Raw genomic sequence first — 576,716 nt, 5'->3', positions numbered from 1 at the left:
CCCGACCAGGGATCAAACCCGTGCCTCTTGCATTGGCAGATGAATTCTTCACCACTAAGCCACTAAGGAAACCCTAGAAATTTACTTTCTTGTACGCCTTTTTTTTTTTCTCATACCTACATCACTGCAGTCAAAGCTTGCAAATCTTCTGAGTATTTCACATAGAGGGCTAAATAACCCTAACCAGTGCCACCTAAGGAGTTCAAAAATGAGTTCAAGAATGTGTGAATTAATGATAGTTACTGGAGTGGATGGCCATTCCCTTCTCCAGGGAATCTTCCTGACCCAAGGATGGAACTGGGGTCTCCATGTATTGCAGGCAGATTCTTTACCATCTGAGCCACCAGAGAAGCCCTCATAGGAACAATAAGGAAATAAATTCAGACTGAGTAGAGGAGGTGAGGATTGTACTTGGGAGAATCCCTCAAAAACCTGGATGGTCTTGTTTCATGTTCTTATGTTTCTATTTAGGCTCTGTGAAACCAGAGAGGACTTAGGGTCAACCATTGGGTAGTTAGAAGTCCTCTCCACATGAACAGACTTGCATTTGCATTCTAGTTGCAGTCCTTATTTGTGCTTGATCTTAGAAATCTGTTTAGATTTCAGCTTCTTCAATGGTCAAATCAAGAAAATATTAGAGTTCATCTAAAAGTTGTTCAGAGAAGGCAATGGCACCCCACTCCAGTACTCTTGCCTGGAAAATTTCATGGACGGAGGAGCCTGGTAGGCTGCAGTCCATGGGGTCGCGAAGAGTCGGACACGACTGAGCGACTTCACTTTCACTTTTCACTTTCATGCATTGGAGAAGGAAATGGCAACCCACTCCAGTGTTCTCGCCTGGAGAATCCCAGGGACAGAGGAGCCTAGTGGGCTGCCGTCTATGGGGTCGCACAGAGTCAGACACGACTGAAGCGGCTTAGCAGCAGCAGCAGCAAAAGTTGTTGTTCAGTCACTCAGTCATCTGACTCTGCAACCCCACAGACTGCAGCATGCCTAAAAGAGGTGTTGCAAATGTTAAAGATAGTACACAGATAGTTTTTTAAAGTACACAGATAGTTTTTTAACCACAATGAATGAAACATAGTATTTAGTAAATAATGATTTGATTCTTATATTTTTATCCTTCTTCCTTTTCTTCCTGAGAGGAACATTTATAGTATAAATAAATACTTATTTGATGTGTATGTGGGGTTGCAGATGGGGTGGGATTTAGAAGAATATTGGCCTCCAGGCAGAAAGCTTCACTTAATCAGACTTGAAATAATGAAGTTGAGAACACTGATGCAATCAGAGAAAAGAACAGAAGAGATAAAGGATAAGTTCAAGGATGAATCAATTAATCACTTGAAACTGTCTGAATAACTATGGAGAGTAAAGACCAACAGGTATGTGGATTCCAATTAGCAGCAAAATAAGACAGTGCTAACTCAATTACTAGTCAATAATGACCGCAAATATCTGGAAGATCTCTATACTAACTGGTAAAGAGTTTTTCTATACCCCACCTCAGCTGATTTTCATAGCACTTTTATAATAAGAATTTTATTATGTTCTTTTTCTTAATTTTATTGGGAAGGGTAACAAATATTCCCAGAAAGAAAGGAAATACTCCCAAGATACCATAACCAGTAATTGGTAAACTCAAAACTCCCATCTTGGTTTCTAATTTGAAATTCCATGGTCTTTCCATTATATTATTGCCTTTCTGGAAATTAGGTTGTCTCTAAGGGCTTTTCTGAGTAAACCAATTATGATGAAACAGTTGATGGGTTTTCCAATATTGAAAATTGAATTTGACCAATTGACTTTTTCAGTCATTGCTGACTCTGATTCAGTAAGAGTGTAAATTCCTTGGAGTCAGTCTGGGTTTACTCAAGAAAAACTGAACCCAGAAATTGTCTACAGGCATTGTTTTGGAATCAGACAGAGTGCCAGTTTGCTTGGTTGCTTATTTCTAACTGCCACAGTTTGGCTGATCTTGATCTCGTCCTGAATTAGATGAGAAGTAGGCATGATGAGATCGTTGTCTAGCTGAGTGTTTCTATAAGTATGGTCCCCAGACCAGCAGTAACAGTATCCCCTGATAGTATGTTTCACATGGAAATCTTCAAATCCTCCCAGACTGAAAAAATCAGAAACACTTGGGGTAAGATCCCCAAGACGAAAACATACAGGAGGGAAAATCCTTAGATTCTTAGGATGTAATACATACAAATAAAATGCCTCAGAGAGGGGAAAAAAAAAAACACAGTCATCTGTGTTTTAATAAGCCTTCCAGTGATTCTGCTGCACATTAAACTTAAGAACAATTGATATAGAACACCTTGCAAAAGCATTAATTTCATGGCAGAAACCATGTTGCATATAGCTTGAGATTCAGATTTTCCAGAATATTATAGATGTCTAATTAATGTTCAAAAAAGCAATAAATAGGAATCAAGCAGTAGCACTATCTGCAGCTTTAAAATTCACATATGTCTTTATTTTCATGTCTACAGGTTATAAAATTTTCTTTCCATGCCTTAACAAAATTTTTGAACTGTTTATTACATGGTTTGTTGATATATTGTCACTGGAAATCAATAACTGGCACATTTATGTGCTGAGAGTGATCAAGGAGAGAAAAGGCTATCTTGACATGGTGCCTTGGAAATGATAAAAATTAATGAAATATCAAAATAAGATTTCACATGAAATATATAAGAAAAATAATTAATAAGAAAATTATAAGAAAAAGAAATTTACAGTCTTATGCATTTTTCCACTTGTATACTATTACTGACCTAAAATGACTTAATACACTTCATGGAGGGCCCTGAAAGTGACTAACACAGCGAAAACAGATTACCTAAACAAATTAAGAAGTTTCCCCCAAAGAACCACATTCCCTGCAATTTATGTCATTTTGTATATACTTCCCATAGGGAATTTTGTCTGACCTTGAATAAATAATAGAATAGCTTGGCTTCTGAAGCTAGGTCACAAGTTTCTACCTTGGTTTCTTAAAACATTCTGGGGAGAATCAGCCACTACAGCTGAACCCTCAAATAACTCACCTCAGCCACCAGGGAACAGCAATCTCATGATAGACTCGTAGTGAGAAGAGTCTAGTTGACCCTGATCAGTACACAGAGCTATGAGACCAGTAAACTATTGTTTTAGGTTGCTAAGTTTTGAGGTGGCCCTCTTTACATCAAAAGATAACAGAAACACCAATATTCATTTCCAACGACCTTTTTTTAAAAGACTTTTTTTTAATGTGGACCATATTTATAGTCTGTATTGAATTTGTTACCATATTGCTTCTATTTTATGTTTTAGTTTTTTGGCCATAAAGCAAGTGGGATCTTAGTTCCCTGACCAGGAATCAAACCCAACCCCCCACACCAGAATGCAGAGTCTTAACCACTGGACCACCAGGGAAGTCCCTCAAACAATTTTCATGGTAACAATAACAGTGACAAAATACACAGGAGTGAATAGTAGTCTCATCTAGTTATTGTTATTATGTCTAGCATTTCCTTTTAAAGCTATATGAATGTAGATTTAGTACTCAAATGTGCTAGAAATATCCACGAAATTCTTTCCATTTCTGCCTGTGCATTTGATCAAACAAAATTTGGAGAAAGCTGAATTTCAAACCAAAGTATTGATGCAGCTTTGTGTACACAGTATTACTCATCAAATTACTCTCCATTGAGCTCTGAGCCATAAGAGAAGCGAAAAAATAAGAACAGCACAGCAGGTAACAAAGCTTAGACTATAAATGAAAATGGTTCAAAGACAACTCTAAGCAGTATGCTTGAAGAAGTAAATATGCTTAATAAGATGTAAGCACATTTATATTTTTATTCATAATGCTTCTTTCATGTTTTGAAAAATCATGGACAAAGAGAAGCCACTCCTCTTATCATTTGCTATAAAAGATACACAGCCATTGCTTTTGTCAACTTTACATTGTTGTTAGGGAGAAAATGTGCAGCTAAAAGGAGATAATGTATAATTAGCATATAATATTGTATAGTCTTCCCGGGTGGCACAGTGGTAAAGAATTGACCTGCAACGCAGGAGACATGGGTTTGATCCCTGGCTTGGGAAAATCCCTTGGAGAAGGAAATGGCAATCCTCTTCTGTGTTCTTGCCTGGGAAATCTCATGGACAGTGGAGCCTGTCAGGCTACAGACCATAGTGTGACAGACCTTGACTTAGCAACTAAACAACTGCAACAACAACTTGTTTTATACATTAGAATATAAATCACAGGAGGGAAACAGACTGCTGCTAAAATATTATGGTTCATCCAGTTCACATAAATTGATCCATCCACCAAGTGCAGGTGAATTCCAAGAAACAAGCCTCATGTAGTAAGCTGTGTTAGCCACTCAGTCATGTCCAGCTCTTTGCAACCCCACAGACTATGGCCTGCCAGGCTCCTCTGTCCATGGAATTCTCCAGGCAAGGACACTGGAATCAGTTGCCATTCCCTCCTCCAGGGGATCTTCCCAACCCATCACATAACAGAGTCCAACTGATAATGACTGAAGTACGTGAAATTTGCTACTGAGAAACTGCTTGACATACCATCTTCTAATATTTTAGTTAAGAGAAGACACTTATCCTGGCTCAAATAAAACTCTTCTGGACCAGTGTGTATCTGTTTTATCTTTAAGTCATCCATCAGCTTCATTCCAGGAAGGCCATATGGTGTAATTGAATGAACTGTGAGCTAAGAGTTGAGAAGCATTCATTCATTCAATGTCATTCAACTGACCTTGTAGAGTTCTCACATATGGCAGGCACCCCGTGTTAGATGTTGGGGAGTACAACTCCTGTCTCTGTGGGTTTCTTAACTTAATTATGTATTTATTTTTGGTTGCAGTGGATCTTCGTTGCTGCATGTGGGCTTCCTCTGTGGTGAGTGGGGGCTACTCTAGTTGCAGTACATGGGCTTTTCTTGTGATGGCTTCTTTTGTGGCAGAGCGTGGGCTCTAGGTGCACAGGCTTCAGTAGCTCCGGTTCATGGGTTTAGGTGCCCCACAGCTTGTGAGATCTTCCCAGACCAGGGATCGAACCCACGTCCCCTGCATTGGCAGGTGGATTCTTAACCACTGGACCACCAGAGAAGTCCTCCTTGTGAGTTTTACTACTTCCACATTTAGTTCTGATTCTGTCATAAAATATCTATATGAACAAGAAATCTTAAACATATCAGTTAAAGACTCTGATTTGGGGTTGTCACCTATGAAATGTGACTGATTAAGTAATTACCACTATATCATAATTCTAATACCTTGAAGGAAACTTCTTCCTTAAGTTTTGAACATATCATATTTTCATCAGAATATGATGCTTCATGATTCAATACAAGAAAAATAACAATATTCCTCTTTCTATCTGAATAATGAAGTTTATTAAATTTTAAATCCTACTTCACTATTTACCACATTTGACATTTCTTATCCTTTTAAAATCATATGGTCTAATTTAGCTTCCTGGATGCTCCACTAGTTTATTTCATTAAAAGTCTTTGCACTGAGTTCCCACCTTGAAAAATGAACAGGGAACAGCCATATGCTGCAAGGGCTCAAAAGTATCTGTGGGAGACAGTCACAGAGTCACAATTTTTTAAAAATATAGAATAGTATGATAAATACATGTAAAAGCTACTATGGAAACACTGAATAGGAACACTTAATGTGACCTATGGGAATCAGAGAAGACTAGAGATTTCCCTCATATTAAGAATAAATCTGGGACTTCCCTGGTGGTCCAGTGGTTAAGAATCTGCTTTGCAATGCAGGGTACACAGGCTTGATTCCTGGTCAGAGAACTAAGATCCCACATGCAGCAGAGCAACTAAGCCCACACGCCACAACTACTGAGCCTCCGTGCCACAGTTAGGGAGTCTGTGCTCTTAGTGAAAGATCCTGCATGTCACAAATAAGAACTAACACAGCCAAAATAAATAAATACTTAAAAAAATAATCATAAAGCTAACCGGTTCTCTACAAAGCACTATTGGTGCCCTGGATGAGAATGGTCTTCACTGGCCAATACTCAACAAATGGCTGTGGAAATCCCCACACATGTGATAAAATCATTCTCAAATATTCCCCAATGTTCCCAGGGAGAGAGACACTTACCACCAGTTTAAAAGATTCCATTATCTCCTATCTGCTGAGACGATTTAGTCATATTCAGAGAATGAATCTGTTTACCTGAGAATAACAGGAGAGAACATGGAACGAACAGATCCAGGAGACTTTATGTTGTTCATCTGCTCTGTGGGAATAAGATGAACTTTTGTCTTAAATTCCAATTTTTGACAATTTTTTTTATTGTTTAAAAATATGGCTAACTATTCATGAAAGATAAGAAAAGCTGTATTCTTTAAAATCCAAAAGGAGACACTGTGGCCAATGAAATCAGACAGGAGAAATACAGAATACACTCTCCACGCTAACATTGTCTTCTGACTGAGAGAAAAAACAAAAAATTTAAACTCATGTCATGGTTTATGATCCTTTTTATGGACTAGGAAAGTTCAAGTGAGGGAAGAAATAGAGGATATAATATCTTAGCTAGAAATATTGTCTTTAAGACTTGTTTTCTTTAAGGTCTCTACCTAATAAATTTGAGAGCCCAGAGCATTTAATAATCTAATATAGTCCAGCCCCCCCTTCCAAAAAAAAAAAAAAAAAAAACAGAACAACTATAACTCTTTTTAACAGGTTACTGTTGGTTATAATTTTCTTTGCACATAACATGCAATACTACTAATTATTCACCGACAGAGAGGCAATTAAAGTTTATCCCCACCATGAAACTACTTGTAGGCAATAAGGTTTTTCCTTACGCTGACCTGCTTAGAAAGATTTAAATTGTGTCTAGTTTAAATGTTAAGAAGTCAATGAAAATTATGTATGGGGGCAGCACTGTACTAGAGATTGCAAGTTATGCCGCATTAAATTGCCATGAAATATCAATAAAGCCTCTTGTGCATACACATTCCAGCCTAACACGTGTTGGTTTTACCCCAGCAACGTAGGCTCAATTTCTCACACAGGGATTTTCATAAGTGACATTAGGGTTAACTCTTTATTCTTCCTACCTATATGGCACACATTTTCACCAGTTCCAAATAGTGCTTCACAGAAAATACTGATCCATATATAGATACTGTCAGCTCCCTGTGTGCAAGCCAGCTCAGTATTCAGAATAATGGCATTGCTATATGAAAAATAGATTTTTTCTTTAAAAAAATTTTTACTGGAGTACAGTTGATTTATAATGTTGAATTGGTTTCAGGTATACAACAAAGTAAGTCAATTATACATATACATATATCCACTCCTTTTTCTTTCTTTCTTTCTTTATTTATTTTATTTTTTTTACCCACTCCTTTTTAGATTCTTTTCCTGTATAGGTCATTACAGTGTATTGAGTAGAGTTTTCTGTGTTATATGGTAGGTCCTTATTAGTAATCTATCTGCCTTCAATGCAGGAGATGAAGGGATCCCTGGGTCCCTGGGCTTGATCCCTGGGTCAGGAAGATCCCCTGGAGAAGGAAATGGCAACCCATTCCATTATCATTGCCTGGAGAATCCCACGGACAAAGGAGCCCAGTGGGCAACAGTCCATAGGGTCGCAAAGAATCAGACATAACTGAAGTGACTGAGCACACGTGGTTTTATATATATATATATACATATGGCAAATAGATGGGGAAACAAGGGAAACAGTGAAAGACTTTACATTTTTGGGCTCCAAAATCACTGCAGATGGTGATTGCAGCCATGAAATTAAAAGACGCTTGCTCCTTGGAAGAAAAGTTATGACCAACCTAGTCAGCATAATAAAAAGCAGAGACATTACTTGGTCAAAAAATGTCCATCTCATCAAAGCTATGATTTTTCCAGTAGTCATGTATGGATGTGAGAGTTGGACTATAAAGAAAGCTGAATGCTGAAGAACTGATGCTTTTGAATTGTGGTGTTGGAGAAGACTCTTGCGAGTCCCTTGGACAGCAAGGAGATCCAGCCAGTCCATCCTAAAGGAAATGAGTCCTGAATATTCATTGGAAGGACTGGATACTGAAGCTGAAACTCCAATACTTCGGCCACCTGATGTTAAGAACTGACTCATTTGAAAAGACCCTGATGCTGGGAAAGATCGAAGGCGGGAGGAGAAGGGGACGACAGAGGGTGAGATGGTTGGATGGCATCACTGACTCTATGGACATGAGTTTGAGTAAGCTCCGGGAGTTGGTGATGGACAGGGAAGCCTGGCATGCTGCAGTCCATGTGGTCACAAACAGTCGGACGTGACTGAGCGACTGAACTGAACTGATATGACCTGAATTATAGAGTTGACTCGGAGAAGGCGATGGCACCCCACTCCAGTACTCTTGCCTACAAAATCCCATGGATAGAGGAGCCTGGTAGGCTGCAGTCCATGGGGTTGCGAAGAGTCGGACACGACTGAGCGACTTCACTTTTACTTTTCACTTTCATGCATTGGAGAAGGAAATGGCAACCCACTCCAGTGTTCTTGCCTGGAGAATCCCAGGGACAGGGGAGCCTGGTGGGCTGCCGTCTATGGGGTCACACAGAGTCAGACATGACTGAAGCGACTTGGCAGCAGCAGAATAGAGTTGACTTATTGGAAAAGACTCTGATGCTGGGAGGGATTGGGGGCGGGAGGAGAAGGGGATGACAGAGGATGAGATGGCTGGATGGCATCACTGACTCGATGCACGTGAGTTTGGGTGAACTCCAGGAGTTCATGGATGGGGATGGATAGGGAGGCCTGGCATGCTGCGATTCATGGGGTCACAAAGAGTCGGACACAACTGAGCAACTGAACTGAACTGAACTGATGCATATATATATATATATATATATATATATATATATATATAGTATATATATAGTGTACATATGTCAATCCCAATCTCCTTTTCCTTTATTATTACCTTTATTGCCTTCATCTTCCCTGAACTGCTTACAATTTCATTTCACAACCATAAGCTTATTTGCCAGTGAAAACATATACCGCCACACACATTTTGTCTCATGAATTATGTGAAAAATACCAAGAATATCTACTCGAGGCATAAATTATTAAAGAAGATCTTAGAAATTTTTCCTCATTAAATTTTAATAGTGTTGATTTAATCACACACATTGAATCGCCATAATAATGATGTGTATGCACTTAAAGGAAATTGCAGGATAAGCACAAAAATGAAAGACTAGCCTCCGGTACTATCTTAGCAATTATACAATAAAAGCGTAGAAAAATAAAGCTGAATACAAAAATAATACAAAGCCTAAGGTAAATCCAAAAAACTAAGGAAACATTTAAGACAAGCCTACATGGCTAGAGAAATATTCCAATAGTATGGCCACTGATGTTTTCAGTAATCTAGTTTGCAATTGTCTAATGATGAAGTCTGTATTTCTGCCCCCAGGAGATTATCTCAATCCAATCAGTAGTATCAAAAGATTTTCACTAACTATCCTACTCTGACTTTCCTGGAATTGGGTAATAATGCTTTACTTATTATTGCTTATAGCTCTCATATATTTGTGACTAATTAATTGCGATTCCTCTGATGAAATCCCGCCAAAGAAAAACAGTATGCATATATATACATATGAACATACGCATGTATTATATAATGCCTGTCAACACACACTCGCACATACATACCTACACATACTCACACACATACTAATACTTTATAGAAAACAAACCTAAATGAAAGAAATCACTTTTACTTAGTTGCCAACCAGAGCGAATTTTCATCAGTTAAGCTTGCAACATTATTCATGTGAGAATATGCAGGGGAATATATTTTTTCCTCTCAAGAATATTTCCAATTAAGATGCACACTTAAGATAATCATAGACTCGTATTGTGGAAAACAGAGAGCAAAGGAGGCAGTGGCATTGTCGCTTCTGTTTCCAATGCCAATATTCTTACCTACTCAAGATGTAGGGGAAAAGGTTTTAAACACCATAACTTAAATGAATTAAAACCATCTGTTTGCTGCAACTTCTATGTAGCTACATTTGTTGTTGTTGTTTAGCTGCTCAGTTGTGTCCTACTCTCACAACTCTATGGACTACATTTACCCAAATCAAAATTACATTAAAAAGCAACTAGACTTCATAGATTTTGTTGGCTATACCAGGTTTGTTCTAATTTTTAAGCACAAGTATGGGTTAATTTTTCGGAAAAGAAAAAATGTTTTGGCATGCATAGTCAGCTTATTAAGCAGTGTTCTGAAAATAAGAGAGTTGACTTGGTAGGAAGCTTTGTGTTCATGTCACCTGCCGGGGTCCAGCCCCAGCTGATCCAGGGTATTCGAAGGAGAGACAGCGTAGGCGAGGATCAGGAAACAACTGCTTAATTAAACGTTAATTAAGGATATAAAGAGTAATAGAATGAGGATAGCTCAGTAGGAAAATTCAGTGGAGAAAAGAGGCTGAGTAGCTTGGTTTATGCGGGAGACCAATAAAACTTCAAGACAAGAAGTTTGCACCACTTACATAGGCCGCAGGCATCCTTCCGTTCTCCCGAAGGAGAGGAGACACTGAGGCCTCCCCGGTCGGATCTTAGAAGCCCAGGCATAATTAGCAAGCATGGCGGGTTCCGCACTCCAGATGGAGACTCAGCCAGAATTTGAGAGAGAGAGCAACATGGGGAGACCAAGTTTCAGTGAATAAGGCCCACACTTTATTTTCCAAAGTAGTTTTTATACCTTAAGTTATGCATAGAGGATAATGGGGTGGAGTCATGCAAGGACAGCAGTTCCTGGTTCTAATCAAAGCCAGGCTTTCAAATTTATCATATGCAAAAGTTCAGGTGATTGACATCATCTTCTGGCCAGGAGGCCTGTTAACATTTTAAGAAACTTATTTTTCTCTAAAGGTAATTATTCCAAAGTCAGTCACCAGCCTCCAAAAAGGCATTGGACAAAGCTGCATTCCTATAGGGCAAAGGTGAGGTGAGCTCAATCAAGAAAAGAATTAATTCAAGGTTCCAAGGTTACAAACATTGAGGCTACTACTTACATTTCTATACACCCATTATATCAATCAATACACTGCCAAGGACACAGTAGGTACGGAGTATGGAGACTTAGCAGCAAACATTGGCCCAATAAGTGAAAAACCCTTCACCAATACAATTTCTAATCAATCTTTTAACTACTCAAAAGAATCTGTGTTTAGACAGTTTAGAACATCTCCTGCCTCTCACAGCTGGGAGGCTCTGAACAATCACATGTGGCCGGAAAAACCTATTCAGGCGGACTAGAGGATTTCCAAAGGAGTTTGTAGGTTGAAACACTGTCACACCCAGGAATTATTAACTGGAGCTGTAAGCTAACTCTTTTTTCAGAGAGAGGTAGTGGGGGACAGCCCCCATAAAGTCAGAGGTGTAGGTGAAAGCACAAAGCAGAAAGTAGGCAGACTCTGGTTTGGGGGTAGATGCTCGAGAATTTCCAGGGGGACTCCTGAGGCTCGATCCCGCCTTTGCGTGTGCCGAGCCTCCTTCCTCATGACCTTTGCCATGGGTAGAGCTCCTCACGCTGGCTCCCGGCAGTGATAGAATTCCAGTTGAGCTATTCCAGATCCTGAAAGATGATGCTGTGGAAAGTGCTGCACTCAATATGCAATATGCACTCAATATGCAATATGCCAGCTCCCGGCAGTCACCTACTCACCAAGATAATCCTTTAACAAGGGACTTAGAGCTCCCTTTCTGGTGACTTGACACCATGTTCTTTCCTCCTTTGATTGTTCCAGTGTTGCTGAGATTTAATTAATAAATAGATTTTCGAGACTCCTTCTGCTGAACGAGCCAGGAAACTTCCAGTAGGATACTAAAGACTCAGTACTTAGGGCACATCTGAAGTATATACAAGAGTGCCCACTTCTGGGACAAGGGCAAATGCTGGGAAAACAAAATCTAACTAAATGTCTGGGAGTCACAAGTACCAAAGTCACTCTTCTAGGAGACTTGTCCATTCAACAATTCAAGAGAAATGGACTAAACACCTACTATGTGCTGAGAGCTAAGAATGTAACAGTGAACAAACAGAGCTAACATCCTATACAAACCTGTCACCTCCACCCTTGTCCACTTTTTTCAAAATGCCAGGAAGCTGACTGCTGCTGCTGCTGCTGCTACTGCTAAGTTGCTTCAGTCATGTCCGACTCTGTGCGATCCCATGGACTGCAGCCTACCAGGCTTCTCTGTTCATGGGATTCTCCAGGCAAGAACACTAGAGTGGGTTGCCATTTCCTTCTCCAATGCATGAAAGTGAAAAGTGAAAGGGAAGTCGCTCAGTCATGCCTGACTCTTCGCGACCCCATGGACTGCAGCCCACCAGGCTCCTCTGTCCATGGGATTTTCCAAGCCAAGAGTACTGGAGTGGGGTGCCATTGCCTTCTCCCAGGAGGCTGACTAGAGAACTCTAAACAGGATCCACGTTTTACCTGAGGCCAATTCTGTGGAATAACAACCACCTCAATCTGCTGTGGCAGTTCTGTTCATATGAATACAGGAAGCTAGCCAGGATAAAATGGGAGCATGGGACCGTTTTGTAGTCCCTCCAATTCCCGAGTTCAGCTCTTAGACTTTCAAATACTCTGTGCCTTGAAAATGGTCATGAATTCCCTATTATTTCTTTCTCAAACAGGTCTCCTCTCTTCCAGCCTTGAACCTACATCTCTGGTTACTTAGATTAATAACGAGTTCTACTTTTTGGTTTCTGTGTGACACAAAGTCACAGGTGGTACCACTTGCTGTCCCCCAATCTGTCACCCCCGACCCCAAACCACACATAGCACCAAAAATGACCCAAAATTTCATTAAATAGGAGGGTGGGAAAGTATTTATTTCCTCTTTCCTCTTGTCTTTCCTCTCTTTTTTCCCTTTTCTCCTTCTCTGTCTTCTTCCTCCTCTTCTTCTTCTCTCCCTCTTCCTCCCCTGCCCCCTCCCTCTCCTCTCCTGCTGCTTCTTCCTCTTTTTCTTCTTCCACTTCTAACCTTTTTAACTCCTTCATTCTTTTATCCTTTATCTTCTTTCTGTATCTCCATTTCTTTTTATTTCCATATTTCTTCCCTTATTTGAAAGATACTCCCCACCCCCACCCCTTGCATCCTCCAGTGGTCTATCTAGTCAAAGCTATGGGTTTTTCCAATAGTCATGTATGGATGTGAGAGTTGGACTATAAAGAAAGCTGAGCACAGAAGAATTGATGCTTTTGAACTGTGGTGTTGCATAAGACTCTTGAGAGTCCCTTGGACTGCAAGGAGATTCAAACAATCCATCCTAAAGGAGATCAGTCCTGTGTGTTTATTGGAAGGACTGATGTTGAAGCTGAAACTCCAATACTTTGGCCACCTGATGCAAAGAGCTGAGTCATTGGAAAAGACCCTGATGCTGGGAAAGATTGAGGGCAGGAGGAGAAGGGGACGACAGAAGATGAAATGGTTGGATGGCATCACCGACTCAATGGACATGAGTATGGGTAGATTCCAGCAGTTGGTGATGGACAGGGAGGCCTGGCATGCTGCAGTTCATGGGGTTGCAAAGAGTCGGACACGACTGAGCGACTGAACTGAACTGAGCTGATTTTATGTCAGTACTTCTTTCTTATTTCAGAAACAAGACAAAGGACATCACATAATGAGAAAATTGTTTCAGTTTCTATCTACTTTCTTGAACTGTTTCGAGCAAAAGACTAATGGGTTAAAAAAAAAAAAAGAGCAGAATAAAAAACTCCAGAGGAAGCCTAAGTCATCACTAGATGTCAACTCTGTTTAACCAAATGAGAGGAAGAAAGCTGCAGTATTAACCTAATTCTTGTCTACTTGGGCAATACAGTGGCTTGTTCACTGTTTACAAGCTGGAAAACCCAAGGAATAAGCTGCAGGTATGTTCCAGTGCCAAAGTCCTCAGTGGAGCTGTGTTCTCTTAAACACTTTTTTGCTAAACTGAGAAAAACAGACACATATCATAAGAGCATATTTAATCCATGCAAGAATGTACCTATTACCGAGGCTTACTCGGCCACAGGGAGGAATTCTAATATTTCTTTTTTTTTTTTAGTGTATAGTACCAGGACCCTTTCCAGAATGCTCACCACTCTGAAACAAATCTGCAAGGTATTTTCAGTCGTGTAGCAAGGCAAAGTGATAGCATCTAAACCTCTGGGGTTTTCACATCCTGTCTCTCAGAAATTCTAGCTGCCATAGGAATATCTTTCAGTTTGTTCAATCTCATATCAGCAGTGACACCCAGCGGATGAAAGCATCTTGGACAAGCCGGCTCTCAGCTCTCTCACTGTCCCCCTCCCCAGCCTGCTCTCTCCAGGGAAAGAGTTTTGTAAGTGCTTTGTTTCCCTGACCTTCTTAGAGCTCTCCACAGGAAAAGAATTTATCAGATTGCCTAATGCCAGCCAGCTTGTCTTTAAAATTTACTCAAATTAGAAAGCCTCAGACATTTCCTTTGCACTGAAGACATTTAAACCTATCAAAATATGTTCAACTAATCTGATATTCGGTTTCTAAAAATAAAACCAGATATACAAGTGTAGGGATGAAAGAGGAGAGAGGTGGTCAGTTAATTTCCTACATTTTGCACTTAAAAACATGTAATTGCCAGCAGAAATCACAGCTTATTATTTATTCATAGCATGTCATTCATATCTTATTAAACTAAATTGTGAGGAAAAAAATAATATAAACTGTGGACCAAAATCAACTTCATTTCATATGATGGCTATCAGTAAAATTATGTCTACTCTTTCTAATGCAACTATATATTAAATTAACTCAGTCAGCTGGTCTGAATGAAATAAATGGCCTCTGATTTGACAGAAACTAACAGGTGTCTCAGTGGTAAAGAATCTGGTTACAAACGGAGGAGACCCAGGAGATGCAGGTTCAATTCCTAGGTCAGGAAGATCTCTGGGAGGAGGAAATGGCAACCCACTCCAGTATTCTTGCCTGGACAGAGGAGCCTGGTGGGCTCCTCAATGGACAGAGGAGCCTGGTGGGCTACAGTCCATGGGGTCACAAAAAATCAGGCATGACTGAATGACTGAACACATCAAGATATAATTCTATAAAAATTTTCTCATTATAGCTTCTTTATTCCAAATACTCATTTGTGCAATCTTTTTAAAATAAAATGCCCTTAAAAGCAAAGACAGAATTTTGTTTTATTTTCTTTAAAAAACTATTTTTCTTCTGTATATTTAGGGCCGAAGGAGATATTATGCACCTTTAAGTAGATCATTTTCTATAATCAAACACTAGCATCAGCTCTCAATTAGGAGTCTGGTGGGCTACAGACCATGGGATCTCAAAGAGTCAGATATAATTGAAGGACTGAGCACATCAAGTCGATGAAACGCCTACTGGCAAAGATCGGTGATGGGAGAGGGGCTAACAGAGTATTTTCTGACTATATCAAAACCACAATGAGTTATCTGATTTTCCAAGTGGAATTTTTCATGGAAGTGGATCCAATTGCATAGAGAACTGAAGGAATTTGAGAAGCAAAAGAACCAACACTCAACTTATTGTTAGTGATTATCACCAATGTTAGGAAAAATCAAGTTCCTTGAAATAAAATTATCTTGAGGAAAGTGGAGGTTGTACTGGTAACCTAGGCTAAGAAAAGTTGTATTTGGTGGGAGATGGTTGATTTGGTTTGGCATAGTTTACACACATTGTTAAAAGTTCATATACACTTAGGTACCATGAGATTGACTGAGCATGAAAGAATGAACTAATATTCTCTCACATGTTGCCTGAAAAAAAATTGTAGCCTTTCAGTCATATCCGACTCTTTGCACCCCCATGGAGTGTATCCCACCCAGGCTCCTCTAACCATGGAATTCTCCAGGCAAGAATACTGGAGTGGGTAGCCATTCCTTTCTCCACGGGATCTTCTTGACCCAAGGACTGAACTCTGATCTCCTGCATTGCAGGCAGATTGTTCACCATCTGAGCCACCAGGGAAGCCCTAGTATAATGTCATATTCCCCAGCAGGAGTGGGTCCATTGGATGTGCAAGACAGTTACTCAATAGTGCCACTATATAGTAGAAAGAAGAAACAGCATTTATGAACTGACTTCTTTTCTGGGGCAGTCAAAAAATCTAGAGATACTTTTTATCTCTTCAGTGATGGAGTAAAATCCAGGCCTCCCAGCTGATGCTGGAGCAGGAAAGAGGCAACCCCAGAATAATACATCTGAATCCACATGATCACAGACACTCATTTGGAAGAACACAATCTTGCACTTACTGGACAAGCTGTTCTTCGCCCTTGCTCTGTTTCAGCGTTGCCTGAGGTTACCTCTGTCACCTCATCTCAGCTTCTGGACATCAAATTCCACCTGCTCGCTGACTTCCATTCTACTTTGATGGGACAGGATTCTTTACTTGAGGGGGCATATGTGTGTGCACAGAGCCTGAGTGGCTCTAAAAAGCTCTCCTGATCCAGGATTTTCAGACTGTGCAATAATACATTCACTTCAAACAAATTTCATTTTCACTTGAGGAAGGAATGCTTTGTCTAATGCTCACAAAAGGCATTGCCTAGGTTAATTATAGTCTAGTCCTTACTAATTATTGTTTGCATACTGGAATAATGCTCTGGATTATATCTTCTTCTATTTAGAGGTAAAGAAAGCTGAAGGCTAGAAGGAAAGGTCCACTAATGTAAGTACTAGATATGTTTAGTATTTTTTGATACCTATTTAAATATCTATTTTTTTTAATTAGAAACTTGAGCAGATGATACAAAGGTTTCCTCCCTACACCCTGCTCTCATGCATGCATAGTCTCTCCTGTTACCAACATCCTCCAGCAGAGCAGTACATTTGTTACAAATGAGGAACTTACATGGACACATCATTATCATCCAAAGGCCATAGTTTCCATTAGGGTTCACTCTTGATGTTGTACATTCTATGGATTTGGGCCAGTATTTTTGCCTGGAGAATCCCCATGGAGAGAGGAGCCTGGCGGGCTACAGTCCAAGGGGTCACAAAGAGTCAGACACGACTGAGTGACTAAGCACATAGGCACATATGGGTTTCCTGAGTGGCTTTGTGTGAAGAATCTTCCTGCAATGCATGAGACACAGGTTCCAACCCTGGGTCAGGAATGTCCATTGGAGAAGGAAATGGCAACCCACTCCTGTATTCTTGCTTGCAAAATCCCATGGACAGAGGAGCCTGGTGGGCTACAGTTCATGGGGTCTCAAAAGAGTCAGAAAGGACTTAGTGGCTAAACAAAAAAACAACATAAGGACATGTCTCTACCATTAGCAAAGTAGATTTCCATCGTAGAAAGAAGATTTGTAGATCTTGACATATAAAGGCATAATCGAGGGATCAAGAAAGGCTCTGAAAAGTAAGTTGAGAAAAATGGCAAAGGGAATGGAGGAGGGAGGGAAACAAGAAAGGGAGAAGAAAAAGGAAAAAGTGACTACAAACTAACTTCTCCAGCTTTAATTACTGCTAAGAATGACCCAGATAATTTGATTAATCCTAGGAAAATGTGTTGTGGTTTTGACCCAGGAAGCTCTTTTACTGATCTGAATGGCAAGCGTCAAATGGAAACCACTGATGTAGGAAAACATTCTGTAGGCCTTGTGAAAAGAAACTAAAAGAAAAAAGAATTCATATAAAAAATGGAACACAAGAAGGTGAACGTTATACTAGGACCAAAATAATGCAGAGATAGACTTAAATGGTTTTCTTGTTTTAAGTTTTTTGTTGTTTTGGTTTGGTTTGGTTTGCGATCATAATAGCCTTTATGCAGGATCTTAATTCCCTGACCAGGAATCAAACCCATGCCCCTGCAGTTAAATTTCGGAATCCACAGAACTGAACCACCAGGGAATTCCTTGTTTTAGGTTTTTCAGTTTTGGTTCATTTCTGAACTTATTAAACTATAAGATATTATTTTAAAATGCCTAAATAACAAGTACACATGCATGCGTGCATGCTCAATTGCTTCAGTTGTGTCTGATGCTTTGCAACCCTATGGACCATAGCCCACCAGGCTCCTCTGTCCATGGGATTTTTCAGGCAAGAATACTGGAGTGGGTTGTCATGGCCTCCTCCAGGGGATCTTCCTGACCCAGGGATCAAACCCATGTCTCAGAGTCTTCTGCACTGGCAGCTGGGTTATTTACTACTGCCGCCAAGTGCATAGCTTAATGATTTATGTAAAGTGAACTTACTCAGGTGACTAACACCCAGATCAAAAACAATACCATTATCAGTCCCTAAAAGCCAATCCAAAGTCCCCTCTATGTTACTTTTCTACATGTAAACATAATTTGCTTTGCAACATTGTAGATTAGATTTAAACTGCATGTAAGTGGAATTGTATAGAATATATTCTTTTGGATTCTGACTTATTTTGCCAATGTTGGTCTGGGAGATCCATCCATGCCATTGCAGGGAGGAAAATTGTATTCATTCTCAGTGTCATATAGTATTTCATTGAATAAACATACCATAGATACTCAAACATTCTGCTAATGATCAAAGCTTATATTTTTTAAACATCTGCTGTTATTTGTAGCAAAAAAAAGAAACGTACTTTTTATTTTTCCATGAATTTACATTTAAAGTGGATTTATATGAGCAAGGAAGAGTCATTTACATATGGACTCTTAATTAGTTATTAAAAGGCAATTTACAGGATAGAAAGTTGAGGAAAAGTCTTCTTGTCCCACCACACATACACACACAGAGGTTGAGTGAAAGAAAGGAAGGCAGATTGGATCTGTATATTGAATGAACAGTGTGAGAAGAAAGGTATGGTTGCCAGATTATCCTTTAAACAAGCTGAATTTAGCCCACATTGGAAAAAGGGTTTATGACTGACACCACTTTCCTCAAAGTACAAATGCATAGAGGTCAGTAATGACCCTTATGAAACTCATGGGCTTGTTATAAATAGAATGATTTTATTTAGGAACAATAAGATTTCCTTATTTTTAGATCAGGCAAGCTGCTTAAACCTATAAACAAAAAAAATTACAAAAGTTGGTTGAGGTTGGTTTGTTTTATTAATATATTTATGTTCAAGTTTATGCTTGCTTACAGACACATTCACACATGTGCTATACACAGGCTGTAAAATAAGCTGTTTATAAAACCTGCCTATAGAAATTCCACTGAGGAATGAGTGAGTTAATGACTCCTTTTCTCTATTAAATCGAAAAACAGGATTTTTTCACAAAATACCTGCAACATGCCAGTTAATCCATAAGAAGTATGAGTTTATATAGGTTGCCTGTATAAAAGTGTGCATTGTACTAACCTAAAACAGAGCCATGATTTCAGTTTTAACCTGATTATGGGTTTTCTCCATCCCTCCAGTGTCATAGCAATAGAGTCTTTGCTTGATGGCTAAATACCTCAGTAGAGTGGCCCTTTTCTATTCCACTACACTCAGAAGCTACTAAAGTTCTAGGAGAACCTCGTAAAGCTAAAGGGATTTAGCTGTCCAAAGTAAAGTTGAATATTTGCTTACCCCCCACTTTGTTACAATGAATATAGGTTTAGTGTGATTCCTTGAGTTGTCAAATTTAGCGGTCTACACAGCCTGAGATGAGCAAAGTTGGCTAATTCTCCACCTCCTTTTTTGGCTTTGTGTGTGTATATGTGTGTGTGTATGAATGTGTGTGACAACACAAAAGTTATCATTATAAAAGCAGACATTACTGAATGTAAGAATAAAATCAAGGGAATTCCCTGGCGGTCCATTGGTTAAAACTCCATGTTTTCACTGCTGAGGGCCTGGATTCGATCCCTAGTGGGAGAACTAAGATCCCACGAGATGCATGGTGCAGCCAAAAAAAAAAAAGTATTATTCTGCCTTCATACTCCTGCTTAGTCATTCAGTCATGTATGACTCTTTGCGACCCCATGAAGTGTATAGCCTGCCAGGCTCCTTTGTCCATGGGATTTTTATCCAAGCAAGAATGCTGGAGGTGGGTTGCCATTTCCTCCACCAGGGAATCTTCCCAACCCAAGTATTGAACCCATGTTTCCTGCATTGGCAGGCAGATTCTTTACCACTGAGCCATTGGGGAAGCCCCTTACTCTGCCTTACCAAGCATATATAGTTGGAATGAAAATGAGAACTATTTTATTGGGAGAGTGAATAAATTTTATACTTCATGGAGGGAAGACACTGCCAATGTATATGCCTCCCAGCATATTTTTACTAAACAATTTCTTCTGAATAAAAGGAAAAGGGCTCAATTCTTTTTAAAATAATGTATGTGCACTCTTAAGTTTCTTTGGGCCATAGTGATTTTTTTGTCCTTCTCTGGGGGAGAAGTAAATTGGAAGTAAGTTTATGAATCAATTCACTTCTGAATGTTTTAGCCTGAATGTTTCCTAAACTCTTTAATTACTTTAACATGTATTAATAGTGCTAGAGAAATTAGTGAGATGCTAGTTTCCAGGACTGAGTTGGTAAAGAAAGGAGCTGAATATAAACATAGATTTTTCTGGTCTCTTTAGATCATTAAGATGAGAGGAGAAACCACTATTCCTTCCAATAACGCAAATTAAATGATGTCACTTCCAGCTGAGCTGGTCTATATCAGGGCATTGGTCACAGAGTCCGGAACGCAAATTGATTATTGTGGAATGATCATGGAGTTAGTCTCTGGGGGCCAAATGCTTTTATGCATTTTACTAATCCCTACGTCAAACCTCATATAAGAACTGACTAGTATTATTTGTTGACAAATGACTTTCCCATTTCCTCTTTGCTAATTCAGACCTTTCTGTAGATTTCATACAATGATCAGATGATACATGCAAAATGAAGTAGCATTTAAACTGATATCAAGATAATCAAACTGTATAAAATCTTTGCCTGATACTTCTGGGTTGTGGAAGCTACGCTTTATTTAAAATATTCCTTCAATCATGTGAATTGCTTCCTATAGTCTCCATTTCACGTGTACATTGTTGGTGTATCTGTGGGGAAGGCAGGATTAGCACCTCTGCTTCTGCAAACTCAGCTGGTGCTCTTTGCTAACATCATCCAAGAGGAAGCCTGCCAAAGAGTTGGGAAGTCTATTTGGGTTTATAGTCTGAAGGCTGCGGTCACTGGAAAAATATTCCAGTCACCCATTGTTCCAGTTCCTATTGCTGTATCATAAAATCAACCCAAGGCTGAGTGGCTCAAATCAATCATTCCATTATTCACACAGAGTCTGTAGGACAAGAATTTAGACAGGAAACCGCAGAAATGGCTTGTCTCTGGTCCACAGTATCCAGGGCCTCCCTGGAAAAACTTAGAGGTTGAGGATGACTTACAGGCTGGAAGCCAGAGTCATGTGGAGATTTGTTCACTTGCATGTACGGCCCTTGGGCGGGGAGACTTATGCGGCTGCCTGGCCCACCTACAGGTATATATGGTTTCTCCTTGTGATTTGGGGGTCTTCACAGCATGGTGGCTTTTGGGGTAGTTGGAATTTTTGCATGGCAACTGAGGTTATCATTTGCAAGAATTTAAATGAGTAAGGAAGAAACAGCATTATCTTTATTATTCTATCTCATAAATCACATGGTGTTACTTCACCCGTGCTCTATTGGCTGAAGTAGTCATAAGCTTTACCAGAATTCTTGAAAACTGCCAATCATGTAAAGATGGTAGCAGATATCAAAGGAATTTTTCCATGTATTTACAAATATAACAAGCTGTCTAATAATATTTCCTGTAGAAATTGTTACACATATCTTTTCAAGTCAACAAGAGAAGCTAGACTAAATCTAGGTTACATTAACTTATAGAAAAATGCTATTTGAATACTTAAAATTTTTACTCTACACCGAAAGACAGTCTGGCTTACCTATCTGGACTGAACAGCAAGTGGTTGACTGAGTTATTACCCAAGGTCCACTGATTTATTTTGTACTTTGACAGCTGAGCAGAAGTTGGCTTTCTTTTTTTCAATCTGTAGTTTTCATCTAGCTTGAAACTTATTTCTCTTCTGAAACCAAAGAGGATTATCTAGGTTTATAGTCTAACATTATTGAAAATCCCCAAGACTATGTAGTTATTACTCAACATATTTTTCTACTTGAACATTTCCAGTAAGATTAGTTAGCTACTCAAAAAAAAAAAAGAGAGAGAGAGAGAGACAAAAATATAAGCCTTCATATTAAAATATCTATTTATGTTAACACTTACTTTATATACAAATGATAATGAGAAAATTATATATATGAGAAAATCATAGTGAGCTTTTAGTTTCTGCTTTGCTGGATCTGCTAGGAGATAACATTCCAATTTTAATGGCTATCCCAATCCTCAAGCTCCCACTATTTCTTAGGGGTCTGTGTAACCTCATGCCATAGAATGATTAGGTTTCAGAGACTTTTTCTTTTTTTTCTAGAAATGCCAAGCTGATAAACATCTGAAATCTCTACACAGCTGTTCTGAGTGATTTCCTCATGGCTATAATCACATCAAGAAATCAAAATTGGAGTAGAATATTTGGAACACATTTTCTCTCCTATTTAATGGCTTGTTTGAGTGTTTGTGGTGAGGGGATGGATGCAAGGGAGGTGGGAACAGAGTTGCCCTTTTTGTGATTGTCACTGGTGTTTAGTGTTTAAATGGAAAGTTTTCTGATATTTGCCTTGAATGTTCACTGGGTCTGATGGCTGATGTCTTTTCACAGAGACTAGAAGAGAATTCATTTTGAAATTCAAACTAGCTTTACCTAGTCAAGGAGAGCAGAGAGTGAAGAAACCATTCAGGTTATCCAGGCTCCAAATCACTTTCATCTTTTTACATGTTTTTGGTATTTACCAGATAATGGATGTGATCATTTTTGAAACTTTCTCTATCTGTAGAACAGCAATAAAACTAATGTCTCCTTCATAAGAATTAAATGACAAACTCTTTAAGAACACACTTTGTAAATAGGAACAGGCTATGCAATGAAAATGAATTCAAGGTCCAAAGCCTAAAAATGGCCTCTGTACATTAGGTATGAGTTTTCCAATAAAGGGCAACTGTGGGTCTGCAAAAAGGAGACATGTGATAGCAATGAAGTATGTCCTTATGCATTCATTAATTCATTCAGTATGCCAAGGGAATGAGTAAAAATGATGGATTCGGATTGGATTGGGGAGTGAGCTAAGATTTGAAGAATAAATGACTGTTAACATCTGGTCCCATCACTTCATGGGAAATAGATGGGGAAATGTGGAAACAGTGTCAGACTTTGTTTTATGGGGCTCCAAAATCACTGCAGATGGTGATTGCAGCCATGAAATTAAAAGACGCTTGCTCCTTGGAAGGAAAGTTATGACCAACCTAGATAGCATATTCAAAAGCAGAGACATTACTTTGCCAACAAAGATCTGTCTAGTCAAGGCTATGGTTGTTCCAGTGGTCATGTATGGATGTGAGAGTTGGACTGTGAAGAAAGCTGAGCGCCGAAGAATTGATACTTTTGAACTGTGGTGTTGGAGAAGACTCTTGAGAGTCCCTAAACTACAAGGAGATACTACCAGACCATCCTAAAGGAGATCAGTCCTGGGTGTTCTTTGGAAGGACTGATGTTGAAGCTGAAACTCCAGTACTTTGGCCACCTCATGAGAAGAGTTGACTCATTTGAGAAGACCCTGATGCTGGGAGGGATTGGGGCCAGGAAGAGAAGGGGATGGCAGAGGATGAGATGGCTGGATGGCATCATCGACTTCATTGACATGAGTTTGAGTGAACTCTGGGAGTTGGTGATGGACAGGGAGGCCTGGCTTGCTGTGATTCATGGGGTCACAAAGAGTCGGACACGACTGAGCGACTGAACTGAACTGAACTGAACTGAACACTCAAGAAATAGAAAAAAGCATTTGAGAATATTCTGAGCCTCATTAGAGCTTGGTGTGTATTTAATGGACTCTAAGCAGCCATGACTTCCTGTATATGCCTGTTTCTCCAATCTTGGGTTAGCAGTCTGACATATGTCCTCTCTCCCTTCCAGATCCAAGAAGAGTTCCTGATTCTTCGATCTATTCCACTTTGTACTTGTCAGAATGGAGTGGAAGCTTTTAAGCTCCTCAAAATAAGGAAAATTCCTTACTTTTCCATTTCTTCTCATTCTTCATCCCAAATAATTTCCACCAACAATATCCACTTTGGTTTGAACAGCCACACTACTCCTCACCTTGTGCTTCTCTCTTAGATCCCAGAGTTCCAACCATTCTGATTTCCTTGATGATGCAGAAACAGTTCAGAAGAACTGCTAACCAATCCAAGCCTCTCTTCAGTTCATGGATTCATCCTCTACTAGCACAGAGGTGTTTTCTGCTTGTTTTTAAGATTCTTTCTAGAGTGCTTTATGAGACGATTAAAATTTCAGCCTCTCTTTTGTAACCTACCTTTTGTTGGAAGTGAAATAAAATGGTCTGTCCATAGTCCAGAGACTTGACGGTCATGTGACATGCCAAAAGCAGAGCTAGAAACTCACTAGTTCAGATCCAGGCTCAAGTGCACTTTGAAATGAGTTGCTTCTGGGGACTCCTATGATGTGGAGGAAAAGGGGGAATCAAGCTTGAGGTTAGTTAACTCTCCACTGGTCCAAGAAATCTAAAACCTTTGACACTGATAGGTGTGAGAGGAGTGGGAAGCCTGAGATTACCAGAGAGAATGAGCACCTTGGTATAAAAGTAACTTCCTGAGCAGTGATCATAAGCATATTTGGGATAAGCGTGTTTCCTCTACAGAGTACTATAAAGGTGACCGATACAACTGTTGTGCCTACTGGTTGGTTAACAATAAATCAAAAGAAAGATATTACTGTAATTTTTACCATGAACTTCTTCAAGGAAAGAGGGTGAGTCTTACTCATTACACTATTTCTTGCACCCAACATAGGGCAGTGCAAGGCAGGACATCTAGATAACCCTTAAATAAGTGTTTGTGGAATTAAGGAACCTTTCTGATCCTCAACAGTTAACAGTCAGGAATGTTAAAAATCAGGAGAAACTTGACTTTGCCGCTTTTTTATGTTAAATTGGAATGTATTATGTTGTTTTGAGTTGTAGTGTGGTGTAGTGTGATATCCTTTTTTTCATAGCCTCGTGGCTTTTGTTTTCTTTTTAGATCTTTATTGAATTTGTTACAATATTTCTTCCGTTTATGTTTTGGTTTTTGATAGTGAGACATATGTGATCTTTGCTCCCCAACCAGGGATCAAGCCCTCACCATCTATGCTGAAAGGCCAAGTCTTAACCACTGGGCTACCAAGGGAAGTCCCACTTCATAGCTTTTGAATATCCACTGTAATGTAGAATTCATGGAAAACAATTTGTGTGTGCGTGCACATGCACGTGATTAAGTTTAATCTACAGAGCTGGAGAGCATGAGAGAGAGATTTTACTTCAAATGAATATTAAGCGAGATTTTTCTGTAAATAAAAGTGAGAATCAGGGCTAAGAAGGGCTATAACAAGGGCTGATCACAGGGTTTACACAAAAGGAAGATACTTTTCATCAGAATTCTAGGGCAGGTGGGTTAGTGAGTGAATGAGGGGGTGATTGCTGGCTAAGAAAGATATTAAAGCTTTAATAAGGAAGGCTCCGTGAAAATAGCTTCTGGAGCTGCTTCTGGCCCTTTTCCAGGTGGTTTTATGCTGCAGGTGGGATTTATATTGTCTCCAAAAAGTGGAAACAGAGATGAAGTCAAATAGAAAAGTAGTAGCTCCCATTTCATTTGTACCTGCTGCACATAAACCCCTGTATAGTCTCAGTGAAATAACTCAAATAACCTTCTGCCTGTTGTGGTTACATGTCTTTAAACGGCCATCAGTTGGCAATGGTTTGTACCCAAGAAGACAAGTGTAAAAGAAGTTGATCGAAAGGTTGTAACTTTTTAAGAATCACAGGAGGACATACATGCAATAAATTGAGAAACAGAGCTTAAACCAGGTTTGTCTGATCATGAAAAGCAGGAAAATCCTCAGTAATATCTGGGTAACATATAGTCAACATCTCCCCTGTTTTAGCTATGTCATATTCAAACAATTTGACCCCAATATCCTAAATAATATTCAACAATGAATGTGATTTGCAGATTAATGATCAAGATAAGCTCTTAGGTGTATTTTAAAGTCCTTTGCTTATTAGAAATCCATATGCAGGCCAATAGTCTTATAAAAAATTCTGAAAATATTTTTTATGAACAATCTGACATGGTCCCCATTCTTCTTTTATTCATGGACTTTAACCAGAATACCCACTCTTCTGATAAAAAAAAATGTCTGGAGAAAAACATAATAAAGATACATGCACCCCAACATTCATTGCAGCACTGTTTACAATTGCCAGGACATAGAAGCAACCTAAATATCCATCAACAGAGGAATGGATAAAGAAGATGTGATATATATAAACAATAGAATATTACTTAATCATTAAAAAGAACAAAATAATATCATTTGCAGCAACTTGGATGGACCTCGAGGTTGTCATACTGAGTGAAATAAGTCAGACAAAGACAAATTTTATAGATACCACTTGTATGTGGAATCTTTAAAAAAAAAGATTTAAATAAGCTTATCTACAAATAAACTTAAACTTATCTATTAATAAGTAGATAAGTACTTATAAACTTATCTACAAAACACAAGTAGAGTTACAGATGTAAAAAACAAACCAGGAGATGAGGGAAAGAAGAGGGATAAATTGAAAAAAGAGTGCTTTCTAATTCGTCACTGTTTAGAAGGCTTAATTTTAAGTATGATTGTTGGGAAATGCTTTAACAAGTGGACACCCTGAAAATACTTTACTCAAAAAGTTAATAACTTTCAGTTTGTTTTCTTACACAAATTGTGGAACAGCATGAAGAGAAATAGGCATTAGAAAGAAATAAGATTTCAGTTTTAGCTCTTGAAAATAATTTCAAGAACACCCTACCCTGGATGCCAATTGTTATTTAGTTACTAAGTTGTGTCTGACTTTTTTGCAACCCCATAGACTGTCTCACCAGACTCACCAGACTCTTCTATTAGTGGAATTTCCCAGGCAAGAATACTGGAATTGGTTGCCATTTCTTTCTCCAGGGGATCTTCCAGATCCAGGGATCGAATCCATGTCTCCTACACTGGCAGGGGGATTCTTTACCACTGAGGCACTAGGGAAGCCCACCCTGGATAACAATGGAATATAGTAGTCAAAGAAATATTACTCTTTAACCCCCGATGGATACATAATTGTATCCCGATGGTGGTCAAAATTTACCTACAGTTTGAAAACATCAGTACCTAGCACTGAATACTTGTTTTGTAGCCCTTAGACTTTGTCTTAGCTTTTTTTGATGAAATTTCAAAGATATATCTTTCTACTCATTTAAGTTTAAGGGGAACAGTTTGCTTCTTCATGAAGTAAGGTCTTGGGAGAAGTTACAATAAAATGGAAAGAGCACTATACCAAGAATGAAAAAGTCCACGTTTTTGTCCTTGTTCTTCTAGTGGTATACTTAATGAACTTGGACAATATATTCTGCTTCTTTTCAATCTTTTTCTTTTTCTCTTTACTCTTTTATGCCTTCAGCTTTTATAGCATTATATTTAAAAAAAAAATACTCTGGAGTTTGAAAACAAAAACAAATTAGAAGGAGGAGGAGGATGGGGAAAATCATGGATTAGACAACTGATAAATGTTTCTTCTATGTCTTAGATGATAGCAAGCTATGGTATTAATAACAAGCAAAGTCACTGATAATGTGAAAAGTGATGTCATCTAAAGCACTTATGAAAGTAACATAAATAGCACTATTTTACAATGTAATAATACAAGCCACGATGGTCAACACCGAAATCAGATTGATTATATTCTTTGCAGCCAAAGATGGAGAAGCTCTATACAGTCAGCAAAAACAAGACCAGGAGCTGACTGTGGCTCAGACCATGAACTCCTTATTGCCAAATTCAGACTTAAATTGAAGAAAGTAGGGAAAACCACTAGACCATTCAGGTATGACCTAAATCAAATCCCTTATGATTATACAGTGGAAGTGAGAAATAGATTTAAGGGCCTAGATCTGATAGATAGAGTGCCTGATGAACTATGGAATGAGGTTCGAGACATTGTACAGGAGACAGGGATCAAGACCATCCCCATGGAAAAGAAATGCAAAAAAGCAAACGGCTGTCTGGGGAGGCCTTACACATAGCTGTGAAAAGAAGAGAAGTGAAAAGCAAAGGAGAAAAGGAAAGATATAAACATCTGAATGCAGAGTTCCAAAGAATAGCAAAAAGAGATAAGAAAGCCTTCTTCAGCGATCAATGCAAAGAAATAGAGGAATAGGGCCGAGGTGGAGGGGTCGCGCCGGGAAGGACGGAGCCCGAGGGCAAGGCCGTGGCTTCCCAGCACCCCTGTCTGACTTGCAGCACTTGCACACATGTGGAGATTGTATTTCCTCGATCAGTTCTCTCTATTTTACTGAAGCTGTGCTGGGCAATTCTGGCAATCACTAAGGCGTATAGTTTTCTATCTTAAGCTAGTTTTTGATAATGGAATTTTATTTTATGACGAGAATATTTGGGGTTTTCTTGTTAAGAAACTAAACTTTTCATGGGGCTGATCCACAGATGTGAGTGGTTCTTGGATAACTTTGTATTTAAAACCATGTTATTTTTGAATGGGAAAGACTAGGGATCTCTTCAAGAAAATCAGAGACACCAGAGGAACATTTCATGCAAAGATGTGCTCGATAAAGGACAGAAATGGTATGGATCTAACAGAAGCAGAAGATATTAAGAAGAGATGGCAAGAATACACAGAAGAACTGTACAAAAAAGAGCTTCACGACCCAGATAATCACGATGGTGTGATCACTGACCTAGAGCCAGACATCCTGGAATGTGAAGTCAAATGGGCCTTAGAAAGCATCACTACGAACAAATCTAGTGCAGGTGATGGAATTCCAGTTGAGCTATTCCAAATCCTGAAAGATGATGCTGTGCAAGTGCTGCACTCAATATGCCAGCAAATTTGGAAAACTCAGCAGTGGCCACAGGACTGGAAAAGGTCAGTTTTCATTCCAATCCCAAAGAAAGGCAATGCCAAAGAATGCTCAAACTACTGCACAATTGCACTCATCTCACACGCTAGTAAAGTAATGCTCAAGATTCTCCAAGCCAGGCTTCAGCAATACGTGAACCGTGAACTTCCAGATGTTCAAGCTGGTTTTAGAAAAGGCAGAGGAACCAGAGATCAAATTGACAACATCCGCTGGATCATGGGAAAAGCAAGAGAGTTCCAGAAAAACATCTATTTCTGCTTTATGGACTATGCCAAAGCCTTTGACTGTATGGATCACAATCAACTGTGGAAAATTCTGAAAGAGATGGTAATACCAGACCACCTGACCTGCCTCTTGAGAAATCTGTATGCAGGTCAGGAAGCAACAGTTAGAACTGGACATGGAACAACAGATGGGTTCCAAATAGGAAAAGGAGTTCATCAAGGCTGTATATTGTCATCCTGTTTATTTAACTTATATACAGAGTACATCATGAGAAATGCTGGACTAGAAGAAACACAAGCTGGAATCAAGATTTCTGGGAGAAATATCAATAACCTCAGATATGCAGATGACACCACCCTTCTGGCAGAAAGTGAAGAGGAACTAAAAAGCCTCTTGATGAAAGTGAAAGTGGAGACTGAAAAAGTTGGCTTAAAGCTCAACATTCAGAAAACTAAGATCATGGCATCCAATCCCATCACTTCATGGGAAATAGATGGGGAAACAGTGGAAACAGTGTCAGACTTTATCTTTTTGGGCTCCAAAATCACTGCAGATGGTGACTGCAGCCATGAAATTAAAAGATGCTTACTCCTTGGAAGGAAAGTTATGACCAACCTAGATAACATATTCAAAAGCAGAGACATTACTTTGACAACAAAGATTCGTCTAGTCAAGGCTATGGTTTTTCCTGTGGTCATGTATGGATGTGAGAGTTGGACTGTGAAGAAGGCTGAGTGCCGAAGAATTGATGCTTTTGAACTGTGGTGTTGGAGAAGACTCTTGAGAGTCCCTTGGACTGCAAGGAGATCCAACCAGTCCATTCTGAAGGAGATCAGCCCTGGGATTTCTTTGGAAGGAATGATGCTAAAGCTGAAACTCCAGTACTTTGGCCACCTCATGCAAAGAGTTAACTCCTTGGAAAAGACTCTGATGCTGGGAAGGATTGGGGGCAAAAGGAGAAGGGGACAACAGAGGATGAGATGGCTGGATGGCATCACTGACTCGAAGGACATAAGTCTCAGTGAACTCCGGGAGTTGGTGATAGACAGGAAGGCCTGGCGTGCTGCAATTCATGGGGTGGCAAAGAGTCGGACACAACTGAGCTACTGATCTGATTTACACTGGAGATTTATTTCCTCCAACATAACAGAAGATAAGAGAAGGTAGATGCAAATATAAGTGGATTTTTACATTTGGTGTTCAGAACATGTTGGTTGTTGTTGTTAAGTTGCTCATTCCTGTCCGACTCTGCGACCCCATTGACTGCAGCTTGCCAGGCTTCCCTGTCTTTTACCATCTCCTGGAACTTGCTTAAACTCGTGTCCATTGAGTCAGTTATGCCATTCAACCATCTCATCCTCTGTCATCCCCTTCTCCTCCTGCCTTCAATTGTTCCCAGCATGAGGGTCTTTTCTAATGAGTCAGTTCTTTGAATCAGGTGGCCAAAATATTGGAGCTTCAGCCCTTCCAATGAATATTCAGAGCTGATTTCCTTTAGGGTTGACTGGTTTGATCTTCTTGCAGTCCAAGGGACTCTCAAGAGTTTTTTCCAACACCACAGTTCAAAAGCGTCAATTGTTCAACATTCAGCCTTTTTTATGGTCCAACTCTCACATCCATACATGACTATCAGAAATACCATAGCTTTGATGAGATGGACCTTTTTTGGCAAAGTAATATCTGGCTAATAGATTCTGTTTCCTTCCCTGGTTTCCAGGCAAATGATTGTGAACAACAGACTTCTCTGAGTTTCAGCCTCCGCTGGCATTGACAGATAATATGAGAAAATGCATCTGAAAAAGGCTTATACTGGTTGCAAATACTCAGTAACTCTGTGTTTCCCTGGGAGAAGAAAGGAAGAACCATATTCAGTTGGGGCTGGCATGGCAGCAGAATAAAAAGAGTTGTCCTGAGACTTCTAGTAGCAGAGTCAAATATTTGAAGGTGAAGAGAGTTGTAAAAAAGATGAGCCAAGGATCTTCAGACAAAGAGCCAAGGATCTTCAGACAAAGAAGCATGAGAACATCACAGTACATATGGGTGTGGGAAAATGTTTGCTATGTCTGGATGGTGTGTTGGAAGGAGTGGTGGCAAGAGTCATTTTCCATAATCCATCGTACATAGAATTTCAATTTTATCTTATTAACATGAGCTTTCCAATATTCTGGACCCAGAGCTTTTGAAACGTGGCTAGAGCAACTGAGAAACTGAATTGCTGATATACCACTGTAATTAATGGAGAGGTCAAAGTTGAAGCAATGCAAATTTTGTGTTGTTACTGTTAAACATGATTTAGAAACAAGACTTCATTTCACTTTAAATGCTAAAAGTTTAGCATCTTACTTCAAATGTGCAAAGTGTGAAACACATACCAATTTTTGAAGACTTGATACCAAAAAGTGAAGTATTGAAAATTTCCAAAATAATTGCATATTGACATATTACTACGTTTAATATGTTGGGTCAAATAAAATATATCTTTGGATTAATTTCACCTGATCTTTGAAAATCTTTTTAATATACTAGATATATGAAAATGTCTCTCCCATGAGTAAAATATCTTCCTATTATCTAAAGCAGTACTATCCAAGAGAAATACAATGCAAGATACCTATGCAATTTTAAATTTCAATAAAATGGAGACAACAGAGTCTATAGAAGGCAGCTCTAATTGCTTTCTATTAGCTTTATTTGTTATTTCTTTCCTAAACTATTGCAAGTCTTCTTCATTACTTTCTCAGTCTTCAGTTTTCAACTCCTAAGAAATGTACAGATGCATTCCTAAATTATCTGCAAAAAGTTTTGTGAATATGGATGTATGTGCAATTCAGTACATTTTTCTAGGAAAAAGTGCCATAGCTTTTACTGTAGTCTACATGGAGGTAATAATCACCAACTCCCCCCCAAAAAGACTAAATGTTATTGCTCTAAGATCCATGTTATTTAAGAAATGCTAGTTAAAGAGAAATAAGAAATTAATACACAATCTTGGAGAATATCCACATTTATATGAGAAAGAGAAATAAAGTAGAACTAAACTCACTACCTGCCCTCTCTGAACCCCAGATGCACTTGAAAAACAGTTGGCAGTCTTTCATCAGTTTTAACATGTATTTGTAAAAACGTGAAATGAGTGTCTGCTGGCTGGAATACCTCATTGTTTGTGTGCATGGTTCTCATAAAAATATTTTTAGATCATGCTCTTTTTTGAATGTCTAAGATGCAGTATCTTCTAAGGTATCTGTATCTGGCAGTAAGATCTCCATTTTTAAATACTATTTCCTGCCCCGAAGCTGGGAAGTGTCTGGCTGGAACATCTGTGAGATAATCAGCTACTACTCGCCAGCTATCTTGATGGCCTGGCGTCCTGGAGCTGGTCATTTCAAAACAATGCGGAGACTTGAGTTGTACCCCCATGGGCAGCTGAGAATTTAAATGGATTTCAGGTGCAGAGGTAGTATCACTTACAACTGAAGACTTATAACTAGAACAAGCTTCAGACCTGGGAAAATTCAAAGTAAACATAACAGATGTAATCATGACAAGCCAAACCATTGCCTTGTAACAGCAGCCCCAGCAAGCTGCATGCATCGGTTTGGATGGACAGAATGCACTCATCATAATATGCTCATTAATAATTAGTCTGGATCCCCAAGAAGGTAATATAGTTTTATCCAATACAACTTTTCCCATCATGCTTGCTCAAACTTATGAATCCATAGGGGCTGTCTGTCATGTGGGCTTATGACAGATTTTTGCTGTGGTGTAGACTGTCTGGCAGTTTATATTAGAAGGAGCACAGGTTTGTCAATGGGAAGAAGGGGTTGAAGTCAGGAGACTTTGGTCTGGGAGCCTGTTCTGTGATCACCAGGCATGAACTCTTCTCAGAACTTTACCCTCCATCTTTCCATTGAGTAAAGATCTACTAAAGGACACTGGTTTTCCCCTCTTTTCATGACTTTCAGTGATTTGCTATCAGGGCACCCTTAATAACAGAAAAAAAATAAATAAATAACATGGTGAGTGACTTCTATTCTTGCTTAGCTAGCTTAAAGGTAAGCAGTGTATCTTAATATTAGTTCCAGTTTAAGGAATATAGATAATTAAATATTCTGTGTTTAATCATTAGCCCAATCCAGTTATTTTTACTCCAAATGATGCCCAAAATTGATTTTCTCATCACTTAGGCTGATCATAGCAAGGAAAAAATAAATAAATAAATGAATGCAGGTTTTCTTTAAATGCTTCAGTGTCAAGTAACCATAAAATTTTAGTAAAAAATTTTGTTTCCACATGTTTATATTTTACTTTCAACTAAATGTATAGATACATATTTTAACTTATATAATATATATATAATTTACATGGCTTCTAGACTTATAGAGACACTTTATTCAAAATGCAGATTTTGTACAAATTAACTTTTTTAACCTAAGTTATAATATATGAAGTGCTGATAGTAGTAACCATTTTATGTCATCAGGACCCACAGATGTGAAAGTCGCTGTGCTAAGTACATTGCAGATATTCTGTTTCATCCTCACAGCTAGTAGATTTCACTTCCCTGATCTAATGTGAGAACACTGAAAGATTAAATAAGTAGTCTGGCATTAAGTAGCAGATAAGTTGCATAACCTGGATTTGAACAAAAATCTGTCTGCCTCTCAACTCAAAATCGTTTTTTTGTTTGTTTGTTTGTTTGTTTTGCAACTCCTCCTCTGCTGCTTTACTGACAATATTTTTCTCTTTCATTTCTACAAGCAACTGAACACTGCATATAACCTGAGCCTTGTCTCTGGAGGTAAGAGCCCTCTTCATGGTCTTTGAATAAGACCTTTACTGAATTACATAAGTTTTGAGTTTCATGGGGAAAAAAGTTTATTTCTACCAGCATTTAAAATTTCCATATTTTTACCTAGTTAAGAAAGAATTTGGAAAGAAAACTGGAGAATTTGAAGTTGCCCAGTGACCCCATTTTCTATAATGGTGACCAAAAAAATTTAACTTCTGCTTGAATCCTTTCAATGACAAGAGATCAATATATTAAAAGCATTTCATTCCAGTAAGGTAAATTTCTAGTGTTTTAGAAACTAATACCTAAGGAATAAATAATGTATATACATTTATGACAAAGCCTGAATTTTAGTTTAGTGTTCTCACTTAATCTTCAGAACTATGTATCCAGGTATCAACTAATCCCTCTATATTTAGAAGCAATTACTACTCAGTATGTTTCAAAGTAAACCTTCTCTCTCCTGCTCCATATCTGTTCTTCTTCCACTGTTTCTTGCCTCTGTAAATAATACCTTCACCAACCCAGTTTCTCAAGACAGAAGTGCTGAAGTTATCTTTCACTTTTACCCAGTATTCACAAGAAAATGCCAAATTTTGTTGATTCTACCAATAAAAAAAAAGTCCTTGGTTCTGTCTGTTTTCCATTCTTACTCATATCATCATCTCATTGCTTCTTTTCTCAACTTTCTCTTGGCAAATTCCTTTCAGACTTTTGAAAAACTGATGAGGGTATAAGTTTGAACCAAATAGATTGAAACTTGAAACCAGAGGTCACTGTGTCCGAGTCAGGACCTAGATCAACTACAGACTCATTCTGTGAGTGTGCAAGCAACTTCCACAAGATTATCAGTTAACATGCTCTGCAAAAAGAACAAATACTTAGAACTGATAAGCTGATCGGATCTTCCAGAATTAAGACCTAGAGACTTTGGGTAAATCAGGGAAGGAGCAGAAGTTCTCAAGAAAGAAGAAATTATTTTTTAAAAAGATAATGATGCCTTGATTATGTAAATAATAGCAATAATAGTAATAATAATAATAAATGTTATACAGCAACTGTTGTGTCCATAATTAGTGAATCAGGGCACATCACTTAAATTTAAATTTGAATTATTTTCATTATGTTTGGGTAGCTAAATTCCCACATTTACCACAACAGCTCACTTTCAGGCTGCTTATACTGTGATCCTTTCCTGCATTGATGGCAGGTTCTTTACCACTGAGCTACCTGGGAAGCCCAAACAATAAACCACCATGTTTTAAAGCTTCATAGTAGAATTATCTGTACTTTGTGGGCAACCGAGCTGCTACCTGGCATACCTACATTGGTGCCTTTATTTTTCTCCTATGTGAAGTTCATTTCCTCTTATCTAAGGTATTTTGTTTTACTAAATGTAAACTCACAACTGTCAATTTTCTAAAGCCTTACTATTATTTAGTTTCAGTTCAGTTCAGTCGCTCAGTCATGTCCGACTCTTTGCGACACCATGAATCGCAGCATGCCAGGCCTCCCTGTCCATCACCAACTCCCGGAGTTTACTCAAACTCATGTCCATCGAGTCAGTGATGCCATCTGGCCATCTTATCCTCTGTCATCCCCTTCTCCTCCTGCCCCCAGTCCCTCCCAGCATCAGGGTCTTCTCAAATGAGTCAACTCTTCGCATAAGGTGGCCAAAGTATTGGAGTTTCAGCTTTAGCATCAGTCCTTCCAATGAACACCCAGGACTGATCTCCTTTATGATAGAGTGGTTGGATCTCCTTGCAGTCCAAGGGACTCTCAAGAGTCTTCTCCAACACCACAGTTCAAAAGCATCAATTCTTCAGCGCTCAGCTTTCTTCACAGTCCAACTCTCATATCCATACATGACCACTGGAAAAACCATAGCCTTGACTAGACAGACCTTTGTTGGCAAAGTAATAGCTCTGCTTTTCAATATACTATCTAGTTTGGTCATAACCTTCCTTCCAAAGAGTACGCATCTTTTAATTTCATGGCTGCAGTCACCATCTGCAGTGATTTTGGAGCCCCAAAAAATAAAGTCTGACACTGTTTCCACTGTTTCTCCATCTATTTCCCATGAAGTGATGGGACCAGATGCCATAATCTTCGTTTTCTGAATGTTGAGCTTTAAGCCAACTTTTTCACTCTCCTCTTTCACTTTCATCAAGAGGCTTTTTAGTTCCTCTTCACTTTCTGCCATAAGGGTGGTGTCATCTGCATATCTGAGGTTAGTGATATTTCTCCCGGCAATCTTGATTCCAGCTTGTGCTTCCTCCAGCCCAGAGTTTCTCATGATGTACTCTGCATATAAGTTAAATAAGCAGGGTGACAATATACAGCCTTGACGTACTCCTTTTCCTATTTGGAACCAGTCTGTTGTTCCATGTCCAGTTCTAACTGTTGCTTCCTGTGCTGCATATAGGTTTCTCAAGAGGCAGGTCAGGTGGTCTGGTATTCCCATCTCTTTCAGAACTTTCCACAGTTTATTGTGATCCACACAGTCAAAGGCTTTGGCATAGTCAATAAAGCAGAAATAGATGTTTTTCTGGAACTCTCTTGCTTTTTCTATGATCCAGTGGATGTTGGCAATTTGATCTCTGGTTCCTCTGCCTTTTCTAAAACCAGCTTGAACATCTGCAAGTTCATGGTTCACATACTGCTAAAGCCTGGCTTGGAGAATTTTGAGCATTACTTTACTAGCATGTGAGATGAGTGCAATTGTGCAGTAGTTTGAGCATTCTTTGGCATTGCCTAGTTTACCATAATTTAAATATGACATCACAGCAATCATATCTTATTCCATTCTTAAAATGTTTAAATATTAACTTCTGAGCCTTGGAGAAGGAAATTGCAACCCACTCCAGTATTCTTGCCTGGAGAATTCCATGGATAGAGGAGCCTGCCGGGCTACAATCCATGGGGTTGCAAAGAGTTGGACACGACTGAATGACTAACACTTTCTGAGCCTAAGAAAGTAAAATAACCAGAAAAATATATAAACAAATCAAAATAATAAAGAGAGAGTATATGTAGTCAACTTCTTGGGAATTTTTGAAAATGAAATAAGTAATAAAGCAATCTACTTTGTATATGGTTATTAAATGAGAGAAATAAACAGTCTCCCTAGTCTATATATGTTAAACTTCCTGTCCTGTATTTACCCAGTATCAGGTGACCAATTAATGACTAATCTAGTGATTAAGTATTTTGAAGTTAGCATTTACTAAACACATTTAAGCAAATTCATATGGGAGACCCTTCCATTTGATTTGCAAAGAACAAAACATAAACAACAATCTAAGGCAAAATTCTATCAAATACAATTATTTTTGAATTACACTTTTTCTCCCAAGGAAAGCATATTCTTCCATCCATCTCTTTTGTACTCTTTTTTGTTTTATCTTTTTTTCCTTTGTTTTGTATTATTATAAATTAACTTTTTCTTTTTTGTTTGTTCTCATTTTGTTCTTTTGTTTGTTTTTTTGTACCCATCTCTTTTTAGTGGGATTAATCACGTATTGCTACAGGATTTTCACAGCTGTATTTTTTTAAGCCTATTAATTTTAACTGAAGTCACAATAACTACAAGTCAATCCATTTTCACCAGGTCCATTATCCTTATCCCCATTCCTCCCAGAATAAGTCTTCAAAAAGGGTGATGGTAGAAATTATTTTGCCTCAAATATTTAGAAATTATATTAGTAGTTGCTGAAAATTGATTATCTCCAAGCCCTCTGCATTACACAACCCCAGAGGGTATTGTTCTTAAAGAATAACCCAGCTTGGATTTTAAGCAACTACTTTTTCCTGTAATATCTTTTCTGCAAATCTGTTAGGGAGAATTCCACGACTGATGTTCTGAATCAACCACATATCAATGACTTCAGTGGCAGAAGTCATGTCTTTATCTTTGTATCACTGTTAGTACACTCGCTGGTACAGAGGCCATGAACAAAAATTGCTGCTTTGAACTGAATCAAACTGCTTTTCACAGTGTCAATCAGGGAGCTAGTTTGGAGATTCTACCTAACTTCAATATCTTTTGCCTCATAAACTTGACTGTGACTTAATGCATCACCTTAGGAGGTAAACACATGTGGTTTGGATAAAGAAAGGAAATAGTTGCCAAACCGGCTATGACATGAAATTAACCCTGGGAACTGATGAAATGCATGTAACCTGAGCTGAACCTCTTCTATGTCCATAGCTAGTCACTTGCTATTCTAGTTAACCTTCTCTAAAACACCTAGCTCTCACCTCAAATTTGCACATAAATTTACCATATAGTTTTAATTTTCAGTTCCAATTCTGTTTTTTGGTTTTGTTTTTTTTTTTCAGATTTAGTTGCCAATTCATCAGCTAAGTTGCCATTCATCCACATAAGACAATCTCTCTATTCGGGCATCACTAAAAACTCAACTGCCAGTGCTTGTCCAACATCTTGTGGTGAAAAGCATTACTATATGCTCCATACAGTAATTTGGGGGAGGAAAATTGTCACTCTAATTTTTGACTTATTTCTGAAAAGGCAGAATGGGGTTAAAATGGGGAGTATTGTTTTATTAAAACATTTACCTTTACTACCGTAAATAATTTCATAGATTAACTCTTTCCTTTCTCCTCATCACAACTGAAAAAAAACACTCTTCCTTTTTTTTCCCTCCAAATGTAGTTAGCAGAGACAACCAAAAAACACATTTGGATAGTATATTGTTTTTCCTCTAGGCCTAAGGGGACAAGAGAGACTTCCTCTTGAATTCACATCTAAGGACATACATTTTGAGATTCTAACTATAGAACTAGGATGCTAGAACAGAGAGAGACTGAGATGTATTTATGGCAGCTGAGTTTGGACTGTGAGAGAGAGGAATGAATGGGAGTTTCTTGTCCTTAGGAACAGAGTCAATGGAGAAGTTCTCTCATAAGGATCAGAAGCGATGTTCCTTTGAACTGGTCCAGAAGTAAGTTATGGAAGACTGAAGAGGACCCTGGAAAATCTGTGCCGTGTGACAACACCCAGGGTTCAAGTGATGTACACGGGAGTTAGATTGCCATATGAACTCTTTCCACATAGGAAGAACAGTTTGGGAGCAACTTTGCCAGCTAAGGAAATATTACTTGGAGTTACAGAGGACAATTGGTCATTGGCTATTCTCTTCACAGGTGGACATAATTATTCTATGGTATTTGACAAGGTTGTCAAGAGAAGTCAAACCATGGCCTTCATCATGCTCCCAATACTCTTTCAGCTACCAAATAGAAGTGTAGAAAGTTAATATATTCATTCATTCTGAACTGGGTATATGTTGGACCAATGAGATTGAAAGAGAATGAAGTGAGGATGTTTAGTTATGTAAACAATAGTGAACTAATGACCCATGCATTTAGACTGAAAAAGAGTCAAAGAAAGGACAGGGAGACAGAACTTCAGTAGAAGAGCAAAAGCTACAATTCTTCATGAGAAAGGAAAACAGGAAAACTAAATAAAAGAACTGTTACTGCACTTTGACCCTTACATTATTTGTAAATTTAATTTAATATCAGAAAATAGAAAATTCTATTCTACCATAAATTCATTCCTATATGCATCATTACAGAATATCATCTTGATGCAGTTTTTAAAAATAATTTTGTTTGCTTATTCATTCATTTATTTATTTGGCTGTGCTTCATCTTCATTACTACGTGTGGGCTTTCTCCAGTTGCAGTGAGCTGGTACTACTCTTGATCGTGGTGCACGGCCTTCTCATCGCTGTGGCTTCTCTTGTCATGCAGGACAGGCTCCCGGTGCACAGGCTTCAGTAGTTGTAGCAGGTGAGCTCAGCCGTTGCCGCTTGCAGGCTCTAGAGTACGGGCTCGGTAGTTGAGGTTCATTGGCTTAGTAGAATCGTCCCAGACCTGGGGTTGAAACTGTGTCCCCTGGCAAGTCGATTCTTATCCACTGCACCACCGGAGAAATCTCCATCTTAACAGCAGTTCACTGGATTCATTTTTACTTCTATATTGTAAATTCTGAAGATTTTGGATTCAGCTTTATACCACAAAGAATAACAGATTAATTTAAAATGCATGACTGGATGCACATGCAGAATGGAAGAAAATATTTACCGGTTATCATTCACTTTGGGTACTTCCTCCTACAGATAGTAATTGTCATCATTTTAGAAAGAAGGGTCACTGTATTTCATGTGTCTTCTGGGTCTAAAGTGACACTGACAGGAAAGCATTGGCCCACACTTCACCCAAGTCCAGTGAACATGCATATTATACAGCTGAAAGCCTAACAAAGGCTAGTACTAGCATCGAGAAACACAAATTATCCAATTAACTCATTTGGCTCCTGTTTACACCTGTTATAGAGGCATTATTTCATTTTACATTAGATATTTTCCTTTAAAATTTAATGATGCCAGTAAAATCATTACTGAAGATGAATTTATTTTGTAATCAAGAAATTTAGGGACTTCCTTGGTGGTCCATTGGTTAAGACTGTGCCTTTCCAATGCAGGAGGCACAGGTTCAATCCCTGGTTGGCGAGCTAAGGTCCCATATGCTGTGTGGCCTGGCCAAAAAAGAATTTTTTTTTAATTAGAATTTTCCTGATAGCAGAGATTGAGTATAATCCAACCTATATCTTCAGTATCTATTGTATCTGACACTTTGTGGGTACATAATAAGTGCATAGTAAATGCTTGATGAATAAATAAATAAATGTCTGTCTAATTTAGAGTTACTGTATCTATCAAAACTATCACCAATTGTCAAGGTAAATTATATTTCTGAATAGAATAGAGTAATATTTTTGATGCCAATATTTCCTGATCTTTAGCCTATATACCAAGATGAATTAACCAAGGTAGTTGCAATATTTGCTATTTCCAATATTTGAAGATAATGCTACAGCTGAGAATCTTCCCACTTTCAGTAAAATAATAAAAACATTAAAATATTGAATAAATAAATACAATCAAAAGGAACTCAGTGGTACAAACTGGAACATAGTAGTTAACATCCTAATATTTTTTCCTTTAAAATGAAGAGAAGTTTAATACCTACCTTTTACTAACATACAGAAATGTTATTTAAATGTTAAAATAGGTGTGAAGCATTTTGAAAAAGGTGATATATAACTACAAAGTGTCATTATAATGTTCAAGCTGGTATTTTGATTTTTGTGTCTCTAGAAATTCTGTTTCTCTTGCAACAAATCCTTTAATATCTTTCAGAAGATTGCTGCACACATCATTCTTATGTATCAGATCTAATAGCCCATATGCTACTTAGGAAACATTAACACCTTCCTACAGAAATACTAACACATGATGCAAACTTCTGTAGCATTAGTTTTGCAGGTGGAAAATATGTTATAGTATAAAGACATCTGAGCCCCAGTTTTTAAAGCATTTTAAATTGATTTTTTAAAATTTTAATCATTTTAAAAATCACCTTTTTCTTGTGGGAGGATAAAACCCCCTTGCATACTTTTGAGCGAACATTGCACAAAAATTTAATCTTACTTCCCCTTAGAACTCAAAAAGAACTTGAGGACATTAATTCCCAATCATAAGAAATAATTTTAGTTCCCCTATAACTATTCTCAGAACAATAGGCTACATTTGTAACTTTCCCTGCAATCTTCTGGAAAATTAAACCCACTGGAAGTAGGACATTTAACTCAGGGACACTGAAACCAGCAAATACCATGCTAACAATAATAATGGAAAGAGAAGCTGCAAGAACTTTCTCTGGAATTTTCCTAAGAGCTTTTCATGCACAGTCTCATTTAATCCTTAAGGCAGCCCTATGGAGTGAATGCTACTATTCTTTCCATGTTACAGTCAAGCAAACTAAACTGGAGAAAGGTAATTAGAACTCAACCAAATTCACATGACTAGTACCAGAAAGATCAAACAGCTCTTCCTAAACAGAAAGTACTGTCCTAGGTGATTGAAAGCCACCAGGGTAGACAGACTCTGGACCCTGTCATGCTGGAGGTCTGCCTGCCAGCATTTAAAACAAAAACTGCTGATTTCTTCAACATGTAGGGTAAAAAGTATAAATCTGGGAGAAAGTGTTTCTGAGTGATTCTATTTTTGTTATATTAAACAAATTTCACTCCTGGGAAGAAACTACTATAATTAACAGAACCTAAATCAGTGTTATAATTCACAATTTGCCAGATCAGTGCCTTTAATTTGATGTCGGCAGTTATCATGACTCAGAACCCAGGTATCAAAGGGTTAAGTCTGTTTGTGTTTATAGTTCAACACCAAGATTTCTATGACTCAGAGTCTGCATTGAGAGTACATACGAGTCCTCTCTTCTCCAGCTGATCATCGTCTATGCAGAAATGAAGGCCAGATAGCTAAGAAGCTGATTTACAAAGGAAACTATATAGGTAGATGTTGCAGAGTTTTGCTTTGGCTGATTGTTAATCTATGAAAAACAGGTGTTCAGTTCAGGAAGCAAGAATTCATATTTAATTATCCATTTGTCAAGTATTTATTGAGAACTCCCCATGTATGAGGCATTATCGGTGGTTATTGAGCAGATGAAGTTCCCACTTCCACGGAGCTAACTATTCTACTTGTCTAACTAGTAGTGTGCAATTCTATAGAGACACAGATGTAGAGAATGGACTTGCGGACCTGGGGGGCAAGGAGAGGGTGGGAGGAACTGGGAGCTTAGGACTGACATATATACACTACCATGTGTAAAATACAGAGATAATGAGAACCTGCTATAAAGCACAAGGAGCTTAGCTCAGAGCTCTGTGATGACCTAGATGGGTGGGATGGGGGTAGGGGATGGGAGATCCAAAAGGGAGGGGATATATATACACATATAGCTGATTCACTTCATTGTACAGCAGAAACTAACAGCATTGCAAAGCAATTATATTCCAATAAAGATGCATGCAATTCTAATTTTTAAATATGTGATTCTGTCAAATAGTGGTAAGCGCAAAAAGTAGATGCATGGTAATATAGGTACTATTTATCACTGAGAGATAAGAAAGGTCTCTCAGATAAAGTGACAGGTACCTGGAAGAAGACAAGGAGTGCCCAGGTTTTGTAGGGCAAAGACTATCCCAGGTAGGAGAAATAGCAAGTGCCCAAGTCCTGAAGTGTGAGCAGGAGTTTGGTGTGGCTGGAATGCAGCTGGGTAGGCTTGAAGGAAATGGTGGGAGAAGAGGGAATTGATAGATGACATCATGGGAATAGCAATGAGGGGGTGGGAGGTCAGATCTCAGGGCTGTGAGGATCACCACAGTGAAACAGAAAGCCATTGGCAAATTTTGAGTGGAGGACAGGTTTGATCTAATGAACTTTAAAAGAATCATCCTGGAAGCAAGGTCGCAAAGAGTCTGTAAAGCAACCAAGATGGATGCAAGGGAAAAAGTTAGAAAGGAATTGCAAGGATCCTGTCAAGAAACGTGGGACTTACCCTTCACTGTTCACCTGAAATTACCACAAAATTACCACAACATTGTTAATCAGTTATTGGGCTTCTCTGGTGACTCAGACACTATACCCCAATCCAAAATAGAAAGTTTAAAGCTTGAAAAAAAATTTTTAAAAATAAAAGAAATGTAGGACTTAAGCGAGGGAAACAGTGATGGAAGGTGAGAAGTGCCTTGATAGTGGATATAGCTGAAGACAGAAATGACATGATATGATGACAGATTGGGGGTGAGGTGTGGCAGAAAGAAAGAAATCTAAGGTTTCTGACATGAGTAACTGAAGAAAGGATTTGCCATATCCTGTAATAGGACAAATGAGGAGGATCAGGTAGGGGCTAAGAGAAATTCAGAGTTTGGTTGTGAACCTGTTAATTTGTAGTACTCATTAGATATTCAAGTGGGATGAATATATGAGTTCAAAGGTGAGCACTTGATTCTAGAGATTGAAAACGTAGAGCCATTAGCTTCATATAGTGAAAGGCCTTGGATGTGAGCAAGATCACCTTCAAAATCAATATAGATAAATTTCAAAAACTGAGCCCTGAGGAAACTGATAACTAGAGATCATAAAGCTGAGAAACAGAACCTAGTGAGGTACCGGAGAGCCAAGGAAATGGAGCCCTGGAGGCAATGTGAAGAAAGGGTTTGAAGGACAAAGCGATAAACCACCAAATGCATCTGGTGGGCCTATTCTCATGAGGACTGAGAAATGGCCATCGGATATGACATTATATAGACAGCAGTGATCGATGTAGGGCAGTTTACTTCAGGGGTGGGGAAGAATTTGGATAAGAATGAACACAGGAGAGATCTGAAGAAGACAAGCTGGCAACGGCGTGTATATTCACCAGCCGGGGGATTATATTTACCTAACAAAATTTCAAGATATATGGTTTCATATGTCATGTGTTAGGACTCAGGACATTCAAATTTAAAACTGTTCCAGCAAATCCAATATCTATGCTGTTACATTACAATGCAAGTACATTTACACAGATTGCCATTTATAGAACAAACCCAGTGGAACTTTATCTTCACAAATCCTTGGTTCCTAAAGACAGCCTGTCACAGCAGGCATCCTACCATAGATTGATAAACGTCTATCAAATGCTTTAGTCATCGTATGATTTAGTGGGATGTTTCCTGAAGCATAAGGTGAACTACTATTTCTAAATTTAAAATACCCTACATATGATGTTTATGCTAGTGTGCATACTACCACACTTTCTCCCCATGAATAATGCATGTCCTATGCAACTTGAATCCAAAATAAGAAAAAATGCCAAGCATCTAATAATCTACATTAAATACAGGAATAAAACTGCTCTGCCTGATAATATAAGCCATGAAATAAAAGCAGTTACTGGGTTAATTCTATACAGAAAAAAAATGAGGTCAAATAATTGTCTCTATTTCTCTCATATTTTTTCCTGCCATTCATTCACATTGTTGTTCAAATAAATGAATGTAGCTTTAAAACCATAAGGCAAAGTGTTTATTTTTTGAAGACCAGCTAATGAAGGGTCATTACAGACTGATGTTAAAAAATGGCAGAGGCAGTTGGGAAGTGTACACAGCTGGAATCGAGATGCAAATTCTGTTATTGCACATGTCACTAATACTTCTTTACTTCAAACAAATCAAGCAACCTCAGTCTAGTCTAGGTTATAAGAAAATTATCTCCTTATCAATTTAGATTCAAAAGGAAACACAGTTTTGACTATGGAGCTTCAGGATTATTGTGACTAATTATTTTAATAGATTTACTAATTTGTCAGCTAGAGGTCAATCATGTATGCTAGCTACTGATTAACAGTCCTGGTTCCCACTACCTCTAGAGGAATAAGCTCTGGATTCAACTGTCAGAAGACTAAGGATTCAGTTTTAGCTCTCAGACATACCAGGTAAGGGCTTCCCAGGTAGCGCTAGTGGTAAAAAAAAAAAAAAACCTACCATTCAAAACAGGATACTTTAGAAATGCAGGTTTGATCTCTGGGTAGGGAAAGCCCCCTGGAGGAGGGCATGAAAAACCACTCCAGTACTTGTGCCTGGAGAATCCCATATACAGAGGAGCTTGGCAGACTACGGTCCATAGAGTCACAAAGAGTTGGACACGACAGAAGCTACTTAGCACACACACTCCCATACGAGGTAAGTGACATTTTGTAGGTAATGTAACCTTATATCTTAGTATACTATCCATGAATTAATAACTTCATGGTGATTATTATCAAGTGTGTGTGTTATAGACAGAAAGACAAAGACTCCGGTGAGATAACAGACTCTCTGATCAGTTCCCTATTGTGTCCTCAGACTCTTCCCTTCCCAATTATTTCCTTCCTTTGTCTTCAGTTTCTTTCTCTCCTGCTCAGATTACATTAACATTAATTTCTCTTTTAGCCACACATCCTCTTGCATCTTTCATTTCTTTCTTCACCTTTAGAGCCAATTTTTTTTAAAAGAGCTGTTCACATACTCCTGTTCTCTTCCTCCTTCTCTTCTTTCTCTGCCTTCATTTCTCATACAACCCTTTACTATAAATCTTACTTATCAATGTAACAGTTACCTATAAAACAATCAATCTCCATCAAAAGAAATGTATTATTATTAACCCAACACTTATTTTTTCCTCTTATATTCCTATTCCCCAGGAAAGAGCTTGTACAACAGGAAACAGTATTCTATTACTCAAGCCTTACCTTATAATTGGAAAACAATATCAACATCTCCCATTCCCCAACCCACTGAATTAACACATCACCAAGTGTTACTGATTCTACCTCTGTGCAGCAGATTTACTTCCCTCTAGCATCATAGTTGGAGAAGGCAATGGCACCCCACTCCAGTACTCTTGCCTGGAAAATCCCATGGATAGAGGAGCCTGGTGGGCTACAGTCCATGGGGTCGCTAAGAGTCAAACGTGACTGAGCGACTTCACTTTCACTTTTCACTTTCATGCATTGGAGAAGGAAATGGCAACCCATTCCAGTGTTCTCGCCTGGAGAATCCCAGGGACGGGGGAACCTGGTGGGCTGCCGTCTGTGGGGTCACACAGAGTCGGACACGACTGAAGCGACTTAGCAACAGCAGCAGCAGCAGCAGCAGCATAGTTATAATGAGCTACATCCTCAATCATCTATGGTCCACATTCTGCCAATAGCCTCATAACTGGCCTCCTTGCAAACAGCTTTATCCTTGCCCATATGTTATATGTGGAAAGCCAGGGTAATATTTCTAAATGCAATCTTATGTTTTCCTTCTTCAGAGACTTTTCAGTGGCTCCCTATGTCCTCCTTCTCTATTTCCTTAGGATACAATCTAAATTTCCTGAGATTAAGTTTGGTTTTATAAGCCAATTTTGATCTACATGGTAATTAATCTCTCTGCTCTCATCCCTTGCCAATTCCCTCTTATAAGCTCTATACCAGTGATTTGGGGTTATTTTCCCTCCCTCCTAACTCTTTTTGTGTGTTCTGGGTTTTCCCATCTCTATATTTTTATACTTATCTTCCCAGGTAGAATTTTGTTACTCCAGATTTGGAACAAGTGCCCACATTGTAAAATCTTCACACAGTCAGTTACGTCTCCCAATGTGGCTCTTTTCACATTATATGATTTTGACCTTCACACTCCGAGATCCATATTAATATATCTGCTGGATTTAAGTTGGATACCTTAGAATCTTCAGAGTGATTCTCATTTAGCGACCAGTCAATGCAAGCATCTGAGAAACAATTGTATAAATCCTTAAGTATTATATAATTGAAAGTTACAATATACCTTATTGAAATTTTTGTAAAAAACAGGTATAGAAAATTTAAATTTTATTGTACCTATTTCCCAGATGACAATTTACTATCTACCTTCACATTTGAAGAGGTGCAACTCTTTACTTAATTTAAAAAACAACTGTAACCCAAAGCACTTCTTTTCTGAATTTGTCTGTTGAAACTATAATTATACATATGTAACATAAATATATATGTTACAACTACTTATTCACATTTTGTAAGATATGCAGTTGTGTGCTCTTTTTAGAACAATATGAAAAAATATATATAGAGAGAGAGAGGTTTTTAAAATGAATACTGTAATGGAGAAGGACTTCTATTAAGTTTAATATCAGTTCAACAGAAGATCATATAAACAAATGAAGGAATTACAATTTTAAAGAATCCTGAGGCAAATTCTTTTACAAAGGGAATAATATGTCAACAAATAATCAACCTCAATTTCAGTTTATTGAAAAAAAAATTTCTAGTTTATTCTCCCAAAGAAATTCTTATCTATATCACCAAGAAAAGAAAGAAAATCATTAGTGACTTGGTTCATGATAGAGATTAAACATAAATATAATTAGCTCTACATAAGTTTAAAATATATGACAAAATACATCATTTAATAAATTGCTGCAAGCTACTGAAAGCTCTCTTAGAAACCTTTAAATGTTAGAGTTCTTCATAAAATCCTTTCTTCTTAGGAAGCTATTTAGATGTGCTCATATAACTTACATTAAAAACTGCCCATTTGGATTTTGGAAGGCACTGTAACTCAACAGTGGATATTTAATTTAACCATTGCATCATTAAATGGATTTTTCTTCTGAAGCTATTAAAAAAATACCTAAAGATAGATATTATATTGTCTGTTATTGAATAACAAATCATCTCAAACGCTATGGCTTCAAACAATGATAATTAGGTATTTCTCATGTTTCTGAGAGTTAACTGGGATCAGCTGAATGGTTCTTTTGTAATTAAAGTCATTCATAAGACTATATTCAACTGGGAGCTCAGCTATGGCCGGAATATCCAAGATGACCTTATCCTCTATCATCTCTTTTCATGCAGTCCTCTCATCATCTGACAGACAAGTGCCAGCTTCTTTACAACACAGCACATGGTCCAAGAAACAAACACTTTATCAAGCACTCTGCTGTATCACACTTGCCTATGTCCCATTGGCCAAAGCAAGCCATATGGCCAAGGCCAAAGCAAATATGAGAAATAACTACACAAAATCTTAAAACTATATGGCATGGCCTTTAAGAGACACCAATGGAAGTCTACCATAGACAGTTTAAGTTTGCATACTTATAATGTTTGATCACTTATTAAAAGTCAAATCTAAGCTCTCTATCAGCTTCTGTATCCACATAATTTAATCGACAACCTTAAAACACAACACTTGCTTCCTATGTCTTATCCTACAACTTAAGTATTAAAAATTTTAAAGTCTACTTTTTGTAAGTGATTGATTGCATTCACTTACTTTTTTATTGTAGTACAAATGCTTTACAATGTTCTGTTAGTTTCTGCTGTACAATGAAGTGAATCAGTTAACAGATCAGATAAGATCAGGTCAGTTGCTCAGTCATGTCCCACTCTTTGCAACCCCATGAATCGCAGCACTCCAGGCCTCCCTGTCAGTCACCAACTCCCGGAATTTTTGAGACTCACATCCAACGAGTCAGTGATGCCATCCAGCCATCTCATCCTCTGTCATCCCCTTCTCTTCTTGCCCCCAATCCCTCCCAGCATCAGGGTCTTTTCCAATGAGTCAACTCTTCGCATGAGGTAGCCAAAGTATTGGAGTTTCAGCTTCAGCATCAGTCCTTCCAATGAATGCCCAGGACTGATCTTCAGAATGGACTGGTTGGATCTCCTTGCAGTCCAAGGGACTCTCAAGAGTCTTCTCCAACACCACAGCTCAAAAGCATCAATTCTTTGGTGCTCAGCCTTCTTCACAGTCCATTTCTCACATCCGTACATGACCACAGGAAAAACCATAGCCTTGACTAGACAGACCTTTGTTGGCAAAGTAATGTCTCTGCTTTTGAATATGCTATCTAGGTTGGTCATAACTTTCCTTCCAAGGAGTAAGCATCTTTTAATTTTATGGCTGCAGTCACCATCTGCAGTGATTTTGGAGCCCCCAAAAATAAAGTCTGACACCATTTCCACTGTTTCCCTATCTATTTCCCATGAAGTGATAGGACCGGATGCCATGATCTTCATTTTCTGAATGTTGAGCTTTAAGCCAACTTTTTCACTCTCCACTTTCACCTTCATCAAGAGGCTTTTTAGTTCCTCTTCACTTTCTGCCATAAGGGTGGTGTCATCTGCATATCTGAGGTTAGTGATATTTCTCCTGGCAATCTTGATTCCAGCTTGTGTTTCTTTCAGTCCAGCGTTTCTCATGATGTACTCTGCATATAAGTTAAATAAACAGGGTGACAATATCCTTTTCCTATTTGGAACCCATCTGTTGTTCCATGTCCTGTTGCTTCCTGACCTGCATACAAATTTCTCAAGAGGCAGATCAGGTGGTCTGGTATTCCCATCTCTTTCAGAATTTTCCACAGTTGATTGTGATCCACACAGTCAAAGGCTTTGGCATAGTCAAGAAAGCAGAAATAGATGTTTTTCTGGAACTCTCTTGCTTTTTTGATGATCCAGCAGATGTTGGCAATTTGATCTCTGGTTCCTCTGCCTTTTCTAAAACCAGCTTGAACATCAGGAAGTTCACGGTTCACATATTGCTGAAGCCTGGCTTGGAGAATTTTGAGCATTACTTTCCTAGCGTGTGAGATGAGTGCAATTGTGAGGTAGTTTGAGCATTCTTTGGCATTGCCTTTCTTTGGGATTGGAATGAAAACTGACCTTTTCCCACATTGAAGATCAGGAAGGGCGGCAGTGAGGAGATACCCGTCGTCCAAGGTAAAGAGCATTGGCTGTGCTTTGCTGGAGCAGCTGTGAAGAGATACCCCACGCCCAAGGTAAGAGAAACCCAAGTAAGATGGTAGGTGTTGCAAGAAGGCATTGGAGGGCAGACACACTGAAACCATAATCACAGAAAATGTCAATCTAATCACACTAGGACCACAGCCTTGTCTAACTCAATGAAACTAAGCCATGCCCGTGGGGCAACCCAAGATGGGAGGGTCATGGTGGAGAGATCTGACAGAATGTGGTCCACTGGAGAAGGGAATGGCAAACCACTTCGGTATTCTTGCCTTGAGAACCCCATGAACAGTATGAAAAGGCAAAATGATAGGATACTGAAAGAGAAACTTCCCAGGTCAGTAGGTGCCCAATATGCTACTGGAGATCAGTGGAGAATCAGTTATATATAAACATATATTCCCTTCCTCTTGAACCTCCCTCCTTCCCCACCCCTATCCCACCCCTCTAGGTCACTGCAGAACACTGAGCTGAGTTCCCTGTGCTTTATAGCACATTTCCACTAACAACCTATTTTACACATGGTAGTGTATGGATGGACCTAGAGTGTGTCATACAGAGGAAGTAAGTCAGAAAGAGAAAAATATCATATGCTGTGTGTTGTGCTAAGTTGCTTCAGTCGTGTCTGACTCTTTATGATCCTATGGACTATAGCGCACCAGGCTCCTCTGTCCATGGGATTCCCCAGGCAAGAATATTGGGAGAGGGTTGCCATCTCCTTCTCCAGGAGAAGAGATGTATCTTTCCAACCCAGGGACTGAACCTGTATCTCCTGCATTGGCATGTGGATTCTTTACCACTAAGCCACCTGGGAAGGAACTTTCTATTTCCAGAGTCCTGCCCTTATTATGCAACATTTTCTTGTCTTACTAAACAACTAGATTGAGGTTTTGTCAGAACACTTCATTCAGCAGTCCTATCTTCAAGTTCAAGGTTGGAAGAAAAGAGAAAGTACTGGCTGAGTTTATTGTCTTCTGTAATTTATAATAAACTGTATTGTGAATGATACTAATTTATCCTTAGTTGTTGCAAAAAGAAATAGAAACTTGCAACAAAGAAATAGAAAAAACACAGAATTGGTGATATTCCTCGGAGGGCCTTCATAGTGTTGTAGGAGAAAAATTAAGGGAGACTAAAACAGACTTAAAGTTTGGTCCAGGCAATTGGCCAGAATAGGAGAAATCCAGATGTGTAATACTGCCTAGAAGTATGGTCTTGAATACTTAACCTGCCTATTAGAAAGCAAATATCCTCCATCAATACCAGTGATTTTTCTGCTATTTTTCCACCTCTAATAAAATGTGAATGATATTTAGAATTCCCAATCTTTTCTTTGCTTAGACATCAAAAATAATATTGTATTTAACTCAGAACTATATGTCTGAATCTACAATAGAATATCTTAATAGTAAAAGAGTGCATGGCAACCTACTCCAGTATTCTTGCCTGGAGAATTCCATGGACAGAGGAGCCTGGTGGGCTATAGTCCATAGGGTTTCAAAGAGTCAGACTCCACTGAAGTGATTTAGCATACATGCATGTACTCTCTTCTTGGAGCTTTTAATATATCCAACCCTGATAAACTTCATTGTGATTCAGCAGGATTGCTGTGAGCCTCTCCTGGGACAGAAAATCACCTAAGGATCCCAACTTTATTTGCAGCCTATTATCAGGCTATTCACTAGAGCATGCTGTTTTGATACTGACATAGCAATGGGAGTACAATGGAGGCCTTTTCTCTGAATATGTGAGGCGACCACATAAAACCAGGCCGCAGAAAATGTGGCCAACATGTGAGACCTGATGAAGTGTGTCCACGGGTGGGCCTGCCAGGGCATGTCAGGTGGCATGAAGGCTTTCACTATATCTGTTCTCCACCACAAGGGCACAGTTTGGCCCAGTGCTGCTGCATAAAAGCAGCCAAGGGAGGCATTTGAGCATGATATATGAAAAGGGGAATTATAAGGTTTGTGTGTTGATATTTTCAGAGAAATTCTAAACTTCAGCAGGTGATGACACTCCATCAATATCCTTCAGTAAAAGACATATAGATACTAACGAATAAATATGCACTGGAGTAAAGGCTTTCAATATCCACCAGCTACAGTCATTAATTTAGGAAAAGCACACCATCTGAAGGGAATGAAAAAACAGATATAATTTTTTCAGGCACAAATACAATTACAAACTCACTTTTTTTTCTTCTTGCTTAGCTCTGAGAAAAATTCATCCTTTTAGGAAAGCATGGCTGACATAAACTCAGGTAAGCAGGCAATGTATTTTTTGAGGAAGAAAACTGAATGATGGGTGACTACTGAGGGTACTGACATATTTAAGTGAGCAAAGCACAGAGTTGACTGCTTGGTACCTCATGGTTTTGTTATTGTTGAAAATAGTTTTAAGGATTTTTAAATGTAGGTATGGTGCAATTGCTACCCTTGGTTTTCTCACATGTGTAAGTATAAGTCAAAATCTCCCTACTTTCTGTCTTCATTGTTTTCTTTCACTCCCTAAATCACGACCAGAGATTGTTCCATGTGATCATTTTGAAGTAGAAATATTGGTAACTAACAACTATATACAGAAGTCCCATTTTTAGCCCTACCATGCTCCACCTTGACTGTCTTCCTTGTCTTTAGAAAGAAAACAAATCAGAAGTTTTAATGCTATTTCCTACTTAAACTGTCATATCTACCCAACTTGTATTGTAAAAACCTCATTTCATGGGAATGTAGCTATCAAATGAGACAGTGTCTACAAAATGCTCATTTGCTAAAACTTTTAAAGAAATTTTCACTGAATCTAACTCATGGCATTAAGTTTTTAACTTATCAAGTCTTTCACATAGTTTTCAACCTTTGTGAGAAGCATATTGAGTCACTCACTGTCATCAGCTCACTGAGAGTGGCTTTAATATTCATACAAAAAGTGGGTAGGACTACCTACTTGGATGTGATTTTGCAACTTTCTTAATGCCAAGTTCTTGATTGCAGGCAGCATTCCTTCTAATGAATCTCCAAATAATCTAACAACCACAAAGTTGCCAAGAACAAACTTTCTAATTTAGAGTATTTTTATTTTTAAAAAATATCTCCAATTTGTAATGCATAGGCATATGTATAGCCCTCTGCTTACAACTCCATGACTGTCTTGCCATTAGCTTAGAGATATTGATCATGGAAACATTTAATCCAATGATGATGCCTACCAAGAACTTAAGTCTCAGGACCAATTGGCAGCAACACCAGGATGTGGACTAGTTAGCTCACAAATCATACTCAGAGGAGAAAAATGCCACTGGTCATAAGACTGAAATAGATGTCAGGCACAAGAAGCATGAAAGATTTCAGATCAAAAACAGAATTTTAAAAGACTGCTGGTTTGGTGGTGCTGAATTCACTCAGCTTTTGCTTGTCTGTAAAGCTTTTGATTTCTCCTTCATATTTGAATGAGATCCTTGCTGGGTACAATAATCTGGGCTGTAGGTTATTTTCTTTCATCACTTTAAGTATGTCTTGCCATTCCCTCCTGGCTTGAAGAATTTCTATTGAAAGATCAGCTGTTATCCTTATGGGTATTCCCTTGTGTGTTATTTGTTGTTTTTCCCTTGCTGCTTTTAATATTTGTTCTTTGTGTTTGATCTTTGTTAATTTGATTAATATATGTCTTGGAGTGTTTCACCTTGGGTTTATCCTGTTTGGGACTCTCTGGGTTTCTTGGACTTGAGTGATTATTTCCTTCCCCATTTTAGGGAAGTTTTCAACTATTATCTCCTCAAGTATTTTCTCATGGTCTTTCTTTTTGTCTTCTTCTTCTGGGACTCCTATGATTCGAATGTTGTAGCGTTTAATATTGTCCTGGAGGTCTCTGAGATTGTCCTCATTTCTTTTAATTCGTTTTTCTTTTTTCCTCTATGATTCAGGTCAACCACTTGTAAAAGAATGAAACTAGAACACTTTCTAACACCATACACAAAAATAAGCTCAAAATGGATTAAAGATCTAAATGTAAGACCAGAAACTATAAAACTCCTAGAGGAGAACATAGGCAAAACACTTACCAACATATATCACAGCAGGATCCTCTATGACCCACCTCCCAGAATATTGGAAATAAAAGCAAAAATAAACAAATGGGACCTAACTAAACTTAAAAGCTTCTGCACAACAAAGGAAACTATTAGCAAGGTGAAAAGACAGCCTTCAGAATGGGAAAAAATAATAGCAAATGAAGCAACTGACAAACAACTAATCTCAAAAATATACAAGCAACTCCTACACCTCAATTTCAGAAAAATAAATGACCCAATCAAAAAAATGGGCCAAAGAACTAAACAGACATTTCTCCAAAGAAGACATACAGATGGCTAACAAACACATGAAAAGATGCTCAACATCACTCATTATCAGAGAAATGCAAATCAAAACCACTATGAGGTACCATTTCACACCAGTCAGAATGGCTGAGATCCAAAAGTCTACAAGCAATAAATGCTGGAGAGGGTGTGGAGAAAAGGGAACCCTCTTCCACTGTTGGTGGGAATGCAAACTAGTACAGCCACTATGGAGAACAGTGTGGAGATTCCTTAAAAAACTGGAAATAGAACTGCCTTATGACTCAGCAATCCCACTGCTGGGCATACACACTGAGGAAACCAGAAGAGAAAGAGACACATGTACCCCAATGTTCATCGCAGCACTGTTTATAATAGCCAGGACATGGAAGCAACCTAGATGTCCATCAGCAGATGAATGGATAAGAAAGCGGTGGTACATATACACAATGGAGTATTACTCAGCCATTAAAAAGAATACATTTGAATCAGTTCTAATGAGGTGGATGAAACTGGAGCCTATTATACAGAGTGAAGTAAGCCAGAAAGAAAAACACCAATACAGTATACTAACACATATATATGGAATTTAGAAAGATGGTAACAATAACCCTGTGTACGAGACAGCAAAAGAGACACTGATGTATAGAACAGTCTTATGGACTCTGTGGGAGAGGGGAGAGGGTGGGAAGATTTGGGAGAATGGCATTGAAACATGTAAAATATCATGTATGAAACGAGTTGCCAGTCCAGGTTCGATGCATGATACTGGATGCTTGGGGCTGGTGCACTGGGACGACCCAGAGGGATGGAATGGGGAGGGAGGAGGGAGGAGGGTTCAGGATGGGGAACACATGTATACCTGTGGTGGATTCATTTCGATATTTGGAAAAACCAATACAATATTGTAAAGTTTAAAAATAAAATAAAATTTAAAAAAAAAGACTGCTAAGAGAATTAAAATATATAAATGGATACAGTAAAAATGAGTTTTTACATTGGCCATTTTAGCAGGGGAAAAAACTTTAAAGGCTTTAACTAATTTGAATAAGCCTACACTGAAAAAAATTGGGATATTTATTTAGGTGTGCAAAATTGTGAGGATAAACTACAGTTGCTTTTTTTTTTAACAAAAGAAAGCCATTTTTCATTTCAGTGTTATAGAAATGTATTTCTTTCTGATAACTACATAGTTGTTCATGCATGAACACAGGAAAATTACTTAGTTTCTGGGCACCTCAGTTTCCTCATCTATAAATTAAAATCATGATACTAACCCACATCAGAAAATTGCTATAAAGACCAATGGAGTTAATATATGTAGAACACCCTCTGGTACATAGTAAAATCTTTAGAAGTATTTGTTGATATTGATAATATTATTCAATATATTATAATGTAGTCAAGCATTCAATAAATGCTGAGAATTCAGTGATTAGCAAGATAAAGTCCCAACTTTCATATAGCTAACATTCTATGGTGAGGACAAGTTTCCATTTGAATCTACATAGAAGCCATTCTACATATGAACAGAGTCTGCTTTCTAACAAAGCAACTGCTTAGAAAAAGTTTTATGTGTGCAATGAGTGAACACAGGGAACGTGTGCAGCAAGAAAATATTATAGGACTCTTCACAGGGAAGTTTAAAATCCTGTTCTTCAAGGAGCAACAGTAATAAACAAAAAGCTCTGGTTTGTAGTATTTGTCAATTTCCATGGTGTAAATACTCTCCCCCTGGCTGATTTCAAGTCATTAATGTGATATACTGAGTGGTGGAGGTGAGAAGGAATACCCTATATGCATACCATTGCACCATCCAGATTTTCAAAACAGAGATATGACACATAGAAACACTTTAGAGAAATAGAACAATGTAGTAAAATAATTAGAAAGTGATACATTTTGAGTTGCTATGACTTTTGATTTTATTAACTATACACATATAACTTCATTTTTATTATGGCAATTCTTAATAACCAGCTTACAAAATTTCTGATTATTTAACAGTTAGATAAACAGTTATTTATCTCATGAACCAGGATAGCCACTTCCAGCACACGACTGCTCCTAAGCTCGTGTGTGCTAAATCTCTTTAGTGGTGTCCACTCTCCACGAGTGCCGCCTGGGAAGTCCCGCTTCCCAAGCACAATCCTACCTAAAAGAGAGTTCCCAGCTTCTGTTCTTATATTATCATGTAACCTAGCAAAGTAAAGTAGAAAATCAACATTTAGAGTGTCTTTACTGTTGATGAGTCTAAATTCTGAAAAAGTACAAAAACTGACAGAAATAGATCGCCTCAACATTGATTTCTACATGCAAACAGAAAGGCTTTACAAGTGTTTCCAGTTCAGTGATTTCTTTCATGCTGTACTACACACTGACAACTTGTCTTATTAAAAGAAATCAGGTAGCCACACCACCTATGGACTTGAACAGTTATCATTTGGGAGCACAATGAAGAAAGGTGCTTAGAAGAGGATGTGTTTCAGTCTAGGCATTGGTATGCATTCAGAGAGATGGCTTCAAGCCTAAAACCTTACCCCATGTGCCTACAGCAAGCAATCAAGGGAGCTCTAATAAAATGAGCGCACATTTTTTATGATCCAGCAGCCTTTAACGTGGACCCTAAGGGAATGTCCTGTTAAAAGAGTTGGAAAGAATTAAATTTAGAATCTGGACAGGAGACACTGAATGAAATGAAGCAGCCTTTATGTTTTTAGAACTCCCACCTAAAGATAATAGATTAGATTTGTTGGACTTAATCAGGAGATTGCAAAGTCTTTAAATTTGAAAAACTCTCTCTTCTGGAATCTGAGGAATGTTCTTATAGTGGCTCACCACAAAGATTAAATTCTGCCTTTTGAAGAAAAAAAAAAGTTGCTGTTTTGATCACAGAACAAACAGATCCCCAGGAAAGAAGGACCACCCACTGAGAAAGACCCCTACAAGGAAGGCAGCTTGAGAAGTAAATCTGCCTGTAATTTTTGTTAATAAGACAAACCCAATGACATAAATTGACAGAAATCTAAAGCCACATGATAGTGTTTTTTCCTATATTAAAGTGATAAATTAGTTAAACAATGTGGGTTTTATTGCTTTTAAGTGTTGACTGCAGAGGGTTTGTATATTTCTGTACAGTTTACAAAGTATATTAACATTCACTATATCAAATGATTCTCAGAAAAACTCTATGATACTTTTTTTTTTTTTATAAACTCACAATTTATAGATAGGAAAACAGCTTCAGAACTGAAATGACTCACCCAAGTTTTGATTTAGGAAGGCAGAAGAACGAAAACTCACATACAGATTTTCTTGTACAAGTCTAGAGCAGGGTTTAGAAAACTCTTTTGTGAACGACCAGGTAGTAAGGATTCTCAGCATCGTAGGCTGTAGGTCTCTCTGATGACAACTGAACTGTGTAGTCAAAGTGTAGAAGTAGTCATGGACATGGCTGTGTTCCCATAACACTTTATTTTCAAAAGCAAGAAGCAGGCCAGAGTGAGCCTTGTGTCAGACCACAGTTCGCTCACACTTGATTTAGAGGAAAGAGCTTAGATTGACACCAAACATTTGTGTGATAAAGTACGAGTTACTCAACCTCATTTTGTCTCCTCTTCCTCGTCCATAAAATAAGGACAATTACACCTACTTCATCAAGATATTCTAAGACTTAAACCTGATAACACATACTAAGCACATTAATGCCATGCCTGGCCCAATATGTAAGTACATATCGACAGTCCCCTCATTTTCTTCCCAACTCATATTTTATTTTTCTTGAAAAGCATCTGATAAATATCCCCCATACTATACTTAACTGGAATATCCTTGATTCAGTTTCTCTTCTCAGTTTTTTTTTCCTCTTTTTCCTCTCTTTCGTATTTTTCAAATGTTCATATTATACTCATTTTATGAGACTGCAGTAACAAATTACCACAGTATAGGTAGCTGAAAACAAAAGAAATTTATTCTCTTACAGTTCCTGAGTCTAGAATTCTGCAATCTATGTCAGCAGGCTCACACTCTCTCTGAGATCATGAGCATAATCCTTCTTTGCCACTTCCAGCTTCTACCAGTCACTGTAATCCTTGGCATTCCTTGGCTTCCAGTTGAATGGCTCCAGTCTCTTGTCCTGTCATCACATGACACTCTCCTCCTCTTGGAAGGACATCAGTTTTATTGGACTAGAGCTCACCCTAATGACCTCATCTGAACTTGACAACATCTGTAGAGACCCAGTGTCCAAAAAAGATCACATTCACAGGTACCAAGAGTTAAAACTTCAACATAATTTTTGAGAGGGACACAATTTAACTCATAGCACATTGCCACAGCCATCATCTTCCTTGTATAGACTTTCTTGATAAGCACAGAAAAAAAGCAAGAGCAATAGATGTAATTCACATTGATCTTTACAGAAAAACATAAGGGCTCCATGTAATTTTCTAATTAACTGGTTTCTCATACACAATATTCAAAATTATCAACAAATGATTATGTTTTGGTACTTAACTCTAAATCAAAAATTGTCTGCATGCCAAATAAAACAGCAGTCTGCCACTGTCTGACACACCATAGAAATCCTCAGATATTACTTTAAGCAATGCCAAAATTAGATACTTATTTATTTTTAATCATTCATAAAATGAATTGTTTGCTAGTTGTATCAGTTAGGATATGTTTTGTTCCTGGTAACAAAAAAAAAAAAAAAAAACAGAATTTAAACTGCTTTAAACAATTAGCAAAATGTATTGTTTCTCTTAATGCTGACAGTATGAAATGTCAATGCTGACTAGATTCTACAGCTTTAAAAAATAAAATAGTCTGATTCTGCACTCCGTTTTCCATGTGTCATGTTCATCCGTAGACTGCCTTCTCCTTTATTTCCAAAGCCAATAATTTCTTAGGGCTCCATTTTCCCATGTTGACTTTAAAGCCAAGAAGAAAAAAGTTGTTTCCTAAAATTTATCTCAGAGTTGATGGAAATTATCTTTTTGAGAAACATGAATTAAATCTCTTTTATACTACAGTAGCTAAAATTAAGTCTTATGGTTGTTCTGGAATCAATAATGGCAAGAGGATGACATGTTGTATACTCAATTGCTGAAGTGAAAATAATAGTCTTAAAGCACATGGGCAGATCTGGGTAAAGCAGATAGGGGGCTTCCTTGGTGATTCAGTGGCTAAGAATCCACCTTGCAATGCAAGAGACATGGGTTCAATCCCTTGTCGGGGAACTAAGATGCCACATGCTGCAGAGCAACTAAGCCCCCACCATAACTCTTGAGCCTGGGTGCTGCAACTGAAGAGTCTGTGTGCTTTAGGCAGAGGATCCCATATGATGCAATGAAGATCCCAAGTGCTGCAGTTAACACAAGATGCAAACAAATAAATAAACATATTTTTTTAAGTAGAGATTTCCCTGGTGGCTCAGACAGTTAAGCGCCTGACTACAATGCGGGAGACTGGGGTTCAATCCCTGAGTCAGGAAGATCTCCTGGAGAAGGAAATGGCAACCCACTCCAGTATTCTTGCCTGTAAAATCCCATGAACAGAGGAGCCTGGCAGGCTACAGTCCATGTGGTCGCAAAGAGTCGGACATGACTGAGTGACTTCACTTCACTTATCTTCACTTCACTTTATTTATTTTATTTTATTATATTTTTAAACTTTACAATATTGTATTGGTTCTGCCATATATCGAAATGAATCTGCCACAGGCATACACGTGTTCCCCATCCTGAACCCTCCTCCCTCATCCCTCCCCATACCATCCCTCTGGGGCGTCCCATTCACTTCACTTTAAAGGAGATAGTTGAGAGAAAACTGAGGGAATTACTGAATTACTAGAATGGGCATTGCAAAACATTGCTGTATATATTAGCATTCAATCAGTAGGAGGTGTGTGTGTGTGTGTGTGTGGAGAGAGATGTAAGAAAAGAGATACTGATGTATTACAAGGAATTGGCTTTTGTGATTGCAGGCACCAGATTAGCAAGTTGAAAGTCTACAGAAAAAGTCAGTAAAAAATCATGAGTCCTCTAGAACCCTATAAACAAAAGTCATTAATAATCTTAAAACTCAGAGAAAGCTTAAGTCCTCTTTTAAGGGTTCACCTGAATAGGTCAGTCCTATTCAGGATAATGCTCCTTTTCTTTACCATAAAGTTCCTGATTAGGGACTGTAATCATATCTGTGCAATTCCTTCATGGGAGCTCCTCTATTGGTATTTGATTGAAAGACTTAGGACTGTAGTTCAGCCTAACCAAGTTCATACAATGAAAAGTCATCACAGCGGCTGAGACTTGGTCCTCTATTTCAATTTAAAAATTTGTAATTTTTAGCTGGACAAATTGCCACCTAGATAACACATTTCCAATTTCCCCGGTACCTGCGCATAGCTCTTTAACTAGTTTCTGGACAATATGATGTAAGTGGAAATACTTTATGGGATTTCTGGAACATCACTTTAAAGAAGCAAAGTAAACTTCTCTGATGACTTTTGTTTTTGCTGATTCCTGGAATTTTGATGCAATGGGCAGAGTTCAAGCAGCCTCTTGGGCAATGTGTGTGTGTGCTGAGTCACTCAGTCATGTCTAACTCTTTGCAGCCCATGGACTTCAGCCCGCATGGCTCCCCGGTCCATGAAATTTTCCAGACAAGAATTCTGAGAGGACTGCCATTTCCTTCTCCAGGGGATCTTTCCGACCCAGGGATCGAATCTGCAACTCCTACATCTCCTGCTTTGGCAGGCAGATTCTTGACCACTGAGCCACCTTGGAAGCCTTGGGCAATATGGTTCAATGCTGAATCTGTTGTAATAACATCAAGATAGAAACCAGAATTCATGATATCAATGAACTACCAGACCAGTCATGGAGTGCTCTACTTTGGACATCTTTTACATGAAATAGAAATAAACTTCTATATTGTTTAATCTCTTATTTGGGCATTTATATTACTACCAGCCAAACAAACCCCAACTAACACTAGGAAGAAACCACAATATCCACTAAACTATGATAAAATTGAAACAACTTTTCTATTATGATGCCAAAACAATATTACATTACCAATTGAGGAGAAAATTAATACCTCTAAATTTTTTAAAAAGTTAAGCATTTTTAAATTTTATAGGTTGGGCTAAAGTCTACGAATGCAAGGAGAAAAAAACTCATGCTATTTGTAAAGCTGATATGCTAGACTGCATGTAAAGGCAGGAAGGGCACTAATAAGATTCCTCTAATTTAAAGGGTAGTTAACCCAATTGATGCAGGAAAGTTCAAATTATCCTGAGAGCCAATACCTCTATTGTACTAGAGTCTGTAATATTATTAAGACAAAACCCAGGCCTGTTAACAAAAATTAAGTTGGCTTATTGTAGTTCAAACAAAGAAAATATACTTTTAAATTAACATAATTAAGCAAAGACGATATCAGTTTCTTTCTTAAAATATATACAAATTATTCTTTAAATTTTAAATCTGTGTTTCATTACACAGAAAATGAAAGCATTGAAGGCAAGTTATATCACAGACAAATGAAGAAATATATACTGAAGAAATGAAGAAAAGGAAAGGAAAAAAGTTTTTTGTTTAGTCTGCTGTATCTCAAGTGTCACCAACTTTTCCAGGTTTGGGGATAATTTTCTTGTATTCTTGTTTTGTTCTTCTTGAATTTTAAGAAAATTGTGTAGGTTAGGTTTCATTAAAATTTAATCATAATTGTATGACTGATTAATTTTTTGAAGTATTGTTTTTTGTGTGTGATTTACATGAAATAAAGTGGTTTACACATTTTTTAACACATTTCTGTGATTTATTGCAACTTTTGGATCATGGTTCAATTTGGCCAATATCCCTCTCCATGAAAAGGAAAATAAAATGACTCATTGTGAAACTGATGAATATTGGAGGTTTCTTGTGGTTTTATATTAAATACAGCATCAGACCAGAAAGAATCATGGGAAACCATAAGTCTTTCAGGAAGATTTTAGAGAGTTGCTGGCTTCAATAATTCAGAGCTCACAGGAGGTTACACCAGAACAAAAGCTGTGGCATTCTATTCCATCAGACTCCTTATACTGGCCAATTATTAACATTATTCAATTGAAAAATCTGTATCCTACTGATGTACAAAGAATCTTCTGCTGTCTACTTTGTTGTCTTAGTGGGGTTTTTTGTTAACAAACTGTCTTATTTGAACCTAAAAAACCTTTGTAAGAAGATTGTTGTACAAATGCTTTCTGAAGCATGCTGTCATAGAAAAATGCTTGCACATCTTGTAAAAGTGCTTTTCTGGTCTTCTATCCAGAGCACAAATTATAAACACACCTCCCACCTCCTCTTTTAAACCACAAGTCACTATTGGCAAACTCTAGAAAGTATTATAACCACTCAGACTGAAGATGAATCAATCCACAACCTCCTAATATGAAAATATGCATTTTATACAAAATGTTTAGTAAATTGGTTGTTCTATATCCCAGATGGCTCTACAATTTTTGGCTCATAACAAGGTAGTGGTTTTTTAATTGGCCTTAGAAGGAAGCTGAGATTTTCACTGCATGGGTTGGCCATCTTAATAGCATCTGCGACTTTGCATGGCTCAAAGTCTGAAGATAATTTTTGTTGTTGTTGTTAGAGCAGGCTAATTATTCCTTTCTATGTAAAAGTGAAAATGTGATTTGTCTGATTAGGTTATACTTAGACTGACAATGACTTTATTCTTATAAGACAGAGAATTTTCCATCACTGTAGATTTCTGGTAGTGCAAAAAGGCTAACTACAAAATGAACAAATAACATATACATACACAAACTAACAAAATCAAAATGTCACTTACAGACTTCCAGTTTCAGCTATGATATATGAAGAACTTGGACGTGTTCAGTCTTGTCCTTATAAAAGGAAAAAAATCTTGACAAACTAAACATTAATAACTGTTCTCGGATTCAGTAGAAAAGAGAGGATGCAGGGCATACTGCCATCCTGAAAGCTGCGAAGATATTTGCATCCAGAGAGATATAAACCCAAGATGTGTTTACCTGGAACAGAAGTTGCTGGAGCCACAAACCAGTAGGAACACATAAGAGGTAACTATGAGGAACTGCATGAGGCTGAGTGAATCCTAGAATGACAATAAGACATTACTGGGCCTGCAGTCTTACTGGGACCCCCACACATTTGTGGGTTTTTCCTACAGGAATACCAACAGGTCCATATGGTAAAGATCTGAGAAAAGTGTCCTCAAGTCTCTGGAAGGGGAAAGGGAAGAATAATCATTTTAAAATATACCTAATGTTTCTCTATAACATAGGTCTCTGTTCCCAAGGAAAAGATGACCAGGACCATATCCTTAGTAGGGGAAGGCATTATACTCAAACTCAAGTCACCTGGGGTGGAAGAGTGGAGGATAGGTAGTTGTAGTCAACAGGGTTCACACCTTCAAGGAAATAGATTAGAAACCCTGTTGTCGGGCTTCCCTGGTAGCTGAGTGGTGAACAATATGACTGATGGTGCAGAAGACACTGGTTGGATCCCTGGTCTGAGAAGATCCCACATGCCTCAGAGCCATGAGACCCATGCACAAATGTGGACTCCATGCTCTGAAGCCTGAGAGCCATAGCTGCTGAGCCCATGTGCCATGACTGCTGAGGCCTGTGAGCCCTAGAGCCTGTGCTCTGTAAGGGGAGACGCCACCACAATGAGAAACCTGAACACCTTGACTAGAGATTAGCCCCTACCCCATTCCCTGCTTTGTGGGCCCCAACTAAAAGAAAAGCCCACAAAGCCAAAAACACCTAGGAGAGCCAAAAATAAATAAATAAAAAGAAACCCTGTTGTCAGGAAAAGGAGTAGGGAACAAAGAGGCAGAAATCTATACTACCAGAGAAACATTTGTGGTGATCACAGCCCTGAAACAAGCCTACTAGAAAATGTAAATTTATTCAGAAGATTATAGAATTCTTCCTCTCCTTCACATTTGACCTTCACACCAATGAATTCTGAGATGATAACAGGGAAAGAGCTGAAAGACAGGAACTCTGTAAGTTGAGAATTACCAAAGAAAGCCAAACACAAGAAGAAATACAAAACAAACACACTTAGAGGAATTTGAAGCCAGTTGCACCTATAACAATTGAGTTGAAACTCTAAACAAAGCAGAACCCCCTAGCCAGATTAACAAATTCTCAAAATGAAGTCCTATTTGCTTTCGTTTCTATTATCTGAAGCAATGTGTCTGATTTTCAACAACAACAAAAAAATTGCAAGGCATACCAAATGGCAAGGAAAACCACAATCTGAAGAGACACAAAAAGCATCAGAGTTAGACTCAGTTATGACAGAGGTGTTGGAATTATCAGAGAATTTAAAATAGTTATGATTAGTATGATAAGGACACTAATGGGAAAAGTAAACAATATGAAAGAACAGATGAGCAATATAAGCAGAGAAATAAGAACTCTAAGGAATAAACTCAAAAGAAAATGTTGAGGAACAGAAAACAATGTAACAGAAATGAAAAATGCCTTCAGGTGGCTTATCAGTAGACTCAACATGACCAAGGAAAGAATTATGGTGGACTTCTCACCGGAAAACATGGAAGAAAGGAAATAGTGTAGTAAAATATTTGGATTATTGAAAGAAAAACCTACTAACCTAGAATTTTATATCCAGCAAAAATATCTTTCAAAAATGAAGGGGGTAAAAAGCCTTCTTAGATAAACTGAAAGAATTCATTTCTAGCAAACATTCTCTGCAAAAATAATGTTTAAAATAGATCTTCAAGCAGAAAGATAATTATAGGTCAGAAACTTTTATCTATGTAAAGACCAGGGAAAGAATAAATAAAACTAAAATATAATATTTTATTTATCTTATTATTAGTCAATTAAAAATATAACTATATTTAAAACTAATAGTAATGATAAATGAGATGATTATAGCAAATATTATAAGTTAAATGAATGACAGAAATGTGACAAAGAACAGAAGGGAGAAATGCACATATTCTGTTATTAGTTATCTATACTACATGCACAATTATGTTATAATATAATCTGAAAATAAATTTAGATGTTAAAAATGTATATTGTAACTGCTTAAATATTTTTAGAACATGCAGCAGAAGTTTTGCAAATATTTTGAACCAAAGGAAAATGACAGCACAATTTACCAGCAATTGTGTAATGCAGTATAAGGAATGCATAGAGGGACATTTATAGTGTAGTAACGCATTAATCTGTGGTGTTGGAGAAGACTCGTGAGAGTCCCTTGGACTGCAAGGAGATCCAACCAGTCCATTCTGAAGGAGATCAGCCCTGGGATTGCTTTGGAAGGAATGATGCTAAAGCTGAAACTCCAGTACTTTGGCCACCTCATGCGAAGAGTTGACTCCTTGGAAAAGACTCTGATGCTGGGAGGGATTGGGGGCAGGAGGAGAAGGGGACGACAGAGGATGAGATGGCTGGATGGCATCACTGACTCGATGGACATGAGCCTGGGTGAACTGCGGGAGTTGGTGATGGACAGGGAGGCCTGGTGTGCTGCGATTCATGGGGTTGCAAAGAGTCGACCACGACTGAACGACTGAACTGAACAGAACGCATTTATCAGAGAAGGCAGTGGCACCCCACTCCAGTACTCTTGCCTGGAAAATCCCATGGACAGAGGAGCCTGGTAGGCTGCAGTCCATGGGGTCTCAAAGAGTCGGACACGACTGCGCGACTTCACTTTCACTTTTCACTTTCATGCATTGGAGAAGGAAATGGCAACCCACTCCAGTGTTCTTACCTGGAGAATCCCAGGGACGGGGGAGGCTGGTGGGCTGCTGTCTATGGGGTCACACAGAGTCGGACACGACTGAAGCGACTTAGCAGCAGCAGCAGCAGCAACGCATTTATGTTTTAGATGAAAGACATAAAATTAATAACCTAAAATTCCACTTTAGGAAACTAAAGGGTAAAGAGCAACTTAAGCCTAAATAAATAAAGAAAGAAAATAATAAAATTTAAGATAGAAATTAATAAAATTGAGAATAGAAAATCAATAGTAAAAGAGTGTAGCAAAATTGACTCTGAAAGATCAATAGTTGAAAAAACCTTCAGCTGGGTTAATAAAAAAATAAATAAGTATTACTAATGTCAGAAATGAAAGAGAGATCATTATACTAATATCCTGAACATTCAAAAGTTAAAAGAATACTGTGAACAGTATGCCCAGAAATATAACTAGGTTAAATGCTTAAATTTCTTAAAAGACATAGACTACTAAAATTTATTCAAGAAGAGATAAATTATGTGAATAACCCCATGTCTATTAGAGAAAGTGAATCAATGCTTAATAACTTCCTGAAAAGACAATTTCAGACCTAGACTGTTTTATTTGTGAATTGTACTAAAAAAAGAAGTGAACACTTCCTAAGATATTATAAGAAGCCATAATTTCTTTAATACAATTTTTTAAAAAGATAAAGATGTTACAAGAAATGAAAAATATAAATCAGTATGTCTCACAAATGTAAATTCAAAAGTCCTCAACAAAATACTAGTAAATCAAATCCAAAAACAATGCATAAAGATATTATACATCACAACTAATTGAGATTTATTCCAAGTATGGTCAATCTAAAGCCATCCATGTAAACCTTCATATTATTCAGCTAAAAAGAAAAGTCATTTGTTTAATGGAGACAATAAAAACACTTGCTGCTGCTGCTAAGTCGCTTCAGTCGTGTCCAACTTGGTGCAACCCCATAGACGGCAGCCCACCAGACTCCCCCATCCAAAGCCCAAAACTTTTCTAGAAGGGAAGATAAAAGTAAGGATAAATATCTGGGCTCTATGTGCTTAAAAAAGAACTAAATCTAAGAGCAAGTTTTCCCATATCACTTATCACTTGGTCTCGCTAGGAAGCAGTTATACACAGATATTTCTGGCCAATGATAACCATATAATCAATTAGCTGAGTCACATTCACTTGTTTGAAATATAAATATGACAGTCCACATACTTCAAAAATTCATTCCACTACAAATATCTATAATTGTTAAATAAATTATAGTGAATGTGATTTTAAATGCATATTTAATAGCATCTCCTAGAATATCCAAGCGCAATGTGAGTGAAGTGATCAGAGGAGAATATAAGAGAAGAACCAGAGTGATAAGCAGTAGGTAGTTCTAGGGAACTGTCAATGCTAGTAACTTTAGTGCTTTAATGTTTACCTGCATACAAGTGAGAAGGTCCTGGGGTCATATATATTGAGAAATTGGAATTGAAAGTTTGAAATAAGTAATGATCGTATTCATATACATATACACACACAGTCAAAGTCAAGACCCTGGAGAATAACTTCGAGAGAAAAAAAATTCTATCCCCTGCAGAGGAAATCAAAACAGCCTTTCTTTGCCTATGTTCTCAATAGAGAAAAAAATGTACATTTCTAGGAAATTAAAAAACACATTCTCTTAATCCACGTGGTTCTGTGTTTTAGTCAACAATTTTCCCATCATGTGGAAACACATGCTTAAAATTTAACAAGGACTTTTGTAACTAACCAGTGATAGCCTGAAGCTCCTGGCAGAAGAACAAAACAAACAAGCAAACAAAACTGGAAGAAAGTTTGTAAACCCTGAACACAGAAAATATTTTTTCTCTCCTTGCTCACTCTCTGTCTCTGTCCTCTCCGTCTTTTCCCTTTCTTTCTCTTTGTTTCTCTTTTTAAACATGCAATCCCATTCAAGATGAGTTCGCAGTCAAAAATTGCAAAATACATAAAGAAACATCCACTAACAGTGAAAGTGAGCATAAAAAAACAGCAGAATAATAGCTTCAATTTTGAAATCACAGAACAATCTGAAAGGGAAAACTCATTTATTTAAATTGTTAAAGAAAAAACTGTAGCAATACAATATTCAAATTTTAAAAAGATACACAGAATACAAGTTGAAGTGTATAAAACAGATATAAAAATGCAAAACGAATGGGTAAACAGCAAATTTGACTCAGCTAAAATAAACTCAGCAAATTAAAAGATAAAAATGAGGAAACTACACATATGCAACAGGGAGAAGTAAGACACAGCATGTATAAAAAAGAAGTTAAAATATATACAGAATAAAATGAGAAGAGCTGACATACATTTAATAGAGAAGACAAAAATAGAGTAAGACATTTAAATAAAAGATGATGGCTGAAGACTCTCCAGATATTATAAAAATCTTACATCATCAGCATCAAGAAAATCAAGTCTCAAAGATGTGAAATAAAAACAATTTTATAATTAGACACAGCATGATGAAACTACATTAAACTAAAAAAAAAAAAAGAAAAGAAAAATACTTAAAAGATGAGAAAATATCTCTATAAGCTGTTATAAAAACAGAATTTGTCATACCAACAATACCTTCAATCTGTTAAGATAAAATAATTTTGAACTAAAACTTCTATTCCCATTTAGGTGATAATTTAAAATTGAGCATAAATAAAAGGCATATCCCAATAAAGATGAAATTTTTTTTATTCAAAAACTCTTTGAATATTACTCTTTTTAATATTAACTCAATATTTAAAACATTGAAAGATATACTTGAGGAAAAAGGTAGTCAAATAAAAAATTCAAATAAATAAAATTAAAGATGCAATGAATACTTTTTAAAAATATGTGCATGTTAAGAAATACATGTACATAAAATAATTACAATAAAAAATAAGCAATTTTAATTTATTAATAAAGCAAACCAATACGGAAAAGGAATAGCATGTAAAACAGATGAGAGAGTATTGGAGGTTAATGGTCAATTATGATTAGGAATTGGGAAACAAGAAGAGATAGTGATGAACTACATAGATAAGAGACAGATTGATTTTAAGAAATTGGCTCAGAAATTTGGAGGCCTAGTGAATCCAAAATCTGCAGGATAGGCTGGCAAGCTGAATACTCAAGGAAGAGATACAGTCCAAGTAAAGGCATTCTGCTGGCTGAATTATGTCTTGCTTGGAAAGGTCAGTCTTTGTCTTATTGAGGCCTTCAAGTGATTGCTTGAGACCCACCCACATTCTGGAAGGTAACTTGCCAATTTAAATGTTAATCTCATTCAGACACACCCTTACAGACACACCTAGAATAATGTTTGACCAAATATGTGGGTGTTGTAGCCAAGTTGACATGTAAAATCAACCAACACAACACACAAATTTTTAGACTAAACAAGCGAAAAACAATATTAATGCAGGAAGAGACAGGAAACGAGAAGAAAACCATGAAATAAGGCAAGAGCATTGTTTAAAAATGCAGTTTAAGAATGCACAAATATAAATCCAAAAATGTTTAAAATAATATCTATAGATCAACTTCATAGTTAAAAAGAAATTCAGAAGAATTTTACATCCAGAAATACAGTAAAAAAAAAAATAATCTGAGAGGCACTCTTGCTGCAAACAACTAGATCCTGCAGAAAACAAATTTTTATTGTAACTCTGTGCTTTCAGGAAGAAAAGAAAATCTCTAAGGGCCACCCACACACACTCCCTAAAAAAAAAATACAGAACATGGTTCAAAATGTTTAGCAGTAAACATACTCTACTCGAAAGAGAGTTCTCTTAAGGGCAAAAGACTAAATAGTCACTAAAAGAAGAAGAAGAATCATGGGGTGAGTGGCACTATAAAGGGGAAGAACATGAGGCTTCCATGTTAGGCAAGGACCTTAGAAGGGAGACAAATTGATCACAGGCTGGTAGCATTCCTGTTTTATGTGATGAAGTTTGTCCAAGTATGAAAGTGTTAGTTCCTCATTTGTGTTTGACTCATTGTGACCCCATGGACTATACAGCCCACCAGGCTCCTCTGCCCATGGGATTCTCCAGGCACAAATACTGGAGCCATTCCCTTCTCCAGGAGATCTTCCTGATGGAAAGATTCCTAAAATAGCAGTTTTTAAATATTGAACAATTTGTGGAACAAGCCTCAGACTCCTGAGAAGAAAAAGCCATATGAGATGAAATTTACTATTGCCCTAATTTTGTCCAGGAGGAACTTTCGGGGTAGGAAATCCCAAATTGAACATGTAGTCTCACTAAATTGAGGAGACTGGAATCAAGGATTGGAATTTGACATAGCTGAGAGGACAAGAATTTGTGTGGCAGAAAATCAGAAATGGGGGAGATAGACAAAGCATTAGCCCTGAAATTTGGCATTCCTGTGAATGTGTGCTGATATCTAAACTGCAGATGCCAAGAATGCAATTTAAAATGTCCAGTAATCACAGATTATTGGGAAACATTCCATTTCCAAACAGTGAGAATGAAAAATCCTACTTGATATTCAGGGCTTTCAATAAACACTGTACATCTTAACAGGAGAGCAAAACTAGTCTAGATTAAGACTATTCTAGATCCACTTTAACTAAACATAAACCAAACTCAAAAGGATTAAGATAATCCATATTTAATTTAACTGACTGCCAGAACAAATTCAGAAGGAAAACCATAAAATCCAGCATCAATGACATAAAATTCAATGCATCCCTTATGTAATAAAATATTAACTAAACATGTGAAAAAAGGAAAATGGGAACTATCACCATGAGAAAATTCAGTAAATTCAATAACTAGAAAAAGAACAAAAATGAGAGAGACAATGGAATTATTAGACAAGAAGTAAGCAAGAGCTCCTATAAATATGTTCAAGAATACAAGGGAAATATGAATATAATAAGAATGGAACAGAATATATTTTTTAAAGAATCAAAAGGAACTAGTAGAAAGGAAAAAGAATCTGAAATGAAAACTTCAGTTGATGAGTTTAGCATCAGTATGCACATTGTAGAAGTTCAGTTCAGTTCAGTTGCTCAGTCGTGTCCGACTTTTTGGGACCCCAAGAATCACAGCACGCCAGGCCTCCCTGTCCATCACCAACTCCCGGAGTTCACTCAGACTCATGTCCATTGAGTCGATGATGCCATCCAGCCATCTCATCCTCTGTCATCCCCTTCTCCTCCTGCCCCCAATCCCTCCCACCATCAGAGTCTTTTCCAATGAGTCAACTCTTCACATCAGGTGGCCAAAGTATTGGAGTTTCAGCTTTAGCGTCAGTCCTTCCAATGAACACCCAGGACCGATCTCCTTTAGGATGAACTGGTTGGATCTCCTTGCAGTCCAAGGGACTCTCAAGAGTCTTCTCCAACACCACAGTTCAAAAGCATCAATTCTTCAGCGCTCAGCCTTCTTCACAGTCCAACTCTCACATCCATACATGAACACTGGAAAAACCATAGCCTTGACTAGACAGACCTTTGTTGGCAAAGTAATATCTCTGCTTTTTAATATGCAGTCTAGGTTGGTCATAACTTTCCTTCCAAGGAGTAAGCGTCTTTTAATTTCATGGCTTCAGTCACCATCTGCAGTGATTTTGGAGCCTCCCAAAATAAAGTCTGACACTGTTTCCACTGTTTACCCATCTATTTCCCATGAAGTGATGGGACAAGATGCAATGATCTTAGTTTTCTGAATGTTGAGCTTTAAGCCAACTTTCTCACTCTCCCCTTTCACTTTCATTAAGAGGCTTTTTAGTTCCTCTTCACTTTCTGCCATAAGGGTGGTGTTATCTGCATATCTGAGGTTATTGATATTTCTCCCAGCAATCTTGATTCCAACTTGTGCTTCTTCCAGCCCAGCATTTTTCATGATGTTCTCTGCACATAAGTTAAATAAGCAGGGTGACAATATACAGACTTGACATACTCCTTTTCCTATTTGGAACCAGTCTGATGTTCCATGTCCAGTTCTAACAGTTGCTTCCTGACCTGCATATAGGTTTCTCAAGAGGCAGGTCAGGTGGTCTGGCATTCCCATTTCTTTAGGGAACAATAAATGTAGGGACACAGCAATGAAAATTTTCCAAACTGAAGCCCCGAGAGTAAAAAGACCAAAAAATAAAACAAACAAACAAAAAACCAACAAAAAAACAAGTTCAGTTCAGTTCAGTTCAGTCGATCAGTCGTGTCCGACTCTTTGTGATCCCATGGACTGCATCATTACATCCTCACTGTCCATCACCAACTCCCAGAGTTTACTCAAACTCATGTCCATTGAGTTTGTGATGCCATACAACCATCTCATCCTCTGTCGTCCCCTTCTCCTCCCACCTTCAATCTTTCCCAGCATCATGGTCTTTTCAAATGAGTCAGTTATTTTCATCAGGTGGCAAAAGTATTGGAATTTCAGCTTCAGCAGCAGTCCTTCCAATAAATATTAAGGACTGATTTCTTTTAGGATGGACTGGTTGGATCTCCTTGCAGTCCAAGGGATTCTCAAGGGTCTTCTCCACCACCACAGTTCAAAAGCATCAATTCTTCAGTGCTCAACTTTCTTTATAGTCCAACTCTCACATCCATACATAACTACTGAAAAAACCATAGTTTTGACAAGACGGACCTTTGTTGGCAAAGTAATGTGTCTGCTTTTTAATTTGCTGTCTAGGTTGGTCATAACTTTTCTTCCAAGGAGCAACCATGTTTTAATTTCATGGCTGCAGTCACCATCTGCAGTGATTTTGGAGCCCCAAAATATAAAGTCTGTCACTGGGACCAGATGCCATGATCTTAGATTTCTGAATGCTGAGTTTTAAGCCCACTTTTTCACTTTCCTCTTTCACTTTCATCAAGAGGCTTTTGAGTTCCTCTTCACTTTCTGCCATAAGAGTGGTGTCATCTGTGTATCTGAGGTTATTGATATTTCTCCCAGCAATCTTGATTCCAACTTGTGTTTCTTCCAGCCCAGCGTTTCTCATGATGTACTCTGCATATAAGTTAAATAAACAGGGTGACAATATACAGCCTTTACATACTCCTTTCCCAATTTGGAACCAGTCTGTTCTTCCATGTCCAGTTCTAACTGTTGCTTCCTGATCTGCATACAGATATCTCAAGAGGCAGGTCAGGTGGTCTGGTATCCCCATCTCTTGTAGAATTTTCCACAGTGTGTTGTGATCCACACAGTCAAAGGCTTTGTCACGGTTAATAAAGCAGAAGTAGATGTTTTTCTGGAACTCTTTTGATTTTTTGATGATCCAATGGATGTTGGCAATTTGATCTCTGATTCCTCTGCCTTTTCTAAATCCAGCTTGAACATCTGGAAGTTCACAGTTCATATACTCTTGAAGCCTGGCTTGGAGAATTTTGAGCATTACTTTCCTAGTGTGTGAAATGAGTGCAATTGTGCAGTAGTTTGAGCATTCTTTGGCATTGCCTTTCTTTGGGATTGGAATGAAAACTGACCTTTTCCAGTCCTGTGGCCACAAAAAAAAAAGGAAAAAGGAATATTAAAAGAGAAATCCAGAGACTCAGTGGCAAAAGAGGGAAATATGAAGCAGACAACCATGTAAGTCCAAGAGGAAGACAGACAGAAAAAAATATATTAAAAATCATTTCAAAAATTTCCAAAATTGATAAAATCTACAAAGCCAAAGATTCAAGAAGCTCAGTGAAGAAAGTTGTGGTTGTAGTTCAGTTGCGTTCGACTCTGCAACTCCATGGAATGCACACGCCAGGCTTCCTGTCCTTCACTGTCTCACCGAATTTGCTCAAACTCATGTCCATTGAGTCTATGGTGCCATCCAACCCTTTCATCCTCTGTTGCCCACTTCCCTTCCTGCCCTCAGTCTTTCCCAGCATCAGGGTCCTTTCCAATGAGTCAGCTCCTCACATCAGGTGGCCAGTTTCGGGACTTCAGCTTCAGCATCAGTCCTTTCATGTTGGTTAACCATCTTGGTTATCTGGTTATCATTACAACCTTTTTTGTGTAATTCTGTGCATTCTTGCCAGCTCTTTTTAATCCCTTTTGCTTCTGTTAGGTCTTTACTATTTCTGTCCTTTATTGTGCCCATCCTTTATGAAATGTTCCCTTAAAGAAATAATAGGCTGCACTATTAAAAATAACAATAAATTTAAAAGGATGAAATTATGAAATAAGTTCTTTGATCATATGGTAATGTATAAATTAATTCCAGAAACTTGTCTAGAGAATCTGCAAATGTTTGGAAGTTGAGCAATATCCTTTTTAAAAATCTTGTATTAATCATAAGGGAATTCAGAAAAAGAGGCACAAAATATCAATATTTGTGGGTTGAAATTATAGCAGAAAGGTAATAACAAAGATAAGCTAAAAAAAAGTATAATAGAAAACAAACAATAAATAAAAATCAATGAAATGAAAGGCTAAATATTTATAAAGATCAGTAAATGCCAGCTAAATCAAGTAAGAAAAACAAAGGAGATTCAATTTACCAACATTACAAATGAATGAGGGACCATTACTAGAAGTAATCCTACAGAACTTAAAATATATTAAGGAACATAAGGAACTTTAGTAATAACTTTTTGCTGCCTAATTTGAAAACACAGGTAAAATGGACAAATTTCCTAAAAGATGCAAATTACCAAAAGTGATTTAAGAAGAAATAGAATATCCAAAATGTTTGCCTGGTAGCAAGATGGTAAAGAAACTGCCTGCAGTACAGGAAAGCCAGGTTCAATCCCTGGGTCAGGAAGATCCCCTGGAGAAGGAAATGGCAAACTATTCCAATATTTTTGCCTGGAAAGTTTCATGGACAGAGGAGCCTTGAGGGCTATAGTCCATGGGGTTACAACTATGGTCGTGACAAGAATCAGACACGACTGAGGGACTTACCCAGAATATCCAAATATGCTTAATTTTTTGCTAAGCTGAATTTGTAAATTCTAAATTTGTAAGTTTGTAAAAACCTTCCTACAAAAAACTCCAAACCAATAGCTTTACTGGTGAATTCTTTCAAACACACTGGAAAAAAATAACACCAGTTCTGAATTCAATCATTCAAAATATAAAGAAGAAACATTTCAACCTATTCTTTGAGGCCAGCATCGTACTGATACCAAAATCAAGAAAGGCTTACAAGGAAAATAATTTACAAAAACTCAGACCAAAACTTCTTTTAAAATGTAAATCAAACAACACAGATTAAAATTTGAATCAAGCAATATGTATTAAAAAGTAAGAAGATACATCGACTAAGTAGAGTTTCCCTGCTGGCTCAGACAGTAAAGAATCTGCCTGCAATGTGGGAGACCTGGGTTTGATCTCTTGGTTGGGAAGATCCCCTCGAGAGGGGAATGGCTACCCACTCCAGTATTTTTGCCTGGAAAATTCCGTGGACAGAGGAGCCTGGCAGGCTACAGTCCATGAGGTCACAAAGAGTTGGATACAACTGAGTAGCTAACACTTTCTTTCAAGCAGAATTTATTCTAGAATTGAAAGTTTATTTTAACATTCAAAATTCAATGTTGCTTCACAATTGAAAAAAAAAAAATGAACATATAAATGGTGGCAATAAAGTCACTTGCCCAAACTAAAAATCTATCATGATTTAAAATCTAAACAAACTAGGAACAGGCAAGAACTCCTCACCCAAATAAAGAATATCTATCAAAAATTTACTTTTATTTTAACATCATATTTAAATGGTGCAAGATAAAACACTTTCACCCAAAGACTGGAAATAAGGCAAGGGTATTTGCTTTTTCTACCTCTAGTCCACCTGATAATGGAAATCCAAGGTATAAGAATAAAATAAGAAAAAAAAGAAGCCATGTACATTGAAAAGAAGGAGATAAAACTGTAGGCATTAACTGACAGCATTATCATGGATATTAAAATTCCTAAAACTTCTGCAAAATGTTTACTAAAACAAAGAAGAAAATTTAGTGAGGCCATAGTAGAAAAGAACAATATAGAAAAACTTATTGTATTTTACTTACTAGCAATGAAGAACTGGAAATTAAATTTAAAATTTCTTTTTAAAATAGCATTAAAATCTTAGGGATATATTTAACAAAATATGTTCAAGATCTGTACAATAAAATCTATAAATCTTTGCAATGGAATTAAAGAAGAATTTGATAAAAGATATATCATGTTTGTAAATCTCACCATTTATCATTGTGAGGTAATTATTCTTTAATTTTTCTACAAATCTACATAAAATCCTAATTAAAATTTCTGCTATAGTAATTGAAAGTCTGGCATAGAATATTAGCCATATAGGAAATACTTAAAAATAAAATTTTTAAAAAGAGCCACCCAAAAAAGATATCCCAAAATAAAAAAGTGGTAATAGAAGAAATATTAAACCTTCAATGCTTATTTTAGAAAATAATCTGGTCTCAAAATTAACACATGAAATATAATTCAATTTAAGATATTAGAAAAATATTAGATTAATCCTCTGAAGAATTGAAAAATGATTAGTAAGCAGTTAATATTAACTAAATACAAAGATCCAACCAGTCCGTTCTAAAGGAAATCAGTCCTAAATATTCATTGAAAGGACTGATGCTGAAGCTGAAACTTTAGTTGAGCAACTGAACTGAACTGATAAAAAAAAGTTAGCGTATCCTGACTGGAATTGTCTTCAACAACATTCAAATAGATCTCAACCTATGAAGAGACTTACCCTGTTTCAGCGTGAAAAGTGAAAGTGTTAGTCACTTAGTCATGTGTCCCACTCTTTGCAACCCCATGGACTGTGTAGCCTGCTAGGCTCTTCTGTCCATGGAACTCTCCAGGCAAGAATACTGCAATGGGTAGCCATTCCCTTCTCCATGGGATCTTCCCAACCCAGGGATCAAACCAGGTCTCTGGCATTCTTTGCAAGTGGGTTCTTTACTATCTGAGTCACCAGGAAAGCCCCCTGTTACAGTGTAAGTAAAATAAATATATAAGAATATCAATTATTTCAATATTTAATAATCATTTCAATTTAATTCCAAAGTGCCAACAGATTATTCTTAAGAAACCTGACAATCTGATTTAAATTATTTGGAAATTTAATTATTTATTTGGAAATTGTTATTTAGAAATTTATGTTTCCCAAAAGAGTCAAGATACATCTACAGAGGAATAATAAAGGAGTGGTCTTTGCCAACCAAGAATTAAGATTTGTTTAAATTATAGGAATTAAGATAATCTGGCATTAATTCAGAAATAAAACTAAGCAATGAAAAATTATAAAGAGCCCATAAACAGAGCCAGACATAAACATACATGCAAAAGTGGCCTTGCAGACCAGTGGAGAATGGAAAAAAAAATATTCAATAGCATATGAAAAATGAAATTAAATTCAAACTATATATTAAAGTCAAGTCAAATCATACAAGTCATATCATAAAAATCTATTTTCAGTGAATTGTGGTTTTCAGTACATATCATAATGTAGGTGATACATATATATATAGATATATCTCATTACCATATATAAAAATCAAACCATGTATAAAAAACTACTAAGTAAATTAAAGACTTGAATGTGAAAGATAAGTTCTTAAAATCCATTTTTAAAGCACTCTTTAAAACAATATAGAACAAGAAAGAATAAATAAAAATACACAAAAGCACCATTCCTGAATCACATCTACCTTTCATTAAAGGATATGAGAGTTGAGAGAAGCATCATTCCCACCCTCAAAATTGAAAAGAACTGACTTAGAATCCAAAACTCTCTGAGAACTCCTTGGACACTGAAGTCACACATCAAGCAATCATCCCAACCCAAGGACAGACAAACATCTTCAAAGAGAGAGGACATGCAAACGCCCATTTATCTGGATGAGATGCAACCAAAGAAGAATTTGCAAGAATAACCAAAAAATCATTGAAAGGTGAGAGAATGCTGATAGATTGGATGAAGCTTAAATGCATTCATCAACTTCAGTGTCTGCATACCCTCAAAAGAGTCTATTGTGGTGCATACCCAGGGGCAGTAGAACAGCAACTATGGAAGAGAAACCTGAAATTTCCTTTAGCCTCTTGTCCCCTCTCTTCCCTGTAGAGCAAAAGCCTTAATTTATACAGAATGAGTAGAAAAACACATTCTTAGGGCAACCCACTCCAGTATTCTTGCCTGGAGAATCCCCGGGACAGAGGAGCCTGGTGGGCTGCCATCTATGGGGTTGCACAGAGTCAGACAGGACTGAAGCGACTTAGCAGCAGCAGCAGCAGGGCAACACTTGAAGCACAGGTGAATACACATTGAAGCTAAGGGGAAAAAAAGGGGAAAAAAAATCCTACTTCTGGAGGAAAGAAAGGATACACACTGAGTCCACAACCAAAGTTGAGGCAAGGCAGGAGAAGTGAGAAAATCACACACTGGAGTCCCAAGGATACAGTGTATACAGCTAGGGTTGAGCAAATAATTAAATATATTGCAGACAATGTAAGCCAGTTCTCTGAATCATCTATGTTGGAAAGTGAAAGTGAAAATCGCTCAGTCGTGTCTGACTCTTTGCAACCCCACAGACTATACAGTCCATGGAATTCTCCAGGCCGTAACAGTGGGGCGGGTAGCCGTTTCCTTCTCCAAGGGATCTTCCCAACCCACGAATCGAACCCAGGCCTCCTTCATTGCAGGCGGATTCTTTACCAGCTAAGCCACAATGTTGGAAAAAGAAATTACAAATAAGACAAGATATCAGAGGTATTACTATGAACACATGGTTTTTAATATATATATACAGACAGAAATCGGTGCAGGGGTATGCCTAAACTCAAGCCCATGTGTGTACATACATATATTTAGTAGTTTTGGTCTCTTAAGAGGCTCTAGAAGCAAATGACATCGCAAAAGCAATGAGCATATCTAGCAACCAGATCTTGACTTCTACATGCCATTCAATAGTAAAAGGAACATGGACTACATGGTAAATAGTTTGATTCCAGCACTGGGGCAGAGAAAATATGAGATAGTGTGGTACCACTAAGTATGGAAGAATTCAAAATGTGATGGGAGCATGTTGAAAGGATATGTGAGCAAACTTGAAGTAGTCCCCCAAAACTAAATTTTGGGCAATTAGAGCAACACAGTAAGTGATGATAGTAATGGATTACAATCCATACATAAAATAACCATAAATCCATAGTGGCATAAATACTTGAAAAAATAAATAAATGAAGGAGAAGAGACAAATTTTTTCTACAGTAGAAGTCCAGTTTATAAATGTAAAAGGAATAATGGAAATAAAAATCAGCATTTTACAAACAACACAGTAATAACTGTTACAGACATAAAGCACTGACGGAGGTTGAAAATTAACAAGTGAAAATATGATGAGACTATATATCTTACCTCAAAGTGTCTTCTTACAAGACACTTAGTAATTGTAAAGGGGAAAATGGTAATTTATTGTGGGTAAACCTGAGACATATCATCATATACAAATTATTAAAGTTAAAAATCAGTAATAAGACATATATATATATAATGTACATTATGATATTGTGTATTGAAAACCACAAAATATTACTGTTGTGATATTCTTGCCAAAAATGCAAAACCTCAATCTAACAGTGAAAAGGCAACAGAAAAATCCAACAGAGAGACATTTTACAGAATAATTGGACAGAATTCTTCAAAACTGTTAAGGTTATAAACAATGCTGAAGAATTGTCTTATACTGGAGGATAATAAAGCTAGCTACAACACTTAAGTGTAATGTGGACTATTAGATTGCACTCTGAACAAGAAAAAAAGATATTAGTGGGGCAATTGATTATATATGAATAAGGGTGTAACTAGTTAATAATATTGCATTAATGTTAGATTGCTGGCTTGAATAATTACACTATGGTTATGTGAGATTTATTTGGAGAAGCTGGATGCAGGTATTTGTAAAATCTGCATACTAGTTTTGCAACTCTTGTAAATCTAATATTACTTCAAAACAAAAAGCTTTAAAAAAGATGGATAAATTAACTATAATAAATATAACCATATATTTAGTATAGAAATAATAATATAAATATATAATTTTATACTATATATATTCTGATATATAATAAATTAATGAAAAATATTTTCAGATTGAATTATAAAATCCAATTGCACGGCATTTATAAAGAGATGGGCCTAAATTACATTGATAGGACAACTGGAGATAAAGGTATAGAAACAATACACTTGACAATTACTATTAAAACAAAGTTATATATATTTACATGCACTTATAAAAATGAGTTAAATGCAAAAGAAATTATTAGGGATACAGAGGGCCATACTTAACAGGAAACCTCCATCTGAAAGACATAAAACGTATGAATGTGTGGTGACCTAAGAATTAAGCACATATTTTGAAGGATTTACTCAGTAGGATATTAAGTAACCATTAAAATAACTTTTATAATCAGTGTATTAAAATTTTTTAATGTTAACAATATTACAGTCAAAGAGAAACTACGTCATAAATTGAATATAAACTGGGATTACATCCATGTAAAAGTAAAGCTTATGCTAGAAAAATATTAGAAGGAAAGGAGAATTCAACTATGAGTGACCTTTTTCTTTTCTTATTTTCTGTATTTTTCAAATTTCACTGTATTTTTCAAATTTCACAGAAAATGACACACAAAAGAGCACTTAAAAATACTAGAAAATGCAATCTCTCATCGAATTAGCATTTGACAAGAAACATTCCAAAAATTCAAAAAGAGTGATTGGTATACGGTATATTGAAAATGTGAGAACAGTAATTTGGATGAGTCAAAAAGAAAACGACTTTTATTCAAAAAGAAAAAGACTTCCAGTCAAGTCTGTGTTAATGCATACTATTTGATCAATATTCTGACAAATTATGAGCTCTTGGGGAAAACAAACTTACTAAGGTCTGTGTCTATAATTTTCATTTTCTCAGTTAGAAGGGGCTCATTTTGATTCAGCAGAGGAATAAACACTTTTGTTGACTTTTGGGGGTAAATACATAGAATCTTGCAGCATTTTCAAATATTGCTTAACTAAGGCACAACCTGGAAAAGAAAATGACAGCTGACCCCAATATTCATGTACAGAGGAGTCTAGTTAGTCCATGGGGCCGCAAAGGGTCAGACATGACTGAGAAACTGAGAATGTGTGAACAGGTTACGACCAAGCTCTGAGTATCTTCAAATAATAATAATGAACATCCTGCCTGAGTGAAACCTCTAGGAGTCTAGTAGCTGTTCTGCCCCAAACCTGACAATTGGAAGGTATTTGATAAATATTCACTGAGTAAGTGAATAAACAGAAGCAAAAAAAGATCAAATGCACAAAGTTTAGCTTACTATCTAGGATACTATTAATAAAATCCACAAGAAAAAAAAGAACACAAGGAAAAATTTCTGATGAAAGAGCAAAATGCTAAACACATGGTCATTTTAAAATAAAAAATTCTAATCTTGACTTTATTAAAATTTAATCCTTCCTTTAAATTTAACAGAAGTCAATAGGTTAACTGTGAGTTATTGTTTGAAATCTACGCTCAGTTAAAGAAATACTATTTAAAAATTGGCATACAATTCTAAAATTTGAGAATTTAATTGCTATCATTCCAGAAAATGTGTTATAAAATATTTTTGTGATTTATTACTGAATGGAAAATTAAATTATTTCAATGGATTTATAAAAGTTATGTAATAAATGTAATAAATATTGATATCATCTAGTTCCATAGCCTACCATCAGCCATATCATTCTACATTCAGACAGATGAAAATTTTATCTAGTTTTAAGTAAATTCAGGAACAAAGATGTCTCACATTCTTTAAGAAATTACTTTGAGAGTCAATTTGGAGCTCTAGATAGCTTTAGGACTTCTTTCAAATTCTCTATTGCATTAATTTTTAAATGAATTCTATAAAGGTAAAAAACAAGTAGGCTTTACTCTCAAAGATTCTACTTGTTGCTATTCTACATATTTGCTCACTTCCCCCTCAACCTATGCAAAACATTTTCAAAATTTAACTAGTTTTTTGCACCTGGAAAATACAGGCATGCATGGAGAGTGGGAGGAGAATTCAGCTGACAGGATTTAAAATAGAGTTCTCAGTTGTGGAAGATTTTGTTGATGGAGAAAGCTGGAATCTTCTCCTTCTGGTCAGCAAAGCAAATTAGAATGGTGTTGAAATTATATCTATCTTGTCATCTCCCTGGCAGGACATCTCCTGATAGGGCCTTCTGTTCCTCCCATTTCTTGGCAGCCTCTGCCTTTGGGATGTCTGGAAATAATGGAACTTTCAAGACTAAATAATGGAGCCTGGCAAAGCTTCTATAGTTCTTACTTAAAGATCTAAATCATATGTTTGCATCAGGTCATTTAAAGTAAACTTGAAGCACTTGAATTGAAGCTTGAAATATAACTGCTCAGCAATAGAATTCAGTTTTGTCAGCTCTCCCTGTGATGGCCATTTCATCTAGAAAACAGGGGATTGCAGGATTTCGTTAAATGTATCCTGTTGCTTTTAGGTATACGACATTTCACACTTTAGGTAAGAAAATATAAAATATCTAGACAGATGATTTGGTACCCATCATTGGAAGCAGATGCATGGTTTTTAACGATGAAGATCTGCCTGTATCTGGTTTTGCTCCATCCTTCACTGACTTGATCTGAGCAGGAGCTCTTGCTGACTTTAGAAAAAACACTACGTCTTTGACTCCAGAACAAACTCCTGTGTGCAATTCCACAGGGTACAGAGCAAAACAGGAATGCATTTTGTACTTTTCAGTGTCAGTATGATTCATGTAATATTCCTAAATATGTGTTTTCTGAGTGCTCAGCCACTTGAAATTTTTTATATATCCCTCGATGAGGTCTAGATTTTATTGCTGGTGTTTTTCAGAGTCAACAGATTTAAGTAATGCCATTTTTGTAAGCACTGGAGGACCTCATTCAAACTTTGCTTTTGTAAGTTCCATTTTAGTCTTGAAAAAAATATGACTGTGTAAACTGAATCTCAAAAATATGCTGAGTAAAAGAAGTCATACACAAAATAGTACATATGAGTGAGTCCATCTAGATGAAGTTCTAGATGAAGTTAAACTAATCAGTGGCAAAGTAGACAGATCCCTCAGTACTTGCAGGGGATGAGTTCCAGGACCTTTGCAGATACCAAAATCATGGGATGATCAAATTCTTTATATAAAATGGTGTGGTATTTGCAGGTAACCCCTGCACATCCTCCCATAATCATATCTACTAATGCAATGTAAAATGCTATGAAATAGTTGTCAGTACAATTTAAATAGTTGCCAGCACATGGTAAACTCAAGTTTTGGTTTTTAGAGCTTTCTGGAATTATATATATATATATTCAATCCACAAGAAAATGGTTGAATCTGTGGATTCAGAACCTATGAATATGAAGGGCCAACTGTACTCATAAAGCTTTATGACTGAGAATGAGATGCTTATTTTAATTTACTTCAGATGTCTTCATTTGCAAATTCACCTGAACTAATCACTGATACTCAAAAAGGGATGCCTATTGGCAGATAAAATTTCTCAGCTAAGAGGTAATGAGCAAGACAACTTTCAATTTAAAAATAGTTTAACATTTTTATCGTAATAAAATACACATAACACAAAAGTTACCATTGTAATCATTTTAATGTATATAATTTAAGAGCATTAAGTATCACAATGACTATTGCTGGGAGCCGGCATATTGCATATTGAGTGAGGATCTGGAATAGCTCAACTGGAATTCTATCACTGCCGGGAGCCAGCGTGAGGCACTCCGCCCATGACAAAGGTCATGAGGAAGGAGGCTCGGCATACGCAAAGGCAGGATCGAGCCTCAGGAGTCCCCCTGGAAATTCTCGAGCATCTACCCCCAAAACCAGAGTCTGCCTACTTTCTGCTTTGTGCTTTCACCTACACCTCTGACTTTACGGGGGGCTGTCTCCCACTACCTCTCTCTGAAAAAAGAGTTAGCTTACAGCTCCAGTTAATAATTCTTGGATGTGACAGTGTTTCAACCTACAAACTCCTTTGGAAATCCTCTAGCCTGCCTGAATGGGTTTTTCCGGCCACATGTGATTGTTCAGAGCCTCCCAACTGTGAGAGGCAGGAGATGTTCTAAACTGCCTAAACACAGATTCCTTTGAGTAGTTAAAAGATTGATTAGAAATTGTATTGGTGAAGGGTTTTTCACTTGTTGGGCCAATGTTTGCTGCTAAGTCTCCATACTCCTTACCTACTGTGTCCTTGGCAGTGTATTGATTGATATAATGGGTGTATAGAAATGTAAAATGCAGCTTTGTCCAATGCTTTTTGGAAGGCTGGCGCCTGACTTTGGAATAATCACCTTTAGAGAAAAATAAGTTTCTTAAAATGTTAACAGGCCTCCGGGCCAGAAGATGATGTCAATCACCTGAACTTTTGCATATGATAAGTTTGAAAGCCTGGCTTAGATTAGAACCAGGAACTGCTTTCCTTGCATGACTCCACCCCTTCCCCCATTATCCTCTATGCATACCTCAAGGTATAAAAACTACTTTGGAAAATAAAGTGCGGGCCTTGTTCACTGAAACTTGGTCTCCCCATGTCACTCTCTCTCCCAAATTCCAGCTGAGTGTCCATCTGGAGCGCGGATGTCCTCTGCGACCATTTATTTGCCTGGGCTTCTAAGACCCACTCGAGAAGGTGTCTAAGGTGGGGCACCTTCCGCTATTCGAGAGGGCGCCTGCGGCCTCCGTGGTCAGAGCTAACCTGGTGTCACGGGTTATATTGATTTTCCGCGTAAACCAAGCCACTCAGCTTCTTTTCTCCACTGAATTTTCCTACTGAGCTATCCTTATTTCAGCCGCTTTTCTCCACTGAATTTCCTCACTGAGCTATCCTTATTCTATTACTCTTTGTATCCTTAATTAAAGTGTAATTAAGCAGTTATTCCCTGACCCTCGCCTAGCCGTCTCTCCTTCGAATACCCTGGATCAGCCGGGGCTGGTCCCCGGCAGACTATCACAGTGAATATCGCAATGTTGAGCAAACATCACCAGCATCTAGTTGTAAAACTTTTTCAGTAGCCCAAAGGTAAATCTTGTACCCTGTGAAGCAGTCACTCTCCATATTAATACTTGTTAATGCATCTTTTTTCTTATTCACTTATTTATTAAATGACCATGTCTCAAGTGCCTCCTATATCCTGGCACTGGGTCAGGTGGGCAGACACAGCACCTTCCCAGAAGGACCCACAGATCCCTCCTTTGGAATGGCTCCCTCTCGACCCTGCCCCAGTGTGCATGCTCTGTACATGTCTGACTTTTGGACTGTAGCCTGCCAGGCTCCTCTGTCCATGGGATTCTCCATACGATACTGGAGTGGCTTGCCATTCCTTTTTCCAGGGGATCTTCCTGACTCAGGAATTGTACCCACGTCTCCTGCGTCTCCTGCATTGGCAGATGGATTCTTTACCACTGTGCCACCGTGGAAGCCCTGCCCCAACAGAAGGCAGTAAACAAAAGGGATAGAAAAAGAGAGATAGAAGCTAGTATTTCCAAAGAGTAGCTTTGGAAAACATATAACTGCAATATTTGTTTTCTAGCAACTCTTTTTAAAATATTCTTCCTTTAGAAGGTGAATTTCAGAAACACAGACTTTCATGAAACGTTTTCCGTCTACTTTGAAAGAAGGACCTTGAAGTGTTTTGACACATTTAGTGGCATCAGCAAAGGAAAGGAATCAGAAACTTTTGATTCTATTTCTGTATACTGGTGGCTTCCTGTGTGGGTTTAAGCAAATCACTTACTGTTTGCTGTGTAACTTATTGGGGTGTTCTTTCTCAGAATGAGTAAAACAGTTCAGTCTCCTGAATTGGAAGGGATGTACAGAATACACATGGTGGAATTTTATGCAACAAGGGTAATAACCTACTTTCTGAATGACGAAGAGGCTCAGTCTTTCTCAGCATGACCTTTTTGCCTGGCCTCATCAGCATCCATGCAAATAATGTTAAAAGAGCAGTATTTGAGAAGTACTGATCATAATCACACACCAGAAAAGATTCTACACATATTTTTCACTAGCAAGAGAATGGTCACATTGTCAGGCATATTCATTCACATGGAAAGGATCAACATCTACACACACACACACACACACATTTTCCTCAGATTTCCCAGTTCAATCCCAACTTCAAATATCATGTCTCTTTGACAAATTAAGCATCAATGACATATGTTTCTTTCTCTGTGGTATTCATTCTCATACCTTCTCCTTATGCCCTCATATACTCATATTTCTAGATCACCACAGTTTCTTTACCATAAAATTTGGCAACATACCAAGGAATTAAATTTTGAGTTAAAATTTCATAGTATCTTGATTCTGAATATCTGATGTTAGTATTTATCCTAAAGATAATATTTCATATTATTGTAATAATACACATGGAAAGTAGATTAACATTTTATTGCAGCATATTTTAATAGGAAAATAAAAAACAAATAGCTAATAACGTAATAATCTGAAATATCCATATAATCTATGATGCATCATATAACTAAAAACCAAGTAAGGTAGAGCTCATACTCGCTGATATAGAATGATCACCATACTATGTGGTTTTGTTGTCATTTTAGTTGCTAAGTCATGTCCAACTCTTCTGCAACCCCACGGATTGTAGCCCGCCAAGCTCCTCTTCCGATAGAATTTCCCAGGCAAGCATACTGGAGTGGTTCCCATTTGGTTCAACCAGGGTTGCCAGAACACTGGTTCTCCAGTATTTCCTGGCAATACTGGTTGCTATTTCCTTCTCCAAGAGATCTGCGTGACCCAGGATTAAACCTGTGTCTCCTGTAATGGTAGGTGGATTCTTTACCACTGAGCCACCAAGGGAAGCCCATACCATATGGTTATGAAGATCATTTATTAAATCATCAAACAAGTATTGAGCACTTACTATATCCTAAGTATTTTTCTAAGTACTGGGGTTTGGGTAAGCAAAATTCCTATCCCTAGTCCATTCCAGAATGAAGAGGAAGATCCAAAATATGGGTGAGTAGGGTTAACATCTACACAGGCTTAAGGTGCTATTAATCAAGTCCTCTCTGATAAGGTGCATCAGATAAGGGATGTGGATAGAATAGCTCTGTGAACTTAAGAGGAAAGAGTATTCTGGGAAGGTGAAATGCCAGCACATAGATTTGAGGGAATTATACCTGGCACATTTCAGGGTAGCATGGAAGCTGGGCTGATTGTAAATGTGGGGCATAAATAATAGCAATGGTTACTCTAAGAATTTGTCTTTAATGCTGGGTGACATGGGCTAAAACCAAGAGGATAGTAAAATACATCTTATGTTAAAAGACCATTCTGCCTGTTGTGAGGAGAATAGAGTCCGGATGCAAAAATAGAAGCAAAGAGACAAATTAGAAGGCAATTGCAATAATTCACAAGAGATGATGTGGCTTGGGTTAAAATGATGACACAAGAGGATTAGAAGGATTATAAGATTCTGCCTATATTTTAAAGTACCATACCCAGTGGGAGAAAAGTAAAAAAAAAAAAAAAAAAAAAAAAAGATAATAAATATTGTATGCAGTAAATATCATTTGTGTAACAGAGGAGAAATTAAAGAAAAAAAATCTCTTTTTTTAAAAAAATATATTTATTCATTTGGCTACACCGGGTCTTACTTTTGGCATGTGGGATCTTTAGCTATAGAATGTGAGCTCTTAATTGTGGTATGTGGGATATAGTTTCCTGAAAGTGAAAGTGAAAGTCACTCAGTCATGTCCGACTCTTTGCGACTCCATGGACTATACAGTCCACGGAATTCTCCAGGCCAGAATACTGGAGTGGGTAGCCTATCCCTTCTCCAAGGGATCTTCCTGACCCAGGAATTGAGCCAGGGTCTCCCATGTTGCAGGTGGATTCTTTACCAACTGAGCTATCAGGGAAGACTCTCGTCCCCTGATCAGGAATCAAACCCAGTCCCCCTGCATTGAGAGCTTGGAGGTTTAGCCACTGGACCAGCAGAGCAGCCCCAGAATAGAAAACTCTTGACCATGATTACTTCTGGGGTCTGGCTGGCTCTGGGTAAAAGGAGATATTTATATTGTTATATAAAATTTTATTTCTTTGCCATTATCATTAATAACTTTTAATGACCAACAATAAACAAACTAGAGTGGCTTTTCACTATACATACTGCAAAAACAAATGATTTCAAAACTACTTTGAACTATATGATAGAACACTGAAGGAATATATTCAAATTAGAAGCACACAAATTTTTCAGTGAAAGAAAAGCATGCATTCAGGTGTATCATAAATTATCTAATGTGGGAGCTTCCTTGTGATCCAGTGGTTAAGACTCCCCACTTCCAATTCAGAGGGTATGGATTCCATCCCTGATCAAGGAACTAAGATTACACATGCTGTGAGGCAAGGACCAAAAGTTTAAAAAAAAAAATTTGAAAAATAATCTAATTATATCCTCCCAACAACACAACTAGCTATCCAAAATGTTGTCATTGGAACTTTCATTCATTCATTCAATTACTGGATATTTTATGAGATGCCAGGAATTAACACTGGGGTAAAAATAAGATGAGAACACAAGACAAATGTAACAAGCTCAATGTAAGCATGCATTGTTCAAGGTATCACTGCTTTAAAAAAAAAAATTAAAAACAAAAGTTAAATTGAATCACATGAACAGGAGTAAAAGTAACAACTCAGAAACAACTGGTCTACTGTATTCAGCATTTATAATCCCTACTAGACTATTGTGTCCAGTTTGGGGCTCTGAACTACAGACAGATATGAAATCTTGGAGACTTTTCACAGGAGAACCACAAAGACAATTAAAGGATTAGGAAGTAATACTTAAGAGAAAAGGCTACAGAAAATGGATTATTTAGCTTGCAAAGAGGATGTGAATGGTGGTTTAATATTGACCTTTAGAGTAGCCAAGTATTTTAAAGATGCTGACTAACTATTCTCTACCTTAACTGGGAAGAGAAAATGAGAAAATGGTTTAAAGCTGCAAAGGCAAGTTTGACAGCAAAGTGAAGGTTGTTAGGTACTGGTATGAATGCACAGCTTTTCTTCCTTGTGGGGGCTTGGTTTTTAAAATGAGGATCAATTTCCATCTGCCTAAATGACTTCCCAAATCCCCTTCATCCTTCTGATTCTCTCTCTGGAGAAAGAGATTCCTTGACCTGGCTTAGCAATCCATTCCTATGCCAAATAGCCTTCAAGGTCAGGAAGCTCTCTAATATAATTCACCTAAATAGATCCGGCTTCAACTTGAATCCATTTCCTCTTGCTCTGGCCTCAGTGGAGAGAAAGAAACATTTGTCATGGAACTCCATTTCAGTACATTTCAAATAACTCAAGACAGCAATTTTGTGCTCTTGCCTTCCTTTCTCCATGCTAAATGATTTCAACTCACTCGATATTTCACAAATTTTGCCCACCTTTTAATCTAGTTCATTATGGCATCAATCATAGCACCACAATTTACAGCAGTGAATTGAAGAGGAACTCTTCTGGAAACTCTCTGTTCTTCACATAATTTCTATGCAAAGGGACAAGCTTGGATTAAGGATCAGCACCTCTAGTCCCAAATGATATCAAGAGATTCATAAGAGCATCATGTTTTCATGTCTTGAAAGTGGAATGATCTATTTGGCTGAACATTCAACTTCAATAATCCACATCTGTGAGGTCAGATCCTGTATTGGATTGTCTCTTCCACTTCCTAAAACTTAAATGTTTGTGGTTCCTGGGTATATTAGTCAAAAATCTTTTTTTACTGAAGATGCCAAAAACCCAATTTGAACTAGCTTAGAACAAAAAGGTAATTGATGTAACCCAGCCACAGAGGCAGGGGTACAGCTGAGCCTCAGCAATTAGGCTACAAAATCAAGCACGATCAAGACTTTTTCCTCTTGGTCTCTTGACTGTGCTTCTTTTTGCAATTCGGCTTCAATCTTTCCTCCCACTAACCCAATTTAGGAGATTTTAACTCTTTAAGTGTCTGTTAAATTTGCCCCCTCCTCTCTATTCTTAATTCAATAACTACCAATCTGTTCCTAATTATTTCTCACAAAGATTAATTCAGAGTCCTATTAAGAGATTCCCCTATCCTCACCCCCTTCCCTTTTAATCAAGTTGAAGTTGCATCGTGGCAGTTCTGTGGTCATAAAAAACCCCAGAGCTCTTATCCTTTGCTTAGAGAATAAAAATCTGAATTTCTACAACTCAAAAGCTTTAATAATAGGCATATTTCTGATCTCTCTAGCTTGACTATATCCTTAGAGTTGAACCATTCTGAACTACTTGCATTTTCCTTGCAGAACCCACACTTCTCTTAAATACCCATGCCTATTAGAGATAGCACTTCAGTCTGCATACTCCTCTCTGCTTTGTCAACCAGGTGATTTTTTTTTTTTTTTTCACATCACCTTTAGGAAAGAACTCAAGTTGGATATCTTGTTTTAATGCCTCTACTACTACTACTACTACTAAGTCACTTCAGTCATGTCCAACTCTGTGTGACCCCATAGACAGCAGCCCACCGGGCTCCCCCATCCCTGGGATTCTGCAAGCAAGAACACTGAAGTGGGTTGCCATTTCCTTCTCCAATGCATGAAAGTGAAAAGTGAAAGTGAAGTCGCTCAGTCGTATCCAACTCTTAGCGACCCCATGGACTGCAGCCTACCAGGCTCCTCCGTCCATGGGATTTTCCAGGCAAAAGTACTGGAGTGGGGTGCCATTGCCTTCTCCATTAATGGCTCTAGTCAGAGTTAATCACTCTTGTGGAAGAGGTTGTATTGCAGTGGAATAATAAACACTGTTACAGAGTTCACTTTCCAATTGTTTATTATTTAATTGTCCCTGCTAAAGTATAAGCTTTTTTTAATCTTCAAGCCCTACTTAGTTCTTCACTCTTAAAATGGGATGATAACAGTATCTACTCTATGGGTTTGTTGTGAAAACTACATAATCAACATTTTTATAAAACACAAAATATAAAAAGTCTGGCATGGGAAACACCTAATGAATGTTAGTTGTCATTGTTATTTGTTATGTTTATTCCATTGCTCCTGATTCAGTGTAATACTCAATAAAGAAATGATTCGATCCTTGTAATGTGAAACAAGGGAATGAACATATCTGGTGACATCTAAATCTCCAATAACACTACTTCTTAATCTTCATCATTTCCCTGAAGATTTTTAAAGCCAGTTGAGACTTGGTCATAATCAGAATTTGTTATTAACAAAGAGATATTGAGCAACATGTGAAAATAGAGATGGTCATGCCACTTGAATGTGCCTTGGCATGGCACAGAGCCCTTCAATTATACCTGCACCAGATGGCTCATAGCAAGACCCTCCACAGGATCTTATCCCCCTTAAAAGAATATCTTCTTCTGCTAATATACACTGTAAAGGAAAATTGACATTCTTACTACATAGGCTGCTGCTGCTGCTAAATTGCTTCAGTCATGTCCGACTCTGTGTGACCCCATAGACAGCTGCCCACCAGGCTCCCCCGTCCCTGGGATTCTCCAGGCAAGAACACTGGAGTGGGTTGCCATTTCCTTCTCCAGTGCATGAAAGTGAAAAGTGAAAGTGAAGTCGCTCAGTCGTATCCAACTCTTAGCGACCCCATGGATTGCAGCCTTCCAGGCTCCTCCATCCATGGGATTTTCCAGGCAAGAGTACTGGAGTGGGTTGCCATTGCCTTCTCCTACTACATAGGCTAGGCAACCACATCTCCTCTTTCCCCAAGTCTTCCCCATTCCGTTTTATCAACACTATGGGAAGATTACCCTTTGTGATGAAGCATATACCAGTCTTGTGGTACTAAAGCTTCAAGTGGGGCTACATAACTAATAATAATCCCAGGGGATGTCTTATCATTCTCAAATTACAAACCAAGAAACTAAAAAACCAAACTAAGTCTTTTCCACGTTATCGTGTTACTTCTCCAAAATCTACTTTTAAGAAAACAAAGGAACAAGATAGGAAATACAGATGGGATTCATCTTGTGTGTTTATCCTCTTTTGGAATCAGAGAGATGGACTAAGAAAACATTTAAAATGCCTTTGGAAAGAAGTAAATAAAAGAGAGAGAGAAAGACAGAGACAGAGAATGTAGTTAGTACTTGCCAAGAAAGAGCAATAAAATCCAGACTTGAGAATAAAGGTGATGTGACTTGGGCTCTTACTGTTCCTACCTAGTTTCCAGACCTTTCTGTTGATCTTCCAGTATAAGCCATAGAATTTGGAGTCAGATAGCTTGGTGTTACCTGTTAATGGCTGTATCAATTTGGGCAAATGCATGTGTGTGTGTGTGTGTGTGGTGTGTGTGAAAGAGAAAGACAGAGAAAGAAATGTGTATGTATATGTAGTTCCTCCCCATGCTCATAAATTTTAAGATCTATCTATTTCATCACCAAGAAGAGAGGAAATAGCGATATATATACATTGTAAATCTTGTGGCTTGTATACTGGAAAATATCTGAAAGATAATCTAGCTCATGTCCTCATTTTACAGAGTCCAAGTACTTAGAAAACTAATCTTACCAGTAGAAACGTGTCTATGCCTTGTTTTCTTCCACTAAAAGAATTTCAGAAAACTCTGCTTCCCTCCCAAACCTGATTAGGAATAAAAGAATTCAGCTGTACATAGCATAAATCTTTAATTTACATATATTCATAGACCTTATGTAAAAGCAAGATATCACAAGTTAAATGGCAAGTGAGACCAAGGTCCGTTCCCATTGCGTTCCTCACTAATAAGGAGAACTACCATAGCTTGTAACAGAATCATAGTGGTGGAACAATTTCTGAAAGGATCAAATGCCTGAGGCACAAAATGAGTAACAAGATGAGGCTCTGCTCTGTCCTTTTTCTCCCTTATAATAGTTTTGAACTTAATGCACTATTGCTCGTGGTCTACTACCTACTGGGCCACCATTTGTCACATGCTAATTACTACAGGGCTTCTAAAGCAGGAAACTGAAACAGATACTTCTGCCCTGGTATCTTTTTATCCTATGAGGCTTTTGCTTCTTTTTACTTTATAAAGTTGATTTCCATAGTTATTGAGGGAAAATAATAACCACTATATAATGGGTTTCTCAACAGAATGCTTGACTTGATCACAGAAATATGACTTACTTATAGAAATGTCTCCTTGATCTTAAAACTGCCAATCATTTCCAACAGCCAAACCTCTAAAAGGCTTTCAAGAAGAGTAGAAAATTTTGGTGTTTACCCAACATAGGCCTCTAAAAATTCTTTTAAAAATTCAAGAAACTATTTACTTTAGTTCCAACCAAATTAGATAAATATATATGCATGTGTGTGTATCTTATTATAAGTGGATTTTTTGACTTTTTTTTTTTCCTTTCTTTTTTTTTAGTGTCTTGTTAGAAAAAACACTGGTTTCGAAATGAGGTGATGCAGGTTTGAGTAACAACTGAACCCATAGCTAAGTTTGTGCCTTGCTGCTGCTGCCAAGTCACTTCAGTCGTGTCCAACTCTGTGCAACCCCATAGACGGCACCCACCAGGCTCTGCCATCCCTGGGATTCTCCAGGCAAGAACACTGGAGTGGGTTGCCATTTCCTTCTCCAATGCATGAAGGTGAAAAATGAAAGTGAAGTCATTCTGTCGTGTCCGACTCTTCGCAACCCCATGGACTGCACCCTACCAGGCTCCTCCATCCATGGGATTTTCCAGGCAAGAGTACTGCAGTGGGGTGCCATTGCCTTCTCCTAACTTTGTGCCTTAGGAAAAGCATTTAAATTTTTTGTCTACAAAATGAAGTGCAGTTCAACCAAAAGACATGTAAAGTTCTTCATAATAGGTATTCCACTTTCAGATTGAAGTATCAATCTTTTCTGAAGACCACATTCTAAGTTGATCTCAAGGAATCCTTCAGGACCTATAGTCACTCACCCCACCCCCCAAAAATGGTAACACACAATAGTTGTTAATCATAATTATTCCCTGAACTTCTTTCCAAGTAGCTTCAATCAGCATAATAAAGGCACAGAGGTGAAACAAAAGAGATTTTAGGTTACCTTCAGAAAAACAGGAGGTGTGATACTCTGTCCTTCATCAAAGACAAGGATGACATTGCTCTACAGATGAGCCCTACTACAACCCTGTTCTGAGAGAACGTGCTGGAAATGTGCCTGTGGAAGCCTCATGGGACACTAAACAATGGCACAACCTCATTAGGTTATATGTCATAATCTGTGCAGTGCTATTAGAGAATGCAAAAATAAAATCTTCAGCCTAGACAGCAGGGTAACACAGCAGCAGCTTCAGCCTTTCCTCCTCTGATGGCCAAGCCATGTCCACCCATGACCTCCATGGAGTGCTGCTGAGTTGGAGGCAGAGGTAGACAAGGCCAACTGAAAGAAGAGGGCAGCGACAGGACCCAGCAGTGAGGCCGGTCTGCTCCAGACTGAGGCCTCTCCCAAGCCCGTTCTGTTCTTTGGCTTTGTTTTGTGCTGTGTTTTATTTTTCATTACTTACCACCACAGAAAAGATATAAGATTTACTGACTTTGCTTCTGATCAATTTACTTTTGCTTTAGAAAATCCACTCTCTTTTCTAAACTTATTTTATGGCCCTCTCCTCAGATTTCCTTAATCCTTCAATAATGTCTCACTCTCAACCACATAAACAAAACAGCATTTTATTCTTCATTCTCCCCTCATAAACGAGCAGATTCCAACTTATATCTGAAGAGTAGCCTTAGCTCTTTATTCTCATGTGAACTGTGTGCTTTGCAAAAAGTCTTCCCAAACTCTGATTTTGTTGCTGAAATCTCAGCCTCTATGCTCTGGTGCTGAATCAAATCTCAAAGGAGAGATTTTGGTGAAGTAGAAAAGAAGAGCTTTATTGCTTTGCCAGGCAAAGGAAGACACAGCAGGCTCCTGCCCTCAAAAACTGTATGTCCCCAAAGGCGGGGGAGTTTAGTGAAGAGTTTTATGGTAATGGTTCTAGGGTGGGGTTGCTGATAAGATCACGGTTATATAGGGCTTGCCCTCCTTTGGTGGCTCAGACGGTTAAGCCTCTGCCTACAATGTGAGAGACTTGGGTTCGATCCCTGGGTCGGGAAGATTCCCTGGAGAAGGAAATGGCAACCCACTCCAGTACTTCTTGCCTTGAAGATCCCATGGACAGAGGAGCTTGGTGCAGGCTATTATCCATGGGGTCGCAAAGAGTGGGGCACAACTGAGCAACTTCACTTCACTTCACTCCTTTGATAGTGGCTTAGTCACTAAGTCCTGTCGAACTCTTTCCACCACATAAACTACACCACACCAGGCTCATCTGTCCATGAAATTACCCAGGCAAGAATACTGGAGTGTGTTACCATTTCCATCTCAGATAATCTTCTTGATGAGCTTTTGGATTCCTTTAGCCTGGCCCCAAATGGTGTTGGAGAAGATTCTTGAGAGTCCCTTACACAGCAAGGAGATCAAACCAGTCAATCCTAAAGGAAATCAATCCTGAATATTCATTAGAAGGACTGATGCTGAAACTGAAGCTCCAATACTTTGGCTACTAGATGGGAAGAGCTGACTCATTAGAAAAAACCCTAATGCTGGGAATGATTGAAGGCAAGAGGAGAAGGGGATGACAGAGGACAAGATGGTTGGATGGCATCACTGACTCAATGGACATGAGTTTGAACAAGCTCCAGGAGATGGTGATGAACAAGGAAACCTGGCGTGCTGCAGCCCATGGGGTTGCAAAGAGTCAGACACAATTGAGCAAATGAAAAACAACAAGGTAGTCTTCTCCAGCAAGAAGAATACCTCTGCTTGCAAGGTTTTATTCCCTTCCTCAGCGATCAATGCAAAGAAATACAGAAAAACAACAGAATGGGAAAGACTAGAGATGTCTTCAAGAAAATTAGAGATACCAAGGGAACATTTCATGTGAAGATGGGCTCTATAAAGGACAGAAATGATATGGACCTAACAGAAGCAAAAGATATTAAGAAGAGGCGGCAGGAATACACAGAAGAACTATACAAAAAAGATCTTCATGACCCAGATAATCACAATGGTGTGATCACTCACCTAGAGCCAGACATCCTGGAATGTGAAGTTAAGTGGGCCTTAGAAAGCATCACTACGAGCAAAGCTAGTGGAGGTGATGGAATTCCAGTTGAGCTATTTCAAATCCTGAAAAATGATGCTGTGAAAGTACTACACTCAATATGCCAGCAAATTTGGAAAACTCAGCAGTGGCCACAGGACTGGAAAAGGTCAGTTTTCATTCCAATCCCAAAGAAAGGCAATGCCAAAGAATGCTCAAATTACCGCACAATTGCACTCATGTCACACACTAGTAAAGTAATGCTCAAAATTATCCAAGCCAGGCTTTAGCAGTACGTGAACCGTGAACTTCCAGATGTTAAAGCTGGTTTTAGAAAAGGCAGAGGAACCAGAGATCAAATTGCCAACATCCACTGGATCATGGAAAAAGCAAGAGAGTTCCAGAAAAACATCTACTTCTGCTTTATTGACTGTGCCAAAACCTTTGACTGTGTGGTTCACAACAAACTGGAAAATTCTTTAAGAAATGGGAATACCAGACCACCTGACCTGCCTCCTGAGAAATCTGTATGCAAGTCTAGAAGCAACAGTTAGAATTGGACATGGAACAACAGACTGGTTCCAAATTGGGAAAGGAATACGTCGGGGCTGTATATTGTCACCCTGCTTATTTAACTTATATGCAGAGTATATCATGAGAAACGCTGGGGTGGATGAAGCACAAGCTGGAATCAAGATTGCCTGGAGAAATATCAGTAACCTCAGATATGCAGATGACACCACCCTTATGGCAGAAAGTGAAGAGAAGAACTAAAGAGCCTCTTGATGAGAGTGAAAGAGGAGAGTGAAAAAGTTGGCTTAAAGCTCAACATTCAGAAAACTAAGATCATGGCATCTGGTCCCATCACTTCATGGGAAATAGATGGGGAAACAGTGGAAACAGTGTCAGACTTTATTTTTCTGGGCTCCAAAATCACTACAGATGCTGACTGCAGCCATGAAATTAAAAGACGCTACTCCTTGGAAGGAAAGTTATGACCAACCTAGATAGCATATTCAAAAGCAGAGACATTACTTTGCCAACAAAGGTTCGTCTAGTCAAGGCTATGGTTTTTCCTGTGGTCATATATGGATGTGAGAGTTGGACTGTGAAGAAGGCTGAGCACCGAAGAATTGATGCTTTTGAACTGTGGTGTTGGAGAAGACTCTTGAGAGTCCCTTGGACTGCAAGGAGATCCAACCTGTCCATTCTGAAGGAGATCAGCCCTGGGATTTCTTTGGAAGGAATGATGCTGAAGCTGAAATTCCAGTACTTTGGCCACCTCATGCAAAGAGTTGACTCATTGGAAAAGACTCTGATGCTGGGAGGGACTGGGGTCAAGAGGAGAAGGGGACAACAGAGGATGAGATGGCTGGATGGCATCACTGACTTGATGGACGTGAGTCTCAGTGAACTCTGGGAGTTGGTGATGGACAGGGTGGCCTGGCGTGCTGTGATTCATGGGGTCGCAAAGAGTCGGACACGACTGAGCGACTGATCTGATCTGATCTGATCTGAGTGACTGAACTGAACTGACTGAGGACTACAGTCCAGGAGACAGCATTTCGGTTATCTCTGAGGAACCTCTCTGAAGAAGTAAGAGGAGAGATCAGTGTATATGTGATTTTGGAGAATGGGGGCTTCCCTGGTGGCTCAGAAAGTAAAGAAACTACCTGTAATTTGGGGGACCTAGGCTCGATCCCTGGGTAGAGAAGATTCTCCTGGAGTAGGAAATTGCAACCCTCTCCAGTATTCTCAGTATTCTCCAGAATTCCATGGACAGAGGAGCATGGCAGGTTACAGTTCATGGTGTTACAAAGAGTCAAACATGTCTCAGTGCCTAACGCACTTGGAGAAAGGGAACAAGCAATCAGACACAACTCTCGGTAAAATGTTGCTAGTCATGAGGAACAGATGTCTTAGTTAACAGTTTTAGTGTTTTTCAAAGTATGGGAAGATGCAAGAATTGAGGTTCATAAAATTTTCTTCTGAAAAGAGTTACTTGAAAACCTGTTTTGCTACTTTTCCCACAGCACTGCTGCTGCTAAGTCGCATCAGTCGTGTCCGACTCTGTGTGACCCCATAGACAGCAGCCCATCAGGCTCCCCCTTCCCAGGATTCTCCAGGCAAGAACACTGGAGTGGGTTGCCATTTCCTTCTCCAATGCATGAAAGTGGAAAGTGAAAATGAAAGTGAAGTCGCTCAGTCGTGTCCGACTCTTCACGACCGCATGGACTGCAGCCCACCAGGCTCCTCTGTCCATGGGGTTTGCCAGGCAAGAGTACTGGAGTGGGGTGCCATTGCCTTCTCCAACAGCACAGAATACTTCATTCCTGATCTCCACCCTGAGTTCCTTTCAGGGTGTGTTGAAGGTCAGCAAGTACAGGGCTAATGGCTCAATCCTCCTAGAACCAGATGGGAAGTGACAGTCTTAGTTGGCACTCCCCACCCTTCTAAGTTCTTCCTGAGACCCTTTGATAACAAAAGACAAAATAACAAAAGAAAAATAAACCAAAGTTTAATATCATATATAGCTCCTGTATGCATGGAAGATACCCATGAAAACTCAGTACTTCCCCCAAATGGCCCAAGTCACTACCTGAAATACCATCTCCAGCTAAAGACAAAAAAAAGTGTTGGGAGGGAGGATCCAGTTGTAGGAAGATATTAAGCAAAGCACAGTAAACAATTATAAATTTTTTATGCAGATTTAAGTCAGTTGCTTTCTTCATTGATAAGAGTTTCTAGAGATTTAGTCATCCTTCTCTTTATGGTACAGAGAGGGAGACACACATACAAATGGAGATTTTCCTTTTATAAAAGGAAATGTTTCTTACAAGAAGGTAACTTCTTGGTTTTCATAGCTTTTCCAATCCCTACTGTTTCTATAAAATAATCAGCCTAAAATAATCCTTGTACCAAAAAGACATATTCTAGGGGCTAAGTCTGCTCCTGTTCAATACAATTTTTAAAAATTAATATTTCTTTACTGTTTATATTGCAAGAAGGAATTAATTTGAGAAAGATTGTACCATTTTCATAGATTCTAAATAATGTCTATCACAAAGAAAAATGTCTACCAATATTAACTGCTTAATAAATATTTGAATAGATGAGTAAGTGTCTCAAAAAACTTTCTATCTTATCGGAAGAGACTGGAAGATTTCTGCCTTTACTCTCTTTACTTTTGAGCCATCAACCTGGACCAAATCCCAGGAGCCTGACAAAGCTTTCTGATCAGCAGCTCCATTTCCTACCCTCTATTTATTCCCATGTGCTCCCTAACTGCTGAAAGTGCAACCTTCAAGTAGGGCAACCAATTATCTCCCTGTCTGCTCACTTTGGCCTCTGTCAGGAGATTGGGGTGATTAGATGTCTTTAAAGTGCAGCATCCTGGTCATGAAAGAGGTAATGGTGCCTCTATCCTCCAGACAAAATTGCTGTATTAGCACTCTTAAGTCCAATCATAGGTGCCCATTTTAAAAAGAGCATTAAAAAAAAAAAAAAAAACATTGGAGTACTAAGTGCAATGCAGTATTCTGGACTAGGTCCTGGAACAGAAAAGGGACTTGAGCAGAAAATCTGATGAAATCCCAGGGAAGTCTGAAATTTAGTCAACGATATTGTATCTGTGTTAATTTCCTAGTTTTGTCAAATGGACAGCCATGATATAAGAGGCTAACGTTAGAGGAAGCTGGGTGAAGAGTACATAGTAACTCTCTGTGCAACTTTTCTGTGAGCTGAAAATTGTTGTTAGTTGCTGAGTCATGTCCAAGTCTTCCCAACTCCATGGACTGTAGCCTGCCAGGCTCCTCTGTCCACGGGATTCTCCAGGCAAGAATACTGGAATGGGTTTCCATTTCCTTCTCCAGAGGATCTTCCCAACCCAGGGATCGAATCTGAGTCTCCTTCTTGGTAGGCGGATTCTTTACTACTGAGCTACCTGGGAAGTTCCAAGTTTAAAACTACTCCAAAATAAAAATTTTACTTAAAAATATAGAGAGAATCCAAGATATTGGCCAGTTGTTTGAGATATGGTGTCAGAGCTATAGTAGAGAGCCCTAAAGTTTAGTAACAAGTAAAAAAAGCACAGAATAGTGGATGACTCTCATCACAACAACAAACACACGCAGCGCTTGCATATATAGTGATCAAAGTGCCTTACCTATGTTAAATCTCTTACTCCTCACAATCATTTATGAAGTAGTTACAACTATTATACCCATTTCATAGATAAGAAAACTGAGGCCCAGAAAGCTTGAATTACTTTGCTAAGGTCAACAAACTACGATGACTCAAACCCGTGTAGTGAACATTGGAGGTTTGATTTTCAATCCTGTGCTGTTACCATGAACCATCTAGGAACTAAGGAAATAAGCAGCAAAAAGTAAAAGGCTGAAGGTTCTTTTTATGAAAGATGAATTAGAAATAATAGTAGAAAGTAGAATAACACATATTTTTTAAAAAAGCAAAAACGTGAATCTGTTTTGTGTGTGAGTGCTTTTTCCTTGTACTGAGTCTTCATTGGGAAGCAAAGCTCTTAGTTGCTGCGCATGGGCTTTCTCTAGCCCAGTGTGTGGCTTAGTTGCTCCAGAACATGTGGGATCTTAGTTCTTGGACCAGGGATTAAACCCGTGTTCCTTGCATTGGCAGATGGATTCTTAACCCCTGGACTACTAGGGGAGTTTCATGACATGGGTTTTGATGCCACCAACCAGTTATGAAAAATTCAGCAATCACATGCTTTGAGTTTCAATTTTCTTTCTTTAAAATGATAATAATGATTATAGTACAAGTGACAGATGACAAGACCAAAAGAAAAATACCTAAAAAGTAGGAAAATACAAACCATCAGCCATTTCTGCCAGGATTGATTTGGGAACATTAATATGGGCATTTGTTAATTAATTTAGTAATAAAGCTGAGTAATTCAATATTTAAAAAATAAGCTTAACAAGCCATCTTATGTTTCATAATTTAATAAATATAAAGCAATTGTTAAAATTAAATAGTTAATATAATTTAGTGCCACAATAATTCATTAACTGGCTGAAAAATTTTTTGAACATCTCCGTGTGTGGAGCAGAGGGTCAAAGGTGGTGAAACGGAAGTAAATAATATGTATTTTCTGCCCTCAATATTTGGAAAATGTGTGAGTGATACAGACTTAAGAGATAATTGCCATAAAAGGTTATGCTATAATGTTGGAGATGCCATCTAATCCTGAAAAGAGAAAAAACTGTTTGAAGAATAAAAATTTTCTTTTGGTGACAATGAGGAGAAGAACATTCACAGAAAAGACTGAAAAATGATAAATTCTGAGTTTGTACATCCGTTGTTTGGAAGGAAATTGGGATGAGTGAGGGCAAGGCCGTCAGTATAAATTGAGTATGATTGGCAAATACCAAGAAAGGGAATCAGCTGAGGTCTGTAAGCAGGAAGCCACTTTGATTAGATTTGATTTTGAAGAATGGCATTAACTATACTATTGTGCACTGACCTAATCAGGTCACATCTGGAACATTAGTTCAATTAAGTGTCCCATTTCAAGATAAAAAATATTAACAAATGGAAACATATGCAGAGAGGCTACTGAGATGGCAAATGAGCTGAAAACTCTCTTTAATAATTATGAGGGAGCATATTTAACTATTTTCTACTAATGTAGTCAAGAGACCACCCCTAACCCTTGATGTCAAACCCATCCCCTATACATTTTCACCAAAGTCTAATGGTAAAGTATCTTCATTACTTTGTGTGGATGCTTTATTTTTGTGTGTGTGAAAATGCAAAAGGATAGGGTGGGAGCAAGTGTGTGAGAGAGGAAGAGTTAACTGAAGAATGGAGAAGTACAGGATCTTTATCCCACCAGTCCTTTGAATTAGGCATAAATCAACTATAGAGAAATGGGAAGAAGCTAATAGAACTTCTGAGGGGAGTTGATGTCAGAGTGAAAAGCTGACTCTAGCATCTGAAGATAATTTAAGACACAAAGGGGAGGGAGATGCCCCTTGCCTCTTCTTGGCATGGTCCCCAGCACTGTTTTTGTATGGTTTGGAAATCTTGGGTTTTTCACTGCAGGCAGCAATAATAGATATGGACAAGTGAGAGTCAAAGCAGAGCTGAGGCACATGGCGACATGGCTGAAAAGCTTGAAAATTCCTTTGGGGATCTCCAGATAGAGCCAAGGGCAATTTGAGGATGAGAACCTAAGTACTATGACATCACAGGTAGCAGCTATCAACCAATGGACAACTGGCTACCAACCAAATATCATTCATCCTAAAAGAATGTAGACTAAAAAAGATGATTAAATCATATTAGGAGGAATGAAATACTAGAAGAATGGGCCAGGAATAACAGGTACAAATGATACAGGTTAGAAACTTTTAATGCGATTAAGTTACTAGGTATTTATAAGTAATATCTCAAATAGTTTGAGATTTTCATGGGTTGTAAGCAACCTGAAACTAAGCACCAATGTCCCCTAAAAGATGAAAGAAAACGACGGACCTAGATGAGAAAAGTTCCAAGTTCCATTGTGTGTGATTTTTTAGTTAAACTCAGCTAAGGCTGAAAAGTGAAGAACTGTCACAGAACAGAAATAGGCCATGAGAGTTTAAACTAAAAGTTAATGTAGAAAAGTAACTTTAGGAAGCCATGATATCTTCAGGTGGTATAGAGAGTTGTAAGAGTTTGACAAGTAATCTGTCCTAAGGCCAAGAAAATGGTAACTGCAGAAGTAGCAATATACCATTGAACTAATGCTCAGTAAAAAATAAAAAAAATAAATAAACACACACACATTTCTCTGGGCTCTAAACACATAGAGGTCTTTCATTGCCCAATTTTCCTGATTCCTAGGGCTGCAAACTGTTGATACAAAATGTATTTGTTCTTTGTAGGACTAAAATTAAGCATAACTCTTCACATGACCTTGCTAACTCAGCTACCAGAAGCTCTAAATTTTAGTTTCAAGAGTTAGACAAACTGATAAGAAGATAAACAGGGATGTGGGAAAAAATAGAGTGAAGGGTGTTTCCACCTAGCAAGTAGCACTGGCCATGGATGCACAAGTTTTCTAGAGTCTTAAAATCACGGGTGGAAGACACTGGTGCCATTAGTCCCTCGGAATGCTCAGGACTCAACCCCTCACAAAGCATCTAGATTTTTGTTTCTAAACTAATCCAGAAACTAGAGAGGATAACTCGGGCTCTTTTGCATATACAGCATGTGAGTTCATCAGTGTCAATCTACACTTTAAATTTTAGTACAGCCTATTTCTCTTATTTCTAATTGAAAAAGTAAAAGCTCCATCCCCCTGGAGCAAAAACACTCTTTTGAAAACTATTACTCTCCAAATCTTTTTGATTTCCCACTACATCACTAAAATTAATGTACCAGCATCATTCATACGTTTATTGATTTATGCTTACAGACATGGCATATAAAATCATATCATTAAGTTAGCTATATTATAAAGTATTCACAAACATATTTATATCAAAGAAAAATGAAGTAAATATTAAGTGAATAATATCTGTAATGATTTTCATTTTGCTTCACTTATCAATGTTACAAATTAATAATGCTCCAAATAATGCTAAAAATTAATAGTAAAATTAGAGCCCTAATAAATATAACTTAATAGTTTATGATATCTAATTTAAGGTCCATTATAGCATAAAAGGAAATCTTATAAGAGTTTGTACATACCATTTGGAGAAGTACTTTGTTGACAGTTTTTCCTTCTCACCTATAGGTAACCAAAGTTTCAGGTTTTAATAGGGCTAGTCAAATTTCATCTTTTCACATAGTAATAAAAAAGTAGTTCATCTAAATACATCTAAAAATCATATAAAGGCAAATACGTTATATTTTTCTACTTTTAATACATTGATTATAAATGCATTGAAACAACTTTGGAAGACTTAAAAATTCTATTTACAAAATTTTAAGCATGCTGTATAAAATATTTTATAGGTGATTCACTTGAATACTATTTTAGCAAAAAAATTAATCCAATTTCAAGTATCTTTTTACAAAATGTTCCCTCTGTAGCATATGTATTTTTTAAAAACCCTTTCTCATCATCACCTTAAAGAGAAATATTGCATACATGTTGATTTTCGTGACTGTTAGTGGAGCTCCTTTCCTAAAGCTGTTAGTCATCACAGCAAACTTACTGTCATTCTCATCTTTTGTAAAAGAAAATGCATAACTGATCTTTAAGTATAAAACCCTCTTTAAATATTATGGGATGGCAGCTAGTTGTCACCAATTATATTCTCCTCTCTTCTTTAGTAAAAGACGGGTACAAGCAGGTAGAGCTGGGGTTTATATTTCTCAGTTCCCCTTTGCAGCTGTGTATGGCCCTGGGAATAACCTCTGGTCAAGGGAAGGGGAAAGGAAAACATGGGACTTCCTGATTGTCCTCTCCTCTTTCTCAAATCCTTCTCCTTTTACGGCTCTCAATGGACATGAATTCAAGCAATCTCTGGGAGTTGATGATGAACAGGGAGGCCTGGCGTGTTCCAGTCCATGGGGTCACAAATAGTCGGACACGACTGAGTGATTGAACTGAACTGAACTGAATTGAAGGTGGCCCTGGCACTGAATTGTCTTTATGCAAATGAGAAATGCCTTAGAAGGGCAGAACAAGAAGACAGAATGAATCCAAGTCTTCAATCATCATGAAGCTGCCAGTCTAACCCTGGATTGCATGACTTAGATTATTCTACAAGAAAGAGAACAAAACAGAAATGAAAGTTCTAGCATATTCTTTCTGTCCCGCAGTGGGTGGTTTTGAGCCACAGCACTTAGAGAGGGACCAGGTGACTCTGTGGTAAAGAATTTGCCTGCCAATGCAGGAGACGCAGGAGATATGGATTCAGTTCCTGGGTTGAGAAGATCCCAGGAATTGAATTGGAGGAGGAAATGACAACCCACTCTAGTATTCTTGCTTGGAAAATTCCACAGACAGAAGAGTCTGGCTGGCTCATGGGATCAAAAAGAGTCAGACATGACTGCAAGACTGAACACGCATGCAGGCAGGCAGGCACTTTACAGAACACTGCTTCAGAGGGAAAAAAAAAAAAACAGTCCAGAGGCTCATGGAAAGGAGGAATCTATGGAGATGGCTTCCTTCCTTATTCTCCTTATGTTCTTCTCTTGCTTTTGCTTTTTCTGTTAATTTAACCTTGAAAGTTAATTCCAGACAATTTAGCTTGTTCAAACTCGCTTTGCACAGTCATTTAAGAAAACATACACAGCTTCTACCAAAATGCTCCATTGGAAATAATCTCATTTAATTATTATTTAAAAAAAATAATTTACTTAAGAGTCTAAAGATTTGTTTAAATATACTCTGGGCATTCACTTTACCTCTCGTTTTCCATTTATCATTCCATATCTCAGTTTTCTCCATTCATGAGATGGTACCATTTGCTATCCTTCAATATGTTCACTTTTTCTTTCATTAGTGATACTAAGAATGCTGCTGTCAGAATATTGTTCTCCCTGGAGAATCCCAGGGACAGGGGAGCCTGGTGGGCTGCCGTCTATGGGGTCACACAGAGTCGGACACGACTGAATCAACTTAGCAGCAGCAGCAGCAGCGGTGTGTCTTCTTTATAAGCTTTGTGTGATTGGAGTGTTTAACTTTGACAGAATTTTGAACATCTTATATAAATTTATTATCTAGCTCTTGAGAAAGCCTTATGAAACTGAAAGTTGCTCAGTCATGTCTGACTCTTTGCAACCCCATGGACTATACAGTCCATGGAATTCTCCAGGCCAGAATACTGGAGGGGGTTGCCATTCCCTTCTCCAGGGGATCTTCCCAGCCCAGGGATCAAACCCAGGTCTCTTGCATTGCATGTGGATTCTTTACCAACTGAGTCACCAGGAAAGCCCAAGAAGGCCTCATGCCCACCTTTAAATTTAAATTCAGGGTGCTGCTCCCCACCATAATTAATTCTCATATCCAGCTGACCTCCAAATGTGTGCCCATGTGTGTAAGACCTTAACATACCAGGCAGCAGAGCAGTATAGGATACATTGCCTAGTTCCAAATCCTTGCTCTATCATTTACTAGCTGGATAAACTTTGGCAAATTACTTAATCTTCTCATGCATCCATTTCCTGGGAAGTAAAATGAGAATAATAATGCTTGTGCTTAATTATGGGGTTGCTGTGAGGATTAAATCATGTTAAGTGCTTAGAACAGTATCTGGCACATAGCAAGTGGTATCCTTGTTATTATTTCGACCAACCACCTCATTAGATTTATCCCAGCTAGTCATATATCTTTGACAATCCAACATTTGCAATTCAGTACAAAGGTCTACGGAGAAGGCAATGGCACCCCACTCTAGTACTCTTGCCTGGAGAATCCCAGGGAAGGGGGAGCCTGATGGGCTGCCATCTATGGGGTCGCACGGAGTCGGACACAACTGAAGCGACTTAGCAACAGCAGCAGCACAAAGGTCTAAGTTGCACAGACGTTTTGGAGATTCTATCAAACAAGACATGTCAAAGTGAGAAAGCAGATTTTACCAGTAGACAAAGCCAATTTATTTTATGCCTAGACTGAGATTCCCAAATAATGGATTATTGGAACATAACCAATCCCATTCAATTACATATTGTTTATGGCTTTTTTTGCACTATAATAGAATTGTGTAGTCACATCAAGATTGTATGGTGTGTAAAGCAAAAAAATAAATAAATAAATACTGTCCAGCTCTTTACAGAAAACGTTTGCCAACTCTACTCTAGGCCATTGTTCATAGTTCTTTCTACTCAAAGGCAACAAAGATGGCTGTGACCCTGGTGTGCCTGGAGAAAATAGCTGTCTCTCAAGTTCACACACACTCAGAACACCTTTCTGTTCTCAGGGCTGAAGTTGTCCATCATGATCCACCTCTCAAGCTGGCTGCTACTTTCCCATGAGCTCCAAACTCTGTTGCAGTGGGCGCACATGGTCATGCCTTAGAATTCCTCGACTCCTGCTCCCTTTGCCTGGTGGACTGGAAAATGATAAGGAAAGAAGAAGAATGAAGAGAGACACATGTAGAGATCAAACGTATGGACACCAAGGAACAAAGGGGTGGGATGAATTGGGAGACTGGGATTGACATATATACACCACTATGTGTAAAATAGATAACTAATGAGAACCTACTCTATAGCACAGGGAACTCGACTCAATACTCTGATGTGACCTAAATGGGAAGGAAATCTAAAAAAAGAGGGGATATATAGACACATAGAGCTGATTCACTTTGCTGTATAGTAGAAATGAAAACAACATTGTAATGCAACTATATTCAAATACAAATTAGGTGAAAAAAGAAGGGAGGAAAGGCGATGGGCGTTCAGGCACAGTGGTGAGCAGTAAGAGAGTCCCCACTCTTTTTAAATGTGAGTTCCACTATTCAAACCCATCCGCAACTGCCAAGGGGCCCCCTCCCTAACTAAGTCACACCACTCCAAAACAAACACATGAAAGAGGAACTTAGACTAGTGAATTTTTATTTTATTTTAGTTTTTTCTGGAATAGAAATGACTCTAGAAATTCTCTGACACAGTGGTTTTCAAAGTATGATCTGAAGTACATGAGGTAACTCTTCAGCGGCTCAATGAGGTTGAAATGATTTTTATAATAATATGAAGGTAGTATTTGACTTGGGAGAAGGCAACGGCACCCCACTCCAGTACTCTTGCCTGGAAAATCCCATGGATGGAGGAGCCTGGTAGGCCGCAGTCCATGGGGTCGCTAAGAGTCAGACATGACTGAGCGACTTCACTTTCCATTTTCATGCATTGGAAAAGGAAATGGCAACCCACTCCAGTGTTCTTGCCTGGAGAATCCCATGAACAGAGAAGGCTGGTAGGCTGCAGTCCATGGGGTCGCACAGAGTTGGACACGACTGAAGCGACTTAGCAGCAGCAGCAGCATTTGACTTAAGTTCTTTCTTTCATAAGGAAACACTGAACTTATCCAATGCTGCATGACCTATATCACAGCCTACTGAATATAGAAGCTCATGTAATAATACAGTTGTCTTCTATAAAGTCAGACATCAAAAGTATTTGGAAAAGCCACTTAATTTTTTTTCTGAAAATGTAACTAACTTTTGTAAAAAGATTTAAAATACTTTGTGAAAAGTATTAAAATAGCACATATTGCACCTATTTTTATTTTCAATTTATTAACAAATATGTTTTAATTTCTCAATTTTAATTTCTTCTCTGATAAATCAGCAACATTATGATAAATCAGTTCACTTAATTAAAAAAAAAAAAAACCAATTTGATAGCACTGGCCAATTTCCATGATGTAAATATTCCCTCCATGGTTGATTTCAAGCTACTAATGATTTAACCACAAGATTGTAGAAATCTTAACTAGTTAACAATTGGCTCTCACAGCATGGACACTGGAGTAACATTCCCCAGGGAAAAGAAACACTATAAGACCTGAAGCTGTTTGTTGTTGTTTAGTCACTCACTCATGTCTGACTCTTTGTGACCCCATGGACTGTAGCCCACCAGGCTCCTCTGTCCGTGGGATTTTCCAGGCAAAAATACTGGAGTGGGTTGCCATTTCCTTCTCCAGGGGAATCTTCCCAACCCAGGGGTTGAGCCCACATCTGCTTGGCAGGCAGATTGTTTACCACTGAACCACTTGGGAAGCCCAGGACCTGAAATGCTTTTGGAATATAAAGGGGTCCTGAGTCTATAATGTTTTCTAATAAAATTCCTTCTTTCCACAAATAAGGCAGTGAGACTCAGATCCCCATATCTGAGGAAAGTGTCTGGCTCCAGTTTACCAAAGTAATCAAGTAAAAAGCATTCGCCAGAATCCAACCTCTTTGCTCCTATTTCTAGAAGTTGAACTGGAAAGAAAAGGACTATTTTCCTAGCACAGTTTAGGACCTAAACCTGTTGGATGTGAAAGGTAGGGAAGGTACAGGGGTGGGTAATGAAGATGAAAGGAGGAGAATGAAGAAAGATAATTTTTATTAGAAGTCTCAAAGTAGATACATGCATATAAAACATAAGGAATTTTTTAAATAAAAAGAACCCAGAGGTAAGCAAAATTAACAGAAAAAGTAGCCTGCTAAGACTAAAGTCTCTTTATTCCTTAAATCTCCCATCCCCAGTGAAAAGAATGTTTTGACAAAGGACATAATCCCTTCAAAAGAAATAAATCATAAGTCAAATAAACACATGGTGTTATGCAGTTCCCCTTTAGCTGAAGGATGAGGGCACAACAGTCCACTTTGAAGGAGAGCAATTACAGCTCGATGCCCTTAAGACACACTCTGTGCACTTCCTCGTAAATCAATGTCGATCTCCAGAGGACAGACGCTCAATTCTGCCCATAGGAAGAAGGCCTCCTGCTTGTTCATCACTCCCTAAGGAGAGGGACAGGGAAGCTTGGCTTAAATCTGCTGTATCTGACCTATCCAAAGTGTTCTCCAAATCTATTCAGACATTGGCTTATTATGCCACATTCCTGTAGAATTCTGTAAAGTGCAGGACCAAGGTGACCTACTGATAGCATATGAGCAAATCGTATAAAATATACAGAAATCTGTGGAACACAATCCCAGGCACCATTGGTAAGTTAGAGTGACTCCCTTGAAATTCCATTTGTTCCAGGTTTTGTGAAAAGGGACAGTATGATAGAGTTTTAGAAGCCAGACAAACAACATCTCAAACCACAGATCAAGACAGCATTCTGATCACAGCAGCTGGTCTCACTGGGTATTTAAAGAAATCACTGTTAACTGCACAAGTGCATGATATCCAACTCAATCGAAACTGAACAATTAAATTCTAGAAAGTTTTCAAAAGATAAAATGTCCCTCAAGAAATCAACTTTAGACCATCTTTTAGAACTTAAGAATACTCCTAAACAAAAATTCAAGTATATCTACTTCCTTCTCTAAAATCTCCTGTCTACCATATTTTGTTCTGTTTTCATAATACTACTGATTATAGTAGTATAATATACTACTGAAACATATCTTTATATTTTCTTGTTAGTTCATTTTTTGTTTTGTTTTTGTGAGTTTTGTTTTTTTTATTTTGGTCTCTTCACTCACTCAGAAAAGATGAATTCTGTAAGACTAGGGGCTATATTTTCAGAATGTCTGCCACATGTAGGATCTTAATAAATATTTTTTTGGATGCACAAATGTATGAACCAGGGTCATTCTCTCCTCTATTCAATCTTTCCTTCTCTCCTGTCTTCCAAATCTCATGTGAATGCCTTTCATTGGCAGATACTAAACTGGAACCATATGGAGAAGGGAGGCTTGGGGAATGTGATTCTGTATTTCTTCTCTGCCTAAGAATGTGTTGGTGGTGAACCTGAATTGAAAATACACCATCTGTCATGGGGGTTTGTACCCTGGGTTTCAACCCCGGCTCCTTTTGTGTTACTTAACCAAGATAGTTGTAAAAGGTTTTCTGATATTTCCAAAGCTCCATCAGACATAAATGCAAAACTGTTATAAGGAAAGACACAAAGTTTTCAAGCAACAAAATGGAATAGTGAGAGAGTTCCCCTAAACAAGCATCATAGAGGTAAAGTGATACTGAATTCCGTATGAACAGAAACGGGAAGTAAAGTACACCAGGGCTGAACAAAGAAGGCTGTTGTTGTTGTTGTTGTTGCATTTCAGTCTTTTTCTATTGCTTAATAAGCACTGCTCCTGATGTCAGAACAGGCAGAAAAGGAGGCTGGTGAGCTACATGCAGGTGTGTAAGCAGCTAATGGAAATGACAGCTAAGATGACATATAACCAGGGTGTTGAAAAATGAATTATCCATGTGGTTTAAATGGGCCAAGTGATATATTGGAACACCATGTGGTTTAACACAAAGCGTGGCATTCAAGATGGAAGATCCAAATCCTAACCCTGGCTCTCACACAGGCCACTTTTACGAGACTGAATGAGTCATTTCAACCACACGGTGCTGTGGTTTCTCCCTCAGTCAAATCAGTGTAGCAAAATGTATTGGCCAGTCACAACATAGGATGTTGCGAAGAAACAAGGGAGGTGACAACAAAAGTAATCTATTCCGAACTCTGCAAGGTGCATGCGTTGTGCAAAATACTGACTCTTGCATGTGACTGTCAAGGCAAGTACTCCCAAAATTATTTTGCTGAAAAACTCCACTTTTCTAAACTGGTGCAATACATTAGAAATATTAAACTTCGTTGCTTTCATTCTGTATTCCTTCCTTTCATATGAATTTACATTACATACCACAAGCATTTAGAATTAGAGAATTCATTTTCGTTATAGCAACTGTTGCCAATACTTTGCAGTGTTTTACCATAGCTAGCAAGATCCTCTTTGGCCAGAAATATGCATCCTTGTCCCTGGATTCACAATCTTATATTTAGTCCTTGCCAACAGGCCGTTTCAGTTGCTCCAAATCAAATAAATTCTGAAGCCCACACAGTAAGTATTAGATCATTACTGAGCAGGCGGTACACAGGCTGGAGGTGCAAACAAAACTCAGGGCAAAAGGGAATCACTGCGCCTGAAATTAAACACAGAGGTGATTCAATTATGGCCAAGGGGGAAAAGCACAAGACAAGGAGTAGAAATAGCTGGAGTTAAATACCATCTCTGTCACTTATGGTACGACCTTGGTCAATCTCGAACAGGACTTTGGACCTCAGCTGTAAAAGTGGAATAATAGCTTATGCCAGGTGACAAAGCAAGAGGGCATACACTCCTCAATTCAGCACACACAGTTTCTGTAAAAGGACAAGCTTTAGAGGCCACTGCCTAGGGCTTCATTCTAACTCTCACTCTAACCATGTGACCTTGGGCAAGCTGCTTAACCTCTCCATGCCTTCGGTTTTCCTTTGTCTAAAACCAGGACAGTAATAGAGGCTACCTCACACTGAGTTAGCTTCAACCCTATCTTTCTCATCTTGTCAAAAGCCACAATTCTCAAAGCAGTTATCTTCAGTCCACATTGCCATTTCTTCACTTCTCTTTTTCAAATTAACTCATTCAAAGCAGCTTTCTCTTCTTCCAAGAAGAAGACGCTTTTCTTGTTGAGATATCCAATGATCTCTACCCATATCTCTAAATCCAACAGACTCCTTCTAATTTTCATCTTGCTTGACCTATCCATTACATTTGACCTGTTAACCACTTCCTCCTTTAACCACATGCATTTGCACACTTTTTAATTCAGTGTCAACACCACACACTCCTGCTTTCCCACCCACTTTTTTAGCTGTCTTGTCCAGATCTCTTTGTGGTTTGTCATCTGTTACCCATTTTTTAAATGTTGAAATTTACCAGCACTATCCCTGACTCCATGCTCATCTCTTTCTGCACCTTCCTAAGTGATCCTGCATATGTCTGTGGCTTCAGTAAATCTCACCTCTAGCCCAGACTGACCTTGTCTAATTTTCAAACCCAAATATGTGGTCCATTTATCTACTCAAGATGCCTCCCAGGCATCTCAAAATCAGTTTTCCAAGACTAGTGATATCATTTCCATTTTCAGCTGTCCAAGCCAGTAGTTGGAGAATAATCCTTAGCTCCACCCTCATGGCTCAGAGGGTCAAGAGTCTGCCTCTGAACCTCGGAGACCCAGATTCTATCCCTGGGTTGGGAATTCTTGCCTGGAGAGTTCCATGGACAGAGGAGCCTGGCGGGCTACAGTCCATAGTGTAGCAAAGAGTCAGAAAAGATTGAGCAAGTAACACTTCCACCCTTTTACTTCACACATCCAACCCATTATCCAGTAATCTCAACTTCATCATTTATCAGCTCAAACATCATTTCCTAACAGTAGACTTTCTCATATCCAAAGATATAATTAACTTCCTTCCCTTTCCCTACACTATATTGTCCCATACATGCTTTCTCTATGTTTCCAACTCTATTACATATAAATCCAAACCACCATTTCCTTCTAATCATATTTTACACTCATCCTAGAATGTATACAGTATCTGTCTTCCCCACTGAGCAACTTGGGTTTCACAGATAGCTGGTCTCACAAACCTGCTCAGCCCATCTGAACTTCCTTCTGCTGATAACAATGCAGAGTGTGAACTACCTATACCCAAAACAGAGGATGCGACACAGCTTCAACTAATAGTGCAGGTGTAGTGAACAAATATGTCTTCCCAATTAATGCCTATGCAATTTTGCTCTCACTCTGGTCCACTCTCCACCTGCTGCTTGGCAACCAGGTCACCTCCTCCAAAAAGCCACTTCTCACACCTAGGCCACTTGAGCAATTCATTCACCTCTTCTATGCTGCTCCCAAAGTTCCAACCATACCTTCATACTTCCAACCACAATTCAAATACAGCCTTGGGTCCCATTCTCTCATGCTAGGGCAACTTATTATCATTAATTTTTCTTTAATCTAGCAGAGAGATAGATATAAAAGCACTCAATTTACTTATGTACTTACTAATTTAAACTGACAAAACAGAAATGAGGCAAACCAGTCATTTGTCTAAAAACTAAAAATACAGGTTTTAGTCTTTTTCTCATGAAGTTGGTAGAAACTTTAAGAAAAAAAATGTTTTTAATCTCAATAAGAGACCATCACTGGTCATCACAAGTCATCACATGGCCTCCACGATGAGACAGTTACTCTGGGCATCACTTGTCCGACATTTGAAAGCCATTCCTTAAAGCATTTCTGCCTATGCAGCCCTTATGTCTGCTGAATAATGTGCTTGACAAATGCATTGTGGTCTGGTTCTGGCCAAGCAAAATTGGCCTCTAGCATCAGCTCCTCACACCATATCCTTGCCATCACCCAGCAAGCGCCCTATATTAAGGGTACAGCCACTGGCAATAGAGAGTTCAAAGACACGACTGAGCAACTAAACTGAAGACTTTAAGGGGAAATATTTGGTGCTCTTTCTCTATCCTTTGAATTTCACTTTTGTCAACAGAAATTTCATGATTACTTTCAGTGACAAAGCCAGTGAATTCATGATGTGAACTGTGGATTTGCTGCAGTGTCAATGGGTTCCCACTTCAGTCACCTGGCCTAGATGAACACACAGAGGAAGAATGCTGGTTTGGGCCACATGAACATTAAGCTCTTGTCAGATTTGACTTAACAGCTCCCCCGACACTACAGTGTCCAGTGAGAAGGTTCTGATCCTTCACTATGAGTTCTTTTCATAAGTGACGCCAATGGAGTCATCAAGCATTTGAGTATCAATGATCTCCCAGTGGGCTGAAGCATGGAAGAAGCCCTCTGCTTGGTGAAGGCATTTCAATTTGTGGAAACCAGTGCAGAAGTCTGCCCAGCCAGTAGGACATCAGCTTCTCCTGCAATTAAGCCCCATCCAACTGCTTCCAAGAAAACTTTGAGAACGTAAATCGGTAGACCAAGTGCACCTACAGCTTGCCACACCAGAAAAGAACCACAGTTGGACCTCATTTTTAGCATTTCAAAGATTGTTACTTATAGAAGGCAAAAAGCTAATTATGTTTGTATTTGTAAATATTACTCTAAATATTTTGTTTTTGTAACATTTGCCAAAGCTTTTAAAATGTGGTCCATTACTAACATATTGGCACTGTATGGTTGGATGGCTAATTTCAGTAGAATATTTGGTTCACTTATTTCTTGGATCCTGTGTTCAATTGGAAATGGAAACAACTCTTCTTTCTCAGGCTTTCTTGCACCTTTGTGTACACATGAGTATTTCGACAGCCACCAAAATCTTCTGATCAAGTGTCCCAAAATTTTCTTCTTGAATTTCTTCACATTAAACTGAAGTTTCTTTTAAGATCTTAGTTTTAAGATGCTAGCATCAGTGATGTAAGTTAACACTTGAAATGAATGTGTTTGTGATTGAAGTAAATGTGAATCATGTTTAAAAAAAAACAAAAGTGGCAAAGTGACTTAACTGATCATGCTGCTGCTGCTGCTGCTAAGTCGCTTCAGTCGTGTCCGACTCTGTGCGACCCCAGAGACGGCAGCCCACCAGGCTCCCCCGTCCCTGGGATTCTCCAGGCAAGAACACTGGAGTGGGTTGCCATTTCCTTCGCCAATGCATGAAAGTGAAAAGTCAAAGTGAAGTTGCTCAGTCGTGTCTGACTCTTAGCGACCTCATGGACTGCAGCCTACCAGGCTCCTCCGTCCATGGTATTTTCCAGGCAAGAGTACTGGAGTGGGGTGCCACTATATTTCATATAGTTATTTTACTTATTTTGTTAGCTGATTTAGTGTCTACAAGTATTTCTAATATTGACTGGGTATAATTATAAAGGATATTTATTGAACCCAGGGGTTAATTATATTATGAATTCAAATCATTGCAATTATTTTCTTCCCTAAGGTACTCAATATAAAAATACATAATTAGAAAATAAACAGATTTAAAAAAAAAAGATTCATGCTCACTAGTGTGAAAAAACTCTGATACTTATTGTTAATATTAAAAAAAATAAATAAACAATATGCCAATTTCCTTAGGCTTTTTCCAAAAGCAAATAATGACAAGTATTTGAAGAAACACAAGAAAACTTAGGGAAAACTTTGTCTTGAAATATATAATGCTCATGGCCTGATGGTATTAAAAGTTATGTAGCACTGTCTCGACCTAGGAGAAGATCATGGAGTTTTATAGGACTTGGGCCTAATGATGAGAAGTCACATAAGTTGCATTACCCTCTTCTCCTCTGCCAAGTAGTTGGAGAATATTGCTAATTTTGTTGAAGAAACTCATGTTATATTTCTTGAATCCCAAACATGCACAATATTCAGATTATACTATAATATATGTTAATACTGGAGAGAAAATTTTGAAACAATCTCTTTCAAAAGTTTTCTGTCTCGGGTAGACACAAAAGTAGAGAAATAAACTCAATATTTACTTGCTACTATTTGTAAAAAATAATAAGTCAGTGGAGAGAAGGTAATGCATGGTAAGGATGAATGATTCAGGAGCATTTCATAAGAAAAGTGATAACCCTTGAACAAAGTATTGAGACCTTTAAATATTTTATTTGTTATCAAAGTAACACATTTTAACTGTTTTAAAAAAATTGGAGAGTACAGATTAAAATAACAGCTGTAATCTAATGCCACCACCTGGAGTTACACACAATAAATTTTTAGACATTTTTTCATTATTTTCTATCCACTTTTGTTTATAATATTGGATTAACACTATATCTTATGATGTGTTTTCTGACAGCACATGTACCAGGCATTTAACAATGTACTGAACTTTAAATACTTTTAGTTAACTTTAAGTCTTTTTGTAAATATGACTTCTATACAAGCATCATTTTAAATTCTTTGTTCTAATACACTAGAACATCCTCTAGTAGTGTGATTTTCTGTGTGTGTGTGGTTTTGAGTATCCTTAATACAGTTATTAGAAACACAATTCTAATAAGTAGTTATCCATAAATCTTTCTCCTTTGAAATGAAAATTTGGTATAAAAATGGCAGAGGAATGAATCTGATTTTTTTTTTAAATGAAAAAATTTTCACTGAATAATCAGCATTCAATATATGCCTGATGACATGATAGGCATTTTAGGCCTCTGAAACAGAATGTACAAAAGCATATAATACTGATACATAGTAGGAGTTTAAAATTCACAAGTACATTGTCTTGTTATTCTGAAAAGATAAGTCAGGTGAGGAGCAATGGACGATGAACCAGATCATGAATATACTTTTATGCCATGATCAATAACTTCCGTTTTATCCTGAAGGCCATGGAAATTCAATAAATGTTTGCTCAATGTAATTGATTTACTCACTGAGGAAGAGTTTGCTTCCTTATGTAAATAAGGCTAGTAATGGGATATTTAGCAAGGGCCCAGCAGAAAATTACTCTTTCTTTAGGAAATGTGCCTTATCTTCTTAGCTGAAATTAGAGGAAACCCTCTTCTGACTCATTCAGGACTTCTAATGAGTTAATTAATCCAAAAATATGATAGCCACAAATACTTTTTACATGCTACACACATATTGAATGTTAATAAATTTTGAAACATAGACAAATGCTTCGCTTGCAAACTTGTGATGAGGACAAGTGTCTTCTTTGATGAGTGATCCTCAGAGTTCTACCTTCTACTCTGCATAAAACACATCCATTATTCATAACATACGATGCCCACTTTTTATTTCTTCAAGATGCAGCAAGATGTTTAGGATGTGCAAAGCACTCTGAATGCAGTGAAAATGTTTACACTGGAAAATTTTTATCAGTCTTGTATTTTATGAACTTTTCCAACTTTCAAAATTTCTACTTCTAATTCAACAGCAAATTTTTCTTAGCTCGTATATCAGTGATTTCTTTAAAAACACATTCCACTTAGAGTTCCTTGTAAAAATAAATTTCATTTAAAATTCATATTCATTCGTTTACTTAATATTGAATGCTTTGAGTCATCATATTAGCAAAACTGGCTTAATCAGATTTGGTTTACTTAACAGCGTAATCAGATTTACAATCGACCCTTAATAGGAGTTTAACACAGATGGAGGGACAAGGGGAAAAGTGTTAGGAGCAGAGTTGTTAGCTTGCTGTAGATTTCAGTCAGTTTTCCTTACAGTGGGAGGGAAGGGCACTTTGAAAGACCTCTTACTGGAGCTGTGTCAAGGGAGTTAAACCACTGTGATCTTTATTTTTTCCAAACTTCCAAAGTCCTTTATCTGAAACTCTCATCACTCTCTACCCAAATACATAATTATTTAGGTATCTGATTTTCTTCCCCTTTGAAAAATACATTTCTGGTTTTTCTTTGTGTTCAGTCTATGGGAGCTTTCATTAAATTTTTATCTTGTTGGTAAAGCTAAAAAGGTTGAAGTAATTCTACATGAACTTTAAAAAATATAAACATTGTTTAAACTGATGAAGACTTTATACGCATTATATTACTATTGTGGTGGATTTCCCCACAAACATTTTAATCATTTAAACTCATCAATGCAATAGATATTTATAAACTACAGATTTTTTTATGGTTAGGTGATGTAATACAATTTTTTTTTTTCATTAACTCGTTGGGTCTTCCCAATAACTATAATTATCCCCATGGAACCAAGAATCATGAACAACTTCAAGATCACTCATTAAGTGGCAGAGCTGATAAAGGTGAGAAAAACTCTATTGCATCTCCTTATCACAATTTTTTAAATGTAATGATCATGAAAACGATAAGAGTGAAAGTGTCCTAGGACCTTTGAGACCAGACAGCCTTGTGGTAGCAGTTCTATTTTTGTATATTCCTCCCCTGTGTATTCTCCATACTTCCTGTTCTGATCCCTAAGAACTGCTTCAGCCAGTCTGTATGGCTTTGGAGGGGTTTAACCAATAGCAGGCACCATCAGATGACAGCAAGATTGAAGGAGACAGTGGCCAGAAAATGCTGAGCCACACTCCCACTGTATCTCAGTAGCAAATTTTAGCAGTGGCTGTGTCCCATGACAACTCCGATGAGGAAGTCCAGTTCCCAGGGGCTCCTGAAATACCATATCCTCCTGAAATATCATGTCCTCTTCCTTTCCCATCAGATTGAGGTTACAAACATCTTCTTTATCGAACTCCACATTCTTGATTGATTCTCTTAATCCTACCTGTGCTCTGCTGTGTCAAACTCTGCCACTCTATGGACTGTAGCCCTCCAGGCTTCCCTGTCCATGAAATTTTTCCTAGCAAGAATACTGGAGTGGTTGCCATTTCCTCTTCCAAGGTATCTTCCTGACCTAGGAATGGAACCTGCATCTCCTGCATTACAGGTGAATTCTTTACTGCTGTGCCACCAGGGAAGTCTCTATTGCCACCCACACTTCTGTAAATAGTCCCTCAACCCATTTTCCTCAAGATTTTGGCTGAGTATGCATTCTATTTCTTGCCAGGACTCAGGCTGATACCATCTCTAAATATTCCTCTATAAATCCTAACATTGAATTTTTGCTATTCAAAGAAATTTAAACATTTTTGCTTTTTTTTTTTTTTTTACTTGATTTATGTTACATAAATGCTAGGTCTAGCTGAGAGCCTAGAAGTAAAAGCACTCTGGGTATTTAATAAAATGTGATAAATAATTTGACAGTACTATCAAAAATTTAGCATGATTTCTACCCTTTGACCCAGAAATTCACAACTTAGGCTTTATTATTTAGTAATACAAACTAAATGTTTAATGATACATCTCAGGTATCACAAACTTCAGGGCCCATGAGAATCAAGCAGGTACTATAAATGAGGAAAACCAGCCAAGTGCAAGGCAATGGAAAAGGCAAGAACTGTAGCAGGTGGAATAGATATGAATTTATAATTACAGCTGCCTCTACTCTGTCAAATCTTGTTACTGCAACTCAAGAAATGGACCCAGAAGTTATTTATCTTTAGATTTTTTTAAGGTAAGAATCCAAAAATCTGGATTTTTCATCTAAATTCACTTGATTTATAAATGTTAACTCATTTTGTTTTTTTTTTTTAATGTTTAAAGCAATTTGAAGGGACTTCCCTGGTGATCCAGTGGCTAAGACTTCACACTCCCAATGCAGGAGGCCCAGGTTTGATCCCTGGTCAGGGAACTAGACCCACATACACAACTAAGACAAGGTACAGCCAAATAAATAAATATTTAAAATAATTAAATAAAAATAAAACAATTTGAAGCCCAAACTAGATGAATCTTCACTCTTACTGTGGCCTTCAAGGGGGCCAGTTATTGAACTTTGTTAGATGTATAGGAATGCTATTGGTGACATTATTTGAAATAACAAACACTTAGAGACAAATTAAATGGCATTCATAAGATAGATTTCATCATGCATACCTTTTAAGGACTAGTTTGCCACAATTAGAAGAACAGGGCAGATCTATACATATGAACCCAAAAGGATTATGCTATGTATATTTGAGTTATTTTTCTAAAGCAATCTGGAGAATAATATGGAAGCAATGATCTAATATCTTCAAAGGGTCTTTATAGGGTAATTGTGTGCTCATGAATAACATACAATGCAGAAAATACACATTGGGCTATTGACAGCTATTGATTTAGCTATGGTCAGTAGGAACTGAGATGATGGTGGTATATTTATCTTTTTATTTTTTATTTATACAAATTTTAAAATGATATTGTAATATATTTGTATTAAAAATTTTTAAAGATTGAGCTAAAAACTAAACATTTCTGAAGCTTTATTACTTATCAAATAGCTTTAGAGCATTTTAGTCCATCATGAACCATAGCAAAAAGAAATAGCTGATAATCAATAAATATTGGCTAAAGTTTTGCCAGGCATGTTTCTAATAGATATATATGTATTAACTCAGTGAAACCTCATAACAATCTTATTTTACAATTGTTAAATATTATTATTGTTGTTTTCTCATTAACTGCTGGCATGAAAGAGTTTAAGTGACTTACCCAAAGTCACACAGCTAACAGTTGGTAGAGCTGAAAATCAAACTGTTAGCTTATCTCAAGAACCCACACCATTAACCCCAACAAAACAACAATAAATTCTGCCCTGTGTGTGTGTGTGCTCAGTCGCTCAGTGGTGTCCGACTCTTTGCGACCCCAGGCTGCAGCCTACTGAGCTCCTCGGTCTATGGGATTCTCCAGGCAAGAATACTGTAGTGGGTTGCCATTTCCTTCTCCTGGAGATCTTCCCAATGCAGGGATCGAACCTGCGTCCCCTGTGTCTCCTGCATTGCAGGCGGACTCTTCACCACGGAGCCACTGGGGAAGACCCTAAATGCTGTCCTGAAATGCCGGTAATTCAGGAATGCTTCAATATAAAGTAAGCTACTGTTTTTCAAGTTGTTAGTCACAAATTATATAAATTGAATTATTTTAAATTCCAGTAATGTTTAATTCAAGATAAAATAGCTCTTTTTTATAGGAAGGCATAAAGACTTTTCCGTATCTTTTTTGAGTACATTTTTACTAAGGTTTAAGAATTTATAGATTTACCTTATCCAAACTACAGTAGTCAATAACTGTCTTAAACATTCAACCAAGGAAGCAGCACTTCAGTTTCCAAGATGTCTTGTGAGAGATGCCAAAGCCATGAATTAAAGAGAAATCAGGGGTCATTCCATTGTGGAGGAAAGAAGAGTTAAGTTGAGCTTATAAACACAGAAGGAAGGAGAGCAAAACATCTTGAAGATATACCTTGTACTATTAGATGCTTCTCTTCTTAGGGATAACCACAATAGGCATATCAAAGAAGAGCCATTGCTTGGACATATGGGCTTGGTATGCAACCAGCAATATGTGAGAACATGCTAATGTGACATCAAAATTTCCCCTCCATGAGTTTCTGCACTCTGTGCCACTGCATCCAGCATTAGGCAAGGCAGGACTGAGTTTTGACCAGAAGATTATCATTTTGCCACTAATACTTTCCAGGAAATGGCATTTTAAGGCAAAATCTATCTCATGCTCTTTTTAAGGCTATGTTAGTACTTAAATTTACTAAGGGATGAAATTTGACATCCCTTCCTTCTCTTCTCATCTGTGCTCAGTTGTTTCAGTCGTGTCTGAGCCTTTGAAAGCCTATGGACTGTAGCCCACCAGGCTTGTCTGTCCATAGGATTCTCCAGGCAAGAATACTAAAGTGGGTTGCATTTCTCTCCTCCAGGAGATCTTCCTGACCCAGAGATCAAACTCGCGTCTTCCTGCATCTCCTGTATTGCAGGCGGATTCTTTACCCACTAAGTCACTTGGGAAGCCCCCTTCTCTTCTCAAGTACTGGTAGTTCTTACTCTGATTCACTGAATCAAACATACAGAACTTATCTGCAGGGTATTTTCAAGGCATTGAAACTAATGTTTTCTTTTTTCCTTTACTTTTGCCTTTTTGCTAACTAGAATAACTAGATAGATTGCATAGTTCTTTCATCTGGAAAATTCCTAAAGTTATAAAAGTTGATTCAAAAAATGCCTTATATATAAGAGCAAAAGAATGAGTAAAAATGTAACACATCACAAGATTATCAATCTCTATGAGGATATGACAAATAAGGGAAGAAGGAGAATGGTTCTGTGCCAAATTCTGCCAAATAACCTGACTTCATTAAAGAGATAAGATGGAACAACAAAGTTAAAACTCAGAGACAAGAGATAGCAATTTAGGAGACTAAGCAGCTTATTTATTTATTCTCCACTCTGCCTTCTCCAAGCCAGGCTTCAGCAATATGTGAACTGTGAACTTCCTGATGTTCAAGCTGGTTTTAGAAAAGGCAGAGAAACCAGAGATCAAATTGCCAACATCTGATGGATCATTGAAAAAGCAAGAGAGTTCCAGAAAAATATCTATTTCTGCCTTATTGACTATGTCAAAGCATTTGACTGTGTGGAGCATAATAAACTGTGGAAAATTCTGAAAGAGATGGGAATACCAGACCACCTGACCTGCCTCTTGAGAAACTTATGCAGGTCAGGAAGCAAGAGTTAGAACTGGATATGGAACAACAGAATGGTTCCAAATAGGAGAAGGAGTACGTCAAGGCTGTATATTGTCACCCTGCTTATTTAACTTATATGCAGAGTACATCATGAGAAATGCTGGGCTGGAGGAAGCACAGGCTGGAATCAAGATTGCTGGGAGAAATATCAATCACCTCAGATATGCAGATGACACCACCCTTATGGCAGAAAGTGAAGAGGAACTCAAAAGCCTCTTGATGAAAGTGAAAGTGGAGAGTGAAAAAGTTGGCTTAAAGCTCAACATTCAGAAAACTAAGATCATTTCATCCAGTCCCATCGCTTCATGGCAAATAGATGAGGAAACAGTGGAAAACAGTGGCTGACTTTATTTTTCTGGGCTCCAAAATCACTGCAGATGGTGATTGCAGCCATTAAATTAAAAGACGCTTACTTCTTGGAAGGAAAGTTATGACCAACCTAGACAGCATATTGAAAAGCAGAGACATTACTTTGTCAACAAAGGTCCATCGCTATGGTTTTTCCAGTGGTCATGTATGGATGTGAGAGTTGGACTATAAAGAAAGCTGAGCGCCAAAGAATTGATGCTATTGAACTGTGGTGTTGGTGAAGACTCTTGAGAGTCCCTTGGGCTGCAAGGAGATCCAACCAGTCCATTCTAAAGGAAATCAGTCCTGAATATTCATTGGAAGGACTGATGCTAAAGCTGAAACTCCATTACTTTGGCCACCTGATGCAAAGAGCTGACTCATTTGAAAAGACCCTGGTGCTGGGAAAGATTGAGGGCAGGAGGAAAAGGGGACGACAGAGGATGAGATGGTTGGATGGCATCACCGACTCAATGGACATGGGTTGGGTGGACTCCAGGAGTTGGTGATGGACATGGAAGCCTGGTGTGCTGTGGTTTATGGGGTCACAAAGAGTTGGACACAACTGAGCAACTGAACTAACTGCCTCTTCTTGCTACCATCATCCACATTGGGCCACATAACACAAGATCATTTTCCAAAGGTACGAGTATGGAGCCTAGAAGATAGATATGTAAAATTATCAGTTCTAAGACCAAAGCTTTACTTATACCAAGGACCAGAGTTGACAGATTTCCTGATTATATCTGAAGCAAAGGACCAGTTTAAGAAAGGAACAGACCAAGATCAATGAGATGACTTCCTCTCTAGTTAAACCATCTCACCCTTGCAAACCAAGATGAAAGCTACAGATATGAAAATATGAAATACCTTAAGATAGTCTATTCCAAGATTCTACATGCTACATTTAGTCCTTCAAACCTTTTATCCTAGGTTTCTTTATTATCACTTTGTTTGAAAATCCAATAAAGCATTGGCAGTCCCAGAGGTTTCTTCAAGATGAAGAATTCAAGGGATTATTATAATACTGATCTCTTCTCAACATACACTAAATGTTCTTAAAATGTTGATGGAGTGGTGACCTCTTTAGGATGTTTCTTCTCTCAGGGAAATACAGACAATATTTAGCTACAATTTCAGGGTGATGGCTGAGGATCATCCATATTGGAAATTACTGCCCTACATAGGTGCAGAACAAAAACAAAACCTACATTTATAGCTTTGATTACAATCTAAAGGCAGATGAAAACTAAATTTATGACTCTAATGCAGATCTTATTCTTAAGGTCCAGAGTATAGTACCAGCTGCTTTTTAGACATTCCAACCAGAATACAGTGAAAGTTGAGTCCAAATTGTGTGAACTATCGAAGAATATGGTCTTAATTTAGCTGGACTTGAATCACAACTCCACCATGATCTAGAGTACCTCTGATTCCTGCATGGATCTCATTAGACTGTGATGAGGACTAAATGTGTTTGTATCAAACACTTGTCTCAACATCTGACACAAAGTCAATAGCAAATAAATGTTATGTTATCATCACCAACATTATTAGCATGATCAACACAATGTACTAATATCCTAATGATATTGATATCAATATTAATAATGTTAATTTGATATTTATAACATGTAACTCTTCATCCACTCCATAAAACCTGCTTGTCCCCTGAACTTCCTATCTTTTCCATCAAGTGCAGCACAACATTCTTAATTTTCTTTTCTTTTTTTTAAATCCAAAACCCATGAAACATCTTCTCAATCACTACTCTCTGTCTGGTTGTTCCCTACCAACACCAACAGCTCTTTCTTTTATCAAGATCCCATTTATTATTTGTGTCCTATCTAACTACTTTTTTTTTTTTTTGGACACATTGCATAGCATGTGGGATCTTAGTTCCCCGACCAGGGGTTGAACCCATGTTCTCTGCAATGGAAGCACAAGTCTTAATCACCGAACCACTAGAAAAGCCCCAAAATACATTTTACCAAAAATATGTCTCTGGTTTTGTAATTCTCTTTCCCACAAACTTTATCGGTTAGTCTTAGTTTCTAAAAAAAGAAAAAAAAAGTTTGTGTTAAATATCACTACCTTTAGAAATATTTCTATATTACCCCACCAAATCAGGCAGAATTACTTCTCCTCCTCTATGTTTGCTCCTGTGAATGCCCAGGACACACCTGACCTACATCCAATGCAGACATTGTCATAACACATGGTAGCTGTTAGGCTTCTTGTCAACATGAGCAACCATTAGGGACTGTGTGTTGTTTAACTCAGTGGACCCAGGACAAGCACCATGCCTAGTACATGCTAAGTACCTGCAAAGATTTATTGAATACATGTAGATAAAAGCAAGGATACAATTTTCAGTAGTAAATAAAGTATAATTTAAAAATCATCTTCTCCACTCATGACAGCAGCTGAGTGGAAAAGTAATTTAAGGAAACTTGCTAATCATTCCTGGGGATGGAAAAATTATAACTTCATTACCTATGTATTTCAAAAGAAAGCAGTTATGTAAAAAAAAAAAAAGTCAAAGTAACACTGTCCTTCATCCTCTGAGTTATATAGTTATGCAATTTTGCTTCCAATTGCCTATAAAGCATGAACCACCAATGCACAGAGACTAGAGATTGTGATTATAATCACCAGATCTCTTCAATTTCTTAACATCCCTGCTCATCTCAAGATGTGTTTTCCCAAAAACAATTCTTACATTTTACTGGGTTTTCTAACCACAAAATACTACATTAGTCCATTTTTATAATAAAATATTTCTTTTATGCAAGCATGACTGATACACTCTACAGAGTCTGAGACAACATGTCTGAAAACATATATTTCATTGCCTTTGACTTATAGGCAAAAATGTGAAATGTCTAAAAAGAAATGCTTCATAATAGATCTCTAACTTCCTGACATTTGACAAAATTAAGTTACAGAGTTTAACCAAAGGGGGAAATATTTCTAAATTGAATCTATTTGTGATATACTGGTTGAAAATTCAAAACTGCCAACATATTCTGTTTACTCTCTTGGCATCTGTTGCATCTGCCAACTGGTGGCCAAAAATTAGAGCAGACTTAACTAATTAGAAGAGTCCCCATCTGGTAGCTGAACTTCTTGTTTATGCTTTCTTTACATTTTAAGTACAGAGATTCGAACCAGAATTTCTGTGGTTTGTAGAAGAAGAGACCCTGTGGCCAGCTTAGTTGCTATTGTCCTGCTGAGCTGAACTTGGCACAGATGGAAACGTTCTCTCTGTCTTATGGTCTCTCCTCCTGTGTTCCCCTTGGGATGAATCATCTTCACCACAAGAGTTTCCATTGTCTCCCCAAATACTTTCTCATTCATTTTTATCTCTATATGCCTAGATCTAAAACTAGGAATGCTTTATGGACAAATACAATTTCCACATGGAATCCATGATTTGGTAAAGCCAATACTATCTTTCCTAGGGATAAAACTAAAGGAAAGGATTAAAGAAAAAAAAAAATCATAGAGTGTTTATTTCTTTGTGGTTTTTATTTAAGTGTTGTGAATTTAGTTCAATAATAAAGCAAATGCCTGGCAGAATCAGCCAGCAGTTACAATCTCAGGCTTTAAATAAGGACTTCTATTGAAATTTTGGCCCTGCTTGCTATTAGGTTAAACTGATTGAACTTCATTAAACCTCAGTTTTCTCATATGCAAATTTAGAGTAATATTTTAATTGCTGTTTCACAGTATGATGAGAATGCAGCAGTACATGGCATTCAGAAAACTGGCAAAAGACTTTTTAATATTGAAAATAGAGGCCTAAAATCTTTTTTTACATAATAACTAATAATCCTTTTTAATATAATACATGGTGCCCATTTGAGTGTTTTGAAGTTGTTATTTTGTGATATTTTTAAAGTTTCTCTTAAAAGCATTTCCCTGTGTATTTTTCAGTCAATATTAGAGGAATGTTAGAAACATGCTGGGTAGCAGAAGAAATTAACGTATATGAAGAGAAACAGAATGACTCTATTCACTTTACTACATTTTGCCTGTATTCCAATGTTACTTTTTTCCCAAGTTGACAAGAAGTGACACAAATTTGAAAACAAACTTACTTGCAGAGATTGAGGAGTTATTCAACATCTGTTAAACACATACTATGTGCCAGCATTGTTCTAAGCCCTAGGACTATGAAGATGCTTAAGACGTGTTCTTTGTCTTCAAAGACTTCACAATGTTTTGAGGGAGTCAGGTACATGAGTAAATAAGTTTCTGTATAAATAACCCCAAGCTTGTGTTTTAGTGTCTGGGAACACTTTCTAAAAGTGACTTCTGAGATGAATTTTAAAAGATTCATAGAAGATAGTGAAGCTCCCTTAAGTAGTAAAGATTGAAAAGCATTTCAGTTAAAAAGGGCATTGTAAGCCTAATTATGGGAGTGGGGTTGATCAACAGTATGGTTTCTTTGGGTAATAAAAAAGGTTTATAATTATGGAACTTTAATACACATGGCAGGAGGCACAGAGGAAGTGATGGGAGAGATGGCAGGGACTAATTGTAGAGGACCTCATGTAGGAGTTATTCCTTCAATAGTAATGAGAAGCTGTTGAAGGGTTTAATGCAGTGAAGTGGCATAGAGAGATTTTCATTTTCAATGACTCTTTCAACAGCATTAAGGACAGGACTAAAGGACTAGTCAAGAAATTTTGCTTAAAATTTTAATTCAAGCATTAGCTAAGAAAAGGTAACCTCAACTAAAGTAGTAATAGTTTGACTAGAGTAGCTAGGCTAGATCTACAAAAATGCAAAATACCAAAGCCTCATTGATGAATAAGATCTGAGCATGTGCCAGCATGCTGAGGGAAGAGTAGTTTGAAGTTGAGACCATGGATTCACTATACTCAAGAGCAGAAGAAGAGAAGCCAGGCTAAGCAGGAAGATGAAGTTGGGTTAAGTTTGGAGAGCCTATTGCACATGAGGCCATGGGGAGGACAAAGTTCCTAGCAAATTAAAACAATGTGAATATGGCATTATTTAGATGTTTGGAATGAGAAGAGTAGTTCAAGAATGGAAATGAGAAGGAAATAATAAACTTTTAATTCAAAAGAGTAATTAGAGGAAGAAGAGCCCACAAAGACACCACAGAAGGAATGGTCAGAGACAAGAGCCAAGCTAGAATAAGATCATGAAAGCCAAAACATAAAGCAATAGAGGGAGGGCAAGAGCAACAACTGCCTATTGGAGACCCCATAACATAAGAAGAACTGAAATGCATAGCAAGTTAGCCTGGACTCTGGAGTCAGACTTACTGGGATTTAAGTCCCTCTTCTACAACTCACCATTTGTATGACTTTGGACAAGTTTCCCAAACTAGAAAATGATGCACTGTATCTCCCTCTGAGGTTTGCTGGACAACCTCAGAGTTGATAAATAAATAGATACAATAAATAGAACAAATGTAAGCAAAAAACCTAGCACAGAGCTGGGAAAAGATTAATATAATAATCCCTATGTGCTAAGTTGTTTCAGTCATATCTGAATCTTTGCAACCCCATGGACTATTGCCCACCAGGCTCATCTGTCCATATGATTCTTCAGGCAAAGATACTGGAGTGGGTTGCCATGCCCTCCTCCAGGGGATGTTCTCAACTCAGAGATCAAACCTGCATCTTTTAAGTCTCCTGCATTGGCAGGTGGGTTCTTTACCATTAATGCCACTGGGAACCCCAGTAATCCCTAGATAGGGCCAATTATTTTGATTAATTTTCCCCTAAAATATAAATACTTAAAATGATCTCATAGTGCAATTTTTATAGTCGACAAAATGACAATATGGTCTCTACCTGATTGTTGCACTATGAGAACTGTATGTTAATTGTTCCCCCAAACACCTGGTATATACCTGAGCAAATGTATTAATAATGAAGCATAACTAAAATGACAATTCATGGTCAGTTCTTACAATTACGGGCCTAACGTTTCATCAACTTAGGTAATATCTTTAAATATAGTGGAAATTACAAAACTGCAGTCATGCTTTGATGGAGGATTTATCACTTTATATGCAACAAATTTTAGACATTTAGGAGGATTTGGCTTTAAAGTAGAAATAACTCCCTTGCTTGTCCAAATTGTCTATTCCAATACCCATAAATTTACATGCAAACTACTTGAGACAGTTGCTCTCAGAAAGAAATTAAATAGAAAAATATGAAGCACACAAGAACCAAAACGAGGCACAGCATACAATACAGGAACAAGCACAGCTGGAGTGTTACCAAATCAAATGCGTTGTACCAGCTCCTGTAAGCTACCCAGAACAGACTCTGCCTTCAAGAAACATACCCTCTAGTGTGTCTCTAGTAGCAGAGACAAGGCACTTCAAAGGATAAAGAACTCATATCAGCAAGAGCCCTCAGAAAAATGCTTCAAAAGGAAGATTTTATCAGAGATGAAATATTAAATAAAGAATAACCTTGAAATAAGTTGAATCATTCAGAAATACGTATTGTCTGTCTGTGTTGAGTACTCATTTCGAGGTTGAGGACTTAATGGCAAATAAGAGTTTATCAGAGCCAATGACTTGTTTGTAAAGCATCAACTGAAAAAATTCTAGAGAGAGGCAGAACTTTCCTAGTGATATAATGGTTAAGAACCCATGCTTCTGATACACCAGGCACTGGTATGATCGTGGGTCAGGGAAGCTCCACATGCCCTGTAGAAGGACCAAAATAATAATAATAATAATAGAGAGAGGGAGTCACCCATGCAAGTGGTCTAAGGCTTTCCACTGAGTTAATAAACAGCAAAGTGAAAGACAAAACTAAATATTTTACTAGGTGGCCCTAGTGGTAAAGAATCTGTCTGCCATTGTAGGAGACATAAGAGATGCAGGTTCAATCCCTGGGTCAGGAAGATCCCCTGGAGGAGGAAATGGCATTCTACTCCAGTATTCTTGCCTGAGAAATTGCATAGACAGAGAAGCCTGGTGGGCTATAATTCATAGGGTCACGAAGAATCAGACACAACTGAACATCTGAGAACACATACATGATATTTAAAACTATCTTGCAGTAAGAAATAACAAGACTTGACTATTTTGTCAGTAAAATTATTACTCACTTGATAGTGTTACAACTGACACAATTCACATCATTCTTATTATTTCATGTCATATATTTCCTATATATTTCATCCTTTATACAATTTGTCAAAATAAAATGAGTAGTGGTTAGTCCAAGAACTTAACTTCCTGTGTGACTCTGTTATGTTCCTTACATAGTAGTCCAAACCATTCTTAATTCCTATGGGGAATAAACATTGTATAATAAGTTAAAAAAATAACAAAGACCTTGGCAAAGACAGGTTCCTATAGATAGGCACCTCCTATGCTCACTGGAGGTCATGATATCTTAACAGTGTGGAAACAACTTTGTGTTTACACCAATGAGCTATGTCTAGAAAGACCGTCAATGGTGCTGCCTTTTTGACATCTTCATGTGTTCTAGATTTTTGGATAGGAGTTTCTATCAATATTTAAAGAAGCAAACCCACAATTATTTAAATGTAGCACAGACATAATTGACTGATCATCAGTGGAGTTAACAAAATTAAGACATTCTGCAATAAGATTCAAAAAACTCTTGCAAAAATATTTCTAGGTGTAAGAGTGCTTTTCTTATTTTTTATAATGTAATGTTTCAAAAATTCTAAATAATTAAAAATGCATAATGAAATAGTAGGCTGAGCAACACAAAATCAATATTTTTACAGATTAAAAGCAACTTCATCTATTCCAAACTAATATTTAACCTGGGAAATATAATAGCTAATAGCAAATATAATAGCAAATCCATGTAACCTGATCTCAAACAAAGAAATAAAACCTTACCAGTTATGGTTGAGCTCCTCACCAAAATTGAATTCCTCCACCAAATAGATGAACACCTTACCTGCATGCCCCTTACTGATCTTAATTTCACTTCCCCATCTCCATGGTGATTATCTTAAATATGGTGATTGTCCTTATACCTGGGCTTCCCTGGTGGCTCAGATGGTAAAGAAACTGCCTATAATGCAGGAGACCCAGGTTTGATCCCTGGGTCGGGAAGTTCCCCTGGAAAAGGAAATGGCAAGCCACTGCAGTATTCTTGCCTAGAGAATTCCATGGACAGAGGAGCCTGGTGGGTAAAGTCCATGGGATCGCAGAGGGTCAGACAGGACTGAGCAACTAACACACATACCCTTCCCTGATGGCTCAGACAGTAAAGAATCTGCCTGTAATGCCGGAGACCCAGGTTTGATCCCTTATAAGCATTCTTTACATTTGATTTGAAAAGTCCCCTCATGGCCATTCTTACCCAAATTTCCTGGAGCACGTGCACAAGAGTTCCCCTAAGATAATACCAAAGAGGGAAGGTGTTGGTTCCCTGGAAAAGGCTGATGGTTCTACAATGTGGCTCTTATAATTTATATTCTGACCAGTGAGTTAAAAGTTCACATGGCTCCACATGAACCAACATATCATTCAGTTCAGTTCAGTTGTTAAACTGTGTCCAATTCTTTGCGATCCCATGAACCACAGCATGCCAGGCCTCCCTGTCCATCACCAACTTCCAGAGTCCATCCAAACCCATGTCCATTGAGTCAGTGAGGCCATCCAACCATCTCATCTTCTGTTGTCCCCTTCTCCTCCTTCCCTCAATCTTTCCCAGCAACATGGTCTTTTCAAATAAGTCAGCTCTTCGTATCAGGTGACCAAAGTATTGGAGTTTCAGCTTCAATATCAGTCCTTCCAATGAACACCCAGGACTGATCTCCTTTCAGACTTTTTTTTTTTTTTTTAGTTAATTTATTTTTTAAATGAAGGGTAATTGCTTTACAGAATTGTGTTGGCTTCTGTTAAACATCAACATGAATCAGCCATACTGCTACTAACTCATTTCAGTCGTGTCCGACTCTGTGTGACCCCATAGACGGCAGCCCAGGAGGCTCCCCCGTCCCTGGGATTCTCCAGGCAAGAACACTGGAGTGAGTTGCCATTTCCTTCTCCAATGCATGAAAGTGAAAAGTGAAAGGGAAGTCGCTCAGTCGTGTCTGACCCTCAGTGACCCCATGGACTGCAGCTTTCCAGGCTCCTCCATCCATGGGATTTTCCAGGCAAGAGTACTGGAGTGAGGTGCCATTGCCTTCTCCATGAATCAGCCATAGGTGTACATATATTCTTAACTGCTTCCAATGTGAAGGGTATGAAATGGTCTGTCACCATGGATTTGATTTGTGTCTTCATGTTCACTAGTAAAATAATTAACTTCTTAGGTACAAATATTGTAGATTCCAAATTTGAGCATAAACTATATATTCACTCCAAGTTTATGAACTATCTTGGCATATCTATGGGGCTAAAGAAGGAGATGACTTGAAATCTACTTGAATATGAGTCCTTGGCATCTCCTGGGGAGAGAGGGAATTCCCGTGCATGCACCTAGAGTAAGGCCATGTGGGTACTGTCTACGGGGAGAAAGATATTGTTGGATCTTGTTTAGGATAGTCATTGGTGTTGCTTTTTGGACTCTTCATGTTTTCTAATTTTGTAACTCCACTGATCATCGGTCAGTTAGGCCTGTGATACATTTAGGATACAAGCCAGTGGTCTTCACCATCCACTTCTTTGGATCAGCCTCACAGATTCATGAACGAGTCCTAGAAAGAGGAAAAAATAGTTATTAAAAATTCTGTTGTTCAAATCTAGAAGGAGATCAAGGCCACAATACTTTGAAGCTTCATAAGAGAGTGCATCACAAGTTTCACACACACAGTGTCTGCCATTTTTCTCTGTGTTCCCACTCTGGTCCTGGCCAGAGCTCTGACTGTGAATCCAGTTGTCTATGGACCTGTCTGCAATTGAACCCACCAACAGCCAGGTCCATACTAAGGCTTCAAATGATATTCTTACCATAGTTCTGCTCCAGATGTGAAACTAGTTCAGCTTCTTCTAGACATCCCTGTTTTCTGCTTCAACTTCTGCCTTTCCATTGCCTTCCAGCTTTAACAAATAAAATAAACACTCCCCTTATACACATAGAAAAGAATATAAAAACAGAAGGAGAGAGCACTGGGCATCATGTGCCCATGTGCTTTGTTGTCATTTTTTTTTCTTGGCTTTGGTTTGTTGTCATCTTGAATGAATGTACCCAAATAGACAAAACAGTAATTATGCTGCCTTTATGATAGACTTCAAGAGATTAAGAGTATAAAAGAGAAAAGGAAAACAAACCAGAGAAAAAATAGTAAAGCTTAACATTTTGCTTCTGTTTGTGGTTATTCATCATACTTTACATCTTAGACATCCACCACCATATAGACTACAAGCTCTTCCACTGCTGTTAAGCACTCAGGTCAGCAGGTCTCACTCATGGCCTCATACATCTCCTAGGAGTATTTGTGAATACTATTAACAATCAACACCTTGAAGTCCACATAACTAGGTGGATGCCTTGAAGAATTAACTCTTACCCTTTTGGTTTTGCCAAAGAAAAACTGATTGCTGCTGTTAAATGAAGCGATAAATCAACATATTAAATTACTTTGGGGGTGGGGGAGAAAGCATGGGAGAAGGGAAAAGAATGTGATTATTTTTTACTTGTAAAAATAACTGTGAAAACTTCAAACATTTGAAAATGTTTCTGGGACTTCCCTGGTGGTCTAGTGGTTAAGATTGCACCCCCAAATGCAGGGGGCCTGGGTTCCATCTTTGGTCAGGAAACTAGATCCCACATGCCACAACTAAGACCTGGGGTAGCCAAATTAAAAAAAAAAAAAAAAAATGCTTTCAAATGACAATAATAACTACCAGTTTGGGACATTATTATGAGCCAACCACTACTGTCTCTGTCTGTCTCTCGCACAAATACACACATACATAGCCCAGATGTTCAGATCTCATCTGCCTGTGAATGCAAAAGCAAAATCTTTAAATTCCCTTTAGTGATTTTGTCCCTCCCTATTAAATTATCCAAGAGTATAGGCAACTCCCAGGGTTTGCCTCACAAAGATTCTCTGTTTTTTTCACGTGTGGAGTTAGTTACTCAGAATTTCTCTCAGTTCTGCCCCTATCCTTTTCCTCTCTGACACTGGGACTAGGGTTTGGGAAACTCCATTTCTCAGGCTCCCTTCAAACTGGCTCTTCCTGTTTTCATAGAAGGGCCTGGCAGGTTCGTAGGCAAGAAGAATGGAGAAGGCAGAATGCAGCAGTTTCCCAGAAACCAAGCCTTTCTCTCAGTGCCCCTGCTCCACAGTCAGCCTGGCAGACCGCCCCAGCCTTAGCGCAAGGTCACCGTTCTCGTTTCTCTCACTAGAGTAGTTGTTCCTGCCGTCATCTACCTCCGGATTACCTCACTTCCTCTTTTGACTTTCTCAGTCCTTTCAACACTGTAATCAATTTCCTACATTAAATTCCCTCTGTTTGAAACACTTAAAGGATTTTCTATTTTTTTGACTGGACTTTGGCAGATGTACTTGTCCATTAATCAATCTCCTCGATATCCTGCTGGCTTGCCAGCAGTGTGGGGGCTAAAAACATCCCTCTGTATAAGAATCTGCAAATGTTGGGTCTACATGTATGTATAGTACACACACACACACAGGCACACCCACACTCTAAGGAGTATTCTCAGGGAGTGTATTTCAGTATACTTCCTTTTATGTAAAAATGCATTTGTATACACACACACAGATGTCCATATGGATTGTCACACTAATGATTATCTCATGGTAGAGAATATTAAGTGGTTTTGCTCTCATCTTTTATATTAAAAACAGGTATCATTTGATAAAGTTATTTTCATTTTGAAAAAACTTCAAATATTTTAAGAAAACATGAATGTGTTATAAAAATTTATATTCATTAATTTGATTATATTAATTGGACAGGATATGTAAGGTGAATAATTAGAGGTGAAATATCAGATACAATGTAAAATAATGTGACCACAATGTGTTTTTCTAATATATTTAATAAATGTTTATTAAATTAATATTATTTTATTTTTAAGTTTAACTTTATTATATTGCTTGACAAACTGTCATGTCTTCTATGAAAGCCAAATTCTCTTAACTTTGATCAATTCTACTCTAAGACATCCTTGCATGCACTAGTCTGGTACCAATTGGAGTACACAGTAAATGAACAAAAGGCTTTGAATCAAAAGAAAAGAAAGCACCAAATGTAAGATTGGTAATTACCTCTCCTGGGCACCTGTTTTAACTATAACTGAACAGCAGGATACTGCATGACTCCAAACAACGTCTAAGAAGAGGAATAAAGCAATTTCCACAGAACAAGTTAAAGATTGAGGGACTCCATTTTGCTGGTTTGTGTTGCAAACTTAATGTTATTTAAATGCAGTTTTTATAGTGTGTTAATAACAGTAATAAAAGAGGAAAAAATGACAACATACAGCTATGTTACAACAAGCAGATGGTGACTGGAGATGGGCTGTTCTCCAACTGTTACTATTCTTTTCCAATTCACGATCAGTAAAAGGAATAAATGGTAGCATTCCCCTGCTCTGCCATAATATTCCAATGACAAGGCTCAGAACCTCACTGTCTTACCAGATCAAAATTCTATACAATAATTATTTACCATTCTGAATTGTTAAATAAATGATGATTTAGGAAGTTCAAAAGCATCATTCTTTAGGAATTATAGACAAAATTTGTCTTCTGCCTTCATTAGAAAAGACTAACCATGGGCAATAATTTACAGGAATAATTTATTAGCAAAGATATATTTTTATTCTCCTCAAAATTTATTTGGTGATAATGTATTTTAGTGAACATCATAACAGAGTAGATCAGTCATAAATATTAGTGTACATGTTTGCAATCTGGTTTATGATGTCTTTTTGCCAACATGAATTGGCACTGGTCTTTAAAATCCATTTGGGGACATACATACATTTGGAGATGTATTCAGAAAAACATACACTGTACATCAAACAGATTCACCCAGTCATGGTGAATTTGTGATCTATGCTTAGCAGTTGGTTTTATGCCATGCAAATCAATGTCTGCTCTAATTATCTTTACAGTAAATTGATTTATTACATTTTTACATCCTATCATATCAAGCCATTGCAAGAGAAATAGTAGCATGGAAGAAGCTGGCCTTTTCCATCTTTATGGCATCATTTCCAGAAATTTACCAGAATTTTATGTACCACTCTTTCTCAACAATAGGCTCCTAACGTCCTCACGCTCCTCTCCATTTTCTACACTGTGCAGAGTGTGAACAATTTACACTGAAGTGTAAAGTACTGCTATGTATATACACATTATTGTATATATGGATTATAACTGTGGGGCAATTTGTATTTTTGTTGTTGTTGTTGTTTAATCACAAAGTCATATCCAACGTTTTGTGGCTCCATGGACTGTAGCCCACCAGGCTCCACTGTCCATGGGATTTCCCAGGCAAGAATACTGAAATGGGCGGTCATTTCTTTCTCTGGGGGATCTTCCCAACCCAGCGATCAAGGCTGTGTCTCCTGCATTGGCAGGCAGATTCTTTACCCCTGAACCTGAAATTTTAGCTCAGTCCTCCCCTCCAGTGACTACTGCTACCTGAAGAGTTCTCATCTGGTCCCTGATAACAGGCTCCAAACCATCTCCCTTTCTCCACAGCCTGGTGCCCCTATGATGGAAGTCAAACTACACCAGTGTAGTCTTTTTAAAAGGAAGCATTCATCTTGTAACACATCTCTGGCTCAAGATTCTCCACTCAGTATTTAATAAAACTAAATTTTATCTAATTCTGTGACCTTATCTCTTCCTACACCACTCTTGAATCTTACTCAACTGCTACCAATTTTCAGAGTGTCATATAGTTAGCTCACACAATATTCTAAGAAGCCCGACTGGCTTCTTTCATTTAGCAATCAGATCAGATCAGATCAGTCGCTCAGTTGTGTCCAACTCTTTGCGACCCTATGAATCGCAGCACGCCAGACCTCCCTGTCCATCACCAACTCCCGGAGTTCACTGAGACTCACGTCCATCGAGTCAGTGATGCCACCCAGCCATCTCGTCCTCTGTCGTCCCCTTCTCCTCTTGCCCCCAATCCCTCCCAGCATCAGAGTCTTTTCCAATGAGTCAACTCTTCGCATGAGGTGGCCAAAGTACTGGAGTTTCAGCTTTAGCATCAGTCCTTCCAAAGAAATCCCAGGGCTGATCTCCTTCAGAATGGACTGGTTGGATCTCCTTGCAGTCCAAGGGACTCTCAAGAGTCTTCTCCAACACCACAGTTCAAAAGCATCAATTCTTTGGCGCTCAGCCTTCTTCACAGTCCAACTCTCATCCATACATGACCACACGAAAAACCATAGCCTTGACTAAACAGACCTTTGTTGGCAAAATAATGTCTCTGCTTTTTTTTTTTTTTTTTCGTATAATCAAATATTTATTCTAGAGATGGTTTTCATTCCTTTTTTTCCCAATTTCTTTTCTTACAATTATGTGTTTTATTTTATGGGTTTTTTTTAATTTTATTTTATTTTTAAACTTTACAATATTGCATTAGTTTTGCCAAATATCAAAATGAATCTGCCACAGGTATACATGTGTTCCCCATCCTGAACCCTCTCCCCTCCTCCCTCCCCATACCATCCCTCTGGGTCGTCCAAGTGCACCAGCCCCAAGCATCCAGTATTGTGCATTGAACCTGGACTGGCAACTCGTTTCATACATGATATTATACATGTTTCAATGCCATTCTCCCAAATCTTCCCACCCTCTCCCTCTCCCACAGAGTCCATAAGACTGATCTATACATCAGTGTCTCTTTTGCTGTCTCGTACACAGGGTTATTGTTACCATCTTTCTAAATTCCATATATATGCGTTAGTATACTGTATTGGTGTTTTTCTTTCTGGCTTACTTCACTCTGTATAATAGACTCCAGTTTCATCCACCTCATTAGAACTGATTCAAATTAATTCTTTTTAATGGCTGAGTAATACTCCATTGTGTATATCTGCTTTTGAATATGCTATCTAGGTTGGTCATAACTTTCCTTCCAAGGAGTAAGCATCTTTTAATTTCATGGCTGCAGTCACCATCTGCAGTGATTTTAGCAATACACATTCAAAATTTTCCATATCTTGTCATGGCTTAATAGCTCATTTCTTTCCACCACTGAATCCTATTCCATTGTTGGGACTTATCACAGTTGGTTTGTCCATTCACATTTGTTAATAAACATCTTGGTTGCTTCCAAGTTTGGACGATTATAAATAAGGCCACCATAAACCATCATGTGCAGGATTTTGTGTGGAATAATTTTCAGCTCAGTTGAATTGTGGGATCATATAAGCTTATGTTTAGCTTAGTAAAAACTGGCAAATGTCTTCCAGAGTGGTTGTACATTTTTCATGTCCTAACCATGAGAGTTCATGTTATTTTGATTCAACCAATATGTGTTTCCTTCAGCTTTTAAGCCAGCTTTAATGTAATTCCTTCCCTGGTGGCTCAGAAGGTAAAGAATCTGTCTGCAATGCAGGAGATCTGAGTTTGATCCCTTGATCTGGATGACCCTGTGGAGAAGGGAATGGCTACCCACTACAGTATTCTTGCCTGGAGAATTCCATGGACAGAGGAGTCTGGTGGTCTACAGTCCATGCGGTTGCAGAGTCTGACACGACTGAACGACTAACGCTTTCACTTTCAGAATTGATAGGACTCTAACCAATAGAGAACGCATAAGAACAAAAGTGGGAAAAACACATAGGCATAATATAAGGATCCAAGTCAATGGTACACAGATTGGGATTCTAGTTCTTTCATTTATTAAATGTGAGATTTTGGACAGGTTAAGTAACCTGTCTGAATTTGAGGGTTTTTTTAATTGGTGTAGAAAACAGAGGAAAAGGTCTTCCCAAGATTGTCATAAACCCTAAACATGACTAACTACTTAACAATCAGTGTACATAAGAAGAGGAGTAAGAGTTAGATTAGCACCCTGGAAATTAGAAAAATATAAGTGAAAAGAAATGGAAGTGTATGATTATATCTTCTTTTCTTACAAACTTCAGATCAGTTTTTCTTCTTTTTATTTTTTTTTGCCTGTAAAAAAAAAAAAAAATTAGAAGAAAGCTAAGATGTAAGTCTCAGAAATCTCTCTTTCAAAATGGCAGATCTGAGCTCTAGAACTTGTTGCTTTGAGTCTACCTGATTTGTTTGCCTCTGCCTGATTTACTTCCATGCATTTAATAAACTAATTAATGAAATGCAAAATTACCAGTTAGCTTAGTGTTCCTACACATTGATTATGTGAACAGTGGTGTCATCACTTTTAAGTGGAGAAAATATGAAAGAAAAATAAGATGAATGCTGAAATTTTTACTAAGTGGATTTCTTTTGTTCAGTAGAGAAATTCGCAAGGAGACAGCTTACTCTTAACTCAGTATTTTCTGTTCATCTCTTCGCATGCCGATCTAAAAGTTTCCTTTGTCTTCAAACTCCGGGAGAATGTGACAGCATACAAGCAACCACACCAATACCGTATCAGTCAGTGTCTACCCAGGAAACTAAAATTCACATTAAGTACAACAGAAGGAATTTAATGCAGGGAATCCTTAGAGGGGCAATAGGAGAGGTGAGACACAAAAAAAGAACAAGTAGGAAAATGAGAGATTAACAACAGGAAGTCACTCTATCACTGCAAAACAAAATGGCCAGAATCAGCTAACAGAAATGAACAATGGCCACAGACCATCCAAGTGAGACAGCTGGAGCCATAGAGGAAACAGAGCTCCTACAGGGGAGCAGTCTGAGAAAGAGAAAGAGGGAGAAATATCTTTAATTTCTCAATCCTCTCTATTGGATTTTCAGCCAATGTATTCTATTGGCAAATTGAGCAAATCTAACATGTATCCCGGAGAGGGCAATGGCCCACCACTCCAGTACTCTTGCCTACAAAATCCCATGGACAGAGGAGCCTGGTAGGCTGCAGTCCATGGGGTTGCTAAGAGTCGGACACGACTGAGCAACTTCGCTTTCACTTTTCATTTCCATGCATTGGAGAAGGAAATGGCAACCCACTCCAGTGTTCTTGCCTGGAGAATCCCAGGGACAGGGGAGCCTGGTGGGCTGCCGTCTATGAGGTCGCAGAGTCGGACACGACTGAAGCGACTTAGCAGCAGCAGCAGCAACATGTATCCAGCTGACATGAGAGTCTGAGACACTCATCTGACAGCAGACAAACTTCCCACAAGACAGAACAGAATAAGGGAGAGACACAAAATAGTTCAGAGGCCCATTGGGTCTAGAAATGGCACATATACTGTGGTAACAGCCCTAGCAGGGCAGAGAGGAAGCATACAAGAACTGATCAACTGTGCAGTGAAAGAGGGAAATGAGCAGTGAATTTCTCATACTAGTATCTGAGAATGGACAAAGCAAGAAGAGAAGAAAGGAAGGAAAAGCAGAAGGAAGGAAGGAAGGAAAGAAAGAAGAACCGATGAAAGGAAGGAAGAAAAGACAGACAGAAGGGAGGACAAAAGAAAGTAGGAAGATGGGCTAGGAATAAGTCATTTAATGTTGGGTCTTTTTTTTTTTTCTTTAAGTGGCATACATATTCTCTGTTTGTGAAAAAGAAATGTTAGCTATTAAGATGTAAATGGACTCAGAGAGAACATCTATATGAGGATAAGAGTTCAGGGGATGTCACCACCAGAGAGAAACTGCTCTTTAATTACTGTTCCAATGGTCATGTGTGATGATAGAATAATAGAGGTCTAACTCATAAAAGGGAAACTAAGGTTTACCCTTTAAGTTCCAGGGTACTCCAGGTATGGTGGTGGTGATTCAAGACCTACCAAGGAAACTTTCATTTTACATGTTCATTATAGCACGGTAAGCTAAAGCCACAAAAAAATCCAAGTGTCAGATCTTTTACAGATCATAATTTATTTCCTGTTCCAAGTCTGGCAGGGATTAAGAAAAGAAAGTGTGGGGGGCATGAGTTTTAGAAAAAAATAAGTGAAGCACAGGTCCCAAACTTCAGAAACCACATCCAAACAAGAGTCTGAGTCTATTCAGCACAAAGCACAAAAGCCAAGAAGAAAATAAATTGAGAATCAATAACCTCGAATTCCGAAGTCACCTGATAACTTTGAACAATGATATTTACCTTTCCTTTTTAAATTGAGGCAGAGTGGGGTCACAGAGCTGCACGGACCACAATCTGGGAAATTTTATCTTACCTGACAACCTCACAAATCTTATTTTGCCTCATGCCTCCGACATTACCAGAGCTGTATGCATCTCTTTATATGAGAAACTTGCCCCCCAAAAGAGTGGAACTAAAGGTTGTAGTGCTCTATAATTCTGTCTGTGTTTTTATTTCATTTATGTGTTCCAATACTTTTTTTTTGAAAACATGCCCATTAGAAGGGCTGTTATGGAGAAGAAAATGGCAACCCACTCCAGTATTCTTGCCTGGAGAATCCCATGGACGGAGGAGCCTGGTAGGCTACAGTCCACGGGGTCGCAAAGAGTCGGACATGACTGAGCGACTTCACTTTCACTTAGAATCAGTACCTTCAATATCCCTAATTTATTGTTTGTCTTTCTCTCTTTTTGCCTTCTAGTAGAGAAAAATCTAAACTCTCAGAAGATTCATGTATTCACATCATCAGAAATAGCTTACTTTAGGCCACCAGATCTTTAACTAAAAAGAGAAAAACATTCCATAATTTAGTCCCAAATCTTTGGACTTTATTATTGCCTCCTTTTGTTCAGTTTGTCTCTCAAAATTAGCCAAAGCTCTAAGGTCTTTTTAATGGTCACAAATACCCATTTAGAAAGCATCTGACTTAGTGGACAGGAAATGGCATACAAATATTATAGCTGCAAACAAGATACTCTTGGACTATTTTTGGATGACTGGGAAAAATGTCAGGTAGATTCCTCCTTTGAATAGACTCTCAATCTTATCCAAAATTTGTAGAAGAAAGGATCTTTAGGATATTTTAAAAGATGACTGTAAACACCTAACTAAAATAGGTGAAACAAGTAAATGTAAGGGAAGCTTTCTCGAAGGATTCTGTTTCTCTGAAATGACTCAGAAGTGAGATTCACTATGGACAAGCTTTTTGCTTCAACAAAACAGCACAGAGTACTTAACCTGGAGGTTTTCTAGCTGCTACGTTGACTTAGTATTCTATCTAATTTATTCTAGTGTCATCCCCATGATTCAAATTGTTTGCCAGAGTGCCGCTGGAGGCTTAAACAGTGCCAAGAGAAAAGGCTGACAAGCTTTCTCAGAATCCCTTCCTGCAAGGACTCTCATCATTCCAGCTTGTGTTCATTTTCACCCAATAACTGACCACTTTTTTTTTTTTAACTTTACAATATTGTATTGGTTTTGCCAAATATCGAAATGAATCCGCCACAGGTATACATGTGTTCCCCATCCTGAACCCTCCTCCCTCTTCCCTCCCCATTCCATCCCTCTGGGTCGTCCAAGTGCACCAGCCCCAAGCATCCAGTATTGTGCATTGAACCTGGACTAGCAGCTCGTTTCATACATGATATTTTACATGTTTCAATGCCATTCTCCCAAATCTTCCCACCCTCTCCCTCTCTCACAGAGTCTATAAGACTGTTCTATACATCAGTGTCTCTTTTGCTGTCTCGTACACAGGGTTATTGTTACCATCTTTCTAAATTCCATATATATGCGTTAGTATACTGTATTGGTGTTTTTCTTTCTGGCTTACTTCACTCTGTATAATAGACTCCAGTTTCATCCACCTCATTAGAACTGATTCAAGTGTATTCTTTTTAATGGCTGAGTAATACTCCATTGTGTACATGTACCACCGCTTTCTTATCCATTCATCTGCTGATGGACATCTAGGTTGCTTCCATGTCCTGGCTATTATAAACAGTGCTGCGATGAACATTGGGGTACACGTGTCTCTTTCCCTTCTGGTTTCCTCAGTGTGTATGCCCAGCAGTGGGACTGCTGAGTCATAAGGCAGTTCTATTTCCAGTTTTTTAAGGAATCTCCACACTGTTCTCCATAGTGGCTGTACTAGTTTGCATTCCCACCAACAGTGTAAGAGGGTTCCCTTTTCTCCACACCCTCTCCAGCATTTATTACTTTTAAAGAGACAGAAGTGGAGAAGATGCAGAGTTCATAAAGATCATCCAGTTCAGTCCTTCATATTAATAAATGTCTGAATCATCCAGAACAAATACTTAGTTTCTTGAAGACCTGAAAGAGGGTAAGGATGGGGGAGAAAGGAAAGATATATTGAGCACCTAACAAATGTCATCTCAACATCTGCAATATCCCTTGATACTGAATTCCATCACCTTCATATTAAAAAATTTCTTCCTTCTGCCTAATTCCAATCTTTCTTCCCTTATTTTTACTGCAATTTATTATATTTTTGTTGTCCAGAATTATAGAGAACAACTGTTGAGCAAACCTCCTCAATTTAATGTATGTGTGGATGAAGATCACAAATCAAAACATCCTTTGTGCTCCCCTAAGCCCCCAAACCAACTCCATTAGCCATTCTCCATATAATCATTTTCATTCTTTCAAATATCTCGTAATTTTCCATTTTGGCACGTCTCTTTAAGTACAGAAAAATAAAATGAAAAGATTACAACCATTGGTCTGTCATCTGCTTTTCTCTACACTAAATCAGGTAGGCTTATTTTCATAATGGCATCATATTTCTGACTCACTCAGAGTTTACTCAACCAAGCCCCAGGTCCTTTCCTTTTGATTCTCCTGCATAGATAGTTCTTCCTCAAATTGCATTTATAATGTTTACACTCTTGTCCCTAAGTAACTGAGCAAACATATTGTGGTTATAGCCAGGTGATGTAAGGAATGAAAGACACAGATTTTAGAGAATCGCACTGAGAATTACTAGTTCCTTCCAGCACCAAATATTAAGAACAAGTTTCAATAATTTGAGGAATCAATTAGGATGAATATGTCCCAGTTGTTTTTTTAAAGTCTCACTAATAAAAGATAAAATGTTAAGCTGGTCAACAAATTACCTCAGCTGATCTTAGTTCCTTAGGCAAGAGATGACATATAAAGGGAATCATGCTTTAAGGTAGCAAGAATTTGCTAAAATAAGTCAACAAAGGAAAAGGGTTGATTTATCAGGATATTATGAATAAAATCTGAAAATACTATAGAAACAAGTATGAATTTAGATATCTGGATGGAAAACAAACAAACAAACAAAAAGCAAGAGACAGAAAGCTGGTTCCTCTCAGCCTCTAGGTAGTTTCCAATGAGGATGTTTCTATCAGTTCAGTTCAATTCAGTTCAGTCGCTCAGTTGTCTCCAACTCTTTCCAACCCCAAGAACCGCAGCACGCCAGGCCTCCCTGTCCATCACCAACTCCCGGAGTTTACTCAAACTCATGTCCATCGTGTCAGAGATGCCATCCAACCATCTTACCCTCTGTCATTCCCTTCTCCTCTCACCTTCAATCTTTCCCTGCATCAGGGTCTTTTCCAATGAGTCAGTTCTTTGCATCAAGTGGCCAAAATATTGGCATTTCAGCTTCAGCATCAGTCCTTCCAATGAATATTCAGGACTGATTTCCTTTAGAACGGACTGGTTGGATCTCCTGGAAGTCCAAGGGACTCTCAAGATCTCCAACACCACAGCTCAAAAGCAAAAATTCTTTGGCACTCAGCTTTCTTTATAGTCCAACTCTCATATCCATACATGACTACTGGAAAAACCATAGCTTTGATGAAACAGAAGGACTTTGTTGGTAAAGTAATGTCACTGCTTTATAATATGCTATCTAGGTTGGTCATAGCTTTTCTTCAAAGGAGTAAGTCTTTTTTAATTTCATGGCTGCAATCACCATCTGCAGTGATTTTGGAGCCCAAAAAAATAAAGTCTGCCACTGTTTCCCCATCTATTTGCCATGAAGTGATGGGACCGGATGCCATGATCTTAGTTTTCTGAATGTTGAGCTTTAAGCCAACTTTTTCACTCTCCTCTTTCACTTTCATCAAGAGGCTCTTTAGTTCTTCACTTTCTGCCATAAGGGTGGTGTCATCTGCATATCTGAGGTTATTGATATTTCTCCCAGCAATGTTCTTCATCCAGCCTGGTATTTCTCATGATGTACTCTGCATATAAGTTAAATAAGCTGTTTCTATGTCTAGGAACAAATGATAAAATACACAGCCTTAGAGCAAAACTATATGGATATTCCTTTGGAAACAGGGACATGTCTCAACAAAATTCACTCTTAATAGGATATGCACCAATTTAGAAGTATAACCAGCTTTCAGAAAGCCATAATTATACTAGCTATAAGAAATAGCCATTATTTTATCTATTAGAGAGTAAAAAAATAATTAGCAAAAATCTCAATTAAGTGGGGTTGGCATACCAAAAGGGGGAGCCCTCATGCCCTGTGAGGATAACATAGCCCAACAGGAAGAAGGCTATTCTTGCCTGACAAGGACTCAGCCAATGAAAAACTATGGTTCTTCTTTTACTATAACCTTTCCAACTTCCTTTTCTCTCTATTAAAGGGGGGCGTCTCTCATTCCTTGGAGAGTGGGGACTTGCAGGTGGCTTGTAGTAGTTGCAGACCCTGAATTGCAATCCTCTGCCAATCACAAATAAATCCATTTTTGCTAGAGAAATCACTGGCATTCTATATGTTTATAGTTGTTACAACATGCCTACTGAGATATCATTTAATTTATTCTCATAAAACCTAAGTATATACAGTTTTTTTCCAAATTGATTGTAATTTGTGGGTATCTTAACTTAGCAAATACAAACTTTACTCTTTTTTGACACCACCATTCATTTGGTCTCCCAAGCTCAAAATTTCAAATATTATTATCCTTCCTTTATCCCATATGTCAGTTGTCACCACAACCTGTCAAAGTTGAACATGAGTTGGTTCTTTTCTCCCATGACCAATACATGTACATCTTACTAATTTCAATATTCTGCTGATAGATGTTAACAGTTCCCAGGTGATCTTTTGACATTTGTTGATCTTTTTGCTGTTAGAGTGGGTTTTTTTAATATTCTTTTATAGTTTTAATTTTATTATACCTCCTTTTGACTTCTATATCACTTAGAACATTGGGTTACAAGTTACAGAAAACTCATTTGTGTAAGAAAACTTAGTCACAGGATTATACATAGCCACTTGGGGGACTAGGAGACATAATCTCCATTTGGGTAGCCATAGACAAACTAAAGTCAGGGTTAAAATCTGTCCATCACTGAAAAGATAGAGAGACAGATCCTAATATTATTAGTCTTTTTATAGTAACACAAAAAGACTTTGCAGTTGTTCCTTTCTTTTCTTTTTTTTTTTTTTGTAGGATAATTGCTTTACAATGTTGTGTTGGTTTATGCCTTATAGCAACTCAAATCAGCCATGATTATACATATATCCCCTCCCTCTTTTGTCTCCCTCCCCACTTCCATCCCACCTTCACCACTCCAGGTCATGACAGAGCAACCAGCTGGGCTTCCTGTGTTATATAGCAGTTTCCCACTAGCTATCTATTTTACACATTTTAGTGTATATGTTTTGCTTTTAAAGGACTCTTGTAATAATTTTTATTTTTTAGGTTGAAGTAGGTATTATGATTAGTCTAGCAATATTTTTTTTAAAAAACTCTGCTCTGCTAAGGTTTAATATTCTGCCAAGATGCTCCTAGGCTGCCTCTGGAGCAAATAAATAATTGAGCAATAAGAATTCTGGCCCATCAATTCCTCTTCAACAAAAATAACACTATTTTTACCTGATACACATATATATATACAGAAAGTGAGAGACTCTATACCACATGCATTAATCATAGACATTTTCTTATCCCAGGATAGTTAAGTATTCTTGACAAGCCCATCTCCATTACTTGAACAATTATTTTTTTCAAAGTCCAATTGTATTGAAAGCAAAAGATTGAAACTCCTCTCCAATTTAACTGTATAATAGAGAAGAAAACTGGAAGAAAATAGTCTGGTATGTATGTAAGAAAATTTTTCTACTTGGAATGTGAGAAGAAAATATTCCAATTTGGAATATAGAGAAAATGATTTATAGATAGGTACACTCAATTAATAGGAAAGAATAACTTTGGTCTGAAATGAATGTTATATTCCAGTATTTTTACCTTCCTGTTGAGTACTTACAACTTCCTATCAAGTCTTATAGTGACTGGTGTGGGTACAAGAAATGGTATTCTTTGAATTCCCCAAATCTTTCCCACACCCATCCACTTAATTTTTTTTTTAATATTTTTCTGCTACATGTTTCTTGGTATTTAGAATCTTAGAGCATTTTCAATAGGCAAAAAGCTGACCTCCGACATTTAACACATAATTATAATTTCAATTCCAAGTGAACACCCACTCAATCCCTTTGACAGTAATCTGTGCCAAAGCTTTAATACATAGGGTGAAATCTCCCAAGGCTAGAACTTTTTCTTGGCAGAGGAACATCAAGGGGATGAAAATGCTTTGAAAGAAGAAGGACCTAAGTTTTGTTTTGTTGTTTTAATTTTTATACATTAAAACTTTATCTTTGCCAAGTGCACTTCTTCAAGGTTTAGCCTGCAATGTCTGTCAGATAGAAAGTATATATTCTTATGAGACTTTGCTACAATGGAATTTGTTAAAGGACATCATGTGGTTTACATTTTCAGAGATAACTGAAAGGTCTTGGCACTCATATTCCCAACCTGGCTCCAGTGATCTTCATGTTCTTTCACTTCCTCTCTCAGAATTTAAATGTGGAATTCACATTACTTTAATACTTTTACTCATTTTTTTCCTCTCAATTTTGCTTCCTCATTTCTGATTATGCTGTTTTTCCATTTTCAAAATTCCTATTATTTCTAATTTTATGTCCTTTGCATTTTATCAAAGTACCCATTACATTCTGGATACATGAAGAAAAATTAAAAATAAACCATCCATTTCTTTGAATAGTGTTGATCTACCATATTAATCTTGTGTGAGGTATTTCCTCTGGCCAAATCCAGGACTTACTTTTCTATTCTAACCTTCATTTTCTTTGTTCTCTTAATTCTCACTGGAGGCTTTCAGGATAATAATTTATTATCCTTCTCCACATAGTTTCTCAGCACTCATTGCTTAACCTTTTATCCAGAAATCTGTAACTGGGTAGTCTTTTTAATAAAAAATCTGAGTGAATGTATAATACGTGCTATGACTGATATAAGACATATACTCAATTTATTTGCCCCTCTCCAAAGAGAAATATTTTATTTTAGTAAATTGTCTATATTTGTTAATGTTTCTACTCTCCTCAAGTAATACAGAGACAAAACAATAGCTCTTTAAGACAATAAGTCTCAGGAATCTGAAAAATTTTGCGAAGGGTAAGCATATCTAAGTGATCAGTGTCAAAGACAGGAATGTTGGTTTCAAAAATCTTAGTCTTCAGTAACTCTACATCTTCCTTTTCTGAAACCTAACCCCTCAACTCCCTCACATGGCTTGAGGACATAAGGATCTAAACCGTTCAAAACCACTTAATTTCTGAAAACTAATTAAATACCCAAATAACATTTCAAAGAGTTAAGATCAAAGATATGGAACTACAATCTGGAAAATATTTTTCTTTTTAGAATAAGGCAAATATATTATGTAAAGTAAAATTGAAGCATCTGCCACTGTTGTAAATAGAAATTGCCAGGCAAATTAAAATTTTTATTGGCAAGTTTGCCATGTGAAACAATATGGAAAATACTGGACATTTTGTTTAAGATGGTAACATTAGGGTGATTACATTTATTGTTCAACTTAGGATGCTTATAAAAGTGAAGGCAAGCATTATTAATAATTAGGCTGGGACAGTTTCTAAACGAATCGAGACAAATGATCATTCTAAAAACAAGTCACTGATAAACTTCATACACTTAGATATAAAAACAGCCCATAATTCCATAACTATTTCTTTAATAAAAATGGTAAAAGTTTCCCCAGATACACTAAACAAATTAGAAAGGAAAAAAATACAGATAAATTACAAGGGGACAAGTTTCTGTAAAAGAAAGATGGTTAGATAGCATCACCAACTCAATGGACATGAATTTGAGCAAACTCTGGAGATGGTGGAGGACAGAGCAGCCTGGCGGGCTGCAGTCCATGGAGTAGCAAAGAGTCAGACATGACTGAGGAACTGAGCAACAACAAAGTTTCTATAAAAAGCACCAAAAAGCAGGCAGAAGAACTACCACTATGGATAAACAACGAGGTCCTAATGTATACCACAGGGAACTATATTCAATATCCTGTGATAAACTATAATGAAAAAGAATGTAAAAACAGAAAATAAGGTGTGTGATTATACACCTGTGTATACAACAAAGTCACTGTGCTGTACAACAAAGACTGGCACAACACTGTAAGTCAACTATACTCAATTAAAAAAAAAAAAGACTACCGCTACTATAATTAGTGTCTTAGAATAGAAAAGACAAATGGATACATGGAATAAAAGAAGTGTCCTGATTTCTCCTTCAACTCAAAATAAAATTGAGTAATCAGGTGGAGATAACTTAAAAAAAAAAAAAAACTCTAAAAGTCAATATAGTAAAATTAAACAAAACTACGAGTTGATCATCTAAAAGTGTTGGTTATGTATCTAATAATTTAGTCATTAACAGTAATCAAAACTTCTACGGCATGATACCTTTGTTAACCTTTGTTCAGATGTCCCTTTGTTAACAGTTTGTTCTGGGATATGAGCACAGGGATAATTTATCAATAGGATTAAAGAATTTTTCCTATTAACTAAAAGAGAGCTAAAATTACATAAAGAAGGGAAAGTGCTTCTTATAAATATGCATTGTTGTTGTTCAGTCGCCAAGTCATGTCTGACAATTTGCAACCCCATAGACTGCAGCACATCAGGCTTCCCTGTCCTTCACTAACTCCTGGAGTTTTCTCAGATTCATGTCCCTTGAGTCAGTGATGCCATCCAACTATCTCTTCCTCTGTCACCCCTTCTCCTCCTGCCCCCAATCTTTGTCAGCATCAGGGTCTTTTCCAATGAGCTGGCTCTTCACATCTGGTGTCCAAAGTATTGGAGCTTCAGCATCAGTCCTTCCAATGAATATTCAGGACTGATTTCCTTTAGGATTGATGAGGTTGATCTCCTTGCAGTCCAAGGGACTCTTAAGACTCTGCTCCAGCACCACAATTCAAAACCACCAATTCTTCGGCGTTCAGCCCTCTTTATGGCCCAACTCTAACATCCATACATGACCACTGGAGAAACCATAGCTTTGACTATACAGACCTTTGTTGGCAAAGCAATGTCTCTGCTTTGTAATATCCTGTCTAGGTTTGTCATAGCTTTTCTTCCAAGGAGCAAGCATCTTTTAATTTCATGGCTGCAGTCACTGTCTGCAGTAATTTTGGAGCCCAAGAAAGAAAAATCTGTCACTGTTTCCCCTTTTTTCCCATCTATTTGTCATGAAGTAATGGGAACAGATGCCATGATCTTAATTTTTTGAATGTTGAGTTTTAAACCAGCTTTTTCACTCTTCTCTTTCACTTTCATCAAGCAGCTCTTTAGTTCCTCTTCACTTTCTGCCATAAAGGTGGTGTCATCTGCATATCTGAAGTTATTGATATTTCTCCTGGCAATCTTGATTCCAGCTTGTGCCTCATCCAGCCCAGCATTTCACATTATGTAATCTTCATATAAGTTAAATAAGAAGGGTGACAATATACGGCCTTGATGTACTCCTTTCCCAATTTTGAACCATTCCATTGTTCTATGCCCAGTTCCAACCATTGCTTCTTGACCTGCATACAGGTTTCTCAGGAGACAGGAAAGTTGATCTGGTATTCCTATCTCTTGAACAAATTTCCAGTTTGTTGTGATCCACACAGTCAAAGACTTTAGCATATAATAAATCCATCATTAAGAAAACATTCAACTTAAGCAATATTGAAATGTATTTGGATCATTAATAATAACAAAACATTTTCTAATCTCATATATCACTCATAATATCAACTCTTTGCAACCCCATGGACTGTAACCCTCCCAGCCACTCAAGGCAAGAATACTGGAGTGGGTAGCCATTCTCTTCTCCAGGGGATCTTTCTGACCCAGGGATCAAATCTACATCTCCTGCACTGCAGGCAGATTCTTTATTGTCTGAAGCAGCAGGGAAACTCCAGCTCTAATTAGAAAACAAAGCTACAATATTTATTTTATTATCACTGGAACAGAAATCAAACTTTTAAAATGACTGTCTCACAGGTTATTTCTGTTTGCAAGACTCTGTCCTTGTTTATATATCTCACCTGTGTTTAGCAAGCTGTAATCCAATATTTCATTCTATAACAAATAAATTCCAATTTTTAAAAGAATATTTAAAAACTTGCTCAGATTACCTATATCTTCTAACTCAATTTTTAAAAGTAAGCAAAGCTAAAGTGTCTTTCACTTTTTATTTTTTACTGTAAATGCTTTTCAGCAAATCTAATTTCAGAATTTGTTATATAAAATCACAAATTTTTTTTCCATACAAAAGCAAACAGAGCTTCCCATTTTTCATTGATATGAGGAAACAAAATATGTTCTATCTTTCCTAACCTATCAATATCACTAAGTTATTACTTCCTTCACCAGAAAAAAAAAAAATACAACCCAATTCTCACAGAAAGCAGTGTAGCAATAGTGAGCTGGGAGTTTTTCTTAAAGATCAGTACAGTTACTATAACATCTGAATGCAGATTTTTTTCATCTGAAACTCTATGGTTTTGAGAGCAAATAGGTTTAATATTAGTAAGCTTGCCAAGATATTTTTGTTTTTATACAAATAATTAGCTATAGGGTCTTATGAAATGAAAATCTTTTTTTTTCTTTTAATATTGTTTGCTTTGTTTCAACTTTCAAATTTTTTACTTTGTGTTTCCACAGTACTGTGACTCCTGGAAATGATAAGCCACCCCTTACCCTCGTTTTTGGCCAGATTGAAACCTCCCTATGTTGGTACCACCAACAGGACTGTGGTTAGAGCAGGCACGGTTTGGTGGGACCATTAATTCGTTTGAGGCTATAATTTTTGTTCCAGTAACTAACACTTCATTAAGTTGAAATAGTTTCATTATGAAAGGAAATATTCACAGAGAATTTAACCAATGAATGGAAAATTACTAAGTTTCCAACCAGTTTGATTCAGACTATATGTAAAGCTTATTAATAAAATGGGTTCACATTTTGAATTTTTTTAAAATTTTAATCATAGGAGAATGAAGGCAGGAGGTATTTGTAAGCTTTCAAGTTTACCACAGCGAAGCAAAAATGGCATGTAAAAATACATAATTACTCTTTAAAAATGTGTCAGCCTATTTCATTGAAATTGAATTCAGGCATATGCTTTGTTTTCTTTAAAAATATATATTATTTCTTTAGATTCATGCTTTTACTTAAGCCAGAAGTTTAGTCTTGTTTTACTTCATTCATCCATTCACCATTAACTGAGCACCCACTTTGATCAAAGCATTGAACTGGACACCAAGGCAAATAAAGCTGTCATCTGCCCTCCCTTGGGGAACCAACATTACAGGCAGTGATACAGAAATTACACAACCAAAGTCGAGATTATTTCATTACAACCATGATAAGCAATGTGAAGATGAAGTCCAAGGTACTAAGAATGCTTCTCTGAAGAAAGATCACTTAAATTAACATCTGAATGTGCAGGTCAGGTTAGGGGAGGAAGGAAGATGGGAAAGATAATCAATTTAATAAGAATAGACATCCTGAGAGGGAAAAATAGCCTCATTCTTTTGAGGAAAAATAAAATAATAAAATAGCCTACTGAAACTAAATCACAAAGAACCAAGTAGAAGAATGCTGACTCTGGGTCAGATGGCTTGGATTCTAATCCTAGGTCCACTGTGACTTCCATGTTGTCCATCTTAGAGAAACTTCAATTTCCTTATCTATATGATAAGGATAATAATAGTCTTGACTATAGTTGTTATAAAGGTTAAATAGGTAATTATTTCATCTTAAATGTTTATGGTGGTGCTGAAACCCTGTAACTGAGATTTGGGATTGAACCCATGGGCTTTTAACTGAGATCACACACCTGGTTCCAGGACTTCATGAAGTTTAGTTTCTTGATGTCCCATTGCAGAAAGAATTCAGCGAGAGACAAAGAGGTGAATTTATTTAAAGAGAAATGTACTCCACAGACAGAGTGTAGTCCATCTCAGAAGGTGAGAGTAGTCCTCAAATATGGTGTGGTTATTTTTTATGAGCTGGGTAATTTCATAGGCTGATAAGTGGGAGGATTATTCCAACTATTTAGGGAAAGGGGCGGGTATTTCCAGGAACTGGGCTACCACCCACTTTTTGGCCTTTGATGGTTAACCTCAGAACTGTCATGGCACTTGTGGGTGTGTCATTTAGCTTGCTAATGAATTACAATAAGCATATATTGAGGCTCAAGAAAGTCAACTCACCTGCCATCTTGGATGTATTTGGTTCTAATCAGTTTATGTCATGTCCTTGGGCTCTGTCATTATTTTAAGTTTTGTGTCCTTCCCTTGTGTTTCAGTGCCACGCACACAGGAAATGCTGTAGAAATGTTAGCTCTTTTTACTTTTTGTCCCAGTTAGACCCTAAATATGTATGATATTTACTACAGTTTCCTTCAGGGAACTTGATCTTCAGTTATACAGTAGGGTGAGAACAAGAGTTCTTTGTATTCCCACAGTAGCAGTTGTACAGTGTAAAGCAGATGGACGTTATAGATGGAACACCAGCACTCATTTTCTAAATACCATTTGCAAAGATCTCATAAGCTCCAGTCACAGGAAATTAAGATTTTTGTTGTTGTAATAGTCATTATTATCCAGAGAAGACAACGGCACCCCACTCCAGTACTCTTGCCTGGAAAATCCCATGGACGGAGGAGCCTGGTGGGCTGCAGTCCATGGGGTCGCTAGGAGTTGGACATGACTGAGCGACTTCACTTTCACTTTTCACTTTCATGCATTGGAGAAGGAAATGGCAACCCACTCCAGTGTTCTTGCCTGGAGAATCCCAGGGATGGCGGAGCCTGGTGGGCTGCCGTCTATGGGGTCACACAGAGTCGGACACGACTGAAGCGACTTAGCAGCAGTCATTATTATCATTATTATTTGGTTTAGTTTTGCTTTAACTAAACCAAGTCTTTAACTAATTGAAGTCTTTAACACTTGGGAACATTGTTTTCTGTATCTATTTCTTAAGTCTAGAATTAAGTTTCATTATTATGGCCAGCTTCTTATAGTAAAAATTATTTTAGGTCTTTTGGAATTATTTTAGGTCCTTTTTATAAAAGTAGGATCCATAATAGAGAATCAGTTCGGTTCAGTTCAGTCACTCAGTTGTGTCCGACTCTTTGCAACCCCATGAATCACAGCATGCCAGGCCTCCCCATCCATCACCAGCTCCTGGAGTTCATCCAGACTCACGTCCATCTAGTCAGTGACGCCATCCAGCCATCTCATCCTCTGTCATCCCCTTCTCCTCCTGCCCCCAATCCCTCCCAGCATCAGAGACTTTTCCAATGAGTCAACTCTTCGCATGAGGTGGTCAAAGTACTGGAGTTTCAGCTTTAGCATCATTCCTTCCAAAGAAATCCCAGGGCTGATCTCCTTCCGAATGGACTGGTTGGATCTCCTTGCAGTCCAAGGGACTCTCAAGAGTCTTCTCTAACACCACAGTTCAAAAGCATCAATTCTTTGGCGCTCAACCTTCTTCACAGTCCAACTCTCACATAGAGAATAATGCAATATAAACATAGGTATGTGTCTTTGGACCAAATTATAAGCTTTAAGCTTTAGTGTTGATTTGTAGCTTTTGTTCTTTTCCTTCCTTATTTTCTATTTAATATCATACTATTTTTATATATTCTATATTATGTACTTAACACAAGCTATAATTTTTATTTTGAGTCTTGTCGCCTCATATTTTATTAGGTACTTTTTATTTTGTTGGTCAATTATTTTTCCTTTACTGTTTTTCTTTGAAGACTGTATATTTAGGGGCTTCCACCGTAGAAAGATTAGCAAAGCCAGTTATTTTAATGGTATTCGTTACATATCCAGGAGATGATTCCAGCCCTGTTCTCTTATCTAAAGTCATAAAGTTCTCACAAATAGCTTATAAATGCAGAATTTACTATAGAGACCAACAAACCCACTGATAGTGATGCTCTTAGTCCAAGTACTTATCTGACATTCCTAGGGCAACAGAAATTCAGACTCTGGATAAATCCCTCTGCTCTCTTGGAAAGGTTCCCAGTTTTACTGATGTTCACTCAGGAAGAGATTCAGGATTTTTCTAAATTTATCTGAAAATGAAACTACTCAGGGGAGTGACTACAATCCATTTATAGTCTGGCTCTGCATGAACATCTATCCTAAAATCTGCCTACAATTGTCAAAGACTAAAAGTATTCATCCTGAAGACCAAATTAATACTTGCCTTATTTGGTTTCCAAATCCTGTGTTAGGGCTTTCAAATGTTCATTAAAAGATTCCAAGACCCATATGGTTTCCCAGTTATCCTAATTTTAAAACATGCAAAGCTTTTTTTCATTACAGGCAATATCATAAACTACCTCATTCTTAATTGTCTTCAGTTCTACATTTTTCCTGATTATAAAATTAATAATTAAATCATTATAACAAATTAAGAAAGCAGAGTAACACACATCCATCACCACTCGCTTCCCCAAGAAGATTCATTGTATTATATTTCAGCGTATTTTCCTTCTAAATCTCTAATACTATTTAAACAAAATGAATTTTTCTCATGTATTTAAATTCCAGAAAAAAAATAGCATTTTCTTATTCAAATGAAATCCCTAAGGGTCTGTATTCACATATCCTTCACCTAATAGAACACATTAACTTTTCTTGCATCTCTGTAGCATTTTAAAATATAAAGAGAAGCATATTTTACAATTGTCACCATTTCCAGGGTAATAGTCTTCCAGTTTGAAGAAGTGCAATGAGAAAGCTATATGAGAATCAGTGACCCCCTTTAGATGGTAGGAGAGAAAAAAGTGCCTTAAGTTGAACAAAGATACAAGCTAATATTCTTTCTAGATTTTTGCATTTTGAGAAAAAAAAAAAAAAACATAAAATGAAAGCACTAAGATCCTCTTTACTTCTTTCCTTGCCAAAAAAAGCTTGTCATCCTAATTAAAGTGTATTTCACGATTCTGGGTTTTTTAAAGTAAAATTACACACCAATTGTGGTTGAATGTGGATCCATCCATTCAGGGCTTTATGTAAACACTATTCTAATATATAATATAAATATATGCATCAAAACACTGAACATGCCATGTTAAAATAATAAAAGTCCACTCCTATATATTTAGCAATGTAATGTCTGTTAAAAAAAAAAAAGGCAAAAAAAAGCAGTGAAAGAGAACTGATGAGTAAGCTTAAGAAAGATGATTCAATCTTTATAGAATCTCAGAAGAACAGAAGTTAGTGTTCAAAGTGGAACATTTGTTCACTTTTCCAAATTTTGCCCAAGCTTCTATCCAACTACCTTCTCCTTAATTCCAGCATATCACAGAAGCATTAACACTACAGTCTACCTCTATTTGTCAGTAAGAGTAACAAAGTTGTTTCCTACTTCTCTGAGATATAAATTGTTCTTTTCTCATATTTTACTTTCCTTTTATGGACTTTGAGAAAGACTACTTCATACAGCTAGTTGACTCATTCACCCCATATTTCCACAGCACTTAAATGTATTGCTTAATCTATTTTAATCTCATGCAATCTAAGAAAAGTTTCCAATTAGTTTTCCAAATATGTTTTTGATCTGCTCTCAGGAATCTAAATGATTCTTGAAAAAGGGTGGTACGTCTTGCTTTTCTTTTGTTCTTCAGACTGGCGAAAACTATGTTCTGTATGTAGTGAGGACTTGATAAAGAAATTTGGTTATGTAATGAAAAAAAAATAAACAGTAAACTTTGGTAAGGAATGCCATGAATATCTAACATAACCAAATAAAGTAAATTGCTGCTGCTGCTAAGTCACTTCAATTGTGTCCGACTCTCTGTGACCCCATAGACGGCAGCCCACCAGGCTCCCGAGTCCCTGGGATTCTCCAGGCAAGAACACTGGAGTGGGTTGCCATTTCCTTCTCCAATGCATGAAAGTGAAAAGTGAAAGTGAAGTCATTCAGTCGTGTCCGACCCTCAGCGACCCCATGGACTGCACCCTTCCAGGCTCCTCAGTCCATGGGATTTTCCAGGCAAGAGTACTGGAGTGGGGTGCCATTGCCTTCTCCAAAAGTAAATTAGCACAGATAAAATTATTCTATGGTTCAAATAATGAACATGCAGTATCAGTATCATTGCTACCAGATTAAACTCTTATAATCAAAATTTTATAGATATAATATATAGCCACTTGCCCTTTTAATAAGAAATTCAATGATATAAATTCAGCTTTGTGCAGTACAACTAAAAATACTGATCATCCAAATAACCAAGATGGTGAGGCATCTTCCTTACATTTGAATTACTATTTTACATATCTGTTTTCTAAGACCTGATAATTGATCTCTTTAACATGCTCAAGAAGCTATCAAAATATTGATATCGGAAAGAAATTTTGCCTAGGGATCTGACAACATTCAAATGCAGTAAAAATCTCGAGGTTATCTCTAAAATAAATATAATAAAAGCTTTTACACCATTTCCTATAAAGTCTTTCAACAAGTCTAAGTAAAAATAACTCTACAAAGGGTCAATGAAATGTAGCCTAAGTACACAGTTCTCTGATAATCTGGCTTAATTAAAATTATAATTTTGAGTTCTGGATAAAGAGAAAAATCCATCTGGATTGCAATTTATTCCAAATAAATTTGAGGAAAGTATTGGCTGACTGAGAGATGACTGAAGATATAGTACTGTCTGACAGCTACATAAGAGGATAATAATCTTCGATGTCCAGTAGCCAAGTACAAAGTAGATTTCCTTGGCTCTTGAAAAAGTTGAAAAACCTTAAAAGATTCAATGCATATGCAAAACACTACTCCATTTTGGCCTAGATTTGATCCAAGGGAAGATCCATGGATAAGACAAAGAATACCAGACAATGACTGTGATCCAACTCCAATACAAATGGATTAGAAGTCTTGAAATTCTACATCTTGAAAAGACATACAGATTTTAACATAAAAGAAAAATTCAAGCAACTGTTACACAGTTTCAACACTGACCATTAAAAAAAAAAATGAACAAAGTGTCCCTTGTTAAAATATTTGCAAAATAAGCTTTTCTTTGAGTTGCTTTGCTATTAATATTACAAGATATAAAACAATTAAAAGATGGAGAATCTCTGTTAAATTGTACAAGATAGTTTGGGCAGAGTTAAACTGTTCTTTCTACCCATTACTTGTTACTAGAACTGTCTTTCTAAGAGCTCTCCTTGTTTGGGAAAAGAAAGCCACATCACATGTACATGAACATATTAGCAAATATAAATGATGTAGTAAACAAGTAAATTGTTATCTATAGACTATTAAGTTCTTATCAAAATAAACAAGAAAGCACAATTTGACTTTACTTTTTTACTTTGACTTAATAATAAAAGCTAAGTTAACCTGTATAGACTATTTACTAAATACCTGGCATTGTGCTAAATAGTTTTTTTTAAAAAAACTCTTTTAAGCTTTCTCTTTTTACTGAAAAGAAACCATTGAGAGGTGATGATACTGAGTCTCAGAGATTTTATATAAATTACACTAGGTTACAGTTAATAAATGGAGAAGGCAGTATCTAAACTCATAATGACAGTCCCTAGTGCTGGGGCTCTTAAGCAAAGCACTGTGAAGTCACCACTATGGAGTGACTATGAATGTCTTCATAGTTATTAAATAAAACTAAGAAAGTGAGGTAAAAATCCAAAAGCTAGCTACATAAGACTGCAGTTCAAGGAATGAGAAAGTTATGTCATAATCTAAACAGAAAAGAAATCAAGATAAAAATTTAAGGCAGATTTAGAGGTAGTAATGATGGAATAATGCCATCAGAGGAGCCATGATTGTGATGATTCTTTAGTTCTAACATTGTCATCTTGTCAGAGAGATGGACAAAAGAATCCATTTGGGGAACAAAGAAGAAAATCAGTAGAAAGAGGGCCAGAGACTTCTCAGAGGAATTGATCCTTGAAGTCAAGAGAAGGAAGGACATACTAGAGAAAGAAAAAAACAAAGGCAAATGCAGAGCTTGATGAAGAAAATAACCCAGGAGCTTCAGGGAATGGGTACTGGGGACGGCAAGAGAGGGAGGAATTTCTGGAGAAAAGGAGTATCAGATTGGAGGCTAGTTGAACTGCTGAAAATAATGTTTCTATATTTGTAAATTAATCTCTGTAGATATCAGTTTGTATACCTAACTCTAGAATTAAAGCAGAAAAACTATAAAATGCATCTAAAGTGGCCAGAGAAGTTTCTAAGAACGTGCAAAACTTGTTAACTTTGGACTGGTTGTGGGAGAGCTTAAAATTCATTCATTTGATTGAAATGGTGGAGATAAAAGCAGACCATAAAAGGCAGAATTGAAATTGGATAAGAGAAAAAATAAGAAATCAGATGAGAAGTCCTATCACTTTTTGGCCTAAAGGAGAACATCATGATTAAAAGACCAGAGTTAAGAGTTAAGAAACATTTGTTTTTATTTTTTATTTTTACAGGATCTGAATAGAACTAGATGTTCCATCCGAAGACAGATTTTTTAAATCATGAATTGTGGTCAGTGTTTTCTAACCTGAAATCTCCAGGTCTTTTGAAATTCATCATTAATTGTTTAATTCATCCAGTAGTTAATTAACTGTGGCTTTGAAATTGTCCCGACCTAGGGGACCCAACACACTAGAAACTGGAACCTCAATGTTGTCGTCTGATTGGAGAAGAGCAAATAACCAGGACTAGAAAAGTGCTTGCCAACCCAGAAGAGTTTTGCTCATTGAAGGATAGCTTCATAAGCTGAAATCTGGTTTCATTTGGGCTAACATTAATATTCAAAGCTTTCAATCTATTGTTGGGAGTATAGTAGGAAGACTTCCAGTTTATTCTACTAACCAAGAGCAGCTACATGGACTGAAGAATCTTGGTTTGATTGGCAGAAGGGGGAGAATTTGTCATCCTGAGAGGACTGGCAACTGGGCCTACATTAGTGCTCGTGTTTCCAAGCATAGGGCTTCCCTGGTGGCTCAGTGATAAAGAACCTGTTTGCCAATGCAGGAGACACAGGCTTGATCCCTGGTCTGGAACAATCCCCTGGAGAAGGAAATGGCGACCTACTCCAGTATTCTTGCCTGGAGAACCCCATGGACAAAAGAGTCTGGTGTGCTACATTCCATGGAGTCACAAGAGTTGAATGTGACTTAGGGACTTAGGACTGAACAACAGCAACAACAATCCAAATCGTATCTACTGGTTGCTGCTGCTACTGCTGCTAAGTCACTTCAGTCGTGTCCGATTCTGTGCGACCCCATAGACGGCAGCCCATCAGGCTCCACCATCCTTGGGATTCTCCAGGCAAGAACACTGGAGTGGGTTGCCATTTCCTTCTCCAATGCATGAAAGTGAAAAGTGAAAGTGAAGTCCCTCAGTCGTGTCCAATCCTCAGCTGGAGCCTACCAGGCTCCTCCATCCATGGGATTTTCCAGGCAAGAGTACTGGAGTGGGGTGCCACTGGCATTCATTCCCTATCTGAAGAGATAGGTGAGGCTGAGCCTGCATGGGACAAAAATGCTCTTAACACAGTGAAAGCAGGACCTATGAAGTTACTTCTTATTTTTCCCTCTCTTGTTATTTAATTTTTACTTTATTACTATCTATTTGAATGTCTACTGCTAATTTCTAAAGCTAGAGGGTAAATTTTTAAGAAAGAAGACCAGGACTCATAAGTTATCATATTCATTCCATCCCATCAAACCCTTAAATTATACTCAACATAAGTTGATCAATTGGTATAAACATAAAGCCTCTACAAAGATTAAAAAGTGATATAGCTATATAGCAGAATAAGGAGTCCAAGACCCTCCTTTTCCACAGTTATTCAACAAAAATATGTGGAATGATTCTCTTTATGAGAAATCTTAGGAAAGAGCTCAAGGGCCCCTGTACCCCAGATGAGCATAAAACCAATTTCATCAAAGCCAGTAGGAATATGGTTCGAGTCTTGTCACCATGAGCCCTCTCACATAATCAAAATAAAACTCCCAGCTTCTGGCTTCTTCACAGAGAAGCAAACAGAAGACTGAAGAGTGTACATTCAAGTTTCTGAACTTGGGAGGCAAGGGCTGCCCATGGGATTGGTTTCCATCTTGCTCATCTCAGAGCACTGATAGGACCCAGCACAATCAACATGCCTAGGGGCCACTGAGAACAACAACAAGCAAAACAGCTGCGCATCACTCTACTTCTCCAGAGGACCCACAGGACAGCAGACTCAGACTGACATAGTTCAGCATCTACATCTTCAAGGGGAAAGAGAACAGTGGAGCATGTCTTCAACATTCCAGGTTTCCAGGGGCTGCTTAAGGGTATAGTTCTGTCTGTTTCAACTTGGGGACCTGATATGACCTGACATAATCTAAGTGCCTACAGGACGTTGAGACCAAAAAATAGTTGGTGTCATGTCTCTACTTTAAAGGACCTGTGGCGTAGAAGACAGACACCAGAGGGGGCAAGAGATTACAAGTTCCTTTTTGAAAAAAGAAATAATTTTTAAAAAGGAACAGTGTATCCCTTTAATTAGGAATCTACACAAAAGATTTGTTTGTGTAGATTTATAGTTAGAGACACATTCATAGGAGAAGTTTGAAAGGCCCTTAGAATATCTATTAAGTCTGATGGGTAAAGGTCTTTCCCTGTATGGATCTAGTCCATAAAGATTGGGAAAGGATACTGTTTTCTTATTAACACAGGTACCAACACACAGTTACAAAGAACACAAAGAAAAAGGAGGAAATAGCCCAACCAAATGAAAAAGATAAATCTCCAGAAAGGAACATGAAAGAAATAAAGTATATGAATTACCTGACAAAAATCCAAACTAACTCATAAAGATGGTCAAGCTAAAGAAAATAACACATTAAAAAAATATAGAGCAAATTCAAAAAATGAAAATAGAAGAAAACAGCAATTTAGCAAACAGAAAATATAAACAAGAGCCAATCAAGTTTTGGAGCTAAAGAATTCAATAACTACACTGAAAATTGTATTCAGTGGAATTACATATATTTCCAAGGACTGAGTGAAAAAGCTGCCAACCAAGAATACTATATCCAGCATACCTGCCCTTCAAAAATAAAAGAGAGATAAAGACTTCCCCAGATAAACAAAAGCTGATGGATTTTATCACCACTAGACCTACCTTACAAGAAATGCTAAAGGATGTCCTTTAAGATAAAAAGCTGCTGCTGCTGCTGCTGCTGCTAAATCGTTTCAGTTGTGTCCAACTCAGTGCCACCCCATAGACGGCAGCCCACTAGGCTCCTCTGTCCCTGGGATTCTCCAGGTAAAAATACTGGAGTGGGTTGCCTTTTCCTTCTCCAATGCATATAAATGCTAAAAAAGCAACACAAAAGCATATGGAGCATAAAGCTTGCTGTTAAAGATAAATATAGACAAATGCAGAATATTCTAATTCTGTAATAGTGGTTGATAAATCACTTTAATTCTGGTATAAAAGTTGAAAGGCAAAGTGTAAAAATATAATATAAAGCTATAAAAATATACTAATGGATACACAATGTATAAAAGATGCAATTTTTGAGATGAATAACAAAGTTAGGGCTAGAGATGGTAAACTGTAGAATTTTTATATGTGATTGAAGTTGTCAACATCAAGAACAAAAAAAACTGCTGTAACAGAAAGACATTTTTTGTAAGCCTGATGGTAAACACAAAATATACATAGAAATGAAACAAAATAAAAAGAGAAAGGAAGCAAACTATGTCACTAAAGGAAAAAAAAAAAGAAAAAGTAAAACAGCAAGAGAGAAAAAAAGTAGACAAAAGAACTACAAGACAGGAAAAAAAAAATGGCAATAGTAAGTGCTAAGTCGTTTCAGTCATGTCCAACTCTTTGCAACGCTATGGTCTGTAGCCCAGCAGGTTCCTCTGTCCATGGGATTCTCCAGGCAAGATTTTCTTGAGTGAGTTGCCATTTCCTTCTCTAGGGGATCTTCCAACCCAGGAATCCAATCTGTATCTCTTACCTCTTACCTCTCTTACCTCTTATCTCTTACCTACAGGAAAGGAGACACAGGCACTACGTTGCAGGTGGATTCTTTACCACTGAGCCACCATTTTTCCTTTAAATATAAATAGATTGAATTCCCCAATCAAAAGACATAGAGTGGCTGAATATATTTTAAAAACAATAAAACAAAAAAGCAATAGAATGAACATTCTTCTCAAGTGCACTTGGAACAGTTTCCGGGATAGAATGTATGTTCGGCCACAAAGTCTTCATAAATTTTACAGGATTGAAATCATATCAAGCATTTTATCCAAGTACATAGATAGCAAGATAAAGATTATATGAAGAAACTTAAGAACTTTACAAATATACAGAGCTTAAACAACTGACCAACCAATGGGCCAAAGAAAATAACAAAAGAGAAGTTTTAAAACACCTTGAGACAAACAAAAATGGAAATATACCAAAATTTATGGAAAGTTTATAGTTATAAGAAACAAATAAGTCTTGTTTCTACCTCAAGAAACAAGAAAAGTCTCAAGTAAAAAGCCTAATTTACTTATATCTCAAAGAACTAGAAAAAGTACAAGTGAGACCAAAGTTAGTAGAAAAGAGGAAATAAAGATTGCAGAAGAAATAAATTAAATAAAAAACAGAAAGACAATAGAGATGATCAATGAAACCAAGAGCTGATTCTTTGAAAAAAAATTTTTAAATGACAAGAATTTAGCTAGATTCACCAAAATAGAAAAAGCAAAAAAGAGAGATGGGGGGACTCAAGTAAAACCAGAAAAAAAGAGATGTTGCAACTGATACCTCAAAAATAAAAAGGATCATAAAAAAAAATACTATGAAAAATTATACTCCAACAAATTGGACAACCTAAAAGAAATAGATACATTTATAGAAACATACAACATACCCAAACTAAATCATGACAAAATAGAAAATCTGAACAGACTGATTACAAGTCGGGAGAATGAATCAGTAATCAAAAACCTCCCAACAAACAAATGTTCAGGAAGGACCAGATGGCTTCACTGGTAAGTTCTATCAAATATTCAAAGAAGAATTAATACCAACCCCTTCTTTAACACTTCCAAAATACAAAAGAGGAGGGAACTCTTCCAAATTCTTCCTTTTATTTAATGAGGCCAGCATCATCCTGATTGTAAAACTAGACAAGGATGCCAAAGAAAAGAAAATTCCAGGCCAATATCTCTGATGAACATAAAAACAAAAATCTTCAACAAAATATTGTAAATCAAACTCAAAAATACTTTAAAAGGATCATACCCCACAATCAAGTGGAATTTATTCCAGGGATGCAAGAATGATGCAACGTCTGTGAATCAATCACTGTGATACATCTCGTTAATGAAATAAAGGGGGAAAATCATATAATTATCTCAATAGAGCAAAAGCATATAACAGAACTCAACATCCATTTATGATAAAGACACAACAAGGAAGATATAGATAAAATATACCTCAATAAAATAAAAACATATATGACAATCTTCAGTTATCATACTCAACAGTAAAAAACTAAAAGCTTCTGCTTTTTTTAACACAATTTTTAAAAAGGATTTAAAAACTCATAATGGAAATTAAGAAGACGAATATCAATTTACTGCCACCACTTTGGAACTATAAAAAGATGGGACTCTTCTTAAACATTGAAACAACAAAATTAAAGTAAACAGTAAACTGTATAAACCATTGAATTATGCTCAGAAAGTGGTTATCTGAAAATGTAGTTCAGATGAAAAATATAAATAAGTTCAAGAATTTTTGATAAAATTAGCAGAAAATAACCTCAAATGAAAATTAGTTGAAATTGTAAAATTTCCTCTATTTGAAGTTGAGATCACAGACGGTGATGTGATCTCTTAGAAAAATAAAATAAATTCCCTGATGAACTTGACCTCCATGTAGTTCAGTAATTTTTATCATAAGGTCATTTAGCCAAGCTAAAGAAAAAGCCAGGGAGAATGACACTGAAACTAACAGAGATGAAGTAAGGAAGGAAACTTTCCAGCAGTTGAAAATTTTATGCTCAAAAGTGCTGATGACACAGCAGGAATTAAGCCTTTATCCCTGAAGCTAGGTCTGGTTAATATTTCATGGAGTCACCTCTCTTCAGAAGTAACCATATTAATTCAGTGGCTACATTGAGATCTGAGAGCACACAGCTTCCTCACATACACACTTTACAGAGGCCCCGGCTTCCTGCGAAACCTGCTGGAGTTCTGTCAACACAAGGGAGTCGCCCAGTGGAAAAGCCTGTAATACCACGCTGGTAGCAAACAAAAGGAGGGAACAAACTTTGTAGAGCAGCCCCAGGAAAGCCAATGCAACCAACACACTTCAGAAACCTGTCAATCATTGAATTTCCAGTTCATTTATTATTTCCAGAAGATCCCCCTTTCCAAATGAAGTTCTACTTGGAAATCTAATATATAAAACAGGAGAAAGTAGATATAATCAGCTTGAAATGGGATGAGGAATACAGAGGTCTGCTTACCCTCCTTGGTTCTCTTGTACCCATAGTGTCTCCCACATTTTGGGGGAACTCCAGGGCTTTTCAGAACATAGTTTGAAAAAGAACAGATATAAGCCATGTCTATGAAGAGTTCGATTTTCCTTTTTTTTAATTTAGAATAAAGATTGTTGAATATTTTCATATAAATGAAATTAGCATAATATTCACAAAAAAATTTTAGGTCATCATTCTTGGCCGTCAACAGATTTGTTAGGTAACTGATCCAGGGAAGCCCTGGAATATAATACATTAAAAATTATTTAGCTATTTAAATTTATTCAGGAAATATTTAATGGTATTCCTGATCTACCAGGCATGGACAGGTCCTGGGGAATATAGAGAGAGCTTGTAAAGTTGAAAGTTCAAAAGCTTTTGTGTATAAAATTGGGTCACATTGATTTAATATCACTCACAAATCTCAACATTTTGGGACCCACGACTGGGTGCCAAACATGATTGGCAGGATCCGGCTCTTTTGGGGGTAACTTCTCCCAAATATTTCTGGAAATTCCTTGAAGTGCTTTGCTGTGTCTACAGAGCATACTTGGTCATTTCTTCCTGCCAGTGGGGTGGGAACTCAAATATACTCCTTAAAGGCTCTAAGTCACGAAAAAGCAACCTCAATGATCCCCTGAAAATGCTGCTCCTATTAACTTACCCCCTTCTCGCACATGCTTGTTTACCTCAAGCGCAGCCTCCAGTGTAGCTAGGGGAAAGAAAAACCTTTGATTGTTGGATTCACCAAAGCATACTGAGCATCTTATAGGCTTAATCCTCTACAGTTCATAGGGATGTGCCTTCTCTCACTGGCCTGGTACAATGCTATCTCATTACAACAGATATAATGGATCCAGAGCATGAAAGGGGAACTATGCCCAGCCTTTGTTTTGCACTCAATCAGAGGGTCCAACCTGTAGGTTAGGTGAAATGGAAACACTCTCACTCTCTACCTCCTTCTGGGTTTAGGCTCCATCTGCGCCTGTGTTAAGCACATCAGAAGCTGTTTCACGTGAGAGGATGGTGAAGAAAGAGGAGGCAAAAGGAGATAAATGGAACAGGAATTACAAGGAAAGCATTTAGAATATCTTATAGTAATTAAATTTAGTATATTTTACAGTAATTAAAATGAGAAACAATGAAGATCTAACTCTTTCTTGTGGTAGAGGTATTGCGAAGAGGCTAAGAGCTGAGTAAAATCTTGAGAGATAATGCAGTTCAATTGACAAGAGTATAGTTCATAGTTAATACTTGTTAGTGTGATTATATATATTATGATAAGTAGCCAAGACGATAAGACAGTTAAAGTGATTTTTGTTTTTCAGAGAGATTGCTCACCAGGAAGAAGTCTCTTTCTGGAAAAGGATTATGTTTCTGGAAAAGGATTATTTACAGACCATCAATGGCTGTAGGACTATAAAACCAACTCTTGGTTTCCTTGAAAGGGAGTGTTAATCACTCAGTTGTGTCCGACTCTTTGTGACCCTAGTGAATGTAGCCCACCAGGCTCCTCTGTCCAAGGGATACTCTTGGGAAGATTACTGGAGTGGGTTGCCATTTCCTTCTCCAGGGTATATTTCTGACCCAGAGATCAAACCCAGTTGTCCCACATTGCAGGCAGATTCTTTACCATCTGAGCCACCAGGGAAGCCCTTGGAGCTTAGCTACTTGAAGCTTGGTTTGTAGACAAGCAGCATTTGTGAACTTGTTATTAAATGCTGAATCCTTAGCCCCATCACACCTCTTCTGGACTGGGTAATTCATTTGCACATTGCAGTTTGAGAAATACCACCACAGAGGAAGGCAGGATTACTGTAAAACACAAGTGGTCCTTACAAAAATATACAACAAATATCACAAAGAGGAAGCTTAGGTTAGTGTAACCTACAGGGAAACCTAGCTCAGAAAAACAATCACATCTGCAAAATGTAGCATATAAAATCTTCCTAACTGGACAGATTTCCGTCACATTCAGCACTAAAATACAACTTAACAAAAGTTTAAATGCAAAATGTGAGCAATTGATGTCCAATGAGATAAATGACAAAATATATTATCAAGGGCAGCATTAACTTGGGCAAAATGATTTGAAGGAAACATTAGTAGCCATTATAGCCACAAAACTACACAAGATAATATTTACTACCAAGGCGGGTGGAGGGGACCTCAAAAATATGGATAAGAAAGAAAAGAACCAGGGTTAGGACTTTGCCTTTGTCACTCATCATTGGGTTATTCATTCCTAATGAAAATAGCTCTTGATTCAAAATTGGCATGTCATCTGTGTAATGATGTAATTAGGTATGTGCTCATTGTGCTCAGTCGTGTCTGACTCCTTGCAACCCCATGGACTATACCCTACCAGGCTCTTCTGTCCATGGGATTCTCCAGAAAAGAATACTGCAATGGGTTGCCATTTCCTCCCCCAGGGTATCTTCCTGACTCGGTGATTGAACCTGCATCTTCTGAGTCTCCTGCATTGCAGGCAGATTCTTTACCTGCTAAGCCAGATACGTTGAAATAAACTGCTAAGTAAATCCACATTTCATTTACCTTCTGGACTTCCTTTAAGTTAATTTTTTTTCTTTCCAATGGTAAAACCCAATTCATGTGTAGAATTTTGCCAAGTCCCATATTTATTGCTCCTATAGAGGTGTTTCTTAACCCATGGTCCCTAGACAGATCACCTGCAGAATCACATGAGAGCGCTTTGTAAAAATCAGTCTCCTAGATTCAACTCCAGACAATGATTCATAATCTTTGGGGATGGAGTCTAATTATAGATATATTTAATAAAATGCCTAGGTGATCTTCCTTTATTCATTTAAATATTGTACAATGTCTGGCATTGTGCAATGAACAAGAAAAATACATAATAATTGCAATGTAGGAAACAAAAAAAAAAACAGCCGTTCCTACATAGTGATCAGGAACACCACTTTCAGGAGATGGTTGAGACACTTAGCCAAGATTCAGAGGGAATACAATTTTAGTAGTAGTATCAAGCTAGTCCTAAATGTCCAGGTATTGTGTTTGTGGAGCCCCAGAAGCTGGACTGGTGTGTTCAGCATTACAGGAGTTCAGTTCAGTTCAGTTCAGTCGCTCAGTCATGTCCAACTCTTTGTGACCCTAAGGACCACAGCATGCCAGGCCTCCCTGTAACGGAGTTTACTCAAACTCATGTCCATTGAGTCAGTGATGCCATCCAAACATCTCATCCTCTGTCGTCCCCTTCTCCTCAGACCTTCAATCTTTTCCTGCATCGTGGTCTTTTCAAATGAGTCATTTCTTTGCATCAGGTGGGCAAAGTATTGGAGTTTCAGCTTCAACATCAGTCCTTCCAATGAACACTCAGGACTGATCTCCTTTAGGATGGACTGGTTGGATCTCCTTGCAGTTCAAGGGACTCTCAAGAGTCTTCTCCAACACCACAGTTCAAAAGCATCAATTCTTCAGCGCTCAGCTTTCTATATAGCTCAACTCTCACATCCACACATGACTACTGGAAAAACCATTGCCTTGACTAGATGCACCTTTGTTGGCAAAGTAATGTCTCTGCTTTTAAATATGATATCTAGGTTGCTCATAACTTTCCTTCCAAGGAGTATGCATCTTTTAATTTCATGACTGCAATCACCATATGCAGTGATTTTGGAGCCCAGAAAAATAAAGTCAGCCACTGTTTCCACTCTTTCCCCATCTATTTCCCATGAAGTGATGGGACCAGATGCCATGATCTTCGTTTTCTGAATGTTGAGCTTTAAGCCAACTTTTTCACTCTCCTCTTTCACTTTCATCAAGAGGTTCTTTAGTTCTACACTTTCTGCCAAAAGGGTAGTACATCTGCATATCTCAGGTTATTGATATTTCTCCCGGCAATCTTGATTCCAGCTTGTGCTTCTTCCAGTCCAGCGTTTCTCATGATGTACTCTGCATATAAGTTAAATAAGCAGGGTGACAATATACAGCCTTGACGTACTCCTTTTTCTATTTGGAACCAGTCTGTTGTTCCATGTCCAGTTATAACTGTTGCTTCCTAACCTGCATACAGATTTCTCAAGAGGCAGGTCAGGTGGTCTAGTGTTCTCAGCTCTTTAAGAGTTTTCCACAGTTTATTGTGATCCACACAGTCAAAGGCTTTGGCATAGTCAATAAAGCAGAACTAGATGAGGAGTTAGAGGAGTTAGTTCTGGACATTGTCAGTATTAAAAATCATCATCATAACCATCTCAAACAAGGAAGAATGAAAGAGAAGAAGTTAGAATGCATCCAAAGTGTCCCTCCATCAAGCACATAGGATTCCCCATTAGGATCCTTAGAACTATTTCAGGGAAATGCACAACTAAAGGATCTTTAGAGCAGGTGGGACGAGAACAAGAGAAATGTGATTGGTGACTTTATTTGTTACAATTCTTCCCATCCGTTCACTTTCCAAAATTGCCTCTCCATCCCCTTTCTTCACCCAATATATCCTCAGGAACATGAATTTACCTTGATTTACATGGACCCTTGAAAATGTCTTATTAAGGACCTTGTAATTTGAGAGTAGGAGCAAGTTTTCAGAACACCCTATCAAAATACCTGGCATCTTGTTTATAGACTATATAGAAGCATATTAGTCATAGAATATTAGCCTTCCCTTGTTAGCATATGGGAAGAAAACCATATGGAAGACTTTTCAGTGAAGTTTTATCTCCAGACTAACTAGAAAAGATACTCATGATGACACATTGGGAATTTCCAATACTTCTTTCAGGGTAGGCAGATACTGTCTACAGATTCATACACAACTTTAGAACTACTTGAAAAAGTGTCAAAATGTCTACCCCAGCTCTCCAAAATCGCTTCATACTCAAAAAAGTGAAGGCTTATTCAGTACACACGTTTATTTTAGTTTTCTTCCTTTCTATGAAAGTAGTCAATTGGTCAATGTATTCTTGAATGGAGCCATATATTCAGAATTGGAGCATAGGAAAACTGTATGAGTCAGGCACCCAGCCCCCAAAGCTAGAGATTTCATGAAAGTGGAGAATTATGTATTCTTCTATCCAGAGAGTAAAAGCAGAAGCAAACTTACATAGTCAATCAGTTATATCTCCTTGGTACTATAATTTGAATAAGGATGAGTCAGGATGAATGGCAGCTGCGGTTGTAGAGGTAGATCGAATTTGTCAGAAAAAACCAAGAGGAAAGAAGAAGGGAAAAAAGAGTTCTGTAATGGTTTAAATGACTATAAAGCAGGATCAAGAGGCTTAGAATGGCATTCTAAGTGGAAAGGGTCTGAAAAAGAGGAAGCATCACATTATTATTAAATGTGTAAGAAACAAAGGATAATTCTGGGTAGTAGGCTAAAGATCTATTTGAAATGATGTTCAACAGAAAAAGGAGTGGATTTAAGACTGCAGATAGTATAATTGGATACTAATCTTATATTTAACTGTGAAGAGATTTACAAAATAATCCCAAAAATGAGTGAGAAAGATTATTTCCCCCTTATACTGACATAGAAGCAAAATTATATTGTGATATTCTACTAAATAAAAGGTAATTCTGTTTTTCAACTTGAAAGAAAACTATAAAAGAACTGAAACTTTAATAAAATTTAAAGATATTAAATTTAAGGCTATTTTAAAAGTATGTTGGGCTTCAGAGAAATAATATGGAAAAGACTATAGTAGCAAAGATGTTCATTTTAATGACCAAAGGGGCCAGGAGTTAAATAAATAAATTTTAACATTATGAAACAAATGACTCGAAAAGTGAATAAAATCAGAGAATTTAACTTTTTTAATTCTTTAATTTGAAAATAATTAAATTTCAACTATGTAAGATTTAGGTCCTTGATATGACAAAAAATAATAAATAAATAATGTGAAATTATTTAGCTGTAACTTAGAACCAAAGTCTAGCTATTTCTTTCTTTTACAGACTTATAAATACAGAATTTTCTATACATAACTGATGTGTTTTAAAATACTTATCAAGTTGAATTCTTGACTAAATAGCTGTGAAATTTAATGAATTAATAAAATACAATGAGCAAAACATTCAAATACACAGAAGTGAGATTTTATTTCTACAAAGCCTCAGATTTGAGACAAACTACAACTCTTTCCAAGCACGCTTTTTTTTTTTTTTAAAGTATTCAGAGATCAGCCCTGGGTGTTCTTTGGAAGGAATGATGCTAAAGCTGAAACTCCAGTACTTTGGCCACCTCATGCAAAGAGTTGACTCTTGGAAAAGACTCTGATGCTGGGAGGGATTGGGGGCAGGAGGAAAAGGGACGACAGAGGATGAGATGGCTGGATGGCATCACCGACTCAATGGACGTGAGTTTGAGTGAACTCTGGGAGATGGTGATGGACAGGGAGGCCTGGTGTGCTGCGATTCAGTCTCAAAGTGTCGGACACGACTGAGTGACTGAACTGAACTGAACTGAACTGAAGATCATTTAGGGTAAAGAAATAATAAGGATACCATAATTAAATGAATTCAAAATACTCTTAGGAATACAGTTTATACAGTCATCCCTCAGCATCCATGGAAGACTGGTTCCATATTCTAAATGTGTACATTTTGTGCAAAAAGTAGGACCATTAGTCAAGAATCTCAGGAGTGAAATAGCAGGAAGGATTATCAACAATATTATCAGTTTCCCTCATTCTTTAAAATCCTTGGAGTTGCCTTTAATTTCACCACTAACTTCTTGGGATACTACCACTTCAAGTTGGGTCACTAGGAATGTACCAACTCCCACTTTTGTCTCCATCAACTGGAGCTAATTTTTCCCTGAGTGATTCTAGTATGCCCCAACGCAGTCCAGTTGAATCAGTCTCTGGAGAAGACCCAGCATTTCATTTTTAAAATTTGCCCCAGTGCAAATTGTGTATCCATGGTTGAGAACTAATTTCATTTAACCAGGGCTTCTAAACTTTATTATGTATGTGAATCACCAGGAATCTTGTTAAACTGCAAATGCTGACCAGGTAGTTCTGAGTTAAGGGCTTCCCCCTTACTGTGGTCTACAGAGGGTAAGTGACCAGTTTAGCAATCTTTTTTTTTTTCTTTCTCTCATTTTTATCTTATTATCCTCCCAAACCTCCTTCTTTTCTTTTGTGTATTGAGATCCTTTTGTCAGGTGATACCTTTTGTCTTGGAGTCTGGCTCTTGGAAAAATAGTTTTCACTGGTATGAGGGGAGGAAGTGGTTAATATTCAAACCTTCCTAAATATAAGAGGGAATATTTTATCTGTGGTAAATGTACAGAATGAAATCAAGACAGTTGTTTCTATTCTACAGCAATGGAAAAGCCCCTAGTCAGCCACAGTTTGTTCATTTGCAGGTCTCATCCAACATCCTATAAGATATAATCATAAAAAGAACTTGCTGCTGGAGAAAGAGAGAGAGCAAGTTTATAATGGTGAATAAGATTTTTTTAAAGAAAAATACACCCTTTTTCAGTAAAACATCCTTCTCCCTTGATCTCTCCATCTCTCTTGTATCACAATCATTTTTTAAAGTATCTTGATGATAGTGTTTCTCAACTCAGAGTAAAATCACCTAAGGAGCTTTTCAAAGTAGTAAAGCCAAGACCCCATCTGGAACAACTGATTCAGTCTCTTGAGCATCTGTGATTCTTACAATTCCCCACACAGGCACACAGAGTGAGTTACGAATCCCTGATAGAGATAGAGAAGATGTGCCATGGGCTTTTGGGCCCCCTACACTGCAAGACCTCCAAAAGAAATGGGCAATGAAAATTAAGGAGTTAACAAATCTCAAGAGATTTTTGAAAGTGCATTTGATAAAATTCAATAGTAATCATGAATTTAAAAAAATAATAAGCAAAAAATGAAACAGGACAGTATTTTTGTTCTGTTCTGAATACTTAATCTGATTGTTGTTGTTACTTAGTTGCTAAGTTGTACCGGACTCTTTTGCAACCCTACAGATGGTAGACCAGCAGGCTCCTCTGTCCATGGGATTTCCCAGGCGAGAATACTCAAGTGGGTTGCCATTTCTTTCTCCAGGGGATCTTCTTGACCCAGGCATCGAACCCAACTTTCCTGCATTTACAGATAGATTCTTTACCTCTGAGCCACCAGGGGAGCCTTAACCTGATTAAGTATTCTATCAAAAACTTATATCAAATTATTAAACTTTTGAAGTGTTACCTTCAAAATAAAGCATAATTTAAGGACAACTTTGTTGCTGCTGTTATTTACCTTTGTGCTGAAGGTCTTAGCTGAGGAGCAAAGCGAGAAATAAGGTATGATAATTATTAATAGAAAAAAATACAAAAAGCTATTATTAGGTGTAGAGGGTATAAATATTCTCATGGAGAGTATAGAGAGAAATTTTCAGATCTAATAGACTTTGGAAGGCTTTCTGGATACAAGGACAACATTTTTTTTTTAATTAATAAAATTCCTATTCAACAGCAATAACAGTATTATAAACCTGCAAAAAATTTTTAAATTACTGTTACTAAAAATATGGATAAATTTTAGTACTATATAATGGAATAGAGTTCAGCACTAGAAACAATAAGTTATTACTTTAGTCATCAAGGATAAATCACAAAAAAATATGATTTTGAAAAGTTTCATAATAAAACATTCCCAATGATACCATTTATTAATGTTTATAAGTGAATAAATTAATAGTATCAGTTCAGTTCAGTTCAGTTACTCAGTCGTGTCCGACTCTTTGTGACCCCACGAATTGCAGCACACCAGGTCTCCCTGCCCATCACCAACTCCCGGAGTTCACTCAAACTCATGTCCATCGAGTTGGTAATGCCATCCAGCCATCTCACCCTCTGTCATCCCCTTCTCCTCCTGCCCCCAATCCCTCCCAGCATCAGAGTCTTTTCCAATGAGTCAACTCTTCGCATGAGGTGGCCAAAGTACTGGAGTTTCAGCTTTAGCATTATTCCTTCCAAAGAACACCCAGGACTGATCTCCTTTAGAATAGACTAGTTGGATCTCCTTGCAGTCCAAGGGACTCTCAAGAGTCCTCTCCAACACCACAGTTCAAAAACATTAATAGTATATGTATATATTATTGGAGTTTCTTCAGTGGCCCTAGTAGTAAAGAACCCACCTGCCAATGCAGGAGACATAAGAGACCTGGGTTCAATCCCTGGGTTGGGAAGATCCCCAGGAGAAGTGTTTGGCAACCCATTCCAGTATTCTTGCCAGGAGGATCCCATGGACAGAGGAGCTTGGCAGGCTGCAGTCCATGGGATTGCAAAAAGTTGGACATGATTGAAGCAACTTAGCACACACACATGTACATAGTTCGAGTATGTGCAGGTGAATAAGAGCTGTGTTGAACTGAAACAGCAACTTTAAGATAACTATTGCCTCAGGTAAGAGAGAGCAATGAAATAGAATAAGGGTAAGAAAGAGTTTTAGCTAGTGTTTGTAATATTTCCTTTCTTAAAAAAAAAAATCCAAAGCAAATAGGAAACCAAAATGTTGCCTTTACCATGAATATTTGTGATGCGATTCCCTGTGCTTTTTGATATGCATGAGACGTATTACAATAAACATTATTTTTAAAACAGCAATGAAAGAAATATGAGGGTAACTATGGTCATAGGGAATCGCAGAACATGAAGAAGGTGTTTTCAGCAAGAAGATATTTTATCGTCTTGAGCTGCTACAACAAAATACTATAGGCTTATAAACCACTGAAATTTATTTCTCACTGTTTTGGAGGCTGAGAAGTCCAAGGTCAAAGCACTAGCTTATTTGGTGAGTAGTGAGGACCATCTAGCTCTAACGTCACGTGGTGAAAGGGGCCAGGAGTCCCTAGGGCCTCTTTTATAAGGGCGTTAATCCCATTCACAAGGGTTCCACCCTCATGTCCTAGCCCTTTCCTAAAGGCCCCACTTCCTAATGACATCACCTTGGGGATTAAGATTTTAGCATACATATTTGCAGGGTACAAGGTGGGGTATAGGGGTGGACAGACATAAATATTCAGTCCATAGCAGGAGGGGTACACTTGATTGGGTGGTTAAAAGCTCAGTGATTCATTCATTGACATATCAGTAGAGTGGACAAAAATTTGGAAACATGTATCAGATGGATATGCATTTGAATTTCTATTCGATCACATATTAGCTGTATGGACATGGTCAGTCTTAACTTCATTAAGCTTCCATCTTTTAATCTGTAGATGTTAGTAATCATCATTCCTACTCTGGGGATTATTTTGAATATCAAATGAGATAATGTATAGAAAGAATTTATTATGCATATTGGTGACCTAGTCATTTGCATTCCCTCTCTCAAGCCTGAGAGAGTTGATTTAGTGAGATAACCTTCCAAGTGTAGTAAATTCAATCCAGTTGGGATCCATCTGTGCTTCCAAAGAATTTACAATATCATTAGGGATGTGAAGTGTGGGAGAAAGATTTGGAGTCAGATAAATGGGGCTTCATGTCCAGGCTTCTCCACCTAAGTGACTTAAATCTCTCTGTTTTCTTTCCAAGACTAAAACAATGGAGATAATAAAACATTTTTCACAAATTTGTCCCAAGTACTGAATGAGATAAAGTATGCAAGAATCCCTACCATGAAACATAAAAGACGTGCTTAATCAATGTTCATTGTCTTTGCAAAGACGAGAGGATAAATCACCAGAATGGGCAATCAAATGCCAAAGTGGGTGGTACAGATAGAGCTCCAGGAAGCATGAGGGTAACAAGCATGAAAATGTAGGCTGCACTACAATTTTATTCTGGTACAATTATTCCAAAGGTGCACTCCTTCTCAAGTCTAGGCAAAATTGTGTGTTTAAGGAAGAGACAAAATAAAACTCTTCCTTCATCTCTCAAAGAAGCTATTGAATTTTTGGCTCATTACCTTTGAGAATTTTCTTCATCAATCTTCTGAAATATGATCCCTTGAGGCTTCATTCTCATATCTTATCTAGTTCAACAAACCAGTTGTCTTATCTTTTCCTGTTTTAATCTGGAGGTTTCCAGGCATATTTGCCTAAATTTTCATGCCTCATTTGCAAGGCAGAAGATTGTCACTAAATAAGCCTTGGCAGCAGACTGCATGGGTACACGATTAGTCTGGAATCCTCTGAAAGAGCCGAGATAACCCCGGCAAGAGAGGCTTATCTGGCTTGTTTTTACAAATCGAAAACAAGTTGCTGAACACGGGTTTATCTCAACCAGGAGAGCTACTTCAATGATTCAGATAACTTCCTCTTTGCCAACCAACTTTCTGTTATCAGGAAATACTACACAAAGAGGCTGACTGTGTAAAATATGTGGAAATTTTCATCACACATTTATATTCTGGCTAGAAGATGATGTTGTTTAAAGAACAGGCAAGTGTTGAAATGCCACTGAACCTGTACAAAGTCCCTGATAGTCAAAGAGCTATCCCAGATAGGCTCCTATGTCAACAGCACTGTGACTTTTTGTTTTGCCTTTATCATGACTTGATGTACAATGAGCCATTTACCTGACAGGGACAAAGGCAATCGTCATTTCACGCTTTCATTTGTAAAGGTGTATTTTGGAGTCATATGACTTGTTGATGCTCTGTACTCAAGAGCTTTCTATTTCTGGTGTTCCCAGAAATCTCCAAGAAATTCAGAAGATACATTTAGAACTCCTCAAGATCAAAAGCTTCCTGTAAAAATTGAGGGGGGTGGAAAGAGGCAGGAATTCTGAAGGCTTCAAAGGAAAGGAAAAAACATGCTAATTTTCAGCCATGGAATTAATTACCAAAAAAAATAAGTGGTTTATCCCGCCAACAAGGAAAGGTGAGTGGCAGATGCTGTGTCCACAGTTTGGCAAATAGAATCCTGGGTTGCCAGGGAAATACCACAAAGGGGAGGGGAAAATATTATATGGGACGACAGTAAGGACAGAATCTGACAGTGGGAAGAAGCAGATGCACTCCAGTGACTGCTCTGCAGGAACTTTAATAAAGTTGACTCAGCCCTAGCAACTGCTAAATAGCCAGTCTAATCGAGCATTTAATCAAGCCTTCTAACAGTCACAGGAAAAAGAAGTTGGAGGAAATGCTGAAAAGCAAAAATAAACAATAATGATTCTTTTGTATGTGGCAAACTGCAGAGAGACCAACTAACTCTACTTCTGGAGGATTTTCATTGAGTGAAGGGAATCAGTTCCACGTGAAACAGGACGCTGTTTAAATCAGCTGCCAGTAATTGGGTAATAAAGAAGAGAAGCCTCTCAACTGGAATACATTTATGAAATAAGAGTGGCAAAAGGGAAAAACAGGTGTAAAGAATCAAAGTATAAAATAGCTAAATCATTTACCAACAGAAAGCTTGAGAGAAAAAAAATATGAAATTTTTAAAGAAACCCAAGTCTATACTTAGGAACTGTGAAACTCTTAAAATATCTATGAAAGAATTTTTTTTTTAAATCTGTGAAAAATCATTCTAAGCCTCTTACATGAAATACACATTCTTAGCTGGAGTTCACTCTAGAATTCATGTGTGGTTCAAAAAACAAGAATGTGGACCAGAAGGAAAGAAAGTGTAACATTAAACAGCTTACTTCATGATCTGAGATTCAGTTTTGCTCTCCCCATGAAATGGGAATGATATTGATCTCTTGACCTTAATGTGATGATTAAACAAGAGCATTTATAAACACTTCCACACTTCCCTGGCATATAGTAGATGCTTGGCCATTGAAGTCAGTCATTATTGTCATCATCACACTCACTAGGATCTCAACTTACTATGCCATAAAGACCTAAGACACAAGGAACTTTGCCTGAGTTCTAAGGGGAGAACCTGTAATTAAACAGAGATTAAAACCAACAAATAACAAATTTTCTAAGGAATTTTTTTCTAAAGAAAAACAATTTAGGGAGAGCAAGCACTGTTGAAGGTAGTAATGCTTACATGCCAGTAGGGTTCAGTGTTATGAAGTAGGAACCAAATCAGGGTTAGGAGGTCATGACATCATAGTGATTGCAGGAAGTATCCAAAAACGGCTTTAGATATCATTGACTTCCTTGCTGAAAGAGTTTTCTCTTTTTAAGTTTTGTTAGTTCCTAATTAACTCAAAGGGAAAGTACCAGTAGGTTCTAAACCCTCTGCCTTTTTAACAACTCCTTAACACTTATTAATCCCCCTTTTAACAAAGAGAAGGGACTTCCTTGGTGGCTCAGACAGTAAAGAATATGCCTGCAATGCAGGAGACCCAGGTTTGATCCTTGGGTAGAGAAGATCCCCTGGAAAAGGGAGCTAACCTCAGATCCAGAGTTCTTACAGGTAAGCATGTCTACCTAGAATTTATTAACGTGATTTATTTTCACAGTCTTTATTCTCTGACTGTCTTTTGTTGATAACAATATATTGCTTTTCCAATTAAAGTTAGTGATAAAGAACTTCCCTCCAAAATACACATATCTGCATAAAAATGAGTATGTACAAAGAAAAATATTAAGCAAACCATTGTTCAGCTTGTCATTGTTAAATGTCCTTGGTAAAATTGTTTCAACTTTCTATGCCCTAGTTTCTTACTAATAATATAGGGTAATAATTATGCTTACCTCATAGGATTTGAAGAAGGCAATGGCACCCCACTCCAGTACTCTTGCCTGGAAAATCCCATGGGTGGAGGAGCCTGGAAGGCTGCAGTCCATGGGGTCGCTGAGGGTCAGAGAGGACTGAGTGACTTCACTTTCACTTTCCTGCATTGCAGAAGGAAATGGCAACCCACTCCAGTGTTCTTGCCTGGAGAATCCCAGGGATGGGGCATCCTGGTGGGCTGCCATCTATGGAGTCGCACAGAGTCAGACATGACTGAAGTGACCCAGTAGCAGCAGCAGCATAGGGTTTCAAAAGGATTAATCAAATCATGTATGTGAGGTGTTTAACAAAACGCCTAGTGTATAGCAATAGGCTCAATAAAAACTTGCTATCACTTTAGAAATCAGTTCTTGAGTCCAAAGCATCATTCTATGTAGCCAATCTTCTTATTTTACAGTCTGGTTATCCAAATTATCTCCTACCTAAAAGGGATACCCTGGAGGATCAGTGGGTAAAGAGTTTGCCTGCAATGCAGGAGACACAGCAGATGCGGGTTCGACCCCTAGGTTGTAAAGATCTCCTGGAGAAGGACATGGCAACCCACTCCAGTATTCTTGCCTGAAGAATTCCACAGATAGAGTAGCCTAGGCGGGTTACAGCCCATGGAGTCGCAAAGAGTCAGACACAACTGAGTGACTAACACTTTCACTTTCAATAGGAATAAGTTAATATTATTATTAAATAAATAGTACAAAACATGTGCATCCACATGGCCATAAAAAGGTGCCAATTATTTCACTCCCAGTAGTTGTGCTCAGGAGTAGTTTATGACTCTTTGCGACCCCATGGACTGTAGCCCGCCAGGCTCCTCTGTCCATGGGATTTTCCAGGCAAGAATACTGGTTGCCACTTCCTATTCCAGGGGATCTTCCTGACCCAGGGATCAGACTTGAGTCTCTTGCATGTCTTATTTGATAGGTGGATACTTTACCACTAGCACCACCTTGAATAGACTTTAAAAAATTAGACAAGGTTATCCAGTATATCAAAAAAGAGGTACACATAGCTATATGTGATTGAATGATAACCAAACTAACACCAAGTATCCCAAAAGCCATACAATAAATGCTTCTGATGTTCTCAGAGGTTAAAAAAGCAAGGCAAGAAATGTAAAAAAAATAGAGATAAAGGAAAGCGAGGAATGAAGGGACCTAGTAAAGAATTCCTTTTAGAGTGTTTTAACCACTATTCACATTCCCATCACGGCACAAATCTCTGTTGATTAGAAAGACCAATTCTTCTACTCCCTTAGATGACATGGAGTGGAGACAGAGAGCAAGTCATCCTATATGTTCCCCATGACAGGAGTAGAGGAAGAAGGACATCTATCTCTAGTGCTTGTAAAGGGGCCTACACACCTTAGGCTTAATTTTCTGAAGTTACAAATAAAGCTAACAAGCTGATAAACAAAAAGTATTTAGTTTTACTAACTTTTTACCAACTCAAAGAACTGACTCAAATTTAGACCTGCTGGATTCTGTGAAGTTCCACACCAAAACATGAAGGTGCTGATAGATTCAACTTCCCCCAATTTTCCCCCTATTTCCTATCATCTGTACTCCATTCCTAACTGTGAAAATTCTCACAGACACATGTGTTGTTAAGGACTAAATATTTGCATCTCTCCTTTTAACTTCATATGTTGAAACCCTAAACTCCCAGTGTGATAATATTGGAAGTAAGGGAGTACTTAAAACTAAATGACGTTGTAAGGTAGGCCCTGATCCCATAGGATTAGTGTCCTTATAAGAAGAGCTATCTCTCTGTCTCTCTTTCCACCTCTCTCACATGCATGCATGTACACACACACAGACACACACACATACACACACATTGAGGAAAGGCCATATGAAGACATAGGGAGAAACTAGCCATTTATAAGCCAGGGAGAGAGTTCTTTTATTTTTGGCCACACTGCACAGCATGTGGGATTTTGGTTCCCTGACCAGAGATCGAACCCATGCCCCCTGCTGTGGAAGCATGGAGTCTTAACCACTGGACAGGGAAGTTTCAAATTGGTCAGAACTTAGATCCTAGACTTCTAGCCTCTAGAACTGTAAGGAAATAAATTTCTTTCGGTTAAGCTACCCAATCTATGGTATTTGGCTTTGGCAGCCCAAGCTGACAAAAGCATGTATAAACAGCCTGCACTGTGCATCCAAGCCCTGTCCACATTCCCTGCAAATAGCAATCCTTTGGTCACCCTGTACCTGAGGATGTGTGCAGTGATTACACAGGATGCTGTCAAGAGGAGAGCCCTGGGCAGAGGCCCATGCATGCCCTGGAAGCCCATTCAGAACTGTTTGTCCAGGGAATTTAGAAATTATGAGAACACAGAATGTGATCTGAAAGAGGGGGCACCAGCTCTGCTGGAGTATGCGTCTTTGACTCTAAGGAATTCTCACCCTACAGAGAGGAGTATGAATAAAGGAGGCCCAGAGGGTCCTTTCAATGATGTGAGCCTAATGCTCAGGGTGCACATCTAAAGACTCACCTACAGGTCTGAGGTATCTCAGAGAATTGGACCTTCTCTTTTCAGAATCTCTGGTGATTCTGGTGAGCCTGGCCCATTGGAAAACACTGTTCTAAAAAGGGAGTATTGTGTAGTGGCTAAATGTGTGGCTAAATGTGGTTAAATGCATTCAAATTCAAATCCGGTTTTGAATACTTCCCCTATCATACTATCCATGGAATAGTGCACAAATTATTTATTTACACCTGATTTCCTCACTGTCAAATGGGATAAATATAGTATCTAATTCATATGGTTGATATGAGTTGAGATGAGTGAACATATATAAAACACTGATTCATGTGTCTGACTTACAGTAAAAAAAAAAGTCAAGAAAATTAGAAAACATTCACTCCTATTTGATATAGCTATAGGATCAATGTGCATGGGGAAAAAAGTATTTGTCAAGTTGATTAATAAACTGTACAGGTAAAGATATTTCAACCAATGTCTAAGGTAAGGTTTTTGACAGATGAGAAATTTTAAATCTTCCATGTGTTCTTCCTATATTCATTATCTTTCTCTTTCATTAACTCTCATAATTGAAAGTTGGTTTGAAATATGAGATGCAATTGGGCTGTCAAGGGGATAAAATTGTTGTCTCTGCATAGTGTGAAAGTCATTCTGTCTCTGGTACATAAATTCCCATTAGTAAAAGTGCAAAGTCCATGTCCACCTAGAAGTTCCCATTTCCAGGATTACCAAATTGTCCTGTGATAGAATACCTCTCTGCTTGTTTCCAGCGTACTGAATTCCTAATGACTTTCCCCCGTGGAAAAGACATGGTTAGTCTTACAGACAAAGCAAATGCTTATTCAGAACACAGATCTAAAAAAGCATGCAGGCTAATGAAATAATATTTCAGATCTCACATTTCCATGTGGCAGAACAGGAATAGAAAGAAATCCTACTAAAGCTGGTACTGACATTCCCAGATGTGCAGCCATTAACACATGCTAAAACTGGCTTTTTAAAGAGTCTATGCATTTTTCTCCAAAGGAATATAAAATATCGTTCTCCAAAGCAGCCCCATAATGCTCTGTCTTCCTTAACTTAGGAGTTATCAAAGCAGCAAGAGATGTTCTGGAACATTGCCACTGTCGTGAATGCCATGAGTAGAGAAAAGGAAGGTGATATAAATCAGTGTGCTATTTATATTCCTTTTTGGTTCTTTTGAGTTCTTACAGAACCATACAATATTGATTTAGGGTGGGATTAGCCCAAAGTCATCTATGCATCACTGAAAGTTTTAGTTGAGGGCCTGTTTATCCTTTATTGTTTACTGCTGCCCAACATATCTTCTGGTGATAAAGATGGGGTTCTGTCAAAGTGCTCAGTGAGAGTAAGCAGTATAAATCCACTCTCCAGCAGTACTGGTAAACTATTAAACACAGCCTCTGCTTGGACCAGGGGTGCACGCTGTGTTGAAATGACTCCTTTGGGGAATGTTGAAGAATTTTATGTCATCCAACCTTTCAAACTGTATTAAAATGCAGCCCAGACATTATCATAATAATTTATATCACCTAGAGTCAGAAGCTATTGATTATTCACCAGAGAATGAAGCCACAAGAATCATCCCATAAAGCCTTAGGACCGTACTATATTTACCACAGTTTCTCATAAATGCCAAGTCCAAACTTGGGTTAGGTTTCGATTCCAACTTTGTTTTATCAAAAATCATTGATGGTATTGCATATATATATATATATATATATATATATATATATTAGTTTTTAAAACTATAAACTATATATATAAATAGTTTTAAAAACTTCCTTGACAAGATTTCTGAGCTCAGCATCCTCTCTTCAGGACTGAATTGAGGACACATTTATTTATTTATTTATTTATTTATTTTAAAGCAAACAAAGGTTTACCTTTTTAATATTTATTTTTATTTATTTATTTGGCTGTGCCAGGTCTTAGTTGCAGCAATGCAACTCTTAGTTGCCACACGTGGGACTTAACTCTCTTACCAGGAATCACACCCAGTCCCCTGAATTGGGATCATAGAATCTTAGCCACTGGAACACCAGGGAGGTCCTGAGTACACAATTGTGTATGAAAATGATCATGTTGAAATTTCCCAACAAGTTTGCACTAAGCATAAGAATATGTCTTAATTGTCACTATATTTCAACTCCTTAATATCATAGCTAACTCATAAGGGGCTCTTAATTAAATATTAAAATAAAAACATAAGAATTTTGATTCAATAGTAAAAAGGCCATCATCTTTAGTGGTTTTTGCCACTAATTTTATTTTTATCAAAACACTTTTACTATCGGACCTTTCAACAGATTCTCCAAATGGCAAGTTACAAGGAGAAGGGGTGTGGTAAAACAATTACATTAATGCCCTCACCCCCAATCCACCCCTTTCTGTGTCCCAGACTTTTGTCATATAAACTTATAATCTCCCCAGCTCTGACACAGGTCCTGATTATGTGACAGCGTTAGTCGCTCAGTCGTGTCCAGCTCTTTGAGACCCCATGGACAGGTTCTTCTGTCCATGGGATTTCCCAGGCAAGAATAATGAAGTGGGTTGCCATGGCCTTCTCCAGGGGATCTTCCCAACCCAAGGATTGAACCCAGGTATCCTGCACTGTAGGTAGATTCTTTACTGTTTGACCTGATTATGTGACATGCTTTAGCTAAATAAATGTTTTGTTTATTTAGCTGAAGAGTTGTGAGTGTTTTTTATGTAACATTAGCTAACTGATTCAGGGAATTAGCTTAGTCTTTCTGTATTTGATTTTTTTGCTAAGCCTTCTGGAAGAGAACACTCCTCTTTCTGCTCATAAGTAAGAAAAGTAGAAATTTTGTCATCTCCTCCACCTAAGTCATTTCTAGCTTACACTTTTTTGATAAAGTTTTACATAATATGCATTATAATCAATCACTTTTCCACTTGCATATTTAGTGCCATATTATTTTTTAAAAAGCTTTTCTGTTTGATTTGTTCTTCCAAATACAATGAAAACTTTAGTCTAACTGTATAGAAAATAGAATTTGAAAGCAGGGTATATCATTTTTTCCCCTCAAAATACCTACATTGCTGCTAAAAATAAAATACATATAGGCATGTAGGAAGACGGTGCGTGTGAAGCAGGACATGTAGCTTTCTTTTCAGCTGTAGAACAGAACTTTTCTCTAAGAATAAGATGGAGACAAGGGAGTCAATGCTTCCTTCTCACAATAACTATCATGTTCAAGGCTCAATTATGTGTAAACTCACAATGCAGCTTTGGTGGTCCCACAAGAGTAAGACATCACAATTCTCTTTAGGAGTTATACTGATCACGAACTTCTACAAGAAATTTTTTTCCCTATGCCAAGCAAAGACTCTTTGGCATGTCACCATATAGCACAGAAATGCCTTTTGCTTGGTGCTAATGATTCTAACAGACTCTGAGCTTCTTGAAAGTATAAGTTGGGTTTTATTTGTCTGCTTATCCCAAGTATTGAGAAGGTATGTAGAAGCTACTTAATATTTGCCAAACAGATGGCAGATAATTAAATACACATTCATCTCTGAAGGCACTTCTGAAATAGCCTGGTGAACTGTCATGGGAAAGGTAAAATTAAAAAGAGCAGAGATTTGAAACTAGACCCATCTATGAAGATCAGGCATTTTGCCAAAGTACGTTGCTCCAGGCCCTTGAATTTCAACAAGAATCAATACTGTCACAACTTGTCTTGTCAATCTGCATTTAGGCAGGTGAGACTACTACTGTATGTACTGTTCTTTGTTAATTTTTACTACAACTTTAGTCTTTATCAGGAATCACAATTGTTCCTGCCTATATAACCAGACCAGACTGATTCATTTATTCCTCTATTAATATATTGAACCCCATTTGTATGTTCCACATATTCTCCATGAATGGTCAATCAGAGTGTGAAATCTTTAAACAAATATTTTAAAATAAAATAGTAACTGCAGTTCCAGATGATGGTGGAAAGTATTTTACTATTCTTTAATTTCTCTTCAGTTAGCAACATCAGAAACTTCTTATAGAGGAGGTAACATTTCTGCTGAAACGTAAAGAATGAATAGGAGTTAGTTTAATTCATATTAGATAGATACTCTATGCTAAAATATGTGAATACCACAGTGAATAAAAAAGATAAGTTTGCTTCCCTCATGTGACTCATATCTAATGATGGAGTAATGGACAAAGTTGCAATTTCACTGTAATTTTACCAAATACAATAATATTAGGAAATCATCAAACCTGATAAAAAAATAGAGATGATGCAAGGAATCCTTTCTTATTCTGCTTTCTTCCATAGAACTGATATAGTTCCTGGTATATGGTTCAAACAACAAAATCTTATTAAATAGATAAATGGAGGTCACAAAATCTGTGTTCAGATCAGATCAGATCACGGTCCAAATATTCACTGACCTACATAGGCTATGATCAGCTTGCTGTTGCTCAGTTGCTAAGTTGAGTCCTACTTTTTGTGACCACATGCGCCGCAGCACACCAGCTAACTCAGCTTTAAAATTGCCCCACTCACATGAATTTGAAGCAATACAACTGTTAGGAGAATTTTCCCTAGATATTAAGCATCCATAATGCAGCCAAAAAAATTAAAAACTCAATAAAATATACTGTCCTTCTGTCTGAATGCATGTAGGGATTAAAAAGAAGAAACGTGAAATGATTACAATAGCTCAGCAGAAAACAGAAGTCATTCCAGGTAGTTAAAGAAGAGAGACATTAATACAGAAGACTGAATATATTGGTAATTGAAGAGCTGAACAACTAAGCAGGGGATTCTGAGGCCACCCAGATGTTGAACAACCAAAAGAAACTTCTACCTCTTACTTCTAAGAATAGAGGGAACAAAGGAGCAAGAGCCTTCAACTAGAGAGTGGAAATAATTCGGCATACCTGGTGGCAAATAGGACCTCACTGGAAAGTTCTCCACCCAGAGCTGGAGGCACAGAGGAGAATCATCTTCCCTAGAGACCGTGCCTGTACAGAGAGACAGAGATGGGGAGAAATCCTCTGGTTCAGTGGTGTGCTGATCGTCAGGTTTTCCCTCTGCAAAATAAATCCCCAATTTGTAGTGTTTGCCAATTTCCATATTGTAAATATTTCCAATGTCATTGATTTCAAAATGCCAAGAATGAACAACCTACTGGAAAAGTTAATGAGGATTTCAATGTTCCTGCAGCTAGTATGAGGTGGTTTCAGCACACTGCTGATGCTTCTTCCTGCCCTTCTACCAAAGTTTCCTTCCCTGAAACCAGGGGAAGAGGCAGCCTGAGAAATGCATAAAACGTTCACAGAACCTGGACCCAGCAGCACAGAGATTACCATGCTATGATCTAAGGAGTGCCAGTCACACTTTATTCTTTGTGAATGTTGCCCTTGGAACTCACCTTTCTACTCTACATGGGCTCAACACAAAAACACACTTCTGTGTTTTCTGGCTTCAGGATCCATTGAAAACATACAACGAAAAGTAACCATTAGAGAAAAGCTTTGCATGAGAATTATATCAGTAAGGATTCAAGGTTCAGAGAATGTAGGAAGCAGTGATTTTTTTTTTCTTTTTTTTCTGACCACTGTAACTACTAAAGTGGAATTCCACTTTTATGCCCTTAGGAAAAAACTTAGATTTTATAGCTACAGCGGCTGTTTAATGGTGTTACATATGGACTGTCAGGATGCCCATGATTTATGCACTGTAGGAAAGGCTTTTCAAATTTTACTCAATCTCTAGTTATTCTTTCCACGAAAAGCAAGGATATAAAACCATCCTGTGACTGTCACAGCCTGGCAAAAAAAATTACATTGAATTAGTTGAGGCATGATTCATCCCATCTCCAATTTTTTTTAAGGTAAAAGCTTGTCTTTGATTCCTATTTACTCTTATACCAAACATTCATTCTGGATTTTTCTTTAGACTCAATGTGTGTGTGTTCATACTCAGTCATGTCTGACTTTTTGTGACCCCATGAACTGTAGCCCACCTGGCTCTTCTGTCCATGGGATTTTCCAGTCAAGAATATTGGAGTGGGTTGCCATTTCCTTCCCTGGGGGACTTTCCCCAACCCAGGGATTGAACCAGCATCTCCTGCATTAGCAGATGGATTCTTTACCACTGCGCCACCTGGGAAGCCCCAGACTTTCAATAGTCAATGCCATGCATATTTAACCTCCCAAGAAGTCTCAAAATATGTGTAAGTGAGATTGTCCCTGGTCTTCACTTAACTCTAAAAAACAAAGAAAATTTGTCTGAAGTTAAAGTACTAATGTATTCAGTTTAGAGAAGGTTTTATCTTTAAATAGCTGGGATCTGAAAACAAGTATGACCATTGATTTTAATAGCCATCATTTTCCCCAAACTTCCCCTGGGTAAGGATTTGAAAGGGGTTGAGGTTTTCCACTTATTTTAGAGTGAGAAGCTCAATTCAGCTGTTTTTATGTCTGGGAGCTGTCTGGGGAATTACTTTTATGCTATCCTAAAATGTTCAACCAGTCCATCCTAAAGGAGATCAGTCCTGGGTGTTCATTGGTAGGACTGATATTGAAGCTGAAACTCCAGTACTTTGGCTACCAGATGCGAAGAGCTGACTAATTTGAAAAGACCCTGATGCCGGGAAAGATTGAGGGCAGGAGGAGAGGGGGATGACAGAGGATGAGATGGTTGGGTGGCATCACTGACTCAATGGACATGGGTTTGGGTGGACTCCGGGAGTTGGTGATGGACAGGGAGGCCTGGCGTGCTGTAGTTCATGGGGTCACAAAGAGTCAGACATGATTGAGTGACTGAACTGAAAATGTTCACTATTAAAACAATGGGTTAGTTTTTTACATTATCATTGACATACTATGTTTAATAAATATTTATTAATATTCCTATCTTAGAGATATCTCAGTGTCTAAAAGAAATAGGTATACAAAGATTTTTCTGAAGTGTTACACTGATGGAAATGTATTGCTCTGAGATCTGAATGTCCCTTGTATGACTAACAATGCAGTACTCACAAAACCATAATAGATATTGGAAAATAAGCAAGAAGAACCTTCTGGAAATATATGAGCTGGAGGTAGATAATATTTTGTTAGATGGAAAAATTGTGCATATATTGTTTAAGATAATCAAAAGATATGAAAATGCTAACATTTATAGATTCTTAAAAGCCAATCATTTGAGAATAAAGTTGGGAAAAAGACTTAAACATTTAAATATTCTTGTAAGGTAACAGAATTTACCAACCCAAAATTTATCTCTTTGGCATGAGCATTAATTTAGGCTGTTTATTTTTAAGAAATAGTAGACTCAAACAGTCTTTCATTTTACCTAACTTAATTGCCTAAAAAATTTTTAAATAAGAGGCCTTTTCCCAGAATAGATCTACCACCAGTCATATCTACAAAAATAATGGGATAGGTGTGATAGGGAGGAACTATCACAAGGCCTAGGGATCAGAGAACACTTTCTGTCTTATTGTCTCTGCATGGCTCAGAAAACATTCATTTATCATTCATTTGCTTGTCCATCTCCATGGTAATTGCCTTCCTCCTGTTTGAACTCCCAAACTCCTATCCCAACATCCTCTTTTATCTTTAGTTGAAGAAGGTATTTAAGGTGAGGGCTTTGGTCATTTTTGCGAGTTGATCAGTTTTCCTGGGTCACTTAGTCACTCAATCTTGTCCGACTCTTTGAAACCCCAAGGAGTCTACCCCACCAGGCTCCTTTGTTCATGGGGATTCTCTAGGCAAGAATACTGGAGTGGGTTGCCATGCCCTGCTCCAAGGGATCTTCCCAACCCAACAATCAAACCAGTGTCTCCTGTATTGCAGGCAGATTCTTTACCATCTGAGCCACCAAAGAAAACCAAGAATACTGGAATGGGTAGCCTTACCCTTCTCCAGGAGATCTTTCCATTCCAGGAATGGAACCGGGGTCTCCTGCATTGCAGGCAGATTCTTTACCACAGAGCTACCAAGAAAGCTCTAATCTGTCTCAGGTCAATGTATTATTATATGAGACAAAAGAACCTAAAAGGATAAAGGAACTAATCACTAGTTAGGTTCATTAGTTCATTCCTCCTCCTAGGAGGAGGAAATGACAACTCATTCCAGTATTCTTGCCTGGAGAACCCCATGGACAGAAGAGCCTGGATGTTATAGTCCATAGGATCTCAAGGAGTAGGACATGAATGAAGTGACTTAGCACACATGCACAAACCGCTTCAGTTCCTAAATTGCACATCAAGTGCCCAGAATAGAACTTTGCTGGGGAGAAGTGTGTGTGTGTACACGCCCTTGCACATATCCATTTGTTAGGTAATGTGCATGACCATACTCATTTGCTTTTTTACCTTCTAGGAATTCTTTATATGTTCTGAAGTAAGCTTGTCAGCAATTTTCTATGAAACCTTAACCAATTAACTTAGTGTATTTACATTTTCATTAACTTATTTACAAAAGGGAAAAATAGTATTGACATTAATAATTTTACTTACAGAAATTTTTAAATTATTTTGCAGTGATTTGAGAAAAGCTAATTAGATTAGTGTCTATTCAGAATTTTTCTAGCGTTTCACATCATATACTCTCCAGAGTAACTAAGCTTTGACTTAGGAAACTGATAAAGCTAAAGTAACTTCTTTTTTTTTTAACTTTACAATATTGTATTGGTTTTGCCATACATTGACATGAATCCATTTTAAAACAATTTATTCCCATAGTTTATGTAGCTTACATACTGAAAGCATTAGACCAATCATCAAATAGATAAATTATTATTATTAAGAGTATGTTATGGAGATTATGTATGTTCATTATGAAATACAACAAATATAATTATTGAAAAAATTCTATACCCATCGATGATATTATGTTTTCAAACAAATTATGTACATTTCCATTTCTGTCCTTGTATTTTTTCTACTGGTATTGCATTTCCCCCCTAAAAGAATCATATTTTTATGCAGTTGCAATTGTTAAAGGAGTTATTCTGAAATTTAATTCTAAACATGTGCAGATAATATTATAATCATCATTTACTGAATTAAAACAGCTTTTCTGATGTATGTATGCGTGTCTCATGCTAAGTCACTTCAGTCCTATCGAATCTTTGCAACCCTATGGACCGTAACCTGCCAGGCTCCTCTGTCCAAGGGGTTCTCCATGCAGTACTGGAGTGGTTCACCATGCCCTCCTCCAGGGGATCTTCCCAACCCAGGGATCAAACCCAGGGATCAAACCATTGGCAGGTGGGTTCTTTACCACTAGCACCAGTGGTAAACAAAAGAGAAGTCCTTTCTAATCTATAATATCTCACAAATCTACATTGCAAAGAAATTCCCACTTGTGCAACAAGGTCAAAATTCAAGTAAAATGTTATTTTTCTTTCAGATCAACAGCTTTATGATTATTCTCTTTGTATATCTCTCTTTTAGGTAGAGATTTTTAATACACCTAATCATACATTTATATTTTTCTCAGGTTTTTCTTTTTTTGATCTTGTATGTATTCTCTTCTAAGGAACTATTCACAAATTCAAACAATTAGTAAACTTCAGATTATTATGTGAACATATAAGGTTGGGAATTATTTTCCAAATACTGGTGAGGGAATTTCCTTGCAGTTTTTGATCTATTATTTGCTGTTAATGAATAAGTCATGCAACAAAATCATGAAAAACATAAAATTGACATATATTGACATAAGTTGCATTTTAAAAAGTCAAAATCTCCCTTTGTAAAAGGCTAACTTCTAATTTGTATAGAAATCTGTAAAATCCTAGAGGCTATGTGAAAATCCCCACAGTGCTTTCTGAGAGAGAGAGACGTGAGCATAGCAATTATTCCATTGCTTGTGGTTACAGTGCAGTTAACTTTTCTCTGATGTGTCCTTAGGAACGGAAGGAAAATTGACATAACCAAGATTTTAATGTTTTTCTTCCTCTCTTACCTAACATCTTGGCATTGATGACTTTATAGTATAGGAATTATAGCTTTTTTTTCCTTAACAGCAGGGAAAATGGGTAATATTGGGCATATTTAACAACCCATTGAATATGAAGTGAAGTGAAAGTCACTCAGTCATGTCCGACTCTTTGCGACTCCCCAGACTACACAATCCATGGGATTCTCCAGGCCAGAATACTGGAGTGGGTAGCCTTTCCCTTCTCCAGGGGATCTCCCAACCCAGGGATCAAACCCAGGTCTCCCGCATTGCAGGCAGATTCTTTACCAACTGAGCTATAGGGGAAGCCCATTGAATATGGGTAATGCTTAATCATAATAATGCCAAATGATAGTAGCAACCAATGAGAATGGATCCTGTCTGTATACAACTCATGCAAATCAGCCAAATAGTAGTCTTGACACAAGTTCATTGTGACAAAGAAATTTCCAGAAACTCAAAATGTTCCTGTTCCCTACTCCTTGTCATGGTCTTTAAGTATATTCCTAATCTCTGGTGTTTAAATAGCTAGATAAAATACATACAGATACAAACATAGTCAACAATATTTTTCTTTAAGTAGCAACTCGGTAAAAAATGACTAGGCTCTAATGGAAGGGAAATTGAGGACTAAGAAAAGAAAGCTGCTTTGAAATCTGCTTTTGTCCCAAGAGGCTTTGATAATCCAGGAGAATTATATTTGTTTTGTCAGCTTCATAAAGAAGCAGGGACAGAAATCAAAGCATTGCACATATAAGGTGGGAAGCTGAACAGGAAACCCAGGTGAATAGACTATATACTTAAGGTGAGGATGAATCAGAAATAGTATATCCCACATGGATTTATACTCATATTTTAATCTCGCATGTGGTTCAGAGATGTTTTAAACCTTAAAAACATGTTAAAGTAGTACTAGAGGCTGTGTCCATGGTCTCCTACCAGAAACAAATGCTAATTTTCTTTGGATAAAAGTATTTTCATTATAGACTTTATTTTGTTTCTGAAAAGATTTTTATCAAATGAATTGTACAATACACTTGTGTGATGATGATTCACACAAGGAAAGTAAACATTGTAAGCAGAAACTAGAAAAAATAACAAACAAGAGGAACAAATCTGCATAGAAATTGGATTTGGGAAATTTTCAGCCCAGACTATACAGTAATTATATGTCTACATTTAAAAAACTAAGACACTGACTGTAAAACTATAAGCTATAAGCTGTGACATAAAAGATTTGAAAACAAAATATAGTTCCTAGAATAAAAATATTGAAATAAATAACTCATTAGAGTTGTCTAGATATAGGTAACAAGAAAATTACTGAATTAAAAACTACGTTAGAAGGAAATATTCTGAGACAAAAATACAGATAGAGGGTAAAAGAGAGACTAGTGTGAGAAAGTCAAACATAGGTTTAATAAAAATCCAGAAGAAGAAGAGAATGAGGATCAAATAATGACATTATTTAAAGAGAAAATAGTTGAAATTTTTAGAAACTAAAGACATCACTACCTATTCTAAAAGTTCCAAGAAATCCCAAGCAGATTAAGCAAATTAAACAGTAGATTTAAATTCTAACATATAATGATATATTAAAGATAAATGTACTACCTATTCTAGTTGTCACAGATTGCCAAACTGGATTATGAAAAAGATAGATATAAAACATAAGAATTAAAAGTTAAAGTGTAGCAAATGAGATGCCATGAAAAACCTACATTTAGAAAAAGCTGGAATGGTGTCAGACAAGACAGATTTTTAAGCAGAAATATTGATATTAAATTAAAAGCCACATCATAATGATGAACAAGTTCCAATCAACAAGGAAGATACCTCAATTTTAGATTCATGTGCAGTAACAGCATGCCGTGTGTTGTGCTTAGTCGCTCAGCCTTGTCTGACTCTTTGTGACCCCATAGACTGTAGCAGGCTCCTCTGTCCATGGGGATTCTCCAGGCAAGAATACTAGAGTGGGTTGCCATACCCTGCACCAGGGGATCCCAACCCAGGGATCAAACCTAGGTATCCCACATTGCAGGAGGATTCTTTACCTCCTGAGCCACCATGGAAGCCCAGTAGTAGCATAGCTGCAATATGTATCAATCAAAATTGATAATAGACAAATCTACCATTATGTGGATGATTTTTTACACCTCTTTGATAATTGATAGGAAAAATCAAACAAAAAGGCAATGAAATATAGAGAAAATTTGAACAGAATAATTAGCAATGTGTACCTTAAGAATATTGCTAAAAATTGGTCATGTACCAGATCCTAAAACAATTAGGAGCAACATCAAAGTATTGAAAATTACACTGGATGTATTCTAAACTAGGACACAGCAGAAAATTCTGATAAATTTAGAAATTAAAAAGACACCAGTCAAGGCAATTAACACTGGAAAATCCATAAGTACCATGATCAATAAGTACCAGGGACTTAACAAATTTTTGTTATTTAGCAGGAAATCCTGTTAAGCTTAGAAATTCAAAAATGCACTTAAATAACCTAGTGGATAAAAAAGAAATTACAATGGAAATTAGAAAACATTTTAAACTAAAAAAAAAGAAAAGAATGAATACAATAGGCCTTGACCCAGTATTTTTTTTCTTTGGCACAATGACATTTTTTTTTTTTTTAGATGTCTCACTTTCACTGATGTTTAAATATCTCCTTGTCTCCAAGTAATGGAGGGTGCATTTTCTTAAATGATACGTTCTGTATTTCTTTCGTCCCACATCTAAAAAATCTTTAAATTTTGTCTTTCTTTTAAGTGATCTTTACATCTGCCCACTTCTCTTCATCGTCACCGCCATTTTGCTAACTCACGCCACCATCACCACTTCTCTCTTGGTTTACTGCAACAGCCTCCTACATGGTCTCTCCAATCCTCTGCTGTCCATTGCTCATCCCAGTGATGTTTCTAAAATTAAACCCAATCATGTCATTTCCCTGCTTTTCAAAGAAAAGAAGAGAAAAGAAACAAACAAAAAAAACAGGTTGGCTTTCCATTTCCCATGGGATATAAAACATTTTTAATCTGTTTTGAAAGATTTAGGAAAGTCCCTCAATCCATTTACCTCTTCACCTTCATTTCTCATAATTATTCTCCTTAAGCTCTAAGCTTTAACCATCAAGATATTTAAATTTATCTTATTATCTATGTCGCTGAGTACTTGTATTTTTTGTACTTCCTGATAACAACTTTTCTTCTGTGCATCCTTTTTCATTTAACTAATAGGTAATCATCCTTTAAATCTTGGTTTACAATTCCACTGCCTTTGAGCACCCATCTTTAATTACTGAGCCTAGGTTAGATAACGTCTTTCCTATGTTAACATACTCTAAACTATCCTATCATAGCACTTCATAGACAGTGTGTTGAAAATATCTTCTTACTGGTCTGTATTTGCCCACTTGATTGTAATTATATAAAGGTCAGAATTAGATCTAATTAATATTATAATCCTAGCACCTAGAAGTATATCAAAAGATTGGATTAAAAGTAACACCTAGCTATATTATATATGAAAGTAAATTTTCAAATTTTTCAATAAAAGGCAAAAACACTCAGATTGGGCTTTCTAATTGTACAATTTGTCTTGACCTGAATCCAATTCACTGACACTTTCTTCTGCTGTCTCAAATATATCATTTGCCCTCTAGTGAATTACTGAACATGATTTAGCCAATTATCAATACAACAATGAATTATGACCAAGTTCATTTAATTTCAGTTATGAAAGGGCATTTACCTCTGTCTCCCTCTCTCCTCCCACTAAAATGTAAGTTTTAGCTCAATGATTTTTGTTTTATAGACTGACACACCTAGAATTGTAGAGTAGGTCTGCCACAACTGAGGAGCTCAATAAATATTTTTGAGTTAATGGAAGAGTAAGTGAATATTGTGTAATATCATGAGTCAATAAAAGATAAATTAAGAAAAGATATTGGCATTGCAGATGACAATCAAGTAAAGTAAACTGTTACCTTTGTTGTTTGACCTTGCTGCTGCTGCTACTGCTAAGTCGCTTCAGTCGTGTCCAACTCTGTGCAACCCCATAAACGGAAGCCCAGGAGGCTCCCCCGTCCCTGGGATTCTCCAGGCAAGAACACTGGAGTGGGTTGCCATTTCCTTCTCCAATGCATGAAAGGGAAAAGTGAAAGTGAAGTGGCTCAGTCGTGTCTGACTCTTAGCGATCCCATGGACTGCAGCCTACCAGGCTCCTCCGTCCATGGGATTTTCCAGGCAAGAGCACTGGAGTGGGTTGCCATGGCCTTCTAGAGTGTTTGACCTTATAATGTGATAAAGATATATGTTTTTATTGAATATATTTATTTAGCTATACCTTTTTTGTTATTGCTGTTCTGCATGGCTTACATGATTTAGTTCCCAACCAGGGATTGAACCAAGGCCCTTGGCAGTGAAAGCACTGAGTCCTAACCACTAGATTGCCAGGGAATTCCCAAATTTAGCTATATCTTTTGAGAGAGAGAAAAAAGGAGGGGGAAAAAAACCAGCATGTTGCCATATGACTATTACTTCTGTTATATTTAGTTCTCTTTTAAAATTTGTCTTAAATTATCATAGAATTTTTTTAATCAAGGGAATATAAAGATTAACTCTCACCTCCACTAGCAATGCCTATCTGCTTACTCGTTCTGATGGATATTCTCATTTTCTCCAACCCTGAGCATACCTCCAGATATTTAAACCACAACTGTTGGTTCTTTGGTCTAGACTTGCAAGTTGTTAGCTCTGAGGTAAAGGGCCTTGCCTTGTTTTTTTGTGTCCCGATATTCTATGCAGGACTTCATTACCTAAGCAAGTCTCTGAATCTTTATAATGTGCTCTCATTTCTCCAGCAGGTGAGCCAGTGCACTTTTAGAGCTTTCTTTTATTTTCTTAACATCTTGCTGCATGCCATTTGCTCAATTGTGTCTCTTTGTGACCCCACAGACTATGCCTCACCAGACTCCTCTGTCCATGAGATTCTCCAGGCAAGAATCCTGGCATGGGTTGCCATTTCCTCCTGCGGGGGATCTTCCTGAGTCAGGGATCCAGCTAACATTTCCTGTGTCTCCTGCATTACAGGTGGATTCTTTACCTACTGAGCCAACCAGGACAATAAATATATCTATGTATCTGTCTGTATTTATATCTATTTACTTGGATATGGATGTTCAGTTGCTCAGTCATGTCTGACTCCTTGTGACCCCATGGACTGTAGCCCACCAGGCTTCTCTGTCCATAGAATTTTCCAGGCAAGAATATCGGAGTAGGGGTTGCCATTTCCTACTCCAGGGGTTCTTCCCAACCCAGGGATCCAACTCGTATTTCTTATATCACCTCCATTGGCAGGCGGATTCTTTACCCTGGAGTAGAGAATGGTTACCCACTCCAGGATTCTTGCCTAGAGAATCCCATGGACAGAGGAACCTGGTGGATTACAGTCCATTGGGTTGCAAAGAGTTGGACATGACTGAGCAACTAAACATTTTACTGCATCACACAAAAATAAATATTTGTTTCTGTACACCTGAATTCTGGTCCTTGTGTTACTCATGAAATTCCACAATTTTAGATCTTACCATTATGGCATCCATTAGCTAATATGGATATTTTTGTCTCTTTCAAATAAATCTCTTAATATAATAATTTGAATTTTATAACAAAAGCAATACATATTCATTGCAAGGAAAAAGCAAATGTGTTCCTTTTTGAAAAGAAAAATCATAACTAATATATGTTCCTCCACATTTTTCCTGTCATAGAATTAGATGGATATTGATGCTTATTTAGTCACTTATTGCAATTAGAATCATAAACTTGATTTTCCTATCAACAATATTTAATAGTAAATTTTCCCATGGCAATTAATACATTTTTATTTATAATTTTAACAGCTCAATAGTATTCCATGTTATGTTAACCATTAATATTTTGTCTATGTTTTTACTCTTCTAAACAATGTAGTTTTGTATATACTTGCATATATATATGTTATAACTTTTTCCTTAGAATAAATTTCTAGAAATGAAGTTATTGATTACAATGGGCAGAGAGGTATCTTTTTTGTAATGAATGGCTTGATAATTAAAAGTATTGCATTCTTTGACCTATGCCCTCATTTCCAGCATTGGTAGAGGTTACTTCTAAACACCTTTGTGAGCTAATTTATAAGACATAAAAATTTTGGATATTTAGATTCTCTTTACAATAAACAATATTAAGCTATCTTTTACATTACTAAAAATCTAGTCAGAGCAAATGAGAAAAACATCACAAAGAGTTTCAACAGTCAAATGTGCTCTGTTGGTATGTAAGAGGTGGCAGGTCCACATGAAGAGCTCTGAAGTAAATCACAATTATATCGTGCTATAAAAGTATCGACCCAGTGGAGGAGCACAGTTAGGTGCCTAATTATATGGGAAAATGTAATCACATCCAGGGCGGGAGCCTAAGCCACAAAATCTGTTGCTAAAGTTTCCGACATAGTGTTCTTTTTTTTTTTTTAATTTTATTTTATTGTTAAACTTTACATAATTGTATTAGTTTTGCCAAATATCAAAATGAATCCGCCACAGGTATACATGTGTTCCCCATCCTGAACCCTCCTCCCTCCTCCCTCCCCATACCATCCCTCTGGGACGTCCCAGTGCACCAGCCCCAAGCATCCAGTATCGTGCATCGAACCTGGACTGGCAACTCGTTTCATACATGATATTTTACATGTTTCAATGCCATACTCTGGGGCTCTGCCATGGCTTCAGTACTCTTCACAGATTCAGACTTTCCACAAATTTGCCCCAGATTTTACTTTATATCTCTCTCCTTAAGGCCTAAACTCTCTCATCCTCTCTGTCATATTATCTTCATTAAATTCCCTTTATAAATTTGCTTGGTTTCTTTCAGACAATCTGTCCACCTAAGCTGCCCACAGATTTGCTTAGTTAAGCCCTGCCAAAATTCAGCATTCAAAATTTGACACCCACCCTAAGATACCTTTCTGTTTAAGAAGCCAGAAGTGCTTGGCGAAAGAATCCAACTCTCAATCAATTCCTCCTTCGAAAGACTACACCTAAATGAAACTCTTTCCTCTATAACCACAAAGTGTATCTTTAAAAGATTCATGAAAGTACAGAAGACACAGAGAACACAGAACCATACATTTGTCACTATCTTTTTAGCCAATATGAAAAGCTATAAAAGTTTTAACTTGGGAGAAGAACGTAGATTTATGGTGCCCATGGTCACTTGATCCCAAGGAATCAATGGATATTATTTCCATATATTGTTTCCTATTAAAGCCCATGAGGGTTTTTTTGTTGGGGAGGGAGTGATAGAAAAAGAGGATCAAAAACATTTAGTCACTTAAATCTGTCTACTAACCCCATATTCATCTACTTTCATTTTAATTTCATACTAAAAGCCTTTTGATGAAAGTGAAAGAGGAGAGTGAAAAAGTTGGCAAAGCTCAACATTTAGAAAACTAAGAGCATGGCATCTGGTCCCATCACTTCATGGAAAATAGATGGGGAAACAGTGGAAACAGTGTATGACTTTATTTTGGGGGGCTCCAAAATCACTGCAGATGGTGATTGCAACCATGAAATTAAAAGATGCTTACTCCTTGGAAGGAAAGTTATGACCAAACTAGATAGCATATTAAAAAGCAGAGATATTACTTTGCCAACAAAGGTCCATCTAGTCAAGGCTATGGCTTTTCCAGTGGTCATGTATGGATGTGAGAGTTGGACTGTGAAGAAAGCTGAGTGCCAAAGCACTGATGCTTTTGAACTGTGGTGTTGGAGAAGACTCTTGAGAGTCCCTTGGACTGCAAGGAGATCCAACCAGTCCATCCTAAAGGAGATCAGTCCTGGGTGTTCATTGGAAGGACTGATGCTAAAGCTGAAATTCCAATACTTTGGCCACCTCATGCGATGAGTTGACTCACTGGAAAAGACCCTGATGCTGGGAAGGATTGGGGGCAGGAGGAGAAGGGGACAGCAGAAGATGAGATGGCTGGATGGCATCACCAACTCAATGGACATGAGTTTGAGTGAACTCCAGGAGTTGGTGATGGACAGGGAGGCCTAACGTGCTGCGATTCATGGGATCGCAAAGAGTCAGACACAACTGAGCAACTGAACTGAACTGAATACAATATTATATTTGAAGGTATTTTATTAATCAACCTTTCATATATAACAAAACATGCATATAAATTAAAATTCTCTCTTTTATTTTGACTTCCTGAGATCATGAAGCTCTAAGATAAAAATAAAGAATAGAAAAAATGCTATTAATGAGTCCAGTTAAATCTGGGTTAAACCATATAAAGGGATACTGTGCAGCTTAAAAATCAGTAGTGACTCTATGTCTCTATAGACCAAGATTGAGCATAACTTAAAGTATGTCAAGTGAAAAACAAGAAACAGAATAATGTGTCAAAAGGAAGAGTAAAAGAAGAATTTATATGCAGATTTGATTTCTTAAGCAAAAAGAAAAAAAATCTTAAAATATTATTAAAATAATATGGGGACTTTTCTGACTTCCCCAGTGGTCCAGTGGTTAAGACTCTGCACTTTCAATGCAAGGGGCATGGATTTAATCCTTTGTCAGGAAACTTAGATCCCACATGCCCTGTGGTGCAGGCAAGGAAATTTTAAAAATAAAAAAGATACATAAATTAAAAAAAAACAAAAAACAAAGTCATCACCTATGATGAGAGTAGAGTTGGGTACTAGGGTGATTGAAGGATGCTCACTGAAAAGCAATTAATTCTAGGTTTTGAACTATTGACTGTTTGATATACATACATTTTTATGTCTGTGTGTGCATGTGAGATTATTACTAATATATCATGCAAAACACTGAAATATTATAAATTTTGATAAATTATTAAAATAACAAGAATCCTTCTAAACAATACAAGTAGACATGAGAAGGGAATTTTGTGTGGCCACTTTACCCTTTAAAAAAAAGCATATAAGTTTTATGCCAAAAATCCTACAGTAAACTATTACAAAAATTAATTTTAATTATCTATCAGATAATAACTGAATTAACTCCTCTTTTCACCTCTTCAATAAATGTTCTTTAAAACCTTGAAGCTGCAAATTTAGTTTATTTAGTTTACTTAAATGGCTTGCCATATAATCTAATTGGAAAGGCTAATTTTATTGTCAAATTCATTAGTCCCATATGATATACTTTCTGCCAGAAAATGGCTAGCTTGTTATTTCTATTCAGATAAGCATATATTTTCTCTTGACAATGATCCACTGCTGATAAACTAATTCTAAAATAGATAAGGCAGAGGCCCTCCACCAAGAATTTGTCATTTCGATTATTTGGGTCACATAGCACGGAGTATTTCTTACCAAAGTTTTCTTTGTGTTGTTTTTACTGTGTTCTCAACCAGGAGCAATGCATTTTCTGACAGTAGTCAAGGAATGGAACAGGCTGAGCTTTGAATCAATTCAAAATCATCACTCTTATTGTCTCACCCTGTGCTATCTTAATCCAGAACATCCTGATAATAGACCAAAGTACATGATTTCTCATATCACTCTTCATCCTTGAAATCTAGGACATCCTGCTATTGGTTTGGTTGTTTTGTAAAACGGAGGTTTTGTTGACATCCAAATGTCCATTTGTTTGGAGACCTCTAGTTTAACATATACATATATATGTGTAATATATACATATATGTATTATATATATTATACTAAAGGTACATTATATACCATTGCATATATATATATGTACATATGTGGCTGTGCCAGGTCTTAGGTGAGGCACTCAGGATCTTTGATCTTCGTTGCAGAATGCTGGTTCTTTAGTTGAGGCGTGCAGGATCTTTTAGTTTCAGCAGGTGAACTCTTAGTTGTGGCATGTGGGATCTAGTCACCTGACTATGCAAACCAGGGATTGAATCCAGGCCCCCTGCTTTGGGAGCTCAGAGTCTTGGCCACTGGTCCACCAAGGAAGTCCCTGGAGACCCCTAGATCTTTTTACATAAGTGCATGAGTGCTCAGTTGTGTCTGATTCTTTGCAACCTCATGGACTGTAGTCCACCGGGCACCTCTGTCCTCAGAGTTCTCTGGGGGAAGAATACAGGAGTGGGTTGTCACTGCCTCCTCCAGGGAATCTTCCCAACCCAGAGATCAAACCCGCTTGTCCTGCATCTCCTGCATTGGCAGGCAGATTCTTTACCACTGAGCTACCAGGGAAGCCCCTAGATCTTTTTACATCCAGGAGCAAATCACCAAAGTAAGATTTAGGATGCTTTATCTTTGTAAGTGTGGGAAAAAGCAATCATGAAAAGAGAGGTAGGAAAGCTATTAATACAACATATCAACTTCAGGAAAGTCCTTTGATAAGTTTTAGTGAAGAATATATATGAAAGATGGGATATTAGACATTGATTTCCTTAAAAACATTTCATTTCATGCCTGCCTCTTGGAGAGTTTTCATGTGCCCTGTGTGGTACTCATCTGGGGACCTACATCCAGTTTACAGCTCACTGCACCAGAGAACAGCAAGAGACTGGAGAACTCTACTGGAGATCATGATAGTATACAAGCTTACCTTTATCTTGGGGAGAAAAGAAAGGCAAAACAGGTGAAAACTGAGTACTCAAAATGAACTAAGTTATTCTGGGAGGGATCAAATTCTAAAATGAATGGCAAGACTTCCCTGGTGGTCCAGTGGCTAGGACTCCATGCTCCCAATGCAGGGGATCTGGATTCCAGCCCTGGACAGGGAACTAGATCCTGCATGCTTCAACTAAGACCGGACACAGCCAATTAATAAATAAAGTGAATGACACTGTACTTCCTCAAAATGACTAAATTGTGTTCTGTTGGAAAGAGTAGAAATAGGTTGTGAGCACAGGAGCAAGTTGAGTCAAGTTTTATTTCTGCATATTCCAGACATTCTGAGTAAAATTAACCCCATTACAACACAGATCATAAATGGATTTGGAGATGAATTTCACTCAAGCTGAATGAAATTCAGGGGTCCCAAATGCTATATGACTTCCCTGGTGGCTCAGACAGTAAAGCGTCTGCCTACAATGTGGGAGATCCGGGTTCGATCCCTGGGTCGGGAAGATCCCCTGGAGAAGGAAATGGCAACCCACTCCAGGATCCTTGCCTGGAAAATCCCATGGACGGAGGAGCTTGGTTGGCTACTGTCCGTGGGGTCGCAAAGAGTCGGACACGACTGAGCGACTTCACTTCACTATACTGAGGGTGAGAAAGGATTTAAACTGCTTTAAATAGCAGAGCTTTTATTTCCCTAAGGGAATAGGACACTCAGGCACACATGAGTGCATGTGTCCTCAGGAGTGTCCAACTCTTTTGGACCCTATGGACTGTAGCCTGCCTGACTCTCCTGTCCATGGAATTTTCCGGGTAAGAATACTGGGCTGGATTGCCATTTCCTGCTCCAGGGGATCTTCCCAACCCAGGATCAAATCCACATTTCTTGCATCTCCTGCATTGGCAGGCAGATTCTTTACCACTGGTGCCACCTGGAAAGCCCCAAGCCACCCTTCCACAGCCATACACACAAAACTATAGAGAGAAAAGTGCTTTGGTTGAAGCCTGATTTGAGAGTCCAGATCCTCACCCACCTGGCTTACTCTTTGCCCTCCAGATTGCCCTTGAACTGCTTTCATAAAGACATCAGGTTCTACAAGACACATTTATGAAACATCGGGCTATGATTATCTCTTTATAAACTTTGAGATCAAACTTGCAGTAAAATCAAAGCTTACAACAAACCTGAGAACCTCAAAAAAGGAAAAAAAAAGATGTTTTCTGAAATAATTGTTTCAGCACTGACAGAGCTGGGTCAGGCAGGCTGGGTTTGAATCCTAGCTCAGGTATTTATGAGTTATATCAGTAGCTTGAATAATAAATTTAGCAAGTATTTAAACCTACCCACATCTCAATTAGGCCATCTATGATCATCTGCTTTACAAGATTGTTAGAAAAATTAGTGATGATACAGGCAAAGCACTTGATACATGGTTTATGTGTGCATGCATGCTCAGTCACTTCAGTTGTGTTGGACTCTTTGTGACCCTATTGATTATAGCCCACCAGGGTCCTCTGCCCTTGGGATTCTCCGGACAGGAATACTGGAGGGGGTTGCCATGTCCTCCTCAAGGGCACCTTCCCAATCCAGGGATTGAACTTATCTTTCCTGCATTATGGGAAGATTCTTTACCATTGAGCCACCTGGGAAGAATTGATACACAGTATACACCTGATATATAGTAGGAACTCAGCAAATGATAAATTGACAGGATTTAATAAAACACACATTTTTAAATTAAGTTGCATTTGACAAAGTTCCCTTTTGCATAGCTCATCGATTCATACTCTCTTAAACAATTCTTACCCTCGTCAACAAATTAAACTTCTTGAAACTCTAAACTTTTTATTTGATTGTCTTCATCTTTCAGACAGAAGGAAGAAAAAAAACATGTAAGATCAGATTTTTTTGAATGTTCAGATATAGAAAATAATTGATGCTTTTGAACTGTGGTGTTGGAGAAGACTCTTGAGAGTCCCTTGGACTGCAAGGAGATCCAACCAGTCCATCCTAAAGGAAATCAGTCCTGAATATTCATTGGAAGGACTAATGTTGAAGCTGAAACTCCAATACTTTGGCCATCTGATGTGAAGAACAACTCATTTGAAAAGACCCTGATGCTGGGAAAGATTGAAGGTAGGAGGAGAAGGGGATGACAGAGGATGAGATGGTTGGATGGCATCACCGACTCAATGGACATGAGTTTGAGTAAACTCTGGGAGTTGGTGATGGACAGAGAGGCCTGGCGTGTTGCAGTCCATGGGGTCACAAGGAGTCAGACACAACTGAGCGACTGAACTCAACTGAGGTGGAAACCCTAGTGAGAAAAGGGAAGTGGGTGGAGGGGTCACAAGGCAGCAAAAGTGCATTCAGATAGGCAAGAAATTAAGCTATCATAATATATAGCAGAGGGTCATCATAATGTTTCAAATCACCAACAAACGATTATGTTATCTTCTATATTTTGTATTTATGAAATAAAGTAAATCACCACAGAAATGCCACAATTGAAATTATTTTATTAAAAAAAAAAAAAAAAAAAACTTTGGCACTTAAACTTTTTTGTTTCCTTTCTCCAGAAAATCCGTATTAAGCCCTACACATTTACTCAAATGTGATAGAATGTATTGTAATGGTCACGGAAAAGTTGATGACCTGTGAGCATACCACCTGATTTCACATTCAGTCAGAATAGCTGAGTTCAAATTCTACCTATACTTATCCTTAAGTATGTAACATCAGGCAAATTACTTTACCCCTGCTTAAGTTTCTCTAACCAATCTGCACAATGGCATTAATAATGATAAATATTCACAGGCTTGTTGTGAGAAATGAAGAAGAATTTACTGGAATATCATAAAACTCAGCAAATACGGGATCTTAGTATTACTACTGGAGAAGGCAATGGCAACCCACTCCAGTACGCTTGTCTGGCAAATTCCATGGATGGAGGAGCCTGGTAGGCTGAAGTCCATGGGGTCGCTAGGAGTTGGTTGGACACAACTGAGTGATTTCCCTTTCAACTTATACTTTTATTCATTGGAGAAGGACATGGCAACCCACTCCAGTATTCTTGGCTGGAGAATCCCAGGGGCGGGGGAGCCTGGTGGGCTGCTGTCTCTGGGGTCGCACAGAGTCGGACACGACTGAAGCAACTTAGCAGCAGCAGCAGCAGCAGCAATATGACTACTATTGCTATTGCTACTGTTATTATAGTAGTAGTGGCAGAAATAGTATTAGTGCTTGTCCTAGTATTACTAGCATTGCTGATGTTAGCGTCTATGCTCACCACATGTTGTTAAGTCCCTCAGTCATGTCCAACTCTTTGATGCCCCATGGATTGTATCACACCAGGCTTCCCTGTCCTTCACCATCTCCTGGAGCTCAGTCAAACTCATGTCCATTGAGTCGGTGAAGCCATTCAACCATCTCATCCTCTGTTATCCCCTTCTTCTCCTGCCTTCAATTTTTCCCAGCATCAAGGTCTTTTGTAATGAGTTGGCTCTTTGCATCACATAGCCAAAGTATTCAATAGGACCTTCAGCTTCAGTATCAGTCCTTCCTTGAATATTCAGGATTGATTTCCTTTAGGACTGACTGATTTGATCTCCTGGCAGTCCGAGGGACTCTCAAGAGTCTTCTCCAATATCACATTTCAAAAGTATCAGTTCCTCTGTGCTCAGCTTTCTTTATGGTCCAACTCTAACATCTGTACATGACCACTGGAAAACCATAGCTTTGACTATACAGACCTTTGTTGGCAAAGCAATGTCTCTGCTTTTTAATATGCTGTCTAGGTTTGTCATAGCTTTTCTTCCAAGAAGCAAGGAGCTTGCCCATGACAGGCCAATAAATTGAAAGAGGATTTGGAGTAAGGAATAGTGACTTTACTCAGGAAACCAGCAGACAGAAAGAAGTTGGACTCGTGTCTCAAAGAATCATTTACCTGAGCTAGGATTCTGGCTTCTTTTATACTGAAAAAGTAGGGGATGTGACTGATTGTTGCAAACTTCTTGGTGCCAGAATCCTTTGTTTTTGCATCTGTCGACATAGGTCTGGTCACCACGTTCTTATAAACCTCCACCAGACAAATCTTATTCTCTGTTCTGCAACTTTTTAGCTTTATGTGAATGGAAGAGTGTTGTACCTTTAAAGATCAGAGCCTTGAGAATGAGCTATCCTATACATTTCAGACTGTAGGCAACATTCTTTTACAAAAGTGCAGAGCCAGAAGGACTAAGCAAGCAATAGAGCACAAAGGCTAAAGCCAAAGGAATAGATTCAATATGGAGCTGGGTTTGTATTTTTTTGATACACTAATATTAGTGGGTCTCCTGCATTGCAGGCAGACTTTTTACCATCTGAGCCACCAGGGAAGCCCCTGTATTATTGATACATGTAGGTATTTTAATTTCAAAAACTTCAGATATTTTACTATTGGTTCCCCACTTACATTACAATGTTATTCATAATAGGGTCCATTTATCACTTTTTAAAAATCTAGCCATCATTCCTAGCATGGTTCTGGACTTGTAGTAGGTACCTAGTAAATATTTCATGATTAGTTGAATACAAATTCATTTGCATTTCAACTCAAAATAACCCGGCTTCACATTTGATATCTTTGTTTATTCAACTCTATGTTGCAAACAGCTAATTAATGATGATATGGCACTGTTTGAGTTTTGGCAGACTATAATCTGTGGATTTTAATACCACCAACTGCCTAATTTATCTACATTGGTCTACATGCCAGGAAAATATATTCAAATTAAAGAATATTATTTGGTTAAAGAAAATCATAGGAACGGACTTCCCTAATTACAACTTTTGGAGTCAAAAATTTAGCTTAGCAAAATGATTTGATTGATGCTTTCATTTATACTGAGCTTTGTTTATGTCGTAAGTACTAAAGAAACAGTATTTTGCCCCCAGGGATATTCACAGGTATAGCATTAGCCAAGTAAACATGTCATTAGTTGTGGTAGCATGTTCAACATTTTTCAATGTAAAATGGACTAAAAATATTTCAGTTATAAATAAATTTGAATTCTGATGTCCATGCAAATACCATTTTTAATACACAAATTTTCAACAGATAGGGATTTTTGTGGAAAAATTCAGAGGAGGTAATCAATGTATGTTTGCTTAATTTTTTTTTTTTTTACTTCATTTCTACTCAATACAATTGAAATTAGATAGGTCTCTAATTTTAACAAAATGGGACATCATAAAATAATACATCTCATTTCACAGCTTACAAAAAACCAGGGTTTACAGTTTTGTCTTGTTTTTGAACTAATCAGATGTAACTAGTAGAGTTAAACCCACGTGAATCATCTCTCAAAATCTCTGGAAGGGAACTTCCCTGGTGGTCTAATGGTTGAGACTCCTCAGTGCCAATGCAGGGGGCACAAGTTGGGTCCTTGGTTAAAGAACTAAGATCCCACATGCTGTGTGGCATAGTCAAAATTTTTTTAAACATTAAAAAAAAAATTTCTTAGAGAATTCAATTGCACCAAGTAATATTACACTATAAAATTATGTAAATTGAACTGATGGCATAGATAATAGATAGATAGACACACAGGCAGCTAGAACAATTAACAGATTGGTAGAGGCATAGAGACAGACAGACTTCAATCATTACATAATTATTTGTAATAATCCACTTGCTCAGATCCTCTCTTCTCTACTTCATGTATCTTTATTTTTTTTAATCCTTAATATACTGTAATACAATAAATCATCAGATATATAAATGCAGTTTTTATTATGTTGATTTTATGTTGGAGAAAATATCCCCAAGAGAACTTAAAAAAAATTAAGTAAAGTACAAAGTGTAGAAAAGAAATTGATAAAGAAATATCAAAGAAAGTGTGAAAAGAGCTAGAATTTGTTCCTGACAAGCTAGAATGGATGATTCAATATAGTGGCAGACATTATTCTTTGCCATTTTAATATCTGTTCTACTCTATCCTACCCAATTCTGTGTTTGTCAATAATATTCCTTGCCTCTCTCCTGGAAAACAATTAAATCTCAGAACCTTTCTTTTAGTTAGGAAAAGCAAGGTCCTGATCAGTGAGATGTCAGTGGGAGTGGGCAGCTAAAGCAGGGAAAAACTTCTAGGAAGGAGACATGGCAAAGGAAGAGATTCAATTGATGTGTCCCTTTTGCCCTTTGGCCTTATTCTTCCTGCCTAGAAGGACTCTGGAGGTATCATATTGGAGACACAATAGGCACCTCATCACCACAAAGTAGTGAGCATTAAGATGAAAGCCACATGATAAGGCAGGATAATGTCTATTAAAAATCCAATTTCTGTTTTTTTTTTCGTAAAAGGCTCTTTTTATGAAAAGAGAGGCACCCATCAAGGAATTTACTTTTGGACAATGTGCACCCACCCCCCTAAAAAAAGAAAGTTCAGAGAAACTTCTGTGAGTGAGAGACTAACACAACGGTGGTTGGTTTAGTCGCTAATCATGTCCGACTCTTTGTGACCCCATGGACTGTAGCCCACCAGGCTCCTCTGTCCATGGGATTTTCCAGGCAAGACTACTGGAGTGGGTTGACATTTCCTTCTCCAGGGAATCTTCCCAACCCAGGAATCAAACCCAGATCTCTTTCATTGCAGGCAGATTCTTGAGATTAACTCATGGTCATTTTTAAGTAAGGATGTTTATGACTTCCTCAAGGAAACATTTCTGACACCTAAATTCAGATCTACCATTACAGATTCTAATTTTTGCATGTCATTTTTTTTTCTATTACATTTATTGCAAATTTTAAATTTACTTCATCATGTTTTTCTGATTGTCACCCTGTTCTCCAATATTTATATGAGGGAGAAATGTTGTCCAGTGCATTCCTGTGCCTAAAGGGCTTCCCAGGTGGCTCTAGTGGTAAAGAACCCATCTGCCAAGGCCGGAGACATAAGGGACCTGGGTTCAATCCCCAGGTCAGGAAGATACCTTGAAGAAGGGTAGCAACCCACTCCAGATTTTTGCCTGGAAAATCCCATTGACAGGGAAGCCTGGCGGGCCAAGGCTTATAGGGTGGCAAAGAGTTGGACACAACTGAAGCAACTTAGCACAGTAGCACAATATAATGTTGATATATAACAGGAACACACACATATGCAGTGTGAGGATACACTCTTTCTGTCTTTATTTTGGTTGATGTTATGTAATGTTGAGAACAGTTTGCAAGTCAGCCCATTTTTTTAAGTGACTCACCAGAACAGCAAAGCAGGACTCACAGAGGTAGTTGCCAAAGACCAATTTGAGACCCTTTACCAATAGCTCCCAAGAAAAATCCCAAAGTGATATTGAAGGAAAGAGTCCTTCTCTCTCACTCTTAACCTATAGGAAGAGATTCAAGAACAACACTGGAATGATTAACATGTGGTCCTTGGAGTTTGCAGCACACAAGACTGTTGTTCGAAACACACCAGCAAAATCGAATTGTAAGAGGCTACAGATATCTGCCTTCACGGTGTTGACAATGTGGAAGAATGGTTATCTCTTGGCAGACTAGAATTGTTTTACATTCTTTCTAAGAGGACTTCCTGAAATGACTATGTGACCTTAACAAAAAGGTTACCCTGCTCGCAGGGTAAGATACCCAAACAGAGGACATGACTAATCCATATTATGAGAGATTAGGGTGAAAGAATATTCCCAGTGAGTCTACAGAAGCAATGTAAAGTGTTTCATGAGAGAATAATTTCAGCAGAACTGTTCCTATCTCTCACATCACCTTCCTATGCTGGCCTGATCTCTACTCCTGGAGAAAGAGACAGCCTCGTCGTGAGAGGGTAGAAGAGGAAAGAGGAAAATTTAATATAGACGACTTCCCCTTCGCTCTGCAATTTACAGCCTGAAGCTGATTCTAGCTGAGGAAACAATTTTCTACTAAGTTCAGAATTCTAATTTTACATTGGAATGAAAACAATGCTACAAAATGAGATTTCTTTTTATTTTGGTGACTGAAAATGCCAAGAGGATTTTTATTATATGAAAATGACTAAAAAAGTAGAGATCTGTCTCAAAATTTTACTCAAGTTGTGAGAAAGAATAAGCCCAACAGAGTGCATTTGATCAGACTGTTGTAATAGGGGTGAAGGAAGAAAAATAGTTATTTTCTAAGGAGTTTTATGAAGTTACACTCTATAGAGATGTATTCTTTCAACATAAGGCTTATTTTTGAATGAATGAAAAAGATGTACATAAATAGTCTTATTGTCAATGTTCATTTTAACAGTTTATTGATGAATGGAAGTACAACCTAGAATTTTAAGTGGCAATCAGCTTTTCTTTTGTGCTTTAAAATTGTGTATAAAAATTAGCTAAATTGATTCTTCTTCTTATGTTATAAAATATAATAGATTGCTATGTTTACTACATTAATGACTGAAAATTTGCAAGGCATTAAAATGTATGCTTTTAAGCAGAATTAATAACTTTTCTGTCATTTACTATCCATGGCGTATTACATAGATCGAGAAAACTACATAGATCGAGAAAACTATTCCTGCCTTCATTAAAGTTTTAAATAGTTATGAAATAGCAATACTCACTACATAGTTTAAATATTTTATGCAACATCTTTAATCACCTCTTTATAATTTACAGTATAGATTGTAAAATCATTACACATGTGGATTAATAATTAATATGTAATATTATCTTCTTATAAATATATGTCATAGATACATTTAAATCCTTTGCTTGCACAGTGAATAATACAGTTTTTATTTTACAACTATTACACACATTATAATTTTATTTTCTACTTCTGTTTCATGCTTAGATTTTCAGGCCAGATTATTGTCACCTCTTAACCATCCTGATAACTATCCTTTGGATTGTGCAGATAATTAGTTTGTGATATTTATTAGGGCTATTCACAAACATTCAAGTTTTCCTTCCAAATCTGTGACAGGATTTTATTTTCCCATTCCTTTTGAGAATAAGCATGATTCTCTGACTTGCTTTGGCTAAGGAAGTACAAGTGGAATTGATGTGCCACTTCCAGATGGAAATTTTAACCACCCCAGTGTAATTCCCCTGCTCTTAGAAGCATGTATCAAGATGCAACATTTTTTGTGTAGGGATAAGGGATTAAAGGGTTGTTTGTTTTTTGGCTGCACTGCCTGGACTGTGAAATCTTAGATCTTCCCACTGGGGATCAAATCCACCCTCCCTGCATTGAAAGAACAGTCTTAGCCACTGGACTGAAGGGAAGACCCTCAAGAAGCAATTTTTGTCAGCCTGAGACCCTGTCTTAGCACACATGCCTACCCATGTTAGTCATGTAAAGTGAATGAGAAATAAATGTTCTTTTGCTCAGACCCAACAACTTATTTATTCCTACAGCATAACCTATACCAAGAAGTGACCACTTGTGTCCGTAAAGGGCTAGATATAAATATTCTAGGCTTTGCAGGCCATATTATCTTTGTTACAGCTATTCACTTTCGCTATTGTAAAAATTTTTTAAATAATTTAAAAAGCACCCATAGGGAAAAAAGATAAAGATACAGTTGTGACTGTGTTCCAATAAAATTTTATATACAAAAACACTTGGTATTGGTGAATCATGGTTGGTCTGTGGGGCCCTAGTGTGCCAATCCCTGGTCTACCCTATCCTGACTGATAGACAGTTGGATTTTTGTATCTGTGAATTCTGCATCCATGGATTCAACCAATTACAGGTCAAAGATATATATATATTTTTAAATCCAGGAAGTTCCAAAAAGCAAAACTTGAATCTACCTCACAACCAGCAACTAATTAAACAGCATTTACTTTGTATTCGATATTATAAGTCATCTAGGGCTTCCCAGGTGGCACAGTGGTAAAGAATCTGCCTGCCAATGTAGGAGCCACAGATGCAGGTCCAATCCCTGCGTGGGGAAGAACCCCTGGAGAAGGAAATGGCAACCCACTCCAGTATTCTTGCCTGGAAAATTCCATGGACCACGGAGCCTGGAGGGCTAAAGTCCATGGGGTTGCAAAGAGTCGGACACAGCACAACTGAGCGAGGATGACTAATACACACATCACAGAGATGACAAGTATATGGGAGGATGTGCTAGGTCATATGCAGATAACCAAGCCATTTTGTTATAGGGGACTTGAGTGTCTGTCCTTTATAATAAAAGGACAGATTCTTTACCTTCTGAGCCATATACTTGTATCTGGCTTCCCTGCTGGCTCAGAAGGTAAAGAATCTGCCTGCAATGCAGAAGACCCAGGTTAGATCCCCGGGTTGGGAAGATCCCCCGCTGAAGGAAATGGCAACCCACTCCAGTATTCTTGCCTTGAGAATCAGATGGACAGAGGAGCTTATCGGACTACAGTCCATGGGGTCACAAAGTGTTAGACACAACTGAGCCACTAACACACAGAAGAGTATCTGTGGATTTTGTTATCCTCTAAGTTCCTGTAACCAATCCCCTGCAGATAGTAAGGGATGATTGTAGTCTCCTAATGGAGTAATAAATACTTGGAGGTGAACTTGAAGTCATGTATTTTGATTGATCACCCTGTCTTTTAAAAAATATCTTGGAATTTAATACTTTCAAAGAAATTTTCAGATTTTTTGTGGTTTTCATTTTCCATGTATTTTCTAAGTAGTATTAGGATTATGTTAAGTTAACAAAAAATAAGCATGTTTCTACACCCTTGAATTGAAATATTTAAATATTTTTCCTTTTTATTGGGCTACACATAAATGTCTTGGCAAGATTTGGGAGACATTGTTTTACATTTCAATTATTCAATTATAGGAAAGTAAATCATTCCAATATATCAGACTTTATATTGGATAGAGATACAAGTACAAATTTGCCTGAATGCAATTAGCTCCCCCCCAAAAAAAAAAAATTATCAGTCCAACAGGCAGTCTTTTTCCTAAAACTTAATGGTATTATACCAGTGGGTATATGGCTAAAATGCCAACGTATGTATTAAAAATTATGTGTTCCTACTCATATACATTATTCACACACAGATATCTACAGTGAAAATGGTTAGAAAGGAAAATATTTGAGAAAGCATCAATTCTCTCCAAAAGAATTATATACTCTGTTTTAAATAATCAATAAAATCTAGATTCCTCTTATTCCTTGTGACTTACATTGATTTTTATTTTAATAAAATGTAATCATGTTCCTCATTCTTTTTTCTCAGACTAACTTCTTCATCAACATTTAAAATAAATGAAGTGAAAATGTTAAAATGTATGTGAAATATTTGAGTATTAGTGTAATAAGTAAGCACATATTTCAGTGAACACACTACTTTTTGACTCTTAGATCTGTAAAGAAGTCATTATGCTTCATTCCACACAATTCAATGAATGGATTTTTTGACAAGGCAAATTGTAATAATTTCTTTGGATCCATTACTATTTTTTTTTTTTCATGTAAAAGCCTTTCACCCTTTGGATTATTAGTGTAGTAGATTTTTATGCTTCCAAAAGTGTTGATGAATTGGCTGGCCTACAAGAATATTCACTTAATTAAAATTTTTTCTATTCATAAATTATTTAAAAAATTAGGTCAAATTATAGATTAAATGCTTCCCAAAGTCTTTAATTTTCATTCTGGGACTTGTGAGCAAAGATTAACAAAAGGAACTAAAACACTGAACTTTATTTCTTTTTTTGTGTATATGCAACAAATACACGTTTTGTGTATATGTGTTTACATGTGTGTGTGTAAATAAAAACCATCTAAGCATGTAAAATATGCATTTGCTCTGATTTCCTAGATTTATCCTAAAAGCAATATTTAGAATCTGGTATTAAACCAGTCAACATTGTGGGTTTTAAAGGAAATGTTGCCCAGTCTTTCATGTACTACTCTAAATAATTAAATATTTTAAAATTCCTGGTTTGGTTTTAACCATGTAGATACATTTATTCCACTCATTAGTGGAACATCGTATAACATAACCCAAATTAACAAAATGCAAAGAATGTCATCCCAGCAGGAACCTTGGAACATGAAATGAATTTCTATCACTGGAATTTTTGTTAGAGCTCATTTGGATACACTCAATATGCTGTAGCAGTTACTTTTATGCGCCCAGGTCTCTGGCTTAATCTTATGATTTTTTTCTCCATAACAAGGTACAAAGATCTTTCAAATAAGCAACGTGTGTGGATGATTACTGTTTTGTTTTCTTTTGATATTTTTTCCCCTACAGGCTTGTTTTATAATTAAAATAAGCTTACTTACATGGAGGTCTTGAAACTTCCCCCATTCTTTTTTATATTTTAGAAAAATTCCTTTGCTTTTGAATGGTTGAAAAAATTCTCATTACTTGGGTTTAGGTTAATATGTTACACAAAAATTGTGCTCACCTCTCAGTGAGTGTCAAGACAAAAAACACAGCCAAGGCAAAAAGTGGGAGAAGGGAGGATTTCTTACTTAACAGCAACTAACGAGAACACCAAGGATCTTTCCCAAAGCAGTGTCTCCCTGAACAGAAAGATTAGGGAAGTTTTAAACTAAGGGAAAGGGAAGTTGCTCAGTCGTGTCCAACTCTCTGCGACCCCATGGACTGTAGTCTACCCGGCTCCTCCATCCATGGGATTCTCCAGGCAAGAGTACTGGAGTAGGTTGCCATTTCCTTTAAGCTAAGGGTACATGCATATTTATGAAGAGACTTTGGTCAATAGATAGAGTCCAAGCATTAGTCAATTGAAGTCATGAGGGTCAGAAAAGATCAACATCATCATCTCTTAGATTCCAGTTGATATGGTGGTTGAGTGCCTGAAGGGGGATTTTAATTCTTAAAATGTATGGTAAGTTGCTTCAATCATCTCCAACTTTTTGCAACGCTATGGACCATAGTCCACCTGGCTCCTCTGTCCATGGGATTTTCCAGACAAGAATACTGAAGTGCTTTGCCATGCCCTCCTCCAGGAGATCTTCCTGACCCCTGTCTCTTATGTCTCCTGCATTGGCAGTGGGGTTCTTTACCACTAGCACCACCTGACAAAGCAAAAGACTTTATTGGAAAGGGTGCCTGGGCAGAGAGCATTGGGTGAAGGAAATGCAGGAGAACTGCTTTGCCACATGACTCGCAGTCTTCAGTTTTATGGTAAGGAGTATTAGTTTCTCGGCTTTCTGGCCATTCATCTCTCTTGGCCCATATTTGGTCTGACTCAGGGTCCTTCCTGGTGGTCTGTGTATTTCTCAGCCAAAACAAATTCTAACACAAAGGATTCTGGGAGGTTGGGAAGCTTCCCTGGTCTTTCAGTGGTTAGGGACTCCTCACTTTCACTACAGGACTGCAAGGGGCATGGGTTTGATCTCTGGTTGGGAAACTTAAGATCCCACAAGCTGAGGCACAGGCAAAAAAAGAAGGATTCTGGGAAGTTGGTAAGACAGTATCATAGGCTGGTATCTCCTCCCTTCTTTTGGCCCCTCCTGAATTTTCTGTTTTCAGCAGCACCATGTTTCTTATCAGTCAGGACCTCCTCTTCTGAGACAACTCAAGCAAGTGGTGATAATTGTTCCTGGCCAAGGTGGAATGTTTCAATGGATGATTGATAGTTACTGAGATCAGTTCAAGGATAAGCACTATGCCCAGGCTTAGCTCACAAAATGGCTTAGGCCAAAAATGGCTTCTCTTATGCCAAGAACGGAGAAGGCGATGGCACCCCACTCCAGTACTCTCGCCTGGAGAATCCCATGGATGGAGGAGCCTGATAAGCTGCTGTCCATGGGGTCACTAAAAGTCGGGTATGACTGAGCGACTTCACTTTCACTTTTCATTTTCATACATTGGACAAGGAAATGGCAACCCACTCCAGTATTCTTGCTTGGAGAATCCCAGGGACGGCGGAGCCTGGTGGGCTGCCGTCTATGGGGTCGCACACAGTTGGACACGACTGACGCGACTTAGCAGCAGCAGTATGTCAAGAAAGCCAGGCCTGGTTCTCTTTCTTTGGGGCCCCCCCTACCCTTTTGTCTTACAAATATGTCTGCTTTGTAAAACAATTACTTTCTTTAAAAATAGCCTTCTAAATTGAAAAAATGTTATCAGAAGAAAACTATGAAGTACATTATTAATTTTTAAACTACATTTTCCAAAGGGGGGTTAGAATCTGTCACCTCCAAATATGTAGGTCTTTCAGACAGAGTGTGCTAAGTCGCTTCAGTTGTGTCTGACTCTTTGCAACCCCATGGACAGAAGCCCACCAGGCTCTTCTGTCCAGGGAATTCTCCAGGCAAGAATACTGGAGTGGGTTGCCATTTCCTTCTCCTAGGGATCTTCCCCACCCAGAGAAATACAAATATATTGAGAAGGCAGGAAAAGCAAATGGGTGATACCAGTGCTACACAGACACCCTAACTAGAGGGAAACACTTACATCTCTAGGCCTGGAGAGGCAAATGGAAGAAAATAAGGTTACCCAGAGCCCGTCAGAGTGCTGCCACTGAGATTCCTGGATTGACACTAGTGTTACTGCTACGATTAGACGTTCCACTGCTAAAGCTAATTTAGTCACTGCATTTGCCCAAAACAATATTCTTGCAAACAACTTTATTGCAAGAGGCCCAGTCATCCACAAAATAACCCTTGCCAAAACAGAAATAATAGAACAATAAGTGGTTTCTCCTTTCCTCTTGCCTTTTCATCTCTCTCTTGTCAATACCTCTTAATGGAAGATCCTCACAAGAATCCACCAACAAAGGAGCCTGTGAAGTACAGATTACAGATTTTCAGCCCTTGAAGTACAGGAAAAAGTGTAGAAAGACAAAGTGTGAGTGAGGTCCAGAAGACAAAAACAAGCATATGTTGTTTTTGTTGTTTAGTCACTAAGGCATGTCTGACTTTTTGTGACCCCATGGACTATAGCCCGCCAAGCTCCTCTGTCCATGGATTTCTCAGGCAAGAAGACTGGATTGCCATTTCCTTTTTCAGGGGATCTCCCCAACCCAAGGATCGACTTGAGTCTCTTGTTTGGCAAGCAGATTCTTTACCACTCAGCCACCAGAGAAGGCTTACACATGTGGTATCCATGCATAACTCTGGTGCTTTCCCTTTCCAATTTTTGCTTATGTTTCAATGAGCACTATGTGAGGTGAAGCAAGAATGTATGAACAGGTCTACACTATAGCTCCAATCCAAGATTTCAGATTTTTCCTTTTGAACATTTTCTCACTCAAACTAGTCTTTCTTTTTCTCTTATGTCTCCCTTCTGGTTCTTTTTTCCTGCCAAAGAGGTTAGTGCATCTCAATTAGAAACACTCAAGTTACAAGCACTTTTTGTTGAAATGTGGTGATAATTGCCCCTCTCTCCCTTCTCTACTTTCTTTCTGCTTAAAGACTATCTTTGTGGCAAAGAAAACTAGTGCTCACCAAATAACCACATCCTCCACCACATCCCCAGTCTCCTAGCAGATACAATGGAAGACATGTGGCTCTTTACAATGACTACGTTGTGAGCAGAAGTAATATGTGTCACTTCCTCAAAGGACCTATTCCAGATGGCAAAGATAAAAGTGAAAAAGAGTTGTCCAACCTGTATCAAGCTTTACACAAGCAAAAAATTACCATTGACAGTTGTGGGTTTTCCAATGATAATTACCTTAACTAGTCATTCTAGGAATCAGCGAACTGAAATGGACTGGAATGGGTGAATTTAACTCAGATGACCATTATATCTACCACTGCAGGCAGGAATCCCTCAGAAGAAATGGAGTAGCCATAATGATCAACAAAAGAGTCCGAAATGCAGTACTTGGATACAATCTCAAAAACGACAGAATGATCTCTGTTCCTTTCCAAGGGAAACCATTCAATATCACAGTAATCCAAGTCTATGCCCCAACCAGTAACGCTGAAGAAGCTGAAGTTGAATGGTTCTATGAAGACCTACAAGACCTTTTAGAACTAACACCCAAAAAAGATGTCCTTTTCATTATAGGGGACTGGAATGCAAAAGTAGGAAGTCAAGAAACACCTGGAGTAACAGGCAAATTTGGCCTTGGAATACGGAATGAAGCAGGGCAAAGACTAATAGAGTTTTGCCAGGAAAATGCACTGGTCATAACAAACACCCTCTTCCAACAACACAAGAGAAGACTCTATACATGGACATCACCAGATGCTCAACACTGAAATCAGATTGATTATATTCTTTGCAGCCAAAGATGGAGAAGCTCTATACAGTCAACCAAAACAAGACCAGGAGCTGACTGTGGCTCAGATCATGAACTCCTTATTGCCAAATTCAGACTTAAATTGAAGAAAGTAGGGAAAACCACTAGACCATTCAGGTATGACCCAAATCAAATCCCTTATGATTATACAGTGGAAGTGAGAAATAGATTTAAGGGCCTAGATCTGATAGATAGAGTGTCTGATGAACTATGGAATGAGGTCCGTGACATTGTACAGGAGACAGGGATCAAGACCATCCCCATGGAAAACAAATGCAAAAAAGCAAAATGGCTGTCTGGGGAGGCCTTACAAATAGCTGTGAAAAGAAGAGAAGTGAAAAGCAAAGGAGAAAAGGAAAGATATAAGCATCTGAATGCAGAGTTCCAAAGAATAGCAAGAAGAGATAAGAAAGCCTTCTTCAGCAATCAATGCAAAGAAATAGAGGAAAACAACAGAATGAGAAAGACTAGAGATCTCTTAAAGAAAATTAGAGATACCAAGGGAACATTTCATGCAAAGATGGGCTCGATAAAGGACAGAAATGGTATGGACCTAACAGAAGCAGAAGATATTAAGAAGAGATGGCAAGAACACACAGAAGAACTGTACAAAAAAGATCTTCACGACCCAAATAATCATGATGGTGTGATGACTGACATAGAGCCAGACATCCTGGAATGTGAAGTCAAGTGGGCCTTAGAAAGCATCACAACGAACAAAGCTAGTGGAGGTGATGGAATTCCAGTTGAGCTATTCCAAATCCTGAATGATGATGCTGTGCAAGTGCTGCACTCAATATGCCAGCAAATTTGGAAAACTCAGCAGTGGCCACAGGACTGGAAAAGGTCAGTTTTCATTCCAATCCCAAAGAAAGGCAATGCCAAAGAATGCTTAAACTACCACACAATTGCACTCATCTCACACGCTAGTAAAGTAATGCTCAAAATTATCCAAGCCAGGCTTCAGCAATACATGAACCGTGAACTTCCTGATGTTCAAGCTGGTTTTAGAAAAGGCAGAGGAACCAGAGATCAAATTGCCAACATCCGCTGGATCATGGAAAAAGCAAGAGAGTTCCAGAAAAACATCTATTTCTGCTTTATTGACTATGCCAAAGCCTTTGACTGTGTGGATCACAATCAACTATGGAAAATTCTGAAAAAGATGGAAATACCAGACCACCTGATCTGCCTCTTGAGAAATTTGTATGCAGGTCAGGAAGCAACAGTTAGAACTGGACATGGAACAACAGACTGGTTCCAAATAGGAAAAGGAGTACATTGAGGCTTTATATTGTCACCCTGCTTATTTAACTTATATGCAGCGTACATCCTGAGAAACGCTGGACTGGAAGAAACACAAGCTGGAATCAAGATTGCCGGGAGAAATATCACTAACCTCAGATATGCAGATGACACCACCCTTATGGCAGAAAGTGAAGAGGAACTAAAAAGCCTCTTGATGAAAGTGAAAGCGGAGAGTGAAAAAGTTGGCTTAAAGCTCAACATTCAGAAAACGAAGATCATGGCATCCGGTCCCATCACTTCATGGGAAATAGATGGGGAAACAGTGTCAGACTTTATTTTTTGGGGCTCCAAAATCACTGCAGATGGTGACTGCAGCCATGAAATTAAAAGACGCTTACTCCTTGGAAGGAAAGTTATGACCAACCTAGATAGCATTTTCAAAAGCAGAGACATTACTTGGCCAACAAAGGTTCGTCTAGTCAAGGCTATGGTTTTTCCTATGCTCATGTATGGATGTGAGAGTTGGACTGTGAAGAAGGCTGAGTGCCGAAGAATTGATGCTTTTGAACCATGGTGTTGGAGAAGACTCTTGAGAGTCCCTTGGACTGCGAGGAGATCCAACCAGTCCATTCTGAAGGAGATCAGCCTTGGGATTTCTTTGGAAGGAATTATGCTAAAGCTGAAACTCCAGTACTTTGGTCACCTCATGTGAAGAGTTGACTCATTGGAAAAGACTCTGATACTAGGAGGGATTGGGGGCAGGAGGAGAAGGGGACGACAGAGGATGAGATGGCTGGATGGCATCACTGACTTGATGGACGTGAGTCTGGGTGAACTCCCGGAGTTGGTGATGGACAGGGAAGCCTGGCGTGTTGCGATTCATGGGGTCGCAAATAGTCGGACACGACTGTGCGACTGAACTGAACTGAACTGAGTCAGAGACAAGAGAAATAGCATCACTGGTGGTCACATCCTTTTCCCTCTGTCTCCATCACTTTTTCCAGTCTCTGAATTCCAACTAGGTTTTACAGGAATAGTTTTCAGTTATCTTATGGGTCATCCACATTCCTGAATTTCATTATTTTAATGGATATTTCCTTATGTAGATATTTTTGGCAATCAGTTTTAGAAAAATGGGTTTAACAAAGTTGTTCAGGTGAAATGATGGGAGTAAAACCCAAATCATAGTGAGTGGGAGTGAGAGTGAAAATTGAGGAAAACATGAACACAAGTGAAAATAATTATTTTTAGAAGATTGGCTGAAAAGTGATAGAGAGGTATAATGGGAAAGTAGGTGTGAGGTCCTATGTGGTTGATTTGTTAAAACTGAAGATCCTCTATCATTTTAAAAGTGAGAAGTATTCTCTTGAGAAAGAGGGTGAACACATACAAAACAGAAAGCAAGAGTGAAATGAGCATTCCTGAAAAGGCAGTAGGTAATTGGATGCAAAGCTCCAACCCTGGAGAAGGAATTAGTTTTCTCGGAGTGGAGGAGGAAATGATCAAAGCAAATGTGGGCAAGTATCTAGTTTGGCAGTGGCGAATGGAAGGATTTTCTGTAGGAGGCTGTATTATCGGCTGAGAACAAGGAGGAGATAGTGCTTAGGATGTTTAAGGAGGATGGAAAATGTAAAAAATGGCCATAGAAAAGAGCAGATTAGATATGTCACCAGAAAAAAATGTAAGGAATGGTCAAGCAGTATTCAAACCCCATTTGAACACAATGGTTCCAAATTTATAAAGGAAACAATGAGATCTCTGGTGTGGCCTTCTCCAGTAATACTCAGATATTCTCAGTGGTACCTGTGCTGGCAATCAGATGTTTTGAAAAATGGGTTTTGCTAGGAGGTGTGACAAAAGAAAAAAAAACACGTGTTTTTTTAATAATGGCAGAGAGTTATTGAAATGATAACATATAAAAATCTGAGCTGAGAGATAGGAAAAATAAGTTATTTTAAAATTAGAGAGATTAACATACTACTATTTTCGAAGAAGTGGATATAGTTAAAGTTGCAGATTAATTCATCCCTGACTTTCTTAATTAAGCAGAAGGCTTGATTTTCTATAAAGAATAAGTTTGGGTATATATTGTAACTTCAACCATCTTTGTAAGGCGCAGGTCATTTCTTTTACTATGTGAAATGTTTGTGTGAGAGTCAAATTCACAATTTCACACTAAAATTTGTGTTTGTTTTTGTAAGGAGTAGGCATTAACAAATTGTTTTTAAAATTCACTGAAATGTCTATTCTCAAATGCACATTTCCTAAGTGAAAGCAGATAACTATTTACTGAAGTTTTTTTCTGGTTCAAGTTGGGTGGCCTTAAGCTTTTCATCTAAAAGTTCCAACCAGCTCTGATTCTGTACATCAAATAACATTCAGCATGGGTGTATACAACACATATATGGATAACTAATTAACATTATATATGAAACCACAATAGTACGCATTCCTGTATAATGAAAGGCACAATTCACTGTTTTAAAGAAGAACAAAAATAAACAAACACAATAAAGACATATACCCTGAAGTTTAACTTCTTTGTATAATTTGACTAAGGTCCAAGGTTATTTTTTTGTTCCTAAATGCCCGTGAGCTTCTTGAATAAAGTTAATAGTAGTTTTTGAAAAAGGGATTAAAGTTCTTCAGGGATAATATATGATGCAAAAAATATCAATAGAGGCTGCAAGAAATATTATCTTTTTATGAACAGATAATGAAAATAAATCAAACTAACAGTTTAATAAACTGAATATTTAAAAAAATATCTAAAAGGTTCAGTCTAAATTGAAGAAGTGAACTTGGCTGAGAAGAACTCGGATGGGATGATAAGAAAAACAGTAATTTCTAAATATGTCATAAGACAAATTTAGTTCTTATCTTTGTCTATCAGATTCTTCCTACTCGAGTAAACTTCTGGAAGGCAGCTTAGAGAATTCAACCATAAACTGCTTTGTCTTCTATCAATAGAATATCTTTATCCATTAATTCCTGAATTGATTTCTATAACCCTGGAGTTTGCCAAGGTAGAAATACATAAAGTAAATAATTGAAATCTAGGATATACATAAAAATACTTGCTGGACCAGTTAGTTTCTCAATAACCTGTTAATATCTCACAAAGTCCAGCAAATAGATTATGCTTCTGTTCCAGAACTGGTCTCCATTCAATGATTTGTTTTCTGTCTTTTTTTTTTTTTTTTAATGGAAGTCTATTGTTCTTCCCAGGAAATGTAATGTATCAAAATAATCTCTGTTGAGTCTAGCAAAGCACTGACCTTCACTGGACATTAGCCAGTTAAAAGTAATGCATGCAACAGGAGAAAATGGATACATCACATACATCCTCAGTTCATTAGAGCTGGAAAGAACCTTAGTGATTCTCGGGTTTAACACCCTCATCTAACTTACAGGAAATTGAAATCTAGGAGAAGTGACCTGCCAAAGTTTGCTCAAGTACTTATAATCTGGACCAAGACCAGAACTCAAATCTCAGACTCCATGTCCAATAATCTTTCCTCCAGCTGATGAATATAACCACAAAATACCATTTTTGCAACATATTAGCTCCATACAATCTCTCTGCGATTCGGATAGAGATAGTTTTGTAGCCTCTTCAACATATTGGAGAACTGAACTTGGTTATGAGAATTAGCACTATGAAAAGACTTATTTTCCCATCCTGAAAATATGATAGATATCATAAGTAAAGAATATAAGTTGGTAAACTTATAATTCAAACTTGTAAATATCACTTAGTCCCCAGACTATTCATGGCACCGTGTCTACTGAGATTATAAATCAACACAGTAGGAAGCAAAAATGTAATTGTTTAAATGGCTTCCAACTACTTCTTTACAAACTTATAAATTTTCACTTGTTCTGACTTGAACAATAGAGAATATAATATATATTTCATCAATGCCACTACACCCATAAGGTACTCGGATGAAATGAGAATGTTCTATATATTCTATTAATAGAATAAACATGTGGGATTTTAACATTACAGCCTCTTGATATATGTATATAGATAGTGAACTTCACAGAAAACTGTGTGAAACGTTAATGACTATAATCTATATGGGGCTTTGCAGATGACACTAGAGGTAAAGAATCTGCCAGCCAATGCAGGAGATGTAAGAGACATGGATTCCATCTCTGGGTTGGGAAGATCCCCTAGAGGAGGGCATGGCAATACACTCCAGTACTCCTGCCTGGAGAATCCCATGGACAGACGAGCCAGGTGGCCTATAGTCCACAGAGTCGCAAAGAGTTGGACACGACTGAAGCAAATTAGGACACAGGGATGCGTGTGCTATATGTCCGATTTCTTCAATTTGGATATGAAATGACGTCTCGCTTTTACATAATGAGGCAACTAAAAGAGCTAAGATACCATCCTAGATAAATTTGTTTTCTGTGATATATTCAACAATTCCCTAGGAGTACTTACTAAGTCCTGGTCACTGTCAGTATGCAGAGAAAAAAAGAATGTAATCTACCCACCAGAGGGATTCATATGTGGTTAGAGTCATTAATGTCACTACACATGGCATCACTGTTGAAATCAGGAGCTACTATAGTCCCAAACATTTTGCTTAGGACTGGCAACATCCAGGTACATTACAATGAAATATATCACTGAGGCAATTTAGCATATTCTTTGTCCTCTACTGAAAATTTTCATGTCAACTGAGGATAATTTATAACCAAAGCCAAAGTCCAGTAAAATTTCTTTCTATTGTAAAAATAGTAATTGGTGACTGAGGAACATACCATGATAGTCTATGACAGCATAGTCCTAGCGTGCAGTTTTCAGGATATTGGCAGCAGAGACTCTTACTCCAGGGCTGTATATAATTTGAGTTATTCCATCAATTTATAGGCCTGAACTGCTAATAGTGGGCTTCCCCATTGGTTCAGCAGTAAAGAATCTGCCTGCAATGCAGGAGCCACAAGAGAATCAGGTTTAATCCCTGGGTCAGGAAGATCCCCAGGAGCAGGGGATAGCAACCCTTTATTCTTGCTTGGAGAACCCCATGGACAGAGGAGTCTGGCAGGCTGTAGTCCATGGGGTTTCAAAGAGTCAGACACAACTTAGCATGCTGATAGTAGGACAATTTACCAAGATCTTTCAGTTTACCCAAGTCCTGTCAACAAGGTTATTGTGGCTGGAATATGCGGCATCTTAATTTCAAGTTCACGATATGCCTGAAGTAGCATTTCCTCACAGTAAATTAGGCTTTGAGGTTAAACACAGACCATCCATCCAGGTGGCTCAATCCTTTATTCCCTAATGGCAAACTTTTATAATTATTCATTATTTTTCATTCTCATGCTTCTCTTGTCTCCTCCCCATACCATTTTCTTTTCTTTTCTCTCATACTGAATCATTTCCAATACTTTTCAAATATAATATTTCAATTATTTTTTTCTCATGACCCAATTTCCCTCTCCATTCATATATCAAGTTGTTGGTTCGCTTTTATGACAAAAAGAATTATGGATTCTTGGTGTCTGCAAGAAAAGTCTTCTCTAAGGTACCTTTCTTTTCTTGGGCTCCAAAAGCACTGTGGAAAATGACTGCCGTCATGAAATTAAAAGACACTTGCTCCTTGGAGAGAAGCTATGACAAGAAGAAATGATGCTTTCAAACTGTGGTTCTAGAGAAGACTCTTGAGAGTCCCTTGGACAGCAAGGAGATCAAACAAGTCAATCCTAAAGGAAATCAACCCTGAATATTCATTGGAAGGACTGATGCTGAAGTTCTAATACTTTGGCCACCTGATGAGAAGAGCAGACTCATTGGAAAAGATCCTGATGCTGGGTAAGATGGAAGGCAAGAGGAAAGAGGGATGGCAGAGGATGAGATAGTTGGGTGGCATCACTGACTCAATGGACATGAGTCTGAGCAAACTCTGGGATAATAAATAATAAAAAATAAGAAATTCTAACTCTAAGTAAAAGAACCTATGTAATTGATCTTACAGTGTCCTCAAGAGTACAATAATAAAGACATAGTCTCAGCCCTGTAAGTCTCAAAACTTAGATAACTAGATATGCAAATAGCATGTACAACTAGTAAGGCATTTACAAAGTTATTACAGGAGCAGAGAGCTGATATGTGCAGAATAGACATTGACCAGGAGAGGTAGTAGGGAAAGGGATATTCCGAAAGGAGTGAACAGCATTTGCAAATGCAAGCAAAAAGACAGAGCTGGACATCAAATATAGGTTTTTTCCCATTTCCAGATTATAAAGCTTGAAGAAGGAATGGCCAGGTAATGTTGAACAGAAAAGTATAGACTACATCTTGACAACCTTCTGTAAAATGGTAATTTTTATTTTATCTTTTATGTCAGTCATTCACAAATGGACAAAGGCTCTGGGGAAAAAATAGGGGATTCACTTGGGAACCCTTTTCTAAATACACATGGTTACCATATGTGTTTTGAAAAATGTCTCAGATGATTGATACAGCATCCCCTCCTTTCCACCTAATTTGAAAAATCTCTGCTGTGGATTATGGACAGCCATTGATGGGTTCTGAGCAAAGAAGTGAATAAAGAGATTTGCCTCCTTTCTGGATGTATGGGTCCTTCATGGCCACTGGGTATCACTTCTTACCCAATTCCTATATTTAGCATTTGACCAATTTCCAGGATAGATCCAACTCCACACTTTAAACAGAAGTGCAAATATTTTGTAGAAAATTTCATAAGGAAGTGCAGAAAATAGCTTGCTTTATACAATAGTAATAATAAAAATTTCACTTAAATATTTCTATTCCCCTCTACTGTCATTTTTTCACTCTTCCTCTTTCCTTTCTCTAGTTTTCTAACAAAATCTCCTAAATCATCCTAAGCATTTTCATATCTACCTTCAACTTGTGTATTCTATTCAAGAAAACAATCCCCTTGCAAGTATTTTTTTTCAATCATTATTTTTTTTCAATCACTTCCCCTGTTAGTTTCACTTCTTTATTCCAAGTAGTTTATCAAATTATTCATTCCTTTTTTATTTTATTTACTTATTTTTAATTTTGTATTTTGATTTATCATATTATTCATTCCTTCTTATTTTTTTTTTTAAGTTGTTTTATTTGGTTTTGCCAGGTCTTAGTTGTGGCATGCAGATCTTCAATCTTCCTTGCAGCTGGTGGGATCTTTTTTGTTTGAGTTGCAGTGTGTAGGACCTAGCTTCTGCACTAGGAATCAAACCTGGGCCCCCTGAATTGAGAGTGCAGAGTCCTAGCCACTGGACCACCAGGGAAGTCCCTCAATCCTTTTTAAAAGGAGAGTTTGTAAATAATGAAAATGTTTTCTCTATTTTTACATATATTAGAAAAGTCAGCATAATCATTCATTTATTCATTTTTATCAACATTTCTCAAGTGTCTACTGTATGCCAGCCCACCTCCATTTATAGCTGCTACCTAATTGTATGTCTTATCATCACTACCTTCCCAAGTCATAGGAATGTTCTTAGAACAGTGTAAAGGCAATCATAAAATACCTTTTCATGTATTAACTTTATTTTACAATTATAGAAGCACTGTTGTGAGCTTCTGAAAAAGCTTTATCAAAGACTAGTCTAGGCTCTTGCATTTTTTTTTTTTTAATGAAAATGTAGAAACTTTCACTAGAGGTAGAGAAATAAAAGGGGTATTCTTATTCTGTTATACAAATAACAGATTTCCCCGTTAACTATACCAACTGGCCATCAACTTTAAAATAATATAATTCCTTTCTACATATAGGAAATTTATGGAATGGGGAGGGAGGAGGGAGGAGGGTTCAGGATGGGGAACACATGTATACCTGTGGTGGATTCATTTTGATATTTGGCAAAACTAATACAATTATGTAAAGTTTAAGAATAAAATAAAATTTAAAAAATAAATAAATAAATAAAAATAAATAAATTTTAAAAAAAGGAAATTTATCCAAAAAACAATAACAGGCTCTATTTTTTATAATTCTTATAATATTTCATATTACAAAACAATAATAAATTAATAAACACAGCAAAATAAAGGCATCTATCTAGTTGTAAAGATCTTCTTCTCAACCAAGGATAGATGGTTGAAATTCTCCTCATGCCCTGTTTTCAAAATGTTGCACTTCCATTTTTGAAACTAATTTGGTGAGACTCCATGTATGACATTGAGAGAAATTGCACTTACTCTAAACTGTTTCCTGGCAAAATTGTTTAGCCCTCCGACAATAAGAAAATTACAGGGGGACATTGAATTACTCCCTACCCAAATCTAAAGTTTCAGTTGGGGATGTTTTCCTAAGAAATGTATTAATTTGAAGGATTCCATGTTCATATCTTTTATTTATCTAAGTCAAATATTTGAATAATACATCAAAACTACCTTTAATACAAAGCATGCTTTTTTAAAAACTCCCTTCAGACACATTATAGTTATGTATTTTTTTGCATGTGATCCAATTCTGTTTGAAGAAAGCTGCTTTGAATAACAGACAGTAGATTTCAGGAAAAGAGATTATTTAAAACTAGATTGTTATGTCAGATTTTCATTGTTGTTTTTTGTTAAAATGTTATATAATTGAAGTTATTTTAAAGAATATTCACATCCATCAAACAAAGAAAGGCATTAGCAAAGAGAAGCTACACACTTTTACTAAAAGTCCTTAAAATTCATGATGGACTTTTCCCCCCTCAATTAGTAGGTGCATGTCTGAGGTAGGGGGAGGGATATTAAAAGAAGTTACGTAAATTCATTTTGAATTAAATAAAAAAAAACTGACTAGGCATGTGAATTGCTTTATTAAATACTACATACTCTTATATTTGTGAAATATGCACAGAGGCTATTTAAGCTTATCTGATTAAGCAAATAAAGATACAGAATTTCCAGTTAAATTTTAATTTCAGATAAACAAGAGACAAACTTTTAGTGTAAGTATGCACCATGAAACATTTGATACATTCTTATTTAAAAAATATTTGTGGCAGCCTGTATTCTTTCTGGGAAATCTAAGTACATGAATAAAGCATTGAGACTTTAAAGAAAAATAATTGGACAAGATGCAAACCTTATGTGGCTTTGATGCTTGCTGAATCGCTTGGAAATTGAGGTCCATCCCACTCACATCCTGGCATAAGGTGTTTGTGATTAATTTTTAAAGTCTGGACTTAGAGATCTGTCTGTTGTCAAGGGTCACAGAATTTGAGCAACGAGGAGACCGTAAGCTTCTGTATCTGTACTGACATCAACACATTGACTAACTAGGAAAATCTGCTAGGTCTAATCTCATGGTCTTAACTCTCTGCTATAATTAGTTATTACCGCATTCCCTTTGAGTCACACTGGAGACAATTCAGTTTAAATAGCAGTGTTGAATTAATTTATCTAATTTTCGAAAGCACCCAGCCACTTCACACATTTTCATCTACACATCTGAATATTCTTTGTTCTCTACCTTAGAACTGCCCTTTCTGTTTCTGGGTTCCTGTAATATCTTCCACTTGCCTATATGCCTCAGCAAAATATTCCTCTTCTGAGTTCTTCCAGCACCTTCTCATATTATCAGATATTAATAAAAATCAAGCACTGGTGAAGGTAAAAATCCATGTGCATGCACAGACAGGCAGACACAAATTTACATACAGCTCTAAAAATGGTTCAATACCCCTTTTAATTTTTCTCTGGAGTGGTTTGAGGAAAGAGCATCTATAAAGTATCCGTGAGCTTTGAAAATATCAGGAAGGAAAGGAAAAGAGGATATTATAACATGTGGTGGATTATATATGAGTCTTCTTTGAGCTTCTCTCAGAAATATATGGTAAAGATTTAAGTTATTTTTGGCTATACTATTAGGTTTTCTTTTTAATTGTAGCACTGCTCTAAGATTGCAACAAATAGGCGTTCACATCTATGAGATTACATTCAGTTAACATTCTAATAATCACTAACAGATAAACAGACTTAAATGTATCTTATGCACAAAGTACTGTCCTTATGCAGTCTACATATTCAATCTCATTCAATAGCCAAGATAGTTGGATAAAGTAGTTTCAATCTCCATTTCAATAATCAGGAAAATGACATGCAGTGAGGTTTCATAATTTCTCCATGGTCACATAGCACTTCAAATTAACACAGGTAAATTACTGTATTAAGGTGAATTTACTGTAATTTGGGCACTGGGTTAGATCTGAGGTGTCAAAACCAAAGAAGGAAATGAGAAGAAAAAGAAAAAGAAGGAGGGAAGAGGAAGGACAATAGGAGGGAGAGAAAGAGGAAGAGGAGGAAGAAGGAAGAATATTTGGCCTCCTATATCTCATAGTCTATTAGGGACAATATATATGCAAGAGTGAATATAATAGTATATTATATTGTATAAAGATAATAAACAAGATAAAAACAATTGGTTTTATGGCAGATGAGGAGGAAGAGCTCAGTGAAGGTCATTCAGTCATGTCTGACTCTTCGTGACCCCATGGACTATACAGTCCATGGAATTCTCCAGGCCAGAATACTGGAGAGGGTAGCCTTTCCCTTCTCTAGAGGATCTTCCCAACTCAGGGATCGAACCCAGGTCTCCTGCATTGCAGGCTGATTCTTTACCAGCTGATTCACGAGGAAAGCCCGGGGGGAAAAGCAGGAGCAATGAAATATTCACGGAGGCATTACAAACAAGACTTTGAATAAGAATCCATTAATTTTCAAGGTGGTAAGCACATGTGCATATGAAAAGGTTTGTAATTATGAAACCAAGTGATGTGTTGGTGCCTCTATAGATAAGATAAAACTGGAAAAATCATGAAAGACCTCATATGCATATAAAGGGCCTTGAGTTTCAGCCCAGATGGGATGGGGAATATAATACCTCATTCAAAAATAAGTCCACATGCCTCCATATAAAATCCAGACACTGAAGTCTGATAGTCAAACCTTTGAAGAAACTAGCCCATACTGAGTTTTAAAACTTCATCCTCACTTACTCCTACAAATATTTCTTTCCAAACGTTAGTCTACTCACTCTTTCCTAAAATATGACATGTGTACTTCTTCTTTTTGCTTTTGGCTGTCACTTTTTTATATACTTAAAACACACACACATGTATACACATGGTTTCTCTATTAAAATTAAGTTAAACCCCTTCTTCTCTACTTCTTTATTATTCAATTACTAATGAGTAGCCTCTTAAAAGCGCTAGTGGGAAAGAATCTGCCTCCCAAGGCAGGAGACTCAAGAATCAATCCCTGGATTGGGAATATCCCCTGGAGGAGGAAATGGCAAATCATTCTAGTATTCTTGCCCAGAAAATTCCACGGACAGAGGATCCTGGCAGGCTACAGCCCACGGGGTTGCAAAAGAGTCTGACACAACTGAGCGTGCACAACCCCCAGCCTCTTAAAGCATGAATTTGATAACTAACATGAGAATATTCTTATGAAAGGAATTATTTACTTAAAGAAAATACCTCAATGAGCTGTTTGGCAATGGTAGATTAAATTCTTAGAGCGTAGATTGAAAGAGATAGCAAGAGACAAAAATCTTACTTGCTTCTCAGATTCTACTTCGTTTAGAAACTTTTAGTGTTCTCTTCCCCAATTTTGCCATGTATTCTTCCCATGTGCTCCAGAGTACTCTAGATCAACTTTCAGTACAACAGTCAGCAAGTGTATAGTAGTGACCAGTGGACTGTACAACCAAACTTCCCACTGGACATTTGAACAGGGATTCTTGGAGGACAGAAACTATATAATCATGCCTAATGTTCCTGTAGTGCCTGGCACGTTGCAGGTACTTAAAAGCTGCTCTGTGAATGAATGAACAAAACAACCTCACCAGGACAGAGAGCTGTTTCATGATTACGTATGCTAGAAAAGCGAAGGGTTAATTATTCCTCGATAACAATATAGTAACTTGCAAACATGAATAGGAAATTAGCTAACAGACTTCCTCAGGACAGTTCGTATGTCAGAAGAATATCTCATTATCAACCCAAGCCATGTCACAAAGAAGAGTTAATGACCTCAGTTGACATAAATAGGTCATGAAGGCAAATTAACTTTAAATCACTGTAGTCGTTAGTGATTGAACTGAGACTGTCTTTAAAATGGTACCTGGGGCAATAAGATGCTAAAGATGCCATCACATTGGCCTTTAGGTAGCAGAGGGATAATCAGATGGAGATTGTGTTCTGAACTTTAAGTGACACAGGAGATCCACCGAGATTAGTAATAGTCAGGCAGAAAGTCAAAACTACTGAGATAAATATTCCCTTATCTCTTTAAGATTTTCATCAAAACAACCAGAGTCCCAGTCATTCTAGATGCATGTGATGATTATTTCTGAAGGGCTTTAAATAACAAAAGCAGTCAATTTTTTTTTTAATTTTAGATTAAGATGATTAACTCTTACTGGATTTTAGATGTTTATTCCTTTCATTGGGAGCTGGCTGTGGCGCTAGTGGTAAAGAGCACTACTGCTAATGCAAGAGATGTAAAAGACACGGGTTCTATCCCTGGGTCAGGAAGATCCCCTGGAGAAGAGCATGGCAACCTACTCTAGCAGTCTTGCCTGGAGAATCCCATGATCAGAGGATCCTGGCAGGCTACAGTCCATAGGGTCGGCAGAGTCGGACATGACTGAAGTGACTTAGCACAGCACACCCCTTTCATTTATAAAAGCATTCATTCAAGTATTTATTTATCCAGCGTGTATTGAGTAAAGGCTTCCCAAGTGGCGCTAATGATAAAGAACCCTCCTGCCAATGCAGGAAATGTAAGAGACTCGGGTTTGATCCCTACTTGGGAAGATCCCATGGAGGAGGGCATGGTAACTTACTCCAGGATTCTTGCCTGGAGAATCCCATGGACAGAGAAGCCTGGAGGGCTACAGTCCATAGGGTCGAAAAGACTTGGACACGACTGAAGCAATTTAGCACACACACATGTATTGAGTAACTACTATGCACCAGGCATTAAGTGCTGAGAATATAATAATGAACAGCAAGCACATACTTGGTTTCTACCAAGTTTATAATCTAGCAGAAAAGACAGACACAGAACAAGTAATTGAAAATGTGATGTTGGCTTGGGTAACTTAGGTAATGTGATCTAACATAACACTTAATTACCATTTCTGAGAGATAGATAGAATGGGCTGGAATACCATTGGGAGCTCAGTTGACACACCTGAGATAAGTTTAGAGGAAGTTACGCTAAATATATGTTATTTTGCTGTTCTAGAGTTTAAAAGGTAAAAGCAAAACAAAGTAAACAGAGTTCTCATCCTTATATAGATAATTTGGTCCTAGGATGTTTAGAAGAAAAGGGACAAGTGGATTATTAAAGCCCCAACACGTTTTTTACAAAAATTTTTATTGGAATATAGTTGCTTTACAATGTAGTATTATTTTCTGCTGTTTAGTAAAGTGAATCATCTGTATATATATATATATATATAGCCTCTCTTTTTTTGAATTTCCTTCCCATTTATGCACTAACCAGTACATTTTCATTAATTATTTGTTTTATACATAGTAGTGTATATATGTCATTGTCAATCTCCCAATTCATCCCACCCCATCTTTCCCTCCTGATGTCCACACATTTGTTCTTTACATTCATGTCTTTAATTCTGTTTTGTAAATAGGTTCATCAGTACCATTTTTCTAGATTCCACATACATGCATTAATATATGATATTTATTTTTCTCTTTTTGATTTACTTCACACTGTATGCTACTGCTACTGCTGCTGCTAAGTCGCTTCAGTCGTGTCCAACTCTGTGCGGCCCCATAGATGGCAGCCCACCAGGCTCCACCGTCCCTGGGATTCTCCAGGCAAGAACACTGGAGTGGGTTGCCATTTCCTTCTCCAATGCATGAAGGTGAAAAGTGAAAGTGAAGTCACTCAGTCCTGTCCAACTCTGAGCGACCCCATGGACAGCAGCCTACTGGGCTCCTCTGTCCATGGGATTCTCCAGGCAAGAATACTGGAGTGGGTGCCATTGCCTTCTCCATCACACTGTATGACCCCTTATTTAATAGCTGAAAAGAATTAAAACCCTATGTGGTTATATAATGGGCTCCAGGATTACATGGCTCATAAATAGCAGAGTTAAACCAAGTGTTAAGTCCCTTGAAAGAATGCTCCCTGTACAGATGGCTAACAAACACATGAAAAGATGCTCAACATCACTCTAAGAAATGCAAATCAAAACCACAGTGAGGTACCATCTCACGCCGGTCAGAATGGCTGCTATCAAAAAGTCTACAAACAATACATCCTGGAGAGGGTGTGGAGAAAAGGGAACACTCTTAAGCTGTTGGTGGGAATGGAAACTAGTACAGCCACTATGGAGAACAGTGTGGAGATTCCTTAAAAAACTGGAAATAGAACTGCCTTATGACCCAGCAATCCCATTTCTGGGCATACACACCGAAGAAACCAGAATTGAAAGAGATACACGTACCCCAATGTTCATCATGGCAGTGTTTACAATAGCTAGGACATGGAAGAAACCTATATGTCCATTGGCAGACAAATGGATAAAAAGTTGTGGTACATATACACAATGGAATATTATTCAGCCATCAAAAAAGAACACATTTGAGTCAGTTATAATGAGGTGGATGAAACTAGAGCCCATTATACAGGGTGAAGTAAGTCAGAAAGAAAAACACCAATACAGTATATTAACGCATATATATGGAATTTAGAAAGATGGTAATGATGACCCTATATACGAGATAGCAAAAGAGACACAGATATAAAGAATAGACTTTTGGACTCTGTAGGAGAAAGCGAGGGTGGGATGATTTGAGAGAATAGATCGCCAGTCCAAGTTTAATGCATGAAACGGCATTCAAAGCTGGTGCACTGGGACAACCCAGAGGGATGGGATAGGGAGGGAGGTGGGAGGGGGGGTTCAGGACCAGGGGACACATGTACACCCCTGGCTAATTCATGTTAATGTATGGCAAAAACCACTGTACTATTATAAAGTAATTAGACCCCAATTAAAATAACTAATTAAAAAAGAATAAATAGAAAGTAAAATGTTAAATATAATAGAAGAGTTAAGTCCTATTACATCATTTCAAACACTGCAACATGGCACAACAGTGGCTATGTAATAAGGTGTAATCAGCTTTTTCCTGTAAGAGAAAGGAAATGTAAAATGAAAAAAAAAATGAGTCTTCAAAGTTCTTGTACAGATTTAGCACTGTGGGTCATTGTTTACTGTATTAATGTAGGCAACTACATGGATAATAAAGGTAATTTTATAATAATAATAATAAAAGAGTGCTCCCTGTATATACACAACTGAGAGGAAAGGCAAGTTAATCCCCTAATACTCCCTGGTTTAGCTCTCACCAGAATATTTTAGGGCTTCCCATTTAGTGGCACTAGTGGTCAAAAAAACCTGCCTGCTAATGCAGGAGACATAAGAGACACAAGTTTGATCCCTGGATTGGGAAGATCCTCTGGGGAAGGGCACGGCAACCCACTCCAGTATTCTTGCCGGGAGAATCCCACGCACAGAGGAACCTCGTGGGTTACAGTCCATAGGGTCACAGAGAGTCAGACATGACTGAAGTGACTAAGCACATATTATTTTAAAAATTATTTTGGTAGGGGAGCCGTCACAGTCATAGGCTTTCAGAATTTGAGGAATGGAAGTTATGATGCAGAAGTTCCAAAAGGGACTTCTGCATCAGGGACTCTGAAAAGGAAAAAAAAAAAAAAGAAGAAGCCAAGATATAAAAATGGACTGCTAGAGAGAAATAATGCTACTCCAGGCAGGGACATAAAGATGTCCCTCATTCCTTTGTCAGTTCTCTGAGCAGGGATGGCACAGAGGTAGAGGTTGACAGGAAGGGGGATTAGCAGAGTTTAAGCTGTCTCATAATTTCTACTAGCTTTTTCAGTAATCTGTGCTAGCAACAACTGAGTTTCTCAGTCTTATATCAAGTGTGAGTAAAAATATATGTAGAATGACTTACTTTTTAAAAAAATCTGTAACAGAAAATTGAAATAGAAACTTAGTCTTTTTCACTTAAAAGCATTTTCCAAGACTAGTCTCTGGCATGCTTGCCTTCCTGCACTGCACACTTCCAACTCTACTGCTTTTTCAGGACACTGCTATTTGGAAATTCTGGAACACTTCAGCCTGCACCAGCAAGGAGAGCTGGTTCACTGGATGACTGTGTCACCACTTCCCTCGTATTTTGCACCAGTGCAGCCTTTCTCGGACTGACCCACACAGTCACTGACAGCTTACTTCTTCCCTCTGTGTGCTGTGCTATGTCACTTCAGTCCCGTCCAACTCTTTATGACCCTATGAGCTATAGCCCGCCAGGCTCCTCTGTCCATAGGATTCTCCAGGCAAGAATATTGAAGTGGGTTGCTGTGCCCTCTTCCAGGGGATCTTCCCAACCTAAGGACTGAACCTGCGATTTTCATGTCTCCTGCATGGCTGGAGGGTTCTTTACCACTAGCACCACCTGGGAAGCCCTCTTCTTCATCCTGCTGCTGCTGGGGCTGCTGCTAAGTTATTTCAGTCATGTCTGACTCTGTGCGACCCCATAGACAGCAGCCCACCAGGCTCCCCCGTCCCTGGGATTCTCCAGGCAAGAACACTGGAGTGGGTTGCCATTTCCTTCTCCAATGCAGGAAAGTGAAAAGTGAAAGTAAAGTCGCTCAGTCATGTCAGACTCTTAGCGACCCCATGGACTGCAGCCCACCAGGCTCCTCCGTCCATGGGATTTTCCAGGCAAGAGTACTGGAGTGGGGTGCTTTATGACCCAGACTCTATTTCCTGGCAACAAAAGGAAACAAATGGTTACCACTTTAAAGAGTTTAGCTTTGACCTACTTAGTACGAGAGGTGGAGATCAGGCCACGTGCAGCCAGGATTTGGGGGGTCTTTTGTTCCTTGGTTTAATGTTTGACCTTTCCTTGATATCTCTTCCTTTAACCGGCTTTAACCTTTCTCTTTGATCTCTTCTCTTCCTTTGTGGAGGACAGGAGCCAATTTCTGCCCACCCCCACCACTCACCACCCCTTTCAGCAGCTTTCCCTTTGGTTTTCACAGCAGTTCCTAAGGTATTGGCGCCTCTTCCGCCAGGCCCTCCCCCCAGACCGCCACCATCAGACTTGTCACCTTCCTGATTAACACCTCTACCATTCATCCCCATTTCTAAGTGCTTGTGAGAGCTTTGTTCCAAGAAGAGAGTTATGCTTTTTGTGAAATTTCTCCCCAAAGCGTACTTTACTGACCATCTTTCACCACATTTCCTTTAACAGCAAGCGTTATTCATCCAATAGAAATTCAGATGAGAAAATCATATGAAACCTCCACTTTGGGCACATTGAGGAACTAACTAAACTATTTCAGACCATAAAGCATTACCTGGTACACTGAAGCGAAACTGTTTAAAAATTGGACCTTCATTGACTGCTACTTGTTTTTTTGCACAAAGTGTTTTCACAGACATTATTTTATAACCCTGTGAGGTAAGCAGGCCAGAAAAAAAGGAGGAAACCAAGGCTCAGGACAGTTGAGTGACTTAGCAAGGCTAAGGCTGATATCCCTGCATTCATCGTTCAACAACCAAATTTGACATGCCAACTTGTACACAGCGGCTGCTTGAGACCCTGAGTGTCACCCCACCTACAGGTCCAGCCCCTCCCAGGACCTTCCGTTCTTCTACAATGCTTGACAGTATGGAGTGGGTGTACTGTGTTATGATCAACAGTTAGTTCTGATTGTCAACACCCCATATGTAAAAAACAAACAAAAAAAAAACACCCAATATGTTCTTGCTGTTAAGTGTGCAGTATTGGGCTTCCCGGGTGGTAAAGAATCCACCTGCAATGCAGGAGATGCAGATTTAATCCCTGGATCCAGAAGATTCCCTGGAGGAGGAAATGTCAATCCACTCCAGTGTGCTTGCCTGGGAAATCCCAAAGAGAGAGGAGTATGGAGGGCTACAGTCCATGGTGTCACAAACAGTCGGACACAGTTGAGCACGCACATGCACACATGCAGGTAATATCAACCTAGGACTACATCAAGCTAAATTTTCAGCCTTTTTGGCAGGGAAGAGGGTAGTTCAGGGATTGGAAAACGGTCCCAAAAGCAGTGTAAATTTCAGCTGCAAATCTTTGTGAATGCCACATTGTGGTTAAGGAATCTTCAAAGATCTCTTTTTTCCTGCTCCCACCAAGAGTCAACATTGGCAGAGACAAGCATGCCTGGCCTTCTACATAAGAGTTTTTGTCTTTAAAAATATGTCATCCTTTGGTGTCTAAATTTTATTCAAGATTTGCCTTGATCTCTCACCCTCTAACCTGGGCCCTCAGCCTTGTCTGCTGTCCTCTGCTAACATGTGTCTGTTACAACTCGCTCTAGACCAGAGATCAGAGCTACTCACAGGCAAATGCCAAACCTAGCACTTGCTTACACATCTGGACTTAAACATTTCTGGGCACTGATTATTTCCTTTATTTTACTGCTCGTTCAGCCAGGCTTTTAATAAGATTTCATATTTAATCCAGCAATTTTTTTTTAGGTGTTTGATACTGACAGGGCGTTCTCTGACTAGCTGGTCCTCCCTAATGCCAGAAGCAGAAGTCTTTGACCCATAATTTGTTATTTTGTCCTTTATTGGCTGCCAGACATGCCATATACAAATCTTGAGGAAAAATGAACATGCAAAATTGGCATAGAAAAGTGGAGTTACATTTCACGATAGTGCGTGGAAATGGACCCCAGGGGGTGCATGGATTCATGGGCGGCTGTGATGTCACTGAAATTGCTATCATCTGGAAAAGATGATGTGATCATCAGCCGGACACATGAGTTTAAGAAAAAGAAAGTTTACACATTTATTAACTAAGGTTTTCTTTAGACAGAGAGAGGACTTACAAAAAAAAAAGAAAAGAAAAGAGCAGCAGCTGCCATGGGAATTCTAGTAAAAGTACATTACAGGAAGCGGGGACGGGGGTGGGCCTCAAGCCAAAACAGATTGGGAACCACTAGTATAGGGGAAAAATGCACTCATGTCCATTTGGAAGAATGAGAAACTTTGATTTTCCCCTTTGTGCCAGGGAATACACATTCCCTCGAGGGCCAAAAGAGAGATGTTCTCTCCAGCTCTGTCCACAGTCACCTTTTCAGGCAGATTTATTCTCAGCCAAAGGGAAAGATCCAGCTCCAGATGCAAGGTATTCTCTTTGCCTGCCTGCTAACAGATTTGCTTATTAAAGCAGAATTTCTTGCTCTCTATGACTGGAAAAATCTTCTATGGGATGGAATAAAGCAACGGTACATAGAAACCATGTCAAGCCATAGGTATATATGAAACACAAACACCACATATTAATAGCAGGACAATGACAGTTAAAAAAAAAAACTCTGGTGTCAAGCAAGTACTGCATTTGAATACCTTTGCAAGAAAAGATTCCTCTAAGCATAAAGGCGGGGGGGGGGGAAGCCTTTAAAGGTCAATTAGAGGAAGAATTCTAGCACATCAGAAGAGATAAACTCATAGTAATTCGTTTACCCCACCAAAAAATTTACTGAACTCCTGCTATGTGCCAGGCAATGTTCTAACAAATTCACCAGTGAACAAAACATGAATCACTATAGTGGGTGGTATATTTTAACGCGGGTCTGTGTGGATTTCTGATCATTTTCCTACCCCTAGACTACAGCACTATCCCTGCTTGGATTTCCCAAAGCTTTGCCCTTCTCTGTTCTGTGTACATGCCTGCCCTTGTCGATTTTGTGTCCAAGAATAGTTTCAGCAGATTCTCAATCTACATGTAACTAATGGAAGAGGAAAGCCTCTATCCAGCTCCCATGGATTGGCCTTTGTGCCTGTGAGCTTACGTTCTCCCAAAAAAGATGATTCAGGATAACGATTCTGGCACATTATCTCATTAGGCCTCCTGATACTAAATGAAGAAGGCAGTTGAAAAATAACACTCCATTTCACAAGAGAGAAATCTGGGGCAGGGAGAGGTTAAATAACTTCTCTAAATCAAACAGCCAGCAATTGGGCCTGGGACAAGGACAGAGATCTTAAAATTCACATCACATTTTCCATCCCTTCCTTTGCACTGACTTTAGATGAAGTTTAAAGAATTCTGGCAATAATCAAAGATATAGAATGAGGAAAATATAAATTTAAAGCAAGTTGCTAGTTCAGAATATTGCTAAAATTTAGATATTGTCAACACTGATCCAAGATACAGAAAAATTAATCATCCACATGGAAATGCATTTTTTAATGAATTAGCATTTTCCTTAATTAGATAAAGCTGTATGATTATATTAAGTAAATGTTTATGTTCCAGATGCCCCCTTTTTTTTTTCTAATACTGATAATATAGCAACAAACAAACCTCCCAGAAAGTATTTCACAATATTATGCTGCTATCTGAGCTTTTAAAATTCAAACTTGGAAAATAAAATGCATAAAGGAAAAAAGCAGAGGGAAACACATTTGTAAATAACCTGGAAACATGAAGAAAAGAGATCAAGCTGAAACTGAATATCCAGCTGTGTAAACACATTTAGATACTTTAAAAAAATCTCAAATTGATGGTATTCATAAGGCCTTCCTAGTGCCAAATCATATACTTCACATTAATTCTTCTGTGATTCCACATCCTTTCCACACTGCATCAGTCTCAACTGTCTGTTTCAGATGGAGCCACTCAGATTCCATGAATGTTTTTGTTTAACCAAGTGAACACTGTAAACTGTTGTTCTTGGTCATACACTCTACTCTTAAATAAAAATAAGACTTTTGAAGATTAAAGATTGAGATGCAGGTGCTAAATATTTGCAAATACATTCCCTTACTCTCAGAGATCTAAATTATAAGTAGAGAAGAGGAGACTTTGTTAGTTTCAGTTCAAAAAAGAGTGCTAAATTCTATTTAGAGGCAGAACGGTTTTCTATACAAAAAGAAGAGAAAAACTAAAACAAAATGACTAGAATAGAGACTTCCCAGACAACTTCTTTACTGCACTGAAAGTCAGTAACAGATCTAGCCACATGCTGAAATTCCTCTTCCAATTAAATGAAATGGATGGTAAGAAGAACCCACATAGTATGTGGTATTGCAACAGGGGTTAATTTAATCCTTCATTTGTAATCTTCATAATAATGTTGAAAACACCTACTTTGAAGAAATTGACTATAAGGTAAATTCACATCTGAGTTCTAACAGATATAACTATCTTCAAGAGCCGAACACACCAGCACCCTACTGTGGTCAGTAGGGCAGTGCCCAATAGATGCCAGCCAATCGAATTTGAGGGGAAAAAATCTTATTTGTAAATTGTAAAAAGTTTATTTTTGGATTTAATTAGTTGGCTTAGACTACACTATTGAAGACAAATATAGTTGAAGTCACAATATTTATTTACTACAAATGCTGGGACTATCAAGCTTTTATTTTACCTGTTTAGGGTGGAAGACTTCCCATCTCATGATTCATTAAATTCATGCGGGCATATAATACAATGTTACTCAATAAGAGTAATATTTTTTTTTTCATCATACAAAGGTAAGATGATAAGATCTAACAAATAAAAGTTCATAGTTAAATTTGAACATACCATGCAGTATTTGGGACATATCTATACTAAAAATATTATTCATTATTTTTTGGAAATTCTAATTTAAGCATTAAATGGGCTTCCCTGATGGCTCAGTGGTAACGAATTCACCTCCCAATGCAGCAGATGCAGGATTTGATCCCTGAGTTAGGAAGATCCCTTGGAGAAGGAAATGGCAACCCATTCCAGCATTCTTGCCTGGAAATCCCATGGGCAGAGAAGCCTGGTAGGCAACAGTCCATGGGGTCACAAAAGAGTTGGACATGACTTGGCCACTAAACAACAACTGTATTTAAATGACAGCCCTGCTCAAAAGCATCACAATAACCTTATGGCTGTAGAGAATGTGAGATTTGGGGCTAAGACTATTCAGCCCAGAGTTGTACTTTCTTAAATTGATCAAAATTCAACTCACTCCCTTGCCACTTTTAGATTTGTGATCAAAGTGGAGTGTATGATTAAGTGAATGAACTTCTGAACAAGTATAGTGAATACCTTCTTAAAATTCAACTTTAAAATCAAAGATGAAACTATATTTCTTCTAAACAGTTAAACCTTTTAAAATACAACTTTAAGGCTAATTTTAAGACTATTATTTCACAAAAAGAATAGTGTTAATGAAATCTATTCATCTTCTGAAAGACATAAAAACTATTAAAATTTTTGAAGGAAAAGAGGGCAAGAATCATAATGTGGTAGTATTGATCAAATAAAATGTAAAAGTTTATGCCAGCTTTAAGGGACAGAAGGTTATTGAAAATAAGGTTAATTCGATTTGTTTATCTACATAAAAGATATTATCATATAATGCATAGTTACACATAAAAGTATTAAATTTCCCCCCAGATACTAAAATTTGGAATATCCATTATTTTTTTTAATATGTCATGTTGAGATACTTGGATCCATGTTTTTTAAACTTTTTTTCTTAGGAAATAGCTTTATAAATTAAAAAACAAAATTCTTTACATTAAACACATCCAAGAATAGTTATCAAAATAATTAAACAGACAAAAAAAAATCAAAATACAAAGCCCATCAAACATAAAACCTAAGCCCCAGAAAGTGTGCTTTCTTGATAACCAGTTCAAGTGTTTGTTACCAAGTGGGTTACCAGCGCTTAATCTCAAGGCACCCTAACTAGGGCCTTATAAAATACATCTCAGCATTGTCCCCTTAGGGAATGGAAGGGGAAACCCAACATGAGAACTCAACAGTTCTCACGCCCCCATGACCAAGGGTGGTCATACAGGTGTCAATTCCACTACACCATATAAGTTGTTCAACCATGTATGCAAGTTGATTTTATAGCCAAGTCCCTGGCTTTAAGACACATATTTACCTATACTTCAAATTGAGGTGATTTTTGTCTAGTAATATGAGTTAGAGTCAAAAGTAGATAGTTATTTAAAGACTTTTCCAATTATAATTCTAAACAGTGGGGGAAGAAGAGGCTGGGACAAATTGAGAGAGTAGCACTGAAACATATACATTACCATATGTAAAACAGACAGCTAGTGAAAAGTTGCTGTATAACACAGGGAGATCAGCCTGGTACTCTGTGATGACCTAGCGGGTGGGATGGGGATGGGGTGGGAGGGAGGCTCAAGAGAGAGGGGATATGTATATACTTATGGCTGATTCACATTGTTGTATGACAGAAACCAACAGAACATTGTAAAACAATTATCCTCCAATTACAAATGAATTTTTAAACATTTTAGTAAAATAAATGTATAAATACTGAACTTAATCAGTGTAATAAAGAATATTTTAGTTTGGTGTTTTCCCCATTTACAAGACAATGAGCAAATTGATTTAATAAATTTGAACTCAAGAAGATGTCACCAAGATGGCAGTGTAAGAGGCTTCAAACTCCATGCCCCTAACAAAAATCAACAATTAGACAGCTATCCATTAACAGAAACAGCTCTGGGAGAACTGAGGAATCCAGTTAAGAAACTTCAACCTGACAGCAGAAGAAAACCATAAAAAACAGGAAGGAAGAACAACTTCATCTTGCCTGCCTAATCCCTCGAGACTGCTTAGCACCAAGTGGCAACTTCCCAGCTAGAAAGCATTTCCCTCCCCAGGAAAGGGAGAGTGGGTTAACGTCCAGCTTCCGAAGGCTTTCAGGCGCTACACAAATGCCCTGCTTTGGTTTTACCCACCCAGAGACCAGTAAAACTGAGATGCATACCAACTACACAGTGGGAGTGGCTGAGGTTCCCAGTTACCTGCTCTGCCAAGACCCCCAGTAGCTTCACCACTAAAGAAACTAACAGAACAGCTGCCAAAGCCCCTCTGCAGATTTCACTCATTTTCACCCCACAGATTTTCAAGTTCTCAGACTCCAGTCTGAGTCCCTCCCAGCACCCTCCCTCACCCCCAACTCCAGCTGGGAGGATTTATACCATGTAGCTATCTCCAGCTTCTGTAGCTGCAAGAGGGCAAGACAGTCGCCCTTGACCCCTGGGCTGGCCCTCACCACTGGGTCTGCTGAGGAGGGCTAGTCCCTTTAGTTGTGCACTGACAGGCCCTTGGCCAACTTTTGACACGGACCTCCAGGTCTTTGTGTGTGTGGCGGGGCGGGGGGCAGGGGGAGGGGGGTGGCAGGGGGACTTGGAAAATATGAGTGCACTCCAGAGTGTTTATGAGTTCAACCTCCAACTTATCACTCATCTACATCACTCTCCGGCATCCTCCAGCCGTGCACCTGTACCGCACCACCCTGCATCACGTCACCAGCCTCCACTGCCATGCACACGCCCTTGGTGAGACCCTGTGACGGCAGGAGCACACCCTGACAGCCAGGGCTTCCATAGCTGCTAGTGCAACCACAGTCAGCCCTGCATCTCACCACTACGTGTGCAGCTGCCACTGGTCCCTGCCACTACACAGGCATCTGCAGGTGGCCCCACGGCCAAGTGTGTGCATAACACCGGCTCTAGCCCATGATCAAATGGGATTTATCTCCGAAATGCAGTGATAGTTTAATCTGATATGCAAATCAATAAACATGATATACCACATTAAGATAATGAAAGACGAAAATTATATGATTATTTTAATAGATGCAGAAAAATCATTTGACCAAATTTAGAATCTTTTATAATAAAATCTCAACAAAATTGGGTATAAAAGGAGCATGCTGTGCTGTGCTTAGTCGTGTCCGACTCTTTGCGACCCCAGGAATGTAGCCTGTCAGGCTCCTCTGTCCATGGGGATTCTTCAGGTAAGAATACAGGAATGGTTAGCCATGCCCTCCTCCAGAGGATCTTCCCAACCCAGGGATTGAAGCCAGGTCTCCTGCATTGCAGGTGGATTCTTTACCATCTGAGCCACCAGGGAAGCCCATGAATACTGGAGTGGGTAGCCTATCCCTTCTCCTAAAGGGATCTTCCTGACCCAGGAACCCAATCAGGGTCTCTCGCATTGCTGGCAGATTCTCTACCAGCTGAGCTACCAGGGAAGCCCAAAAGGTGCATGTCTCAACATAATAAAGGCTTTATATACGACAAATCCACAGCTATCATCATACTCAATGGTAAAGGTATTAGAAATGTCTCACTCCAAAAGCCCTAGTAAATTTAGTAACTACAAAACTATTATGCTTCCTTAATAGTAACATATTGATCTCTACTACCTCCTGTATAATAATTCTCTATGAATTCTCATATGAAATGTACCTTGATTTTTCTAATAAAATAATACAAAATTCTAGTTAGGGCTATATTCCTGCCTGTTCAGTCCCTACATCATGTCTGACTCTTTGCAACCCCATGGACTATAGCCTGCCAAGCTTCTCTGTCCATGGGATTTTCCAGGAAAGAGTATTGGAGTTGGTTGCCATTTTCTTCTCCTGGGCTATACTCTTCCCCAGTTTCCTGGCTTTTTGTGATCTGTAAGCCTACTCCTGTTTGTATACTAGAGGAAGATCTAGCCCAAGGAACTGAGAACTATACTACTGGATAGCATGATTTCATTTAGTCGCTAAGTCGTATCTGACTCTTGGGACACCATGGACTGTAGCCCATCAGGCTCCTCTGTCCATGGGATTTTCCAGGCAAGAATACTGGAGTGGGTTGCCATTTCCTTCTCCAGGGGATATTCTGGACCCAGGAATAGCATATTTTTACAGTATTACCATGATTATACTTTATATCTCATTATTATGATGTTATTATCTATCATTACTATAGATAACATGTCAGGCTCTTATTATATCAGGTAGTATGCTAAATAATCTGCAAGCATTTTGTCACTTAATTTTTAAAAGAATTTTAGGGTATCAGTATTTTTTTAGTTATTTGCTGGATTTCAAAGTCTTTTTTAAAAACGCTTTTATTTATTAATTTATTTGTTTAGGCCATGCAGCATGCAGGATCTTTTTACCCAACTAGGGGCCGAAACTGTGTCTCTTGCAGTGGAAGCACAGAGTCAACCACTAGACTGCCGGTGACGTCTCAATTAATATTAATAGAACTATTTATGAATAAGAAAACAAAAGCCCAGAATGGTGGAGTAGTTTGCCCATAGTTACCAAGCAGATGCCGTATTCCAATCTAGACATGTTAATGGCAGACTACAATTAACCAGTATCATCTACATACCCACATTTAGCCATCTTTAAGATTCAAAAGTTTTAATAAATCATTATATTTTTATTCAGATATAAAATACAAAAGTACTATGTTTTGTTTTGCCTTACTAACATACAAGAGAGATCATACACACAGGACTGGATAGACTTGAGATGTTATAAAAAGAATGTCTCAGTAAATTGAAAAACAAGCTTACATATAGCTTTTGTGAGGAACTCCAAAAAGCTAAACTTAACCACATGGGTAAAATGTAAAAAGTTAAAAACAGACAGTCATAATTCAGGTTGTCAGCTTTCAAAAAATTCATCTTTACTGGGTATTGTAAACTATCCTATGATGGCTTGCAAGAACATAAAAAAAGTTTTGATGGCCGGGAAAAAGTGAAGTAAATTTGAGTATAGTCAGCAGAATGAGGAAAACTGAGATCAGGGGAGAAAAAAAAAAAGTGGACAGGGAGGCGGAGGAGTTTATCTAGAAGCTTTTAAGTTCAGGAAAGCCTGGGGAAAGTGGTCATGGAAACAGCATTAATAGTGACAAATTGACATCATTGATTATTAAATTAATGGAAATAGGAATAGCCTGTCTCTGAGCTTTTATCCAAAGATTTCAAATGTTTTAAAAGAGTCCCATGGTCAATTCTTTCCAAAGAGACTGATAAATTGAACATAATAAAAGCACAGATCAAGACCCTGTCAGCCAGCATTCTGGGATCATTATATCCTCCCCGAAGGATGACCCCTCTCCCATGCTAGGAGCCTGAGGCTGACAGCCACGAAATATTACACTGCCACTAATGATCCTGAAGATAGTGGGACACAGCTTCCAACCTACCTTCCCAGGGATTTCCTGTGCAAAGAGAAAGTTAGCTTGGCCATAAATAACCTGTGTGCCCATAGTCAGGGAGGACTACTTGACAACCAAATGAATAGAGACTATTTTAAAAATAGAGGAAAAATTACCCTTCACCGGGAAAAGACTGACAAATGAGATGCTTACCCTCGTCTCAGTTAACCATTTAAAAAGTAGGAACAGCCTGGATAGATCAGTTGGTGGTTAGACATAATCTCCAAACCATCTGAAGTGTCAGGCTCTGAAAAATCCACACGGCGCAGCAAAGCAAAAGGTAGGAAAGGGTGTGCATGGCACAGCAGAGGAGCTGTTAGCCGTTCCTAGACTCAGTTTGGTACATTGGGGTGGTATGATTTCTCTTGGGTTTTCATTCCAGCATCAAATGATGACTAAATAAATATAATTCAAAGAGCAAGGTATCTATATTTCAGTCCAAGTTAAATCTCAGTTACAGGTGATAAAGAGAGCAGTGCAGAACTTGAACTCAGGTTAATCCACCATAGCTCTTAATTAAATCCTGTCTTCAGAGATGGTCCTTAAGCCACGCAGCCAGGAGGAGTAAGATGGTTTGGGAAACACCGGTTGTGAGGGACTCTTCTAAGAAAGGAGACAACCCAGTTTAGAAGCCTGGAAGCCTGTGGCTGCTTCCCAGGTGGCTCAGTAGTAAAGAACTCACCTGCCAATACAGAAGATGCAGATTGAATTTCTGAGTCAGGAAGATTCTTTGAAGAAGGAAATGGCAACTCACTCCAGTATTCTTACCTGGCAGGCTACAGTTAATGGAGGTAACAAAGAGTTAGACGCAACTTAGCAACTAACCAACAAAAATAACAAAGCCTATGGCTAGTAAACTTAGACAAGAGCATTTGGCAATTAAAAGTCAATTTAGTAAAGTTCCAGTTCATTCCTCTGTTTTGGAACCAGAGAGAATTTTTATTATTCTTTCAGCCTATCAGTAGAGATTTCCAACACCTGAACTTAATCTGTCCCTTACCTATTCAGTTCAGTTCAGTTCAGTCGCTCAGTCGTGTCTGACTCTTTGTAACCCCATGAATCACAGCACTCCAGGCCTCCCTGTCCATCACTAACTCCCAGAGTTAACTCAAACTCACGTCCATCGAGTCAGTGATTCCATCCAGCCATCTCATCCTCTGTCGTCCCCTTCTCCTCCTGCCCCCAATCCCTCCCAGCATCAAAGTCTTTTCCAATGAGTCAACTCTTTGCATGAGGTGGCCAAAGTACCGGAGTTTCAGCTTCAGCATCAGTCCTTCCGAAGAACACCCAGGACTGAGCTCCCTTAAAATGGACTGGTTGGATCTCCTTGCAGTCCAAGGGACTCTCAAGAGTCTTCTCCAACACCACAGTTCAAAAGCATCCATTCTTCAGTGCTCAGCCTTCTTCACAGTCCAACTCTCACATCCATACATGACTACTGGAAAAACCACAGCCTTGACTAGACAGACCTTTGTTGGCAAAGTAATGTTTCTGCTTTTGAATATGCTATCTAGGTTGGTCAAAACTTTCCTTCCAAAGAACAAGCGTCTTTTAATTTCATGGCTGCAGTCACCATATGCAGTCATTTTGGAGCCCCCCCCCAAAAAAAGTCTGACACTGTGTCCACCATTTCCCCATCTATTTCCCATGAAGTGATGGGACCAGATGCCATGACCTTAGTTTTCTGAATGTTGAGCTTTAAGCCAACTTTTTCACTCTCCTCTTTTACTTTCATCAAGAAGCTTGTTAGTTCCTCTTCACTTTATGCCATAAGGGTGGTGTCATCTGCATATCTGAGGTTAGTGATATTTCTCCCAGAAATCTTGATTCCAGCTTGTGCTTCTTCCAGCCCAGCATTTCTCATGATGTACTCTGCATAGAAGTTAAATAAGCAGGGTGACAATATACAGCCTTGATGTACTCCTTTTCCTATTTGGAACCAGTCTGTTGTTCCATGTCCAGTTCTAACTGTTGCTTCCTGACCTGCATACAGGTTTCTCAAGAGGCAGGTCAGGTGGTCTGGTATTCCCATCTCTTTCAGAATTTTCCACAGTTTATTGTGATGCACACAGTCAAAGGCTTTGGCATAGTCAATAAAGCAGAAATATATGTTTCTCTGGAACTCTCTTGCTTTTTCCATGATCCAGCAGATGTTGGCAATTTGATCTCTGGTTCCTCTGCCTTTTCTAAAACCAGCTTGAACATCTGGAAGTTCACGGTTCATGTATTGCTAAAGCCTGGCTTGGAGAATTTTGAGCATTACTTTACTAACGTGTGAGATGAGTGCAATTGTGTGGTAGTTTGAGCGTTCTTTGGCATTGCCTTTCTTTGGGATTGGAATGAAAACTGAGCTTTTCCAGTCCTGTGGCCACTGCTGAGTTTTCCAAATTTGCTGGCATATTGAGTTCATCACTTGCACAGCATCATCTTTCATGATTTGAAATAGCTCAACTGGAATTCTATCACCTGTACTAGCTTTGTTCGTAGTGGTGCTTTCTAAGGCCCACTTGACTTCACACTCCAGGATGTCTGGCTCTAGGTGAATTATCACACCATCGTGATTATCTTGGTCATGAAGATCTTTTTTGTACAGTTCTTATGTGTTCTTGTCACCTCTTCTTAATATCTTCTGCTCTGTAACCCTTACCTATCAGACACTGAAATAAGTTCAGCTTGACTGGGACTCTAGGTATGAAGATATGCCTCAAAGATTTGACCTTCTGACAGGGAAGAGAAATATATTTTATTTGACAGTATGCCAACCACACACTCCATGTGAAAACCTCCATAATGCTCTTGAAGAGACATAAAATATTAAAGTAGGTATTGAATTAAGGCCATAATGGTGCCCACTGTAGCAAAAGTTTTGTAATGAGGCACTGTGGATAATATAGCAATTTTTAACAAAGATGATGAGAAACATTTATTTACAAATAATGCAAGGCAAGAAAACGAAGATTGTTTAAACTCTTCTCACCTTGCCCCATTCAACCATAACACTCACATACATGCCACCCAAATCCATGATGCAAGATAACTGTAAAGAAAAATCTGAGCTGTTGGGCAAAAGGAGTAGACAAAAAATGTTAAAGGAAGAAAATATTCTGTTATACACTGTTGATGAGAATATAAATTGGAATACACTTTGTGGAGGGAAATTTGTCAGTATTTATGAAAATTTAAAGTGTGTTTACTCCTTGACCCAATAATTCTACTTCTAGGATTCTAATCTAGAGAAATACATTTGCAGCTGTGCATAAAGGCACGGAAACAGTTCATTATGCATTGTTTACTAGGCAGAAAAAAAATGGAATCAAACTAAATAACTATTAATAGATAGCTAAATTGTGATTAAATTCTCAGAATACTGTGCAAAGATTTAAGTGAACAAGGAAGAAGTGTGTGTTTTAAAATACGACTCTCTCCAAGTCATATTATTAATTAGAACAGGAGTAGAAAAGGAAAAGGCAGTGATAATAGCTAACAGATAGGTATTATAGTATGATTAAACTCTGCTTTTACATTTACATGTGTGTTAGATATATATAAATACCTTGACAAAAATCTGTGAAAGAGTGTTATCCGTGGTCACCTGTGGAGAGAAACATGGGTTTCTGGTGAGAGGTTAAGAGAAGTTTTTATTAAGCTTTTTATTTTAGAAATTCCTATATTATTTAAATATTTTAAAAGTACATAAAGATTGAAAAGGGACATGTTATTAAATATTACTGAAAAATTCAACAGGAACTGCTGAAGATTTGTCAGTTAGCTCAGTTGTACCCAACTCTGCAATCCCATGGACTGTAGCCTGCCAGGCTCCTTTGTCCATGGGATTTCCCAGGCAAGAATCCTGGAGTGGGTTGCCATTCCCTTCTCCAGGAGATCTTCCTGATCCAGGGATTGAACCCAGGTCTCCCGCATTGCAGGCAGATTCTCTACCACCTGAGTCACCAGGGAAGTAGCTAGACAGTGATATTATTCAATACCCAAATCCTGGGGCGGGGCGGGGGAGGGAAAGAGGGGATATCTCATGTCTTTTACAATCCAGCAGAGATGCTGCTTCACCTGGTCTTCACTCTGAGACCCAGACTGAGCACTGGATGTCACGTGGTGGTGCCCATCTTCTCTCCTCCTCCTCCTTTTGCTCTCACTTTGTTCTCCAGTTAGTGCCAGAAATATAAAAAAAAATAGTTCAAACACCTTTCTCTACTGAAAGGTTTTTCCAATAGTCATGCATGGATTTGAGAGCTGAACTACAAGGAAGGCTGAGCACCTAAAAATTGATGTTTTTGAATTGTGATGCTGGAGAAGACCCTTGAGAGTCCTTTGGACAGCAAGGAGATCCAACCAGTCAATCCTAGAGGAAACTAACCCTGATATTCATTGGAAGGACTGATACTGAAGCTGAAACTCCAATACTTTGGCCACCTGGTGTGAAGAGCTGACTTATTAGAAAATACACTGATGCTCAGAAAGATTGAAGGCAAAAGGAGAAGAGGGTAGCAGAGGATGAAATGGTTATATAGCATCACTGACTCAATGGACATGAACTTGAGCAAACTCTGGGAGATAGCGGGGGACAGGGAAGCCTGTTGTGCTGCAAATCCATGGGCTCGCAAAGAGTAGGACAACAGCAACAACTCTACTGAAATCCCTTGCTCACCCCAGCTGGAACTATTTAACCTCAACATGCTCTCACTGATTTCCCACGTTCACTTCACCTTCAGGGCACTGCCTTCATGTCCCCAAACATGGTCACATTGTTGCTTCCCTAAAGCATGCAAGTGTCTCCAATTGCACTATCCGCATGCATTTCTCTACTTACAAAATGTTCTACTTTACCTCTGGAGTTTACCTTTCTGGAACGTTAATCTGATCATCAGTTATCTTAAAATTCTTTGAGTCAGACTTTCACCTGAGGAGACATCATGAAGGTGTTAAGGCTGTTTATGATTGGACTCGTCCTGCTTGACTTCCTTCTCTCTGGTGTTTCTTGAATAAAGACTTCCCACTGTAGGGCTTTCCTGGTGGCTCAGTGGTAAAGAATCTGCCCGCCAATGCAGGAGACACGGGTTCCATCTGATCCCACATGCCACGGAGCAACCAATCCTGTGTGCCACGACTATTGAGCCCATGCTCTAGAGCCCAGAAACCACAATGACTGAGCCCATGTGCTTCAGAAGCTACTAAAGCACACGCTTGAGAGTCCATGCTCCACAACAAGAGAAGCCACTGCAGTGGGAAACCTACACGCTGCAACTAGAGAAAAGCCCCCACTCGCTGCAACTAGAGAAAAGCCCGGGCAGCAACAAAGACCCGGCGCAGACACAAATAAATAAATAAAATTATATATATATATATATATATATATTTTTTTTTTTTTTAATTTAGGTGTTCGGGGGCCGGGCCGGCGTCAGCAGGCTGGAGTGCGGTCGCGGGTCGTGCGGCTCAAGTACAGCACGCCCCTCGAGGAGAGGTGCGGCCCGTTGGCCCGACCTGGGTTGCCTCCCCGTGGCCCGCGAGCCGCTCCGCATTCGCATTCGGCTTCCAGGAAACCAGACGACCGGCCGTCCCGTCTCCATCTGGGGCTCCTTTGGCTTGCCTCAGGCCAAAATTATATTTTTTACAAAAAGTTTCACACTGCAGGAATAGCAAACTCCCTAGCATCATCTAGTTTTTTAAGCTATGTTGGTTTTGCAAATGTTTCATCCTCTGCTTTAAGCTCTGGTGCCCTCCTCAGGAACTCCTACTTGTTCTGAAAGAACCAGTTCAAAGCTCTCATTGTTTCAATCCCTAATATGCTCATGGTGTTTATAGAGGTACCCTAAAAACCTAGGACTTCTCACTGCTTCTGCATTCATTACAAAATTTGAAATTGTTCATTTATTTGCTTGCTTTTCCCATAAAGCATGACTCAACACTGTATTCTTGTGTCCAACTCAGCACCAATAAGATTTAAGAAATGTGAGTTAAACAGACACCCCAGTACAACTAAGGTGAGAAGGATATAGGTCACTCTTCATTTGGCCCCTGCATAGCACACTTTTTTTTTTTTTTTTTTTTAAGAATGTGAGGCACACTTTTTAAATCCACACACTCACCCTTCATAGGGAATTGGGTTCTTAAACAGGATCAAACAAAGCTACCATCATAAAGTGCTCATCAGACCTCAGTCCCTTTGTCTAGGGCTCTGATCTCTTCATTTTCTCCAGCATTAAGTTGCTGCAACCTAAACGGGCCTCCCTGGATGCCTTGCTGATCCTGTTCACAGTGCCAATTGTCTCCCTGTGTCTCCCTGAGCACACTGTTCGCTGAACCCATGGTAGGCAAGGTGCAAGCTAAGAGGCTGGAAGAAAATTCAAGGAGCCATAGGAGCTGCAGATACATTTATTCTCTCCTGGCTGGTGCAGCAGCCATAGCAGCAGACGTAACATAACATAACATAAATGCACACAGCTCTGCAGGGCTGTTCCAGGTGAAGCTTATATATTCTTCCAGAACAAAAGTAGCCCGTGGCCAAGAGGGTACCTCGTAATGCACATGCTCGGTGCCATAAGTGATCTCAGCTGTTACACAACCATGCAAAGTCATTGTTTCCAGAACATGGGGCAAGAGGGCATGAGAGCATGGGGCAAGAGAGCCTGACTGGTGCCATCTTGTTAATTTCCTCACACTGAATCACCTTGCCTTCAAGAATGCTATCACATAGAAACGCTGGCATTGAACCTCTGTTCCCTTGGATAATTAACACCAGTGACAATTAATATAAACTATCCTGTTGGCATTATAGCAACTTAGTTCTTTTAGAGTTTCTACTCTCCCTAGACTTCTAACTTTAAGGCTTTTACATGGTATCAAGGCATTTGATAGGGCTTCCCTGATACCTCAGTTGGTAAAGAATCCACCTGCAATGCAGGAGACCTGGGTTCCATCCCTGGGTTGGGAAGATCACCTGGAGAAGGGAAAGGCTACCAACTCCAGTATTCTGGCCTGGAGAATTCCATGGACTGTATAATCCATGGGGTCACAGAGTCAGACAGGACTGAGTGACTTTCACTTTCACAAGGCATTTGGTTGGGATCAGCCTCAAACTCCTAGGATCTATAAATCATCAGTCCTTGAACACATGGCTTGACGGCAATGAAATAATCCTGCTACCTTCTAACCTTACTAGAACATGAAAATACCTGAGAAGCTATCTGAACAACTTTTTATCTAGACACACCACACCTTTCTGAGGACTTAGTGCTGCCCTGGACTTTCCTGGGCTCCCAAGTTTAGGATTCCTTCCTCCAGGTTCTTCTTATGTCCTGCTTCTCAATAATTCTGCTCCATCTATTTTCATCCAGGGCTAAAAATTTATCCCTCTGTTTGCTTCAAAGGCATCAAGTAAAATCTCCTTAGTGGACTGACATGTTTGGAAATCAAAAGCCCTGAAGATACCACTTTTTTCTACTTTTTGACATGTTGCTTTCTTTCTCTAAGGTAATGGTTCACTATCTACTTGAAGGGATAAAGTGAGAAGGAGAAGTATAAGAGAAAAAAGAAACTTCCACAGGTAAAAAATGCTATCCTACTTTAAGAGTAGATAATGATGTTTCAAATAAAATATTTTTCTACATGATTTTGGTTGTGAAGTGCTTTGCAGCATGGTTCTGCTTCTAGATATGGTTCACCCATGCTGTAACTCCTAAGAAACATGTTTTAATAGTGTACTTATGTTGATGCAAAGGTAATTGCAGTTTTGCATTTTTGAAATTTGACATTTGATTTTGCAATACATTCTTAAAGGTGATTATGTTTTATATAATTTTAATGTGCATTTATTGTTTTATGTTTTTGCTAATGAATTATCACTTGCTATTTATTTTATATGTATTTTAGACCATGGAAATGATAGACAAAAAGCAAATTCAGGCTATTTTCTTATTTGATTTCAAAATGGGTCATAAAGCAGTGGAGACAACTCACACCATCAATAATGCATTTGGCCCACAAACGCTAATGAATGTATGGTGCAGTGGTGGTTGAAGGGGTTTTTCAAAGGAGGTGAGAGCCTTGAAGATGAGGAGTGTTGGGGCCAGCCATCAAAAGTTAACGACCAACTGAGAACCATCACTGAAGTTGATCCCCTTACAACATGAGAAGTTGCTGAAGAACTCAACATCGACTATTCTATGGTCACTTGGCATTTGAAGCAAACCAGAAAGGTGAAAAAGCTCAGTAAGTGGGTGCCTCATGAACTAACTAAAAATCAAAAAAATCATCACTTTGAAACGTCATCTTCTCTTATTCAATGCAACAACAACAAACCATTTCTCAATCAGATTGTGATGGGTGAGGACAAGTGGATTTTAAAAGACAACCAGCAATGACCAGCTAGGGGATGGACCCAGAAGAAACTTCAAAGCACTTCCCAAAGTCAAATTTGCACCAAAAATAGGGTCATGGTCACTGTTTGGTGGTCTGCTGCCAGTCTGATCCATTACAGCTTTCTGAATCCTGGGGAAACCATTACTTCTGAGAAGTATGCTCAGCCAATCAATGAGATGCACCAAAAACTGCAATGCCTGCAGCCAGCAATGGTCAACAGAAGGGGCCCAATTCTTCTCCGAGACAATGCCCAACCACACATTGCATAACCGATGCTTCAAAATTTGAACGAATTGGGCTATGAAGTTTTGCCTCATCTGCCATACCCACCTGACCTCTCTCTCGCCAACCGACTACTTCTTCAAGCATCTCCACAATTTTTTGCAGGGAAAATGCTTCACAACCAGCAAGATGCAGAAAATGCATTCAAAGAGGTCATTGAATCCTGAAGGATGGATTTTTATGCTACAAGAATAAACAAACTTATTTCTTATTGGCAAAAATGTGTTGGTTGTAATGGTTCCTATTTTCATTAAAAGAGATGTGCTTGAGCCTAGTTATAATGATTTGAAATTCAGGGTCTGAACCACAATTACTTTTGCACCAACCTAAATATTTCAATACCTGTATTGACTCCCATTTGAACCTGTTATAAGTATTTTATAAAAGTTTATTGAAATGGAATGTAAAATCAATTTCACATACTCTAAACCCAAAGAGCAAAGAAGAGAGGATGTTGGCAAGGCTGAAAAATCCAGGTGTGATAACAGATGGATAAGCTATGTCAAATTTATTCATAACTCTCAATTATTCAGTAAATAACTATCTATATTATTCAACTGGGAATTAAAATAATCAGGGAATGGTAAAGTTTCCATACTGATATAAACTAGTGGGCAGAGATGTAAGCATCCACTAAGACTTAGCAGAGATGGGTCACTTTTTTCCTAAATGGTTCTATACAGAGATGGTAGGTATATAGAGAAATAAGGATTCTATAGTAAAACATATTTGAGAAGTGCTATGTATCACACCTGGGAAACTTGATGCACATTAACACACATAAAACCTCTGAGGAGTTGTGCAAAAAAAGAAGCTGTTTCACTTTGCTTAAATTAGTATTTTTTAAACTTATTTGAGCATACTTTCTTTCTGTCTACACATACCCCACATGCTAGTATTCCTAGTATCGTCTAATGAAGCAAAAACATTCTGCCAAAAAAACAACTTTTAGGATTATTCAATTTTAAATTCATTTTTTTTAATCTGACTTCCATTTCTTTTCTTAACTATTCTTTAGTAACTTATCTTTTGCCACAGAACGAACCCTCATTCATTCTATTAAGAAACTGGTGAGTGAAAGTTGCTCAGTTGTGTCTGACTCTTTGTGACCCCAAGGACTATCTATTACAGTCCATGGAATTCTCCAGGCCAGAATACTGAAGTGGGTAGTCATTCCCTTCTACAGAGGATCTTCCCAACCCAGAGTTGAATATTTGATGAAGGAATGATGTGCAAAAATTGGCTTAAAATGCTTTTCTTTAAACATTTATATATATGTTTGTTTATCCATGCTATTGTCTTCTGTCTCCTGATTTCTATATACTTAGAATGAATACACTTTTTCTTTTCTTTTTTTTAAAATTGAAACTTACTGGCATAAGAATTACCTTTACATTAAACTTTGAAGACTTTGCAATATTAATAGTTTTTTTTTTTAGATATTTGAGAAGAAATGACAATTTGAGAAGAAAACAGCTCTGCTTTGTTTCATTTCAAAAGTAATATTGTATTATCAACTAAAAAAAGATCCCGCATCTTTCAGAACCCTGGTCAAAGTGGCCAGAAAGCAAAGGCAAATTACACAATCGTGGAATCTTAAGCCATTCACATCTTACCGATGGACAGGTGCTTGAGTGGACCTTATGTTCAGATAAACAGTCAACTTCTTCCCAGTTAGAATAATTTTTCTCTTCTCAGCTTCCCACTTTGGCCTCTGGAGAAATGAGCCCCTCTTCACTTCTCTTCCATCAGGTGAAGAGAATTCACCTGAATGGTGAAAGCCTGAAAGACACTGGTCAGATCCTGCTGCTGCTGCTGCTAAGTCGCTTCAGTCGTGTCCGACTCTGTGCAAACCACATAGACGGCAGCCCACCAGGCTCTGCCGTCCCTGGGATTCTCCAGGCAAGAACACTGGAGTGGGTTGCCATTGCCTTATCCATTGTGTGAAAGTGAAAAGTGAAAGTGAAGTCACTCAGTCGCCTCCGACTCTTAGCGACCCCATGGACTGCGGCCTACCAGGCTCCTCTGTCCATGGGATTTTCCAGGCAAGAGTACTGGAGTGGGGTGCCATTGCCTTCTCTGGGTCAGATCCTAGGTGTGTGTAATTTTTCCTTAAACACAGGAAGCAGGACTGACTTTCTATCCCAGAGACCACGTGAGTCTTGCATTTCCATTCTCCATATGTAGACCAGTGTCTCTCAAACTTTAATAAACACCAGAATCATTTGGAAGACTTGATGAAAACAATGGTGGGCCTCACTCCCAGAATTTCTGATTCATTAGTCAGGGGTTAGGGCTTCCTAGGTTGCTCAGTGGTAAAGAATCTGCCTGCCAATGCAGGAGATGCAGGAGACATGGATTCAATCCCTGGAGGAGGAAATTGCAACCCACTCCAGTATTCTTTCCTGGAGAATCCCATGGACTGAAGAGCCTGGAGGGCTACAGTTCATGGGGTCACAAAGAGTCGGTAAATGCACGCATGCATGCAGTTTGGGGTTAGGGTCCAAGAATTTGCATTTCTAACAGGTTGATGAATGATGTTGATACCGTGGTCCTAAGACTGCACTTTGAAGACTTCTGTGCTAGACAGAACAGAAATGGCCTCTTTTGCACCAATTATCCAGATTTCCATTATCTCTGTTCTAGCATCTTCTTCTCTGCCTGGGCAGGTAATTTAAGTAAGTCTCTTGTATAGTACAAGTACAGTACAAGTCTGTTGTACTACTTGTACAGGAGATTTTTAATTCAAACAGAAGCTAACTGGCTCATTTTCCTTTAAGTCTAAGCCATTATCCTCCCACACAGGATGAATGGTGAACTTTGTACTTTGGAGGAAAAACTGAAGGCTAACCAATATGTGGCTTATAGTATTTTTTTTTTTTTTTTTTGCATCTGGTTAAAACTCATAAGAGAGGTGGAGCAAGTGATTAGATAGTCTTTTGGATCTTTTCCTGGTCTCACCTATTCCTCTTCCATCCTCACGCAACAGAGATATTCTCCTGCTCAACTACTCAGAGGTGGGTACGTGTGATCTTTCTGCATCTATAATGGGTAAGAATTCACACTTTTTCTAGTAGAAGATCCTTGTATCAACATAAGATATGTCAATGTCTGTCTTCCTGTAGATAGAGCTTTATGGAGCTTTTTACACATGAGGAAGTCTTTTTATGTCCTTATGTCATTTATAGTTAGTTCACTGCCACCAAACCAGAATGCACATTTAACACTGAATTTAATATAAGAAAATTTTGACCAGTTTCCTAATGTTCAACATAATAATCACTTTTTCTACTGTGCTTAAAATAAAATGAGAGAAATTCAACAAATGAACGGCAAAGCCTGTATTTTTCCTTTTTTAAAGTTGAGCTATAATTGACATAAATACTGTATCAGTTTTAGGTGTACAACATAAAGGTTTGATATATGCATATATTGAACATGATTACCAGAGTAAATTTAGTTTATTAGTCACTCAATCGTGTCTGACTCTTTGCAACCCCATGGACTGTAGCCTGCCAGGTTCCTCTGTCTGTGGAATTCTCCAGGCAAGAATATAGAGTGGGTTACCATTCCTTTCTCCAGGGGATCTTCCGGACCCAGGGATCGAACTCTTGTCTCCTGCATCTCCTGCATTGCAGGTGGACTTTTTACCACTGAGCCACTGGGGAAGTCCGAAAAAAGGTACAGATGAAATCTATTTGCAAAGCAGAAATAGAGACACAGATATAGAGAACAAATGTATGGATACCAAGGGGGAAAAGAGGGGTGAGAGGAATTAGGAGTTTGGGATTGACATATATACGCTATTATCTATAAAATAGATAACTAATGAGAACCTACCATATACATATAGCACAGGGAACTCTACTTAATGCTCTGTGGTAACAAAGAGGAGATACAAGTATATGTGTGGTTGATTCTCTTTGCTGTATAGCAGAAACTAATACGACATTGTAAAGCAATTAAATTCGAATAAAAAAGTCTCCTTAGGATATAAGTAATAAAAAAAAGGATATGAATCACTGCTTTAAGATGTTGCTTCCAAGATAAACTCTAATTCACTCCCAAGACTTCTGTTGCTGTTGTTTGTATAGTGTTTATTGAAGACTTCGTATAATGAATCTGTGATATCCATATTATTATTCTGCTTATTTGTAGATAAGGTATGGAGAATTTTTTAGAAGAATTTTAAGTCACAAGCCCAGTATGTAGCAAAGGCTGTGTTTAAGGTCAGGCCGACTGACTCCACACACAGGCTTCTAAGCAAGATGTGTGCATGTGTGCTAAGTCACTTCAGTCATGTCCAGCTCTGCAATTCTGTGGACTATAGCCCACCAGGTGCCTATCTCCATGGGATTCTCCAGGCAAGAAAACTATAGTGGGTTGCCATGCCCACCTCCAGGGAATCTTCCTAAACCAGGGATCAAACCCGCATCTCTTAAGTCTCTTGCATTGGCAGGCAGGTTCTTTACCACTAGCGCCACCTTGGAAGCCCCCTAAACATGATGCTGTTATACAATTCAAAGACTTTTTTTGTTTCACTTTGTTTAGTCATGTCTCAACTTTTTGCAACCCCATGGACCATAGACCACCAGGTTCCTTGGTCTGTGGAATTTTTCCAGGCAAGAATACTGGAGTGGGTTGCCATTTCCTTCCTGACCCAGGGATGGTACCCATGTCTCTTGCAGCTCCTGCATTGGCAGGTAGATTCTTTACCAGTAGCGCCACCTAGAAAGCCCAAATCAAAGACTATCAGAACACAAATAACTCTGAAAGTCTAGTCCTTAATCCTTAGTTACAGACCCTTATATCTAATGGGCTACCTGTTGTACTGTTCTAATCTAAATCTGATATACTTGAATATCTCATTGGCAACTCAGTTTTTTGCTGTTTATTTAACTGACTTCAGTTCAGTTCAGTTCAGTCGCTCAGTCATGTCCAACTCTTTGCGACGCCATGAATCGCAACACGCCAGGCCTCCCTGTCCATCACCAACTCCTGGAGTTCACTCAGACTCACGTCCATCGAGTCAGTGATGCCATCCAGCCATCTCATCCTCTGTCGTCCCCGTCTCCTCCTGCCCTCAATCTCTCCCAGCATCAGAGTCTTTTCCAATGAGTCAACTCTGCATGAGGTGGCCAAAGTACTGGAGTTTCAGCTTCAGCATCATTCCGTCCAAAGAAATCCCAGGGCTGATCTCCTTCAGAATGGACTTGCTGGATCTCCTTGCAGTCCAAGGGACTCTCCAGAGTCTTCTCCTACACCACTGACTCACCTTGCCATAATTGATATGCAATAAACTGCACATAGTAAAGGTGTATAATTTGTTAAGTGTTGTCAAGTAATACTCTCATGAATCCATTCCCCATAATAAAGACAATGAACATATCCATCATTCTCCAAATTTCCGCAAATTGTATTGTACTATCTCTTTCCAACTTTTCCCTGGGCCCCATCCCAACCATAGCAACTAATGATCTGTTGTCTCTTGCGTGTTTACTGTTCTCAGTTTTGTTCCTGGCTTATGTAGATCCAGCTTTCCATCTGTTATCATCTCCTTCCACCTGGTGGATTCCTTGTAGCATTTCTTGTAGAACAGTCTGAAGCAATTCTTTTATCTATTTTATGTCTGAAAAAGTTTTCATTTCACTTTTGTTTTGAAAAGGATTTTCACCGAGGGTAAAATTCTAGGTGACAATTTTTTCTTTCATTATTGTACAGATACTATTCCACTGTCTTCTGCTTGTATTGTTTCCAAGAAATCTGCTGTCATTCTCATGTTTGCAATTGTATATAATATTCTTTTTATCCAGGGGCATTTTTAACATTTTTCTAAGTGTTTTTAAGTCATTTTATTTTCTTTGTATAGTTTTCTTCATTTGTGTGTGTTTATAATTCATTGAGCTTCTTTAACTTGTAGATTTATAGTCTTCATCAAGTTTAAAAATATTTTAGATGTTATTCCTTTAATATTTTGCATCTCTCATTTTCTTCCTCAGTTTTACATATATTAGGCTTCTTGAGATGTTTCACAGCTCATTGATAACTCTGTTCCTTTTATTTATATTTTCTTTGGTTGATTATGCTTTTGGTATTCTATCTAAGAACCATTGCATAATTCAAGATCATAAAGATTAACACCTAAATTTCCTTCTGAGGATTTTATTGTTTTTGCTTTTATAATTAGGTCTTTGATAGATTTTGAGTTAATTTTTTGTATACACTGTGAGACAATAGCTCAGCTTCTTTATTTTGCATGTATATATCCAATTATCCCCAAATCATTTGCTGACAAGACTGTATTTTCCCCCATTTAATTGTATTGGCACCTTGGTTGAAAATCAATTAGTCATAAATGTGAGGGTTTATTTCTTGACTCTTAATTCTATTGCATTTATCCATGTGGCTATTCTCCTAACAGTACCTCACTGTCTTGATTTCTGTAGTTACATATTGAGTTTTAAATTTAGAAAGTTTAAATCTTTGTTCTTTGTTTTCATGATTAGTCTTACTATTCTAGGCCTTTTGAATTTCCATATGAATTTTAGAATCAGCTCATCAATTTTTGTACAGAAGTCAACTGGATTCTTATAGGAAACAAATTGAGTCCATGGAACAAATTTGGGAACACTGCAATCTTAACAATAATAAGACTTTCAATCTAAGAATATGGGCCATCTTTCAATTTATTTAGATCTTTAGTTTCTTTTAGAAATTTGTAGTTTTCTAAACATAAGTTTTACTCTTTTTTGGTTTAATTTAGACCTAAGTATTTTATTCTGTTATTATAACATGCATGACCTTGTAAATAAAAGTTTTTCTAAATTGTTGGGAGGTAGCTTATTGTTATATTGTTACTGTATATTGTATAATATTGTTATTATTGTATAATTGATTTGGTGTATGTTGTGCCACAATTTTACTGAGTTTATTTATTAGTTTTTATCTTTTTTAGTGGATTCTTTAGGATTTTCTATATGTAACATCATGTCATCTGGTAATAGAACAGTTTCACTTCTTTTTCCCCAATCTGGATGCTTCTTATTTTCCTGCATGATTAATGTGGCTTAAACCTCCACTACAATGTTGAATAGAGGTAGCAAGAGTGGGCATGCTCTTGTGTGATGCTGGTGCGATGCTGGTGCTCAGTGCCTCAGTCGTGTCCAACTCTTTGCGACCCCATGAACTATAGCCTACCAGGCACTCTGTTCATGGGATTGTCATGGCAAGAATACTAGAGTGGGTTGCCTTTTCCATCTCCAGAGCATCTTCCCAATCCAGGGATCGAACCCGCATCTCCTGTGGTTCCTGCACTGCAAATGGATTCTTTACCACTTAGCTACCAGGGAAGCCCAAGAAGGATGCTAGCTGTAGGTTTTTAGATTTTTTTTTATCAGATTAAAGAATTTCCCTTCCCTTCCAAGTGTGTTGTGTTTTTATCATGAAGAGGTATTGAGTACTGTCAGATGATTTTTATACATAGATTGAGATGATTGTATGATTTTTTTCCCTTATTAATGCAATAAAGTCACATTAATTTTTTTTTTTTATGTTGACTCACCCTTGCATTCTTGAAATAAATCCCACTGACTCATGGATGCAAAAACCTCTTAACTGGTCTGTCTTTCCCCACCTCAACCTATCATCGAATCATCCTACTAATAGATATGTCTTTGTAAAATAGAAATCTGCTTTAGTTATTAACTTTTAATTTCTCTTTACAACCTTTGGTGTAAAACTCAAATTCAACATTACATTAGACACTCTTTGACCTGGCCTAGTGGGATCTCTAGGCTAAGTGCATACTATTTCCTCTTCATAAGCACCATGAACTGCTTGTAATTCCTCTTATATATAATATTCACCTCCAAGTTCATGCCTCTTCATATGCTTCACCTGGAATGGTTTTCATCATCTTTGTCTTGTTAGCTCCTGATGATATATCAAACCTGATTTCAAGTGCATATTCCTTCCTGAGGCTATTTCTCATGTTCACTCTCCCAGTAGGGTATAGTTCCCTGTTTTAGGTAGTACCTCAGTTTATCTAAATCATGGTATTTACTATGTCATATCAAGATGATTTCTTTATGTGAAAGGTCCTGAGGGAGGACCTTCACATTATTAAAATCATGCTTTAATAATATCTATTTCTGGTGGCCAGTACAGGTCCAGGCCATAAGATTTGTTGATGTTCAGTATCTACATGTATGTATGACAAAGGAGTTCCTATACAGTAGGAGATCAAACCAGTCAATCCTAAAGGAAATCAATCCTTCCAAGTAGGACCAATGCTGAAGCTGAAGCCCCAATACATTGGCCATCTGATGCAAAGAACCTAACTCATTGGAAAAGATCCTGATGCTGGGAAAGATTGAAGGCTGGAGAAGGAGACGACAGAGGATGAGATGGTTGGATGGCTTCACCAACTCAATGGACATGAGTTTGAGCAAACTCTGGGAGATAGTGAAGGACAGAGAAGCTTGGTGTGCTGCAGTTCATGGCGGGTCTCAAAGAGTCAGACACAACTTAGTGACTAAACAATAACGATAATACTTTAAAGAACTGCAAAATTCCCAAATACTTATCATTGATTCTATTACCTATATGGAAATTCTCTGGAGCATTTATCATAACCCTGAGTGACAGTTTGCCTGTGATATATTTAATATCAAATCTCCCCTGAAGGCAGACACCATTTCTATTTTGTTCACCTTTGTGTCCCCAGCACTTAACACAGTGCTTGTATATATTTGTAGGATGTAGAAATGAATGAATAATTGCCCCTTCTTTTGCATGAAGGAGTTATTAATCAGCCTATTCTTTTAAAGTAGATCATACTTGATGGAAGTAATCTGTTCACTTTCTGGATAACTTTTCAACTTTTTCCCTCAGGTTAGTTGGTTTTAGCAGACCTGTAGTCCTAAAATCATTTAGTTTGACATGAAATTAAAATCGTCTAATTTCACACTTCACGCATTTACTCTTCCGTTAGTTTATAAAAATAACTAACTTCAGGTCCCTGCTCCAAGCAATTTGTGTGAAATAACTCTTAGGACACAGATAGGTATAATTACTGTGGTAACCATTAGAGCCTTGTCACCGGATATTTCGGCCTCCTTCTTGCACACGTGGTAGGATTGCGCTATCGGCCTTGGAGCGCCTCTGGCCAGTGATTTATGAGGGGAAGTGATGCTGATCTTGTCTAGGAGACTGCATTTGCTGCAGACACCCTTCCCGCGCTCTTTCTCCTCTGCAATGTGACTGACAATATTCCCTAAAGGGACTGCAGTTTCTACTGGGTGTCTTTGAGTAAGCATGATATGGGACACAGACCCCTGCTGGTCTGAAAGTGTGTGTTAGCAAGAAGTATCATCTGTTGCTTTATAAAATTCAGATGTGAGGGTTTTTACTGTAGCCCAGTCCAGATCAGCGTGACAGGTCAAATTATCATCCTCATTTGCAGAGGAAGGAACTTAGAGAATGGGCAACTGAATGATTTTCATCACTGCACCGCATGACATAGGCCTGTGGGATTCCACTCAAACCATCTCCCACAGACTCAGTCCTTTTCACCCTCTGCTTCACTGCTTTGCCTTAACCTTACCCATCTTCTGGTTGCGACACTCTTTCTCACGCACCCAGGAACACACAGCTGTCTATAGTCAAAAGGAGAAGTGGATAATAATATATAGAACCTGTTTAATAGGGCTGAACCTTGGAGAACCATTTTTCTCCTCTGATTGAGTACTTTGTCATTTTAATAGGACAATCATAGTTTCACAAATCATTTAGTTAGGACAATTTCTGGGATAATTACCTTGTCAGTTAAATTTTAAAATATTGAAATTAAGGTTGAAGTTTGAAAATTATTCACAACTTTTGCTTTCTCCTTGTTGTATAAAGCCACCAATAATGTCCAGAAAGACACAAATACTCTGATACTGTAAACCTGAGATCAAATGAAGTGTAATCAATTTTTCATAGTTGTTTATAAGGTCCATGGAGTAAAGCATAATTCAGCTGACTACAGAGGCAGGGGGATATTATTCTTATATAAAATGACTTTAATATATTTGCTAAAGTAAATTATTCAAAAAATTAGTAAAATGATTTTTTAAATGACCCTTTTTAATGCTTATAAAGTTAATACACATAACGTGCTAATAATTAATTACTGAGGTCTTTACATAGAAACAAAAGGCAATGAGGGACATTAAGCTTCAGGTGTTATTTTCACTATGGTAAAGCAGCCCTGAGCTTCCCTGGTGGCTCAGCAGTCAAGAATCTACCTGCAGTGCAGGAGACCTGGGATCCATCCCTGGGTCAGGAATATCTCCTGGAGAAGGAAACGGCAATCCACTCTGGTATTCTTGCCTGGAAAATCCCATGGACAGAGGAGCCTGGTGGACTACAGTCCATGGGGCTGCAAAAGAGCTGGACACGACAGAGCACTTAAAACAACAGCAATAAAAGCAGCACTATTTGAATAGTCTAGGGCTTCACTGCCTTGTACAACAACCAGCCACATGTGGTTATTTAATTTCAGTAAAATGAAAAAAAAAAATCAGTTGCTCAGTCATACTGGCCACGTTTCAAGTGTGGCTCTTGGTGGGGATGACTATCAGTATGATGTGAGCGGAGGAAGAGGTATGTGCCAGGAAATCCAGAGGAGGGGAATTTTTGGTACTGTGTTCAGAGAAGTCATGCTTGAGATTGTTCCTGATCTGAGTCTTGACACTTCAGTAATGAGGAAGACAGGCAAATAAATGTGGGAAGGACGCTCTTATCAGAGGCAGCATCAAAAGTCATGATATAGATTCCAGGAGTCCCCACTGGGCTTGTGAAATGAGCACCAGTGTCTTTCCACTAAGGAGCAATATGTGATAAGCTGTCACTATCTATGGGGGCCAGGCATTGAAGGTTTTACAATGCAAATAGACTTGTGTTTTATCCTGTAAAATAAGCAGGAAGTGCGAAGCTTTTCAATACCTGAATAACAAGGTCAGCTATGCGTTTTTATGGAGTTTACTTCACAACTGCAAGGAGTATAAGCCGAGTTGTATCATTTCCTGTTTAGTCGCTAAGTCCGGTCCGACTCTTTGCAACACCATGAACTACAGCCCCCAGGCTCCTCTGTTCATAGGATTTCCCAGGCAAAATATTGGAATGGGTTGACATTTCCTTCTCCAGGGGGATCTTTCTGACTTACGGATCAAACCTGCATCTCCTGCATTGGCAGACAGATTCTTTACCACTGAGCCAGGGTACAGCCTTTAAAATTCTGAATCATCATATTGTACACCTGTGACATGCAATATTGTACATCAAATACATTTCAGTTAGAAAAAAGAAAAGAAAGAAATCGGGAATAAACGGGTTTGGCAATTTCTCATGTGTTTATTTTTGTGATTGAGATTGTTCCCCTCCAGTCAAAGTCCTTGCTTAAATACCCTCAACCCTTAACCCTTCATGATTTAATCAATAAGTATTCTGTTCATTGACTATTATGTTTAAAATAGTTTCAGTAGGTACTAAATTGAAAAGAGGAAAGCAATTCTAAAGACTTTTAATCCCCAAATATTCCCCAAATGTTACTCTTTTTTGTTAAAACCTCTTCTTCTGGAAGACATTTTTAGAGCCATTAACCAGTGGTTCCATTTTATCTTAAAAAAAATGCTTATTGAATGCTTACTATTTCTAGATGCAATTCTAGAAGCTAAGAACAAAGAAGAAATGAGCTCTGACTCCTCTGATTTACCAGCAAAGTTGTTCTAGTATAGTTTTACCTCCTCTTCCCTTCCCTGCCCTCTTCTGGTAGATACAGAAAAGTTTTCTGAAATAGATCAAAGTCAAGTAGTTGGAGGAGAAATTGCCTGTAATTAGCATCTGTAGCATTAGTTCCTTATTTAAAAATAATGGCTAGAATAGCAGAAATAGGAATAAATAATAGTGGGTGTGAGAATTATTTTGTTGTAATTTCCTAAGAGAAATATTGTAAATATCCTTTGTTCAAAGGAGAATTTTTTGCACATTCCTTGTGCTTGGGAAAAGAAGGAAGCTATAGTGATTTAGAAAATATACAGTGAGAGAAGGTAAGTTTTCTTGAATTTTAGTCTTCTGTGACATTTCCATGAGACATCACTTACTTGAAATAGAAAAATTACCTGTTTTTCCTTCCCCATAAATATACTTCAAATGTGCTAGGTTTTTTCTTTATAATATTTTTTTCCATTTGTGGTTATTTAAATAACTTATCACAGAAATCTTGAGTAATTTCAGACTTAAATTATGAAATTTAATTACAATTATAATTCTGGAAAATTCTCCATTCATGTTGTTTGATATAACTGTAATTCATAACAACTCACAGGGAGAAGGAAATTTTATTTTTAGAAAGTATATATTGTGGAAAGATAAAAATGTTTTCATTTTTTCAGGTTTTTCTATATTTTGTTAAGAAAAAAATAACTAAATTTGGAAATGGGGCAAAAATAACAGATTGAACTTTCAAGGCATGATCTAAATAAAAGGATTTTTACCTACTCTCCAAGATAGCATTACTATTATTGCTATTTTGAAGCCACTTAGCAGCAGCAGCAGCAACATTACCTTTAGAAAAATGATCAGTCATAATTATGTTTTTGTCCAGAAGAAAGGCCAATGATTCTTATCCAGTAATGCAGAAAACCCAAAAGGTTATAATCATTATTGCCAAATAGAATATGAAATATTTGCATCTAATTTAGCAATCTTATTTCATCATTCGTTCCCCCCACCCAAGTCTTTCATATCCTTTTTTGGACCAGCTTTGTCATATTGCTGGTTCCTGCTTTAATGAGTTCGTTAAATCTTTTGCTTGTATTCACTCTGCCTCTGAGAATGTTTTTGTTGTGTTACATTTTGAAGTTATGTTTTGACTATCTGAAAATTAAATAATGATCTAGTTATTCTATTTACCACTAACTCCATTATGGTGGAACACATACCTGAGGATCCCATCTGTAAAGATGGTGCCCGTAACCAACAGAATTTCTAGAAATATTTGTGGATAAGGCCAGATTGATTTAGTCATCTGGGAAATAGAAAATGAACAGGTCCTAGAAGCTGCAGAGCTCAATTCTTTGAAAGAATATAGAAGCCCTGAAGAACCTGCCAGCCTTGGCTCTTTAAGTTTATAGTAAGACAGAGTAGACTGTCTTGGTTATCTGCTTTTGTAAACTTTGCATGTTTGGTAAGTGGTAAATGAGTGATTATATGCAAATTGATTCACCAAAATGCAAAGTAGCAGCATATATTTATTTATATTAATAAACATAGTCAATAAACAAACATGCCCTTAGGGGAAAAATGCAAAAACACAGTTTTAAAAAGGAAAATAAAGAATCTCTTGATGGCTGATTGGATCCTAAACATTCATTATCAGCACCTCAAGTTTTTTATTTTATGGGAACTGTTTATAACATTTCCCCAAGAATTCCATGAAAATTGTGCCCAGAGAAGAACTCATCAAGTTAAAACAACTTTTAAGGTGAAGCTTTTTGTTGTTTGTTGTCTTTCATGTCTTCCTTTCAAGTCAAAGAAATTTAAAACATGACTGAATGTATTAATGCTTATAAAATGTTGATTTATATTTCCTTAGTCCATCTTAAAGAGATCAGTTATCAAAAACCATCAGGGACAATGGTGTGTGTCTATAGGCAGTACTATTTAGTCTGTTGTTTATACCTTTAAGAAATACTAAAAATATATTTCTATGTAAAAGACCATTCTATAATTGAATTTAAGTATCAGCAGAGTTGCTCATTGTTGTTTGTCTTGAAAAGAACAATTCTTGTTAAGTTAAAAACATTTTAGAGTTTGTTTTTGAGGTTAAAGTGGTTGGGGGCAGAAAGGTTAAAAAGAGGAAGTTTTGGCAGCCTCAGCACTTGAATGCATGTGAGTATAGTCTGGCAAAAAGACATTCAGGAGTGGGCCTTGTTAAAATGAAGCATTTATTTTAAAACTTAATTGAAATGAAAATATGTCTGCTTAGAGTCTGTTAAGTTCAGCTCCTTGATTTCAATCAAAGAAAATGCTCCTGAAAGTTGCGTTTGTACCAAACTTTAGTTTCATGCTGCTGCTGCTGCTGCTGCTAAGTCACGTCAGTCATGTCCATGACATAAGGTTTAAAATGGCAAAGAAAACTGTGCATTATCCAGAATCCAATGTCTTCAAAAGTAAGTGATGTTTCATTTCCTTTTGGATGTTAAGATGCCTCTAAGGTGGTGTTGTTGGAGAGGAGACTAGATGGCTGAGGACACAAAGGCATCAAGTAAGAAACATATCCCCATGCTTTTGCTGTGGACAGCTTCAACCAAACATGTCAAGGAAAGCTTAACTGTGGTCTTAAAATATGAGATTGTCTGGGAAATCAGAGCCAGCTGGCATCAATTCAGAAAAAGAGGTTTTTCCACTGCATTTGAGAATACTGAAATTGCCATCACCGGTCAGTCAAATAAGGGCATCAGGCAACCTACTCTAATCCTGCTTGCCAATGATGGTGCCTATGGAGAGACTTCCTGTAGCTTCATGTTTGCATGCACGCAGAAAGTATGATTGCTGGATTACATAGCAAGGACAGCTGCTGTTGGCAAGGAAAACTGATTATTAAAATTGCATCAGCTGATTGCAGGATTACAAGTTAAAGAGCAATACACTGTAGGAAAAACAAAACCAATTTCATTGTATAATACCTCTGTGGGCCATTTATGTTCACTTGCTCTCTGTTTTCAAGTTTTGGGTTTTACTCTATTAGCTTGTGTGCATGCTAAAGCGCTTCAGTCCTGTCCGATTTTCTGTGACCCTATGGACTGGAGCCTGCCAGCCTCCTCTGCCCATGAGATTCTCCAGCCAAGATTACTGGAGTGCATTGCCATGCTCTCCTCCAGGGGATCTTCCTGACCCAGGAATCAAACCCCTGTCTCTTACGTCTCCTGTATTGGCAGGCAGGTTCTTATCACTAGTGCCACCCAGGAAGCCCTTTACTCTATTAGACACCTTCAGTAAGGTATCATTCCTGAGGTGCTTTCTTAGCAGCTACCCTGTTAATTAAGAAGTTACTTAAAAGTTGTACTGTTAACAAATACTAAAGACTTTCCTCTGAATATATTATCTTCATTTTTAAAAGTCATAGGGGAATAAAAGATGAGTTTCTCCTAAAATTTCAATAAAATTTTATTAAGATAATGGGAAGACTTTTTGTCAAGGGTATTAAAATAAACAATGAAATGAAATGAAGCAACTAAAGTACAGAAAAGACACCAAAATGAGAAAATATTTATAACTAAGCAACATTAACATTTAATCACTGTACAGGCATATCTTGTTTTATTGCCCTTTGCTTTATTGTGCTTGGCAGATACTGTTTTCTACAAATTGAAGGTTTATGGCAACCCTGCAACAGACAACTCTATTGGCACCATTTTTCCAACCACATTTTCTTGCATTGTGTCTCTGTGGCTCATTTTGGTAATTCTTGCAATATTTTAAACTTTTTCATTATATTTGTTAAGGTGATCTGTGATCAGTGACCCTTGATGTTATATTGCAAAAAGATTATGACTCACTGAAGACTCAGATGATGGTTAGCATTTTTTTTAAGCAATAAAGTATTAATTAAGGCATGTACCTTGTTTTTTAGACATAATGTTATCATACACTTCAGTTCAGTTCAGTTCACTTCAGTCACTCAGTTGTGTCCGACGCTTTGCGACCCCATGAACTGCAGCACGCCAGGCTTCCCTGTTCATCACCAACTCTCGGAGTTCACTCAGACGCATATCCATCGAGTCAGTGATGCCATCAAGCCATCTCATCCCCTGTCGTCCCCTTCTCCTCCTGCCCCCAATCCCTCCCAGCATCAGAGTCTTTTCCAATGAGTCAACTCTTCGCATGAGGTGCCAAGGTACTGGAGTTTCAGCTTTAGCATCATTCCTTCCAAAGAACACCCAGGACTGATCTCCTTTAGAATGGACTGGTTGGATCTCATTGCAGTCCAAGGGACTCTCAGGAGTCTTCTCCAACACCACAGTTCAAAAGCATCAATTCTTCAGCACTCAGCTTTCTTCACAGTCCAACTCTCACATCCATACATGACCACTGGAAAAACCATAGCCTTGACTAGACTGACCTTTGTTGGCAAAGTAATGTCTCTGCTTTTGAATATGCTATCTAGGTTGGGTCATAACTTTCCTTCCAAGGAGTAAGTGTCTTTTAATTTCATGGCTGCAATCACCATCTGCAGTGATTTTGGAGCCCAGAAAAATAAAGTCTGACACATTTCCACTGTTTGTCCATCTATTTCCCATGAAGTGATGGGACCAGATGCCATGATCTTCGTTTTCTGAATGTTGAGCTTTAAGCCAACTTTCTCACTCTCCTCTTTCACTCTCATCAAGAGGCTCTTTAGTTCCTCTTCACTTTCTGCCATAAGGGTGGTGTCATCTGCATATCTGAGGTGATTGATATTTCTCCCGGCAATCTTGATTCCAGCTTGTGCTTCTTCCAGTCCAGTGTTTCTCATGATGTACTCTGCATATAAGTTAAATACGCAGGGTGACAATATACAGCCTCAATGTACTCCTTTTCCTATTTGGAACCAGTCTGTTGTTCCATATCCAGTTCTAACTGTTGCTTCCTGGCCTGCATACAGGTTTCTCAAGAGGCAGGTCAGGTGGTCTGGTATTCCCATCTCTTTCAGAATTTTCCACAGTTTATTGTGATCCACACAGTCAAAGGCTTTGGCATAGTCAATAAAACAGAAATAGATGTTTTTCTGGAACTCTCTTGCTTTTTCCATGATCCAGCAGATGTTGGCAATTTGATCTGTGGTTCCTTTGTCTTTTCTAAAACCAGCTTGAACCTCTGGAAGTTCACGGTTCATGTATTGCTGAAGCCTGGCTTGGAGAATTTTGAACATTACTTTACTAACGTGTGAGATGAGTGCAATTGTGTGGTAGTTTGAGCATTCTTTGGTATTGCCTTTCTTTGGGATTGGAATGAAAACTGAGCTTTTCCAGTCCTGTGGCCACTGCTGAGTTTTCCAAATTTGCTGGCATATTGAGTTCATCACTTGCACAGCATCATCTTTCATGATTTGAAATAGCTCAACTGGAATTCCATCACCTCCACTAGCTTTGTTCGTAGCGATGCTTTCTAAGGCCCACTTGACTTCACATTCCAGGATGTCTGGCTCTAGGTCAGTGATCACACCATTGTGATTATCTGGGTCATGAAGATCTTTTTTGTACAGTTCTGTGTATGCTTTCCACCTCTTCTTAATATCTTCTGCTTCTGTTAGATCCATACCATTTCTGTCCTTTATCGAGCCCATCTTTGCATGAAATGTTCCCTTGGTATCTCTAATTTTCTTGAAGAGATCTCTAGTCTTTCCCATTCTGTTGTTTTCCCCTATTTCTTTGCATTGATCACTGAGGAAGGCTTTCTTATCTCTTCTTGCTATTCGTACACTTAGGCCCCAGTATAATGCACAGATTAAATTTTATATGCACCGGAAACAAAAAAATCACATGACTCACTTTATGCAATATTCACTTTATTGTGGTGGTGTGGAACCAAAACTACAGTATCTCTGAGGCATGTCCGTGACAGTGTGTCAAAATCCAGAAATGTGCACCAATCTTAAACCTCTTTTATTTCTTTTATTGGTCTTGCCCAGTTCTGAGTCCAGAATCAATACTAAACAAACGTGAATTCATTCACTCAAAAAATCAATCACAACCACAATGAAAATTTAGTAAAAACCTGCATTTTACTGGGGATACATTAGGAATTTATAAGATGTTATGAAGCAAAACTAAGAATGCTATCCTTCCTGTGGTGTTCATAATTAGCATAACTAGGTGCGTGCTATCTTTTGAAAAGTAGGATTAAAATCAGAAATAATATTTCGAACTAATTAAACAAAATTGACATGTTGGGGTAAATTTTTATGTGGGCAGTTTTTAAAATTAGATTCGAATACCGTCTTCAGGTCGGGAAGATCCCCTGGAGAAGGGAATGACTACCCACTGTAATATTCTTGCCCGAAGAATTCTATGGATAGAGGAGCCTGGATGGCTACAGTCCATAGAGTCACAAAGATCAGATACACTGAGAAACTAACACTTTCACTTTCAGTCAAGTGACAGTTTTTTGACTTAATCCAAATATCTGAACACTACTGAGATATAGGCAAAATATACTGGCTTGTTTAATGTATAAAGTTGCCTTGTTTCTGAATGGAATGCTTTCAAGTTCTGACTTGTGTAATAAGCAGAACAGCAGTGCCACAAGAAAAACATTTCATAGAGAAAATCAAGCTTTTGGGGAACTCTGCAATCACATCCTCACTCTGCCATCTGTGTCTACACTGTCTCCTTTGCCAAGTGTGACTATGAAGGTGAACAAATCCCTTCTTTTCTAAAGCCATCCTTTCCACTTGGGCATAAGATTCTACCTTCTTTCCCCTACTCACCTATTAGAGAACTATTTATTCCTCTCTCTGGTGCAGATGAATAAAGTCCCTCCCACGCCACACACACTTTGCTAAGAAACATATTCTTATTTCTCGCATCTTAAAACAAAAAAAAATTTCTAGCGATTTCAGTTTCTCTTGTCAGTAATCACCATTTTTTCTTTTTTGTCTGATCCTTTTTGACACCAAATCTCCCCAAATTGTTTCTATACTCAGGTCTCCAAATTGCTTCCTATTCTCTTAAATTTCTTCCATCAGGCTGACACACTCACCTCTCCAAATGAAGTACTCAAGTCCATGTCACCACTGACTGGGGCCTGCTTCATGGGCACATAACCTGTGCAGCTGCCCAGGGCCTGGAGTATCATTGAGTGCTTTGATGTCACCAGCCTGAAATTCTCAATTTTTAGACAAGGGGGCCCCAACGTTCAGTCTGCTCCGGGCCTCACACAAGATACCACCTACCCTGCTGGTGCCCTTCACGTTGCTAAAACTAGTGGACAATCCTCTAGTAAATAGGTAAATAGGTAAAATCCTATTTTAAAAATAGGTAAATCCTACTTTACCTATTAACAGTATCACCCAGGTCAATCACTCCTTCCTTAGTGATACATTTTTATTTTCCTTGGTTTCCAAGACACCTCAATTTTCCTTTTATCTCAAAGGCTCCTTCTTCAGTTTTTGTCACTTGTGTCTCCTTCCCCTGACTACAAATATTGGGAATATTTTCTTCTTTAATGGTTCTCTCTCTACTTTATCTCAGCGAGTCCCATGATTTTGAATACTGTCTACACGCTAATACCTCTCCAACTCCCAAATCTAGACTCATAGACCTAACAGTCTGCTCGACTTTTCCATTTGGATCTTAAATGTAGCTTGTCCTAAATTTAACTCTTTTCCTTACACCCTCCAAACCTGATCCATCAAATCTGTTCTTCTAGTGGCTCAGATAAAAAAATCTCAGCATAATTCTTGACTCTTTCTCTCACACTCTACATCTAGGCAAACTAGTTTTGTTCCACTTCCCAAAATGATCTCTGGAATTTTAAGTGCTGTTCTGTTCCTCACATCTCTTGCAGAAATGACTAAACTAGCTTCCAACCAGTCTCCTGGTTTCTCTCCTATTATGATTTATTCCATAAATAACTTCCATGATTTATTCCAATCACAGGAGAGTCCCATTAAAACAATCCTCTTCTAAAAACACAAAACTACGTCTGCACTTTGCATAGTCATAGTCCTCGAGATGGCTTACGATGTCCTAAATGATCTGATTTCCTCCCACCTCAATGTTTTTCTGAGTGAATTTCTAAATTCTGTCCCCCTACCTTACTCTTCCCCAGCCACATGGCTTCCTTGCTCTTTCTCAAAATTCCCAGGAAGACTCTCTCACCCTAGGGCTTTTGTACCAGCTGTTCACTCTATCTGTCCTTCCTTTAAGTCTTGGCTCAAGGGAGGGCTGAACTGTTTAGCCTATTGAATATGACATCCATCCACTCATGTCCCTTTAATCTGCATTACTTTTTTCTCTCTCTCTAGAGCAAGGGTCCCCAATCTCTGGGATCTAATGCTTGATGATCTGAGGTGGAGCCTACATGATAATAATAGAAATAACATGCACGATAAATGTAAGGCACTTGAATCATCCAGAAACCATTCCCCCTCCTCCCCGCCTCCAGTCTGTGGAAAAATTTTCTTCCACGAAACTGGCCCCTGCTGCCAACATGGTTGGAGACCACTGAGCTAGAGCATTTATTACTGCTTAACATGTTACTTATAGTTTGTTTATTGTGTCTGTATGTTTTATGTCTCTCTCCCTCCCAGAGATACAGGAATTTTGGTTTGTGTTCTTTCATTGAGATAGTCCAAATGTCTGGAATAATCCCTGGTAGGTAGGAAAGGCTCAATTACTATTCGTTGAATAAATGAATGAAACCTGGGTTTATACTGCATGTCATCACCAAAAAACAACAAAACAATGACAATGATATCTTCATTAGAGAAAAAAAAATAATCAAGGTAATTATAAAAGATAAAATTATAGAAAACAAACCATCATAAGGATATTGAATTGAGCTTTGTAAACTCACTTGTGTATGTATGCTTTTTAGGATACATCAGTTCATTCATTGGGTAATATATGCTGTGTAGAAAGAAAATATCTAAGGAAATAAAAGTTCTGAAAAAAAAATACACCAACTCTATGACATCCATTCACTCATCTCCCTTTAGTCTGCATTACTTTTTTCTCTAGAGTAGGGGTCCCCAGCCTCTGGTATCTAATGCCTGATGATCCGAGGTGAAGCTCACATGATAATAATAGAAACAACATGCACAAAAAATGTAATGCATTTGAATTATCCAGAAACCATTCCTTCTCCCTGCCTCCAGTTCAAGCTTAAAGTTTACACCAACTCTAAAAACTGACGGATGGGGACTTCCCTGGAGGTCTAGTGGTTAAGATGCCACACCTCTACTGCTGGGGGCACAGGTTCAATCCCTCACTGGTGAGGGAACTAAGGTCCTATATGCTATGTGGCACCTCTCCCCCCACAAAAATAAGAGCTGACTGATACACAAACAAGATGTTGGGGGGGGGGGGTGGGCAAACATTGCTTTTACGTAAGAGACAGTGCATGTTCTGAGAAAATGTCTGTTATTTATTCTTGGTTTTTGAGTTCATGAATACTCCTGGAAAACTGCTTATGGTTTAGTGCTTATGCAGTTTTAACTTGGAAATGCACCTTCTATTTATGGAAATATGAAGAATTTCTATTATACTTTCTAAGAACCCTTGCTCTCCTGGTCTCTATTCCTTACCTGAAGAAAAAAGTTAATGATATTTATTCATTATTGAACAGGGTATTGGCTGAATGGGTTGTTACCTCACACAAAATATTTTATGTAAATACAATTGACCCTTGAACAGCTGGGTTTTAGGGGTGCTGACCCTCCATGCAGTTGAAAATACACATGTAATTTATAGCTGGTCCAACATATCTGTGATCCCTTTATATCTGAGGTTCTTCTTATGTATATTCAACCAACCATGGATCATATAGTACTTTGGATATTTACTATTAAAAACAAAAAAACCCCACATATAAGAGGACCTGTGCAGTTCGAATGCATGTTGTTCAAGGGTCAACTGTACTGCAATATTTATGAAAAATGAATTTCAGATGTGATATCCTGAATATATTGGAGAACAGTATTATAAACCTAACAATAAGATCACATATACACATCACTTATTTTTTTCTTGAAGAAATTCTTTATTCATTAAAACGATCAACTCTATGTATCATGAAAAAGCCCCTCCCTTCCGACATACTGTTTTTCTTTCCTTTGCTAGCCCTGTTATTTTTACTCTAAAATCTGACCTGGAGAGGGAAATAAGGACATCTTGGGCATTACTGGACGTTAACTTTAGCAACTTCAATAGTTTTGGAGATTTGTTTCTACCAGTGTGTTTTTTTAAAAAAAGAAAAATTGTAGTTGGGGTCACAAAGATGGAGAACAGAAGTACAAAGTAATTAGCAGTATGATAAAAAAAAAAAGCTTTTTTTCTCCCCGTGCAAATGTTTTTTATCTAAAGCAAATTTGGCTGCGGAAGAGTCAGTCCGGTGCTGCTGCCACAGTGCTTTCGGGTTTCCTGGCAGGGATGCACTGGGACCCGAGACAAAACCCAGGGGAACCACAGCTAACCTCAGCCCTTTGCCCAATTTCTTCCCTGCTGGTTACCAGAGTTCACTATTGTTCATGCTCCAGGGGTCACACGCACTCTGCCTGTCTAGGGGTGGAATTTATTCTGGACAAGTGTTTTGTTTGGCTTGCAGTATTAAAAAAAAAAAAAAAAAAAGTCTGTCACTGACATTCAAAATTAGATTTCATAGAAAATTTGCTTTGTCCAGTTTTTCTTGAAAACTTCAAATCTGGGAAAGCAAGTCAGCTTGGCAATATTTGTAGAGCTGAGAAAAGGCTACCTTAGGTGGCTGAGTAAAGAATCTGCCTGCCAATGGAAGAGGTGTGGATTTGATCCCTTGGTCAGGAAGATCTCTTGGAGAAGGAAATGGTAATCCACTCCAATTTTATTGCCTGGAAAATCCCACAGAGGAGCCTGGCGGTTACACTCCATGGGGCTGCAAGAGTCAGACATGATTTAGGGACTAAACAACAATATATTTAGTTGCTAAGTCATGTCCAACTCCATAGGGTTGTAAAGAGTTAGACATGACCAAAACGCCTTAGCACACACATCACATATAGCCCTATGGTTCCTGAAGTTTCTTCCAGCTGGTTTCAGCCTCACAGGCCATTTAACTGCTCCTTTTGTGCACTGTGTTTCTGACGCAGCCAGCCCCACCATCTGAGAGATGGAAGACCAAAAGGGAAGGGAGGGATGTCCACGCTGACTCACTCTTCTCTCCCCTCAAACAAGGGTAAAGAGCTGATGGGCACATAGTTCTGCTTGAGTGGGATTCTGACAGTCCTGGGTGAGAACAGAGTGTGTTTAATTTTATCTGCAAAGTTCTCCCCAGAGAAGCATCAAATTCTATATAAGGAAAAGAAATCATATTAAGTGTTTTTACTATACTTATCTAGAGAATGTTCCCTCCAGCTGTGAAACAAGTTTACTACCATTATGATCAGACCCTCAAAGCCTTTATTCTGCTGTTTTCAAAACAGGGGAGAAAAGAGAGAGCTAGGAAAAAAAAAAAAAAAGGACTTGTTAATTTGGATTCACAAAAAATGAGAAGTGAAGATTTGTGCTAGGAGGGTAGACAGTAATTAACTTGAAATTTTCAAAACAAATCTTCTGAAGCAAGGAGTTCTTTATATACTTCACATGCTGTCCTTTTTGCTTTTTTCCTTCTGGTCATAAACATTTGGGTGAGTCTTCTTTGCCTACCTGGTTTTCTTCTGCCTCTTGCCTCTTTCAAAATCCACCTTCAGGAAATCTGATTAATTTCATCTTAAGCCAACACATAAGGCATGTAATACATTAATATAAATTTCTTGAGATGATTTATCAGGATCTTTATATCATATTCATGGGTATACTAAATTGTATTCAAAGTTAGATTTCAAAAGCAGGATTTTTTACATATCATAACATTATCATTATCCAGTATTCAACACTCAATACGTGATACTCAATAAATGTTTTTGAAATAAACATGATTTTTATTGTTAATCTTCCTAAAGAAACTTGTATAATTTTTTTACACAAAATCTATCAATAAGAGATTGATTGGTTAAAAGAAAAAAAAAAGCAAAGCAGAACAAAACAAGCTGAGAGAATCCAGGTTTTTTCACTTATTCATTTTTTTTTTAAATGGTGACTTGAATTCACCATCTCAACTCATCAGAGCCTGTCTATATGTTACAACAGTCTGAATTTCCTATTGCTACATGGATGAAAGTGAATCCATATAAACCATACCAACACCATCATGTATAACTGGTGGTAAAACTTTATTATTCAAGTTTAGATGTAACAGACATCTTTGCTGCCTGAAGATTGTTTGCATAAGAAATACACCAAGAACATGTTTGTGAGTAGAAATGAACATGCACTATGAAAACAAAATTAAATAAAACAAAAAAAATTCCATGTGTTGTAAGAACAGAACTATTATAGCCAACATTCTAATATTCAAATCAGGACTACAAATTGAATTTTTTCTTAGCAACATGAAATCATTCCGTATGAAAGACATTTTCTGCTGGTGAATATTGCTGTAAGTGAATTTTACATTGGCATTATTGAGATGCTTCCCATCCCTACCTGCCCCCCCCCCAATTATTCACGTTGTCACCTTAAAGAATTTGGCATTTCTTATTGTGATATTTGCCTTGTTGGTAGCCATTAAGAAACTATGGTTTTATCAGCCTTGTAATAGTTTTGCCTCTTCATAGTCAACACAATAGGCTGCCTGATTATGATATTTACAGCTCATCTTTAAAAAAACGACCCCAACCTTTCCTGGCCCTTGGGAACTGAGAGTTTAAATAAGCCCCTTGGCCATATAATAATACTTGGCACTCTCATGGTGCCTTTCAATCAAGGATCTCAAAGTGCTTTACAAACAAGTACTACATTACCATTATTATTATTAATATTATTATTAATATATTTTTTCCATTTTACAGGTGAGGAACCTGAGGCATGAAAAGAAAAAAGTGATTTGCTGCAGGTCATATAATGAACAAAAAATCCAGGAGTAAAAATTAGGATCCAGTTTTGGGACTCATGGGTCTTGAAGAACCATTTTCTCTGATGAAATCTAAATGTTATTTCTGTGTAAAAGTTACTCTTGCTTTTCTCTGCTGTAGGATGGAGTGAAGTTTCTAACTCTACTTTTTCCCTTCAAGAGAACATCATGTAAGGATACATTATCCAGTTTCCATGTGTGGACCAATTTGATTTTCACATTTTCTTCATCCCTGACTTGACACACTTCAACCCTAGCATCTTCCAGAGGTCCTAATTACTGCAGATAACTGTGGATGCTTTCTAAATCACTGATGGTTAGCAGGAACATGTGTGTCCACTGTTGGTGAAATGCTAATGGAAAACCCACAGGAAGTGCTCTCCAATGAAGCCATGGCTTCTGCCCTTGGCCAAGTCTTTCTTTGGGAAAATAACACAGCCCTTCAAAGTCCTGGTACATGTCTCTCTATCCTCCTCTCATTTATAGTGGCCTGCTGATAGAATTCCACTTAGTACCTACCTTTGGTTAGCATCTTTAGTCTCATATTTGGATTTGATTTCATTCCTCCATTTTCTCCTGTGATCTAGGATAGTCAGCAAGCTTTCACTTACTTGATCACAAAAGATGCCTTGCTTTTATTTATTTATTTTTTTTGCCATGGTTCTCAACCCAAAGACAGAAAGGCGTGAGCTCAAAGTAAACTTTAGGCAAAAAACTGGCATACAGCGCAGAAGCTGACCATCAGCTTCTTTACCACCGCGGGATGTTCGATCTTCCCCCTCTAGAATTATGTTCATGTTCACGAACTAAACAGGCAGGCAGTTCAGAGGTCTTAAGACAGGTCACCTTTGATGTTTCGCAGCCACATAGCAGGAGGCTAATCATTACTTTAGTAGCAGTATTGATACTCTTCAATTAATTAAGAAAAATGTATACCCTCAGGCATTTAAAAATCTATACATTTAATATTTTTGGAGCTGTATTTGCATTGGATCATCATAGATTATGTGCACATGTGCAATCATTAACATAATGTGCTACCACAGGCTTCAACAAAGAGCTGTTAAAGATAATCACTTTTTCTCTTCTTCTCATTAATATTACCTTAGGAAAAAAAATCCCCATGCTTGTTTTCTAAAATCTACCTTTACTAAAAGAGAACAGTTTAGAAGAAAACATCATTATCTTAAAAGTTGATTTTTTTAAAAGAACATCTCAATATGTCATGTAGAAAGAACGGGCACCCTCTTTCCCTTTAACTATAGAGTTAACATATTAACCATGAGAGCTCCATCCTTTTTTCATGTACTCAGTGTAGTGTCTCTGAATCCACAATCTTCTGAGGTGGGCTGGCTCTTTAAGAGTCTTCTATCCCAAACAACAATATGAATACATGGGTGAGAGACGAAGAGAGAAAGAGTGAGAAAAACAAGAATGAGAACGCATGAGCTGGTCCTGGCTTAAAGTTTGATCCAAAGCCTGATTCAGAATCTGGACACATACTTTAAAAAGACGTATGTTTTTTAAAGGACATACAATTTTACCTAGCGCATAGTTTTTATCATAGGGAAAGCCTTTTCCAAGAAGGGAAATTCCTAAGTCATCTTGAAAATCCTTAAAAAAAAAAAAAAGATTTTAAGTATCTAAACAGCTCATTTAAAATCACAATTTAAGACAAAATAGTTCAGAAATCCTAAACCCAAATAAAAATAAAGATACCAATCAATCAATTTTGTAAAAATGTATTTTGAAAGCTAGGACAAAGGCTTTCAAAAGTCAAAAAAAGGGGGTCTTTTAGTGTCTTGATAAATTTTCATCATTTTTCATAGCCCAACCTCTTCTCCATCAAAATATGAAAAAAAATAAATGAAAATAAAATAATCAATAATAAAAGGAATACAGAATAAGATCTATTGACAATGCTATCTAAGAATATTCTACCTACAGTAGACTGACCATAAATATTCCAAGAATAGTGATATGTATTTCCAATGCTAACCATTACTACTTGTGTGTCTGAGGGAAAAAACAAAATGATGAAATAAAGAGACATATATGCCAAGAAAGAACAACATACTTGTGTCTGATACACTTGAGAAACTGCTTAAATAGTAGTTTTGCCCAAAAAGCCATACCTGTACTATTGCCCAAGTTTACCAAACTGCGAGTGTTTTTTCTACTTTGAGCAGTTCACATATCGTGGTGCTTGAGGATTGCCACAGTGCGCTTTGTTTCTAGTCCTTTCACTAAGAAAATTAAATGCTGTTTTGTTGTTTGGGAAATCTCCTCTTTAGATCTTTAATTGCCACCTCTCCAATCTGCCTGTACATTTTGAGATGCATTCATCAAAATTCCTAAGAAAGATAAATGACATCACATAATTTGAATGTCAAAGCCCCTCATTTCACCTCTTTATCTCGGTTCATGTGAATTATATTAGAGCTATTTGACAGGTGAGATCAGAAAACAACCCTTTATAAATGAAACTGAAGCAAAAGGCTTAGTCCTGATTTCTTTCTCTCTTTTTCTCTCTCTCTCTCTTTTTTTTTTTACATGAAAACAAAAATGCAAGAATGGAAATGACAACACAGCGTCAGAAAGACAGTCTGAACTTCATTCACTACAACAGTCACAAACTGGTTGAACTCTACCTGCCATCCAACTTGAAGAAACGAAGACCTGGCACTGGGAAAAAGAAACAAAACCCAAACAAAACAATACAAAGCAACTGCGAATTAATGTAAAAATGGAGTGCAAATGCAACTACAGAATGCAATAAAAACATCAGTGCTGCAGATTCCAGCAGCACTTATCAAAATAATTTCTGAAATGTTTCATCTGAAACATAGACAAAGCAATAAAAAGAGGATATATGGTTATCATTTTAAGCATAACAATGTGAGTTAAGAGCTTAAAAATTAAAAAAAAAAGTACTTGGAATGAATAGTGCTACCCTTTTTTTTCTAAGTAGGCATAAAAATATTTTCATTTCCTTCTTGTTTTCATACCATTATATCAAGAACGTTCATTTGTTTCATGTTACCGTTTACAATTTTAATGCACACACACACACACACACACACACACAAAAGATATCTACCGCAATAGAAATAGTTGCTTCATTACCTTGTTTGCTACATTTGCAAATGTAAACAGCTAGGCAGAGTCAGAACTGACTCTAATGCATGATGGAATATCTTTGTTGCATACGTACACTGTAGAAAATAATTATTCAATATGTCAGGCACCATTATTTGAAATGTAATACATTAATATTTACTAGAAAAATAAGGTTTTTTTTTTTCCTATTTGTTCTCCCAACTTCTTTAATGAAATAAGTTAATCTGACAGTGCATCCAGTAGCTTGTAATATCTTCTACATCTCCGTGGCAAAAAATAAACTACTGGTTGGGACGATATAATGCAAATTATTAAAGTCAGTCCTTGTACATACATCCGTGTAGCAAGCATTGAGGCTCGACTAACAGCACCTTTAACCAATTATTTAATGTTCAGTTATTTAGCCCTATTTCCCTGAGCAGTTATGCTGAGGCTTTCCCTTCATGGATAGTTTTACAAAGCCTTAAGTATTAAAAGTACTATGAAGAACATACTTCTAAGAATCCTATTTAATGCTACTTAACTAAACCTGTATAAATCTAATGGAGGAATTGATTGGTACATATACCAACTGTCAGCCTGTGGTAACGTAACCTTAGACGCTGCCTGACCACAAAGTTGGAAATTATATTTAAACCAAAAGAAAATAAATAAATACAGCAGGTTACCTTGTGGAGAAATACCATGTGTTCTACATCAATGAATGCCATGGTCTGAACTTTTGTATCCATCTAGTCTTTTGAGCTGAGGGGATCCCTTTAGTTAGAACATGCCAAATGAGATTAGTGACCCCAAGGAAGCTTAGAAAACAAACCCAAACTGGTTCATCACATACAAGAAAGAATGATCTGGTTAAAATAAAATTACTACATAGCACTGAGGACATTGTTTTTTAAAAATGCATATATATTTGGACAAAATGAACCTAAATCGCAAACAAGAGGACTAGTTTTGAAAGGAGTATGTGAACATCTAAAGGACAAAAATATCAGAGAGGGTGTGCATGTGTATGTACAGGCAGGGCTGGCCAAAATCATCGTGCCACCATCTGTCATTTTTCCCGCTGCTCTCTCCCCAAGCCTAACCACAGCTCGCATTTCTAGGTCTAAATTTGAAACATGATCTATGAGAGGATTCTCGTCTAAGAGGGCGCCATTTTCCTTTCACTGCCCTGGAGATTAAATTTCTCCTCATCTGCCTAGGATTTCATGATACTTCGAAACTGAGGCAATAATTTATGGGTTTTTGAACAAATGGGCCAATGGCCAGCCCAATACTGCTTTAGGATCATAATATGTAAACCCTTCCAAATTCTAAACAGCTTTGATCTCTTTCTATACAAACATCATAATTATAGTTTGGTGATACTTCTTATGGATGGTTTCCACAGTACACATTCACCAAGATGGTTTTGACTTACTAGGTTCTAAATCAGGACTATTAACCATCTTCCTTTTTTTTTCTCACTGAACATTTGTCTCACTTTTTAATCTTGGTAACCTACTCATCAAAAGAAAGAATAATAAAAGAAGGGAATTTCATGTTGGATAAGGCAGGCTCTATGAAGTATTTTTTTTTTTAATAGGTCTTCATAAGACATTACAAGCTATTGAATTCCCATCAAGAAAACCTATTTCTATTTAATTGTGCTAAGTGCTAAGGTTTTACTCTTTAGGTTTTCCATTTTTTTCCACTTGTGCATTGTTCCTATGCAGGCCCCTCTGGATATGAGTTGTGAAGTCATATTTGTCCGTGCAAAGATGCTGGCATATGCTGCACTGGAAAGGTCCACTGTCACCATGGCAACTCATATGCAAAGCATACATCACTTCATCCAGAAAGACAATGCCACAGTGCACACATTTTGTTGAAAGTTCATCTTGAGTACTTCTATCAACTTTCTCTGTTTTTACTACATTCAAGGGACCTTCATTTTTTACATTTGATGGTGCCTTCGTTTTCTCCTTGGAGGCACCATTCGCAGTTGGCCCAGGTCTGGAATGCTTGATCGCCAAATCTAGAGGAATGTCATTGTCTGATCCAACAGCTGAAAAATGAGGAGGCAGATTGAAGGTGGGATAAGGCACATAGTTTTGGCAAGGATTTGGTAGGCCAGGCACGTGACTCAAGTAGTGCGGATTCCCAGGAACGGAGAGCTTATATTTACTCCAGAACCGCAGCCAATCAGCTTCACTCTGGAAGTCATTATGTACAAAGGGAAGTCCGAAAAGGGGATACTGGTACTTTTCAATAGGGCTGCCTGGTGGTGAATAATTTGGGTGCTTCGCGGGTCTCATGTACTTTTCTATGGGACTGCCTCTCTCAGAACTTCCTTTCCCTTCAGATACGGATGAACTGTTTCCTGGGTCTCCAGTACTTTCCTGAGGACTTTTTATCTGAATGTGCAAAGGTTGCATTCTTTTGTGAATATCCAGAGTTTGGCTGACCAGGACTGGCTGCTGAGCAGAATGGCTTTTAGTCAATGAACCCTGGGCTTCGTATTTACTCAGGCTGGGGAGTGGAATTTCTCTCTGGTGACCTTCAGTTAAGTGATCTTCCGACCGCCTCTCTAAGGGGCTGCCGTTGACCTGCTCCTCACTGCCGGCCCTCTGCTGTTTGTTGAGCTGCTCGGCCTGAAGTGCCTCTGGGTTAAGGCGCTTTCTTGTTCTTCTCCTAATAATCTGCTCACCGTTGTTTTGTTTAATGATGTTTAAAGGCCTGGGAGTCTGCAGGGAACACACACACAATACATAAAAGGAAAACATTAAAAAATACATTAAAATGCATTAACAATTCCTCACAAATATAAACCATGTTCAAGTTCAAAGCAAAGAGAGGCTTTATGTTATAGATTTACTAAATCTCCTCCTTTTGCCCTAAGCAGGATCAGAGGACAGAACCAAAGCACACTCTTTTACCCTAATTAAATCATGCCCATCTTTACAGAGAGGACTGAAAACTTTAATCTACTTGAAAACAGCTTTTCCAAACTCAATAGACTTCAGAATTGCATTATTTTGTGATAAAACAATATAGAAAGCTAGTTGAAGAAATGTGATTTTTCTAAAAGATTTCTCAACTTTTGAGTCATGCACCAAGAAGATGTCAACAGTAACACAGGAGATTGGTTTTGATGACAACTGTGGAAAAATGATACAATGCTGTAGACTGAACTATGTCTTCCTCCCCATCCCCTAGATACTCCCTTCCAATTCATATACTGAATCTCTTACCCCCCAGTGTGACTGTATCTGAAGATTAGGTCTTTAGGAGGTAAATAAGGTTAAGTAAGGGCTTTCCTGGTGGCTCAGATGGTAAAGAATCTGCCTGCAATGTTGGAGACCTGGGTTCAATCCCTGAGTTGGGAAGATTCCCTGGAGAAGGGAATGGTTATCCTCCAGCATTCTTGGAGAATCCCATGGACAGAGGAGCCTGGCAGACTACAGTCCATGGGGCTGTAAAGAGTCGTACACAGCTGAGTGATTAACACACAAGATTAAATGCAGACATAGAGTAAAGGCAGCCTTCTACAAGCCAGGAAGAGACTCTCACCAGAACCCAACCACTCTGCACCCTGATCTCAGACTGCCGGTCTCTAGAACTGTGAAAATAAATGTCTGTTCTTTAAGACATCCAGTTTATGGTAGTTTGTTATGTCAAGGCCCAGATGACTAATACACAGATTCTTCTAAATAACTGCAAGTGTGGATATATAATATTAAACGTCAGAACATAAATAATCAAAGGCAAACTGACAGAACTGTAAGGAAACATATCAAGTGAAGTGAAAGTGAAATTGTTAGTTGCTCAGCTGTGTCCAAATCTTTCTGACCCCATGGACTGTAGTCCGCCAGGCTCCTCTGTCCATGGGATTCTCCAGGCGAGAATACTGCAGTGGGTAAGCCATTTCCTTCTCTGGGGGATCTTCCCAACCCAGGGATTGAACATGGTTCTCCTGCATCGCAGGCAGATTCTTTACGATCAGAGCCACCTGGGAAGCCCAACAGTTGCTCAGCTGTGTACGACTCTTTGTGACTCCACAGAATGTAGCCTGCCAGGCTCCTCTGACCGTGGAATTCTTCAGGATCAAACCCATATCCAGTGAGAGGTTTTTTGTGTGTGTGTGTGTGTTTTTTAATAAATCTCCCACTTTCATTTCTTTTCCTCTAATTATATAAGTACTTATTATTAAGGAAGGTTTTACCTGTTAACAGATGAAGCATTTGTTTTCTGTTGAAAATCTAAATTTATTTGTAGGCTTGCTTCAAATATCCTATCTGTCATTCTACTCTGTACTTAAATAGAATGCTGACTTTCACCCAGCTTAAGTATGATATGACTGGTATTTATGTACATGTTCAACAGGTGTTTATATTACATGACTAAAATCCATAGATAAGACTATAATAAAAACTTTACTTGCAGTAGGAGCTTTAACTTTGATTTATAAAATCAAGAGAATATGTTTAATAAGTGAATGCATATTTACAAATTAAAATTTTAAAGAATCTTTAAATGGGCTAAAATCTGATTTTTTCTAAAAGATTACTGAAATCAGGAAATAATCTCTACATAAAATATGAACATGAACAATATGTAATTTGTGAATTATACCTGGAAATGATGTATCTGAATGCAAGAGAGTATTTTTTAAGTGTTAAACAAAACACAAATCCTCTTGGAGTGTTTTTATTGTCACAAAGATATTTTGAAGGAAAAAGGAGGACGCACTTGTTATTGAACATCAAATTACTGGTTTTAGAATGAAAATGTCACGTCCCCTGGATAGTCCATGTTCATTTACTTTGTTCAGAATTTCAGATTTATAAAGATCTCATATTTCAAACATACATATTTAATCTCTATCCTTCTTTTTGAATATAAGCATTTAATGCTGAAAATATTCCTCTAAACACTGCTTTAGGTAATTTCAAAAATTTTGATATATTTTAAAACTTGTATTTAATTATAATATTTAAATACAATTCAATATTTTAACACAGCTACATGATAACTTTCTAAGATAAACATGCTATTTTATATTTTGATTAAGATGACACTATTAAAACTTACTGAACACTATACATTAGATCTGTGCATTGCATTGTTCATAAAGGTTATATTCATAAAAAATGTAAATATATGGAGTTGATGGGAAAACTCAAGGGAACGAAGAGTTTTATCCTGTAGAATACACAGTGGAAGAAATATAGTGTCTGTTTTAGAATCCTAAAGAAGACCAATATTTAAGTGACAGGTAAAGGAATTACAGCCCATAAAAGAGACATCAGAGAATTATTATGCACAAATGTATAAGAACTAAGAGCATGTAGGGCCATGGAATTCATGGAGTAGAAGTATAGGAAATTTAAGATTTTAAAAAAACCCTCAAAATCAAAAACATCTCTGGAGAGATGAATATTAAAATAATTGTTAAAAATTTGTTCATTTATATTGCATAAATTACCATAACCTGGAAGAGCAGCAGTTTAATTAATATTTGGCCTTTGATTGGACAGCATTCAATTAAAATCATTAATGTCAGTACTCATTAAATGGAAGCTTATTGCTTGCTTAAATGGTGAAGGCTTAAAAAAAGTAAGGTGGTGGTGGTAGGTGGAGATTCCTTCTACTAGCTACATGCTAATAACTAAGGTTTTCACAGTTTACTACCAATTAGTCTTGTTGGCAGCATGTATTTTTTAAAAGAGTGCTTCCAGTGGTCCGTTTTGGAGGACATTTTGTCTAAAACTGTATTCCCCGTATTCTAGATAGAACTGTATTCCATTCACTGGCTGGTGCTAAGAGCTGTGGTAAAATGCCAAACAAAATGCAAAAGGCAGAAGGAAACAGATTTTTGCTTACTAAATGGGGCATTCCTATTTTTAAAGGCAGCTTTGGTCAGCAGATAAACTTTTTTTTTAAGTTTTGTTTTTTTTTTTTTTTGGATGTGGACCATTTTTAAAGATTTTAAAGAATTTGTTACAATATTGTTTCTGTTTTATGTTTTGGTTTTTTGGCTGCTGAAAGGTAGTGGGATCTTAGTTCCCTGACCAGGGAATGAACCTGCACCCCTGGCACTGGAAAGCGAAGCTTTAACCACTGCACCACCAGGGAAGTCCCTAAACTTTCTAAATCAAAAAGAAAAAAAAAAAAATCCTTTGGGAAGTCAAATGCATATAAAGATGGGAGATTTGTAAGTTTAAATTTTATTATAAGATTCTACCTAAAATTTGGTTAGAAATAACTGACATAGCTCAGACAGTCATAGAAACTAGCCAGCCAGAGATCTTAAAACACAGAACATCTCTGCACCTTCCTCTGCTCTGCTGTGTGCTCTTCAAGCCCTCAGATGCTGCTGGAAGCCCTGGAGAGAATCACCTGGCATCTTGGTCCCAGTAAGAACCACTCTTCTGAACTTGTCCTACTTCCAGCCTAGATGACACTTGCAAATTCCAAAAGTAGACTGGAAAAGAAGCATTTTTTCCCTTGCCCTATATTTTATACTGAACATGGGAGAGTCTTCTTGCCTTTTTTTTTTTTTAATTTATATACTATTGAGCTTTAAAAGTTTCTCCTTTCTACCTAAATTAATGTCACTGAATTCTGATACCCACTCATTCACATATTGGTTATGTGAAGTTCCCAGAAATCAATCATTTTCCTCTTTTTATCAAAAGAAACATAATGCATTAGTAATGATCTCACATGAATCTCCCCATAACATCTAAGGCCGGTCCACCATAAATCACAAGTGCACTCAAAGCAACTGGATTAAACTCTGCAGGGGCAGGCACTGCAAGCCAGGGAATGGTACTTATCACGCCACAGACCAGGCTGTTTTATAAAGCTTTTCCTGAAACAGTCTAACAAGTTCTTACCGAGTGAAGCTTCTGGTAGAGACCACACGCATTGCATACATATCCGCCATTTGCATTCTTTCGCCAGAGAGAGGTCTTTGTGGTCAAGCAATTGGCACAAAAAACACCCGAGCCTCTGCGCCTCTGAAATGGGGGAAAAAAAAAAACAAGGTCAGAGGTGAGTCACATGATCAGTGGAGTTAGACCAAATCAACCCAGGAGTTTTGTCTTTAGACTAGCAACAATGACAGTATAAAAACCACGCTGCCCATAATGAGGTCAGGTTCAATTGTGTTTAATAGGCACCACTGATTTTCATTATAATTAACCCTACAGTGATGGATGAGGTGTGTGCAACACCAAAGGCTTTTCACAGAAACAGCTTTAACTTCTTGAACTTTGGGGTTTGTGCCTTTAATGATGGCTCCTAAATGCTGAACCCTAAAATATACCTTTTAAAAGTGTCAAAAGTCAAAAGACAGAGCATGGCAATATGTTTAATATATTTTGGAAAAAGAGGCACCCAGGCTACCTGAGCTTCAAAATATAGTCAAACTTGGAATAAGTGCAGCATGTAAACCACTTACAATTAAACCTGATGCATGTCTTTCTGGATGTCATTCATGTAACATTAAGCATTTAGACACTAATAAGACACTCAGTTCTAATTTTTCATTTGCACCTGTAAAATCTGAAAGAGAACACCCTCTATCTCCCAAATCTGAGAGGAACAGAAGAAACTTCTGCCAACTAGAAGTACAGTATTACTAATGAGAATCCTTATGAGGGGCCTGCTTAAGCCAGACAACATAGTCCCATCAATGGCTACTTATTTATTTTATTTGACTCAGACTTGGAAATCACAAGCGTTTCTGAAATTTTAGGATGAATTCTCTAATCACCAGATTGAAAAATAATACAAGAATATTTAACAGTAGATCGTTAGCATTGCTTGTTCCATTCTTGCTATCAAGTAATGATTCCATTAAACTTCTCATTGAAACAAAAGTCAGGCTGTGTTCATAGGCGCAAATACTAACAGGCAGGAAATGGAACTCTGGCTGAAGAAGAAGAAGGGAAAAAAAAAAAAAAAGACAGCCTGAATTGCAACTCTGCTCTCTTTTCTCTAGGAAGCAAAGCCTTTAATGATAAAATATGCATGTTAGATAAGGAGTGGAAAAAGTCTTGCTGGAACCCAATTTTGTGATAAATTTAAAATTACAAACACTATACGTCAAAATTTCAGGGATTCATAAAATTTAGGCAATTTATTTAACTCGAGTCCATACTGTAGACGAGGGGTATCCCTGCCAAGAAAATACAATGGTTATAATTGTACTCTGATACATTTCAAATGGAAAGCTTTCTGCAGACATAATTTTGGCTTCAAGACTGGAACACTTTCTTGGCATTGAAAGGGCATTTGATTCATCGGGTGTTTCACAATGTATCACTAAAAAGACCTGGTGAGCAGCCAGTTCCCTATAGGGTAATTTTTCCATCCAGATGCAAGTGCTATCAGAGGCCCTCGTCAGCTAAACTAATTATGATCTTGCAATTGCTGATGCCTGCTCACTCTAACATTCGACATCCTCCATTAATCATCAATACAAGGAAAATGAATGAAACGTAAAGAAATGAGGACTGGTAAGCTGCATAGCCATAAAAATCTGAAATGAGAGCAATAATTTAACAAGATTGGGGGAATGTTTTTAGTGAGCACAAAGTCAAGCTAACAATTGCCCTTTTCAACCAAGAACACAATTTCATTAGTGTAGCAGGTTGTGCTACTTCAGGTGATGTAATAAAAGCTAGATTTTTCACAAAGATAATCTCTGGCTCCCCTTTTCTCCTTACTCCCCTGATCCCCCAAATCAGGACCAGGAGCGTATAATAAATTTCTCAGTCTCAAAACAAAACGCTGGGTACTGGTCCTCAAAGTCCCAATAGGGACCTACTGCAAAAGGACAGACTGCTATTTCCCTCAAATCAATGAACTATTAGAGCTTGTGTTTATCAAACACTCTGGGGCTCCCTTTATCCGAGGTAAGCTGGGGAGCCTAGTTAGGTTATAACTGTGAAACTTCCCTGGGGCCATGCTGTCTTTTCCCCAAGATCTAAATAACACGTTTGGCAAATAAACACCAATTTGATCCACATAAAGGCAATGTAAATGTCCATTTGGAAACTAACCCACATATATGGCTGCGGCTCAAACCTGAATGTATAACCATTCACGGCAGCCTGCTTTTCTTTCCTTACGTCCTGGCTGCTTGACGCGGCATGCCAAAGTGGGTGTAATCCTGGTTTTAGAGAACGCTTCAACCTTGCATACTTTTGCACTTAAGTCTCTTGCAAAGAAAATGCCCTTCATTAGTTCAAGGGAAAATCCTGAAATTACAGTGCTGGTTTACACAGGCACATCTTGCTTTAACCAGCATTTACGCTCCAATAGAGGCTGGTATATTTTAAGTGAACCATATCTTATTTTAAATACATCAAGAGTAATTTGGATTCACTTATTTGGAGTCAGTATGGCATGGGGGTTAATAGATTTATGAGACAGACAGCTTGCATCCAAAACATGCCTCTGTCTTGAGTTGCTGGGTACGACTTTGAGTGAATTACTTAACTCAGCAGTACTTAAATGCTCCCCTCTTTAAAGTGTGAGCTGCTGTGAGTATTCATGTGGACAAATGGACGTATAATTAAAACAATGTCAGGGATGTAGTAAGCTCTCAAGTTATCGATCAATCATCGACCCATTAGGGATTAAGCTGTATTTCTTTTGTTAAGAGAAAAATATTCTGTTTCATTCTTATCACCTTAATCTACTTATTTTACATTTTAGATATGCTTAAAGCATACGGTTGAGTATTAGAACATGCATTTCATTTGTGTCATTCTTATCAAATATGGGAATGGAAAGTTGAGTCAGAGTGAAATATCTAGGTGTTCACACCTAGAATTCAATAGGCGCGTACTTGTGTGGGGGCAGAGAGTAGGAGGTAGGTGAGAAATATTTCATACATTTAGTTACCTCCCATCTAACAAATGTATCGCTTTGGTAAGCACTGAAGAACCCTATGTTTGATGAACTTGGAAATTTTGGAAGCAGCAGAGTAAGTGGGAGAAGTGGGCAGTGTCCTTCACTGTGTGACTACAGAACGGTGGACCATGACGCATCTCTCTAAACCACATCACAGATGACAGCCTGACCCCAGCGAAAGCCGCACCATGCATAATGTCACCTAGCTGGACCAAGTATGGCATTTTTTCCCACGTCACCAACATCCTTAACCCAATCAAGTGCTGAGAAAAGTCTGTTGCCAAAGGAAGCAAAATAGAAGTCTCCCTTGCCTTACTTTTTAAAAACAAGCTTGTTAAAGAGAAAGAAAGGCATTAAAGACCTTATTTCATTCAGTTTATCAGGCACAACAGAGTTTTAAAACGGTTTTCATTCTCCTTTATACTGTGTTAAAGACAGAAATCATGTCCCCTAACAGTCATCAAATAGTCTAATAAGTACCTAGGACAGTGCTGTCTGTCTTGAGTGGCTGAATATTATTAAAGTTGAAAATCATCTCTCTTGCAATAATTTTTATCACTAGTCATTACTCCTGTTTTTGAAAATAAAGTTTTTTAAAAAATATTCCGTAGAAATGTCTCCCATTTGGATTGACAAATTTAACTTCAGTTGGGCAGAGATGGCTAATTACGTTGGAGACAAGAAAATCAAGGGACTTAATTTTTCCAATTCTACATTCCAGGTTTTTTTTTTTTTTTCCTCCTCTTTGAAAAACAGCTGAAGCCAGGTACCTGCTAAGCCCTGAAGATATAAAGTCAGGACCATCTCACACACTAGTAAAGTAATGCTCAAAATTCTCCAAGCCAGGCTTCAGCAATATGTGAACCGTGAACTTCCAGATGTTCAAGCTGGTTTTAGAAAAGGCACAGGAACCAGAGATCAAATGGCCAACATCCGCTGGATCATGGAAAAAGCAAGAGAGTTCCAGAAAAACATCTATTTCTGCTTTATTGACTATGCCAAAGCCTTTGACTGTGTGGATCACAATAAACTGTGGGAAATTGTTCAAGAGATGGGAATACCAGACCACCTGACCTGCCTCTTGAGAAACATATATTCAGGTCAGGAAGCAAGAGTTAGAACTGGACATGGAAAAAGAGACTGCTTCCAAATAAGAAAAGGAGTATGTCAAGGCTGTATATTGTCACCCTGCTTATTTAACTTATATGCAGAGTACATCATGAGAAACGCTGGGCTGGAAGAGGCACAAGCTGGAATCAAGATTGCTAGGAGAAATATCAATAACCTCAGATATGATACCACTCTTATGGCAGAAAGTGAAGAGGAAATAAAAAGCCTCTTGATGAAAGTGAAAGAAGACAGTGAAAAAGTTGGCTTAAACCTCAACATTAAGAAAATTAAGATCATGGCATCTAGTCCCATCACTTCATGGCAAATAGATGGGGAAACAATGGAAACAGTGTCAGACTTTATTTTTCTGGGCTCCAAAATCACTGCAGATGGTGACTGCAGCCATGAAATTAAACGATGCTTACTCCTTGGAAGGAAAGTTATGACCAACCTAGATAGCATATTCAAAAGCAGAGACATTACTTTGCCAACAAAGGTCCGTCTAGTCAAGGCTATGGTTTTTCCAGTAGTCATGTATGGATGTGAGAGTTGGACTGTGAAGAAAGCTGAGTGCCGAAGAATTGATGCTTTTGAACTGTGGTGTTGGAGAAGACTCTTGAGAGTCCCTTGGACTACAAGGATATCCAACCAGTCCATTCTAAAAGAGGTCAGTCCTGGGTGTTCTTTGGAAGGACTGATGCTAAAGCTGAAACTCCAGTACTTTGGCCACCTCATGCAAAGAGCTGACTCATTGGAAAAGACTCTGATGCTGGGAGGGATTGGGGGCAGGAGGAGAAGGGGGCGACAGATGATGAAGTGTCTGGATGGCATCACTGACTTGATGGTCGTGAGTTTGAGTGAACTCTGGGAGTTCATGATGGACAGGGAGGCCTGGCGTGCTGCGATTCATGGGGTCGCAAAGATTTGGACACGACTGAGCGACTGAACTGAACTGAACTGAAGAATGAAGCTCTACCTCTTCTTTATACACATCATTAGAGTTATGCATTGCTGATGGTATATGTGTATGTTTTAAATAATATAATGGTTTCTCCTTTTCCTACAAGCTGCTTTTAAGAGTTAATAATAGGGGATTCCCTGTGATCCAGTGGTTAGGACTCTGTACTTTCACTGCTGAGGGTGTGGGTTCAATCCCTAGCCACGGAACCAAGATCCTGGAAACTGAACACCATCCCCCCAAAAAGGAGTTTATAATGATTTGAACCTCCATGACTTTGTGCAGGAGACATATGCACTGTCCTTTGAGAGATATGGATAAAGACACTTCTAGGAGAGGAAATGATAGGAATAAGCAGTTAGTGGATAACATGAAGGTGTACCTGAAAGGCCCTCCTTTCAGGCTGAAGGAAAGCTGTCCTCATACATATCCAAAGCTATGCATGGTCATAGCATGCTCTGCCCCTGGCCTTCTCTAAGTGCACTTCCTATGTATATGTGGTTTCAACGGAGGGCTAGACTGAAGGATGGTCAGCAGAAAACCCAAATCTACATGAAAGTCACCTCAATGGAAAATGTCTAAAGAGGAAATTCTGGAATCAACAAGGAACTACTGCGTTTAACTTCAAATTTAAATAATTTGCCCACTAACTTTTAGGTCGAATCTGTATGGCTTGTATGTTATTTCTGCTGGCTGGTAATTTCCTGTGTGAAAAAGGAAGAGTGGTGATGACAGGAATAGTTCATTGCAAGGAATTCTGAGGCCAGCCCCCATGATCAGCATCTCCAAGGCTTTTCAATTACTGAGAATTCTTTGGATCACTTCTTTCCTTCCCACGTTTCAAATGTATTATAACCACCATACCGATTTTAACAACAGCAAGTTAGGAGATGAATCTGGACAATCATCTATGCCAGGATTTGAAACAGAAAATGACAAACCACCTTTTAATAAAAGTACATTTTAAATCTAATATAACTTTTTTTTTCTTTTCCCTGCTGGAGAGCGCACCAAGAAGTGTAATGACTAAATAACTAACAGAAGAAATCTCTAGTCTTTAGGCTCACAGCTAACTACTGTAAGGCATCATGATCACTAAATTTTTCTCAGTTTCTGATTCAAGTTTTGCTTTTAGGGGGCTTAAATTCTCAGTCAATTACAGATCCCTCTGTGTTAAGCGCTGACACATACTTTGGTAAACCCAGATGAGTCTTCAGAAAAGAACAAGAATCAGAAAAAAAGTTTTATGTTGGTTCAGCTATTTTTATAGCTTATTTTACTATTTGAAGATCAGCCAAAAGCAAACATTTTAAGGTTTTCAAATTTCATTATTAACAGAACTTATTTCATTTGATCAATAAAAAGTAAATTTGATTGAATTATTCATTCAAGTGGTTTAACATTTAGAGTCATGGATATTCATCTCCAAGATATTAAAAGTCCCCATTGGAGAAGTTTATCTGTGCAGAAATGATCCTTTATAATAGTTTTCTATGAATAAAAACCATACTGAAACCATGTAATTACATAACAAGCCTTGATAGGCAGAGTATTTACTCACATTTTTTATGGTTTTATATCTCGGCCATTTTAAATCAAATCAACTTGAAATTTGATATACGTGCTGTTAGTCTGGATGCACCTCAAATATTTTTAACTCTTTAAACAATTCTATGTTTATTTGATTATATCAAGAATCCTTTGAGAACTTCATTTTAGGGAAATGTATAGTTGGCTATGATAGAACCTTCTGGTACAACTCTGTAGTAATAAAATTTCAGTGGTAAATATAATTCAATTCAGTTTTGGGACTAATTATTAAATGTCCACTATGTGCCTGGCACTGTGCTAGAAGCTAGAGTTACAGTGAAGTATATGGCAGACATGGTCTGTAATCTCTCTGTTCACAGCAGAATCTGCTAAAAACATACCATATATACAGTTAACATGATAAAAACTGAGACTGTTGATGAATGGTGACAGTTTAATTCATGTAAATTATATGAAAACATTTCTCAAGAAACCAAAGCATCTCCCACAAATACATCTCACTTAAAGGCTGAAAGTTATCTAATAATCAGAGGGTTTACTCTCTGTGCTCCTTTATAAAAATGGATAATAGTTTAGTCATTTCAGAAACAAGAACCTTGCTTATTGTCCCATCGGTAATCATGTCCTGCTGCTGCTAAGTCGCTTCAGTCATATCTGACTCTATGCGACCCCATAGACAGCAGCCCACCAGACTCCTCTGTCCCTGGGGTTCTCCAGGCAAGAATACTGGAGTGGGTTGCCATTTCCTTCTCCTGTCAACCACCAAAAGAGTTGATACAAACTAAATAATGTGTTCATGACTGTCACTATAAAATTGAAATTTAATAACTATTGAATAAATGATAAATAATATTTTAGCCATTATCACTCTTATTCACCACCAAGAGACAGAGAAGGTCACTCTCTCCCACTTACCCCCATTAAGGAATTAACTGACTATTGACTACCCACCAGCAGAGGCTACAGAATATAAAGAACACCACACCTAAAACAACTTAAAACAGACAGTGGCTTGCAAAGAACACCTAAATAAATTCACAGCCAGAATTTTATCAGAAGCACAGGCTGGCCAGTATTTTAGCAAGAGCAGGGAGACAGCTTTGCCAACAGAAAGCAATAGATATCAATACCTTGGCTGACTCTTGCTCCAAATAAAATTGTAAAGAATCAGTTGAAACAGGCTGTATAGTAAGTCTATGCCTGCTTTAAAACAGCCCTCTATGCCCCCAGATTTCTTGCCAGAAAACTGAAGAGACTCTACAAGGTTCAGCCAAGCATCCATCTTATAATCACCTATCTCAGAGTTTGGAAACAAAACCTGTTTACCCTGCTTATTAAATTCACTTCCTCAACACATCAGAAATGCTAATGGAGACCAGTGTAAACTAAACTGACATCTTTGGCTAGAAGCAATGGAACAACTTCTGTTCCAGGACATGAGGCAATTCATATTCTAGCAATTCAACCCAGGTATGAATGTGCCCAAGACTTTTCCACTGACACGTCACCATGCTGGAGTTGCCCAATATATCAGGACATGTTAAAACAGATTAGCTCCATTTCTTCTGAGATGCAATTGGTGACTCGTGGTGCGGGATTGCAGAAAATGAGAGTTCCCCGGGGAAATCCCACATTTTAAATTATGCTTATGGATTCTTCAAATCTTCTGATTTTAGAAATTTATCATACAGATGATATAATCTACTACATAGGTCTGAAGGACCCCCATCTCCATACTTAGACTTACTCCATATTTGGAAAATGAGCAAAGCAAACATGTGATGTCATACACAAATTACTTAACAGACTAGGACTAGAAAAACTCAGATCTTTAGAGTTCTAACCCATGCTGTTTCTGTAACAATGTCCTGCCTTTACAGCAATATGTATTTGGATAGCTGAAAATATAGCTGAAGATTTATATCTACACTGTCTTTTCATTCCACGTGAAAGTCACTATTGTCAAAAGAACTGCTCAAGCCTCTTATTGCTTCTATTTCTGCCACCACAGATCCATTTTCACCTTTCCTTCAGTTACAACAATGGTCAAGAGTGTTTCAACAGGGACTTTCTTCTATGCCAGTGCCAAAATCTGACACTGAAAAAGGAAAAAAGGGGGGGGCTTTTTGGAGGCACAGTTAAACAATTCTAGTAGTTAAGTAAATTTCAGCATGACAATATGAGAACCAATTCTGTTTTAATAAAGTTATTTCAATTTTTATTTAAACAATATATTTGGCAAACATTTATTGTGGGAATTCTTCACAGTATAGAAAATAAGCACCTTGGTGATAGGGACTTTTCTAGAAAAAGCCTAAAGTTCAAAAGGTTCAGCTTCGAAGCACTTAATTTAAGAACCAAAGAGAGGTATTTTATGTATTACTTAAGTAGGACTGGTTTTATGATAGATAATGATGATGACATGGTCATTTTGAAAGAAAAGGAAAATAACAGATAATAATCAGTAATTCTTTTCATATTTGCTAACAGATAATAACTAGTCAATGAAGTGTTACCATCCTCAAGGAATTTACATCTATATCAATGGTTTCTAATATTCTTGGGAGTCATAAACTCTTTCGATAAAATTTATGACACTCTCCCCAGATAATAAAAAAGATATGTAAAATATTTTGCAAATAACTTCAGGCTGTTCAAAAGAATGTCCTTCATAAAGTGCATCCAAAGATTTCACATGGATCTGAGTACCCATGGATTGTGAGGTTAAGAACTCCTGACATATATTTATCTCAGTTTGGATTGAAAATGAATTACTTGGGATTATTATTCTCTCATTTTACTGATGAGGTAAAAGATTGTGAATGATTCTTTGACTTAACTAGTGTCAAAAATACATCCTAGTCTCTTAAGTATGGGCAAAAACACATGACTTTTTCTAAAAATCATTTTTGGGACTTCCTTGGTGGTCTGGTGGTTAGGAATCCACCTGCCCATGCAGAAGGACATTGGTTCAACCCCTGGTCTAGGAAGATTTCACATGCTGCAGAGCAACTAAGCCCCTCGACCACAACTACTGAGGCCGCACTCTGCAGCAAGAGAAGCCACCACAATGAGAAAGAAGCCTATGCACTGCAACTGGAGAAAAGCCACATAGCAACAAAGACTGAGTGCAGCCATAAGCAAACACCATTTTTGAATCAGTTATCTGGTAGACTCGCGTGACTACTTCTTGTCCCTTTTTGAAAATCACACATCTAATATTTACTAAGTATTTATTTTGTCTAGAATGATACACTACAGACTTAGTTTCTCTACCTGACACCTTCTAAACAAACCTAAGATACAGGAATTATTACTACATTATTATCATTATTGTTATTCTATCCACTTTACACAGAGAAGGAAATGGCACCCCACTCCAGTACTCCTGCCTGGAAAATCCCATGGATGGAGGAGCCTGGAAGGCTGCAGTCCATGGGGTCGCTGGGGGTCAGACACGACTGAGCGACTTCACTTTCACTTTTCACTTTCATGCATTGGAGAAGGAAATGGCAAGCCACTCCAGTGTTCTTGCCTGGAGAATCCCAGGGACAGGGAAGCTTGGTGGGCTGCCGTCTATGGGGTCACACAGAGTTGGACATGATTGAAGTGACTTAGCAGCAGCAGCATCCACTTTACATATAAGAAAACTAAGCCTTAGAAGCATTTTTCATCTACTAAATAGTAAGATCTCTCACTTCAGAGCCACAGTTCTTAACCATGTTTCAGGTCCTATTACTAAAGAAGTGATTGGGGAATTTTACCAAAAATATTTCACTATAGCTTAGCTTTGAAGAATCCTTCTCTCTTCAAACCACCCTATAACAGCTGATTAAATTGTGCAAGTTTTGAGGTACCAGAAAGAAATGACTCATCCTTGATCAGATATGGCAACGATCTGTGTTGAGGTTAAAAGATACAGTCGAAGCCAGAGGAACGCAGCATTTGGGAGATGGAGGGGTAGTGTGGGGAAGGCAGATGGGTGTAGTGCATGAGTTTTGATACTGTTGTCTCAAAAACTAAAAATAAAAAATATATGTGAACAAAGCCTCTGTTGAAAAGCAAAAATTAGTGCACCAACTTAGTGCCTAGAAATGCCATCATGGGAAGGCAGTTGTGAACCAGGAACTCATTTGTATTCGCCATGGCTAGAGACAGGGCAGGAAACACGGTACCGGGCTTTTGAGAAATGCTGTAAACACACATGTTCAGGTAACAATGTACTAGACTTATTTTATATATTGGTATGTTCCTTGGCAGAGACCTTTTGCAATGTGTGGAATCCTCATTATTCAAGATAAAATACTGCCAATTCTGAAAAATGAGGTCGTTTTACCAAATTCCTCAGATTTGAATAATATGAAAGTATTTTTAATTACTTTTCCTTAAACATTTCCCCCATTATAAGATATAAAAGTACATGTTCTTCAGTGGCCTGTGCAGTTGACTCTGATACTTTTCATGTGTGATACAGTTTCCATTTCATTATATATATATAAGAGCAAAGCCTAAAATCTTCTTAACACTATAAACATGTTTTACCCGGTATTGAGTTGAGATCAGACATTAGATAGCATACAGTTTGCTCGGCAGAAAGACGGTAATTGCCACTTGTTTTCACTTAACAATAGCAACAAAATGTATAGAAATACAGTTAAATATCCTGGTTTGAAATAGTTAAGAACTATGTTAAAAATCTGCAAATGGATCAATAAGAGACACTGATACCAAATATGCAATTTGAATTAAATAACTAAAAACTTTACTAGACCATATTGTAATACTTCTTACATCATTTAATTCTCTGTGATTTTTAAATACACGGAGGTGGGGGGGTGGACTTAAGGGAAATAAACCTAAATTTCATTTAACTTCTGAATCTATAAATAATTCTTTTGAAATACTATCTCATTTTTTATTCAACTTTGTATTTCTTCATGACCCCAAACCAGGTATTTAAATACACTTTTCCAATATTTAAAATAAGTGTCTAGTACATTTTGCCATTGTTCAAATGAAAGATTTGGCTTTAAATGAGGATGCTGTGACTGTTACAGGTAAAACCCAACTCTGGCGGATAATTTCATTATAGAGGTTCTGGGCAGACAGGGATGTCTAAGCTGATTTTTAAAGTTTTAATGACATTATTTTAAAAAGACAACTTGGAATTATGCATTTCCTTAACAGTAATGATGTAATTTTGTAATAAGTGAAATCTTTCATGGGAAAACTGCTTCTTCTATAACTCACACGGTCAATTACACAGGAAAGTACTGTAATCGGGCTGTCCTTCTGTCGCCCCCCAACCCCCACCCCCACGCTCAAAAAGCTCACGTACACGACTTCCTTTTCCATTACCAACTTGTCTGCAGTACCATCTGTAAAAATGAACACATACCTTGGGCTGCTCGTTTCTGCTTTTGCACGTCCATTAGTGGGACTGGCTGCAGCTGCTCAAGAAGAAAGCAAGGATTGTCTTTGCTTTTATATAGATGTATATATTCCCCCTCCAGTCCTGCCATATCAGCGTGAGGCAATACATCGTCTTGGGTAGGGAACTGTACTTAATAACCTGTGCTCCGACCCACTTCTCTGTGCAATCTGGAGTTTGTTAATCACACTGTATCACGTACCAAAGCAAGAACTACCTCATCACACCAAGAACTCTCTCTCGAGACAACCCCTCAGTCATTCCTTCCAAAAGGAACAGTTAAAATCATTTCAGACTTTGACATTTCGTACAGCAAGCAGAATACCAGGAAACCAGTACTGAGGGCTGGCTGGACATCCTGAGACACAAATCTCCTAATGAGTGAGATTTTATTTCATGAGAGGGGCTCTGATATTGCAATACAGCAACGAACTTTTTTGGGGTTTTTTTGCTTTATATATTTTTTAAATTTGCTTATTTTTTTGTTGAAGAGTAATTGCTTTACAGAATTTTGCTGTTTTCTGTCAAACCTCAACATGAATCAGCCATAGGTATATATACATATCCCCTCCCTTCTGAAACTCCCTCCCATCACCCTCCCCATCCCACCCCTCTAGGTTGATACAGAGCCCCTGTTTGACTTTCTTATACCCTCCCTCTGATTTATATATGTATTTTTCTGTTGGCATTATTTTTTCCCTATATTAAGGTTATTAAACTGTCCACAACCTCTGCAGAAGATGCAAATAAATTAAAGCAAGGAAGAACCCTAAATTAATTTTTTAAAGTCATTTACCTACAAGAAATAACATTTCTCCTTGTTGTGGAGTAATAGGAATAATAATAAAAAAGAAAACACCATCAATTATTAAGCTCTTAAAAATATTTGAAAAAAAAGATTCATAGAGAAGCTGAAATTTAAAACACATAAAAGAAAAAAAGAGAGATCCCCCAAATGGTTTAATTGTTTTCCACATTTATAAGTTTACCCCAAATAAATCAAAACTGCTTTTCTTCATAAGAAGTAATTCGTTGTCAGTGTGTATGTAAGCTTAGCTTTTGGAACTCAGAATGCCAATTCCGCCTTAGACTTTCACATACTAAATTGTTTTAAATCATCAAACAACCCTGCTTTCCCAGAGTTTAGGTACAGGAGAAAGAATGCTGGATTCTAGTTATTTACAAACGCATGTCACTCCTAAGGGACTGGGGACTTTTGAAGAGCTTTTTTTCCCCCCCTTTAATCTTTTGTATTATCAGTGCATTGCACATAGTTGGTGTTTAATTATTGACAGTTTTATTGAATTGACCTCTATCAGAGAGGATACTGCTAATTTTAATAAACAGTCTGTTAAAATGTACGCATATGTGTACATATACATACATGCTGTGATCAAAATGTTATCACTTTAAATGCAGCTGTATTCATGAAATATAAATGGCGGTCATTATCACAGAAAATAGGACTCAAATTGAAAACAGTTTCAGCTTCTGAGACATAAAAGAAAATTAATAAACTCTGTACCATATTTAAACAATGTATTATGTGACAGCAAAGAGGAATGAGCTTTGTTTACATGAGCTTCTGATCAATTTTCAGAACTAGTAGAAGTGGCATATGTTGGTGTGTATTCGTGTATACATGTATATATACACACAAAAACAGATATATACATACATGTACATATGTGTACATACTCACACACACACAACTGAATCCATTAAAACATTTTCAGCACTAACACATGGTGAAATGTCACTAGTTGCTCTTATTTTCATTAAAGCAATATAATATTATATAAGTGAAACTAAAGTACCAGTGATGTTATTAGACTAAAGAAAAAAAATTCCATGAGTTTTCTGGAGAGTTGCGAATAAATATAATTCACTACTTGTACATAAGATTGTAGGAAAAAAAGCAGTAAGAGTACCTAAGACAGTGTTTTCAATGTCAGCCTAGTAAATATTGATTTTATTAGATGGGAAATAAGACATCAATACTTTGTGATTTACTTTTATAACTATGTTAGAGTTCTCTCAATGCACATATGCACTCAATTAACATAAATATAATTGTATGAGAGAATACATGTATCAGACACTCAGTGAGCATTAAATTCCTTTCTCTCTTAATTTCAGAAGATAATAAGTATAAACAGATATTAGATTTCAGAAGATACTGAATAACTGAATAAGCTTTGGACATGTAAAGTTCAAGCTTTGTAGCTACATATTTATGTAAATGTGAGGAAAACATATACAAAGGACCTCATATTTATTTTATTTTTAAGTATGAATAGTGATCCTAAAACTCTCACATAAAGATGACTGTCCTAAAAAAAGTATATAACATTAATTATACATTTAAAAAATAGAAATCTCTCTCTTGCCTTCTGTCTTTTGACTTCTCTCTCTCTTTTCTTTTTCAACTGTGTTCCAAAAGACCTTAAAGGATTCAATACACAAAGCAGTGTGTGATGACTTCGTCACTTACTTAAGTTTCACAAGTATGTCAAAGATATATATTTCTCATCCTAAAGCTAAACAGAAATGTGGAGAAGGAATAAGTGGCCTTGGGAATTTTCTAGAACATAAAGAAAGGCACTGTCGGTTAAGGTCAAGTTCCCTTATATATATAACTCATTCTAGCTGCATGTAATTTTCTTCCTTTCATGTGGTGTGATCACTTAGATTTTGTTTTCACAAAATATGACAATGGATATTTATTTCATAGATTACACAAAGTGATTTGTTTAAATCCATATAGATCACAACAGAAAACTTTGTACAAGAAATAATTTTGGATAAATTTACGTCCATAAACACTCATTTCGAATTTGACATCCTCTATTTCATATGTGATTAGTCGCTTCAGTCATGTCCAACTCTTCACGACCCCGTGGACTATTTTATGTATCTGTATATAAAACACATATATAATATATTCACATATGTAAGTATAAATATACATGTAAATAAAACACATTTAAAGAATATATTCATATGCACACAAACATATATTTAAAATATGTATATGTGTGATTACATGAACACATTTCTTTAAAGTAAAGTGGTTTCAGGGTCATCCAGTTTAATAACTTAAAAACTTTAGGGACTGGTGGTCTTATATTTTAAAATGTGTGCCTTTAAAACTCACAAACTTATACTTCTTTCCCAGGTTAAAACGTTTATAACAGACAACAAGATAAAATATTTTAGATGAAAAAGTGTAATGGCAGAAATAATGAATCAATGAACGTAAGAAACCAGCAGGTAGATTTCATGAAGAATTACTCATTTATGTATGACTGAAGGAATTCATGGGCTTCCCAGGTGGCACTAGTGGTAAAGAACCTGCCTGTCACTGCAGGAGCTCTAAGAGATGTGCGTTCAATCCTTGAGTCGGGAAGATCCCCTGGAGGAGGACATGGCAACCCACTCCAATATTCTTGCCTGGAGAATCCAATGGACAGAGGAGCCTGGTGGGCTACAGTCCATAGGGTCGCAAAGAGTCGGACATGACTAAGGTGACTTAGCATGCATGCAAAGGAATTTGTAGATATTATATGCTTCAAAAAGTTATGTACTTGCCAAAGGAAAAGTTAGGTGGCTAGATCTGACTTTGGTCATCCCTCTTTTTCTACCTATTTTCTAAGATTTTATTATTTTATTAATTTTATTATATATATTATACACACATGTACACATATACTTAGAATTAAACATATATGTATACTTTGTTGCCCATGTGTATATTTCTTTGGCAAAATAAGAATGGAAATAATCAGGTTCTTTTAAATTCATCCCAAATGAAGGCAATAATTTTAAAATAAACACAATGGACTAGTACCAGACTAAAATTCAAAGCAATTCACATTTACCAAAAAGAAAAAAATAAAGGTAAAGAAAAGTGTGCCTTAAACATAAAAGTCCTAACTTTTAAGGAAGAAAATCACCATTAGCAGAGGTTTAGCTAATTAGTCAATCTAATGCAGGGCTTTTATGTTCGTAAGTTTACAAATTTCAGAAAATGACCGAATTATTCCACTTATATCATTAACTTGACCCCTTCCAGGATTTGACCTTCCTAATAGGTTTGTTTTATAAGATATGACATCTCAAACAGCTGTGCTATTCTTTCTCGAACTTGACTTTTTTTTTTTTTTAAGAAAGCATGAAAATAGACTGATTTACCAAGGCAAAAGTATTGATGGTGGGGGAAGAGAGGGATCAAAAATGGACAAATAATATGATTTCCTATCTGAGGGAGTTATTTTGAAACTTAGAGAAGAACATGAAAGTAACATTTGTGGCCTATTAAGGAAGTGATGCAGAAAGCATTTGAAAATATCACAGTGAACTGAGTTCATTAATATAACGAGGTATGATTTTTAAAATGGAGAAACAATTCCTTTGAATGTTCTGATTTTCAAAGCTCCCACCAATAGGTGTATGCCATTAACACTCATTGTAAATGGGAATATGTTTAAAGTTGTTAGGATGGTTCTCTGCAGTTTTTTATTTTTTTAAACTAAATATAAATCAGGATTAAGATAGACAACCAAAGGGAAATTTTTTTCTAAGCTTTTTACCAGGCAAATAATTTGTAAGCACATTGGGAATTTTAATCTATGTTAAAAATACCTCTAGACAGATAGATTTCATATAGCAACTATATAGTTTGACTTAACTGATACTGGTCTGACTCAGAATTCTCTTAATGATAAAAAGCAACACTGGATTTGTGGAAGAAATATAAAGGGACAAAACACATGTTTAATGATCATGGTTTCTATCCCTACTCAATTCTGTATCAAGTTTCATCTTGTAGAGCTGGTTATGTTGCAGAATTATTTTCTACCTTGGCTCCACATGGCATCGTGACTTAAAATTCAAGAAAGCACCTCAGACAAATAACAAATTGTTGCACAGTACTAGAAGCACATATGAAAGCTATTTTTAATTTCTATTACACCTTTAATACATTGATTACCTGCTTATCTGAGCACTGCTTCTGATAGGTTTACCACTGCCTGGTTCATTCTGGGCACAGTGTTCTTTTTACAAGAGGCAGAGGCATTCGAGAAAAAAAAAAAAAAAAATCAGACAACTCTGTTTCCAGTGTCTCAGGGATAATTGTTACCTTTCTCCTTTTCAACTTTCAAAGAAAGCAGTGTCTATTTTGCTCAGGGCAGCTGTTAAGGCTCCTGCTGTCACAATCTTTTCAACTTGAGTAGATTTAGGATTATTTAAAAATGATTATTATATCACACCAAGCTTTCTATTGCTGTTAATAATTGAGCATGCATAATTAATGTCCACATACAGCACAATAAATAACTCAGAATATATATATATTCATACTCACTTTTGTGATTCTAAAAGGTTTATTCTGAGTTAGGAAAAAAAAAATTTAGACAAATCTGTAAGGGGAATGTAATATTGAAAGTCTAGGATGTAATAGGGGATTCCTGGGTGGTGCAGTGGTCAAGAGTCCACTTGCCAATGCAAGAGACGCAGGAGACAAGGGTTCAAGCCCTTGATTGGGAAGATCCCCTAGAGGAAGAAATGGCGACTCACTCCAGTATCCTTGCCTGGAAAATCCCACAGATAGAGGAGCCTAGCAGGGCTACAGTCCATGGGATCCCAGTGGCTGAGCATGGACACATGCAAGACGTAATAAAATTATTTAAAGTTTTATCTTCTATCTGTAGTTCTGAAATTCATATTTCAAAACAAATTCTGAAAACAATATTCACTTCTAACAGAGGGGCTTTTGGAAGCTGATCCATTCTTTTACTTTATTTACTATGCAATATTCCATTGAAATGTGATTCCTGAATATTAGCAGAGAGGTTTTGCTTTAATAGTCTAACAAAGCAATTCACACCAGATTATCATAACAGACATTATATTTCATAAAAATTGTCTTTATCACAAAATCATTATTCAAGTACATTTTTCAGCTTAAATAAAGTTTTAGTTTAAATGACTGGACATGCTTTATTATTAGATAAATATAAAATTTTTAACTTGGTGATACTGGTGTAATTTTCCATTGGAACTCTAAATAAAATTTATTTTGGTTCAAGCCATAAACACTGGTTTCCTTTACCTTCCTTCTAAGTCGATTTAGATTTTCCTTAACAACCAACACACAGCCTTCTCCACCCTTTTATTTCTTTGAATGTTTATTACCTGTTGAAATCTTCTTGGCGTGGAGAAGTCACAGACAGGAAAGGAAAAAACTCACAACCTAAATGCCTGATATTTAATCAATAAAAGGATTTTCTCCTTTAGGAATTCACTTCTCTATAAACTCGGCCTCCTTTCCCCTTTTAGGAAAAGAAAGGAAAACACGCTGCTTCGCATGAAATCAAAACTCTCAAGTCACAGCAACACAGTGAGAAGCAAGAGAAACATGTTCTTATTGACTAGTTCCTTATAGATTATTCATTTCTTATTTGTGAATACTATTGCTAGTCATTTTTTATTATACAAAGATGACAAGGCCTCTGAATCTAAACTCATAATTCTACTTTCTAAGTTGCTCAGAGGTATATATGAGCTTCTCAGCCGGCTCAGTGGTAAAGAATCTCCTTGCCAATGCAGAAGCTGCAGAAGATGTGGGTTCAGTCCCTGAGTTGGGAAGATGCCCCGGAGGAGGAAATGGCAACCCACTCCAATATTCTTGCCCGGGAAATCCCACGGACAGAGGAGCTTGGCAGGCTACATTCCATGGGGTCGCAAAGAGTCAATCACGACTGAACGACTATGAATGCACGCACACAGAGGTCATAAACATTCATTAAACCATTTCTCTCTGCAAAAAGAAAAATCTACTTTTCTGGACTCAATTTCATTTCTGGAATAAGGCAAAATTTGCTCAGAGAGGAAAGTTGATGAATAAGATGACAGAATCACCCAGGTAATACCCAAGGGTGTTACTAAAACTTATAATGGATTCATATGGCCTGGACACTTATCAGAATCAGAACCCCACTGTCTGTAGTATGCAGCAGAATTTAGGAGACCCTCTATGAGGCCAGGAGCCGCCTCTTCATTACTATTGATAGATGGTGGTGGTTCCCAGGGAGTGCTCAGGGATTCCCACGGTATCACGGCCCCTCAGTTCTGGGGACCCTGGGCTGACACTAGTCCATCAGGATTAACATGTTCTGACTCGGTTGAACATCATTTCCAGAAGTGTCACTTTAGTAAAAATCAGACGTAACTAGCAACATATTGGTGTGATCTCATGGCTCAAAAACTGGTGGTGATCATTATTCTAAAGACTCACAACAATGTTTTCTCCAAAGTCAGCAAAACCTGAATAAATTGGCAGCTTCCTCAGGTGGTGGTTTTGAAAGCCTACACTCACTTGGTATAAGTTCTAGTATGTTTATTTATAAACGTCTTATTACTTTAAATTATCACCTCATGTAAGAAAAGTTCAGTGCCTTTGAAATGTTTATAATTTTGAGGGGAGGTAAGGTAAATATACATGAAGCAATTAAGGGGATGGTGCAAGAAAAGAGACACGTCTCAATCTCAAGATTTTTATGATTCCTTTGCTTCTAAGTGCTGCAACCAATGTGAACTGTAAAAAACACACACAGACTCTGTCTTTCTCTCTCTGATCTTAGGAGCTCACGCAAGTAGGTGGTGGACTTGAGTAAGCTTTTAATCATTACTCATCACTGTATCTTTTAGTTTTTTTTTTTCAATTGCTTGTGGCAGAAACTACAACCCAAACCAGATCAATATGAAGATAAATCTGACTCATGCAACTGAAAAAACTGGGAAAAACCCTGACTTTAGGCATAGTTTAATTAGGATTCAAATACTATCACGAGAGCACAATCTGTCTCCCTCTCTGGAATATGTTTCCGAATCCTTGTTGACTATAGTCTTACTCATGTAGACCTTGTCCTTGGTGACATCGCTGTTGCACAATGAAAATCATATGCTCAACTGAACATGTGAAGGGGAAACAAGGATTATACTTTCCTGTTGGCTCAACTCAGTGTCCCCAACTAGGGGGCCTTGTTGGCCAAACTCAGGTCATGTCCCTGTCCCACTATGGCCAGGCGGAATGTATGATGGAATGCCTTGTTGTTTAGTCACTTCAGTCGTGTCTGACACTTTTGCGTCCCCATGGACTGTAAACCGCCAGGCTCCTCTGTCCATGGAATTCTCCAATCAAGAATACTGGAGTGGGTTGCCAAATCCTTCTCCAGGGGAACTTCCTGACTCAGAGATCGAACTGGAGTCTCCTGTATTGGCAGGGGGATTCTTCACCATTGAGCCACTAGGGAAGTCCACAAATGCCTGAATTACTTTATTAGGTCTAGGGCAGTTTCTTTAATCTGAGTTACAAATCACTTGTCTTATCAAAATGCAAATTTTTATTTAGTAGATCTGAAACAGGACCTGAGATTTGGCATTTTCAATCAACTTCCTGTCTGAGTAACACAGATCTAAGCATATACATAAATAAGCCCTCAATCTAGGGCAAAATCAGCTTCATCTGAACTAGATGAAATAAAAATGAGGGAAGTGTGGATTCTCTAAAGAAAATAAATACTGCTCCCAGAAGTGAGGCATTAAAAATAAGTTAAAATTAAAAAAGTAAAATAAGTTTCTTCTATAACACACACACACACACACACACACACACACACGCTCATCTGAATGTTATCAGTAGAGAAATCTTTTAGTAAGCAGAGAATTTCTACTTAAGCAGAGGCAATCCTGATCTCATTTTAGGAGTCCTTAGGAAATGGCAACCCACTCCAGTGTTTTTGCCTGGAGAATCCCAAGGACGGAGGAGCCTGGTGGGCTGCTGTCTATGGGGTTGCACAGAGTCGGACATGACTCAAGCGACTTAGCAGCAGCAGCAGCAGGAGCCATTTAGTATCTTCTTTGGTGTGAATAATCCTTGAAAGGGTTCATCATTATCTACACTTCTCATGTAACGTTTTTGATAAAATCAATCCTTGCCATTTTCTATTTTTTCTACAAAAGCCACACCATGAGAAAACAGAATAATGACCACTACACCACCAAAGAGTCTGTTTAGAAGAACTTGGAAAAACGTTGTTGGCATGAAAAGCAAGGATACCCAGATGACAGATGCCGCGATTAACGATTTGAGATTCAATCTATGCCATTTCCTTAGTTCACAATGAAAATACAGGATATGTGTGGACAGTTCACAATAAAAGTCCTTGTGGATAGCTCACCTGAGAACTCTCCTGAAGGTTTATCTGTACTTGAAAGACCGAAAGACCTTTTCAGGTATCACAATGATGACAAAGGTAGCATCAGATTGTTTTCTGAGTGTGTGTATTTACTATCCTGTGTCAAGTATCAAAAAGTATTCAATGGGTCAATAACTGATCCCATTGGCCCATATGTCAAAAAAATTGACAAAAGTGTCATCCTTTATCTTCTAGGAAGACTGAATAATTACATGGACAAGAAGAAAGACTTACTTTCTTTTATGTGAGATACCCAAATGAGCTGGGGAAAAAATATACCTCTTCTGATAATCACTCATATTTACACTGTAAATATTAGATTAACTATGGTGCTAGTGGTAAAGAATCTGCCTGCCAATGTGGGAGATGTAACAGATGTGGGTTCGATCCCTGGGTCAGGAAGATCCCCTGGAGGAGGGCATGACAACCCACTCCAGTATCCTCGGGAGAATCCCATGGACAGAGGAGCCCAGTTGGCTACATTCCCTGGGGTTGCAGAGTTGGACACAACTGCAGTGACTTACCATGCACTATCAGTTTCAACTTTTGGTCTCTTTGTATCCTGAAGGAATTGGTCTACACTTCTGTTTGAATTCTGCATCACTAGATATGTCTCTAGTTTGTCTGGATTATAATTCAGAGTTAAAGAGACTATGAGACTACTTTCTATATTCTTTCTAAGGTAAAGAATAGCTATGAGTTCTATTTTCCTCTATGAACTCAAAGTGTCTTATAATCTAGCAAGTTTATTTTACAAGTGAAACATGAGAGTATTAAGGCTAAAATATTAAAATGTGGCATATTTTTTTATACATCTAAATGAAAGCAAACTGATACCACCCAAAAGATACTCAAAGGTCTAAAGAGCATAAAGAGTGTAAGGCTCACTTACTGCTAAAAGCATGCAAATCTAGCAGGGAGAAGTCTTCCATGCACAGGATTGCATAAGCACCAAGGCCATAAAACATACAAAATGGGAAAATCAGGGGATATTTATCTGTAGTTCATTTTCTCATTCATTAATATTTGATACCATTCATAGAGTATGTACCCTGTGCCTAGCACCTTGCTGATACTATGGACACACAGCTGTAAAAGACAAGACCCATCATCTCAAGGTACTCACCATCTATCAGGGAAATCATATAAGCAAAGATCCGATAAGTGCTCTAACAAAATTATGAGAGAGCTTCTCAATAGGTTCTGACTCAGAAAAAAATAGTAAAAGATCCCAAATTTTGAGGGCTTCCCTAGTGGCTCAGCAGTAAAGAATATTCCTGCCAACACAGAAGTGGGTTTGATCCTTAGTTTGGGAAGATACCCTGGAAAAGAAAATGGTAACCCACTCCAGTATTCTTGCCAGGGAAAGCCCGTGGACAGAGAAGCCTGGTGGGCTATAGCTCATGGGGTTGGAAAGAATCAAACTGCAAAGGCTAAGCAACAACAAACTTTTCTGAAGGGTCATGAATAAAATGCACGTAGAACACCTTGTATTATGCCAGTCGCATAAAAGGTGTTCAATAAATTAGTCCCCTTCTTCTCACTTTATATATTTATATAAAAGGGAGTACAGAGAGTATAAATAACAAATGATCTCCAAGGTCTCTTCCAGTTCCAGTAATCCATGAATAGTTCATTCTTTTCCTAGGCGATCAGGAGTGACCTCACCAGCTCTGAGACTCACATTCCCTCCCTCCTTTCCCTCTTCCTGTCTTTCTTCCCCTCTCTCTCCCTTCTCCCAACCTTCTCCCTTCTTGTCTCTTTGTTTTGTTCATTTGTCATTTTTCAGACTACTCAAATTCCAGGCATTATACACTGGTGATCCTACAGAAAACTTTCTTTCCCAATAAAAGAAACACTCCAAGATCATCTTATGGCAGTTCTTAAAAACATGATATGATGACTGGTGTCTGATCTGTCCTAATGTAAGAGATATTCATAGTAGGATGAACTCATGTTGATTTCACTCCCTGAACAGATATTTGTGGAGTACTCAGTAAAATGCACTTCCAGGTTTGTCTTTTGTTGAAGGGAGGGATCCCAATGGTCTTAACTGCCTGTGGAGATAGCATTAGATGTGTTTCTTTTGCTAACATTAGACAGTCAACAAAGTGCCTGAGCCGGAGTGTAGGTGACGAGTTCCTTACTGGCTTCAGTCATCGTTTCTATAAACTAGGAATGGAACTCATCACCCAGGGGGCCTGAGGGAGTAGAAGTGAGCCTTTCAGGATGGTAAGTGTTATGATTTCCATTTTCTGGCACAGCGTACTGACAAGCACAGGACCCTAGGAATCTAAAGACCCACACTGTAGAGTGGTTCTACTTGGGATGATTTTTCGACTGGAACAAATTATTATTCTCAGAAAATTTTCACTTTTTTTAAAAATTAAAAAAAGAAGGTATGACATCCCCATTGCCATTTGCAGGGACACTAACAAGATAAGAAAAATGAGGACACAGGAAATGGACGTGAAAGTAAAAGTCACACCACAATGTCAGGGCATTTTAAAGGCTATCAAACGGACAGAAACTGAACTTGTTAAAATGGCAAACAGAGCAGGGACATGATGGAGTCATTAGTTTTTCAACTGGCCTGTAAGTGATTTTCCGTGCTATCATCTAGGACACATTTGGTTAACTATGTCATGTCCTTCAGGTCTTCACCAAGTTTGTTTTTAAAGCAAACCACTGGTAAAACTGAAATTTATTTTCATAATGAAAACGTTAGATTTAAAGAGCAGAGCTTTTTACTCGTTAGCTACAGGGGACATTCTGTACCCTGTTTACGTTATTATTAGCACTTTGCAGCTAACAAGCAACTTTTAAACACTCCTCTGCAACAGCTGGAAAACTAAACCTTCCAGCCGTTGGTCTCTTCTGCTGAATGTCCAGAAATGCAGTGTTATGACATGTAAGAACATCCACCCTAACTTCCTTTAAACTAAGAGAGCTCAAGACGGTAGGAAAAGACGGGAACCAACCAGAGTCCTTTCCTGACTGTATACAGTGTCTCACCCTCTGATTAGAGCCCAGGGCACCCTGGCCCAGGGAGCAACAGCTGTTTTCTGTCTTTTCATTCCCTTCTCCCATTAATGTTATTTCGATTGTGTTATGGGCTGCACTTCAGATCTAAAAGGAAACATTGAGTTTTATTTGAATGTTTAAATGATTAATGACCCTCTAGTGTAGTTGTCTTCTCATAATTGCCACAGAGTAAGCTGCAATTTACTTTGAAAATCCAGACCTCTGTGTATTATGGAGAGCAAATGAGAGCTCAGATATCGACCACTATGTGAAAAACCCATTTTATTATTATTTTTTTTAAAGATCCATCCATTCCCCAGTATTCTATACAGACAAGTTCTTATATTTTATGTCAAGTAAAAGCCCAAAATGTTTATTCTGGAAAGATCTAGTTATAGCCTCACTCTTCACGGGTGCAAGGCTGGGTGTGTACATAGGAAGAAGACAGAAGGGGAGACAGAGGCTCAAGTCACGAGGAAGGGCTATGTACATGAGGCAAGACTCTGAGTTCTTCAAAAGGAGGACAAGCTTGGTTTCATCTGAGAGCCGTGCACAGCTGTCTGCCTAAGAGGAAGGAAGTAGTTACGTGCTCCTATCATGTAATCAGGAAAAGGTGCCTGCAAGTTGTTACAGACCACGTGGGTCTTACACTCTTCTATTTTATGCAGAGAAAACCCCCACATCCCAGTGAGAGTCAGAACAGCAGTCTACATCACACACATAACTCCTAAAAATATAGATGTTTACATTTGTATAATGAAAAGAGACACCGTGTTTGCTTTCCAGGGTTTCAGCCCTAAGTCTTAGAATAAGTTTGCATTGGTCTCCCAGCTTTTCTTTTGGGGAAAAGACAAAGTACATTAAAGAATCAATTCTGAGGTTCGGTATGGCGTATGAGGATGATGGGCAAATGGTTTCAAAACTGACATGATCAAACCACAGTGCCTGAGTTACCTACATAGTGCTGTCAGTCCATCGTGTTTTTCTTTTTAAGTCTTCTGGCTAAAATGTTTTCTGACTTTTGTCTTGGCCAATTTTGGGCCACACTGAATGTTAAATAAACTATTATTTAATCAAATACAGGCATATTAGTCTCACTCCTGCTGACAACTTCAATTAGAATATTTTTGCTTTGTTTAAAAAAAAAAAAAAACCCCTCATGATCTTTAAACTGTTAAGACCTCGGCACAACATCTGGTAACAATTTTTGATATATCCAACCATCAAACTTCTATCTCCGTGAAGTGGTTTATCCAAGATTTGTTTTAATTAGGCCGCCTTTCTAACTTCACATGGCTTTCAAAAGGCAGAATCACTCAGATGTTTTAAGCTGTAAACTTACTGAAAGGTTCAGAGGCTGTAATTAGAGCTTCACCAAGGTGGACTCTTTCTGTTTATTAGTTAGATAGCTAGGTTCATTCAGCTGCCTCTTAACAAGGACAGTAAATGATTTCTAATTTTAGCACATGGGTTTTTAATTTTATCAAAGCTTAGTACTGATCTTCAACACCTTCCCTGACTTGCTGGTGTCTGTATCAAAAGCAGTTTGGGTCCAACCTTCTTCCATAGAAACCCACATTCCAAATGCATATTTCACTGGGCAGCCCAGTTCAGTTTTTAAGTTTTCCACTTAGACCAAGTCCAAGTTAGAGAGCCATATCACTATGACGATATGACTGGGTAGTGCAGCCTCTGCTTGAACAATGCATCTAAAAACAAACCTACTTACAGATTCATTTTAATAAAGCGTCTTCCCTCTGTCAACCAGAGCATCTTGTAAACTCCTGTTTGGAGCAAGAAGTTATACTCACCTTGGATGCTTTTTAACGTATTTGCCTCTGTATAAACCTTTGAGAGTATAAAAATCCCCACTCATTTATTTGCATCAGAGGCACAGATTAAAGGCAGAAGTAATGTGGAAACTTAAACTATTTATTTTATGAGGTAACTATTTTAAAATCCTCTGGGAAAATAATGAAAAATGGCCTCATTATCCCTCTTCTTTGGTGAACCAGGCTTCATTCTACCAAAATAGGTCTCCCAACCAAGTGTGTGTGTGTGTTTTGAGGTTGATGGTAGCCTGTGGCTTTTCTCCACAAGTTTTTGATGTTATTCCCTTTGAAGCACTAACACAACTTTATAGCTTTTTATTATTATTAAACTTCTTCATAAATGCACAAGTTTCTTACCATGGTTCACAACGCCAAAGAATGGACCCATAGGATCACTAATATTTTAACTTTTCTGGGTAAAATTGTATAAAAATAACTGGAGTGAAGTTCACTATTGAGTTTACAAGATGCAAGGCATGTCGATATTTGAAAACTTGGAAGACTGACTTCAAATGTCAGACTTAGATTCACCAGAATTATATAAACAATCAAATTCTCTGAGTGGATGACACAGTGTGGGCAGCAACAAAACATTTTCACCCATTGATTTTCTGAAGGAAGAACATACATCTGATATTCTGTTTGTTTGCAGAAATGTGGGAGACAAGTCAGTAGGAATTTTCATCTAAAATTGCAAACTGTAGTGAGTTCTATATTTGAAAACTCTAACTTTTGTCCATGACAAGAAAGAGGGGGCTTCACAAATATATACGTAATGTATGTAAAGATTTCAAAGGGTTTATTGTCAGAGTTCTCTTTCTGATGAGCACACAACTCAATCTAGGCAGTGTAGCCTGTGTTGTTTGTTGATGTGTTTGTGGGAGGAAGGTAGATCACACAAGGTCTTATAATAGGAAAACTTCAACTAGCTATCACTATTTAAAAATTGGGTGATCTCACCTAAATCCATTTTTGCCCCTAGGTCTTATTGGAACTTGTAAAGTCCAACGTTGCTAGTTTCATTCTCTCTCGTGGCAAGACACAGTGGAGGTGGTTATGACTGCCTCTTTTAGAAACTGAATTTGGCACCTCCCCACAGGACCTCTGAGCCTTGGCATTTAGACAACCCGCTTAGCTCCCATAAGCACTTAATTCTGCCATGATAACTTTCAAGTCCTTTGATATTAGTTATCCCAGGCCTTTTCTGTCTGAGTTGCCTTCATAATCTGGAGTTACTGGAGCCTGCCAGCCTGGATTCACATCCTGTATCTGACCCTAGTTAGCCTGTGTGACCTTAGGTGAGTTGCTTAAACTCACTTTGATCCATTACTTCATCTGTAAAAAGGGTATAATAATGGTACCTGTCAGGTTGTTTCACAGAGTAAAGGAGTTAATTCGGTGCTTAGATAATGGTAAGTACTCAATAAATGACAGTTATTATAACTATGATTTCAGACTTCAGTCTTTTTCTGTTACTCAAAGTTAGAAAGCTCATACCTCCTGTGACTGATGATCATCTAAAATGCAATCTCTCTGTAAATAAATATTGTAAATTAGATTATCTCTGACTTTAGTGTATCTCTACGATGTCTTCAAAATCTAAAATACAGATCCCTCCATCTCCCCAAACTTTTAAAGTTCTCCATTATTCAGTGAACAATGTGACTGAGTACCCACCTCCCTTCCCCATTTGTTCCAGCTGATCTTTACCATCTAATCTTCTACAAACTCCCTCCATCCTCACTCCTTAGCTCTATCCACTTGGGATCACATGTCATTCACTCAGACTCTGTACTTGCCAGTCTTTATTTTCTCTGATGGAGACTTTTTTTTTTAATCACCCTGTTTAGTGTCCAACACAGTACCTGCAGTAGAGCAGATGTTCTACAAAGTTCTGTTAAATCCATGAATGAATGAAGAATGAAGCCAACTCAAGTTCTTCTTATCCATCTTTCTAGGTCCAGCACAAAACACTTCTACCTCCTCTTTCAAGGTAGATGCTTTTTTTTTAAATCACCCTGTTTAGTGTCCAACACAGTACCTGCAGTAGAGCAGATGCTCTACAAATTTTGTTAAATCCATGAATGAATGAAGAATGAAGCCAACTTAAGTTCTTCTTATCCATCTTTCTAGGTCCAGCACAAAACACTTCTACCTCCTCTTTCAAGAAGAAAGAACTGTCTTTCCAACATTCTCTCATTTCATTTTGCTGGTAGTTCTAACATTTTCAAAGTATAAGTTTTCTGTAGTGTTGGTGAATATGGCTACTTCCATGAAACCATGAGCTAATAAAGGCCAGAGGACACACTCTTGGGGGGTCATTTAAAAATGTTTTGCAAATCATTAGTGCTTATTATTCAATTAAATCATGCTTTTAAAAAATCATCTCAAAACCCAATAACTGTTCAAAGAAAATCTTTGTTTATCGACAACTGGTTCCTCCTCTTCTTCATTATTTGTGTGGCTCTATTACTTTCCTATCCACTAAGAGTACCATTTCTAGATTAATTATCTGAAGACAATCTTAACATTTACCACTTCTTTGTTCACCTTTCATCTTTTCACAAGTCAATCAATAAATTCCAAAATTACTTGTTCCACATTCTTAAGGCTCTTCACAATCTAGATTTTTCAATTAGCATCCCCACACTTCCTTGAGAGGCTTCCCCTAAGGCCCAGTGGTAAAGAATCCATTTGCAATGCCCAGAGACATGGGTTCGATCCCTGGGTTGGGAAGATCCCCTGGAGGAGGGCATGGCAACCCATTCTAGTATTCTTGCATGAAAATCCCATGGACAGAGGAGCCTGATGGGCTACAGTCCATGGGGTCACAAAGAGTTGGACACAATTGAAATAACTGAGCATGCACACATGCAGGCACCCTTCCTTGAACCCTCCAAGTAAACCAGTTTACTCCAAGTTTCTCACACACATGCTGTACATTCCCAGCTCAGTGCATTTTCATATACTGTTTTCTGCCCTCCTCTCAACCTTCTAAAACCTGCTGTAACCTTCAAAGCCCAGGCGAACAGTCCAGATTTCAAGAAGCATTCAGTGCTAAAAAGTGGTGGCTTCCAGCACTTCTTCTAAGCCAGGTAACTTGCTTTATTGCCCCTATGCTCTCATAACCAACCTCACCAGCTAAATAAACATTTTATTTTCTCTTTCTACTTAAGCTTTTCTCCATTATCTCCCAAATTTCCCTTCAACAGGGAGTCCAGTTGAAACCTTCTCTACTCTCTAATCATGCACCTGAAATCACATTCCCCTTTAAGGTGGTCCAGAGATGTTGGAATTAAATTGCATCAAAATCCCTTTTTCACTTAAGGGAACAAAAACAGGCAATGAAAAATGGAGTTTATTTTTATGTACTAGATTGAATTCTAGGAGGTGGGAAACTGACTTTTAACTAAATGAAGCAAAATTTTGTTCAGTAAAGAACTGACAAGAATTAAAAGCTCAGTTTCTAAACTCAAGAAAAGGAGGTCACTGATTTAACTTACAGATAATCTTTCTTTCAAAACATGGCTGTTTCAAAAGACTAAATTTATGTAAAGAGAGATGGAGTCACCAGAGAGAAATCACTAAAATAATATATTACTGCTACACTGCCAGTACAGACTTAAGAGATTTACCTATAAATGTCAATGCATAAAGCTTTTCACATAAAATGCAGCAAGTTATTAACCTCAATTTCACTCATGGATTAACTTATAAAGGATGAATATAGGATGCATATATTTATCATGATGATTTTCCCATTAAGTAAATACTATTCTTTGTTGCAATAATTTTTCCTTTCAAATGCTACTTTAAAATTTTGAATTTGGATGAAAGTGCCGTAAAATGACCACTGGGCTTGCACACATGTGGATGTTGTGATGCTGGGTGTGGGTATATGAGTTGCAGTTTGTTTCACCTTTGCCAAGTATTCCTTTATAGAGTTTGTTAAAAATTTATGGATGTGTATAGTGAGAATGTTTAAAACACTCAGGTGTTTCAAGCTATTGTAGAAATACTATTTACATAAAAAGCAATGTGCCATGTATACATTACTAGTATATGTTTATTACTCGTTCCCCCATAAGAAAATATTTTATTTACTATCAAACCAAAATAAGAAAAAAGAAAAAAAAAAAGATTGCTTCCTCTAATCTCACGTGTTTCACCTGCACCAGCTGCTTCTAATTACCTGCTCCCACCTGCAAGACCCCACGGAGTTGTACTGAGTTTGGTTCCTGTTTCAAAAACAACCAGGAAAAGTGACCTGGGCCTGAGGCAGAAGGCTGCTTCAGTTCAGAGAAAGAATCTTGCATCAATTTAGTGTCCTTGTTTTTTCTCCTCTAAAATTCTTGGTTCCCCACTCGTGGCATGGTTTCTAATCACATATATTTTTCAGTCCCTGATGTAAGCATCCTCCCAATTTCATTCTTACTCTGCATTCTCTCTCTATCCATGCCTATTCGAGAATCCCCAAATGCTAGAACTAGTTTACAGATTACAATCATGAACCAGTTATGGGGATGACAAAATCTCATTCTGACAAAGCAGAATTATAGATTGGACATTATGCAATTCCACTTTATTTTTATACGTCAATCCTTTTTAGGGCTTCCTCAGTGGCTGAGCAGTAAAGAATCTGCCTGCAATGCAGGAGACTCAGGTTTTGGGGATCCCCTGGAGGAGGGCATGGCAACCCACTCCAGCATTCTCTTCTGGAGAATTTCATGGATAGTGTAGCCTGGCAGGGCTCCATGGAGTTGCAAAGAGTAGGACACGACTGAAGTGACTGAGTATGCATGCAAATTCTTCAACCCAGTAGAATGTAGTTTATGAGGTTGCAGATTCAGTCTTCCTTTCTGCTTTCCTGCAATGTCTTCCTGTGCTTCAAGTTCAGTTTTCCTCCTGATTTTCAACCTTTAGCCTTGCCCTGTTATTCGGGATGGTAAATCTCTTGAGCTAGATTCTCAAAGTGTGGTCCATCATAGCACCAGCATCAAAATGACCCAGGATTACTTGTTGAAAAATGTGGTGTCTTTTACCCCATCCAAGACCCACTGAATTAGAACCACTAGTTATAAGGTCTACAATTCTATCTGAAATCTATATTTTTAATGAGGTCCCCTAGCGATTCTCATACGTGTTCAAGTTTGAGTCACTTCTAAGTCCTTCAGCTTTGGTCGGATTTTGATCAAGTCCAAGTTCAAGTTCTGCTACAAGTTCTTTATCAAACCTACTCTGCTACACCCTTGTCCCATACCTGCTCCCTTGTGATCATTGAAACATGAGACAAAATGGAGTTTTTCTGATTTGCTATTGAATTACTTGAAGGGATTGGAATTTCATATGTAGGAAAGTTGTTTAGCAATTTGGATTATCTGCCTATATGTTGTTCTTGGTTTATTAGATTTTCCATTAATTCTACAAAACAGAAACAACTGTATCGCAAATTCTTCCTTTATGTCTATAAGAAGCTTACAGGCTGATGAACTTTTGTATGAAAGAGAGAATAAAAATTATCATAAAATATGCTAAAAGTAATTTAATGTATGCCCAAGACCCAAGATGCAATGTGGGCATAAACAATTCCCAGTTAAACCCAGTTTGGGGTTTTATTCGATTAAGCCAACCCTTGTTTTTCTCGAGCCAATCCCCCTCCCCCAATTGTATTGAGAAGTAATTGACATACATCACTGTGTAAGTTTAAGGCACAGAGCATGATGGTTTGGTTTACATATATTGTGAAATGATTACTACAAAAGGTTCCTCTAACTATCCATCATTTCATATAGATTCAATAAAAACAAAAACAGAAAAAAGAAAAAAAAGATCTCCTGTGATGAAAATTCTCACTGACTCTCCTAACAATTTTCCTATCCATACACCAGGCAGCAGTGTTCACTCTAAGCGTCCTGGTGTAAGCATCCCTGCTGCTGCTGCTGCTGCTAAGTCACCTCAGTCGTGTCCGACTCCGTGCGACCCCACAGACGCAGCCCGCCAGGCTCAGCCATCCCTGGGATTCTCCAGGCAAGAACACCGGAGTGGGTTGCCATTTCCTTCTCCAATGCATGAAAATGAAAGGTGAAAGTGAAGTCGCTCAGTCGTGTCTGACTCTTAGCGACCCCATGGACTGCAGCCTACCAGGCTCCTCCGTCCATGGGATTTTCCAAGCAAGAGTACTGAAGTGGGGTGCCATTGCCTTCTCCAAGCATCCCTAGTTCTTACTTATCTTATAACTGGCAGTTTGTACCTTTGGACCACCCTCCTGCAATTCTCCCTTTCTCGCCTCTGGTAAACCCAAGTCTCATGTCTTTTTCTATGAGTTTGTAAACTTTTAAACATTTAGCATAATCTTTAATAACTCTAGGTTTCTTCTTTTGAGGTGAGGGGGTTAAAATTAGTTACACTTTAGAACTAATGTGATGCTCTCAGAAGGCCATATTTTATATATCTCAGAAGAAATGTCAATAGCACTATTCAGAAATAAATCGGCAGGTTTTTTTTTTCTTTTTTTTGTAAAGACAAGTGTTTTAACTGTTAACTTCTGTGATTAAATACTTAGAACAAATGAAACGTATGTTCAATGTCATCTGCTATGAAATCGCTATGTAGAGATCTGAGTCCATTAGTTTACTTTCATAATTGTTGTCAAAGTTAAAATGTATTAAACCTTTGAAAACAGAGACTAAAATGTCTCAACTTTCTAAATCACATAAAAGAGAATACATTTTATGCTTGCTTTGCAAGCCTCTGATGTCTTTTCCTTTCAACTACATTAAATTACTAACTTGCCATGATGACTAACATAAAAGGAGCAAGCAAAATACTGTTCACTTACCAAAGAAGATATATAGACTCATAATAATAAAGCCCAATTAATTTTCATTTCTGTAAACTAAAGAACAACACTACGAGCAAGAACTATCTTAGCTATGCTCCCAATCTTTATTTTGGAAGAGTCCAAATATAAAGCAGGTTCACAGAATTTCATTAGTATATTTTATTCTTTTCTACCAACCACACTGATCATATTGCTTTAGACACTTTTATTATTCTTGTGATGTTTGAGAAATGACAAAATTAGAGAAGAGGGATCTGATAAAGATAAAGCATGGCACAAAAGCTAGATGGATAATTGCCTTCACAAATCTGGCTGGGCGCTCATCTCTCCTAATTAGCCTCATTACCATACTTTAAGACAGACTAGCAGTCACTCAAGACCTTGTTCCTTTTTCGTCAGAACAAGCGCTGACAGCCAAATGGACAACATATGGAAAACTATCCTCTTTCCGGTTCTTCTTCTATGCATGAGGCCTCTGGAAGAAAATGTAGGCCAGAGAAAGTTTCTAAAATCCATGCTCAAATGTGTGTCTCTAAATACCTCTCTTCATCACCAACATATCACAAATTTGAGTGTTTAGGTTCTACAGTGTGTTTTCTATAGGACTGTTGATCATTTTCTGAAAGAACATAAAGTATATAAGCACCCTAGTTCTGCCAGATAGCTTCACTTTTAGGATCTCTTCACAGTTAAACAATTATAAGAAAACCTTTAGACCTCCAATGTTAAGTTTGCCCTTGACCCACGGCGATAGGTCCTGAAATTCTTTCTTAAAGACCAAATGGAACGTGATCACCCTTTGAAAGTGACTTTTAAATATCGATTTAAAAAATATCAAGTAATCCTTAGGTACATATTTTTGTTGTTTTGTTGTTGTTGTTTAATCGTTAAGTCATATCCGACTCTTTGCAACCCCACAGTCTGCAGCCTGCCAGGCTTCTCTGTCCATGGGATTTCAGAGGGGAGAATACTGGAGTGGGTTGCCATTTCCTTCTTCAGGGAATCTTCCTGACCCTGGGACTGAATCTGCATCTCCTTCATTGGCAGGTGGATTCTTTACTACTGAGCCACCTGGGTAGTCATTAGAGTACAAATAATTGCCAATATTGTCTCATTTGCTGGAGGAAAACCTGCCATAGAATAGAATTTATATATAAAAGAAGAAAACATTTGGTGATAGGATGAGGTTCATATATATTCAATCATGGTTATTTCTGATTAATTTACTTTTTATAAAATTAATTTGGTAAGCTTTTAAAAGTATGTTCAATATAGCATAATATTGAAAAAGGTTACTGATTACATTAGTCATAATACTTATATGTTATTCATTTCCCCCATTTTTAAAAAAAAAAACAAAATGTTGCAGCTACTTTATTTTGAATTATTTAACTATTAAATACTTCTATAGATCCTTTCGAGGCCCATTCGTTTATATAATCACAGGTATTACGCTTTTTCCTGATTGCTTTTCCAGTGCTCTGAAGATATTTTGCTAGATTTAATTTTGCTTTTGTACTGCAAAACTTATGATGCAATCTCAGTGGCAACAAAATCGGGGAAATGGATTTTCTTCACTTTGCAGTTTGGGGAAACTAACAGTCCATTCAGCGTGACTGCAAAATACCCTGAAGGCCAATATTTACTAAGCATGGCACACACACAGGAGCCTTGTTAAAAATCCACAACAAATCTCTCATTGCAAACAAATCCAAAGACTTCAGAGCTTCTGCAACTGTCTGAGTAATGTTGATTCTGACAGCAGAAAGCTGTATTCTTACCAATTCAGCAGCCAGCTCCAGGTCTGCTGGCCCCCTACCAAGATTTCATGATTTCTCGTCTGTATTCTTTGCCACATATCCCTTTTGTAACAGGCTACCAGAGATTAAGAGCATCAATATTAAGGTGAGCTTTTCTTATCTGCCTACTTAATATTCAAAGGAGACCGGTAAACACCAGCAAGTTGTTTCACTTGATCATTCCAATAATGGCATACATAATTAATGCTGCGTTCCCATCAGACTGTTGGAAGAAAAATAACGGTCAAAGCAGCAGTCCCAAATAACAGGAAATACTTTGAACTTCACACATAATACTATAAAATGCATGTTGTCTTCACTCAGAGATGCCAAAGTAATATGTGATTAAAAAAAAATACACACACACAACACTTGGAAGAGGAAAAAAGAGAGAAAATTTCTTGTGTGAAAAAAACAAGTCTATGGGAATGTGATGAACTATTATCGACAAGCGTATCTAGCTCTGAGACACTGCTGCTGCTGCTGCTAAGTCGCTTCAGTCGTGTCCGACTCTGTGTGACCCCATAGACGGCAGCCCACCAGGCTCCCCCATCCCTGGGATTCTCCAGGCAAGAACACTGGAGTGGGTTGCCATTTCCTTCTCCAATGCCTGTGTGTAATGGAGAATTCTGAGAAGTACGGGTCCAAAGTTTTTTACCAAAATCTGATTGTACATTGAGTGAGTTATTTCTGAAATTCATTTCTTGCACCCACCTATGCAGCCTGGGAAACATCTGTTCTGATCGTGCTGTGGAGCCAGAAACTGAATTCCAAACCCGATGTGATTAGATGATTGGTATTTAGAATCCTTCTAGGTCTGCAGGAGCTGCTGTGAACGGCACAGGCCTTGCTGACCATCTTAAATGCTTTGAACATGCTTTTCATTCTTCACGCTATTTAACTTTCAAATGCCTTACATTCCGTGTCCAAAAATTAGATAATACAATTAAGCGCCAATGATTTTGTGAGGACCAAGTCTACAGAAATCACTAGCTACTGCTCTCTTTTGCAAACAACTTTTAACCTTGAACTTGAAAGTCACAGTACGTATGTTGCTCTTTTCTACCTTTCCGTTTTATAAGTTTAGAATCTGGCTGCCTGGAAAATCTGTGTCAGGAACATTTTTTCTGCTCTGGAGTTACGAACTGTAACTCGCGTGTCACCCATGCATCCTCAACAGCCATTACACATGAAAAAAACAGAGCAGGGAAAAGTGGTTCTGCTCACATGTGTCTCATTCTTGCCTCCCCCTCAAGAAAAACAAATTAACGACAGAGCCTTGGGACAGTGTTCTAGTCTTTAGACCTTACAAAAATTTCATGGATCCATAACACATCCTTTGGGGAGCACAGTAAGTTATATACATTCAAGACCATTATGGAAACCCATCAAACAACAGAGATCGTAATCAGAACTTGGATGGCACACTGCAGATGAAATTTGTCCTACTACCCTTGAAAGTGTGGTGTGTTTGAACATAGAGGATGTCCAGCATCCAGCAAATTCCTCCTCTAGCCTATTCCTTTTCATATATTTACTTTTAATTTTATTTATTAGGATTACTTGATGTAACACAATTATGGAAGGAAGTTAAAAACTGCATATTGATGTTAACATATATTTATATGTGCAGAGCTCTATTCAGGTCAGTGATGCTCTCCAGGTAAACGTCTGGCATGCCATTAACTCACAGAGGGATCCAAACCACTTCTGAAGGGCGTCAAAGCTAAATCCGGTTGCATGCAGACTTAAACGTACTCCCGTTTCCCTATTCATCTCTCATTCATTCAAAATTCATTCCTTTTTTAAAATTGGTGCCTTCTGTGTACCAGACGTTGTACCAAGTGCATTGTTTTGCATTTTAAGTGACTAACGGGGATAAAAGGAGAAAAAAAATGACCTATCTCATGCACGGATACCACACGTCAAACAAGAATGGGACTGATGAACACATGAAAGGAACAGACAGCAAAAATGCAACCACTTTGGCCAATAAACACTGGGTCACTTAAGGGAAGCCCCTCCAGAGTTACTGCTTCCTGATTGATGTAATCCTAACCACAGCCTGTGGTCCAAAAATTGCCAATCAATCATGTATACATTACAGGGAAAATCGGGTTAACGTGTCTTCATGCTGTTGCTTCGGTGATGTTCTGGTCCACCCTGGCAGAAGATACCCTGTGCAGAAAATCAGCCGGGTGGTTGTACCATTCGTTTGTTTTCACCTCACCGTTTTGTTATGATGTATATAGGCAACGAGCCTCATGCGGCCTTCCTAATCTGAAAATGAGCCAAGAGAAAGAACGTGCTCAGAAGTGTTGAAAGAAAGACCCATTCTGTGCCCAGGGAACTGCATCTAATACAGGAAATGAACACAAGTTTGCTGTAAGCTGTCCAGCTTCTGAATCAGCTGTTCCTCACTCAGCATCCTCCTCCCTCCCCCACCCCCACCTCGAAAACCCAGAGCTAAAAGCCAATACTAAAGTCTTGAAAAATGTGTGTCCCCCCCCGCCACTTCTCCCGTGTTCTCTCAAAGCTGTGTAAATCTAACTTGAATAGTAAGCGGCTTTATTTTAACAAGTGTGAGTTATCGGAGTTCGCATATCAAATTAAACCCAATGAATTCTGGACTTGTTTTAAATTTCAAGCCAGAGGCCCTAACTCCCTGCATTTCACTTGGCGGCAGGCCAGACTCAGTAATAAAGTGCTAAGCAGAAGACAGGAAATACTAGAGAAGTCGAACAATGTTATGACAATGTTTATAACTTTTACAGTCAGGCCTGGGCGCACATCTGCACAGCATCAGACTCTGGTCAGACCCGCAGAGAGGAAACCATTCCTTAGCTGGCAGCGTTTCTCTCCAGCCAGATGTTATCACTTTACTGGTATCTTTTCACCAAACACACAAAATATATATTATATATTTACATTTCTGAGAAGGAAATAGGGGAGAGGGGTTGTCTCTTGTTTGGAAGAAATGGTACCTCAAATGAATTCAGTCCCATAATTGATTTATTCTGACAGATCTAAGACAGTTCACAGACAATGGCATCTTTCCTTTGATGTGCTTTTCTGTATGGGGTGGAGGTGTAGGGGGAAGATATGTTTGATGCCATAGACTGAAATACAAAGAAACTTCCAAGTCCCATGGCCTTGGCAAGCTTGGAGAAGGCTCAGATGCTTAGAAAATTAGGCAGTCACCTGACAAGTATTTATATAAATGAGACTATATTAGTGGCATTTCCTTGAGCACAGATGTAATGTAAGAATTTATCATTTTGGTTGAAATGGAGGAAACTAATGTCTCTTTTACCTAAATCATTTCAAGAGCCTGACATATAAAATGTCGTATCACCATTAATAACGCTCTAGATATATCAGTACGGAAACAGAGTTTTAACAAACCTAGACTAACGGAAAACAAAACAAACAAAACCGAAAAATCTCAGTGGGTGTTTGGAAAGAGTATTAGCCATCATAAGAGTCTTACAAGTCCTCCATCCCTCATTTCTAAACCTAAAGTTGGATGCAGTCACATTGGTTCAGTGTTCACTGGCAAAACACAAAAACAAAATCAAACAAAAATCCCCTCCATGATTTTGCATCTGTTTCTCAATTTTGCTAATAAGAATATCTGTGTGTGTGTGTGTGTGTGTGCACCACCCGCCTGCCCCATGTAGATATCTCAGAGAACCTGTTCCACACCTGCCTTCAGACAATTCATCACATGTCATCACGTGTCTTAGATAAAGCTGAAAGCTAGTTCAAGACGTGAAACCCATTTGTGGGCTTGGCACCCTGGGAAAGCCACATCAACTCTATCAACAGTAACTACTAAAGACACATTAAAATGAACTTGGTTTTCAAAACACCTGCACAGAGTCATGTACCTACTGCAGTGTCAGCTATAAAACAGTGCCAATCTCTAAAGTACCCAAACTATAAACAGGCAATTGATTTGGATAAATTTGACTACATAATACCTATGAATTGCTGTTTGCACTGAGATAATTTTTATTGCAGTGTATATACATTTGGCCCTTTACCCAAGTTAATTCTTTTTCTGAGTTAAGAGAAATCTCTACTTGCAAGCGAATTTACTCAACTTGGTCATCCAATCTGAGTTAAGCTGAAATAGGGTGTCCAGTCTGGTTATTCCCAAACTCCTCTATTTATTAGTATCACCTTGGTTACTATTAAAATGTGAATAAATGCCTAGGCTTCAGCCTAGGATAGGACTTCTAAGATGGTACTCTGTAATCTTTGGATATTGGGGTCTACTTTCTCTTTTTTAATTAAAAAGATTTATTTTAAAATAAAGTTTAGAAGTAATGTTAGAATATAAAATATTCCAATACATAACTGTATAAAGTTGAAAGTCTCATGTAATCTACACTGTTCATAAAAACCATTAATAGACTTTTCTATGCATTATGAAGCCTCTCCATCCTGTACAATTTTGCACGGTGTGTGCACTTACACTGGACCAAGATGTACCACACGGTGTGTCTGTGTGACTGATTGGTGTCTGCTATATTGTCTACTCAATATTTGAATATCACCTTGGATACAGTCATTCAAATTGGCTGGCCTAAAAACTTTCAAATAGTCTTCTAGTAATGTTTTAAATTATTCCACTCGTACTACTGTAGTTCCATGGTATGACTGTTTGTCTTTTAAGTTTTTCAAGGTTTTTGGCTTTTATGGAAAGTAAGCTCCACTGTGTATAAGTTGTTTTGACATATTTAATTCCACAAGAGGATTCTGACCACCAGTTCTTTCATCAGCATTCACACGACTGCAGTAGAATGCTCTGTTACTTAATATTTTTTCCAGAGCCCAAGACACTGATGCTTGATTAATCTCAATCTGATGTAGTCAACACTGATATTATTATCACTGTGCTTTGATGGATTGGATTATTTGTAAATCCTGTAGCACTCCTCATTAATTAACTCTATGAGGTGGAAGCTGGCTGAGTTCAATTTTATTGTGTCATTCTCATGAAATTCGAAGAATTATCTTCAAATATAGAATGTTTGCAAAGAAAAGAATTCTATACAACAGAATGAAAGAACATTAAAAGATTCTTCTTTCCAAAACTTGTTATAAGCATGAAATGTAAATCTTTTATAATACTAACATTATACCTTAAACTCTCTATACTTTAAAAATGTATTCCCATTTCCTAAACTTTTTCATAAGAGTCCATTATTAGATTAGTTAGCAGAGATGTAAGTGAGGTCTTGATAAGCTTTTGACTTCCAGAGAGTATATGGATTTATTTTTAAGAATGGTTATAGTATCCTGGTCAACTTAAACACCATCATTTGTTCCAAGTTCTTTTGTGTTTTTAAAGGTCTTGAGAATTCATTCCTGGCTTTGAAGGACGCCAAAGGTCTGTTGGTATTTTCACATTACTTTTCCTGTACTTTACAGCACATAATTGTCTTTATAGTTGTTCTCGCTGCTCAGTTCCACACTGACCTACTTTAATGGCACCAATTTCAACAAAGGCAAAAAAAAAAAAAAAAATTAAGCAAGTTAAAACCTCAGGTTGTAGCAATACCTGCATCAGAGTTTAATTCCACATAAGATATATGCCTCTGTAAGATATTTTGTCCACATGACCCAAGAGTTTACAATTTATTAATAGGAGGTTCATGTATTCACTGTTTAATAGGTTTAGCATGTACTACCAAATCATGGAAGCTATAATTTGAGTGCATGATCATTTATGGCTTATATACATTATTTCTGTGGTATTCAAACATTTTTTGTATCAGCGAAAACATTTTTTCACACCTTGCAAGGATGTTCAATCTGTATAATTATGTATAAGTAAAGCTGTGAAGAGAGAAGGCTGGATGGAATTCTTAGGGCTTCACTGCTGCCGCTGCTGCTGCTAAGTCGCTTCAGTCATGTCCGACTCTGCAACCCCATAGATGGCAGCCCACCAGGCTCCCCCGTCCCTGGGATTCTCCAGGCAAGAACACTGGAGTGGGTTGCCATTTCCTTCTCCAATGCATGAAAGTGAAAAGTGAGAGTGAAGTCGCTCAGTTGTGTCTGACTCTAAGCGACCCCACGGACTGCAGCCTGCCAGGTTCCTCCGTCCATGGGATTTTCCAGGCAAGAGTACTGGAGTGGGGTGCCATTGCCTTCTCTGCCAGTGGAATACTACTCAGCAATAAAAAGGAACAAAGGATCAATACAACAACAGGTGATCCCAAAAAACATTATGAGTGTTAAGAAGTCAACAAAACATTACTACTGGGTTGGCCAAAAAGTTCATTAACATCTTACAGAAAAACTCAAACAAATTTTTGGCCAACCCAATACTATATGACTTTCTTTATATGGAACTCTGCTGCTGCTAAGCCACTTCAGTCGTGTCGGACTCTGTGCGACCCCAGAGACGGCAGCCCACCAGGCTCCCCCGTCCCTGGGATTCTCCAGGCAAGAACACTGGAGTGGCTTGCCATTTCCTTCTCCAATGCATGAAAGTGAAAGTGAAAGAGGGCTTCCCTGGACCTGCACAATTAAGACAGTTTGGGGAATCCTGGCTGAACACCAGAGCAAACCTAGACAGGTGAAACTAAACTTATTTTCCAGATTTTGAAACATGGCTGAGAGACCATACAATCATCTAATAAGCTTCAAATCTGAGTCTCTCTCCCCAAAAGCTGAAATTCTTTTTTTTCTATACCATATGGCTTTTTTTTGAAAGAGGAAAATACTTTCTTTCACAGTTTATAAAACATGGTATTATATTTCTATAAGTAATTGCAAATTTTTCTAGATTAAAAATTAGACAATCTATGATGAACCTCAGCAGACATCCTATTTTATTCTAGCTGACCTTGAATTATATGCTTTAACTTCTCAGGGTGTCCCTCTGGAACTTTGAAATTTTTAGTCCCCTTCTTTCTTGATGATTCAGAATTGATATTGTTTTCCATTCCTAAATTCTTATTCTGGTATGGGACCTGAATTATATCCTGAATATCTAATTAACCTATAAGATATTGTTAACTTTTAAGATGTGTTTTCTACCTTTTATTTTATAATATTCAAATGAATAACAGTTGGAATTAAGAAACAATTCAAAATATTTTAGAAATCTTGTCCAAACTACTCACTTTGGCAATGGTCATCTTAAGGTTTATACGTTGGAAGATCACCTGGAATATTTCTCAGTATATTATTTGGGAAGATTGTCTAGAATATTTCCTAGTATATCTTTAAGCAAATCATAAAGAAATAATAAGAAAAATATGTATCTCCTCTATTATATTCCCCCCCAAAATTCAAAGAAACATGCATGGACATATTTCTTTCTTCTTTCTTAGATATAATAAAATTCTCACCATTTAAGATTATTTGCATCTATATTTACAAAGAAATTTGCTAAGAGAATGACTTAGGAAAATCTTTTTTTTTATTTTTTTATTTTATTTTATTTTTTTTACTATGGTGAAGTTTATTTATTTATTTATTTTTTTAAATTTTATTTTATTTTTAAACATTACAAAATTGTATTAGTTTTGTCAAATATCAAAATGAATCCGCCATAGGTATACATGTGTTCCCCATAAAGCACATGGAAGCATTTTTTCAAGAGGTGTTCTATTCAAACTAATGCAGTGCAGCATCTAGGAATGAGGATACTTATTTGCTGCTCTAAGAAGTGTCTGGTCTTCTCAGGTGGTGCTAGTGGTAAAGACATGGGTTCAACCCCTAGGTCAGGAAGATCCCCTGGAGAAGGAAATGGCAACCCAGGCTAGTATTCTTGCCTGGAGAGTCCTATGGACAGAGAAGCCTCATGGGCTACAGTCCATGAGGTTGCAAAGAGTCAAACACGATTGAAGCAACTCAGCACGCGTGCAAGAAGTGCTCACTGAGAGCCTAAAAGGTATCCTGTAATCTGGGGACAGAACACACACAAAAAACTTAGACAAAAATTCTTGCTTTCATTCTAGTGGGGAAGAAAACTATTCAAAAATGCTCTGAAGAGAACAGAAATGCTAAAACACTGTTTTCCTAAGAAAAAAAAAGAAAAAAAAGCATGAAGAGAGAAAGTACAGTATGCACCCAAAACAGTACTGATGCAAAGAAGAGGAAGTGGTTCATTGAGACTGATTAGATAAAGCATAATAGCTTTACTTTAAAAGGTAAACAATTTAGGTTAGTTTAGATTGATTAAAATATTGGTAGGTTCACTTTAAAGGTTAAGAAAAAGCAAAACAAAAATGCCATCAAGGCTGGCTCAGATTCAACATTTATAACGATGGGAATGGGGAGCAGTGCTATAGACTGCCAAACAGAAGAGTTTAGGGACCGTCAAAGCACGAAGTGCAGAGGGTTAGTACCTATGGGGGGAAGGGAATGGAACAGCTCAGGAAAAGAGTTGGTGGTGACTACTTAAAACAAGGAGGACAATTAAGCGGTTTTGAGCTGGATATAATATAATCTGTTTGTGTGTTGCTGATGCTGCTAAGTTGCTTCAGTCATGTCTGACTCTGTGCAACCCCAGAGACGGCAGCCCACCAGGCTCCCCTGTCCCTGGGATTCTCCAGGCAAGAACACTGGAGTGGGTTGCCATTTCCTTCTCCAATGCATGAAAGTGAAAAGTGAAAGTGAAGTCGCTCAGTCTTGTCCGATTCTTAGCGACCCCATGGACTGCAGCCCACCAGGCTCCTCCGTCCACGGCAGTTTCCAGGCAAGAGTACTGGAGTGGGGTGGCATTGCCTTCTCCGGCTTGTGTGTTAGGCATATACATTTGTGGGAAGTATGGGCTATAAATTGGAGAAGTAAAAATTGCAGTCCGTTTGGGAAGTCCGTGAGGTTCTGATGACTAAGCAGCAGCAACCAGAAGGAAGGGTTAAATTCAAGACAAATTCTAGCACTGCCTGAAGTCACATGACTTTTAAGTTCCTTTTCGACCCTGACGTTCAATCACTGGATGTGAGGAAATGGAAGGGGGGCAGTCAAAGAGGGGGTTCCCTAGGGATATGATCTGGTAGCTTACAGAATGGCTCACAGGAGGCTGTGCTCTTAGACTGTTTACAGGGTTCCAAAAATAGAAGCACTATTGAGTTGCTCAGAAAACTTTGTTTTGTAAATGGTGTATAGCACATGTGAATCTAGAGATCTCTTAAATGAGTAGTTAGTCTAATTCAAAAGAGCCACCATAGTGTAGTCTTCTTAACATACATACATCTATCTAATCATATCACCAATAGCAATTTGAAGTGACCAGCTGAACCAAATGGGCAAAATCAAAGCCCAGTATGCAGTTGCTGTTGGATATTCACTACGCGTCTGTGGGTCTCATCTGTAAACAGATAGGGCTGGATACATTATACAGATAGGCCCTTCATTCCCATTGGCTATGATTCTAGGAAATAATGCTGCCAACTTCAATTCAAATTTTAACAATACATTGGTAGAAAATTAATCAGATGAGACTTAAAATACAAGTAATTATGTATTTAATGAGGCAGTATTAACCGAGGCAGTACCTGGTACTGGTATATCCAGCACCAGGGAAGCATAGAAGAACAGAATTTAGCACCTAGAGAATTCATTTTGAAAGAGCAGAGTATCGCTTGATTATGATAGACATTGGTAATTCTATTTTAAATTAAAATCATTTATGGAGAATTGAAAACTATTTGCCATTAAAAAGAAAATAAATCTTTCCAAAACTATGTTTAAATTCTAGTTTTAAAATATAATAAAAGACAAAACTATTAGATTAGTTGAGAAGGCCAACTGTTAATGCAGGTTTGTGCTTTTCCAATGCATATTACTGACTTAAGCTAACTGCTGAAATATAAAGTCAAGTGTTGCTGTTAACCAACGAGTAGATGAAGTTAACTTATAATTTATAGTAAACAGACAAATAGTTAATAGTCTAGGATCCTTAAAATATCTTAAATAGCCATTTATTGCCTCATTTACATTTTACCTTATTTAACATTTTTTCTTCATGGCAGAAAATAAAACTTCGGAGCAGTGTAAGGTAAAATACCAGCATATAGAATTCTGAAAATGGAGTAGAACTTAAAACACTCTAAAGCTAGACAGAGTCCATGAAAAACTAAAATGTAAGAGTCACTATGAATGAAAGCAATTAATTAATTGGTTGCTATTGGTTTTCCAAATGGATTTCAAGTCATTGTAATGTCACAGGCCAAAATAAGTGCTTTTTACCCATTAAAGATTCACAGCTTGTTCACAAGTCTTGTAAGTTTTAAAGTTTATCTTTTTTTTTTAACCAATTTATATTTGAGGGTAGCCAGCAGTTCACTATATTTCCCAAAGTTCCAGTTGGTGATATTTCTAACACAGTCCCCAGTTTATTTAGTTTTTGAGTCTTACTTCAAACAGCATCAAAACCTCCAGAATCATAACTGGGGTGAAAGAATTGTGTAATTTTCTTACCAGTAATAATGGGTTTGTAGAATGACAAAGTTAAATGAGAAAGCATGTGAGATGATAAAACTATGACCTCCAAAGACTTTTAGACTCCTGATTTAGTGATCTTTTAAGTGGAACTGCCTGCCTGAATTTCTGAATCATGAACAGGTGTTTAGGTGTGCAGAGTTCTCACTGATTTTACCGGAGTTACACTATGAAATCCCCATACACTACTTTGATTGTTCCCCTTATGGAGAGCATAATCAAATTCAGACCACTGAAGTTATCCACATGTCTCTGAAGCTAGGGTTTTGTCAGCATAGAGTTATAATAAATGGATATCCATGTCTTTTCTGAACACCAGTTAAGTAAAAATAGTGCCAAAATGTGGCCAATCACATATAGATATTATAAAAGTTGATACTATGTAATACAGATTTTCCTGGTGGTTCAGTCAGTAAAGAGACTGCCCGCAATGCAGGAGACCTGGGTTCGATCCCTGGGTGGGGAAAATCCCCTGGAAAAGGAAATGGCAACCCATTCCAGTATTCTTGCCTGGAAAACTCCATGGACAGAGGAGTCTGGTGGGCTACAATCCCTGGGGTCGCAAAGAGTTGGACATGATTTAGCAACAAAGACCAAGTGTGGAATTATGGGCAACATACATATATAATATGTACTTTGATAACACACTAGTGAGTTCTTGTCAAATGAATTAGCTACATGTTAGGAATTCGTTTTTTAAAAATATCAGAAAGGTATTGAGCAGAGAGGGACCTTTGTCTCTTTTGTTTATGTGAGTGCCTAACGTGGCCTGCACATAGTAAGTGTTCAATAAATAATTGATAAGCAAATGAACCGCAAATCCTTAAATGCAATCATCTTCTCAGTCAAATTTATGATCAGACTGCAGATTTAAAAATAATTTTCCTTTTCTAAATATTACCTTCTTATTTTACACAGTAAAGCCCCCCCACAACACACACACACCATATCAGGTTCAAAATATTGTGTGGCATGTGGGATCTTAGTTTCCCAACTGGGAACTAATTTCCCAACTGGAAACTAAGTAACTAATCCTTACTCTGTGCAATGGATATGCAGAATCCTAATCACTAGGCTGTCAGGGAAGTCCCACGAATATTATTTTAGAGCAGAATTTTGCTATTAGACTACAGGGACATCACATGGTGGCAAAATAATAAAAGGAGTCAGTCATGTGATCTAGAAATGAGTTAAGAGCTAAGCCTTTGTAACCAAGTCAAGCCTTAATCAACACCATGACATTCTCATTCTGGAAGCTTCAGAATTGCTTTTATTCAAAGAAAGGTCTAAGAAGCAGTTTGGACAACTAATCTTTCTACATTCTCCACCCCATGTCCTCACCATGCACCTGGCTGAACCCTTGTGAGATGCATTAATTCAACCAAAAAACAGCCATTGATCGCCTACTATATTAAGCCCTGAGCATACACATATGAGTAAGATCCAGTGCCTGATATACATAAGTCCTTCTTGTAGCTGAGGCCAAACTACATAACAAATAATTCAATGATGTCCAAAAAAGTATATATACAGGAGCATTTATAAGGCCCTGCAGTAGCCAGGCAGTTAACAATTTTGCCGGAGTATTTTAAGTAAGGTTTCGTTGTTTCACAAACAGAAGGGGTGAACAAGCAGTCATGGCAGAATTCTCTCTAAATGATATAAAACATGAAAAATCTGGGAATCATAGGTAGTAAGATCACACAAATACTATTTATTAAGAGCTCTTTATGTGCCAGGTACTGTCCTAAATGCTTTACATGTATGAAGGAGATACAGAGATAGATAAATACTTATATACATACATAGGTAGATACATATGAATCAAGAGAGATAAATAGTCACATACATCCATAGGTAGATACATAGGTGATACATAGGTAGAGGCAGACCATCAATGCCATCTTTTTTTTAAGGCAATTAATAGTTCATATTATAATTATTTGTTTACTCAGATGCCTTCCCTCTAAAGACCATGAATCCCTAGTGGACACTGTCTTATCTGTCTATGTGCCTCCAGCAACACTTAGGGTTCCTTCCCCATGGCAGGCATTCCATAAAAGTTTCTTGAACTAATGAACACCTGAACCAGCTATCTTTGTGGTATCTCTCAAGTCAATTAATATTTCTATGCTTCAGATTTTTTTCAATCTAGTTGGTCTCTAAGGACTTTCTGAGGTTAAAAAAAAACATTATGAAGTTTTCCTTCTAAGTAACTTATCTCTATAAATCTCAGTTAGATGGGTAAAAAAGAGGGATCTTCCTGACCTAGGGGCTGAACCCATCAGTGCTAATTCAAGGCGTTTAGTGGCTGTCTGTAGGTCCAGATTTATGTTCCTTCATTTTTTTAAACTAGGAATGAATTTGAACACATATAAAAATAACATAATGAAAGTATACTCTAACAGATTCTCACCTTAAAGCAAACAAACAATATACACAAGTAAACAAAGCAAACCTACTATTAATGGAGTAGATACCTCCTGTTTGCCCGTTTCCAATACTTTGCTCCTTTTTCCTGTACAAGGGATAACAATGATCCTAAATGGATGTGTATCTTTTCTGTTCCCAAAGAGCCAAGCTCACAGCCAGAAGGAAACAAAGTTCATCAGGAGAGTACCTTGAAGAAATATCTCAGTTTCAACAATGCCCTGGGTCATCACAACTGGCCCCCAAGGAACAAGACTGTTTCCAAGTAACTCCAGTACTCAGAGAGCACACACACAAAAAATCTCTGCAAACAATCTAGCAGCTGCCCAAGTAGAAGAATCATTGTGATCAGTCACAGCTCCTTCATATGATGACTTAAACCAATAAAGAAATACATAAGATAGCAAGAGGCAGTATACTGCAGTGGTCACAGCTGGAGCTTGGGCAAGTTATTCAACCTCCATTGTACATCAGTCATCTCCTTTTATAAAACAGAGATGACAATGGTTATCTACTTCATAGAGCTGTTCAGCTTAAGTGACTTGCTGCATGTAAAATGCTTACAAAAGTATCTGACACACAGTGAGGACACAAAAAATGTTAACTGTTACTGTATCTTAGGTTCACAAACAAAATTTTACAAAGGAAAGAGTTAATTCCTTTTCACCATCTCTAGAAATCTCTCAGAGACATGCATGTATACCTCCCCCAAAAAGAACACACACATCTGGAGCCTAGAGGTCTATACCCACAGAGAAAGATGACAGTCAGGCTCCTGCTTCTAGTCTTTGTTTATTCATCCGATGCCCTCATTGAGCACGTATGAAATATCATTCCAGGTAAAGGAGGCATGGGGGATTCAGCATGATGAACCAGACGGGACACTGCCCGAAAGTCACACACTAAACACACAATTACACCGTCATTTGACTAAATGTAGGATCCTTCATTTGCTAACCCAAAATGTCAACCCATTTTGAGCCTCAACTTTCTCATCCGTAAAATAAGGGCATTATTTATTTTACACTTGCTCTCTCTTCTTCATCTTGCCGTTAGCTGAAATGAAATAATTTCTATAACCAAACTTTGAGTAAGCTGAAACATCATCCGAATCAGAGTTCATGATATTGACTTTGGCTTAGCTATTCAGATATGTTCCCTCAGAACTATTCATGGGTCTATCCAGGCAGGGCATGAATCGTGGAAGCCACGTGCCACAAAGCTTAGGTAGAAACCTACCCGACAACCACAATTTCCCTCACGTGGACTGAACATAAGATCCTCAAAAACAACAGCTGGATATAAAAATGAAATTTAGTATAACCAACTCAAACACCGAGGAAAAGACATGTTCACTGTTTTCTAAGAAACATTAATATTTTATCTTCGGGGGATAGTGAAATAAGAAGTAATGTATTTTGCCTCACTCCTCATAAATTCTGTCTAAATTCCTAGACAAAACAATGACAGAATTCATGTAAATACTCCTAACCTTAGGGTCAGACTGGGGACCCCACGGAGTGGTGCAAGGGAGCCTGGCCAGCTGCTGACCACACTCAGTGTATGAAACCAAATACCCATCCCTGGGCTGGCCAACCTGGAAACCCTCATTATAAGAACTCCCAGCTTTGCTAAAGGAACAGGCTAAAATGTTGCATTGATTTTAGGCTATCAATTATTCAAAACAATGTAATTTTAAAACAATTTTAAATTTTACAACTTCCTAAATTCACATTGTAAAAAGGGAACAGTCCCCAGCATGAATATTAAATTTCAGTTTTCCTTATTTCAAAAGAGGTAGCTTTCCTTCATAGACACAGGCTGTTAATGATAGCTTACAAAGTACATGCTGCAGCTTTGGTTCCAAAGCTAATATTTTACTAAAATATATAATATAACATTCAAATAAATTATATCCATCTTTCTCTAAATTAGTTCCTAGCTTGATTTTTAAGTACCTCTCTCCCCAATTTGGCATTTTAAATATCAAAATTGTTTGTACATGCTCAGTACTTTGCCCCTTTACTGCTATGTAGTTAGCGCCTGACAGCTGTTTATTATGAAAAGCAAAATAGCCAAATAGATGTCCTGATGTATTTCTGTACTTCAGAATCTGCTAAGTTATTAATTTTCAAATAAAAGAAAAAGAGTAAAAAGGCCTGTTAATAGAGCATGGAATTTCCTACTTTTAGGTAAACTTCTTGCTTTTTATTTTCATTACATCACCAGATTATATTACCCAAATACCTCGTCCACTCCGACAACCAGTTTAACTATAGTGATGTTATTTCCTGGTTTTGACCCTGTATAAAAGGCTACAATATTGGGTTAAATGTTCTGTAACCTGCTTATTATCGGTTATTCCTACATGGAATTTAGTATAAAAATTCAAAAATTATAATGAAGGATTTACATCAGAGCTGCTATGTAATTGTACACAAACTATTAGGAACCCATTTGAACTCTGATGGAGTAGTTCATTATTTGTGCTTGTCTGACAAAAGTACAATAATATCAGTAATATTTTATATGATATAAAAGGTTAGGTTTGAAAATTAGGATTACAAATGTCACATTGACTTCCAGCAGGAAATGTGCAACAATATGTGACAATACTGAATAAAATGTTGAAACATGTTTTCCTTTTGTTTTACTTTACTCATTTTTGTAATACAACACTGGTTACTGGAAAATGCCTTACAGCTTTATTCAAAACACATGTTCAAAGATTTGAATGAAAAAACTTTGACTCTCTCTGGAACATCTAACCGATATATCATTTGTGTGCTTTAAATTTTTTCTTACTGTCAGGAACACTTTTATGTCTTTAAGATTTATTTAAACTAGTTTATTATATAATGAAGCTTGTCAGATCATAGGAACAAAGTCAAACAAGATGTGCTATATCAAAGTATAACGTTTAACATATAGATTCAAGTACACATATCAAGTACAATGCAATCAAGCAAAGTTTAATCTGAAAATGCAAATGTTTCAGATTATTAAAGCCACATCTGTCCTTTGAAGCACAATTTAGAGTGTTTATCAAAAAGCTATGTGTAATTATTCTCCCCTACCCTAGACTCTGTAACAACAGCTTTCTTTTCTTAAGAACTTTCCAATTTCACTTGAGAGTAGGGGTTTAAAGACTTAACCACCAAAGAATATAAGATCACAAATGGAAAATTAAAAATCTTTACAATGTGTCCTATTATAATTGCTATGTTTTGTTGGTAAATCAGGGTAATATTTCAAAAGGCATTTCTCCAGGGTTTAAGAAAAATTCTAAATGCCTTTGGAAACCAATTCAACACAGTCCCGGGCATCAAAAAAGTATGCTTAAACTCATTATTAAGAGTTTTCAATATAAATTTTTATAATACATTTGGCTTTCTCTGCCTCGGCCAACAGAAACCATCAAAGGCAGCAGTTTAGCTAGTTAGCATTCTGAAGGACGAAGGAAATAGGATAGAGCTTTAAGTTCCTGACATTCTCAAATATTAAATTGATCTAAAAAATAAATCTTTGTGTATTCTCTTATATACATCTATTCACTATATAAAAATATACTTTATATATTACATATATTTTAATATTACATATAAAATATTTAACTTTTATATGTAATATCGATGACATATATATAATAGAAAAGATACATAAACTATTCTTAGTGATATTCTTAAGCTTGAACTTGTGGGAATTGAGTTGTTATAACATTATTCTAGAGCATATATCTACTTTCTGTGCAAAGATGATTCTATTATTACGCACATAAGAACTGACTATGACATAGAAGCTTTGGGCTCACATTTATAAAATCTAAAGATGAGGGCTCATTTCACTTTAGATTATAAAGGCTCACATATACTATAGTTGTTATAAAAAAGCAGTAATTGACAAAATTGGAGTCTCTGAAACTTATTATAGTGGAATTAAAAATTAAATATGTATTTTATTCTGAAAAAAATCATTGAGACATTTACTGTACTCAAGGGTGGAGATACAGAGCTTGAGACTTTAGATCATTAAGGCTACCTCTACAGAAGCTGGTAGTTACAAACACGTGGCACCAACTCTGCTTATGCATTCAAATTCAATCCAGAACTCACAAGCTGTTACACCCATAAGCTTTCCATGCATTAATTTGGAGATAAAATGAAAACTCAATATTTTAGTTTTAACTTATAAATTATAATCTGGCTTCAGTCATTAGAAAGTAGTAGCTACAGGCACTTCTGCTTGACTTTTTAAACTTGTACAAAATGAATTGGCTAATACCTGTGTGATGCCACAGACAAAGCAAACAAACAGCCGGTCGTGCTGACTTGATGTTTTTAAGCAACTGGCGTCAGGAGTTTGATGAAAAGATTAAAGGGAAACATTACTCTGTAATATCATAAAGTGCATCCTAATATATTTGGAAAAGGAAACTACTGACAAATATACTATAGGCAAATGCTTTTTTTTTTCCCCTTTCCCTACAGGTTTGAGAGTCTGAGAATTTTTCTGAAACCTTAACGCAAACTCTTCAACAAAGTGATGAAGGGTTTCTAATGAAACACAATCTAGTTTCAACATGAGAAACAATTAGTATGCCGAAGAGCTTACACACTGGGAAACAGATGCAATCACAAAACTCTTCTGAACAGATACTGGCTGGCTCTTGTGCAGACAGAACTGTCAGGGTAAGGCAGGCTCAGGATGAAAGCGGAGAGGAGGGGCCGAGGCTGAAGCTACAGCATGTTGGTAGAACTGCTCTTTTTCTTTCCCTCCCATTTCACAAATGCCCACAGGCATTTCTGCAGTGGAACATCTTTGCAAATTCTAAAAATAAAGTAATAAAGTTTGATTTCTCATCTTTCACAATATTTGGACACATTCTTCCAACTTTAATTTCCTTTTTGTAACGGTAGTATGATTTGCATTATGTTACATTGCTTCATTTTACCATAAAAAAGTTCATCTCTAGAGAACTACTCTGAAATTATGCACCACTTTAATAGACCTCCCCTCAGAATTGCATAAAAATAATTTTCTCATTGTAATCGTATAGTGTAACGGTTAGTAAGATCTCACCATAGACCTGTATTTGAAGCCAGGTTTGAATTTTCTTAAATGTTGAATCATATTCCCATACTAGGTTCTTATTTCACTTCAAAATCATCTACATATACAAAATGACCAGAATGAACATATCAAAAATTTGGAGAAGTTACAACATAAGAAATCAGGTTTGACATTACTTGATACCCTCATTTGGAGCGGTAGTGTCCTTTTTTTTTTTTTTTTTTTTTGCCCCATCTTTAAAAAGAAAAAGAAAAAGCAGTCTGGTATGTGGAAGGAAAAGTGACAAACAAAACAGGGAGGGCAAAACCTGCTGTGTGACCAAAACTGATCCAGAAACACTGTCTTGCTAGGAAGTCAGTAGTACAGAGGTGTGAATGGAGGACCCTCTTGAAAAAACAGGAATTTGGCCTTTAGTTTAATATATATATATATATATTCCTAGTTAGCTCTTTAAATATTTTTTGATGTGGTCCATTTTTAAGCTCTTTATTGAATTTGTTACAATATTGTTTCTGTTTTATGTTTCAGTTTTTTTGACTGGGAGGCATGTGAGATGTTAGCTCTGAGACCAGGGATTGAACCTGCACCCCCTGCATTGGAAAGGGAAGTCTTTTAACCACTGGACTTCCAGGGAAGTCCTCCTAATTTGCTCTTTAAACATAAATAAACCTTATTTATTCTAAACTCTTTTTCTAAAGGATCTGAATTGATATATGTGTATCTCAGACCCTAGACCAGAGAAGGCGATGGCACCCCACTCCAGTACTCTTCCCTAGAAAACCCCATGGACAGAGGAGCCTAGTAGGCTGCAGTCCATGGGGTCACTAAGAGTTGGACACGACTGAGTGACTTCACTTTCACGCATCGGAGAAGGAAATGGCAACCGTCTCCAGCGTTCTTGCCTGGAGAATCCCAGGGACGGGGGAGCCTGGTGGGCTGCCGTCTATGGGGTCGCATAGAGTTGGACACGACTGAAACAACTTAGCAGCAGCAGTAGCAGACCCTAGACAGAGAGTGCATGCACGCATGCTAAGTTGCTTCAGTTGTATCTGACTCTTCGAGACCCCATGGACTATAGCCTCCTAGGCTTCTCTGTCCATGGGATTCTCCAGACAAGAATACTAGAGTGGTTTGCCATGCCCTCTTCCAGGGGATCTTCTCAACTCAGGGATCAAACCCACATTTCTTATGTCTCTTGCATTGGTAATGTGGGTCCTTTACCACTAGCAACACCTGGAAAGCCTAGACAGTAAGAAGACATGAAAAAAATGAGGAGGGATAATTTACAACATTGAAAATGATGTGGATAGCTATGAAAGAGGATGGAATGGAATGTGATTGCTGGCACGTTATAAAGTCACTCTAGGAAATGAAAGCGACATTCAACAGGATAAGACACCAGCCTTACACATCAAACTCCTTATTGATACACTTACCTTGCCATGTACATTAACTCCATGCTTGGAGCACACTGAAACCTTCTCTGCTATCTTAGCGAGAGATAGCAACATTTTCTTCCAGACTGATTATAAACGAACTTCTTTTGGCTGAAGAAAAACCTTTGTAAACTTGGATGTAAAAGAAACGGTATCCAAGTGAGGTCCTGCTGTACCAGAGATGAGAATAACCCCGCCTTCCCCTTTCATGGCTGACACTCTAGAGTTTTCTCACCTACAGAAATTGCCCATGAAGATTCTACTACTATTTGCTGTAGAACACTTTACTGATGAGAAGTGACACACTAGACCTCTGTTTTTGTTTTCGAGTTTTACTTCTCAAAATATTCAGGCCACAGTAATTTAGGTAACTGGAACTCATCAAGATCCATCTCTATATATTTTCAGTTCATGTTTTTAAATAGTTAACTTTCCATTATCTTCAAAGGATCAGATGCCCTAGAGTTTATTTCTGACAAATCATCCGTTTTATTGTTTCTGACATTGTTACCCACTCTGCTTAATTAAACGTTTATTTACATATACGGGATATTTGCTTAATTTAATCCAGGATTTTAGGAGAGAGAAATGTTCCAGGAATAAAAATAATTTCCCTTGAACATAGGAACCAGCAAACAGTACATCTGGATGAATGTCAACTCCCAGAATAAAGTGGCAGAAGCGGTAAAATGGATTTTGAAGGACAGGGTGGAAAAAGTAGGCAGTGTTTCCAGGTTTCCATGAGCCACATATGAACTGTGTGGTTACAGTATTTGAGTTATGGAGAATTTTCAGATTAGAGAGACTCTCCACTGAACAATAATAAAAAAAATCCCACCTCAAAGCGAAATGGAAATGTCTTTGTAAAAAGCTTCTTACTCCTCAATAGCACACAAAAAAACTGAACAGCAGCACAGAATGGCTACCTTGCTGGCCTATCATTTTAAAAAGCAGAAGTAAAGTGCACGTATACTGATGTTTCCTTCTTCCAAAGGATCCATGTACAAATGGAGCAATTAGAAATTAAAGAACTCATGATACATTTTGAAAAGGGGATCTGCAGAGTCCATTACTTGTTTGCTTAAACGTCATTAGACTTTATTTAACACACACACATATGCACAATCAAACAAAACTCCCAATTGGCAAGATGAAATAGTGTGAAGTGGCCCAAGATTCTTATTCACAGTTGCATAACAGGCTCCTTGATCTGCAATGTGCTTGGCAGCAATTGCCAGAACAGATATTGTGCAAGTTACAAATTAACTAGAACGTCATTAACTGGTGGTAAGAAGACAGTGCCTGGTGTTGTCTTCAGTAAATTGGCTATTTGAGGAAAAAGTTTTTCTAGCTATGCCTTTGCCCATAATGCCCAAATGGATATAGCCACAATTACATTATCATTTCTCTTCCAAAGACTATTTATGGGTTATATATTGTTGTTGTTGTTTAGTCGCTAAGTTGTGTCCAGCTCTTTTGCAACACCGTGGACTCCAGGTTCCTCTGTCCGTGGGATTTCCCAGGCAAGAATATTGGAGTGGGTTGCCATTTCCTTCTCCGGGGGATCTTTCCAACTTAGGGATCAAACCTGCATCTCCAGCTTTAGCAGGCAGGTTCTTTATCACTGGGCCACCAAGAAGCCCATGAATTATATATACTCAGGATTAAAAAAAAAAAAAAATTGACCACTACACCACATCAATGCTACCCACTGGTTACAGCCCTAGTCAGTTTCCTTTGAAAACTTTTTGAAATATAAACCTGGAGATTTATTTCATAAAAGGTTATTACTGAAACCAGATTGAGTATATCCATGTCCAGCCTTGTACACGCTTTGGTCATTGACGGCTTGACTCTATGATTGGGTGATAAGGACAGGATTTTAAAGGATGATGTCTCTTTTTACTCTTTGCTTGCCTGGTCGATAACTCTAAGAACTTTTACTCTTTATTCTTTTTTTTAGCAGTATTATTAGGGCTTCTACTCAGAGAGTGGAACATTCTATGGATCAGCAATCTTGAATCACACTTCCTTAAACTTAATGTCCTTTCCAGTACTGGGCTAAAACACTGAAATGAGAAATAATACCATGCAACAATTAAAATAATTCTATGCAAGATCGAATCACTATCCAAATTGGAAAATGCAGAATTCTGTTTACTTATCCTTGTTTTGCACTTATATAAACATTTTAATGCATGCTTTTACATATTAAAAATATAATTATGTGTGTTGGCAGACAATTCCACAAAAGACTGTTGTCTAACTATAGGCTTATCTATGAATGTTATGTATATAATATGGACAAAATAACAAGTACTTGTGTTATTATAATCAGGCATTAGTTTGGTTGAAAAAAAGTGCCTTTGTTTTGTCTCGTGAATGTTATTTTACCAGAGATCAGTTATTTAAGATATTTTAACATTAGCCACTGAAATGAAAGAATCTTTCTATTAAACATAATGACAGCAGTATATATCATTTAAGAAAGACAAAAAGAAAACAAATGTAACCAAATGGGTAACAGGCAGCTACTAAATTAAAGTTAATAACTAACATATCTACCCCTCATAATCTCTGTGCCAAATATGTGAAAATGTATTAGGTTTTATTGGTCTGCATTCTGGTGAAGTTCCTTTCATTTTGTCTTACAGATGATCTCATAGATAGTAAGCATTCCATTAGATGGAGCCGATCTTGAGCCAGTTCCTCACTTTTCAGAGTTTATTTCTGGGTATAGAATCTTTACTTTAGATGTGGGCAGCAGTAGTCTCCATAACATAATGCAGTACTTCTACAATTACTGCAAAAATCCCATAAAGATCTGACTGACTTGTGCCAGGGTCTGAAAGCACTAATGTGATTTGTTTGCAGAGAATGATGCAATTTCATGGGGAGTCAGATCAACCAAAAGTTTTAACATATATGTATCCATCCTCAGACGCCTAGGGTATGCACCACACATCCTTTTGGTTTTAGTTACAGTGGATCTTTCCTTCCATGTTTCTTTGGATGTTTAAAAGTTGGGTGGGGGGGCAAAGCCTCCTTAATTAAAGCATTCAAGATGATACCTAAACTTTCACTTGTGTTGACCAAATGGTTTATGCCTATTTCAATCACTGCCATCTATCATCCTTAATTAGCATCTACCCAATAAAACAGCTCACTTCTGAAGTATATTAATTACTGTTTTACGACTTTGGTTCCTATTATCCTAGCTGTTCAGCAATGGCTATAAAAAGTGTGGCATTTCCAGCACAAAGGAGCAGTATATGTTATGTGTGATTCATGTTAAGTTACATTAATATTTAGAGAAGTGGCCTGGAATAAGCTATGTTTTCTGACTTTGGGCTCTAAGGAGTTGTTTTGATTTTCAGCACTAGAAATATGTCTTTCTGAGAGAGACGAGGAAGCAAAACTTTCTGCTACAAAAATTTCAAAATCATTCAAGTTATGAGTGGCAAAACCAACAATAAAGGAAGATGCCAGGTTTCGATGAAATATTTTGTTCTATAAACTGTATAACCATAGTGTGCTGGGGAGAGTCTCTTTTGTGATACTTGTCCATAATTCAGAGATTTGAGAATTATTATACTGTGAGCTCTTAAATAAATAATTTTGAATTATTTTCATGATTTAGCCAGTAGGAATCCTGTAACAGAATTTTCTGTGATATTTACTGAAAATTGTTCACTATGGATTGCCAAGAGTTTAGCATTACAAGATCTTACTAACCTAATATAACAATTCTGGTAGCCAGGGGGAAATAAATATTCCCCCTCCTTCCAAAAAAGAAAGAAAAAATCAGTTGAAAAATTTTAAGTTACTGAAAATTCTTAAAAGCAATTCACAAAACAGACAGCTTATTTCCATCACTGTCATGATAGAAAGAAGCTCAAAATGTCTTTTTAAAAAACTTTATATAGGACCATAAATAAATCCATGGAGTCATAACAACATATTCTAGAATGGATGGATGGGAGGAAAAGATGAGAGGGATAAGGGGGAGGAGAATTCACATTCCTTTGCAAAGCTTCCTTTATAATTGATACTATTCTAGAACTGGCTTGTGCATTTCTGTTACACTTTCTTCCACTTAGTGAGAAGAGAGAACAGTTCTTTACTCTCCTTTTAGAACAGTGAAAAGTTTTATTTCAAAGTGACTCATTAGTAAGCAGAAACAATATAGTGTACAATGGTATTGCCAACTAAGCAGCCTGTACATTTTATTTATCAAACTACGAAGGCAGTTAAAGTATTTCTGTAATTTGTATATGGAGAGTCAAGGCAAATTTTCAGTTTCAAGCAAAGGAAATTTAAAGTGAAAAAAAAAAAAAAAAACTTCGGGGAAAGGGAGTTTTTAAAAGTTGTGCATGTGGATTTAGTACTCTACTTAAAAGACTATAGAGATAAAAATTCTCTTTGCCCACAGGTTATAAAAATAGCAGACCATAATGGTGCAGGCCTCTCTGGTTACTAAGAAAAAAAAAGTAATGGCTTCCCAGATTCAAAAGAAAATTAAAATCAAGAGGAGAATGAAACTGTTTTCTTCCTGAACTAAAATATGGAAAGCTAAAGACAATAACTTTTTACTGCAGGACTTTTTAAACTCTAAGTGCATAAAGCAGAGGATTAAGTGAAAAATCACGTTCATAAAAAATGCATAAATGGTATTTAAAAGACTACCATAACAAAAGCATTACTTTATGAACTTTTCTTATCATAAAACACATATTGAGTCATGTACTATTTATAAATTTAGCATGAATTTGAATAGCTTCTAGGGATGATGGCAAGTAATTTTAGGAGATTTTTATTATTTCTGTTCATTATAAAGAAAACACACAGACACACACACACACACACACACACACACACACACAGTTCCTACTTCTTTCACCTTTTCCTTTCCTTATGAAACCTGGATCACTCGATTTTTGCAAATAGTTGGTACCAATTTGAAATTCTTCTTGGAAACCATCATAACTGCATAAGCACCTTTAAGATATTGCACACAGAACAAAAGCCTGATAAGGATCACGAAATTTGAAAATAAACCAGTTTAGTCTTAAAAAATGACATGTTAATGGGATGACCATGTACTTAAAAAAATTATCCCGAGATTCTGTTATTCCCAGTTTATATTTTGCCTGTCATACACTTTAACAGTGCTACCTCAATAGTTAGTTATCATTTAAACCCAGGACTGTGTCTCATGAAGAAACACAATAAACACACTCCAGGAATGCTTTGCTGTCAATTACCATTCAATTTCCTCACTTATCTCACTATGTGAAAGGAGTCTCATGTATACCACCTTTCCCATATTTATTGTTTATGATGTGCTCTAGTTTCATAGCTCGATGAGCTTGAAGCAGGGAAGGTTTAAAAAAAGAAAAAAAATAAAACCCACAAAGTTGTAGATCTTTAATGATAATATACACTTGACCACAAATGGATGTTCAGAAAATCCATTTTTGTTTAGGCACAAGGAAATATGCACAATTTGTTATGCAGCTGATTCAAAACCAGCTCTAAAACAATTGTTGGCAATACTGAACTCAAGTTGGGACTAGTAATTAGCACAATAAACTTTCACAGAAGGAATTATTTCCCTAGGAAGCATGGCAGGCTCCCACTACTGAAGTTTGGCCAACTAATCAACCTTCTATTGAACATATAGCTTGTGGTTCCTCTTTTGCTTCACAGCATCTATTTCTGAAGAAAGTCATATTGTAACAAACAAGTAATTCTAATTAAAAATGTGAGGAAGAGCTAGGCGGAAATTTCATTTTTGCCTAACAAGCAAGCAGCAGATCTTGGTTTATATAGATTTTGCAAATCTAGGTCCTCAATATTTGCACAAAATTATAAATTTTCATAAATGTTTGAGCTTCGAAGGACCAACAGGATGAAGCAAAACAGAGAACCATACAATATTGGGAGCTGCAGCTGATATGATGCCCTTGATTTCTATCCAAAGTCTTAACAGTGAATAAAGAATATTACTATTTCTGAAAATACACTCAAAATAAGACTCAAAGACTGCTTACCACACTTCCATGCTTACTTTTCCTCTACCTAACAAATATATTGTAAATAACATAGTTCCTTAACATGTGTGCATTTTTCAAAAATAATAAACTATTGATAATTGATAATAAGTGATACTTTGATGATATAAAAAATATCACATCACAAAATAACCTTACATTTTATAGACATATTACAGAAACATAGTAATATGCTAAAATTAGTCAAAATAATTTCCTTATTCTCCATACCTTTCCTACGTGCTACGTGCTAAGTCGCTTCAGTGGTGTCCCACTCTGTGAACTGTAATTCGCCAGGCTCCTCTGTCCATGGGATTCCCAAGACAAGAAGACTGGAGTGGGTTTTCATTTCCTCCTCCAGGGATCTTCCCAACCCAAGGACCAAACCCCACATCTCTTGTGTCTCCTGCATGGGCAGGCATGTTCTTTACCGCTAGTACCACCTGGGAAACCCTACACCTTTCCTACTAGGTTAAAAAATTGAAATAACACCCTGAATAGATTGAGAGAAATATGTCACAGAAATACCAGGACACTATTTATCATTCCTGGATATGGATTTAGAAAATACTGATATGGAAGAAAGCATAAACTTGGAAGATTAATGAATTTATAATAAACTAATATGTTACAGAAAGAAAGTTGACAAGAGCACTAAGGAACATATTTACTGAGCATAAAATAGAGATATGCCAGTGGGTATTAATATCCTACTGTGCTGTTCCAATCGCTTACACATCATTAGCTCTGGACTAGTTGGCTTGCTTCACATCTTACAGAGGTCTTCAAAAGCCTAAAACTGCTTTTGTATCATCATCTTATAGGGGAAGGCTTTTAGGTATTTCTCAACTGCCATTCCAATGACTTCCTCCCAGCTATTAGAAATTCTAACTAAAGACTGATCTGGAAGCTCTACCATAGACATAAATTTATAACCAATGAACTCCAATATGGTTTAGCATTATAGATATATTGATGCTTCTCCAGCTTAGACCCCCATTTTGGAACCAAGTCATATCTTTTGAGCATAAAATATCCACTGTCAGCTCCCCAGGCTCAGAGTTACATAGTAGTAAGTTCCATTAGAACACAGTCTCTTGTCTCCATTCCTGTATCCCAGTATCACATAGCATATATTCAAAGGGCAATAAGATTTTACTAAAAAGATTGTTTCTTCAATCTATACTTTTTTTTCCTCATTTAACATCATTCATATCAATAAATAAGAGTAATCTGCACTGTCCTTTTACATGTGGACATAGGGATCCATTCCATAGTATCAATGGTGTATTTAGCAAAGTCTAGGCTATAAATTGCTTTCAATCCTCTTCCCTTACTTGTTCTCTTCTTCTGCTTTCCTTTCCCCTTTTCTTTCTCTAACAGAAACAACATGATGAGCTTCCATATGTTTCGTATTTCTTTTGACTAAATCACTAGAAGAAGTAGATGAGCAGGATTTCTATCAAGGTATGTGGATTTAAAATTCTGTTCAGTCAGTCAGTTCAGTCACTCAGTCGTGTCCGACTCTGCGACCCCATGAACTGCAGCACGCCAGGCCTCCCTGTCCATCACCAACTCCCGGAGTTCACTCAGACTCACATCCATCGAGTCAGTGATGCCAGCCAGCCATCTCATCCTCTTTCGTCCCCTTCTCCTCCTGCCCCCAATCCCTCCCAGCATCAGAGGCTTTTCCAATGAGTCAGCTCTTTGGATGAGGTGGCCAAAGTACTGGAGTTTCAGCTTTAGCATCAGTCCTTCCAAAGAACACCCAGGACTGATCTCCTTTAGAATGGACTGGTTGGATCTCCTTGCAGTCCAAGGGACTCTCAAGAGTCTTCTCCAACACCACAGTTCAAAAGCATCCATTCTTCAGTGCTCAGCTTTCTTCACAGTCCAACTCTTGCATCCATACATGACCACTGGAAAAACCATAGCCTTGACTAGACAGACCTTTGTTGGCAAAATAATGTCTCTAGCTTTGAATATGCTATCAAGTTGGTCATAACTTCTCTTCCAAGGAGTAAGTGTCTTTTAATTTCATGGCTGCAGTCACCATCTGAAGTGATTTTGGAGCCCAAAAAGATAAAATCTGACACTGTTTCCACTGTTTCCCCATCTATTTCCCATGAAGTGATGGGACCGGATGCCATGATCTTTGTTTTCTGAATGTTGAGCTTTAAGCCAACTTTTTCACTCTCCTCTTTCACTTTCATCAAGAGGCTTTTTATTTCCTCTTCACTTTCTGCCATAAGGGTGGTATCATCTGCATATCTGAGGTGATTGATATTTCTCCCGGCAATCTTGATTCCAGCTTGTGCTTCTTCCAGCCCAGCGTTTCTCATGATGTACTCTGCATAGAAGTTAATTAAGCAGGGTGACAATATACAGCCTTGACGTACTCCTTTTCCTATTTGGAACCAGTCTGTTGTTCCATGTCCAGTTCTAACTGTTGCTTCCTGACCTGCATACAGATTTCTCAAGAGGCAGGTCAGGTGGTCTGGTATTTCCATCTCTTTCAGAATTTTCCACAGTTTATTGTGATCCACACAGTCAAGGTTCTGTTATGTATTGTCAAATAGATCTCCAAAAGGATACATCATTTTATATCATCAAAGTACTCATTAGCTCTTACCTATGCAACATAGGTAGAAAAATAGAATTTCATCCTTATTCAAATGTATATTCCTTTTGTAAATAATGAGAATAAAACTCACGTAATATCCTTAATTGGTCAACTGTATTTCTTCTTTTTTTTTGAATTCTACTGGCTCAGTTTTAGTGCCATATACCCATTTCCTCCCACCCCCCAAAAAAGTAATAAATTGAGTGTTTTCAAAAAAAAATTATTTATTTATTTGAATGCATCAGGTCTTGGTTGTGGCATGCAGACTTCAAGTTGCAGCTTATGATATCTGGTTCCCCAACCAGGGATCAAAATAGGGTCCCCTGTATTGGGACCATGGAGTCTTAGCCACTGGACCACCAAGGAAGTCCCTGTAAATTGAATCTTAAAGACTAGAAACATTACTAGCTCTTTCACAATGTTTACTTTCTATGTGCTTGTAGGTGAACCTCAAAGATTTTCTACATGGGCACAGAAGACGTGTTAGGAAATTCTGCTTTGAAAATGGAATTCAGCTAACTTTCAACTAACAGGTTTTGAACATACACTATGTGCAAGGCCCTAGCATTATGAAAATAAAATAACACACCAGGCAGAATTCCCTGACTTGAGTTTATCTTTTCAAGTTATGTAAGAAGACAGTTTAAAAAAATTAAGTATGGTGGCACTAGTGGTAAAGAACCTGAATGCCAACACATAAGAAACACGGGTTGGATCCCTGGGTCAGAAAGATCCTCTGGAGGAGGGCATGGCAACCCATTCCAGTATTCACACCTGGGCAGAGGAGCCTGGTGGGGTATGGTCCATAGGGTAGCATAGAGTTGGACATGACTGAAGTAGCTTAGCAAGGACACATGCACACAATTAAAAGACTTATTATTTAAAATAATAAATACCCACTGAGTCAACAAACACTAATTGAGCACTCACCCAAGATTATGAGTGAGTCAAATGTTGATCTTACATAACTCAAAGTCTAGTGTAAAAGGCACAAGCAGACAGATATCACTATTCAGTTGAGAAAGTATTGAGTTAAAGATTCCTTTGACTTGGAAAAGATTTTGGGAGTACAAAGTACCTGGCCTGGAGCTGCTTAACATAGGAAAAAAATACAGTGATCTGTATGAAGAAGAAAGTAAAATCAAGGGAAAATACCTCCTTTCCTTGTGAAATGTTTCTGATCTAGAAATACTGATGATCAGTATTAAACACGTGTCCGACTCTTTGCAACCCCATGGACTGTAGCCTACCAGGCTCCTCTGTCCCTGGGATTTTCCAGGCAATAGTACTGGAGTGGATTGCCATTTCCTTCTCCAGTGGATCTTCCCGACCCAGGGATCGAACCCGGGTCTCCCGCTTTGTAGACAGACGCTTTACCGTCTGAGCCACCAGGGAAGTCCTTAAACACACACACACACACACACAAAATATGACCTCTGTGAATTTCTCGAAGAACTTTATCTTTTCTAAAATCTTATGCCTAATATCAGAGTAGGAAATGGCAACCCACTCCAGTATTCTTGCCTGGAAAATTCCATGGACAGAGGAGCCTGGCTGGCTACAGTCCATGGGGTCACAATGAATTGGACATGAATGAGCAACTGAGTATACATACCTAACATACCCCTTTTTATGTGTATTTCTCTATATTTAATGGCATCATAAACCACTGACAGCTAAGATACCTATTTATCTATCTATATATTACAGGAATAAATGGGTAGCAAAGAAAAAGCTTTTATATTAAGAAGCGGTAAACTTGTCACAGATTTCACATTTAATAAATAATTGAAGCCAGAAAAATAAGCAATGGAAACATGACATAAAGTCCAAATGTATTTCTTAGAAGATTCCTCCCAAAAGCATCTGATCATGACATCACAAAGTCCTTACAATAGTGCTGTAGGCAGAAAGGACTAAATAACTTTCCAGTGCTCAGACCCTGTGATGATTTTCAACTCTCCAAAGAAGCAGAGCTAGAAACCATTGAGAGGTGGAAGAGGGATATAGTTTTATTCATATTTATACATTTAAATTCCATAGCATTTACTTCCATTTGTTTTATATAGATGAATAAGTTTAAACATGTTGAGGGATTTTCTTTTGCTCAGACTGAAGATGAACATGTAAGTCAGATCACTAGCAACACAAATCTTAATTCCATTTAGAAGCATGTGATGTTAGGAAAGTCATGTTTCCTTTCTGAGCTGCTCCACCTAATCTATAGCTTTTAAAAGGAAGATTAAATGAAATACTATACAAACCACTTAGCAGAGTGCTCAGCATAAAGGAAGTGTTCAATAAGTGGCAGCTATTATTATTAAGATGTTTATACATAAGAACTCAACATGAAATTGGCTATCCAAGTGTCCAAATTCATTTATAGAGTTTAGAAGGGAAAATGTCAGTTAACAGATTATATTCTATGTCTGGCTAATTTCAATATGAAGGATCAATGTTATAAGGCATGGCAAACCTGATGGCTTCTAGGCATGCTGAGTTTTTAATCTGGTAAATTCAGTTCAGTTCAGTTGCTCAGTCATGTCTGACTCTTTGCAACCCCATGAACCGCAGGACGCCAGGCCTCCCTGTCCATCAGCAACTCCCGGAGTCCACCCAAACCCACGTCCATTGAGTCGGTGATGCCATCCAACCATCTCATCCTCTGTCATCCCCTTCTCCTCCTGCCCTCAATCTTTCCCAGCATCAGGGTCTTTTAAAACAAGTCAGCTCTTCGCATTAGGTGGCCAAAGTACTGGAGTTTCAACTTCAACATCAGTCCTTCCAATGAACACCCAGGACTGAATTTCTTCCTTTTAATTCATTTGTTTTTCCTTTATTCTACTTAATGCTTCCAAAGATCAAAAACCTGGAACATTCCATCAAATTGGGAAACTATCTTAATTCATAATCTCTCACTATGACTAATGCATGTTAAGGATGCATACATAACCCTCAGAAACAATTTCTACATATGTATATATCTATTTTTTAAAATTCCTTTCATTAACAAGTTTTAAATAGAAGTCTTCTTTGAAAAGATTCCTTTCTATAAATGATAATATTCTTATGTGATGAACCTCTTCTGAAGAGCCAATTAATTAGTTAACAGGACTTGCTGTTGTGTAATTTTTTCATGCTAATGATTTGATTCAATAAGAACACTAAATTTATGTGCATTTCAACCATTAAGATAAGTAGACAGATTTATTAACATTGGTTAGGAAAAAGGTTGACTACAAAATATTTTTAAGCATTTTAGACTAAAATAAAATATCAAATGCTATGCTTCTTTTTCACCACCACAAAGAGAAATATTAGGTGTGATTTATTATTTGCAATGTGTTGATATTTGCTTTTTCTTATTTGCTGTTGATATTTTTCTAAGTACCATTCCTTTCCCCCAAGAATCAAGGGAAAGGACAGATTCAGAGAAAGGTAACTATTTTGTAAATAAGATATAGACAGGTTTGACTTGTTTGCCTATTTTTAGATCAAAAATTTCAGGTTTACATATAACTCTTCAAAAGGCTGGCTGCTGCTGAGAATTAATGAAACAAATTAAGAAGCAAAGTATGACCCTAGCCAAGTATTAGCACTATTCATCCAATAACACAGAGTTTAAATTTCAATTTGTCTTAAAACTTTTCTGGTGCTAGGACATGGAGCTCATAGAGTTGCTTACCAATCCCTCATTTTATTCCAAACAGTCCTTTGATCTTAAGCAATCTCAACCATTCTCCCACAAAAATTCCAATACCAATTGTACTATTTATTTGTCCTTAACAATCACAAGGGTGGGAGAATATGCTGGAAATTAAAGCAAGATTGTTTCATAACTTAAGCATTAGAGCACCTCATCTAACTGAACTGGATCATCCGAAAACTAGGGCATAAAAACGATGATGAGAACTCGATTCATGCCAAAGTATGAGCAACTACTTTCACTGTGTGAAGCTCCTGTTGGCTCATCACAAATAAAGAGGATTACTATTTGCAGAACAGAAATGGACCATGTTTAGGACGGCTTTCAGGGACACAGTGGAAACCTGAATACGTACATCTGCTGAGAAAGTGACTGTTTTTCTTTCCTCTGAGTTTTTCTAAAATGTTTTGGTATACTTCAAATATCAAACTTTACCCTTAAGGGTCTGATGAAAAAATACTCTACTGAGTACTGCTTCAGATGAAATGCTATGAAAGGCGCTATGATGAATACAAAGATGAAAGACGGTTCTTGGGAAATTTCAATATGATCAGGAAGAAAGTATAATGATACAAATAAACACAATATAGGGCAGGATAGGATAGTGTTTTTCATATATTTCAGAAAATGCTAAGGAAAGACAGAGAGATAAAGAATCCTTGGGCTAAAGAGTCACCATAAATGAGGGGCTCAGTCAGGACACCAAACTGGTATATTTCACCAGGACATTCCCCAAATCAGGTCATTAACTTTGCTGTTTGACTATCAGTTTTAAATGAAAACTAACTATTCAATAGGGATTAAAAAAAAATGCATGATTAAAAATGAGGGTAACCATATATATATTTGGACATTTAGAGTCCTAGCTTGACACATTGTGGTTATGTGTAAGATAAAACTCAAGCCTCCATATGAACACTGATTCCACTAAACCATAATTTAATGTACAGGTCAATTCTGACACAAAAATCTCATGGTAATAAAGAATTAATTTTGCAGTTTACAGAGCAGTTTTCCTCGGTCTAATTACCAAGAATATCTAAAATCCTTACGGCAAGAGACAATGCATTAAATCATGAGTAATGGCTACATCTTCTCTTGCAAACAGCACGTTACTAGGAGAGCACACCCACCTCCCAACTTTCAAGTCAAAAAGTGCATAAACATGGGCCTTTTAGTGTTTTTCAAATCCCAGCAAAGTTGGAAGACATCAATTTAATAGAAGGAAGTCCCTAAGGCAAGGTAACTCCTTTGAATTCTTTTTGGCTCCTTTCATCAAACATCAAATCCAGAGAGTATGAAAACAGCATCAGTTGACCATCAACACAGTTCCAGCAGCAAAGGAAATAAGAATATAACTTAAATAGCCAGGATCCATATCCTGTGGGCATTTCAGATGAAAGAACCCCACCTTAACTGCAACCAAAATGAATGGAAAGCCATGGCAAAACCCAGAAAGAAGACTAAAGTAATTATTTCCATGTGAACAATGTAACTTGTAATACAATTTACTATCTTCTGTAATAAGCAGTTGCAATTTGACATTTTCATGAGGATTATTTCACTGTCTTGAATTTCTTGCATAGAAGCTGGTCTAGTCCTCTTTGTGGGCAGAGGCCAAGTCTTATGTAACACGTACATCTCAACACAGAATAAACAGTAACTATTTGCTAATAAATAAAGAGTTTGTTATCAAAATAGACATATGACGATGACTTATAAAAGATAGGAGGTGGTGGGAAATGATAAAGTATTTGTCATTAGAATGTCCTAGACATCATGCTAGGTACCTAAACCTTTATATTTCATTCTAACTATCCCATGATAAAGAAATAACTATCACCATTTTACAGATGTGATTTACACTCAGAGACAAGAAACTAGCCTTAGTTCACTCAGCTAGTGAGCAGCAAAGTCAATATTTAAATTCTGGTCTGTTTGGTTCCCAAACCTTTGTAGATACACACTGTAGGTATATGTGGAAAGGGACTACCTATCTTTTTTTTTTTTTTAATTGTAAGTCAGCTATGCTGATGCTGCTGCTAAGTCACTTCAGTCGTGTCCGACTCTGTGCGACCCCATAGATGGCAGCCCACCAGGCTCCCCAAGCCCTGGGATTCTCCAGGCAAGAACACTGGAGTGGGTTGCCATTTCCTTCTCCAATGCAGGAAAGTGAAAAGTGAAAGTGACGTCGCTCAGTCGTGTCCAACTCCTCGAGACCCCATGGACTGCAGCCCACCAGGCTCCTCCGTCCATGGGATTTTCCAGGCAAGAGTACTGGAGTGGGGTGCCATTGCCTTCCTCAAAAGTCAAATCTTTTATACAGTGAAAGCATTTTTTTTCATTAAATTAAACCAACATCTGTGTATCTCAAAACAAGGGAGACTACTTCCCAGCTAGAAAATCTAAGCATTCTTCATTTTCAACATAATGAGCAATGGCATGTGATATTTTTTAGCTTAAGCCTAAAATAAGGTTCTGACAAAGAAAACATAAGTAAACGTATTATCATAATATGTGTATATTCATTTTAAATATCTAATATTCAATATTTAAAGATTGAATAGAAGTGAGAATAGTCAATATTGCATATAGATTTGCAACTTTTAGTCTTGTAACACTAACCTGGGAGAAGCAAGTCAATACAACAGAAGAAATATCTATAGTATCAAGATATTACAAACATTTCGAATATTACCCACAAGATGAAAACAGAGACTAGAGGTCAGGTTTCCTAAATCCTTGTCCTGTTTCCTTTCAGTTGTTTAGAGTATTGCTTTCATGTTATTTGTTTTGAAATATATCATAAAAGTATTCTTGAGAATACTTCGGTGATTCAGCTTCAACTAAATTAACATCACAAATGTATTACTTCTGTAAAATAACACTTTCTACAATACCATCTTCAAAATTTGGTATTTGAGGGAAGATGTTATATTAGTTAGGGCTTCCCCAGTAATTCAGCAGTAAAGAATCTGCCTGTCAACGCAGGAGATGCAGGTTAGAGCCCTGGGTCAGGAAGATAACTTGGAGAAGGAAATGGCAAACCACTCCAGTATTCTTGCCTGGGAAATTCCATGGAGAGGGGAGCCTGGCAGTCTATAGTCCATTGGGTCGCAAAGAGTCAGACATGACTGAGCAACTAAACAACAGTAACAAAACTCATTTAATTATTGCTAGACTGAGCAACTGAGCGCACACACACACACACTCTATATTAGTTTCTAATTTTATCTCATGGGAAGAGACTTCAAAAACTCCTAGAGTAGTGCTTGATGTATTTAAGAGAAATTCCAGAAATACTAATTGAATGAAAGAAGTCTCGAAGAACCCGTTATCCTGAGAACTACACTTCTTTGTGAGACGATGGAATTTGGAACTCTTTGGAATAAGCAGAGCCCTAAATTGGACCCCCCAGAACTCCTGGCTGCCCTGACTGACACACACCTTCTCTGGTCACTCAGTAACACTGATCTTGGTATTGCTGCGAAGGGCTTTCGCAGATGTAAGTAAAGTCCCAAATCAGTTGACCTTATGATGGGGAGATTATCCAGGTAGTCTGAGCTAATCACATCAGTCCTATAAAAACAAAGAGCTTTCTCTGGCTGGTCTCAGAAGAAAATTTCAGATACATGTAGCCCACCTTGCCTAGAAGAAACCAAACATTCATGGAGGCTGCAGGGCAAGGAACTGCCAGTTAAGAGCTGAGAGTGGTCCCTGGCCAACAGCTAAGAATAGAAGGAAAATGGTACCTCAGGATTACAGCTGCAGAGAGATGAAGTATCAACAGCCAGTGAGCTCACAGGAAGTCTCTGAGTCCAGATGAAAACCACAGCTACAGATAATACCTCAGTGTCAGCTCCGTTAGACCCTAAGCAGAGTATCCACTCTCCTGACCTACAGAAACTGTGAGAGGATAAACTTATGTTATCTTAAACTGCTAATCTGTCATTTGCTACACAGCAGTAGGAAAGTAATATGATTCTTTAGTTTTCACTTATAATTGTCTCCGTTTTTATAAGTGGAGTATGACTGCTTTACAGTGTTGTGTTAGTTTCTGCTGTATAACAAAGTGAATCAGCTATATGTATACATATATCTGGGCTTCCCAGGTGGTGCGAATGGTAAAGAACCTGCCTGCTAATGCAGGAGACACAAGCAATGTGGGTTCAACCCCTGAGTGAGGAAGATCCCCTGGAGGAGGGCATGGCCATCCATTCCAATATTCTTGCCTGGAGAATTTCATGGACAGAAGAGCTTGGTGGGCTACAGTCCAGACTATGGGGTCACAAAGAGTCAGACATGACTGAAGCAACTTAGCAGGCACCCACGCATAAATATATCCTCTTCCTCTTGAACCCTCCCTCCACCACCACCCCCATCCCACCCCTCTAGGTCATCACAGAGCACCGAGTTGAGCTCTTCCTGTGCTCTCCCTGGGCTATACTGCTTCTTTAGCTTTTTATGTATCCCATGCTTTCTGAATAGGTACAGAAATACATTGCTGTCAACTGATATAATCAATATGATGTATGGCCACTCTGGAGGAAAATGGTAAAGAATTTTGCCATAATACTTGCCAGATTTTAGTGTAGAGTTGAGGGAACAAGGCATGGACATAGGAAATATAGCTCATGACAATCTAAGTCACAGCCTGAGTCATCAGAAGGGTTTGAGCTAGAACGTCGTATGATTTGGGAACATTATCTGGCAGAAATTGCTGAGAGGACAGGACAGAATAGAGAGACCAGGAAGGCCAGGTAATAGACCACAGGCACTGCATCAAAAGAGAGGAAAGGAATTTCCCTGGCAGTCCAGGAATTAGGACTCCATGCTTCCCACTGCAGGGGGTGCGGGTTCAATCCTTGGCCAGGGAACTAAGATCTCACATGCCATGTGACAAGGCCAAAAGGGTGGGGGGAGAGAGAGAAGGAAAGAGGCCTATGGTCAGCAAGGGGGAATGAAAGAGGAGAAATTCACTGTGACATAATTGAAAGACTAGATTCCACTGTCCTTTTTATCACACTGTGAGATGTTCATTTCTACCTTAGAGGGTAGTGGAATCTCTGCAGTCCATTCATGCAAACAAATCTTCATTGGGTAAACCCTACGTGACAGGCACATGGCTAGTAATAGATATACATGAGACAAACAGCATGCCTTGAAGGAGCTCTCAGTTCAGTCGCTCAGTCATGTCAGACTCTTTGCGACCCCATGAACTGCAGCATGCTAGGCCTCCCTGTCCATCACCAACTCCCGGAGTTCACCCAAACCCATATCCATCAAGTTGGTGATGCCATCCAACCATCTCATCCTCTGTCGTCCCCTTCTCCTCCTACCCTCAATCCCTCCCAACATCAGGGTCTTTTCAAATAAGTCAGCTCTTCACATCAGGTGGCCAAAGTATTGGAGTTTCAGCTTCAACATCAGTCCTTCCAATGAACACCCAGGACTGAGCTCCTTTAGGATGGACTGGTTGGATCTCCTTGCAGTCAAGGGAGTCACAAGAGTCTCCTCCAACACCACAGTTCAAAAGCATCAATTCTTTGCTGCTCAGCTTTCTTTATAGTCCAAATCTCACATCCATACACGACCACTGGAAAAACCATAGCCTTGACTAGACGGACTTTTATTGGCAAAGTAATGTCTCTGCTTTTGAATATGCTATCTAGGTTGCTCATAACTTTCCTTCTAAGAAGTAAGCGTCTTTTAATTTCATGGCTGTAGTCACCATCTGCAGTGATTTTGGAGCCCAGAAAAATAAAGTCAGCCACTGTTTCCACTGTTTCCCCATCTATTTGCCATGAAGTGATGGGACCAGATGCCATGATCTTAGTTTTCTGAATGTTCTGAGAAAAAGCAGAAAATAAAAAAGCAAAAAAAAAAAAAAAAAAAAAAATCATGTAAGACAGTGCTAAGTTCACTGTCACAAAGCCTAGCACTGTTGAATAAGCAAGAAAGATGACAGATGAGAGATGGAGGAGAAGAAAATGACAGATGAGAGATGGAGGAGAAGAAAAGAGAGTCAGAGTACAGCACAATTTGAATTTTTGTGCAAGAAAGACTGAAGAAAAGGTAATACACATGAAAGAAACAAAATCAGAATACAAACCTGAAACAAACTTCTCCATAGCTGTTTCCTCATGGATAAAATGAGTCTAGTAATAAGACTTGCCTCACAGGGTTCTCAGAAAGCAAAAAGCTAATATATGTACAGTGCTTAGAATGGAGCACAATAGAGAACACTATGTGAAAATAAGCTACTATTTTTATTATTCACTCTTTAAAAAAAAATCAGTAGTGACTACTATTGATACCAAACTCTCTATTGTTGTTAAAGGTACTCTATAGAGGAAACACTATTTCTCTCATACAAACAAAGGTAGCAGACTGGAAGATGTTACTGTAAATCTGAGGTCAAGAGTAACAGATTATTTTTAAAAAACTCTCAATGGATTGTTTGTGTTTTCTGGTATTTATTAAACATTAGGAATAGTGGTTCTTGATTGGAACATGGATAGAGAGTCTAGTAATGGAACAGATGAGGATTTTGATATTCATCAAAAAGAAAAGGGCATGGACTAAAAAAATTGAGAAATATTGCCTTTCCACATATGGAGACATCTTTATAACCCAATTATAGCCATGGCTTTGACATGAATGACGTTAAAAAATGAGTCTGAAAATTAATTCTTTCAGATAAATCCAATAAAGTATTAACCTGCTTGCATAAATTGAAATTTGCAAATGGTACAACTCACTTCCAGTTTTAATAAAAATGTGTGCTACCGTTCTCAGCTTCCACAACTTCCTAATTACTCATATACTGAGAAAAGCTGGTTCACCATCATAAATTTGCTAATAAAATATGAAGTGGTAAAAATGACATACACAATAAAGGAGACTATTCCTAATGCCTCATTTCAGCTCCTAGTAATATTAGTAGCAAAGGGAACAGTTTAGCTGTTTCATGACACAATCAGGTGTGGCTTACTACGTTCCCAAAAGCAATGTACCTAAACCTCATAGGCTACGTACGACATGATGCCCTGACTCATGTGACGGGTCAAGTGATTATCAACTAATGACATTTTTTTCCTCATAAAAAATAATAAAAGTTGTAACAGCTGCAATAGTTTAAGTGAAGAAGTAAAACTGAAACAAATGAAAGAACTATTTATATACATTCAGAAAACGAAGATCATGGCATCCGGTCCCACCACTTCATGGGAAATAGATGGGAAAACAGTGGAAACAGTGTCAGACTTTATTTTTCTGGGCTCCAAAATCACTACAGATGGTGACTGCAGCCATGAAATTAAAAGACGCTTACTCCTTGGAAGGAAAGTTATGACCAACCTAGATAGCATATTCAAAAACAGAGACGTTACTTTGCCAACAAAGGTCTGGCTAGTCAAGGCTATGGTTTTTCCTGTGGTCATGTATGGATGTGAGAGTTGGACTGTGAAGAAGGCTGAGCACTGAAGAATTTATGCTTTTGAGCTGTGGTGTTGGAGAAGACTCTTGAGAGTGCCTTGGACTGCAAGGAGATCCAACCAGTCCATTCTGAAGGAGATCAGCCCTGGGATTTCTTTGGAAGGAATGATGCTAAAGCTCAAACTCCAGTACTTTGGCCACCTCATGTGAAGAGTTGACTCATTGGAAAAGACTCTGATGCTGGGAGGGATTGGGGGCAGGAGGAGAAGGGGACGACAAAGGATGAGATGGCTGGATGGCATCACTGACTCGATGGACGTGAGTCTCAGTGAACTCTGGGAGTTGCTGATGGACAGGGAGGCCTGGCGTGCTGCGATTCATGGGGTCGCAAAAGTCGGACATGACTGAGCGACTGATCTGATCTCATTTATATACGTGAATAGTAATAGCAGAAGTGTAAGCAGAGAATCTAAAGCCATTATCTAAAAGTCAAAATGTAGCCTGTTTCCCACCTCCAGGACTAGGAACAAGGCACAAAGCTAAAGTAACTCCCTCAGGGCCATCCATAAAGAGGAAGAGAAAGCATGTTTCTCTTGATTTTTAAAAAATTGTTATTTTTCTTTTTAAATTGTCATTGTGTATGTGTTGGGGGAGTGTCAAAGCGATCCATCAATTTATTTTAGTTTTAGTATAAGTGAGACAACCAGTGAGTAACTGGCTATTTATTATTTCTTTTTTCTTTTTTTTAATGTGAACCACTTTTTAAAGTCTTTATTGATTTTTGTTACAATATTGCTTCAGTTTTATGTTTTTCATTTTTGGCTGTGAGGCATGTGGGATCTAGTTCCCCGATCAGGGATCAAACCCACAACCCCTGCAACGGAAAGGGAAGTCTTAACCACCACTGGTCTGCCTGGGAAGTCCCTGGACAGTTTTTAAAACAGTCCCTCTTGAATCTTTCAGAGACCAAATCCTTCCTTTTCATTCAAGATGGCTTTGGAGAATTTATACACAAAGGCAGAGGACAAGATATTTAATGATACAGATTTTATCTTAAATGATAAGATATTTAATGATACAGATATTTAATTCAGAATTAAAATAATAAGCTCATAAGTCATTGAGGCTTACTAAAATTGAGGTAGGGCTTCTCTGGTGGTGCAGTGGTAAAGAATCTGCCTGCCAATGGAAGAGACACAAGAGACATGGGTTTGATCCCTGGGTCAGGAAGGTCCCTTGGAGTTAGAAATGGCAACCCACTCCTGTATTCTTGGCCTGGAAAATTCCATGGATGGAGGAGCCTGGTGAGCTACTGTTTATAGAGTTGCAAAGAGTTGGACACGACAGCACACACACACACACACACACACACACAGTTGAGGTTAAGGTATGAATGTTTCAATACTTAAAAAATGTTCCCATAAAAATAACTACATACTCTTTTTGGTATGTCACAACGACTTCTACATTTTTTTTTTTAATAGTGACAGCATTCCTATTCTCTAAGAGTACAATTCTGATGATTTTTACTCTGCGTTATAAGGACACCCTTTGTCTACAGGATAACAATCTATATGACTTAGTTTAGTCTTCATATCCATATCCAGCTCCTACTGTGTTTAAACTTGGATACATACCTAGTCTCAAGTGAATTACGTGGTACATACATTTTCATTTAGAAACGGATGAGATATATGGGATGCTATTAAAATGCTAGCATTTTTCCTCACAGCATGTGGGGACGTATTTTCTTATTTCATTTTTGTGCAGCCACATTGCCCAGTTATTCCCAACATACAAAACCAAAACTAAAACTCTGGTTGAATCCTGGTTTTAAAATTTGCAACAAGTTTTTAAGGAAAAACAAAGCTTCTCCCCATTCTGCTTTTTAGAAAAGAAGCAGAATTCTTCCTGCAGCATTCAATCTTTTCTAATTAAAAAGTTTACAGCCTACGACAGAATTCAGTTCGGCATTCAAATATTTCTGGGTTTACTAATACAGAGTGAGATTTTTAAACATTAATTAAAGAGCACGCATTTTGTTTTCATTTACTTGTATCAAAAGATCATGAATTATGATGCTCTGAGGACACATTATGTTCTAATTTCAAAGCCAAGTGTGGCTTTAAGCAGAAGAAAAAAATGTGCCTGTGACATTTTGAATACGACAATAAATGCTATCGGAAATACACTTTTGTTAGAATCCCTAGAAGTATGAATTCAACCTTTTAAAAGAGTTTCCTTAAAGTTACAGCTTTCTGAATCATTTAAACTGTTTTCTAAAAACACTCAAAAGCAAGTGCATGGTATTTTACCATTTTTATAAATCTAGCAATATTTTTTTTATTTTCTTATATTAATTCCTTATAAGAAAGTAATGTTTCTTGATTCATCTTAAGCTTATTTTTTTTTAAAGCCATTTCCTATGCTATACATAAAGATGCATTGTATTGTTTTGTGTCCCTCTGTCCTCTGCTAGGGAAAAGTCACTGATCCTCTAATGTCCCATTTTTACCTAATAAATTGTGAAGAGGAAGAAAGAATGAAATAATGTCTATGGAATTTGTCTGATGGCTATCTCTACATTTTGCTGTACATTTGTATTTTTATATAGTTATCAGTGCAAAGCACATATAGAGGTCCTGTCAAATAAACATTTTATCTTACTAAATAAAACAAGGGCATTTTTCCAGGACATCACCAAGTTTTATAGGGAATTCTTAACTGTTTCAATTCTCATAGAGTCCAGAAATTATAATAAGCAAGTAGTAAGTCTGTAAAATAATTCTTTGTATTACAATTTTTCCTTAAAAGGTGAGGATAATTTAAAATATCTTTATTGTGAGGATAAATAAGCATAATTGATTATGCCATTACATTTATTCATAATCTTTCAATTATAATTTGCATCCTAAAATCCATAAAAAACATACCCTATACATGCATCTGTATGAAATGTGTGTTTATGTAAAGAAAGGTAACTCTTTTCCTAATACAGACAATAAACAAAAGTCTAACAATTTGGAATCCCAGAGTATATATTCCTACTTCCACTAAAAGAGGCTGTACATTTAGTACAGTAATCAGCATTTTTTTAGTCTTTTATTTTATAGCCTTCCTTGAGTCAAAGGACCTTTCTGCTCTTAAAACTTGTGTTTATCTTTTATTGTTGTTGCCAACAGTCTCAGGTTGTTGGCATATATAATTCCCATATAATTCCATTCTCCCAGACCACATAATTAATCTCATGGAATTTGAAACTGTGATTATCTTCTAATGAAACTTTCCTTTAAATTACTATCAAGGACTAAAAAAAAAAAACAACAAAAAAACTATTCTTCCAAAATTTTGTAACCTGGAAATCAATCATTCCTCCATCCAGATTAAATCAAGGATAGACTGACAGCTCTTTGACTACAAACCTGGCCAGATCCTTTGTACTCAGTAATCCAATTCCAATATTATCCAAACACGGCATAATGAAACAACAACAACATACTGGAACAAATATTCTCCATTTTAGCTTTTCAGAAAAATTTTTCAATGTATCATTTAGAATGTCAGTTTATGGTTAACAACTCTCTTTTCTTCCAAAGTGCTAACTGGAAGATAAACGGAGTAGACATCTGTACTTCCACTGTTTAATAATTAGACTTTGCTGAAGTTGGTTCCAACTCCTTTTTGTGCGGCTTTGTTACTCACGATCCTCTTTCGTGAGACCTTTGTGTCTGTCTTTTTCATGTCACAGGTAGCTGCATTTGCCAGATTTTACCTCCAAATAAAGGAGTTAAACGCATGAATCTTAGACTCTAAGATATTCCACTGAAGAGAGAGTGTGTACAGTCCATTAACAGATCCTACTGTTACTCGACTCATTTTGAAGTACTGTTGGTTTGCTTTTGTCCTTTTGCTTTGGCTTGGCTGTGGTCTCTCCCCTCACAGTGCCAACAGAAAGCCTCATGGAAAGCTTGGTAATGCTGCCTTCCCTACTGACAAGAACCCAGCAGCAATGAGGCCATTAGAATTATTTATTGTCTAATGATACATATCCAGAGGACAAGTTAACCCAACCTGTAACAGGTTAAGCAAAGAAGAATAAAGCCAAGCACAAAGTGGTTAATTCAAATGTTTAAAATAAATGAAATTGTGGAAAGCTAATAACCTTGGAATATACTTACTTTTTGTGATCTTTCTTTCATAAATGAAATATTCCAAGGAGGGCCTGATGATTATGAAGAGTCAAGAGTCTTTTAACTTTAAACCAGTTCTCACTGGGCTTCTAATATATGTATTTAAATCTTTGAAAAAAAATACTGAGAAATAAATTTTTAAAATTGGGGGAAGGAGGCTGGATTAGTCAGGAAATACTTCAGAGACTATGGATCTTAAAGAAAAGATTGACCTTAGGTAGAAAAAAAGGTGGGGGGGGGGTGGCAAGGGAACTCCTAAAAAGGGACTTTGCTAAGCAAAGAGGTGAGAATGCTCATGAAATACATTTGGGAGGTAATTGGGACAATAACTAGATACATTTTTACAAGTAACTGGTGAGCCATATAAATTAGCAGGAATAGCCCAAGTTTCATTGCTAGAATATCTAAGCATCTTGTGAGAAATAGGAACTGCTGAATTTTTGAGGAAATAATTGTATTTACTGAATGCCAAGCACCAGGCATCACTAAATTTATCATTTTTATTTAATTTAATCCATGAATCTCTATGGGGGTAGGTGCTCTTGCCATCCTATTTTATAGATGAGGAAACTAAGACTTAGACAATTAATAGACCCAAAGTCACACTGAAGAGTAAGTGGCAGAAACATGATTGGGACCTATATCTTTCTGAAAAGTAAATGAATGAAACAGTATTATAAAGGTGAAAAAAATGGAACAGAAGTGGTTTTGATGGAAAGGAGGGGTAAGATATAAAAAAGGGAAGCCTGGTTAAGACCACAAGCTCTCTTTGAAGTGTAGAACATTATGCTTGGCGTTTAGCCTGCACTTAAATAGCTGTTGACTGGACTATTAGCAGAAGTCTGGAGCTGATAACATTTTATCACTTTCTCTTTGAACTTCACAAGTTTTCCCCCACATCATCATAATAAGCCACTAGTCTTTACTTCCACAAATTTTTTCCAGTTTTAAAAATTGACATCTACTGTATGTCACACCATGGTCTACAGCCCACCTTTGAAACCTATTGGTGGCTTTGATCTCCATGCTTCTACAAAGACATTTTTAAAGATACACCTCATGTATAATGCCATCATTATTTATACTGCTGGCATACTGGTATAGATCTTCTAATTATTTGAACATTTGCATTTTAATGTCATTTTTATATGTTTGACCAAAACATAATTTTCAAAGACATGCTCTAAATGGCTATGTATTACAAAGGTAATTAAAGATTTAAAGAGATGCAGGTAGCAGTTGCCATGCTAGAGCAGGGAATTATTTTAGTGGAGAACACTGAATTATACAGGAAACAAAATCTTTCTGTAGCCAAAATGTATTTCATGTATCTTTCACAAGATTCTGTCACAGCTCTGAAAAAATATATTCGATCATTTCATTAACAAAGCTTGAACTCATGCTGGGGCATCTCATTCTCAAGCACTAGATTTAACAATGGGACTGTGAACTCCAGTGTCCATGGCAACAGTAGCTAATTCTTCTTTCCAATCATGGTGGCAATTCTCTCCCATGGCTTGAATCAGTTACAAAACAAAATACTCTCAAAGACCTTTCTGAGCCAATAGCCTTGCAGCTAATCTGCTAATAGGAAATAATCTGCAGCTAATACACACATTCCAGGGCAGCAGTGTGTTTTCTTAATACTTTGTTTCGTGGGCCTCTTTCCAAAGAAAGCACGGTAAAGAATAGAAAACAGACATTCATTAAAAATAGTATTATGCTACCTGGCCACTATTAATGTCTAAAACTTGCTGCAACTTGCAGAGTCTGTTAAATAGCAAGTCGAGAGGAGGCAGCGCAGCAACAAAGAGAATGAGAGCAAACTGCTCATGCCAAGAGGGTAAGGGCTGAGTGAAGAGAAAACACTTAAAACAATGATTTTCAGCAAAGTTTTATATTTAACATGCTTATTATTATTATTATTTTTAGTCGTTACTATTTGTAGAATCTGTCATTGCATGCATTCTGCAGACCAGCAACAAATATCTCAATAGCCTTGTAAAGCTTTTTTTTTTTTGGTCCCTACTGTGGAATAATGGAAATGGTTTAGCATTGAAATTAGTTTTTCACCTCAAGGGTCAAAGTTTAACCTCTTGAACAAGTCTAATGACCGAAATCATTCTAATTACAGACAAAAAACGGTCTTCCCCAAAGCCTGATCTAGTTGATGAATCAGCTCCCAAAGCCCAATATTGTTTTTTTGTTCAGAGGAAGACTGGGATGTTTTTGCTGGAAAGAAAAGTCATGAATAATCATAAAGAAAGATGAAATACCTTTTCAACCCACTTTGAGTTGAGACTTCCTCTTGCTTGGGGTTGGGATGGCTTGACACAGCAGTTTATCTGATTCCGTGTTCCAGACCCTGCATCCTACCTGGCTCAAAGAAAATGTGATGACTGAGACTCTTCATTTGGGAAGAAGTATGGGTGGGTTCCCATTATTCCCTCTAGCCACAGTTCCCCTTCTACATTTTACCAAAAAAAGAAGAAGCAAAATGAAATCAACAGAAGTAGAGGAGGAATGAAACCTTTAAAGTTAAAGGAATCGCAACACCAAAGGGTATCTCTTCATCCTCTTTAAATCCGTTTTATAATTCTGGTTGCTATGACAACATAAGGCAACTCTGTATTACCATGACAATCTGACACAACTTTCAAAAAACAGTAAGTACTGTTTTATTCTGTTGTTCAATTGCTCCCAAGGAAACATGCTGTTATTTACTTCTGTGAGGAAACCTGTACTATAGTCTAAGAGATCTTACGTCAGAAAAATAAAAGCTAAATTATGGTGGAAACTGCAGGAAAAAAAAAATAAGGGTCTGAGTTAATCACCTTTTGAATGGGATCTTATTGAAACTTTTTCCTATTTCTAAAGAATTTGAAAAAAAGTGTTTTTCATTTGAAGAACAGAAACAACTTACAAGAGGGCAACTGCTTATACAAAATAGTACTGATTTACCTTCTCAATTACTAAACATGTTTCTCCATTACCTGTCCAACATGAAATAAAAATCTATGAAAGGGCTATGGGGAAATCAGATGACCAGGTTTAACCTGAGTAATGGCTTATTTTGAGCTCACCATACAGTTCAAACAAAATTTTATACAGTCCAAATTTTAAGGTGACTTAAGCATACATGTGTGCCTGCTAAGTCGCTTCAGTTGTGTCTGACTCTTTGTGACACATTGGACTGTAGCCTCTCAGGCTCTTCTGTCCATGAGATTCTCCAGCCAAGAAAACTGGAGTGCGTTGTCATGACATCCTGCAAGTGATCCTCTCAACCCAGGGATCAAACTTGTGTCTCCTGTGTTTCCTGCATTGGCAGGTGGATTCTTTACCATTAGCGCTACCTAGGAAGCCCGAATTAAGCATGGTGTTTCTTAAATTTGGAGGTACCTTCAAAAAGGGAGTAGTTGGAGTCTCTTAGTTCCTTTCCTGGATGATTAGTTCCAATCGTCACTTTATAGTCAATGATTCAACACATTTTAAGAGTCCTCTTCCCATCACCACCACCCCATCAACTCCTCCCATTGTTTCTCACATCTCATATAATAAATTAATAAGTGTATCTGTTGGGCAACTACAATATGTCAAAACCTGCATCTGAAAAAAAACCTTACAATAATTATTCACAAATAGGTGCTATTTCTACTAGGTGGAAAATAAAATTGCAACTTAGAAAGTCTAACGAACTCGCAACAAGACTCAGGCACTGATTAGCAGAACACGATTTGTATCCGCCTCTTTCCTTCCAAAACTCAAGTTCTTTGCAATCAATGGATCACCTTGGAAATAAAGAGCCTTTTCTAGACCTTGTATTATGACAATAAGCAATAAAGTCTTTAAAATATGACAAGCAATTTTTAAGTATAAAAAACACAGCCTACATCTGGATAAGATTTCTTTCTGCTCCAAATGGGTAACTGTTTTGCTACATATTAACATTAATGTTAAAAGACAGAAGAATGAATCATTTAGGCACAAAAGAAGATAAAGACTTTAAATGTGATTAATATCCTATAACAAGTTTGTCTTAAAAAGTATGCAAGTACTTGGTTTTTTAATTCTGAAATATAATGGCCATCATTTACTACTACATAACCAGGAAAGGGAAAAAAATAAAGTAAACTTTGCTGTCAGCATTTTTTTCTGGTCAAGTCTCAAGAAAAATGAGATAGAGTGAATTTCTCAATACTGTGAAGAAAGTATAATGCCAACTTCATAACTAAAAAAAGCAACATCAACAAACCCACTGAATTATGAATTTTCAAATACAACATACAGTGAAGTTGCACTGTATTACAACATCAATTCCCTACATTTGTATCTCAATTTTAAATCAAACTTTTTAATATATTTTATGTGCTTCTAAAATTGTATTTTTATATTTATACATACCTCCCACACCAACTTTTGCTGCTTATAAAGTTTTGATGCTAAATCATCAAATGTCAATCTCAAAAAATATCTTTTGTCTCAAGAATTGTTCTCTTGGGTCCAAAGCCGGAGAAAAAAACTAAAGATACAACTTTAGAAAGTTAAGGTAAAAAATGTAGGTATCAAATACTATCTTCACTTTGCTCAGGGATTATTCCTTTAAGTGAACACAGAATTTGGAGAAGGAAATGGCAACCCACTCCAGAATTCTTACCTAGAAGAGCCTGGCAAGCTACAGTCCATGGTCTCACAAAGAGTCAGAAATGATGAGGCAATTTGGCATCCATGCACAAACACTGTATTAATTTAATTCAGTGCTTGTTTTGTGCCATAGAACACATCTGTTCCCTCTTTCTCTTACTTATGATAGTTGTAGCGTGTATCAAGTCTAGAGATCGTGGGCTCAAGGGTCCTCAAGTTTTAATTCTTCTGAAAAGCAGAGGAAATTGCACACAAGCAAGCTAGAAAAAGTAATTAAATGGGAAGGAAGAACTCTACCAGTTCTCTGGGGCATAACCATGGGACCTGAGCAAATAATTCTCCCATTTCATGTTGTTGAGTTTCAAAGAAGACAAACCATCTGTTTGCTCAATGTTTGACGATCTGTATGACACAAAAATATCAGAGGTTAGAAGTATGTTACGTGAATGAGCCTCTGTAGAAGGCATCTATTGTAAGCTTAGGTTTTGATGGTGGGTATATGCCAACAAGAGGCATCCATGTAGTATTAAAATATCACAGGAATACATATAAAGTCAGTATCTACTGAATGTTTATAGATGTCATAGACACCAAACAAAAGAAGAAGACATTCTCAATGCTGTCAAGGAACTAGGAGCTTGGATGAGCTTTATCAATATATGAGCTTATTCCATGTATAAAACCCTATAGGAAATAGGGGAAAATTTAAAAGAGATGAACCTTGCCTACAAGGAGTTTAGAATATAGGAAGCTGGAGATTTAGAAAATTTTGTTTATAATAAATATAAGAGTTGCCAAGAGAATTTTGAGAGACACAAATATTCCTAGAGTACAGATAAGAGAGGGGAAAAGACTTCACCAAGAATAGCATTTATTATTGTTTTGTCTTTTTCAGTTAACTTTATGACCTTAATCTGAGCCGGAACAAAGACATTAAAAAAAAAAAAAGACCTTATATTATTGGTGATGTCTTAGCATTTTAAAAAGCTCCATGAAATTGAGGATTTTTTTTGTTCATTGTATCCCCAGTGTCTTCCTAGAACAATGTCAGTTTAGTAACCAATGTTAAATATCTTACAGTGGAATTAAGAATTCATGACCTTAGGCATGCCTCCACCCCCTGAGTCTATATTATACTAAGATACTTGAAGCCAGTGTTTAACAGCTACAGACAAAGGCTGGCAAATTATTATGAAAATCAGCAAGTGAATGTGCTTCACCTAAGATTTCTTTGCTCTTTTGAACACATCTTACTGTTGGAGAAGACGATCAATTCCAAGGTGGAAAGTTATGTTGGTTCTTTCGCCCTATTTTCTGTAGGAATAATCTTTAAGTTCAAAATCAAGGATGAAATAAATTCTTGTCTCCAAAATTAAGATAAACATGGAAAAGATAAAATCTTCTCAGTCAAAACAGATGGAAGGAAACATGAAGATCATGCCTTTATTAAAAATAAAATTGACTGTATCAATCGATCAGATTCTCTTTTCTCTACAGTGTGAAGTCCTTAGCAGATTGGAGACATCAAAAGAGAAAGGCATAGGTGTGGGGTAAGGAAGGTCATCTAACATCACTAGCAAGGCAGAAATAATAGTCATATGTTGAATAAAAAGACAAAAGCAAAAACCATATAAGAAAGGTGCAGTGTAGAAAACAATGGGTACTGCTTTCTACTGCTTGCTACCTTATGATGCTGCTGCTGCTGTTAAGTCACTTCCATCGTGTCCGACTCTGTGCGACCCCATAGACCACAGCCCACCAGGCTCCCCCGTCCCTGGGATTCTCCAGGCAAGAACACTGGAGTGGGTCGCCATTTCCTTCTCCAATGCATGAAAGGGAAAAGTGAAAGTGAAGTCGCTCAGTCGTGTTCAACTCTTAGCGACCCCATGGACTGCAGCCTACCAGGCTCCTCCGTCCATGGGATTTTCTAGGCAAGAGTACTGGAGTGGGGTGCCATTGCCTTCTCTGACCTTATAATACTAAGAATCAATAAAGATACAAAAGATATCACAGTTGTTTCACTGACTTTAGGTAGTTCACCAAACACTTTAGGAATACTTCTCCTCAATACCTTTTTTTCCCAGTTTTAATCTTGGGGAATAATTTCAGAATTTAGAGAATTCACTTATGTAGGACTTGACAAGCCAGAAACACATGTAGTAGAAGCCATGAATATATACTTGAATCTTGTAGTGTGGAGTTTCATGTATTTGAAACAAAAGGTTCGTGTTACACAAAGTAAAGAAAATCAAACCAAAAGGAACTTCATGTCATGTAGTTCTTTGAGGAAATGCCAGGAGGGCTGATGGAACTATGATTCATCACAAATATACTTCTTATCACTAAAAGAAAACACATATAACTCCAGACAGAAATGAGCCAGTCATGGTTGTTTACTGAAGTAATAAAGCAACCTGTTTCTATCACAAGTATTTACCACCTGGCAAGTGTGGCAGACCTCAGAATAAATCCCATAAACTAGAAATGTTTACTCATCCTTTTAGCCTACTTATTACGATATTAAAGTTTTTTGGAAAATGAAGTACCTTTATATCCGAAAATGATTAAGCCCTCAGAAATTACATATTTTTTTTGCACTTAACAATATTCTTATGTCTCAAGCAGAATCTGTGATATAATTATTATTATTCCCATTTTTATTTAATAGAGGAATAAATTCAGGAATGGATGAAGATCTACTTTGGCATAAGTATTATGCAGGTTCAGAGATGACACACTTCTTGGTTATTTCCTAAACTCTGAAATTATGTTGATCAATAACAAATGGCAATTGACTCAAATTTATTACAATTTATCTCCCAATAAAATTGTGCTCACTTTGGGTTGCCATTTCCTTCTCCAAGGGATCTTCCTGACACAGGGATTGAACCCAGGTCTCCCACATTGCAGGCAGACACTTTAACCTCTGAGCCACCAGGGAAGCCCATTTGAAGATTACTCCAGTGTTCTTGCCTGGAGAATCCCAGGGACGGGGGAGCCTGGTGGGCTGCCGTCTATGGGATTGCACAGAGTCGGACACGACTGAAGTGACTTAGCAGCAGCAGCAGCAGAAGAAAAATTTCCAGCAAATGGAAGGTGCTCTATGCTAGTGACATGTACGTACTATTGATGAATCAATATGTCCTGCTTCTTTGGAAAACCAAAATGATTTTTGGTTTTATTAATAATAATACACAAAAATAAGATTAACCAGGACCAGCAGCTTTCCTGTGTTTTAATACTAGGTTTCCTTTCTTTTCTTTTTCTTTCCTTCATTTTTCTGTTTGCGTGCTCTTTACCCTCAAGAGAATATTTGCTGTTTTGTGTAGGCAAAATTTTCTAGGTTTTAAAAGTCTAAGATTTTCAAATTGAGATCTTTTATAGATCAGGTTTTACAACAAACAACAGAAAAGTTAAAAGCAATAAGAATGCAAGAAGAACCTTTAATCAAAACCATAAGTTAGGGGTGTCTCCCGAAACACAGTTTTCTTTAGTAATGGAGTCGGTCTGTCTGAAGTGTTTCCATACTATTTCCTGGGGGCAGAAGAAATGCTGCTTTATTATTATTGTAGGTTAAACAAAATTCAATGAACACAGATTAAAATAAATTATTGAGTTTGTTTTCTAAGTCTGAGCAACATAACTGATTATGCAGTATAAAGATATTTTCATACAGTTGGGCTGAATATAGGGAGCTGGGATACCACGTGGCGTTATTTGTGACACTGGGTTAAACATGAAGGGCTTTCGGAAAATTCGGGATTTATTCCTTAAGTTACTTAAGTTCAATGCCGTCCTTCTGTCATTACCAAGCAGGGCAGGGCTCTGTCTAATCAGATTTGTCTCAGCTAGCCACCTCCTCCAGTGCAACAGCAACTAACATACTATTATCAACACCTCCTGAATGAATTCTGTAAGAATCTTCAAGCTAAATGTTTGTACCTTCAAATAATCTCTGTAGAAATAAAAACCGTACTTTTAAAAAACATTTCTGCCACTTGATCATTTCATGTGGGAAAAACATAGAGGTTGTCGGTATTCAGCTAACTTGAATATAAACACATGATGAACTTGGTTTTAATGCCAATATAGTTCAGTCATGGCATGTGTTCCTGACAGTGACAGAGAATCCCAAACTCCAAGCATGTGAACCAAACATCCCCCCAGTGTGCGTAAAGATCTAGCAATGGGGTGATTTCTTCCATTGCTCTTTTTCACAGAGTCAGAGATACAGCATGTAAGGAGCCCTGTGACCTGGAACAGTGAATTCTTAACTCCTCCCTTGGATGTAGTTATAGCCACCAGTCTCTTCCAGGCGTCATCAATATCATGGGATTACTCTTCAGAATTAGTTCTACGATTCCTAACCATATTTTTCTCAGAGTCCCTCCTTACTTTATGCTTCCTGGGTTAACTCATATATTTGTTTACTTATTCATTCACTAAATACATAACTGAATACCTGCCTATGTTCCAGGTACTATATTAGGTGGTTAGAGACGTTAAAAGGAAGAAAGATGATTCTGGCCTCAAGGTGTTTACGGCTAGTGGGGAGATTAATATGCAAATAAAAAAGATGATATAGTGTAACTGCTATAACCTAGGTATCCACAAACTCTAGTTGAAGCTTTGAACATAAATGAGAAATCTCATTTATGCCTGTGATTTCAACTAAATCTTAAATACCCCTAATTTCTAAATCTGTATAGTCAAAATAAGAATCTCTACTTCGAGCCACTTTCTCATCCGCTTAGTTTTAAGGAGTGGACCCAAACATGTGAAATTCAAAGACAAACAAACAATATCATTATCACTAAGATGATTCCCACCCACCCACACACCAAAAAAAAAAAAAAAAAATATGTCTTAGTTCTCTATCTTTGTAAATGGTATATTTTTTTCACATTGTCAACCAGGGGAAAATAGGAGGTGATTTTCTCACAGGATGTATCTAATCTTCACCAACTCTAGGTAACTTAATCTCTTAAATTTCTCAGAAACAGTACTCTTCTCTAAATTTATTCCATTGTCTTAATTCAGGGCTTCTATTGATTTCTAATTGGTATCTTATTTGGACACCGTCACTGCCAGCAGAATCCTAAAATGCAGATTCAATCTTGTCCTTCCCCTGGTTAAATTTTCAGTGATTCACTATCAAGCTGTGCTTAGTCACTCAGTGGTGTCTGACTCTTTGCAACCCAATGGACTACAGCCCACTGGGCTCGTCTGTCCATGGGGATTCTCCAGGCAAGAATAGTGGAGTGGGTTGCTATGCCCTTCTCCAAGGGATCTTCCCAACTCAGGTATCGAACCCAGGTCTTCCACATCACAGGCTGATTCTTAACCTTCCTTGCATTTTAGAGCCAACACATACTTAACTATATGGGAAATAAATTCTCCTATGTGGACTACAAATGAGTTAAGAATGGAATCATCTAAAACAGGGGTCCCCAACTTCTGGGACCTAACAGCTGATGATCTGAGGTGGAATTGATGTAATAATAATAATAGAAATAAATTGCACAATCAGTGTAATGCCCTTGAATCATCCCCAAACCATCCCACACCACCCATCTGTGGAAAAACTGTCTTCAAGGAAACTGATCCCTGGTGCCAAAAACGTTGAGGACCGCTGATCTAGAAGAATAAAGTCACCCACTTAGGATACGCTACAAATGTGAGCCCATTTTTTTCTTGATAGAGCAAAATACAGTCAGAAGACCAGGGCAAGGTCAGGTAAGTCACCACAGTCTCTTCCAAGCTATGATTTTAGTTTCCCAAATCACAATGATCAAAACGAGAAAGTCCACAGAGGATGGACTCCAGCAGCTGAAAGCAGATGAGAATACCTTGGAGGCCTGGGCACTAATCAGCCTTAACTTCAGAAACTAGAATAACGAAAGGCTTACTACCTCCAGTCACTGGCTCCCTCCCCCTTATCTCTTTGATGGAGGATTCAGGCAAAACACAAGAGAAAGTTAAACAGAGGCCACAGAACAGAAATGGGGACATTCACAAGGTCTGAGGTGTCTGAGCACCTGAAGGCTCTCTGATATTCCAGCTTATATGGTATCCAGGCCCACAGCAAAGTCCAGAGTGGAAATAAAATATCTAGAAACAATATACTATGTCTGGCCCACAGGAGAAGCTCAAAAAAATGCAGTGTGTTTGACTGTTGAACAAACAACTAGATACAATAATGAGACTGTTAAAAACAATAAGTCAACTAATCATGCTTAGAATTTTAAAAATACACATATATGTACATGTACACATATTTTTTAAAATGGCATCTCATTTATTTAAAATTTTATTTGTTGTTGTTCAGTCATCAAGCCCTGTCCTACTCTCCGTGACCCCATGGACTGCAGCACACATGTCCCTCACCATCTCCTGGAGTCTGCCCAAGTTTGCAGGATGCATAGTCATCATTATTCACAGTGAATATTTTTTTTAGATAATTTATTTTCATAAGTCTTCAATGTAAATACCTAGAAATACTCTGGCTTCCTTGATACATAATGTAATGTTAAAACCCTACTGGATGGTGTTTCTCTTTGTATTCAAATTATTCTAAGATTGACACAAGATATTGGTGAATTACTATACAATTCAACCAAAGTTCAGTGCTGCCTGTCAAAAAAGCTGCACTCAAATTTTTTTTTAAAAAGAAAACAGTCAAAAGAAATAGTTCAAATCTAATCACAGATTAGGATAAAACCCTCTTATTTTCTACATTTTAAGAAAAAGCCTCCTTCAAAATTACTAGAAATAATTTTAATAATATTTAATATTAATTACAAATATTTTATAAATAAATCATAATGGAATAAACTTAAATATCCTGAAATAGAGAAATATATAGGGTAAATACATATATATAGGGTATCTTCAAACTAAAATGCCAGACAGGATTCAGTTTTATTTAAAATTAGATGGCTGGGTCAAGCTTCTTAAAACTGCCGCAGCTCTAAAAAAATCGTAATTCTGACTGACAAAATGAAAAAATTGCTTTGAAAGAGGCAAAAATCATTTATTAGCAAGGATGCAAATATACAAACAATTGCATTTTGTCCTCATCTTGATTGATTCTGGAGTTATTTCTGGGTTAACAGAAAAGAACAAACATTCCTTTCTTAACATGGTAATGTAACTTGTACCACCAACTTACTATTGCAATGAAAACCATGTTTTCCCTTATTTGGTATTATCATGATGGTGCATTAAATTTATGTACCCTTACCATTATAGATGACAACTTACATATTTTTCCAAGAGCTTTTTTAAAATTATACAACTTGCTTATTGGTCCCACGCTTCCCATCTCAGGCAGGGTAACTTCCTGGCATCCTTTCTGTGTGCGTGTTCAGTTGCTCAGTCATGTCCGACTCTTTGTGATCCCATGGACTGTAGCCTCCCAGGCTCCTTTATCCGTGGAATCTTCCAGGCAAGAATACTGGAGCATGTTGCCATTTCCTACTCCAGGGGATCTTCCTGACCCAAGGATTGAACCCGTGTCCACTGAGCCACTTGGGAAGCCCTACATCCTTTTCATCATCCCTCAAACCCTTCTCATAGCTAACCGGTCACCAAAACTTGTGGGTCAACTCCACTACAATGCTTCTACTTTCAGAAAATTATTAGGTCTCACTTAGACTGTGTATCAAAAATACATACACATAGATACATATATAAATATTTAGTCTGTTTTAGCCTGTCCTAAAATAGGAGTTGCAAAGTCCAAGATATCCTAGGACAAAAAGAATGGGAACAAGGCACTACCGGTTGAGAAATTCTGGAATGTCTAAGGACTATTATAAAAGCAACTATTTCCATACTTCTTTTTTGTTTCCTTTTTGTTTTAAGCTACTGAATGATATATGGGTGGAACAGGATCATGAGCAAATGACTTGTACCACCTAAAACATGAAGTGCAGATGATTTCAGAGTATTCAAGATCCCTTCCATCATCAGAATGTAAACTTTTGCTCTTATCATTCACTGCTCTCATGCACAAAACTCAAAGCTCTCAATTGGAGAATTGGTTCTTTCCCAACCTTTAAATACTTTTTTTTTTGTTTTTAAACAAAAACAAGTGGTAAAATAGGCAGCTTCAAAAATCTTAAGGGAAATGATTTTCTTAACATAGGTCAGCCCATGTGGTTATGAGTGATACTGATAGTGCTGAGTCATTTTCCATGAAATTATTATCTGCTAAGCATATTTATTTCTGAAATCCCCCAAAGATTGTTGATTTTGAAATGTATGAACACCTACCTCAAGAATTCATTCACAGCTAGCTCATATATATTCAAGTAACACTTTAAATAAAATAAAATTGAAATAAAGTAAAAAGGAGAACTTATTCAGGTATAAGAAAATCATTCGCTGTAAAAATCACCATTAGAGATAAGTGTTTTCTTCAAAGATACGGCAATTGTGTGGGGGACTTTGGTTGACATTTTTGTAAGGTACAAGATACATGCCATCAGATCCAAGTTGAGACCCGTTATCATCTGTTATTCTGGCAAAAAAAAAAAAAAAAAATATGTCTTACCAAGTTCAGCAAGCCTCTGTAAATAAATGTGAAATAAAAGACAGTCCTTCTCAGGGTATCTGGTAGAATGCTCTGAAGGTTATTGTCATTATCAATTACTATTTATGGATGCTTTCAAGGAAAGAATTATGCCAAATCAACCAATGTACCAAAAAAGACAAGAAAGAAGTATCTTATGAAATATAAAGCTGTCCACACCATGTTTGAAATATAACGAAAACCATGTTTATGCACGACTGCTGTTAACATGGTTTCACTTGCAGTGTAGACAGGACGGTAAATTATCACACATTCCCCTAACAGGACTTGGCCTCACTTTGAAATCACAGTGGTAATATTTTTAATATGTAAGAACTCTTACCTGAGGCTAGACGTAAGAGTCAGGGAAATGCATGTGTGCCAAAACTGTTTTAATGTGTGACACAACCACACATTCCTCCTTTTTCTAAAATGTCAGCTGCATGTGACATCTTGATAGCATTATCTTCTCTAAGTGTTACATGTGATGTGTTAGTTAATGGCCTGAAATTACAAAACCCTTGGCCATGCCCATTTCTGCCTATACATACAAGCATTTCTTAAAACTTTCTCTTAATCCTTTTAACAAATAACAAATAATCTAACTACTTACCAGAGGTATGCATTTGTTCCAAAATCTTTATACATCATTCTTGCAAAGTGATCTTATAAAGCATTGGCAAAAACTTAGACACCTTTGTTTACCAAAGTTAGGTCTTAAGCCTTATGGAGGCAATTTGAAAGATTTTGAAAAATGATGACTTACAGACTGAATGCTTGTTTAGACTTAAAAGCTTCCTGATTTAAATACGTGTGTGTGTGTGTTTAAGTGTCTGCAAATGCTTTCCTCCCAAAGTTTTATTTATTTGTAACTTTCTAAGCAGGTGGAAAGGAGAGTATTTCAAAACTATAATGAAAATCTGAAGATCTATCAACATTAATCCACAACTTAATTTTAGAAAATAAAACATTTGATTAATATGTGATTATTTTTTGAGTCAAAACAGTTTTGGTTTTTCAGTGAGAGCAGTCTACCTTGTTAACCAACTACAAAGATTTATATGATGTCACACAGCTTTCTAAAATGCTGTTAATAAATTATTCAAAAGAAAATGTAAGGGAAAGAATGCCATATATGATTTAATAACCTAAGTGACCAGGAGATAAAATCAGAAGATCAGAACTTTTCTCTAAAGAAGCACATTTTAAATTATAATTTACAAATCTGTATGGGAAAAAAAAATTAAAAGAGGGATTCGACTTTTCATATACTGGGTTATCAAGAGGCCCAGGAAATGAAGTTCTGAGATAACAATAGAGAATATAGTTTAGAAATAAATTGTCAGAGATAATTAAGAATTGAGAATTATCCCTAGAGTTGATTTCATAAATCAAATTTCTCTAAGTAGAAATCAAACAGTCTGAATGGAGCTCTTATCTTACAGCATTATAAAAAGACATTTATAGAACTGTCATGTCATTGTTACTATTGCATTGTCTGGTCCATTACATATTAAGCATTTAGAGAGGCTTTGTTCAAATAACTCTTATTTAATTGGAGGAAAACATTAAATATTGGTTTAGCATGTGTGTATGTATAAGTTGTATCCAACTCTTTGTGACCCTGTGGACTGTAGCCTGCCAGGCTCCTCTGTCTGTGGGATTCCCAGGCAAGAATGCTAAAATGGGTTGCCATTATCCTTCTCCACAGGATCTTCCAGACTCAGGGATCAAAATCATATCTCCTGTGTCTCCTGCATTGGCAGGCAGATTCCTTATCACTGTGCTGCCTGGGAAGCCCATTGGTTTAGATACTTACCTAAACAGGATGACCTAAATTTAAAGAAAAGAGTCTGTATCTTTAAACTGTTGGGCAACAACAATCAATTTTTAAACTTATATTTGGACAATTATAGCTATCTCTTTTCTTCAAATATCTACTATTAATACAGGTAGTTCCCTGTATACTCAGAAATTAAGAAGTCCTATTTGCAAAATGTTTACAGTTAATGTCTGTCCTGTTTTAAAACTTACAATTTTTTTTCTTCACGATTGTGCAAAGCACAAACATGAAATGATATCTGGTCATTCTCTGAGTTCGATCTCTAAAAGGTGAGGAGAAAACGGGAAGGTCGAGTCTAATTTGGTTTTCAAAAATACATTTAAAAAAAGAATGGTTCGGGTTAAAAATAAAGACGGCTCAGTTTTATCTCTTACAGTAAGTAGCCGAAATACGAGCTGAAAACCCATGGAAGCTGTACTCATTTCTGCTCACAAAGAGCTGTTCTACTGTCTGTCTGCAAATAAATCTCCTCAGTAAATAGCTCCAAGGTTGAGCTAAAGAATATTGTATGGATCAAAGAATTCATGTCTTCCTGTGTAAAGTGAACAGGCCGCAAGCTCACTTGTTTGTCTAAAACAATTAGAGCGAGTATGAAACGGAGGGGGGGTTGGTACAAATAAGTTACAGCTGATTTTACTCTGCACAATATTTAAGGGGGGTTTCAAATTAATAACCACCCAGGCCCCCAAACAGCCTAATCTTTGTCAATTGGTGCCAAATTATGCAAGGTGCTGCCAATTCTGGTTGTCTAACAAATCAAGGCCAGTGTATGTTACTCCTCGGCTGAAGTCTGATTGATTCTGGTCATTATATGGGCTGATCTCATTTTCACACATGGAATCAATATGGGAGCCAGATGTTCATTTACAGAGAAGCATTGAAACGACTCATCTACACGCAACTTTATCCCGGACTACAGAGCCCCACAGACCCATCGCCTCTCCTCACCCATACAAAGCTTCACACAGTACAAAACCTATAAAACATTCTGCTAATATTACTGTCAGCTGAATGACTTTTACAGTACTATATAAAGTTGACAGATAATACATGCCAGTCCTAATTTGAGATAGACCTTTTCTTTGGGGACCTCAACCATTGAACAAGCAAACAGATTGAGAAGTAACATTTATTACAACACATAAATCATTTTCTTACAACTACGATAGGTCTGGCCTGAGGGTGAAGCCTCTGTATAGGCTGTGAATCCTAATGACTGCTTAAGTTACTAAATTGTCTTGCCATTCCACGGCTGGTGTACAGGAAAGAGTTGGTCTAGCTTTTCAAAAGGAGGCTCTGATCACAATAATTTTTGTATTCTCTTTCTTGCAAAAAAAGACTAATAACTTGCCTTTCTGAAATAAAAAAGTAAAACATCAGTTTCTCTTGAATAGTAATGACCACCTTACCATAATTATTCAAATTAGATAGGTGCTCTATTTCAATTCATGCAAAAATTACTGCATGGTTCAACACGAGGACTAAACCCAAGTTTACTAAAAATATACACAAGGAATTTGTCATTTTAAAAACAAAAAGTGTAATATATCACTAATATGATGGAATCAATGTTTATGGCATGAACTTTCTTTGGAGAAAAATGATGTCATAATAAAGAATGAAGGGGTAGAATATAAAGAAAGGATGATAAGCAAGCTTGAAGGATTCCTGCATTCTTTGAAGAGCTGACTGAAAGCAAAATTCTCCAAACCTGAAAATACTGATTTCATACTATACTAAGTTGACAAATCTAACGTGCTCTTCACAACACAGTTAGCTGCTCTTAGGCTTTTCTTATAATACTATTTTGAAAACGCATGGGTTACCTAAATACAGTGAGACCGTATTTCATATGCAATAGTTTTTCTGTAATTCCTCAACCATCTTGGCCTCAGTGGAGTCTTCTAATTGCATTTAGTCCTGCTCAGTACTTCATGAAGATAATCCAAAGGATGTCTGTTTTTCATCAGGTAACGACCATTAAATTTGGCTGTATTTCCTTCTAAATCTTGTTGAATGGCATAAGAGAAGCTAGAAAACCTTTTCTTGTAACTCTGCTATTGTTTCTGAACCCAGACCTCTCTAGAATTTTAGCTCCCTACTGCAGAACTCAGAGGCCAGTGCCATTTGGAAGTGAATCCAAAATACTCTCCACCTTCTGATTGACTTTCCTGGAGGATTTGTGTCTAATGCATCGTTCAGCATATCCTGGAAAGACGGGTCACTTCTAAGACAAGTTTTATATAGTGCCGCATTTGGGGCCTGTATTTCTTTCTCTTGAACTAAATAAAAAGTGTCCCAGTAAATATTCTCCTTTATGATTTAAAAATTCCTCTCAGTGACTCCTTATGCTGAATTAAAATTCTAGCAAGCTAAGGACTAAGTAATAATACTTAGCTAAGGATAATAATACTTAGCTAAGGACTAAGTAATAAGTCATATCTTGTTTCAAGATATGACCACATAGGCTTCCATGGTGGCTCAGTGGTAAAGAATTTGCCTGCCAAAGCAGGAGTTGCAGCTTCGATCCCTGGGTAAGGAAGATCCCTTGGAGAAGGAAATCGCAGTATTTCCTTCAGTCCAGTATTCTTGTCTGGGAAACTCATGGACGTAGTTCCCATTCCTTTCTCCAGGGGATCTTTCTGACCCAGAGATTGAACCTCCATCTCCTGCATTGGCAAGCAGATTCTTTACTACTGAGCCACCAGGGAATTTCATCAGTGGCTTTACTCTTAACCAAAGTTCGACTCTTTTAGCATGATACTCAAGTTTCTAACTCTGTGTCTTCAAGTATAATTCCTTAAAGTAAAGATCTCCTGGATTCAAAAGAATGCATGCTCAATCGTGTCTGACTTTTTGACCCTATGGACTATAGCCCCCCAGGCTCCTCTCTCCATGGGATATCCCAGGCAAGAATACAGAGAGGGTTGCCATTTCCTTTTCCAGGGGATCCTCCTGACCCAGGCATAGAACTCGTGTCTCTTGTGTCTCCTGCATTGGCAGGTGGATTCTTTATCACTGAGCCACATAACTTGCATCTTCTGCTAGTATCCACACTATACCCAATCCATCCCACTTATCTTAGTCTTCCCAATCCTTCAAAGCCCAGTCCAGTCACATCTTCTCATACACATCTGGAAATACACTTCCATGTGCCATTTCCCCATGGTTCTCCTCTTTAAAGAAACACTGGAAGTATAAAGCCATATAAACACATATACAAAACCAGGCTTGTAACAGATTTATCCTCTATGATGTTTTGGGTTTTTTTTTCCCAAGGTTAACAAGGAACTTTAAGGGTTCTTAAAATCCTAGAGTTGCAGACACTGAACTCACTGATCACTCACACCAGAGCTCAGGTCAGCCCTCTATAATTCAAGCTTTCCTCCAGAAACTATTAATCTGTTCTTCCCAAGCCATAAATTTTAAAGTAGCTATTATTACAACTCAGTTCTCTGGGACTTTGTCTCTTAGGCTCTGGAAAGAATGTTAAACTTCTGACAATGACACTGATCCTCAACTGTCAATTTCTTATTGAAAAATTTTCATTAAGATTGAAAATTTTTTGCAGGGAGTCCTGTTTTGGCTTTGACCTTGGCTTTTCCCAATGCATTTCCCATCTTGAAAATAAGTCCTTCTTTTACCTCTTACATAGCTCAACAAGTCGATTCAGAATTCAGCACACATGTCACATTGCTTTATTTATCAATATTAGATAATTCCTCCTGCCATATTGAAGCATTTTGAGGAAAGCTATCTATCCTTTATCTCCATTTTGAATGTCAAGGTTATCAGAATTAGTTCCAGATACAGATGTTAGAAAGTCTCATTCAAGGATTTTAAGGACACAGTCAAGTAATATTGGATCACTAATTCATGCACCTGTTTCAAGGACTAAATATTAGTCTTAGAGTAGTTTGTTTTACTTTTTTTTTCCCTTTAAAGTTGTCCTTCATTAAATTGTTTGGCCTTCTTTTAGGGGCACTTGTGCCAAAGGCTATGCATGTCAAGAGTTTAAAAAGCATAGCTCCTGCCAAATCTGAAATTATTGCCTTTCCGGTGGAGGAAAAAAGCTACAGACATGTATCAGGGAAAAGAAGGACTTTTGTCTCTTTCAATCTGAATTATGTGCTGCAACAAAACTTATCTGTAAATTTTCTACATGACTAACATTATGCTCTATCAGATTTTCTTTAAAATAAATATATATATTGCTGCTTAGAAACCGTTTTTTTGTTTTGTTTTGTTTTTTCAGGAGACAACCAAAAGACTATGCCTGCATTTGATTGGTCTTTGTTTGGCAGTATGTCTTCAATTTTGTGTGGGTCCAGACAAAAATGACCAACTGTCTCTGTTGGGTATCTGCCTCCCAGAACACGTCCCCTGTGCCCAAAGTTTCAGTTACTCTCCCTTTTTGTTTGCCAATCTAAAATTGATCCCTATTTGCAGTAAAGTACCACGTGCTATCTATCACTCCTGAAGTGAGACCTTGGGTTCCAATGTCGTAAAATTCCCACAACAGATCTGGGATGCAATGAAGACCTGAAATATTCTGGGTTTCCCCAAAGGACAAAGGACTTTTTGGTTTACATGATAAAAATGAGAGAACAAGGACTTTTATAGGGGATCTTTTATACTGTCAAAGATATTCAGCCATAATCAATTCAACCACGACAAATTCAACTTCCACAGTGAATCTAAACCATATTTAGCAGCTAAAACACAAGTTATATTTAATTAAGAAGTTAAACTATATGTGACATCCACAAAACGGATAACACAAAGGCTTCACCACATAACTACACTTAGTTGAAGACAAATGCATTTTAAAATTTTTAAATATTTATCCCATGCAAAATTTAACATATTAAATTTACAGCTAAACAAAATTTTGTCTTTAGAAAAAACTATGATGACAAGCCATTGCCACCATCTTTAAACAATGAAAAGCTACCTTCATTCTCAAAAGGTGGCAAGATTTCTGGCCCTTACTAAGAATGTGTAAGGATTTCCACTTAAAATTTTCTATTTTCAGGGGTTTATAAAAGCTATAAAAATTCTCTCCAAGCTGAAACTTGGCAAACAAGAACTCAGCATGAGGACATTTTTTTTAAAGCCTAAATTTAAAAACAGTATGTTCACGTACTTTTTTAAGCACCAGAAGACAAAAAGGAGAGAATTTTTGAGGTTTTAGTTGCCTTTTTTTAAAAAAAATCTGCATTCCTCAGGAACTACTTTGCTTTTAAAAATGGAAATCTGCAGACTATAAATTCAAAGTTTGGCCCCTTTTCTTCATGAATTTGATATAATTTAAAATGGAGCTGATCATGAAGGGAAGAAACTCATTGTTCTCCGAAGACTGTTTCCAGAAATAACTATTACAGTCCTCTCCTCCAATATGGATTTGAAAGATAAATGCATCACTTCTTTTTTTTCCCCCTGAGCTAAAGAAGCTATTTTCATGAGTGAAAAAGTTCAATGAATCACCATCATATTTTTGGTCAGAGAATACTATATTTTCTATCTCTGCCTCCACCAAAACATATATATATATATGTGCATATATATATGCACTATATATAAAACATATGCTTATATATAATAAATAATTTTATTTATTTGTCATTATCTACCACAGCCTTGGAGAAGGGAATGGCAACCACTTCAGTATTCTTGCCTGGGAAATCCCATGAACAGAGGAGCACGATGGGTTACAGTCCATGGGGTCACAAAGAGTCGGACACAACAGACAGATTAACATACACACACCAAAGGCTTAGATTTTAGTCACAATTTAGTTCCCTTGAATTGTGTGTTCATACGTTAAATTCCATAAATCAGTTCAGTTCAGTCACTCGGTCATGTCCGAATCTTTGCGACCTTATGGACTGCAACACACCAGGCTTCCCTATCCATCACCAAATTCCGGAGCTTGTTCAAACTCATGTTCGTGGAGTCAGTGATGCCATCCAACCATCTCATCTTCTGTCATCCCCTTCTCCCCCTGCCTTCAGTCTTTTCCTGCATCATGGTCTTTTCTAATGAGTCAGTTCTTCACATCAGGTAGCCAAAGTATTGGAGCTTCAGTTTAAGCATCAGTCATTCCAATTAATATTCAGGACTGATTTACTTTAGAATTGATTGGTTTGATCTCCTTGCAGTCCAAGGGATTCTCAAGAGACTTCTCCAACACATGGAAAAGTAAGGTTACTGTGTGAGTGCATGCATGTATACAAAGTCACTTCAGTCATGTCCGATTCTTTATGACTCCATCAACCATGGCCCACTAGGTTCCTCTGTCCATGGGATTCTCTAGGCAAGAATACTGAAGTGAGTTGCCATGCCCTCCTCCAGGGGATCTTCCCAATCCAGGGATTGAACCCCGAGTTTCTTATGTCTCCTGCATTGGCAGGTGAGTTCTTTACCTCTAGCGTCACCTGGGAACCCCAGGTTATTGTATACATGCCTCTAAAAATATATCTTACATATATGTCCTAATAAGGCTGGTCTAGTATTGCATCAAACACATCTCAACATATTTTAGAATTTTAACTATTATTTCACCTCTCAAAATATCTAACTACTCTGACCCAAATGCTGTTATGAGGACTGGGAATGCCATACAAAATGTAATGAATAAGGCCTGGTTCCTGTTTCTAAGAAGTCCATAATCTAATTTATGGAACCAGACACAAGAAATGATAACACTTATATCCATACTCTCTTTGTGTAACATACACACACACCATAATATTAGGTTTTAGTCACAATTTAGTTCCCTTGAATTTTGTGTGGATATGTTAAATTCCATAAATCAGTTCAGTTCACTCAGTCATGTCCAACTCTTTGCAACCTCATGGAGTACAGATTTCCTATAAAATTCTTTTCAAAAAAGGTGGCCTCCATTGGCTTATTATCTTTCTTCCATCCTTGAATTTTAGAACACTTATATAGTTAAGCAACCTTTCATTACAGTCTGGTTTTAATATTTTTTGGCTGTGCCATGTACCATGTGGGATATTGGGCTCGAGATCGAACTCTAGCCCCCTGCATTGGAAGTACAGAGTTTTAACCACTGGACCCACAGGGAAGTTCCCACCATCTGATTTTAGAACACTTTTTACCAATGCAAATCTTTACCTCAACCCCATAGTGATCCTCTTTCCAAAGCAAATCAATCCTGCTCACACAGAGGCCAACTCTCCCTTGCTCTTCCCAGAATTCATTCTACTTCCCTCTCGGAAGTGTCATTTCTGCCCTTGGGACAGTATCAGTATCAGTATCAGTGGGTATCAGTATTGTTATCAGAGTTTGGAACTCTTAAACCTAAAGTCCATTTTTTCCCATGATTTTTCTAATTTCTTCTTTTCCCGGGGCTCTGTCACATGCCACTCCGCAGTCCGATATCCGCTTCCATAGCCTGACCCACAAAGGGCCAGCCCTCGTCTCCAGCCTGCTGCCCCAGGGGCAGGCTTGGTCTTGCTAAGTCATCCAAGCCCCAGAGTGTCTGCAAAAATGCAAGGCTGAACCTGACTCAGCATTTTCTCTGTAGAACTTTCTCAATTAATTCACAACTACCACTTACCTCCTACTTACACTAGAAACTGGATGAAAATAAATAGTATCAAGAATTAAACTGAATAGACAGGTCAATATCTAAAGAACCTCAAAGCAAGAGAAGGAAGTGAACATGTTAAATCCAAAACAAAAATACTATTTTGATGTAAAAATCAAAAACAAAATCAAAGTGAAAATATCTTGACCACTTCAAGGATCTTCACTGAAAATACAGCAGTAGGTGTAATGAGTGTTTAAAATTTGTTTTTATTAGATAAAGCATATGTTTAACAGGAACCTCCCTTTCCCTTCTTTCTTATCCCATGGTCAACTCTCAAGCTATTATGATTTTTAATAGTTTCATCTATAAATTATTTTTTAAATATCCTTAAATTATTATGATTATCATTATTTATACAATGATTTAAGTTTGCCATACTGATGTTACTTCACATTTATACACATTATAGTTTAATTTTGCAGTGAACTATTACACGCCATAATTCTAAACACATTTCACTTGAGCCTTTCAAATAAATAGCAGGGACACAAAAAAACAGCTGAATAGGAAAAATTACTTCCCAGGCAAGGATAGGAAATGACTGTGGTTCCATTAATATTCTCATGTTCAAATGCATGACGTCTACCACCACAAGATCTTTACACTGTAATGTGTCAATTCCAATATAAGAAAAACAGGATATATTTTGGTGTTTTTTTTTTTTTTTTTCTAATATGGTTCTTGTATGACAAAGAATAGTAGAGTAAAAGGCCAAAAGGAATCTCCAGAGATGACATACAAGTACATATTTGATATAATTAAGCTGGTATAGAAGGGAAATTTGTTGCGGACTTAAGAAAAATGAAGTAACTTTTCCAGGGCCATTGAGTAAGTTGAAGGGAGTCAAGCTGGAATACAAAGACATAGCCTCATTTTCCAAACTCTTTACTTCTTTATGTAGCATAAATGACACGAAGATCTTGGTGGTGTCACCCCTATGACACCATCTTGCAGAAGTCAAGGAGATCTGACATTCTCAAAGACTAAACTCCTCTTTGACAACTATGATCCAAACAGATCCAGAAACTTAATGAAGTGACATTAATAAGTTTAGTTGAAAAGTTAGAATTAGTTCACCATTTTATGTAGAAAGAGTTTAATAATCTGCAGAATACTCAAATCTATGCATTTTGCCATGAAGTATAAATTAAATTAAATGCCAGATACCATTTTCCTATGACTTTAAATGTAACTAGTTTGGTATGTAGCATTAGTATAAAAATACCGATCAATCTCTCTCTCTTTTTTTTTTTTTCATGTAACTGAACTAAAGTGTTAGTGGCTCAGTTGTGTGCAATTCTTTGTGACCCCATGTACTGTAGCTCACCAGGCTCCTATGTCCATGAAATTCTCCAGGCAAGAATACTGAAGTGGGTAGCCATTTCCTTCTCCAGGGCATCTTCTCGACCCAGGGATTGAACCTGGCTCTCTTGCATTGCAAGCAGATTCCTCAGCATCTGACCACCAGGGAAGCCCTCAAGATATTAATAATGACTCTTCTAATAAGCCTTAGGTGTTTCACCTGAATATTCATTGGAGGGACTGATGCTGAAGCTGAAGCTCCAATACTCTGGCCACCTGATGCGAACTAACTCACTGGAAAAGACCCTGATGCTGGGAAAGACTGAAGGCAAGAGGAGAAGGGGACATCAGAAGATGAAATGGTAGGATGGCATCACTGACTCGATGGACATAAGTTTGCACACACTCTGGGAGTTGGTGATGGACAGGGAGGTGTGGAGTGCTGCAGTCCATGGGGTCACAAAGAGTCAGACGGACTGAGCCACTGAACTGAAATGACTGAAGTGTTTCACATTCATAGTGTATGGAGAAGGAAATGGCAAACTGCTCCATTCAAATGGGAAAATGAATCTAAAATATTTAATACTGGAACTTAAATATATTTTTTTACTTGTCTCTAAATTTTATATTTCTTGTTGACCTCTAGTCAGTATTCCTAAGAAATTTAAGAAACAGATATTTGATATTTTTATGTAAAGTAAGTTAGAATCTTTGAAAAGACTTAAAAAAGATGAGTTGCCACAAAATTAGCATTGGTTTGGCTACAGATGATCTGTATAGAAAAATAGGAAAAGTTATAATATCCAGAGGGTAAAAGGGAGCAAAATACACCACTCCAAAACATGGTTCCCTGGTACAGATTACTTTGCACTGGTTATTAAAGAAAAAAAAAACAAAAAACAGTAAACACATCAGAAGCTCTGAAAATTGAGAAGATACCCTTTTATAAAAGATATTTACATTTATAAGAGATATCTCCTGGTGGCTCAGATGGTAAAGAATTTGTCTGCAATGCAGGAGACCTGTGTTCAGTCCCTCAGTGGGGAATCCCCTGGAGAAAGGAATGACAACCCACTCCAGTATTCTTGCCTGGAGAATCCCATGGACAGAGAAGCCTGGTGGGTTACAGTCCATGGGGTTGCAAAGAGCCAGACACAACTGAGTGACTAATACTTCTCTCCATTTATAGAAGTGTCTCCTGTACGAAGAGAAGAATGACTCTAAACCTCTGAAAACTCTTTTATCAAAGGAAAAACCAAGGACTTGAATCTGCATGACAACTTTAGCCTGGTTTGCTGTGCTTTTTCTGGTTTCTCTCAAAATTGGCTCCACACCTCCCCCCACACCACCACCACCAACTCTTTCCCCAAACATCTTCTTCTGTCTTTAGCTGGAGGTGGTATTTAAAGTGGTGCTTTGGGCCAATTTCCAGAGTTATCCAGTTGTTCTGGGTATCTCCCATGCATACAAGAGGTCTACATGTTATTAAACTTCTGTTTGTTTTTCTCCTATTAGTTAGTCTGTCTTTATTACAGGGAGATTTCAGCCAAACACCTAGAAGGGTAGAGGAAAAAATGTTTTTCTTCTCCTACAACTTCTACTCTGAAATTATTTCACAACTGCCTTTCTGTTTTTATCCGATTGTTAAAAATTAGATATCCAAAACTAGAAAAAATATGTAAAAGGGTTGGTTTAGGAAAAAAAGGAGGTAAGACTATGATCAGTAGTGTTGACTCAAGAGAAAACCTCGATGTCATGTTCTGCTTGTTTCAGTTGCAATAACGTGCTTAAGGTATTCATGTTTTAAATAGCTGCTTACTTTAACTCACCCACCTCTTTTTCTTTTTTGATTGTCTGTTCAATAACCAATTGATCTAAGACCTTCCACTTTACAGTAATCCAGTGGCTCTCAAACTGGGGTGATTTTGCCATAAAAGGACATTTGCCAAAGACTAGAGCCATTTTCAGTGTCACACTGGGCAGGGAGGATGCTACTGGCCTCTAGTGGGTAGAGGTCAGGGTTGCTGCTATGCTACAAGGCATAGGATAGCACCTCTCAACAAAGAGTCACCTGGCCTAGAATGTCAGTAATGCTGCTGTTGAGAACTTTAGTCCAACAACAAAGAATATGATCAATGATATACATCATGTAGAACAGGATTTAAACATTTGTGCGTGTGTGCTCAATGGTATCCGACACTTGGCAACCCCTTGGACTGTAGCCTGCCAGGATCCTCTGTCCATGCAATTTTCCAGGCAAGAATACTGGAGCAGGTTGCCATTTCCTTCTTCAGGGGATCTCCCTAACCCAGGGATTAAACCTGTGTCTGAGTCTTCTGCAAGAGGATCCTTTTACTATTGAGCCACCAGAGAAGCCCATTTAGAAGTTTAACCATTGCGTAACATCTTGTTAATATCTTTAAATAACAATAGCCAATGTAGGGATGACAACATTAATAGCAATTTGATTTTCATTTTCACACACATTTTATCATTGGATCCTCACAATGAACTTAGAAGTAAGCAAGGTATATATAATTAGTCCCATTTCCCAGGACAGAGCACTGAGGCCCATCAAGTAGAAACAGCATGAACAAGATCATTTGAGGCCCAGACTAAAACACTGATAATCTTTTTTAAAAACTGTTACTGAAGTATAGTTGCATTACAATGTCAATTTCTACTCTACTGCAAAGTAAATCATTGGAAAAGATCCTGATGTTGGGGAAGAGTGAAGGCAAAAGGAGAAGGGGGTGGCAGTGGCTGAGATGGTTAGATACCATCACTGACTCAATGGCCATGAATTTGAGCAAACTCCATGAGAGCAGAGTAGAGTAAACTCTACTCTATGAGACAGTAGGGGACAGAGGAGCCTGGTGTGCTGCAGTCCATGGGGTTGCAAAGAGTTGCACAAGCTTTAGCAACAGAACAACAACAACAGTTAAAAAAGCAAAAGGTGAGGAAGAACGTTCTATTTCATTTTATCACTACAGGAGCAAGGTAGTGGTAAAAAATAATCATTTTCCATAGTCCTTGATATGTACATTCCTAAAGCAAGAAGATAATCTGAGACTCTTGCACTTTTAAACCAATATACCATAGTTCATCTAAATCTAGAACAATCACCTTTTTTGTCAAAAACAGGAAAGATTTCTGCTTTGATATTTATAACAAACTGTTTTAAATACGAAGTCTGTTTCTTCCTATAAGCTTCAAAGTGCCAGTCTGTACTCAATGAATTCTTATTATCATTTAGATGGATATTCTAATTACTTTCTTATTCAAATAATGCAAAAGCTTCACTTTTTGAAAGTCTGTGCATAAACACATACCTTCCCTGGAAGACACTTGCTTTTTCTGCTCATAGGAGGAAAGAAGATCAAGGGCCTCAACTTGAGGACCTTTTTCTCTCATGATTCTGATAGAGTCACTATTAACATGAGGCAGAGTAACAAGCTGAAGGACTTCACATGGGTTCTGAAGACCTACTTACCAAGGACAGCATTAAAACAATAACAAGAGTATAGGGAAAAGCTTCCAGGATTCTATACATATGGGAAAAAAGTCAGATAAATGGTTTGAATATATTAAATATTATATCTTTCTGCATGAGAGAAAACAACTTTAAACACGCCTGGTATTCTAACTATACTAAAGTTTAATCCTCCAAATTCTGATTTTCAGACCACTTTGGAGAGAAGAACTCAAAGCCCTGACAATCCTTCATCAGTTTCAAACTGGGGTTAACTGACTCCAGACTCTGCTCTTCACCATGACCTCTACGGCTTCCTTAGTTGTGGAATGACTTAGCATTTACTTCTGCAGTTGTTTTGGACCCATATTTTGTTAATTATGATTATTATTTGACTATTTAGTATGACTCCAAGAGAGCATAGTAAGAATGAATCTAGTAGAAGATAAAGGAAACAAAAGATTTTTCATATAAGACAAATTTTGATTATCCAGGCTAAAGCAAAAAGCTGTTCTCTCTCTTGAAAATGTTACAAAATTCTTATCTTGAGATAAGGTGTTCAAAGATCAGGACAGACAAGAATGTGAGAGAAAGGGATTAGAGAGATGGTCAGGAAGATAATCAACAAAATATACTATTCTTCTAGATTTTCATGATAGTTATCATGAAACTGGACTTGTCAACTTTTAAAATTCTGTAATGTACTGTGATTTATTTTCTCATTCTAAATATATACTAATTTTTAGCCCAATTGCATATCCATTATTATGAAATATTCTTCTTAAAGGAAGGCCTCTAATTTTTGCAAGCTTTAATTAAGGCACAACAAAATCTAGATTCACACTGTAGATGCTAATCAAAATGGAGAAAATTATTAGGGACAGGAATGTACTTGTCATTAAGTTAAAGAAACAGTATGACCATCTGAAAAAAATTAAAAATTAGTAGATTGTAAGAGTGATGATGACTATCCATCACTGTAGCACTATCTGCCAACTTCAAAGTAAATAATCAGATAGAAACATAAACTTATTCTCTCATAACATCAATAGACACAAATACTGTTCATACACAGATATAATGTGTAAAGGCATGTTATAAATACTTTTGACCTTCTGTGATTATCAAGGTCATGTATATTATGTGCCACTATGTAGCATTTTCCTAAAAGGCAGGAACCATCTTATGCCCATTTTAATGATGAAAAATCCATTAATGTTTCATCTTAATCTTAATGTATTATTTTTACAATAATATATTTCAACGTTCTCTGCTTTTTATTCTTGTTATTAACTTAAAAGTAGTATTCTCATGGACAGTGAACTTGACAGGAGAAACCCCGAAACCAAATGTGTCATGGAAACAAAGTCAAATTTCAGTCATTAAGGCACACTCTATACAAACTACATAGAAACACATTCTTCAGATAAATATAATTTCTTGACAATATTCCTAGGCAGGATCTACTCTCATAAATGCTCATTAGAGTAATCCTTTGAACTTAAATTTTTAATTAACTTTGAAGCCCACAATGTAAATTTGAAATATGTTGTCTTTAGAAATCTGTTCCAGTTAGGGGTTTGGAATAAACTATAATCTAATAAAAAAGGTTCTCTTTCAACATAATTTATTTAGTGACTCTAAGTCCATTTCAATAGATGATCATTGGTTTAAATAAAAACCTCAAGAACTGCAATTTAAAAAGTATGTGCATTTTGCTCTTTCCAATGTATTTAAATACACAATAGATGTGAAGCCAACAAAAAATACTAAATTATTTAGTCATGAAATCCAGTACACATAAAAATATTTTCTATATTACAACTTTAAATTAAAAAAGCTTTGGCTAACATTGTAAAGACAATTATGATAATATAAAAAGAATAAAAAGACAAAACAAAAACCAAAGTATGTTACTTGAATTATATATTTATTAAACACAAGTGAAGGAGTAAGGTTTTGACATTTCAAAAGAAAAAGATCAATTATAATGGATATAAGGTTTTTCCAAAACTCAAAAATACTAATTATTAAACACAGAAACCTAGAATATGCTTTTGAAGAAATACCTCTTACAAAATTCCTAACTGTATTTTGGCAGCAGTTCATGCTATTTCTAGTTTCCACTTGATTCCATCTAAACTATTCAATTCAGCAAAGCGGAGGGGGAGAGACTGACATCGAGATTCCAGACACTGCTTCATATATGTACCTCTTCAATGTCAATGTAACCATGATTGTTCTGCTAATTTATCAAAACAGAAAAGGTGGAAATACTTTAAAAAAGCAGCATTAATACATGCCCTGATTGTGATTGGCAGTGTTAATTATAAAGGGTTTTTATCCTGTCAGCAGTTTCAAGATGATTATCCTTAGGTTTAAATTCCAGGAATGTTCTGTATATATGCACAGAAATATACTTTGTGCACCAGGAGACCAAAAGAAATAGACTAAGGAGCAGGAAGAATTAACACAGAAAGAACACAGGACTGGGCATTATCCTGGTTTATCTCTGATCATGCATCTTCCAACTCTACTTCCCATAACTAACTATAGATTCCTGATGCTTGGTCAAGCCACTTAACACTTTGTATAAATGAACTTGGAGAAGGAAATGGAAACCCACTACAGTACTCTTGCCTGGACTTTTCTCCACGGTATTCTTCTACAGTATTCTTCTCCACAGACTGAGGAGTTTGGTAGGCTACAGTCCATGGGGTTGCAAAGAGTTGGACACGACTAGATGGTGAGCGTGTATGCCTGCTAAGTCGCTTCAGTCGTTTCCAACTCTGTGCGACCCTGTGGACTACAGCCTGTCAAGCTCCTGTGTCCATGGGATTCTCCAGGTAAGAATACTAGAGTGGGTTGCCATGCCTGCTTCCAGGGGATCTTCCCAACCCAGAGACTGAACTCACATCTCATGTCCTCTGCATTGGCAGGAAGATTCTTTACCACTAGTAACAATTGCACTCATCTCACATGCTAGTAAAGTAATGTTCAAAATTCTCAAACCAGGCTTCAGCAATACGTGAACTGTACCAGATGTTCAAGCTGGTTTTAGAAAAGGCAGAGGAACCAGAGATCAAATGGCCAACATCCGCTGGATCATGGAAAAAGCAAGAGAGTTCCAGAGAAACATCTATTTCTGCTTTATTGACTATGCCAAAGCCTTTGACTGTGTGGATCACAATCAACTGTGGAAAATTGTTCAAGAGATGGGAATACCAGACCACCTGACCTGCCTCTTGAGAAACCTATATGCAGGTCAGGAAGCAAGAGTTAGAACTGGACATGGAACAACAGACTGGTTCCAAATAGGAAAAGGAGTACGTCAAGGCTGTATATTGTCACCCTGCTTATTTAACTTCTATGCAGAGTACATCATGAGAAACGCTGGGCTGGAAGAAGCACAAGCTGGAATCAAGATTGCTGGGAGAAATATCTATCACTAACCTCAGATATGCAGATGACACCACCCTTATGGCAGAAAGTGAAGAGGAACTAAAAAGCCTCTTGATGAAAGTGAAAGAGGAGAGTGAAAAAGTTGGCTTAAAGCTCAACATTCAGAAAACTAAGATCATGGCATCTGGCCCCATCACTTCATGGGAAATAGATGGGGAAACAGTGGAAACGGTGGCTGACTTTATTTTTTGGTCTCCAAAATCACTGCAGATGGTGACTGCAGCCATGAAATTAACAGACGCTTACTCCTTGGAAGGAAAGTTATGACCAACCTAGACAGCATATTCAAAAGCGGAGACATTACTTTGCCAACAAAGGTCCGTCTAGTCAAGGCTATGGTTTTTCCAGTGGTCATGTATGGATGTGAAACTTGGACTGTGAAGAAAGCTGAGTGCCGAAGAAGTGATGCTTTTGAATTGTGGTGTTGGAGAAGACTCTTGAGAGTCCCTTGGACTGCAAGGAGATCCAACCAGTCCATTCTAAAGGAGATCAGTCCTGGGTGTTCTTTGGAAGGACTGATGCTAAAGCTGAAACTCCAATACTCTGGCCACCTCATGTGAAGAGTTGACTCATTGGAAAAGACTCTGTTACTGGGAGGGATTGGGGGCAGGAAGAGAAGGGGACGACAGAGGATGAGATGGCTGGATGGCATCACCGACTCGATGAACAAGACTTTGGGTGAACTCCAGGAGTTGGTGATGGACAGGGAGCCCTGACGTGCTGTAATTCATGGGGTCGCAAAGAGTCGGACGTGACTGAACGACTGAACCGAACTGAACTGAACACCTGGGAAGCCCAAAATAGATGGTAAGGACAGTCTATCAGTAGTTAAATTTATTGTTCATGAAGGCCTTAAAAAAACTAAAGACCTAATTTTAACAAGCACATTCTTAAGCTCACATCAAAATTTTTTTCTCAGCCCTATTATGAAAAATTATCCAAAACTTGGGAATAAGGGCAAATAAGGAGTAAGTAGCATATTCTTTCAATTACGTACTGGGGGATTATTTAAAGGCTCAATAAGAATTACTGAATTATCTAGGGGAATGTATCTGTTTGACTTTGCTATTTACTGTTAAAGACTCAGATTCTGTGAAGTTACACGTTAATTTTCTTTCCAAAAGAAATGATAACCCCAAAGGCTCTGTACCCATTGTCCTACTGGACACTAGGTCTGGTCCCTAAGTCAGACTGCTATTCCTGAGGGACTTATATAACTCATGTTCCTCTAATTTTCCTTCAAACCAGCTTTGTCATCTTCCTGGTTCTCTTATTAATCAGTTTAAAAAAAAATCTTTACAATGTGATTATATTTGTGCAAGTACACTGTTTTAAACTTTCCTAAAATTATTCTTGGACAATTTTGGAGATTCCACTGAGATACCTGAGTGGACTGACCTTCCAGAAGTAGTTAAGCAAAGGCACTGTTTTGGTTCCAGAAGTGAATCCCAAACAACAATAAAACTTTTTGTGTAAATTTATACAGTAAATAATTTCCTATACCCAGAGTGAATTAATACAGTATATGATACTGTTGAAGTTAAATGAGATGTGTTATGATTGCATTTGAGAGATGTATAATGGCATTCATTCCAATGCTTTCAGATTTTAAGAAAATAAAGAAATTGAACTTCTAAAATTTAAATAAGCTAGTCTTTAAAAAAAAAAACTGCAATCCTCATAGAATCTGCTAGATCTGAGCAACTTAACATAAGAATACAAATCCAGGTTTATATAATTGAGGTATATATAATTGAGGGCTTCCCTGATGGCTCAGTCAGTAAAGAATCTGCTTGCAATGTGGGAGATCTGGGTTCAATCTGGGTTGGGAAGATCCCCTGGAGGAGGGCATGGCAACCCATTCCAGTCTTCTTGCCTGGAGAATCCCCATGGATAGAGGAGCCTGGTGGGCTACAGTCCATGGGGTCACAAAGAGTCTGACACGATTGAGCAACTAAGCACATACTTGATGCGCATTTTTAGATTACCATGATTACTGTGACCATTTTGGTTTGAATACTACATATCTTTCCTTAATTTTATTGATGGTAAGTATAATTCAGGCTTACATTTCATTTTTATAAAATTTAGTTTTGTGTCCTCATAAAGTGAAAGTTGCTCAGTCATGTCCGATCCTTTGTGACCCCCACAAACTATACAGTCATTGGAATTCTCCAGGCAAGAATACTGGAGTGGATAGCCTTTCCCTTCTCCAGGGAATCTTCCCAACCCAGGGATCGAACCCAGGTCTCCTGCATTGAAAGTGGATTCTTTACAACAGTTTTACCAGCTGAGTCACCAGGGAAGGTCATCATAAAGAAACCAGTTAACCTGAAATTCCTAAACTATTTTTTATTTTGAAAAATTAAAAATATTGCTTTTATTTTTAATGATTCTAGTTTCATTGCTGTCTTAAATTTAAATACTAACATTTTTCCAACATTATGTCTAGGACTGAGAAAAATGTAAATAATAATATTATGTATCAATAATAATTGCATTATGTAGTTTGTCAGGCTAAACATAATTGAGTTAGTCAATCTTTAGATAACTAGTAAATATCTAAGTAAGAAGAGGTATTTCTAAACTTATCATCAATTTGTCAAAATTTCAGCATCACTATATCTGTGAGCCATGTTAATATAATTAATATAATAATATAATATATATAAATATAAATATTTATTTTTCCACTTAACAAAAGTATAAAATCAATGAATGTGAATGCAGAAAATCATGTGATAGCATTTGTGAGCTTTGCAAATCTGATAAAATGGTTGTGAGTAATAGCCATATCTCAGATCTACCTCTTAGCACTCTCTGTGAAACAGAAATTACTTAATTTGGTTAAATGTTATAGTTAATATGGTGATTAAGATTTCATAAAAACAATAGTGGCAGAAAAGTCTAACTGAGCAAGCAAGTTATAGAATATGTTCTTTGTCTACCAAGGAGAATTAAAAAAAAAAAAAAAGTAGTTTCCAAAGTGAAGTGTCTGGTCACTCCAAAATATGATCAAGTGTAATAAAAGATAAAACTTGAGTGTCAGCAATAAGTTGTGTAAGAGTTGAGGGAAGGAAACGTTATTTGCATCAGTTTAATAATATCAGAAAATAACAAGCCTGAAAAAGTAATAAAATGTGTTAATTTTGGCAATTTGATAGACTTATAAAACAATGCAAAATAAAAAGAGCTTGTGAATCCTTTCTCACCATAAATTAATGCAAAATCAGATCTATTTTTAATCTCTGCTAAAATGATAAACTGGTCTTAGAGCATTTAGTCTGTTCTGAATAAAGGTTAGTAAAAGGTTATTTTTTAACTTTCTGTTCACCAGAATAAGCTTCTATGCTTTGAGCTTTTTCTGGTATGCCCTTGATTCTAAAAGATCTCTCTGGTTCCTTATGATTATGTTACTTCTATGTTAATTTAGGGCTTCCCTTGTGGCTCAGCTGGTAAAGAATTCACCTGCAATGTGGGAGACCTGGGTTCAATCCCTGGGTTGGAAAGATCCCCTGGAGAAGAGAAAGGCTACCCACTCCAGTATTCTGGCCTGGAAAATTCCATGGACTGTATAGTCCATGGGGCTGCAAAGAGTTGGACACGACTGAGCAAATTTCACTTCACATGTTAATTTAGAAATCTGTACTGTCATTTTGATTAACAGATAGCCATGCTATTGTTTCTCAGGCAGCTTGGTCCTATCTTAGTCATCCAAAGCTTCTCCCTGATACCCTTTCCATTTTACTTTTTAGAAATCAGATCTTAAATTCAGAGAGAAAAGAGACTATACTCAGAATATTACAACACAGCCCCAAATATGTAAGCTTTACAGGCCAAAAATATATAAGAAATGTAAAAGACAGGGCAAGGCAGGAAGCCTAGAAGTTTAAGGTGCTTTGCTAAATAGAAAGAAGCATCCAAGAAGACTAGCCTTGGACTTATTACTCCAATGTTTGGCGCCCAGGAGATTGTCCTAACCCTCAGAGAGATAACATGCTAAGATTGTGGATATGTGATGGCTATGTCTTTTATCATACACAATATCCAGAAGCAGGTTCCTTGCATCTGTCCATGAAAACCACATGGAAAGTTGTCCCAAACTCTGCAAACTCTAGTTTGAAAGATCACTGATCTACTTCTAAAATTACAATCTGAATATCAGGATGTTTTTCTAGAGACTAGGACTTTACTACTGATAAGCCAATCTAAACAAAATCACTGCCTGAAAGAGTATGATAATAATGCTGTCTGCTTATACATGGGTTAAGTCTCCAGTTAAGGTGCAGCTGGTAAACAAGGAGGCTTCATTCCTAACTCACCAATGAACCACCAAAAATGATATTCAAATCAGTTATCAATTGTAATGAATTGTTGGCAGTGGATGGTTAAGAAGGTTATTGTCAAATTCAAAATACAAAGAGTTTTAACCAAAAACACACTGGGTCCAGAAAGTTACTTTTATTCTAACTTCCTAAAAAGCTATATACATTGAATTTATTTTTGAATCACAACTATGATTAGGTTATTAAAACAGTCAAAGAAGTGGGTGAAATTTATTTTATCTGCCTATATAGATGTTAAGTATACACATTAATCAAGGATTTGGCATTAAGTGGGCCATTTTATTTTGTATTCTTTAGCAATAACTGGCACGTGTTGACAGACTACTGAATTGTTTCATACCACAAAGTTCACATAATCCTAACATTTGTTTTGGTTACATTTTCTTCGTATTTCTAAGAATAAGATTCAAAGAAGCACATGCCATTTGTATTAGTATCAACTCTCTCAAATATAAATCTGTAGTAAATACCCAATGGATAGAAAGTTCTCAAATGATACAGAGACGGCATTAAAACGTTGATGACATTTTCCAAACTGGTGTACAAATGCAATTACATTAACTAGCACTGAGTAACTATCTAATATCATCAACAAAAATTTACTGGCTCAGACCAGTGATCAAAGTTAACTGGCTTTAAATAACTTTAGGATAGTGGTTATAATCCCATCCTAAAATTCAGAATTTCTCTTTTATATAGATCTTAGTATGACTTCTAATGAAGGAGCCTAAGTTCAAACAACTCTGTCCTTTAAAGTTATGTTGGGTTTTTTTTTGGCTAATATAGAAGCTCATTGATTAAAGATTTTAAAAAACGTATCAAACTTTTCTGAAAGCATCTGATGCATTTTATCTGAGCATTAAATCTTAACACCGTACTATAAACTAAGTATTAAGGACAAGCTTCTGGTTAGGTATTTTGGTATACTCTGAATTCAATGAAATCAGACTTACTCTTCTTCCTACATACACATGGTGCTGTATGCAGCTGAAAACATTCCCATAAAACACAGAAAGCCTATTTGAGAAAACGCTATTAACTTAGTGTCCTATAAATTAAATTTTACTTCTAACCCAGATACAATGAGGATTTGCCTGCATTTTTAAAAAACCAGGAAATATATTTCAAAAGATTCACACAGTGATCCCCATCCTTGTGCAAAGATTATGCTCATAAGCACAGACACTTTTAACCCACAGGGAAGATACTTCTTCATAAAAATGGTGGAGATGTGATGGAAAATAGCAACAGAAACACATTTTATGGGTTTCTGGGTATAATAGTAATAACCATTCAGCCTGACTATGTGATAAGATTCCTGAAAATCATAGCCTTCATTTTTGTTAACACCTTAGTAACATGAGTAAGTGGATAGAATCAAAGCTTCCAAAGCAAGAAATATGATGTAACAGCAATATAATTATTCCTTTTATTTGTCCTTACAGTTATTTTCAACACGCTGATGCAAAACACAAGTGCTATGGATTTTGACCTATCATGTCAAGTTTTGACCAATCATGCATTGCTCAAAATTAAAATGATACAACAGAATAAACAGAGCAATAATTTTAAAAATCCAATAATATTGATTATTTTCATAAATATATGAGAAATTTTGAGAGTTGACCATCATAAATTGCAATTTACTTCATTCACATTCATAAATTAATACCAACTGTAACATCAGTGAAAGTCATTTATTTAACAAATATGAGACACTACTATTTGTCGTGTTTTACAATTTGTTCTATAGACGTTTTCAGTTTATTATAATACAATAGTCCATTTTTCTTTAGTTTCTTATCTATGGTTCAAATTTTAAAATAAAATTTTTTTTCATTTTTATGTATGAAGAATGAAATTCAGAAATGCTAAGTTTGAAGTTGACTTTTGAAGCCATGTCTTTATACCACACTGGGTTAGAGAGTATTGGGAGGCAATAACATTTGTTTCTTCATTCACAGAATTGAAACTGTGCAGGCTCAGTTGGTAAAGAATCTGCCTGCAAAGCAGGAGACCTGAGTTGAGAAGATGCCCTGGAGAAGGCAATGGAACCCACTCCAGTATTCCTGCCTGGAGAATTCCATGGACAGAGGAGCCTGACCCACTACAATCCATGGGGTCCCAAAGTATCAAACAAGACTGAGTGACTAACACTTTCACGCAATACTCAGGCATTGAACTAATCCCTGGGACCATAACACACCCAACAAAGTCCCTGTCCTCATGGAGTTTATAATCGTCTCTGAACAACAGGGTCTTGTTAAGGTATTATTGGAGATATTTCATGCTAATAGGTATGTAAGAAGGTAGAAAATAAAGATACAATAAAGGGAGATAACTGACGAAGCAAGGTCACAGAGAAGGTATGAAGAGTAAGAGTCAATGATATAATGAGAAGGAAGAACCTTCAGTTTTTTAATTGCATTTAGCTAGACAACATAAATGGAGAAGGCAATGGCACCCCACTCCAGTACTCTTGGCTGGAGAATCCCATGGACGGAGGAGCCTGGTGGGCTGCAGTCCATGGAGTTGCTAAGAGTTGGACATGACTGATGCATTGGAGAAGGAAATGGCAACCCATTCCAGTGTTCTTGCCTGGAGAATCCCAGGGACAGGGGAGCCTGCTGGGCTGCCGTCTGTGGGGTTGCACAGAGTCGGACACGACTGAAGCGACTTAGCAGCAGCAACACAACATAAATCTCACAGGTGTTACACAAACCATAAGTTCTTTGTTTCTAAAATACAATTAAAAGATATGAAATGTGTGTTAGTCTGAGACTAACTGAGATTAGGTCTTACAAACCTATTATATTGTTTTAAGAACAAAGTATTTGATGAATTTAATAGCATGGACACATACTAGAACAGTGGTAATAAAGAATGATTTTCTAGAGCTGAAATCTTTACTATGGTAGCCACTAGCCATATGTGGCTGCTTAAATTTAAAATAATTAAAATTAAACATAGGAAACTTTTTTGGTGGCCCAGTGGTTAAGACTTCACCTTTCAATGAAGGGGACACAGGTTAGATCCTGGATCAGGGAGCTAAGATTTCACATGCCTTGTGGCCAAAACCCCCCCCAAAATACAAAATAAAACAATACTGTAACAAATTCAATAAAGACTTTAAAAATAAATAAAATTAAATATAATAAAAAGTTATGTTGGGTGCAATAGAGACAAGAGACTATTTGGACAGCACAGATTACAGAAAATTTCCAACATTGCAGAAAATTCTATTGGAGAGTAGAGACAGGAAGAGCCTAAATATACCGAAATTTAGAGGGGTCTCTAGGAGTGGGAATCAAAATAGGGCTTCCTTTGTTTGGCATGACTAACAAATAAAACTTAAAAAACAACAACAATGACAACTGCCTACTAAGCAAATCTTTCACCTAAAATAGTTATGGTGAGACTGGCAGTAAACACTGAGAAATAATGGAGAGCAGGAAACTAACTGGAAATATTTTACAATATCAGATTAAATCAGGTTAAAATGGAAACATGTAAAATACTCAAGAAATTTCTGGGTCATTTATTTATACTGATAATGCTGTAATGGATTGCTTTGGGGTCTATTTGTAACAGGAGGGAAAGGGGCAGGGCACAACTTCTGAAAGAATGACATAGCCCAAGCACACAACATAAACCAACTATAATCAGATGGAACCAAGATGGCAGACAAGACTAGACGTTGATCTTCAATCAGCAAATGAAATGACATGCCCAGAGGTGCCATGAGAGTTCCAAGGCTCTGTCAAAAGACCAAGGAGTGGGCGGTGGCCCAAATCCTGGATATCTCCACCCCTTCTCCCAAAATAGTTGGAATAACCCTCCCATTCATTAGCATATGAAACTACCCAGCCTATAAAAACTAACCATGACATTTCATGGCCACACTCACCCTCTGCCATGGCCCGCACTCTGTCTGATGAGTGTGCTTCTCTCTGAATCTAAATAAATCCATTTCTTACTTATCACTTTGTGTCTCACTGAATTATTTCTGCGATGAGACACCAAGAACCTGAACTTCACTATGTCCTGAAACCAAGTATTATGGGTTTCAGCTAGATTAAAATCCCAAACAGGGTGTTGGCTGGGTTTGAGTCCCAGCCACATGGGTTCAAGTTCCAACCAGGGTTTTAGGTGGGTTTGAGTCCCAGCCACGTGGGTTCAAGCCCCAAGCAGGGTTTTGGCTGAATTCAAGTCCTAGCCATGTGGGTTAGAGTCCCAGCACATGAGTTAAAGTCCATCCCCAATGTGAGGTAAATGGTTTCATATTTTTCTATAATCTGAAGATTTCTGAACTAGTAGATAACACAGAAATAAAACACTAGTGTTATTATTATCTTTCAGCAGCCTGAATTTCTTTGTTCTGTTTTCCAATAAAACAGTACTTCTATAATTTGGACAAAGACAAAAAAGTTAAAAGGAAGTTAACAGAATTAACTTTGAGAGAGTGAAGAGAGAGGAGAGAGAACAGGCTAAGAACTAGAAATTAAAAAAATAATGAAATCACAATTAAAAATCACAAACTCATGCCTCACTTAAGAGAAGGCCATAAACTATGTGCTAAAGACAAAACATTAGTTCTAGTACATTAGAAAAGGAATCCCCAGCTTGCCCTGCCTTAAATTATGTGGCAAAGAACCAGACTATTTGTTTCTACTAGCAATAAATTAGCTAGTCACATAAGGATTAATTGCAAAACTGACCCTTGAAACACTGCCCAGTAGCCCAATTTTGAACAATAATTCAAATTTGGTCTTCTACCAGAAATTTTTAGTAAAGAGAATCTGAATGTTTTAATTCATAGGAGAGAGATATTGGTGTGAGGCTTCCTCTTATAAATTTTTTCCAGCTACCTACTTACTCTCCAAAGTGTGTATATTAATGTGTTTCTCCTAAGGGGCCAGCACCCTTAGGGAACGTATGAAGACTGTGCATTTCATATCCATGTATTCCAGGGGATATCAAGTTGATAATAAATTTGAATTTTCATTACTTGTGGATTCAAGAGTTTAATAAGAAGGTGCTGACTATATAAGTGATGTAAACAGAGATTTCAACCCTCAGCCATTTTTTTCATTCTGCCTTTAGCTTTTTCTTTTTTTAACTTTTAGCAGTCACTTAAATCTTCATCCTCTAATTTCCAGTCTCTTAAGGAAATGTGTGCTCTGCCTAAGAATGATATCATTTAGGTAAGTATATCAATATATATTTTTCAGATATTCAAAATTTTATATTTCATGTAGAAGGTGAAATAATTTAACCCGAAATGTGTGAGGTTTTGTTCACTACTGAAATCAGAAGAATGAATGGTTAAGGATCATACTTTTTCTGACAATCTAACCAATAATGCATTCAATCTCTCCACATCTTTCATGCTGAGTTCCTATATAAAAGGAAAAAAAAAAAAAGGAAAGAAAGAAAAATTCAGTGGTAGGCTTGGAACAAAGAGAATAAAAGAACAGTTATAACTGTACTCCTTTACTTCATTTCTAATACACTAATGGGCAATTAATAATAAAGCTGAAGCTCTATGAGGTAAAGGTTCCTTTCACTAGCCAATTATACCGTCACTTGAAAATGGTCCTGAGGAGAAAAGTCAACTTAAAAAAATGCAGTTAATAGATGAGGAGATATTTACCTCCACAAACACTCGAATAATTGAGCATTAATAAAAAGAAGCCATTCTGGTTTTCTATTTCAGCTGACATTACCTCCTTTGAGCTAAGAGAGTTGAAATAAACTGTTCTGTCCAGATAAAAATCAAACGGTCACTGTTATCCATTCTCAAAGTGTCAGAATCTAAGACACCCCAAGTTAGAGCCTTCCTATTCCTTTATCAAGGAAATAAGGACAATTTTATTTCCAGCTATCTTAGATTTCAATGGATAGGTAAAACTGGGGAAAAAAATCAAAGCATAAGTAATTACTTGTTGGTAGAGCCCCAAAACAATAGTTTGAAATGTGCCTGTTCCTCTTTTTACTTGTCTTCTCTCTGATTTAGCATTAAGAAGCAATCACTGAAGGAAAAAAAGTAAATAACCTAAATAGATAAGATAAAAGACATGCCCTTTAATGAGAATGTAAAACTCAAAACTAACCTTTTACTAAGCGTGGTAACTTGTAAACTGGGAAATTCAACTGACAAAAGTTGTTAAACTAATCTTTTGTTAAGTAACTCTAAGCCCAATGCACATCTGTAATAGGGCATTGATAACAATAATAACTAACATGCATTGAACACTTAATCTCAGCAGATATTGCATAGAATTGAGTTATATATATTCTTTCAACTCTCACAATACTCAGAGAGTAAAGCCTTCCTATAGCCAGGAAGGAAGGGTGTCAGTATTACAACCAAGAGAATCTGATTTCATAACCATACAAAAGCAAAACTGACTTTCAGTTTTAAGTGATGATAAAGATTCAAACACTCCTGATTTCACTTTTATATTTGGATAATATATTCACATGATACTTGCAACTTCACTGACAATTATTAATCCAGCTACTATACTCAGAATGGTGGATAAGCAATAAATGAAAAAAAAAAAAACAAAGTTCAAAACTAACCCAGTATATAAACAATGGTCTAGCTACTAGGTATGTCTTCAACCACTAATCACTTTAACCCTTATAAAATAAAACAAGAGCTTTAGATCTAACACTATTCAGATTAAAGATGATACAACATGCAGGATATAAAAATGATGTAATAAAGTATTTATTTATAATTCTTATACAGGCTATTTCAAAACAGAATTTGAATGAAATCAGAATAAACTCACATAGCATAGAGCAGCTAAATATTATGAGCACAAATCAACATATAGAAGAGTGACAGTTAAAGACACCATGCAAAGCAGTGGAATTAAGAACAGTATCACTGGAGACTGTGGTTATAACATTGAGGAAGTGATGCTAAGAAAGAGATGATGAAGAACCAAGTTGGTGTGGTGACACTGGGAATAAGAGGAAACGGATATGAAAACTGGCAGAAAGAAGACATGTTGGCCAACTGGCTTTAAGGAAAGAATGAGTATGAAGAAGAAGAACTAAAGAATCTCTTGATGAAAATGAAAGAGGAGTTGAAAAAGTTGGCTTAAAATTCAACATTTAGGAAACTAAGATCATGGCATCTGGTCCCATCACTTCATGGCAAATAGATGGGGAAACAGTGGAAACAGTGTCAGACTCTATTTGGGGGGGCTCCAAAATCACTGCAGATGGTGATTGCAGCCATGAAATTAAAAGACACTTACTCCTTGGAAGGAAAGTTATGACCAACCTAGATAGCATATTCAAAAGCAGAGACATTACTTTGCCAAAAAAGGTCCTTCTAGTCAAGGCTATGGTTTTTCCACTGGTCATGTATGGATGTGAAAGTTGGACTGTGAAGAAAGCTGAGTGCCGAAGAATTGATGCTTTTGAACTGTGATGTTGGAGAAGACTCTTGAGAGTCCCTTGGACTGCAAGGTTATCCAACTAGTCCATCCTAAAGGAGCTTAGTCCTGGGTGTTCACTGGAAGGACTGATGTTGAAGCTGAAACTCCAATACTTTGGCCACCTGGTGTGAAGAACTGTCTCATTTGAAAAGAGCATGATGCTGGGAGAGATTTAAGGCAGGAGGAGAAGGGGACAACAGAGGATGAGATGGATGGATGGCATCACCAACTCAAAGGACATGAGTCTGAGTAAACTCCAGGAGTTGGTGATGGACAGGGAAGCCTGGCGTGCTGCCGTCCACAGGGTTGCATAGAGTCAGACACGACTGAGCGACTGAACTGAACTGGACTTTCTAGCAGGGAAGGCACAGAAATGGTATACATAAGAGTGGTAAGGTGAGCAAATATGTGAAATCTAAGAGGACACTATCAAACACCTATGCAAAGTTTTACTGTGGTTTTAAATAATCTGATCTCAGTAAATTTTTCAGTAAAATTTTTAAAGTAACAATTGTATATACAACATGTAGACTGAAAATTACACATATATATTTCATTATTAAAACCATCCCCATATCTTTATAGTTATTAAAAGACACAATCTGGAAATTGGTGGAAAAGAGCTGTCTTTAGCATTTACAGAACTTATACAGAAGAAAATAAGTACCTTTATAGGACACCTTCACGCAGTCAACATCTACAACTAACTCTCCCGAATAAGAATAGAAGGCTTATCCTGCAGAAAGACTTCACACCAACTTTGCACCCCATTCATGCGGGAGTGGAAACATCCACAAGTTGTTGCCACAGCACTAAATCTGTAGTACGTCACAGGAAAAGTCTCTGGTGTATTTACTCCTGTGCAAACAGTACCCATGATGTTGAGAGATCAACACCAGGTAGTTACTTGATAACACTAGTGTTTAGCATCTGGTAAACCAGCACTTGGAAAGCACAGGTCCTCAAAATGCACAAGATACAAAGCTCACAGAAACAGATAACTAACAAGTGTCAGGGATATATAAAGATGCTCTGAGTCTAGAAAATCTCTGCAAAATTAAATCAGCATAGGTACTTAGAGTATTCAAATCTATGAGGGCTGGGTAAAGAAAGAAAAATAAAAGGAAAAGCTGAGAATGCTTACCTCCTTCCTATATTTTCCCCCTAATCTGGAAATATCAATGGTTTAAAAAAAAAAATCCCTCATGTTATTAGTTTCTGAAGCCTTCTTTTTTGAACACATTTCATAATCCAAGCATTTTCTGTCATTATTCTCTGAAAATGACTTTAATTCCATTATAATATTCCATCACGAAGAATATGTCAACATGTATCTTATGTGACTTTTCAATATTTTCTTTAAAAAAAAAATTATGTGGCTGCATTGGGTCTTAGCTGCTACATGCAGGCTCTAGAGTGTATGGGTCCAGAGGCTGTGGCTTGTGGGCTTAGGTGCCCCACAGCATGCGGATCTTAGCTCCCCGACTAGGAATCAAACTCTCATGCCCTATATTGAAAGGCTGATTCTTAATCTTACTAGAGCACCAGGGAAGTCCCTAGATATTTTTTAAAGATGCTGACATATATCACTACGTGTCAACTCCACATCTAGTACTGTGCTGAATATTTTAGAGGCTGCTGCTTAGTCTCTCAGCTGTGTCTTACTCTTTGCAACCCCATGGACTGTAGTCCAGCAGGCTGTTTTATCTATGGAATTTTCTAGGCAAGAATGGCAAGAGTGGGATGCCATTTCCTTTTCCAGGAGATCTTCCCAACCCAAGGATCGAACCTGCATCTCCTGTGTCTTCTGCATTGGCAGGCGGATTCATTACCACTAGTGCCATTTTAGAGGACATAAGATGAGTTAAAGTCCAGCCATGATAGAACATGCAGTCTGCTTGAGGAAAATCAGGCATGAATAACCCAGGGAGTTGGTTTAGAAAGAGCATTTAACCAGTATGAGGAAACGAGCCAGCTGTGTGGCCCTGGGTAAGAAGGAAGAGAAATGGAGTGATCATACTTATCAAATCTGGAAACATGTGCATATCAATGTGAAAACATGAAGTAATATCAAGATAAAGGTAGTAACTACATTAGAAACATAACCACTTTCTTAAGCATGCCAAGCGCCCTAAAAGAATATGTAAATAATTTTCATATCAAAACATATAAGGTGCTTAAAGAACTTCTGGTGGAGTGATTTTATGAATTAGCAAATGATAGGCACTAAAAAGAAAGGCAAAGAAGAAAATAATCACGTAGACTGAAACAGTTGGAGGTTTCCTGAGGACGGCAGACTGCCTAGTTCCTAACTAACTACCAATACTAAACTAATACCAAAGTATCCTCGTAAGGAAGGAGTCTGGTAAGTAGGGCTACCTGACAGATCTGCCATCGAGTAACATGTTGATGCCACAGGTGTTGCTGAACCCACTAGCTATGATACTAAACTTTCAGCTCCAGACATCTCTCAAAATCGAGAGTCTGGGAACTGAAGGGAGAAAACAAAAAACCCAAACAATGTCAGAGTCAAATGTTAATAAGATAGGGGATAATTTAATATAGTTTACAGATGTAAATGGATTGGCAGAAAGGAAGACCAAAAAGGAAGGACTGATGAAAAAGTCAGGAGAACAGATCAAAGGAATAAAAAGACTAGTCTAGAAAGAAGTGGGAGAGCTCCTCTTCCTATTTGGATGAAATGAAGCTTCAGAAGCTCTTGCAATAAAACAGAAGCAATTATTTACAAAAAAAAAAAAAGAAAAAAAATGAGAGAGTTTAGAATGGTAACCCAAAAGAGTAGAAGCAAGAGAAGACCCTCATTGGTGAAGGAGATCATAGGTAACCAAATAAAGATCTGTGCAAGGATTGTAACATGCGTGGAGGGCCAGCAGGAGAGAAAGAGCATACAAACATCTGATGATGCATAGATTGGGCATCCTTTCAGAAAGATGGAGAAAACTGATAAGGTCAAAGAAAGAATGGGAAGATGTGGTCAAAGACTGAGGTTTCTGAGTTCTCTGTTTTAAGGGGATGTCTGTACAGAGTGATGAAATCTGAAATACTGTAAGTCCTCAAAAAGCTGAAGAGAAAGGAGTGTAAAGGTTACTGACACAGAAGAGGTTGAAATTTTCTTAGAAAAAAAAAAAAATATTGGAGGAGTCGCAAATTTACAAAATAATCCTCAGATTGGATAATTGGACACTGGACAGGACATGTCTGAACCCCATTCTAGTACAGTTAGCTACATTGGCCCAATATTTCTGAAACAAGTCCACATGGTCTAGGAAGGAAGTGGAATTGAAATTGGAGTGTAATTTTTATATATTTCTGGTAACAATACACCAAATATTTTTAATGATTAAAACCTATAAATCAGAGAATAGATGAAGAATGTACAATTCAAAGACAGGCTTTTCAAACATTTTCCAGTGCAATAAATTCTACAAACACTGACTGAACGACTACTTTAGTCAAGCACTAAGCTTGGCATCAGAACACATGGATAGAACATACCCTCTGTCTTAAAAGCTCAGAGTCTAGAAGGGCAATAGAGCCATAAACAGCTAGTGACACTATGGTGCAATTTTAGAACTATCAGTGAGGTCCACAGACAGAGTTATTATCTAACAGTAGGACCAGTCAGAGAAAGGTTCTACTTGGACATGAGCAGCTGGGCTGAGTTCTGAAGCATGAATATGATCATAACCACCAGCCTTCAGAACACAGGCACAGTGTGTTAATTACCTTAGTATCGCTGGCTGCACAAAAAAGGCTTAACATTTTTGATTAGTAAATGAGTTCATCTCACTGGACGGCGAAATATGAAAAGGGGATGTCAGGAGATGAGCTGTGTGAGAGTGGCCAGCCCATGAAGAGATCTGTATGCCACGTTGATAAGGCAGTGATGGGCTTTCAGCAAGAGCAAAACGGGATCATGATCCGATTTCATAAAGATGACTCCGCTGGCAGAGTGGATGATGAATTACAGAGAGCAAACCCCAAAGCAAGAGAAGTGCATCAGTTGTGAAAGTTTAGAAGAGAAAACAAGGCCCAAACCAAAGAAGTGGATGAGAACACAAATGAGTGATGAATCAGATGTGAGATATGAGTACAGATAAAGAAAAACAAGGTGAAGTGTTCTAATTTCTGCACTCTAATTTTACTGGATGGTCCAAATTTTTATATTGCAGCGACAATGGTGAATGCTGGGAATCTGAAAGTAAATTCAAGCCTGATAAAACTTTCAGCACTTTGTTAAGGGCTCCAAGATGGAAGATTCATAGCCTTAAGTTGTGAGGTTATCTGTTAGGTTGTCCACAATACTCGATACCTCCCCTGTACCTTCCCACTCCATTGTCAATGGAAGTCAGTGGAAAATGAGTTCAATATTTGAAATGTTGCCAATGATTAAAATCCATCTATAGTGTCACATATGGAGGACCTATATGAAAGCTTTGACACCAAACAGGGCCAAATTATTTTATTAAACTTTTTATTTTGTATTGGAGTATAGCCTGATTAACAAACGATGTTGGGACAGTTTCAGTTGAACAGCAAAGGGATTCAGCCATACATATATATATGTATCTATGTGAGCGTGCTAAGTCGCTTCAGTAGTGTCCAACTCACTGCGACCCTATGGACTGTGGCCTGCCAGGCTCTCCTGTCCATAGGATTCTCCAGGTAAGAATACTGGAGTGGGTTGCTATGACCTCCTCCAGAGAATCTTCTCAACCCAGGGATTGAACTCATGTCTCTTATGTCTCCTGCTTTGGCAGGCATGTTCTTTACCACTAGCACCACCTGTGAAGCCCTTGTATGTATCCATTCTCTCTCAAACTACCCCCCAACCAAGCTGTGAACAGTGCCAAATTTGAAGGACCCCATTTCCTACATGTAACTTGTCTTTTTGAAAATAGGTTTCCAAAAGACAGTGATTAAGTTAAGATAAAATATTTTCAGTGTCCAATTGTTAAGAGAAAATAATGCCTACATAATTAGAATAAAAACCATAAAAGTTTCCTACCAACTTCCTATATATTTTCTTTTCCTGACTAGCAAAAATAGTTACATTATTTTGTTAACTTAAAAATTTTCATTTTAAACTCCCTCTGAACATGGTATCTTAGTCATCTCAAGCTGCCATTAAAAATGCAATAAGCTGGGTGGCTTAAACAACAGAAACTTATTTTCTCACCTCTCTGGTGGCTGGAAAGTCCAAAATCAAAGATTCAACAGAGTTCAGTTTCTGGTAAAGACTCTCTTTCCAGCTTACAGACAGCTGCATTTTTGCTTCTGTGTTCACATGACCTCTCCTTTGTAGGCACTCATGTGGAGCAATAGCAAGCTCTCTGAGTCTCTTCTTTAAAAAAGCACTAATCCCTTTAGACCAGGGTCCCACCGTCATGTGCTTGCAATGCAGGAGACCAGGGTTCCATCCCTGGGTCAGGAAGATCCTCTGGGGAAGGGAATGGCAACCCACTCCAGTATTCTTGCCTGGAGAATCCCATGGACAGAGGAGCCTGGTAGGCTATAGTCTATGGGGGCTGTAAAGAGTCAGACAGGACTGAAGGACTAAACACTTTCGTTTTCACTTTCCACCCTCACAACCACATCTAACCTTAATTACTTCCCAAAAGCTCTATCTCCAAATACCATCACATGATTGGGGTGAGGGGAGGGTTACAGCTTAAACATATGAATTTACGTAGGACACAAACATGCAGTCTATAACATACAGCAAAAGACTTCTGAAGATAAAAACATTTTTCCATATAAGCTTTGTATTATGTAAAAGGAAAAATGATAATGTCTCAAAAGTCAATCCCTTTCTTGCCTCTTTTCTACAGACCAAGATATCGCAAGTAAATCAACAACAAAGATTTCAGAAAATGTTAAAGACATGATACTAACTGACAGGAACTGAATCCGAAGGAGAAAAACATGCAGAAATAAACTGTATTATACATTCTTTTTCAATTACTATTTCTAAAAATTATTTACGTAAGACAGAAATACTCTCTATAAAGTTAAAAATTCACTAGGAACTTCCCCTGCTGCCTCCCCAAAATCAATGTCTTAGGTTTTAGAAGGTGAAAAAAAAATTAAAAGAAAAAAATATCTAGAGTAAAAACTTATCGTACATCAGATCCAAGACTTCTGATTCACCTGCTTTGAATATAAGATAAAGTTAGTACTTCAGCTCATCTTAAATCTTAATTGTTATTTAAGAAACTGTAGCATATGCGTGTGAGTAGTATTTCAAACTCCAAAATTTCACATTTCACTTTGAGGGATTATACTAACCACTATTACACAAATAGATACATACAGTCAAGAAATCTATCATTTCCTGTCATAACAGAATTTCTTAAAATTAAATTCTAAAGAGAGGCTGACGGGCTACAGTCCATGAAGTCGCAACAGTTTGGACACGACTGAGTGACGAACACACACAAAAGAGTAAAATCAGATAATTCTTATTCAAAATATGAAATCACTGCGGTAACTAAAGGTAAAGTACTAGGGTATTTGTTACCAAAACCACTCAAATGCGTACAGGAACACGACACAGGAAAAAGCAAATATTTATGTAATGCAGTTCATTGAACCTTGAACTCTTAAGGCATATTTTAAAAGTTAACCTAAGTTACCATAAAATAACACTTCACAGGGATTGTAAAATATCATTTACATAGTTTCAAACTACTCCACATTTTCACCAATGTACTTTTGTGTGTGTTCTTTTATTTCCTTATTTTAATCAATATAAAAGTCAGTATTAATTTAAGTGATTCTAGTTTTCCAATCAATCTGGTCATGAATACAATCCAAATTGATACTTAATACGATGATGCTAAAGCTGAAGTTCCAATACTTTGGCCACCTGATTCAAAGAGCCAACTCATTAGTAAAGATCCTGATTCAGGGAAAGATTGAGGGCAGGAGAAGGGAGTGACAGTGGATGAAATGGTTGGATGGCATCACCTACTCAATGGATATGAGTTTGAGCAAACTTCAGGAGACTGTGAAAGACAGGGAAGCCTGGCATGATACAGTCCAAGGGAAAGAAAAGAGTCGAACACAACTTAGTGAGTGAACAACAATAAATGCTGCATTTTATTGTAATGTCTGGAAGTTAAGTGAGTGCTTACAAAACACAGCTGAAGTTTCTTTCCTTTTCAAAGAAATAGATGTATTTTTAATATTTCATAATTTTAAAAATATTAACACACATTCAAAGGTCTGCATTTTATATTGTGAAGGTCTTTCCTTTAAAATCTATTAAAATAAAATAATAAATTGCCTTTGGAGAAAAGCCAATTTTGTTTGACACATTAGCAAAAAAGTTTCCACATCACCTCATATATCATGAATAAAATGTTATTACAGAGCTACAGAGGGAGCTCACACATATCTGATTTTCTTCTATCTTCTCTCATTAGATAAATGAAAGCTGTTTTAAATTTTCTATTAGATGACTTCTTTTAAAAAATCTATAATTTCAAATCAACTGGGAAGCTAACTTCAAACACCTAACTTCTTCCACTCATAAGTCTTTTACATGTAGCTTAGTTTTTCTTTTTATAAAAACTTATCCAACAAATGCCTTTGGAAATGTTCATAGTTATGATTCATTTTGTTTACTATATTGTGTTAAATAAAATGTGTTCTCAGAATTATACATGTAAATGTTTGAGAATGGAAATCAAATCTTGTTAAACACAAGCAGTCAAAAATTTCAAAATCAACTCTGCTTACAGAGCACTATACAGAAATCTCATTAACAATCACAAAAATTCAATAAAGCAAAGAAACTCAATCATATATAAAAAGCCATCAGGGAATAAAAACATTTGCCTCCCAAACTCTGGAGTAAGTCTAAGTAGGTCAACTATGGAGCTTTCCTGGTAGCTCAGAGAGTTAAGAATCTGCCAGCAATGCAGGAGACCTGGGTTCGATCCCTGGGTCAGGAAGATCCCCTGGAGAAGGGAATGGCTGCCCACTCACTCCGGTGTTCTTGCCTGGAGAATTCCATGGACAGAGGAGACTGACAGGCTACAGCCCATGGGTCGCAAAGGGCCGGACACAAATGAGTGACTAACACTTTCACTTTTTAGGTCAACTATGCAAAATGTATTTAAAACCCATATTTATTTCTTATAAAACATATTCTCTGATCTCCATACTTTGGGACTTCTCTATAAAATAAGCACATCTCATGACTTCAAAAAGATTTTTTTTAATATAGATGAAAATGTGTCTGTAAGATATCAAGCCATAATCCAGAAAATCCAGCTATTTAAATTTTTATTTATTCATTGTTTAAACAAAAGGTCCAGGCTTTGTTGATACCTGAAGTAACAGGTAACTGAGCTGGCTGGACTTCAGGTAACTTAAACACTGGACTGCTGATCATCTTTGCTTCTAATTTGCTCCTGGTTTAATCTTAGTCACATTTTACAAAGCTAACACTTATCCTCCAGTGTTCTACTAATTGCTTGGTGCTATGTTGACTACTGGGAATGAACCACAAGATACATCACTGTAAACTGCAGGGAGTGCTTCGATGATCAGGAGGTTAAATACTCTCCATCAGCAGAAAGGGAGAATTCTTTACTAACTCAGTGGTACAAATTATTTCCAGGTGGTGATAATTATCACTTGTGGTGTTTGATATTCCGGACTTTGCATCTAAATTTATACTTGACAAGTTAAACTTTTCATCGTGTGCATTTTCCTGTAATCTCTCAAAGGCCAAAGACAAGGATAGACGGATTAGTGATGGGTGAAACCAATTCCACCCGAAATGGCAACACTTAATTACAAGCCTTGTTGTTTATAATTAACTGTGTAAATCACTAACTTGAAAGTTTCTTTTCAAAGTATTTAAAACCAACTCTTTTCCCAGGGGGATTTAATACTGTATATTATTATATTGTTAAGTATTCTTTTGTTTGTTCTATGAACAGGATACACAAATGACACATTTTATAGACTGTCTTGACAGCAAATTTGGGAAATGTTCATGAATTGCAACAGTATTGCCATTTTGTACTTCTCAGTATTTCAGGCCTTTCTTTGCCATATATATGTATGAATGTGTATGTGTGCGTGTGCGTGTGTGTGTATGTAATTGTATTATCTTCCTTATGATTTCATAAGGAAGTTTCTTTTATATATATATATATATATATACACACACACACACACACATATATATGAAATCATAAGGAAGATAATACAATTATATAAATGACCATGAGGAAGTAATGTTTAAGAGTGGAATCATGTCAAATTCTCCACAATTTCAGAAAACAAAAAAATGATCTTCCAAATATTCCTTCTGAGATGTATTCGTTTTTCTGTGAGCAATATTTAGAATCAGAAAACATTTACAGAGAACATACTATGTGCTGGATACCTTGTAATATGCCTTGTAATATTCTAATTTAATCATTTCTATTTGTAAGTATTAAAAAATACTGAAAGGCGGGAATAATAACTCATATTTTACAGACGATTAATCCAAAGTAACCTATTTGTGGTCACTGAGCTAGTAAGAGGCAGGAAGATCTAGAATTTGGACTTTGTCCTTCTACATTTAAGCTTTTGTTTTTTCAACCAATCTTGCCAACACAACATCAAAAAAGTAAAGCATTCACTTACCATGAAGATCTACTTCAAAGCAAACCACAAGGGAAAGAAAAAACAAATGCATATACAGTGAATTATAGATGCCTATAAATATCACATCGTGTTAAAACTGAGTCAACCTAAAAGTAAGTATGTTAAAACAGTTCTCTAGATTGTGACTTGCATTCAGGTGAAATTTACTGCTGGCCTATACTGTGTCAGATACTGGAAACAGAAGGAAAGGGAATCAGAGAGTCCTTCCTCACTCCACTGCAGACAATGCATCAGCAGAGAGCTGTCTATAACACAGCACAAGAGGTCCATTCACTGGCAAAGATCAACAAGCGTTACCAGGAAAGGTGGTGGGAATCAAGGTCAAGCTCATTCTAGTTTCTAATGTAAAGCTAAAAAAAAAAAAAAACCATAAACAAAAAACCTCTGGAATCTAATTCAATCTTTTTAGCTTCAATTAATCCATTTTCGCCACCATTTCTAAATCCTTAGGTCCAATCCCAGCCTCTCCCAATTTCTCATTTTCCTGGATAATGCATCCCAAGGGCCTATCATGAAGCATTTGAAAACCTGCTCCCAGGAATCACGTTTCTTTCACTCCTCAAAGTCTGTGTCGATTATTCTTCTGTTTATAGAGAATTGGGTACTATTTGGCAAATTCCATACACATTTCTTTCTCGACTGCAATAGTGTTTGCTGTGTTCCTGAGCGTGCCAATCTCGCTTCATCTCTCAAAATCTAGAATTTATCATCTGGTTGTATGTCTCCTGGATTATGAACTCCATCAGGAAAGAAATATTAACATATTTTTGTACAAAATAGCAAAAATGCATAACAGACACACTAATCAATACCAATACTGTAAAATACACAAAGGCTATAATCACAGCAGAATACTGCTGGGAAAATATATAATTTGTAAGAAAATGTAGAAAATATCAAAGGATATTTAAAAATCAGTAATAATATAAAACTGCTGCTGCTGCTAAGTCGCTTCAGTCGTGTCTGACTCTGTGCGACCCCATAGACGGAAGCCCACCAGGCTCCCCCATCCCTGGGATTCTCCAGGCAAGAACACTCGAGTGGGTTGCCATGTCCTTCTCCAATGCATGGAAGTTAAAAGTGAAAGTGAAGTTGCTCAGTTGTGTCCGACTCTTTGCGACCCATGGACTACAGCCTACCAGGCTCCTCTGTCCATGGGATTTTCCAGGCAAGAGTACTGGCGTGGGGTGCCATTGCCTTCTCCGAATATAAAACTAAGTACAATATAAAACTAAGTACACTCAAAACAACCAGCTGAAGACTGTTGATTTTAGGTGCATGAATAAGACCAGTAACTATAGAAATCACCTCACCAGCTGACTGATCAGTAGAGTTAAAAAAAAGTCAGTTAAAGTGAGGAATCATTATAAGTGCCATGTATATAGTATTATTTTGTATCTTAATTGGTTTTTACAGTATTCAATTAAACCATTTGTCATACGCTAGAACACATAAAATATATTTTGCACCAATCTTTGTATTAAATACCAAGTTATCTTTCTCACATAAATCCATGACCATAATGGGTCCACTAAGATTTCCAAATGTTTATGATTTTTTTACCTCATCTTTCTTTGAAAATTGTATCACCCACACAATCTGAATCTTCAAGTGATATACTTTATTAAATCTTTCTAAAGCATTCACTGTTGCAGTCATGGAAGAACTTTCTTCTCATTCTGAAATGTCATAACTTCATATACTATTTATCTATGTTAAATATGATAATAAGTTCCAAAGCCCTAGCAGATTTGGAACTATCCCCACTGACTCTTGGTGGATACACAAGTCAACTAGCAGCACCGGAAGTGTATGTAGATTACATTAGAGAATACAGTCTACTACCTGGAGTTACTCAGCATGTGGTGTGGCGACCAGATGCAGGGAGCACTGGCTAAAGGGAGATGGAGTAAGAGGGTTTCTACTGTATCAGCTTAATATGTATCTTTCTTTATCATTATAGTGCAAACTTTTCCACTTCACTTTCACTCAATATACCTTAATGCTTTCACTATGAACCATTAAAAGCAAGTTATGATAATCTTTATTCTAGCACAACCAATTTTTATGGGTGATGCCAAGGCAGTAGAAGCATTTCATATTGCCCAGCTAAAGTGTAACTTCTATATGTAGACACACTTCCAAAGTTACATGCACAAAGTATTTGTGTTTTAAGATGACAAGTTCACAATTAGAAAAATTAAATAGGTCCAGAGGTCAAGCATTCCACTTGGAAACACTACACTGTTGAGCTCTGACAGTTACATAGGTGGCCTCATATCCAAAAATTAATCTTTATTAAAGAGCATTCAACTTCAGGTTCCTCACTTGTAAAAATGAGAGATTGGACTAGGAATCCACTCATCCTTGGTACAGTTTATCATTCTGATACGGATTTTTTTTAAGGACCATATTCCATTTTAAGATATATTGACACATTATAGCCAAAATTCTAGACTGTAACACAATATTTATTAAGTGAGCTGTCAGCCATAAACTGTGCCAGAACCTCTTATATGCACACACAGCAGGGCCCTACATGAGTAGCACTGTACTGAATTACACCAATATGAAAAGTTAGAGGTCAGAGAAGCCACCCAGAGCCCTGCAAAAGCCAACAATGGGACTTAATGTCCTTTCCACGTCCCGAACAATTCTCCATGTGGCTTCTGCAAAAGAGATTAATGGTGATAGGAGCAGCGAGTGGAGGAGAAATGCACGATATGGAAGCCCAGCCAATATTCCATTCGTAATTTGTCACATCTCAGCACAATAAGACTACTGCAATTTACAATCTACAATGTTGGCAATTTACAATTCAAATGAGTGCCTTGATTTTTCAAAGAATGGACTGTGTACACATCAGTCAGGATGACACAAAAATGCCCGGTCAGGTTCATTTTAAATGCACGTTTTATTTGATACTGTTAACTAATCACTATCATTACTTTTACTGTTTACAGATGCAATATTTATTAGACAAAATGTAATTTGGAATCCTTTCTTGCACCCAAACCTAATTCATTTCCTGACTTTTCCGAAATATTTATATCCTGATTAGACATATTAGGTCTTTAAAGCTGTTATACTAAGATGATTTATTTATTTCTGGGGCAGTGTTAAAAAAACTACTCTCAAAGAGGAAGGTTGAAAAGGAAAACATCACACTGAGTCCTTTCCAGGACTGAAAAAAAAAAAAAAAATGAAAAGATGGGGAGGAAGAGGGAGGAAGCTTAATTCAGAGCTAAGGAAGGGGATTTAGGCATCAGCTACTCCTGCGTTTGCATCCTGGTTTTAAATTCTGACTTCCCAGAATGGCTTATGGCAAGATTCTTAACTTGGTTGCATCAATTTTCACATCCATCAAATGGGGATGATGATACCCACCCTCACAGGCATGTTGTGAGAATTAATTAGTGCTTAGGAAATGCTTTGAAGATGAAACAGGCTATATAAATACTAACTATTATTATTACGAGAGAACTGTCAAATGCTATAATTAAACAATTTTCAGTCTCACAATATGACCTCCTCCAAAACAATCATAGTTCCACGAGGAAAAGCACCAACTCTAGTTATTACTGTTTTCAATTTACTGAACAAAATCCAACAACAAAACCTCTGCCTTCTATTTATTATCTGCAAAAAACAGAGAATCCATACTTTCCAAAAGTTTGAACCTTGACACAAACAATGTCATGAAGTCATTACAGCAGTTTTTGAAGCAGGTTGACATCCTAAGGGATGTGGAGGCCCAAAGGAGAGAGAGGAAAAAAAAAAATAAAAGACTTGGGATATTTTCGACAGCAGTTGAAGCGTGTGGGGAAAATGAGCAAGTTGTACAACTGTTACTATTTCCATCATCATCTTCTATGGAGGCAGGACTGGTTTTATAGAAAAAGATACAGCTTCAAAGATGTTAAGATACAACACTGAGGTGATAAGTATTAAATTAAATTTTAGTTTATGTGAGTTCTATTGCTTTTGTTGTTGGTTATGTATTTTGTTGTTTTAGTTGATAAGTCATGTCCAGCTCTTTTGTGAAGCCAGGACTGTAGCTTGTCAGGCTCCTCGGTGCATGAGATTTCCCAGGCAAGAATATTGGAGTGGGTTGCCATTTCCTTTTCCAGGGGATCTTCCAGACCCAGGGACTGAACCCACGTCTGCTGCGTTGGCAGGCAGATTTGTTACCACTGAGCCACTGGAGAAGCCCTGGATTATGAACATCCACATCTAAAATCAAGTTTTTGCAAATTTTGTTTCATTGAAGATAAAGAATAACTTAAAAACTGCCAAGTCATTAACTCTTCAAACACTGCTTAAAATGTCATTTTTTAAACTTTTTAGTCATCTATGATTCTTCCTCTGAAAGAACTGAGTGTTAATTTTTTTTAAATACTATGTCTTTGATTTTACTTTATGCAAAGAAGTATCAAAAAATATTTTATACCATAAAGATTTTAAAATGGAGGCTCTTTATCAAACTGAAAAATGGTGAACCTGTTTTTTCCTTCACCAAGATGCATTTTAGTAACTTGTCTGAGGCCGGAAGTCTTTTCTCTTTCTATGAATCATGAGAAGGTCAAATTAAAATGAAGCAAAAATGATGCTTCAAGACAATGAGTCTAATTTATTTTTGGATTTTTTAAATGGCCCTCTCATCATTTACTCATCTTATAAAATCCTCAGGTTTTTCTCTGACAACAATTTGAAGAATGAAATGAAATTGCTCTAACAGCATGTTCTAGATGCTCCTGTCTGTCCAACATGGGCTTCCCTGATGGCTCAGTAGTAAAGAATCTGCTTGCAATGCAGAAGACATAAGAGATGAGACTGGATCCCTGGTTTGGGAAGATCCCCTGGAGGAGGAAATGGAAACCCACTCCAGTATTCTTGCTTGGAAAATTCCATGGACAGAGGCAGCCGGGGGGCTACAGTCCATGCAGTTGCAAAAAGTCATTTGTGACTGAGCAACCAGGTATGTATGTTCAACATAGTACTGACTCAGCCTTAACAATAAAACATGAAAATGCAAATATCCTCAACAGGAAGGCCATGGATTTTTTTTTCAAATCATTACTTACAATTTATTAAGGCAAAATTAACTAAAAATGTACTTTAAACATGAAACAAAATCCTCTTATGTTATCAGATGATTTAAAGAAAATTTCAGGCCAATAGAGGAATAGCCCTTAATCCCTGAAGCATCAGTTTGATGGCTATAACAATGGGAAGGAACCAGAAGAAACTGGTGCTTAAGAGGAAAGATCTGGTACCCAATCTCAAATTCAAATTTCAGCCCATTACCAAGTAGTTGCTTGCCTTCTCCAGACCTCATTTCCTTCATCTGTAAGATGGGGTAGTAGTATCTGAGTCATGGATTGCCATGAAGATTTGATGAATTAACATTAATATATAAAATGCTTTCCCATCTGGTCCTCGGGAACTCTGTAATCCTGACCTAGATGATGTTGGATTGCACACGTGTGGGAATATTAGGACGGCAGTGAATTCTCGTTCCTGTGTCTCCCCAGCATCAGCTGAGAAGCCAGTTAGTGCTGTAGCTAACGTTGCAGTATGGGAAAAATTTCTTCTAATTATACCTGAAAAGAGTAGCTAAAATTTGTACTGTATTATTTTACTAAATAAAATTAACAGGCATCCAGCAACCTCAGAAAATCCACTGAACGGGCAATACCTACACTAACGTGCAGGTAATTATACCAACATGAACCTAACCATTTTAAACCATTTTTTAGCCATTTTTGCCTGACAGAGTCACTAAAGTCCACTAATGCTTTAACATCTGTATTAGTTCAAATGACTCATTTTATTACATTCAGTCACTTCATTCTCCAGGAAAGTGTAACTTCTGTGGGATTTTTGGTTTTCGCTTTTTGTGAACCACAAAAAGACTTCAGAACTTACGAGTAAGTGAACCTAACTGGAGGAGCAGGAGAAGGGCAACAGTATACAGAAGAAGGAGGAGAAAAGTTCCCACCATTAAATACACTCATTTTAAAATATAAAGAATACATGATATCCAAATGCATATGTATTGTCCCTTAAGGTGAAAGAATTCTAATAATTGTTTTTCATGAGAATTCTCCAAACAAAATCCTCTTTATCACCTCCTCACCTGCAGTTCTTATATGTAATTTCTGAAGTGGATGCTTATGCATAATTTGAGAAACTAGTTCCTTACAATGCTTTCACTTTGTTTTTCACTCTGTCAGAAATTACTTCTATCACATGCAGGCCAACATACGGAATAAAATTTTGATGAGCAAGGATACTGAAATCAAGAAACCTAAGACACTGCTGTCTGTGGATCTAACATTAAAGTTCCTTCTACTGATGTCAGTGTGGTAACCTGTGTGATTAAACCACATGAATTATACTTTTCTATCCTCTATTCACTAGTACTTTGATTGGATGGTCAAGGAATTCAAAACTATTCAATAGTTAACACTGTTTTTTTAAATGTGTTTCTAATTCTTATCTGCATAATCCATATCTCTTCTTTACTATATCTAAGGGCCTTCAACATGAGACACTATTGAATAATTTTAAAGAACAGGTAATCATTAAAATGTTATAAAACATTTAGTGATGTCAGTTATTTCATTCTTGAAACTATTTGAAACTAAAGCCAAAATAAAAACAACTGAACAGATCTATATAATATTCTATACTTACTAAAAATGATTATATTAAAATCAGTAGTCATTTCATTATGCATATTATAGGTGATTTAGTTAGGATTTATGAAAATAACTCAAATAACCAATGATCTCTCAACAATCAACCTCAAAGTGTGTTTTAATTACACATTATAAATCCATTATTCAAAGTTAGTTTTAGGACAAATGGCTTCACTATTTCATTTCAAGAACAGGTTCTAAGAAGTGAAAGTGAATATGAAGTTGTATAAGTGAAATGCACGTATTACAACTCACTTCACCAATTTTGATTCTTTTATCTCCAGATATCACAGAATACATACAATAAACCTGAAAACAATACAAGACATTTTCTAATCTGAAAATATATATATATATATATAACAACATTATAATACCTTTATTATTTATTATCATCCCTCCCTCAAGGAAAAACAAAAAAGCCTTTTCAAACAGTCTGAACTGTAAACTTGACCTGATATTACTGATATGCCAAAACCTATTTAAAAAATGCCCAAAAAAGAAAATGCCAAGAGTAGGCAAAAGTAACTTTCAAAAGAAAAAAAGTCACAAATTGAAACATGTATAACATCATGTATAAAACGAGTCACCAGTCCAGGTTCGATGCACGATACTGGATGCTTGGGGCTGGTGCACTGGGATGACCCAGAGGGAGGGTATGGGGAGGGAGGAGGGAGGAGGGTTCAGGATGGGGAGCACAGGTATACCTGTGGCGGATTCATTTCGATGTTTGGCAAAACTAATACAATATTGTAAAGTTTAAAAATAAAATAAAATTTAAAAAAAAGAAATATATATATATGTGTAATATATAATTAAACCATTTCATGTAATACACACATATCTATGTATAAACATATGCATGCATACATAAATATTTGAAAGTTATTTGCAATATGTTTTGAACAAGAATCACTGCTACCTACAAAAAGTGCAATGCAAACAAACAAAAAAACCATAAAAACCTTATACCAATCAGTGACTTTCCTCTGGCAATCAAATCAGCATTCAATGTCTGTAAGTAACACTTGGGATGCTCTTTAATTTCAGAAATATAACAGATCTTACATAATAGTATTTGTTCTCCAAGTCATTCTGAATTGGACATGTTTTATCCTTAGTGTTTCAAGGAAAGAAAACACTATATGCCCATTGGATAAAGTAGGAAAAAAGTATAAATGTAATCATCTTGGCATGTAAAAATATAACTAACCTGCACAGAGCTTTTAACGTTTAGCTAAATTAGTATTTCCATAAATTGACTTTAAATTTTTTCAAAATTACCTACAATTATAATTCTTTAATACAAACAGACATCATAAACTTGGGCAAAGCAGTTAAATGCATAACATGATTGTGAGATGAATAAACAACTTCTACCTTGACGGAAATTGGCTAACTTTTAAACATGAAGAGGTTCGTTCTAGATCTAGATCAAGAATGGTGAAAAGACGACACATGTCCACAAGTACAGGCAAGAGGCAGTTATTAAACAATTCTGAGCAAAAGAAATCTGAATCCCGTGTTAATGCTCCCACAAAGGCCCACTTCAAATGTCGAACTAATAAAACTGTCAGCACAGTTCTCAACTACATTTGAAGTTTATCACTGACTTTGTAATTTCCAAGAAATTAGGGTTTTAACCTAGCATCCAAATTACAGGAAGTTTACTTAATTTTACTTTTTAATTATATTAAGAAATATATCAAACAGTACAGTTCATGTCTGATAAAATCATGAAAATGCCATATCAAATAGCAAACTATCAAAAGATGTTTTTATTACCCATAGTTTGTTAAAACGACTATCATTATTTTTTGTTTTAAATCAAGGCAGGAAGGTTCTCTCTTTTCCCTTCTTTCTATTTTATTTTTTAAGATTTATTTATTTACTGGTTGTGGTGGGTCTTTGTGCCACACGGGGGTTTTCTCTAGTTGCAGTGAGTGGGGCCTACTTTTGTTGTGGCGCGTGGGCTTCTCACTGTGGTGGCTTCCTTGTTGTAGAACACGGGCTCCAGGCACGCAGGCTCTAGGCACGCAGGCTTTAGTAGTTGTGGGCTCTAGAGCACAGGCTCAGCAGTTGTGGCACACGGGCTCTGTTGCCCCATGGCATGTGGGATCTTCCCAGACCAGGGATCAGATGGGTGTCCCTTATACTGCAAGGCAGATACTTAACCACAGGACCACCAGTGAAGCCCCTCCCCTTCTTTTGTCATCCTCTGTGCTAAACTGAAATCATCCAATGAGTCTCTCTAGCTTTCAACTGGGCCAGTGAAGCTTGAGGTTTAAGTTCATGGGCTGTGCTGCAGAGTGACTTTGGTGTGAACTCTTAACACTAGCTCTGGAATCTTAAGCAACTGACTTGGTCTTCTGGTCATTAAAAGCACCACACATTATTCAGTGGTCAAGGTGGCAAGCAATCATCACAATTAGCTTTGGGAAAATCAGAACTTTTTGGCTCCCTCATCTCTCCCTGCTTTATCCCATCAGATTTCCTGTAAAGAGATCTGCATCTGCTGTCATACAAATAAAGGCTTCACCCCTGAATAGTGGTAGCCTTTATGGTCGCCGTCTCTCCATCATTCTGGGCCTATTATACTTACCTGGATTTTTCTTTTGGATCTTGTTCTCTGCTTTGAACAGCTAAATAACCACCTAAAAGTTAAACTGTACTAGGGTAAAAATGCTAGAAAGAAATTAACATGTGGCTCCTCAAAGAATCCGGAGAAGGCAATGGCACCCCTCTCCAGTACTCTTGCCTGGAAAATCCCATGGACGGAGGAGCCTGGTGGGCTGCAGTCCATGGGGTCGCTAAGAGTCAGACAGGACAGAGCGACTTCACTTTCACTTTTCACTTTCATGCATTGGAGAAGGAAATGGCAACCCACTTCAGTGTTCTTGCCTGGAAAATCCCAGGGCTTGGGGAGCCTGGTGGGCTGCCGTCTATGGGGTCGCAGAGAGTCCGACATGACTGAAGCGACTCAGCAGCAGCAGCAGCCTCAAAGAATCACTTCTATTTTCACAGACAACACTTACTCATAACAAGCTGAAACCTAAAGAAATCAAAGCTTAAATTAGGACTATTATAAACCCAATCAGTAAGATTCACTTGAAGGATTGAGGAAGTGGAGCATATGTTTTATAAACCTACAAACCAAGATATAAGGGGAAAGGAGGGAGGTTGAAATCACATTTGAAAATCCTGAACATCAAATTCTTTTATCTTTCTAACAGGCGTATTACTTTCCAGTGGATCTATAATTAAAGTTTCAAGATATTGGTAAATAAGACTATATTCAAATTCACAAAAGAATCAGTAAGGGATGAAAAATATTGCCAGCAAAATCTCTGATGTGTCTTGTTCAGAATGCCAATCTTAATCACATAGGCTTCTGATTGCTAACAATTAAAATCCTGATCTCCTTTTTCTCCCCCCCTAATATATGAAAGCCTTTGTGAAGAAGATGTAAAATTTGCCCTGTCATATTACTGACAAGTGGCACTGAGCTGGTAAAGTAGTGTATTAATACTGATTACACTGATTAATAGTACCGTAAAAATTGGTTCAATGGCGCTTTAACATTTTTTAAAGGAACAGATGAGAGACATACTGGGCAGAATATATAATTGGTTTATCTCATTCTACTGCAAAGATAAATCTTTGAAATTTATGAGTTGGGTGGAAGCTTAACTGTTTCTAGTTTTAATCAATAAATTCATTTAAAATGAAAATGTTTAATTAAACATCTTTCCATCCTGCCCACCTATCCCAATTACCCCACTATGAGGAAGCTTTAAGAGAAACTGCTCAAGGTTTAGGACAGAGCCTTTTAAATTCAAGCACTGTCAATCTTCTTCATGAAAATGAATATGTACTCAACATTGTACTATTGCCACAAGAGGCACTATTTATTGATTATGTTTCCAATATGACAGGTTATAGGAAATATCATACTGTATAAAGTGAGAGCATCAATACTATAAGCACCTCTAAGGAAGAGCAAGAAGTTTCAATACATGCATTGATAAAAAGTGTTCTCATATACAGGCCACTTTATAATATCAACCCTAGAAGATTCAAATAAAAAGGGTTCGCCCATCCTCCTCTGACAGCTAAAGGATTATACTTCCATTGTGTGGCTCACCCAAGTTTTTCCAACGAGTTAAGACAGATTTAGGAATCTTGGTCAAGCAGACTTTTCACCACAATACCTTTTTAAAAGCAGCCCTTCAGAGTAAGACGTAAGATACACCAACGAGTAAATGTAAAATTGAGCTTAACTGGAGAAGCTCAAGGAAGCCACTTGTTTGGGGTAGTGCTTTTCAAGTCACAACTATGCAGCAACAATCTGATGGGCAATGCTGATCTCAGAAGCTTGAACGGATAACAAATGTGGCAAAAGCTTCTCATTGTTTAACAAAAAAGAATCAAGAAAAATTTCTAGTGGTAACAAATAATTTGTGGAGTCTTAAATATCTCTAACAGTGGGCTTTTGGAAAGAAAAGTCATCAAAAATAACTTTGTAACAATAACAGAGAGAGGCAGTCGTGGTGGGGGTTTAACAGCCAAGCATTCCAGCTCTTAAGTCAGACACAGGTGGACTCCCCCACCTCCCCATGGCAAGCCAGCTCAACCAGGAAGTAGCTGTGGGACTTTGGGGAAGTCACTTGACCTCTCTGAAGTTCAGTATTTTTATCTTTAAAAGGAAGGTGATAATAATCTGTGCCTCACTCATGTAAATGAAAATTCATGTACAGTACAGTCCTTTTAACAACATTAATAGTTGATAATGTTATCATTATCAACTGGAGTTGCCCAATCAAGAAACAGCTGCTTTACAAAGTAGTAATCTTCCTAACACAAGAAATCTTCTATGAAGCCTAGTAAGGATCTGTTAAAGAACATCATGTAAGGAATTCTTGGCACTGGGGAGGAGGTTGTTCTACTTGATTTCTAAAGCCCTTGGTATTCTTGGAAATCTGTAACTATTCCTGAAGGTGTCTTTTGCACCTAGACTAAGTTTAACCAACTTGTACTATGCTTCAACCACTGTTAATGCAAAAAAACATTAACAAGAATCAGTCCCTGCTCCTCAATTGGAGGAGAGAGAAACACAGACAATTTCATTCTAAGATGATTTTTCAGTGATACAAGCTCCATGAACTTCAGGTTCACAAACAGTCTCCTCAAGACTGAATCCTAAGGATACATAATACAGGTGACCTCTGTGCTGAGGGGACTCCAGCCTTAATTCTGAAGACTTGTAAAAAGACAGGTACATCCCTCTAGCTGAAGTATGAAGGATAGATTTCATAGACACAACACTGGAAACAAAAAGGCTAGTTCACCAATCCAAGACATTTTTGTTTTCAAAAAACCAGATTACAGAAGGAAAAAAAAAATATGTTCAACAAATTATCTGTCCTAATTTTCCAAAGTATGCAAGGATTCCATGATTCCATGATGGGGCTGCAAAAACTGAGCCTATCTAAGGCAAGTTTCAAAAGAAGAGGAACAAAAACTTTTCATGGCTTCACAATTCAAGTTCCCATACAATTCCAGTGCTGGAAAATATGGGTTGTTCCAGAAAAAACCCATAGCTTCGCTCAAGTTGTGATTAAGTTTAAAATCTACACCTAGTATATATATTGTTTTTTCTTCTAGGCTTCTCTGGAGCAAAAGCTCACGTACATGTGCTTTGGTTCATGTTAAATATACATTAAATATGTCCATTTCTGCTAAGTAAATGTGACAAATGTATGCTGCTAAAACCTTTATCGTTAAAGCTGGATAACTCGCATGCTTTATATGCAGGGTATTGAGAGTTCAAAGAAGCAAAGCAGATTTTGATTATTATGATGCTTCCAGTAAAATGAATGAAATGATTACTCGCATAAAATTTTTTCAAAGTGCTTTTGAATAGACTTGTATCTATTTTCTAAAACATCGTATATAGCATTAAAAACATAATTGAGCAGAATATGATTACAAGGAACAAAATTATGTTCAAAGGCAGAAGTAAATGCATTCTAAAATCGAAGTTGAGGAGAATACATTTGCAACACTTAATTTAGTGGCTCCCTTTCGGAGCTGGGTCGCTAACACAGCAGAAAAGCAAGCCAGCTTGTCTGCTCTCACCTCCATGCAACGCCTGCCTTTTGCAGGTGTGCCTCAAGGACTTCTCCCTCTTACCCTTTGAATCATCTTGCAGACACTAATGAGCATAGCTCTTCAGCTTTAATTATTGGCCCCTGACAAGTCAACATAATAGGAATCAGCTTAACCAAGCATACTCCCTAGTGACATGTTCAATTACTCAGGTTGTACTTCTCCGGGAGAGGTCTGAGGGGTTGCTAATTTAACACTGTCAAAAAAATAAACATAGGTATCACTTACAGTTTATCTTTTGACCTTTATGTCACCAAATCTAACAGGATATGCTTCTACCCTTCCTCCCCCCGGAAAGGATCGGCAGATTAAGTGTGCTACAAAGCCTTTCCAAAAAAATTAAAGAATGTCCTGACATCCACGCTAGTGTATGAAGTTACAGAATGTGCTTTATAATCTGAAAATGCTGGAATTTCTTGGGAGAGTTACTTCATTTCTCTTTTAAAAAAGAGACACATAGGGTATACTCTGATCGGCTGTTCTGCTACTATCCCTTTCTTGGTTCATATCAGAAGAAAATATAAATCTGCTCGGTTATCCTTGAGTATAAAATAAAATGCATATTAAACTAAGAATTTTAAGGATAATTTTTCAACAGAAATTTCTAAGCATACTGCACAATGGGTGACAGTGGTTTACAGTAATACATCCCTTTCTTAGGGTATAGAAATAAATTAGCATTTTAAATTCAAAACTACAGCACAGTAACTTTTAGCCAGTTAACTAAAAATAACTCAAAACTGCACTGTCATTGAGCTATACCATTAACACTTCTTTTAATTTCTGTAATAATTTCGTTGTTACAAAAAGTGTTCCAACTTAATTCTTGTAAAGCTTACAATCTCCCTTTTACACAAGTGATTGAAGACACACTATCTGTCAGCACTTCTTTCTTCAAAGCACTCTCACCTTCAAACTTTAATCCTGGCAAAATCCAGTGGAGAAGGTCCATCCAAGAAATGACTAATCAAGTTTGACCTAGTACAATGGTCACAGGCTACACCCCCTCCACCCTGGTTTCAGAATGCTGAAGTGTAAAAAGGCATAACTATTTAATAGGGAAATGAGGTGTTCTAGAGGTGGCGCAGTAGTAAAGAATTCACCTGCCAATGCAGGAGACACGGATTCGGGAAAATCCCCTGGACAGGAAATGGCAACTCACTCCAGTATTCTTGCCTGGAAGATCCCATGGACAGAGGAGCCTGGAGGGCTACAGTCCTTTGGATCAAAAAAGTCAGACAGGACTTAGCGACTAAACAACAAGAGAAGAGAAGCATCTTTACAAATGTGTTGCAACAGCGAAAGGAACTCAAAGCATGTGTCCTAATGATAATGGGACAATTGTAACTTCACATAAAAATTATTTTTTAAATAATATCAAAACTGTATATTTTCTATTACATTATTATAACTAACACTCTTTCAAAAAATAATGTCTTTTACAAAGATTATTGTGATGCGACCTTTATAAGGGTCAGGGCCTTTGTATATTTGTATATATCAATTTGTAATTTTAATGCCCAGATCAGTATCTGGCTCATTTAGAGTAAATGCTCTAAAACCTATTATTAAAATAAAAAAGGAATGAGTAAATAAAGCCTTGCTACATTCCTAATGTTTAACTCACTCTCTAAAGACAGATGTATGCCAATTTTTCAAAAAGTCGTTCATATTTCTTCCTTTCTTAGCATACAAATACATAACATACTAATACTTTCTAGAATAGAAAAGCATTATTGCTGTTTGTGATAATAAATGTTATTGTGCAATATTCTATTTTCCTCCTTAATAAGTGGAGGTTACTTTTATAAGTAAATAGCAATAAAAAACAAGTAAATAGACAAACTAGGAAAGTGTAAACATCACGACATATATTAAGGGGATTAATTTTCAATCCATTTATTTTTCTAGGTTAAAATACAATGATGATAGGCATTACTGATATTCAGAAACTTTGAATGTTTTTCCTCTTTTTCACAGCAGCCGAGAAGTAAGTAAATTAATATAAGTATTACTGAATTCTTTAACAGTAAGAGCTAGCCTTTGGAAAGACAATATCTAAATTTCTGATCTGATTATAAACAGGGAATATTTGAGGGTCATGATCTTCCTTGTACAATTATTATCAGTATTATTAGTATAATTAGTATTATCAGACTCTGATAACTAAATATTTGCTAAACTCCATTTCTAAATGTACAGACAATTAAGAATTTATTATTTTTTCCTAAAATCCTCCACATTTCTTTGTCTACTGCTTTTAGGAAAACATTTTTAATTTTGCAGAGATAATGCTAATATTGTGGAACATTCAACAGTATGGAATACTAATACAGATTTCCATGTGAGTATTAATATATTATTTCTCATTCACCAAATTAGTTCCTCTAAAGCATTCTTAAGTTTAATGCAAAATAAACAAACAAAGGAAAATGTGTAAAACTGGCTCAGCATTCCTAGGCATTAATGAATAAAAGCAGAGGCTTCTTCTTCTTCTCAAGCCCTCAGAGTAGACTTAAGGGTGACGCCCCACCTGCCCACCTGTCTTAAAAGGAAACCTTTTAAAATGACAGGACAGTCAGACCTCCCAGCCCCACACAGAGCCCCACTCCAAACCCAAGGCACCCATAGAAGGTGTTTCTATCGCCTTGAATTCAATGACCACGCCTTTCTCGGAACCAATCTTACTCCAAAAACATGATAAAACACCATGCCACATAAAATAACTGATCTAAGCTGACGAAGCTGAACTGTACTTCATTTTTAAATCTTAAACTGAGATAGCCGTGCAATCATTATATGCAAAAACAGCTACACATTTCAGCAAATGAGGGTGGTAAGTAACACTGTCTTGAATTAAAGACTCACCTCAGTTCAACAGCACACCCCTCAGTGTCTGGTTAAAGGTGTGAGTTATCAATGTAATAATAGAAGCAGAAATAAATTAACAGAGCGGAGGCCAAATGAAGAGATAAGTCTTCCAAAGAGATGAGAGAAAGAGGCAAGTCAATGGAGCTCAGAGATAAAGGGGCGGACGCTCCAGGTGGCACAGGTTCAGAGAAGGCCCTCTGAGAGGTATGATGATGTGACACGGGAGACAGGAGGCCTGGGGTAGGTGAGGAGAGGGACAAAGGAAGGACCAGGGAGACGGAGACCAGCTGGATAATGAGCATGAATGAAACAGGGCCAAGAGGTGAACATAAATGGTTCTACCTCAAACACTGAGCCATTCTTCCACTTGGTGGTTACAGACACCTCCTTATCGCTTCCCCAAATATCTTTAGGAATCACATTCCCTAAACACCCGAACCCTAGACGCTATTAACTGTCAAAGGCAAACACAGAACAGGCACTGAGCTTTCACAGGTCAAGCTCTTCTGAATGGATGATTCCAAGCGATTTATTAACAGTGAAAATGACAGTTTTTGTTCCCCGTCCCCCCTCTGTTAACCTTGCTGTTATAACTTTCAGGAAAATACCAAGTAGAATTTCAATTAAGAGTTTTTATTACCAGGTCACACGTTCCAAACGTAGGAGCATCCAGGGTAAAGAAAACAGATTATTTCGACATTTGTGTTTCTCACTTTGACACCGAGAGTTCTTTTTTAATGATTAAAAATGAAAAAGGAAAATTCACAGTCATTCATAATGTTTCCAATATGTTATCAAGCACTTGTGAGCTTTTCCATGAATTTTTAAAAATCAGATTCCTTTGGCAAGTAATTATCTATCCCCCATCCCAGTGAATCCCTTAAGGCTGAGGGGCCAGGACACTGACACGTAACATCAGCATATGGGCAGGTGGGCAGAGCTTATACCAGTCAATTTCCACATATGCAAGTCAGCAGCCAGCACACAACACCTTCTGCTAAGATGAAGCTTATACCTCTTACAGCACTTTAAAGAGTAAGTGTCATTTCAATATATTCCAACAACTCTGTGGGCTGATCTCAAATAGAGACAGTAAAAGATTAACCATTCAGTATTTTTAAAATCAATGTTTACATTAGGGGGAAAAAAGATTAACCTAATATGCTGGTAACCTGAAGATATCAAGGTTCATGTTGGCTATTATAGCTTCCCCCCAAAAGTTTTGAATTTGTCTTCGGAAAAATGAGGTCTTTTTTAGAACTATAATGCAGAAACTGACTGTGGGGTATACATTTTTCTGAATGGTTGTTTTTTAAAAACTTTGATTTTTTAAATCCCCAACTTCTTTTTCTTTACTGACACAAAAGTGACCTACTTATATTGGCTACTACTAATCCTGGGACTTTCCTGGTGGCTCAGACGGTAAAGAATCTGCCTGCAATGTAAGAGACCCGAGTTTGATCCCTGGGTCAGAAAGATCCCCTGGAGAAGGGAATGGTAACCCACTCTAGTATTCTTGCCTGGAGAATTCCATAGACAGATGAGCCTGGTGGGTTACAGTCCATGAGGTCGCAAAGAGTTGGACATGACTTAGCAACTAACACTTCACTTTACTACTTCCGCAAAGCCTCCATATCTAGTTAGTAGGACTGACTCTGGCTCCAACCCCAACATTTATTGTACAGGTCTTGAAAATCAATATCCTTTATTCTGTGTCCTTTCCACATTCATCAGGCACACTGATACCATATCTGTTAAAAGGGAGGGCCACTGTCATTCCTATGCCAATCCATAGGCCTATGTTCTTCCTTCCAAAACAGACTGCATGCTTCTTAAGCCAAGAAGCATATCCTATTGTTATATATTCCTGATACTTTTTGTTCCTTTACACACAAACATCCATTTGGTAAATCTCATGACCTAATTAATTTGGGAAATCATCTACCTAGGATCTCAACCATGTCTAGTGGCATTTTAAAAATTTTATGATGCTAAATACACCAACATGCCATATTTTCAAGATGCTTACAATCATAGCCTTGGCAACTCTGACCCCAGTAATTAATGTCCGTCCATGCAAAGGATAGGTTCAGTGCTGACATTAACTGTTTACTTAAGACACTATTTCCCATTCTTACGGTTTCCAAATTCACAGGAGGATGAATGAAACCACATTGAAGCTTTCTCCTCTTCCCCACCAAATGTACAAAGCCTACACCAGACACATGAAGATGAGCAAACATGACCCTTAAACAGAAAATGCTATGACTACGCCCGCTCCTAACATCACAGCACGCTTCAAGCATCATAACAATTGTCTGTCTTTCATCTCAAGAGTTGGGAAGAATATTTCTAGGAAACACGCACTTGTCAGTGACACTGTGTGCTTGTGCATGCTAAGTGACGTCCAACTCTTTGTGACCCCGTGGACTGTAGCCCACCTGGCTCCTCTGTCCATGGGATTTTCCAGGCAAGAATACTGGAACGGGTTTCCATTTCTTCCTCTAGGAAATCTTCCTGACCCAGGGAGTGAACCCGTGTCTCCTGCTTTGCAGGCAGATTCTTTACCCACTGAACCATCAGGGAAGCCCCACATGTCAGTGACACTATGACACACAAAAGTACTACTTCTAAATCTTAATGTAACATTAGTAATTATGATATACATAAGTGGTGTTGACCAAGAAAATCTAACACTGGGACTCAAGGAACCAGATTCCTAACCACAAGGGTAATCCTAAACTGAATCTGTTTTGTGAATTCAGTTTAGGATTGCCCTTCTTATTGACACAAATCAAAGATTAAGCATTATATGCTTAAAATTTCTGGGATAGTCTATAAACTATGGCCTATGACCAGGGATAAATGGGCACATGATGGTAAACGATATTTGAGTAAATTAACTCACAGTATTGATAAAGACAGCAGTCATTCATTGCTAACATTGAGAAAGGCTCATAAAATAAAATCTACTATTGGCTTCAAAATCACTGCAGATGGTGACTGCAGCCATGAAATTAAAAGACGCTTACTCCTTGAAAGAAAAGTTATGACCAACCTAGATATTACAGAGACATTACTTTGCCAACAAAGGTCCGTCTAGTCAAGGCTATGGTTTTTCCAGTGGTCATGTGTGGATGTGAGAGTTGGACTGTGAAGAAAGCTGAGTGCTGAAGAATTGATGCTTTTGAACTGTGGTGTTGGAGAAGACTCTTGAGAGTCCCTTGGATTGCAAGGAGATCCAACCAGTCCATTCTGAAGGAGATCAGCCCTGGGTGTTCTTTGGAAGGGATGATGCTAAAGCTGAAACTCCAGTACTTTGGCCACCTCATGCCAAGAGTTGACTCATCAGAAAAGACTCTGATGCTGGGAGGGATTGGGGGCAGGAGGAGAAGGGGACGACAGAGGATGAGATGGCTGGATGGCATCACTGACTCGATGGACGTGAGTCTGGGTATACTCCGGGAGTTGGTGATGGACAGGGAGGCCTGGCGTGCTGCGATTCATGGGGTCGCAGAGTCAGACACGACTGAGCTACTGAACTGAACTGAACTGATTGGCTTCTAATGAAAGCTCTTGAAATTTTAGATTATTATAAATGGAAATCAGTAAACAAGGAGACCAAACCAGTCAATCCTAAAGGAAATCAGTCCTGAATATTCACTGGAAGGGCTGATGCTGAAGCTAAAACTCCAAAACTTTTGGCCACCTGATGTGAAGAACTGACTCATTTGAAAAGACCCTGATACTGGGAATGATTGAAGGCGGGAGGAGAAAGGGATGACAGAGGATGAGATGGTTGGATGGCATTACCGACTTGATGGACATGAGTTTGAGTAAGCTTTGGGAGTTGGTGATGGACAGGGAAGCCGGAAGCCTGGTGTGCTGCAGTCCCTGGGGTTGTAAAAAGTCCATGGGGTTGTAAAGACTGAATTGAACTAAAAACAAGGAGAGGAAACAATGGCAGCTCAATGTTTAAATCCAGCTATTTCAGCTCTTCCCTAGTGGCTCAGACTGTAAAGAATCTGCCTGCAAACTGGGGGAGACCCAGATTCAATCCCTGGGTCAGGAAGATTCCCCTGGAGAAGGAACTGGAACCCACTCCAGTATTCTTGCCTGGAGAAACCCATGGACAGAGGAACCTGGAGGGCTGCAGTCCATGGGATTGCAAAGAGTCAGACACAACTGAGTGACTAATACACACACACAGACACACACACACACACACACACACACACACACATATGCACAGAGAAAACCAGACCCTAGTGCAGAAACCAGATCCACTTAGGTACCCTGGCACCAGGCTTACATGGTATCCGAAGTTAAAGTCTGGCATAGAGAGCCTTGTTCCTCAGTATTTCTCACTGCTGCAAAGCGTTTTAGCAATTAAGTATGAGAAAATACTGGTGATAGCATGAGATTCACTTCATTGATTTAAACTCCTCCATTATTGGCCTATACTTAGTCATTTTTTTTTCTTACCATCTAGTCAATGGGGTTCTGTACATTTAAGATTTTGCAAATCTGTAAAAAAATAAATTTCTGTAACATTTTATTTTTATGATGGATTGCATGTGCTTTTAGGGTTATCCAATTATCTAGAATCAAACCTGCTAGATACATGAAAGCACCTTGCTAATGTAAAAACAAATGCTGGTACTAGAAAAGATCAAGAATCTTTGGAATGCTTATATATATATGTGTGTGTATATATATATATATATATATATGTATACACACACATATATATAAGTATAAATATATATATATTTTATATAATATAATATATATATATTTTTTAAGAAAAAAGGGAGGTGAGATTTAAAAAATAATTGTTTTTTACAGACAGTCCACCTAAAGATTTAATTTGAAAGGGTAACATTCCTGCTAGAATACCTGTGGTCTTTAGTTGCCCTTACAGGAGCTTGAGCTTTATTTGAATTATACCCGTGTCTTAAAATCTACTAAACACTATAAAAATCTCAAGATAAAGCTTGCTTTTACTCTTTCATGTTAATGCTTCAGCATTGCAAAATGTATTAATATTTATGAATGACAAAATCCATTTTGAAATCCTATGAAGATGTTTGAGCCATTTATTTTACACAAGTTTATTAATATGAATAAAAATACCATATTTATTATCATCCTTGCTTGGTATCTGCATATCAATATGTTACCCCGCAGCACTCAGAGTACTGATGCACAGGTGAGAGGATGTTACTCACTGGTCTTCTAAAACCAGGCGTTAGCATTTTAAATCTCGACATTCATCTTCATATTGAATGATTCTTCGGATAACACTCAATTCATACAGTGTCAATTTTAGGGCTATAATAAGACTTAAGTAGGTGTGAGCTTATTCTGACTTATTATTAAGCCTTAAGCACCACAAATATTTTATGTTTATTAGCCTTAAATGTTCAGATATACAAAAACAAAGTAACTACCTAAAGAGCAGGGCTATTTCTACCTGGTCTACTCCCAACTAGCCAGTACCCAGCCTAAAGTCTTGCTCTTAGTAGGTACTGATGTGTTCACTGAATGTGTGCAAAAATGCAGCATCAACCTATTTGAGCCATAAGAGGACATCATGTTTAGGGTAATGCCATGTTTATAAATAAAATTTGGCATCAATTTCCAAACACTCAAAAAATTTCAATTTCTTGTAAAGTTCAAATTCCTTACAGTTGTGTTTTAAGTGCAATACCCCCCCACCATGTGTATCCTTAATATAAAACTGAATCATCAAACTGTTGCTTTTATATAACAGCCCGTGATGGATAAGCAGCCTTTTAAGTCTCTTTATACAATTCTTTCAGTAACAGTTCATACTTATACAAATCACTTCCCAAAGATAGAAAAAGGATTACTGTGGGCATTCAAAATCTACCAAGGCTACTTCCCACAACTATAAAACAGGTCAGAAAAATATGAGCGCTAAAATCAGCGATCAATAACTGGCCTGTTCCAAAAGCAGTCCAAGGAGAAAAATTTTATTTAGAGTCCTTACAACATTAATGAGGCAGAGGAATCTTTGCTGACTAAAGCCAGGAGTTAGCAGAGAAAAGAAACAAAGACTGTTTTCATAAAATCATAACAACCATGTTGCTAAGGTGTAAAGGGGCCGTTTAAATATCTAGGTTACTCTGTGCCTTGAACTATTTTGAACATTCCAGGGAATTGCTGCTGAATCCATTTTAGGGAAGTCCCAAATGCAAAATTACATGCACTGTAAGGAAAGTTAAAAGAAACGTTGACAACTGTGAGTGGGTAAAATAATTTGTAAACTGGTGTAAACTGCCTGTTAAGTTATAAACTTTACTTTTATCAGCTCTGGGCAGAACTTAGGGGTCTTTTAGAAACTAGACTGGACAAATGCCCCAAAGAGATATGCATATTTGTGTTTTCACAATGCTACCTGGCAGACAGCTTGGTGAGGAAACAAGTAATTATTTTCCCTCCACTTTTGACTGGAGAAATATTAAGAAACATCAGCTTAGCAGACAGAAAGTCCCTGCTGAGTTGGTAACACCAAAAAAAAGCCTCAGCCCAAATGCAGAAAGCTTGCTTTTAGGAGGTAAAGAAGAAGGATATAACTGATTTCACTTTGCTGTACACCTGAAATGAACTACATTGTAAGTCAATGATACTCCAATAAAAATTTTTTTAAAAAGACGGAATCTAAACTTCCTTACCATTTTGACAATGACATTCCCTTTCCTTATCACCTCTAATACATCTACTAAAACTCCGGGTACAAAAGGCACAGTTTTATTTTCATAAAGATGAAAGTAACATTAACATTAATCAATGCTATGATTTCTTTGTAGTAACACAACTTTTTCCTATCTGAATGTTTCAAAACATTTTATAAACAGAACTCCAAATGGTGCAAAGTGAGATAAGTGTGAATGTTAGATCTATTTTTGAAATGCTTATTATTCACTTTTGACACTTATCAAATATTAACCTATATTCTAGTCATTTGCATGATGGCTAATCCTCCCTATTACACTAAAAAGACCATGAAGGCAGGGGTTTATCTTGGTTATTTATATATAAAGCCTGTGATGCCTGGCACACACACACACACACACACACACACACAGAGCACTTGCTACTTGTACAAAGCCATGTGGTTCAACTTTAGGAAGCCTGTCTGAATAATAATACAGGACAAGCCACATTCTTCTATATCAGCTGTATCGGAGGAAAGGTGATATTTTGTTCTCAACTTCATCTTGTTTTTATTTTTTCCTTACTGCAAAACTCCAGTAGCAAAATGGGGTGCAATTTTGAAGGCATATAAAAAACAAAAGTAAGTAATGAAAATAAAATTTTATCCTTGGTGACCATGCAAGTAAAATGGATTAAATGAAACTTCCTACAGGTGACAAGGATAACATGAATAATGTCTCAAGATCCAACCACACCCAACACACATCTTTAAGTTACTGGCTCAAATCACGCACAGCTACTGAAGGAGGAAAGCAAGAAATACAAGGAAAAGTACGTAACCTGTTCTGATCACCCTAAACAATACTCCCAGGCACATCCTGAAATACTGAAAGTATATATACCATCTAAAAAGAAGGTCTCCAATTGCTAGCAAAAAAAAAAAAAAATAGCTGGTGGTTATCAACCTCAACCAAGCTTGCTGAGAGAAAGGAAGCCAAGTGCCTTAACCACTTGCAGATCTTGATCAACAAATCCTAAAATATTTTTCAAAACGTAATGACAAAAAAGGATTTAAATGCTTTTAGTGCTTGTGTAAGAGTTCCCTGAGTAACAAGCTATGACAATACATCAAGATTCTAGCAATGTGGACCAAAAGGGGGAAAAAAAAAACAGTTAATAGAATAATAAAGGTTCAAAGAAGGTAATTATAAGAGGTACTTTTTTTTGCAAACAGGTAAAATTCATGCTCCTAACAAAAATTATGATTTTTTAAGTAACTCAATGATATTAAAAATGAAAATCCTAACTCAGCAGGATGTTTTAAAAGTATTTATATGAAACAGAGAGACTGTTCCCTGTATTTTCAAGTTTTCAATATCCCTTTGACTCTGACTGTTCTGATGGAGAAAGAACATGGCTATTTATCAATACTCTTGTCATAGTTCTTTTGGGGGGATATTTTTGATATATATTTTTATAAGTTTCTTACTAAAAATCTTTTTTTTTTTTTTTGGTGTTGGTGCTTAATAGAAATCTGTAATTGGACTTAGCAAAGCATTATTCCCTCTTCTCTTTATCCAAAAAGAGCTGAGACTTTTTTGGTCAGTCAGTGTGATTGCCAAAAAAAAAATGCTTCACCAAAGCTGTACTGCAGTTTATAGAAGGGGAAAAGTATTTTTCGGTTGGATTTTAGGAACATGATTTATTTAAAACAACTTTCAGACTAACTGGAAATGGACCCTATTCAGGACTAAACAAAATTTTGAATGTTTTTAAAAGTTTCTAAGTACGAGGCAGTGCACTGATAAGAAATTATACTTCTCTTTCTAGACAACAGAATGTACTTCCTTTAACAAAAATTAAAAGAGAAGAAGAGCAGCTGTTTCAAAGGTGGGGAGGAGATATATAATTTATCTAGGCTCTAGGACAACACAGACATAAACCATGAAGGCATGCCTACGGTTCCTGTGTGTGCGCTCATGCATTTTTTTTCCTCTCTTTCCATTAGTTTTATTAGATTGGCTAGGATTTACATTAAAGGTTGCTGATCACCTAAGGCAAATAGCACGATCAAATGGATTAAAGGAAAGGCAACCAGCCTCAACAAGCACCGCACAAAAACGTGGGTTCTGTGAATGAAACTCTTGTCTACCGTACTGACGCACTGTACCCACTAGCAATGACTGGATAATTTTTGAAAAAGAAAAATAACCACCCAACGCATGCTTATCATGAAACTGGACTGGGAGTCCTTCAAAGGTGGACAATAAACCTTTTGGAAGGGGAGGGTAAGGGTGTGCTTTGGCAGATTTCCCCCCTACTTTCCTGTTGCTTCTTAGTCACCCCTCAGGAAAGGCAACTTGACACTGCTCTCTGTGACCAACCTGGTCCAGCAAGATTTCTCACACACCCAGCACAAAAGGCTAACCCCTTACAAAGTACTTATTTCAGATTTACGTCAAGGTTGAGTGAATTGCAGCCAGGGAACTGAGCTCAAAACATAATATAAAAGTCTCTCCTCTGATAATCAGTAAACTGGTGGTTTAGCTGAAGCGGGGTGGGCAGAATTAAAATTTTGTACTGTTTCATTTCCTCTTATGCAAATGCAAAAGAGAGAGAAGAAAACTCATAGAAACTGAAGAATGATATACTCTTTGTTCATTAATTTCCTTGGAAAATCTAAGACTTCCAAGTGACCATAGGCGTTTACTGTAGCAATTTAAATCTTCTATGGGAGCCAACCACGTGATTTTTAAACTTGTATTCACAGGCCCTCCCAAGTCTTTACTGTACTCACCGTAGTCCCCTAACTGTCATAATGCTTAAACTCCAGCTGAGGTATTAGGTGTTATGATAACTCATGCAATGATAATGGGTATTTCTGGAGTATATTTCTCCTAGGGGAACCAATACAATCTTGGGTCTATTTAACATTGCCAGAGGTAAAACATGCTCAGGAACCAGAGAATCAATCGGTTACCAAGAAATCTGCTTTTACCACCACTGGGAAAAAAAAAAAAAGTGCACTTTCCTCTTCAGTTACACACCCCCTAATGCCCCCACAGAATTCTCTAGAGAACCAGAAGCATCCTACGCATTCTTGCAGAGAGAAGTGCTCATAGCTCTCACCTATCCTCCCCAGTTACGAATGAAGCCTGCCAACATTGCTAAAAGGCCCAGGAACTTATGTCAAATCACACCTTACACTGTGAAGAAGAAAACAGGAAAATATCACTGATTAAGTGAGACACTATGAGACCCTTGTTTGGATTTACAATGAAGACGTACTATGCTTTTCTTGACTCAACTATACACGTTAAAAAAGAAACTATGCTGTCGTTTTTACACGGTGCTTTTTAACCCCACATCTAGTGTCTTTAACACTTTCTTTTTAATGGTGTGGCCATCTAGCTACACCCGCTTTTTTTTTTTTTCCCTCCTTTTTCAAACATGCAAAAATTTTGCAATAAATGACTGGTAGGGGAAACAACAGCAGAAACAAATAAACAATAGAGCCTGATGATGTAAAGTCTATTTACACAAAAGTTTGAAGCAGAAATCAATTAGGACCATATCAGTTTATACAGAGAGAAATGACAATTTATTTCATGTGACTGGACAATATGGTGACAGATGGGTTTGGAAAGCTTGAAAATAACTGGTGTATGTTTAAACAGCTGATAATACCCATTACACACATACCGTATGGGCCATCAATTATCCCTTTCCAGTTTTGGGTGCCAAAATGCTGAATTCAACCAACTCCCTCACAATGTTGGGACCCCAACATTGAATGGACAGATTTCTGTCCATTTCTGCAGCAGGCTCGGATAAGAGGAACACGATTTGTTACAGCAAGAGGCCACATACAGGAACTGATGAGATAGGTCTGTCCTCTTGAAGAAGGATATTTCTCTGACCACTGTCTACATCCATCGTAGGTTTTGAACATTAACCCCAATGGATGTAACTTTTATAGGTTTCTAAATAATGGCACATACCCTTGAATGTTAACAACAGGGTCATACCAAAAACAGTCAAACATTTCTACATACTCTATAATACATAAACAGAGATTTTTAATAAACATCCATGTTTCTAGAATATGGCTGAGTGACAGGAAGATTCTTATGGAAAAATAATGTTTAACACGGTATTGCCACATGGGTATATGAGACTCCTGGGTATACACTGAATTGCAAAATTGGCTTGGCAAAAAAAAAAAAAAAAAATCCTCATCTTCATTCACTGTTGAAATTCAAGTTAGAGACGTTGGGGTTTTATTCTGACTTCTGACCTGACAACCCTCAGGTGTGAAACAAGGACTCCTGCCGACAGAGAGAGAGCAGTTAAATGGCACATAACAATGTGAACTGTTTGTTGACTGGAAGCAGTGCCGCTGACAGCACAGGTGTTTTTCTTTTTAAGTTCAGAAGGCACTCACAAGTGGTTCTTCCAACGCTATCTTTTAGCAGGCTGGCCTACAACAAGATGCAAAGTCTATTTTCAAAATCCCAACTGTGTACTCTGCTGGTCGAGTCTGACAGCATACGCACCTGTCAAAAGAAGTGGATGAAGATGAAGGATGGTTTACGCCGCAGGGACACTAATTAGATAAATGTTAATATCAGCGGCCTCTTGATTTAACTGCATTGGAAAAAATGATAATGCATTTTTTTTCTTGTTTTCTTTATTACAAAACATACTAGAGTTTCCTGTTTTGATTTTATTTTCCATTTCATGAGCCTGTGCTTTCATACATATGTCAGTGAGCTCGCCAAAGTACTACAAAGCAAAGTAGCACAGAGTAAATCAAAATGAAAAGAAAAAATTCCATTGATTGTCTCGGCTTCTGTAATTCAGTGGAAATTGCAGAAGGTGTCTTTCCAAGGTGAGCTGGCTGAGAAAATGATCCTACAAGCAAAAGCTATTGAGGTAATTCACAGTACCATTTGATACACATATTCAGTACATTTAAAAAAAAAAAAGCTCCAAAAAATGAAAAGCATCATATGCTCCATAATTTTGATTTCACCAAAGGACAACATTTTTTTTTATCATGCCAAATTAAAAGACGTGAAAAAAATTAACTTGAAACTTCAAAGGGAAAGAATTTCTAAGTTCACGTGTGAGTAACACTGTCTACCTCGCAATTTTATTTTCCCTTGAGGTATACCTCCACAATGACACACAGGTGGACAAGTGCATGGTCAAATGCTATCCTAAAGCCAAATGGACACAGTGCATTGTGCCCATTCATATCTAACCATACAACTATTTACACAAGCTTGTGTGTGCATATTTATGTGCGTATGTGTCTATCTGTTTACGTGTCATGCAGCCCCTTTGTCTGAGGTCTTAGGAGATGATCAGAAAAGCTACGTGGAAGCAATCTAGTCAGGCTGGAAGTCTCCAACAAGACTTCTCCAAAGCAGGGAGGTCAGAACTACGGAGAGAAACTACACTTCTGCTTCTCCAAGCCTGAAGTAAAGAGGAGAACAGTTGATCAATCGCCCAAGGCCAGTTGGCAGAATAGAAAATGGCCAGGATCCAGGTGCGCAGAGTATCAAAACAGCAGAAACAGCTTGGCCAATGAGCTCCAGGCTACTGGGCACTCAGGGAGGGCTGCATCCAGGTTCCCTAAGCCTTGGTTTCTGGGTTCTTGTTGTTGTTTTTGCATTTCTTTCTTTCCTCTTCTTTTTGCAAATAGCCAGCTGGCATTCTTAGGGCCAGAGGAAATGTGGAGAATGGCAGTGCTCCAGAAATCAGAAAACAGTGAGAAGAAACAGAATGTCATCACTTTTGCCACTCATTCTTCCAAATAGGGATGATGACTCTTCACCAAGTCACCACAATGTGGGCCTCTGACTATCTGTAAAAATGTAAGACAGCTACGGAAGTGATAATAAAATCGGGGCTAGTCATACACTTCCAATGTACCCAGGTTTAGTTAAAAATCAAAACTTTTCCAAAAATAAGTAGCTAAAAATGGCTAGTACCTCTAAATCCATCACACTGTTCTATGAAAGAAAAAAAAAAATACGATGAAAAACAGAAGGAAAAATTGAGAAACTAAGACAATGCCATTGCTCTGACATCTGATAAGATAACTGTGATAATCTTTCCATAACTTAAGTATATTTGCAGCATTTGCATTTCCACTTTTTACCTTAAATCTGTCTGCAAATCTTACTCATCTGAAAAAATTTACATTTTTTTGTTCCTAAATATTCTTAACAACTGTAGCAGTTTGCACCTTTGAAAGAAAAGGCTGGTTGACACTGTCAAGTCCCATGCTATCAGTCAAACCCAAAATATACTTGTTCTAAAGACAGAGAGATCAAGGGATAAAATGATTCACCACATGATGAAAAGAAGTAGCTCTGATAAATGGCATCAAGGGACTAAAACATCAGCATAACTGAAAAAGTGAGTACAAGAATTCTTACTTGCACACTTTTTTTTCCACCCATTGATTCTTCATTCCTATCTTCAATGCCATTCTGATCTAGCAAAATTCTGGACACAACCATCTGCTGCTATCAGAAACAAGAGACTAATCCAGCATTACCTGCCCATGTGTTCATGTGCATATCCTCTGACACAGAAATTACACTTCGAGGAATGGAGCCTGGAAGAATCTATAAACACGGTATCTTTGAGAATACTCTCTATAATAGTGATGGAAGTTGCTCAGTTAAAAAATAAATAAATAAATAAAACTCTCTATCCAAGACAAGGGCTTCCCAGGTGGCGCTGGTGGTAAAGAACCCGACTGCCAAGGCAGGAGACACAAGAGACGCGAGTTTGATCTCTGGGTCAGGCAGATACCCTGGAGAAGGGAATGGCAACCTGCTCCAGTATTCTTGCCTGTGAAATCCTATGGACAGAGGCGCCTGGTGGGCTACAGTCCAGGGGGTCACAAAGAGTCAGACGCAACAGACTGTGCACACACACACACACACACACACACATCCAAGACAAAGTCTTCCTATATATTCAGAAACATATTCAAGGCAAATACAAGAAAGAGAATTTGGAACACTGGTACAGTGACTTAAAGTTCTAACTGCGTTGATAACGCCTCTTCCAAATCCCTGAGACAAGTAGCCTGGCTAAGAAAGGTACCACCCACCAGGTCACACCTATATAATATGGACAGTAGAGGAGTGCGTGCCAGATACCTCTCACTACCAAGGTGGACTTCTCATGTGAACTGGCTCCATTTCTGTTTCCACTGTAGAATCCACAAAGTGGATATGATTCCCTGTACTTCCTGCAACTCTCTCAGGATGACTGGAGAGCAGAGTGAAATAACTCCTCTTCCAAGTGTTCATGATGCGGTAGAGATGAAAAGACTGGAATCAATGATCTCCTAGTTCTAAGAGGCTAGGCTTTATTTCCTCTCTGATGCTGGGTTTCAAATCATTCCTTTGCAAAGAGACTTTCTAGGTAGTTATAGAATTATACTCAAGACATTAGCTAAAAGAAGGGAATGAAAGGAAGACTGGGGATGGGAAAGAAAGAGGGAAAAATAGGAAAAGCATTTACTGAGCGTGGGCCATCTGCTATCACCAACATTCAAATACTGACATGGAAACCTGTTTTTTTCTCACTTAAAAAGATAGGAGAACGCTTTCCTCTGATATACAAAAAGGACATTAACTCATCAGTAATTCTGGGTTAGTCTGTAATAAATCAATGACAATATTGTGCTGCTAACCCTAACTGTGGTCTTTCTAAGAGTGAACAGTTACAAAATATAACAACCGCTTTTGAGAAACACTTTCTGTGTCTAAGGCCCAAACATAGCTGTGGAACTTCACAAAGTCAATTGAATGGGCTTCATTCAGTATAAAGCTGCATCCTGTAATTTAAGGAAGGAAAGCTTCTTGGTAGAATCTGCAGTGCTGACCTATATTTTGCCAACCCCAGTAAGATCTGGGGTTTACAGACTGTTTGAGATTTCTCAATTAATCCTTATGAGTCCTTAGTAAAGAAAATTAATGTACTAAATTTCCATGTAATAAATTTCTTTTATGTGTGTTAGTCACTCAGTCATGTCTGACTCCTTGTACCCCATAGACTGCAGCCTGCCAGTCTCTTCTGTCCATGGAATTCTCCAAGCAAGAATACTGGAGTAGGTTGTCATTCCCTTCTCCAGGGGATCTTCCTGATACAGGGATCAAATCCTGGTCTGCTGCACTGCAGGCAGATTCTTTACCATCTGAGCTGCCGGTGGGTGCCAGGCAGGGGTGAGGATGACAGTTGGTACCAAACAAAGTAAAACAGAAATTTCTGAAGTTCCACTTATTGAAAAATATATACTTTTGCAAAAAAAAGTTTAGAAAATATTTAAGTTCAAAAGAGCAATTATTTCAGAGTAGAAAATAGTCTTAAATATCTTAAAAACCATAAACCTACCTGCAAGAAACTGGATGCAAAGTTTCTAAATTTTAAAAAAAGTTCTAAGAAATGATGCATTATATATAAGATTTCAGGACCTCACCTCATATTTTCCTGTGGAAATAAATTGGTGAGGTGCCCAAAAATTTCTTTAAAAAGACCAGTGTACCCAAAATCTGTCAATTTAATAACTCAAACACACCAACAAAACAGTATCAACAGAAGTAACACTTTGCAAAAATGCTAAAGTTTCCAAGCCACTTAACCATCTCTTTTTTATTAAATCTGTGAGTCAAATTAAATGAATCAAAGCAAAATTATTAAGCATATCTATTGGAGTAAATATATTTTAAATACTGATATTTCAAAATGTAATTAATATAAAATTGTATCATATGATAATTTTAATATTGATCTTTTTTCACATCCACTCTTAGGAATCTGCTGTGCATATTTCAGTTCAAATAAGTGGCACTTCAGGTGCTCCATAAATGTGTGGCAAGTTCCTACTAGACTGTAAAGTGCTGCTTTAGATAAACTGCTCAGACTCAAGTTCAGGACTCCCACACCAGGCTCCTGCTGTGATTCCCTGGCCTCTTGTTCCGTCTTGTTCATCAAATCAAAATTCAGCTCAGGCATCATCTCCAGTGTGTCTTTGTCTTGTCTCAGACCAAAATAACTGCTGCAAACAGTACCGCCTTCTCTGCTGCTACACTTTTTCCTTTGCATTAAAAATCATCCCATTTTGGGACTTCCCTGGCAGTCTAATGGTTAAGACTCCATGTTCCCAATCAATGCAGGTGGCACAGGTTTGCTCCCTGGTCAGGGAACTAAAAATCATGCATGATGCAGCCAGAAAAAATAACATCATCCCATTATGCTTCCGTCATCTCACAGACTTTGTTCAAGGTCAAGGACTTTTATTCATCTTGGCCTGAGCACTGAGCCCAATGCACAAAGGACAAAACCTCCAAACTTAACTAACTGTGTTATTTTGGGGCAACTTACTCAACTTCTCTATACCTTTGCGCCTTCTTGTAAATAGAGTTGCAGCTGTTCGGCATTACAGTGTTGTTCAGAGAATTAACTGAGATTATGCCTGTGAAGGCGACTGGCATAATTCCTGGACATAGTGAAGTACCCTTTTACTGTACTTCCTCTCAGGAGGCAGAAACCATGTATCAATTCAACAAAAAGTGATTTTCCAAACACATGTATTATAAAAGAATGACAGATTAACTTGAGAAACAAAAATGGACATGGTGTAAGAGTTAATCAGGATTATAAACATATATAATATATAAACACACATATAGGTTTATGCACGTACTTATACATGATTCAAACTATACTGTATTTCATCAAATTCTTAATGCCTAGATGACTTCAGATTCTCAAAAATTTACCCTGAAACATACGTGCTTGCATGTGCGTGCGTGCTATGTCTCTTTGGTTATGTCCGCTCTGCAACCCTATGGACTGTAGCCCACCAGGCTCCTTTGTATGTCTGTGGAGCCCACCAGGCTCCTCTTCTCCAGGCAAAAATACTGGAGAGGGTTGCCATGCCCTCCTTCAGGGGATCTTTCCAACCAAGGGATCGAACCCGCATCTCTTATACATTTGGCATAATTACAGATTTCTCAGTATTATATATCAGCATTTTATCATTGTAAAACAGATATTGTTTTCTTCTTCTAATCTCCCCAAGGTTAAACTGGGTTTATAAAAATGCAGTTTGCAATAAAATATTCAACAAATAAGCATGTATTAAAAGAATAAATTGTTGTTTAATATCTAATTAATTTATCTGAAAAGCTGATGTTTTAAGTTCTGATTTCTGGTATGACATATACAATGTACCATTGCTCTCAAAAGAATAAATCAGAAAGGTTTTTTCACAAATGACTATTTTAGGGGGAAAATGGCTACAATTAATGGGATCAAAATTTTGCCCTGCCCTACATCTCTAAACAAATTTAATAATTATCTAAGTTGAGCCATACCAGCATATATACTCCTTTTACTAACACACATCAATATAATCCCAATTAAAATACTCTGTAAGATTGCCTACAGTATTTCAGATCGAAATAGCTTCTACTGAAATAGACTTTCCTGCCACTCTGATTTAGCATCTCACTTTCCCTTATCAGCAGATGGTAAGCCAAGTACTATTTAAATCCATATGTCTTCCATAGGCATAGTTCAGATACTGAATAAAAAGATGAACAAATGTTTTAGAGCTAATCACATTAGCCTTTGAGTGAAAAAAAGTAACCAAGTACAGTTTCACTTCCTGCAAATGACTTTTACTACATCACATTTAGATGACTGAAGGAGTTATATCTCTGTAAACCACCCAGACAAAAATAACTAACTGTACAGAGCAAGACTGCAGCAGAAGAGTTTCTTGATTTTGACTACTTCTTCATGAATCCTTCCTATCTGCAGGATGCCAACCCTGAAAGGCAATGAATCTGGTACCAGAGGAATACTATAGTTAGGCAAAATTCAACACCATCAGGGCTAAGAATAGAGTAAATCACCAGCTTTCTCTTGCATTACAGTTATACCCATCCTCACTCTTCTCCCCAGATTACAAGGGTCAAGAAAACAAAGAACTCCATTTGAAGAACAAAGCTCTCTGACTTTATAAATTTCAATTCCACAGACACAACTCATACTTTTATTCATTTCTTCTAAGCAAGAAAATTGAGATTATATTAAGTTTTTAGTACAAACTACACATGTATTCCTGAGGTCACAAAAGCTTTCAAACTCTTCTTTCTGGGTTTTGTCTCTAGCAAATGGGATGCTCCATGTTCAAGGAATAACATCTATGATACCCTTCTCTTCCTCATATCACATGTTCTAGTCTTATAAGCCTTTGATCCCCTGACTTGATCATAAAATTACTGAAATAAAGGATCCCATTGCCCATTCCCTCTTATTTTGAACCCAATATGCAATGTTTCCCTTCTTTACAGGGAACAGTGGAGAACAATGAAACTTTCTTCAGTGTTCAATTCCTCATGCTCTATAAAACCATTAGCTGTGCACAAGATTGATGATTTCAACCAAAATGTAATTTAGAGTTATCATTTAAAAAAAGAATTTACACAAAGTAAATACATTTTGGATAAGTGAATTAAAAATAAACATAAACAGGTTTTACTGGAACTCTTAAACCTAGAAACACATTGGCAGATTGCTTCTGTAGATTCCTATATCAAAAAAGTCTGTCAACCCTGAGAAATCTCTATTTCACCAGATAAATCAGAAAACTGTTCATACTTTAAATGGTCCAAGAAAGCTCAATTTTTAATGTAAACCCCAAACTGGTATATTTTTATTATTTTTTTGACTCAGAGTAAACAGCTCACCAAATACTTAAAGGCTATTGTGAAAATATATATATAAGTAATAACTAATCCTTTTGTCCTAAAAAGGATACTTAAATATTAATGTCTGTAATTATAAACTTAATGATAGGAAATTATATACGCAGTATTGCAGTCTCACACAGAAATTAAAAAGGTGGTTTAGTATTCTTGCCTGGAAAATCCCATGGATGGAGGAGCCTGGTAGGCTACAGTCCATGGGGTCACAAAGAGTCAGACACGACTGAGTGACTTCACTTTGACTTTCTTTTTTCAAATTTTAAAAAAGTACATATATCCTCATAGAAGTCTACTCAATTAAATATGTATTGACTCTAGACCTTCTATGAGATGAGCAATATGTCAGGGCTGATGAGAAACAAAAATATAAAAATGCCATAGCCCTTCTCTCTCAGGAGCCCACAATCTATTAAGTGAGAAAAATTCACAAAGGGATAAATTATAAAATCTGGTATTTGCTGTTTCTGTCATATCACTGCTCTATTGTGTTCCAAACTTGTCCAAATACCCCTTGGCTTTCAGAGGAAAAACCTCAGAAACACACACACACACACGCGCGCACAAGTACTTCAGTGGATCTCAATTTCACGTCCAGAGAATATCACAAAAATCCTAACACTGCAATGAAATTCATCCATTAAAATCAAAAGGACTGGAAACTAGTCCTTAGAGATCAAGTCCACATGAATCCCAACTCAAAGCCATGTTTAAAACTCATCTGATTCATTAAATACAGAGTAGTTAAGACATCTGACTGAACCTGAATAGCGCAGTCAGTGTCCAGCACAAAATGGGAGAACTAGTTTGGTCTGGTCACAAAGATGGATAATTTATGAATCTAAGCTCATGGGTCCAAGTGTAGAATTCAACTGTATTACGACTTTACCTATTTCAGAGCTTTTACCCACCTATGGTTTGGGGTTAGCAATTATGAACCAAGTGAGATTGATTAAGTCATGATTAGAGTTCACAGTCCTGTGAGTATAGAAAGAATCTCTTAGAAACAGTCTAGATATAAAACTTAAAAGGCTTATCTTTAATAAAGGAATATCAGTACATTGAAGACAGTTTGTTTACTTTTAAAAGATGATGGTCTAGCTACAGAGAATTTTTTTAAAAACTGCCATAAATTCTGTGATCATCACACAATGGATGGTGGTTGATTTAAAATGCATTTTAATTTATACTTATTACAACAAAAATTTTAAAACTTATGATTTTTATTACCATTAAATCAGTAAATAGACAAGTAAAAAGACATAAACCTATCTTTCAGATCCAAATTGTTTACAAAAACTGAAAGCCTTGAAGCTTGGGAGATTTGAATTAAGACTTCCATTAACCCCCTACCAATATCCCGGGAACGGTAAGAAATTTAAACAAAAGGAAAAGCAATGCTTTTAAAATGACTTAATGTAATACAGTATTAAGATATGTAACAGTTTGAGCCATTAAACAACAGGTGACATATCACAGGCAAGAATTTCTTTTTTCTCAATGACTAAATACATTAAATAGGACATGAAAATGAGCCAAGGGATTAAAGCTAAAAGAAATGATTAGTGAATTAATCAGAACACCAATAAATAAAACTAAAATACAATAGTTCTTATATATAATGAATCAGTCAAACTAGTACAGTGTGTATGGCATATGCTTTAAACAGGTTTTCAAGATTTTTTTTTCATTTATATTTCTTTTGAATAGATGTAGGGTATGAAGAATTATTTTTAATTTATATTTGAATACAAGTAATTTACATATATGCTATATACACTATACAAATATAAAGTATAATGATGCTTCTGCTACTTATTTATACTAATTAAAGAATTTATTAAATTCTTACTTCAGACTGATTTAAAGAACCCAACCCTGCTCTAAAATGTATTCATTCCTTTGAGTTTACTGTAAGTATAAATAATAAGATCACTGAGGTATGAACGTTTCTGCAAATTTCTGAATCCTATCAATTAACAAATAATTTGGCCATACAGAGGATCTTAAAATTTAATCTCATATATGTCAAAACAGTAACTGTCACTCTAGAGCAGGGCTCACCTACTATGCTGTATTTTAAGCCGGAGTTATAAAGCTCCCCTTTGAGTTGTTTTAGCTTTTGGACTTCGATTGCTCCTCAAGTTCTCCAAACGCCAAAGCACTTGTTTGTTGGTTTACTGCATACTTGCACCCCAGTAATCCCTTGCCCATCTATTGAAACCCCAACCATTCTTGAACCAACCAATAAGAAACCTCTTCCAGGAGGCTTTTCTTGCTGGCTTTATTAAGAAAAGAGAATTTTCTTCTCTTAAAAAAATTTAATTTGGGATTAACATATGCATACCACTGTGTGTGTGTGTGTGTGTGTGTGTGTGTGTGTGTACACTATGTGCTTTGCTTAGTCACTCAGTTGTGTCTGACTCTTTGTGACCCCATGGACTGCAGTCCACCAGGCTCCTCTGTCCATGGGGATTCTCCAGGAAAGAATACTGGAGTGGGTTGCTATGCCCTCCTCCAGGGAATCTTCCCAACCCAGGGATCAAACCCATGTCTCCCGCATTGCAGGCAGATTCTTTACTATCTGAGTCACCAGGGAAGCCCCATATATACTATATATACAAAATAGATAATCAACAAGGACCAAGGAACTATATTCAACACTTAGTAATAAACTATAAGGGAAAAGAATCTGAAAAAGAGGGTGTGTGTGTGTGTGTATATATATATATATATATATTCAGTTTTATATATATACACATGAATCACTTTACAGGTGAATCACATTTTAGGTGAATCACTATACACCTCACTGTTTCCATTCTTTCCCCATCTATTTGCCATGAAGTGACTGGACCAGATGCCAAGATCTTAGTTTTCTGAATGTTGAGTTTTAAGATTTTTGTGGGGTGAGGACTCCAAAATCACTGCAGATGGTGACTGCAGCCATGATATTAAAAGATGCTTGCTTCTTAGAAGGAAAGCTATGATCAACCTAGATAGCATATTAAAAAGCAGAGACATTACTTTGTCAACAAAAGTCTGTCTAGTCAAGGCTACGGTTTTTCCAGTGGTCATGTATGAATGTGAGAGTTGGACTGTGAAGAAAGCTGAGCACCGAAGAATGGATGCTTTTGAACTGTGGGGCTGGAGAAGACTCTTGAGAGTCCCTTGGACTGCAAGGAGATCCAACCAGTCCATCCTAAAGGAGATCAGTCCTGGGTGTTCATTGGAAGGACTGATGCTAAAGCTGAAACTCCAATACTTTGGCCACTTTATGCGAAGAGTTGACTCATTGGAAAAGACTCTGATGCTGGGAGGGATTGGGGGCAGGAGGAGAAGGGGACGACAGAGGATGAGATGGCTGGATGGCATTACCGACTCAATGGACAAGAGTTTAGGTGAACTCTGGGAGTTGGTGATGGACAGGGAGGCCTGGCGTGCTGCGATTCATGGGATCGCAAAGAGTTGGACACGACTGAGCGACTGAACTGAACTGAACTGAGAGTAGACTAGGGTCTAGTAGAGTAGACTCTAATCAGTCTACAATTCTGCCCACCTATCCACCCCATTCCCAGCCATTCTATATAAAATGTGATAGATATTAATCAAGTTAAAGGTCTGTCTAAATATATTTGATCTAAATCCTATTGATTCCTGATTTCCTTCTAAAATAAAAATTTCAGAGCTTATCACCTACACATAATTGTGTATTACCTGAAGGTAAGGACCCTAATTTACTCATATCCATTCCCTTTACAGGATCTTTCATGGTTCCTGAAACAAAGTAGGTGCTAAATTATTGTCTATGGGACCAAAAAGGTTAAAGACCAGTATATCAGGGAATTATTCTATAAAGTTATCATTTACTTTGGATTTCTAGTTCTTTCAAGTCTGAGTCTAGGTTAGTTTGGTTTAACACATGTTGCTCATGCTCAGTCACTCAGTTGTGTCTGATTCTTTGTGACCTGTGGACCTAGCCTACCAGGTTCCTCTGTCCATGGAATTTTCCAGGCAAGAATCCTGGAGCAGGTTGTCATTTCCTTCCACAGGGGATCTTCCTGACCCAGGGATTGAACCCGCATCTCTTACATCTCCTGCATTGGCAGGCAGATCCTTTACCACTGTGCCACTTGAGAATCCCAAACCATGTTGGTTCCTTGAAAATAAATCCTTAACTTAAATGAGTATTAATGTATTTAAATTCACATACAACCAATTATGTACTCAAAAATCCCAAACAAAAGAGTATATTGCTAAAATTTCACGAACTATACATACATACAGTCTCTAGTCTTTGAAAGAACTTTGCATATAGCAGTGAGATGACTGAAAAAGAAAATGAAAATGGGATTTAGAATAAAGTGATTTTCTACACTTCCTTTTAACACCAGAGTTTCATTCTTACCTTACCTTAAACTACATAAATAACTTTGAGAAAAATAAAATAAATTCAAATAGTTTAAAATAGAGTTTGTGTGTGTGCCAAGTACCTTACTAAGTAGTTGCTGGCATCAACTCTATGTGATCACCAAAACAAATTAACTTTAAGAATCTTTTTGGAGACAGTAAAATTCCTTTAAATATTAAATATAGGATATATGTATAAAAGACTCTGATGCTGGGAGGGATTGGGGGCAGGAGGAGAAGGGGACGACAGAGGATGAGATGGCTGGAGGGCATCACTGACTCGATGGATATGAGTCTCAGTGAACTCCGGGAGTTGGTGATGGACAGGGAGGCCTGGTGTGCTGCGATTCATGGGGTCACAAAGAGTCAGACACAACTGAGCGACTGATCTGATCTGATATGTATAATATAATGTATGTATACTATACATACATTTACCTTGTAAGACTCATTACATTACCCTATTTAAATATTCTTTGAATGTCAAGATGACTAAGGAACCTTTCAATCGTAAAAGTGAACTAGATCACTAAGTCTTTGTTGGTGCTTCAGAAGTGTACCTTATTCAAACTCTCATATTAACTTTTCCCCCATAATAATGTTTACAGGAAATGTTGGGGTTTGTTATTTCCCAGTTACCACTTTGAGGCAGTTCTCACGAGTAAAACGTTTTCCCATTTCCGAAGAGTATATATACACATAGGGCTGGTGAAGTAACCTATACTCGCCATTAACTCCACTACTATGTCACCCCATAGAGGAAACTGATTTTAGGGAAGCTAGTTTGAACAATTTAAAACTGTAAGCAAGATACAATTATGTAGTCACAATATATTCAATGCAGCACTATTTACCATAGCAAAAATTGGAAGTAACTTAAAAGTCTGGCGACAAGGGATGAATAATCATCTTTTCTGGTGCAACCAGTACAGTACATAATGAAGTACTATGAAGTCAGTAAATCTGATGCAGCAGAATATACACTAATATGAGAAAATGTTTATAATTTATTATAAAGTGAAATTGAAGGCTACTTAAAAATAAACAAACAAATCTATGTTTGTATGTGTATGTTTTTGTGTGTGTGGGATACATTACATTAAAGTGTTGAGTAGTCATTTTCTTCCTTTTGCTTATTTATATTTTCCAAAATGTCTAATGAACGTATATATTTTAATAGGAAAGAAAATGTCAACAAACACTAATTTGATATCCTTTTCTCTTTCATAGACCTTTCCTAATTTGTCATTTTCATCACCAGCCCCACCCTAGAGGCAACCTCCTCTCCTGAAACCTACAGGGACTGGATACAAATATGATCCTTTTCATCATGACCACTAATACTGCAAACAATTCATACATGAATGTGGTGGTGGTTGAGTGGCTAGGTCATGTCCGACTCTTGCAACCCCATGGACGGTAGCCTGCCAGGCTCCTCTGTCCAAGATTCTCCAGGTAAGAATGCTGGAGATATTAACTCTGAAGGAGCATAAAAAATCTGAGATAGGTTTACAGTTTAAAGATTCAGTGGGACAAAACTGAATTATTCACATCCATTAAATAGAGTTTGAATGATTCACAGCCAATTTTATTTTTATAATTGTAATCAAACAGCTGGGATTAGAGTCTATTCATGGACTCATAAGAAATTTGCACCCCACCTACTAAAATTAGTTTCTGCATCCAAAATTCTGATTTGAACATCTGACTGTGAACAAAACAGGCATCATCACTCAATGCCAAGAAACTGAGGAAATAGACTTTAAACATGTTATATTCTCACCAGAATTATTTTATTTCTCATTGTGCAGACTTCTCTTTATTGGCATTCATAAGTGGCCCCTTAATAACATGATTCTTTGAATCAAAGTTATTGTCAAAGAATGAGCTTTCTTGTATAAGATAAGCCCCAATAATACAATTGTTGAAGATTTTAGACTGCATTGTTTATAATTTATGGGTTGTCAGCCATTAGAAGGAAATTAGACTTGGAAACTTGTATATCAAATACATGATGTCTCTTTGGACACTAGAATCACTAAGACATTTGTCTTAAAGTTGACTCAGTTATCACAGATCTAAATGTTTAAGGCTTTATAGAAAATGTGCTTGGTCCCAGAGTTCGCAACTTTAAAGAGATGTGAGCAATTGTATGCTTCTATCTCTATAATTTTCCAAAGAAGGAAACAGGGCATTAAGATTGAGTGACTCACCCAGGGTCACACAGCTAGTCAGTCACAAAGTGAGTCTAGAACACAAAGCCTCTTTTTCCTCCAATCCAGTACTCTTTCCACTACATCACAAGGGAAGAGTAAAAAAGAAAATATAAAGTATAATTTTACTGGAAAATAAAATCCTTTCAAGCCTGAATCACAACCAGAGACACTCCATTAAAGGTGGAACACACCCACTTCCAAACTCATCTGTAACTTGAGAGGGCTATGTATAAGTTGGATATATTTTAGAGTCTTAAAAATATTTAAATTCTTTATGAATTTGAGGTAAGCTCTAAATTTTCATTTTTTAAAAAATTCTGTGTGAGATATATTACTATAGCATAAAGTTTTGAAAGGCATAGTAACTGGATATTTAATTTGTAGACTATAGACTGACCATCTGGACAAGCCACATTTTAAAAACCTCCAACTTTTATTGAATCAGTTACATGATTCAGGCAAAGTAGATATATTTTCTTGAATTATCAAGAAAATTTTAGGTTGTAAATTCCTGACTTTTTAAGAGGAATTAAATTAACCAAATGTGTATCTCCTAAAACATGGCCAACATTGCTTCAATTGTAGCATGTTTTGCAAAACAGATAAGACTTCTAAAAAGTTATAAGTAAATAACATTTTAATTTTTTAAGGTTTCAGGGAATAAATATTAAAAGTCTTATTAACTGAGGTTTTATTTTTAAAGCAAATGATTATTTTCAAGTAGGGGGAATAGTTCTCTCAAATGTTCCATTTGTAAATTTTTAGATTTTCATATATAAGTCTGACTTATCTCCTGTTTGTAAATGACAACAGACATGTCTTCATAAATGTCATTAATTGGTTAAGAAAGGCCCGAGCTTCTGTATTTTTAGGCTATAACAACCACACTCAATGTTAATCAAGAAAATGTTTTTTTTTCCCTTGTCTTTTTAATACTTTCTTAAGAAGTAGTAAAGAAAGACTATTCTATCTGACATTCTGAAAATCCTACAAAAGTAAAATACTTTCTAATGGAATCAAGGTAAATATTTTGGCAACAATGAAGAATAAAGATAATTAAATTTCATATTTTAAAGAGGAAAAATTAAGTTCTTCTCTCTTACATTCCCTCAAAGCCCACACTATTATTCATCACATCCAAGACACCTCCAGGAATGTAAAAATTAGGTCGAGAAACTGTAAAGGGTAGTGAAAACATCATCCATGAAGGCAAAATGAAAACAAGCAAAATAAAGAGATTTTTTTCCCCGACAAAAGGAAAGTCTATCTGAGCTAACTGCTTTCACTAAGACACATGATACAACTCTGCTTAAGAACATAAATAGTACTTAGAAATAAATTCTCTAAAAAATAAACTGTACTGCACATGTAATATAAGGGAAGCATATCATATTGTCTGGCTATTGGATATTTGTCGTTTTTCATACACATAAGAAATAGCTCTTAATGAGTATCATTTGCTTTTTCCTTAATTATCTGCATTCATCATCAGTCACTTCAGTTTAACAGTTAATTCTTAATTAGATATTTCTAGGATATTATTTTCCAAGCAATATTTATTTATTGTGTCTCTTAACAATGACCTGTTTACATGATAGTTAACTTGAACATGGGACAACACTTGCTATCAGTCATGTATTTTCTTATTTAAACATTATAAACTGTATTTTCCCTTTTAGAAATATAGGTGTATATCCTTAGTTTTGCTGGTTAATTGTGATCCTACAGACAGGTAAATTTCCAGGTATGAAACAACTTACCCTTTTCATAATTAATATGTCCAAATTAAATCTTGGAAGGTGAGAAACATTTTAAAATTAAACATGTAAAATTAAACATGTAAAATTATGTGTGAGAGCTATCTGATCATCCTAACATGGGAGATGATACCTCCCAACTTACAAATGTCCTGTCTTTACAAAAATAAGATGAAAGTAAGATTCCTTTGCCTTATTTCTAATCACTGATAACAGAATAAAAATATATAACAAGATGAATATTATGGACTTTTTCCAAATAAGGTCATCATCCAGATTCTCTTCTACTTGTAAATTATAGTTAAACATAAACATCTATAAGGGCTTCCCTTGTAGCTCAGCCGGTAAAGAATCCGCCTGCAATGCAGGAGACCTGGGTTTGATCCCTGGATTGGGATGATCCCCTGGAGAAGGAAATGGCAACCCATTCCAGTATTCTGGCCTGGAGAATTTCATGGACTCTATAGTCCATGGGGTCGCAAAAAGTCGGACACGACTGAGGTACTTTCACTTTCACAAACATCTATGAATGAGAGCCTGGCAGGCTACAGTCCATGGGGTCACAAAGGGTCAGACACCACTGAGGGACTAAGACAACACAACATAAATGTAAATGTTGCTTCACCAAAATAAAGGAGATAGCTTCCTGGAAGTTCACTGAAACTATCTGAATCTCCTTGAACTAGTAACACAACCACACCAGGTCCTGCTTGCCAAGTTACCTTGAGTTTATTCGTAGACCATCCCAGTAATCAACATGCTTGTCTACAAACACTTAATGAAAGTTCACTAACAGAATCAAAGGAAACGGAGAGTAAAAGAATATAACAATGAAAACAATATTTTCTCCTTTTTTGGTAGAAGCAAATAAGAAAACACACAGAAATCCAAGGTAAAAAATTTTCCTGGATTTTAGGTAATCAACACTTCCATGAAATCCATCCATCCATCAGACTGGACTTTGCCAGAAGAACATTAAGATTCACTCCAAGGCTGTGTGTAGCTCATGGCTGACACACTTTTGAATCATTCTGCATCTGTGCTCTTGAAACTTGGGCCACTTTCTGAATACTGTTCACTTCCAACATCTAAGAACATTCAACAATAGGGTCCTTTTTGGGCCCTGTTATCTTCTGACTCATGCCGTCTGTGAAAAAAAAAAGGAAGCCAAGCAAAAGATAGTTATACAGGAAATAATTAACAGATAACTGTGCTGAAGGATACCATTTCACAGCGACTACAAACTTACAGCCCAATTCACTAAAAGATACATCTGCTTCCCCTGCCTTAGAAACCTGGGCCAGCAGAACTATGCCAGACTTCACAAAAAGCCTAGGTTACAAAAAAGAGAAAAAAAATGCACTTTTAAAAAATACTTGAGCCAGGGGAGCTGACTTAAAAGAAAGAAAGTAGAATAACAGAAAATCCCATTGGTCAAACATATACGTATCAAGTTGATTTTAGTAGTGATCTACTGTCAAATATGGTATATTAAATGTAAAAGATAAATAGCCAATAAAGGGGAAAAAAGCTACCTAGATTTTCTTTAATAAAAACAAAATGATTATGTTCACTATTAAACAAAACTAAGTGGATGAATGATTGCTATTTTAAACTAAACCTATTATATTCTTGAATTTAAATCATACTGTTTTAAATCATAATCTTACAATGTACAAGGATTGTTCATCTCTGGATAGAGTCAATGGTTTTTAATATTTTATTCTTAGGCAAAACAAATATCAACAGTTACCTCAAAAGAAACTTCACCAACATGGCTTATAAACTACTATTTCATAGCTGATGATCAGGGAAGTACATACTCCCCATTTGTCCTGGTTTAGACCTTCTCTATGGTATTTGACATATGCAAGTAAAAAATTCAAATGGAGTCAGGAAAATACTTATATACCTAAACACTATGTTAAGACAACAGTACTTAAATGATAGCTGCTTCTATTTTCATTAAACATGAAGCAAAACAATAAATATCAGACTTCTCACTAAAGATCATCTTTAGTTTAAAAGAAGTTCCTGCGATCTTCTGTCAATGGTTGTAGAGGCATTCAACAATGTTGCTTGTTTAAACGTCTGTTTGGCTGCCAATGGACTGTCCCCAAAAGAACATTTTTGCATCTCAATGGACTGTCCGGTATCAACAATCTTTAAACTATAAATTTAACGCCGCTGAAGAAAGAGGGAAATAACACCTGCTTTGTACTGTCTTGGTATCACATTTACAAAATGAACAAATCATCATACTCCTTTGCACTTATCTAGAACCCTGCATCTGACAATCTCAAATGGCCTGACAAACATTAATTAACTAAGTTGCTCGGCACTCTTGGGAGGATGGCTGGCATCATGATCCTCTCTGGGATACAGATGAACAGGATCCTGGGAGGCCCTTTCTTTGAGCCAATGGTTCAACTTGGATCTCAACACCCAGAACTTGCAACTCAACTCCACAGCCCTGGCCAGACATCTCTGTCAAAACCAAGCAGTGCAAAATGTACAAGCTAAAATGGACAAACTTCCCTAAATAAATGCACACTGCAAACTACAATCAATCACAAAGAGATTTATATTTTGCCTAGGTGCAAGAGCAATGTGGACTGATAACTAGGACATTTGCACTGATGGAAGAATTAGAGATTATCAGTTATCTGACTGTGACATTCTCTTTTGTCATGACATGGAGAACTTTACTACATAAAGTAAAGATCTGCCAACCAAATGTTTGATTTAAAAATAATTTTTTTTTAACGTATTTTACTTTGGCAAAATCTTTGTGAAATTTCATGACAGGTGTTTGGTTCCTTTTAATGTGGTTATCAGCTAAAAGACAAAGCTTTCTGTGTTATACAGTCCAATCTAAAACGTTAATTACAAGAATGAAACCTAGAATTTTTCAACCAGGAAATAATAAAATGAATACAGTTACATCTGCATAAGAAAGCTACCAAATAAACAACACCCTTGTGAAAATAAAATTTCTACAAGATACTGGTCAGAAAATAGCACCTGACTACACTGAGTTATGACTATACTAGACTGTTTAGTTTAAAATGAGAAGGGAACATCTATTTGAATACAAAACCAATTAATTTTGCTTTCAGCAAGGCAGTATTAAATATGTTAACCTATTCACGGAGCTAAACTTCAATGATGCATATTCAAAACATTTTTAGGAGCTTATTCATGTTTTATAAGATCTAGAAGTTTTAAAAGAGGAACAGTTAAAGTTTACCTGTACACTTGGACTATTTCTAGCAAAGCATCTACAGGGTTTAGTATTTCTAGTCATAAAAGGGAAAAAATGATTTATAGAAATATTGTTAATCCACAGAAAAACCCAATTTTCATAAAACAATTTACAAGATGAAGCTTATGTTAATGTGTTCCCTGCCATATTCAAAGCACAATGATAAACACAGGTCACATACACCATTTAGACATTTTTATAACAAGATCAATTTCATACTAGTAACAAGGGAAATCTAAAGACATACACCGAATGAAAATATACCTATATGAGCTGCCACTGAGTATAAAATTAAAAGCCAAACACTGATCTATGAAAAAAGGAAAGAGCAAAAAGAAGTGAAGAAAACTAATGAATATTTTGAAACTTGAGCTCTTCTCTGTGATTCTTATATTTCCTTCCTCACTTGGAGTGCAGCAAAATTTCATAACTAAAACCAGTTAAAAACAAGTATCAGAAAAACCAGTACACTGCAAGCAACATTATAATTACATGCTTTGTAACATAACCCTATCTCCAGTCAGCTTACTCTTAACACATTATAGACGGGAGACGTATTAATACCACAGGCGTTAGTTTCTGCAAAAATCCCCCAATTAATAATGTGTTAAAAAATGTTTCCATTATTTACCAGCATAGTGTTAAACTATTTTAAATTAATATTTTCCATACTTAATTCTCGATACCACTCTGCACAATAGTCAAAGATGATGGTCAAGTTTTTATTTGACTATTATTTTGAAACAAACACGCCAAACAGCAAGTTAATTTCAAGTTCCATTCTACTATTTAAATTCAAGTACTTTGGCCACCTCATGCAAAGAGTTGACTCATTGGAAAAGACCCTGATGTTGGGAGGGATTGGGGGCAGGAGGAGAAGGGGACGACAGAGGATGAGATGGCTGGATGGCATCACTGACTCGATGGATGTGAGTCTGAGTGATCTCTGGGAGTTGGTGATGGACAGGGAGGCCTGGCATGCTGCGATTCATGAGGTCGCAAAGAGTCGGACATGACTGAGCGACTGAACTGAACTGACTGATATATATTTCTGGGAGTCAGCTCTCAAAATTTAGTAGATGATGGCCTTTAAGTATCACAAACCCTACAGTGAGGAATCTGATAGTCATTATAAAACATAGTTAAGTAGCCTCTCGCTGAAGATCTTCTACTTCAGCATCTAATGTAGAGGAACTGAAAAGACAGTTGAAATGATGCAACAGAAAGTTGAAATCAGGGAATTAAGGAAGTGGAGGAATTGAGAAAAACAATTTTTTTTTTGAAAAGTATTATCATCCTCAGGCTGCTTAAAGAATAGAACTATCCTGCTCAGATTTTAGGCTGCACTGCTTCATAAATTACTTCATAATTTACTTCATAAATTACTGCTCACTCCAGATTCTTAAGTATGTACAAATAGAGGCAGAAAAGGTAACATTCCAGAAACAGTCTAAAAGAGTCACATAATTTGATACCAAATGAAGATGTCATAGATGAAAAAACATTGTTAAGTGGGGGGCGGGGGAGGGGGGAAGCATGGAAGCTCTAGTGATACATATATATGTAAGGCCATCAATTCCACCACCCTGTCAAGATGCAACCTAAAATTTAAAAATCCTAGGGCATGTCCTTCCTGCCTTTTAGCCACTTGAGATCAGAAGCGTTCTGACTCCCTAAGAAAATGATGAGCGTGTACAATGATAAAATGCGTATTATAAGAAAGAAGCTCCCTAAATTGAGCACCCACTTGAAAAGCACAGGAACCATTTCTCTTCTTTCCAGAGTTACTTAGTTCAACTTGCTCCTTCCCGGTAGGCAGGAAGGATCGTCCCTCAGTGCGCAAGTAAGCATCTCCTCTTCTGCATTCAAGCCCTTCCTTAGCTTCAGGGCATGACTGCAGACAGGAAAGGTAACAGCTTTTACAATCACCTGTGCTCCTCTAAGGGGCATTTCTCAATGCTACTAGAGAAAACTCACAGACAGGCTTTAGAGACTCTGTAGGAAATGAGAGCAGAGCATCCAAGCCATCCTTGGAAAAAGTAATTTTTCTCCTCAGAATACATCCAAAGAGAACTCAGTGGTCTCTAACTTCCAGGTCAAAGCACTGGGCTGGCTGAACGGTATTAACTCACCAGCTCTTTTGTAAAGGTTATCTGGTGTTTCTGATCCTACCTTCCACGCAGGAACAAAGCTTTGAAATCAGCCTGAAAGCTCAAAACTTTGTCAGAGTCAAGGTGAGATGCTGAAGTGGTGGTGCCTCAGGCAAAAAGCAAGCATCACTCAAGTGGGAGCTCACGAATTTTCAAAATCTAAAATATTCCTTGACAAGTCACAGTTTACACAGCATGAAGAGAGTGCTCAAGGATCTTAGAGAGCTTTTGTTTTTTTTTTTTCCAGGTGGGACTATGTCTTTCTCCCTACAAGAGCCAAATACTATATAATTCATGGTTCTCTTCTTTGGATACTCTTCACAGCATTCACACTTGGGTCTATCTCATTTTTTCCCTTCCTTTTGGCAATAACACAATTAGCATGTGTATGTAACTGTACTGTGAGTTTTAAAAAACACCACATTTCTGTATTCGTATCTCACCAAGGGCTTTGCATTCTTAGTGATTTACATCTCTGCTACATTCCTTATTAACCATCAACTGTGTCACACCACTTCAAAACTGGGATTCTGAGCCTCCCTTTTCCAAAAGCACCCTCGCCGTGTTGCATAACCACCAGGAATGACTAACAAACATTCAATCAGAGCTGAACGCAGGGACAAACAAGTTACTTCTACCCCACACGATCAAGTGTGTGTCGCGTACACACAAACGCGCGGCAGCTGCTTCCTCCCACTTCGGCCGGATTACCTATAAACCCCCAGATTGACACGCACCAGTTAGTTGCACTTGGTTAAAGGCATGATACTAACTCTGGAGAATGTGGGCTCCCCCAGCTTTCCCTTTAAGATAAAAAGGATTATTTAAAAAAATGAAACCTTCCTACCCGTAACAGGGACTGGGATTCATCCTTGGACTTGCTCTCTCCAGACGCGGGATACTGCTGGGGGAGGGCGCCGGCCTTTTCTCCGCCCGCGGGCGCCCCCTGCAGGAAGCCCTTGGTGTCCACAGCCAAGCCGTAAATAGGGCGCGCCAGGTGGGCAGCCTCGACGTTGGGGCTATCCCTCAGAGTCTTCGTCTGCTCCTGGGGGCCGGACACAGGGGTTAGGAGCCCCAGGCTGGCTTGGGTATAAGAGGGACTGCCCCGTAGGATGTCCGCCCCTCTCCAAGTCACGCTGCGAAGGTCATCGCTTGAACTCTCAGCCCAAGCCTTTTCTTTGAGCCCATCCTTGTCTTCGAGCTTCTCCCTCTTCACCACACTCTCAGCAACTGGCTCTCCCATTTTAGAGTCTGGATTGAGCAGACTGTAGACCTTGAGGTCAATCTTGGGCTCCTCCTTGATGCTGGAGACGGCATGGCCGTCCTCTTCGCCGTTGGCTGTAGTGCTGTCTTGTTCCTGGCAGTGGACAGTGTTGAAGTGCTCCAGTAGTGACTGAGTCTCGGCAGCTGTGAAACTGCACTGACGGCATTTGTAGCAGCTGTGTGCTCTCCTGCAGGAGAAGAAAACCGTCACTCGGAATCTAGCACACAGAGAGCTTAAAAAAAGCGTCTTCAAGCACCTGAATTTTATCCCCTGTAATGTAATAGGCAGAACGAAATACAGTCTTCTCAGCACACCAGAAACTGGCATATACTAAACTGGCCTCTTATTTCGAGGTAAGGCATGCACTATTCCCATTTGTTATATTAGCAATAGCAGGGATATGAACACACAGACACACTTCTGTGTACACACACCAGCCGAGCCACAATTAAAACTGGTTGATGTGCTTTATTATTGAAGGACCTGCTCTGTTCATTTTACCGTGACTGCATAATCATCAGTTCTATATTATTTAATTCACACCTGATTTCATCAATGGACTTTTCTGTTTCAGCTTATTTAAACTGAGATATTTTTCACTCTAAATATACATACATTTCTAGTGGTGAAGTATTCTATACAGCCTTTATATAAATTAAAATACATTATACCAAACTGATTACAATGTTCTTTTCTATCATAAATTCAAATCCACTGAATCAACCAAATGTAGTTGACTACGCTATGTAAACTAGGGCTTCCGAGGAGGCTCAGTGGTAAAGAATCCAACTGCCAATGCAAGAGATGCAGGTTCGATCCCTAGGTCAGGAAGATCCTCTGGAGGAGAAAATGGCAACCCACTCCAGTATTCTTGCCTGGAAAATCCCATGGACAGAGGAGTCTGGTGGGCTACTCTCCAGGATACCAAAGGTCAGACACAACTGAGCATGCACCCTATATAATCTAGTAAGTAAGATATATCAGAAGCTCAAAAAACTTTTAAGACAAAGTTTTTTTAACTGTAAGGACTTATGAACATTCGACCAAGTGAGTATCTCTTGGGTGCCAAGCAGCATGAGAGGTGCTGTACAGATATATTCATTTAAGGAGGGTGTGTGAATGTGGGTTTATGTATGTGTTTTCTTTTTATAAGGCATAAAACAAGGAGACCTTATTGTTGGCTTTTGCAGCATCTCCTGCTGCTAAAGACAGAACAGTAACTGTTAAATGAAGACAAATGTTTGTTTAATAAAGAAGAACAGAGGCAGTGTATCCTAAAAGGCATACTGGAAAGGTGCACAAACAACTCAGGATAGGAGGCATACATTCTTTAATTGTAAAAACCCTGTATGGCTCTCTAATTAAACAATCATGTGAAACACTTGCTACTCCACTGATATAATGTGTTAGGAGTTACAACTTGAAACAGAGTAACAAAATAAGTTTTGAGAGCTATTGCTCAAGGCTCAGGCAAAATAGGTAGTCCTCTATGTAATCTGTAGATAACCATCACCTATTACTCTGCTAGGCACAGGGTACACACTGGGAAATACAAAGCACATAGTCTTTGTCCACCTGGTGTTTAGAGTCTAGTCAGGAATGACAAGCTTCACATTAGACTATAAATAAATATGTGAGGACAAAGAGTGATAAACGCTAAGAATGAAATGGATGGGGTGATACTGGGGTGGAAGGGCTCCTCAAGGATGCCAGGAAGGCCTTTCTGAGGGAAGCACATCAAAGAAATGATAGAAAAGAGCTATCCTTGGAGGAGAAGGAGGGAGGGGAAAGGGCAGTACATTCTAGCAAGTCTGAGATACTATAAGAGGCCACTGATGTTTGAGAGGAATAAGTAAGAGAAAGCTAATAATCAACAAGCTTGAGGATCATCTAGAGTTTTGTGGACCATGTCAAGGAGGTAGGTGTCTTCAGAGAAAGGGAAGCAAATGTAAGGCTATAAGCAGAGGGGTAGCTTAGTTAAATGTGTGCTCTAATAGCTTCGGGACTTTAATAGTTTCTGTATTGGATGACTTCATTCCAAGACCTGTCTGATGGCGGAGAATCCAAAACAACATTCTCATTTTAAGGAAGCAAAACTCAAACGTATTAAGACACATTTCCGCCAATATTTGTTGAGAGCAATTAACTCAGTACATGATTATCTTCTTATCATTAAGAGCCTACATTTGGTTGAATAAATAAGGATAAAGTTTTACTTTTTCAGGAGGCTGTTTTCAATCTTTTTTTCTCTTATTTTTCTTCATTAAGTAGCAAAAGTAAAACAAGAAGATATACAATAAATGATAAATAATTTGATCATGAATTGACCATAAAAATATAATATTAAGATAAATTATTCTCAAGTGAAAAAAAGCCAGCTGTTAAGGAGAACATATACACATGAATCTTGCCACCAAAATCAAAGCCAGAAAACTTGAAACAGAATTAAGATCACAAAGGACAATAGGCAAGACCCAAAATCTCAGACTTAGAACATCTGGGAACCTCATTCAGAGAAACTTCCTACCACTAACTATATCTGCTTATCATCCAATGGAATATAAACTTCTAAACTCAAACTGTATCCCCAAATTGTTAGCTTAGCTTTACAAAGCTTGATCAGACAGATAAAAATGAATTATCAGAATGGTTAAAAGTCTAAATATACCCAAGAAATACCCTACTGAACATATACCACATGATCTATCCAATCCAGAAAATTAAACATAAACAAAACCCACCATCAGGAAGCACATTCACAAGCTCTGATCGACCTACATCCCAAGACAGTTCTAATGAGCTCACTACCCACTCTGGCAAGTATGCTGATGGTCTCCCTGACATGGTGGAGTCTCTGCTTAAACTCTGGGATGAAATCCATGCCTATAAATTAAGACTATAAACGGCCACTGCTACTTCTACCAAAGGACCAAAAAATTCCAAAGGACAAATGTTCCCAAGAATTACAGTGATGTTATTTCAAGAAATAAAGACATTTCATTTTAGGGCAACAAGGAGAAAGATTCAACAAACTGGAGAGGAAATAAAAGATTCTCCAGTACAACACAACAAAATTATTTTAAAACAGCAGACTCACAGTTCTTACTAGAAGAGCAATTTAGTCCACTTTAGAGGTGCTAGAACCAGAATGCCTAAATTTCAGTCTTAGCTCTGTATTTTACTCTAGATGCAACTTTGGATATTTACTGAACCAGCCTCAATTTCCTCACCTGTAAAATGAAAATAATAATACCTCTGATATGAGTTAATCAATATAAATCTTAAAATTAAATAAAGGGTAGCGTATATGTGAATCTGAATTCCATACTCCATTCAAAGGAGCTGAAACTTTGGTTTGGTATTGTACCAAACGGTAATTTGGTATCATTCTTTTCTATTCTCCCATGTACCTTAACCATGATAGACATCACTCTTAAAACTATGTTTATTTCCTAGAAGATTCTTTAAGACATTACCAGGTAGAATGTATTTTATGCCTTTTCAGCTTCGCCTAGTGGTATTCAATGCCTCAAAGATGAGGCAGTTTAACAGTTTACTTAATTGTCAAGTCTTACTCTTTGTTCAATAATAGTATGAGTACTATTATCCATAATCTTAAAATTCTGAATAACAAAGATAAAAATGGCATTACCTGTGCTTTATTACAATCTTCAGAGGTAGGAATGCATTCTGAGTGTATTCAGTAAGGCGGTTTAAAACCATATTATATCTAGTAATATATCTCAGTAACTAAGATTATGTGCCATCAATATCTACTTTATACTGCAATCTAGAACCGTCCTTGAACCAACCTATTCCTTCACCAAATAAAGATGAACACACCTAACCTTTATCCAATATTTGACTGACATGTCCTCCTAAATATACAAAGAGTTCTGGGTGTGTCTCGTCTAGGCAATGAATTCATCACAAAGTATCACACTGAAACAAGATGTCTGGGACTTCTAGGTTTTCTAGTTTCAATTTTCTGCCCCAACAGACAACTCTCTGATTTCTTACAGGTCTCAGCAAGAGCTGTTCTGATATGCCCACAGAGGAGCTCCTATTCTGAATGATCAAGGTACAACCAAGACAGGGACTGGAGGACTGTCCGAATGCAACTGTATAACAAAGCAGGAAGAAGACAGAAACTGCAGAGATAAGTGCTCAGTGAGAACCGGGTGTTACGTTGAAAAGAAAAACACATATTAACAGGAAGGATATTAAAGCAAGGTGGCAATAACAAGCTTAACGCACACACCTTTCTTTTGAAGACTTCAAAGCACTCACCCATATGTGATCTCACATTCCACTGACGTATAAAGCCTATTTTACAGATAAGTAATATGGAGAAACAGTGTCTTGTCCATTTCGTCTACATTAACTCAAGAATACAAGGCTACTACCTTCCAGTACTCTTGCCTGGAAAATCCCATGGATGGAGGAGCCTGGTAGGCTACAGTTCATGGGGTGGCAAAGAGTTGGACACAACTGAATGACTTCACTGCCACCTTCCAGACAGATGTTCTATTTTTCTATCTTCAGTTGCCTAAATTTTTAACTTTATATAAAAATTAATGAAATCACTGGAAATATTGACAATGAAAACATGGGGGGGTAAAAAATGAAAATATGAGGGGAAGGGAAAGTTCTTCTAATGGACAGAAGTAAGACCAACTATAGCAATGTTTTGCAAAATGGGATGCATGCAGTGCTGCAACTGAAGAAGTTTCTTAGCTATACAGATTCCAGAGCCTCTGTGCTCTATGCTCAGTCATATCCAACTCTTTGTGACCCCATTGACTACAGTCCACCAGGATTCTCTCTCCATGGCAGTTTCCAGGCAAGAATACTGGAGTGGGTTGCCCTTTCCTCCTCCAGGGGATCATACCCACCCAGGGATTGAATCCAGGTCTCCAGCATCTCAGAGATGCCTAAGTGAAGATCTCTGGGCATAACCTGAGAATCTGAATTTTTAGCAGTCTTCGGGGGACACCCATGCAGAGCTAGTCACAAACTACATTAGTAGATATATCATGGTTCTAAACAACTGAATGAACAGACTCAAGCCAGCCTCAGACTCTAATAAAGCACAGGTAATGCCTTTACTCTCTATGTTATTTAGAATCATAAGATTCTGAGTGTGACTACTATTAATGAAAAGAGAGCAAAGCTTGACAATTAAGCAGTAACTGCTAAAGCACTCCATCTTTCAGGCCATTGAACACCACTAGGTAAAGCAGAAAAGGAAATTGCTGCATAATACTCCAGAGAACTGAAGGAATTCTTTCTCTGTATAATATTCATCAAATAAATGATAGGAAATATAGTAAAAAAAACATTATTTTCAAAAGTTGCTACATAAACTTTTCAATCACCTATGCTAACATCATTCTTAAGCCCAGTATTCTTTAGTGCTTAAACATTCAGAAAAATCACCTGGGACTCTCATTATAATTCAGGTTTTGATTTCGGGAGCCTGGGGTGGAACCCAATAGTCTCTGTTTCTTACAAAATCCCAGATGATGCTGACGCTTTTGGTTCCCAGACCTTACACCTTACATAGCAGGAGTCATGAAACCATGGTCAGAAATAAGTCAAGATGAGTCTTAGTTAGACTGGAATTAACTCACAGTATACATACTCAGTATTTGATAGAAGAACATTCCCAAATGAATTCTTTATGATGAGCAACATCATTTTCCCTCTTAAAGCACATACTCCCACCTCTGAGAGTCAACCCTAACAGCTTTATAAGCTCAAACTATAAACATGACATTGTCAAGCATAATCCCCAAACAGTAATTCATCTTCTTTATTTCACTATTTGGGGCTCATCTTTCAGTATTCTTTAGTGCTAGGCCATTTATATATATTATCCGGCAACAATCACACAAAGTATCTATTTCCATCCCTACTTCATAAAATAAGAATGTGAAGTACAGACAAGCCAATTCATAAAAGAATACGGAGGGCATGATACAGCGTTTTAGCTCATGTCCACAGTTACTCTTATATGTACATGGTAGACGGTAGAGGCAATATTACTAACTTATTCAGGAACTAGTTCCTGAAAGATTTGGGCATATTCACTGACTTGTGTCACTCTCTCAACGATAACTGAAAAGACCTTCAACATACTGCTGTGTCCTCCCAAAAATAAAAAGATTTTTTTTAATCCCTAGTATAAAAAACATTACTGAAGAGTAAAAGTTTAGTCATTGACAAACTACATTAGTTTGGACTCCGCTCTAACCTCCTTACATGCACTTCATTTTATCAGCGTTAATATAAAAACCTCTAAAAGATTCAGAGAATTTTCCCTTCATTTCTCAAGACCCACCTTAACTACCTTCTCATCCATAAAAACTTCCCAAATGACTCAACCCAAGAGTAAACCTACCATCTTCTGAGCTATAATGAAACTTTGTCATCCTCTGAAGATTTTTTTCACATTGCTTTTTATTAAAATGGCCTTTGATTTAAGTGATGGCATAAAAAGATTTATTTCATCACTTAAAAAGCTCCCATTTAAAAAATAACCATGTGGGTCTTACTTTACAGTTACATTGTAATTGCCTGAAAATCAAGATCAAAGCCCACTCATCCTTCCACCCCACCCAGAACATCCAGAGCGTCAATAAATATCTTATTTAACAACCAAAGGAATGAACCACCACAGCCCAGGGAACACTAGACTTAATACATAGAGTCATAACACAGCAGAGAAATATTAAGAAGTACAGAGACATTTTGCAGATGGCATATTTTGAGTGGCCCACTGAATAAAGTCTTTATTATTTTAAAACTTCTAGAACGTCTATCTCTAGCTACATTAAGCAAAACTAATTTAAAAGACACTGCAAATATATTTGCATTCATTTAAATTCTATACTCTGCTGCCATCTGGATAGCAAACATTCTCTTCATGCTACCTGAAGAAAAAAGATATCATTCTGTAGATAGCCCTTCCATGGCTGTCAGATAAAACACAGGATGCCCAGTTAAATGTGAATTTCAGAAAATATGCAAATATTTTAGAGTAAGTATGTCCCATGCAATGTTTCTGATATACTTTCATAAAATCTCAATTTGTCCAATGTAAAGACAATGAAGACAATCAACTTTGATAAAAGAGATAATCATCTTTTGCCTCCAGAGAAAACTGGATCAAGCTGCATAAAAAAATCAAATCATACTTGATTCAAGTGACTTAAATTTCTTTGAGAAAAAAAGGTTTTTACTTATCCTACTTGACAGAGTTTTCATGTGTTATAAAAAGCATTTATTTCAGATCCATTCATATTTCAGTGCCTTTTATTCTAGTAGAAGTGTTTCATTCATTAGTAGAGATTAAAAATTATTTTCATAATTCATAAAGAACTGAGGTTTTCTAAATTCTAGAAAAATCAGCTAAGAGGCTACTCTTTTGCTCTACTCTGATAATATCTGTATGTTTCAATTTTCATAATGAACAGCTCACAGTATTTGTGGAGTCAGCTTTAAGCAGCACTTTGTTTTTCTCCTTTCTCCTTTATTTTTGCCATCACTTAAAAGGTTCTCCTTTACCCAGTAACCTGTATTTCACTTTCAGTAGTTTTAAGCACAGTTTTTCTGCCTCAATGACTAAATGAACATCAAAGTAAATGAATAAAGTATAAATACTAATCCATTAAGACTTCAAGGTATTTTTTGGTAATTAAGTAAACAAATACTGACAAATAAGTTGTCACAAAAACAGAGTAAATGAAGTGATTTAATTGAAATATCGTTCAGTAGATGTGACAACTAATAAAATTAGTCATATTTTGTGTCATAAGTCTACAGGTGTGGCACTTAAGATAACCAGCACTGCTGAATGTCGGAATGAAAAGCATGTGAATAAAGTATTTGAGGGACAAAAAGAAAAGGAATTACAGATGTATAGGTGGATAACCAGTTCAATCAACTTTTAAATGTTGAAAATTGAATATTCAGCCTTAGTCAAGTGCAAAGGGCAGTACATAATATATAATTTAATGAAAACTGAAATTCTGACTGAGTAAGATTCCATTCAACCTGCTCATCCTGTATTTCTTAAATGAAATGATCTGATGAGTATTTACTCATTTGGAGTTAATTGGACCTTTTTTTTAGAAGAGTGTGGAGTGATTTCACCTTCACATGGTAGGAGAAAACACAACTAATGTCATATCTGAAAAAAATCTCAATTTATGATTCACTTTCAAAAATAAGATGTCCCTATCAAATGTTAGAAATATAAAGATAAATCTTTCCATGAAATAGACAGTAAACAAGATGTGGGAAATCAATTATATAATATATATAATTTACATAATATGAATAATTGTTCTTATATAAAGTCTGCAGGACTATCAAATTTGAAATTTCTAATAAATTATGTGTCCAAATAAAGGTAATACAAGTGTGGGTTATTTTCTTAATGAACTATATCATCCTGGGTAACTTTTTGTGCCACAATGGGAATTTTCAACTTGAATTATATTTCAAAGTCTTGCAGGCAACTGATTTATTACGTACTGTTCAAAAGAACATGACACATAAAAGACACAAATGTAGATGTTACTATTATGGTACTCACCCTTTTGGAAACTGTACTAATGCACTCTGTACTTAGCTTTTTCAGATGTGTTGATAATTATGTGCTTATCATAAAATCTATTCTTCAGAACTAGCAGGGCACAGAGTTCACGCTCCTTCTCAGAGCTCTTTTAAGAGAGAAATTGTAGAGTAGCTACATTAATTTAATCAGCTACGGCATCTGATGCTATTTCCTTCAACCTGAGATATATATATTTTATGTGTAAAATATTCACTGTTTAACAAACTTTAACTCTGAACAGATAGATGTTTGTCATCACATATGCTACCAAAAAATATGTACATTTTTCCACATTCTAGTTAAGTGGATAGATAATGACAATATCATTGATTTTCAAGTAGTTCCTTAATGATAAGGGAAGTTAAATATTCATTCAATTGTTTGTTGTATATGTATATGATGAGAACTGATGCCTCAGTTTTATTTTAAAATTTTATTGTATAATGTTAGTCACACATGTGTACACACACATTATATACACGTTTATAAACAGGTTTGGCAAAAAGTGAAAACTGGAACATAATTATAGAATCGTAAAATATGATTGATATACATATATATATTCTTCACATATAGAGAGATTCAGACTGACACAGAGTCTATGTACACATATATATACAAAAAGAGGAAAAATATTATTTATGGAGGAAAAATAATATTTATGGTACAGTTCAATGTATGTATATAAATGTGATGCACATATACAGTGTAAACATGTGAATATATGTATATAGTTTTGTTTTGCTGGTTTTTGAACTCTGTAATGGTGTGAAGCTACAAATAGCTGCCTTTGATTTGTTTTTATTCAGTCAAAATTATAAAGACACCCATGTTGTACTCAGTTGTCATTTATTCAAATTCACTGTTGCATAATATTCCATGTATGAAAAATCTGCAATTCATGTAACTAATCTCTTATGAATTATGCGGTCTTTTCTTATTTGTTTTGGTTTTTTATTTTTGTTTTGGTTGTACTGCTCTTTAAAAAAATACTACTCTGAACATTTTTTCACTTGTTTACTAATGGTCCCAAACAAGAAGTGTCCTTCTGAGGGTTGAAATGATATGATCTTTGAGAATATGAGCATCTGATATTTCCAGAATCTGATAAATTCACTTTATAAAGTCATCAGTTCAGTCGCTCAGTCATGTCTGACTCGTTGCAACCCCATGGACTGCAGCACACCGGGCTTCCCTGTCCATCACCAACTCTCAGAGTTTGCTCGAACTCATGTCCATTGAGTCAGTGATGCCATCGAATCACCTCACCCTCTACCGTCCCCTTTCTCCTCCTGTCTTCAATCTTTCCCAGCATCAGGGTCTTTTCCAATGAGTCAGTTCTTCACATCAGGTGGCCAAAGTATTGGAGCTTCAGCATCAGTCCTTCCAATGAATATTCAGGACTGATTTCCTTTAAGATGGACTGGTTGGATCTCCTTGCAGTCCTAGGGACTCTCAAGAGTCTTCTCCTACACCACAGTTGAAAAGCATCCATTCTTCAGCACTCAGCTTTCTTTATAGTCCAATTCTCACATTCATACATGACTACTGGAAAAATCATAGCTTTGACTAGACAGACCTTTGTTGGCAAAGTAATGTCTCTGCTTTTTAATATGCTGTCTATGTTGGTCATAGCTTTTCTTCCAAGGAGCAGGCGTCTTTTAATTTCATGGCTGCAGCCACCAATCCAGTGATGTTGAGCCTAAGAAAATTAAGTCTCTCACTGTTTCCATTGTTTCCCCATATTCATTCTTCCCCATCTTCCCCATTGTTTCCCCACTTGATTGCCATGAAGTGATGGGACCAGATGCCATGATCTTAGTTTCATGATTGTTGAGTTTCAAGCCAGCTTTTTCACTCTCCTCTTTCATTTTCATCAAGAGGCTCTTCAGTTTGCTTTCTATCATAAGGGTGGTGTCACCTACATATCTGAGGTTATTGATATTTCTCCCGGCAACCTTGATTCCAGCCTGTGCTTCATAAGTACTGGCAAATATTCTCTACTTTATCCATTTTTTTTACCTGTTATATATTTTTTGTCTTAACATCTGTGTTTTCTGGAATAAATAAAATGACCTCATTTTTTTACTTTGGTTAATACCTGCCTTGTGTGATGTCATCTATCCTTATCTTCCTGCTATGAAGGTCTAATTTAATTACACCGAATAGAAGGGTATGTTCTATATTATTTTTTTGAAATCTGATTTCTTTTTGGCTTAGTATGTGACAAGTTTTATAAGCATTTTATATCTTCTTGAAAAGCACAGGCATTCTCTAATCGCTGGGTGCAGAAATTACATATTTTAAGTAAATCAAGTTAAAAAAAAAAAAAGGGAGTTCCTTGGTAACCTAGTGGTTAGGATTCTGGCCTTTCACTACCATGGCCCAGGTTCAACCCTGGTCAGGGAACTGAGATCCCAGAAGCCTCAGAGTGTGGCTCAAATAAATAAATATATAAACAAAGTTTCTTAACTTGTTGCTCAAATATTTTACATTTTGAAAAAATTTTTTTCTGTTCACCTTTAATAAGGGAGGTTTCCTAAAATGTGCTACTGTGATTGTGGTTTATCACATTTTGTCTGTAGTTCTTGATTAATTTTTGCTTTACATATACATTTTTCTATTCATGTTTTATATATCAGTAATTAATATATCTTGCTGATGAACTGAACCTCTTCTCATTGGTAATGACTTGTCCCACATACGCTTTTCATTTTAAGAGTCTAAACTGTATGAGATTAATAAAGCTACCTCAAGTTTTATTTGGTTTATATTTGCTCCTATAACTTGGTATATTTTGTTCTTTCAAACTCTCAGCCTTATGCTTTAAGTGTGTAACCTATACAGAGCTTTAGTTAAATATTCTTTTTTAATATGTCTGATAATATTTTTAAGTGGAAAGTTTAATCCCACAAGTTCAAGATTTTTGATATATGGACCTTTTTTTTACCATCTTTTTAAAAAAATTCTATTTGTCCACTTTTCCCCACGTATCCTCTTTTGCCACTAAAAAAAGATTGAATTTGATGGGTGTTCTCTATTTTGTTGTCCATTTTCCTCCTCTAGAGCTTTGGAAGTCATGTACTCATCTCCTACTCTTTCCTTTGTTATGTTATTTAGTTGTTAAGTCTTGTCCAACTATTTTATGACACCATGAACTATAGCCCACCAGGCTCCTCTGTCCATGGAATTCTCCAGACAAGAATACTAGAGCAGGTTGCCATTTCCTTCTCCAAAGGATCTTCCCTGCCCAAGGATCAAACCCACACAGCCTGCATTGGGAAGCAGATTCTTGACCTCTGAGCCACCAAGAAAGCCCACTCTTTCACTAGTTATCCCTAAAACTATTAAAATATGCATAACAAAATTCTGACTAACTCCAGACAATTCAAGCACCTTAGAACACCCTACTTCTGATCAATCTCCCTGCAAATTAACTTAATAGTATTGCCCAATATCTCAGTCCATCCCTTTATAACTGCATAAATTAGTCATGCTATGGTTGTTAAATATAAGTATTCACAGTTCCCTGGTCTTTGTTTATGTGAAAATGTCTTTTCTTTTCGTTTTGGAAGATAGTTTTGACAAGTAGACAACACTAGGTAGACTTTTTTTCCCCCTTCAAAACTGTGAACAATATTCTTCTCTCTTCTGGCTTCCACTATTGCTGATAAAAATCTGCTATTAACCAAAAACTGTTTTCTGAATAGTTGAGCTGTTGTTTCTCTTTAACTGCTCTAAGGAATCTCTCTGCCTTGGCATTATAATTTTTACTACAATAGTCTATGACTGAATTTATTTGCATACAGACAGTCCTCCACTTACGATGACCTGACTTACAATCTTTCAGCCTTTTAGGATGGTGCAAGAGCCATAAGCATTCAGTACAAACTGTACTTTGCATTTTTAATTTGGACCTTTTCCTGGGGTGATGATACACAGGATATGTGATACAGTGGTGCTGGGCTCAGCAGGGCACCCCAGCTCCCAGTCATCCATGTGACCATGAGAAGAAACCACCAATAAAGTTACAACCATTCCGTACCCAACCATTCTGTTTTTCACTTTCAATACAATAGTCAATGAATTACATAAAATATTCATAATTTCATTATAAAACAGGCTTTATACTGGGCTTCCCAGGTGGTTCAGTGGTAAAGAATCCACCTGCCAATGTAGGCAACACAGGTTCAAACCCTGGGTTGGGAAGATCCCCAGGAGAAGGAAATGGCAACCCACTCCAGTATTCTTCCATAGGAAATCCCATGGGCAGAGGAGCCTGGCGGGCTAGAGTCCATGGGGTTCCAAAGTGTCAGACACAATTTAGTGACTCAACAACAACAAAACCCATCAAAAGTCAAGAAAGATCTACATATCTATTTAGTATATGGTATCCTACTTTATATCTGTATTTATGTTTTTCATCAGTGTTAAAAGCTCTTCTGCCATTATCTCCACAAATACTGATTGCCTATCTTCCATTTGATATTATTTTCTTCTGGGACTCTAATTAGATTCATGTTAGAACATCTTGTATTTTCATATCTTAATAACCACCATTGATATTGTCCATCCCTTTCCCCTCCTGTAAAGTATTCTGGCTCATACCTCCAGATTTAACTTTCAATTAACTCATTTGCTCTCATTCATTTGCCAATCTGTTACTTCTCCTATCCATATGATTTAAATTGCATTTTCTACAGATTTCACATGTAGCAATTTATAGCCTTGCCGTATAGTGAACTGTTATAATGAGGAGCTCATATGAGGTTTATCTTAGGCCATCCAAAACATGGAGGTGAAAACTGGAGTATCTTGCTAGAAACAAATTTTTGTTTACCTCTGACAGGACTCAAGAAGAAGGTAGTAATATGGAATCATGTTAGTCACCTTAATGATGCCAGCTTATAGTGAAACCCTTGAATTCAACACCCTCTCTCTGCCAGTGATTACAGGCTTAGTCTCAATATGACTGCAATGTCAATGTCAGTATTTGCCCTCTGTGCAAACTTGCATTGCCCATTTGCTCTCCCCAGACTGGGTTTAGCTCCCTTTTGGTGAAGGGGAGAAAAGAAAAATTTCAGAAACTTCTCCTAATTCATGGAAGTCTAACATGTCACTAAGAAGTATGTTTTATCTGGTATAGTTGTTTTGTAAGTATATATTCCTCCTATAACACCAAAAGCATTAAATTATAACACTGAAAATTGTGAAGAAGAAAATAAGTCAATTAGAGAATGGGCAGGCTGGTTAATGAAATAAGATATAATAAAAGAAATGGTGTATGAGAAACAAATTCAAAGAGCATAACGTAACAACTTTGTCGTGATGTGAAGTATGGGAGATCGTAAGTAAATATGAAACATAAAGAAAGGGGAATTGGTCAAATTTCACTTACCAACTGGATAATGTTGGAAGTTCAACTCAGGTTAAACCTGGTTCTTTGGGAAAAGGCCCGTAGGATGAAATCCTCACTGGGGTTTTTCTCTGATAGCTTTAAATCAACTCTCTTGCTTCTCAGCTATAGTTATTTCAGAGCTACATCATTTTACACATTGTATAGCTTCCCATTTATGCTATCTTTTTACTACATTGTAAGTCTTGTATATAAAGTACTCAAAAGTCTAGAATATTCCACAGTAATAACAGAATTATGGTAAAAGTTTCCCAACATGAATAATATGAATAAATAAAAATTTAACTAGAAACTGTCATGATGTGGTAAACTTGTCTCCTCTTATAGTATCTTCAAAATTGGCATTTGGGGAAAGTGCTTTGATAACAGATAACATTTTCAACATTCATGTGACTTCTTCCTTTTATATCCCTGGAGCCTCCAATGTTCAACTTTCAGTAGAGGTTCTTTATACTTCTTTTTGTTTGTTTTTTCTCTCTTTATACTTCTTACTGAGCTGTGACTCCTGAAACTATAAGTCTCCAAGTTTAGAATATTTCTTTAAGAACTCTGATTAGAGATAAACTACTCAGCACCCTAAAGGACCTAGGACCACACAAACTACATGAGGTTTTAAAAATAAGTGCAAGAGTATTATAATGTTTTAGAGACAAGGAGTGCTAATTTTGTTTTAATCTAATGAAATGCTGAGAGGTTGACTTACATTCAAAATATAGTATCATTTTGTGAGTCCTCAGAAGGGTTCCAAGACCATTCAATAATCAAAGATTAAACTAAAACTCACTATGGAGATTTTTACTTATTCATAACTACTGTGAAGGCAAAATCTCACTGGGATTTCATCTATTTAAATACTCAGTGAGTACCCATCACTCCGGTGGGCACTACGCTAAATTGTGCAGACACAACAGTGAACAAAACAGAGACTAGTCTCTGGAGCTCACTTTCATTACTGAATATTAACTAAACTCAGATTACTCAATAATATTTTTATTCATATTTTATTTCTTAGGAGATTTTCATCTGTTTAACCAAAACATGGAATCTCTATTTTTCCAGCCAAGTTTTCAAGCAGTGGCCTCACCTTCCTCAAAAAAAGTCACTCATTCAAGGGATCAGGTATCTACATATATCTATGTGTGTGTTTGTGTGTGTATTAGCTAATATCTTCATGATTTTAAAAAGCCTCCTTCTTCAAAAAAAAAAAAAAGAATGAGTTATCTAATTTTTGTATCACTTAAGAAATGTATATGCACAGTATGTATACTAACAGGGCTGGGAAGAAAGCTAACGTCTGCCTGCTCCAGAAATAAATTAGCATGCAGCTAACATCAAAAGAGCCAAAAACACTCACTGCAAGTGTGAACACATATTTGATTGCAGGACTGTCTTTCCCAGGGCTGACCTTATAAATTAAACAGTGTAAATCTCAAGGAAGTGTTTTCTGAACATTTAGATTCACTGTGAACATTAGGATGCCCTTCAAATTAACTTCTAACATTATTAGCCTATGGTTGGACATAAACGGCTTCATTACTGGTGACTGAGAAAACATACATACGCCGGTACGAACACAGAACTTATAAAAGAATGGGAGGAACTATTCAAAATCTCAGGATGTGAACATTTAAATAACTAGATTTTTAAACTAGGATATTGAATTTGCATATGGAAAAGCTCTTGAAAATAGTAAATAAAGCTCTTTACTTTGATGCTTAGAAGCACCATAACAAGAAAATACCCAATACTTGGGAAGTAATATCTGAATGCACTATACTACAAAGATTTTGTGGAACTAATTCCTACTTATAACCCAGTCTCAGTTTAAATGCCCCTTCCTAGAGGAGACATTTCCTCCTTTACCATATTGGGCTATATTGTCACTAATTCAATGCAGTGGTCTCCACTTTCATCTTTTCTGAAACTCTTCACTCTTACAATGAGCTGCTGAGATCTTCCCTACTAAACCATAAGCTCCATAAGGGCACCATCTATGTTTATCTTCTTTTCCTTTTTACAATCAATGCCTTGGCAATATGCATATTTTTGGAGTAAGTTAGTTAAGGAATGAATACATAAATTAAATAAAGACATGAATTCTAAGTCATCTCTAGAAAGCACGAAAGGTTAATTGGAAAAGTTAATGTCTACAATGAGAACAGGATCAAAGGAGAAGGGAAACATAATACACCCTACATCTATTTAAGAATCCGAAACACTTAGCAGCTTTACTCATTCAGAGTGTAGAGAAACTCAATTCTCACCTTCATACTACTGTCTGTATGCAAAACAAGGATGTCGCTTAATTTTTTTTAAGCTAGAAGAATGTCTGATTTCATTTGAAAAGCAAAATAAGCAATATGTTCTCAAGTGAATTGTTTCCCAGCTGGAATAGAGAATAGAATGTATTATGGTGGCATCTTTCATTTGGAAGCTGCTCCATGAAAAATCATGGGATATGGGGTCACACTTAGCAAGGGCAAATAAACAAATTGTGGTAAAGCCATCAGCATTATTAGCATCATTGTGAATTTTAAAATATATTCAGTAGCTGGTATAAAACAGATATGAAACATAAGTCTAAACAGTCTGAAATAAGTGACCCAATTAAAATCTAGGGTTATCATGTCCAGCAATATGAAATCTGCAGTTCTATGATTTTATAGAACACAATCTTGTTCTATAACTTCCCCCAGTCACCAGAATCACTCCCTACAATTCTTGGGTCAGCCCTCTGGATAATTTCTATCATTTTCTCCTGACTATGTCATCCCCCCCACCCATGGCTTACCTGTAGTGTCGGGAAATCTCTTCTTCCACCTGGGTAATGAAATCACATTTGGTACATGAGTGTTCTTTGCTTTCCTTGACAGCCGGCTGCCCGTCTGGTCCTTGCAGGTGACTGCCTTCTTGCTTGACATCCGATGCCTGGGACTCGTGCGCGCTCTCATAATGAAAGAGGAGCACATCCACGTCGGGGGTGGAGAACGAGCACTGGTGGCACTGGTGTTTGACTCTTGAGCTCCCGGCCGCCCCAGGAGACAAGTGCAAAAGCAAGAGCGCACAGTGGGAACAATTGCTTTTTCTACAAGCGAATGGATAAGTAATTTCTCCAAGGTGCTTTTCTGGGCTGCAAAGGCCTCTGGGACAGAATGGACAGTGTTTAATGGTACACTTATGAATGTTGTGGAGCTGTTGATAATGACGAAGAAGTGGCCCCACCACAATGACGTCGGGGCCATGGCTCTTGGAATATCGAAAGTCACAGAACTGACAGTTGTAGCTCGTGACCATGTTATCCTCTGCTCCCTTGCTGGAGAAGTCCTTCTTCTTCGCCCCACTAGAGCCCTTGTCTGCCTTGGTCATTGGCTCCCCTTCTGCGCTTTTGGCTAGATCATTCTGATTAATGACAGAGCCCCTGGAAAGCTTATCATTCAATTCTGGATTAAGGCCACCTGACTGCGCTCCGCCATGCTGCTTGCCGTAATGTTCTAGCAGCTTCAGTGAGCTCGAGGACTCACAGCTGAAGCTACAAAACTTACACCAGTAGTAACTGGTGGCCTCTGTACCATTCTGTCTCGAGTCAAGGGGCTTGATGGGCACTGAGTAACCAACGGGTGTGTCATCTCCTGCCTTGACTGTGATCTTGTCCTGCCATTTGCCCAGGTCTCCAGCATCACCAGACCGGACTGCTGGGATGGATTTGTTAGAGTTTTTCTCTGAAGGTTTTGCACCCTCAGAGGAGGAGAGAGAAGCTTTTATTTTGTTCGGGTGAGTCTGAAGAAAATGTTGTTCTAGTTCTGTGGATGAGTTGCCCATGTAAGTGAAATTGCAGAATTTACAGCGGAAATACTTGGTGTTTCCTTGGCAATCTGGTGTCTTCCGGCCAATGCCAATGAATGTTCCACCTGAAGTGACCTGGCAGAGAAGACACGCATGTTACTTTAAAGGTATCATTAATCCAGTGTTCTCTGTAGGCGGGTGGAGGCAACACTGCCAGGTACTCTACATCAAAAAATACAATAGTGCTTCTGCTTATTATGAAATCACTTGAATAATTAGAGCCAAAGAAATTCACTCTTCATTACTCAATAGCCACTCTCTGAGAGGTTCATTATGCTAAAGATTTTTGGCCAAAGTATCAGATGAAGGTAAGTAATAAAAGTACTATAACAAATTCAAAGGATTTAATAATATATACTTTTAAACAAAAGACTAAGAAGATGACTTTCAATTAAAGGTTTGAAGACTGCCTCCTTCAAATCCCGCAGAAGCATCCAAATCACTGGGGATTTCTTGTCACAAAGCTAAGGGTTGCTGTCAAAACCAGGGGCAATTGCTCAGAGATTACTCAATGCAGGCACCCTCCGAGGAAATCCTCTGTTCAGTTCCTACGGCAATGAGGCTGCAAAGATGAAGTCTATCTTTCGGGTAAAATAAAAGTGCTAAATGACCACACAAAATGGTTCATGGTTAAAGCCCAAATACGCAGTTAGACTGAAAGTAAAATCAAATCGTTGGGCTTGAAATCTTGGTGAAGGAGGACTAAGGTAAGGAATTTAATAAAATGCTTCCCAATCTAGAACAAATAAAATGAAGAAAAGCTTCATGAGCCTTATTTGATGAAGGCTCTGTCTCATAGCAAAGACTCAGCTGCTCTGATGAGCTGGTCATGGGGATAGTCAAGGACTAAAATAAAATAATTCCACCATAAAAATCACAACAGCTTGGTTTCCTATCCAAAATTAAAAAATTGTATATGTGCTAGGGCAACCACAGCCTTCAAAGGGCATTTTATATAAAACTCTTCTCTGGGTACACATCAGGCAGCTCAACTGAGTGCCAGCACCCAGCAGTCAAAATTCATGGTTTGAAAGAGTTTTGACAGAACTGGTCCAAAGGGGGAGAAATTTCCTTTTTTAACAATCAGGGGAATTTTTAAAAAATTTTCCAGCAACCAGATGTAACAGATTAAGCACGTGGCATAATTGTGTTCTTCCTTCTTTCACAGCTGCTCAAAAATGACATGTGTGATCACTGCTCATATCCAATTCACTCCATGAGAAAAAGTCTCAAGCATCTCAAAATCATTTAAAAGACTCTACTTAACATGCAAATAATATTCCTTTAGCGCACTGAGAGACATGGCTGTACACTACTGTACAGGACCAAGACAGAAGTCCATTCTGCCACTTAAAGAGGGATGTGACCTGGATAGAATGACTTAACCTCTCTGGTCAACAGCTTCCTCCCTGGGGGCAACCTTTAAACTTACTTCCAATATTACAGTTTGAGAAAATGTGCATGAACACACCAAGGGCTCAACATTTACTGTACATTAAGATAATAAATTACAAAGGACTCCCACAGTCCTTAATCGAAGATGACAATGTTTCACTTTAGACAATGTCTAAATTTACCATGGCAAACCCCCAGATTGCAGTCTGTTGACAGCACAGCATCATCTAATCAGAAGGGCAAGACTGGGGGCACCCTCCCAGGCAGCAATCTGACAATTAATCACTGGTGTAAAAGATGTCGAGGTCAGACCACACAAGATAAGTCTAATCACCACTCTAACTAGCATTTTAGAAACTAAAGCAAATAAAACTTGCAGTGAAATGTAATGCATAACACTGTAAAATTCCTCCATTTTCTAATTCACTAGAAATGAGAAGAACCTTGCTTTCAAAAACAAAATGAAACCTTTCAATGGCATGCCACCTACTCAGGTACTTGGTTCAGGAACTTCAACTTGAATCAAGAGGCACAAATTCAGAATTATTCCCATCTTCTCTAATGTAGGCAAAGAAAGCCAGTGTACAAGCTCTAAAGACGGAAATATGCTACCATGTTTCGCAGTTACCGAGTTGCCCTAACAGAAAATGTTTTGAACTATCGCTTGTAGAACAAGGATTCCTGAGAAACCACGACACATCATCACTATTTCTTTGATTTTGCAATCTTCAAGCCTCATGTTTCATGTCCACACTGCAAGGGCTGAGCAAAGAGCTCATACAGTGTTAAGAAAGCCCTAAAGTGAAGATTTTGAAATGAATTAAAATGACTATGAAGCATCAAAATATCTCTTTCAGTAGTTGACATCAACTTTAAGAGTCAGAAAATCCATGCTAAGAAAGACTACTATCCGGTCACAGGACATTTCATATCAAAAACTGCCAGTTAAACTTTTTGGTCTGGAATTAATTAAACTACTGTGAAAACTGTATTAAATTTTTTGGGTTGGTAGTGTCTATGTGTCTAAACAGTGTGCAGCTATGCTCAGTTGCTTCAGTCGGGTCAGACTCTTTGTGACCCTATGGACTATTGCCTGCCAGGCTCCTCTGTCCAGGAGATTCTCCAGGCGAAAATACTGAAATGGGTTGCCATGCCCTACTCCAGGGGATCGTCCCAATCCAGGGATCAAACCTGTGTCCCCTGCATGGCAGGTGGATTCTATATGCACTGAGCTACTGAGCGAACTCCATTATTTAGGACGCTTTTAATGGTTATATATTTTATGCTAAAACTGCCCTCATATTATTCACTGTCCTTCAAACAAGCAATAACAGAAGGATCTCATTTAATGAAAAGAACAATACTGACATATATGGATTATCTATTTGCCTTCCTGGTAAACAGCATTTAATCACATTAGTATTACATATTATTAAAAGTTAATACACTATTGGAATTATATATCCTATACATTATAAAAGTCAACTTTAGTAAACATAATTACTCAGTGTTCTATTTCTTTTCTCTTTCAAAAAGAAGGTTTTAAGGCTACATTTGTGGCCATTTTTATACATTGTAACAGATGTGGCAAAATATGACTGATGTATATCATTTAACTGTCATTCGGAAGTAAAATATAATTTCTTATTTTAGGACACCATACTTAAGACTATCGACCATGTCCATTTAATTTCATGACTCACAAATGTTGACTTAAAACAATTCTTTTCTAGATTAAACCCAAATACACAGCAAGAACAGTTAATGCAAAATCAATGTTTTGCAGCAAAAGTTTATTTAATCTTATTGCCAGGAAACAGCACCTACACTTTCAGAGAATTATTTGCAACTTTCCAAGTGGTTGAACCCAGCCATTGTGATAGGAAAAAACTTATTCCCTAGCTATGACTATACTAAAAAGAGATCACAGCAGAATAAAGAGTATAAACTTCAATGTTTCTTATTTTGCTAACCAGAACTCTAATAAAAATCCATTAATCTGGCAATGCCTTAGATACAGATATCCATATTTAAAAATTCCTTTTAACCTGTAAATTCTGTTTGGGCCAAAACTGACACCTAATCTCTGTAATAGAGATCAGGTTACAGAAGTAAACAAACTAGACCACACCTCTGTTTTTAAATTACCTATATTGAGGGCTTCCCTGGAGGCTCAGTGGAAAAGAATCTGCTGGCCAACACAGGAGACACAGGTGTGATCCCTGATCTGGGAAGCTCCCACATACCTTGGTGCAACTAAGCCTGGGCGCCACTGCTGAAGCCTGCATGCCCTAGAGACCCTGCCCAGAAACAGGAGACGTCACTGCGATGAGAAGCGTGAGCACAACTAGAGTACTCCTGCTCACTGCATCTAGAGAAAAGCCAGTGCAGCAACAAAGGCTCAGCATAGCCAAAACTAAATTAATTAATTAATTATTTAAAAGCTCTTTAAAAAAAATACTTATATTTTATGATAAAAATTCATGGAGAAAATATTGTATTCATTTGTGTTTATCTTTACTTGCATTTGTTTGCTCTCAAGGGAAGTCTCAAGTCAAATTCTGTGAAAAGACACATTATTTAACTTTCTGGAATCTCAGTTTCCTCATCTTTAAGAGTATAAAGAATACTGTACTCCTTGCCACTTTTTAGGATTATTATGAGGATCAAGTGATAGAATGCACTTGAAAGTTATTTGCAAAGTCTAGATCAGTCTAGAATTCTTTGAGCTGATGGGAATGTTCTGTAAATGTCTATCCTGTTGATCACGGCAGGCTCTAGCCACATGTGGTTATTAAGCACTTGAAACAAAGCTAGTGCAAGTGAAGAACTGATTTTTTTTTTAATTTATGTTTTAATGACTTTTTCATAAATTTAATTAACTGAAATTTAAATAGTCACATGTAGCTGGTGAATACCATGTCAGACAGCACACTCTATAGTACTATTCACATGAATGAAACTATTATTTAATAAAATGAACTATCTCATGAATTTCTCCGGCCACTTGAAAAGACTAAACAGAAGGGGAAGTAGTAAAGTCAAACTCAAATACTTGTCACTGCTAGTATTCTTAACTGTAAACAGAAAAGCTCAGTTCTGTTGTTACTAAGCTAATGCTTTCATTTACATTCCTTTTTGGACCGGACCAAATGAATGGTATCTCATTCATCTTTGGAAGTAAGCAGGAGCACGATACACTTGGGTTGAATGAATGAACTAGTTACTGGAGATATGAAATCTCCCACCTACTTGGGATATGGGGGCTATAATAATTCACGGCCTTATTGTCATTAACTCAACGTGACAAATGGGCTTCTTCAAACAATGAGACAAATTGCATCTTTCACCCCAAAACAAACAGATTATGGAGTCATTCACTTGTGAATCAGAGTTATACAGAAATACCCAAGATACCTGTTAGGGGATGAAAAGGAACAGATTTTATTATAAGTTGTTTTTTACTGATGGAGGACTATGACATCTTTTTATTCTATTTTAACCTCAGTTCTAAAAACTCTTCCTTCCATGTAGTTTGTTCCACATCTTTCATTTATAATTTATCTGCATATGGCTTTTCACAAAATTTTCACTACAGAAGTTAAAAATATAAAAGGTTGGCTTTTTTTCAAGGTCTTTAACCTCAATTTAGTTTTTTCCTTCTAATAATATGGAACAAAAACTAGTAAGAATTGTATCTAAAAGAATATGTGAAAAGGAAGGATCTTTTAAAGCCTCGAAACTCTTAAAATGACACTTTAGTAAATGTACTTATTTTCAATGGAACAAAAAGAGTTGTTTGAACTAAATACAAACTCTTCCTCGGATGTGGTTCATTTTCAAGTACTGTAATTGATAGCAACAGGAACAATTAGGAGGGTACTAATTTAAAAGGACTTGAGGTTACTGGTTGATCATCAAAAAAGTAAATTCTTGACAATAAAAAGTTAAGTTGTTAAAAAATCACTGTTCAAATACTAAACTCACAAATAATGTGAAGAAATGTGTCAGGGCCCATCGTGGCTGAAAATAACTAAATTCAGGATCAAAGTGCTAATCTACATTGGGGGTGTTTCTGTGTTGCACAGTGCTTCAAAAAAACACTGCAGAATATAGAGTGCTTCAATGATGTATCTTTGATGCAAATTAAATACTTAAAATTTCAATAACAAACATAATTAAATGGCAATCAGCTCAGTCTTGTGTTATCATATATCACATATATGTAGCCAGAATCAATCCCATAAACAAGCTTGTCATTTAGATTTACAAAAGCCAACTATTTGGGTGGGGGCAGTGGGGGGGAATGGATCCATAACTTAAATTGGTAGAAGGGGCAAATATAAGGGTAAAATACTGCCCATTCTTAACTATCTACATTTTTATAATAAACTTTTTGGATTACAGAGGTAAACAGTCTATCTCAAACTGGTTTTCGCATTTTACTCAGGATAATATCAATTTAATTTTCTATGGTTATTTGGTATTTGGAGAGATAGAAAACCAGTAAACCTTAAAGTCAGTCTCGCTAATTTAGAAGATAATCTCTTAGGAGAAAATATGCAAAAGAAAACTGAAATTGCAGTGTAAGTGGATGATAAGGCTGAGTCCATTATCCATAACACTCCTCTCCTGCATCTGATTTGCCATCACTGCTGGCTCAGAATGGAGATAAATATTAATTGCGTGTTTGTTCTAAAGAGGGTCTTAATGGGAAATGAGAGCTGAATCACTGTGGAACATCCTTCCTTCAGGGAATGGTGATTCGTGGCATGCCTCCTACATGCCAAGCACTGAAAAGACTCAAAGAAATAACAAAATCCCAAACTCCCAACAGTCTGCATTTCAGTGCAGAAAATTCCCAGCTAAATAAATGACAACAGAGGAATATGTACTTCTGCTCAGAGATGTACCACGTTCCATGATCACACAGAGGAAAAGCACCTAACTTACCCTGACTGGTCTGCAAAGGTCTCTGAAAGGAGGTGACAACTGAGCTGTGGACAGATGAGTTGGCGTTTGGGGTGAGACTCAAAGGCGGTGATCTCAGAGAGGCTTTTCAGGTGCAGGAAACAAAATGAGTAAAACATAAACGAGGATGATACAGTGCAGGCTGCTCCCAGGAAACATGGAGGAATTTGGGGGGCGAGAGAGAATTTGGAAAAGTAATGTCTTGATGGAGAGTCTACATTGAATTATACAAGCATACTTAAAATAATGTGTAATAAAAATTTATGGAATATTTAATTATGCAAGTATAATTTAAATAATCTAGTTTTTTAGACTCTACAAAACACAGGAAGACTGATAAGTAGAATTTTTAAAGATTAAAGAAAGGAAGGAAGGGAGGGAGGGAGGGGAGAGAGAAGGGTATGAGAAGAGATGGAGGAAAGCAAGGACAGTGAAAGAGGAGGGAAAGAGGAAAAAGAACAGAAAGAAACAGGAAAAGGAGAGGAGAGAAGGAGGTAGGAGTTGAGAAGGGAAGAGTACAGAAGGAAACAGAATGAGAAAGAAAATAAGCAGAGAAACCATTAAGAATGTGCTAAGAAAACATTAAGGGTGGAGCTGGGGAAGGAATAAAGAAGAGAGACAGGACAAATCGTTCCATTGTTTGGAGAGATACAAATCAGGAAGACACCCAAGACAACTGACATTTCCAGCCTGACTCGAAAATAGGAACCTAGAAAAAAAGGAGGGGAACACAAAGTTGTTTCAGGAAAGCAGCTAACAACTTTACTTCTACACGTGTTGACTTTGAGATGCCAGATGGAATATTGAGGTGGAGCTATTGGAAAAGACTCTGATGCTGGGAGGGATTGGGGACAGGAGGAGAAGGGAACGACAGAGGATGAGATGGCTGGATGGCATCACCGACTCAATGGACATGAGTTTGAGTGAACTCTGGGAGTTGGTGATGGACAGGGAGGCCTAGCGTGCTGCGATTCATGGGGTCGCAGAGTCGGACATGACTGAGCAACTGAACTGAACTGAACTGACCTGCCCATCAGCTGGAAAAACAGGTCTTAGAATAAGCTACTGTTTATTATAAGATTCCCAGTACGTTACTGAACACATGAAAGAATGCATGTGCTCTTTGATATCAACAGGTCATCTAAATATTAAAGGAGCAATGCTGGACAAGTAGAATTCCTAAGTTCCTCATAGTAGCCCCAACTTACTTTGCTTTTAGGATCCAGACACTTCACACAGCTCTGACCACGTGATGGGGAATGACACAAATTAGACATGCTAAGGGCATTCTCTGCCTCACACCCATTCCTATACTTACTTGTAGGCAAAGAATAAAACCTAATTACACAACTTTAAAAACATGGAAACTGGATCCATCTCCTTAACATTGAATCTTCATAGAAAAACCAACCTAAATTGTGCCTCATAACCAGAAGAGGGGAATACAACTCTGAGATCAAGTGTTAAATCATAAATTCCTAAAAATAAGTCCTTCAAACAAGGGGAATATGAAGTAAATCAAATACATGGACAAAGTGTCCCTAAATATGGGGATAAAAGACTGCATCCTTAATTGATGAAATCAAAATTTGGCCCTTATGCACTCTATCAGAAGTATTTTCTGTAGCCAAAGTACCAGTGAAAAAAGTAATTGAAAAAAAGACATATCAGCAAAACTCATTATCTTTTCAATGATTTCAACTATAAGCTAGTAAGTTCAAATTAAAGCAGCATCACACTACAGAGACCGGATAAGAGACCATCACAAAGTCCCCAAATTCAGAGTCCCGCAAAATCGCCTAAGTCCCCAAATTCAACGTGACTCAGAGAATATGCATCAAACAGCCCTCGTGTACCATCTTATATCTCCTCCCTTGGCCTGTTTGCTTTTCTGGTTGGAGTAAACTCAGTCTTACAGTTGAGAAGGCCTTATATCTTAGTGGTTGTCAAGATAGTTTTCTGTAGCCTATTTATCCTGGTTTATATCCCACTGACCCACTTCCACAACTCTGTGAACCTGGGCAGGTTACTTTCCTCTATGCTCACTCCCTCCTTTTCTAAAACGGACATAATGGTAGTGTCAACGTCAAGGGTTTTTATGAAGATGAGTTATTTAATACATGTACAGAGCTTAAGGTCTATATGCACATGTAAGAAACCCTCAATAAATGCTAGCTATTATTAGGACTGAATCCAAAATTGGGGGAAAAAACAGGACATACATGTAGTTTTGATTATATAAGCTAAAAAAATAAAAGAAGGATTGGTCAAATTTAAAGTAATACCGAAAAATAAATTTTACATTTGATTTTCAATTAAAATTAAACAAGGTCTTCTTCGATATTCTGAACATGCTTAACACTGACTTTAAGCTTTAGAATCCTATCATGAAGAATTCAAGAGGTCTAAGGGCTAATGATTCTCAGAAACAGACTCCATAAAGGAAATCAGAAAATGAAAGAGAACTGCTCTCCTTCTCCCAACTTTCCTGGGGTTAGTACACTCCATATGTATCTGTGTCTCCAACAGCCGTGTGTATGCTATAATTACAATGACCCAAGAAACAAAAACACTGAATAATCTGCTGACTTGATATGGCTAGCAGAACATGCCATTTGGGGATAAAATTTTTATTAAGAGTTGAATAATGCTAAATTTGATTGAATGCACAGATAGCCATGATTCCTTCTAAACATTCTGCCTAGAGAGAAATACAGATATTCAAGAAAGTGATACATGTTCTCCAAATGATAGCAAATAAACTGAATATCCAAGAAGGGTTGACATTTATCAGGCTGACCCTCCTATAACAAAGCCCAATGGACATTTAACCATCATGCAGGTAAAAGGATTACTGAAAATGGTCAAACTATTCTATTCCACCTGGGTGGCTACATTATCCAGCTCAGCTATCTTCGTGATGAAAATAACCTGGTAAATGCCAGAACTTTGCTTTGCTTTTACGGCCTTAGGTTGAGCATATGTTTTATTTTGCACACTTTATTACTTGTTAAAGAGACAAAGTCCTGAAAAATAAGTATGGCTTCACAGACCAAACACTCTGTACCCTAGAGAGAATCTGAAGTGACTCAAGTCTCATTCACCAGTTTTTTTTTTTTTTAATGCAATTGTCCTCAACTCAGAAAAACAAAGCAAGAGAACCTCCTAAGCTCCACAACTTCCCTCTTGCTCCAGATCAAGGGAAACAGAAGGCAAATAAATAAATATTTGGAGGTTAAAATTCAAGAAAAGTCAAAATCGACCAAAATGAGATGAATGTTCTCTGGATTTTTCTCTTTTTTCCCAGACCAAACTGTAATCCCCTGTTCAAAGGAGGGTATGGGAACATGTTAAGAATCTTATAAAGCTCATAGAGTTAAATATGTTGAAAATACAAATACAAAAGATGACTTCCTAGCTTGAAAATCTGTTCTTCTTGCTTCTAACATGACATACTGTGCAACTCTGCTAAAAATATATTTATAAAATAGAAACATAGTGCTCCTAGCTCAAACACTAGACAGTCACTGAGATTCTTCTGCTAACCTTAAACATTTCATTCAGGGTTAAAATGAATTTAATAGCTGGCATCCTGTAGCTCCCTTCTTAGAGGCCTGAATAATGCAGAATAACAGGGAAGGTTTCCTAATATGCAAAGGCAACATACACATCATGAGCCTTTATAAACTTGAGCTAGCCTAAACACTTTCCCGTGGGAAGCACAACTTGACAAGACTCCGACTTTTATAACCTGATCTGAGGGCTAAGAGCTCCCCCATAAAGATGACGCAAACACCCTAATGCACCGCACATTAAGCCCCAATGAAACAGCAACGTCCGTGTTTAACAACTCAGGCCTCCACTCAGCAATGGTTTAAATATAAGCATAATAAAGCAGATTAAAAAGAAAGAGGCTATAATTACTTTTAGAAGAACTCAATCTCTTCTCCTATTATTGGTGAGCCTTAAAGGCTGAACACAGGTAGCAAAAATCACATAAAGGGTTGCATCCATCATGTTGCATCCATTATTTTTAAAAATTTAAGCATAGTAGTCGATAAAACATGCAGGGGAAATTTAAAAATTGAGAAAATAACATCCTGGTCAAGTCCATGAGTCTTAAGCTAGCCATTATATCTTTCCTTGTTTCTTCTTGGAAAAGATCAATATTTTTCTTCTGATTTCAGGGCTGGGTATGCCACCTCATGGTGTGGGAGGGGCAGGGGGCAGGAGGGATCTGAATTCAACAGGCTCAGAAATGCCTGTCCTGATTTTATGATGAACCTTTGAAATGCTGTCCATTATCTGGCTGGAGATTTTTCAATTATGAAGGAGAAAAAGACATTTTTATTTGATATTCTTATTTTTTTTTTAACAAATCTGTAATTCTTTGACTTCATGATGTATAATAAAATTTACACAGAAGTGGATATGGTCAGTTACAAGCATGTCCAAACTTCAGTTATTAAAGCCAAATAGATGTCAAATAATCTGAACTTGAAACTAGAAATCTTCAAATTTGTTTCAATTATATCTTTTTTCCCCAACCCTATATATCATGCTTGCACTCAGGTCAGTTCAAATTATTTAAAACCATCCATGTCAAACCAAAATATAGATCAAAGCCACAGAGTTCTTAAGTCCTCTATTTTTGGCTTCTGTTCCTTTTTTTCTTGGCCTAAAATGTCATAAATCTTTCATTAACCACCAACTGTCCTGAATGTTAAAAAAAAAAAAAAGTTAATTGAAAAAGATGAATGAATCGCTCATCTATTACTTCAACTGGTTTAAATTACAGATTTATGTTAATAATCCCTGGAATGAAATGACTATTTGTCTGTAATCCTCGTATTTACCAACATCTTTCTATCAGAATACACATAAGCCATTAATTTGGTATCAATTTCCGACAAAACTGCATTAAAGAAATTCTACAGTCAGCATTTTACTTCCTACAGCTTTTAGTCTCCACACAGTTCACGTGCCAAGGAAAGAACCTCTCAAATGGCATTTCAGCAACACAAACATATGTGGATGAAAAGGGGCAGGGGGCGGAGTTCAGATGTGCTTTTATTCAATTTGTGCATATAGGGAAGCTCTCTGATATTTATTTCAGCATAAAAATATTAATAAGTTATTTATCTTCAGACATGTTTCTACATCAACATCTGGTGTGTGTATGAAGTATTCAAGATTAGCATTTGGCCTAAAGTACATTCAGTGGCCTTTTCCCAAACTGAAGAAAGTTAACTCTCTTTAGGCTGGTTTCTCTCTCCAATCATTTCTTTGAAAGGATCATCCACTTTTTCCATAGATCGCTATCTCCTATTTTTAATCATATTATTTCTCTTTGGGAGGGAAAAAAAATGATTTTAACAAGATTATCTCCTTGCATGTGATCTCCTACCATTTCTGTCTTCTTTACTGGGCGCTGCCTCAAGGATTTAGGAGACAGCAGAGTCTAGGATCAGCTGTTTTATTTCTAGTTCTATTAGTTCAAACTCAGATAGCTCCCACATCTGTTTTATTTCTAAAATCACTGCCCAGGAAAAGTGTCCAGCTCATTCTACCCAAACATAAACTTTACTATAAATAACTAGGAACCTAACAAATAACTGTTTGGGGGAAATGGAAGTGTGTTTAAAAATCTGAATTCTTCCAAACTATAGGCCCTTAGTAATCTTGGTTTCAGAGCCTTCCTGACAGCCAGGATCAGCTTTCCTTAGAAGTTGTCCCCAGAGTGAACAAACTGAAACTCTGACCGGAAATCCAGGTATTAACATCATATTCCTCGCTAATTGTAAAACATCATTTCACATACTAACATTATTCACTTCTAACCCTTTTATCTAAGACACGTATTTGCTTTCCAATCATAGTTTGACAGCAGAGTGTATCTGACATAAGACAGTGAAATGATCTTTAATAAGACAGCAGTTCAAAGCATGTAGCTTTCATGCATAATAACTATGTTGGCTTAATTTGCTACGCCACAGAAATCATTCTATTTGTGGAAATTCACAAAGTAAGATGGAATTTTTAAGAGAGCTTTCCAAAGATGAAACTGGATTTTTTATATCTTCTTTATTTCTCCCTTAAAGTGATAAGACTGCCATTCTGACATTTTTAAAGGACGTGGAAATTTCTCTTCTGATCCCTCTTAAGAGCATTGCAAAATATATTCACTACCTGTTATATATAACCCCTTCTCCTGCCTTTCTTAATTGGCACTAGGTCAAAAGAGAGGTCTAGAACAAATGTGTTATAACTACTGAGTTGATAAAAATAACTGATATTTTCAGGGATTAAGGAGGTCAAATAAAGTGTGATGCGATTTCATTAGTTCTCTGGTACTTCTTCTAATCACTCCTGTAGAAGGTTAATATTAAACCTAATATGTTTTGAAATCCCTGGCCTAATAATACAATAAAAATCTACAGACTGTAACAGAAACTAACACACTTTCTCAAGCTGATCGTCAGTGTGAACTATACTAAAATTGCTAAAATGAAATGAATACATTACTTAAGCGTCCATTCTGCATTTCATTCTATTTCAAATGGTGGATTTTTTTTTTTCATCTCACATAAGCCATAAACTAATACAGAGGGCAGATCAAAAAGATATGCCATTTTTAATAAAAGTAGAAATCTAAATTACTACTAAATGCTTTCATAAATTGCCATTTTCCTTAAATACAAGAAGGAATGCTTTACTGGTCCTCACCAAGGTCATTCTGGTGTCCCTAGTACTTACAATCACATTGACTTCTTTCTGAATCAATGTAAAATTTTATTTCCAAAGTTTCATTTGCAACTATGTTGCTTTTCAGTAGTACATCTCTGCACCCACCAGTGTGACCCAGTTCTGGTCCAGTTTAGCATAAAATCAAATCCTCATCCAAGACACAGGAAAGACTCTCCTTGAAGGAAAGACTCTCCCTGAAGGAAAGACTATAGCCAATTTTTATAATCTAAAACTAAAACAAAGCATGAATTACTATCATGTTGAACCATAAAGATTAGTGCCATTTTTGGAAGACTCTGAAAACATCAAATTACCATGAAATATGTCCAGAAATATGAAGCCTAGCTAATTCCATGAAAAGACTTCTCCCAGCCTAATAGAAATGTTGGGATTAGTTTCCATGATGAGAGGCTAAAGATAACTCTTGAACACACATTTGGATCAAACAAATGTGTCTGTCTCTTCTGCTTCATCAAGCAGGCTACCCCTTCGATATTGGGAGCTTGACTTTAACATGCATGTAAGATTTCACATTTCATTACTGACAACTTTTTCTGTACAAAGAGATCACAATACAAAGCACAAACCTGTACATCATAGGTCCCGTTTAGTAAAACAGGCCTTGAGGAACTGATATCCTGCAACACACCAGAAAGCACAGATCGGTTGACTTTCTGGAAGTCTTTGGAATGGCTGAACTGCACCATGTTATGAAGGGCCAAGATTTTGCTGTCCAGCTCAGCATCCTGCCTGGTGCGGTTATGCAGTCCTAAGTGATACTTTCGGAAGTGCTTAATCAGATCTGTGGGGTCGTTGCCATAGTAACCGTATCCACAGATATTGCATTTAAAGTCCTGAAGCTCTGGAGACAGAGGTGCCGGGTCTGGGTTGTCATTAACCAGTACGTCGGTTTTCGATTTATTCAGTCTGACACCCCCATCTGAAGGCACTTGTGGGTTTTTTGAGGCCACTGAAACTGGGCTTGAGCCTTGACAATTGGCTTGACCACTCTGCGCTTGCCCTGTTTCCTCTGTAGCCTTCGGTGACATCTTCTGATCTTCCTTCATCTCCAGTGAGTCCCCTGATGGGGTGCAGGCCATATCTTGAGGGTCATCTGCCTCTGCTCTTTGAGGAGACTTCAAGGGCTCACAGACTCCCCCAGCAGCTGGAGATGAGAAAGCCAACATATTTCTCTCTGTCACCTCATCATGTGAATAGGAGGGAAGGTTTCCTCCCTTACTGGGGTTTTCATAATTAAAGCCAGCCTTCTCACTCAGGACTGAGCTTTTCAAGTCCTTCTTGCTGCTAGAAGATGGATCCTGGACATGCAAGCTATGTTCCTCCTTATTATTTAGTTCTGTAGCATCACTCTGATCCGTATTTTCTGACATCTGATCTGCAGAAAATTCTTTGTTCTTTCCAGGTCCCTTGCTTTCTGTACCGACAGGCTCCAGGGTCTGACCCTCGCCTTCACTAGCAATGTTTCTCAGAGGGGGGTTCTTTTTCCGGACCATATCTGTAAAAACACAAGGGAAAGGAAGACAGAGGGTTATTTGAAATTTGCAGGCATGTAATCTAATCGAGAACAATTTCCTTACTCTATTCAAGGCTTTTTAAGGCACAGAACAAAAAATTGTCTCTAGGAAAAAAAATCAGTTTTAAAAATAGCAAAAAAGTGAAACTGAAGCCAACAATTTACATTTAGAATTATTTTTGTCACAAAGGGTGGCTCATTTATTACTTTAAAATGATTTCATGAATATCAAGGTATTAACTATTATTACTGGCTCTATCCTTCCTATAAGTTAATCTTGCCTGCCAATTACATTTTTTGCTCAGTTTCTTTCTTCAGTTAGAGTTGATAGATAAACGTGTCTATATTTATCCATGTTATATACTATGTGTAATATGTACACGTTATGTTTATAGAGTATATATAGTTGTTTATGTTTACAGAATATATATTTTGTATTTATTTATATGATATGTATATGTGTATATAAACAACTATAAAGTGAAACTCAATACTGTTACACACTGCGCAACCAAGATATAAATATAGTTTTAACCAAAATATCCTCAGAGTCAAAAGACAGAAAGAGCCTGTTATAAACAAAGTGAAAAATGCCTCTTTACTTTTAGGAATGGAGGATAACAAACGTTTCATCTCTACCCTACCGATAAATTATGTTAAGCCCCCTTTTGAGGGGGCTTGCTGAAAGAAGGGGGACCTGGTAGACATCAAAGTGACCAGGCTGGGCTTTGCTAGTACTCCATCCAGCATGATGGAAACCTACTTAAGGTTTCCAGGCACAGTGTGGTGGAAACAATACCCATCCCACCATTAGGAACTCAATGGAAATTGACTAAAGTAAATATTCAGTTGAACCATGTGACATTGTCATTCAGGCAAACTGTTAGCAGTTGCCTACGGTACACCTTCACACGCTAGCTCAACCGTGCCTTCAGGGTCCACAGAAGAAAACAGTGGGGAGTCTAATGAATCAGAAGTCTAAAGGAGTTATCTCTAAGGAGCTAAGAAACAAACTGTATCCTGTCAATAGAAGAATGCAGCAACAAAGCCTTGAGGAGAACTGATGTTCATGGCTTGTGTTCCTAAATTCTCCAACCAAACAACTGAAACAACTCTGTAAGCCATCACCCCAACTGTCTCTCAGAAAAATTCACCTGTAGACTGACCAATAAACCAAGCCTTCTTTACTAGCTGACGCTACCACAAGGGCAGATTTAAGACAGATAGTTACATCATGATTATCCAAAATGTCCTCTACTGGAGAATCCAAATCCACAGCACATTTTAGTTGTTCTCACGTATAATTTCTCACAAGTGCAGAAGAACCACACTGGCTTTGGATATGCGGGTAAATCTTTGCTTGTGAAAAGCCGCTTACGCAAAATTTTTGTAATAGGAATCACTGAACCAAGACAATGCACTAGATAGAATAAGGAATTGGTTAGAAGGTAAAAATTCACTTTCTTGAATAACGTCACAAACAGTATAACTATACTTAAGAGAATACACTGCTTTTCTTACATGCCAGAAACATCAGTCATCAAATATTCATAGACTCTCTCACATAGAACAATAACCAAAAGGAAAACAGCTACTTATAGGATGAAAGGCTGCAGTTTCAAGGGAAGGTGATAGTCAGGAGCCATGTAAGCCAGCCTGGCGTGGGGATAGGGGATGGAGTGTGGTCTTCACCTTGGTGTCACTGCCACTAGCTCCTGAAGTTAACTAAGCCATGTAACCATGGTTAAAAAAAAAAAATGGAACACTGGTTAAATAATTTATCTCATAACATTTGCATTTTAATGTCTCATTTGTTGATGTTGACATTTTAGGAGACTTCTATTTTTCTGTCAGAAGAGACAGTGCTTGGGAACTTGTGCCAATGAATGGAAGACTGGAAGGCAGTTTCACTGGTCGTCAACAAAGGGAAAACTAAGAAGGAAAGAAAAAAAAGAGAATAAAAGGGAAGCTTGAGAAATAAAAGGGAAGCTTGAGAATAAAAGGGAAGCTAGGGCCTAAAATATAAGAGTCTGAGTAAAAAATATACTGCTTTAACTTGACCTACAGAAAAGGAAATCCAAATTTACAGAGTATCAGCCATTCCCACATACAAAACTGTGATGATCGGGTACAGCATCACGCCTTTCCCTCCAGAATTTCCTGTTTGTTTTTCCATTGGATTTAACATTGCTTCCATCATATAAATAAAATCCAACAGTGATGCACCAAAATGACAGAAATACAGCTATATAGAAAAGATAAAAATCTATATAAAAGTCAGGATTCATGAAGAAAAGAGGATGAAATAATCCAATTCATTAGGATTATCCTTCCATTAAAATGAAAAGAAAATGGTTTATTTTGTTGTTGTTTAATCACTAAATCATGTCCAGCTCTTTTGCAACCCCACGGACTGTGGTTCACCAGGCTCCTCTGCCCAAGGGATTTCCCAGGCAAGAATGCTGGAGTGGCTTGCCACTTCCTTCTCCAGAGGATCTTCCAGACCCAAGGATTGAACCCATGTTTGCTACACTGCAGGCAGATACTTTACCGCTGAGCCACCAAGGAAGCCCCAAAATGGTTTGTGCCCACATATCAAGGTCAAGGAGATGAGAAAAACAGCAAGATCTTACTAGCAATGGAACTAAGATAAACATTTATTAGAGATGAACAGATAATAATGTGCTAATAATTGAAAAAATTAATGTATTTTCCCAAAAAATACATGGATCTTGCTGATTTATTATCATCATGAAGAAAAGTAATTGGTTATAGTTAAAAAACTATTCAACAAGCATTTATCTTGATTGAGACAATATGATTTGCTTAAATTATCATCCTTCCAAATTTCAGCACCTTCTTCCACCCAAGAACAAACCTTTACAACTCATATGAGTCACTGAATAAAGCCCTTAATAATATACATTGCAAAGAATGGTAAACTGCTAAAACTTCAAACAAGCATCAGAAAGGTCACTTAGTTTTGTTTTGTTTTTTTTTTTGCTGTGGAGGGAAGGGGCATGTTCTTTTTAGTTGCTTTAAAAAAAAATCATGGTTAATTTAGTTGACTACACTTTGAAGTAGTTACAGAAAAAATAATTTTTTACTGGAATGATATCGCCATAATTTTTCAGAATGACATATTATGTAAATATAAGCACATTTGCAATACTTTTAAGTGGAAGAAACTCCCCTAGCAACTCATAAGTTAGATACCATAAGACTAGACCCACCCTCAAGTTATTATCTCTAAGACAAATAACAGATTGCATGACGTTGTACTGTGTGCCAAGAACTTTTCCAGTTAACATTTTCACTTGAAAAAATAGATCACATACTTGTAAAATCATACCCAGCATTGACTTCATAAGGCATGTGGCTTTAGAGTGCTTTTTACAATTATTAATTCTATTAGTCAACTAGCAGGAGGGCTAATGCAATTGTCTTAGAAGATGCTCAGAAGACACAGAAGACATTTTGAGAGATGATCTGTACATCTGTAAAACAAAACAAAAAAATATTTTCCTTCCTAAATGATGTAAACATATTTGAATGAATCACACCTAAAATACATTAATATGCCAGCACCACAGGCTGCTTGAAAGATACCTGATAAAAGCAGGAGCAAAGCTTGGGCAAGATTTTCTCCCTCCGCTGGGTTTTAATAAAGCAGCAGGAGAAGGAGGAACACGATATAAAAGATTACAGAAGTCATTTTCACAGCTGACTGTGATGTTGGCAAAATTAGTTAAGCTTGAACTCCCCCTGAAACCTAAGAACCACAATACTTACCTATACTGGGGTGGGGATAAAACATCTTAATAATTATAGAGGGGATCTGCTTCTGGAAAAGATACAAAGTATACCTGCCAAAGCTGCACAGTCACAGCTAAAGACAGGGAGTGGTACCCATTACAGTTTCCTCCAGATTCGTAGTACCAGTGTATATATACCATGAGGCTGAGAAGAGAACTATTTCAATGTCATAAGGAATTCTGTATTAGATCTAAGTACACCTTACCAAGAGTTACAGAAACGTTACACGTTATGTGTCACCTTTTTATCTATTTTGTAAGTGTTATATTTTCATTTTGATAAATAAGATTGTAACGCTATGACTGAACCAGCATTTAACCATCCTTATATCATCATTTTTAAATTGTCTGAATGAAAGTATTGAGGTAGGGTCATAATATAATTGAACAGATATACTGTGTGTGTGTGTGTGTGTGTGTGCGTGTGTGTGTGTGTGTGTGTTCACACGCGCATGTGAATGCTAAGTCACTTTAGTCTGTACTAGACTCTTTGCAACCCTATGGACTAGAGCCCAACAGGCTCCTCTGTCCATGGAATTCTCTAGGTAAGAATATTGGAGTGGGTTGCCATGCCCTCCTCCAGGGGACCTTCCCGACCTAAGAATCGACTCTGTGTCTCTTGAGTCTTTCGCACTAGCAGGTGGGTTTTTTACCACTGGAGCCACCTACGAAACCATATATATATGTATAATCACATCAGGGTACCTTAGTCATCAGTTTTGGCAACTCTTAAACTTTTTCATTCTATTATACAACAATATTCCTCACACTGACTCCCACAAAATTTCAAAATGCCAATCAAAGTAGGTCCACTAGAGACAGTCATTTAGACAACAGGGCAATATATGAATAAAAAGTGAATGGACAAAGAAGCTGAAGAATCTGAATGAGCACTACAAAGTTCAAAAGTGACAACTTCAGTCCTCTATTTAATTATGAGATAAAAACTGACCGGGGAACTGGCTAGGGATGCGGAGGGTGGTAGTGAGCATTCCCATATTTACATCACTTTCCACCTATACTAACACATGAATACTATTATGTGCCACGGCAGTTAAGCAGGTTCAAAATAAATTTAGCTCCCTAAAAATGCTCTATCTGTATTAATTTTTATTACTGAGATATGACATTCCATTTGCAAAAAAATCTCAATTTCTATTATTTCCTCCTACCTTAAAAGTTTTCTTGCATTTTTAGTGAAAGAGTTTACTATAAAAAAGCAATAGGGTACCACACTATTTCTGTGTTGCAGTATTACTTGGACAGGTTTATGCAGTGGAAATAATCAGCATTAGAGCTTAAAATAGAATTCTAGTAACTACTTTATCTCACTGATTAAAATGCTTAAATATACAAGGAAAAAAATTTTTTTCTATAAACTGTGAATTATGTTCTCAAAATGGCACCTTTAGAACCAAAGGAATATGTTTTCTATTATTACCCAGATATTCTGAACTGCCCACTATTTAGTTTTATTTCATCTATATGAATATCTAAACGTATACACACATGCATGCATACATACATGTGTGCGTGCTAAGTCACTTCAGTCATGTCCGACTCTTTGAGACCCTATGGACTGTAGCCCACCAGGGTCCTCTGTCCATGGGATTCTCCAGGCAAGAATACTGGAGTGGGTTGCCATGCCCCCCTCCAGGGGATCTTCCTGACCCAGGAATCGAACCCATGTCTCTTATGTCTCCAGCATTGGCAACCAGGTTCTTTAACACTTAGCCACCAAGAAAGCCCATATACACACATATATTTATGGAATACACTTGCTCAAAATAACCCTGTTGTAGATAATCAAAATAATTATCCTATCAAAGGAATAAGCTATCACAGTAATTTAAAAAAAGAGCTGAGATCACACATCCATTCAATGCAGATGAGGGTGAAGTTTCATTTCCATTAGAAGAGAAACTCCTTGAAGGTAAGAGATAACTCCTCTATGCTTTTTGTGGCAACTTGATCCTAAACATAGTAAAGAGGGGCTAGTGCACTGGAACGACCCAGAGGGATGGTATGGGGAGGGAGGAGGGAGGAGGGTTCAGGGTGGGGAACACATGTATACCTGTGGCGGATTCATTTTGATATTTGGCAAAACTAATACAATTATGTAAAGTTTAAAAATAAAATAAAATTAAAAAAAAAACTCTTTAAGAAGGTGGAAAGGTACAAAGAGCACATGCAGCCAGTTTCTGAACCTGATTCAAATCACCTGCTGATGTAATCAAGGGCAAGCCCCTTTCTTTCTCAGAACCTCTCTACTTAGGTGTATAATGAGGGAATTACAATAAATTATTTCTAACCTGCACTCTGCCTCTGAGACTCTAGGATGATGCTGGCTAACGGCTTAGGCACTTTAGTTTTCCCTTTATTCAATTTCCTTGAAAGACTACAAAACACTAAGCCATCAACAACTAAGCGTGGCATCAATATCACTAACGCCTACCATTCACTTCTCCATTTCCTCCAACTTCCATTCATTCATTCAACAACTGTACATCCAGCATCACCTAGGAGCTGAACACAGAAAGCAAGAGGACTTCACTTTTAATATTTGTCATCAGTTTAAGAGAGGAAGGATGTTTTTCAAAAAGTAAAGAAAAAATTATATGGAACTTCTCTTGCTCAAAAAAAACCTAAAATGAGTACCTACCTATCAAGTAAGGCACAAATATTATGAGAAATCAGCAAATGCATACAGGCAATGAAAGGGAATTAAAAGTAATTTTGGAGTGTCACTCTCCAAGTTCCAAGTATGCATTTTTTTAATTTTGTAATATTTTTATTACAATTATCGTGATTTTTGCCATACGTCGACATGAATCAGCCATGGGTGCACATGTGTCCCCCCATCCTGAACTCCACTCCCACCTCCCTCCCCACCCCATCTCTCTGAGTTGTCCCAGAGCACCAATTTTGAGGGCCCTGCTTCATGCATCAATTTCCAAGTATGTATTTTTAAAAGTTCATTTAAGTTAAAAAATAGTACCGATGAATATCCTTCACACTATGTAATGAACACACACTAATGATATGAAATTTGGCTTATATATATATGTATATATAGTATATGTGTATAATATATATAAAACCTGAACAAAACTGAAAATTAGAGAAGCAAGATGATGTAATCTCACCTCAATCTCTAATCCTGCTGAGTATGATTTGAATTATAAGTAGCAGTTCTTATCATCATAATATATAATACCAGATGACATCTTCTTCTTGTTTTTCCAGATCATAAAACTCTCAAGGATTTAAAATCAAAGCTTAACACAAAAAGAAAAGATATGATAGTCTTCTCCTTAATATATGTTTCTTCCAGGCTTGTTTGTATCAACAGCCCAAGAGTATTGAGTTATTAACTACACATTTCTTGTAGCTTTTATTAAAGAAAAAAATTAAAAGGAAAGAAGAAAAAAAGAAAAGCAAACTGCTTCTTTTGATCAAAAGTCCCCCACAAAGAATTTAAAGAATTAAGCAAATGATAGCAAAATAAAAGGAAGGTCGACTCTTGGGCTCTTGGCAAACTAGATAGCTTCCATATGAACAACATATAAAGTTCAGTTTTTAAAGAACATATGTGTTTGCTCATTGGTTTAGAGGGAAAAAACTTGAATCCTGTCTACTCCGTATATACAGATCAAAATCAGATCGCTTAAGTGAACTATAAAATGCAAGAGGACATTGTTTATCCAATCGCAAACCCAAGAATTGCTAGAGTTTAAATGTTTTCTGTTTCTGCTTCAATGGTAGGTCACTTTTTTTGTAAACTGCTTCAAACTTCATAAACCCAATGTCAAATCCTGTTCTTTGCTATCCATGTCTATTTAATTTGCTCTCTCTGAATTGATTATTCCTGAATCTTTAAAGGTATTTTTGGACATCTTAAATCCTTTTGAGATTTAAATGTCATCACCTTCAAACAACTCCCATCAAATAAATCTCTTATTAATTCACATCAAATTAATCCATAATGATCGCTTCTATTAGCATATGCTTCAGAGCACAAAGCCCATTAATAGTCATCTGGACACTAGAACTAACTGGAGCTTTAGTGAGATAAAATGCACACTATTTAGATATCCGATTTCAAAGAGTTCTGATGCTGGCCCAAATACATTTTATTAGGCTTTTATTTCATCATGCTATGTCTCTATATTTTAAATATCTCATTTCAAATGTACTAGTCTAGGTAAAAGGAGATAGTCGATTAAATAAGTAATAATGTCATATTTGCCAAAATGAGTATCCATGTATATATATACATCTTAGAGAAAGAATTTCAGTAAGTACTTACTCCTATTAAACAATTACAAAAAAAGAAAAGGGGGGGGAGTTTGACTTTAAAGACTTTTAGACATTTAAAAGTCTAAATGAAACTGTAGGATATACCTGAAAAAAATGAAGCATGCACCTACTTCATTAATAGGAAAACTGAAACAGAGTAAGTGTACATTATGGAAAATCAGAGAAAGGATCATTATTTTCCCCTTCATAACAGGTGAGAGGCAAATGTATTAAAATCTCTGATTTGAATAAGATCACAATTTCACTAAACAAATTAAGAAACATTACTATTCATTGCCCATACATATGTCATTCTTCCTTTTGTTTTCCTCTCCAAGGAAAAAAAAAAATTAAAAAAAATCTACAATGACAACTGTTGATTCAAACAGGCCAATCTGACTTTGCATGTTTGCCTGAGCCAGGCTCAACTTTATCCTTTCTTCTTTGTTAAACTGAGACTGTTCCAACTGGTCCAAGGGCAAAGACCCAAACATAGCACTTCAGTTTAAAAAGAACAGCTCATGGAAAAGTATGCATGCATCTCTTTATCTAGATGGTTATGAGAGAAATTGACATTTCATTTGTATGTAAATTGGATTTCTACTGATAACAAAAATAATGAGTGCTGTGCTCTGTAGGAATGCCTTTGACTTTCTTCCTAGCATTTGCCAAAATACATCTTTGTATATTAAAGGTAGTTTACTTTTAATATATCAATGTTGCTTTGTCTGTTTTCCAATCTGTTATTCAATTGAAAAGAAAGTCTCAATTATCTCAGTCCAGCTCTGTAACTGGCAAACAGCTGTCTCAGTTCTCCCATAAGAAATCTGTGTCAGTCACTGCAAATCCATTTGGTAAATTAACATGCATGTACAATATGGTGAATCGAATGGATGCATGCCATGACAATTCAATAAGAATGCTCACCATCTTCACATAACTGCTTAACCAAGTGTATTAGGCAAAGTTTTGGCTCATTTTTTAAAATTCATTTGTTTTTGGCTGTGCTGGGTCTTCATTGCTACGCACGGGGTTTTCTTTAGTTGAGGAGAGCCAGAGCTACTCTTCATTGTGATTTTCTTCATTTTTTTTGAGAGTACAAAACCAGATACAAGATTAAAACAATTGCTATGAAGGATATTGAGAGCTAATACTGGTTTTATATATATGAAAGCAAAAGTCACTCAGTCCTGTCTGACTCTTTATGACCCCAAGGACTATACAGTCCATGGAATTCTCCAGGCCAGAATATGGAGTAGGTAGCCTTTCCCTTATCCAAGGGATCTTCCCAACCCAGGGATCAGACCCAGGTCACCCGCATTGCAGGTGGTAAAGAATTTGCCAAGGCAGGAGACATGGGTCCAATCCCTGGGTAAGAAAGATCCCCTGGAGGAGAAATGGCAACCCATTCCAGCACTCTTGCCTGGTGGGCTACAGTCCATGGGGTCACAAAGAGTCGAACATGACTGAGCAACTGAGCACGCACACATATACACACACACATATACACACATATTTTAAAATATTAATTTATATTATATGTAGTTCTGTGTTAACCTTCACTTTCTGTGTTAAATATAATATTTTTCATAATATGAAATTTAACAAATGTCATATACAACTCATAGCAATGTGTATATATATATATATATATAAATATGTATGCATACATACAAATGTGTGTGTGTGTGTATATATGTATATATATATATATAATAGCCAGTGATGGGGAACATAAATTTCTGCCATCATATTCAACAGTTCTTGCTTACAACATTATTATTAACATAGCAACAACATGTTACTGGTAAGTAGCTCGCAAACCCCTACTTGCTCATCCCTAAGGCACCAAAGGAAGCAGCTTAAAAACTCTCACCCATTAGATACTAACAGTTCAATAAATAATCTGCCAGGTAAGGCACAAATATCATGAGATATCAGCAAATGCATACAGGCAATAAAAGAAAATTAAAAGTAAGTTCAGAGTGTCTGCTGCTCTGTATGTAAGTTCCAAGAGGCCAGGGATCTTTGTTTAGTATGTATTTTTAAAAGCTCATTTAAGTTAATAAACAGTACTGATGGATATCTTTCACACTGTGTAATGAAGAACACAGTGTGTGTTAGTTGCTCAGTCGTGTCTGACACTTTGCAACCCCATGGACTGAGGCCCCTCTGTCCATGGAATTCTATAGACAAGAATATTGGAGTGAGTAGCCATTCCAATCTCTAAGGGGATCTTCCTCACCCAGGGATTGAACACAGTCTCCTGAATTGCAGGTAGATTCTTGACAGTCTGAACCACCAGAAAATCCCAAAGAACACACTAATGATGTAATATCTGGTTTATATACCACCCTGTGTGCTGTGCTTAATTGTTCAGTTGTGTCCACCTCTTTGCCATGCCATGGGCTGTACCCCGCCAGGCTCCTCTGTCCATGGGGAATTCTCCAGGCAAAAATGCTGGAGTGGGTTGCCTTGTCCTTCTCCAGGGGATCTTCCCAACCCAGGTATTGAACCCAGGTCTACCCACACTGCAGGTGGATTCTTTACTGTCTGAGCCACCAGGGAAGCCCAAAAATACTGGAATGGGTATCCTATCCCTTCTCTGTGGTATCTCTTCCCAGCCTGTCCTCTTCTTCCTGAACCAGGAATTGAACCAGGATCGCCTGTATTGAAGGCAGATTCTTTACCAGCTGAGTACTACTAGGAAAGCCCATTATACCCTAGTTATTGCTAAATGCTTAATGTAAGCAACTCAGCATCATTTTCTCTTCTGATGAAAACAAAAAAACTTTATAGACACAGGATGGAATCATTCATCTTTTTTTCTTTTTAAGTACATTGAAATTTTCCAAAGAAAACTGGTCCTGTTTTAAACAGAAAATGTTTTAAAACTGGAAAGTAACTTATTATAGTAGAATAGGTTAAATCACTTTTTTCTGACTCCTAGGATGACAAAAGCTCTACGTAAGAAGGGAAAGAAAAGTACACACAGAATTCCTTCATAATTTGTAAAACTTTTTTTTTTTAATAAACCACTGTTTCAGGACAGTCTTCCCATGCTCGCCCCAAACTTAGCTAGGCTCTACCTGGAATTTTACTATGATAACTTCTTAAGTACAGCTGACAAGAAGAAATTCAAGAATTTTCTCTATGTTCTTTCAATGATACTAGTTTTTTAAAAAGAAATGTAAGCAAGTTCTTTGTTCAAAGTAAGTTTAGTGGAAACTGTATACTTTATACCTGCCTCTTCACAGATGCAGTGTATATTAGCTACTACAGCTCTGAAAAGTCCTGGGAGTTATACAGCGGGGGAGTCTGTTCTATTTGGATTGGAATTTCCCAATCGCATTTGGCTTTAAGTCACCTACTGCCATATACCAACAACACTAATGTTCTGCTGAGCACAGTGCCAGATGCTGCTCTGTACAGTAATTGTCTTCCTGTCTTACACATATGTAAAATTTCTAAAATATTACATAAAATAATATGTGATGTTTTAAAACAAAATAAGTATCCCTTCATTAATCAGCAAGAAAACTGAGATGTTTTGATATGAAGTAGACCATTTTGAAGGGTTTTGTATTTTTTTCCAGCCTGGTTATAAACATTAAAAGAAGATCAGGATCTATTATCATTAAAGATTTAGATTCAGTATTTTAACAGAATGTGTAATGGTAGAGATCACAGTCATGCTGGAAGGCCAAGGGGAAAAAATGCATGAGATAAACATCAATGCACATTACAATCTCTGACATCCAAATCATATATGCATAAGCATGTATGGATATAAGCTGAGTGTTATCTCTGAGCTTAACAGTTTACACAGATATAACTGCATAAAGAATTTTTTTAATGTGATTTATTTTTCAGTGATTCTTTCAAATGTTGCCCACCACACTTCATCAATTTAAGGCACTACCACCTTGGATACTAAATCTACCTCATTCTTTTATAATAACTTAAAATGTATCTGATTAAAATTAGGAACAGAAATATGGCAAAGAGTTTAGGCAGCTACAGTGTGTGGACAAAGGTTAGAGAATGACCCAGAAATGTACTGAGGGACTCTACAGTAGCATCAGTGATTCTCAATTGCTTGAAAATACTGGACAGAATAGATCTAACCCACATGCAAATCCCATTCCCAGCTCAGTCTCTGCTTCCAAATTCATCTCTGCTCATAATAAAAGATAGAACTAATGCCCGGACCATTGTCAGGAAACATGTGTCTTAGGACTAAGTATGTGACTGCATCCTTTCCTATAAAGCTTAATAGAATCTGGTTTGTGTTTCTGTGTGTAGAAGAGAAATGATCTATATGGAAGGCAGACTCCCTACATCACCCTTGCAAATCAAAGGCTCTAGCTTCTTGGGCTCTTGGATTTTGTTCTACTGTTACTGCTTTCCCCTTACCCCCAAAGATGAAAACAAAAGATTAACAATAAATTTAAAAATAGAAATAGCTGTGTAGATACCAAAGTAAATGTGAAACAGGGAATTAATTTGAAGTTAATTTTAAACTCAAAGCCAGCACAGGAGTGAGGTCACAGTGCGGGCCAAGTGTGAGAGGACCAGCACGTATTCAGGTTACTCTTGGACCCCAGAGTGCCTCCTTCACCATTCACCAATCGAGAAAGAATGGTGATGTGATGCATATGAGTGGGGCTGCAGAATTAATAAGGGCAGAAACAGGCTCACTCATTAAATACTTTATACAGCTAATCTATTCAATGTTCACATTCAAGTTCAACATAAACTTAAGAATCTATCTAACCACACACACAGACATACACATACATCTTTGGAAAAGATTTTCACCACCTGCACCCCAATTAGTCATTTCTTTTCTCTGTCAATCTTGTTGTGGACACCTGTCACAAGAAGAGTAAAGGAAAAATATATATATTTATATAATTCCAGATTCAGGTGTTTTCCAAATAATTCCTTCAAAATCTAATCAAATTTTGAAAGAAAACAAAATTCAGAACTAGACTTTTTAGGCTCACAATTGTGAATGTTAATGTATATCATAACCTAAATTTTTAGTTAATACAAAATATTTCCTATGTTGTTACCATGAGCTGGGCACTATGCCAAGAATGTATTATCTCCTTTAATTTTCATTTTCAACAATTATTTAAGTAAGACACTATTACTGTTCACATTTTACAGCCAAAGTAACTAAGATTTAGAAAAGTCAGATCAACTTGCTGAGGTCAGAGGCTTAGGACATAGAAGAGTTAAGTCTGAAGGAGTCTAAAACCAAAATTGGTTTACCACTGCATTTCTCACAAACCCCCTAACATTTTTATGAACCATAATTAAGCAAGGCATTCACAGATATAAAACTGATATAAACTACCTGATAACATTTTACAAAGATTATCATCAAATGCACTTAATGTACTGGATCGGTTCTATCCTTGTGGCAAGCAAAAATACAACCTTCTCAATATTCTCATGGACTACAGTGTTATCCTAACTTTTGAATTGTCCTCCTAATACCCAAAAGTTGGGTAACCTAAAGTTACCAAATTATTCAAGTGTCTAACTGGATTCACTTTACAAAAGTCTTCACAATTTTCTTGGGCAAAAGTTGAGTGTTTTCCACTATCATCTGTGGCAATGTATGCATGTCTCCATTTTAAGTACTTGCCACAACACAATGTAATTATTTGTTTATGGTTTAGGCTACCTCAGTAAGGGCTACCCTGGTGGCTCAGATGGTAAAGAATCTGCCTGCAATGTGGAAGACCTGGATTTGATCTCTGGGTTGGGAAGATCCCCTGGAGGACGGCATGGCTACCCACTCCAGTATTCTTGCCTGGAGAATCCCCATGGACAGAGGAGTCTGGTGGGCTACAGTTCTTGGGGTCACAAAGAGTCAGACACAACTGAGCAACTAAGCACACACACACCTCATGAGGCTATAAAGTCCCCCAGACCAGAAAATATGCTTTTGAACTGTGGTGTTGGAGAAGACTCCTGAGAGTCCCTTGGACTGCAAGGAGATCCAACCAGTCCATTCTAAAGGAGATCAGCCCTGGGATTTCTTTGGGAGGACTGATGCTAAAGCTGAAACTCCAGTATTTTGGCCACCTCATGCGAAGAGTTGACTCATTGGAAAAGACTCTGATGCTGGGAGGGATTGGGGGCAGGAGGAGAAGGGGACAACAGAGGATGAGACGGCTGGATAGCATCACTGACTCGATGGACGTGAGTCTGAGTGAACTCCGGGAGTCTGAGTGAACTCCGGGAGTTGGTGATGGACAGGGAGGCCTGGCGTGCTGCGATTCATGGGGTCGCAAAGAGTCGGCCACGAATGAGTGACTGAACTGAACTGAACTGAATGTCAATTAAAGTATTAATATACCCATTCATGTATCGTTGTTGTTCAGTTGCTAAGCCATGTCTGACCCTTTCAGACCCCATAAACACCAGGCTTCCCTGTCCTTCACTATCTCCCAGAGTTTGCTCAAACTCATGTCCTTCAAGTCAGTGACTATGTTAATAAAAATTGATAAAAATTAACTCACATATTTAAATATTATGCATTATCAACAATTGGCAGAGGCTATGACACACTCTCATTATTAACAATGAAATTATTATTGTATCAGCACACTCTGATAATGACTATTCGAGGGAAATAGCATAGCACATTAGGGACATATAAGTTTTTTAAAAGTTCAGTGATACTAACATGGCCCTCCCCATTGAGACTAGCCTACCAACCAGAATAGACATTCACAAAAGTTCTTATTGGCTAGATGGGAATTAGCACACTTAGAAAGTTCTACCTAGTGTCCATCTCTTTGAGGAAGGCCTGACTCTCTGGACATTAGTCTCACAAGGATAAAAGCTAGGATAATGTTACAGTCGTCTTGTTAACGCAGTTGTCGTTTAGTCACTAAGTCATGTCGGACTCTTTGAGACCTCATGGACTGTAGCCTGCCAGGCTCCTCTGTCCATGGAATTTCCCAGACAAGAATACTGCTCTGGGTTGCCTTTCCCTTCTCCAGGGGATCTTCCCAATCCAGGCATTTAACCCATGTCTCCTGTATTGGCAGGCAGATTCTTTATCATTGAGCCCACCTGGGATGCCCCATCATTAACACAACTAGTAACAAACAAAATCAAGACACACAGGGACTCAAAGTACTAATTTTGACATTATTTAAGCCTTAACAAAGAATGAGATATCATAGTTCTGGATCTATGGTCACAGAGCAATAAACGCATAAGTATTAAGAAGCAAGAACTATTTATTTTTTGAAACTGTGAATCACACAACTATGTTGGGTTGACTTGAGTTCTATATATATACATATATGTCTATATATATTTACATACTGAAAATATTTTTGGACTGAATTACTTAATTAAAGGAAGGGTCATTAAAAATTAAGTATATTCTATATAGTAATAATTCTGCAATAATGCCTGTAATCAGTAAAATGAATTTTAGAAGTTCATATATCTGTGTGATTATTTGTCCTATATGTGAATATCATACGGTACTTAATGTATTTATGATATATTAATATACTAATATTTACCACAACTACATGCATTTATACATATATATTTTATTCACAAATTTTTACCACGTATCCTCTAATATTCCAAAATCTAAAATAGTCTCTATTAATAGCATAGTGTATAAAAATAGATACATGTTTGTCTTTTAAAGGAATAAGGTGAAACATAAAAGAATACAGTAAAGTCTCAAACATCTGGATCAGACTCCTAGCAACTTAAAGCATCTGGAATGACATAAAACCAGAAGTTCAATTTAAAAATGTGAAGATGCACACATGTGCACGCACACACACATTCACAGGAATACTCACAATATCTGAATTGACAACATTATCTGAATTGTCAAAACTGGAACCAGCTCAGGTGTACATCAAAAGAACTGGTTCAAAAATTCCAACTACAGTGGAATGTATGGTCATACAATAAGATATTATACTGCAATAAAAATAAATAAACTACATACAACAACATGGATGAATTTCACTAATGGGAATGTTGAGCATGAGAAGTCAGACATACAAAGATGCATACTTTTAATGCATTATGAATTGGGCGTTAATGCATGCAATGTCTCAAAACACACAAAATCAATCTAAAGTGTGAGCAGTCAGGAGAGTGATGAACTTCTGGTGAAGGGAAAAGAACAGAACAGGAGGGGACCTGGAGGGCATCAGCAGTGTCTCTCGGTTGACATGAGAGATTATACAGGTGTATTTTATTTTGTAATAGCTCACTGAAGAACAGACTTTTGATTTATGCATTTTCCAGATTAAAAAGTTATTGCATATGTGTGTGCATGTGTGTGCGTGTGTGTGTGTGTGTGTGTGTGTGTGTGTGTGTGTGTGTGATTTTTCAGAGAGTCAGAAGTTGCTCTGCCGGGACCACAGGACACTTAATGTAGTGAGAGGAATCCTTTCAGGTGCCATTCTCTGAGGGCAGACCAAGCCACCCAACGGAGTAGGATGTTGTTGTTGGCCACTCTGGCCAAGCCGGGATGTGCCAAGTTGGTAGCAAGATGGTATTAACAGAAGAAAGAAGAAAAGAGAAATGAAGGGAGAAGAAAATAAGATTTCTGGACAAAAGAGATTTGAAAGGACAAAAGGATTAAATAGAGGTCAGAGACAAAAACAGGAGCAAAAAGCAACAGACGGCCCAAAGAAAGCAGAACCTAACATATAAGCAAACAGGAGAGCAATCTCTGTTTTGGACCCTGGTGGGGGAGGGGGGAGGTCAGAAAGGGGCAAAACAAAGACACATTTGCAGTTACTAAGTGTATCAATAGGACATGGAAGCTGCATGAGACCACAGAGAGGCTGAGTAAAGGTGGAAGAGTATGAATACTTGCTGAGCATCTATTATGCACCAGCCATCCGCTTCTTGGCTCACACAATTTTCTCATTTAACCCTCACTGAAACGGTGAGGAATCTATTCGCCCTATTTTAACAAATAGGAAAACTGGAATTGAAAAGGGGTTAAAGGAACCCGCTTACCTGAGAAGACTGGATGGAAGAAATGAAAAACAGTCATTCAAACAATACTGTGGCTTTTTCAGAGAATCCACACATCAAAATTGAGTATTTTTATAAGGCAGAACAATGCTCTGTTGAAATGAAGTGTGGCAGATTCTACCCTGACCTAAGGTAATTGCTCTCCTTAATATGTAATAAGGTAGTCCATCTCACACATTGAAGAATGATAGGTGTTTCTCATCTTGCACCAAAAAGATAAGTTAATAGGTAAAAATTCTATCAGTTTTAAACCTTCCACATGGTTAATATTTTCTTAAGACTTTGGCTTCTATTATCACGTGGCTTCTAAAAAAATGAACAAGCAGCACACAAATGTTAACAGAAAAACTCAAAAGTAGTGTGAGTTAATGTATTTCATGGGGCATTTACTATTTGTTTTTTAGGCACACACAGACATAATATAATCACATTTTATCCGATGGAAATCACTCCAGGTTTGTGAGACATGATAATTTACCACTATTTCTGCAAGAGAACCACCAACTCCAAGATTATAGTCACCTAAATGAGCTTAAGAACCTTGAGTTTAAGCAGAATAAGAACTAGGTGGCTGGCCCCACTTCTTACGCTTCCTGGACATCAAAGCACCAATGTTCTAGACATTTACCTGTTGCCTCCAGGAAACAACTGGGGGTATAGATGGGACAAATTGTGAAAGGAGCAGCACAATGGCTAGAGAACAGTGGCCCTAGTTGTTTTATTTAAAATTAACTGCTTCCATGATTCTTTCGAGGCTGCCCAGGTGGCTCATGGTTAAGAATCTGCCTGTAATGCAGAAGACACAGGAGATGATCCCTGGGTCAGGAAGATCCCCTGGAGAAGGAAATGGCAACTCGCTGTAGTATTCTTGCCTGGGAAAGCCCATGGACAGAGGAGCCTAGCAGTCCACAGTCTACCAGGTTGCAAAGAGTCAGACACAGCTGAGCAACTGAGCACACAGCACACATTTCTTTTGAACTTTTGGTGACGTGACATTTCACAGTGACAGTTTTACCCAGTTATTTCAAAATCAGATGACTACAGAGTTCACCTAAACAAACAATCCTGGGATCTAGTAAGATTATCTTCACACCTGCAAATGACGACTTGGTTATTTAGGCTACAAATCAGGTTTGATTCAGAAAATAAAATGCTATTACCAAAATGACTTCATGAAAAGGTTAATATATCATGTGACATCCAGTCCTTTTAATCTTGTTAAAATATTAAGAATGCCCCGTTTTAAGGTTGAAATAGAACAAATTACATTAAAAGTGAGTCATGATAGAATTCTCTAAGAAAACTGTAGCCTGCTAAGTCGGCTGCCATATTCTGGAGGGAAAACAAAACAAAACAAAACAGGTTGTAGGTTCCCAAATATCCTACCCTGGTTTATGAAAATAAAAGTGGAATTCTCCTTCACAAAGTATCATGAATATGGTCCAAACGAGCTAAAAGAGTAGGTGAACTCTGGAATGTAAGGCCCGTAGTCCACAGTAGGAATGCTGAAAAAAATATATGAAATACTCTGATAATACTAACAAGTTAAAAGATACCATTACTCAACAATACTTATTGATGACCAGGAATACTGCTTGAAAGAGAACCATTTTAGTCTGATTCAGTAACTTAGAATAAAGTTAGTCTTGTCAAAATGTCCTATAACTTATCCCCTTGTGCATCCTTAACTCTCATGAGAAAACTCCAAATGTTTACCCAAATAAGCTGTTACCTGAATGCTTTTCCCAGCATCCATGGTCAAGTGTAAGTGCAGGCATCAATGTCCATCTAGCACTGAACCTTATTTTTTTGTGCAACCAAGACAAAAATGACCATATGCTATGATGACTGATGCTTATACTCAAGAATAAATTAACATCACATATATTCTACGAACAAAGCTAGTGGAGGTGATAGAATTCCAGTTGAGCTGTTCAAATCCTGAAAGATGATGCTCTGAAAGTGCTGCACTCAATATGCCAGCAAATTTGGAAAACTCAGCAGTGGCCACAGGACTGGAAAAGGTCAGTTTTCATTCCAATCCCAAAGAAAGGCAATGCCAAAGAATGCTCAAACTACCACACAATTGCACTCATCTCACACGCTAGTAAGGTAATGCTCAAAATTCTCCAAGCCAGGCTTCAGCAATATGTGAACCATGAACTTCCTGATGTTCAAGCTGGTTTTAGAAAAGGCAGAGGAACCAGAGATCAAATTGCCAACATCTGCTGGATCATGGAAAAAGCAAGAGAGTTCCAGAAAAACATCTATTTCTGCTTTATTGACTATGCCAAAGCCTCTGACTGTGTGGATCACAATAAACTGTGGAAAATTCTGAAAGATATGGGAATACCAGAACACCTGACCTGCCTGTTGAGAAATCTGTATGCAGGTCAGGAAGCAACAGTTAGAAATGGACATGGAACAACAGACTGGATCCAAATAGGAAAAGGAGTATGTCAAGGCTGTATATTGTCACCCTGTTTATTTAACTTATATGCAGAGTACATCATGAGAAACGCTGAACTGGAAAAAACACAAGCTGGAATCAAGATTGCCCGGAGAAATATCACTAACCTCAGATATGCAGATGACACCACCCTTATGGCAGAAAGTGAAGAGGAACTAAAAAGCCTCTTGATGAAAGTGAAAGAGGAGAGTGAAAAAGTTGGCTTAAAGCTCAACATTCAGAAAACGAAGATCATGGCATCTGGTCCCATCACTTCACGGGAAATAGATGGGGAAACAGTAGAAACAATGTCAGACTTTATTTTTCTGGGCTCCAAATCACTGCAGATGGTGACTGCAACCATGAAACTAAAAGACACTTACTCCTTGGAAGGAAAGTTATGACTAACCTAGATAGCATATTCAAAAGCAGAGACATTACTTTGCCAACAAAGGTTCGTCTAGTCAAGGCTATGGTTTTTCCTGTGGTCATGTATGGATGTGAGAGTTGGACTGTGAAGAAGGCTGAGTGCCGAAGAATTGATGCTTTTGAACTGTGGTATTGGAGAAGACTCTTGAGAGTCCCTTGGACTGCAAGGAGATTCAACCAGGAGATCAGCCCTGGGATTTCTTTGGAAGGACTGATGCTAAAGCTGAAACTGAAGTACTTTGGCCACCTGATGCGAAGAGTTGACTCACTGGAAAAGACTCTGATGCTGGGAGGGATTGGGGGCAAGAGGAGAAGGGGACGACAGAGGATGAGATGGCTGGATGGCATCACTGACTCGATGGATGTGAGTCTCAGTGAACTCCGGGAGTTGGTGATGGACAGGAAGGCCTGGCGTGCTGCGATTCATGGGGTCGCAAAGAGTCAGACACGACTGAGCGACTGATCTGATCTGATTTGATCTGATATTCACTCAACATGTATTTTTGTGGGCTTTGAGTTAGGTGCTGAGAATTAACTGGGAGGGAGGCAGACAGGAAGCCCGTCCTCAGTAAGCTTCCAGTCTAGTCACAGAAAAGAAAACCAAGACAGGCAGGTGCCTGATCCAGAACTGGTATAAAAAGAAAGAGTTCTAGGGGTAAAACTGTGTGCAAACTAAAAGAGTAGAAGCTGTTCAGGCATGAGCAGAGGGTAAAGGGAATCAGGCAGCAGAAAGAGCAAGTGGAAAAGGCCATCCTTCTTAAGAGAGAATGTGACTTCTTAATGGAACTGAAGGAGGCTTTGTAGTGTTAGTCATTTCAGTGCTGTTTTGGTTAAAATTTCCAATTCTGTAAAATAAAGGATAACACATAAATGCTGTGGGAAATTTCTATTTTTCTGGAAGGAGTACACAGTTCATTTATCATCCATGTACACAAAACTTTAGATAAGCTCTTCCATCCAAAGTGTTTACTACTGGAACATGGATAAAACGTCTACATGTTATGGAAAAAGCGTTACTGTGATAAAAAATAGCTTAATATCAACAATATTGTCTCTGATTTCGGTGCAATTTTTTACCATCTGATAAGATACTGCTAACCATCCTAAAGTTTCTTATCATTAGCAATTAGGTATAATCCTGGAAATAGGGTCATTATGTTCTGGATTAATTTATGTTCATTTATATATTAATCTATTAATGGCAAGTGCATATAATTTATTGAAAACTGATCTCTTCCCAAAAGCTTGATATTCTGGCTATGAAGCCAAAGTTGACACATTTAATTCTCAATAAAGTTCCTGTTTACTCTGCCATAAATGCACAATATTAATGATTTAAAAAACCATTCTGGTTCCTCAGATTGGAACATAAAGTACCACAATAAGCACTGAATATCATGGATACATTCTGCTTATGGACAAGGACATTTAACACTAAAATTTCTAATCAATTAATTCACTCATATAGTCTAAATTTATTGAGCACATAGTATATTTTAAACAATGCTGCTAATGACCAAAACGGAAAGAAATTTTAAGAGAAAATGACTGCTTTCTAAGAAACAAGCTTCCTGTATCAATGAAAGTTCACAGTAAGCATCTCAATAAAAATACAGGATCACGTAGGATTATGCACCAAAATCAGCAGAGCAAACAATAAATTCCTTTGGAGACAAACACTTAATTGCTAAATGTCCACTAATACTTTTATGAATATTATTATTATCTCCACTATTAATTTCACTCATAGTAAAACAATGTAATGTGGTCAAGAGCAGTAGAAACATTTACGGTAGATCAGAGTGAAGACAATCCCTAGGAACAAATAAGAAATGCACAATTCTAGGGAAGAGAAAACAGATCTGCAGCAAATAGGACGTAAAAGAAACAAAGGGTTACGCTCCAATACAAACACGTCAAGAGAAGAGTCTGCATCACTAAAACATGTGGTTACAAAGGTTTGCAAGATAGAATCTCGCATCCCAGTTGATGAGGCTAGAGCACTTGTAGAAAACAGGAACCCACTTGAAGTTTCCAAATAGAAGAGATTAAGAAAACCAAACCAGACATTGTGTAAAGTGTCCATTGAAGAAAAGTGAAAAATGAAGACTGTCACATATGTGAAAGAAAGTCAAATGTATTTCAACTCTGATCATGAAAGAATTAAAAAAAAAAAACAAAAACTCAGAAATATCTTACCAGTACCGAAAAAAGGGTGAGGTTATTGACATACATTTGTGAAACATTAATGATACTGGATTACCTAGGCGTTTCTGTGTTACTCTGTATTTCTACAGCTCAAATTGAGAGTTATTACTATCAATACAATATTTTATGTATCTGCTCCAAAATTGAAATTCCTGCCTGGACAGTGTTTCCCTTTGGTCATTCGTATTGATAGTCTCATGATCAACTGTATGAGCCATAAACGAGGAGGTACTACTTAGTTTATTTCTTGAGTGGACTTATTGATATTATTTAAATTTAGTGAATATGCTTCTGAAGCTTACTGAAATGGTACAAATATCAATCAGCTCACTAACCTACCTACTTGACACCTATTTGTTTCTGAACTGCGGGTCCATATTCAATATTTTATTTTAGCCTTGTTTCTCCTGAACCCATTCTAACTCTTAAGTTCTGGGACCTGCAGCATTTTAAAAAGTTTTCCAAAGTAACTTAAAAGCAAGCCTTCCAAATTATCCCAGATCTTCATAGTTCCACTGGGAACTCACTCAGAACCTGGTCAGAAACTCCGTAACAATCCAACTAGTATATTCTGACCCACAGAATTCAGTAGTTAAAATAATGGCCAAGAGGACACGATCACTGAAAAACACCATTATACACAACACATCTTGAAATAAAGATTTCAAGCCAGATCAATATAGAGAGAAGACTTAGCGGACATCAGATTTAAGTACTAAAGATCCATCTAAATTTTCGTTTTACAGCACTACTTCCTGGTTACCTCTCAAGTGTCCCAGCTGTTCTACAACCAGATGGGATCTGTTTTTAAAGCAGGAACACTCCAAAATCAGGTTACATTTAGACAGAGAACAGCCTTCTTTATGCCCATTCAGATTAATTCCTCCAAGACCAGAGCAGCAAACCTGAATAGTGAACAAACGGAGTGACACGAGGTTACCTGAGAATCTATGTTAAGGCCAGGAAGGTGCCCCTAGGCACACCACCCTGGATTTTTAGCCAGATAATTTCACACTGTTCTCAGATTTGAAGTAATAGGGCTTGCAAAATGTTGTAGGCAGAAATCTCCTTGTACTTCCAGAAACAACCCCTGACATACTGCCTCATTTTTCTGATGTTGAATGGGATAAAGAGAGAAACGTACACATGTAAAAACACACAGTTGCATGCACACTCAAAGGATTACAGAAGCATATAAACCATAAAGAAGAATGGTTCTAGCCAGGCTTTTTATCCTCTCTGAGTTTACCTGTATTGTCTTTATTCCTTTAAAACATGTATAACGTGTCTATCCTCCAGTTATTTCTTAAAGGGAATGAAAAAAGACATGGATACAAATTAAATGCATAAACCAAGAGACTGTAAAGGGCGATGCAGTGTAACTGTTGGTCTACATCCCACTCTCCCCTGCTAGGCTACAGGCTCCTAGTGGCAGCACACAATGACATCAAGATACCCTTCTCTTTCTGACTTACTTCACTCTGTATAGATTTCCCTGGTGGCTCAGCTGGTGAAGAATACACCTCCAATGCGGGAGACCTGGGTTTGATCCCTAGGTTGGGAAGATCCCCTGGAGAAGGGAACAGCAACCCATTCCAGTATCCTGGCCTGGAGAAGTCCAGGGACTATATAGTCCATAGAGTCTGCAGAGTCAGACACAGCTGAGAGACTTTCACTTTGACTTACTCTGTATGCAGTCTTGAGTCCATCCTTGTCTCTACAAATGACCCTATTTCATTGTCTTTTATGCCTGAGTAAATATTAACATATACGTGTGGAATCTAGAAATATGGTACAGATGAAATTACTTGCAGGACAGGAACAGAGCCACAGATGGAGAGAGTGATCACTGGACATGGGGCAGGGGGAAGGAGAGGATGGAATAAACTGGGAGAGTAGCACTGACATATATATACACTATCATGTGTAAAATAGTGCAAAGCTGCTATATAGTGCAGGGAGCTCAGCTCAGTGCTCTATGGTGACCTAGAGGGCTGGGATGGGGGTGGGGGGAGGTCTGAGAGGGAGGAGATATACATACATATATATATATATATATATATATATGTGTGTGTGTGTGTGTGTGTGTGTGTGTATGTATGTCTGTGTGTTCCAACAATACCCGGTTGTGGATGTGACTGGTGATAGAAGCAAGGTCTGATGCTGTAAAGAGTAATATTGCATAGGAACCTGGAATGTCAGGTCCATGAATCAAGGCAAATTGGAAGTAGTCAAACAGGAGATGGCAAGAGTGAACATCAACATTCTAGGAATCAGCGAACTAAAATGGACTGGAATGGGTGAATTTAACTCAGATGACCATTATACCTACTACTGTGGGCAGGACTCCCTTAGAAGAAATGGAGTAGCCATCATGGTCAACAAAAGAGTCCAAAATGCAGTACTTGGATGCAATCTCAAAAACGACAGAATGATCTCTGTTCGTTTCCAAGGCAAACTATTCAATATCACAGTAATCCAAGCCTATGCCCCAACCAGTAACACTGAAGAAGCTGAAGTTGAACGGTTCTATGAAGACCTACAAGACCTTTTAGAATTAACACCCAAAAAAGATGTCCTTTTCATTAGAGGGGACTGGAATGCAAAAGTAGGAAGTCAAGAAACACCTGAGGTAACAGGCAAATTTGGCCTTGGAATACAGAATGAAGCAGGGCAAAGGCTAATAGAGTTTTGCCCAGAGAACGCACTGGTCATAGCAAACACCCTCTTCCAACAACACAAGAGGTGACTCTACACATGGACATCACAAGATGGTCAACACCGAAATCATATTGTTTATATTCTTTGCAGCCAAAGATGGAGAAGCTCTATACAGTCAGCAAAAACAAGACCGGGAGCTGACTGTGGCTCAGACCATGAACTCCGAATTGCCAAATTCAGACTTAAATTGAAGAAAGTAGGGAAAACCAATAGACCATTCAGATATGACCTAAATCAAATTCCTTATGATTATACAGTGGAAGTGAGAAATAGATTCAAGGGACTAGATCTGATAAATAGAATGCCCGATGAACTATGGACGGAGGTTCATGACATTGTACACAAGAGACAAGAATCAAGACCATCCTCATGGAAAAGAAATGCAAAAAAGCAAAATGGCTGTCTGGGGAGGCCTTACAAATAGCTGTAAAAGAAGAGAGGCAAAAAGCAAAGGAGAAAAGGAAAGATATAAGCATCTGAATGCAGAGTTCCAAAGAATAGCAAGGAGAGATAAGAAAGCCTTCCTCAGCGATCAATGCAAAGAAATAGAGGAAAACAACAGAATGGGAATGACTAGAGATCTTTTCCGGAGAAGGCAATGGCACCCCACTCCAGTACTCTTGCCTGGAAAATCCATGGACAGAGGAGCCTGATAGGCTGCAGTCCATGGGGTCGCTAAGAGTCGGGAATGGCTGAGCGACTTCACTTTCACTTTTCACTTTCATGCATTGGAGAAGGAAATGGCAACCCACTCCAGTGTTCTTGCCTGCCCTGCTAGGACGGGGTAGCCTAGTGGGCTGCCGTCTATGGGGTCGCACAGAGTCGGACACGACTGAAGCCACTTAGCAGTAGCAGCAGAGATCTCTTCAAGAAAATTAGAGATCCCAAGGAACATTTCATGCAAAGACGGGCTCAATAAAGGACAGAAATGGTATGGACCTAACAGAAGCAGAAGATATTAAGAAGAGATGGGAAGAATACACAGAAGAACTGTACACAAAAGATCTTCACGACCAAGATAATCACGATGGTGTGATCACTCACTTAGAGCCAGACATCCTGGAATGTGAAGTCAAGTGAGCCTTAGAAAGCATGACTACGAACAAAGTTAGTGGAGGTGATGGAATTCCAGTTGAGCTATTTCAAATCCTGAAAGATGATGCTGTGAAAGTGCTGCACTCAATATGCCAGCAGATTTGGAAAACTTAGCAGTGGCCACAGGACTGGAAAAGGTCAGTTTTCATTCCAATCCCAAAGAAAGGCAATGCCAAAGAATGCTCAAACTACCACACAATTGAACTCATCTCACATGCTAGTAAAGTAATGCTCAAAATTCTCCAAGCCAGGCTTCCGCAATACATGAACCCTGAACTTTCAGATGGACAAGCAGTTTTAAAAAAGGCAAAGAAACCAGAGATCAAATTGCCAACATCCACTGGATCATGGAAAAAGGAAGAGTTCCAGAAAAACATCTATTTCTGCTTTAATGACTATGCCAAATCCTTTGACTCTATGGATCACAATAAACTGTGGAAAATTCTGAAAGAGATGGGAATACCAGAACACCTGACCTGCCTCTTGAGAAACCTATATACAGGTCAGGAAGCAACAGTTAGAACTGGACATGGAACAACAGATTGGTTCCAAATAGGAAAGGGAGCACGTCAAGGCTGTATATTGTCACCCTGCTTATTTAACTTCTATGCAGAGTGCATCATGAGAAACACTGGGCTGGAAGAAGAACAAGCTGGAATCAAGATTGCCGGGAGAAATATCAATAACCTCAGATATGCAAATGATACCGCAGAAAGTGAAGAGGAACTAAAAAGCCTCTTGACGAAAGTGAAAGTGGAGAGTGAAAAAGTTGGCTTAAAGTTCAACATTCAGAAAACTAAGATCACAGCATCTGGTCCCATCACTTCATGGGAAATAGATGGGGAAACAGTGGAAACAATGTCAGACTTTATTTTTGGGGGCTCCAAAATCACTGCAGATGGTGACTGCAGCCATGAAACTAAAAGACACTTACTCCTTGAAAGGAAAGTTATAACCAACCTAGATAGCATATTCAAAAGCAGAGACATTACTTTGCCAACAAAGGTCCGTCTAGTCAAGGCTATGGTTTTTCCAGTGGTCATGTGTGGATGTGAGAGTTGGACTGTGAAGAAAGCTGAGCATGGAAGAATTGATGCTTTTGAACTGTGGTGTTGGAAAAGACTCCTGAGAGTCCCTTGGACTGCAAGGAGATCCAACCAGTCCATTCTAAAGGAGCTCAGTCCTGGGTGTTATTTGGAAGGACTGATGCTAAAGCTGAAACTCCAATACTTTGGCCACCTCATGAGAAGAGTTGACTCATTGGAAAAGACTCTGATGCTGGGAGGGATTGGGAGCAGAAGGAGAAGGGGACAACAGAGGATGAGATGGCTGGATGGCATCACTGACTCGATAGACATGAGTTTGGGTGAACTCTGGGAGTTGGTGATGGACAGGGAAGCCTGGCGTGCTGTGATTCATGGGGTCGCAAAGAGTCGGACATGACTGAGCGACTGAACTGAACTGAACACATACAGACACATACGTGGGGTTTGCAGGTAGCTCAGCAGGTAAAGAATCCACCTGCAATGCAGGAGACCATGGTTCGATTCCTAGGTTGGGTAGACCCACTGGAGAAGGGATAATCTACCTGCTCCAGAATTCTTGGAGCTCCTTGGTGGCTCAGACAGTAAAGAATCTGCCTGCAATGCAGAAGACCTAGATTTAGTCTCTGAGTTGGGAAGATTCCCTGGAGGAGGGCATGGCAACCCACTCCAGTACTCTTCCCTAGAGAATCCCCATGGACAGAGGAGCCTGTTAGGCTACACTCTATGGGGTCACAAAGAGTCGAACATGACTGAGTGACTAAGCACATATATATACACATATAGCTAATTCAACTGTACAGCAGAAACTAACATAACATTGTAAAGCAACTATACTCAATAAAAATTATTCTTAAAATGCCAGTTTCTGAGCTGCACTTAATATGCCAGCAAATTTGGAAAGCTCAGCAGCAGCCACAGGACTGGAAAAGGTCAGTTTTCATTCCAACCCCAAAGAAAGGCAATGCCAAAGAATGCTCAAACTATCACACAATTGCACTCATCTCACACACTAGCTAAGTGATGCTCAAAATTCTCCAAGCCAGGCTTCAACTGTACTTGAACCGTGAACTTCCAGATGCTCAAGCTGGTTTTAGAAAAGGCAGAGGAACCAGAGATCAAATTGCCAACATCCGCTGGATCATGGAAAAAGCAAGAGAGTTCCAGAAAAACATCTATTTCCGCTTTATTGACTGTGCCAAAGCCTTTGACTGTGTGGATCACAAGAAAATGTGGAAAATTCTGAAAGAAATGGGAATACCAGATCACCCGACTGGCCTCCTGAGAAATCCCTATGCAGGTTAAGAAGCAACAGTTAGAACTGGACATGGAACAACAGACTGGTTCCAAATTGGGAAAGGAGTACGTCAAGGCTGTATATTGTCACCCTCCTTACTTAACTTATATGCAGAGTACATCATGAGAAATGCTGGACTGGATGAAGCACAAGCTGGAATCAAGATTGCTGGAAAAAATATTGATAACCTTAGATATGCAGATGATATCACCCTTATGGCAGAAGGTGAAGAAGAACTAAAGAGCCTCTTGATGAAAGTAAAAGAGGAGAATGAAAAAGTTGGCTTAAAACTCAACATTCAGAAAACTAAGGTCAAGGCATCTGATACCATCACTTCATGGCAAATAGATAGGGAAACAGTGGAAACAGTGGCAGATTATTTGGCGGTGGGGGTGGGGGGGGGTCCAAAATCACTGCAGATGGTGACTGCAGCCATGAAATTAAAAGACACTTACTCCTTGAAAGAAAAGTTAAGACCAACCTATGCTGTCTAGCGTATTAAAAAGCAGAGACATTACTCTGACAACAAAGGTCCTTCTAGTCAAAGCTATGGTTTTTCCAGTAGTCATGTATGGATGTGAGAGCTGGACTATAAAGAAAGCTGAGCACCGAAGAACTGATGCTTTTAAACTGTGATGTTGGAGAAGACTCTTGAGAGTCCCTTGGACTGCAAGGAGATCCAACCAGTCCATTCTGAAGGAGATCAGTCCTGGGTGGTCACTGGAAGGACTGATGCTGAAGCTGAAACTCCAGTACTTTGGCCTCCTCATTTGAAGAACTGACTCATTTGAAAAGACCCTGATGCTGGAAAGGATTAAAGGCAAGAGGAAAAGGGGACAACAGAGGAGATGGAGATGGTTGAATGGTATCATCAACTCGATGGACATGAGTCTGAGTAAATTCCAGGAGCTGGTGATGGACAGGGAGGCCTGGCATGCCGTAGTCCATGGGGTCGCAAAGAGTTGGACACAACTGAGCGACTCAACTGAACTGAACTGAATGAGAAGCAAGATGTACTTCTTGAACAGTTAAATTCACAGTCAATATATAATTTTTTTAAAAGGAGGCAGCCAAATATTTTGGGGTAGAAAAAGAACAAATATTACTATATTTTGCTTGTTTTCACTTTTTTCAAAAGTCACTGCATTTTTTACTTTTAAGTCAGCATCTCTCTTAAACAGTTTGTGTACTAGAAGTACAGGGTGTAGCAGAATGTCTGGCGCCTATGTCAGTCACTTCATGAGGTAATCCCTGTAAACTGAAAACTTTGTCTCCTTTAACAAACTAGGAGCCCTTAATATCTTAAAGAAGTTAATATCCAGCAGTAGTAGACTATGTTTATAGTGTCAGAATGCGTTCATTTCACAGTCTGTCACCAGGGAATGTTTTAAGCAATAGGAAGATTGGAAAATATTATTAAATATAATTGTATTTGCATTTCATTTAATTATCAAGTTTATAATTGCTTTCAAAGAAAAGAAATCCTTTATAAAAGGCATTTTGTAAAAATTCTTCATGATGGATTGTTCATTTTACACAGCTCCCTCTCCTAATATCCAACAATATATGCTAATTGGAAGAAGAAACAGGCTCATTACTGAGGTGATAAAACAATGCTCTCATTTTGAAAAAGGTACTTTTTCCATGATGGAGAGTGTAGTTTTTTCTAAATCACTGAAGGAAATCAGACCCACTCCCCACTTCCCTACCTTTAAGAATCTTTGCAACAGCAAAATGATGGATGAGTTCTAAGCTCTAGAAGGGACACAGTCTAGCCTACAATTCAAAATTAAACCCACCCATTTGTTAGAGCTCACAGCAGCAAAGAAATCATAGTGTCAATATGAAAATACATATGAGGCCAAGTCTCTGGGAAAGACCTTGAGAGTGAACTGTTGGTAACAAATCAATCAAATCAAAGACTGCGCACAGTATATATTCCAAAGGGTTGAAAGCAATACAATTTCACTTCATTGTGTTCATTTCTTAGGTGTTCATCAATGTGGAAGGATATAGTCTATGTTCAAACGGGGCAAAGCTCTCAGGAAGAGATAAACTGATGTGCTGAAAACCAACTCTTGGAAACTTAAGGTTCAGGGAGTAATGCTCTCATTTGTATCCAGTCTCCATTACACTGCAGGCATGCCTTTCAGGATCAGAGTCTGACAATGAAACTTACTTATGTATCCAGGTACTTAAGATCAAGCAGTCCTGAGCAATTAGCTTAACTAAACTCAATGTTGCTGCCTAAACTGGGGGTGGGTTGTGGTGGGGAACAGTCTGGATTCATTTGTAGCAAGTTTTCTGTAGAACTTAAATATTTCTGAAGAAATATGGTAAAGTGATTATCCTTCTGGAACTAGATCCACTGACACTGTCACATTAACTCACAGCTTGTTAAATACGGTGCAATCTTTCTATAACATTCTTTGTTTGAGACTAGAATTAGCATATGGGAATTGCTCTTTTCCTGTTAAACTGAAGTCATTACTAACTACTCATCTGTGACATGTACTCTTTCTTGTAACCAGGGATTTTAACTTCACAAAATTTAGAAACTGCCACATTGTTTCTTGGCATCGCTTCCCAATGTGACATCATTTACATTTTGAAAACGCCGTTTAAGCAAAAACACTACTGGGTGCCAGGTTAAAGATGGCCCAAAAGCGGCAGCAGGGTCTCTACAGGGACCAACTATGGTTCATTCTTTCAGTCTATACTTTCACGTGCCTTTCATTAGAATCACACGGAATTACAACGAGCTTAACAAAAGCATTTCAAAATGGGTTATCAAATTACTGGAATACAGAAACAGCTTCCAGTTACTAAAGATCTGTACAGGATAGGGGAAAAAATGGATGTAGAGAGGAAAAAGCCCATTTTCAGTTTCCTTAATTTCCAAAATCTAAGGGACAATATTTTTCAATAGGCACATAGTTATTAACAAACATTATATGCTGGTAAGTCACGTCAGTCGTGTCTGACTCTGTGCGACCTCATAGACGGCAGCCCACCAGGCTCCCCCATCCCTGGGATTCTCCAGGCAAGAACACTGGAGTGGGTTATATATATACACATATATATACACATAATAACCATAAACACAATACAAAATACAAATATAGACATGAACCTACTGAGTCTTGTATTGCAGAACACAAAATAAATAGGGAACTGTATCAAAATGAAAAAGAAGTTTGCAGAGACTCAGTATCATTCAGACCCTCAGAAAGTCTCATTTGGGAAATTCTTGAATGATTTCTAAAACTTCCTCCATTATCTGAAAATTTGCATACCAAAAAGAGATATCCGAGTCATCTCATCAATGCAGTCTGCAAGTCCCTAGTCAGAACGTGTGAATTTTTTACTCCAAATATAATTTGACAGCGGCACTTGCCAATGAAAAATTAGGATTAGTGTTCAGTAGGGCTCTCTTTTCTATCAAATGAAAAACAGTTCCAATGGTTCACTGTAATTTCCCCTAGAAACTCTAACTGATATCTTATGTGTTACTATTAAGACAATTCTTTGGGCTTCTAACCTTAAAAAAAAAAAAAAAAAACCTTTATTAATTTTAATCACTTTGTCATTTTTAAAAGACATTTTATAAATAAGTAAGGTCTTTATCTCTGATGGTAAAATCAGGATTACTTCTTGAGAAAATAAAAGAGAACACACACACACACTTCATTTGAAAACTTAGGACACATGATTGTAAATGATGCCTCAGAACCACTATACCATAGACTATAACCTACAGCGGCTATGAAATCATATGACTATCTATTATTCTCCTGTGGAAAAAATGGGTGACCTCAGTAGCAACAAATCATTTTTATTCACAAAGTGTACATGATCATGTAGCACTTATCCCATGTATGGAAAAATAAAAAAGGTAAATTCTGAAATGTCCAGAGAGAATCACAAAATATTATCTGTGAGAAACTACTCCTCTGGAAAGGGTCTGATCATCCTAAGTCACCACAACCTACTGACAAGTAAGACAGTGATTAATTCTGAAGGGGAATTCTGTGAGACTCATTTTGGAGAAGAGGAAAAAGTGTCATAAAATTGATACGAAAAGTAAGCTATGAGAGGAAATCTCTGGCTTTCAAAAAAGTCATGTATTAAAAAAAGAAAAGTCCTGTATGAAATTTAAGTACCAGTACAAATGCAATTTAAAATAATAATGAGGGCATAGTTCATGAATGACCCAAAGAAGAAGGCACAGATGGGACAATGTGAAAAAATAACCCCAAAACATTTCTTTACAACAACTTTTACAACTCAGAGTGACCTCAAATATGAAAATTTATACAACAGAAAATTCAAACATAAGAACTGATGAATTAAGGCATATATTTTTCCAAGGAACAACACCAGCTAGTCTTTTGGAATAAACTGATTCCCTTCTTCCCTATAATACCTGACAGCTAGAATTCCAGTCTGTATATATTCTAAACATAATTCTTCAAGTTAAAAGTTAAAACAAGGCCTTAGGAATACCATTGTTTAACAGTTAAGTGAGTACTCCCACAGTTAATGATATATGAAAATTATAAGGATTACAAACAGAACAATGATTATAACTACTATTATAATAATAGATAGTCACACAGGCTTTTGGCATTCACCTAAACTGTTCTACATATATTACTTAAGTTGACTCTTTCCCTTGCCCTATAACCTGAGCCCAAGTAATATAACTCACAGCCTATAGATGGGGAGGCTGTAAACTAGAGATCTTAGAGACTCTAATCTGCTTTTATTCCATCAAAGCTACTCCCATGGATAGGAAAACACAGCTACAACCTATGTATATTCTAAACACAGCTGGACGTTAACCTAATCTACACAATCGCATGTCCCTGAGATGGCAGAAACCTCTTCATTTTAATTTGTGTTCTACCTAGCTGGTGAACAAATAAGCTTGAAAAGAGGCCAAAGTCTTCAGATAATTGAAAAAAGAAAAAAGAAACAGAACCAAAAAGGTTTAAAAAAAAATATTATGATGCACATTTATGACCACTGAAGTAATAAATGTTTCCTAAACTCCAGAGTGGGGGTCCCAACAATAAGTAAAATGCAGGTAGACTCAGGCCTTCACTGGCGGCTCAGCGGTAAAGAATCTGCTTGCAAAGCAGGAGACGCAGAAGTGTCTTCCATCCCTGGATCAGAAAGATACCCTGAGGGAGGGCATGGAAACCCGCTCCAGTATTCTTACCTGGAAAGTCCCACCATGGACGAAGTAGCCTGGCGGGCTACAGCCCATCTGGTGGCAGACTCAGTCTTTATTATTTGTATATGGGAACCAGTGTTCCTGGTGCTGTAACTTCAGTACTTTGTTTTCATAGAGTAATTATTTAGTTTAGAATGTTGAGGACAGAACAGCACCTACTAATAATTGGTTTAGTATGTGTTGATGTTTATCATAAGACTATCATTTTTTTTTTGCAACCTTTTAAAAGATTTGTTATATTAAATCATTTCACATATTTAATGGGTCAGCTTTTTTTTCAACCAATCCTCTTGAGTTCCATACTGTCTTATGAAATCAACTTACGATATCATTTTATATACTCTCCCTATGGAACTCAGTGTCAGCCTTAGTCTGTGCTCAGTCATGTCCAACTCTTTGCAACCTGCTGGACTGTAGCCTGCCAGGCTCCTCTGTCCATGGGATTTCCCAGGCAGTAATACTGGAGTGGGTTGCCATTTCCTCCTCCAGGGGATCTTCCTGACTCAGGGACTGAACCCGTGTCTCTTGAGTCTCCTGCAAAGGTAGCCGGATTCTTTATCACTGAGCCACCAGGGATATGGAACTCAAAACTAGAAATTAATCTGTTACAAGTTAAAAAGGAGGATCTAAGCTTTTTTTTTTAATTTTATTTTTAAACTTTACATAATTGTATTAGTTTTGCCAAAAAATTAACCAAGGCTTCAACATATAAATCTTATCATCTAGAAGTTAAAATGTCCCCTCAGATTCAGTCACATATCAACTATTTTCTTTACATCAGGCATACTGGAGTTATCAAGGCAAAAAGGAAGCAAATGGATATAAATTATATGAATCAATAAAGCTCAATCTTTACTAAATATCTCTTGTAGTAGTAGGGAATTTAAGGTCTACTAAAAGCAGGTCTACTAAAAGTACTGATGTTTCATGATATGGCCTTAATAATATGGGCTTCCAGAAAAGGAAGTTAACTGAGAGGATATAAAAAGCATGACCCTAAAAAGAATTAATTTAAAAATAAACTTGATAATGTGGAGAGGGATAAAACTTGATAGGGATCCATGTTCATCAACTGTCTCCAAATTTGTAATTTAAGAAAAAAATGAAGGTCTCAATTCCCAGAACACCAGAAACAAAATTAGAAGCCTCAGGCACTCCAGAAGGGCTTTACGTGCTTATGAAGACTACTATATTATGATCGAAATTGTGATCTGGTGCATATAACTTTCTTATGTTTATTTATTTCTTATTTTTATTTTACAGCTTTCTTCTTTTTTTTTAATTCTACCAGTTTATTGCTACCAACCCATCTCCCTCCACCCTCCTACACGCGTGCTCAGTCATGTAACCCCATGGGCTGCAGCCCGCCAGGCTCCTCTGTCCATGGACTTTTCCAGGCAAGAATACAGGAATGGGTTGCCACTTTCTTCTCCGTTTTTACTCAAAGCTTTCTGATTGAGACTACAGGAGATCCTACTCCTCTGTCTATTGAAGAAGGTTTTAAGTACACATACTTCAAAATATCAGAAACAGAGGTTTAAGCAGCTCCCTGAAAACTCAGTATGAGAAAGTGTGTAACATTGAAAGGCTCATAAAACTTTTTTTTTTTTTAACCATGAAAAAACGAGAACTTCAGTTCTCATTACTGGCGACTGTCTCTCCGTGTTAATTGCACCGGCACCCAGATTACAGGTAGTCAGAATATTTAAACGGGAGTGAGGGTTTGAAAACCCCATCCTGGAATTGGACAGGCAGGAGGAAATAAAATATGAGCGTTAGATTTAAGAAGGACAAGCTGAAGAGGAAGCAGGGGAGAAGCCAAGAAGAGAGAAAGAGAGTTAGTGGAGAGAGGAAACCGCTGGGAAGTGGGGAGAAGGGCAGAGAGGCGGGAGATGCAGACAGGCGGAGAGACGGGAGGCCGGGCCGGGCAGGGCCGGGCCGAGCCGGGCGGGCGGGACGCGGGTACCGGGGCGGGGAGCTCCGCGCACCCGGCGGGGGGCCGAGGAAGCCAGGCGGCGAGCGCGGCAGCTTCCGCAGGACTTCCTGCGACAGCACGCCCCCAGCCCGGTGCGGAGCACGCGTGGCTGCCGCGGCCCCGGGACGCAGGCGACAGCGAGCGCCACCGAGCGCCACCGATTCACACACAAAGCTCGGGTCGGTCGCTGCAGCTTCAAAGGCAGGGGCCCCCGAAAGCAAGCCGCCTCCTTCCCAGACAACCAACAACAACTCTGACTGGTGCTTTCTGAGAAGCCCTTAACAAGAAAATGGAATCCTGGTCCTGTGACTGACCTGCGGTTCGGATTTTTTAGTTCTCCTTCAAAATGAAAAGGCAATTTTACTCTTGGCTTTTAGTTCTGGGACCGTTACTAACCACCAAAACACACTGGGGCTTTAAAGTTCATTCATAAAATAGAAATTCCTTTTTTATTATTATTAATCCAACAGAGACAAATCAGCTAATATTTAGATGACAAAAGGTCTTGTTTGTTTATCTGTATGTCCCACCCATTCCAACCTTTGATTTTTCTGTGTTTTTAACAAACAGAAGCCGAGTCAGAAAGCCAGGCTGTCAAGACCCCATTTGGAGCTGGGGCAGTTACCCAGGAGTGCAAATAATTTAAGAAACACAAAGCCCAGAGGATTACCAGGACAGCACTGCAGCCCCATGTCATTCAACAACTTCCCCTTACAAGAGTTTGCTGATCACAGCCTTTTTACTGTAATGGAGCCAAGAAGAGGCAGTCACTTAGACTAATATAGACTTTTTTAACAGGAGATTACAGTCTCGCTATAGAAAAAATACAAGCTGAACGTGAATTATGACGAAAGCTAGACTTAAAATGTCTTATGTATACAGGCGATGTTTTTATCTCTCCAACAATGAATAAAGGTAGATTAGAGCTTAAGAAGAAAGCCGAATGGAACGGTTTTAAGAGGACAGTCACCTAGGGTTTCTCAAATCCCTTTCTCCCCCTCGATGAGAAATAAAGTAGAACTGACCAAGCCTGAGTGCTTCAGCCAGACTGCCTGGGTTCAAATCCTGATACTCGACTGCTCCTTGTTTGTGGGCTATGCAACTGATTAAATTTCCCTGGGAAACGGGGATGACAGCGGTTCCTGTCTCAAGTGGAGACAAGGGAGTGCTCCACAACTGTGAACCATTATCATCATTTGCAGGTGGCCCCTCATGGAACAATAATCTCTTAGGATGCAGCCTTTCCCCGGCAAAAGTTAGCTCACCTCTGGCCGAGAGTGGCTCTCATTTATTTTTTTAGTGATCAGTGCTCACCAGGCATCTACCACATCAGTTGTGGCTCCAGGTTGCTCATTTCTATGCAAACTGTGGCCAGCCTCTGGGCAAAGTTTGCATGCCCTCTGCACCCTGATTTTCACAAGTGAAAACACTACGACCCATTTAATAATGTGCTCCTTCCCATCACTGAAGGGCAGCACACAGCTTTAGCAGACAGGAAACTCACCCCATGCACATGCTAACCAGCTGGCAAATAGACACATCTTCAACAAAGTCTACTCCTCCTACATAGAGTCTGATAAGCTGCATTTTAAAGGAGCCAAAACATACATTTCCTTCCTCTATTTCTGTATTTAGCAGACACGAGAGCTGGACAGTCATGTCAGGGATTATGAAACTACAATAAAGAGATTTCTAAGCCATCAAGACTACCAGAACAGCAGGACTAAATTTCGCCTACTCACTTCCAACCAAAAATATGCACCCCTTCAGTTGTGGAAAAGTACAGAAGATTTAAAGGTCCATACTCATTAACTAGAATGTACTCTTTCTAGTTAGGAAATGCTCTCTCCTGTCACTTAACTATTGTAAATTTCACACAGATAAACTCCAACTATCTCCTTCAAAAGATTTTTAAAGTTGCTGATAGACACAAGGTGACATCAGAAAACTATGTTTGAAAGATGCAATTAGCTAAGGTCTCTAGGGAGCTTCGGCATGTTTTGTTATAAAGGAAGAAATAGAATATACCAGTCCTACAAGTAATGAGCTGTCCTAGAAGTAAAGAAATTCATTACATAGATCCTCTCCCTGATTTCTCCTTCATGGTTCTGGGTCCATACAGAATTGGGAATACACAATAGCAAGCCTTAATAATTTCCCAGAATTGTTTAAAATAATATTTAAGTGCTTAACAGATTCACATATGAAATCAAAGGGACTTCCCAATTCCCAGATAAAAGAAAGTTTTCTTGTTTAAAAAAAAACCACAGAGAGAAGGCCAAGGATATGGTCTTTAAAAAAAAAAAAAAAAAGCTTTAAAAATTGTTCCTTGGCTTTTAAGATGAAGTTAAAGTGATTAGTAAAAATGAAGCATTCAAAGAAGTCTCAGGCATTCTTGTTTCAACACAAGAAACATCTCAGCACCTATTATTCAGTTACCACTTTACTGGCCATCTCTCAAGGAGGCATGGATATGAAAAAGAGCAAAGAAGGGTCTAATATCCTCTCACTGCCATAAACCTGAGCTGCCCCAGGCAGCATTACTTATGGCTCTGCTCAGCTCCTGACAAACCCTATTCATCAATATCCTTGTTAGACCTTCCTAAAGTTTAAATCATTCTTGCTCCCTTAACATCCAAACATCAACCACTTACAGGTAACTTTCACCATGAAGCCAGTACATAAACCACAAACATCAGAACATAACATTTGGGCAAACAAATATTCAACATATAGAAGTTAAAACTACATATTTCTGACTCACGACCTTGGAGCCTAATGTTATCTCCCACATTGGTTTTTTCCCCCTTATATACATTTTTCATTTCTTCTTTTATCGTTGTTTAATTAAATTTTGGGGGGTATAGTTGCTCTACAATGTTGTGTTAGCTTCTACTGCACAGCAAAATGAATCAGCCATCCATAAACATATATCCCCTCCCTTTTGGATTTTCCTCCCACTTAGGACACCCCAGAGCACTAAGTGAAGTTCCCTGTGCTATAAAGTAGTTCCCTTCAATTATCTATTTTATACATAGTATCAACAGTGTAACATATGTATCAATCCCAATCTCCCAATTCCTCCCACAGCAACCCTTTCCCCCTTGGCATCCATACATTTGTTCTCTATGTCTGTGTCTCTATTTCTGCTTTGCAAATAAGGTCATCTATACCATTTAGTCCCAGGGACGGGGGAGTCTGGTGGGCTGCCGTCTATGGGGTCACACAGAGTCGGACACGACTGAAGTGACTTAGCAGCAGCAGCAGCATACCATTTTTCTAGTTAAACATATATGCATTATGGGCACATCATTTATCACTTTGCATCTTTGACTACTCCATAGTATTTCAACTGCAATGTCAATAAAGCACAACAACGTGGTCTGGTTTTACATTTTTCTATAGTTCACAAAATGTATATGGGCCTCCCTTCATCTCAGCTTCACTGACGCCGTCACACTTGGTTCAAGGACATTAATCAGCAAAAGGCAGAACTTGAAAGCACATTGCAAAATACAACATAAGTTGTAACCAGTCGTATGACATTTTAAGAACAATACATTAGGGTAGACTTCAAAAATGTTTATTAATTATGCAACATCAGATAATCCTCCTCTCTGAAACCTGACAACCCAATTTCACAATTTCCTCAACATCTAAACGTCTTATGCTCTTCTGGCCAAAGTATGCTCCTCCTAAGTACCAATTTAATGCAGCACTTTTGAGAAACCACTGTATCCAAGACACTGTATAAAGAATAGAAATGAGCTGGATGCGCTTTTACTCTCCTCACACTTGAAATGGCCAAGTGGATTCTGGATTGGTCTCTACTAAGGCCATAAAAAATGTGAAAGCCCAGGGCCAGGGTGTTTAAATCTCAGTGAGTAGAAATGGAAAGGCTTCAGGAAAAATAAATATAGAAGTTATCATGTGAAGAATAAGTAGAATTCCTATAAGTAAGACTGGATGAAACAAAGGCATTTCAGAGAGGGGAGAGCATGAAGGAAGGTAGGTTGGGGAAAGTTCTGGAACTCAATACTACTTTAAGGATAGAACACACACTACTGTAAAGATGGAACTGGTAAACTGGGAGCAGAGTTTAGGGTCCCACATACCAAGCTAAGGATGACAAAATAGATTCATAAACAAGGACCATGCACTTGAAGGCCAGCAATGTGGCTCAGGTAAAGAATCCGTCCACCAGTGCAGGAGACACAGCTTCAATCCCTGGGTCGGGAAGATCCCCCGATAAGGAAATGGCAACACGCTGCAGTAATCTTGCCTGGGAAATTCCACGGACAGAGGAGCCTGGCCGGCTGCAGTCCATAGGGTCACAAAGAGTCAGAAACAACTGAGCAACTAAACAACAACAATAATATTGTACTCAGAAACCAACTCAGTTCTAGAGATGAAACCCTGGAGTGATTTCATTCAGATCAAAAGGTGCAAGCATACAATCCTCAAGGAAAATTGCAGCACTTACGAGGAAAGCCAAGGACAGACTAGAACAAGTGCGGCAGGGATGCAGTGCCCCTTAAGCCAAGCCAAGAGAGATACTCAAGAGAATGGCTGGCAGTATCCGATTCATTTAAGACATGCAGTCAGATGGAAAGACCACTGGGCCTGGGTGCCACAAGGCCACTGGTGTCCTCAATACAGCAGTGTCCACAAACGGAGTCATCTTGGCAGAGTTCACTTAGTTAAGAAATGGAGATGTACATGAAAAAAGCCTTAGATTTAGGCTCTCGATATTTTCCCCACTCGAAAGTTATTTTTACATCTGAGTAGGTTTACCTTTATCTGAAAAAGGGAGACTGGATTCCATATCTGGCTTAGAAACATTCTAATTAATAAATCTCAAAGAGCAACATTTTGACTTTGTGCCATGCCAAGTACAAGATGAAATCCATCTGGAAATAAATGAAAAGTAGCCTTTTGTTTCATTTTACCTTGTTTTTTTCCAAAACTGTCAAGGGAACTATATCATTTGCCAACTTTTCCCTAAAATCAATCCACTGCTTAAACCATAACCTATCTCTCAGCTTCAGTAACCATATATTAGCTACACAATTGCAAATGAACTTTTCTGAGATTTCAAGAACACTCTAAACAACTGCAGTTGGATTATAATCCAAATGAGCACAAGATAAATGCCATGTAACAACCTTCTATAAAACATCCAGGATACTTTTTGTTCACAATATGTGCTATGAGAACAGGCATAAAAATGTTCTAACATTGTCTGAGAAGGCATTTACCAAAAGGAAGCTGAATATATTCAGGGAGAATAGTTTTGATTCAGGGAGAATCAAATAAAATTAATTGTATACTGTTTTATCAGGAAAGCAAATCCCTTAATAAGTGAAAAGAAAAGAATGAAATAAAAAACTCATCTTATTTAAATCTTATCTGGATTTGATATGTTTTAAAAGCCAACAAAAAAGTACTTTCTGATAAATAAAGCTCAGAGTAAGAGCCACTTTAAATTTATTTTGATCAGCAATGCCAAGAGCACAGGGATAAAGTTCCAATCTCCTAAAGTCAAAGGAGAAAAATAGATACTTGGAATATAGGGAGAGAATCAAGTAGAAAAATAAATTCCAAAAATAACATCAAGAAAATCATTAAGAAAGGCTAGGGCAAGATACGTGCTGATAGCGTTTCCTATGGTTTGATTAGATATACACTGGATATTTAACAGTCAGCCCCCCAAAAAAAGTATATAAAGAGATAATAGCCAGAGGAAGAGAAGGAGAAAAATCCTAGATATTTATATAATAATAATGGAAGTTTTCAGCCTTTCTCTGTATTGTATGCTCACTATACCAAAAAAGAGATTTCATGTAGGATGATCAGTATAATAGTTTAAATGGCTCCTTAATCCATTTTAGAAAAATTGCTTTTTAATGTTAAAAGATCATTCCATTATTCTCTGACTTAATTATTTCTAACTGATTGATATAATTTTCCATAAGCAAACTATACCCTAATAAAGGAGTAACTCTGCACAGCCATTTATACAGGATTTTCACCTGAATGAAACATTAAAGAAACAAAATAATGGTATTTTAAGGGAAAATAAAAATCTGCCCTCTGGCTAAGAAACAAACGGAGGAAAATCCAGACAAGCAAAAGCGAGACCAACTGGTATCTTCACGTTGCAGCTCAACACTCAGGTACAAATACAGACCCTGGACCAAATCAGCCCATTTCCAGGGGCAGACACAACTTTTTCTGCCTTCTGAAGCCACTCTGAAAGTCTGGGAATCTGCTGGGTCCAATACTTGTCTGCAAAGCAGTCACCACAATTCTTTAAAACAGAAATGGAAATGATGGCATGGAGGGAAGTATAAATCACGAATTTCACTCATGAGGGAGTTGCATTAACACTTTAAATTATAAATGTAACTATTAGGATTGAAAGATAAAAAGAAACAAGGAATTACATAAAATACCTCAGATGTCTAAAAAAGACATTTTTTTCCTGTTTTCTCCAATGTAACAGATTAAATGATTAAAATTAGCTTAACTATAATCAGTAAACAAATGTTAACTGCATCCATATTGAGTGGGGTCATAGATTAAAATGGAATGTTAAAAAAATGCCTAAAAATATAAATTAAATTTATATTTTAAAATATTTCACTTTCCCTACATGTAGGCTAAAATTTATCATTCAAAAGACAGGATTAATAAGAAAAGCATCTAAAATAAATGAGATTCTTTCATTATTCTTTTGTTAATTTGTTTTTATAAATGCTGAGGAGATTATGTAAAATGCCACAAATGGTTTCTCAACCACATTTTAATACTAATTGCACATTTCAGGCCTAATCTCACAGATGTTTCTGTAGTTTTCAACCTGCCAAGGGGCTTGTGGGTGTTACAAATAAAGAAATGTCCAGTCTCCCAGTTTCTTAGAAGATAAAAAAAAAATCCTTAATTCCAATGGGTTGCTTTTTTAAAAAATGGTCTCAAAATAGATAAACGTTGGAGGTATTTTAAGGGGAGAACAATAATACAAAGTACGGTCTTGTTAATGATTAATTCATAACCAATTCTTCAGTACCAACTGGGTTTTTTATACATGAACACAAAGAGACATCTCTTGTCAGGTGTTTGAAAGAAACATCAAGCCTAGATTTTCTGCTGTAACATTTTAACCTTTCACAGTAATTTCAAGACTAAATATTTGATTCTCATATCTTCACAGATATTAATACAGAAATAATATAGAATATGTCGCTGCCATTTAGTCACTGTCATGTCCGACTCCTCTGCAACTCCCATGGTCTACAGCCCACCAGGTTCCTCTATCCATGGAATATCCTAGACAAGCATACTGGAGGGGGTTACCACTTCCTTCTCCAGGGGATCTTGCAGACCCAGTGATTGAATCCGTGTCTCCTTCACTAGAAGGTGGATTCTTTACCACTGAGCCATCAAGGAAGGGTCAATATGGAATATACTAACTGATTTATTATACGATCATCAATTTCCCAATGCACATTAATGTGATATTCTATTCTCCCACCATCACAAAAGGAAAAATAAAGATGAATGCATAGCAAATATTAGGCAGGTTTCCTCAACAAATATCAAAATTGTCTAGTGTGCTAGGTATAAATCAGGATGGTGATCAGATGCCAATTCTAGTTTAGTCTTTTATTTCACTAGCCATGTAACCATGGAAAATCCACTTGACTGTCAGTTTTCTCAATTATAAAATGAGTCTGTTAGAATGGATAGATCTCATGTCCCTTCTATCACTCAAAACAGAACCAAATGGTCACTTTGACCAATACCTGAATTAAAGAAAAACAAAGAAACAAAATTTAAACTTGAGCATCAGATATAAGACAGACCATTCAAGGTAAATCCAGCCATTGAAGAAAGAAATGTTTCATTGGCCAGGGTCTACTTTTCCTCAACAAAAAAATATTAAAAGATTCTCAAGAGTAGATCCACCAGTGCACATGTATGCAACATCATACACTCGTGCACACGATGAAATGTATCCACCAGTCAAGGAGACAGGGGCACCGACCTAAGAAAATTCTCCGACTAAGCACTTCACTCTACATCTAACCTCAGATAGGAGATGAAATTTATTCTCCCCTTAGTTTCCTTGTGTACATGGTTTTATCGACGGAACACAAGAAACTAAAATGCACACATACTGTCGGGCTCACAAAGTTTGCTCCAGTATTATACAATCATCTTTTGTCAACATAAAGTTGACCAGCTATTTCTACAAAAGTGTTTATGCAAAAAGGCCCCGTTTTCTCCTACATTAGGAAAAGAAGTATTGTGGAATTTTGTCCTTCTTGATCTACAGCTCGAGGCTTTGAATTAAATCTAAAATCACTGTCCAGAATCTTTCACCGTATTCCAAATAGGTAATCTTTTTTTAAGTATCTTTTCAAAATAACATTAAACATGATCTGAAATCATCATATTAGCCTAATTTCACAACAGGTTTTGATTACACCAGACCAAAAGTTCTGGAAAAACGTTTGCCTGACATCACGGGAACCAAAACAAGGAGGTGGTTAGTTGAAACGCCCACATTTCTACCAGTGGACACCAAAATACTGTTAAACACACGGGACCGGATGGAAATAATGTACTTTCTGAGAGTCAATTCCACATTCAGGGAATAGTCGGGTGATGTGTTCTGGTTACTAGTTTGCAATTCAGTATCTATTTGTTAGGGCTTGATGCACTTGCTCCAAATGAAAGTATTTCAAAATAGTCTTTAAGATGAATGTGCAAAGCTGCTGCTTCTTTAGGGTAGCAGCCTTATTTCGTTTACACAAAACTATAATTTAAGGATGCCAGTCATTTTAAGCAAAGCAGTCTGCAAAAATAAATAAATAAATAAAATACAGGCAACACCAGAGACATTTCTCTTTATACTAAAACATTTTTACAGTAAAATATATCAGGTCAAAGTCTTCACTGTATACACAGTTGAATTTTAAACCTGTGCATTTGAAAATATTTCACATTTTCTTAGGAATTTTGGAAAATTCTGTAGGACTATCTTTACACTATTTCAAAGTTGTTTAAATATTTTTTTTCTTTCTCCTTCAACCAAAATTTTTAATACAAATTGCCTAAAGATATAACTGAGAAACAACTAAATATCATGTTATTTTACACGGTTCATAATTTTGGCAACTAACCTCAAAGAATAAATATATGATTTTCGGATACCACTCCTGTTTGAAGTAAAAATAACTGCATGCAAATGACATAAGAAAGGATTTCTACATAGCGACTCCTTAGAAATGACCAAAATATCTTATCACAGGAGGTATGGCAGGGAAGCTCAATTTCTGATACCCTCAAAATGAGTTTCTGAAAAGATAACACACACATACAAGAATAAAAAATGAATGCAAAATTAATTTGCACTTTATGGGAGATAAAAAGGGTTCTATAAGTAGAAAACTCTAAAAAGATAAAGTATTTCCTCTCCTTTCTGAAAGGCTTAAAAAAACAAAACTCAATATTTCAAACTTACAAGCAATCCAAGAGAATTTGGAAAATATTTCTCTAAAAACCAATCCAGAATGCAGGATGTCAATTTGAAAATAATGGAAGCATATTTCATTTTAAAATTTGAAAACTTTTCGAAGACAAAAAAAATCAAGTTAACATCTCAGTGATTAACTCAGGGGCTGCATAGCCAAGAACAACTTTCAGCACTTAAAACATAAAACTGTCAGTTTCCTCTGCTTGGAGACAAAACATACAGAAAGCAAATATTCACTGCTCTATTTTCCTAGACATGAAAGACAGACTAACTTGATAAAAGGTGATCACTGAATATTTCTACCTATTATTATATTTGTGCCATGGTTCCTAAAAATCAGTTACAAATTCCAAATCTCAGAACCGTTTTTAGTAGATGGCTACTAACACTTCATTACCCCCAAACTCTGATGGAAATACAGTCATTCATTGAACTTCACTACAGCTCAAGGCACAAATATGTTAAACAGTCTATGCATGATGTTATTGAATATAAGCTACCATAAACAAGTAAAACTCTACCAAAGATCTCAAAGGGCTGAAAGCATGATGCTTGGCATTCTATTTCTTGCAAATCTAAAGCATATTGATGGTGAGCATAATTTAAGTACTCTCTTCCCTGAATCAAGATACATTCATTTCAAGCATCATCCATGATCAAACGATCAAATTCATATTTATAAACTTGGAATACAGAGCTGGGTGGAAGCACTGAGTAACTAAAATTGCCTTATTTTTTTTTTGCCAGAAATATGTCACAGTTGGTGCTTACAATTGTTGAAAAATTACACCAAAACTTTATTTAATTTCATTGGATGTATTTCCTCATAGAAATGGAATGGCAAAGGCCTGCTCAAGAGCAAACAAGAAAATCAAACTATTAGTTTGCAGTATATAAGCTTCTCTTTTTTATGCAGCTCCCTCCCCAAAATATAAATATTATAAAGAATGGAAGCAAAAACCCTAGAATTGGCCCATTTTTTTCACTGAAAGGAGAAATCTTTATTCCTCCAAAACCTGGAATATTCGATCCCAAAGAGGAAAAAAACAAACAAACAAAAAAATGGTAATAAACCATAGCAGAAAAATTCAGAGGAAGCATGCTTGCTCTCAGCATAATTTTCTTTAGCAACCTGAGATGAACAACATCACGCTGCCCGTGATCGCTGCTTACTCCTCTGAAAACCATCCAGAGGATTTTCAAAAAGGAAAAAATTCTAGTTCTGCTTTCAAATGCCAAATTAACTTACTGGGCCTCCACTCCTGAAGGGAACCAGCACAGTAGCACACCAGAAGCTGGAGGATGCTTTATGTCACACAAAGCCGGAACTGATGAGTGGGACCCCAGTGGGCTCGATCTAACTTTCCCAAGTACCACAGGCAACGAGGTCAGAGTTTTCCATGTCAAAAACATATAAATAAGTAAAGCCATACACAGCAACAGTTCCTTATGTTATAACGGTCTTGTGCAGTATCCAAGTCCCCCTTCTGTTCAGATATACATACTTACAAATCGTTCTAAATAGGAACCGAAAATGGGAAAAACAAAAAGAAGGGACATCTGCTTACACCAGTATCTACCACTCTGTTTTCCACTTCTAATCATCGTTGGTCTCACTTCTTAATTTTTATCATTGCCAGTGGAATTATTCAGGCAGTGAGACGAGCATATATCCACCTAAGTAAATGTTAATGATGATTTACTGAACTATGCTAGGAGTAACAAGTACAAGACAGGTGTGTCGGGGTGTACACAAATATGCGGAACGGTAAAGAGTTAAATGTCTGACAAAGTGAACATGCAAGATCATGCACAAACATTTACACGTAAAATGTGCACTTTATGATTTTTACTACTGGTTTGAAATCTTGAGCGACAGTTTTCTTACTTAAAGCTTATCAAAGTACAAAGAAAAAGTAAAATGTAAATAATGAGGGCACTCTTTCAACAACATAAATTGTCTTTAAGAACGGGACATTTCAAAGTAGAATAAACACTGATGGGACAGAGGGTAAAATAAACAGTATTGTGATTGAGGTTTAGATGACATCGAGTTTCTTAACATAATTTACTACATCTTGCATCCAATGAATGTAAAGCAAATTCGTTCTAAATGCAAAAGAGAAACGTCTCCTTACTATCTGCTTATAAATTACAGAAAATGAGGTTTCATATTAACCCATAAATGTGTAATTGCTTACACTGGCCACTTATACCTAAAGTCAGCTTCTAAAGCGTACCTAAGTTTGCAAAACTGAGGAGTAAAATTTGCAATAATCTTTTAAAAAAAATACACTGTACTTCCAACAGTAAGTTAAAAACAGTATAAGACATAATCATTTGTGTTTTTCAATTTATAATTTAATTAACAAAATTTTAGCAGCTAAATATAGAAAAATGCACAGTTTTAAACAGTCTCAAGGGTACATCTATAAATAACTGGTAAAGAACTTTTAATCATTCAATAATCAGACTTAAATGTATAGAGAACATTTAATAACATGAGCCCTGATAAGAAATTATATGTGTGTGTGTGTGTATATAAATATCACCAGTCTTAATTTCCATCAGTTGAATGGTATTTTAAAAAATTAAAACGACCTAGATTCTCTTCTCAAAAATATTTCATGGTATCAAAGTAAAGCAGAAACAAATGCCAAAATCTCTTTTAGGAACTTTTGTATGTTCAGAAATTCTTAGTATTATAGTATTGAGAGACAAAACAGGCTAATATGTTTATTTCTACATCTTTCATAGCTAAGGATATGTGAATACTGACATCACAAAGAAGTCACATGTAGAAGTTTGTTTTAATTTGTCTTGCCAATCTTACCCCCAGTTCAGAACCAAAATTTTAATTAAATAAACCCTCAAATAGGTGTTGGGATGCATTAGGTAATTAAAGTGGATATTACAAAGACTAAAGTCATTTCAAAAAATATGTAATATGTTAAAATTCCATTCGGTGCCTGTAATGCAAAAACATTCTATACGAGTGAGAATATAGCTATGTGCATGTGCGTGTACATGTACACTCGCACAAAGTTAACGTGAAGTCACAAAATCATACCCTGCCCTTGTGCATAGCTTAGAGAAAAAAAAAGCTGAAGTAGATTAGTAATGCTTGGTCCCTTTGCACATGAAGTGTATCATGTAATAGAGAAATTAGATTCCACAAACTAACTTCTGCCGTCTATATTTACACTATTTATAGATGTATCTGATCTCAGATATAATGCATGCTTCTATACAGAGAAACAGAACTAGTGATTCACAAGATTCACTGAAAGCCATACTGTAGAATCTACTCAAGAAACACACATTATAGTAAAAATGTTTGCTGATTTGTAATTTTCATAAATTCTATCCAAATTCAAGTGAAAAAAAACTCTGAAACAAAAATCTTTTTCTTTTCTTTTTTTCTACAGCAAAAATATACTTAATGTCTAAATAGCATTTGTGGTGTATCTATCATCCTATACTGGGTTCATTCTTGGTTACTATAATAGTCAATTTAATAATAAAATAGTAATGCTTTTTTTAAAGCTCGGGACACAAACATGTAATACAAATGTTTATTATTCTTTATAATTCTACACTACTCACTATCATGAATACAAATAATTAACAGATAAAGCAATTATAAATGCAAATAAGAGAACCATGCTTCTATCAAATAAAGGGGAAAAAAATCAGAAAATAAAGTATGGGCCCTTGTATATTTCTCTCTAATACTATTACAGAAGCCTTAAATAGCTGATAGTCTGAGTCATTTGTTTATTTGTGTTAAATAAAGTGAATATATAAAGTCAACTTCTGACTTACTTGAAAGTATTTAGAACATTTTACAGAACTTATTTTGACTGTGTCCATTACCTAGATACTGAAGTTGTTGTATTGTGTTGCTTGATGAAATAGGACATACAGCAACCCTCAAAACCAGTATTACAAGCCTGGCAAATAGCATCACATTTGGGTGACGCACGGAATCCATCACCCTAGGGAAAAACGCATTGGATCATAGTACAAAGTCTTTACATGTTCCATATTATTTCTACATAACGTTTTAAGATGACAGAATTGTAAACTATAAAGTGCTATTGCATAAAATGAACAGCACTGTCACTTAACTGCTCCTCTCAATAGAAATTAGGGACTTAAAAAAAATTATCTGCAGAACTATTTCTTAAAATACACCAAAAGATGGCATTTTTGTATAAGGGTTTTTTTTGTGTGTCAATTCTTAAATTGCTTAGTAAATTTAGTGTAGGTATAAGTACTGTGATCATGATGGCTTTATTATGTTTAAACTCCACTCATTTCAAACTTCAAGACTTTAAAAAGTAGGTCATGCCTTAAAAGATTCATGGTTTAAAGTATAGAGTTAATTGTTTAGCAAAGTGGATTCCACCATCAAGGTGTATTTTAGTATTACCCGTGCACATATACTACATACATAAAATATACCTGCGAGAGCATGCGCACATATCAGCAGTAATTGAAACTTACCCTGATACTTCAAGCATTTGCAAGTATTCATAGTGCTAGATTTCCTCTCACATTACAGACATACTACTGCTAATAACCAAAGTATTACACAAATTAAAATGTTACCTTTGTTCAAACAATACTGCAGTTCATTATACAACAGAAAGTGTCATCCTTAATCGCTCAGGAACGAAGATAGTGGTGGATTCTTGGAGAAGTGGTGGGGAATGGTTTGAGGCAAAACCGAAACATATTGTTTAAGTAAAGCTTAAGGGGAGGGGATCATATGCGCAATTGATGTATTTTTTTTTTTTTTTTGGTATCATCTTCCACAAAGCCTCTCCAACCCCTCCCCAACACTGAACAGTAAATAAACTACTGATGATATTAAAGGACTGCAGCACTAAATACCTCCCTTTGCCTTTTTTTCCCCTTCTTGCAAAACTTTATTACTGTTACCTCAGTTTTGCAGTAATAAACCAACATTCAATCAACAAAACTGTAATGACAGAGATATATTTGAAAACTTTGTAAAAAATAAAACAAGTCAAGATTCATGTTAAGATACTTTTGCTTTGCTGATGTGAACAAGTTATAGTTTAAGTTCCTATGGTTTTTCCTGACACATCCTTATGGTAAGGAGTGGTTAGCAGAGAAAGAATGTTTCTGATCTGAACTGAAGTCTATAGTTGTAAGAAAAACTGAGAAAAACGTTAAGGTAAATCAAAACTGTCAAATTTTCATGCAGGGAATTCTTTTAACTTCCCTGAATATACGGAATGCTTTTAATGGTAATTACAAATACCTTAAAAGACATTTTAAGGTATCTGAGAGATACCTAATTTTCAGTATGCATTATTTTTAAAACACATTCTGTGTAAAAGGGGGAAAATAGAACCTCAGCACAAATTTAGGGTTAAAAGCAAAGTCCAAGACAGGTAACCGTAAGATTTAAACCAAGACAAGTAACCATTAAGATCTGAACCTTACGAACAATCCCTATCAGAAATTTTGATACTTCTGGCCCCCCAAATAGGGTGGAGGGCCTCATTTCTGGGTGCAGTGTCTCTCCAAGGAAGGAAAAACTGGTACAAATCTTTTTGCCCTCTGAAAAGATTCTCCTACTTGCTAGCTTCTGAAGTTGCCCTGATGTCAACCAACATCACCAAGATAGCTCTAAACTAGAGAAAGTTCTGTCTGCCTGTACAAACCAGGAAGAGAGAAAATGACTATTTTATAAGAAAAAAAAAGAAAAGAAACTAAAAACACTGTGTGATAACAGGGTTAAAAATTATCCCCTAAAATTGTGAGGAAAAAAAAAGAGCCGCCCACACAAACTGACCCTTAAAATTAACGCTTTCAATCTAAAAAATATATTTTTGTAAAGTTTCACCTATTTTCCTTCCACTGCACATAAAAATGATTAATGTCAGAATGAAACTTCCACATTTCAGACTCTTGCTAACAGGTGTAGCATTCTTTACATAAACATATTCATTGACCTGTCGCCATTGATAATCTTAATTAATTCATCGCAAATGAAACAAAAACAAATGTTTTACTTCCCCCCCCAATAAGAAATAACGCAATACAAGTACCCACTCTCCCCCAAACCCAAAAACTGTTTAAGTTACGGTAACCTGAAATGCACCATCCATCACAGAGAGCAATTGGAGAAATCCAACAGGGCTCAGCAGGAAAGATTTTTAATAACAGATTGAAAAACAGAATAAAAATAACTGCATCAACAGAGCCTTTCTTCCTCAGGCCACAAGCCCGTTCTTACTTGAACTTTTTTTTTTTTTTTAAATGGCATTTTGGCCACTAAAACCAATCCAGAACATTATTAAAAGTTAAAAGCTACCAATTACTTCTGTCTGTTCTTTTAAAGCAAAGTTTGGCATTACGTCAGTTGGTTTAAAGAAAACAAGAAAGAGAGAGAGAAAGAGTAGGAGAGAAAGTTTCCTGCTTGTATAAACTAAACCACCAGGGAAGGTGTCTAGCCACTTGTAAAGTATTTACTGCAGGTTTTTAAAGAGCTAGAAACATTTTAAAAATTAAAAGTTTTCTTTCTCATTTTTAATGAAATGTACTTAGCAACGGATAGCGTTATCTTTCATGTCTTTCTTTGGGATATTTCGATGCTACTTGTATTTCAATCACAGCTTTGAGTCAGAAAATGATTTCCACTGATGCTTCAAATGTGAAGGGCATAGATAATTTTATCTTCATTTTTGCTACCTGGATTTGTGCTCTTAGGGGGAAAAAAAAGTTTAACGATAAAAAGTAGACATTGCTCCTGTAACAGCTACTGCAGCTGAGTAACCATCTAGGCTTATTCCTCTAACTCGTAACAATTCAAATCATTTTCATCCACAGATCCTTCAGCAAAGGGGTTTCCTTAAACCCAATGCTCTCTTTCTAACCTAAACCAAGCTGTACATTATTATACCCATCAGAGAACCAAATCAAAAGCCAACGAATTCAGTTCTCAGGAATCTGAGAACCACTGAGTGATGGAACCACTCTAAAGGTGACCATAATAGCAACATTAAAGACATTATTTATAAAGGTCATATGTAAGTGATAGAACATCCTATACAGATAAACAGCGTAAGACCTACTAACACCCGAGGATAAATTTTTAAAAGTGGTTATTCCCTCCGCAAAACTCTTTGCTACTGAACAGTGTATAAAACACCACTTGGTATTTTAAAATATTTCCTTCACCTACTGGTTAAAGCTTTTAGGAGATAAATAATTTTGATAATTATAAAAAAGTCTCAATTTTTTTAACATAAAAATTGCAAAGTGCATTAGTATTCTCTATCTGTGATGAGAGAATCAGACTAAATTTCTACCTGATACAGGCTGTAAGAGTTTCTTCATATTTTATCTAAGGGGGACCTTCCAATTCCATAAATCATAACTAGACTAGTAACAAAGAATTCAGTTCTTTCTCTATGGTGGGATCAAAAGATGAACGCAGTTATCACGTAGATAGACAAAGTAAAACCAAGTCTAGACATGCCGTCATTAATTTCCCCAAATTTCAATCAGCAATAAATAAGGAAGCTAAATGAGTAAACAAGACTCAGAATTAGTTATCAAGGCTATTAGTACTGAAAACCAGCAAAACAGGGGAAGAGAAAGAAACCTATGTTACCTGGAAGCTTGACCAAGGATGAACAACAGAAAAGCAAGTCCATAAAACTTGCCTGTTTTTATCAAATTGATTGTAACTTGTGAGCTGCAATATTTGGGACAGGACTGTCTGAGTTTATAGTTTTCTGTGCCTGCCAAAAACAGATGCAAACTACCACACTGACTGTCCTGCGGAAACTAAATTAAGCAAAGGCAAATACCAAGTGGAAAGTTGTCAGCCTGTTGAATGAATAGCTGCATTTTACACACAGAGACTATCTTAATGAGAATACGTTTTAATGTGCACCAGTCATTTTCAGTGCATCACTTATTGCAAAAATAATAATTTCCCCTTTAAATCAATTATAAACACCTGCCCCTAACTTTATAAAGTCTGGTACACACAATAGCATTGTGCTGTTATATTATTGTTATCAAAGGGATACTGAAGAGGAAAAAGTCTTACACACATGTATTGTAAGAAACATTTAAAGGCTGGTTTATCTATATCTGTGTTAATTTCAAATTCAAAATAAAGTTTCAGCTCAAAAACAATCTGCTGCAAGCCCTCTGAAAACTTTCAGTAATGTTTATTTACTTCAAAAAAGAAGGTAAGACAAGAGTGTATTAAAACTTACCACAAATGTACAGATCATTAATTGCAAATTCTATGTCTTCTGCATTTCTTCTCCCTGGCTAGCTCTCTCCACAAGATACACACACACACACACCAAAAATAACAATAATAGAAACATCCCAGAAATTCTAGAATCTTAAAAAGCAGCTTTTCCACAGATGCATTCACCTCCCTGCTTTGAAGGTTCTCCTTATGAATGAAGATTTCCTTGTGTGTAGCGAGACCTACCCTGTGGAAATGAGAGTAAACTCAGGAGTGGTACGTGACTTAAAAGAAAAGTAAAAATAATACTGAAAATACGGTAGGACCATGTGTAACTCACTTATGACTAGCACTCTCATATGGATTCCAACCTATTTTTAAGCAAGTATGAAAATGTTATAAAATCCTTTAAAATCTTACTCTTCAAAACACTGAGCTCTAAAATCAAGCCAAACTTCCCAGCCATGATGACAGTCTTCTTCTTTTAATGTTACCTTTAAGAGACAAAGGACCAAATCTAAAAAGCAGCAAAGACCCTGGCAGCGTCTAAAATTCAAAACAGTGACTAACTTTTTTGTGAGGAACTTGCTATGTTTCACCGTTTATTGGGAGAGTGTCCGACTTTGTTACTACGTGTGGAAAAGCATTCTGCACACACATATCCCAACATATAACAGATAGATCAGGAAGCCATAAACATCAGCTCGCCGATGGTAAGTAATACTTTGCCAAGAGAGTATTAATAAAGACCAGGAATGCCTCACATTTAGAGAAATCAAGTCCGAATGTTGGCACTAAAACTCTTTCCCCTTTAGGAGTTTTATTTTCACATTACTAACATCCAGAAATCGTCATCAAACTTTAGCACGTTGGTGGCCCAGTATACAACTCGATCTAGAGATGTTTCCATTCAAGGGTATAGCTTTAAAAGGAAGTTATGAAATCTAAGGACAGAGAAGCTCTAAGGCCCATATGTTTGACTTGTTAAGATTAAGCACGTCATTAATAAACTTTCACTTAAAGGTAAAAAAAAAAAATCCTTCAAATGTTGGTATCGTTTCCAGACTGTCCTGTCAGCATCACAACTTACAGGAAATGCTTCATCTTCCCATACAAACCCTGTATTTATTCACAACCCTGGCATACGAAGGGAAAGAAAAAAAGCCCACACCGTTTTAGAGCTAGTTAGCTTTTATATATTAACCGGTGGAATATCTGAGAAAGCGGTCTAAGCAAATGAGCAGCATGTCAGAAACTTGACAACAGTGAGCTCAGGAACTTTCATTCTCATTTTGTCCACGTCAAGAACTGGCCGCCCTCATGACTTTTTCTTCGCTGCCCCTTGCATTTTTAACTCTGGCAAGCTTTTCTAAATGATCAACTTTTCCCCAAACCAGCAGGAAAAGTAACATGATGCCAGCCAAGATCCATAGGTTTTAACCTAAGAGCTGGAAAACTCGAAAAAGTGGTTGGAAGCTTCCTAGTTTATTTTTGCTTTGGACAATCACATTTTCAGCCAACGACCAGGCCTAGAGTAAGCATTTTTGGGTAATTTTGTCTCGGGCCCTATCTGTATTTTCCCTTTGTACTTAACTGTCGCTCTCAGCCCCTTTCCTGTTCACCTGGTGCGTTTAAGCAAGTTCAATGAATCTCCAAAAGTTCAATGAATCTCCAAAAGTTCAATGAATCGGCCTAACTGGTCTGCGATTTGAACGTCTCCGCTAAGCTTCTCACTTCACTTACCTCACTTAAAACTCTAGCCGTGATTTTCCAAAATAGGATAAGGATGAATACGCTACTATAATTTTGATTCATCATTAAGCTTCATCGCTCTCACTCAAAAAACTTTCAAAGTCTCAATTCTGAGGCCTAAAGATATGAGGAAGTAAAGCGATACCTAACATCTAATATTACGTCCAAGATTTCCCTCTGAAACCCACCAGTCCCTCTAGCCCTCTAACTTAAATTGCTTTAGAGTCTTGGGGCCATAAAACAGTAACTGACTTCCTTGGGGGAAAGGGGGAAACACCACCAGCTCACACAGGTACTAACAAAAAAAAAAAAAAAAAAAAAAAAAGCTTTCCCAGCCACAAAAACGGCTTTGCACTTCAAACGGCTCCCACCGCCGCCTCACCCTCAAATTATTCATGGGGTCTCATAACCTTGGAGTTATTTGAAGGGACAGCGGTGTTTGCCTTGGCCTTTCAAAGATGCGTCTCTCTAGAACCCAAACAGGAACTGGACAGAAGGCGAAGCGCCCGGCTGCCTGGATGTCCCACCGCTGTCAGGCATTTCATCACCGGCCAGTGTCCGCTGACCCGCGACCCAGGGCGCATCATCCGCACCGCAGAGGAAGTCTGCCCCTTCCTCGGCCCCTACGGAAGCGCCCCGGCGGCGAGGCCTGCCACATGGCACGGACAGGGCACAGACCCCTCGGCCCGGCTGCCCTGAGCCGCGCAGGGGCGGGGGCACCGAGGGATGCGACACCCTCCACCTCCAGCCCAGCTGGGCCTTTAAGGGGAAAAAAAGTTTGAAGCCTGGCTTTGCAAACTCTTCAAAGCCAGAGCCAGTCCTGGGCTGTTTTCCCACTTTGGGGGACCACACGAAGGCCCCTCTCTGAGACCCTTCCGACCCTCCCGAGTTCGCCCAACTTACTACTCTGCATGCCGGTGCCTAACCTGCTCCCCGCTTGTCAGTAGCCCCAGAAAACTTGCGGTGGCGGCGGCCCCTCGGGTCCAACCACCCCCAGCTCCTCCGCTGCGCCCGGTAGGAGAGAATTAAAATCAGCCAGAAAGAGACAGCGAGGGGGGAGTGGGGCTGCGAGGGGGAGGGGGCACCGGCCTGAAACTTCTTTTTTTGGCAAATGGGGATTTGTTTTTCCTCCTCCCCGGCGGCTGAACTTGACCCTCCTGACTCCAAGGGCTACTGCAGTTTGAAGTCTGTCGTTTCTAAGACTCAGATGCCTCAGACCCACTAAAAGGAGGTGGGGGGGGGGGGGGGGGAGAGCAGAAGGGAAGAAAGAAAGAAAGAAAGAAATCACACGCGCAAAAAAGGAAGAAAGAAAATGCATGTGAAACCCGAGAAGCCTGAGCTTGGCTTTCTGCACACTCTCCCTCTGCTTTTTTTTTTTTTTTTTCAAAGAAAGTCACTTTTAATTCCCAGGGCTCCCCGCTCGCGATCGCCCACATTTTGCGCACACACGCGCGGGCGCAGCACTCGCGTCGCGGCTCCGCGGGCCTGGCAGAGGGGCTCCAGCGCCCCCCGAGCCCCCCGCGGCCCCCGGCCCCGCGGCCCGCCCGGGCCTCCCCTCCTTACCTGTTGATTAATCGTCAAGAACACCCTCGGCAGCCCGAAAGATGGTGGCGCGGCGGCCAGAGCCATGAACCGTCTTCGTTGTTTGCAGAGTTGATCTTGGATTATTGGAGGGGGGGGAAGAAAAGGTCTTTCCTGCCTCCCCCCCTTTCCCTTCCCTCCCCCCCCCTTATAAAAAAAAGAAAGAGAGAGAGAGAAAGAGAAAGGAAATAGAGCAAGGATGTGCCCGGTGCCGGGTGGGAGAGGGGAGGGGGGGGGGGTGTTGTTTTTTGTTAAAAAAAAAAAAAATAGGCGAGAGAGCGATGGAGAGGACGCGAGGTCTGGAGAAAGGAGCAGCACCAAAAAAGAGGACGCTTGAGATTGCAGTGAGATCGGGTCTTTATCAGAAATGTTATCGCTTGTCAGGACCTCAGTCTCCGCGCATTACGTCAGTTTCAAGACACCAACACTATTAATATCAAAGGAGCCTTCGCGGAGGAAAGCGCCACCCCAGACCAAGCTCCCTTAAAGAGACAGCGCGCGTCCCCGCGCCGCCGCCGCCGCCGCCGCCGCCCCGCCCGGCTCCGAGCACCCGCCGCCGCCGCCCGCCCGCCCGGACCGGCCCCGGCCGCGACCAGCCGGCTGCGCGAGAACTTCGCCCGAGTCGGAGCGCGGCGAATGAGAGCTGCGCGGTGCAGGGACCCAGCTACCTTCCCGCCCCGCCTCTCCCCGCTCCTCCTCCCCCACCCCCCATGTGGGAACGTGCGGGCTGGAAAAGGAGGAAAAATCCGCAAGCTTTAGGGATAATGTGATAAAGACAAGGACCTACCTTGGGGAGTGGCGGGATGGGGGCGGGGGGGGGGACAGGTGGGGGCCGGTGCAGGTCAGCCCAACCAATGGTCCCCAAACACTCGAAGATGCTCTCCTGAACAATCAAAAGAACTCTAAAAGTGTTTACCTTTTCGGTTGCTACTTTCCCTTCTCGCTCCCAATTAAACAGCGGAGGACCGTGTGTGTGTGTGTGTGTGTGTGTGTGTGTGTGGCCCCTCCCCCGCCCTTTTCCTAGGACGTGCAAGTCTTAGGACACCTAGACGGTGGTCAGGGCTTGCCCTGCATATGATGGCCAGAGGGCTTGGAGGGGAACAACTTGAACTCTATCCTGAGTTGGAGAAGTGCGGGCTGAGGTTGCTATGGTTTTCTGAGCTGGAGAGAAGCTAGCAAGCTCAATGGGTGCTTAAAGGGGGTACGACAAAATAGATAAAATGGGGACATTATTCAAATGCAGCAAGATTAATACCTGCTGCTTTTTGGGGGTTTAGTAGCAGATAAGGGATTCCGAATTAAGCATGACATTCTTTTTACCAATTCACATCTTCAGATACTCTCATTGTTAAATAAAATTCTCTCAACATGAAGTTACTGAATCGAGAGAGGGTTTTTTTTTTTTTCTTTTCTTCTTTTCGTGAACTTCTAAAGATCAACAATGCATAACAGAAGACCAAGACAGGATTTGAAGTATAGTAGGTGCTAAAAACTAAAGAAACATTTCTTAGCCATTTGGACTTCATTTTATTCAGTGGGGTGACTTTGGCGTGTTTTTCCTCTAGTGAAAGTCAGTTTAAGCTAATTTTGTGCTACAAGAAAAAACATCTTTCCTTCTCCAAACTACAAAATGATTAAAATTAGAGTTTTAGAGAGGTACGGCTCATGAATCTGTGAGTTGAAGATGAAGTAATTTCCTCCAAAATATTTTTCACTAAATGATTCTCGCATCTTCTCAGAGAAAAGATGAGCATATTTTCAAAACATATTATTATCAGAAGTGAAAAAACCAATCATTTTTTTTAAAGTATGTGCTCTTTAGAACTTTTTCTGTAAGGTCTTTATTTCTGCTTAATACAGCTAGTCAGACAGATAACATGAATCCATTTTGTAACACTTTTGTTCCACAATTGTGTCCCATACACTCTTTATGAGTAGATAAACAAGAGCACTTTTGCAGTAGAAGCTAGTCAGGTAAAAGAGTCAAAACACAGTTCTACAATGAAGTAAACAGTGTATCCCTAGAGCAGTGAGAAGACAATGAATCTCATATGCATGGAGTTGTTCATATGTTATCATCAATTTAAACGGATTTGGAAAAAGAGTTAGATTTATATATGGTCTTGCTTGCAGGGAAAATTCATATCAAACTCTTCAGTAAATCTCATAGTCACCTACTAATGACCACCTGCATATTTCCACACTAGAGTCATTTAATACTGTCCACCACCAATTTCCACTGTAAAAAATATTCATATATTAAATATAGAATTTTATTTTCTTTTTTAAGCCATAAATTAGCTTACCAACTTTTATGGAAATATGCACTGGCACAGTGAGAAGCATTTTTATTCAGGGGAAAAAAAAGATCTGAGTGAAACATTCTTTAGCCGTGACTAACTAAAAATATTAGATAGAATAAATTTTGAAATATGTATCTAAATAGTAAAACCATTTGTATTTAAAGGGTTAATACCGCCTAAAACTGCTGAGGCTGGTTTGGAACTGATAAAAAGCTGAGGCTATAGCATCCTACCAGCAAAGTTAAATAGTACAATCCATCACAAGTATTAGTTCCTAATCTCCTTCTGCTCCCCAAGATTTAAATGGTATTTTAAAAGGGGACGTGATCTTCCTCTCTGTCACCCTCAAATCTAAGGCAATCGTCAAGAGTGTAAATTTACTCACATGAAACAATCATTGATTAAATTGGTTAAAAAATAAAATAAAATTACACGCTTTTGCAAGCACAAAACCCTTGAGATGGCTGGTGTTTTTCCACCTGTAATAATAAATATCTGACCATTAAGTGTACCCCAAATTATATATTATATAAAAAGTTAAAGCTGAAGGTCTGAGGGTGAATTATGTCCTTTAATTGAAAGGATAAAGTTACACTTCAGGTACTAAGCCAACAAATTCATGGTCACTTAAAAATGTAATGAATGAAGTTTCACGGACTCAATTTTGCTGAAGTTTGCCTGAGAAATGAAGAATCTCTTCATGTTCTTTTTAGTATTTAGAGTTGGAATATACAGCAAATCAAAATGCTGTCTGTATCAATCCATTTATATTAACCACAAAAGATCTGTAGAGAACTTAATAAAAGCACAAATATTTTTGTAAACTTTTTCAAGCAAATTACTTATTTATTTATGAAATAATTTATGAAGAAGATTTTTACCTCATGGTTTAGATATATTACATATGCTCTTGATTGACACAATATGTTTAAGCTCAAAGGCCCTCGAAGCATTAGCATTTTTTAATTCTAGTAGGAATATTTCAAAACAACCAGCTAATACATGAGGTCATAATTGTTTGACAGTTGTTTTTAATATATAAAATAAGTTATGTATATTGTTTTCCTTCAAATGTTTGTTGATTTGTTTTTATAGTCCTGGCATTTGCATGGCACAAACTGAATTAAAGGAAATATTAAAGATTTATTTACATTTATTATCTTCTGCTGTCAAACATATGCAAAGCTCTTAAAACCATTCTCTTCTTTTACTTTTATATGCAATGCATTTCTGAACGATGGAGCCTGGATATTAAAATGACAACCTTGCTTTTTGAAGGGTGCACCAGAAAATAAAGAAGAAATTAAGAGAAATTTTAAAAAGCAAACAAAAGGAATAACTTCCAACTAAAATAACTTTTTTATGATCTTCCTTAATTCTTTGAATTCTGGAATTTTCTCTCAAGGCTGGACCACTGATGAAACAATTCCTTGAGTTGTATTAAAGCTTATTTATTTACCAAAATCACATAATACACTTTTTTATTTTAAACATTCCTTTCCCACCTTTTCTTGTAGTTTATTCATCAGAGATGCAAACAGGGATTAGTAGTTAAGCACAAACATACTTGTCTTACATTTTCAACCTTTTAGCACATAACTTACTTACAGTCCCCGTGCCTGTAATCACAATGATTTTACCTGATGGAACACGTATTTCAGAAATGTAATCCAACTGTTTACTCTAACACGTCATAAATTGCAATTCCTTTCAGAAACCTCAAAGATTGACAACCCTTGGTCCTAAATGCCAACTGCTTTACCACATACTATCAAGAAAATATTTATGTATTATTTGCTCTCAAGTCCGTACTATATCATGGGAAATGGAAGACCATTTTGCCTCCCAGCATATCAGAAGCAATTATGGAAACAGGCGTCCCTCCTTCAGACTGAGACTGAAGCAACAATGTGTGTATCAAAGGTGAACTTCCCCGAGTCCCTTTCTTCTTGCAATCACACACCACTCAACCTTTAAAAAAAACAAAAACAAAAAAAACCCCTCTTATGCGCAAATTATGATCATTTTCCAAACTACCTATTTCTGAACACCTCTGAGTGAATTTATTAAAGATAAATTCAGCTTTAAATAGCCTATATCTGGTTTTCAAATTCACACTTACACTTGCCAATCCTCCCCCTGCAATATCAGGCAACCGCCTAGTTAAGCAGATGGGCCTTGCAGCCCACCCTAAAAGCCAACACACATGGGCTTTATTTAATTAAAAGAGGAAACAAATTTCTGAGGTGTGGACACACACACACATGCACAGCATGCATACATGCACATGAACACACACACACACACACACACACACACACACACACAATCCCAGTCTGGGTGCCTGAGAATAATAATAACATTTCTTGCCTTTTCATTAGTTTTTATGAATGTCCAACTGTATACTATCCATTGGATTGAAAGTAGAATAATATAGGCTAGCTCAGCACTGTCTATCCAAACCCACCCCGTGCGGGAAACAGCTGGACTCACTTCCCTTCTCTCACATCAGAGAGAAGTTTACATCTGAATGAACCCAGATCCACTATCTGACCCTGAAAACTAGGTGTTTTCCAATTTTCTCCGTATTTCTAACTTCTGCTCTCAGATCTTCTGCTGTAACACTTTTTCATCCCATTCACTCATCCAATTTTGTGCAATTAATATTCTAAGCTGTATATACACAAGCCCAACACCAAATTTTGCCTAAATATCAGATGGAAATATTCCACTGGACATTCAAACTTGTGAATCTGAATGGAAGGATACATGTCAAATATCACAATTTAGGAAGAGGAGGCTATGAACAAGAGACAACATGGAAGGAGGAAGGAAATAGACAAACCCTATCTCTGTTAAAGGCATGAGTCATCCTGACCAGAAACCTCAGACATTTGACATCTTTGGCAATACCCACCCCACAGGCCCCACATCCAATCAGTTACCCAGTCTTCCCATTGTTCCCTTTCTAAAGGCTTTTGTACCTCTTACTGCCTTTATCCCATCCACATGGACTCTTCCCAAATTAAAACATCATTATCTCTCCCAAGACATCCCTTGGAGCCTTTCCCCCTTCTCTCTCACCCTCTGTTCATTATTATACAGAGCTAGCAGGTCAGATCACCTCCCTTCAGCATTTTTTATTCCTCATGACAAAAATCCCAGGACTCCCAACTGCCAAAGGAGTAACACCAGGGGGCTGAGGGCATTCATGTTCTCATAACCCAGTCCTGAACACTTTTCTGGCCTCATTCTTCACTCCGTTCTTCCATGCTCTCCTGACCCACTGATCGAGCCCTTCCCCAGATCCATCTGACATTTCAAATGCTTGTTTTATCCTTAGTGCCACCTTCTACCCAGAAGAACTTGAGGGACCCTTTCCTGCTAGCTCTCCATGCTGAACACCTTCTCTTCTTCCAAGATCAGACTCAGATCCTACCTTTTGCTTGAAGCCTTCCCAAATTCCAAATGACAATCAGCAATGCAAGAAGTAAGCTTCCATTGGACTTGCTTCTCTCTCTAGGTAGTAATTCATCGTGGTGACTGGTATGATGCTGTTTGTTGACCTGACCACCCCCTAAACTGTAAGATTCTTGAGGGCAGAAGACCATCAGATCGTAGGTATTCAGTAACATCTGTTAAATTGAATTTGGAGGTTGGAACAGGCTCTTTACATTTTACTTAGAAACACACTATGGAGTGCAAGTTTCAAATGCTCCATGTGGCCTTTTCTTCCTTTCTTTCTGTTCTTTTCCCCCTTAATACATATGGTCTGATGTATTATGTGCCAACTGTAGCTTCAGGGTGGTCTTCATCTCGGCAGCATATTTTTGGCATTGTATCAGAGAAGACGTTTGTCCTCTTCTGAAATATTGTCCTCATTATCGTTAACTTTGGATTCATAATTCCATGTTGCTCTAAAAATAGTGAATTAGATTGTCTTTAACTAAATCCTAGGCATTAAAATGTGGGGGTATAGAAAATGAACTTGAAAGCTGAGAATTTTTTAGATGGGAAGAGATTATCTGTAGTTTTAGAAATTATAAGTATATATTAGGAAAACTATAAAAGTGAGGTAGAGATAAACTATTTAAGCATTAACAGTATTTTTTCTCTTTATTGTATAACATAAAAATATTGAATCATTTTCATATACATCAAATCTACCAATAGCTATTAATTTTGCAGATATTAAATTATCAAACACTTATGTGTTACTTAATCGGGGTAAAAGAGTCAAACATCAAGGTTCTCACAGGGATCCTGTTTCACATGGTTACACGAATCCCATGGAAGTGTGTGTGAGCATGTGTGCATGTGTGTGTACATGTGCATGTGTCTATGAGTATGTGAAAGTCACTCAGTTGTGTCCAACTCTATGCAACCCCATGGACTATACAGTCCATGAAATTCTCCAGGCCAGAATATTGGAGTGGGTAGACTTTCCCTTCTCCAGAAGATCTTCCCAACCCAGGGATCAAACCCAGGTCTCCTACATTGCAGGTGGATTCTTTACCAGCTGAGCCACCAGGGAAGCCCCCATCTGGTAAATGAAAACTTCCATTTAGTTAACATTCCATCCTGGTGTTCACACAATTGATTCATCCGTGGTGTATCTAGACAATTTGAAGGGCCTGGTCTATAGACATCCATGTAGTCATGGCCAAATGATTCATTGAGAAGTATCATTTCGACTCCAAACTTTGTTCATCAGAACTAACTTGTATGCTGCTCGGAAGACAGAAGATGATCCACTTCTGGAAAGCAGAAACCCTTCACTTTTTCTGTGCTCTATACCATGAGAAGCAGACCACTCCATCCCCCTGGGCTTCCTTGCCATCTGGATTCTAGAGGGATTTGACCAACGACATCATCAACTCAAAGAAATGAGAGCAGAGACAATCAGGATCCTTATTCTTTCGACTCTCTCCTGCCTGGCAGCCCCTGTACCATGGATACAGTCCTGTAGTGTTCTGGTAAAAAGCCCTCCCACTCTTACTGCTTGTGATTTAAGGCCCAGGGGTTACTGCTTCTGGTGGGTTTTAGGCCCTGGATGTTTCATCATCTCTTTTCAGGTCCTTAAACTCTGCCCATTGGAGAAGGCAATGGCACCCTACTCCAGTACTCTTGCCTGGAAAATTCCATGGATGGAAGAGCCTGGTGGGCTGCAGCTCATGGGGTCACTAAGAGTCGGACATGACTGAGCAACTTCACTTTCACTTTTCACTTTCATGCATTGGAGAAGGAAATGGCAACCCACTCCAGTGTTCTTGCCTGGAGAATCCCAGGGACGGGGGAGCCTGGTGGGCTGCCATCTATGGGGTCTCACAGAGTCGGACACGACTGAAGCGACTTAGCAGCAGCAGCAGCAAACTCTGCCCATGACTTTTAAATGATTGCTCATTAAATACTTTTCAAATTTTTCTTTGAGTATCCCTCATGTTATCTTCCTGGATTCTGATTGATAAAATCTTCTTTGTAACTGAGGGCCTAGCAGAGTCCTTTAATTCAATAAATTAAATAAATTCAAAAAGTTAAACAAACGTATGTGGAGTAACTGTGATATGCCAGACATTGTGTTAGGTGTGAGTGTCCCAGGCGGAAATGAGCTGACGGAAGGTAGCTGACATGCCCTCACCTACCTTGTAGATTTTATGGTCTAATTAAGTACTTACTAAATTAGCTTGGGTGCTTTTTAAAAAAGTACAAATGTATCTTGATGCTGCTGTTGTTTAGTCACTAAGTAATGTTTTCGACCCCACAGACTGTAGCCTGCCAGAGTCCTCTGTCTATGAGATTTCCCAAGCAAGAATACTTAATTGGGTTGCTATTTCTTTTTCCAGGGGATCTTCCTGACCCAGAGGTCAAACCCACATCTCCTGCATTGGCAGGCAGATTCTTTATCACTGAGCCACCTAGGAAGCCCAGTGGGCCTCACCAATTGAATGGAGGTGGGGCCTGAGAATGCAATAATACAAATAAGGACACCATGCAATTCTTGTCTTCACTATAGAATGAGAGAGTGATCCTTTGACTCTGACATATATTAAATCATTCACTACAACTGTGAAGATAAACCTTGATAAAGGTTGAACTAATTTGGGGAATAAGGTTGTTCATATATGGTGGGCAAGGTCATGTATTTGCAGTGCTTAGACCCCTAGGTTACTGTATCTTCATGGGGTGGTCAAAAGTTGGCGATAGATAATGCTCTATACAAAGCTGTGATAATTGTCTTTGATCATTGTGTTCTATCATAGTAACTCCCACCCTCTCCTTCTTCCTTCCTAGCCAGCAACCACAAATCTGCTGCAGCAGCCCCAGCTGCTGGGTTTCCCCAACAGAGCAGAGCCCTGGGCAATTGTTCCAATTTGCTCTAGTCTAGACTCTGGAGAGAGACTCTGTCTGGAAAGAGAAGCATGGACACTCATAGTTCAAAGCTAATTAAGTCAGTAAGATAAACAAGGTAAGACTCCTGGGAATAAGGAAAATTTCTTGAGCCCCAAGAAATTCACAACTTACAAATTGAGAACATTGGTAATATTTGAAACTTCCAACTATTTTATTCACCTCTCCCCAAAATATCCGAGGTCTTTGGATAAGTGAAAAAAAGTGTTAGTTTCTCAGTCGTGTCTGACTCTGCAACACCAAGAGCTATAGTCCTCCAGGCTCCACCGTCCATAGGATTTCCCAGGCAAGAATACTGGAGAGGGTTGTCATTCCCTTCTCCATGGGATCTTCTCGAGCCCCGAGTCTTGGGTCTCCTGCATTGCAGGCAGATTCTTTACCATCTGAGCCACCAGGGAAGGGACATGCCAATGACTACAGATGACAATATCATGATCATTGTGAGTAGCTTTTTATTAAATGATAATATGAATTATCTTTTTATTCCTATTATTCTTAAACCAAGTTTTGAGACAGTACTACCTAATATGTTCTCAATATTCTTTAACTTCTTTTTTCAAAAGTAGTTCTGGACAAAATCCTTGAACTATTAATATCCAATTATTAATTATGATATAATGCAGAATATCATAGTACAATATATATATTCATATACATATATTCACATGTATATTGAAGTTTTTAAAAAAGGAAACATAATCAAAGCATATCACCTACTCTTTCAAATATAAAGATAAATGAAAAATGCAACTACTCCTTCAATTATGCTTTGAGTTTCTAATTGCTGTATAAGTCAGGAATCCAGCACAGATTTGAGGTACCAAATTTTATATTATTTGAAGAGACATGTAATTTCATATCTTGATCTCATATTAGATGAGTAAAGGCAATTCTATGTTTAGACCACAAAATTAAAAATGAACATAAAGTAACTATCCAGAAACAACCCATTCTATGCGGCACATCTGAACAATTTGTCTAGATTAATATATGGAAAATGTTCTAAAGATGGTCCAAGTTTTGGCTGATGTTGTTAACTCTATGCTCTGGGCAACTGCACTGTCTTCACTGCTCAGAAGGATACTATGCTGTGACTTTCAACATCATCAGTCAACACTTAAAATCTCGCTTGTTTGTCATGTGTCACTTCAGTCGTGTCCAACTCTGTGCGACACTATGGACTGTAGCCTGCCAGACTCCTCTGTCCATGGAATTCTCCAGGCAAGAATACTAGAGTGGGTTGCCATGCCCTCCTCCCCGGGATCACCTCAACTCAGGGATTGAACCCAGGTCTCCATTGCAGGAGCCACCAGGGAAGAGCGCTGAGAGCCAGGGAAGCCCCAGTTTCTGCAGAAGTCATGGTAAAATTTATCCACTTTGTGCTGGACGTTAGGCCTCCTCTTCCTGTAGAAGGACTATTTAAAGGATATGCTTCTGAAAGCACAGATTTAGGAAGCACTGACTTTCCATTTAATGCAGATCTTCCCTCTAATTCTACCAATAAGAAAACAGAGGCCTAGGCAATGAATGCCTGCAATGCTCAAGGACACACAAGTGATAATAACGGCTAACACTTGTGCAGGGTTTGTGATGTGCCAGGCTTTAATATCTCACATCTATTGTTTTTTGTTTGTTTGTTTTTTCACTTTTTGGCCACACCATGTGGCACATGGGATCTTAGTTCCCTGATCAGGGGTCAACTCATGCCCCCTGCATTGGAAGCACAGAGTCTTAACCACTGGACCACTAGGGAAGTCCCTTTCACATCTATTAATTCATTTAATCTGAATAAATATTTTAAGAGGTAGAGTGTTTTCCCTTTATTCCCATTTTATAGATAGGGAAACTGAGAAATATGCAATGACATAGCCAAAGTCCCATGTAGTCAGGTGTAGAACTATATGGATCAAGGGCTTAATGCCCCACTACGCTATGTTTTCATTCTGATGGCAGAAATGAGACTCAAATGAAAAGCTACGATTTTAACTTGATACTTAACCTTGCAAATGCAAAGTGTGTATTGTGTGTGTGTCCCCACTTGTGGTAAAGCATCTGCTAGTTTTCAGCTACCAACAACCTTTCTCTCTTCCCTAGCAAAGAACACTGGTTCCGTCTGAAGGAAGAGAAGCCACCATTTCTAATCCATAAAGATAGCTCACTGTGACAAAGCAAGCACCGAACTCTAGCCTTGCTTATCAGAGCTTCACATTCAGGAACCTGACAGAGTCAGAGCCATGGAACCCTCAGAGTACAATTGGAGAGGATGTGTTGATCTTCCCATCACACTTGGTCCTGCAAAGATGTGAGGATGGAGCTCTTGCAGCTGTCTTGTCACCACAGAAGGTTTGAGTAAATACAGAGAAAACAGATGTTAGACATGGAGAGACAGACTTGGGTTCTGCAACATTGCTGAGACCTTTGAATTACACTGCTCCTCAGTCAGCTTTCCAGTTTCCTTAAACCAATGTGAATTGACTTCCCAGGTGGTGCTAGAGGTAAAGAACCCTCCTACAAATGCAGGAGACATAAGAGATACAGGTTTGATCCCTGGGTTAGGAAGATGCCCTGGAGGAGGGCATGGCAACTCACTTCAGTGTTATTACCTGGAGAATCCTGTTGACAGAGAAGCCTGGTGGGCTACAGTCCATAGGGTTGCAAAAGAGTCAGACACAACTGAAGTGACTTAGTACGCGTAATATGTATGCATCACAGAACTATACTATTACAGAACTTAAAAAATTATAATTGCATTTTTATCCAATTATAGGAGAGTCAAACAAATAAATTTTCATATTTTACCCAAAATGGTATTGCACAGATTGATGAGCTGTTTTACTTGCCAGACTTGGCTCTGTATAATTTTTGACAGTATCCAACATCAAATCCACCCTCATCCTTGAATAGCGAAGACATGAAGATATTAGAAATGATTTAGAAATGCAATAGACATACCCAAAAACATTCTAATAACTGCTGTGAACAATAGCAGAATATTTGAGATATCCTGTACTCTCTCTTAAAAGTGAAAGTGTTAGTTGCGCAGTGGTGTCTGACTCTTTGTGACCCCATGGACTGTGATCCCACGTTTCTCTGTCCATGGAATTCTCCAGGCAAGAATACTAGACCGGGTAGCCATTTCCTTCTCCAGGGGATCTTTTTGACCCAGGGATCGAACCAGGATATCTGGCATTGCAGGAAGTTTCTTTACTGTCTGAGTCTCCAGGAAATCCCCTGTACTCTAGCTCTGGGATATTTGTTTAAATCATCAGTTGTATTTAACAATTTTAAATTACATGTGTCCTTGACTTCACAAATTACTCATCTTGAGTCAGTAGAAGACTTTATTTTTTGTACAATACTGTTCAAAATATGCTGAAGGAAATAAAAGACTAGGCAAAATGTTCATCCTAACACATTGATAGTCTCCATAAGAAGAAGACCAAGGAATTCAAATCCACATGTGGGAATGGAGATTTCATAGAGGTCCTTGGTGGTCAAAGAAAGATGAGGGACAAAATTAAAATCTATTTGGCACATAGGGAACAAAATTACAGTTACCAAAGGGGAAAGGGCAGGGGGAGGGATAAATTAGGAGTTTGAGGTTAGCAGATACAAACTGCTGTATAGAAAATAAATAAGCAAGGTCCTACTATAAAGCACAGGGAACTATATTCAATGTCTTGTAATAAATGAACTATAGTGGAAAAGAAAAAAGAAAATTTGGTGCACAAAGTTTACCTTTAGTGTTAGCCTAAGTGTTTGAATGATGATTACATATATCACATCTATGAGCTGTCAGCTCTAAAAAATTATTGTCCTAAAGATATCTAGGGATAGACTCAATGATCTTTCTGTCATATATTTTTGTTGTTGTTTGTTGCTTAGTGGGTAAGTCATGTGCCACTCATTTGTGACCCAATGGACTCTAACCTGCCAAGTTCCCCTGTCCATGGGATTCCCCAAGGAAGAATACTGAAATGGGTTGCCATGCTCTCCTCCAGGAGATCTTCCTGACCCAGGGATTGAACCCTCATCTCCTGCATTGCAGATGGATTCTTTACTGCTGAGCCACTAGGGAAGCCCTGTTAATCATTCTTAATAGGGATTAAATAGTAACCTCTTGTGTTGCATTTCATCATTAGTTACTGAACCTATGAAATATGGCTCTAATGGTGTCTATTTTCTATTTATTTATAAACACAGCACTTATTAAAACAAGGTAACGCTGACACAATGTGTGAGACGCTAAAAGCACAAGAGACCTAGGTCTCGGAGGTTACACCAAATCTAAAAAATCTGTTAAACAAGTAAAACATCTGAATTTTTCTGACCTTCTAATATATATTTTCCAATGTATTCATGAAATAATGTTCATAAAAATAAAACTGTGGTGCAAGGCAAGATGTAACATAATCTTACTCTGGTCCACATACAATCATAAAAAGTTAGACCTGAAAGGTTCTTTAAAGATTCATTTATTTATTGTTCCATCTTAAATGCAACAACTTTAAGATAAGAAATGATAATAATCACAATAATGATAATAATGATTAATATAGAACATTTACTCCATGTCAGGCACAGTGTTACTCCATACTCTTTGAAGGAGCTATAATTATTATTCACATTTTAGAGATAAGGAAATTGAGGCACAGAGAGAAATTACTTGCCCAAGATTACATGGCTGGTGGGGGACAGAGTTAGGATTGAAATGTAAGCAGTCTGGCCTAAGAAGTTCTCCCCAAAAACAATTAAGATATTTTATATTATATTTTATACTTAGTGATGATATATATTAGTAATTACTAGGCTACAAATAATCTTTTCTTTCACTAAAAATTGGTCAATTATATAAATGTTGTGTTTATCAAGTGACTTTTGCTTTTAATTAATTTTTCTAAAATAAGGAATTATAAGTACTGTAAGTGCTCTTGAATATTATTTCATTATTCTTAATAGGTTTTTATTTATTTATTTATTTTTTGCTTAGACCAAAGTATCATAAAGTCTTATAACTAACATTCGCCGAAGTACATAACTATAATGAATATTGTATATTGTGAATGTTCATTGGAAGGACTGATGCTGAATCTGAAGCTCCAATACTTTGGCCACCTGATGTGAAGAGCCAACTCATTGGAAAATACCCTGATGCTGGGAAAGATTGAAGGCAGGAGAAGAAAAGGGAAACAGAGGATGAGATGATTGGATGGCATCACTGACTCAATAGGCATGAGTTTGAGCAAACTCCAGGAGATAGTGAAGGATAGGGAAGCTTGGTGTGCTGCAGTCCATGGGGTTGCAAAGAGTCAGACACAACTGAGCGACTGAACAGCAACAAGTTCTATAATTAAGATAATTTTGAACCTGGTTTATGTTGGCATCACTCAGCTAATCTTGTAGGCTAATCAGAGAGAGATACTAAGCCAGATCATATACCACATCTTGATTCAAAGTGTCCTAATAGCTTTCACGTCATTCTGTGTTAAATTCAAAGCTTTCACTGTAACCTGTGAAAGAGTCCCACCACTCCCCACTTTACCTCTCAGTTTCCTATTACCCTCTCCTTCATTCCCTCCCCTCCAGCACCGGTCTCTTTGATACCATTTTATATGAAAATGCATTACTTCCTCAGGGCCTTTGCACCAGCTGTTCCCTTTGCTTGGAATGCTTTCCCCATGAATATCCCCATGGCTCTCTCCCTCACTTCATCCAGGTATTTATTTAAAAATCATATCTTCAGCAAGGTCTTCCTTGGGCACTCAAAATGTTGAATCCCTCTTCACATGTTACACCCTCTTTCTTGCTTTATTCTTTATCCCCCATGTTTATCAGCATAAGATACACTATGAAATTTTAGAGCTTCCCAGGTGGCGCTAGTGGTGAAGAAGTAAAAGTCACTCAGTCATGTCAACCCTTTGCAACCCCATAGACTCTAGAGTCCATGGAATTCTCCAGGCCAGAATACTGGAGTGGGTAGCCTTTCCCTTCTCCAGGGTATATTCCTAACCCAGAGGTCAAACCCAGGTCTCCCGCATTGTGAGTATATTCTTTACCAGCTGAGCCACAAGGGAAGCCCATTGATAAAGAACCTGCCTGCCAGTGCAGGAGATGTAAGAGATGCAGGTTCAATCCCTGGGTTAGGAAGATCCCCTAGAGAAGGACATGGCAACCCACTCGGGTGTTCTTGCTTGGAAAATCCCACAGAGTGAGGAGCCTGGTGGGTTACTGTCCATGGGGTCTCAAAGAATCAGACACAAGTGAAGCAACTCAGCATGAACATATGAAGTTGACTTATTTACCTGTCTGAGATTTGTCTGTCTCCCTAACTGGAGTGAGTTGTCATTCTCTTCTCTAGGAGACCTTCCCAACCCAGAGATCAAACCCCTGTCTCTTATGTCTCCTGCATTGGCAGGTGATTTCTTTACCACTAGCACCCCTAGGGAAGCCCCTTCCCTGACTAAGCTGTAAGCTTTATAGGTCCTGGGGTTTTGTCTGTTTGGTTTGCTGCTGGATTCCTACATTGGTAACAGTACTGTCATATAATAGGTGCTCAGTAATTATTTGTCAAATTAATCAATTAATAGTATTTGGATGTATTAAATTATTTTAAGAGCAATTTCCATTGCAAATGAGATAAACTGCAACATCATTAACAAGAATATACCACTCAGTCCCCCTACTTTGAATAGTCCTTTTTCATCCTTCAGGTTCTTTAGTTGGCAGCTGTGATAATGGGGATTTTAATTATATTTATGAAGCATTCGAATTCAATTCATATCACCATCTGCTTTTTCTCAGCTCTCTAGACCAAGTTAATGCTCAGCTTGCTGCCAACTGAACTAATCGATTGGTTGATGAATTTATTTTTTTTTTCATTAAACAAATATTTACTAAACACCTACTATGTATAAGGCACTGAGCTAAGAGCAAGAAATTCCGGACAAACAAGGATTCTTCTGTCATAGGGCTGATGATCTTATAGGGAAAAGGCACTAGAGCCAAGGGTTGTCGCAAGAGTGGTTATAGGGCTATCAGGGTATTTAGTACTTAGATGAAGGTAGTGTCCAAGGAGGCAGAGAAGTTAGCAGACTTGAGTTAACTCAGATGTAGAATAACAAGGTGTTTCCAATGTATTGAGTATGAGAAATAAGAGGAAAGGAGTATATAAGTATGTCTTTTAGTGTATCTACTTGAAGAAATAGGGCAATGTGGTGCCATTTACATGGATGGAGATGGCTAGGGAAGAAATAGGTTTTGGTGGGGCAAGTGAGACTTTCAAGTGGAGATGTGACATCTAGAACTTACAATAAAGAGATCCAGAAGGAAAGAATATGTGTATGTCTAGATTTAAATCTAGATAGGTAGATATAGGCATATATCTCATCATCATCATCAGTATGCAAGTGACATTTCAATCCATTGAAATAGATCACATTATTTCTAGAATAATTTTAGAAAAGATGGCATTTACTACTGAGACTACAGAGATAACTAGGGACAAACATTTCTTCTCAACCAGTAAAGGAGATTTGGGGGAAAACCCATGTGAAAGATAAAAAATGAGGGCAAGGTGCAAACTATCCAAGAGGACAGAAAATATTGCAAGAAAGGCAAAGATGAGAGGTTGAGGTACGTAAGTCAGATTATATGGCATTTGGGTGTTGGAGACCTTGTCACAATCTTTTGCAGTGGAATAATGAGAACTGAAACCATGATGGAGAGAGTTGGAGAACGAGTCAGAGGTGAAGAACTGGAAGCAGTGCGAATAGATAACCCTTTTAGGATGCTTGGCAGTTAAGGAGTCAGAGGCTAGGTTACTTGAAAGTATGGGTGAGGGCAAGGCATCTTTTTTTAAGAGGGCAGATCCATCAACATGTTCACATGTTCACCGGGAAAGATTCTTCAAAAAG

The 576,716-nt window shown here is 37.6% G+C and overlaps 1 protein-coding gene, 1 long non-coding RNA gene and 1 pseudogene across 5 annotated transcripts; 1 reads left to right on the top strand and 2 right to left on the bottom strand.

Annotated features, from left to right (window-relative positions):
- Nucleotides 1-114,239: 114,239 nt before the first annotated feature.
- Nucleotides 114,240-115,014, top strand: LOC129626427 (thioredoxin-dependent peroxide reductase, mitochondrial-like; annotated as a pseudogene).
- Nucleotides 115,015-163,666: 48,652 nt separating this feature from the next.
- Nucleotides 163,667-187,396, bottom strand: LOC129627255 (uncharacterized). The gene is made up of 3 exons (XR_008702511.1): nt 187,312-187,396; nt 166,950-166,997; nt 163,667-163,792 (listed from the first exon to the last, which is right to left on the bottom strand). It is a non-coding gene; the product is annotated as an uncharacterized LOC129627255 (long non-coding RNA).
- A 92,707-nt stretch (nt 187,397-280,103) lies between these two features.
- Nucleotides 280,104-560,498, bottom strand: TRPS1 (transcriptional repressor GATA binding 1). 4 transcript variants are annotated; one of them, XM_055546379.1, is made up of 7 exons: nt 560,075-560,498; nt 506,682-506,840; nt 502,397-503,325; nt 487,645-488,771; nt 470,398-471,001; nt 290,864-290,986; nt 280,104-286,708 (listed from the first exon to the last, which is right to left on the bottom strand). In XM_055546379.1, the coding sequence occupies exons 2-7, from the start codon at nt 506,716-506,718 to the stop codon at nt 285,647-285,649; spliced, it is 3,882 nt and encodes a 1,293-aa protein (XP_055402354.1). In that variant the 5' UTR covers nt 506,719-506,840; nt 560,075-560,498; the 3' UTR covers nt 280,104-285,646. The 4 variants fall into 4 exon arrangements, with proteins under 4 accessions (XP_055402354.1, XP_055402356.1, XP_055402355.1 ...); XM_055546381.1 differs by having other exon boundaries at nt 506,696-506,840; XM_055546380.1 differs by lacking the exon at nt 560,075-560,498 and adding an exon at nt 510,305-510,476.
- Between the last annotated feature and the right edge of the window lie 16,218 nt (nt 560,499-576,716).

Source organism: Bubalus kerabau, chromosome 14 (genome assembly GCF_029407905.1).
Source record: "Bubalus kerabau isolate K-KA32 ecotype Philippines breed swamp buffalo chromosome 14, PCC_UOA_SB_1v2, whole genome shotgun sequence".
Classification (NCBI taxonomy): domain Eukaryota; kingdom Metazoa; phylum Chordata; class Mammalia; order Artiodactyla; family Bovidae; genus Bubalus; species Bubalus kerabau.
Note: the sequence above shows the minus strand (reverse complement) of the source record. Positions and strands in the feature narration are given on the sequence as shown.

Bases quoted from the DNA above. Each gene is read 5' to 3' on its own strand.
- TRPS1 (XM_055546379.1), bottom strand. From the start codon at position 506,718: ATGCCTTATGAAGTCAATGCTGGGTATGATTTTACAA. The intron at 503,326-506,681 runs GTATGTGATCTA...GTGTTTTTACAG, and splicing joins TGCTGGGTATGATTTTACAA to ATATGGTCCGGAAAAAGAAC. The intron at 290,987-470,397 runs GTAGGAAGGTTT...CCCCCATTTCAG, and splicing joins AATCCCAGTCCCTGTTACGG to AGGCGCAGAGGCTCGGGTGT.